The following is a 576,716-nucleotide window of genomic DNA, read 5'->3' on the forward strand; positions in this document are numbered from 1 at the left end:
TGTTGTTCAAATACACAAGATAAATGTGCTGTTCTGATAGAAAACTGCATTCACTGAAGAAGAAACAATAATATCAAACAAGTTCAGAATGTTTCTGACTCACTAGTGATTCAAAGATAGGCTTTCAAAAATGGTGAAGAAAAGGAAGGACAGTAGGTATTTTTATATGTCACAATGTAAAGTAGATGGCTGAGGGGCATTACAAGTGCTGCACTAACCAGGAGATACATAGAAATTGAAGTAGCCTCAGATAATCTAATACAGAAATGGATTTTGCCCTGGGAATTTGAGAGAAAAGTCAGCAAGCTAGAGGATTAAAGAAGTCTGGCAGTGGACACCAGAATGCTCCAGGCAGAGAAAAAACATTTGCAGTCATGTAATGATTACAGCTAGTTTCTTCGTACAGGGCACGTCTTTCATTTTATGAAGCACTAAAATAAATGTATGAAGGTCTAGTTCCCGTTCTGCCCCGGCCTATGGTCTTTAGGGAATAAGAAAAATTCAGCTCCATGCTTTAACTGTCAGCTTTTCTGCTGATGAACTAGGGAACAAAATTATCCTTATTGTTCCTGTGAGAACAACCAGTTGCTTATGAGAACTACAAAAAAGAAAAAAAAAAAAATTACAACTTTCATAATCCAGTTTGTCCTTGTGTGTAACCTGCAAGACTGTATGAGGCTAGGTAAAGTGGAAATTCCAAGCACTTTGTTTGGTCATGTCTTACCTAAAGCCAAATAAAGAAGAATTACTGATGGAAAAACTATTTTTTTAGTTTGAATATGCTGAAATCTATCTCAGTTACAAATACAGACATTCATCTGAATTCCAGTGAGGTCAGCAGAGTGATTTCATTGTGGTTTAGACCCAGCTTCTATATACTTTTGCGTAAGACAAGAGTACAGTCATGAATTTCAAGTATTTACATGTTACCAGCCTAGCAAATTATTCCACACAGAATGTAAGCTTGAAATGGAACCCTCTACCTGTAATTATAAAGAATTAAAACACAATTAAGTAGTACCTTGGGGTATAAACTGTCCATGAATTAAAATTAGCAATTCATTTTTATTCATCACATCCCCAAACTCTCTCATCTTGTTTTGGATTTTTTTTGTTATTGTTGTTAAAGCTGGGTTTCACAGAATTTTATAGTCATTGTATTTGACTAGCTTTCTGCCTGCACAGACCAGATCTGATGCACGGTAAAAGAGGAATGGGACAGGAGAACTACAGGAGAAAAAGTGAAGAAATACAGACTATTGTAAAAAATTCAGACAGAGATCTTCTTAAATCTAGTATCCTAAAAGATGTAATTAGTAAACAACAAATAAGATTATTCTGGGAAGGACGTTTAATGGAAGCCTCAAGAGAGCTTACATTTTACTTGGATAGAGTAACATTGGGTATTGTGGGAACTGTCACTCAAAGAAAATTGTCTGTCTCTTTCCTGCCTAGTTTGCAATGCTACGAAGAAGCAAATACCACAAGAAATGCTATTCTACCACAGAACATTGGTTCTCTGTAGGATTTATGTTCAGGAGACTGTGAAAATCACATCAAAATATGTTCTACCTACTAGATCACATAGGGAAGGGCTGAGAAACCCTCTGAAGCACTACCCAAGTCACTCCCATTACTGAAAAAAAAATTTCTCAAATTTTTTCAGTTACTATATGGTTCCTTATGTTCTCTCCAGATGATTAAATCAACATAGATGTACATAAGTATAATGAAAGAGTAAAGACGATCTTGATAGAGGGTTTCAATAACTACTGTAACTAAAATATCTGTATCCAACAGATTTACTTTTAAAGTTTCATCCTCATATGAACTTCAGGCAATTTAACTAACAAATTCCTTCTTCTAATGAAAATAGATATTTAAAAGGTCCACACTACCCTTGGGAACAGAGGGGTTGCCTTAATAGCAAGGTATAACTTTATGCTTCTCTACCAAGAAAATATCAAATAAACAGATCTACATTTAATTTCAAACAGCTATGAATATGAAAAGCCGGAGGGCCTGCACAAACATGGAAGATTTGATTAGATATGGTTTAACCACCAGCTTGGAATGTCCAGTATTTTATTTCATAAATTCCTGCATCATTATTTTTCATTAGATAAGCAATGTTTTTCCTGCCACTGAGTACTGTATCAAATACACTGATGATTTGGTGTTTAACCCAGGAAAAGTTTGTCCTAAGTACTGTTGCTTCCCCACCCCCAACTTTATTTGAAGTATTTTATAAACAAAATCAATTCACAAAGTATCAACATCAACAGCTAGCAGACCTTCTGATTAACTCTCCATTCATTAGTGTTTAGGGAGTTCATTGAAGGAAGATGGTTTGTAATCACTTCAGAGTATACTTCATTCAATTCTTAATGACGTTTAACATTTGTCAGATGTTTTTCAGCTCAATCATTGTATACAGAGAATTACAAGCAGTATGTTAACTGGAACTGTCTGAAAATCAGATTTCTCCCTCTTATGAAAAAATTTGGTGGTTTTTTTCCCTAAATTTAATTGTTTAAACCAAGTATTTCATAATCTTTCTTTTAATGTGGGGTATTTCAAATGAACCAGCTACGTTTTAAATATACAAAAAATGTTGTAGAAACTTCCAAGACAACTTCTGTGCAAGTCTATTATAGCCACTCCTGGGTCTTTTTGAGTTATTATTCATGCACAGCTTTTAGTCCTAAGAACATTTTTAGTTGGAAAATTTTATATTAATTTAAATATAAAGTGACTTTTGACTTAGCTATATGTTTACATCCAGTATAAACCAAATATTCATTGTATGTCACAGTTTCTCTTATTTTACACTACCTTAGCACTTGCAATTTGTGAACTGCATGTACTATTTCCACAAGTTTTCTGTTATCAAGACTGCATTTTAACTACTGAGGCAACAGACACATCATTTCCGCTCGTAACCAACATTCAAAGCTTTCTGTAATACTCTGTGAATAAAATACCTTTCTAGAACCCTTCCACTTGCTGCCACCCTGAATGCTGGAATCAGGCAGGGGTGATCTTTCAGCAACCAGTTATTGGGAACTAAGTGCTGTGTTACTCAGCTTTGCAAAATCTAAGCATTTTTAAGCATCTAGTATAAGGTTCCCTCCACATACCAACATCAATCTAAAAAAATTAATAAATTAATTAATCTAAATAATAAAATTATCAACATTTAATGGTCCTGAAAAATTGTGAGGAAAAAACCCACATAATTTAAGAATGTAAATTCTTCCTTTACATTTCCCCTAGTGACAAACTTCACAATGGTCTTGCATTATTTGAAATCCATCATGAATTTTTAAGCATGTGCCTTTAAAAAATTACTAGTTATTCAGTAATTCTAAGTAATCTCAAATTGCCTAGAAATTTTCAGCAGTCAAGTCTTGTCAAGTCTTATTCTATTTGCAGTTTTTAATATTAATCTCCCAGAAGAAAGCAGCTGTTTAAAGTATTGTTACAATTCAATGTTCAGCAGCTGTTTGGTCAATTTGCATCACACCAGGGTCCTCTGTTCTTCAGCACTCTGTGCAATCTGAGGTAGATTTGTTCTTCACAAGAACAATGGGAGCTAATCATTTACTGACTCTGGCAAAAAGCAGAAAAATAATTTACTGCTTTTCCTTAAAAAAATTTACTTTTTCTTAACATTTCTAGACATTTTTTTGTGTTCCATGAATATGCATAAAAGGCCAATTTCAGAGAAACAAGCTAACTAATTTCATGATCATAATAGAAACTCTAAATATGAAAGAATTTTTTGATGAAATAAATTAAAAAGCCATTACTAAAAATGGTTTAAAGTGAAACCCAATTAAAATTAAGAGCTCATTTCATTAAAAAAAAAAAATCAAATGTCATTTTTGACACTCAAAAGGTGCACTTAATGTTTTTTAAAGAAGTATAAACATATTGTTCAGGTATTTACTTAAAAGAAACATTAAAAATACTGAATTATAATGTTTAAAGGAAATTCCTCTTAACAAAAGCATTTATGTGTGTTCGTATTACATATTTGGGGTTTTCTTGCCACAGGAAAAAAAAATTTTTTTTCTTTTCTTCACCTCTTGATAGTCTTTACCACCCTTTTAGCCAAAGTTTAAATTTAAAGTTTTACCTGATTGTTTTTGTAGCTGTAATTATACAATAGACTGAAAATTGCTGAATCTTAACTGCTGCATAACTTCATCAGTCCATGGTTAGCAGCCTTTTGTGACGGGGATTACTTTATGCAATGTTTGGGTGGCGGCTCCTGGAACAGTCCAAGACAGACCCCTTGGTAAGGGACCTGGACCTTACCTGCTCCTTCTTCATCTATTTTTTCTGATATCGCCAAGTGCTATAAAATTTTCCATGGTTAGAATTCTGGTTATCTCATTGTCCAAGATCACTACATTTCATGAGCTGAATGCTGTGCTGCTGCGCTTATGACGGGGAACAAATGGGATGAAGGTGCACCAGGCATTGACAGGGAAGGCCTGGCACTGGCAAAGCTCACAGGGAAAGACCAGAACTAATCTGCTCCTATGGAAGCACCAGTTATACACTTCCTTTTTCAAAAGCAAGACAGAAGAGTGAATATCTTACACAAAGTTACCAGGGAGAGCAACAGGGTGATACTGGAGCCATTCTATGAAGGGGCAAAGAAAAATATTTCCACTGCACAATGAAAGCAAAGGAGATTCTGCCAGTAACTCTACTGTAAAATTTAGCAGTGAAATCTCAGCCACTGGTTAATGAAATGGCATCAATCTTTTTGCATCATAAAGCAATTCTGCATCTCTTCACAATGAGTAGGGCCCATTGTCATTGACTACTCAGAGGATTTGCACAATTAATATTCTGCATGCATCACTGAAGTGCTCATCATGAAGATCAAAGCTCTTCAATTCCCAGCAATTTCCCAGCATAACACAAAAAAAATTATAAGCCACCAGAGAACTTGTCAGGGTGGGTTTTTTTTTTCCTTGCAAGTTAAAGTCTGTAGATTATGTTTTAAACACTATCATAGTAAGTAATAGGAAGATGATCAGAGGTTTAGTGCTTACTAACCATCTAACAATTCATCAATATTTCCAGGTTTACACTCCTTATCTCTGTTATCCACATTCCTGCTGCTGATATTTTTCATCCACCCATTTAGCTGCTCTTGCTTACTCTCAGATGTAATAATTTTAATGAGATTTATGACATTTAGCTGCAGCTATTTCCCTTGAAATTCAGATTGTCATACAAATCGAGAGGATACTCTCTTTTTATGGCAGTCTTTCAATATCAAGGCGCACAGAAATTTTAACTCACTATCATATTGTTATTACTAGTAATTCATCCCTGCCTGCACCCCATAGCCTGAATGCTCTTCAGGACACAAAATGCAAAGCATATTTTTGTTTCAACAAGTCATTAACAGGTCATAAAGTGAATAAATTTTTTGTTTAGCAACATATATAACATACAATGGTAGGACCCAATTATTCTGGTAGGTCTGAAGATCATTTGCTTAAAAGTCTGGAATCTACCTGTGATGAGGAAAAGGAAACAACTAACAAAATCCTAGAAATATTTTTTAAAGTTCTTCATAGTATACTCCTAGAGAGGCAATATTATTTTCTCTCTGAACTGTGAACATTGCATCTGTTCTGCCCCCCTCCTTTTCTATGTTTTTAAAGTATCCTCAAAATTTTACACCATAAACCAGTATTTTTTTTTTTTTTAAATAAAGCTGAGGGCCATCAAAGCAGTTATTTAAAAAAACAAACAAACCAACCAACAAAAATCACACACCACCATAACCCCCCACACTGTACACACTAAAACCACCACACTTGTTTCTACATTTTCAACTGCTGTTGGAAACCCCCCCAAAAACAAGTCCCAAGGAAATACATTATTACAAGAAAGCTGCAGAAGTTTAGCTATCTCTTAAAGATTGTTTTGTCATTCTCAATATGGAAATACATTGCTAATTTTTTTTTTTAATATTTCAAACACAAATCCTAAAAGGTGCATACATAATTAGAAAATAATGAGAGTTATCATTTGATATGGGGGAGCCAAAAGAAAACATCTGCTATGCATTTTTAATGATTTTGAGAAAGGATTTTGATGTAACAGGGGAAGACAGAGTAAGTATAAAATCCCAAAGTCCTATGATAACAAGTGTTATTATTAGCCACTTCTTTCTTACACTTTTTTTAAATCTTTGGAATCAAGTTCTTTGTATTGACACTTTGTACTGTGGTTCTATCATGTTACTCCTAAATCATTTCCAGCTTTCAAGATTCTAAATGAGAAGCGTAAGAGCTTCTTCCTATTTTTTATATTAGAAAAACAAAACCAAAAATCCTTCCTCTTTAAATTTCAGATACAACTCTTCCCTTCTCCTTTCATCAAACTCCTCAGAGAACAAGAGGAACAACTTAATTTTTCTTGTTTACAACTACAATGTATTTTATTATGAATGTACTAAAGATCCTTTGAAAGGATCTGGTTAATTTTACATCACTAAATGTATCATTAAAAAAAAAAAAGCCGCAGTCTTAAAGGGAATATTAAATGGTTTCTCTCTATGCTTCAACATCCATGGAATCAATTTGATTCCTAACTTTATACTAACGTCTTGCACAGGATGAATTCTTCGTGCATAGAGCACGTAATCTTACTTTGACAAATATGCAGGAATAAGGAAACAAGATTTTACTTGAAATTGCAATATTCTATTAATACAATATAGCCCAAAAGGTCAATTTATTTACATATGTGTGAGAATATTGATTTAAAAATTCAAACTAATAGTAGTCTAAAAACATTAATCAGAACATGCTGTGACATATAGGTCTTAACTCAGTCACAGCATCACCTTGTCACACTACTTTGGAAAGATAAAGGGACTGTAAAAACTTATGTAATGACAGAAATCAATTCCTTTCACTTCCCTTACAAGATGAAGGGGCTTTAGTGAACATTAAGTTAGTTATCGTTTGCTCTTGTAATTCAAATTAGATACCTTTTTTGTTGGTGAATGGAAATAGTAATTCCTTTAGCTGAACAAAATAAAGACCCTATACATATATATGTGTGTGTGCGCACAGGTGCTTGTGTCTTTATGTATGGATGGCTATACAGACCCACAGTTTTGCTGTTAATGTTAGGAAGTAATGTAGAAACAAGTAAATACCTTAAAAACCTACCAAGATTTCATTATTAAGCATTGCCTCAGTTTTCTGTTGTAAACATTCTCCTTTTGTCTCATCTGTGGAATATCCCTGGATTACCAATGATAATATTTAGAGGCAATAAAAGTTGCTGCTCATCTCGGATTTCTAGAGTATTGTATATTTTATGGGGTCAATTTTTAGAAATTTGTCATTTCCACAGTGCTTGCAATTTCATGGTATTCAAGTGTTAACACCCAGCTGGACAAAAGAATTCTAGTATCCTGTATTTCTTCTTTTAAATCTGCTGTACTGCAACAGAATCAAGGAGATTTGAGTCTGCATTTTTCTATTTGTTATTTAATAGTAGAGATATCTTGTCGAAGCTTCCAGAGAAGAGTTGTAAATTTTCTTTCCATAGCTGACACACATTATAGGAATGTTGCTTAGGTGCATCTCTCCATTTCTCAATAAAGAAATAGGAAGATTTTATTTTGGCATATATTTTCCCTCTGAAAGATATCACAACAGTCTACTCCCCTTTTAAGGAACATTGAAGATTTACTTCCTTTAGAAATGCATTCTCATTGAGTTCAGAACTATGTGCAACGTAACGGTAATATCAGTGTCAGAATGCCATTTCCCTTCTCTAGGTGCTTTAGGAAAGAAAATGGCCCCCTTCCACCTCCCTCACCTCCCCCCCCCCCAAAAAAAAAAAAAACAACCAAACAAAAAAAAACCAAACAAAAAACCAACAACCCACACCTATTTAACGTTAACAGATATTTTAGAATCAATACTTTTGAACGTAACAAGTTACATCCTTGTGGTTTTTACGGGTCTGTGCAGGGTACCGTCTTTGCAAACGCAGAAGCGTTTTTGTGCCCACCCAAAAGAACATTTCACTGACGAACAGCAGCATTTCTTCCAAGTAACACTTCCTGGTTGGCGAAAAAAAACCCACAAGAGGCTATCTTCATTCTTTCTCAGCAGTGTTTTTTACAACAAGTTAAAGTGAAGCATGATCATTTCTGTTTTTAAATCTTACCAGAGAAGGATAAAAATTGCATCTACATGATTCTAACAGGCCTGTTCGGTTCTGAAAGAGATTATAGGGATGAACTTGCACTGGGGCTTAAAGAAGAATTTTAAGGCCTCATTTTTATTGCAATATTCACTTGCCTAAATGTACAATAGTAAGCTGTTGGTACACATAGAGCACCGACTGTGATATTGAATAATGTATGTCATCATTTCCCTGTAGTTCTGTTGTCTATAACTATAAACTATTTCTTATTTTATGTGTCAATGGTAATCTCTTTGGAGCAGTAACTGCATGTGGTGTGTCTGAACAATGAGATCCATATTCATGAATAAAACACCTCTGTTTACAGCAGTGAAGAAAATGCTACATAACAAACAACTAACCTGCAACATGAAGACAGGCTGCTGTGAATAGTTGAGGACACTTGGGTAAAACCTGTAAGGTTACGCTATTTTTTATATTGCTGATATTTTATATATCTATATGCTATTATGATTACTTTTTTAAATAACTTTTTAAAGAAATAATATCAGACAAAAACTTAGCTCATATGGAAATTATTTCTGCATAAAAGAGATAGTTCCTGTTCTTAAACAAAATTACTACTTTTTGTTCTTGCCTGTCCAAAATCCTCCAGTTCCAACTGATTTAATTGCATTTAAAAGTTTTATTCCCCTCTCCCCACACACACACAACTTTTGTCTGGTGATCTGATGCTGATGGGTAGAGGATTTATATAAAAATTCTTGCAACTACTCAAACAGTGCACTGACATTAGGTAAGATGTAGGTGTGGAAAGCAGCACACTATCTAAGTAAAATTATTTCGTCATTATGTGGACAAGCTATGAAGCAATCTGAAGAGCTTACAATACTGTTTTTATCCAAACATGCTGGCTGGCTGCAAGTAACAAAGCAAGCTTCTGAGACTAAGTTCAGATGATAATTAAAGATGTACAAAATGCATTAGTTAACCTAGTGTTTTACACTTAGAAAAGGACATGGGCTAAGTTAGGAAAACAAACAAACAAACCCCAAACCACGCTGCTCCGAATATCCCTCAAGCTTTGCTAAGGGTGATTGGGCTACTTTTTACTTTACCCTGGTATAGGTCAATTGAAACAGTATGTCTCCTTAAATCTCCAGACTTCACTCTAATTTCTAAAAGACTCTCTTAAGCATTACAAATATTTCTTCACTTCAGTAGTCTGTTCCTTGAAACACTCACTAAAGTGAACTTCATAGAAGTCAGCTGAGCCAAGAGTTTAGAGCTCACTTGTCTAGCCCAAGCATAGTGTCCTCTTCAACCGCGAGAGCAAGTCAGTCAGGAACACATTCAGCAGTTCAGAAATAAATCTACTATACCTAATATTGTAAAGGCTACTTGTATTACGGATATCTTTTGGCTTCCAGAAGCTAACTTGAAGATTTTTGCCACTCAAACACACACTAATTTAAAAGAGAGCACACAATTGTATATTGTATTTTACACTGTTGGCAATCCTAATCTCTTCAACACCATCCAACAATATAACTTCTTGTGAGATGATTTTGAATTCATACGCAATGTCATGAAAATCAGGGAAATTTATCTGCTTTAGCATGGATTGTAAGACAACGCATAATAATGTGTGAAATATTACTTCGTGTGTATTTAATTAAAGCAAAAAAATTAAGTTAATAAAACTGTTAGCATCAACAGCTACAGGAACAAAATCATTAAGTTCTAACATTCGGCTATTTAACTGAGCAGTCAAAAGCAGAATTGAACTTTTCAATGTATTTTAAATATCATACAAGCTGTATCACATCTAGCTTGTTAGTTTCATATTATGCACATTAATGCATCCTTTCTAAGAATGCATTAAGTTGGGTTATTTCTAGAACTTATTCTATTTCTATGCCTACCTTGTATACAAATTTTAATAATCTTGAAGCTATTCAGAGCTAACCTGGTTTTGTTTTGTAGTATAAGTGTTGTAAGAATTATTTATTTTTTCTGTCAGTAATAAAAACAGACATGCAAACTTATTTTGGCATTACTTTACAGGGAATTTATTTCAGTTTATATGTATAGCCTCCATCCCTTTTACACTGCATTCATGGTGGCCTATATTTTCCATTAAACAGTGCAAATAATATTTTAATTGTAAAGCTATTTTTAAATAATCATAGCTCACAATTAATTATTAACTCATTTCTGTACTAATTCAAATGATTATACATTGTGAACAAAACTTTATTTTTTGCAAGTGTATTGTTCTGGGGTTTCTTCTCTCAGCTGGATTGCAAATGGATCTTAAGAAATCTTTTTGTGGGTCTACTGAGAAAACTTGGAGAAGTCATATCCTCTTTGCTCCATCTGTAAAGTATTTTACAAAAGAACAAGCTATCATTATATATGTTTTAGTAGCTATGCCTGAGTAGTATTATATTGAAGAACAATTCAAGAAATACTCAAAGTTAATATTTTTGCTCACTTATTGCAGTAAAGTTACATAAGAAAGTTGATAAGAAAAAAAAATCATTACACGCTATTTTGAGGTAAAGCTGTAAAGATTTATCTATATATCAGATCTGGTTACTAAAGAACTAATCACAGGGTACTGAAAACAATGAAAGTCTTCACGGGTTTTTGTATATAGACCAGCAACTGAATGCATGTGGAAAAAGGATCCCATGCACTGAGGTTCAGGTTAAAAAAAAAAAAAAAAAAAAATCAGACCCAGATTTTCACCAAATGTAAATCACCTGACCTGTCTGAAGAAAGCACAGCAACATTAACTTAAAGAACATGATCATTTCTCTGTTTCATTAATTTAAAGTTCTAAATCTAAGTTGCTTTTGTTGTAAGAAATCTCACATAAAACAATTTAACATCATACAGTGTTATGTAGCAGTATTCAAGCTGGTGTGATCACAGATCAAGTGATGAAAGAGAAAAAAGAAAAAAAAAGATGGAAAAGCATAAAAATAAGAAATAAACACATGCATAAGCTTTAGTTGTAAATACAATCATGAAACAACTCACCTTCCTCTTTATTTGTGACTTAAGGCCTTCAGTATAAAAAAAAAAAAAAACACCACCAAACCACCTTGAAGTCTTTTATGTGATGTCAGAAAGTATTTGATGACTTACAATATGCAGGTCATAGAGAGGCATTCTTTATAGACAACCAGGATTGTCAGGAGACATTATATGTATGTACTGTATTTTTTTCTGTTGTAACAGGTGACTAGATGCAATCTATAGTTCTAGACTCCCTTGTTATTAGTAAATTTTTCCCATGAAAACACTGTTTCCCAGTGAAATTTCTTTTAAAAGACACCATATTTGAAATTAAACAGAGTAAAATACTCGACCCAAAGTTGTCTCGGAATTTAAATCCTGACAGAGGCTTTAAGTATCTTTTTAACTATCCTAAATTTTGAGGAAACTGAGGCAAGAGGTCAAAAAGAGAAAGAGAAGGCTTCTAGCTGTAACATGATCCTGTGTTTCTACATCTGTTTGGCACTCTCTGACAGATCTCTCTCTCTCATGTGACTTCCCTCAATTTCTTTAAATTCCACTTTTCTCCATTCATCTCATTTTCTCCCTTCCATTACAGTCCTCAAGATGTTTTTCCATGCCAGCATACTTGTTTACTCTCCTTATACACAACTCCAGTTTATTGATACTACAATTTAGCAGAGAGAAGCCAAGTAAAATACAGACTTTTTTTTTTTTTTTTTTCCCCCAGGTAAAATTTCAGGATATATTCTGAAAATACGAGGAGGGGGGAATCAGTATGTATATATGTAATGAGTTAGGTACTGCAAAAACAGTGAACTTGCACAACAGCGGGAAGTTAAATTAAACTACAGCTTCATAAATTACATGTTTCATTTTATGCTGAAAATACAAAGTAGTTAATTTCCAGTGAAACATTGTCAGGAAAAAAAGAGTACAAACTAAAAGCAGAAGTAGTTGCTCATGCACACATAATACAAATACAATACATGGAAAACCCTGACGTTTGTGAAATATGTGGTCAGCTGAGCATACAGTTCTAACAAAACGCATAATGAACATACATTGTTTAAAAACTTCGGATTAAAAAAAACAAGAATCATTTCAATTAGTCATTCTGGGGAGAAAAAAGAGAGTAACTATGCAATTAGATATCCACTGGGATATATAAAACTCAGTCTATTCCCCTAACAAATAACAAAAAAAAAAAAAAAAAAGTGTTACAGCAAGCTATCATTAATCAGAAGCAATGTATCAAGGGTGGAAAAGGAAAAAAAGAGGGACTAATGTTCCTCTCCTTAGCTTGAATTTTTAATTTGAGATATAATTTTTTTAAAATTGTTAAAAAGAGAGTGTTGGAACACAAATAATTACATCAGTTTTTGTCTTTATGTCCTTTCATACTCCACATATGTTGTTTTTTTCTGCTACTACTATTTGGAAGTAATTCAAGTGCTTCCCAACACTAAAATGTAGAATGCTTGAACACACAGAGACTTGAATATCCTAATTCATCAGGTAATAAAATTAAGACATCGAAGGACAAAGGGTCTTACTGAAGTGGCCATACTCAAATTTGATACTTCAGCAGCTTTGTGACAAGCAAAATACACAATTGTCTTTTAATCAGTTCAGTTACATCTTTCAGATCTCTTCAGCCTTGGTTCTCTGTTAACAAAGTGCTTTTCAAATTATTATAGAAAAAAGGTAAAGGTTCCTCCCCCCTGGTTTTCTCCATACAACTGCTCCTATAATCTCGGTAGCTAAAGTCCTTTGGATACAAGACACTTTTTCAAGCAAGATATCTTTAGTGTTGCCTGCAGCCACTATGAAGTAGGCATTTTCTTTGACCTCAAAGCAGCATGCAGGATAGTAAAGCAGTATTACAAACCCCAGAGGACGTAAATAGCTACACCACAGAACATGTGTTCCTAAGGAAGATTTATTCCACTGAAGCATGGAAATGCCTTCATATAGAAGAACTCTTGGGCTTCATCTGAGTATTTTAATTAAGTGCAAATGCCAAAACCAAAATCCTATTAAAATTCTAGTTTTGGTCTTGAGTTTCCCCAGGTGGTAAATGTGATATGATAACATGTCACAATGGGAAGAAAACCAGGAGGTGTTCAAAGCATCGTTGAGCAGAAATACTCAAGAGTAATATACACACACTACTTATAACTTAAGCAGGACTGTTTAATTGAAAAGTGTGTAACATGATTTGATCTGCCAAGCATTCTTCAAGGTTTTAGTGATAAAACCCTTTGGAGATATCTTATCCTTAATAGCACAGTGCTTGCAGCACAGGATGAACAAAGCAGCATTGCTGATCCCCATTTTTACTGTGAATAACTCAGTATGGTTACCTATAAAAGTTCTCAAAGACCCTCTCTTCAGAAAATGGAAGTCACTGTCAAAGTGAAAACCGAAAGATGACAGAAGTCCATACTGTTGTCTATCACTACATATAAGAGAAATCTCCTTACCTCACAGAGGGCAAAACATCAATTTAGAGATAAATAAGAGCAACCATGTAATCTGATGCTTTGCATCAGTAGGGAACTGCAGTTAATGATCCAAGAAAGCATTTCAAGACATATTTGATATGGACAGGCAAAAAACTGCATTGCAGTATGTGGTTTTTGCAGCATATGAACATCATTGCCCATAGCCAGAGTTAAAAAACAAACAAACAAAAAAAACCCCCCCACACACACACACACAAAAAAAAAAACCTCACACAAAACCACCATAGTTTGACCAACTAGAATTGCAAGTGCATATAAAAATCCAATGAAATTAGATCAGCTGCCAGGGAAATTAAGACCTGTGTGACCAAAATACTAGATATGAATACAGTCAAAAAGGGGTTGTATGAAGTCTGCCTACAAGATCAGCAAGGGGTCAAATATGTCTCTATTTTACAGACAACTAGTAGTAGAATTGTTGAACTGATTAAGATTAAAAATAATAGTGTTTCTTAAATAGTACAAAATAATGTTAAGTTTGAAACAACTGTTTTGCACTTCAGACACCATTAAGTTAATGTTCTGTTTAAGGTTATCAATGATTACCTAAAATGCTTTTTTTGTTTGGCAACTTATGCATATGAAGAAAAACCTTGAGTGCATTTCCCACCTCTTTCCATCTCCCCTCAACAGCCCCCCACTCCAACCATTACTCCACCCAACCACTCCAACCATTACTTCTGGAGGGAGGCAAAGGACTGCGTGACTCACGCTCACTCACCTTTCTCAAGAACAAGTATATTCTAACAGAGGATTCTCTCCCAGGACTAGGAATGATATTGTCAACACTAAAAACTCCATTCTATTTATATCTCATTTCCCTGAAATATAAGTATTTGCACAAAGCTTTTCAAAGCTCTCCACAAAGAGCATACTCTTCAAGCTGCATCCTATGTCCTCTACATTTTTCCTGAAGTGGCTCAAATCCTACGAGTATACTCACAAGAGGTGTGATCATGATTACATTTTTACCTCATGCAAAGTATATAAAAACAGAACTATGCTTCACTGAGACTGAATTATTACTTAAATCAAATCTGAATCCAAATTTTTCCTCTGTGTTTAGCTTTGGTGTTTGCTGCTAGACTCGAAGAGGTGACTGATATCAAAGGGTAGTAGAGTGAATAATAAGATGTGAGGAAGGCATATTAAAAGCTGAAAACCACCGAAATTCATCGACAAAAAAAGGCACAATAATGGAGCTGCAGAAAGAGGTAAAAGGAAACTTTGAAATTAAGAAAAAAATGTTCATAAACTTCCTAGCCATATTACTGATGTTAAAATCTTCAGCCCAAAACTTCTACTCTACCACGTTAAAATTGCATTTTCTTCCCGGATGAGATAGTACAGAACTCTAAGTACAGACCTATATTGACTCCATAGCAAGTGTGATTCTATCTCTTTCTAAAGTCTCCTCTTCCTAAATACTCACATTTGAATGAAAAACAGGAAAGGCAGTTAGGGAAGTCTTTTTCTCCTATGAGCTTTGAAGTTTAGTCCTTTTTTTCCTCCTTTATGCACTCTTATGTCTTTATTCTAAGTGAATAAGCTCTCAGCATGAAACACTCTTTACTTCTCTACTATTTCTGTAACACAAGAGCTATACATAGTTAGTTTTTTAAGCTAGTTATCTTAACCCAAATCAAGATAGTTCTATCTTTAATTCATCTCTCAATTTTAACCAATGCAGAACCTACAGTTTTCTATTTTACTATTTATGTCTGTGGATGCAAGATCAGAGATGATTCACGAAAAGTTTAAAAGTTCCTTAGTTATGAAAACGTGAACCAGGTAGGTTTGTGGGAGAGGACCTGTAGAGGGGTAAGTGAAGAATTCAGCAAGGCTGGGGAGAGGGATCCAATACCCGCAACAGACCGTCAAAGCTTCCCAGTCTCCTCAAACACCTTAGAGTCATTTGATGGCACCTTTCCAACCTCCTCTGACTCATCTCAGCCACCAAATGTATTACGAACATCAAAAACACCTCTGCTGCTGCAAGCAGAAATTGTTCTCCCTCAAGGTTCCTGAAATACCTAAATTATTTTGTCCTTATCCTTGGGACAGTGAATTTTAGATATGGCTTACACTATTGAAAAGCCTTGAAACAGCTTTTAAGGAAAGGAGAATCTTAAATTTCATTTTTTCTCTAGTGCCTAAGCATCTTAACACAGGCTGTAGAGAAATGTCGCTCTTAACTGGGGATTCATATCCCTGAACCCTATTCTGGATTTGAGTGTCTAAATCCTTTCTTTCAAAAAGCTTTCCTTTCAAAAAAGCTCACAGGAAATAAAGAAGTGATACCAGTCTTTCAGCTAATGAATAGAATGATAGTTAAACCCAAGATGCTACTTCACTTTTCTTCTCTACCTGAAAACATTCAAACTACTCAGATAATTCCTCTTATTGTAATGCTTTCATTTCATATGTCAAAAATGAAGAGCAAGGGAGATCACGACACTATATCCTACTAGCTCAAACACTCACATGATACAATTAAACAGTAGGAACTTTGCTACTGAAACTTGAACTTCACTAATTAACCCTATTTAATAATAACAGCTGAAAACCAAATTCTACAATTTTAGCCAAAGCATTGCAACTTTGTCAAAAAGTAAAATCACGTTTGGATTTGCAATCCAAGAAGCTTTGATGAATCAGATCTCCATCATAACATGCATCACACCCTAAAAAGGTCTTTGTTGTGTGCCAATAAGCACAACATCAATTTTTAAGTGTTAATTTATTTCATAACATAAAACTTTTCACAGTGATCATGCAGGAGGTTATACTTCTACTTTTTATAGCTGTTTTCTAGTCTTTGGATGGTAAAAGTGCCAAGCCAATGAAATTTGGGTTTTCATTAGCCTAAGATGACATGAAATAACAAGAGCTTAGCCCATGAAGTCTACTATGTATTTAAAAAAAAAAAAAAAAAAAAAAAAAAATCAACATTTTCAACTGGTACCTAACACTTAAAGAACCACAACTCCTTTGTTGCTTAGGCTTCTACTGAGGTATGGCTCCCTTTCTGACCCTGCACATGATAAAAACAGAAAAGCTGCCTGAAATCCTTGATCAGTATTATCGCAAAGCATTGCTTTACCATCAGATTGTCTAATCTAGGCCTGATTCTAATCATCCTCCAAATATTCTTAAATGAGGCGCACCTCCCAAAGACAACAGCACCAGAAATTGTTTCTCCCTCACATTTGCCTTGTAGCTGGAATATTTCTCTAAGGAGTTGAAGATAAGGTTCCAAATCTCCTCTGCAGGGCAGGTCCTAGGTATTTTTACACTGTGGTCAAGCTGCAACCACAGCTTACTCATCTGCATATAGGAGCCAATTTGAAAAGCACAAAGGCGATTACTGTAACAATGTAACTACCTCAGTACTTATCCCAGTACTACCGTTGCTCAATGTGCTACATGCCGCCAAAACAGTATTGTTTGACAGTACCCAGGTGTATATACAGGTAATTTTTAATTGTATTCAGTCTCTTTGGCAAAAAGTGACATTAATTTTTTTTTTTTTTTTTTTTTTAAAGGCTTCCAGATAAAATCCTGGAAAACAAATACCTCTAAGCTTGCCACTAGCACTGGAAAGCTAGCAGAAACTACCAGAAGAGGACAAAAATACCCCTCAACCCTAAAACACATCAAAAGAAACATTGTTCAGTATGGTATCAGATAAGAGTCAGAATGGCTTTTCAAAAGTGAAAGAGCACCATTAGGCTTGGGAAGTAGCATTTAAAATAGTTAACATGTTCATGGATAAGGGAGATCTGACCGATGCTGTCAGCTACAAGGCTTTCAAGAAGATTACTTGCCAAAGCCTCTTAAGCAAGCTAAGTAGTCATGGGAAAAAAGGAAGGTCCTACACGATTTGTTGAAAGAACAGATAAGGTCAATTTCCATAGCAGCAAAAGGCTGTGAAGAGGGTTTCACATGTGCTGGGTTATACGCTGTTCAACACTACAAATACATAAATGACCTGAAAAAGGGAAAAAACAGTGAAGTGGCATCATCAGTGACTGCTGATGAAATTATATTGTTCAAAATAGAAGAGTTGAAGGATGACTGCAAAAAACTGCAAAAGACTTTATGAAACTGAGTGGATTATAAATTGGCAGATGAAATTGAACATAAGTGTGAAGTGATGCAAGTAATAAAAAAAAAAAAAAATCAAATCCCAGCCTTCTATATATAGTAATGGTCCTACCACTATTACAAGAAAACAAAATATGGGGCTACAATAGATAGTTCCCCCCCCCCCAAAAAAAAAACAAAAACAAAACCAAAGACAGCTTAAAGCTTAATAGCAGTCAAAATAAACTTAGTCATTATTAGGAAAGCTGCTGTGCTTGACAGCCCACAGTGAAACTATCTGGATCTCAAAAATCAAACAGCTCTCAAAAGGCTCAGAAGATGAAGTGCAAATTAAGAGCTCAGAAAAATCCATGGTGAAAAGGCAGTTGTTTTCAGAGCATATTAGAAGCCAGCTATGTGGAATGATTTCTCAGTAACCGTGGTATTAACATCAGCACCAAAAGAAATGGATTGGTAAAGAAGAAAGTCTCTTTCAACAAACATAGTGCAACAGCTTGCTCTGATCACAGGAACTTACACGTACTCCCTGAGCAGTGCTCACATAGTAGCCAGTAGAAAAATCCACATGAGCAGCATTATATTCCTTTGCAAGATTTTAGAGGATCCATTTTCTGTGTTCTACCTAGTACCTGTTATCATTGCTCCTAGAATCAGCCTAGGACAGAAGAATTTGTTCTTAACTAATGGAAACAGAGTGACAGTCTCGTAAGGGCTGCCCTTCCAAGGTAGGGCATAGAATTGCTTCATTTGTGGTATTCAATTTGTCACATTCCTAAATAGTCTCGAAAATAATTGTAGTTAAATTTAACACATATCTCATGGGGCTGGTCTTGCAAATTTGTTTCAAACTAAGATGGATTTATTTCTATGGCAATAACTTCTGTTGTCACTTCACTAGTCATGAAGTCGTTTACCCAGCAGATCTCTCTGTTATTGCCCAGCTGCTCTTCCTACTTTGATGTTGCAGAAATAATTAAAACTAAAGGAATAGAATGTTGCTTGATCTCTAAAATGACCCTAAAAATTCACAAGTAATACAACCCTTTCAAAATTTCAAGTGAAACACTTAACCTTAAGAAGACCCTTTAAAAAAGGTAGAGCTAAAAGACTTTGGGCTAAAAGAAAGATTCCTCATTAGTGATCACAGGCACATGTTATCCATCATCTTACACCGAGAAGTGTACTGAGTAGCTTGGATAGTGGCTTTGAGCAAAACTAGAAATCCTTCGGTTTTCCACCAGGCATATACTACAGTTTTATTCTCTCTTCTGGTAAAGTAACAAGTTCCGGTACACACTTGCTAAACAAGCCCCCAAATAAACAGTGCTAGAACATGACCCACAGTTAGAGAGAGCACAAGTAAAGGCACAAATGCATCTCGGTGTTTGCAAATACTGACAACTATAAAGACTTATCAAACAGACAAAAATCTGTAAGAAGAAATAGATGTTTTGCTGAACATCCAAGGAAGTAAAGAGAAAAGGCAAAACTTAGTAAATTAGAGTATTATGCATTATGTTAACTATAAGCCACAGTTCTTTCTGCTGTTCTAGGTATAGTAACCTCTGCAACCACCTCAGGAGGATTCGGGTTATGTAGCAGAGCCTTTAATCGAATCTACAAAATGTGCAAACCTGCAAATTTACACTAGTTATAAAATATGACTGATCAAATGAGTGCTTTTTCAAAGCTTAAAATATATAATGACATCTGATGGGGAAGATTCTTATCTATAGCTGCTTCTTGAAAATTATGTTCTTGTACAAGCGGGTCGTTAAAAAGAGTGTTCCATAAAGAATCCCATCGTTTCAGCCTGACATTTTTTCAAGTTGTGTTTTTTTTCCATTAAGGAAGAATACATTTTCTTTTCAAGTGTACTGTATTTGGCTTTTGTGAAGGTCTGAAAAATATCTGAAGACTTTAACTTTGGACAGAAAAAAAATCCTAACTTATTAATATATGTATGGTTTTTATTAACTTCATTTCTTATTAATTGGCAAAAATCCATGAACTAAGAGACAAGTTATTAAAGCCAGAGGATACTTTCTATTTCATAATATTTCAGTATAATAGCCTGGTCATGTTACTTGTTCTGATGCTGCTTTGAAAGGAGCTAAGGGCACTGAAGCCTGTTTTTGAGGGTGTACTGTCAAAGATCCTAAATGAACTCACATGCTGCAATACTCCAGGCAACAATTTATTTTTTCCTCTCAACTTTGCTTTCACAAATGCATTGCTCTCACCTTCTTGAGGGAGGACAACCCACCTCAAGGCAAAGGTCTGTGGCCCCTCCTGATGCTGTCCTGCCCAGCACCAGCACAACTATCAACAAGTAGGAATAGCATGAGGAATAGCATGACTGACACCAGTGAAGTAAGATGAGTAATCAGTATATCTGGCTAAGCTATTCCATATTTCTTTGTCAAGCTCCCAACTGTATTTTTAAATGTAGAGTTTCTTCCATAAGCTCACCTCTATGACAGGCTAAAACTCCAGGAACATCTTCTCCTTAGCTCATTTGAAGTCTACAGGCAGAGATGGAGCTTTCACTTAAAACGAGTAGAGAACTCTGATCAAAAAAATGGTGTTACCTTTTCCTTTCTCATGGAAAGTTGTGCTAGAGTAAGTGATGCTGAGTCTTGGGAAATTTTGTTTTCAAAACTTTGGTTTTTTTGTCTTGCATCTTTTGCTGTGTATTGGATCTGGCTGAGGTGGAGTTAATTTTCCCCATAGCAGCCCTCACAGTGCTGTGCTTTGTACTGATAGCTAGAAAGGTGTTGATAACACACCAGTGTTTTGGCTACTGCTGAGCAGTGCTCGCACAGCATCAAAGCTGTCACTCCAACATTCCCCCCTCACCAGCAGGCTGGGGGTGGGCAAGATCCTGGGAGTGGCCATAGGCAGGACAGCTGACACAAACTGACCAAAGGGATATTTCCATACCGTATGATGTCTGCTCAGCAATAAAAGCTAAGAGAAAGGAGGAGGAATGGGGGCATTTGTTGTTATGACATTTGTCTTCCAGAGCAACTGCTACATGTACTGAAGCCCTACTTCCCATGCAGTGGCTGGACATCACCTCTTGATGGGAAGCAGAGAATAAATCTTTTGTTTTCCTTTGCTTCCGCACACAGCCTTTGCTTTTGCTTTATTAAACTGCCTTTGTCTCAACCCATGAGTTTTTTCCATCTTATTTTCTCCCGCCATGTCCTGCCGAGGAGGGGAGTGATAGAGCGGCTTGGTGGGCACCTGGCATCCACCCAGGATCAACGCACCACATGCTAGTACAGTCATCATTAATACTAAGTTACGGTATGCTTAAAATTTCTGTGGAGAATATGTCTACTGTCATTCATCACTGTGATTTATGGAGATCCCATAACAGCAATTAAAAGTGGTTGTTTAGTCATATGCTGTCACCAGAAGAGGATATAGCCTGTAGGCTGGAACTATTCAGAGGCCTACGAATATTTTATTTGACAGTCACACCTAAAATGAGAGCCAAGGAAGCATCATTTTTTAGGGTCCTTTATACATTCCAAGAAAACCAGAATTCCTGGCCAATAAAGCATCTTTGGTTTAAATGCTTGTTTTGCCTCTAAAGTCAAATGGAACACTTTATTAACTCATTCTTATCCAAAAATCAAAGTTATAAAAGGACGACTGGCTTTCTTTATAAGTAATTCTATGCTGCTACTGGCAACCCTAACTTGGTGCCAAACAGAAGACCTGAGTATAAATGCCATGCTTAGTATTCATCCCTTGGTCAAACAGCTGTTGCATGATGCATAAGTCAGTGCATAAACTGCAATAACATTTACTGGAAGATTTAGACACATAGGTGATGAAATAAAAAACGGAAGAATTTTTTTTTTTTTTGCTCCAGAGCTCAAAGCTCTTCTTCAGATCAGAGTTGCAGAGACACAGAGGAAAAACATAAAGCTTTATGTCATAAAGATCCTGTGGTGATACATACAATGGAGAATTTAAGTTTTGGCATTCCTAAACTGAAAATAAACAAGGGAGTTCATATGAAAATAAGACTTCACCATATCTCCAATAATAAATAATTAAAGCCGCTAATAAGTACAAGATACATTTCACCAATTCTCTACTGTCAGAGATTTATAAGTATCTGGTCAGCAAGCTCATTGGAGCGGTGAAGTAAATCCCAGGGAATAGTACTAATCAATAAAAGAAAGTACATGCAGGAGTGTCATGGTATGAGCTGTCTACAGCACTGCGAAGGACTGCATCATGCTGCACTGCAACTGCATGGGCATCCATGTCAATCTTCTAGAGCAAATCTACTCTAATAGACTCAAAAAATCAAATACAGGTTATCACTCTTAACTGGAGCAGGAAGTGATGCATATCCTATAAAAAAAGTTATTTTACAGAAGAAAGTCTATTGTAAGTCTCCAAAACTATCAGTGAAATAGCTGATGTGACCTTCAGTTTCCAATTTGCAAGTATTTTTAGCAATCCATAACTGTCATAGTTGATGAAACTTTCTGTTGCCATACCTAAAAGCTTTGTAAAGCTTCCATTATTCCTGAGTAATTGGTAATAACGTCCTGTTGTTCTAATGGGTGCTTATGCGTGACTGCAATATTAAGAACATATTCTTTGATTTTAAGCACTTTGTTTTTAACAGGAAGTAGTATATTAAATTTCAAAATTTCATAGTTGGTTTACTTTAATAACATTTCAAAACTTCAAATAATTTTTTCCTTCTGCTATAGAATATTTTTAATAAACACTGAAAATCATTAAATTTATCTACTTCCCTAGCTAAAAAATTTGTTTAATGAAATCTGTAAGACAAAAGAAAAATCATGACCTGAGAAACTGTTGTGTGTATATATAATATATATATATATATATATATATATATAAAATTACAACACCAAGTTCGGAAATTAAATTTTTATGAGTTCTTAAGTCAAACCTGAGTTGAATACAAACATGTTTTTAAAAGTACATTATTATAACCAAAGGAAAGCCTACAACTTTAATTTAACTAGGTATATATTACTCACTAAGGTTACAGGAGATTTGGTGTTTAAACAAAACAGTTCCTTTCTCTTCACATATTTTTCAGTGACACTTAAAACTAATTTATAGGTATTATTAAACAGTTTCTTCATGAACTGGGAAAATGCAAGACAAATACCGTTTGAAAAATTTTCTGTTGTAAGTGTGGATAACAAACGTCAGGTCACACAGGTATTTGGCAGTTCACTTTTACTGCTCCTCAGGGAAAAAGTCACAATAGAAAGCAATTAGAGAAAAGCCTCATGCTGCTCAATACAAGTTATTCATTTTTATTGGGTTTATGTGGCAATTATGACTGTGAGGACCTGCAACGGTGGCTTCTGTGAGAAGAGACCAGGAGCTGCCGCCACGTCAGACAGAGCCAGTTCCACCCGGCTTCACCACTGTCCAAAGCTGAGCCCATCAAAAACACCACTGTGATAATGTATTTAAGAAATGGTAAACAATACGCTGCACACCAGTTGTGAGAGAGAGGAGTGAGAAAAATATTAGAGAGAAAGCCCTGCAGACACCAAGGTCAGTGAAGAAGGAGGGGGAGGAGGTGCTCCAGGTGCCAGAGCAGAGATTCCCCTGCAGCCCATGGAAATACCACAGTGAAGTGGATTGTCCTGCTGCAACTCATGGAGAGGACCACACAGAGCACATATCTGTACTGCAGCCCATGGATGACACCACACTGCAGCAGGTGGATGCCCTGAAGGAAGCTGCAGCCTGCAGAGAGCCCATACAGGAGCAGGCTGCTGGCAAGAACCACAACCCATGGAGAGGATCCCACACAGGAACAGTCTGCTCCTGATGGGCAGTACGCCAACGGGAAGGGCCAATTTGGAGCAGTTCATGAAGCACTGTCTCTCATGAGAGGAATCCCACGCTGGAGCAGGGGAACAGAGAGAAGAGGAAAGAGCAGCAAAGATGAAGTGTTATGAACCATCTGCAACCCCCATTCCCCATCCGCCTGTGCAGCTCGGTGGGGGAGGATGTAGAAACACCATGAGTGAAGTTGAGCCTGGGAAGAAAGAAGGGATGGAGGAAAGCATTTTTAGTTTTGTCTTTGTTTCTCACTATCCTACCCTATTTTTAATTGGCAGTTAATCTCCTCCATCAAGTTTGTTTTGCCCATGATGGTAATTAGTGGGTGATCTCCCTGTTTTTGCTCGACCCATGAGCTTTTTCATCTTATTTTCTGCCCCTGTCTTGGTGAGGAGGGGGAGCGAGAGAGAAGCTCTGTGGAGGTCTGGCAGTCAGCCAAGCTTCACCCACCACAATATTGTAGATCTAGGACAAAAAATATCTAGCCATTAAAGATGGTGGAACAGCCTTCCAGAGTCATATAAAAATAGAGATTAATTGTTTCATGAAAGGATTGATGTGATATCATTTCCTGCAGCAATGATACAGGACATCAACAACCCCAACATCTTTTGTACTGATAGACCTCCAAAATTCATACCATGAAAAACCAAACCAAAAGAAAACCAGCTGTTGAACTGTTCTGATTTGCACTTAGCACAAGAAACCCAGTGTTATGCATGAGACCTTTTATCAGGCCCTTAACACCTCTCTTTAGATAAACGCGTTTAGAAATGTATTCAATGATGACCATTATCAGCATTTCAGAAAACGGTAGCACGTGAATGTCAACGACTGGTTTCTGACAGCATTCAGGTCTAAATGAAATAAAACATCATTTTGTAATTCTCCGCCTACAATTTCAAGCACTGCTAGTGATTTTGGATTCCCAGTTCAAAATCACTTAGAGGGTGATTTCTAGAAGGCAGGGACACAGCATTATCTGAAAATCCTGTACACCTGACAACATCTTTAAGAGAAAAAAGTCACTTTTAGAATTCCCACTCCACTTTTTACTTACAGGTAATTCTCAGCACAAAGATCTTGTTACTTTAGTTTAATGAAAACAAACAGGAAAAAACAGAAAAGAAAGGCTCTGTGAAAGAATACTAACCACTGAACTGAACAGCTTTTTGTGCAAGAGCACAAAATGTGCTGACTTACTGAGCTGTACTTTAACGTTGCTTGCTTACACTGTTATAGGTCTGAGTTGGCAATATTAAAAATTATCTATCTTTAAGAAATTCACTTGAGTATGGTCTGTGTTTCTAATTAACATTGTAGTAAGAATAATTTCAAATTAAAACAAATCACTATGAAGGTTTATCATGTCACCAGAGAATTCTAGATTTTTGGGTTTTTTTTAAATACCTACATGAAAGCAGAATGTAAATAAGACTTGTCAATAGACACAAATATCCTGAGGAATATCAGTCTAAGGGAAGAACTCCAATTTCTACAATAGTTTGTTCTCATAGTACTATGACATCCAGTGTCTTCCAGATAAAAAAAGCAATAAAAAAAGTCAATCCTGGTTGTAAGCCCTAAAGTGAAGGATTACTGTGATGAAGTCAAGCAGTTGTCTCTATAGAGCATTTTAGATTGCCTACAGCAATAAAAAAAAAAAACGTAGTGTTTGACGTTAACTAGTGAAAAGCCCTCAAACTGTTAGACTGATGCTTCTCCTTCCTAGAGTTCTTCCCATGTTCCTTTAGGTTACAAGGTGTTGAATGATGTTTTGTGGCAAAGAGTATGGTAGGTTCTCCTAATTTTAGAGTAGAACTCAGACTGCCACATACATAAAGTTGTGAAATCATAACTATAAGAAAAATAAAAAAATATGTTGAACACAATATTTAAAACATAGAAGTACAAAACTCTGGGGAAAGAGTTATTGCTGTAATTTCCCAGTGGCTGGGAAAGAATTGATTCCAGGTGCTGCAATTAATTCATTGGGAAAGAAATAAGTGGATAACAGCAGAGACTACCAAATTCCCAAGGTTGATTTATTCACAATTATTTGTATGCCTGAGCAGGTGTCTTGATGGCAACATCAGCAACGAATTTTACAATTCACAGGTGTAATGCCCCTTTCAGAACTCCAGCAAGACAGCTGCGTTTGAAAAACTTCAGCCTGCCAGCAAACAGTTTCTCATACTCCTGCTTTTCCCAAGACACTGTTCCCCAAACTGCTGCAAGCTTGTTCCACTCTCGCTCTACAAAGAAACTAAAGCCACTTTGTGCTTTGGCACAATCACAACCTTACTTAATGTGTTCCTGTTTTGTGACTACAGATATAGCAGGATCAGCAATTCCCTAGTATACAGAAGCAAGGTTACTATTTGCAGTCTTTGAATTTTCCTTAGTTACAAGCCATGCAAAACTCCAGTGAAATGTTTGGGATTTGCCACAGAACTTATGAATCCAGTTTAGATAATCATAAATGCCCATTCCAAAGGTGGGGTAACAGCACAATCAATAGTGTATTTATCTTTATGCCATTTCTGTGGAAGACTATTATCCTGATTTTTACAGTGGGACGTGCGAAATTAGAGTCCCGAATCCACATTATACAACTGTGACTTAAATAACTATTCCTTGAACACAGGAAGAATTAGTCATTTTATAAAAGAAAAGACACTTCAAAGCTCCATTGCTAAAAACACAAGTGCCTAATAGGAAATATTGTGTCATGGGTGCAAAACTAAAATATGCTTTTCTCTGTGCTGTGGCTGCTTTGTTTCGGCATGTAGAAATAAAACATAGTCTTAATAATAAGTCTCCTTTTGGAAATCCATCCTTCTATAAAACCTCTAGAAGTGATAGAATATATATGAAATATGCAGTTTACCTGTGTTCTGTAAAGTCTCAAATGCAGCAGATATGCTATGATTTGTTATTTTCAATAGTGTGAACATAGTTTAAGAGTTATTATTATTTTAATGGGGTATTTGAACAGTGTAAAGGAAATCAAGAGGAAAAAGTCTCTTCATTGTACCTCTAATTTGGTCAACAAACACCAAAAGCTGTGAGAAACACTGGTGCTCAAACAAACTGTGAAAACCTATTAAAAGCCACCAAGACTGAGTTACTGAAGAGTATTAATTCTAACCTCACTTAGATACCGCAGATTTATTGTTCCACCAATTTTCATGACTTATCCTCACAAGGTCTCTCTGGTCTACATATGAAGGCTGAATCCTTTTTGCTGTTGGATATGTGGTCTAGCTATCCCAAGGAGTGAAAGCACGAGGCTAAAAGAGAACAAAAGCCACTGCTGCACTGAAGGCAGTGCTTTTAAGAATGGCATTTTAGTTCTAATGAATCTCTTCCTGACACCGGAGCATATCAGAAGTACAGCTTTCTTGTACCATTGTGATCTCGGTTCCCTGCTCCTCAGTCAGCAGGGGCCAAGATTGACAGCTCACTTAACTTCATAGGGAGAGAGACTACCTCTTGCCTCATGTAACTTAAAAGTGAGCCTTCTGGCTGGATAAGAGAGACAGGCTCCAATGGGAGAGACATCTGTTCTTACTCAACTAAAAGGAAGGTGGTTCTGATACCAGGATTCAAAGGCAGAATAATGAAAATAGGGCAGAGTGGAGGAGCTTTTTTACACTGAATGATACTTATGATCCCCTAGTGGATGTCCCCTATGTTAAACTTCAAATTTTATTCATATCTACAACATCATGTGCCTTGTTCTTTAAAATAATTCAATATCATTATACAATGATATTTTACTATGAAATATGCTCAGTAACTGCAGTCAGGTTATAATTACTTCACAAATATATTTGTAAAACCTAAACAGGCTCTTAGAAAATTGCAACATCACCCCCTCCCCCCCCAAAAATTCACCTTAATAGCATTTGTATGAATCATGTATTTCAAAAATCTTCCGTAGTCTGCTACTTCATTATAACATGTTTCTTTACATAGAGAAAGATTACCTAACTTCCCAGTGGCTGAGAAGAGTTAAATACGCACTAGCAACTCTCAGGTATCAATTATTCATATAAAATAGGAGCAAATCAGAAGGAAAAAGCTACAGTTCCATAGCAGTAATTTTTTTTAGAAATTGCTCATCAGTCTCATGTCGTTATTGCTAAGTTTACAAATAGTTCAAGGATAGCATTTGCGATAACTTCTGAAATGCAACTATTTTGTGGCCGTCTTTTTCAGCAAAGGCATACTTTAGTATTAAACTGCGATACCGCTTCAGAGACAGTTCAGATAAAGTCCTAAAAGGAAACTACCTGTTAATATTTTACAGCTTGAATAACTAGGTAAGAATCAAAAGAGCAAATGTTTTATGAATCCTTAGCAAATTTCTACATGTGTGTGTGTATGTGGTGGTATTCTGCTTAAGTACAACAGACTATAATAACTCTGGGTTTGTTGGTTTGGGTTTTTTTTTTTGGGGGGGGGGGGGGAGTGTTTTGGGGTTTGTTTTTGTTTTGTTTTTTTTCCACAGCAGGTTCATTTGGCCTTGAATTTGCATTCATTGTTTCTGCAGAAGAAGTGCTAAAATTTTCAAATAAGCATGGTAATCGCTGCTAATTTATTGATCTAATGAGCTCTTGTAACATTTCCAGCTCAACTGATGGAATAAAGAGATTTTGGCTATTCAGAAGGTTGTTCTCCCTTCCATATGTTACAATCAGAATGAAAGGGTGTTATCTCATGTATTAAATTCTTTACTCTGATCAAGCAAAACAAATGTCAAAACCCTAGCTGACCAGAATTTGACCCACTAGTGATAGCAACAAAATAAATAATTAGTAATAGTTAAAAGAAGTTGGAAGAACACTCTTGAGGGCAGAGAGGCCCTGCACACAGATCTAGACAAATTAGAAAGCTGGGAATCACCAACTGTATGAAGTTTAACAAGGGCAAGTGCCAGATTTTGCACCTTGGATGTGGCAACCCTGATTGTACATACAGACTGGGGAACAGAGGCTGGAGAGCAGCCCTGCGGAGACAGACCTGGGGGTTCTGGTTGACAGCAAGTTGAACATGAGCCAACAGCATGCCCTGGCAGCCGAGAGGGCCAACCATGTCCTGGGGTGCATCAAGCATTGTGTGGCTAGCCGGTCAAGGGAGGCGATTGTCCTGCTCTGCTCTGCACTGGTGCAGCCTCACCCTGAGCACTATGTGCAGTTTGGGGCGCCACAGTATGAAAAGGATACAAAGCCACTAGAGAGTATCCAGAGGAGAGCCACAAAGATGGTGAAGGGTTTAGAGGGGAACCCGTATGAGGAGCGGCTGAAGTCACTTGGTCTGTTCAGCCTGGAGGAGAGGAGACTGAGGGGAGACCTCATCGTGGTCTACAGCTTCCTCACAAGGGGAAGAGGGGGGGCAGGCGCTGATCTCTTCTCCCTGGCAACCAATGACAGCGCCCAAGGGAACGGCAGGAAGATATGCCTGGGGAGGTTTAGGTTGGACATTAGGAAAAGGTTCTTCACCCAGAGGGCGGTGGAGCACTGGAACAGGCTTCCCCAGGAGGCAGTCACGGCACCAAGCCTGACAATATTCAAGAAGCATTTGGACAACACCCTCAGACATATGGTGTGAATTTTGGGGTTGTCCTATGCAGGGACAGGAGTTGGACTCGATGATCCTTGTGGGTCCCTTCCAATGCAGGACATTCTATTATTCTATGAACAAAATTATTGGAATGCAACAGTTATTGAATCTACTGAGAGCTTAGTTATATTATGAAAAAGTGATCAACATAAACCTGGAGCCAGAAAAAAAAAAAAAAAAAATTTACTCCAGTGACTGGTCTGAGGGTCTGGAAGAATTCTTTTAATTTGTTTTAAACTACACCATGACATTTCTTTAACTTACATTTTGAACTGTTTAGACATGACACTGATGTTTACCTTTGTATACTGGGCAACTAGAATTGCCTTAATGCTGGAGATTCTACCTTACAGAAGGAGAACCTAGGCCCTCTGGAATTGTCCATTTCATAATCTTGAAAATAATGAAGATGATAAATACATTCACAGTAGGGGACTGGCTGGTCTACTAACCTGTCCTTTGGGACTCAGCTAACAGCATTCTGTTTGTCAAAGTTGTCAGAAATAATGTGGGTTATTTCAAAAGTTTTGAGATACGTATCATTCATTGTCCTCCAGGGCTGCCTGGAGAACAGGAGTATAGTTTATGAGAAAATATCAAAGTTTTCATCTCACATTAGAACAAAAATTATATCTTTGAACTTCTCAGGAAAAGACAAAGAAAAAAACAGTTATAGCCCAGGTTGCCATCAAAACAATGGGTTTGAGCACCCATTTGGTGTGCTGAGGGCTCAGGAGCACATACTTGCCAGAGGCAGGGGGGGCGGAAATCAGACAGAAGCAGTTTCGTGTATCCCAAGTAAATGCCTTAACTGACTGACTTCACCATGCCCCTCTCTTTGCATAGTTAGCCTCCCCAAACAACAATTTTTGCAAAAACGAATACATTCCAACAAAATAGATGGCTATCCTGAATTAGCATTTTTTTGACAGAAAAAGGCTTTCAGTGCAACTACCTACTCACTGATGAGGAAGTACAAGTTCTGCCCACCCTGTCTTGCTGCTGATAGCTCACCGAACTACTCTGTGGCTATTCCTTGGTTTCAAATTTGAAAAGCAGGCAGGCTGGCTCTTACTGTAGAAGACATTTGGCAACTGCTATTTTATGAAATAGCAGCAACTTCTGTTGTGAATCAGAATTAAATGGACACCACAAAATATGACTATAAGCTACTCTGATGTTCAACATGTACATTTAAGGAACAAAGACCTTTGTATAGTTTTCAAGTATGTCTATCCTAAGCTACATGCATTTAAAGTGTAAGTCTACATAATTAAGTTTTCACCATCTAAAAATAAAAATGCACATAAACACACATGAACCTTTCAATCTTGTCATCTCTCTTCCTGTTCCAATTTAGGGTTTTGTGGTGTTTTTTGGCATTTTGAGGTTTTTTTTCCCCCGCTATTGAAATCCCACTTTGAAGTGTAGAAAAGTCAGGATAACATCCATGATTTTCTCATACTGAAACTTCAGGTGCATTCAATAACTTTTAAACATAACAGTATCATAATAAAACATGCTTCACAAAGATCTGTCTGTGCCATAATATCAGCTGGATCTACCAGCTTAAATTATTGCGACTCCCTTCAGTATTTTCTGTTGGGACAAGATCCGTTTGGAGATCAAATCACTCCAAGTTAGGTATTTACATTGCAGCCAGGTTTCTGAACTCCCATCACAGAGTTTAAATAGGCAAAGCTATTCAGCTGACTAGCCACCACCATGGGGAATAGCTCAGCTCACTCTAGATCTCACTGGCTAGATCTCAACCATGCTTATCCAATATTGCAAAGAAAAAAAAAAAAAAGCACAACAAAAAAACCCACACAAACATAGAGACTGGAATCTCTGACAAAGAACATGTTTACATGACTTATTTATTTCACTTTTAGCCAGCAAATGCTTTTAACATTTTACTTTGCTCTAAAAATTTCAATCCACAACCTTATCCATGGGAGGTTTTCAAAAAATATGGGCACAGAAACTCAAGCTCTTCCCCACTTTTGCTCTAAAAAATGTTTTAAATATATTTTATGTTATGTATTTTTAAACAAACACAGTCTTATTCAAATCTCGCTTATCAGATGCGTTATACTTGAAAAATATTTCAAATAGAATAATACAATATGGGATGCTTCTAAATATCATCATGACATTGCCTGAAGTTTTTTTAATGAAAAGATATTGGTCCAAGCTGCATGCTTTACATAAATAACATTATCATTCAAGGCTCTCTTCTTTCTTACATGGGAGCTAGAGTGTTTTTCTGCAAAGAATATACTTGGTATACATAGTAGCCCTGCAATTTACTTTCATATTTGATATTCCCCTCTCCCTCCCCCCCCAGTTTGAAAAGCAGCTTTATGACTATTTTTGGCCTCCTGCTGTTAAGTAGCACACCTTTAATCGGAATTTTAAAGAATGCTCAGTATGTACCGAAGAGCGCTGCAAAAATCTTTTGGAATTATGCATTTCATCTGTGAAATTGAAATACCTTCCTTAGAAACAAGAAATGCTTCAACCTCCTCTCACAAAAGGAAGAATATCAATATTCTGTAAGGAGAGATCACTCCCAGTACAAAAACCTAAGTGTTTTCAATAGGACATATTTCAATCTGGCCTATTCAGAGACTTTCAAAGCAAGAAGCACAGTGAAAGGAATTCAGTTCATTCTTTCTTTCCTCAACCATGGCTAGAGGCAAGTGATTCTGGAAGGGGAAGTGTAGAAAAGAAAGGAAAAAAAATTAAATTAGGGAATGTGCACTTTTCCACTTAAGGAATGGAACAAATTCACAAGTCAGATGACAGTAATACCAGAAACAAATTCAAAACCTGTGGAAACAGGTGGAAAATATATAATCTCTGCACATTTTTCAAGAAGCTCGTTTACCTTTAGATCTTAAGTAGTGTGATTAGCCTACAAAACACTACAGCGAATATTTGCCTTTCCCCTGTGACGTTATGTTTGTGATCCTTCTGTCCATCAGATGCAGCAAACAAATTTCATAATCCCTTCACAAAGAGATCCCACCCCATCTTAAAATATTTAAGACATGTGCCCTCATCACTCCGTTCACAAAGTCATTTCACCACCTTCTCTGCTGACTTCCAGCATTCAGCCTAAATGTGTTTATGGAGACTATATAACTGCTAGCTTTTCCATCATTACTGTCCTTTACCTTAACCACCAATAACTTTCACTTCTTGGACTTTGTCACATCCCCCTTCAACTGTTATTATACCAAACTAAGAATACCAAATAATTTATTTATTTTTCTCTCAACCCACAATATAAGTTCTCATTTTTATTATTATGTTGGCTGTCTGTCTTCAGTGTTGTTCAACTTTGACTTCAACTCATGGGTTGTACACATAAGAGGTCTCATCAGTGACTTAAAAAGGCAGTCTTAAGACTGTCTTGTTTCTACTGGAAACACCTTTCCTAAAAGTTACACAGAAAAATTTCCAATTCATTTCCCAGTAAGCATGCAGTCTTTTTCTTCACATCAGTATATGTGTTAAAGCAAAATTATCAGTTGTTTGGATTTGATCCAGATTACTTGTGATCTTGATCCCAGTTCTCACTGTATAGCAGTTTTATGTCTTTCCTCATTCTGATTTTATTTTTCAAGAATTATGTGCTTTGTTTTGATTTCCACAACTTAACTAGTGCAGTTTCATCCATTTTTTCTTTATTCCTTTATTTATATCCTTTAAAAAAAAAAACCACCACCAAGACCTTTTTTCCTCCTTTTTTCACAGCATACATTCATAGGCATCTTGCTTATTCTTTACACTATAAACTTTTAATCTTTTTACTTAATTGCAGAAATTGTCAGGACACAGTTTATTAAGGACTATGACACCAACAACTCCTTGCACCTCTATGCGGAGCTCCACAGTTCCCTGAAACAGACCACCTCCCTGATCACATGTGCCACTTCACAGACACCTGCTTTATGAACAGGCATATAATCACCTTTGGAGATTTCACTCTCTTTCATCTTATTTGTATCTTCAAATTGCCCACAGCTTTATCTGAACCTGCAGCAGCCTGCATACTAGCATACACTGTTTTTTCTCATCCAAGGCATTTAGCAAGTATCCCAATAGATGTACTCTCAAAGGAGACGTCTCTGCTAGGAACATTAAAAGACCTGTGGTGTAGTCTGTTCTTGGAGATTAAACAAAATCTTGTTTCTGTGGAACAGTAGGTAGTACATTATATCCAGGTACATGACTGTTAACTGATAGTTTAAAAATAATGTTTTACATAATATCATTCCACATCCACACAGAGCTTTGGAGCGGACTACTGCTATACCAAACATTCTCAGATAATACTGCATACCAAAAAAAAAAAAAAGAAGTCAAAATTAGTATTCTAATAGAAAGGATCTCATCAGAGTTGAATTCAACAAAGCAATATAATCTACCAACAAATTGATATAAACATTTAGAGAACAAGAGAAAATAAACCGTTTCAGTGCTTTCAGTTTCTCAGATATCTATTTGGCTATTACAAGCCAGATGATTATGTTCTGTCCTCCAAGATAAAGCATTCATCTGACTCCACTCCTACAATGTCTACTACACAAAAATAACATCTAGTACCTCCAAAGCATCCAATTTTTGACAAGTTTGTATTAGCAACACACCAATTTCATGACTGTTATTTTTTTCTCCATTATTCATTTCTTTCATCTCCCATTGCTTGCAGAGAGATTGCCAGCTCCGCTCAGAGACTCTACCCTGAAACACCAAGCTGCCAATAAAGTGACTGCTCTGTTTTTTAAGAGGTTGCCACACCCTTTGAGACAGAGCATTCAGAAGCAGAAAGACTGCTGACGACAACCTGTTCCAGACACATTTCAACACTATCACTTTCCAGTTTAATTTAAGCGAAACAAAATAAACAACCTGGGAATTCCCAGGAGACACAGAAACTCGAAGGCAAAAGGTTAATGCAAACGCTGCCTAATCCCATTTCACACTACCTCATCTCTATCATCTTTTCAGAACTAATAGGAGTACTATATGTCATTAAATTCAGCAGCTCATATAAAACACACATAAAGGTCTATCCATCATTACAGATCTCACTGCACATTTTAAAGACACTTGAAATTTCTAGTTCTAGGTAAATGATTAGATTTTCTTTTAAAAGAAAAGAAATGAGATTCATCATACAATTACCTTACCATCCTGCTGTGACAGAAAGGGTCTTCATAACTTGCCTGTAGCTGTATACTTGATTTTTCATATAACAGCTAACCAGAAGGAGAATAGTCAATCCGATTCTAGGACAGGCAAAGTTTCCTGAAGAGAAAGGAAGAGTCCTCTTTTCTAAAAGCACCTAAAGAGCTTCAGCTGGGTACTCACACCCCGCCCTGGGGACACATGTATCACAGGTGTGCATAAGGAGACTTGCAAAGAAGAGGTGGGGCAGGCATCACAATTAATAAACAGGTGACAGGGAGAGCAGGGTGGAGTTCTGGGTAGAAAATAATTCTGTATTTGTTTATATCTTGTTTGAAATTTTCTGTTGAAAGAAATGCATTGTTGCCACTAGTGTTTTAATGAATGCTAGTTTGACTTTAATAAATTTCAACTTTCAAGTGCAAGCTGATTAATCTCAAAGTTCTGTCTAGTTTGCAGCCCTAGCACATCCTTACATCCTTTTAAGGGTTTGTTTAAAAATTATTTGTTCTACCAAGTGGAAAAAAAAACATAAAACATATTAATTTTCAAATCCACGTTCCTTGTGTAGTCCTTAAAAACAATGGACATAAATCTAGTTATTTTTGTCAGTAAAAAGTGAACACTTTAGCCATATAAAGATACCATATATGATAGAAAATGGCTATAATTAAGAAAAATTGTGAATATTAAAAAAAAAAAATCTATCTTTTCAGAAACAAATGTTCAGGGAAAATTCATTGGTTTCAGCAGAACAAATGTTTCTTGGTTCTAGATAGCAGTTTAAAACTCAACAAAGATAAAAGGAGTAGGCAAGGATTTCCATCTAGCTACAGAAGACTGTAGTCCAAATATTTGCTTTTTTTAGTTCTGAGTAGAGCTAGGATCTGTTGTCTCAGGCAGTCCCTGTTATAATTGTTCATTTACTGCCTTTGCAGCTGCTACATTAAATATTCAGCTGGCCAAAAGGGAAGGACTCCCTCGCTTGGTGGTCAGAATGCACACCTGAGTCAAGGACAAAAATGATTGTTCTTAAACTGCAAATGCAAACACACAAGGCTGGACTAGAGAGAGTTTTCTTAAATCGTTTTGCAAAATGTTTCTTTGGTAGTGTGTCTTCTAAAAAAATACCAAATCTTGAAAACTGTCTATGGGTGAAAATATTTTTTAGCTGTGCTCTGCTCTAGGAACATTACTGAGAAATTACTCCTAAGGAGCAAAGCATTTGCATTAGCCTTAGAAGAAGAAAATACCCTTAGCAACTGGCACTGCTAATCATAATGATGGGTAGGGGAATCATTATGGAAATTTATGAAGCAACTCACTGACATCCCAACAGGGCAATAAGACTTTTTCTAAATAATAGGAGTCAGTAATGGAGAATAAAACATTGCTCTGTTTTTTTGTTGTCAGTGACAAAGGTTCTGTTGATATTTCAGTCATACTGAATGAAGCTGCAATATGAACCTTATTGCTTGAAATAATTTCTAAGTGATAGCCTAAGAAATGGTGGGGTCTTGTGAGAAAGTAGGCCTGATACTTTCCCTCCCTGCTGCACTGATCAAAGCCAGTAAACAAAGATTAGCAAATACTTTGCTCAAAAAAAACTTGTTAGTGAAAATTCAAATTTGAGTATGCTGTAAAACAGTATGTCCTTGATAGCACATAGATATAATCTTTTTATTGCTGATACCACAAAGGTCATAGTTTAGACTATCCAAACTAATGCTAAAAGATTGAAGCCAGTTTATCTTGTGTTCCAGTAATTGTAAGAACTTTTACAGAGTCATAACAAAGATTCATTTTATCTCCTGTGCTGATTTAATAGAAGCCAGTAGTCATTGTTTAAGAAACATATAAGAAAGAGGGAAAGTAGAGAACAACCTTTTCCATCTTCTCATAAGAATTTAAGGATTTCCTGAGTTAGCGATTCGATCTAGAGCATTATTTTTAATAGCTATTGGAAAAACAGGGATGCTAATTCTCCATGATGCTTCACAAACTGGTGTGAAGATTTGACCCAGAAGTAATACATAAGCACTTAACGTCTGAATCAGAACAGAAAGGAACATTTTGCATTTACCATAAAAACTTTCTGTTTCTGAAATTATCTAGTATCTGTTTCACGAAAGTAGGATTAACCAGCTTGGTATACTACTTCAGTATTTGTTAGGCAAGTCACGCTTCATGATGTTTTTGGATATTTTTTAAAGATAGTACTCTGGAAAATTGCTAGTGGAACAGAAGCTTCTGCAAGACAGCTAGAGAAAGAAAGAATTTGGGATCATACAGAATAAAATATATGATTGTGAACAAGAAAAGGTTATTACAAACGTCACTCTAATATATACATTTTTTTACTTTCATCTAAAGGAATAATCTGAGAGACATTTTTGCAGGCTGTCATTACAGCTAGCATCTGCAGCATGTTTCATCATCTGAATGCCCGACTTAGTCCTTCTCTTTGACACTCCACAGGTCCTAAAGGGTTTTTGAGAACTCAGGCAGCTTCTGTTAAACAGATTTCCCACTTGTCACTTGTCCAAACAAATTTGCTTTCAAGCTTGAACATATATTTTCCTCTAACAGGTAGTGGCTGCTAATACTGTATTAGTAAGAAGAAAATTCACCTCAGTCAACAGTAGAATAACAGAATAATCCTGATTTCTAACCTCCTTATGGTGAAGGAGACTTAAAAGTTCATCTGTCATGCAACTCTCCTGCTACATAACTGTGTTTCTGGTAAGACCCAGGTTTGCTTGGTTGGGTTTTTTTCCCCTCCAGAAAAGGTGACTTTTAAGGGACTTGAACTATGTTACCTGGAACAGCAAAGTTGTGAGAATATAGTCACAATTTCATCTTTAGCAGCATGAAAAGATCCTGGACTTCCCCTGCTACCTTCCATCCCCTCCCTACCCCCTGCCCCTCTTCTGTTTCAGAGACAGGACCAAAAGGTAGGTAGGTAATTATTGTAATGACAATCCATGGGAACTACTACACTGTCTGTAGTTGTGTGACAGTGTTGAGAATTTTATGACAGTTCTCCAGCAAAGAGCATGAACTTAGAACCAAATCTTTGATGTCGTGTATCAGTGGATTTAGACCCTGACATTTTTTGCAGGTGGCTTCATCATCATGAATAAGCAGTCATTTGCTTTCCAACAAATCTTAGAAACCTGCTTGCTATTCAGTAAAAAGGGATTGGGATTTTTTTAAGCCAACTCTTTCTTGTAATTTTGAGGGCAAACAGAATGGAAAAGTAAAAGATTGTACTATGAAAGTTTGGAGGCAAAAAAATCCTCTCTAACATCTTTTGTGAACTATCTGCATAGCCAAGTCTTTATTATATATTCAGACTAAAAGCTAGTACATCTATTATTGGAAGTCCTAAAAGGCAATAATTTTCAGAAACAGGAAAACCTGACAATATCTATTGTTTGAGGGGAAAAAAAAAAAAAAGAAAAAAAGATGACACATTATTCATCATGACAGAAATTGCAAATGCAAAGCGAAGTTCTGGTAAAGCATTTCCAGAAGGAAGAGTTTACTGTGTATGACAAATCACATGTCAATGGCTCCTTCTTGAAATATTGGATTGAATTCATGCTACTTGCCTTAGGAACCCAACAGCAGATATTTTCAAGCATCTAGAAAGTGTTAAGAAGACACTAAGAAAATGTTAAGAAAATCTCTCAATATTCAGCAGAGCTACGCATACTGGCTTTGTGACTTCCAGTAGTCTGCATAATGATAGAACAACCTTTTGTACCCCAAAGTCTTAGTCCATTCTTGAAAATAATTATCCCTTAACTTTTTTTTCTCCTCATGGAAACTACATAGACTTTCACTTTTTGAAAGATTAATTTCATTTTTATATTTATTTCATTTATTTTCAAATGCTAGGACAGTTAAAGAGCTGGAGGCAAGATACGAGAACCCAGCTGTATACATCTGTGGAATTTATAACAAACATTTCATTTCACACAAAGGATGAGATTTTTTAAAAAAAAATTTCAACATCCCAGTCATTTTAAACCCCAAATGGTATAGGTGGGACCAATAAAATTATATCAACCCAAGATATAATCAGGTAGATCAGTACTTGATTTTTAGTGCTGTCACTTACATCTTCAATTGATAGAAGATGTAAATGGTGCTTATGATGAAAAATTATATCAAATGAGAAAGAAGTGGCATCACAGATCTCATAGAAGACATAATGTTCATTCCAGGGATTTCACAAACCAACAACAATAAGTGCTTTACAGTCTAAAATGTTCTTCCAGTCTTTTCTCCTTTACTATGGATGTGCTACATGATCAATTTTAACTATCCAATAGGTATGCAGTTAGTACGGACAGGTCTTGCAGACTAATTATGTTTTCAGGAATAGTGAAAGGATGAAATGTAATGAAAGGATGAAAGGTGAAATAGGTCTTCTCAGTTCTGATGTAGAGGTAACAGTGCCTGTTGTGGGTATGTTATACTGAAAGAACTGTTATGGCCAAAAGAGAACATAATGTTATATACAGAGTCAAGAATTTATTTTTAACCTACTAATAATTTTAACAGTCTAATTAAAATACAACCAACTGATTAGTCTAGCTACAGTAATACTAACTCATAGTCTAAATTCATACTCAAAAGCCTTACTGGTAATGTCATTAAAATTGTTATTCAACACTTACTAATATCTACTGCTTTTCTTTGATGTTATGCTCACCATTCACACGTCTCTGGGGTCACAAGGTTGATGGCACTAATCTCCATCAAGCAGAGAGGTGATGGGGGAAACAGTGTTGCAGCAGGTCATCAGCATCCTGAGTTTTTTCTAATGAGGCCTTCAGTTTAGGTGTGTGTACAGGATCCCTTCTGCCTCAATACTGGCATTCACCTGGGGCTACTTTTACCTGCTTTCTTATCATAGTCTGCTTCTTTCCCGGTTCCCAACTAAAGTCTGAAAGTTGCACTGTAGCCTCCCTCAGCTTTCTTTGCCATAAGAGGCTATTGCTCCTTAGGCAATGAATTAATACGCTGGTCTGTCAGAACTTTACAGTAAAGGTTATTCACAGGGCCTATCTAAAGCAAGCTAGGCATTAATCACTAGACCAACAGAGAATTATTAAAACCAGCTAAAAGCAGTTCAGGCCAAGGCAAGCCCAGACAAGTCCTGAGACCCTGCACTATCAGGTCAATAAAAAAACCTGTGGCCTTTCACTGGTCATGGCAAAGGTTAAACTTACGTGCCTACAGGTGGGGAAAATATGACAATAATGGTCAGGTGGAGCTCACTGAGGGAGCAAATTGCTTTGGTAGATTATGCTGTCACAGATTTTTGACTGCTAAGCCATTATGGTTTGGAAAGAGGAAATTAATTGAACAGGGCCTAGGATGCAATGAAAAACAGAAGGATTTGAATAAGAGATTAAAATTGTGAAGTCAAAGAGTTAGGTAAAAATGTATTATGGCAGTTAAAGCACTTTGTAGATGGAAAAAGATGAAACATTGGCAAAAAAAGCCCCCAAACTCCAAACCAAACAAAAACCTACTCACATTTGCTAACGCTTCCAAATATTACCATAAATGGACTGTTGAACTTTTGTGCCTTAAGTGTACCGAGATGAATTTTCGCTGAATATATGGATCACTGTACAAGAGACTTGGATAGATATGGGATTTGCTTTCAAAATTGTAACATCCAAGATCCTAATCCAGGAGACGCATGTTGTGGTGACACAAATGTTGAATTAATGTCCAGCCATACGAAAATGCCAGGTTACAATTTCACCACTAGATGGCTGTGTTGTTTATTAGAGTGTACCTTCTTTAAGACTTGCGGAAACAGCTTCTCCAGAGATAAATTTGTTTCTTACTAAGGTATAACACATCTCTATATTCATGGCTCAATGGAAATAATGCACATCTGGGAAAAAAACTGACTTGGCTTGCTATGATAAAGCAGAAATTTCTATATAGACTGGATATGAATTTAGAAGCTAGGATGCTGTTGAATGAATTTCATGTTTGATACATCCAATCAAAAAGCAAATTATATTAGAAATTCACATACTGATCACACACAGTGTGCAAGTTCACAGTACAAAAAAAAGTTTTTACATTGTACACATGGACCTAAAAAAATTATCATAACTCCTGGTACATGAAACAATGCATATCTCTTCTTATATATTGTTATGAATTACCACTCTTAGAACCTGCTTTTCCATGGAGGTAACATATTCCAGGCAAAATGGATTGATGAAGACTGGAAAAAAAAATGGAAAAAAGGTACATCAAGAAATAGTTGCAACTTGCTGTTCTTAAGCAATTTCAACTGTATGTGCATCAGTCATTCAGGCAAACTCTCTTGTGAAGCTTGTAGAGTAATGTAAAAAGCTCAGTTGCAGGGAAGCCCCTTTGTATATACTTCATTGAAATTCATTTCAGTGATTGCAGTTACTAAACTTCAACAAATCTAAAAGCACAAAATGGTGCCACATGAATTCAAGGACAGCCAGAAGGTATTCCAGCATTCAGTTCCTTCAGCAGAACCGTCCAGCAAGTGGAGAAATTGTTAAGACAGAGTCTACCCAGACTGTCCTGACTTAGACTGACAGCATTGTCGTTGATCCAGGTGCCGCTGATTACCTCATATAACCTCACACAAGAAAAGTGAGATTTTATTCTTTAAGACCTAAAACCCCTAAAACATTTTCACAAAGTGTATTTTAGTAAAGTCTAAAACCATAATCCTAGAAACACCAGTTAAAGTATAGCCTAGCTGTGGAGGCAGCTAACCCACATTTGGTTTTGACTTTAAAGTTCCCCCATCCTGAAAGGTCCAAGTTCTGCTTTTGTGCAAGACTACCTCAGCTTTCATAGTGATGAAGAGCTTTTAATGTTTCGCTCATGACAGTGAAATCTGGGTCAAGAAAGTAATAATCCCTTCATTGAGCTTTCCTGAAAAGCTGAATCCAGAAGAACTCTTGATTAAAGGTTTGTTTAGAAAAGACACAGACAGTACAATGACTGGAGTAACAGAAACAGCACAAATTTTAACAGTACATAATTTATCTGTGGTGCTTAGAAACCCAGTAGGAGTGGTTCAGGACTTCACATGAAGCTAGAAAGGCAGAGGAATACTAGTTGAACATAGGCTATCCCCAAGTCATTGATGTGGAGACAGCTGTAGAAAAGGTAAACAGTGTACTAAAATATAGCATTTTTGGTATTCCCAGCAGATATATGAAGATACTAATGTCATTGTACAAGATATTAATGAAATCTCATGTCAAAAACTCCATTTTTTTTCTAATCTATATGTTCAATATGGAAAAGTTCAAAACTGCTAGAACAATAGGAAAGCCTTGTCTTACTAACAAGCATTAATTTTCAGTTTTTGAAACACAGTCATCTTCTTTCAGCAAAGGACAAGGAGACAGAGCTCATGCAAGGGCCTGAGCCCAAGTACTGTTCCCAGGCTGAGGGAGGGCCCTAAAGGGGCTTCTCATCACTGTTCAACTTCTCAGCCATTTCTCATCACTTCACTGATTTCATAGCAGTATGACCCAAGGTCACACAGCTGTGCCATAGCAGGGATGGCCCTGAGCACAGGCAGCCCTTGCGGGCAGAGGGAAGGGGCTGCACAGCCTGTTGGTGCCCTCAGGGCCCTGACAGGCTGCAGCAGTCCAGAAAACACTATGTTACTACCCTCAGGTCTTTTTCATGTCTCCTCTACTTCAAACACTAGTCTTACCCTCTACAAGGTGAGAAGATCCAGAATTTCCCTCTGTTTGCAGCTGGGAGGCTGCATTGCTGGACTTTGTGCACAAAAAACATCAACAGAGTCAGAGCTGCAGTATTACTGCGCAAGACAAGCCCTACAACCGCTCTGCTACACAGCCAGATTTTAAAATGTTGCACAGCGCCACTCTCCTTTGAAATGCAGGAAGATTTATACCCCTACCCAGCCGATGCTGTGGCAGTCCACTGAGGACCCGTGTCTGTGCCCTCAACTTGTTCAGGTGACCCTCATTCGGGTAGACATTCTGTCAGCAGTCTGTCCTCTGCAAGAAGATCCCAGGACTTTTGCATCTGAGTGTGAAGGATTTTGTTGACTCTCCAGCTGGATGACTGAGTCTCAGGCCTTTCTGTGAAGGTAGGCCTCATCCCAGGGGCCTTCTATGTGCCTGACAAGCTCTGCAGCAACTGTGCTATATCTAGACTAGAAAGCCAGTTTTGGCAGAACGAGTACACAGTTCTGGCACTACTTACACACAGAGGTCTATAGTCTCCAATTGTGAGTCCAAACTCTCGTTTAAGAATATAAAACCATAGAATCATTCAGGTTGGAAAAGAACTTTAAGATCATCAAGTCCAACTGTAAATATGCTCACCAAGGTATAAGTGTGCAGGAGGCCTTTGCTTCCCAGGAAGCAGTACCACATATTTTTTTTCTCCCTCATTGCTTTATTCATTGTGTGTTAAGAAGAAAGGGAAAGCAGGAGCAACTGGAGAGATCCTGCTGATGGGTGGCACCTTACCCACCGGTAGCATCTTGCCTGAGACTGTGACAAAAGCTGCTGCCAAATTCAGAGACAATTTGGCATCTTGTGCTGAGTAAGCCTGTGGATCCCACTGAGTTCTTGTGGGGTTCCAGGGTAAAAGTATTTGCCCCAGAATGTCACACAATGCTTCTGCTCAGCATAAAAAAGTGGTGTGGCATACAGCCACATACTGCTCCAATTCAGATATTAGGATTAGAGAATACTGTGAAGAAAAAAAAATTTTTTCAGATTTTATAAAACAAAGGGATGCTAACAGAGAGCACATTGCCACTATTGTGACTGAAGCTTCCAATAAGCTGATTAAAGTTTTTTTTTGTTGTAGTCATACTGAATTTTTAACTGGAGTCTGACAGTACGAATGTAACAAACTGAAGAAAATCCATTTTTTCCTGCTTGCAGGGCCTTGTCTGCATGTTTTTCCAGAGATAAGAGACAAGCCACAATAGTTATTTTGCGCAGCAGAGGAGCAATTCTTAGCAACTCTGGCATTTGCTAATAATCTGCAAGTGTGGAAACCAAGTGGCTGCTATTGCAGTGAAATAGCGCAAAGCTCTCTCAGCTTTTTCATATTGTCACTTATTCCTATTGCTTAAAAAAGGAAAACAAAGTGAACTAGTTTCCTGGTATGTGGTTATTTCTCCCAGTACTTTTTCATTCGGTGTTTTAAACCTTATGGGTCAGAAATGGTCAGGATTTGCATGACCTGCCTTGAGATCAGCCCCAGTATGCATGCCCTGTAAACAGGAGAAAACATTTGCTTAGTTTGTGCTCACAGTGGCAATGTATGGACTATATTGGCTAGAATTTGTACACATTTTCTTTGAAAAAAGTTCATTCGTGACTGGGTTGGTGAGGCACAAGAGATTTTGGTGCTTAAAGCACTTATGTTTTCTCACAAAACTTCCATTCACATGTTGTGAATTCCACTGGGTGCCTGATCATCTTTAGTGTTAGACCTACAAAACACATAAAATGCCTGATTACAGAATTTAGATCCATAAAACCTGTGCTTACCTGCCTCCAGAACTTGGGCACCTAAATTCTCCTGTGCATGTCAGCTTTCTCTGACATATTTTCTAGAAGACAAAGTGTATGTTTCTGGGCCTATCAAGATCTGACTATATTTTAACAGTGCTAAGCAATTTGAGGATTTATTTCAGACCTAAGTGTCAGCAGAGAGTAGGCTCTTTTTGTCAGAAACAAACAGCAGGGTCTAATTCTGCAGGATCTTCTTACTCTGGGCTTGATGACATCCTAACATAAGTAATTAGATCAAATGAATAAGTATCTGTCCACAATATCCAATACGCACAAATCTAAAAGTACCTCCTAGAAGCTTGGAAATTGCCACCTAATTTCTTTACGTTGGGACAGGTAAAATGAGAAAGACCATCCAGCTTGATGGCTTCTATGAATCTTGTTCCTGAGATACCAACTCTCCCCATGCTGTGTCAGAGGAACCAGGGCTTTCAGCCGTGGGTTGTGAATGCCACTCCCACCCGCAAAGTTCAGTCTAAGTTCTGTTTCAGTCCAGCCCTCCATCATCTTTGTTTCTTCATAGAAATGCTCAAACTATATTCAGCACATGTAAATACTGAGATGACAGCTAAGCCTGGTAATAAATTTTACCCTTCAACAAGCTAGGACATACAATTGCACGTTTCAATTTATGTGCAGAGACCTCTACGTACTAACAGAATGAACATCCTCATCTCATATCTACTTTGGAGGAAACCATTGTGTTTCTTCGCTGTAATGGCTCTGTAGTATGTGGCTTTGTTGAAATCAGCCATGTTTTCACACATTTTCACTTTTCAATCTTTCTCTCTTCTTAAGTTACAACAGACTTGTTTCATTCTCCACAAATCTTGGATATTCAGCAGTTTCAGAAACAATAAGCTGAAGCCTGGTCTGATTTATCCTACTAAAACACAAGTGCAACTTCACTAAAAGCAATGAAATCACACTAGGCAGCACATGAGATCCAAATGGCATGCTGTATAGTATTTTGTAGTAGAAAGAATAGCTTCTTTGTGATTCTTAAAGCAGATTGAATACTATATTAGCAAAATAATTTTTTATTGATACAAATGCTTCAGCCTCAGATTCATCTTAGACTTAGCTATATTTTATATTTTCTTCTCAGGTCTGTTCAGGATCTGAATTTGCCAGTGGAGTATGACAAGGTTGTTATCCTGTCCTAGTTACCAAACACCTGAAGAGAATGAAAAGTCTATCTTGGTTTGAAGGCACTTGACGAACAAGCTAAATAAAGGTAAATCACTCTGCAGCTGTTTTCTGTGATTCAAAATGCCAAGGCTTCTTTACAGATATGACACTATATGCCCATACTCTCCTGCCAATGTGTCCTTCTGAACAGCAGTAAGGAAAGAAAGACGTTTTGAGGTTTCTCTTCTTCCCAAATGCAGTCAATGGCATATTAGGTTGGGCTTCTTTTTTATCCACTGATACAACAATATCTTTCAAACAGACAAAAGGAAAAAACCTATATTTTATCATGCAATTGTCCCTCAAATACTTTGCTGTAAGTATTTTATATACAGTGCCAAAGCCATTCCTGTGACTATTACTGACAAAGATTTCTTGATAGAGGGACCTTTCTTGAACTGATAATTACCAGCATCTCACGCAAGACGAGAAAAGGGAGTTGATAGAAATTGGAACTAAATGGCTCTGTTAAACTTTAAGGAACAAGGCGAAGTGTGTTATTTCTGCCCAGGCAGCGAAGTATTACTTAATAGTTAAAAATCACTAAAATAACTGTTCTGGATGTAGTCACTGTTGATGAGGAGGTGGAGGATAAACTGCTTTCACAAAGAAGTAAAATGTTGGTATTGGGAGTACTGAAAAGCGAAACCTCTAAGAAGCAGTTCGATACATTGTTTAAAATTATAAAGGAAAATGAAATGCATGAATAGCATTTTATTGCAATTATCCAGTCATCTATGATATGCCTAACACTGTGTGTATTTGAAAAAGCCAGAATTACTATATTGACTTTCTTAGAAATCTAGTCAATTGATGCAATCTAACTGGAAAGAATGATAAATCATATTTCAGCATTTAAAATCAATAATGCCTGATACTATTTTGATTAGAAGGGAAAATGTCAACAGAAAAGCATATAGTTGACATTTTCTCCTTTTGGCTTCTTCCTATACTATGGACACTAACATTTTGGGTGTAGCTGAAATTTTAAAATATTTCACTACTGTTCTAGTTTACTTTCATGGCTAAGAAACTTTTGGTGACCACCACCAATCACAACATTGGTATCATCCTCCCTATTCACTGTCTGGCGCTAGACTATGTTGATGCAAATATACTTTGTTACTCAATAGCCAGAGAAAGGGAGAGCCATATTTTAGGTAAAATGCAATTGAACTCTGTGAAGTCCTGACTTCAGATACTACAAAGACTTTTTATTCTGATGAAATGAAATGTTTTTAATTAAATGAAAGTTTTCACAGTTGTTCTGGTCAACGTGAAAAAGAATATTATAAAATTATGCTCGTCCTACAAGCTAACTGGTTCTCAGGTACAAATAATAGTACAAACATTAATAGAAATCTGAGAGTTACAGTTAAAAAAGAAAAAATTGCCTTGAAAAACAAGAGGAGAGATGACCGGCAATACAACACTATCTGAAAACTAGAGTTGTTGGATTTCAACCATGCAGTTCACTTGTATAAACTAGTAATTGGAAAAATACTTCAGAGTTACTGAAGCTTAGAATAAAAAGATTCTATTATATGTGTATGTGTCAGGAAAAAAGTACCATTCTTGTATAATGGTTTGACATTATATTGATATCAAATGATAAAAGAGAGCGGAAATACAATACCCTCAAATGCCCCAAAGACTGTCATTTAAATGGAAGTATATTTGGAGGAGCAACAGGGAAATTTAATTCTGTAATTTTACAGATTACTAAATTATCATCTGTCTGTGAGGTGTGTAAATCATGATCAATCTCAGTCTATTAAAAATCTACAGTCAGTAAATGTACCTCTAAATAAAATAGGGTTTACTAGATCTTAAAAATAACAGTTTTCTAATTTAAAAAAAAAAAGGATAGATCCAATGCAAAACTCCTTCTAAATGAGAAAGCAATAGGAGTATTACGGTGTTAACAAAATCCTTACAGAACAGTCACATTTGTTGAACTGAGGGTATTCAGTCCTTGGCACATGTAAAATGTTTAGGAAACCAGAAGCATACTCTATGGAACACCAGGTAGGTTATTAGATACTCTAAGGTATGTGTGTTGATCAAAGAAGGCCTTCATTTTTTAGGTAAAGCTCATCAGATATTTAGGTTCTCTTGAAGAAGGGCTTCATTTATGTACAATCTTTTCTGTTTTTTTCGACATTATGACAATTAGTTAATAAACAGTTTATCCCCTCCTAGGATACCTGGCTTCTACCTTTAGACCATCACAGCTTTATAGTGTCTTGTGCATAATTACTCATGTCAGTAAACAGAATGAGAGCAAGCATGAAAAACAGGGACACACAATCATTTCTTCTGTCAACATATAGCCAAGATGACAGAAGTGGCAACATTTTTGTTACCGAACAATAGGACATGGGTGCCAAAACCAGTACTAATGATAAAAGTGATAATGAAAAATATCATAATAATGAAGAAGTAAAACAAACTTCAGGACTTTTAGCTCCTCTGAGAAAAATTCCTCAGCTCAAAATGGCAGTGCATTAATTGGAATTTTGTTAGACCCCATGTTTTGGACAGCTGTGTGTGATATTTGGTTGAAATCTGGAACCAACATTTGTCTTCACCACTTGCTGAGCCCAAAACCACTGAAGTTTCCTGTGCTGAACTGAAGTTAGTATTTCACCTGCTTGCGCCCAGCCACAGTCAAACTGCACTGAACAACACCCATTACTCTGTCTCCCTGTAATTGTTGGCATCCCCAGCATGTGAAATAGCAGGAGGTAAACATGGGATGAAGTACCGTAGCGCTTATTGCTTTTGTTGCTTTTTTGCTCTTTGATGGCTTTCCTCCTTAGTACGCACAAAGTACTGCTGCTAGGGGATATAAAAGACTAGCTCTACAAGATACCCATTCTTCTCCAGAGTAAATAAAGAGACAAAAAATGAGGCCAACACCTCCCTTTAACCAACTGAATGAAAGATGTCTTATTTGGGTTTTAAAAGAAGACAGACAGAAGTAGGAAAATGTCTCTTCATCACAAGACTGAGGTTAGCCAAGGTAAATGCACCTTAACAAAGCAAGCAAAGTAAAAGAAATATTTTGGAGAAATTTAATAGGATTTGAGAGAAAATGATAAGTCATTTCAGCCAAAATTTCTTTGGGCATCTGATAGAATAGGAATGGTCATGCTGATCTAGTGGGAAAGAGGTTCACTAGCTACCATAGCAGTGCTGAATGTTGTATTTAAGCTTAGAGGGGAAAAGAGGACAAGATAGCAGGAATGGCACCCCAGAAGTCCACTTAACTGGAAATACAAAGGAGCCAGAAGCCACCAAACAGTGGAAGAGAGGATATGGAGGTCTGACAGTCCAGCCTAAACAGTGTAAATTGTGTCTTTCTGCTCTCAAAGTATCGGAAGAAACTTTCTATTTTGAAAGAGCATCCAAGCACAGTTTACAGGTGTATCTTGTAGTTAATCTTTATGGTAATCATAGAGGAAATGGCTATTTATTTACAATTTTAATTAAGACACTTGAAAACTAATTTTGCAATAACTTGGAGACCTAGCTCCTCTTCCCTTCTCATTCACACAATAATTTTTCCTTATGCAATCCTCAATATAGATATGCTGTTGCTTCTACCTCCTCACAGTGCATGGCTGCATCATTAACAATGATTTAGCATAGGTCTACTGAGATGAAAAAATAATGCTGATTATTCTTTTTGGGTTTTTGTAATTGTGTTTACCGTTTATATTATCTCTTAAAGAAAGTTTTCAAATTAATAATTTGCATTAATTTGCATTACACACCTTGCACAGGAAACTGGGGGGGGCGGAAATCCTTTTTTTAAACTTGTGACATCATTTGACAGAAATAAAAGAATATCTTTTATTATTATAATATGATGAAAACTGTAATAAATTTTGTTCATGAGTGAAAACATGTAGAGGACCAGCTGGGGGAAGGGAATCTTCTTGTAGAAGACTCCAGGGAGTTGCTGAGGGATGGTGAATTGTGATTTGGTTTTCTTCTTGCAACACATAAATGGAAAGCACTGAAAAATATTGTCAGGCAAATACATTATTTTTTGCCATAGATTTAATACATATTTAATTAAAAGGAAAGCATATACCAAAGTTTTCATTACTAGAGAAAACTATAAAAAGAAGTATTGCAAAATGAGACAACTATTGTCCATCCTTGTGGAAAGATAAAGGACACATTACCTCAGGAAGATTAAAAATAAGAACATTAACATCATGACTAATAACAAGCAGCTATTTTTTCATCTAGTAGATTAAAATAAGAACAATTTTAATATTCATAAGCTAGAAGGAGCAATTTTTCATGCATTACTTCTAAATAGAAAAAGGCAATTTCAGTATCTTTCAGTCTTTTACCAGTAACTGAATTTGTCATACTTTGTGAAAGATAGCTCACCAAAGACAGTTTAAAATAATTTTAAAAGTAGTGGCACACCAAACAGGGCATTTAACCCATTAAGAGGTGACAGATAGGAGAGATTCAAGTGAAATATATAAACTCCTGGTTATGAATTTTTATAAAACTGATGTCAATAGATTTTTGTTCTGAACACGTAGTCTTGTTAGTACTTTCTCTGAAGACTTCTTTCCCTGTTACTATTAAAAACAAACAAACAAACAAACAAAAAACAACACAAAAAACCTCAAACAATCTGAGAGTTGATTTCCATTACCTGTGTCAAGGAATTAAACATCTCTGCCTTGCAGGTATAAGACACCAGTTTAACTCAGATTACAGATCCATCATAATATCTTCCTTCCCCAACAGAAGAATGAAATAGCTCACCACATTGCCTTTGTTGCCTTTACTGTGTTCTGCGTAATGTGATACTCACTGACTATGAAAGAACTCCTAATAACAGCATAACTAAGATTTTGCCCATTTCTTCCAAATTTCATTCTTATTGTGATCCCATGAAGTACTGTAAGTGCTGAAATATTTTTTTTTTGTTTCAGTATTATATAAAACGGAGTGGTAGTGGGCGAATGTCAGTATCCAATACCCTCTGAATAGGTTCTTTTAGATATTCCACGTAAGGAGGGTTTAAAGTTTAATATCAACTTCACTCATTTGATAAAATTGTCATTGCATAGCATTTTGATTTAGTAGAGTGATACGGCAGTATACTGAAATGACAACACAAGCACGATATAGCTATTGCAGTATGCAGTTGAATCACCATGCAAACATGATTCCCATTACCAGTCTCTATATGCTCACCATCATGATGCTGGGCGTGCCCAGTCACCAGGAAGGAGTACAAGGGTTGAAGCCAGGTCAAGCCCGTTGCTCTCTTCAAAGTCCATTTTATTAGCTGGCCAGTTTTTAAATTTAATGTTAGGTTGAGCCACATACACACTTTCTCCTCCCATGCTGCTCTGGCTAGCTCAGAAGGACATTACTCTCCACTAATTATCTCAGGGAAAGCTGTTTATACAACCTGATGACACACTGGTATAGCCATATATCTAAACTAAAGGTTACTCTCCAGTCCCCCTAAAAGTGCAGCTTTCTTTACAATAATTGGTGCTCATTCTTTACATTCTTCCCTGAGCTCATTATTTTTTGCCCTTCTCCTCTGAGTCTTCCTCCATTGTGGGAGGGTCAGTCACAGTGAAACATTGTCAATATGGTACAAATACAAAGGTTCTTGACTGCTGGACTCCATCTTGCATCTCTCTAATTAGTAGATATTCATGTTCTGAATGACTTTTTCCTCTCTCTCATCTAATATGTTCCATCTTGTCTTTTTCTGAGTTTGGCTGAAATCGGGATTTTTGAGATGCAAAGTTAAGCCTATGCTTTTCCCCATCTTGACAACTGTATTCACAGAAAATGTAATTCATACTTATGGGTCATTGCAGATGAATAACATTTAAATATGTCTTTTTTTTCTTCCTATATAGTCTACATTTTTGTTGCTAACCTCAAAACAGAAGTCATCAGTAGGTTTCTTTAGGACCTGCTTAAAACGAAAACAAAAATGCAAAATACAAACTGATGAGAGGTGAACAGGACTTTCTCTGTATTAAAGCATTTCCTTTGGAGAGATGACTATAGACATGACATGACATGAGCTCTTCTATCTCAAATTGATTAACAAGTTAACAAATCTTTTATTCCACTACTGAACCATATTATAAATGTACCCATTAGGTCTCAGCGAAATTCCCAGAACAGTTTTACTTGAAGAGTTGTGACCAAGGATACACTGAAGTGGCTATGTTCACATTTGGAGATATGCTGTCTCAGAGTGTTAAGAGACCTTATCTACAATGGTGTTCTCAAGTACCCCTTTCCTCTGCTATAGCTATTCTGCAGATATTTAGAAAGGAGCACTTACCTTCACATACTGCATCCTGTGCAAGTTCTGCTATCAGCTTGGGATTTCCTGGAAGCCAAGAAATGCATTCCGGATTTCAAAATGACAATATCCTTGGTTTAAGATGAGATGTTCAGAGCTAAGGATTTCAAGTGACAAAAGATATTACTTTTTGAGTTTTGCTAAGGCCATATTTCAGCCCAGCCTTAACACTTGGGTTTTTCATTTGCAAATGTACATTTAAATACCTGCTGTCCCAGCTCAGTCAGAAACTTAAACAACTGAAACAAATTAAGATTGCTATTGTTTCTATCCCCAAGTCATAACCACAGAATCACAAGATAATTCAGGTTCGAAGGGACCTTGTCAGATCTCTAGTCCAACACCCTGCTCAAAGCCAGTTCAGCTTAAGGTCAGATGGGCATAATCCAGCCAGGTGCTGAAAACCTCCAAGGACGGAGAGCGCACAGCCTCTCTGGGCAACCCCCTCCCATGCTTGGCTGTCCTCACAGCTTTTTCTTAGATGCAGTCTGAAACTCTTGATTAATTTTATGTTGTTGTGTCTTGTCCTCCTGCTATGCATGGCTGTGAAGAACCTAGCTCCATCTTTTTTATGACCTCCCCATAGGTACTAGCAGACTGCTATTAGGCCTCCCTGAAGATGTCTTCTCTCCAGGCTGAAAAAGCCCCTTTACCTCAGCTCTCCTCATAGGGCTGCAAGCAAAAAATGGAAACTGGGGTTGAAGCTCTTCCCCTTCTTCAGATTAATGCTTCAGTCAGGCCACCTGTATTCCAGAAAGCTGAACTTCAACTGTAACAGCTATGAAAACAACCACGGTGATCAAGTACTTGTCTAACTTCACCGAAAAAAATGGTGAGAAGTTGTGACAATTGTTTACACATACAGTCTGGAAAATATTATCAAAGAAGCAGTATAATTATTGAAGGCAAAGAATTATATCACAACAAATAGCATAGTCATGAACAAATTTATGCTGGAAACCTTCACTGTTTTAACACAGAACTTAGTAAAGTTTTGGAGGATTTTATAAATAAATGTAGAAAATAAGTTTGTGATAGCAGTCCTATAAAGTCTGATATTTTGCAAAGATGTTTTAAAGGAAATAAAATTATTGTTTGTATACTGATCTCTGTTTTAAGCATTTTTCTGGTTACTTGTGCAAACAAGGAAGGTTTTGGTGTTGTTTTTTTTTTTTTAAATATTGTTTAATAATCTTTATTCTGGGTTTATTTCCTTCAGTGAAGCTCTGAAATTGGACACAACCTGGCAGAAACAGGGTACTGTCAGGTAACATTGCTACTGGTTGATACGGGCTGCTTGAGTACGCCGGGCTAATTTAGAGTCAGAAGTGCCTTAGGGTTAGGTATTGCTACTAAGTGGTTTTCTTGAGCTTATTGTTAGAAGTCCTCTATGTCAATGGAAAACATTGGGTATCTCAGAATTGGAGCTTGGAGAGGCAGAGGATGAAAAAGGTGGTCTAGAGGTAGCTAATGGAACTGACACAGAGTGTAGGACCCCGCTATGATTTCAGTTTTCTACTGAGAACAGCTGGAAGGTGCCTCCCGCCGCTTTGGATCTGAGTTCAGAAAGCTGAAAATAGCCATCTACAGGCTTTGAAGATGTGGCCTTTTCTTTTAAAATGTAGACGCAGGAAGAGCAGGTGAAGGCTTCCTCCTTTTTGTACCCTACCCAGTGGTGAGAGCACTTGTTCAGGATGCAGCATAGCCTGGTTCAAATCCACACATTTACACAATAAAGTTAAATCAGACAAAATTGGAATATGTTGACCTATAAAATATTTTACAAAGCTTATCCATCTGTATTGGTTTTCCCTAAGGTTGTTTGAGAGAATAATTGGCAGAATAAGGAGAATAAGTGAAAATGTCAGTTAATGCAATTTTGAATTTTTATAACATTCACTAGGCACGTTCCTGTAGCAACTAATTGATTCATTTTTCTAGAAGCTCGTGAAATGCGTTACAGATGTTCACTTCAAAATACCATGAAAAGGGGAAAAAGTGAGTACAGATAACTGGTAATCGTTTTGGTTTTTTTTTTAGAATTACTTGAGACCTACCAATTTACTTACAAAATATCCTGCAAAGTATGCCATTACTGGTCTTTCGCTAGATAAAACCAAATGTCCCAATTAAGCTGATGATGCTCTTTCAGTTGAAATCAAATTGAGTATCTTGTGGTAAGCAGGCAAAATGATGCAATAACTATGTTCTTTTCTTAACACAACATTCATAATTTGCAAGTCTGCTATTCTGTAATCCATATTTGGCAATATTTCACTCCTAACTGAAATGCAGACGCTACCTCGGTGTAACAAAACAACTGTTCAATAACACAAATACATACCATATTCAAGCTCAGAAGATTCTATTAATTGAAAGAAGTTGAAACTGGTGATGAAGAGTCACTATTTAAAATCTAAATAATACTATGATAGTCTTAAAAGTTCAGATGCCCTTTAACTTGTATTTAATAGACAGCCTTACATAATGATATGGTGTGAGCAGGAGGCTCAATAAAAACTCAGAATGAAACTTCTAACCTCATTGATATCACTATGTAGAGCTCAATTGAGCTCATTGATATCAATATGTAGAGCTCTTTGAAACTTGTTTCATCATTTTTTCCATTGAAGTTTTTAAAGACACGCTTATACAAGATATATTTCTTATGTATTTGCAACGACGTCTTATTTTTGGACTGATGAGCTCTTTGCCACCACATGTCTAGATGTTTGAAATAAATTGTTTATGGGAAATATAATTAAATGCACTGAAGGCATTTTTCTGAGCTCAGTTTACCTATTTATGCAGTTGCTTAACTAGCAGTCTCTCACCATTTGATATTATAAACCAAGCAGTCAGAAAGCATATAGATGAAGACAGATGATGATACTCTGGACCACAAGTGAAAAGTGAAAAATTGCAAGATCATATTTTGAAATAAATTCTCTACTAGTTTATAAAAGAGAAACTTTAAAAAAAAATCTCTGTTTTTAATCCCTCATATGTATTGATCGATGTACATATAGTAGTACAGCAAATAACTAGCTGTTTATCAGTATTGAATAGTAGTTTAAAGGACACCTTCAGGCACAGACTATTAAAAATGTCTACTGTCAAACTGAAGGGAAAGGTAACATTTTTTCTTTACTTTGGCACCATTTTTTCTTTCCTTTGGTGACTATTAAAATAGCCTGACAGAGCCTTTTCTCCATGTCTCATAAATAATATTTTTCTTAATACCTTAGCAAAAGCAGCTCTATCATCACAATCCCTGGTGAAAAGCACTCTGTCTTGTCCTCACATGAGCTTCTCAAATTTGTTAGCGTACAGGAACATAGTGGAAACTTTCAGCAGCTGTAACAGAACTTGGTCATCATGTGCATTTGGCTTCTTTCGTTACATTTCCACTGCCTTCCAGTACTTTTCTCTATGTATTTCTGTAAGAAAATCCTAAATCTTGAAAGTTTGTAACAGCTTATGAAATAAAATATGGGTGTTTACCACAAATTAAGAGAAGGCATTCGTTGCCTCTGCTTCCAACAGCAATTAGGAAAGACAGGATTCAAACCCAACTGTTGTTACCTCTGGGTTTGTATTAAGGGAAATTTGAAACACTGAGGACAGTGTTTGCTTTTTCATTTATTCAATGGGATCAAACAACTCTTGGACACCAGAAACTTCTTTCAGTTCCGTAACAATGGGAAAGAAACAAACCGTGGTCTTTGAGGTATTACACTGGACTAGCTAAACAAAATGCAGGGAATTGGCAATAGTCCTTTACCAAACTGCTTTAGCTAGACTCAGAGATATTCTTAGGGTGGGAATAGAGAAACTGGTTTCAAACAAGAATTCTAAACTGATTGGGACAGTTTCTATACTATACAAATTACTGTGATATTATTGACATAGTCAAATCTGCTAAGCGTGTTAGCAGAAATTTTGGTCTCCTGTTTCATATAATGAGCAACATGGTTTATTCAAGTTTTAAAGCTTCTCCAATTGCCAAATGTTGCTAATACAAAAGAATAAGATGCTGCCAAAACTGAAAACTGACTTGGACTTTGATAGAGATTGTAAGGGATCGTGCAGAACGCAGGACAGCTTTCATTATCAAGGGCATCTCACTGTCGTCAAGGGATTCAATGCTTATCTTTAATGATAATGGTTAGGCAAGGAGAGGGCAAAGTAAGCATACAATCCATCTACGCTGAACAGACTGGATGGGGAGTTGTTTAGCTGTGCTACCAGAGTGCCCTGCTTCTTGGTTTGGGCTTATATGTTTGTACAGCTTCTAGACTCCAGGTTTTTGGCTCCAGAGGCTGGGCATGAGAAGAGACGTGTGTCTATAATTACTCTGTGCCTAATCGATTAATAGATGAGCTTTTCTTTGTAGCAGCCAAAGAAAAAATTTCTGGTTAGTTAAGCCCTTCTAAAAAGTTTTCTTTCCACGCTGTATATTATTTTAAAATATATATATATATATATATATATATATAAATAAAAGGCAGATATACTTCCTTCTATCTTGCTTTCAAATAAAAGTCTGTTACATGCCACTTCAGTGTGGCTACATTGGAGCATTCACCAAAGTCAGGACTCTTTAAAATTTATGGGGTTTATTCTCCTTTTGTCAAGCATTTTCTACATACAGAACATTCACGTGGTGTAAGTTACAGAAGAAAAATGCATGAGACAGACTACTGCAAATAAGTGAGTAACAGACAGTTTACATGATTCTTGTTTGCTCACAATGCAGAAAAGGAAAGGTCAGATTCAGTAGCTAGAAATGTAGAGCAGACTCTTATCTTAGTTAAATCTACCTACCAGGAGGTTTGCTCAAGCTAAAGAGAGATCTACTGTACCACACAGGGCAGGATGCTAAATGCACACAAGATTACAATGCTAGAAAATTCCAGATTTCTAAGCAATTTTACACAATCTAAATTGCAGTAAAATTTTGTTTAAAAAAAGATATTTGCTTCTGATTGCTTTCAGTAAATGGAGGTCAGTTTAAGAGCTTATAAGCATTCTTTAGCAAAAACATAATAAAAATAAAAATACTCCCAAACTTTTAAGTCTTTACTCTAAGTCTGGATAGTTGTTTACTGCTGGCTTTCTGATCCTACTGACTTGTTATTCTGCTTCTGGGAATCTTATTTTTCCCATTCACATGTTTAAGCATTGTTAATATTAGAATTCTAAGTAAACAAACTATAAAAAATACAAAGTTTTTGTTGTTTGTTTGTTTTTTGCACTTATCCAATTGGATGAATGGAATAGAAAACCTGTTGAGCTAACCAAATGGTTTAACAAACATGGATCAATGGTACAATGCATAAGCAAAAATGTTATTTACTGGTTGGAGACTTCAGTTCTTTGCATCTTTAGTTTCTTAAAATGCATTTTGCTTTTAAGTAACAGTTTCCTCGACGACATAAGTGAAGCTTTGCGATGACAGGTTTTTAGAACATGGTTTACTCTGAAAGGATAAGTGCAATGTTTCTCTCTAGTAGAACTGAAACTCCTTGCTGATGAAACCCTGTGATAGCTGAAAAACCTAACATCTATTTTTTTCTAAAAAAAGGTTAAGCTTCTGCAAGCAACTCTCTCAACTAAGACTCACCATAAAAATAAACTCCTTAAATCGCAGTGATCAGAAAACACTGCAAATATAATTTCTCCTTTTTTTCTCTCCATGTATGTTCCACAACTTGAGACTAGAAATTTGATACTAAAATTTTCTTTCCAATGACAAGCAATCCTGTAGCCACAGTGGGAATAAATTATAAAATTTCTATGCTTTACCTTTCTTGTGAGACTTTCGCTTCAAGGCACAAAAAGATTAAACAGTGGACTGGACGGAACAGGACATAACAATTCAGTTTAAGGAGTCACAGGTTGTACAACAGCTCTTATTTTGTGTCTGAAGCAAACCAAACCAGAATTTGAATCATATTTAAGTCTTCCATTTACAAATGCAAAGTATCGTTTTAAATTCCCTGAAACTTTTGGGACTTTTTCCCCTCATTCCTTTAAAATAATGTATGGTAGTTATCATCAATTTCAATATTTAGTAATTTCAGTCAAACAACACAATCTCAGATGATAATTAATAAGAAGTACCACTATCAAATAGCCGTTGTTTTAGTAACTTTTATGTGGAAGTTGATTCAAATTGTGTCCAAGTCAAAGAAATAACAGGTACAGAAGGGTCTAACAATTTAAAATGAAAATTGTGTAAATTTGAAGAATGGTGTAATTTAAGTGCAATGTACTGTAAAACTATTAATTCAGTAAATATCTAACACAGATCCTTATGCTTCTCCAACCCAAATTACTGTGTTGCCTCTCTCAACTTCAGTGATTTCACAATTTAACTTATTGAGCCGTCCATCCAGGATAAACAGAGATTCCTTGGAAGGGGTCATGAGATACTGACCAAAAAGGCCACTGTCTTTTATAAGACGGTTCTTACTGTTCCAAGGCCATTCGCCTGCCTTGACAGGCTCCTTCAGACTCTTCACCATCTTAACCTTGCCAGAGGAGAGCTCCACGAAGAGAACATCAGTTTGTGTGCTGGAGCTACAGTAGATATTGTATTGATGAGCTTCAGTGAATGATGGCTGAAAAGCTACATCAGATATGTGCAAATTAGTGTGAATGTCAAATGCATCCTGTATTTCTCCTCTCATTGTTATAGACTGGATCCTCATGAGACCTTTTGCATCATCAATGCTGACAAGGTAGTGTCCGTCTGGGGAGATATGTGGCATGCCTGTTACGTCGCCGTTGTATCCAATCACAGAATCGGTAACGCTATCCACTATAAGCTGTGGTAGGACAGCCCCAGTGGTATCAGGCTTACAGCAGACAAAAAAATATCCTCCAAGATGTGTATAAGCCAGTGACTGAGGAATGCAATTATAATCCTTTAAACTAATTGTCTTGATGTACGACATAGTTTCTAGATCAATTTTCTGGAGCACAGGCTCATCCTTATGAAGGATAAATCCAAACCTGGAAGGAAAAGCACAAAATCAAAGAAAGTCAGAGCTATTGCTTGCATTATGTACAAATGTGGAAAGCCATTATAAGCAAAGTAGATGAGTTAATATGTGCAGCAGTGTATTGGTATATATCTCAGCTTCAGATGTTTCAGATATTAAGCAGTTTATAATATTTAATTTTTAGTGTTCTTGCAATTGTAATTTAGAGTGCATCAAATAAAATGTCTAAAAACCATTTATCTGCTTAATGGGAAAAGTGCTTTTTTCCTACTGACTTACGGGAAAAGGTAAACATTACTCGGAGTTTATCTGTTCAGTTATAACTTTTACAAAAGCCAGGAAGGAGAAAAAGATTAAATATCAATAGATAGTACATCCCACATATTTTAATTCACTTCATATAGTTCTTCGACTTTCTTGGGAACATCAACTTAACCCAGTGCTCATTGTTATTCAGATAATTACCTGAATCTTCTTCATTTTAATTCAGTAGAAATGAATATTGTAAAAGGATTTAGGTTTATCCTCCCAACTATCCAAGCCCTGTATTTCTTACAATTTAAATGACCCTTTATGCTTTTCCATACACCAAGGAATTGTCACTGAACATGAATAATATGGTTAAACTTTAAAATCCTAGAGCTGAATGTTTATAACATTTTAATATGAACTATATGACTAGTCTCTAATGGTAATGTATAAGTTCTGACTGTACAATCATTTGACGGTGTATATGCAAAACCCACTGCTCTGAATATTACGGAGTCATGTGAAAGTATATTAGTTTTGCTTATAATCTAAGTAGCTTTCACAGCACTTTTCCCAAATGGCTGTTTTCCTTTGGCACATTTCTTAATATAACATTTTCTCTGAATCTTTGATCCTAAGAATGAAGCTGTGTGCTGATATATAATCTAAAAATACCTTTCACGTCCTCTTGATATAAAGCACTATGACAGCCAGAATGTTCCAACAATTGAGTTGACAATAGCACAAAATTTTTGCACTATATTTTGCAACCCCAATATATTTACTAATCAGTGAAGCTCCAAAGTAACAGGCAAAAAGGTTTCTGGACATTGTTCAGTCAGTTCCTCCAACATAAGACAGGGTGAATTATATTTGCACTTCCTACTGAGCTGATAAAAGAACATTTTTAATTTTAACCCCGCCTTCCAAAATCCTCGCATACTGCTTCAGTATCATAGAATCACAGAACGAATCATCATAGAATGATTTCAATAGGAAGGAACCTCTGAATTTCATTTGGTCCAACTCCCACCCAAAGAAGGGCCAGAGTGAATCAGAATGCCCGTGATTATGAGTTGAGCTGATTATGAGATCATTTTTGTCCTTGATTATTCAGCCACATATGTATTCACATGTAATCTGAATTAAATTGTCTTGGTTAGAAAAAGGGTGAGCAAGCCTTTACAAAAGTTACGCCAGGATAACTTGACAATTACTGCTACTTTTCTATCCACAAGGTCTGTTGTTCTGTCACAGAGGAAGACTAGGATCATCAGGCAGAATTTGATTTTTAGCTGTTTTGCCCATCTAATATTGCCCTTTTCTTAATCTTTCTGGGCAGGCATAAAGACATTGATTCCCGACTCTGTTATTACACTGTAAGCATTTTTTGGTCATGAGTAACAAACTTGTACTGTATTATGTACAGAATCATCCTGTAATAGAGGAGGTTAAATAGCAAGCAACATTCTGACATTTCCAATGGTTACGGTGTACCTTAGTGTTAAATAACCAACATTACACACATGAACAGTGGTTAGAAAATGACAAGAGAATTAGCTTATTGATTGTCTTTTACATAACAGCCTCCAATGTAAAGCAACAATCAGTGAACTGCCCAAGAGCATTCACAACATTCTGGACGATGACTTACACATATCTGCTACTTAAGCTTTACTCCTGCAAAACAGTGACCAAAAAACCCAGTGCATCTTAAAAGGACCTTTTTCTGGATGAGAACTGACTGAGGGCTAGACATTGTCGTCACTGTTGGTTTCATTAATATCAAATGCAAAACAAAACTGAAATATCTAGATTGCTAAATCAAGCACTAAAAAAATCAGAAAATGTAAAAGCAACAAAAACAAATACAGGAAGTTATGTTAGAGTTAATATTATACACAATATAAAGTCAAACTTCGTGACCTGTCAAGTTTATTGCATATAATCAATCTTCAGCCCTATTTCTAATATACTTAGGTTCATGCAATTACATACAGACCGCCCTCTCTTCATCCCTCCCCTAGTCCAGTGTTACTGTTTTGGAATCCATTGGCCGCATCTGAGGAGCAGAGGTTGTAATGGGAGGGGGTGTTCGTGTGGTGTAGATTGGTGGCTGAGTGGAGGATAAGCATGCTCCTGCAGAGGGAAGCATGGGGTGGACTCAGCAGGAATTCATCCTACGGCTTAGATTTAGCATGTACAGGTGGCAGGTTAGAAACCATAGAGAAGGAACGTGGAGAAAAGTGGACATCTTCCTGCTGTGCAGGAAGATGGCTGCTGCATGCAAGAGAGATTAGGGTATTTTTAGAGGGAGAAACTGGATACATGGGAGAATCTGTGATTATTGTGGAACGGTATAACACAGGAGACAAAAATTACACTGCTTAATCCAAGCATGGAGAAATTTGTTTAAGAGTGAGTTAACCTATATGATTCTGGGAAGATGAATTCAACAACACAAATTAGTGAATATTAGGAATATACTAAAATTACTTGACTTCTGAGGTAAATAGGTAAAAATTATTATTTCAAAGAAAAATGGATTTTTCACTTAGGTCTGCTCCTATGCAATATGATTTTTTAAAATTTCTGTTCTTAGAAGAGATGTACTTAAATTACATTTATGTTTATGAATATCTGTGTTAAAAGATAAACCTACTACCAATTAGTGATGTCATTTGCAGAAATTAAAAATAAAGATGATGCTCATGAACCCTTCTCAATTCTCATTATTTTTATGAGTTAAAGGCATGTGAAGGCAAGACAAAATATCTAATTTTAGGTCAATGTGATGGCAGGTACTGAATCCATTAAATACTTTATTTTCAGCTATTACAGTATTATTTCATCTATTTTAATGTAAGTACACAGTGTAGATATTTTTCGCTTTAATTACTTTTGATGTTAATTTCAATAGCAAACACAAAGAAAACTTTTTTTGTTTGAGTTTGGTAAGCTGACTTTGGGTTTGAAAACATTATTTTTCTCTTCTAGTATACCAATACAAAGTAATGGGGGAAAATAGGAAACCTTATTTAAAAGAGAAAGAAAAGGCTCTCACAAAGCTGGTTTTAACTTGAAACACAGACTTATATCCAAGTGCTGCCGTTGGTTTGTCCTCCAGCTTCTCATTACCTGGTGGTACCTTCTGCCAGACAAATCCCCTAAATTCTGCCAGCTAAGAGGACTGCATAAGCATTCCCCAATGCATGCCATTAAGATGTATTTAGTTATTGTGGAATCATTTAAATGCTTTAAATAGTGTCTGTTGATTAAGCTGGTTGGTATGAATGAAACAGTTTAGGAGCCAGAGCAGAACGTGAGTATAAACTTTCTCACTAGCACAGGTAGATTTAAAAAAAGGATGTTTTGTCTACAGCAAAGGACTCCAGATCTTCAGGGTTAATCACATCCTTATTCTAGACTGAATCAGCAAACACATTTTAAAACATAAACCAGCTGATAACATATCACGTCTCCAGCATTTCAACCACAACTTTCCAAAGCATTCTAGTTTCTTGCACAGCTTTATCTACCTCTTTGTAACATTTAGTTCCCAGTCCAAAAGCCACACGTAAAAAACTCACAGTATCTCGGATAGATCGTTCTTGCTATTTAAATACTGGCTTCAGCTTTGGTAACTGAGTTTACTTGAAAACTAAAGAAACTGGCTTCAAGATTGCAACAACCTTACCCTGAGGCTGTATGTGTTGCACTTAGGAGATCTACTATCCCTTGCTCTGAAGCTATTAAGATACTTGATTTTACAATCTCCTGCTGCAGCAGCTAATCATATATATTCTGATAATCAGCAGTACCTGAATACCCATTTACAATGTACCTTGGATTTAAATTGTGCAAGGGGCAGTTTAATACAATTTTTTCTGTGATCTTTTTCATGTTCTTAAATCTTGGTAGACTTAAAATTATTTACAACTATCCATACTATTCATTGTGTTCTGCTTATTCCTGAATTTGAAAACACAGCTTTGTGAGATATGCCTTCCCTTCCTTCCTTTAAGTAGCAATTTCTCTGGCCCTGGAAAAATAAAATTCTACTTTCTTGTAATAGTAACACGCTAAAGACTTTTTGCTTTATAATGTTTTCTAGTCCAAACTTAAAAAACCCACTACTTCAGACACAAATGTAAAATTAGCCTAGAAGGTAATGTTTTTGGAGGCGAGTACACTAGAACATCAGCTATGCGAGCAGAATTATACATTGAACTTAAGTAGCAGTTTTTACTTACTGATTTCAAAGCACTTCACAAATATTACAGCAAGTGAAGAAGGAAGCTGAATGACTTGCCTAAGGCCATATAATGACCTGTTGGCAAAGTCTGGGTGAAAATACAGGTTATCTAAGGCCCAACACAGTTTCTAACTGATCGTGCTACAGGCTACCATTGCAACTGAGGTCCTAAAAAGACAGTTGGGAGCAAGTACAGACAACTAAGATATATCATTTTGAGTAAGAATATAGGAAATAATTTTGTCAAAATAATATTTGTGAATATTAAAATTAGACAGAACATTGGACCTGGGTGGGAGAGAAGATCCAAAGTGGGAAGCTGGTAAACCTTCACAAAGGGCCTACCCTTCCCCACAACCAGAAGTATGACTGCCAAAAGTAATTTATTAGAACTAATAGGATTTTATCAATGCTATTGTTCAAACAATTCTTTCTCAGCCTGTCATATTGCCTATAACTTTTCAGTGCCCCAATTAAACTTCAGTAAAGCTGGACCGAGACATGAATACCCTAAAAGCCCAATAATACAGATGAAAAGAAGTAGGGAAAAAATAGTTTCAAAGCTGCCAATCTTCTTGGATGTAAAAGGATTTGGCAAAATCTGTGTTTGATATATTTGTTTGTCTGCCTGTCTCAGTGAGAGCTGTGTGGCTGGGGTTTTGAGAAGCTGAACAAATCAAGAGAGAGGTCTGTTCATGTGCCTGTGAGGTTGGTGTGACTGATTCTTAGTCTATGAGAATTGCTAGGCAGAGGCATAAGGATGGAAAAAGTAATGGAAGTTCTGGAGGGAAGATACAGAAGGGAAAAGGGCAAGTGAAGAAAATTGATAAGGAAAGCTAATGATTCCATGTCTGGTATAGTAAAAAAGAAAAAAAAAAAAAAAAAACAAACAAAAAAACAAAGAATGAGAAATTATACTTTCATTACCTAAAGATGAGGACGTATTTTCCAAGCCACTAGCAACTGAGGAAGATGATAAACAGGTTTTTTATAGGAGCATATACCTGTCAGGTTACATAATTTGTTCCTGATAATTTTGAGAGTTGACTAGCTCTTAACATTTTAATAAATCTTACAATAACAGGAAAATTTGGACAATCTAGAAGAAGATTGTTGAAATATTCATAAGATAAAGCCAGGTATCCCAGCTAAGCTGAATAGCTTGATGCGTATCCCAAGGAAATAATAAAATAGATGATAAGAGAACCTACTACAGAAAAACGTGAACATAATGCCGTCAACATGGGTTTATGGAAAAATTAGCTTTGTCAGACAAACCTAATTTAATTTTTTTATTAGAAAACCTTGCTGAAGGTAGCTGAGTATCAGGAGGGCATACCTTTCTTGGAATAAAAACTGATACCTGAAGGAAAAATAATTTCTCTGCAATAAAAAGTAGTTGTCAATGCAGAATCATCATTTTGCAGGGAAGTTTTGCTTCAGCTTGGTACCAAATCTGATACTTCACAAAATTTTCACAGGTGATTTGGACATAAATATGTCCATGACACTAAGGTTGTAAATAATGACAGGAAAGTCATTATATTAGACAGTTGCACATTTAAGCAAAATGTGTTCAAACATAGCCAAGCGTACAGCCAAGCAACTTCACATGTGAATGAGGAATGCAGGACGCGTATAGAACAACATCCTGAAAAGTAGTGACTATGAAGGGATTTAAGGATCATACCAGACATGCAGGTCAATATGAGAGCTGAGTCAAATGAGTCAACCAAAAGCCCTTGTATAGTCCTTGGAGGAATATACAGACAGAGGTGAGTAAGGATAATGCAAGTCTCGTATCCGTATTCTACATTGGGTAGGCCAAAATCAGAATGCTTTATGTCGTTTTATTTCTGCCCTTCTAAAAAGGAATATTAAAAAAATAGTGGAAAGGAAAAATCTGAAAATTATTTGAGGGACGGAGACAAGAATTTTAAGCAAGAGTGTGAGAGCGCCCAATATATTTAGCTTACAAAAAATGTAATTGAGACTTATTTACAACATATATATATGCCTGAACGGAGAGAACATACTGTTCAGTAATGTTATCTTTAATTTCACAGAGGAATCATAATAATGATTGCAGACTGAAACCAGAGAAATTTAAATTAGAAATAGGTAATTTTTTCTAACAATGGGGAAGATAAACCATTGCAACAAACTACCACAGAGGTGATGAATTTTCTTTGGTGGGAATCTCCAGGTAAAGACTATGCTCTTTTGGGGACATTTGGCCAAACCCAAGTAGATGTAGATTTAGAAGTATCAGATTCATTATCTGAATCGCTGGATGACTATTTGATATGTTTAAAATCTATGGTATATACAGAAAGTCAAACAAGATGTTCTTGTAGTCTCTTCTAGCCCGTCAATACATGAAACACCGATTTTTTGGCTTTCTTCATACAATCAACATTGCACAAGTACAGTAGATTTTAATCCTATACTACTCAGTCATTTGAAGCTGAGATTGTAAGAAGCAGCCAAGTGTTTCAAATCTCGTGACATTGTGATTTGACACAATACCTTAGCTCATACACACGCACACAAAAAAAAAGTAATATGCAGAGGAATCTGTCTTTCTGCAGGCCTGAGGTTTAGATGCCACTTTTACATCCACTGTATAGAAAAAAGTTGGTTTTTAAAAATTAATCTTATGCTGTTTCTGGTCTTAATTAATTGTGAATTTCACATGTGAGTTACTAATAACTTTTACTATTACTGATCTTTCATATACAAACATGTATCTTCAAAATAAACGTCCCCCTTGACAACACATTGGTCTTCAACAAATTCATAAAGTTGGTGAATTGCTTGTATAATGTTACTACTATACAACTCTAACAGCTATAATTTCACTTGGGAAGAAAGATGTTCTAAGGCTGGGATGGTCATTCCTTTGAGGTTTATTGATCTAAAGGAAGAAGATCATGGTGGATAGGTTGGAAGAACAGTGATAGATCACGGAGACCTGCTTCAGAACAGCTACCTGCTTGCACAAAGCAATGATCAGTTGCAAATAAATTGTAGCCCACTGTCCAATAACCTAATTGCTGCCTTCTAACCACCAGGTGAATCTGTCTGTACTTCCCTTCTGTCCAGTATTAAGAACCTTCTCAGCATGCCAGTGTCAGATTATTAACTCTGCTTTCATTGCCAGGGTGGCCTTCATCTTTCTGATGAGGAGGCAGGAGCAACTGTAAAAAAATAGTACTTACCAAATTTGTCAGAAAACAGTACTGCAAGTCACTAAGGTTAAAGGCAGCTTTGGGTTACACAGGCTAGTAGACTGGGGGACACAAAAAAGCCATGTGTAATAAAAGAGGGTGATTTACCAGAGCTGTAACAAAATGTTGTCCTCCAGCGGTGTCTATAGGCCCAATGTAATAGGGACATTTCACAAAATTGATACCAGTAAGAGAGTTTTGATGGAAGTCTCAGTAAACCAAATCAGCAAGTGCATGGGCTGACCTTTCATTATCCTAAATTTTTTTTCCAGTCAAAGTAAAGCAAAGCTATTAAATCTCAGTAAAGAAGTCTGCACTACTACTCTATGTTTCATTCTGTTCTGTGGATAGCTGAACTCAACCCCCAAAGCTACCATAATCTTATAACTTTTCAAAATCACTTAGATTTCTAAAAGGATTAAAAAAATACAGCCATTCATAATCATGCAATGAAATTGTGTCTGTCGCCTATGTACTGTTAGCCTGTTTTTTATGATTAGGCTGTTGGAAAACAACAAGTGATACGCAAGAGTACTTTCACTTTTCCCAGATGATTTGGAGATAGATGGTGATGTATTTAATGCAAAGTTTCCTCTCATAGAGATTGATATGCAGAATTTCACTTTTATGCAGTGAAATCATGCACAATATCAAACAGCATATAAAGGCGTTTGTCAGAATGCATATTGGGATCCTGTGCAACTCAAGCCCGCAAGATATGAGAACAAATCTTCACATTTCCATTTATTTTAGTTAATGCAAGTGGGAATCTGTAGCCTGTGGACACTCTAATCGGAGTATATGCCAGAACTGTGAAATCTGAGGTTGCTTCTTTCTTCACTTACTCATATGAATGAATAGTAGAGCTTTTAATCCCAGATTTTCAAGATTTTCAACCATACATTGTGACCAATAGTTAAGAGAAATAGGAATAATAATACTTAGCAACTCTGTAGCACTTTCTGTATGAGTAGTACACTGGGTTTGGCTGGGATGGAGTTAATTTTTTTCATACCAGCCTGTATGGTGTTGTGTTTTAAATTTGTGAGCGAAAGTGTTGATAACCCACCAATTTTTTAGTTATTGCTGAGCAGTGTTTGCACAGCATCAAGGCCGCCTCTGTTTCTGAGCCCTCCCTGCGAGTAGGCCGGGGGTGGGCAAGAAGTTGGGAGATGACACAGCTGGGACAGCTGACCCCAACTGACCAAAGGGATATCCCATGCCATATAACATCATGTTCAACAATACAACTCCTTCCAAACTAGCCATTGCTCCTGCTAGGTGGGGGCTTAGCTGCCAGCTGGGGTCAACCCACCACAGGGAGTCATCAGCTTTCCATAAAAGCTAATGAGCTTCACAGTACCCAGACAAAGGGAAACCGAGGTAGATAAAAATGACTTCTGCAAACTAACTTAAAAGAGACAGGAAGAATATCCTAAAAGGTGCTAATTGCAAAATGCATTTTAAAGAAAATGAAGTGATGCTCACACAGATGTGTGCCTTATTTTCCTAATTTTAATGAAAAAACCCACCCACATATTTAAGAGTAGAATAATTATAATGACTAAGTTAACAACAATTTATAAATTATTACTTCTTCTATTGTCTCACAATATACATTCAAGACCAGATTTTTAGAAGTATTTTTAAAGTATTTTAGATTCATTTAAAAATGAGATTTGGGTCCTAGTTTTATGGAACTGTAAGCCTGTATGTAACACAAAAACAGCAAACAGTAAACCCATTAATTGTATCATTCTTTTTCCCAAAATAGTTATCATAATTATCACTCTCCTATTTTCCTAACTACTGCAAAACTGTTAAATTGAAAACTCTCATTGCCAAGCTGACAAACAAAGGAATCTGTAGAGCAAGTCAGATTAATCCTCTACCAAAACTACTCCTCTCTCTTTCATCAGAGGATCAAATGCCTCAGAGTCCAGGAAATCTTTCAACAAGTGGGTTTGGACTACCTTGCTTACAGGAACTTGCCCGTCATTGAGAAGTAACATATGCCATGAAGCATGAATGTTAAACTCCTATTTTAAAAGGCATTAAGTTTGGCAATCTTACTAGGTATTATTGTTATACATCCACGTTATCAGTTTTGACAAGTCTTACTCTCCTCTCTCTTATCACATCAGATTTTCACACTATTTTTCACAAAATTTCCATTGCCATAAGTTCCATTGTTTGTGACAGGTATAAAGGGTAAAAACAAATTTTCTTTTAATATAAATGCTCACATGGTATACGAACAGATGACTTGCACTTATGAAAAAATGTGCAAGTGCAGACTATGTCACCACAACAAGATTTATATAGCTAGCTCCCTTTCACTGTCCAAAAATACTTATTCAATCACTGTCCTTTAAGATGATGAGCTACTTTCAAACCAGATCCAATCCCCCCGTTACTGTAGAAAAAATAGTTCATTATGTTTTTGAAAAAGTAATATTGTTTTTATGTAAAATTCCTGTCAAGTTCTTTAAGTCTGTTCAGCCTAAGTAGCTTTGACTATTGCATAGCACAATGGGAATATTTTGCTTTTGAGGAATGAACAAGAACTTCTTTTTCCTCTTAAATATCTCACTGTTCTTACATATCGATTACATCATTGTTCTTTCTATCTATGCCAAAAATGCTTTGAATGTGATTAAACAATTTAAAACGTGTACAGCTTCCTACTCTGTTTTCCGTGTGTTTGTTCCGTAACAAGAAGCTAGATTTCAATAAGTTAATTACAAAATGTATTGTAGAAATATCATTGGTAGAATGTGTTATGTACTGGTAGTGGTAAATGAACCTGAAAACCAGAAACTTCACTGAAATCTTTGGTGACTCACCCAGTTCTAAAGGTTTCCTGATTACAAGGTGTCACACTTCTGTGTATAACTCCTCAAGTCCATCCCAGTAGTACCTAAGTAAAATTTTTCCTATTTTCTAGTATTAGGGATTTTCTAGTATTCTAGTATTAGGGAAAGGCTTAATGAGAATCTTATTCCCAATGCCGAAGGTTATTATTGCCTGATTATAATTTGCCTGATTATAATGCTGAAGGTTATTATTGCCTGAACTTCAGCAGTGCCACATTCCAATATCCCTTTCCATATCTGGAAAGGGTTGGCATTGTTTTCAAACCAAAATACATAGCCATTACACACGGAGGCTGTATATTGTCCAGCCTTCTCTGAAGGCAGGTGAAATAGCCACAGGGCAAACACTTATCTTGTGAGTTGTTGTGTTTCATAGTTAATGTAACGCTGATTAAAACTGACAAGGATTCTGCTTAATTTTGTTAATGACCGCTTATAGGTGTGTAGCAAAAGATCCTCAAGCATCTAAGAATTCCCTTGTCTTCAGACCGTTCTTCTGTCATCTAAATCCTACGGGACAGAGGGAGGGATAAGAGGGAAAAAAACTCACACTGATGCAAAGCTGAGACTGCATGAAATAGTACTCTCACATACCTGTGGTTTACTTACTCCCAGCCTGCAGAGTTTTAATGAAGGTATTATTTGATATAAAAAGTGCATGTGTTACATAACATAAATATCCATAAATGTGTATGTGTATATACAGCAGGTATAATACGTCAGTCTGCAGTTGAAATATGGGGAGAACAACATGCACTAGGACAATCCCTCCTTTGACTGTTTTTTCTTCTAATACCAGAAGTGGATGTGTAAAAATAATTTTTGCCTCGCATATTCTGGGCTTCAGTCCTAATGCTCCACATGTTTTCCCTGCTCCTCTCTGCACAATCCTGTATCTTCCAAATTTGCCTATGAGGAGCCCACTGATGATTTTTCAGGTCAAATGGTAGGATCTTGGAAAGTGATGACCTTTCCTTGTCCTCTCAAGGGATAAGCATGCTCTCTTCCCTTAGGATTAAACATAAACATTTTCATGACACAGTTGACGAATTAGATATTTGAATGCTTATATTTCAGTATTACATAGCATTTAGAATAACAGTGCTAGATCTCAAGCCACACAGAGTTGAATTTTGGGTGGTTCTGACAAGGATTTCAAGTGATACACCTTAAAATTATAAAAATGTGTACTTTAGACTAAGCACACATGCAAAATGAGTACACTGCCACAATGGCCAGTGCAATTTTAAGTACTGTATTTTTTATAATCTCGTCTTTTCATCAGTGTCTTAAAAATTGATACATGAACCAGGAAATAAAAAATGACAAAAACAATAAATGGCTTGCCCCTGTCTCTTACAGAATACATAAAAATACCAATCTGTTTATATTTACATCCCTACTGCTTTGAAATAAACAAGAAAAAACATATTTCTGTAGTCTTAATCAAGCACAGCTGCTTCCCTCCTCTACGATTACATCAGTAGGCAATAAGGAGGTTGAAGAATTGCCATTATGAATGTTCAGCCTCACCACATCTCCTCACTACAAGAATCACTCTCTACCAGTAGTATTCCTTTCCTGTAGACCCCTACGTTTCTATGCATAACTACGCATATCTGCATATGAGTTAAACATCTAAGTTGCTATTTTTGCCAGCAGAGATCTAGTCCATACAGTCATCAGAGTCTAGAGAATTTGTTAAGACAACCAGTGCCGGAGCTCTGTAGGGGGTGAGCAAAATTGCCTTTTAGACTCCACTATCTGTAGAGACTAGATCTCCATTAACTATAGCAGAAGACAGACAGCTTACACTCACGGATACACTGTATTTTCCCACTGAAATCTAGGTGCCTACAATCTGAACCTTGCACTCACCATAAGCATCCCATCAGAAAGAAAGCATAATATCAAAAAACAACCTTACAAAAATTTGCACAGATTTGGAAAATCAATGGTTAAATGACTAACACCATATCAGGATGTGAGTAAGAGCTAGAGTTATGCTTGAAATGAGATCGTTGGTTTTCCCAAACCGTTATAGTAAGTTCAGGAATCACATAGCTGTAGGGGCTGCTCTTTGTGGTCAGAAATTAAAAAGACTGCTTAGAGGAGCAGCTAGCACTGCCACAAGTGCCGGGAGAGAGAGAATAATGTTGTGTAAGTCTCCATGCAAAACAGAGCTAAAAGCAGAGAGGATGTCCCTCCCAGAATTTTCAGGGATCTCTGAAGATGGTCTTCACAGCTCTCAAAGGGTAGCTTTAACAGAAAACCATGAATTCACTTTGCTTTCCACAAAACGTGTATTTTTCCAACCATAACGATCAGCTTCAATATTTTGTCAAGGCTAGAGAGTCATCAAAAAGACAAATAAAAGCTCTTCAGAGTCTGCCTTTCATTTTTATCTTCTTAAGGTTTTGCAGAGCCCTAAGAATTGCACGCAAATCTTATAAATGAATTTTCCAAACGCAACTTTATCACTATATCTTAGTGAACTACATTTTCATGTCACTATTAAAGTATTTGACATAGTCTGCTAGAACTAACACCATCATCTACTGCAAAATATCAAGATGGAATCACATCATATGACTTTAAATAGCTCTCATTCAGACATTGTATTTGCAAATTATAACAAATATTTTTCAAGAAATACTAAATATAATGGAAAGTGGCTAGTAATCATGCTATATCTACTGATTTTAATAGTTTAGGAAATTTCTTATATTTAAAAGATGAATTTTAAAAGTATTTCTGTTTGTGTAGACAGGAACTACGAAAGCTGGGCAAGGGAATGGTACACCACCTGTGTTACACAATTTTTCACATTCTAGAGCATGGGTCCCGGGTGGATAACCCAGGAAGAAATTCCAGTCTACTGAGGCACTATTACTTGAATTAACTATATCACAGTCGGGCCCAACTTTTCTTCCCTTTATTTATTGCCTTTATAATACTGTGAGATTTATATAAGGTTATTGTGCAAAACATACTGAAGCAAAGGTCACAAGAGAAAAAAAATCATGAAGAAGTACTGAAACTCAAGGCAGGACTTAGGGCAGCCTTGTATGAACAAAGTTTATTTTCATTTGCCGCATTTGAAAACCTTCAGTTCATCCCATAATAATACTGCATCTCCAGTAGTTATTCAGACTGAAGGATAATACCGAGACCTGTAGCTATAAAAATTAGTGAAGATGCAATCTTAGTTTGATGGGAAGTTCTAGTCAAGTAAAGTATGAATTAATAATGGACCAGATATTCCATACAAAGTTCCAAAGTCATGTGAATTCTGACACTGCATCTTCAAAATTGTTTTGGCAAGGTATCTTTTTTTTCCACCCTTCAGATAGAGCAAGTTAGTTTGCATCTCCTATGCACAAAGAACATCACTAGCAAGATGCTAGTGTGGAGCTGCCAACAAGTAGTAAATTAACAACCTGGCTTCCTGGATGTTATTTTCTTCTTTTAGACAAGCCATATATATTGCTTACTAGTGCAACTGCATTCATTATAAAAGAGGTAATATCTAAGCACTGGTTAAAAAGACAAAGAAAGAAAACCTTAAGAAAGTTTTTCCTAGAAATGAGGATAAATTTCATTATACTTTTTTTTTAATGAAAATATTAACATAAAACGGTATTTATCGTTGAGTTCAGAGAGATCGACAGAATAGAAAATGATGATGATGATGGTGTAAAAACTGATGCCCTCTTTCCTTTTTGTTTCTGGCCCTACACCCACAGATTACCCTCATGAAGTCAACCGTTTTTGAAGAGATATCTGAGATCAAACACTTAAGGAAAATTATGTTCTCAAAACAGAAAGCAAGTAAAAGAGAAATAGAGGAGCTACAACCAAAATTATCTGTACAAGAAGCAAACAGCCGTATTGTTGCACAAAAGAGAAGTTTTTAACCTGTATAACTTAATTCAGGAAAATAATAATAAACATTATCTACTTTATACTGAGTGAATAACATTTGTGTTTAAAGCCACTCAACATTCTATACATTAGGGACCATTTTTTCAAAATTTATGCAAACAAAAAACCTAACCCAGGAAGATAAAGCTCTATTACTACAAAGTTTGATCAAATCTGCTGATCAAAAGTTTTCTGGGACTCAAAGTAAATGCCATTAACTGCCCATGAACAGTCTGTTAGAGGATTAGGGTAGATCTTGATCCTATAAAAAGCTTCTAATCTGGCAACATGGGAAAGTATTACCATTTAAACAGAATTCTAAAAGAGAAGTGTGTTATACACCAAACATTTTTTCTGATGAAATTAAGTTACCCACACTAGCTCTGGAGAAGGAAATATTAACAATTAAGGAGGGGAAAAAGAAAAATTGGTCTAACAACTGTTTTCTTAGCTGTATAGCTCACTTGCCTTCACTGGTCCTTTGAGACTGCAGCGCCAGCACAACAAAAAAAGATGCACTTTTCCCTCTCACTAAGGAATTTGTAAGAGCTTAACATACAACGCTGCAAACATTATTTCCTTTGTCAAAATTACTCTTCGCTTTATATCCATACACAGATGATTCTAAGGAAGACTGTTTACACTGATTTATTTTACTTCAGAGGCCTTACATTCATACCATTTAAATCATCACACAATTAATTTTCCTTACTTAAGTAATTTTAAAAGCCACTATTTCTTTTTTATTGTCATTTTCTATTACAATTACTGTAGTATATTACACTAGTAAAATATTTACCTCTAGATAAAAAGCACACTTTTCATTTTGGAAGTGTTTCTGAGTTCAAAAACTGTCAGCATTGCAAGGGCAAACCAGTCTTCCCCTCAGGACTTACAAAATTATTGTTGCCTAGAATAGTTCATTTCTGGCAGGTTGCTGAGAAAAGGCTTTTCTTTAATTTCTGCAGCTCAGAAATGGTTGTTTGATGATAACAAAAGGCTAAGTGGACTTTGCCCAGTAGCTATTGCTCATCAGCACAAACGGTGCCTTTCTTTTGGGGACTATAACAGTCTTTGACCTTTGAAGTTTGTTTTCCTAATGTTGTTCCTGATGTTCTTTACAACATCACTTGCTTCATATTTTTGTTTTGCATCAGAAAAGGCTTTTTCTCTCCTTCCTTGGTATTTGTATGTAACAGCATTAAGCCCAAACCATCTTCCTATCTGAAGACTTATTTTGAAGAACATCTTGATAATTCTCTACTTTTTAAAGTGTTTATGTGTGTGAACATATATATTCACACACACATCTGTAAAAGATTTTTGTCCTCTTCACCAATTTTATTTATTTACCTGTTGCAATTACTGTAAATGAAATATTTAAAAACGCCTCCTAACAAAGATAGAAATAACATTTGCAGCAGTAATGTGTGACTGTGATAACGTACCTGGGAAATATTAACATAGTCCTAACAAATCAGAATGGGGAAAAAATTGGTCAAAAAAAAGAAAATTAAAAAACATAGAACAGAAGGTTGTGGGGTCAGTCTTATAGAAAATGAGTAATTTTAGTGTAAAAAAAGATCATCAGTATCAGTTCTGTGAGATGAATGAAAAGGTCAGTTCTGACAAAGAACAGAATTAGATGGCAGGTCTCATTTTCTAAAAGTATTGACTATTTTGTTATACTCTTGCTTGGGAAGAAGTTCTGGGTTTTGGTTTCTGAGTTCTTAAAGACTTGCACATAAAATATCTCATCTGTACCTTTTCAATTAGAGGAAAAAAATGTCTATACAATAACAGGAATTCTCTCAAATTTATAACTTATGTGGGAGGAAAGAGGAAAATTAATACATAGATATAACTTGCGTTCAATGAAAATCAATACTATTTTTATTCTTAATTGTGGATGCGGATTTAGGAATACCTTTTTAGGATGAAAAACGGATGCCATCAGAAATCTAATCCATCAGAAGTCATATACGCTTCACAAGTTTACTTGATAATATTGTTACAAAGAAATATAGGTCTCCATAGATTAATTCAGGAACAAACTTAATATTCAATTGTAAGATCTATGAAACCAACATTTTTAGATCTATGGGAGCGGATTCACTTAGTAATGATAAGATTCCTGATTAGATCCTAAAATGTATTTAAATAGAAGAGGGATGGATACAGAAGAGGCTGGGGTGGTGGGGGGAGATCCCACAAAAAGCCTGCTGTGTTTCACAGAGGTGGTAATAACTGCTGAACATCACCTGAGAGATGTGAATGAAAGAAGAGTGATCTTTATAGTAAATATTCCAAGATTTCAGCGACTGATATTCACAGATTTGTTCTGGAAGCACTGAAGATCTTTATTCTTTTTTGCTATTGCTTTGTACATACCTCATAAAAGTGAACATGTTTCCTCTATTTCCATTCTCAGTGAGTGAATTTAGTGTTGGATTTAGGATTTTGGGTTAGGATCCTAATTTTGGATTAGGATTAAATTGGATGGCTGAGACCCCACAGTCAATGATGGCCAAACATATTAAAATGATTCCTCCTCTCTTTTTCCCTCTCAGCATATACTGACCATTATTTGGAAAAATAAGGGTATCAAGAACTTCAACATAGCCAGGCAAGACAGAAGGGAAGAAATATCATTTCTACAAGGGCTTGAAAGAATCCTGACAAGTGCTGTGTTCTTAGAATAAAGGGATCTCCTCAAATTAAGCTTTGTGCTCAGAGCTTGAATTTGAATAGAAAAACTTCCATTCCTAGACAATAAGTGACAGAGACAGAGAATGAATGTTATAAAATAAATAATTTTTGAGTATTAGTAAGCTTTCAGTAATGGACAGTAATGGAAGCATAGTTTCTGAGTTTATCCTACATCATATTGAATAAGATTAGCTCTAGGCTCTAAAAAATGAGCACCACAAATTGAATGCTGCTGAGCCAAAGTGAAGGACATCAGAAGTATCATCAACAAAATCCTCATTCTTATTGTAATAGTTTTCACTCAGGCAGAAAAAACACAAGTGATACAATCGTTCAAACACTTATTCTTGGGAGAGACTCTATGCAAATTGTCTTCTGTAACTCAGCTGGATAAAGCATATAAGTGCTTACAAGAGAAAGTTAAAAATTTCTTAACTAAAGTCTCATATTGATGACAAAAATCGTATACTGCCTGAAATCCTTTTAAAAAATATTATTATATGTAATTTCAATTTCTTTTTTCTTTTTTTTTTTTTTTTTAATTTTATTACTATTTCAGCTTAAGATTTTACTTGCAGGGCGTTTAAGTCATATCTCGCTAGAGATCCAGAGGAAGGAAATGGACCGTCAATCCAAATTCATGTTGAAGAATATCCTCAAGTGACCCATGTGTAAAGAACAACCGGGGAAATTTCCCCATAGCTGGCCAGATACTATGGTGGCTTCTTCAGTCATTTTTTTTGATCTTGCTGGAAAAGCTGACTTTTTTTAACAAGTTGCACATAGCTCAGGACTTCTGACTGACATTTAGCGTATGTTTGCACAGGGTAGGGATAAATCCTGAATTTTCAGGGTACTAGTGATGCAGGAGCCTATGAATTGTCCGAGGGCTCTCTCGTGGAACACTTTCAACATGTATATGCAACATACTTTTTAATTATTGCAAATTATTGTCCAGTGATTAAAGTGTTCAGAAGAAATTAATCCAAGAAATTTTAGGACAAAGGAAAACATCTCTAAGTTCTATATTTTTAGAATCCAGGAATATATGAAACTATTTGTGTTATATAATAAAGGAACTTATTGTCAGAAAAGTATATTTGTAGTGTTGGTAGCAAATGTGTTTTTCTTTCTTGTACCTTGCAGGGAAGGAGAGCTAGCAATTTAATAAAAAAAAAAATTCATTTTTAAAGCATTAAAAGTCGAAGAAAGGGCTAGCTACACAGACACAGTGAACAAAAGACACTCCTAAAAATGGTCCTAAATGTCAGTACAAGGTAGGATAGGATTAAGAAGATGTGGCACTCCAGAAAATGTGGTAACATCAAGGTGGGCAGATGTCATATGGAATGCACAGCCAAATTTATACATGCCAAAAGAAATAGTCAGTACTAGTAGAAAAAGAATAATGAGGTAGAGATAAGGACTACAAAGGTGATAAATTACATATATCAAAACAGTCTCAAAAGATCTTTTTCTTCATTTTAAAAATGAAGTTCACATACTGGTACAGCTAAGGATATGTGAACATTCAAAAGAACAAATACTGAACTTTACCACAATTCCTTTCTCTACCTTCTTTTTTTACTAGTGACCCAAATCAAGAAAATATTAGACTGAACCAAAAAAATATTTTTTGTTATGTAAAAAAACATGATACATTATTATTTCGGGCACATAAAAGCACCAGAGATAACATTTGTCTTGAAAATGTATTATAATGGGAAAAAAAATCAGGCACATCATGGCAAGTTGCTGTGTTCTAATTCGTAGATAATGCGGGGGGCGGGGGGTGGTGGTGGGGCCTCTGTTAAGATGCAAGTTTGGATATTTTATCCACAAGAAAACGTTGCATGCCGACAGCTGGGAACCCATAGAAGGAATACAGACAAAACAGCCTATCCATGTAGATTTGGAAGTTTCCTTAAAGTCTTTGATTCACATGATCCCACAAGCTTCTCAGCTTTACTAAAAATTGAAAGACAGGTTTGTAACATAACATCAAATAGGAAAGCTTAAATGCAATGAATAAAAGTCTTTTCTAAATGTTTAAAAATAGAAATGTGCAAATGAAAATTTCTGAACAAATTTTCACTATTCCGAAGTCACAGATCTGAAACACAGAACCATTCTGGCTGCTATCAAGACAATTAACTCCATACAAGCCAGACCCAGCATAATTTTTTTTTAAATAATTTTGCTCTGGTAGTTTACTAGCAAACATACAGAAAAATGGTTAATTACATAATTTTAAGATTGCCTCAAAGCTAATAAATTAATCTTTATAATTTTGTCTATTTGGAAAATCAATGAGGAATTAAGGTAGCACTAAGATAAGATAACTTCTAGTCACTGGATACAAGAAATTATGTGCCATAACTGCAGGGAACTAGTTTCTTCTTACAGTTGATTACATTTTTATGCATTTCATTGTGTCATGTATTTTCACATACTGATACATGCTGGATTTTTAAAAGCAGATAGGTACTAGGAGACAGGTACAATAGTTATTTATTTATAATAATGATTGGTTTGGCCACTTCAGATGGACAGATCATATTATCCCAAAGGTAAATATTCCTGTAATGACTTCTGCACATGCAAAAGGGAAAAAACTTAGTGTGAATTTATTACATTTACAGTTTATCGGAACTCCCCTTCGCTTTAGTAAAGCCGACTAGACTTGCTTAAGCCAGGTTCTAGCTGTTTCCTGAGCTAATGGGGAAAGACAAGTAGAACATGAAGAATTTTTCTTTACTGATGCTATAGTTTTATAGCTCTACAAAGGCTGACTGCAATCTCATTTGAAGGGAATTTTCATTTCTAAATAGCCACACTGAAGTGGAAATGTTTTTTGATATAATCTTTGTTTCTGTTGACAGATGGCATTTTTAGTTTGAGAGCTTTGTGAAGTTTTACTCAAGCTACCTACGAGGAAAAGATTTGGAGCATGAGTTGAATAAATTGGTCAAGCAGCATTTGTATTGTATTGTCAGCTGACATGGGAAAAGGCATGCGGGATAACTGATTCCAGAACCAAGACAGTTTTCAAGACTGATTTCTTATATATATATATATATGTGTGTGCGTGTCTGTGCATACGTACATATATATTGCAAGGTCAGAAACAGCCACAGATTTCAGTACTTTATAAAAAATATTTTTATTTTAGGTACATTTAAATGTGCAATTAAGTATTAATTAAATTTCCTAACACTGAGCTGAAAATGAACTTTAAAATTCAAAACATTTTCTCCACAAATTCCAAAATGACCTGGATTAAAAGATGTCATATACACCTCAGAACGTCAGGTCTTTTCCAGATTTCAGTGACAGCAAATCTTAACTGTATTTGTGGAGTGATGGCAGTTACTTCATAATTTCTGTAGGCACTTTTCCACAGACACAGTTGGGAATCCTTACTGCCTAGCCCATTTTAAAGCCTGCAAACACAGGTCCTTTGAGTGAGAATATAAGAGTGGAGCTGAAGGAAGATACAGATGAAGTGTAAGTATGGGCATATGGCATATCTTGTATGCACGTAAAGGACTGGGAGTTTCCTAGTTTGAAGATGTGTAGTGGCTACATTTATGGATTCCTAGCTTTTTGGGCGGGGACATGTGAACAGAGAAGGAATGAAGTGGAGAATATAGGTTTGATAAAGAGTACCTGCACATTTTCTAAAGAGGCACTTATTTCAACAGTAGTTGCTGTTGCCAATGGTGGTAGTCGAACAAAGTAAGTTTCAGAGCATTTAAACTGTCTGAACTGAATCTCTCAATCTTTCATTCTTCATATTCCCCCTGGAACAAAGATGCTGTAAAATCTACTACTTAAAGCAAAAAAGATGCAGAAAAAGACTTTTTACTGTCTCCCCTCCATCCTTCCCAGAAGTCCCTATGAGATTCTTTTTCAAAAGCAACGCATTTATGGACCAGAAGGGTCCTCCCTTTTGGAGGGCAAATACAGAGAGTGGAAAGAATGACTACAAGGTTTCCATTTAGCACTCCTCTCACAAAGACACAATTTACAGAGTGGGAGACTGCAGGGAGAAGCCCGAAACCAGATGGACCTCCTTTGTGTGCTGTGCTACCGTGTAGGATTCATTGATAGATTCCACAATCATTATTAGAAATTGCAGTTACTTTCTAGATCTTCTCTGCTTGCCCTGGTGCTACTGAGCTTCCTCCTCCAATTCCTCAAGCTTTCAAGTTATTTCCCCCGTAGCACTATATATGTGTATAGCTTGATGACTAAGAATTGTTTCAAACTTTCCACTCCCCTAATGTGTCTTATTAACTGAATTTGTAAAATATTAAATTGCCCCTTATCTTTGAGCTAAATCATATTGTTTATGTGAAAAATTCAACCCCCAAATTAATTCTACCTCTTCTGTTGATGCTTTGTCTACTTTTACCACTTCCATTGTTTGACTTGCAAACCACTGAACAGAGAGTTCCTTCTGATTATGTAGGATTTTTGAAGAAAAATCTTATTTTCTGTTTGCTTATTTGCATAGAAATACCGAAAATGCTCTCACAGTCCTTCAGCTACTTCACACCTCTGTAGGGGCTTAAACTCTGGAATGAAGTGTGAGTTTACTGAATCACCACCCCACATAGGTTTCATTTAACAAGGTTCACAGGAATGCACTGGCAGCATATTCCAATTACCTCTTAAAGAAAAGCTTAGGTTTTGGACTGTTTTGTGCAAATGAATAAGTATAATTTTAGAAAGACTGCTTCCTCTATTACCATACAAAACAGAGAAATAAAAGAAAGAAAAAACTCAAACTGAGAATATTTTAACTCTATTCAGATCCTGAGCTATCTCACCAGTGAGTACATTGCTCATTCTTCTACTTGTTAGGTCAGGTAACTATATGACATTTAAAATACTTGCTAAAGGATTACAACATCTAAAAAGTTAGAGTTACTCCATTACAGTGAGTTCATGTAATATTGCTTTTGAAACATTTTACAGCAGTGTAATGATAGACCTTAATTTATTCCAATTATCTTTTGTTCACTTCGATTTACGAACAGTGGAGCTGAAATAATCAGCCCTTTTGCTCCTTAGGCTTCCAAGCATGTATTTCCATGAGTATTGTACAGTCATCTTTTTGCAGCCATCACACATACTAATTGCAAACGTCTATTTTTAAGATAAGGAATGGTAATAGCAGACAATTAAGGGGAAGATCATTGGTTGCTCTGAACTGCTTTGGCACAAAAAATAGTTCACTGAATCAAATTTTCTTCTCGGTAAATGTATAAGGCCAAATATTGAAAATATATATACTCAATTCTTAAAAGGTCCAGGGGTTATTTCCCTTGTACCTGTTTTCTGCTATTCACACTCATAAAACGCTCCTCTGGTTGGTATATACACCAAAGAATAATAAACTCAAGCTTTACGTTTGTTGCCTAACATCCTTAACAAACACATGCTGTTATTGAGCATTTTTATTGTTGACTGGTGACAAGTTAGATTTAATAGACAGTTTTTCCTACATCACTACTAATTTGATAAATACAGTTACTTTAAAACCTTTCCTGACACACTGCTCACATAGTTCATTTTTATTTAAACAAAAAAATCAAAGTGAAGGCCAGACATTTTATGTAAGGCAAATTCTTTTAATGACGGACTAACCACATAAATAGCTCTTGAAAGAATACAAAAAATAAAAATACAGTATTTGTCTACATAGTGTTTTTTTTTCTTTTCCAGAAAAGGCACTCAGAATTAGGTAGCATTTTAGAAAACTAAAATAAGATTCTCTGTGTTTCAAGTAAGCTAATAAGTAGGTAAAAAGTTTATTGCTGTTTAATTGATTTTGTTGGTTAAAACCCCCGAATCTATGGATTAGCATTGGACAAACTACTGCAGGCTTTTTGTCGGACTTCAGAAGTTTTCTTTTGGTCTTTATCTGGCATGAGAATGCAAAAAAAAAAAAAAAAAAAAAAAAAAAAAAAAAAAAAAAAAAGCAAAAGCAAACATCACAAGATAATTATGCTAGGCCTGAACTGATGTACATGTTTATTACATACCTGCAGTCACTTGTCCAGTTGTATTTTTTCACTGTTTAATTGAATTTCATATTCCTTTTTTATTTCTGTATGTTTTCTTTAATTCTCTTTTCTCCTAAATTGCATATAGGGCAGGTGAAATGACTCATCACAGCAGGTAGCTGTGACTCACCAGGCAAAGCAGAAAGCACCTACTTGACCCATTTAGGCAAAATATCAACTTAAAATTGTTTGAGTTAGACAAGATGAATTCCTCACTAGCTTTGGACTGAGCCTATTTTTCTTTTCCCAGTCCTGGTTCCCCTTCCTTGTATGATGTTTACCCCATCCATCTTTTTCTTTTCCCATCTACATGAAAATTAATGTATCTAAATGTCAGTTCTGTTGGGGTAGTACCTCTAGTACTTGGTAGCTTATGAAGCAGTAACTTTTGTTCTCTCAAGGCATAGCTGTTCCAAATGTAGCAGAATTATTTAATGCTTTTCTAAGGCTGAATGTGAGGACTGCAGATTACTTCAGGGACACAATGTGCATTTACCTACTCAATTCGAGAAAGGTGGCATTAATGCTACTTAAGAGTCAATTTACTATTCAGCTATATTAATTTACACATTCCTTTTTAAATTACATATGGCTGACTGCTAATTTACTTGTTAGTTAAGAGTTTTGTAGAAAATGAAGAAAAATTATCTTTCATCAACAACCTCTTTAGGAGAAGCAAAATGTTTTTTGATACAGAAGACTAGATTCATCACAGGCACATAGAGAGTAAATTCTGGAATCAATTGTAAAATCATCCTAAATTGCATGTTTTCACATTTAAAAGACTACCACTCACTACAATCAGAAATTATATCTTTTTTAATGGAGATGCATATTTACATACGCGATTTGAGATTTTAGCTAAAAGTGAATGATGTCTCATAATTGTAGGACAGTTAAGATCATCCTAATGAAAGCATTTCTATAGAAAATTTAACTTGGAAGAGTAGAATAAAAAAATGAGCTAATTATTTGCAGAGGTGTTTTGAGCTGAAATGGGTCTGTGTCATCTTGCAAAGAACCTAACAGTCCTAAACGTACAAAGTGCTAATACACATTAATGCAATATTCAGATGTACAAATCCTAGATTGCAGAATTTTTCAATCCCTACAGGTAGAAAAGTTACAGAAAAAATATGAAAAGAAAATTGTATTTTACATTCTTACTAATGTATTTTGAGGAAGAAAAATAGATTTTCATTTAAAAGGCCTTGGGGAGATCTTGAAAAGATTTCTGCTTTATGCCTGTATTAAGTGTTGCCCTCCTTTTTTCACACTCTCTTTCTCTGTCCCATATGCCTTTTAAAATCCATCTGGTCACTTTGTTCCATTCTTCCGTACTTAAGAGTATTTCTATCACAGACAAAATTTGTCTGTTCTTTGGACAAAGACAATCCTGCATTCACTGAGAGAAATAACTAAGGTCCCAAGAATTTACAGTGTTTCCTGGCACAGATTACAGTATTAACCATTTTAACATCATATACTCAGCACCCATGAAATAAGGCAAATTTTACTCATGCATCTAAACAGAGTTTATGTTACATGCTCAGTCATGGTTTGTTTTAAAAACAGAAAACCTGATGAAAAAACAGGCAGAAAGAACTGAATGAGCAGGAGAAGCCAGTTCGTAAAGAGGCTAAGTTATGCTGTATCACAATTCCTTTTAAAACTCCAGAAGTTTTTTTTTCTGGTCCATTAATCAAGAGAATAACTCCAATACAACATACATGTAATTCAATATGGCAAATACTACATATGGCAGCTGCTCTGAGCAGTAGAATAAATATTATGTACAAATTAAGATTCATGCTCCTAAATTAGGGAATTATCTGAATATTACACTTATCACTTCCTCAGGAAACCCCCAGATGATATTAAATCTCAATTTTAGTACATAGAGCAGTGGAACTTTTGAACATTTGGTGAGATAAGGAAGAAAAACTCTAATAAATGTTTTTATTCTGATATCTAGCTTGTTTTCAATAAAACTTGCATTTAGTTCGTTTATGAAGGGTGCTGCAAAACAATATTGAAGTAGGTGGTCTAGTCTCCGATTTTCAAAGTTTTAAAATTATTATTTAAATGTTATACCTCATTTGAAATTTAATTATAATTCAGCTAAAACTTACCTTATATGGGTAATGATGAGGGTTGTAGCCGGAATGAAAAAGTCATCCACTCTGTCAAACTGCTTTCCCACTGGCTGAGTATGGATTGTATGATGAGAAACACTCCCACTAGCTTGTGTTATCACCTACATAAAGCAACATCATTATAAACTATAGGAATAATCTTTCAAAATATAATCTCTAGCCAAATAAATTAGTACAGTATTGCCTCTGTATTCATCTCTTGTATTATCCTTCAGTTACCAAGAAAAAGAACAGAAACGACAGTGAATAAAGCTGATCAGCATTACTGATTTCAAAGAATTATTACATACCTGACCACCTAATCTTCATATTTACTTTTTTCCTTTCTTTTTTTTTCCACTACTGAGTCCATATTTATTCATTTACTATACTAAAGCCTCTAGCCTTAGTGCAAACTACGTTTTTTGCTTACCTTTTTTTTTTTTTTTTACACTAGATCCTAGTGTGAGATTACATTTCTTAAGCACTTCAGCCAGAGTGAAAAGATGTTATCAACTGATCCACAGGAAGCTATGGCTATGCACACTCCCAATTCTTGTCAGTCATGAGGTAATTCAACATAGCATAGACATATTTCAGAAGAGCAAGTTGATTTGGGTTTACATATTCCTTAAGTTGTTATGAACCTATTTTCCTCAAATCCCCAAATCTTCGACCTTCTCTGAGGTAAATGTTCATGGGTGAATAAAAGACAATTCCATATAATAGCCACTATGATATTCACATACATGCACTTAAGAGCAGATTAGAGAAAAGCAAACAATCGATTATCTATACTATAAGGAAAAAAGAGAGTGAAGATGATAAGTTGCTTTAAAACATGATAAGATTGACTCAATTATCAGTCATTTTCTGGGGAGAAGTGACAGCTAAACTCCCACAAATTACCTTGCATACTCATAGTTACTAAGAGCCCGTAGGTGCTAAAAAGGTGTTTTCAAATGTTACTCATTTTTTCTGCTTGAGCCCTGTGTTTGAATATCTTTTTTTCTTTATCTTATATATATATTTTAATACATAAAGATTTCATTAACTTCTAAAGAAAAGAAAAGTAAGTTGAAATAAAAAAAATTTTGAAATTATGACATAAAGACCATCACCATATTTTCAGGGGATTACTTGAAATAAGGAACAGAAAGTAGTGAACAAGTAGGAATGCAAGTACAGCTTCTTGAAATGTTTCTTTAGCAACTGTCGCTACGCTTGCCACTGCTCAGAGGCACGCGAAAAGTAAGGATTTTTAATATTTTACATCTGAAAAAAGCAACAATAAAGATGGAGCTTGTCACCTCCAGAGCATCAATATAATTTTAGTGAAAAAGGAATATGCCCAAAATCCAGTTTATCCTCTAATTAGTGGAAAAAACATCATAAATAGAAACAGTTTGCTCTCAAAATACTGGCAGTTACAAAACATGCTGCTGCTTTCAGCTGTATTCCTCATCCTTTATCAATTCGGCATTGTCACTTCTGAGTAAGGGTGGTGAAAATAATGTCTAACTTAAAGTCAGTTGTCTGAATTGTTTTCTGGTTACCTGAAATCATTTCACTGCCCCTGCTGGGGTAATGATAATAATGTGTAAGGGAAAATATACAAAATGTTGCAATTACACAAAGGTTCACCTTGTCTAGAATTCCTTGCATATAATCATTCTGATCACCTCACCTGCAAAGTTGGTGAGTTCTTTTCCATGTTTCCCCAGCTCAGCACCCAGACTTGATCATGTGATTTATCGTAGTGTAGTTTCACTGGAACAGGATCTGTACTTACTGCCTGAAGCATAATAAAAATAGAAATCCTTAGTTTCTGTCACATTTTCAAAAGAAAAATAATATATACACTTGAATTGGAATGACAACTGGACATGCATTTCCTGATGTTTTCAGATTGCATTTAAAAATTATGTTGTCAATTGCTGAAGCAGCCCTCTGATTAATTCAAAGTTACTGACTTGCTGAAAAAGTGATTTTTATTCATTATATGCTCTAACATTTGGCATCAAAATTACATTAAACTGAAGCGATTAAAAAGCTGAAAACAAAGTTTTAAATCAAGTAAAAAAGTACTTATCTTCCTTCCCTACCATTACTCTCACTTTACACATATCAGTTTAAAAACTACACCAATTATTTGTAAATGGCTAAAAAGGGAAGAGTATTCTCAAGCCACATACTGAAATTAATGCAAGGTGTTACTACACAGTCCTGCATAAAACCAACACAATGTTGCTACACCCAAAGCTTCCTATCTCTGCTAAACTGTGTATATTCTGTTGAAGTTGGAAAGATCGTTTTCATGTTTTCCAATTAGTTGCTACTTTTGCTAGACTTGTGATCAGAACCAAAGTGTTTTCCCTACAACCTTAAGCACTGTCTCTTGAGACCACAAACCTTTTAGACAGTTGAGCTCTACACTTCCTTTGTTATGAGAAGAACTGAAGACTTCAGAGTATGAAATGGGTTGACAACATATTTGATTAAAAGACATTCTGCACGAGGTAAACAACTGGGGGGATTACTTTTCTATTTCCATCATTAAAGCAGAAAAATAAGTGGAAATTGTTTTTTAGTCTCACCATTCCGGAACTGTAAAGCACAGCTTGTTTATCAGTTTGTCAAGGAGAGTACCAGCTGGCTAATTAAGTGAACCTAATTTAAACTAATGATGTAGATCCTCAAGATAATGCACTAATGGCTGGCTGAGACTGCTGATGATACTTAACTGTACTCCTGAGGTGTTGCAAGCCACAACTTCATCTAGGCAGAATTTGTTTTTCCTTTTGAAAATGGAAAATGAAGCCAGGCTGCTCACCGGCTCATTTAAAATCAGAAAGATACCCCTCGAAAAAGGTCATTCGTGTTTGATAACATTTTTCTGCTGCAGACTACAAGACAAGTTGGCTAAAATAATACTTGGCCTGTTGTATAACTAATTTGTTCAGGTGTGTAAAATTTCCTTTTGGCTTCCCCAGACAAAAGGTCTGACCCACGTGTGTTCTGCCGCATGAGTACCAGCAACGTTCAGGGTCTGGGCTATAGCACTGCCAGGAGGAGGAGAAGAAGGAGAAGGAATTGGCCCGTGGGGTCAAGCACAGGTAATGCAGCTCCCAAGAGAGGAGCCAGCAGCAGAAAGGAGCTGAGCATCTTGGAAGCAGGTTTTCACAGCTGCTTCTAGCTAGCCAGGCTGATCTGCCAGCAGCACGGTGGGGACCGAGTGATGATGAGCTCTGTTTACTTCAGCATGCCTCTAAGTCATCCCAGTTAATGGTGCGCTGCTAAGCAATACTGGACAATTGCAGGTGACGGTGCTTGCTTTCAAGAATTTACAAATGAAAGCAAATACTTCTCTTAACTTTATAATGAGAATTACCTGGCTAAATCAAAAAGTCTACATATATCTCTCTTAAGATAGACCATCCATGTTTCCAATACATCTCAATTTAGTCGGCTCTAGAATCTTCTTTAAATACTTATTTTGATAAATATAGTTGTCATAGAAATAAATCATCCTCAAATCTAATTGTTATATATGTGCACCTGTACACGCATCTTTTACGTTAACTTTCATAGTAGAAAGGAATAAATATAACATAGTAGTACTTCAGAGAAAACACTGTAATAAGCAAATCCAAATCAACAATATTTTTACAGAGAAAACAGCATAGTTGCACAACTTACAGCCCTTTCAAATACATTTTTAGTTGTCTTCAATTTTTTTGCACCTTGACAGAATTTTTATTAGAGTGTTGCTCACTTTCAAAATATGAAGTTTTCTCCACATTTGTTCCTACCAGAGTATGCATTTTTGAAAGCTTGGTTTTACAGAACAGATACAGCTTGTTTCTTCTTTAAGATATAGACTAGAAATAGTTAAAATGTAAATAATATCCTCTGTATTAATATGACACTTAGAGAGAAGGCAGTCTAGTAAGCAAAATGCTCTCATTTACGAACAGCTTAGTATCTATTCTTCAAAAATCAGTTACATTTTGGGTTTTTTTTCTGTGCTAGGCAGTAATGTAAGTAATGAAAATAGACTGATCTGACTGAGAAATCAAACTCCCTTCCTTGCTTCCTGTTTGTGTGAGTCGTCGTGTACGTGCATGAGTAGAGCTATATTTCATGGTTAGAAAAATTCTTGCTGCTTGCAAAAAACCAAAACCAAAAATAAATGCTTCTTGTTAAAAGATAAGGAAGACAGGGCTGTGCTTGTTATAAGAAATGCTGAACAAGGTTATCTCTTGACTTGCCGCTACATTCCAAATTAGCCTTACTTCAATTCTAAAAGCCATCTGTGAATCAACAGTGGTTTTATTTTTTATAGTCTTATACTACGTATAAACGATTGTATAGGTTTTGGGCTTTCATTATTTATTTGGTTTGTTTGCAACTACTTTTACTTGTCTTTTTTTTTTAAGTCTATTTTGAATATCAGCATGGTTAAGCTGGATACAGAGCAAGTCCCATAATACATTTCCCATGTATTTGGCTAACTGTATCCTAGGAAATAATTTTCAGGTCAGTAACAAATAGCAGAAATCCTGCTCAGGTGCCCAAAAGTGAAAGTAACACATTTAGTCTAATTTACTTAACCAGTTCATCTGTTATCCCTTAGTCATATTGTCTTACCAGATGTCTGTGTTAAGTATTGTGAAATGGAAAGATAATTTATCATTATTATCTAAACATCCTATCACCATCAAAACTGAGACTTTCATTCCTACAAAAGGTTTCCACAGATGGGATAAATTTCATTCTATACTTCCCTAAGTTCACGATCTAGATATTATTAAAGTCATGGAAAAGCAATGCTATTCTATCCCTCAAAATAAAATTTCTTTGAAAGTGAAAGGTTTTTTTTCCTGGACGAGCATGACGGCTTGTGGAGTATCCAGTTTTAGCTCAATATATTTGCTAAGGAGCAGAGATTTAGCGCACAAAGCTCTGTGTGGCACCTAGGCATCCTGTATGTCTGTTTTTCAGCTCATTACAGAATCTTGAATACTTATGTGATAGAACAGCAACCTATCTAACTCCATCCAAAAACTGGAGAACCGCTTTGCATATTTATGGGGGAGGGGTGTACTTCTAATGAGTGGCTAATTTATTGAATTTTACTTTTTTAATTAAAAGTAACAAAAACATACATCATTGTGGTAAGTATCTCTAAACATTCAGTTAATGGTAAAGCACTCAGTAAAATAATAACTAATGTAACTGAAGGCAAATTAGAAGAGTCTACCAATCAAACCATTCCATAAAACCTAAGTTTAAAAGAACCTCCAACTTCTCAATATTTTTCAGTGAGCTCAAAAGGCACAATATGCTCTTGCCCCTGAAGTCTAAGTGCTAATAAATGCAATCAAATTGGTATTTCATCCATCATCTGTAGGAAAACAAGATGACACATGAATGTCAGCCAGAGACCAGGGAAACCATTGCCAGAGATTCCAGTCCTTCAGATCTGTGGATTTCAGTAAGACTATGGTTTTTTTAGTCTCTTTTCCTGCAGAAATATATTGAATTGGCTGTAAAAAGAAGTCTTGTTCTCAGAAAACAAAAATTCATTATCCACTCAGTTCATCTATACTTTGATATGCAAAGGTCAATTTAATGAAAAAAAAAGTAAAAGAACAAAAAAATTACTAACTTTTTATTATTAACTTTTTGAATGAAACATTTTATCAGACCCTGTCACAGTTTGGATAGGTCAGGTTTTGAGGAAGTTATGTCTACTGAGCCAGCTGACACAGAATATAGAAGGCAGAAAATGCAGACGTTTAAAGAGTGCAAAATTATTAAAATTATTTATCAAGTTAATGTAATTTTAAAATTGCAATTTTGCTATGTATTTTTAAATTTTACATTAATGTATGTGATATATATGTATACTAATATCATAGAATTGTAGAATGGTTTGGGTTGGAAGAGACCTCTAAAGGTCCCACCCCTCTGGAATGAGCAGGGACATCTTCAACTAGATCAGGTTGCTCAGAGCCCCATCCAGCCTGATCTTGAATGTTTCCAGGGATGGGCCATCTACCACCTCTCTGGTCAACCTGCTCCAGTGTTTCACCACCCTAATTGTGAAACATTTCTTCCTTATATCTAGTCTGCATCTACCCTCTTTCAGTTTAAAACCATTACCCCTTGTCCTATCGCTACAGGCCCTATTAAAAAATCTGTCCCTATCTTTCTTATGAGCCCCCTTTAAGTACTGAAAGGCTACAATATGGTCTCCCCGGAGCCTAATATACAACATATAATCTATACATTAAAGATTTTCATTCATTTATCAGTGAAAAAGGCAAAATGCATGAAGAAAAGCTCTATTTAAATATTTTTATTAACAATGTAGGTTAGATTTCTAATTAAAAAAATCCATGTTTTATTTAGCTAAAGAACATGTGTTTCCTAAGAATGTGATGATACTATAAGTAACCCTGTAGATGTTAGGCACGTTTGTATAATTAAAATTTGAATCAGAACACCCAGTGTGGTGTCAAAACCTCTTTATCATTTTCATATACAAGTGCCCTTTCTTCTGAGAATCAGAGCAGGATTGTTAATAAGTTATTAACTAGCTTCAGAGCTCTTTGCCCAGGAAATAATTTTATTTCAGAAAAAGAAGAACCCTGCTTTTAAAGTAAATTTCAAGATTTTATATGATCTGTAATGTACTTAAACCCCCCCCCTCACAAATACACAAACTCAACTAAAAAACAAGCCCCTTGTCTGCTGACAAGACTGTTGGCAGTCCCCAGCTATAATCGATTGACTTTTTTTGCCACTGAAAGTAAAATAAAGCTAATATTTCTGGTCAAATGACATCACCGTGAAAGACTAAAGACTATATAATGGAATATATTCTATTGTATGTGTCTGATTAAAAAAAAAAGAAAAATAGTGTAATATGGTGGGAATACTAGGCAGAAAACAAATAGCAAAAAATATTATGATTTTGCCTTTTCCATATGCCTTGTTAACACAAACATTTTAAGACTTTAAATAGTCTCTTCATATTCAGAAAATATATTTTTAGAATTTAATGAGTTTATGGCTATTATTTTTTTAAATGCATCTTCACATCTTTAACAATTCCACAGACTAAAATCTGTCCTCATGTAAATCCCCTATTTAACCTCATAGTACAATGATATCATTGATATCACCAGATACATAAAGGAAAAAAAGAGACAGAAAGTGAGACAAGCGTACAGCGGTCATAGTATTTGATTTGAGTGGTGGCAATTAAACATTAAATTTTTACTCCATCCCAGTGAGACTACTGACTGTTTGGATTACAGTGCGACTCTCTCAGGCTCTCCTGAGGGAACCGTACTGCTCCAAAAAACTAATATTCATTTTAGCATTGCCTTGTACCTTGGTCTTCCACAAGCTATACGAGTGCATTAATCCCTGTACCATAGCATCGATTTCTCTTTTACCCAATGAATTATTTTGACTAAGCAGAGCATCTCCAGCATCCCAGAGACTGGGAAACTGATAGTACTGCCTACACAGTAGAGGAATAGAGAAGTTGTTCAAATTCACGGTGTCCAATCTTGGCTAAGGGTGGTGTTGGGTCTTCCACAATTGCAGTAATTCCTCTGTCTAAAAGCTTACTGAATAACAGTCCTCCACCTTCCGTAGCCAAACTTAACCTCCAACCTTTCCTATCAAAACTGACAGACACATTCCTGTGATAAGACTCTATTTTAATGAATCTTCATCTTCAAGTGAAAAGTACCTCAAGCCAGAAACTTCCCAAAGAACTCATTTCCTAAACTACTTGATTAATATTTATAAGAGGTATTTTCATGTTGATTCTCTCCCTCCCAATTGCCTATTGAGAAGAACAGTCACTAAACACGAACTGCTGCTAAATGTTGAAGGTAGATGGGCTTTTTTTCTAGATATTGTGTTTACTCTCAAGCTAATTGCATTTTTTTCAAAATATGAAGGAAAACGTTAAATTCTTGTGTCCAAATTAGATATTAAGTTAAAAATCAGAAATAAATACCTGTACAACTTTCTGAGACTGTACATCAACAATAAGAACTCTGTCAAGTGTGGGCTGAGCTACGTAAATGAACTTGTCTTTTACATTAACAGCAGTTGCCCATACACACCGCTGAACAGGATCTCCATCTGCTTTGGGACAAACTTCATCCTATAATTCAACAGAAACATGGAAAGTGTAAGAATCAAAATAGTCAACGATGCAATCGAAAGACAAATTATGTTCTTTTTCTTCTTTTTTAATTGTAAAATAAAATCTCAGAAAATTTAGGGAAGGAAAAAAGACAGGAGACATTAAGACATAGACTAATGTTAGCCAAACTGTACGTGTAACCACCACGCAACTCACAAGCACTTTAGTGTAAACCATACACCAGCTTTTTTGGATGTTTTCTAGGCATTCAGGCAGTTAGCACTGTTGTCCTGAGAAAGAAACCCATTTGAACCAATAATATGTGTAGCAATAAAGTGAGCAAGAGCCAGGAGACCTTAAAAACAGAAAAACACATTAGACACACAATGTCTCGTTACTGTGCAGCAGCTAGCAGCTTCCCCACCTGCACCATCACAGTATCTTGCAAAGGAAGGCAGTTATAGACATGGCTCACACTTACATCTGAGAACACGGCAGTAAGGCAGGCAAGTACCAAATTGGGAAGATGATAATGTATAAACAGAGGGAAGAGAAGGAGGTGTGGTGCAAGTTGTCACACGGTACAGGGGCAAAGCAGCAGCAGTTAGAGGGATCTGCTTTTTTGGTCACATGGAGTAGTGATATGTTGTTTGAAAGATCAGGAATTTTGGCTACTTCTGCCATAAGACATTCTCACAGCCTATCTCACTGGTGTTAAACCCAACACATACCAAATGGCTTCTTACTATCATTCCTTCGCCCTCTGCCCTTCCGTCCCTGCAAAAGGATGAATTTGAAACAAGAGCAAAATTCCTGTTGACTTCAGTGAATTCATATTTCATATACATATTTTATAATACATATAACTATACGCTCTCACTCAAAATATCTATCTATAGTTTACATACTCACTATTCATATTTTTATATAAATATATTCCCACTCACCATATATGTATTTATATTTTTATCTATCTATCTGTAACCCTTTAATCCCAGTGAAAGCTTGCTTTTATCAAAATTAAAAGTTACTTGGTCAAGTATGTTACCATATTTGGAAATTCCCTTTATGAAATAGCATGAATTTTTCCTATAATGGACATCAAATTTATGTGAAAAACAAGGACCTGAAAAATATTCTGCTTGGAGATGTACAGCATGTGCCAAGCTTTTTTTCCTGACCTATTCTTCTTTTCTGCCTTAATTTTTTTTCCTTTCATCACAAGGGGCAATTTCACCAAATCATAAGTATTATTTCTTTTTAGCACTTATCTGCTGCTTATTCCTAATTTAGAATGCTCTGTCTGATACATTGTAACTGGTCGCTGTGAAAATAATTATGATATGTCAGCAGATGATGACTTCAATGTAGAACGAACAGCAAGAGTTGATGAGATCTTAAACAAGAATTCTAAGTGTCAGACTCCTTTAAAAAGAAGGGGAAAAATAACGTGACAGAACAACATATCCAGCACTAAGCAATGCTTTTCAAGAAGAAGATGATGCACTTCAACACTAACTTTTCTGTATCATCAACATGCTTTGCCTGCTGTGCCTCTGTACGACTGAGAAAATAGACTCGATCTTTATATGTCAAACTAAGAAATAAATCAATTTCCAGCTCTAACAGAGGGAGTTTCTTTACAGGAGATCAAAAGCCACTACTTAGTCCTGTGTGGTTGTTAAACCTCAACAAAGGGAAGGTCTTTCAGAAATCACGTTGATAAGGAAAGGTTACTAAACTCAGGTACCATGGGATGGCACATAATCAGGAACTTCAGCAGAACTCAGAAATAAGTAAAAAGAGTAAGAATTATTTTGCACTGCTAAAAAGCCATGCACTTTGAAGGGAGAAGTTTAAAATCTGTTTTTTTAAGAATGATAGGCACGATGACAAACAGGACTTTCATTCTTAAATATGGCTAAAAGCTTTTCATCGCATAAAGTGAAGCGTCAACATAAATAAGTATGTCTCTAATATTATGTGCAATCATCAGATCAACAATCTATTGCTATTTGCCTTCTGTGTAATTGTCACTTCAATTGGAGTTGTTTCACTGATCTCAAATTATTTTTTATATTTATTCTAAATGTGCCTTGTCTTAGTTCCATGTTTTATCTAAGCAGATAGCTACTTTTAGACTGTTCTACACAGTCCTCTTTCTTCCTCAGAGAACACCTTCTTCAAATAATGCATCTGTAAATGTTTATATCAACTCTATACTGTGTCATCCTTTTCAGTCATGTCTCTCAGGGCCTCACCTTAGTTTATCCCAGTTTTTGGTACTGTGAATTCTACAAGGACACATTCAATACATTATTTAAAAATAACACCAACTCCTGCTGAAGGAATCGAAGTTTCTCTCACATGGCATCATATAGATTAGTGTAAATGATTACACTAATCATACCTCCCATTGTGGAAAGTACAGCAGAACAGGAAAATATATAAGTTAAGCACTTATAACTATATCCAGAGTTAAGCCACCTCTTTAAGCATCTTCCTGAATCTGAGTCTAAAATACTGACTGAAGTGTATTTCTAAATATTATACCAATGTAAAAGCAATAAAATCTAGGTTTTTTATATATGTATATAGACGTATACACACACACATATTTAAATTAGAAACTACAGGGCATGATTCTTCTTATCTATATAATTCATGAACCTTGCTCCTCTTGTTCCATTTTAAATACAGAAAGAAAGCGTGACACTTTCTCAGATCTAAAGTAAAAAATATTAAGTAAAAAATAAATCTACATATACAAATGTAGTTTACTCATTCTAGAATATTGTTTATGTTGTCAGAAATTTCTATAATGCAATGCCAACTCTCACTTTGCCCCAAAAAACTGAAAAATTAAAATAAAAGCAAAAAACTGTTTCTCCAAAGTAACACTGAAAATTATGCACCAAAATTCTCATATCCAAAATAGAGTTCCCCAGCATGAATCAGTTTATACAGTAGTTTCTCTAGTTATTCAGACCCACATTTATCTAGATGCCCCAGAAATAGCTTCAATCAATGGAACTGAAATCTTGCTTTTGAGAAGTTAACATTTATCTGATTAGACAGTCTGGATTTCTTTTACATTACAGGCAGTAGTTCTGAGGCTCTATATTAATTTCCCCAGTGGTTGGGTAACTTGTTAAAATAATTTCTCCTTAAAATATAAGCATAAAACCAGCATTTTCTTCTTCTAATTAAAATGTGAGCAATTTACTTTTTCCTAATTTATTCTCTCTGAAAAAAGCTAACATCTGATAAAACATCAATTTATTTAATTGTTTTCCCCACCCCCTCCAGACTTTTTAATCAAAAAGTGACTTGCCCTGTAAGAAGTCAGCAGATGGAGGACAATAAAACTTTCTCTAAAGTTTTTCAAGGTAGTCTGGGGCAAGAAATTCTCAAGAGAAAACATGTACTTGTAGATTTATATGTGCAAATTGTATGTTGATAAAGTTACACTTAATGCAAGGGTCCTCAGTGTTCTAACAAGACTTGAGTCAAGCTCTTTAAGTGGTATAATGAAATGTCTATCTATGCTATGACTGTCTAAGTGTAAGGTGACATCAACAGGTTACAACAGTGCATGTATTAAGACATGAATTTATGTATCACCTGTATTAAGTTACTGTTTACTTGACATTCTGTAGTAAAAATCAGACTGTGGATCTTTTTCACATTTTTGTCAACAAACAAATGATAAAAATCCTGCATTTACTACACTTACTGTGCTGGAAGAGTGTAAAGCAAAGCAATTTCTGTGGACTAACAAGGGTGTTTCAAGTTCATTTCCTGTGGAAACTGTGCTCTGCCATGTAGTCACATTAGCTGTTTTGAAATAAAGCATTTTGCTCCCACCTCCAGCACATATTCAATTTCAAGTGTGAGGTGGCCTAGTTCACTGAAATACGGCCATTATGCGCTAGTTCTTGTAATAAAGAAAAAATCAGGATTATGCTGAAACCAAAAGGATTTGTCCATTGGTCTCAGCAAAGGCACATGCTTCAACTGCTTTTTCCCCACCCCCAGCCTTCTGAAATAATTATTCTAATTGGGATTCATTGGGAAGGGAAAACAAAAACACTTTTGCATAAGAATTAGAATTTAAAGGCTTTGGAAAATATTAATTTGTGGAAGATAAATAGAGGTTGCATGTTAGTGAGGAAAATGCCCCAAGCACTTCAGAATGATAAGACATTTAACAGCTGCAAGACTCTACTTGGACCATGGGTAAGAATCGATTTGACAACAGGTTAAACAAAGAGCTGTCAAAGCTGGTGTAACTGAACAATAATCTGCATTAGAAAACAGAAATAAGTTTATTTCTGTCCCTATGCATCTAGAATTGTCACTATCAGCCTAATAAAAGTCTACTTTCATTTGATATTAATTTGGAAGATTCAAGTAATTTAGGAGATTCTGGGAAGCAGAGGAGGAAGCTCTTTATATTCCTCTGAACCATGATGATCCAGTAAAGCACTAAATCTTTTGCTTCATTTTAAACACAATGAAAGTCTAATTGATTCCCATGTTAAACACACACTAAAGTGCTTTGCTGTATTGACACTCAGTGGCATAAGAGGCAATTAAATATTTAGATAAGGGTTCTCAAGTATATAGTTATTGAGAAATTGTATTTACCTTTCGCAAAATTGGCATACCTAAGTATGTACATGTGTAACTGCTGCAACATTCGTTCACAATACAATGCAATGCCATGTAGAACATCTGAGTTCATTCTTTTACAGGAGCTCGGCTAAGGGTAATTTATTTTGTTGGCAGGCAAACAAGAAACCTAGGGAGGAACACTGCAGTATCACGTGCACCATCCAGACATTTTCTGCAACACATCTAGTACCTAAACCGTGCTGCGGAATTTAGAAATGTTCTTACACTTTAGCAAATGTTTGGCAATGAAACAGGTGTATTAGGGTTTTACTTATCACTTGAACAGCTAATTCAGGAAAGTGTAAAGGGAGCGGTTTAAGCAAGCATGTGTTTCCTTTAGGTATATGTTAAAGAGATGTGTGATGGAGATTTTATTAGCAATAGCTGCCATAGATGTGAAAGGCTATGTAAAGCCACCTCAAAACAGTCAGTATACCAACATCTCTGATTAGTAAAGTTATACGACAGCATCAAAGAGAACTAACGAGTAATTTATGACATGAACCACTAAATTTATGACATGAACCACTAAACAATCACACGCTGAACTTGATAAAAATCTGATCCTGATCTGACAGAACTGAGTTATTTTATTATTCTTATTTAGAGAAAATAGATTTTCCAAATAGGCTTGAGGAAGATATGATATTCTTCAAAAAAGGAAACAGTTGTCTAAAGCTTCATAGTCAATGAGTTTTTTCAAGAATATACTACTTTTGTCATAGCATTAGCAGTATATGCAGGGAATTCTTTTAAACTCATGTTTCATCCTTCTTCTAGGAGGAAAGTCATCTTTAAAGACCTTTATCAAAATTTCAAAATTTTTTACTGAAAACTATTTGTCAATTTTTCCTTTTTTTTTTGAATGCAGAGTGAACAATGCTGTCACTATGAGTAGAAAAACATAAGGACATATGTTCAAAATATTTCTGATTTCTCTTGCAGGAATAAAGATTTATTAACCACCATATGTGAGAGAAGATTTTTTCAGTGTTCAGGGGAATAAGTAGAAATATTGTTGAATTTAATGGGCAAAATGACACACATGTAGGTACAAAGCTTAATTTCTGGCTATATATTTACCACACCTACCCACAAACCAAAGATATCCAAAGAAGGACAAGTCTATACCTACTTTAAAATGAAATTTATCAAGTAGCCTACTTTCCCAGTCTCTCTTTTTTTTTTTTTTTTTCCCCCAGGGGCAAAAGACGTAATTATTATTCTACTTTAGGTTTGAAAGCTACAAAAAGGAAACAAATTTGACTTATACATCCTGATTATTACCACATTTTGATAAAAATACACTTAAAATCTAGGCTGTACTTTAGACCAATAAAATTTTAACAGACTTCTTAAATAATCAGCTTTTGAATTAAACAGTCATAAAAAAGCTCTTTGGCTTATTTTTGGCGGTGTCAACCTAATTTCACTTAAGCAGCACAAATCAAGGTATGATTAGCTGTTCAAAGCATAATTATTCAGACTAAAATAAATCTTGCTGCTGAGTACAGCAGCCTTTGACATCAATAATGATAACTGAAGAGGCAAATTCCATTGAGACAGTTCTGCTGTTATTTCAGTGTGCTTTAGGTATTAGGGAAAAAAACCCAAAGTGTACAGCTCACGGGTCATTACGTATTTCAAGGTCACTCATTCAAATTCAAATAATGAGAAAAAGTTACTATTTTTGAAAGGTGATAGATCATATGGAACAAGTCTTAATGTAGTGACTAGTATGAAGTGTTCCTGTGAGAACATGCATCATGTCAGCTGGCAATTTGATTAGCACTAAAGGAAAAACAACGGAAGAATAAATTGAAGTGGAGAATACGCTACTGTTTTTATGTATGCTACACATGGAAACTACTCCATAAATGCACAGAATTTGGTGAAATCAGCTATAAATCTGTTAACAATGAAGTTATTGAAACTACTTATATGAATTGTAAGTTGAAGTCAAAGTATCAATCATCTCTACTAAATTCCATGGAGCTATAAGAGTGTTTAACAGGATAGGGATTTATCTCATGATAGCTGACAGTTTAATATAGACAAACATCCAGTGGAGAAAAAGAAACCATTAAAAATGATAACTCTAGATTTTATATTTAATAGAGAGAGAATCGATCCCTGATTCACAGAGATGCATTTAACAGGGGGAGAGAGGAAAAAAAACAACCACCACCAAACCAGAAATAAAGAGTAGAGAGCTGTTAAAGGAAAGGATTGGGAAAAGAGAAAGACAGCCAAAGAAAATGAAGGGTTTTAAAAGTATAGAAGGAATACTCAATCTAAAAGAGAGATTGAAAGTTTGGATTTGATCAAAGAAAATACAGGAAATTTTGAGTCCACCATTATAAGTTACTTATTATTTGAGAAGACATGTCTGAATTTATCAAGCAGAAAACACTAAACTAGCAATAATAAATTCTTATTTAAAGAAAACTATAATTGAGAAAACACTACAAATACATTTAAAAAAAAATAACTTGCCTGAAAACCGAGGAGTTTTTCACTAGGCTTAATATGCCTCTGAAATTCACATTCCACTGGTTGTATTACTTTGATGCCATCTTCATAAAAAACATAAAACATGTTCCCAATTCCCAGACCTTAGGAACAAAAACACATTGAAATGTATAAAATTAAATAATGACAAAAAAGAAAATCGTTGTCTTGAACTAAAAACCTCATCAGATATTTGGTATGAGATCAATTTGTTAATGTGCACAGCGCTAATACAGCTAATCCTATGGGATCTTTTGTTGTAAAACTAAAACAAAACTGTTGCATTATTCAGAATTAATTTCATGTAGTTTTCTCCATTGGCAAGACAGTGTCTTTATGAATAGAGATTTAGAAAGATATAGTTTGACAGCTGCAGTAATGAAAGTGATATTGTGAAATCATCTACACTGAAATCAAATTAGTATAAATTCTCCATGTATTCTTATTTTTCTTCTTCTGAGGCATGGAAGAGTTAAAGTAATTTCTGTATAACATTGAAAGCGAAGTTCTGAATCTTTGTTATAAACCCTTATTTAACATTTCTTTCAGTCAGAAAAGGAAATATTCTCTATTGTATTTCATTGGAAAGCCAGAGTTGGGCAGATATTCATTCCAAGTTTGAAGGGCCACAAACATTTATAGAACTATTCAATCCTTCTACTGCGATGTTGCTGAATGAGAGGCATGATGTAATGTTTTGTGGAGGTGGGAACCAGATCTGTAGCATGAAGTCTCATAGTATCTCTGCTCATGCTCATGACCACAAAAAAGGACATTCTCCTCAGTTTACCATGTGCCAATTAAGACAACAGTTGTTGATTTGCTATGTGGATGCTATGATGGATGATCAGTTCATATTTGTAAAATTGTATGAAGAAAATCACAGAACTCATAAAATTACCATTATAACCAACTCTGACAGCTAAACTGTGGGCTACAATGACAAAAATGTACATGTATCCTGGGTACAGGGCCTAAGCTTCCACTTGACATAACAATATTTGGTATAGGAACACAGGGGAATAAACCCCAGGAAACATAAATCTGAGTCTGAAATTCTGCTTATCCAAAATTCTGAAGGAAAACCTATGTTAACAGAGAGAGAACACATCTTAATATCAAATAAAATAATGAGAACATTAAGGAGGGGAGGGAAGTGTGTGTTTGTGTGTAGATGTATGTATGTACACACATACATAAAAGTTCCCAGTCCCCGTTAGGAATCACACAGGTAATAAAGTCATTTAAAAGGCAGTAATATGCATAAGGTTGTCAGGCAATGCCCAGAACAAGCAAGCTCAATTATCTTTGAGAAATCTTGTGTAATCATTTCCCACGTCTGGCCAAGTTTTCCCCAAAAGAAAGAAGGGGCAGTCTCCTAGCAGGATTTTCCTCATTTAATATCAGATCTATCTATTAATAGGTTACCAAAAAGCGGGAGACGAATTTGCCTATGCTGCATTTGGTGTAGCATAGAAGCCGGCTCAGGTTCAAGGAAAACTTACCAGTCGTGTACTCTGAGCATAAGGTGCACTAAGGGCAATATGCCCACTCTGGCCAATGGGATACTTTTGTATGCCTTTGCAGGTAAATGATACAGCCTATGTAAGATAATATGTCAAGGTCTTTCTTTAAAAAATGCCTGACATTGCATCCTGTAAGAACAGCTGGAATTTGCAGGTAAGTCTGAGTGAGGTTAGGCTGCTCCTACTAGTGAACACAGTGTAGAGATCTATAGCTGACCAACTGGCTTACTGTATCTTGGTGATAAATAAATATGCACACCTGGCTGGGGACAAACCAAGGTTTTCCATTCTTCCTGGTCTCATTGACTAAAGTATATTATAGTTATTAGCACGATACGTAATATCAGAACATGAGGAAGTAAATCAGCTGATAGCCCCAAGTGATACAGACATTTGACAAACAGACTCTTAAAACGTCCTCTAGTAGTTGCCACTACTCCAAGGCAGGCTTTCCAATGTGCAGATAATATTCGTGTATAGTAACCTGTCCCAAACTTTTAAGGCTTTATTTCCAATGTCTGGATACTAATGTTAATCAAACTGTTCTTCGAGGAGAAGGAGACACAGTAAGAAATGTCCTTTTTCCATTTCAATACTGAGCTATAGAAGTCAGTTCATATAAGGAACCATTACCTGTGGATCCAATGAAATAATCATAGAATCATAGAATAGTTGAGGTTGGAAAAGACCTTTAAGGTCATCAAGTCGAACCATTAACTTATCATTGCCAAGTCCACCACTAAACCACGTCCCTAAGCACCACATCTACCCTTCTTTTAAATACCTCCAGGGATGGAGACTCAACCACTGCCCTGGGCAGCCTGGTCCAGTGCCTGACTATCCTTTCAGTGAAGAAATTTTTCCTAATATCCAACCTAAACCTCCCCTGGTGCAACTTGAGGCCATTTCCTCTTGTCCTATCACTTGTTAGTTGGGAGAAGAGACCGACCCCCACCTCACTACAACCTCCTTTCAGGTAGTTGTAGAGAGCAATAAGGTCTCCCCTCAGCCTCCTTTACTCCAGGGTAAACAACCCCAGTTCCTTCAGCCACTCCTCATAAGACTTGAGCTCTAGACCCTTCACCAGCTTCCTTGCCCTTCTTTGGACACACTCCAGCACCTCGATGTCCTTGTAGTGAGGGGCCCAAAACTGAACACAGTACTCGAGGTGCGGCCTCACCAGTGCTGAGTACAGGGGCACCATCACCTCCCTGGTCCTGCTGGCCACACCATTCCCGATACAAGCCAGGATGTCATTGGCCTTCTTGGCCACCTGGGCACACTGCTGGCTCATATTCAGCCAGCTGTTGACCAACACTCCCAGGTTGTTTTTGGCCAGGCAGCTCTCCAGCCACTCTTCCCCAAGCCTGTAGCATTGCATGGGGTTGTTGTGACCCAAGTGCAGGACCTGACACTTAGCCTTGTTGAACCTCATACAGTTGGCCTCGGCCCATCCATCCAGCCTGTCCAGATCCCTCTGTAGAGACCTTCTACCCTCCAGCAGATCAACACTCCAACCCAACTTGGTGTTGTCTGCAAACTTACCGAGGGTGCACTCAATCCCCTCATCCAGATCACTGATCAAGTTATAAACAGAACTGGCCCCAACACTGAGCCCTGGGGAACACCACTTGTGACCGGACGCCAACTGGATTTAACTCCATTCACCACCATTCTTTTGGCCTGGCCATCCAGCCAGTTTTTTTACCCAGCGCAGAGTACGCCTGTCCAAGCCACGAGCAGCCAGTTTCTCCAGGGGAATGCTGTGGGAAACCATGTCAAAGGCTTCACAAAAGTCTAGCTAGCCAACATCCACAGCCTTTCCCTCATCCACTAAGTGGGTCACCTTGTCATAGAAGGAGATCAGGCTAGCCAAGCAGGACCTGCCTTTCATAAACCCGTGCTGGCTGAGCCTGATCCCCTGGTCATCCTGTATGTGCCATGTGACGGCACTCAAGATGGTCTGCTCCATAACCTTCCCCGGTACCAAGGTCAGGCTGACAGGCCTGTAGTTTCCTGGATCCTCCTTCCAGCCCTTCTTGTAGATGGGTGTCACATTTGCTAACCTCCAGTCAACTGGGACCTCCCCTGTTAGCCAGGACTGCTGATAGATGATAGAAAGTGGCTTGGTGAGCACTTCTGCCAACTCCCTCAGTACCCTTGGGTGGATCCTATCTGGCCCCATAGACTTGTGTGGGCCTAAGTGGTGTAGCAGGTCACTAACCATTTCCCCTTGGATTATGGGGGCTTCACTGTGCTCCCTGTCCCTGTCTCCCAGCTTGGGGGACCGGGTACCCTGAGAACAGCTGCTCTGACTATTAAAGACTGAGGCAAAGAAGGCATTAAGTACCTGAGCCTTTTCCTCAGCCTTTGTCCCTATGTTTCCCCCTGCACCCAATGAAAGACGGAGATTCTCCTTAGCCCTCCTTTTGTTTCTAATATATTTATAGAAACATATTTTATTGTCTTCTATGGCAGCAGACAGATTAAGTTCTAGTTGGGCTTTGGCCCTTCTAATTTTCTCCCTGCATAACCTCACAACATCCTTGTAGTCCTCCTGAGCTGCCTGCCCCTTCTTCCAAAGGTGGTAGGCTCTCCTTTTTTTCCTGAGTTCCAGCCAAAGCTCTCTGTTCAGCCAGGCCGGTCTTCTCCCCCCGCCAGCTCGTCTTTCGGCACATGGGGACAGCCTGCTCTTGCACCTTTAAGATTTCGTTCTTGAAGAACGTCCAGCGTTCCTGGACTCCTTCGCCCTTCAGGGCTGCTTCCCAAGGGACCCTGTCAATGAGGTTCCTGAACAGGTCAAAGTCTGCCCTCCGAAAGTCCAAGGTGGCAGTTCTGCTGACCCCCTCCTTACTTCTCCAAGAATCACAAACTCTATTTCATGATCGATATGCCCAAGATGGCCTCCAACCGTCACATCATCCATCAATCCTTATATGTTCGCAAACAGCAGGTCCAGCAGGGCACCTTCCCTAGTTGGCTCCCTCACCAGCTGTGTCAGGCAGTTATCTTCCACACACTCCAGGAGCCTCCTAGACTGTTTCCTCTCCACTGTATTGTATTTGAAGCAGGCGTCTGGTAAGTCGAAGTCCCCCACAAGAACAAGGGCTAGAGATTGTAAGACTTCTCCCAGCTGCTTACAGAATATTTTGTCTGCCTCTTCATACTGGTTGGGTGGTCTATATCCCCCCTTCCCAGTTATTACGATCCCTAAACTCTTCCTTTGAGCATGTGTCTACAAATATCTGTATAAATATCTAGTCTATACAAGTATCTAATCACTTAGGCAAGCCACTTCTTCACAACTACAGGAGCTATTCCTCTAAAGACATCTGACGTAATTTTGCAGCCCTCTCCCCACCAAACCAAAACCAACCCAGCACATTTATAATACAGTGCCAGAAGCGACAACAATAAATGCAAATATATTTGCTTCATTTAGACTGAATCTATATTTAAAACTGCCTAACACTGATTTGAAAAAAATTGTGGTGGTTTTGGGGTTTTTTTTTTCATCTAGATTAATATATGGATATATTTATGCGTATGTATGTTTTGTATTATTATTGTAATACAAATTAATGTACCTTCAAAGTCCTTTCAGATTTTCTGACATATACTCTTTTTACACTTACACAAACAAGCAGCTGTGATAAGGCTTTTGTGTACCCCTTATACAAATATGCAGTGCAGGCACTAAAGCCTATTTATGGTTTCACGATCTTAATTGTCCTACTAATCACCCATCCCTCCCTTCCGATCGGTTAATACTTAGATAACAGAAAATAACAGAGTATGCATGGCCCAGAGAAGTTAGTGGTGATGCTTATTGGCATCTTCAGGGTATTGCTTTCTTGTAAATGAATTCTGACATTGCAACCAGTAAAAATATTTGTTGGAAACACAAGGATTGGCCAATAAGAAACGCAGGAGAGATCAAGAAAATGTGCTCTAGAAGATGATATTGTCACTTCACATTCTCAATCTCTACTATAAATTGCTTTCTGTTTAGTTTCACAGTAGCCACAGAGAAATTTGAATGTCTTTACTATAAGCACCCTGGTAAGCTACTATATTTAATTGGTCTTTATTGTCACAGAGTTTAAGTTTCCCTAGGTGCTTTCTAATCACTGACAGCAACAAAGGACTTGACTTGAAAAGACAATCCTCTAAAAAATCATGGGGGTGCCAATTACGTTTTCAGTTTTATTCAAGATAAAACACAACATAAAACGCAAGTGGTACCTTCCCAATAAGCAGTGAGAACACCATACATTTGAAAACTTTGGTGTTAGAATCTTGTTGTGCATCAGTTGAATTGTTAACAGTGGAATTGTATGAAACTCTGAACATGTGATTTGTACTCTGCAAGGCCAACAGAGCAGGAGGATCACAGCTGAGTACCACTAAAATCAGGGAACTGATTGTTTATACCAGCTGAGCAATCAGTAAAACAGGAATATATAATACTATTTCATATTTATAAACACACTGGGATATGCCAAAGGTTACTATGTAATTAGGCAAATGAAATATCAAATTTTTGAAACTTTAAATTAATTTAAAATAAATCTTTAAGAAACATGTAAAAATACCATTTGCAGCATGCATTCATAGCAAAGCCTGATCCACTTACAGTATCATCAATCTTCGAATGGAAATAATTGAAAAATTTCCTATTCCTGAATACATTAATTCCTAAATTGCAACTTTAAATGAAGAACAGCCTACTTAGAGCAATGAAATGAGAGCTCCTGACAACACTTCAATTATGATATTTTTCTGCAATACGCTTTATAAGATTATCTTATATATATTAAAATTAATATCTATCTTTGTCAGTAAAATGTACTTTCCATGCTTTCTATGCTATTGACACTTGATACTGTCTGTATTCATATTTATCCTTCAGTTGGTCACAAACCACAAAGCTCCATCCCCTCCCAACATCTACAAACCCTTCCTGAGTATAAGAAGAAAATGCTTTGTCTCATTAAGCAACGACAGGTACCTCAATTTTAATTAAACTGTTTAAGATTATAATTTTGTCAAATAAGAGTGATTTGTACAGGAAGACCAATCCCAACAACATATAGGCTGATTGGTTAGATGCTTTATCATGTCAGCAAACAAACAAAAGTTAAAGGTCTACATTTTAAATCTGAGCTTCCATTGTAATGGTCTGAAATTTTTTAACAGCTTATTTCCTTCTCTCTCTCCAAATGGAAAAGCAGTTCACAAAGGCATGAGCATTTAAAGGATTATTTTCCACTATTTTTTTTCTTTAAATCAAATCCCTCAAATGTTGCAAGGGGGGAGGCAACTACTGTAACTGTAGAGTATGAACAAAAAAACCCAAAACAAACACACAAAATGAACAATAGATGAGCATTTCATTGTAATATAGAAAATAGAAAAAGCCATCTGTATTAGTACCTTGCTCTCGCCACAATATGTTTGCAACTGCAGCATGTAAGAAAGAGAAAGAACAGAAAACACAAATAAACATGAAATGATATATCAATTCTGAAATAATTATGATGCTTTAACCTCTGATTCACTAAAATACTTCTACAGGTAAACCAATGGAAATAGTGAATTAACAATAAGATTAAATAAAGTTCTCTATGTCACATGACAAAATTGTGATTAGCCATCATAGTTATTTGGGTTAGAGTAAACCCCATCACCCCCTGTCACCCCTCCCCCCCCCCCCGGTTAACTCCATTAGCCTTTATCAATAGTGTGTTTCATAATCGATTACAAAAAGCTCGTGGAGTTGGCATACACATGAATTATGTATATTAATTACAGGTAATGTAATTTTCATAATTTCCTTTAAGCACTGGATTTTGAAGAGATTTATTTCAGGACATCGTTATGAAGAGAAACATGCAAAACCCAAACGCATACGATATTCTTCTGTATTGCTGTAACACAGCCATGCTACCAAAGTTGTCATGCTGTACAATTTTTGTCATTATCTTTGGAAGACCAAGATGGGAACTATAAGATGGCATGGTAACACACTAAGCGTTTAAGTTGTTTTTTCCGTGAAAACCTAAGTTGTATTTGGCCATCTCGTTTACAATTGGACTTTAGACCTTTGAGATCAATGAAAACTAATTATTCTAATATTGCTCTTTCTGCCTGGGGAGAATAAAAAGAAAGCAAATATAATTTTGCAAATTTTAAATATTGAGAGCTCAGCATGCCATGGAATAAATTGTTTAAAACATCATCACTGAAAACCGAAGTGTTTTGTAAAGTAATGATCTTAAGAAATAGAGAAAAATTTAAAGGAAAGGAATACAACACAGAAAACACATATATGACACACATAAACATAAAGAAATTGTGATGTTCATTGAAACACAGTGTTGCAAAAGCTAAATGTGCTTTAAAAAAAAAGTTTGCAAAAAGTAATGGAAGACACATTACTAAAAATGATGGTGGCACACAAAAGTCCCTCAACTGCTGACTGCTCAAGGTTAAGAGTAGAAACAGGAACAACCATCACTCCAGAAAAGTCCCGGATACTATGATTTTCCCCAGCATCTTTTACTTGGCACTGCTGCAGACGGGACCAAGATGGGCTTTTTGCCTCATGCAGTCCAGCATTTCTCTTGTTCTTGTGTTCTGAAAGAATATACAGAGCTCCAAATATGTAGAAGAGTCCTTGGAAAAAGTGTCAATCTACTTTCTGACAAGCTCATGTTTCAGAGGCTTAGGATAACAGAGCTAATGGGCTTTTGCTTTTTCTCTCCCTCTCCTCTACTATTTTTTGTCTCCTGATTTTTCTTTACAAATTCTCTCAACAAAGCTACTTCATTATATAACCTTAGACATAGTATTTAAATTGTGTCACTCAGTTATCCCTTGATAAAATGGAGATGATGGTTACTTTTTACCTTCAGTTTTGAAGTGTACAAATGAGAGATCCCCATATAAGTAGAAAGTAGCAGTAATACTGTTGAAGTGATACTGGATACTAGAATAAAAAAGTTCCCCTTTCCCAACACAGAACATCAGTGCAGCTTTCAGGCATGATCAGTCTGTGTTTTATTATCTTTAAACCAGCTTAATTCTCTGGACTATTATGTGTGCATTATTTTCAAATATCATCCTTGCCTTTCCTTTAATATTTGGACAGTTAGGATTCAATAAACTGCAAAAAGCCAGGATTAATGCAGTGTGCCATCTTGTCACTTACTCAAGCTGAGTAGTAAACCTTTACATCAGGAGGCGGAATTTCTGTTGAACTGCTGCTAAGGTCAAAATTCAGTCAACATGTTTTAAATTTTTTTCTCAATCGTCTGCCTGTATACTTGCTCTTCTGATTTCAGGTTGTTACCTTCAGGAGAGACTAGCTTTGAAGGAAGTCTTGACTACATAGGCTGAGTATGTGTCCTCCAGACATCCAGCTGCTTTGAATGAAATTTCTTGGTGACTAAATTGCTAACACCAGTATGACTCTTAGATTTATATCCAGTACTGACAGCACAAAATGGAATTGGTTTACTGTATATTTCAGTGGCAGACACAGAGTATTTAACATGTCTCTTTTAAATCACGTTTGGCCTCTTATGTTTAAACTATTTGATTATTCTCCTAAACTAGACCTCTGACTATAACTTGCAGTCATGAGATGGAATATTAGTTTGATGTTTTATTGATAGCAATTATTTTTTAAATAAAGACCTAATCAGTAGATCATCAGTACTGCAACTACAGAAGGAATGAACTGAAAAGTTTAAGAGATCTTGAGTTATTTTAGTTTAGACAAGAAGAAAAAGGTGTTGATTTGTATAAAAAGAACATTTAAGAGAGAACTATATCCTTATGGCTTTAGAGTTACAGAAAATATTTTTTTCACTGCAGGATGAAAGCAACTGAAGTCTCCCCAAAGATATTCCATGACCAAAAGAAGAAATTGGGATAATATAGTACTGTCCTTCCCATCAACTAAATATGGCACCTGCTTTGTGAGCACTATGCCATCAAGACTTTCTGTATAAAAGCTGACAACTTCAAAGAGGGTATGCTAAGGTGCTTACGTTTGTTTCCCTTTGTTGAAGTGTTAAATCGGTCATATGTACTTTGACAGACAGAAGGAGGAAAGAAACAGCCCTGGGGTATGCCACAGGTGACTGGCCTCTGGGTAGAACTGGTGGCACTGATCACAACCTTTGGGCCTGGTAGTTCAGCCAGTTTTCAATTCACATCACCATCTGTGCATCTAGCCTGTACTTAATCAGTTTGTCTTTGAGGGTGTCATGGAAGACAGCATCCAAAGCATTTCTAAGGACAAGATAAATAACATCCACTCCTCCCCTCATCCACCCTGCCAGTCACCTGATTGCAGAAGGCTGTCAGGTTGACCAGGCGTTATTTCCTCTTCATAAATCTGTGCTGACTGATCCTAAAGACCTTCTTGTCCTTCATGTTTTTGGGAATGGTTTCCAGGGTTATTTGCTCCGTCTCCTTCCCAGGGATCAAGGTGAGTCTGATGGGCCTATCATGTCTTGGATTCTCCTTCTTACCCTTCTTGAAAAGTGACACTGACTTTCTTCCAGCCTGCAGAAACCTCCCCTGATCACCACGATACTTCAAAGATTATCAAGAGTGACCTTGTAATACCATGGGCCAGCTTGCCCAGCATTTGTGGGTGCATCCTATCCAGGCCCTTTGACCTGTGAATGTCCAGTTTGTTTAAATGGTCTCTACCCTGCTCCTATCCACCACAGGTAAGGCTTCGCTGCCAGAGGAAGACTTCCTTCACAGACTTTCCCACTGGTCTCACATTCCTGGGGACAGTTTTGCCAGTAAAGACTGATGTGAAGATGACCTTCAGTACAACTTGGCCCCTTCCATGCCCTCTGTCACCAGGTCCCCTGCCCCACTCCGCAGCAGGCCCATATTTTCCCTAGTCGTCTTTTTGCTGCTGATGTCTCCATAGAAGCCCATCTTTTGCCCTTTATGTCCCTCACCAGATTCAGCTCCACATGGGTTTTGGAACTTCTAACTTTATCCTGGCATGCCCAGACAGTCTCTCTATATTCAGATGACAGTTCTGTGTTTGTGTATGTCATCTTATATAGTCTTTTTTCTGTAATAAAGCAAATTAATTTCCCCAGGGCGACCTGGAGGGGTTTTTTTTAAAATTAGTTTTCTCTTCACATTGTGAGGAAAGAACCATATAATATATGGCACTTGAGGTCCCGTAAATTTAGCCATAAAGTTCTACTTTTTATCAGTTTTTTTTTTCTAGGGGTGACATAGGAAAGAAAATAAAAAGTAATTACAATTATTCAACTGTGCATAACTGCACAGCATCAAATGAAATGATTTAAGATGCTAAGTACAGAACACATTAATTTGTGTTAATGCAAAATGATATGTATGGTTCTGAGAGCTGCTCAAAACAAAAGGGGTGGGAAGAGTGCTCCAAAAGCCCCACACTTACTAATTTTAAAATTAACAAATCAGTTTGAAGAAAAATGAGACATTATTTAAAGAGTGCAATATAAAATCATAAATAACAGCCATCACCTCACCTAATACAGATCACGAAACCTCACATTTTTTTAATCAGTCCTATAACTTGTATTCAAGAAAGATGTCCAGTCTTGAGATAAAGATTGCAATGCTGGAACAACTACAACATATGTAGATGGAAAGTATGCCAAGGAACATGTTGTTTACCTTCCTTTTTGGTTAAGCAAAAATTAACATCTTCAGCCATATCCTATACTAAATTCTCACACATTTATAAACTTCAAGATGTAAAAATACATAATTATTGATAGATTGCAGTAAAATTTTCTGGTTTTAAAGACAGAATACCACCATCTTCTCTTGTGCTCTATTCCCCTGATTTGTAAAAAGGTGGTTATTCAGACAGCATACAGTTATTAAATAATATCAGGAGATGTACTGGGAGCCTTGCAGAAGACATTGTATTCAAGGAGTTAGTGACCTTGAGCAGGCTATGCCTGCTACACTGGGCCTTCTGCTTAAGGCCTGAGAAGCCTGTACGTTAGCATGGGTAGCTGCCGCAAGGGTGTATGCTGGAATGACTATAATATCTTGCGCTGCACACTGGTGGGTGTTATGACAGAGATAACATTGCAACCTGTCAGAAGATATATGGTTTTGTTACACAAGATAAAAGCCAGCACAGCATGGGAGGGAGAGGGAACCTCTCCATGACAGGATCTGCGCAGCATGCCATGGGAAAATCCATCCAGAGTTCATCTGATGTGTCATAAATGCAGGGTACCCAGCATCTAGAGGGACATGAGTCAATCACTATCTATATCTTTTTATTCCATCTTATTAAAACAGCTATTTTATTACACCATTTGTGGTTGGGCCTTTTATATTGACATCCAAAAAGAAGCCTGCACCATGCCTCTCTCACCTCCCACCCACCTAGCGCAGAACAGTGCATGTTTTCCTGAAAGATTATTTCTTTTTTTTTTTTTTAAAGCACACTTACAGCTCCATAAAAATCACTCTTCATGGTCCTTACATAGCTATTCTATGCTTTTGTGCTCAGACCCAGCCTTTGATTATGAGTAGCTAACATAACATCTGAAAGCCTACTCTTCATCTTTGTTATTCATTTTCTATGTTGGCTGAATGTTAATAGGTTGCACATTTTTCAGTAAATTCTGTCCTTAGTACTTCATGAAATTCTGCAGCAGACTGTAACAGCAGTACAGATTCTTATCCCCTTTGGATAGAAACAACAAGTGCAAAAATCCAGGGTATTTCTGTTACTAAATGAATAAGAGGGTACTACAACGTCACTTTCCAAATAAATTCTGTATCCTACTCCTTCTTATCACATTGGTAATAAATGAGATTACGCTTACTTTTCTGTCTCAACAGCCAATATCAAAGCTTCCAACTATGTCAACTACAGTGTTCCTCCTTCCTACTTTTCTTTTTTCCAAACATTTAAGGCATAACAGCTGGAAGTAAAGTATGGGTGTGTGAATATATATATATATTCAGTGAGTTTGGAGATTAAATGTAGCTCTTCTGCTTCCTTTTGGCAATATAATTAGATGTTCACATTATCAGTAATCAGCACACAATACTATATATATCCAGAGAAAAACAATATCAGGGCAATAAGATTCAGAAAAGAAACTTGTTCTTGAAGTACAATACTTCATTTTTTTCCAGAAACAGTTTTCCCTCTTCTATCACATGCTTCAGTGGTCATTATCCAATAAAATGCTGAATAAGCTTTGAAAATCTATTAACTTTTTTAATTTATTTTTTTTTAAATTATAAACTGTCATTCTTTTGTACCTATTTTATGTATGTGTGGTTAAATAATCTGAAATTTTCCTTTCTTTTCTCCTGGCATTACATGTCATGAAAGCTAAATAAAATGTTTTCATAAAATGTTATTTTGTTGTACTGGCACTCATAAACAAAACAGATATCCATTAAAACCTTAACATCTGAAAAATTTCCTAGCTTGCTGCACTAAGAGAGCAAAGCAGTTTAAAATGGCTTTAAGAAGAGGGAAAAACAGCAGGAAGACATCTTTTCTGCATTATATATTATTCCAATATACAGGGGGGAAAAAAATCTGCTGATATCTTCTGAAATGCAAATAAAGACTATTCATGAACTGTTGTCAGTTCCAGGTTTTGTCTCATCAAAACACAAGCTTTGTGTTTAAAATTCTGTAAATATTTTACTTGAATTTCTATCAGAACGTAACAGCTGATAAATAAAAATCAAGAGTTTCATATCAGCTCATTGTGCCAGACTTCGCACCATCAGATAGGATACCACTGCCCCTTTCCAAGCCTTCAATACCATAAGACCAAGAGGTTACAAGTAGATTTAACAGAAAACAGGACAATGAGGAAGACGCAGTAAGATCATATGGCAAAAATGTGGAACTCAACATTATTTTTCAGAATTGTCCCACCATAATCTGCTGTACTTTTAATTGCGTAAAAAAGTAATCTCAAGATGTTTGAAGGGATGCTGCCTGCTTACTTCACTGATAGCCACCACCATTGGCAACTGTACTGGTTAATCATATACACATTATAAAGAGAACGTTATCCTACTCTTTTTCCTCATATCTCTAATGTATAAACACATGCCCTTACGTTACAGGGTAAATCTATACCGTCACTACTATCTGGTTGCTGAGCCACAGAAACTTTTAATTATTATTTTTATTTTAGAAAGAATAGTGCTGAAAGTGGATATGAGGCTAAGGTGATTTACTTTTTACTCAACTTCCATTATCAAGCAGAATGAAAACGTTTAGGAACATATCTGCTTTTATTCTTATTTTATAAGAAATTCAGGTTTGTTGGTTTTATATACAAATATAAATATATATAAACCTTTATCAGTGAAGCAAACAAACGCTTTTTTTTTTCCCAAAGTTATCTATTCTTTGCTTCAACTAATTTTAAAATAATTATGTCAATACAAATTCTATCAAAATTCCATTCTGTTCTTATGATGTGACATGCACTTTAATTTCATTTCAGGTTAGGTTAATATAATAAACAAATATCTATTTTTATGACTCTTAAACTATTATTTATCAGTTAGAAGTCACAACTGACACTTTACTTTTGCTTAAATATGACCACGTTAGCTTATTGTTCTTTAATTTATTTTCTATAAATCTTTATAATGAATCACGCTGAAGTCCTTTCCCATAGCACATTAACTCAATCCAGTCTACACTAGTAGGAAGAAAAAATGGTTCATGACCTGAATTTCTACCCTATACTTGGAAGTTTGAAATAAAGTCTTTGCCTATGATGCTGTCAACAAGTATAAACTTGTTTAGCTCTGCCATAAAATAAAATGCCAGCATAAATTATCTCTGAGGAAATTAGGTAAATAGGTACCATTCAGCATAAGATGTGACAGAAGATTCTATTAAAGTTGCATAAAGCCTTTCAGGGAGAATTTAGGCCATAAATCACAGTCAAAAGGCTTTTAGTCTCATTCCAAGTTCTAGACAGTGGAGATGCCTGGTTGCTTATGATGGCCATAAACCTGTCAAGTCAGTAGCATTCAGATCACATAATCTCTTGTTAGGTGATAGGACTATGATATTACGTAAAAAAGGCACAGTTAGAAATAGATCTACTTAATGCTTTGGAACAGGTGTATTATTTTTTAAATTTAGCCCCAAGACACAGTGCATGAGGCAGATAATTTTTGTACTGCTTTGTGTGACTAGGTGGAAAAACCTGTAGGAGAAGTTGCTTTTCAATATATGATGATGTCATAGTGGGTGAACTGCGTAACACAAGAGCCTGTGATTGATGACCAAGAATAAAAGCTACTAAATATTAAAATATCATCAAGTACTGTCAAATTGGTCTTGAAAATGCCTTAACAGCATTACTTGATAACTTTCTATCATGATAGTTGTCTCCCCAGAGTGCACATGTATGTCTCAATAAAATTTACAGAAATACTTAAGAAGTGATATTAATCAATGGCAAACTAAACTGCATTTTATAAAATGAAGTTTTGGAAAATATTAAGAGAAATGAAAATATTATTAAAAAACCAGAAAATAAAATAAACAACAACAAACCCACAAAACTGTTTAGCTTTAAAGGGAATAGCATGTTTTCATGATCTATGACTCTACTTTGATAGAATTATGCTAAGTTGAAACTGAGAGGAAACCAAAGCAGAACTGATGTACCTGTCAAAGTCATCGAGAAAGAAAAAAAAAAAAAAAAAAAAAAAAAAAGGATTTTTTGAAGTTATTTTAATTCAAAATATTTTACTACTAGTCAAGATAAGAATTTTAAGTATCTGAAAATCACCCCTGAAAGCATTCCCTTGTCTTTGATGATCACTCTTTTTTATTTTCCTGTTTTCTGTACCATCAAATTTGCTTCTTTACATCTGTAGATTACACTGATATACTCTACTCCATTATTTCAATTAAATATTCTCACACTAGTATAATTTTTCCTTCCTACTTTTTTTAAGCTCACAGAATGGTTTATTTATACTCTTTAGCTATGCATTATATTCCATAATCAGCTAATGTTGCTTGACTAAAAATTGAAATTTGGACCAATCCCATTGATCCTAATACTACCTGAATGTAACTTAAAAAAAAAAAAAAAAAAATCACGGCTGGAAATTGCCATTTCTTCCTTCTCTACTTGTGATTATTATTGTACTTTGTATCAACAAGAAAGGCAGTAACACCTTGCCCACTTCACCTTTCTCATAAATATATTGTCAAGATACACTGTCAAATTATCTTTGTTCTATGTTTAAATTCTTCAGCTTCCACACAGCATTTCAACAAGTGCAAGCTGATGACCTTGGTTTGCCTTACGGCTTCTAGGAGTTGGGTTGATCCAAGTCTATCTTTGTGACTATCAAAGGTAGTCATCAACACAAATCTGCAGTGGAGCTGTCAATTTGTGTGCTCATGCTTTGAATGCTGCTAAATCCAAGAGTACAAAGGAGAAAGCTATCAGTTAAAAGATTTGAGAGTTCCTTAAAATGCATCTGCAGGTACTGCAAGCTAAAGAATGAAAAGCCACCTTTATCAGTTACTGCAGAGATACTGGAGTGCTAGAATAAAGATCCTGTTTACAAAAAGAGAGAAACAGCAGACTTCAAGAAAAGAAGTAGCCTTGGTTACAATGAATATTCCATTTTTGTGCTAACAGAAGAAGTTCCAGCAGCTTGATATTGCTTTACACCAATGCAGCAGCAAAGGCCCCGGAAATCAGCGCAAATGGCTGCTAAAGGTAGAAGAAAAGCATCGTGATACCAGAGCTACTCAAGGTTTAATTTGTACTGATATGAACCAGATTTTTTTTTTTTTTTAATGTTCCATTGACAATATTCTTCTATAAATATTTTTGTCCTGTATTTGCACAGAAGCAGGATAATAATTGAAAACAGAAGGCTGATTAAATAAATACCTTACAAAGGAACAAAAAAGAGGGCAAACAATGCGTAGTCAAGACAAACATTTAAAATAACCAGGTCCAAACGAAGTACATAAAAACACTTGCTAAAAGTTGTTTTGGATGTTTGGTCTGGTGCTATTAGTTTTGAATAAATTTCAGAATATATCATAAAGTTCAAGAGGAGTACCACTAGATATGCCTCTAGCAGCTCCCTTACTCCCTGAAACTTAATAACTCAGGTAGCTGTAGGCTAGTTAGACTGGGGTATATGTCCCAGACAAAAGAATAGACAACACTTACACAGAATTCAATTCAGTAAGAAATCAAAGGATGAGAATATAATTATAGGTCAGCTAATATGTTCCAATGGAAACCAGGTCTTTTCAAACAAACCTGATTATATTCTTTGATGCAATTAGAAGTTTGATAATGGAAAAATTCATATAGATGTAACCCAGAATTTTGCTAAACATCTAATTTGATACCACAGAATATCCTGATTAAATATTAGAGTTATACAACAGTAGTAAAGTACATGTTAATTGAATTAAAAACTGCCAAACTGATTCATCTGAAAAAGTAGTTTTCATTGCTAAATTATTAGTAAAAGGTGAAGAAGACAGTGCTGGAATGTGTCCAGAGCAACAGGTAGTAAGTATTGTCTTAACCATTTTCATCAGTGATCTGTGAACAAACATAAAATAATTTCCCAAGAAGCCTGCGAATTACCTGTTACGATAAATAACAGAACTTCAAAAAGTTGTTCGCATTACATTGTCAAGTGCATCTCTAAAATAAATTACATTTTGATACAGCCAAATGCAAATTTAGGCATCTAAGGAAAAGTAATGCAGGCTATGTCTACATTGGGGGGCTGAGACAGATGGGAAGGAGCAGGATTTGGAAAGTGAGGACTGATAGGATATAGGGCCTGTGGTAGATAAACATATATACATAAACTTCCACTGCCGATACTAGTGGAAAAAAGTGACAAGGGATCAGTGAATGCAGAAGCAAAACGTTACCAAATATGTATTTCTCTCTGCAGAACGTTAAAGAAACAAATAATACATTTGCTTCTGCAAAGAGCAGTTCTCATTTTTTTAAGAAAACCGTACCAAAACCAATTACAATCCTCAAGGCAAAAAGACCGTCTGAGTCCTACGGTAACCATCTTATTATGAGAAACTTTTATTTAGTGTGTGTGAGAGATAGCAATCAATATTTAATGATATATTCATAGGGCAAGAATTCTTAAGAGCTCAATTTACGGGGAAAAAAAAAAAGAATCGAAGGAGGAAACTGAAGGAAAAACTGACTTCAAAATGGAAACTAAGCATTATTCTATATTAGTGAAACTCATTTATTAGTAAAGAAAAATACCAAGAGAAATGAGGGATTCTGTGACTCTTTATGTCTCTCAGGTGGATGCATTTCTGGGAGGATGCACTTCAGGCAAACAGAGCATTAGATCTATATTCAGGCAGAAAAGGATGCAATTTAATGTCTTGTGAAATGGAGAAGATAGATTAGAGTTAGATGAAATAGTACCATTATGCTTAAATCTATGAACCCATGAAATACCTGTTCTGAAAAATCAAACTACATTGGAATGAAACTAAAATCAGATTTTAAGCTGTTATTTGTATCACAAATGTGATTCTGCCAGAGTAATCCTGGCCAGAGGATTCCTTCCAACATAGCCAACTTCTCTCAGGTATTACTAGAGGAGCATGACAGTAGGGGAGACTCTGCTGTCTGCAATGAGATTTAGGCCAGGTCATTAATCCCCAGAATGCTTTTACCAGTCACCGCAGGGGTTATCCAGCTATCACCCAGCTATCTCATTCTTGATGGCTTTGTACTGAAAACTTGAGGGAAAAATGGAATTCACAGCACAAAAAGAGCTTCCAGTCTCTAGAGAATTAAAACAGCCCAATTCTTGCATTCAGAATATTTTAGATGCTACTGTTGTAGGAGTAGGATGTAGAGATCGATTCACTGTACATGCTGCATGGGTCTTGTTGACTATCAAAGTCATGATGCTTTAAAATGAATGTTTTGAAAAGGTACATAAGGAGCCAATAATGAAGGCACAAGAAATACAGAGGTAATTAGAATTTTTGTTTTCTTTATGATCCTAAGATGCTAATTAATACAGAAAAGATTAATATCTAGCGGGAAAAAGAAAAAAATTGTTTTACATTTGTATAAAATGTCATAATGATTATAAATAGTTTCCAGTCACAGTACAGCATTTTCATGAAACATTTACTTTCAGCTTAAGGCCAAATTTTCTCAGATTAAAATATAGTTTTTCCAACAGTGATTACAAAATCTAAAAATTCTCAGGCAAGGGCTCTGCTGGGAAGAAGAAGGGAGAACAAAGACCTCATTATAAAATGTATGCACACCGGGAAGAAAACTAACGAGAGAACTGGGCTTGTTCAGCCTGGAGAGAAGGTGGCTGTGGGGGCACCTAGTAGCAACCTTCCAACACCTACACAGAGGTTCTCAAGAAGATAAGAGTCAGGTTCTTCACAACTGGCTCTGCAGCAATTGGTATTGTTGGGAAACACAGACAGGCTTTCACACACACAAGCCCTTCTTCAGGTCTGATATGGAAGCAGCATACTTCAAAGCCTGAAGAAGAATTACTGAGAGTTTAATTAGTAAAACTGCATTTAGACACTTAGATCAGGGAAACCAACTACTTTCTGTCAGAGATAGTCAAAATAACACAGGAACAACTAGACAAGCTATCAAAATTATCTCACACTGTTTCTACCTACAAACCTCCTTTTGACTAATTTTTTTCATGTTTGCAGATTTTCCTTTAATATACATTCATACTCCAATATGCTGTCTTACTTAAAAAGGCAAGTTAAATAAAATGTTCCACTTACTAGAACAACAGAAAGTTCAGTCTTAGATATCTCTCTTATTTGTTTTAATGGGTACTAGAAGTAGTGTCATTCTCCTCATGGATTAAAAAGGAGCAGCAGTACAAGATGTACACTGTTGCTGTGTGATCACAGAAATGTAATGACAAGACCTTAAAGTGACTAGATACTCCTGGATGCAACTCCACATTTTATAGAGGATTATTATGTAGCTTTTAAGAGATCATTTTGCCCTTGTGCTCCTATCCCTTTTTCCTCCCATTCTTTCTCCTTCAGTGTTTTAAGTATTCTCACTAACCTGCCCTCTTTCACCTGCTGCTGCCCATGTCCTCCCTTTCATCCTCACGTTATTGGCCTCTTCCATTGTCCCTCTCCCCAGGTCTCTTTCACTTCTTCAGTTTACTGAGTCTTATTCTTCCTTACCTACCTTTCCTTGGATGCTATTTGGAGGACCACTCGAGGAGCCAAGAAGAGCCAAGAGCACAAGAAGAAAGTTATCCTCACTTTCACATCCATAAAAGCTCATGGAGCAAAGAAAAAGATTGAGAATCTACTCTGTTCTGGTAGTCCTAAAGCTTGGGCCTACTGAGTGCGAATGGCATCTTCAGAACTCTACCAAACTCCTAAGAAGTGTCCACCCACTATATAAATTACCAATTGCTTGGAGATTTTTACTCTGTCAAACACCAGAGAAATCATTATTTTTGTTGCAGTATGTTCTAGTGATAATCTCACTGCACAAACCACCAGTATCAAGTTCCAGACTGTGATGTAAAAAGCTTTCAGTGAAATGACTATAGCATTTTTAACATGAGTAAAATCATGTTTTCTTCATGTCTGTTTCAGGAGTGGCCACAGTATATTAGCAGAAACATTAAAAATTAAAAGCAACAAAAAGAGCTCTTGAGACAGAGAGCAATAATGGTATGCTGCAATCTAAATGGATGACATCAGAGGAATTAAACAGGATCTGATGATACACAGCGCCAGACATTTATCACCAATACTCATAACGGATGTTTATATAGGTAATATAAACTAAAAATTTCCATTACAGCTTCACAAATCTAGCAAAAAGTGCACGTGTTTGGATACAGATGTTAAGTATATAAAATTTCAGTGACAGAATGAGTTAACTGGTAAAAAGTAATGCTGAAGTTAAGGTATTTCTGAAACTGGAAACTTAAAAATAAACAATGCCCTGGCACCCCAAAGTCATAATCTGCATTATATATTTTTATTTTTGCTATTACTATCACACTTCCCACAATTCAGTATAGGTTTGCCATTCACTCTATTTCTTTTCTGTTTATAATACAGACACATGCATTAGCTGCCTCTGTAACCAATGCTGTGAATTTTGAAAACCTAGCAATCTAATAACATTTTTAGGCACACAGGTGAAGGAAAGCTTCGTTTATTATTTAACAATCTATTTATCCACAATAGCACTGGTTTTAATTTAGGCAGAGGTGCCAGAAAATATCTGATTTTCTCTTAGGAGCTGTTTACACTACCTATTCCCAAAGGAATGAGCTAGCTATGCCCTTTCTGCTATATATATTAACTTTTTCTCAAAGCACTGTACTGAGTTTTCCACATAACAAATTTGGGATGTGGTGAAAATGAGATTCCACAAATAACTACCAAAAATTTACCTTATTATGCAAAGTAGCATTAAAACCCAAAAGCTTTCATATACACATAAACAATGAGTCAGATAAGTACAAAAGTGAACATTTCCTTTTACTATTAAACTTTCTAGGAAATAAAATACATACACTGGTAAAAATGGAACCATGTTCCGTACTCATTATGTGGCTTATAAAATTACTGTCATGCTCAGCGCAGTGCAATTGTAGTTTACATTTCAGAGCTCCACTGTAAAAGTTCTTACTACCACCTCAATAGCCAATCAACTCAATGTTCTGAAATGCTTTTATTTTGCTATGATTTTTACCTTATGTAAAAGTAGACAAGCCCAGATAACTGACAAGCTAGTGAGAATCTGTTCCACTTTTGTTCAAAGCAATATCCTAAGATTTCCGGGAGGGAGTACTCCAATAAGAAAAAAAAAAAAAAAAAAAAAATTAAAAAAATAAACGTCTGCTTTATCCTCTTAAAGGAGGGTAAAAGCAAAATTGTTTATAAGAATGTCATCTACGACAGGTATACTTTATATCAGATCATATGAAATCACATTTACATCGCCAGAGACTATCTTTAGAATGTAACCTGTGACCTAATCAGTAGGCTTTAAATTAAACTAGTAGTAGTAGCATTGTGTTTAAAATGTGTGGGTGGGGGAACAAAAGCTCACAATCCTATCCAGGAGGTTTTAGCTATGTCATTTTCTTCCCTAATAATCCCTAATTTGCTGCATGAATCAGTGTTCTGGGAGAAATATAAAAGCAAGCAGAGTTAATAATAAAGCCCTTCTACTCTTAATTTCAGTTTTCTAATTCTAGCAATTCCTCCCTGTAAAGGGACTTTTTTTTTTTTTAAACAGAAGCATTTTTTTAAACTGTATCTATCAAAATTTGTACCTGTGAAGGCAGTTTATTCATGTAGTTGTGATAACGGTATTGATAGTAATTGCTTTTTTAATTAGTATGTACCTTAGTATTCTTGCATGTACAGAAATGGGTTTCTGAGCCAAAGTAAGTAAATCAGAGTACTACAGTAAGCATCTTATGTTAATATCTGTTGCACCTATATTTGAATGATAAAATTATGCAGCTATGGACTATATGTCTATTTACACATCCACCAATTTTGAGGAAACCATGTTCAGACACCAAGGAACACAATGGTAAAATGCCTCGTTTCAACATCAAATGTAGAACTTACAGAGTAAATGACTTTTATAGGAAGGAAGGAGACTCTGTCTTTTGGACGAATTGTCTTAGAAATAATTGGGTTTATATTCTGTCTTCCTTCATTTACGACTTTCATGACACCAATGGTCATTATAACAACTTGCTAGTAGATTTTAAAGCATTTGTTGCAAGCAGTGTTCATTGCACAGCATGTGATTTTACAAATCCTGTAAAGTTAGCTGACCTAAAATTATTGCATCACATTGCAATTCCTGAAAACAATATTTTGCATAGGTGTGGCTATTCCTGCATAATCACTGCAGATCAGGTCTTCAGAGGATACAACAATTAGGTAACTAAAACACTTGGAAACTGGACAGTTGGATTACAAATGTTTTGTTGTTAAGGCCAAACAAGTTTTAACCAAGCAAAAACAAATTCTAGTTTGTCAGAGTTTTTCTAATTTGGCAACATTCACAACATTTTTCACAGACTGCAAAAGGCAAATGGAGGTGACCGAGCTACTTCATATCACCAGATTATTAGAAATTCAGCATGATCAAACAAGTTATTTATCCTCAGCTGCCTTCTCAGAAATGTCTGAGCAGTCATTTTCATGACACTTAAAAAAAAAAACATGTTAAGACTTTTGAAATGACAGTTATAATTAGTGTTCCTGAAAGCAGCTAAGCAAAGATATTAACATTTGGATTGTAAAATTTTCCTGCATGGAAGATTTCCTCTGAAACGTTTAAAGCTTAATAAACCTCCATGTAACTGAAGTCAGTGCCTTGTGACGGGAAGTGTCAGGCAGACTTGCAGTGCTCCTAATTCTGCCCCTAGTATTTTAGGTCAAGTACTTGTCACTGTTGAATAAGCTTCTAGATAAAGAGGAATGCCTTAAGTTAATGCAATCAGACTCACTAGTAAAATAACTACCATTTTACTAGATATATTTCTAATGAATATGTAGTATTCATTAAAAGAACAGACTTAAAAGAAAAAAACAACAAAAAAAGCAAAAACAGATGGGTGAAGTGTAAACTCAGGAATGGATTTTTCTGAGCAGAGTAAAGAAAGGGAAGGGGAAAGAAGTATCAAGGCAGACAAATTACAGGTAAACAGGGTTTATAAGCCCCAAGACCATTCAACAGAGGATAAAGAAAGCTACTTTTTGGTAGCAGTAGAGACTTCTTTGGCACATTGAACTCCCAAGTTAGCAAGTGAATCCACCGCTGTTCAACAGAGGATAAAGAAATCTACTTTTCGGTAGTGGTAGAGAGTTCTTTGGCATGTTGAACTCCCAACTTAGCAAGTGAATGTGGTCATTGTTGCTCTGCATTTCTGGAGAGCCACAGTTATCCAGGCACAAGACAGCATGGGCAGGCTGGAACTGATCTGGACCTGCTGAGCACTCCAGTAGGTGAGATCAAGTCCTGTGTTGCCTCTTCTGTCACGAGGGCCAAGTCTGACTCTTGGTATATCTCAAGAACATACAGGAAGAAAGACTGGAAAAGGTCTTCCTCACACACCCCCATCAACCCCAGAAACCACACCTGGACTACTGCTTTGCCTTATTTAGGCATCCAGTTCCTTTTATCCCTTCCTATTCCCTTCATATGCAACAAATCTATCATGAGGAAACTATACAAATTTTAACAGCAATGTGAAAAATATACCAGTTCACAGAATGAATCAGAGATTTCATTCTACTTCTAAATAAACTTCAGATTACACACTCTGCCTTCAGTGATTCTTGAATATCATTATTTAAACTTTCTTTTTTTTAATCAGTTATCTACACATACTCATTTTAATTTATTTAATGTTTCATAGTTTTTAATACTGATTTAATGTTTAAGTGAGGGCTACATGTATTTTTATACTTCTTACAATACTTACGGGTCTTTCGAGCAGAATCTTCTACAAAAAGAGAAGAAATATCTTCATCGACCCCTGCTTCATTCTTTGCAATACAAGTATATGCTCCTGTATCTTCATAGCGCACGTTGCTAATATGAACCTCGCTGCCATTTGCTGAAAGGAGAGGAAAAATTCAACATGCAGACATGCTACAGTGCTTTCAGATTATACATTCACAAGGCTTTCTCTGCTCATACTAATTAAACCATTTTCATTCCTGAGTTCATAACTTGGAGGCATGCCAAACTAATCCAGAGGTATTCAACTGGCTAGTGAATTACATGCACTGTTATTCATCTCACAGATACCTGGAATATCTCAGCTGATTTTGCATTTCAAAGCCAAATATCAGTCTGAGGTTTTATATATGTTTAAATGACTATGGTTGTCTTTAAAATCACATAAATATTATGTTTTTATCATGTTGCATTTGCTCACTTGACACTATCACCGGCTTTATACAAAATAACCCAGGTTTCCATGGAACATAACGAGCTAAAATTTCAACATAAATAATAATTTTAACAAAATTGTTTGTTTCTAGTAACCAGAGGCACCTGGTTTTGTTTTCATGTGAATGCAGTGTAACAACAGAAAAACCAGGCACATTGGAATTTTACCTACATCAGTGTAGGAGTCTACGGAAACCACTTCAGGAGCTGTATGTCAGCTTGAGTAGGAATGTCAACAAACAGTCCAGGTTTCACAGGCAAAGGTCTTTTAAATAATGTGATGTGAATAACTACGTGACCAATGATTCATTGCATTTTAAGTATAGTATACCTGTTCAACTGTAGGATCTATTTTATAAAAACAGCTTTGTAGGTATTCTAAAATATAGACTAGAAGGGGCGCTGGGTTATGGTGCAATACTCCTTCTAGACCATCTTTTGCTTGAAGCTAATGTATAGATAATTTAACTCAGGAAAAACTCAGGGAAAATGCAATGAGATTTTCAAAATTTTGTTTCAAATAAGTACATTGAAGAAAATGGAATTAAATGTCTTTTGGTGACATTTGGTGAGGGGAAAACAATTCCACTCAAATCCCTGCAGGAGAAATCAACAGAATGCTGCTATGGAAGAGGAGTCCACCACTTCCTACTCATAGTGGAAAGTGTTTCTGCAAGGCAATTGTTCACATACATCCAGGAGAGAGGGCCATGAAAGAACAAAGGACTATGAGACCTATAGGGAAGGTAAGACTCTCTTGAGAGAAGTATTTGCCGTCTGCCTGTCCCACTGTATCTTATGCTGCAGTCTGACTGCTGTCCTATCCTAATACACATCTGTTTTGGCAGATGAATGAGAGAAGGTTTTGAAGGGAACACTGGCAGCACAACATTTTTTTCTCTATGGCTGATCAAAAATCAGCAGAAGGACTGCAGAAGCTAGAAGGTTTTGTGTAGGGCAGGGTGCTGGGCAGGTTCATTGAATTTGCTGAGTCCTGAAGATTCATAGAAGATTCATGGACTGGCCTTTATTGTCAAGTAAAAGTAAGAATTTCCTTTAGTGCCTCTGCTGAGACCCCTCAGAAAACAGCACATCCATTTCAGATATTTCTCCTCCTGTCCCTTCCACCATCAGGTCCCACTGAGATTCTTATCAGTCAAAAAACTTCTGTTTTCAACTCAGCTGCAGTAAAGATAAAGTTTGGTTCATGTTCTGATCTAAATTTAAACTGGACTCATGAAAAATAACTAGATTATTATCAATGCATTAGAATAAATCTTTACATACAAAAGTATTGCTTCGTAATTTAAGTATTTGTTTTCAATACTCAGTGAATGGCATTAATATAGTTGTAGTGACAAATTTTAATACCGAGTTGGGACAGGGTCTTGGGCTGCTTGCTCTACTCAGAAACTGCACATTTTTTAATAGAGAAGGGCATATTGGAATTTACTAGTAAACCTGCCAGTAAGTACAACCATTATTCTAACAAATAGAAAGCAGAGAAGATACGTGTCTTGGGGAGTAACTGGAAGACATATTCCGAAATGTTTTAGCTTAGACTTCAACCTTTAGTTAAAACTATGTAAGGACAGCTAATACAGAAAGGATGCACTGATAAAGTATTCGCAACCTGTAGAAAACAATAAATATGCCTCTTTACCTTGAAGAGTTAGCTGTTTGGATAACTTCGGAGTGATATCAATTCCATTCTTCAGCCAACCAAGCTGTGGGTTGGGAATACCTTCAGCATGGCACCGAAGGCTAGCTGTCACACCTGGCTCCCTTGCCTGGCTCTCTGGATAGACTCGGATGACTGGTGGAACTGAAGGCAGGAAACAATTATAATTTAGTGGAGAAGAGTATTATCTTAATTTTAAGAAAAATAATTATAAGCAATTCTAAAGACTCCTGCAGCTATATATAACAACACACAGATGTGGTATTAGTCACACATTCAGTGACATTCAATGCTGAACTCTGTCACAGTAAATTTCTGAAGCAGAAAGAATGTTCTGTGAGAAAAACCACTTTTCAGTGCCTGTGGTATCAAGGAAAAAAGCCTGAACTACAATTCAGTAGTTTAGGGTTGAGATTTTTATTTTTCCTTAAATTTCTTTGTAAATATGAATAATGTACAACCAGTAAGTTATGATGGGATGTAGAGAGATTGTAATTGTCCTGTTTCACAAACTTTTTCTTTAACACTTCATCTCCACCCTTCCCCTCTCTCCAAAACACCTATCAGCAATCAATTTTACCTGTATAAAACATGTAATCACAGAATCATGTAATGGTTGAAGTTGAAAGGGACTTCTGGAGGTCATCTTGTCCAGTCCCGCTGCTCAACGAGGGCCACCCAGAGCCAGTTGCCCAGGACCATATTTAGGTTTTAGAATATCTCCAAGGAGGGAGACTCTACCACCTCTCTGGGCAACCAGTGCCAATGCTCCGTCACCGTCACAGTAAAAACAGTGTTTCCTAATGTTCAGACAGGACCTCTTGTGCCCAGGATACCATTTGCCTTCTTTATCACATGGGCACATTGCTGACTCATGTTCAACCTGGTGTCCATCAGGATCCCTAGGTCCTTTTCTGCCAAGCTGCTTTCCACCTGGGTGGCCCCCAGCATATATTGGTGCATGGGGTTGTTCTTCCCTAGGTGCAGGACTTTGTACTTCTCCTTGTTGAACTTCATGAGGCTCCTGCTGGTCCGTTTCTCCAGCCTGTCAAGTTACCTCTGAATGGCAGCATGATGACCCTGGTGTATCAGCCACTCCTCCCAATTTGGTGTCATCTGCAAACCTGCTGAAGGTGCAACTCTGCCCCATCATCTAGATCACTAATGAAGATGTTAAACAGGACATTTATAAGACTCATCTTCTGAGTTTCATTCTTAGCAAAATATAAGAATTGTTGACATCACTTTTTCAAGATTTGGAAACTTGCTGCTGTATATGCTTACCAACTGAAAATCTGCTACATACCAGGGGGAAATCTGCTACATACCAGGGGGAAATCTGCTACATACCAGGGGGAAATCTGCTACATACCAGGGAGAGGGCATATGACATCACAGTGGACATATTCATATCGGTAATCAATGATCAAGCAAGATTTTTTAGATGAATAATTATTGATCTTATCTTTAATTATGTATAGAGAACTTGCTTGAGGTTGTTTCTAACAATAAAAAAAATTAACTGTAATAAAGGCTAAAGAAGCATATTTCCTATTCTCCAAAGTTTGGTTTAATGCAGCTTTAAAAATGTGGACTACTTAGCTGGTGTCACAAAACACAGCTGGGTAGAGGATGAAGTATCAGTTGATAATGAAAGAAGATAACAAGATCAAAAATTAACTGTGTCTATTTTGGAACAAGATTAAATATTTTCAAATGCTATCCAACTGTTTACAAGAAATGTCCCAGCACGCTGTCTTATTAGAGCACAGAAATACCTCAGATTTCTACATTGCAAGGAATACACAAATGTACTGCATCTCAGATAAGATGCAAAAATCAGTAGGTTTCACAGATATTTTAAACCCAGTTAGAGATGAAGGTCTTTTCAAATAATATACACGGAAAATTACACATAACCCCAATACGCAAACTGCAAAAATGTAACAGAAGAACATGGAAGATTAAAAATGTGAAAGTTATGGCTGCTAATTGCTTAGACTACCAGCTGAGAGCAAACACATATAAAAATCAGGGATTTAAGGTTTCTGTTGAGTTTCTGGAAGGGACTTTGCTTTTATGGACACCAATCTCTACTTTTCATCTCAAGCCTGATATTCCCATTCCTGTTCTCCCTTCACTTCTTTCCTGTTCTGTCTCCTCTCCCACAGGATCTGTGTGTTCCATACCCAGACCTTGCCTTCCCCACTGTACCGCTCATACCGAGCCCCACTCGACTGCACGCTCCGATGGCCTGAGCCCCTTTCGGCACCTCAGCTCCCAGTTGTATTCTGCCTCACTTCCTAGGGTCCAATTTTCATGTCTGCCCTGTTCAGCATTTCTTGACAGAAGGTCCTCTAGCAGCCTACCCCATGTTGCAGATTTCCCACTGCATCAAAGCCAAATAGTTTATTTTTCCACCTTGCCTCAAGAAGAGCAAAGAGCTCCATCTCATCAGAGACAGGATTGCCATCATTTAACACTCTCAAGCATCTCAGCAACACAAACAACTTTTAGGACCAATAGCAAAGCACCGCAACTCATTGCGTTCTGACTACTTAGAATATTTCTTCTCTGTTTTGCGCCAGTGAAATATTCTCATTGCATATAAAAACTTACGAGAATTTAACTACCACACCTTGACAGACTTCTACTGACTGCGTGTGGAGAGAAATTTTCTAACAGTCCAATTTTGCAGAATTTTCATTGAATAGCAAAAGGAATGTATTAGTTTAGCTTGGGCAAAAGGCAGATGATACATTTGGGGCAACTTTATTCTTAGCAAAGTTTTAGAAAATATTAAAACTGAAATCAAATACTTCCTAAACAAACAAACAAACAAACAAAACAAGATGCTATTGTTGCTAACTTGAGGGTTAGGAAATGTGAATGTGAGGACCTGCTCAAGTGAAAGCAGGTCTGAGTTTTCTTCTACTATCTCATATTTCTGTAGTAGCTTCTGTTCCCTTTTGCAAGTGTTTTCCCAGACACAGAGGTACTTGCATAACACTAGAGTTTATATCTTACCCTATCTTTCCTCCATTTGCTGACATTTCCCACTTTCCTTAGCAAATCTGTCTCTGATAGGTTACCTATACAATTAGAAAAGGTTTTCAACCCTTGTTTTGTATTACAATTTTTTATTTCATATTACCCTGGAGCCTATCTGTAATATACCCCCAAGAACTGTACAACTGAGGCATCCAGGCAATTAAAATATTAGTGCAGAGGGGCTCAGTCTAAAAAAATTAATTTAATATGACAAGTTTGATATAAACCCTTTGGGTTCATTTCAATCACTTTTTTGTGTACCTGACCATAAATATTAGCAGAAAGGAAATTTTAAGTACACAAATAATGTGATTGTTCCCACTGACTTTCAAAGAGGTATGTTCTAATATTTTAACCTAAAGAAGCCTACTTTTTAAGGGAGAGGTCATTACATAGATTAAAAAGGGAGGGGAGAAAAAACATTGCATGATTGTATTTAGCAGAAGCATATATAGTATGTAATTGAATGAATCCTCCATCCCTTATCATTCAGTTCAAAAAGCCATGTGAGACTGTTGTTTCCAAATATGGTGAATATGTAACTATTCAATACATTTCACAATTGCTATGAAAACCCCTGAAGATTGTTTCAGTCAGGTCAAATGGTGGGGGGGAGGGGGGCACGGGGCGGGAAAGAGAGAAAATAGTCTGTTCAAGCTGTCTGGAATCCAGGGAAAATGTATGTGTTTAAGAAAGAAACGTCATATATATATAGTGAACTAGGTTCTTCTATTGCTGTATATGATAACTACTTTTTGATTACACTGAGATATTTTGTTTGAAAAAACAAAGGTGGTAAACAATTCTTCAGACACTATAAATCACCAATTTATATCTGGCTGAGGGTCTGGACTCTCTTTTCTTTACCTTAAGGTACCAAAACTTTTTGGTTTTTTTTACTAGGCCTTTTGGCTTGGAACTACGGTGGGGAAAATTCTTGCCGCCTCTCTGCAAACAACTTGCCTTGCAAACCAATGTGAAAGGTCAGTAAGCAGGATAACGTTGTTCATATATAAACAGAAAGAAAAATGTCACACTGGTGCTACATGCGTATTAAGTTGATTTGTAACATGTACCATAAACTTATACCATTTTTAGAGTTGGTCTAAATTTGAAACTAGTCTTCCTTTTTTTATAATATGGCTAATGACATTTTGTTTATTGTCTAGAAACACCTTCCCAAAAGTGAAATTCCTCAAATTTACACTTTGAAAAATCTAGGCTATGACACACATATGCTTGTAAAATAGAAAAACTGAGTTATAAACAAAATCAAATTTAAACTCATCTCGGTATCACGTCCATAACTGCCATTGTGATCAATAACATTAACACCTCTGGTGACAGACAGTATAGATCCATAACTTGATAAACATTGAGTTAATGAGAAAACACAAACTTTCTAGGTATTTCAGCTTTTTCAATAGCAATTTTCAAGACTTTTTTTGTGTCAGAAATCACATTCATGTAATCCTAACAGTAATAACAAGAAAGAGTAATAATTTTTAATAATGCTCCTTTAACACTTCAATTAACATAAGCAATAATGTAAACATAAGGAAAAAATCTTGGTTTACTATTCAAATTCTGTTTTTTTACTTAGAACTGACATATACACCTCTGTTGTCTTAAATAGCTGAATATTAATATATAAAGTGGTTAATTGAATATATTAATACCATCAAAAGGCATTTTAGAGACAGGTGGCCCCCTACCAAATACAACAACCCATATTATATCTAAGTTTGTTACAAATTTTTTGCTCTGACCACTGTTTACTACTTTGTTTGGAAGAACTCTACCATCATTCCCATATAAACTTTTGAATGACTGCTGTGGAAAAAAACAGATGCTAATAAACAAGCATAAGGGAAATGATACAAATCCTTCTGAAATACAAATTAAGTAAAGATAGATTTTAATGAACAAATTATGGAGTTGATATTATAAATATTTAATGGGAGGTTGAACTACATAGCTTCTATTTGTCTTCAGTGATACTAAGACCATCATATATACCTATCATTATCTGAAAACAGACTTACTAGTTCTTGGGGTTTATGGCATGTGATGTCAACAACAGTAAAGGAAAAACACCTGATGGAATGAATTTCAATATCGCAGATATATGGAGAAAAAAATAAAAATCAAACTGACAGGCTGAGACACACATAGTCTCAGAATCATATAGGCACAAAATTATACACTTTGAAAGTTTTAAGTATTACGTAAATGGTAATAATTAGCATTATTTAATAGAACGGTTATTTCTGCACCATTACAACTTTGCATTTTGGGGTTCTTTTTATAGTTTATACGAAAAAGGGTTAAATACCAACTTATGATGATATTGCTTGCAATATTTACTTTACCATATTATTTGTATAAGATTAGGCTGAATTTTCTCACCATAAAACATGTCTTTTACAGTGCTGACTATCTGTATTGTTAAGACTCCATAGGAAGCTCATTATTCTTTAGTACTGTACCAGGCAATTCAAAACTCAAAAAAAATTTTCTAAATATTTTAATCTTAAAAGAAAAATAAATGAAAATTATATATACATATAATATTTGCAAACTAGTCGATGTAAAATATATAAATATTGTTTCTAAAAATATACAGATTTACACAAATGGAAATCAAGAAAGAACTTAAAATCTAATTACATCGTTTTTGTTGAACCTTCACATTAGATCTTTGTGATCAATGAAGCCTCATTATCTCATTAACCTTCTGTCTGACTCTCCTGTTAATACAAGTACCATTATATTAATTAGTCATTATCACAGCTACAAGAACTGACCACCATGCCTGTGCTTAGGAATATTACTGCTTAGAAGTACAGATCTAGACTGTGGAAGAGCTGTTCATTTCACCTTTAATCTCAATGGTTTTAACTCCATTTATCCACAATATGCACAGCAAACAATCCTATTGCTCAAAGGGACTCCTTTCTCCTTTCCCTCACTCCCCAAAAAATCAACATCCAAAATGGTGTTGGAAGGTACCACTCTAGTGCCAGCTTGTGGAACAGCAGCTGTCTGAGCAGAGCACACATGGACTAGCCAATTTGTTTGGACGACTTCAAATTTATATGAAAGATACAGAGCAGCAACAGCAGTTATTGCCTTTGGCACCATAAAGGTTTACAGTGGTTTCCAGATGAAATATATGATTTCCTGAAAACACTTTGTCACCAGAAAAATCTACAGTTGTCCTCCTTCACCTATACCAAATTATGTGTCTTGATTTTTTTAGTTTTGCAGAAAACCTTCTTCAACTCAAGTGAAGTTTTGCCTCTTTGTGTGCTGAACGGAGCCAAACATGAAGAATTCTAGTATTTTAACTGTTGCAACACACCTCTTCAGGTTTATTAACACATTGGAATAGGTAGTTGACAAGAATGTAACTTTGTTAATAAATTAGGGTAAACCAGAACACATGAAACAGAGAAGGAGAAAGTTGGTCAAGGACCTTCTAATGTGCCCAACTCACCAATAATTCTGCTGTCTGCAGGAATTAAAATACAAGTAAACTGCACTTCAGTCTTCTCACTAGTTTAGCCAGTATTTGCTACCGGGATTTTTAAATGACAGAAAAGAATTCCTGAAGAAAAATTTGAAGGAGGAAAAGATGTTGATGCCATGTATTAGCTCAGGCAGGACACTCCATTTACAAAGTGTTGAGGGGTGGGGGAAGAAATTTGGAGGGGAAAAAAAAAAAATTTAAAAGAGATGGATAAATAGATATTCTAACCCAGTTTCCTGGAGAAACACAATGGCAGAGACAACATGTTAAGAAAACCGTAAACAAGCACTAAACATCAAAGTCATTTAAAATGTGAAATGTATTAACAACAGAAAGTGGGGAGAAAAAAGGCTATTAAAAGAAGAATGAATCATATTAAAAGACAAATAAAATAATCTTGGAAGCTGCACTTGGTGTGAATATCAATGGAAGATATGAATATCAGGAAATATTTCAGCATTTTTGGATAAGAGATGTCAAGGAAAGCAAACTATAAAACGAGTTTACGCAACTAACAATTAACAAAACAAAGAATGATGGCAACAGCAGTGGCCAAGAAACTAGGTCTAGAATACACTTCAGGACAAAGTTAGAGCCAGTTAATGCAAAGCAAATTTGCAGGAGAAGATTGAGTTCAGACATGATTCTGGATAGGATTAAGTATCAACATGGAATGACAAATACTGGCAGTTTAATGCGGAAAGGTAGACTTAAGAGTTGAAGATAAATATGAATGTTAAAATAACCAGAAAGCACAAGGTCACTCAAAAAAAGACATTAAACCTCACTGGGGATAAAGTACAGTGGGACCCTTGGACTCTTCGTCAGTGGAGGAGAACAACTGCTTAAAATAATTCAGAAAAAAAAAATACACATAGGAAAAAGAGCTAGGAGAGGATACTACGGTTCAAGAGAAGGGTAAGGCCTGTCTTCAGAGCACCAGTAACAATTGCAGTTAAGTTTTGTCCAAGTATAGCGTTCAGGAAAGTGGTCCTTAGAACTTGAATAGATGTAGGAAAATGTAAAGATCAAGATTTCATATCCAGAAGTCTACAGTTAATCTACTAGGCTAGATTAATCTACGTGGTTAGATTTCAAAATAATTAAGGTGAATTTAGAAGACTACGTCAATTACAAAACTTTTAGGGTAGCTCATTTTTTTAATGTTATATTAAATGTAAAATTCTTAACACAACAGACCTATGCACTTATTTTCCCCAGTGTATTCTCCGGAATTACTAAATTAATACTAAAAGCTACTTCATCTGTATATATGTATATATAAAAACACTTATTATTCTGCAGATTACATGCTAAACATCCTCACAGGTGAACAGCTCACAGTACAGGGCAAGTCCTCTGGACTATCTTTACTCCTTTTAATAACTATTATTCATATGGAACTAATAAATGAAAATTATTATGTTTTATTGTTTTGCAAGGTTATTTATAGGAAAACAATCAGTAAAAATAATTGTATCTCTTTTTCTTTTAAGCTGTAACACAATATAAAGAAAGCAAAACAGCAACAACAGATCTGCTCAACAAAATCCAAATCCAAGTCTCTTATGACTTGGTAATTAGAACATTTTTCCTTACCGTTCACTTGGAGAATATGAGTTTGATAGAGCTTATCATAGCCATCAGCATAGCAGGTGTAATTTCCCATATGGGTTGTGGTAACCTTAGTAATGTACAAGGACCCATCATCTCCAAAATCCTACGAGGAAAGATTAAAAACAAGGTTATCATAATTATGCCTGCATCTCTACAGTAATTATGCTTGTCATATTGGCAACAAAGCTGTGATGTAAATATCAAACATCACAAATATTAAAGCAGAATATCTGACCGCAATCTGAAACCCAAATATTATATTTGTGAATGGCAGAGTTGTTTGATCTTGCCACACATATTGTGTCTGTAAAAGAAAATACAACTTTTATTTTAACAGTTATTTAAACTCTGTAGAAGTGTTATGTTTGTTTATTTAGCTATGATAGTTATTTACAGAAGAAAAGCTATTTATGATTGGAACTGATCAGATAGAAAAACTAAATCTCCGCACAATTTAACAAGGTAAATGACATCCTGTGGAAGTGTGGTCATCCTTTGAAATGAGCAGATGCACAGAAAAAAAAAAAAAAACAACTCTTTTTTTCAAGTTTGAGTCATTGTTTTTAGCTTCATCCTTTTATAATATCTTTAATTGGCATATAGGTTCCACTGGATTGGAGTGCAAAATTTGACCCTCATTTCGATTCCCAGTTCAATTTTCAGTTCAATTTCAATTAATACAATATAATTTAAAATCTACAAGTTGTAAACTATGCCGATTATTGTAAAAATGTGTGGAACAATTAATAGTTGGAGTTTTATTTTTCCTTGTTATTTTTCATGTCTGCAAGAACCACCCTAAAATAACACTCCTAGTCCAATCTAGCTTCTTCCAGTCTACGTCTCATAGATTCTAAAGTGCTTGTACAAATCCTGCTAGAAGTTGTTTTTTCTACATTATATTCCATGATTTACTTTGTCAAGGACACTTCTTGACAGTTAATCTCACCTAGCAATCTTTTTATTGTTATATATGCAATGCATTTACATAAAACAGTGATTAAATTATTTGAGCAAAGAATATAAAATAGAAGTATAAAACTATGAAAAATGTCTTTCAGTCTAGTAGATACTTCTGCTGTAAAATATTTAATTCAGAAATTAAAGTGTATAAACTAATATGAAAAACATGCAAAACACAGTCACTGTTTCACACTAGGAAAAAGCACGCTGGATCTCTTATGGTATGTAGGTCAGCCCCTGTTCCTGAAGGGAACCCATGCTCTATAATCATATGCCTAATGTTAATATAGTCTACCATAAAGTCATCTACCTTTCTTGTTTATTAAAAAGCTTTTTCAAAGCTTCCCAGTATTCTTATGTATGAAATACAGCTTTCTTTTTGTTTTTATCCTAAACTTATTCATGGTCAGCTTACAGCCATTTTATACTCCTTAACATAAACAGCCTCTAAAATAGCCTTTAAAATCTTTAAATAACTTAAAATATCCTCTCCTTGTGATTAACCACAGGATACGGTACTATAAAGTATACACATACACGCATTATAATTATATGCAACACAAATATTCACACACACAGAGGCTCACACATAGAGCCCAAAGTATCCAACAGGTGTCCGATTCATTAGAAAATATTATATATTTTATATATATATAATATATATATTTATATATTATATATAATATATATAGAAAAATATATATAGAAAATATAGAAATATATATATAGAAATATATATATATATTCTTATATAGAAAATATAGAATATATATATATATATATATAAAAAATAGAAGATATTGCCAAGCTACAATATCTACATGTCTCATTAGATTCAGTGATTCATTACAGAAGCACTACTTTTGTAAACTCATTTCAGGGATCTGGTATTCCTGAAAGCAAGTGTTACTTGTAAAGACTACAGCAAAGACAACTTTTTAGCACATCAGCCTCTTCCACTTCTGTTTTCACCAGGTCCTGTGCCCCACTCAGCAGCAGGCCCGTATTTTCCCTAGCCTTTCTTTTGCTGCTGATACAGCCCTGAAGCCCTGTAGAAGCCCATCTTGCTGTCCTTCATGTCCCTCACCAGATTCAGTTCCAGGTGGGCTCTGGCTTTCCTAATCCTTCACATTCAAATAGTGTCTCCATGTTCTTCCTGGGTCACCTGTCCTTCCTTCCACCTTTCTTCCTTTTTATTTGAGTTCTGTCAGGAGCTCCTTGTTCATTAATACAGGCCTCTGGCTGCCTTTGATTTCCTGTTCGTTGTGATGGACCATTCTTGAGCATAGAGGAGGTGATTCTTGAAAATCAACCAGCTCTCTTAGACCCCTCTTCTTTCCAGCATGGTCTCTTATGGGATTCTTCCAAGTATGTCCTTGAACAGGCCAAAGCCTGCTCTCCTGAAATCCAGGGTTGTGCTCCTTCTTTTTGCCTTGCTGCCTCCTCTTAGGCTCCTCGACTCTACCATCTCGTGGTCACTGAACCCAAGGTTGCACTGACCTTTATATTCCCAACCAGTTCTTCCTTATTTGTAAGCATGAGGTTCAGTAGAACATTTCCTTTCACTGGTTCTTCTATTGTGGGTGTTAACATCATGACTGTCTAAGATACCAAACTCAAGCTAGAGGTAAACATGAAGGCATCATAAAAAGGTTTTTTCAGTCCAACTAAATTGTATACATCTCTAGGGAGTAATCAAAAAGTCTGCTGATGTTAGAGCAAAAGGAACTACTACAGTTCAAGGTGAACAGCCACAGCATTGCTTAGGTTTTAATCAACTATTTACATGATTACATGACAAAAAGACATGTTAATGTTGAACCCTGTTACAGAGAACACAGTAGTATTGGCTAAATCATGTCTGAATTGCCGATTTTCAGAACTCTTCAAGTTAATCATGCTTTAGAGTCTGACCAAATGTACCATTTAAGAAAAAAACAAGAGTATCTATACAAGTGACATGAGAACTTTTATAAACACATGTAGTCAGACTAGTGAAATCTTCTGTGATACAGCCACATTGCTGTACTTTCTCTTTTCATAGTTCAGACTCAAGCAACTTTTTCTCCTTTTCCACCTTTAAGCTCAAAATTTTACAGGAGCTGGATAGGAGGAAACATCCGGATTACTGACGTTATATCTGCAAACAACAGTATAAAGCTCTGAAAGTTAATTCTTCTATTCTACGTGCCAATGATAGAATAGGATATGAGCTCTGAACATCTCTGAAACTTCCTCCTTGGTTCTCCTTTGTGATCAAACCTGTCTGTAACTGACTGTGACAAGGGGGGAAAAAAAGAAAGAAGAAAAAACAAGGAAAGAGTCATAGTTCAGTGAAGGTGGCTGTCCAATAGTCAAAGGAAAAAAAAAAAAAAAAACCAGTCCCCTCAAATTTAGCACAGAGTTTTCCCTGGGTTCAGCTTATCCTTTTGCATAATGTATGCTTTCTTTGTTATCAATGAAAGAGGAAAAAAAAGGCATTTAAAAAGGTGTTTAAATATGCATGATACCATTGGAACAAAACATTTTAGAAGCACCCCTTTCCTTATATTATAAAATATCCCTACTAGTGCCATCTTACCAGTCTGGGATGCATTCCTGTCCTGGTTTCAGCTGGGATAGAGTTAATTTTCTTCCTAGTAGCTGGTATAGTGCTGTATTTTGGATTTAGTATGAGAATAATGTCATAACACACTGATGTTTCAGTTGTTACTAAGTAGTGTTTATACTAAGTCAAGGACTTTTCAGCTTCCCCTACTCCACCAGAGAGTAGGTGCACAAGAAGCTGGGAGGGAGCACAGCCAGGACAGCTGACCCAGACTGGGCAAAGGGCTGTGCCATACCGTATGATGTCATGCTCAGTATATAAACTGGGGGAAGTTGGTCGGGAGGCAGCGATCGCTGCTCAGGGACTGGCTGGGCGTCAGTCGGTGGGTGGTAAGCAGTTGCATCACTTGTTTTTTCTAGATTTTGTTCCTCCCTCTCTCTCTCTCTCTCATTGTTTTCCTTTTCATTACAATTTTTTATTATTATTTTATTTTATTTCAATTCTTAAACTGTTCTTATCTCAACCCACGAGTTTTCTCACTTTTACTCTTAGATTCTCTCCGCCATCCCACTGGGAGAGGAAGGGTGAGAGAGTGGCTGTGTGGTGCCTGGTTGCCGACTGGGGTTAAACCACGACAATTCCATAGTCCATTTGAACGAAGGTCACCAATTTAAACGTGGATAATAGCCAGAGATCCCTGGAGCAGAATTCTTGCAGCGAAGAGACTGAAGCTGCAGTTATATGAAGTATTACAGATGGATACCTCATCTTGAATTTAAGCAAGAGCATGTAATTTAAGAAATTCTTTGGCTGAAATTGCCTTAAGTCTTTATATATACATTCTGCAACTGTCCCAGAACTACTGTAATGTATGTGGAGCTCATAAAGATTGTCTCCCTATCAAGGGAAGAAAAAATTCTACATTAACTCAGAGACGCTCTTTCTCTTATGCTCTTGAGTTAAACTTGGCCTCCAGTTTATCTAAAAAGTAAGGCAATGTTGAGGTCCTTGGTATCACACCAGCGATAAGCAGTAGATCTTTGTTTTCCTCCATTGTTCTGTCAAAATTACTGAGGTCCAGTAGAGCATTTCCTTGTGTTCTACTTGTGTATATTCAACTTTGTATTGAGTAGCAGTTGGCAAGGAAAAAGTACCACAAACATAACAAAGTGTTCAGAAAACATAAAATAATGAATGCTTGTGTACTGATAATGGTTTTAGCTATACATGTGACATTATTGCCTGAACGTGTGAATCAGTCTGCAAAACCATCTACCATTGCTCCACAGAAAGTTACCACTGAAGAAATAATTTTTTTAAAATCTTGAGAGGGAATATACAAGGAGATTTACTTAGGAGATAGCTCATGTTTATCAAATCTGTTCTTTAAAAAGCTTTAGGGAAGAAATTCTACACTTTGTACTTACTTTCCTTCCCTATTATGAAATCTAAATTTATGTTGCTGTAATTTAATTCCAGTATGTATTGTCCTACCTACAAAGCAATTGGAGAAAAACTCTTGGTAGTTTTTTCTTTTCTGATTACAACGAAACTCACATTTAGCCTGTTATCCACTATAACTTCCAGATGTTTAATAACCAATTGTTTTAAGATTGTATGCTGATAAAAGGGATAATTTTAAGTTGATTTTCCTAAATGCAAAACATTGTCCTTTTCCTTGATGGATGACTTCCTATACTTTTCCAACTATTTCTTTAATTTGATCTTATTAGTCTAAATTAGTGCTATCTTCAAACACAGTTGCAGCCCTTCATAAATTGGTGGCATCTAGATAACATTTCCTGAGCTTAAAAGGTGTAAAAAGCTGTACTAAAATCAAGAAAGAGGATATCTGTGCTATTTCCTCTACCCAGAAGGCCAGTCACTATACTATAGAAGGAAATTTGACTTAGATTGACACACGTAAATTAACATAGAAAAATAGCAAGGCTTGGCTATACTAAAATTTCTAAGTATAGAAAACATACTGCATGATCACAGTGACAAAAGTACCTGCTTGTGACCAAAGGTTATCCTGTTTTGGTCCAGTGCGGTAGCTGGCATAGGCTGAGCCTCTGTGAAATTTGGTTATAACAACACAGGTTAACTTAGCACAACCAACCTGTTAATGAGTGTGAAAACACCACTGAAAAGATAATGAGAATTTTTGAGAGGTGCAGACTGTGAACACCAGTGACAACAACAGGCAGTTGCTGGCGTTGAATGAATTTGAATACGCCAGTCAAGACTTGAATATTCTCGACCCAATCCTATAACTGATAGTGCCAGGGGAGAGACAAGAGGGACATGCGAGATACTCAATGGGTACACAGGGGACAAATCCAACCAGAAATAAAACCACTCAAGTGAACCAAAGAGACATTTGGGGGATCCCACACCCCAGCCTCAGGACTGCACATCACCCAGATGGACCTGCTATGCTGACCTGCCCAACTTCTGGACTGAGCCACCTCCCATGCCGTAGGACAGGGAGGCCACACAACGAGCTGCCCCACTCACCGACCTCACTCCAGCTTCTCTCCCGGACTGCACCGTTTCTCCCATGGAACAGGGAAGTTGCGTAATTCGTGAAACCACATGTATCTGTGATTAAAGTGTTTTGGTATCCAAGCTCATTTAACCTCTATGCTGTCAGTTTGCTCCTAAAAGGCAACATCCCAGCAGAAAACAGTTTGGTTCCTTTGTGCCTTTATATTTATAGAATTCTTATATACATGTTATTAAAATCGACTCAATCTTCATTTCTTCCCAAACTTTGTAACCTTCTCTGTAAATTCCTCAAATTCACAGAACAGTATATCAAAAGCTTTTAAAAACAGAAAACACAGCTACAATATCTCACTCAGGGAGTCTGTAAGCTGCACAGTAAAAGAACTTTGATAAAAAATATTACTATGTGCTGCCTGATTCTTACATTCTATCCTTTGAATGTTATCAAAATACTGGGCTAGATAAACCTCTGATCCATTATGACTATTCTTACATTCTTCCAGGATCTCACCTACTAGTGTCCCAGTTTACTGGGATTTATTTTTTTCAGTCCTCACTGCATTACTTTCCAGTTTTTCTTCTTTCTCAGAGAACATAAACTCAGTGATTTTATGCTCATATTTCACTGAAGATGCCTTGGCACTATAACATCTTCAGTCTTCTCGTAGGCTGAAATTTAAACATGAAAATTGAGATCTAGATGAACGTCCCTTTAATTTTTCATTTTTCTTTCCCTAAATATACTCAAAATATTTATTCAGAAAACGTATCTCTTTCTGTATTTGCTCACCCAAATGCGTTTTGGCAACTAAATTTCACATTGCACAACTCTGTGCTTCAGATGATTCTGCTAGGTGCTCACTAAGAGAAGAAAATAACCCACCTAAAAATTAACCCACCTGATAAAACTGTCAATAACTTGCCTTTCTTAAGATAACGATAGCTTTCTGTATTAGCACTTCAGTTACACAGACAATATTTCTATCAGGCCTTCAATATGCCATTATATAAGTTACCATTACAAAAATCAAAAAAGAACCCCCTTTAATGCTTACTTTTTAACTTTGATTACGTGAACCAATACAACTGGATTTCCTTTCAAAAAAAACCCCACCTGACTAACTCCAGCAATCTTCCTAATTGGATATTTTTTATCTTTATCTCTTAAGCAGTAAGTTCAATTAACTTTTTTCTCCTTACTAGCTAAACACATGTTTTCAAAGTGTTGCTTTTCAAGTTATTAATGGAAGAATGAAGAATAGCTCTTCAAAAGAGCCACACTAGAGGTACTTAAACTTTATCTAGCAAATGGCTAATATTGCTGTCTGAAATTTTTTGCCTAATCTCTGCCAACGGTATTTGTGAACAAAACAGGACATAGGATGGAGTGTATTAACATTTAGCTGCTACAATGCAGTCTGGAGACTAGTTTAATTTAACATTCCTTATGCTAAGTTATTAGATATTGCTTTGAAGCACACTTACCTTTTCCAGGCCTTTGACTGATTCACTGCAGCATGATGATATCTTTAGGTATCATAGCTATTTTCTAAGTAAACAGATGTCTGTATTATGGCTTCTCCCTTCTTTTTCATGGAAACCATGGATAAAACCTCCCTGTGGCTATTTCACTAAGAGACATCAGTATTTCAACAGGACTCCACATGACATTGTCATTTCATCACTCAGAGTTTGGGTTTTATGGATGGGTTTTTTTTGTTGTGTTTTTTTTTTTTTTGTTTTGTTTTGTTGTTTGTTTTGGTTTGGTTTTTTTATATCTACAAAACAAATGTCCCTAGCTTATTATTATACTGAGTTCAATGTTTGTTTTGCTAATTAAAGCAAACAATTCAATACAAAGAGAACTGAATGTTGTAAGCAGCATTTGGAAAGAGATGGTGAAGTATAGACAGAGTTCTTTGACACTGAATGTTGACGTATATTTAGTGTTTTATAGAATAACTCACAAGCTAAGTCACTGAAAAAACCCTGCATCCATACAGACACACACAGGCGTCACTGAACCAGAGCCTTCAAACATCAGCAGCAATACATACAGAAAAGGGCTTTTTTACCTTTTGAAAAAATACTTGATGACCCTAAATACATTGCTACAAGCTCAATTTTTGTTAAATAGACTACTATTCAAATAGAAATGGGATGGTATTTATACAATTAAATTGAGAAACTCTAATTATTTTTGCCATGCATGAAAAAGATAGAATTGAACAATTATCTTAACAATGATTCCACTGCAACTCTGTTCTGTTGAAGGACTTGACATTTAAGAATCATGATATGTGTCATGAATAACAAGTAAAGGAATGTGGAAAGAAAACATTCATTTGACAATGAATCTTTGCTTAGTTGTCTTAGTGTTAATACAACAGAAACCTAAAGGTGATTTTTGTTTATAAATCAATAATTATTTCCTTTGGTTTTCTAACTTGCTTTCATATGCTAATGCTTTGCATATGAGAGAGTCTATGATCATTTGCCTGCACTTCTTCATTAACAGCTCTAGAAAGACTGTTGCCAGCTCTCCCCACAGGAGAATGTATAATGAAACAGACTGGTTTAATTTCTTCATCATCATAGAGACTAGGATTTTTTTTTGTTTGTTTTGGTTTGTGGGTGTTTTTTAAACCACAGTTAATTTATTGTCAATATATTGCTCTCTTAAATGACTTTTTTCTTTGTAAAAAAACCTTCTGTACTCCAATCTTGAGTATTCTCTCATCTAGATATCATAACATTCCCCCCCAAAAACATCTCCCCCCAAATGAAAAATATCATGTCTTTATTTTCCTTTTCACTCATTGCATCCCCACTGTTCCCTGCCCAAATATCACCTGCAACACATAACTGAGAATTCAGTTCAGAGAATTTGAGAAGTTCAGAAAATTGATTTAGGAATACAGTCTAGATTTAGCTGATCTGAAGCCATTATACCCAAAATTGACAGAAGACTTTTAAATATTTTTTTACATCAGAACACATGTTTGTTCTAGAAAAGAAGGCCTAACTCCCTCACAAAATAACTTTTGATCTAGTCCCTAGAGTCCCAAGTAAGATACAGGTACATCATAGTTAAATCATTAATGTACATAATTAGAGCTCAGTAGCTGGGTCTTCCACATTTGGAGTGATCCAAAGGGGTCGTTTTGGACTCAAAAAAGAGGAAATATTTTCTTTCAGTTTTTTCATGTGGAGTTTTTCGTTTGGTTGGTTTTGTTGTTTGGGGTTTTTTAATTACTTTTTTTTCCCTCTTGTAATTTTTTTAGGCCTAGATGGTAACTTTCTGAACAGCATTTCAGCCTCAGCTTTTTACACTGAGATCCAAACATTTTATAGAACTGAACATACTGTATTTAAGAGATCTATGAACTGGTTAAGAATCTTCTTTTGAAATTTCCCCTCTGTAAGTTCAGTTTCGGGCAGCTGATGAATTCTATGTGTTTTTCCTGGAACACCAGCAAGCACCAGTACCTCAACATTGGTATACAGTAAAAAGTCATTTTTATGCACCACAGTTTAAACTTACACACTTTCACAGAACTGATTTTATGGGGCCTGTTTCATGTAGGTCAGAAGAAACAACTTATACAATCTTCTTATGGCCTTAAAATTTTCAGCTTCTAAAGAACTTGAAAATATTACTCTTAACTCCAAAACTCCACACTTTAGGAAAAGGAAGAAGAGAAGGAGGAAGAGGAGAAAAAGACAACAAGGACAATAAGAAAAAAATACGGGAATGAGGACATGAGAACTAGAGATGTGAATTCTTAGTTACGTTATCCTCAGACTGATAAAAATAGCTTACTGAGTCCTTAATAAATGGAACTAGCAAGCACCAAATATTTTGAATTAATAGCTTTTTGACTACATATGAAACTTGTATTTCCATTTGCAGTCTTTGATAAACCTAAAACAAGGAAGCAAATTATATTGGTTGTTATCTTTTTTACTGATGGTTAATAATGTAAACACTGTAGCACTTTTATATTAGCTCAGCGATAATGACATCACAATTTGGGTGGGGATTTTCCCCTCCTCCTTTTAAAGAGAAATCTTGATTTTCTTACGGGAAAAGAAAAAAAAAAAACATCATCTGTCTCTGAAGTGATCAGGAAAATAATTTGCACCTAAGAATTAAAATTTTGCATTGGTCTGCTGTGGAAAGGCTGCATCAATAATTGCAGCCATCCAGATATTTTCATAACAACAGCTGTTTGCTTGTAAAACACAGCCAGTACATATAATACCCTTTTTTCCCTATACATCCCTCCACGCTTTCTGCATTTGATTTCAGTCGACTCATGGAAGTACCAGTAGTACTAGTGTCGCATTTTTGTTCATATTTTACATATTTATTTGTCAGTATCTGTAACTTAACGTTACTACGAGGACACAGAGAGTAGATAGCCTTTTGAGGGTTAACTGGAAACATTTTTAAAAATAATTATTGATGTATGCTTGGTTTGCCAGATAAATTCAGCTCAGGCTTTTCATGCTAATGTCAATTTTACAACTCCTACTTTCCAAGTAATCAGTTTCTCTGTTCGTGTTGGCAGAGCAATGCAACTCTGCGGTTTGCTTTGCATGTCAGGAAGAAATTAAATTCTATAAAGAAATCTGACAATAATTGCATTTGGCACAAATCCAAGATTTTTTAAGTTCTCCTTCTAGCTCCAAAGGGAAAACAAAACCTAAATTTCCTAAGCACAAATTTTGTGTACCTCCTCCCAATCTCATATTTTACAGCTGCAATAAGAACAAATCGTGAATCTAGTGCAAATCCACTGGTTGAAGCACCAGCCTGACAAAAAATTGTAAATCAAGTCAAAGCTTAAAGAAAGAAAGAACACAGTGTAATATAGTAAGCAGTAGTACAGTATACACAGTAGAAAGTGGCAGGATCTTAAAAGAAACTCTGTTCTGAAGAATGTAACACCAGACAATAGTTTGTGGTTATTAATGCAGGCTAACTTTGGTCAAGGGAAATTAATCTTCCTAAGCTTCTTTTACAGTCAGTTGAGAAAGCGAAAGGTAGCAAAATCCTTTCATGGGACAGTTCAGTGGATTTGTCTTTGTTCATTGCTTTCAGTTACCATCTACCTCTCTGCTGACCATGGAAACAAACTCTCTAGCTACAATTAGACCTTATAAGTATTTCATTGGTCCCTCTCTTTCTTGACACTGGGGAGACTGGAAAAAAAAGAGGAGTAATTTTTACAAGGGTATTTTTCAGCACAGCAAGGCAGCCTTGCTAACATGACTCTACTGCCAATGGGGAAAAAGCTGATCATCCAGTGAGTAATTCAGAACGTCTAAGTAAATCTCACATTTTGAGGAAACTGTCATGCCTGTCTTCCTAAGCTTGTCTTACAAATGGTTAATGCGAAGATCACCGTCTATTATCTCTTCCTAAAATAAGACTTTGTGATGCATTAGCCCTGACCACTAGTTGAATTGAACAGGATTTGTCTGTAGTTAGCTAATCTGAGAAAAATATTTCTCTGCCTATAAATTAATAGAATAACACTGTACCTACTTAAATAAGCAGAGATGTATGATTTTTCTTTTATTCTCTTGCATACAGTAAGGACTGCAGTTTCACTTCATGAGGAAATAGTAACATCTAATAAATGGTAACATCCATTATTGTATGGTAAATATGCAGCAGCTTTGTACTTTTCAAACTATGTCAGTGGATTAAAAATTGGTTTTGCTATTTTGAAACTTAATAATGTTACACGTTTCCTGAGAACCTGCTGAGAGACCACACTGAAAAGTGCCATAAAATCCCTCACTCCTAGATCACCAGTGAGAATAACAACTTTATTTTATACATAGTCATGTAAAGAGAATTTGGATCTTGTATATGGGAGATAACAACTAGACATAACTGACAGTTTTGCCAAAGTACTAGAGCTCTTGAGGCTAGCCATAAAACATCACTCATCTTTTACTTCCCAAAAAACTCTGTAACTTTATGTTATCTTGCTATGAATCTGCAATAATGACTGCTAATTTATTTAGACATTCCAAATCTCCAACTGAGTAGATACAGCTGATTTTAAATGGAAATTTCAGCATGCTCTGATACAGCTGTCTTTTTTATTGGTTCATGTTACACACAGAGATCTTCAGAATGACTCACATACCATTTAACTTCTACTCCTTTTTAACAAAACAAATTGTTCTATAATCAGATTTAATCAGATAAAGCTATTTGACATTCGTTTCTCATATATTTTTCAATTTAACATCATAACCAGTGACATGAATTTATAATAATCACCCAATCACCACAGTTTATTACAATTCCCCCAAACCGTTCTTATTTTTTTTTTAAATTGGCTTTAATTGTAGATGTATTTATTATTACCCTCCAAGCTAGATCTGCAAAAACAAACCAGCTTTGCACTGTGCAGTTTACTTGTATCAGATCACATTCAAAAGTGACATCTAAGTCCTAGGAGGCCCCAAAGAAGCAGAAGTACTGACACAGTTTATGCTTTACGGTGCCTCAATTTAGGGTCAGATTTGTGGAATGAGTTTGGCAAGAGCATCCCCATTTCTATTTTCTTTCTTTAAACTCATTCTATTTGTAGGAAGAGTGCAAAGAAATCACTGAATACTTCCTAAATTCTCCTGGTTCTAAACCCATCAACTCTTCATAATTACACCGGGATAAGTCTGAACTTATTTTCCATCGCTTAGCTTACAAGCACTTTTGTTTTAAATTTATAAAGTTTATTGGAGTTTTTGATCTTCCTATTGCATAAAATATGGGGTTTCAGTTTTAGTTTCTTGAGTACAAACCCCTTTTCTTATGTTGGTGATAATTCATATCTTTGATTCCTGCAGTGTGCTCATCTTAAAGTAATAGAACTCATTCATTTTATTTCACAGAAACAAATTTCTCAGGATGTTTCTTAACAACCTCAAGAGAATCTGCATACACTACAAAAATAACCCTTTATACTTTCACATTACTAAAATTTTCATTCAATTTTCATCCAGTCCATCCCATGTATTTCTGTACTATCCAGGAGCGAGACAGACAGGCAGGTAGAGTGTCTTCAAGCTTTATGCAGTCTGCAAAAAGCTCTGCAGGATAAATTTTGTTTTATTACAAACTACCCTGTTTACATGTGATAAACCAACCAACAGGCAATAAAATACCTTGTCAAACACATACAGCTTTCAAATATCTTGCAGACAAAACTATCTAAAACAAAAAAGATAGAGATTGGTAGGGGATCTCCTACTACATGGTAGCTGAAAAGGAGATACGTGAAAAAAAAGAAAAGAGAGACCTAGTACCTTCAGACCTGATTTGGAAAATCAGAGTGACTCACTTCACCCCTATTCTTAGGGTACAAGGGGAAATAAAGTATATTGTAACTTGAATAGTTTTCTTTAAAATGATCTCTCATTTTATATGCAGCATTAATGTATGATCTCCAGACAACAGTAGAGAGAAAATAGGGCCAGTCACACACATTACTTGGATTATTAATACAATGCCATTTGTGTCAGGTTGTTATAAAGTATGTTATGTAAGAAACTGGCACATACATGCTTAGAAATATTTTTAATGGAATTCCTATAAAAAGATGGTTTTTTAAAAGTATATACCTGAATACATACAACAAAGTGAGTGACATCTGTCCGCTTCCATCCTTTGCTCTTTGCTTATAAAATCAAAATATTGAGAGCTTGAATGCTAGCACAGCAGCTTTACTTAACAAGGGTCTAGCCCAGATTGACACACTCAATACTCATAAAAATATTTTCCTTGGAGCCTTTTAAGCAAACAGCAAATCCCAGTCAATCTGAACCCAGCACTCACTATGAGCTGGAGTACAACAAGCAAAGGCTGAATTACACTAATAAAAAATTGAAAGCTGAGACAATTTACATTTAATACCAATCTTAGTTATCTGCAAGCATCACACACACGTTGCCTTTGCTGAAACCACTAATACAACATTACATGTTCATCAATCTAATCTTTCATCACAAGAAAGCTTTATTAGGCAAGATCAATTCCTTGATGTCAATGAAAGAAAAGACACTTCCGTGCCATTGGCAGCAACCTCAAGACTTTCACTGTAACCACTGAAACTAGTTATGTTGGAACAATTTTTTCTTTTTCCCTCTCTACATAAATGAATTGTGATGATACTTTTTAGTGATAGCCTTTGAATCCTCTGGTCACGGTTTCCGATCAGGTAAACTGTCGATGATCTTAAGGGTCTTTTCCAACCTTAACGATTCTATGATTCTATGATTCTAAGATCCTGGTACAAAACAAGATAAATTACAGTGTTCAGAAAGTCGTCTGTAAAAAAAAAAAGTTTCAGCATGTAGTGGTACTGACAAACATATTTTCTAGAGCTGTACCAAGTATGACTTCTGCACTTTTACTAATATGAAGCCAAGATGTTATGAAGAAAGCTAATAAGCCTACAGGTATCATATATTTTGATTGTTGTCTATATACAAATACAATAGCATAATACCAAACTAACAAAATCTTGTATTTTCTACACATTATGACCAGTAAGATATTTATGTTTCTCCTTTCCAGTACATATCTTTCTGTTAGATCTATTCTGTCTTCAAGTCACAGAAATGAGGATGGAAATTCCCCATTTTATAAAGGGATTGTGAACAGTAGTCATTAATATTTTCTGGCTGTTACTAAGTAAAGAAATCTTGGTGATATTTACCCACTTTGTTCTTACTAAACAGTCACATCATTTGTTATACGTATAAAGTTTACCATATCCCACTACTTCCAAAATTCTTAGTAAACTGTGTATTATTTTGAAGCAAACTGCCTGAGGTACATGTGTTTCTTATGCATTATAACAGTTTAAAAAAAAAAAAAAAAAAATCAAACACAAGTACTTTCAATTGCACAGTTGAAAATAAGCCATAAGCCACAGTTAAACAAAGCACTTATCTAAAAGATTTATATGCAAATCAGAGCATCACGCTGAGTCATGACCGTATTCTTGTGCTCTCTTTGAACTGAGAGTAACAGGCTCTCTCTTCTGTGAGACATCCACTGCTTCAATTTTACTACTGCTGTGCCAATCATAATAAGTAATCCTCTTTTGTTGAAACAATAGCTAATTCTTTGTTAACAGACTTCAAGTTTCTATGGGATCTACCAAAATAATTTTACTTCTCAGTACACCATTATTGTTTATATTTGTCTCCCGTATTTAATTTTTGCTTTTTTAACTACTGCTTTCTGTAATGGACCCAAAAATTCATTAGAAGTACAAGTCCTTTATGAACCATGAAGATATATATACTATACCTTCTTTTTTCACCTTTGTTCTATGTTTTCATATTAAACAATGGGATAGTACCATTCATCGGAAAGATTCTATGCTACTGTCACCATATCTAACTGTATTATTGAAATACTGTCATACAAATTTGTCTTATATACAGTAAAGCCTTACTCTGGAAGACTGAAATGCACAGAAGTTCTTTTTCTAATGCTGATCCCTCCAGCTAACCCTTGGTTTCAATTATATTTCACTCTAATTATAACCCTATCATCAACAGTTGCTAACTGATCATAGAATTTATGTTGGAAATAAGATCTTTAATACAGAAGGGTGGGAGAAAAGGCAGCTTTTTTTCCCTGCCTTCCCTTTTGCTATAATTTAAAATGTTAATTTTTTAACACTCACAGCTTAAACTTCGAAGCCTTTTTCATGAATGAATTTGTTGTCTGATGTTAAAACCAATGTATATCACGTCAAAAACATGAAGACAAAACTTCAGTCATCTTTCATTAACTATAAGTGACAATAGCAGGAACTTCACGGAATTTCTAACATTTGCCAAATTGCTGCACAAAATTTAAAACATCTTGCAGACAAAACTGATATGGCATTGATATTTTACTGTGCCAGAGTACGGCAATTCCATTTTATTTCTCATTAACATGAACAGGTCTGCAAAGACAGACTTTTGCCTGGAAGGAGCATATACTCTATAAAGGAAGATACGGTCTATGACAATTTGAAATGAAATGCCTAACTATTTCTGTTATCAAAATTCTTAAGAATAAATGGACACCCAAATCTGATTTTAAACCAGACAAGATAACCTACTTCAGATGAGAGTGGACAAGAATGCTTTCTTTTACTCAGATACTCTGAATTTTATTTTAGGTTAATTTTTTTTTTCCTTCAAGTGTTCAGTTAAATATCTATATGAAAAGACCTAACACTGGAAAACATTACAATATTTTCCTTAGAAAGTTCTACAAAAATGTTAATCATCAGCAAAACAAAAACATATTTCGTAGGTATTTTTGGATAACTGTCAAAAATCCAGTCACTTCTATCTCATTTTATCTGCAATAGTATAATAAAGAATGCAGATTCAGTGATCCTCTGTAAATTCACCTGAATTTTCCTTACTCTAGGGTAGGATAAATTTTTATACCAAACTAAACTAGACATTATTTAGGAACACTGTTTCAAGCTCTCTACTTCTGGGTGGAGTTTTAAGTGCTACAATAGCCAGGCATACATGAAAGGAGAATTAGATGGACATCATTGATGCATCTGTTCCCCAAGTGCACAAATACATCTTCCTTTTTGTAATTCCCACCCACTTTGAAGAGTACATCTCCTACATTCTTTATCAGACTAGAAGGAGCTCAGATCGAGCTTCACATAAAAAACTAATCCTGTGAAGAGCAAGAAAGACTGAAAAGTTGATTCTCCATCAGGGCGTGGCAGAAAGTTTTGGAATGTAGAAAATGGAAGCTTTCACCTCCAGATGTAACAAGTCCAACTCAGGCAAGTAACCATCAAAATGTCATTACTATACAGATGTTCCAAAGACTGTGCAAAATTGTATGGTTGTATCAATCTTATTACCTGTAAAGCATTGACAAAATGAGAGTGAGAAGACAGAGCAGCAAACGGAACAAAAGGCAAAAGGAGCCCAGGTGAGAATAGCCAGGAGACTGTAGAGATCACCATCCTCAAGACTTTCTTTTCAGCTCAGAGCTGAAGCATGACCAGATGATGGACGGAGAAAGAGCACCATTGCTTTATCGAGCAATTGTTCCCAATGTTTCCAATGTTCCAAGGTTTTCAAGATCATGACATGTAAATTTGTCACAGTATTAATAGTGGTAAATGTAAACAAATAAAAATTATTAAACCCCTGTAAAATATACTACAGTTAAAATGCAGCATTTTAGCAATATAGATGTGAACTAGAAATAGAAACCTACATGAAAATCAAGCAAAACTACAGGAACCATTAAAAGTACTAACAGAAAAAGGCATTGCCATAATTCATACTAAATTCAGGAAAGCTTTTAGTTTATTTTATCTCCCTCTTTAACAGAATAATGAAAACACTTTGGCAATGGAGACAAAGGTTACTTATATCAAAATAGAAAAAGTTCTGAATGCAAGCTTTTGAAAAAGGAGCTTTAGATTATCAAGATGCCTATATAAAAATGGTATAAAAATGACAAAGAAATGAAGAATACACAGGAAGGTGATAACATTTATATATGGCACAGAACTTCGGGTGATGAAAGAGAAATTGGTCTGTACTAAAGTAGATGATCAGTAAAATTTAGATATGAATGGTAATGGGAGTATGGGTAGATAGATCACTGAGCAGTCTGATTCAGAAAAATCTTAAATGTCATCATTTGAAAAGCATGGCAGACATACCATCTTCTGTTGTAATCCTGTCAAAAGCCATAAATTAAGCAGGCTTGATCTGGATAAGTAATTTGCTTCATGTCACTTTTTCAAGTAGTTGTACTGGTGACTTTACAGGTGGGTGACGATTTTCTTTTTGAGTCAGTACTGAATCAATACTTTGGTACACTTCTAGAGGATGTTTTCCTAATTATTATTATTTTTTTTAAATATTACAAATGCCAGTTGAGCCAAGTTCCCAATAGGTAATTATGTCCTACCTATCTTAACTCTTCCGCCTGGGATGCTTGTCAGGGAGGGGCAGAAACGGTTTCTTTTTTTGATGTTTAAGCAATTGTGCCTCTCTGTTCAGTGAAACAGACTCTTGGATATCAAAACACTTTTTTTACTGGTGATGTGGCCCTCCTATTTAATGTACTATAGCAATGATTTGAAAGTCAGGGCTGTGAGCCACAGGAGGCCGTTATTAACAAAGCATCTTTCTCCTGCTTTTAAGAAGGACTGACCTTTCCTGCTAGCTGTAGCCTAGTCCAGGTTGCTCTTTTGAGACTTCTTTTCTAAAATAATAACGTGAAAAGCTTAGTATTCTTTTTGCATCCTATAAAACTCTTTCACACAGTTCTTATCAAAGCTGTGGAAAGCATTAAGTCTAGTAGGATAGCAAAAGTACTGCCAAATGACCTGGACAAGTTGGAAAAATAAATATGTAACTAGTAATAAAAGCATTCAGAAATAATGCTGTTTTTCACCCAGCTGAGGGAATGTATACTGCAGAAAAAAATGAGAAGAGTAAATCAATAACTACACATAAATATCAAACTGAATTTTTTTCATGCACTAATCAGAACTTAATAGCACAATCTGAATTTCCTAGTATCAGCAATATAGAGTGCAGGCATAACCTGCACCTCTATATATACATATATAGAAAAGAAGAGAGAAAACAGTGAGTTTGAACTAAAAAGAAAGGGTTGGGGGAAAAAGATGCTATGGTAGTGAAAAAGGATGCTTACAAAAATTCTGAAGTCAGCTTATAACGCAGGTCAATAGTAGATCAAATAGTAAATCAATAATAGATCAAATAGCTTTCTGCTAATTTTAAAATATAGCGAAGACAGGCAAGAGTGAAAAGAAAGGCAGGTGTGATAGAAGTTCTAGTGTCACTGAAAAAAGGAGTAAAAGTTACTATAGCAGTAGGACAATAACAAACTGTTTGAATGAATAATATGGTAGAAAAAGCACAATGTATTTAAAAGACAGCTTGCTGAAAGGAAAACGTTAATATAAATCACTAGCTCTGCACCTGCCTTAAAATATTTCCATGTTTATACAGAATCTGCTAATTAGTATTTACAATTGAAAACTTAGAACAGGCAGGGGCCTACCAAAAATAACGATCATGCAAATCAAGTAAGTTGTTATTTGCTGTCTTTATATTCTAAGTGTACTTTTAGAAATTTCTATATTTCTAAAAAAAGTGTCACTGATGTATTCTGGAATCCCCAATGAAACTAGACAGAATCAGCTGCAATGCACAGGAAGATATGTCTATGGAGAAGAAAAACAATGTTTTGAACACCTTTGGTATTCATATATTTCAGCTCACACAGAAGACCCTGTTAAACACAGCTCGGAGTACAGAACTATCATTTCAGCTACTCTTCTAAAGATGTGTGCAATGCAACGTGTTAAGAAATTGGTTTGGAAGAACCAATCAATTCAGAAATCCACAATGTCCCTTTTATTTTATTGATAGTTTCTGTCTGTAAATGTCAAAAATGTATAGTGCTGCCTTCCAGGTAGTTTACCATGGCTTGCCTGGGGTTATTTTCAAGGATTCCTTCAGGGCAAGGGGGAATGGATATACATGTTATATTACCACTTTTCACTGTCACAAGGCCTTTCATTTTTAACTTCTGAAAAACAAACAGGAAAATACTAACAGACTCAGCTATTTTGGATATGCTTAGCAGAAACAGCTCTAGAACACAGAATTATGAGCAGTGCAAGACAAGGGACTCAGGTCTGCAAGAAGCAATTACTTTGCCCCACTCTTGCTCTGATAGGAAAAGGACCAGGTCATGATCTCAGTTACACTGTTGAAAGCATGAGAGTCGATCATGGTCCACAGAACACGATTCTGTTCACCTCTGAAACCAACACTTTCGTTTCTAATGGAGATCATAGAATCACAGAATCATAGAATACCCTGAGTTGGAAGGGACCCACAAGGATCATTGAGTCCAACTCTTGTCCCTGCATAGGACAACCCCAAAATTCACACCATATGTCTGAGGGCATTGTCCAAATGCTTCTTGAATATTGCCAGGCTTGGAGCCGTGACTACCTCCCAGGGGGAGCCTGTTCCACCACCCTCTGGGTGAAGAACCTTTTTGTGATGTCCAACCTAAACCTCCCCAGGCATATCTTCCTGCCGTTCCCTTGGGTGCTATCATTGGTCGCCAGGGAGAAGAGATCAGCGCCTGCCCCCCCTCTTCCCCTTGTGAGGAAGCTGTAGACCGCAATGAGGTCTCCCCTCAGTCTCCTCTTCTCCAGGCTGAACAGACCAAATGACTTCAGCCGCTCCTCATATGGCTTCCCCTCTAAACCCTTCACCATCTTCATGGCTCTAAAAATATCTAAAAGAGAAAATGAAGCAGACTGATATAGCACAAGAGGAGAGAAAGCCCATGAGGATCTTAATGATTCTTCATAAAGAGAGAATCATCAGCTGGCTCAAAGTTAAAATAGTCCTCACCATAAAAAGATGTACATAATAAGCCATATCATAAAGTTCTGCAGTATTATAACTTCGATTAAGCTAGAGTTATAGAACTTGCATGTCCAGATTATTTTAACGGGAATCAGTACTTGTGAATGAAACCTCATCACAATCTTTTTCACTGTACTTCCTTAATCCAGAAGATTACAGATCAACACTAGTACCTGGTTTAAATATGTCTTTACAGTGTCATGAAAACATGATGCACAGTCTAAAGTAGTGTTCATCATGCCATCACTAAAATAAATATTAAAATAGCTTCAGTATTCAAAACAAATAAAACATGCCAAATCTTGCAAGTCTTACATGTATTCAGTTTCCCTTTTGTGTGATTTATCCCACTGCTAAAGAATTAATTAGGACTCAAAATCAGATTCCAAAAAAGGGAAGAGAAAAATAAAGGATGGAAGAGAAATGAATGAAATTATTGCACTGGTGGTCAAGATTAAATACTTTTGGCATATCTATAAGTAAATAAAAAAGCATTAGAGATTTGATAAAGCTGATTGGAATCTCTGACAATAACTATTTTCACTTTACTTTTAAGATGGAATAGAGAAAAAAAATTGGTATTTGACCTATTAAGTAGAAGAGAAAAGGTAATAATACAACCTACTTAAACACTGAGTAACAGATAAAGGGCAATTCAATACATATAAAAATAGAAACGTGCTGACTTTGACGAGTCACTCAATCAAATCCAACCACTTCATTAAAAATTCAGTAGAAAAGGTATGAGAGAGTTTCATACAGATGGGTTTAAGAGGCGTCATAAGCATAATGTATGAGGAAAACCTGCAACTAGGCTGTTAAAGTGAACTCCATATATCCTGGTTGTAATACACATAGAATACCGCTGGACCACGTAGAAGATAGAAGACACTGCAATTGCTGCATTGCAATTCCACTATTATGTACCAAGGAAAGTTCAAAATAAGCTGGTCAGGAACCATTTTTTTGTATTGAACAAGACTGGTAGCTATTTGACTACAGTACTATGACTGACCAGTTTGAGTTGTTCATTGTTGGACTACGAGTTACTGTCTTCCAAAAAGGAAGAGGTTAGGAGCATCATCTCTGAAGGCAAAGCCGAAAGGAAGGAGGTTCTTGTGTTCCCTTCATGTCATAGGACCCCTACACTTCCCCTCACACAGGGGTGAGAGAGTCACAGCAAAGAATTCACAAGATCAGAGGGGCAATGGCAAAGCTTTGGGGAGGATGAAATCCTCCTGATGAATGAAGCAAGACCATGCAGAGCTTGCTGCAGCAATTCAAAAAGTTACTGAGTTGACTGAAGCCAACCCTGGAAGTAGGCATTCCCGCTTTTAGGACACCGGAGAAAGAAGAAATCTGTTTATATGAATTTTGAATTTCTATTCTGTTTTGCCTCTTAATCCTCACTTTCTTTAAATTTAAGCCCTCTAGTTTATATCCTAATAAAATCTGTTGAGATTTTTTACTTTTAAGAGTTGTTGCCTTTGGGGAGCAGAAAAAAAGATTGAGGCATATTTCCCTGACACTTCTGGCTCACCTGGGATTCTGTCATAAATACAAACACAAAAAAATAAATTCTTGGAAAACAGGGCATTTCTATTTATGATCATTGCCTTAAAGTCATAACTGTGTCATACTAAGAATGATTTAACCATGCATAAAGAGAAGTTTGTATGTAGGTCCATACTATCCCATGGGAGAAGACAATGTGAAAGGGAATAATTCATGAGGTTCTCCTGAGAATTTTCTTAAAAATAAAAAAAGGGGGGGAACAGGGGGAGAAAGGGTGAGAAGTTGGAAGGAAAAGAAAAGGGCAGATGTCAGCAGTCCTTTCTAAGAAATATGCTTAGCATTTTGGACAATCTGAAAACATTTCTGTCATCAATTGCTGAGTAGAACTCTCCAGAATGGAAGGGAACATGTTCTTTCAGAGGTTATTAGCTTTTAATGGCATCTCCATTATGGTGTTTTGGGGTTGTGTTTTTTGTTGGGGGCAGGGAGGGGGGAAAATATATCACTAAGAGAATGCAGACTGTTGAATGATACCAAAAAGGTGAAAACTGTAATCTGTAAATTAATTTTAACAAGATGAACAAATGAGAAGTTTTGAGAGAAAGATAATCTATAACATAACTTCAAATACCCCAAAATGGAAATATTACATGCTTCCCGTGAAGGCAGTCTAAAGAAAGATATCATGAGCTTTTATCAAAAAGTCAAAGTCGAACTACACTCTTTTAAAAAATTACTAATTTAAGTATGTTAGCAGATGTTAAACTTTACCTGTGGACAAGTCATCTAAGTAGATCATGTATAAATGTAAGAACAAAGGGCAGACACCTTGTAAGAAAAGTGTGATTGCTGACAGGTATAGGGAAGAAGCTTAAGGCAAAACTGAAGGAAAAGGTCAGAAAAAGAATAAAGTAAAGTGAGATATAAGAACTGTTAAAAAAGTGAATGAACTAACATGAAAAAAAAAGTAATATGTACCGCATATGGGAAAAAAAATATGCTATTTTTAAATTTTCCATAAGTGAGAATTATTTTCTATGATGAGTTATAAGTTAGGTAAAACACATACAAAGAGGTAAGTGGGAAGACAGACAAGAAATTTAAGATGCAGGATAACAGCAGGAAAAAAAGCCTTTCTAGATGTGTACTAAAATATCAGCAAAATGCCCTGCGATATCAGTTCTGTAGTGAGTCACAGCACAATTAGATTACAATTTAAGTTAAGTAAAATTTGCAGAGGCATACAATTTTTCATGGCTTCATTCAGATGGATGCTGATTATCCCTGACTCCCATCAGCTTCAATAAGAGAAAGATCAGTAGCAAGATGCATTACTTCCACAAATAGTAGTCATAAGTACCATAAGAAGACTTGAGGAGTACTAAGGACTTCTAAAATTACCAACTGGGTATTACCAGTAATGTTATTAATATCTGACCATACACTTGATAGCATTCTCTAAATTATTTTATCGTGTTTTAAATGCACTACTTAAATACAGTTTTCATTATCAACCTTTGAAAGTCAAACAGTGTTTCTTAACATTTCTTTAAAATGTCTTAAGAGTATGTAACACTATTCGTTATTTAAGACTGGCTCTTAGCCACTCCACCGTTGACAGCCTTAGACATATATCCTGTATACTTTCAGAAGAGTAGATTATTTTTCAACAAAACAGAAATTCAACAGTCATAATTTGAGTTTAGGCTTGGACTCTTTTGCTGCTTCTTGTTGCATTTTCCCATTTGGCAAAACACTAGAACGTTATATTGGTCTGAGTCTGTCCCTCCCTGAAGCAAATAGCTTAACTCATATTAAGAACCGCATAGTGCAAAAATTTAACTTCTAAGTATGAGCACTTGCTATGATTTACAAAATCACATTGTCACTACTGCTTAGTCTGATTGGTTTCCTATGTATGTGCTGACTTCTGGTTATGATGATCTCTGATGTATTTTGCTGAAAAAAAATATTTATCTATCTTCCCAGGTCAGTGCTTGTCATGTTTTTTCAGAAATTGTACTACTATTTACACAACATTATTAGTCTTGAGATGCACAAAAGTAGTTCTTGTATAACTGAGTAAATTAATAATTCCCAGAGTTAGGCAAACATGACTGTAGTTTATAATATAGCCATAGTTAAGCCAAGAACACATTGCCTCTGGGGACAGCTTAAATTATACAAGGACTTAGGGGTTTTGAATGTTTAAAACTGCCTGAATAAGTACAATACATTCTTTGGTGGTTAAAATGCAACATAAACTGGAGCACACTATGTTTCCCTCTGCATTTGTTCCTTTGAAGTTAATATTTATTTAAGTACTAAATTAATTTTCCATTGTGAAATATAAAACAACATTCTTTTTTGCCCAATTATTTTTCTTTTCCCCAAGGTTTTATTTTTATTGCGTTGCCTGAATGGATACTAAATTATGGCTACATAACAACCTTTAAGCAAATGTGAAACTGTAAGAACCAAACAGGGAATATACGATGAACAAGGTTCAGAAAGGTATGGAATGACCAAAGAAATATGGAAGAAAAAAAAGAAACAGACCAAGGGAAGGTCTAGAAATAAATACAGAGGGATCAAACCAGTGTAAACAGTGAAACATGTAAAATAAATTTTGAAGAAAAGAGACTCTGAGGACCAAGTATCCAGATTCCATTAACTCTTTCTTCCACCCTTTGTTAATCTACAAAGACATATTAGATGCATATCACCTATATAGATTTGAGTGCTATTAATTTTAGTGCCTCACTCCATGGATATCGGATCTGTCATTCTCTTTCTACATTTGAATCATAACTAAACTGTTAACATTAAAGGACTAAGCTATAACACAATTTTTCTTTAAAAAGACTTCCAAGCATTCCAGTTTGTTTGTTTTTCTTAAGCTAACCAATAAACGATGAATACATTCATCTTCAGAATTACACACTCCTGTCACTGGAAGCTTTTACTCCCTTTACAGTTCTTACTGTACCTGTACACAAAATGCACACACAGACATCATCCCAGCACTGCAAGCCTTTCTTTTTATGTTTGTGGGTTGTCAATCCAGTACACCGTCACACATTCCTCCTCTCCTGTTAAATACAAACAAATCTGGCCAATTCTAGCAATCTCAACTTTGCTTTGAATGTCTGATCACCACTGCAGTCTGACTTCAAATTGGGCATCCCATGAGTCTTCAAAACTTCCATACTCAACTCCCTCCCAGCTGTGATAAATACTTCAGAAGTGTGCTAGCTTGGCCCTGGCTAATGGCCAAACTCCCACCCAGCTGCTCGGTTACTCATTCCCCCTCCAGCCCCCACAGCAGGAAAGGGGGAGAAAATAAGAGGAACAGGAATGAGAAGCCTCATGGATTGAGATAAACACAGGGAGATTTCTTACTACTTACCATGGTGGGCAAAACAGATTCAACCTTGGGAAATTTAGCTTAATTCATTGCCAACTAAAATAAACCAGTAATTACTAATTCGGACAGTGGGAAACAAAAAGACATACATTAATAAAACAACAGCTTTCCTACTCCCTTCCCCAGGCTCAACTTCATTCTTTCACTCCCAACTCGTTTATCCTCTGCCTGAGTGGTGCAGAAGGTTGGAGGGGTATGGTCAGTACACAGCAGTTTCTCTTTGTGTCTCCTTTCTCCTCATCCTTTTTGTCTGCTCCAGCCAGGACTCTCCATGGGCTGAAGTCCTTCAAGATAAACCTGCTCCAGTGTGGCTGCTGCGGATATCTGCTCCACCATGGAGCACCTCCTGCTCCTCCAGCTCTTTTTGTTCTCTACTATTCTCTCTCTGTCTCTCTGGTGTTTTTTTCCCTTTTTCAAATGTTTTCCCAGACGTGCCACATGTGTGGCGAGGGGTTCAGCTGTGCCCTGCGGTGGGTCCATCGGAACCATCGAGAACTGGCTGTGCCGGGCACGGGGCAGCCCCTGGCCTCTTCCCTCAGAGGCCACCCCTGCAGCCCCCGCTGCCAACATGTAGGCACCTGCACCTGGCAAAAGTTTCTCTATTGGTTTTTCGTGGTTTTTTTTTTTTTTTTTTGGTTTGGTTTTTTTTTTTCCCCCTTTTTTCGTTTTCATACTCGAAATGTATGTATCAGGCTTTGAAAACGCTCTTTTCACATCTGCAAATACAGTCAACTGAACCTATCAGTTTGAAACTGAGCTGTTAGCTTCATTATTTCCATTCATCATTTCCCTTTTATTTCTCTGTGTCCAGATGCATGTTCCTGTTTCTAGCTACAGCTCATGCCATGTATTATACTTAGAAGTGATTAGTAAGAATTCCAAATCATTATTTACGAGCCTCATGAATATTCACAGAAAGCTAACGAATATTGCAGAAAGGAGGTTTTGAACATGGGCAAGACACTTTCGAATGTCAGTCCTATGATTAATACCAAACTAAAAAAAGCAACACTTATTTAACTGAGAACTTCTCAGAGGATGCTGGTTTTATCCTAAGCCTCTCAAGTAACTCAAAGGTACCATTCAAGCAAGATGAGCTTTGAAACTGCCCCTTATTTTACGAGGCACCATTGTGAGGAAGCTCAATTTACAAACAGAACTAATGTAAAAACAGCAATCAAAACAAAGGTGATGTGCGAGTACAATTGCCACCTTAGAAATAAGAGCATTCACAAGAAAACGAAATAAAGATAATCAAACTAGATATTTGGTTGTGGCGCTATCCCACACACGTAACAGTTCCAGTGATTTCAGACTCACTTGAGTCAGACAGCAAGCACAGCTCCCAGTGTAATGGTTTGTCCACATTTATAACTTTGCTAATATAAAACGGCCAAAGCGAAGTAAGCATACCCACAAGCAAACAAAATACAGCTGAAAGCGTATTTTTAGAGTTTTGTCAGAAGATGCAATTATGTTTCTCATTTTCTATTTCACCTTCCTAAAAGAAAGATTTCTATGTTATACTCATATTCACTGGTGATTCTTTGAGAAGTACCATATACACTGCTGAATATTTGGAGGAATGAGTAAAACAATCAATTTTGTAGTAAAATCCTTCTTTTAGAAAAAATACATTCTTATTGAATTATTAGAAGAAAAGGTTATTATTATGATCTATTCATACTACATCACTATGCATTTCTTAAAATGTCCATTTCACAGATTTCGTTTTTCTTTTAGATGTATAAAATAGATGTAGACTGTATAAAATAGATGTAGACTGTATAATCCTGAATGTATAATGCTGACCGTATTTTGGGCTGCGATTTGTCCTCATGTGCATTTATTGCTATACTTATTCTTTTAAATGATTAGTCTGTAAAACATGTTTTCTCTATATTTAACAACAAGGGTTTGAATACACAACAAAATAAAAGACTGAGTTTGGCAGCCATATAATTTCGATTTGTTTTCTTTGAAACATCAGGAGTATGCAGCTTGTTACATATCACTTTTCCATTCTTTATGAAAAGTTTTGATAACAAATTGTTAAATAGAGATTTCTCTTACTTACATTGATATCTTCCAAATCTAAGCTATTCAGAATGACATTGTTCCTCTTCCAGATGATGGGAGGTCTCAGAGTTCCCTGGATCGCACAACTTAAGACAGCACTTTGTCCCACTGTTGCTGCAGTGGTGCTTAGTTTTTGATCTTCAGGCAGACTCAGCTGAACTACCTCTGCAAAAGAGATATTGTTTGTAAGATTAATTAGCAGGCAGTTTCATAAGGTTAATTAGCATGCACTTTTTGTACACTGGTAATTTAAGGATTTTAATTGGAATCAAAGCAAAAAGAACTTCCAACAACCACAGGAAGTTCAGAGTATTTCAAATAAAGGTCAGCATGACATTTCAATTAAATTGACTGACAAGTATCACCCTGTAAGAAGAGAAGCATTTAACATGAAAATGAATTTCAGAGATAAGACTGTAATAAACATGACAGTGTATCCAGAGTCAGACACTGGAAGTTATTTGACAGTTAAAGCCAATGCAGCAGAGTAGTCAGCACCTCTGTCTGAACTAAGATGGCAGTACTGCTCTAAGAGTCATTAACATGAGTTCATTTTCAGGAAAAAAAAAAAAAATACAAACGGAGCTCAGAGTACAAAACAGACAGGACTGAGACTGAAATGGACAACATAGTGAATTCTGCATTCAGAATATAAAATTAGAGTATAAGATTTCTCTCCTGGTAAGCCAGCATTGTGGTTTAACCCCAGCCAGCAACTACGCACCACACAGCCGCTCGCTCCCCCTCCCCCTCCCAGTGGGATGGGGGAGAGAATCGGAAGGGCAAAAGTAAGAAAACTCGTGGGTTGAGATAAGAACAGTTTCATAATAACAACAACAACAACAATAATAATAATAATATGAAAAGGAAAACGACAACAAAGAGAGGAACAAAACCCAGGAAAAACAACTGATACAACCACTCACCACCCGCTGACTGATGCCAAGCCAGTCCCCGAGCAGCAATCGATGCCCCCCCAGCCAACTCCCCCCAGTTTATATATACTGAGCATGACGCCATACGGTATGGCATATGGCACAGCCCTTTGGCCAGTCGGGGTCAGCTGTCCTGGCTGTGCCCCCTCCCGGCTTCTCACTGGCGGGGCATGGGAAGTTGAAAAGTCCTTGACTGGTGTAAGCACTACTTAGCAACAACTGAAACATCAGTGTGTTACCAACATTATTCTCATGCTAAATCCAAACCACAGCACTATCCCAGCTAGTAGGAAGAAAATTAACTCAAATACGTCTCCCCCTATTTTTGATTGCCTCCGGTATTTCATATTGCAAGAAAAATAATGCATGACTTCAGTAACCTTTGTACCATAACACAAACTAAAACCAAAGTAACTGAACAAATTTCAACAAGAAAAAAATAAATTATGTGAGCATTCATGTTCATGTCAATCCAAGGGAAAAAAATTCTCATTTTTCAGGTTAAACAGAAGTTCATCATTATTCAAGATTTCAAATAATCTTTTAAAAATTTAGACACGTGTGATAGGAGTCCAGACCTTGAAACTTTCCTTGCTAATCTATGTACTAAACAGCTCTAATATTAATAGAAGGCCACTTCACTTCTACGTCCCACAACTCATTTGGACACTTGCATAAAAAAAGAATGATACACATTAATTTGATGACACTGTATACTCTTCCATCTTGTGTAATTGCCTATAGGTTAGAGGCTGAACAGCTGAGAGCTGTCTTTTCACTTGTGGTGTTCCCGATTAAACATAACCTATTCAAATTCTACTTTTATAAGGATTTTGTCATATTAGACAAAAGAGCTATATAGGAACTGAAGGTCATCCAAATAGCAATTTTTCCACTCAGCTGCTAAAGCATGAAAAATCTGTAGATTTTTTGTCTTTCATTTTTAAAGTAAACTACAAAAGGCATCATGTATTTATTCTCTTTTAATTACCAAATTACTTTCATGTAGGAGAGAACAGTAATCCCTCCATTATAGCAAAGCAGCAACCTGTAAGAAAGCTAAGATCGTTTATAGGTTCTTTTTAGCCTCATAAAAGCAATACTTTGTAATTAACACAATTTTTTCTTTTTTTTTTTCCTTTTTTTTTTTTTTTTTCTTCAAAATGCAAGCATCATTCACCTCTCTTATGAGGACAGGCTGAAAGAGCTGGGGTTGTTCAGCCTGGAGAAGAGAAGGCTGCGGGGAGACCTTATGCAGCCTTTCAATACTTAAAGGGGGCTTACAAGAAAGATGGGGACAGACTTTTTAGCAGGGCCAGTAGCGATAAGACAAGGGATAATGGTTTTAAACTAAAAGAGGGTAGATCCAGACTTCAGAGGGTAGATATAAGGAACAAATTTTTTACAATGAGGGTGGTGAAACACGGGAATGGGTTGCCCAGAGAGGCAGTAGATGCCCCATCCTTGGAAACACGCAAGGCCAGGCTGGATGGGGCTCTGAGCAACCTGACCTAGTTGTAGATGTCCCTGCCAATTGCAGGGGGGATGGACTAGATGACCTTTAAAGGTCCCTTCCATCCCAAAGCATTCTATGATTCTATGTTCAGAGAGGCATCTTAATATCTTCAGGAAAGAAAGCTTTGTTGTTCTATAATTAAACTCAATGGTTCAATTTTATGTGATTAAAAAATATTAATTTTATATTTAGACCAAAAAAAAACCCTGATTCTTTTCTTTTCCAGAACAAATGTTCTCTGACTCAAAACTCAAGTGATACTGCCCACCAGACATGCAGAAATGAGGTTGACTCATTTTTTTCTAACTAGATGTATTATCCGACACAATTTTTTACATTAAGGAAATGTAGGAATTAAGTCTAATATTGTGCTATTTACTGTAGTTTTTAAAATTTACTGCATCAGAAGTATTTCAGCTCCTATGTCCTATAGGGACACTATCATGCAGACTTCCAGAGACATACCTGCATGGCTACTAAATGATTCAAAACTTCTGGTAGACAACTGGTAGTACAAATATTTTGCTTCTTTATTGAATTCACTATGCAAAGATCTCAAAAGGTAGACAAATACTCTGATACCCCATTTATAAAGGGGTAATTATCTGCATTTTCCAAAGTCACTATTTAATTTAGGAAAGTAATGAAGTGATGATCATGAAATCAGCTTGTGTGCTATAGGGCCCTCTATGAAAAATGCTAATCTTCACATGATAAACTGAGATAGCCAATTTAAATTCTACAATATTTCAAAGTCTTTTTTCAATTAACTCCAGTATTACTATGGATGCCTGTATACAGAAGGCCAGTAACTGTTATAGACATGTTTATAATTTTACTTAGAGTGCAACACTAGAAAAGGGAACATCTATCAAACGTAAAACTTAACATTAGCTACCTTAGCAAAGATGGTATTCTGAAATCAAAATAGAGGCATTACTGTATTATTTTGTTGACACTAACAGTTCATCTGATTTTTAGGTTTTTTAAACTATCTTATTTTTAATAGTAATGATAGCCTTGCTACACGTGATGATGATGATGATGATAATAATAATAATAATAATAACAATAATAACGAAAGACGATAACACTAATTTTACCAGAGGAATTCCCTAAGAATTATTTAAATAATTCTCAATCTTCAAGACAATATTTTTATATTCCATTTACAACTTCTATCACACGCCTATATTGTAATGAAACATGCAAATGCAAAATTTCATAAAATTAAGAAACACTTGTCCTACCTGGCACTGGTCAATGCACTGATATTACACATTTCTTAACAGTAATGAAAAAAACCTCACTCTAATAAATGCACTAGAATCACTGATTTCCCACAAAATACTGAACAATGTTTAAGTAAAAAAACTTCACATATTACACAATTATGTATATTTAAAATGATTATTTCATAGGAAAAATATTATATATAAGTTATATTGTAACTTTTCTTATTTTCTAAAGATAAAGCTATTGCATATATTTTCTCCTTATTGAGAAAACAAAAAGAACCACCCAATCCGAAAAGCCCTAAGCCTACAGAGCAGTACCTGGAGCAGAGCTCTTTGACAGGTAACTCCCTGAAAATCCTTGTTCATGAACCACCTGCAGCCGGGGTGGAAGAGGCAAACGCTGGTGTGGGGGGAAGTGCGTGGTGTGTGCAAAGCGTTCTGAGGTGCACAGGGCAGCACCTCTCTGAGAGCCCAGGCTCCATGAAATTCCTTTGGAAACAGAAAAGATAGGCCCAGGAACTAAATGATGCATTTACCATCTCTTCTTTCCTCCCTGAAAGAAACAAACCTGGTTCTGAGAGCAAATACTTTTTTGCCAGAGACTGAAGCCATGGCACTGGGAGATATCACCTGCTAGGATGACTCCTAGCTTTCTCTCCATGTTGCCCTTGCAGAGCAATGATAATTCTTTGAAGTTTAGTCTCACATGTTGTATTTATTTAATTTTAAATGAAAAAGCAGAGTAAAGGTTTAGAAAAACTGGAAGTGAAATGAATTCAGTTTACTAATACCAACGCCAAGCAAAAAAATAAATTTGGATATTGTTGTTTACAGAGCAGTAATATTATATATAAGTAGCCAGTAGGTTTTAACTTTTATAGCTTGCCATTATCAGAAGCGTGAATGCTCTACTATGGTATACTGTATTAATGAGTTTGTTTGTAACTCCTCCAGATGCAATATCAGTCTGACATGCATCCCTGGTTTTCAACTACAAAAAGTCACTGGATACGTTCTTTCAGATAAAGGGGAGAAAGACTAACAAAAAAATGAAAGAAACTCATCTAAATAAAAGCTTGAGATATGGTTAGGAGAAGTGGACAACAGAATAGGTTACAGACAATTACAAATGCTCCTGCATTGGTTGAGGAATGTGTGTTAGATGGGTGAAAGGGTTTGACAAATCTCCTGGTTGCTACAGCCATTCTGCAAACTCCTCAACCCTTCATTCTGCTTAACGGTACCAAGTCAAGTTCTTCTAATTCCTCCCATCATGCTTTTCGTTACTGAAGTTATCACTGTATTTGATCCAGCTTGAATTCACCCTTCTTGAAAACACAGGAAATAAAACCGTACACAATATTTTGAATGAAAAAAGTGCCACGTATCAACTAATCCATATCTTTTCCTGAAATACTTCAGTCACTAGGTCTGTAGAATGCAACTGCCATTTTCACAGTGATCTCATCTGGTTCCTCAGTGTTACCCTGTGATTGACAGATCCACACAACTTTCTTCTACTCTGCTCTTTCCAGTAGATTAGTTCTCAGCTTGAAGTATAATTTTTTACTATTAACAAGTATAAGATCTTGCACTTTGTAACATTACCTTTCATCTCACTTTTACTGTGCCAGGCTTTAAGGTTGTCCAGTTCCTCTATTATAGTAATCCAACATTCCTCTGTATTGATGATGACTCCCAAATCTTTGTCTTTGAGAGACTTCTCTTTTTTTTTTTTTTGGTCAAGATATCAGTGAAAGCACCAAATAAGTTTGCTTCCCAGGTGGTCACCGAAGAAGTTCACTAAGAACTCCTTCTCAAACTGATTTTTCCCATTTCATTGAACCCATACCACCTCCCTTTCAGCCAGCTCCTGATTCATTTTATGATTTCTCTACTAACTCCCAGGGTTTTAGTTGACTGAAGAGGTTCTCATACCAAGTGCTTTACTGAAAAGGATGAAAGCACTCCTTTTCTCATTGCTTCTCTTCAGTTATCTAGAATCTATGTTATAGACCTACTTTTGTTTGTCCTTCAGTTAAAATTAGATTAAATTAAGATCAGTTTTTCTATTATAATTTTCTAAATATTGTCTGATACTAATATCTTTCTGATATCTTTCTAAAATATCTTCAGAACTTACTGAATGTAAAATAACATCACTCCTACTGAATCAGCAAATGAATTGGACAATCATCAGACATCTTCTGTTTTTTGTGGGGTATGTTTTGCAATACGTTGTATCATTGATATACATCACCACTACATACATCACTGTTACTTTTGTTTTTAAACTTAAAGTATTTGTCCATCTGTCACCTGTCCCATAGACAGGAATTTTTGGAAGATACAGACAATGCATTCAAATAGCTTTCCCTAAATAGTTTACAACCTAAAATACATGAAGACATACAGAGTGAGTGGGTTCACTTATAAAACTTGTAGCTCCACATGCATCTCACCTTTGGAAAATTTTTAAAATTTATCAACCAGTAGAAATGAAAGCAGCTAAGAATAAAGAATTCTGAGGAAGGTATTACAATACTGCAAATGACGATCAATTTGAATAGAGTGTAAGTGCTTCAGTTTTCTTAGTTTGCTCAATATTTAGTAATTAAACTGTGAAAGGCAGGGAAAAGGAGTTTTCAAAGCTGACATTTTGCAAAAATATTCCAACAGCAAGAGGCATAAATCAATAATGGAACCTTATTTTAACCATTATTTTTTCAAGAGTCATACATCTTGGGTTGTCATTCTTTGTATAAGTTAAGCTATATCAATATTCTTGTAAGCCAACAGCTAAAATGATATCACTGTAATTTTAAAACATAGCAGGAGGAGTAGGGTAGTGCTAGGGAAAAAAAGGTAGTGATAGCTGTGCAATGCTTTGATCAACCTTTCTGTTTTCTTAATCCTAAATACAGTGGGCTGATGCACATTAACATGGAACATTCTGATGCTCTAAATTGAGCACATTTATAAAAAGAGTTGTTACACTTGGATTTATTTGAGTTTTCTGATGAAGCTAAAGCATAGGTAGTAAAAGTTGGGCTATTTCAGTTCTCTCCCTCTACACAATAAAAATCTTATCTCCAACTCCTTTGATGGCCCAAAACAGTCTGTAGGGGACTGTACACAACCATAAAACTCATTTGTGATCTTAGAATATCAAATCAGGCTACTAGGAGGAGAAACACTGAAACATATGAAATTTCTTGAGATTAAGTTGTTCCTTACTGTATCTCATGACCAGTAAAGAAAAGCCAAAATATCACTCTGAATAAAAGTTTTCAAAAGCTAAAAAGCACGAGAAAAATGTTACATTGGGACTTTGAATTCCACTTTATAATTGATTATCTATTAAATGGAAGAAGATCTTACGCAACTATAGACTGTTTCGGTTAATTTAATTCCATTAACAAATGTACAATTTTAACCTCCTCATTTACTTACATAAATTGTGTATTTATTCATAGCAGCCACAAAACACTCTTCTGAGTCTAAACTAATGAACATTATGCAGACTGGTACCCACTACCTAAAATTAAGACCACATCAAGCCTGTATTTATTTTGTTTGCTTATTTCAAACTTCATTTAAAAGCAATCACCTTTTAAAACCAAGCAAAGAAGCCATTTGTCCATGGACTATAGTAAGTCCTGTACTTAATGGATAGCATTACTTGGTGGCTTGAAATAGCTGCAATGCAGCTAGGTAATGTACCTTTTCCTCTTCTGGCATTGATCCCACTTTCCTCAAAATGACATGACAAAAGCTTTTTCATCAGTGTCATTCTGCTGTTTTACAGCAATTTTTAAATCAGCACACATCACCATTAGCATGACTAATTTTGTCATTTTCTGCTGTATCTTCTGCTTTGAATTTCTTGTAAACATGTTATTCACATATTTAGTAGAACGTTTCAGTATGAGAAGTAACAGAACACAGTTCATCAGTGGCTGTTCTCTAGGGTCTTATGCCAGCAAAGGAGTCTTTCTGTTCTCGTAATCCATTTAACAGCACACACAGGAAAAAAAACATAAATAACTTTTTCACAGCTCCTTAATGTTGTAGCTGCAGAACTTGGATTAAAGTTCAGGAGGTCTTATTTCCAGCCTTATGGCCAGCACAGCAGAGGATTCTACTTTTATGTTACGGCAATATGGTTGTTATTCAAAAGCAAAAGCTCTTAATAGACTTACCTTTACAATTAACATTTATTCATCTTTCATCTTTGCTGACAAGAGACTTGAAAATCATTTTTTGTTGACAATTATAATATTGTAATAGCTCCTGTTTTTTAGGAAGTCCTGTACAAACCAATTCCATAAAGAAAATTAACAGAAACCATAAAAAACCCCACAATCCTGTCTGCTTTTATTTATAATACTAGTCAATGAGATTTAATGGAGAGTGATTGATAAATCATACTAGGAAACATTTATTTCATGGAAGAACCTAAAGCTTCTCTGAAAGACAAATGTGAAGCAAAAAACCAATGGTTTCTGTTTCCTCTTACAAATATGGAACGCAGCGTTCTTTATTCAAATACCTAGAAACATTAAGAATGCTTCAGGTTTTAAAAATTAGGATAAAATACAATATGCTGGCTGACCTCTTGCTTTAGTGAATTTAGCATCAAATTCTTTTGTTATTGAAACAGCTTTCATCTTCTGATTTTATTAGGACCAAAAATGACCACATAAGCGAATTTCTTAAAAAAAATAAAAATAAAAAAAAAATAAATCAGCCAAAGTAGATAAAAGGACTAAATAAAATATAGACTATTATATCTTACAAAAGTTTATAGATGCATGCACTAATAAAGTGTTTGCTATTAAAGCAAAGTCTGTATTTTTTAATGGTTCTTTGAAGTAGTAAGAATGAATGTAGACTGTAAGAAGTAGCTCCAGGACTTTATGAGACTGAGAATCCAAACAATAAAATGGTAGATAAATTCACTGGAGGGGAAAGTATTATACAACAGCAAAAGCAACCCTTCGAATCTAGATCAATGGGCTGTAAGTTGACTTGGCAGGAGAGTGACAGTAGAGTGATGATAAGTAGTTTTATCAACTCTGTCCTCTTTAGCAGACAAAAATTCACATCAAAGATTAGGAATTCTTAGGAAAGGAACTAAAAGCAAACAAAACCCCATAATTTTGCTCTATGGTTTGTCCACATGAATACCATATGCAGCTCTGGGTCCTCTACAAAGTAGATAAAAACTTAGAGGAAAAACAAGCATGATAATGGTATAGAGCAGTTTAAATATGAAAAATTATCAAATACGCTTGGATCTTTCTTTTACAAAACAGATGATGTAGAGGGCTTTGACAGAAGTCTACAAAATCATGGCTGTCACGGAAAAGCTGGAAAACGTATTGATGACTTATTAGTTCTTCTAAGACTGGAAAACCATCAAAGTTAGCAAATGGGAGGCCACGTTCAAAATGAAGGACAGTAGTTTTCATGCTTGAAGCGATAGATCTGAAAAACCTCTTTGCTAAAGGATATTGTGGATCCCAGCAGCTTATGTGTGCAGGAAGAGATCACATAAATTCTTGGGAGAGTACGAACAAAGTATAATGATATTATTCTTACAGTTCTCTAGACATCAACTTAAGTGCATGGTTAAGAGAAAGTATTGGAGTAGCTGGACCCGGGACCTGTACAGCCATTTTTATAGTCTTAAGACATGCTTCTTTATTTTACATGGAATTCACCCAGCAAATGTGATTTCTAAGTTTCCTTTACAGTTTTTACATGCTCTACTTTTAACTAAGGGAAACATAATTTAAGGTATTTTAACAGTTTTAATGAAAAAAGTAATTTAACTGTAACGCAGCTGAATTAATAAACAGTACATACTACCTCCTGAAAATCATTTTACTCAGTAGGTGAATTGACTCTTCTGATATTTTTGATTGCTTTTAATAGGATTATCTCTGAATAGCAAAGAATCTTTTCTGCATTGCTTACATATTACAAATGCTTGTTTTAACTATTTTTTTAAATGTGAATGATGGCAATCATTATGAAAATCAGCAATAACAAATTTTTGCTAATTTCTAATTCACAAACTGATAAAATTAAACAAAATTTCAAAGCTCATTATACATGTGTTTTAAATTTCATTCTTACTTTAATTAAATTAATTTCACTTGCTGTGTCCATTGAATGAAACTCCTCCTCAAGACCTTGCGTTTCTCACAAATCTGCACAGTCTAAAGCACTCAACAGGACTCAAGTTATAAATGACTGCAACATGGACTATAATGATTCACTTAAGTCTTTATAAAAATCAATAAAACACATACTTTCACTTGCTCTGCAGGGCACTAGGATCATTAAAAAATAGTTCAGAAGCATTGTTCATGGAAATATGAGGAGTCATTGATTCTTTAAGACTCCCTTGTCATCATATACAGAAACACAGAATGTTTCTATGCAGTTGTGGGCTGCACCTCATTTAATACCTCACACAAGATCAAGAATTGCCAGAAGTGCAGTATTAGCAGCATTGATTGACAACCCAAATATATTCATCAGGTTTCTCAGGTGACCACCCTATCACGGTTACTTTGTATCAACATCTCACCCAGATCAGACAGTTGGGAGAATTGCTTTATGGACAGGTAATATATGAAATAAGAAACTTGTAAAGATATACCATTCAAATCTGTAAAGCCAGTTTGCAAAATGTAAAGAAATATCTATACGTATTAGGTTTTGCCTAATATTCTACAGGAATACTAGGCAAACCTGAGCACGTTTTGAAAAGTATCGCTACTGCTTATGGTAAGGATATTTACAATAGTGCAGATAAAGGGTTCACCCTACATATTGGCTTGCTGTGAGAATTCTTTGAAGTCGCAGAGGCCATTCAATTCTTACGAGAACTTTTTCAGCCTAGAGGAAAACACAGGCCAAGAAAGTCAACTCATAATCTATATGGCTTCAAAGTCTTTTGTTGCAGGGGAAATCAGTAATCTACTCCCATAACATCGACAGCCTGTTTCTCATAGACTATTTATTAGGGATAAGCAAAACAATCCAAATTTTGCATATCCTAACTGACAGACTAGTTCTTTCTCCTTATGAGAACAACAGAATTCCAGCTTTATGAATTTACACCTCTTGAACAGACAGTAAACGAACTGGTAAATAATAAATGTCTCTCCCTCCTGTTTCTACTATCATCTCACCAGACTGAAACTGCCTGCCCAACCTTAACATATCCTCTCAATATGTTCTGTAACTGATTTTATGCATCATTCAATGAATCCTAAGGGAAATTTCAAAGTTATTGTGATGGCCTAAATTTGATTTGCTGCATGTTACTGGAATTGCTGATCTGAAAGTAGTCAGATATAGCATCTTAGGTTTATGTGTATATATAAACTTGCAACTTTTATAGACTCAATGTTCTAAGTTATACAACAGTGTATTTCTAGCCAACAAAGTTGTAGCAAAAGTTAAAGTAAGTTTAGAAGAGAATCTTAGAGTAAACGAAACACTAATTTCCTAATATCCTGCTGCCATTTTTAGACTTCAATCCCATTTTAAAAGCTCTACTTAAGATTAGTAAGATATAATTAACACAGTTGTACACTAAAAACATTTACAAAAGCAACAGAAACCATAGCAGTCCAGAAAATATGATAAACCCTCTCACCTAGAATGCTACATCACTGTTTAAGAAAATATGCCAAATAACCTATTCCAACCACACCTGTCTTGATATGTGATGACATAACGCCCACAGCTAAGACATCTTACCTGTCCAGTCATTTGTATGGACGCACTTATTCGCTGGGCATCCATAGCATAGCAACAATTTCTGGTAACAATTTTCTTAAGCAACAATTTTCTTACAGAGAGCTGTTCTTGCAGCAATAGTTACTTTTTAAAAATCCATGAAAAATGCCTTTTTTTATTTTAAGATAGGAGGAGAGCATACACTAAGAGTGGCCTGTGCAAAAATAAAGCAGAAATGACAATCTAGCAGATTATTGAGCTATATTAGCATATGTACCTCAAATGAGATACATCAGAATTTCAAAAGAAACTCATGGACTTGCAACTAATTTTATCATTTAGTGTGCAACATTTAACACTTTACACTTGTAGCTATTGTAAATTCAGCAGAGAATAAGTGGTTTTGTTCAGAATATGAAAAATAAGACAACTCTCCACAACAAAACTGACATTGTTGGTAAATAAATACTGTCTGTGCTTGAGTTTTAGATGTTTTCTTTTAAAAAAGAAACGTAGTTTTTGTTATTCTAGCATATTGTTAATAACAACTGTTGCAGAATTGGACTGAAATGTGTAGGTTTTTAAAAACAATAATAGCAGGAAACAAGATTACCGTGTATTGATGCAACACTGATGGGACATTAAATTTAGTCTCAGAACTTTTTGTGGAATCTCAGTGTTTAATTTTCTGAAGTTAATATTTTTAGATGCACATAATTGAACTTCAAATCTTCAAAATTGAAGTGATGAGTCTTTGCAACGGTGGTGAGAAAGGTATTTGAGAAAGATGTACAAAAGAGCCAAAAAAACGATGGAAAAGAAAAAAAAAGCATATAAGAAAAGATACTAACAGAAAACTTATCAATGTTAGGTTGAATGAAATTTTCCATGTCACTATTATCTACATTAATTTTTAGCTGTACTTACACATTCAAGAAGGGAGAAAAATAAATATAACAACATGATCTACCCTGTTTCTTCCAGGGAGGGGGGTTGTTCATCTTTGCTAAATGTAATGCAGCATTCCCAAAACATCTCTCTAATTTTTCTTATCACATTAACATCAACTTCCTTACGCACATCGCCAAGTATCCGAACAGCTTCAGTTTCATACTTCTATGCACGCTGTCAACTTCTATACATTTCATCAACTCCTTCATGACGTGTTTCTGTACACTGGAAATTATCTACACCAGGAATATATATTTTAAAATATATTTTAAGGATTTTTTTTTGTAGATTCTGGAAATGCTGACTACTATAGTGAGTGAAACCATGGAAGAAAGGTAAAGAAAGATATATTTGCTTTCTACAGTCACTGTAAATATATTCTTACTTCATTGGACTTATGAAAAAACAGAGAAAGGCACCTGGAGCCCCAAGCTGGGGATGCCATAGATCTTGCATCATGGGCGTATATGTGACTGCAGAGATATCACTGTCTTCAAATTATGATTATATTTAATTAGTAGGGCATAACTTGTTCAAGTGAGTCTTTATTTTGCTTGTTTTCTTACTTATGTTTCTTCAGTTAAAGATCAGTGTGGTTTTGTTTGTTTCCAAAACAAAATTATCAACACTGCATTTATTCATTTGAGTTTTGGGTTAATTATAAATTTAGTTGCTTACTTTTCAGTTTGGGAATGATATAGACAGAAACAAGTAGTACGAAGGGATCATTCTGCTGAAGAGAACACTGAATGTTCCTCTGCTGCACCAGAATCTGTAATGAGCAGCAACAATGACTTCAGAGAAGAGAGACGAAGCAATGTGATGGGGCCAGATCAAGCTACCAAATCCCACAACAGGGCTGTACTTGCAGCTGTGAGCAGCCTAAGCAATGCTTCCAAATAGGCCAACTAAAGTGGAATTTACCAAGGTGGATAAAACTCTTAAAACCAGGGTACTTTTCCCCAAGGAAATGCCTCAGAAAAATACCTATAATTTGATCCAATCTGTTCCACTCAAAAGACAAAAAAATTGCTTTTTAATAATACCTTCAAAAAACATCTCTCTTCAGGGTAAAAAGAGAATATATGAAAATGATACTTCATAGAAAGCAAACAAGAAGGTTGACATCCAACGATCTCAGTGTTCATCTGCAAATTACTCCAAAAAATATCCATTCATATTGTACGTATACACAACATTACACAAGATTGTTATATTTAAAAGCAGTATTTTGGCAGTTTCTCTGGTTTACTTCCATTTAAAAACGGCTAATAAATCTTTGCTTTGTCTTCTAGTTGCTTTCCCAGCTACAGAGAAGCTCAGATGCATTTAGAATAGGCTCCACTTTTTTCTTTCCCTCTTCCCACTGTCTTTCCTTTCATCTCTTCTTATTCTCATCCCCTTTTATTTCTTCCCAGCCCTTCTTCCCTTTCTATTTCTCTACCTCACTACTCACACCCACTGATCCTATTAGTTCTACTTGTCCTTTCTTAAATATATTCAGATATACTATTTATGCAATAACTCTAGATATTGAAGTAAGCATCAGCTAGTTTCTTTTGGATCTGGAATTCATTTATTTGAATTTATCACTGGGTGGGGTGACGGGGGATCATGGTTACATCTGCCTTGCAGCTTGGGGGCACAACTTAGTGTGCTCACAAGTCAGAGTTTGTAGGAATGCACCCTTGCCTCTTCCTGCATGAATCTGGGGCAAAATGCACCCATTCCCACATGCATATCTCCTCATGTATGGGAAGAAAGGAGCGGTAATATTCCAATAAGTGTGCTAGTCTGGGCAACAGGGAGATCATCACAATGAGCACTTTATTTTACATCCAATATCTTATCTCAGATACTTTATTCTGATTTAGATCTTATTCCAAACAATAGTACACCCTTTAGAAGATGCTACCGAACTGTCATTTGCTGTCAGAATAGCAGGAGTATATACAATGAAGTACAGAAATATTAACCGGATTCTTTTCTATTGCTACTAACCTTTTAATTTGTTCCAAGATGAGAAAAAGGTTGTTTTCAAAACACTGATCACTGATACATTAGCCAATATAAATCAATACTAAATAACTACTTAGACTCTTCCATTTATTTATCAAATACATAACAATAAGTGTGATTATGTCTCTCCACTTGTGTCCTGTAGAGGTCATCTGCTAGAATCCCACTATGGACCCAGACGCTGGGTCGCCATCGCTTTTAGACTTCTATACATCAAAGAATCTAGAAACCGCTCTTCAGATCACTCTTTTCTGATCTTCCTGTATAGCGCTTTGCCAAAACCTGGAACGGCATTCAGCTGTCTGCAATGTCAACTCCTGACATCTCTGGAACACTTCCATAGCTTAAATACAAACTTTTCGAGCATCCCATCCAACACTGTGCAGCTTTACCGTTTATCTTCTCAGTCATGCATAGAACAAGCCAATGCATATTGCAGATACAGATTTAAACTTTAAAATCAAGTATTCACACGTTTTTAGAAGAGTAAACTTAGCCTCACTTCACCCTATTCCAGATCACTCTTTTCTTGAGAATCCCTCAGGATTATGAAGCTGGGCCATCTCATCAGGCTTCAGATACAGGAAAATACAGCTTTCCTGATCAGCTTCTAAAATATAAAAATTCCTACTGAATGACAGTTGATAAATGCCCAATCTGGGAAAGTGCTTCTCCTTGGTAATGCTTTTCACTAAGTATGGTTGAAAACAAATGATAATAGGAAAGAGGGTAGGGCAGAATGGGGAACACACACAACATGGGGACACAAACACAAGGGGACACATACTACAAAGATTAACCTTTGTAGTCTAAACTCAAAATGTAGTCTGAATTTACAACATCAAGCAGAATCCATAGCTCTATAGACAGAGTCCATGATCTATGACAGTAACACAGCTGTATATTAAAGCCACTAAACACATATCAAAAAATCTGCATGGTCAGAACAGAAGTATCCTGTAACTGATAACGGCCAATGGCAAATGCCCAGGGAAAAAAACCACTGGGCAAGCATAGAGTGATAATTCCCCTGAATTCTGTCTTAGCACCCATCAACCCAGTACTGCCTGAGCCAGAGGCAGTTTATGGTGGTGACGCTAAACTAATGAGTCAAAAGAGCACATTATCTGGCAAGAATAGGAACAAAGACTAGCATTAGCTGGCCTGTTAGCTGAACAACTCAACAATTCCACTGTCTTAACCTGAGGAATTCCTTAACTTGGAATGGAAGAGGTAGTTTCTCATGAGGAAGAAAAAATAAAGCCCTGTCATTATGGTTATACAATATTATGTTAAAGGAAAAAAAAACCAAACAAAACGAACGAAAAACCCCAAACCAAACCCCACACATTATTTTTTTTCTTTAAGAAAAAAGTGAAGCTGGAAATCTCAAATGTCTCAAATTTTGTAACAATTATGACCCCTAAATTAAAAAAAAACAAACACCCTGTTCCTAATTTATTCCTATCTAAGGAACTTATTTTGAATACTATGGTTTAAATCCACAAAATTGAGACCTTCAAAGATTAAAGAGATTAAACCAATTCTGTCAGAGGAAAATAACAGTAGTTATTATGATAACCACTAATTTATTCTAATGACACAAGCACAAAGTCAAAGGATGAAGTTTTGGGACATCTATCCACACGCATATATACATATAGAAAATCCATTTATGAACAGCTTCACTATAAAATAAAAATGAGATAAAGAGAAAGGATTGTCTAGGGTGAAACAGGACCCGGCTAATTAATAAACCTCTCTGGAGCTGTAAACATAAAATTTAGACAATTTCATTAGAATTTGTTTTAAAGCAAAAATGGAAAGCTTTTCACAAGATCTTCCATATCAATCATCTTGATTTCTGCCCCTCCCCCCCAAACTATAACATACTACTTATTATGGATTGCATGTTCTACCTAGACACAGTCCAAGTATCAGTTTCTTTGCTTTCCTCAAGCCAATCCCATCACTTTCCTGGGCTGCTTACACCAAAGTATAATTTTTGTTTCACCTATTACCCAGCTCTCATCTTAAATTTAACTGTTTGCTGTCTGCTAAGAAATTCATCCTAGCTTGTACATGTCCTTGAAGTCCTCTTTCTTCCAACTTCACAGGAGGTCGCCATTTGCGACAGTTTTCTCAGCCCCCATCTTCCTGGGAGGGAGGCCTTCCCTAGGTTCCCTGTCACTCATCTGGCAGAGAAAAGATCATATATTCTCCGTAAGCTATATAAGCACTGAAATTTAAACTAAAATTGTGCCAAAAACTGAGTCACTTTAAAATCAGTTTGTCTATCCCTAGTAAGTCTCACTTTTGATCTAACTCCAGGATGGATAAGGAAAACATGTTATGGAGAGAAGACCTGATGTTAAAGACAATTTTGCCTAACAGACTATATTCAATTTCTACCTTGGATACTTTCAACAGCTTTTGATTTGCAGGACCTTGCTCCAGCTGTTGTGAAAGCTGCTGATTAGCGAGCACAAACTACTGATAACAGATTTTCTTTTCTTAACTTTCACAAACCTATCAGTCATAACTTTGTCCTTATACTCTATATGAATGGGACATAACTGAATTTCATGTAGTAAATATAGTTCTAGCTAAACAATAATAGGGTTAAAAGGCTGAACTCCTTTCAATAAGAAGAATATTCCATGATAGATAACTGGGTCGAGGTTGCTGATTTACCAAAGTCAGGTAATGCCATCAGATATTGAAAAAGTGATGTTGAAAAAAGCCAGGAACAAACCAGACACACCCACCCTCAGGTTTAATGCAAGTCTGAAAGACACCTTCTCATACTGACACTTTAATGATCAAGTGTATTCATTGACTTAAGCACTGATAGTAATTTTCTATAAAACCTCTAAAAAACTTTAAGATAGTTACAATTAATTAACCATGATGACTGACTACTTTCAAACAAAGACTTTTCAATTTGAAGAAGCACAAAAGGCTGATAAGTACCAATAAACATATACGCTATGTTTTCTAGATTTTCACAGGAACCCTAATGAGGAATAAAGTCAATCATGACTCATGATAAGACCAATTGTAAATGTTTAGCACATCATCACCACAAGGTTCACCCAGTACCGGAAATTAGGAATGATAAAAATGGAATGCCATTAAGTTGAAAATAATGTTTTCCATGGAAACAGTGGCACACATAAGTATTCATGAGTGGTGTTATGTGATAAAACTGATCTACATGGTAATTTTTTGAACTTTAAATAAATAAGTTCAAATTATGCACCCTGTGATGATAGCAAACTCAAATACACAGACTTGTAATGAGTGAATGATAATTTTATATAAAATTTTTTAAAATACAATATCAACAAAATTGCAGGCTGCAAAGACAGACATAGGCAACATTAACATTAGAGGACTTCTTAGTGAAGTAAAAGAGCTGTATTTACTCGACTGAGTAGGGGGGAACATTTAGCAGAGTATATGCATGAAAATGAAGTCTGAACTGGCTTCTACTATGAACTGATGAGCCATATGGTTAATGGAACAGCAGTGAATGTCATTTACTTTAGCAAGCCTTTGATGCAGTCGCTCACAGCACTATCGGGCCCCAGCTAGGGAGCTGTGGGCGGCATGAGTGACCTATAAGTAATGCTGCACCTTCAGGCTCAAAGGACAGCAGTCAGCATTTCATAGACTAAGGGTGATAGATCAGCTCACTGCAAGTGGTTTCAATACTGGGCTGATACTGTTTTAACATCTTCATTAGTGACTTGGATGACAGGACAAAATGCACCCTCAGAAATCTCGCAGTTGGCATCAAATTCACAGGATCAGAAGCATACTTCTGCAAGACTGCCCTTCAGAGGGATCTTTATAAGCAGGAGGAGTGGGCTGACAAACTATGAAATTCTACCAAGACAAAAGTCTTGCACTAGGGACAGAATAAACCCATGTGACAATACAGGGGTTCAGCTGACTAGAAATCAGCTTTGCAGACAAGGTAGACTACAAGTTGAACATGAATACAGGAGTTTGGCCAAATGCTCACCAGAATTCCCCTCTGACACATTCTGCGATTCAATGATCCCAGCTATGGAGGAGTCTGTGACAAATCTGAATTATTAATGGTAGTGGTAAGGGTTGCAAAAGGCAAAGGTGATCCACTTCATGTAGTCTAGCTGGATTTCTGAAAAGCTCTTAACGGTATCCCTCAAGCCTTCATCAAGAGCTTTGAAGGACAGCTACGTGTTTTACAAACTCTGCCAGCATACCTTCGTGTCGCAGTGTGAATCTAGGGAGCAATAACACTAACATCGTATAGTACAGGCATGGCAGTGAGGCAAAGAAAGGTTAAACTGTCCGAAGCGTTCAAGAGGCCGAGGTTCCCAGTATCATACTGTTCTTTATCTGGATACCATTTTATTTGTTCAAAGTATAGCTACAGTTAACTTCAGCTTCATCTAAGAGTACTCAGAACCTCTGCAAATGCATCCTTGTCTCAAAATTCATATCCTGAATGTGAGGAATATGCAATCATGTCCAGTTAAACAATTCAGCTAAACTGAATGAACTATTTGTCTGATGCATTATGCTAGTTAGGAGCTTTGATGCAAAAGCAAAGGCAATTTTGCCACTTAAAAACACAATTTTGTTTACCATTAGCTTTCTCTTTTTTTCTTATTGTAATTATCTGCCTTGTTCACTAAACACCTTTCAGCTTCAATAATAAAAGAGGCAGAGGCCTTAACAGACAAAAGCTAGTTTTACACTATACTTCTGATTCATACTCCATTCTCTTTATCAAATAAGACAGGCACACTGAGGCATATGTGCAAACATAGAATTAAAATTTGCTTCATAATGCAGTAACAAAAAGTCAAGTAAAGTTGATACAAACTTCTTTTCATATCCTAATTCAAAGACTATAATTATAAATTATATTAAAAGGATGATGATAATAAAAATCCCTCCATCTAGAACTACTGAAAGCCCGGTTTACATGGATTTAGATCTTTAGAGTGTACAAACTCCAAATTGATCTAAGAAACTGTAGACCTGAGGGCTGCCATAGCTTCTCGTCTTTCTACAGGCATCACTCACTATTCCTGCAGTGGACCCCACAATTATTTGGTGGCAGCCAAGAGAAAAGACCAAGGATCATGGCTTTCAACTTTAGGTCCTGAGGGAGTGTTTGCTAATTACAGACTCTTCTGCATCTTTTTGCTTAGCAAATTTCTTTTTCCCTCTGTCCATCACTGTATTAAACTGCCTTCTTGTGTGCTGTGTCTCTTCACCAACTCTTGTCACCAGTGCTGCTGTTTGCCTACTTTCTAGTTACTGTCAATGAAATCAACTAAAATTAATGGCAATCTCACCTGAATAACACACGATCTCAGGAAAACTTAGTAGTCAGATGCTCAAAGGGAGTCCACTGTAGAGTATAAAGCTATCCAAAATGTCTTGCTTTGTTAGAAGGAGAAGCCTTTCTGCTGCAGATTGCTGTGCATTAGATCATGCAAGCTACATGTTGTGCTGTCCAGAACTCTCCTTTTATCTAAAATAGTTAGTTTAAAGCTAACTCAGCTTTTTAAATCAACTTTGTAGCCTGCAGCATAAATATCCAGTGCTTAGACTGATATATTGTTCAAGATGCAATGAATTTTTGCAGCTCCTTATTTCTACAGGATCTGTTAGATCATTCGGAAGCAAAGGACATAATGCCTCCACTATTATCAAATGTCATCTTTCCAGTAGCCTGCAAAAACTTGGTTCAAGTACACAAATTCTATCATTGTACCAGTTTGGTATATTCCAAAGTATCTTAAGTAAATGTGATCAGAGAATGCTTCCTTATTCAGTTCTTCAGATTAACAATTGAACAGTTAAAATGAACCTCAAAACATCTGTAAATCTAGACCACCGGTTTGTAATACAGTCGTGATGAATAACAAATTAAAAGATCATAACATTATATTATTCAAAAATAGGCACAGAACCAAATTTTGCTATGAGCTATGCTTGTATTGTATGCTGAAAACTACATATCTTGCAATAAATTAATAAAAAACAGCATTTGGGTAAGAATGGCCAGTAATGTGCATCAGAAATAATGCATAATTGAAAAAGCATACTAGTCCATTACTCCTTATAATGTTTCCTGTTTTCCTCTCGAAAACAAATTTCACAGGAAATGAAGTTAGGTGTTAAATACAGCGTTTCCTATTCAGATAACATGGAAGTGCTAATTCACTAAAGTAATAATGATAATTGGTTTTGACCTTATTTATTGTCGAATATGTTGTTGAATTTGTCTAAACAAAGGAATTTATGCAAAAATCAATTTCTGTATGTTTGTTGTGTTTGCACATGACTAGTTCAAGCAAAAACATTTAAATGTTAAGAGTTAGCATAAATATTTTCAAGTAATTTTACTGGTATAGATCCAAATTTAATGTTCCTTCTGTTTATTTCAAATACAGATGCTGAACATCAATACTGCATACTTGCAGTTACCTCAAATGAAACATTTAAAATGCAGCGGTTCCATCTATGAAGTATTTCTGGAACTAATCAATAATGAAACGGCAATTTTAAGAGGAGAGTTGACAGCCCTGGTAACTCACAGTTTTATGCACAAAGATTTCAGTTTATAAATATAATAATTTGCCAATTTTATTTACTGTGTAGCTTCATTTCACTTTCAGATTTCAAAGCTTCTTTCCCAGAACAGTAGTAGAATTTCTAAACATTTGAGATCCCTGGACTTAGGAGTTTTATAATAACCCAACTTCGTAAAAACTATCTCCTCATCCAGTTCTGTCAGGAAAAGACAGGACAATATTCTAAAATAGTAATTCAGGATTAAATTACCTGAACTGCAAATGTAGTTAGAAAGCCTGAAGCATATCAGAACTACTATATTTCCACTGCAAAAAGAGGAGGGCCACGCAACTGTTATTCAGTAGTTCCCTGCAATCGGAAGAGTAGAGGTATGAAACAGGTCCTCATAAAAATCTTTAACATAGAAATAAGCACAGATGGGAGCAGTTTTAGGATGAAAGAGATTCTGAAAAATAAAAATCTATCAACTGGCTGATGTGTCTATGTACATTCAGAGGGGGAAAAAAAAAAAAAGAAACCAGAACACAAGGTAGGCTCTTCTACCTGACTGTACAGAGGCTTCTAACTTTTGTTATTCACTGAGTAGAGTTTCACTCCTCTTAAGAGTAGATGTCCATGCAAAGGACTGTGACTTCATGCTGAGCACAGTGGCACATTCCAAGAACAAGAAGGACTCTGTGTATTCCTCTCTTGGCTTTGTGTACCTGGTATAATTCCCCAAAATCAAAGCAGACAATGGGCTATGCATCTAAGAAGATCAGCACAAAGGTTAAAGAACAAACTAAAGACAGACAGGATTAAGCTGTGGTTCTTAGCACTTTGGTTTTGTATCCTACAGTCCTACTCACAGTATCTTCTGATCTACCCTTTCACAAACAATGTGCATCAGTCATGGGCTGGGAAATGGTCGTCTTTCACTTCTCCATTGAAGGAGTCTGTTTGCAGGTCTCTTATGAAGAAAAGTCACCCGTGGAGTTCCATCTGGATCTCCATTGGAACTCATGTTGTTCAGCGTCATCCAGGAGAAGGGGTAACAAAATGAAGAGATAAAATTTTTTGAGAGAGAATTTTTGAAGAACAACTAATCAGGTAGTTTAGGTAGCAAACATAAAGGCTGATTTACTTAAAAGACCTTACTTACAATACTGGCATGCCAAATTCAATATATTTAATTCAGTATTCAAAGTACTGCATGAAGGAAAAAAAAAGTGCACAACCTTGTTTACATAGTGATGGGCTCGGAACTAGTTATTATTGCTTAGGTATGACACCTTGAGAGTATAATTTGTAGTTTTATGAAAACATCTACTCAGTCCTGACAATAGGACAATAAAAGGAATTATTAGGCAAAGACTAGTACCCAAACAGAAAAACATTACTACGCCACTGTATAAATCCATGTTGCATAAGCAACTTTACTAGTTTGCTTTTTGTCCTTCCCTCTGTCAAAAAAACTTGCAGTGAAACTTGAAAAAGAACAGAGAAACACAACAAGAATGACCAAAGATGTGGGAGGCTTTCCATACAAGCAGCTGTTCAATGACAGATTTTTCAGAATGGAAAAGAGATGACTACAAAGATATGTCAGGAGCTTAAAAAAAAAAAAAAAAAAAAGTGTCTTGGAGGCTAGGAATACAGAACAATTGTTCATGCTTTCTTACCATACAAGAACTAAATAAACTAAACAGAAGGTGTGCAAAATGAAGAAAAAAAAGATACTTATTCTATCCAGAAGTCATTAAATTGAGAAAGTCTCTGAAACAGAATGTTATAGAAGCTTATTTCACGTGGGTCCAAAAAGCAATCAAATTTATGAGTGAGGCATCCATCAAGAGGTATTAAAGACAAGCAGTCTCCCAGAAAAAAATCACTAGAGAAGAGAAAGTATATTAGAGGATTCTTACATGCTTTTTCTTCTTTTGTTATCTTCCCTAGGCACTCTTAGAGCAAAGACACTGGACTAGATGTATCTTTGTTCTAACCCAGAGAAGTTGTTAATACGTATATGTTGTTACTCAAAGTAGACATTAACTCAGCACTTCGTAAGTACAAACAAAACATTAATCTTTGTTTAGCATCAACTATTTCTTAAATAGAGTGTTCAGCAAGTTTTAAAACACTATAACTATTCCCTCCAACAAATACATCTCTACCATATGTCTAGGTTGGGAAGAATTATAATCGCAATGCAAAACAAATTTTTAAAAAAATGACACTTTCTCCAATAATTTATTCATGGCAGAGTGACAACCAGATGAATTGTTTGGATCCCTTCCATCTTAGGCAATCAGTTTCCCAATTCTTATACTAAATAACTACATAGAGAAGGCTTATGTGGTTTTCCCCTCCTCTAGGTTTTCACTGTTTTGCATCTTTTTTAAACATGTTCTGACACAATATTGCACTACATATACCTCTGCTTCATAGCCTTTGCATGGCACCTTCTTTTATACTATGGCCAAAATGCATTTCCGTATAAATCACTTGCTAACCTACTTAACATAAGATTTGATACTCTGAGAGCTTGATCTGTTTAGAAAACTGGCTTGAGAATCTATCGACAATTTCATTCTGTGTACAACACAACCACAGGGATATTTTGTTAGTCTGTCTCCTTACTTCCTTTGGTAGAAAATGTTCAGTTTTTTGTTGGGGGCTGGGGGGGAAGAGTGGGGTTCTGTGAGGGTGTTTTTTAAATTCAAAAGCATCTAAAATACATTTGGATAATTGCACACATGTTTTTAGGCCATATATAAAACATATAATAGTCATCCAACTAAATAAGGGCTTCAGTGATCAGAGGGAGTGGAGTTAGCATGATATACAATTTCATCAAATATATGCAACCCACACATAGATAAATGTTCCCGCTGAATTCAGCTTGCATGTATCTCTCTAAGGAATACATAAATTATTATTACATGCAATTATGAGAGGTTTGTTTCTGAGCAGTTAGAAAGCCAGGAGTGATGAGGAGCAAGAAGTATCACAGTTTAGAATACCATTATCTGAGACCATGAAAATAGCCTGGACAGACTGGGGCATTCGATATTCTTTCTGCCCTAACCATACAGTTGTCAATATTTACATGGAGTTGCAGCAGCTTAAATTCTGGGGTGCCACATTCCTTAGCTCTATACACACCCCAATACTTTTGGCAGTGACAGCATATGGGAAGCTACTTACAAACATGTAAGAGATCTGTGGTATATTAACCAGGCAAATGCTTGATGACAAGAGAGCAAGACATACTGAAAGAAAATTAAAAAACACAACCAACCAAACAAAAAAAAAAACCAAAACAAAACTGACCTTTTCATGCATATCTTCAAATATACCAAATAGTTATATCACTACAGGATTAAATTGATCCTACTTTCCACAACTTCAAATAACAACATGTAAATTACATTTTCCTTCATTCAGTATATGACTTCAGAAAATGAAGTTATCAGCTAGTCAGACATAACAATTTGTCATGATGGAATCCTTTTATCTAAGCATCTTGTGAATGCACTAAAATGACTGGCATTATCTAATATGTGTACTAGCAACTGTTACAAAGTAGACTAATAAGATTATTAGATGTGTTAGAGAACAATATTCTACCTTTAAAAAAACTCCATATATTTTTCTTAAAGTGAATGTTTTTTTCAAATGTTTTTTAGATTACTCCCCCCCCCCCCAAAAAAAAGTTACATCTAAAAGAGACCTTCTAAGGCTTTTTTTTTTAATTAAGTATTCCCACTGGCTATTTGATAAATCTAGTAATTTTCATAAAACAAAACCAAATTGATAGATAATTGGTGTGTCTCATTAAGGGCTGGTAGTATTTTTTTTATCTTTCTGAAGTTAGAAATCAACTTTTCATTGTATTACACTTTTTTTAAAAAAAAGTAGGTTGAAAACAGAAAAAATGCATTTGTCATACTTAACTAATATTGCAATTATCCTACCCTCTTCGAACTTTGTAGCTTTAGATTAGAATGAGCTGAGCATTGAAAACTTGCTAGAGAGATGATTTTGATTTAGAAGCAGGCCTTTTCTCCCTGTAGTTCAAAGTAGTTCAGCAGACACAAGTTAGCAGGATAGATATGCATATCTGCTTTCCGAAAGGATGCATCATGAAGCCCCTTGCAAATCACTGCCTTTTTCATTTTTCTCCCTTACCACATTTTGTGAACGAACTACAAAAAGGTTGTCAAATACAGGGTAAAGCAGCTCAGAAATCCCATGGCTGCCCTGAATTTCTCCGTCTTATTCCATGGCATCCTTCAGCATATGGGTCAAGAACACTTATATGAGCACAACTTTTGCACTTAATTAATCCTTGTTGACTTGGGAATGAGGAGGGAAAGACAAAACCAAGACCTGAAAACATCAACTAAGAGGAAACTCAACAGAAATTATTTTAAGTTAAAAAACTAACTAAATAAAACTGAGGCAGAATATATGATAAATAGAAGATAGAGAGGAAAATGGTCCATCTCTCTGAACACAGTGAAAGCATATTACCACCTATGAAGATCCCTGCAATTACTACAAGTTTGAGTCTCCTTGTAATAAATGCAGTCATAATAGGAAAAGTATAACAGCTGATAAGTTGGATGCTCTCCTCTGGCCTATTACATGGCTACTTGTGCTATTTTTCCCTCGTGAAGTTTGAAATGGAAAAGAAAAATACGCCTGAGGGAGTCACGAAGCAAGGAACTCTTCCAATGCTTTCCAATACTTCCACTCTTTTCCCTGGTTAGGGCCCTGCAGGAACTTTAGAGCCCAGTAGTGTGAACTGGCCAGAAAGTCCTCTCAAAATTGACATAAAGAGGGCATTTTCAAATAGGAATTCAAAGTCTTAAGTGGTGCCTTAAAAAGCACCCATCAGATTAAGCTATATACCTACACACTTTTATCTAAGTATACATCTGTTATTCATACACTTTTCTATGTGTACGGCACACAACTTTAAAATAAACTATTCTCCTTTTATAAAATAGAAAAAAAAAAAAGGTAGGAAACTTCAAATGGTTATCAAAGCATTTAATTTAGGATGCCAAGATAAAGCACTTCATTTATTTTTATTTAAAATGTAATGTTGACAATTTTCATATTGAAAATTAACTTATCCACATTTTCTTTGAAGTTTTCTATAAAATATTTAGATCCAAATATTTCATTCACTGTTTATTTCAGTTGGCCAAAAATAGTGTCTTATTGCCAATAGCATATATGGATGCACTAGGATAGTTGTAAACTGCAAAAACACACAACATACCAAAACACACTATGGAAGCACAATATTAAAGAGAAAAAAAAAAAACAAAAAAAACAAAAAAACAAACTCAAAAGCTATGGAGGAATACTATAGTAAAACTTGAAATTGTGCTATTTTGTTTTGGAAATGAAGTTAGTAATGACATTTCCTGCTTCAGAAGAAGACTTTGCCAGAACTTAATTCACCATGAACAATGAAGCAAACTAAAAGGGTTTCTTCTCCAATATCTTTATTTGCAATGGAGACATTTTTGAGCTAATTTTTCCTTACTGTATGTAATGGATATTTGAGGGCATTCAGTCAAAAAACTTTCCTAATATACTGTAATATACTTTTCTATGACATTAATGTCTATAGAAAAGCTCACAAGCTTTGCAAAATTTTAATTATTTTTTTTATTAACCCCATTTATAGCATTTCCAAAGTACTTTCATACAATCTAGGTGCAAAACTGTGTCTTCAGATTCTCTTTTTAGAGTGTAAATGTCAGATATGCTTAAGAAATCCAGGTATCTCAGGAATTACTAAAAGCCTTTTACAATCATCTTCTGACTGTAATAATTTTTCTATTTTTATTTACCCAGATGTGAGAACAAAACCAAAGCAAGCAAACAGAGTAGGTGAGTTATCAAAAAAAACTCCAAACCAAAAACCTGGCAGCCTTCTTTTGGGAAAGCTTGTTCCTTTGGACTGCATAGTAGCCTGAGAGGTATGAAGATGTTCTAAATTTTTAAATAAAAAGTACCTGGTAACACTTTTCTAAAGTGAACATTAGTGCTTGATATTTAAGAATGACCAGTAAACTCGACCTTCTATGGAGCATAAAGTAACACAAAGCAACTCAAAACATCTTCCAAAGAAATAAAGTGATGCTTGGAGAGAAAAGGCATCTTATTCGTTCAGTCTTCATCTGAAATACTTAAATTATCTTAGTGATCAAAACCGCTCCCCTTTGGATGACTAGGGGCAATGAATTAGAACGACCTTTTCGTTCCTTTTTTTTCTATTTCTTAAGAACAACCGACAAATGACCACTGAGTTACAGCAAAGTTCCCCCAGATTTCAAGTTAGCAGGGCTTCTGATAATTTTATTATTTAAATTTAATGCTGAACTAATAAACCATTTACTTCAACATGCAGTAATGATCTCCTTTTATCAAATGGATTTTAAATTGGTGCATTCAGCTGTATGTAAAATAAAACAACTACCTAGGCACATAAGAAAATACCTGAGACGCAGTTTTGAACATTTCGCCCACGTCTTAAATTCAGACTAATACGCTCTGTTTTTTGTAAGAGGAAAAGGATTTTTCTGTGATGTTTCCTAAAGAAGTCAAATACTAAATATGGTTTCAGTCCTTTTTAAAGGAAAAGTAACTTGTATTGAGATTTAATATAATGATAATATTGAAAATTATTTTGGAGATTATGCTTAAATGAATATTTATTGTTGCCTAACAGTGTTTATAGCCAGTTACTCTGGAAGTTGAAATTTGTGACCAATTTTAACTATGAAATCCAGATAAAGAGGTAAAGCCATGGATGCAAAGGAAACAAGTAATGCAATGGTTATCGAGGCTTTCTTACTAAATAATATTTTATGATCCTATTAATATTCATTATAGTTCCAGAAGAGTAATTCTGCCTTGAAGCAGAGATACTTAATGTTCTTGCTTGTGGATTAGCTAGTCATTGTCTCCTTTAATGCACAGTCATTACTTCTCATGTTCTGATAGTATTTTCTTTCTCCCCCCACCCACCCCCCCACAGAGAAAGAGTGCTTCCTTTAAAATTGTTAATAAAGGAAACCATGATTATAAATTGTTATCTTAAATTTGCCTTGAAATATTCCTTACAATATCTAGATAAAGGTGTTTGTGGATGTTGGAACATCAGTCATAGCCTAATCTTACAGGTACACTGCTTTGTGAAGATTAAAATATCCTCAGAATTAGCAACATAAAATAGTTGCAACAATACGGTAAACTCACCACAGATAATTGATTCTCGAGAAACAACTAATCGATCAATTACTGGGGACTTTGCTAACCATAACCAGACATGTATAATTGCTCGGTGTTTATTTTTACCTCAATGTTCCGTGTCATTCTCCATAGTATTGACATAAGCTCGCCGAAAGGCATATAAGACTTCATTCTCAGGCATTTTGAGCCAATAACAAATATTATGCAAGTCAATCTCTACCAATCCTCTTGTCTGAAACAATGATACTATAACTAAGGTGTTTGGTTCCAATCTTCATCCTCTGCAATCCTGTATTTCACAGTGCTATCTCTAGCAACCTACATCACTGAACCGAGCAAAAACTCCCACGTAAATGCACTGATGGGATTAGACTTCAGCAGAACTCAATGTTCATAAACAAAATCTCCTAATTTCCTCATTATTTCCTAATAGCCAAAGACCTTGTGAAGTATTTATTTCATCTACTCATGCAAACCTAACGTGGCCTTAAATTTGTTACTTGATTCCCCCAACCATGAAGAAAACACCTTTGGCAGCTGGCCTTAGCAAAAGGTCAAAGTCTAAATTTACAGAACTGCAAGTCATTTATTTATTTATATATCACAATACAATCATGTTTTATTAGTACTCCATTTCTAGATATCTGGCCATAGGAAATAGCAGCTTATTCACACTTAAATGTGATTGGTTCATTTTGACACTTTTTAGCCAGTTCTTAAATTACCCAAGTCAGCGCAAACGTTCTATGGCCTAGGAGAGACAGTAGCAGGGCTACTTAAAATATCATACTTCATCAGAGCTTCATAATAAGCATGTACAATATCTGATCTTGCAGTACCTTGATAAAATCTTTCATTTTGTGTTTATCCAGAAGGAAGGCAAAAATCAGGCAAAATTTTAAAAGAATAAAAAACTTCAGCTGCGTGATACTATTTAAGTATTCTCAAATGTTTTGAATGTATGCTATAAAGAACGTACATTAAAATCAGTTATCTCCTACATTGATCCAGATCTGAACAGGCAAAATACACCAACAACTTAACATTTCTCAGAGGACTTCCACATTGTCAAACAGCAACACTTAAGATTATTTTTTTTTAAAAAGGGACCTTTTTACTCAGAGACCTTTTTTAAATTAAAAAAAAATTTAAATGTTTCTAAAAAAAAAACCCCAAAACCACCAACAACAAAAAAACCCAAACCCCACAAAAAACTCACACAGTCTTACTAGGGAAGCACCAAATAATGACATTTAACATCATTTGGAAATCACTTGGCATCAAAATGACTTGACTTAGTGGCATGTGACAAGTTTCAGGCACACTACTTCAGCCCATGAAACAATATTTAATACCTTAAATATTTACTTGTTTGAAATTATCAGTTTAAAATTCTGCCCACTCAACAGAAGAGGTTGTATTCTTTTCCAGCTGTGAATCTCTAGATTGAAAATACATGTAGCGCTGGTAGGAATTTGAAAGATAGATTAGGTTGAGCAGAAAAATATTACCACTAAGTCCAATAGCTCCTACTCAGTATGATGTTAACTGCTATTTTCAGAGGTTAGTGCTGAAATATAATACCCTCTGGAACAATCTAATACACACTAGTTGTTGCTGAAAAGGAATTAATGGTAGCAGGAGACAGAATAATACCTCTTCCTCCCTCAGAAAATCTTTCCTCTACTATTTGTTAACCTGTTTTACTATTGAAGACTCATCATCATTATAAAGCTCTGACTCAGGTTCCACATTAAATACAATATTTGGGACCTCATACTGAAGTAATTGGAAATATAAATTCAATAAGTATTTTTTGAGTTAGGCTTTGTGGCTTTCAAGATAACTTATAGAAGCCAATGGGAAGTCTCATTTATTTCAATGAATAACTCTGTACAGATTTTATACTTGGATTTTTTTGTTGTTGTTAAATTCTGGTCTATTTTGCTTTGGAAATAAAGATACGCATTTCAAAAAAACAATTTCTGAATACGTGCCTGTAATAATTGTATTTGACAAATTAAAATAGAAGTAAAGCTATCATAATGAAAGCAGTGATGCTTTACAATCATTTTTGAGGACTGAGAGAATCTAATAACTAAGCATATGCTATCATAATGAGCCCTGTTTTTATGGTGACTTCTTGCTGCTTGTCTTTCCACGATTCAAGAGACAACAAAGCACTGAGTCTGACAATCATATTAGGCACTGGCTTCACACTTCCTCTTAAAAGCTAGGCCCGAAGACAAGTTCTGTAATTTCAGTCCAGACCAACTTCTGTCATAGCTGCTGTTACTGTATGTTTATATATCACTTCATACAAATACCTCAGCAATAAGGAGTGCTTGAAAGCTTAATCTGGTATCTGTGACCTGAACGGCATTTCAAAACTGGAGGTACTTTTAAATACATAAAGCAATAGCATGTACGGTAACAACATACACGATCCTGAATAACAGCTGCACGACACATTAGATATCGTAACAGTCTTGAATGGTACCTGAAAGCACAAGTAGTTCCAGTGAAACTATAAAGCATCACTAATAGAAGAAGGGACTATAAAATTAGGTCATATTTGGTTTGGCTAGCTAATTCTTTCAGATAATTTCTTGTACATCTAGTGGTAATTTTTACACTCAAGTCCTCAGTGTGAGGGCCTTCCATAGACCCTTTTTTGAGCATACGATAACATCAAAAATAGTTCTACTCTAACAATAGAAAACAATTCTGAAAGATATTGCTATTTTTTTTTCTTCATTTTAAGCAGGATGTCAATTGTTACATAGAGCATTTAGTTCTATTATTTACAGTAAACTTGTTATTTGTATTCATTGTATTCAATCAGTTCTATTCATAAATGTTTAGATTAGTGTCATTCTTCCTACTGCAATCACAAAGGGAAGGGCCTACATATACATCTGCAAATGCTGAGTGATCAAACAGAATAATTTATGACTATTTACTTGCTTGTGGTATGCCTTGAGGTTTTGCAGCCCACTGTGAAGGTCACCTGAAGTACCTGCTTTGAAATTTCATTTTAGATGGTACTTTAAAGGAAGAAAACATATAAGATTATTTATTTTAGAAAAGAGCACTAGAAGACAAACAGAGACAGCATTTACAGCAAACACAGAATTATCTTGATACCATAGGAGGCATTATGCAAAGAAAGGAAATCCTTGAAAAATAAAGGAGGCCCACTGGTTGAGTTTTAGTTTAAAGAAGATAAAACTTTCAAGAATCTGTATTCCTCCCTTCTAGCTTTTGTTTGGCTCCATCATCTTAGGCTTTCAGCCACCCTTTCAGAAAAAGTTAAATATATTTTTCCCTGCCTTAAAAAAAACATTTGCTGATAGAAAATCCCTTAGCTTGGGGCTGGCTGGGGAAGGAAAACAAAACAGCAAAACAAAATGCTAAGATGGAGCTGGATCACTTTTGAGACAGAATTTTACATGATGTGGCCAAAGCAGTAGAGGACCGAACCAGCTGATTCCATCAGTCCCAAGCTCCCAAAACCTAGCTAGATCTAAATTTCTGTTTTATCTTCTTATATTAATGGAAATAATTTTTCAGGCTACTCTCCGCATACACTATTGATCTAGTTAAACTGTTATGGCATCTATTAGACAGGTATCTAGTAGATAGATGCTACAGCACCAAAAAAAACCTCCTCACAGTATGAGTGAAAACAGCCAATACCCAGAAAACCACATCAGGCTTGCCAGTCTGTAAAACTCTACAGAAGCCAGTAAGCATCTTCATCTGCTTGTAACGTTTTGTGAACCTGGATTTGGCACAAACCTCCAAGGCAGAGAGCACCCTCTCAAGCATTTTGTTCCTTTGTTACTGCCTCAGCACCTGACCTTCGGAAAAGGGAAAGGGATTTTTCTTCCACTGCATCCAGTTATTCACATTTGGTTGTTCTGTTTATTTTGAACTCATTTTGTCAGATAAAATGAGACTCTCAAAAGTAACTCACAGAATACAAGCAAGCATGTATATATATATATATGTATAGATATATATTTATGTGCATGTTAATACCTTTAAAACAGGCAGTGATTAATCTTTGCCCTTAAGGTGGTTAATTTTCTACCACTAGAGGAAAAAACAGAATTGCAGTTATCTGTGGGGAACTATTCATAAAGCAGTACAATCTACACTCATGTTTGATTCTGAATTTACAATCTTTAGATGACAGTCAAATTTCTTATTAAGTATGCCAATGAAAAAAATTCCTACCTGCAAATGCTAATGAAACAGTACTGATAATTAATCCCACAGAACTGCATTCGGATTTAAATAAAATGTAGTTGCTTAATCCTTTAAAAAGAAACCACTTTAAGGGAGTAGGTTGTTCAACAGCATAGTGAAAATGGCTTTTAATCCTATCCAACTGTGTTCAAAATCTTGTCCAAGTGTTTTTAAATGCCATTTGAAATCACAGCTAGAAATGTGCATGCGAGTTGTATGCTTGATTATTATTATCCTCTTTTTAGGCTCAGGCTGATGACACAAATGTCCCTAATGCCTTCTGCCCTAATGATCCTGTGCTGAGTAGAGGATGTTGATGATCAATTACATTTAGAAAATGAGAGCTGTTTAATCTTCACCAAAATCAAATATGTCTTAAAAGTATATTTAGTTATCTATAGTACATTTTATATTTTAGCAGCTTTAGGTACAAACTGGCTTCAAAAGTACCCTTGGGGAATTGCCACATATAAAAACTGTGGTGCTGTGACCCCTATCACCCCTCCCCTACCTCCACCACCTAGTCCTAGCATTTCTGTGCTCATATGACTGTCTTAACAAACAAGGCATTAGAACTGCATCCCTTCTACGCCCTTCCTTCCACTCCCTCTCCATACTTAAAAAAACAAGTCATTAGAATTACAGAACTAAAGGAGAAAAAAAAAAAAAAAAAAAAAACCTTTGAATTCTGTGCAGCAGTTTTGAATAGGATCAATTTCTCCAGCATTGCAAAGCCAAATTTTCTCTACTGCCATTCTGAGTGACTAAATGTCAGTAACTTTTGTTCCAGCAGTTGGGCAGACAAACTTTAATGAGGAGAGTTGAACAGTTCTCAAATCCACCACTCCACCCCTATTAAGGATAGAGGCAAATTCACTGCAAGTAGCAGGTATTCAATTGACATTAGGTTCTAAAAGTAGATGAAAAAGGTGGAGATAAAAGAATGAAAAACCATTGACAAACACACTGTCAAGCTCAATGGACAGGAGAACTCTGCGAGGGGTCAAAAATTCTACAAGCATCTTTTATTTAACAGTTATGTTTTTTAAATGTCTTTAAATAACAAGACCATAATATTTTAGAAGATGATCCCCTGCAAATACTGTTACTCGGTTATAATCTTTCACTTACATAGTTATGAAAAGTATTTTTTAAAAAATCCTTCCTATTTTGGTTTCGATTTGTTCTACACATTTGAAAGTGTCCAAGCTGATGAAAAATAATCTTTTCCATACTGTACAAAAAGATAATTTCAAAATTGTAATATATAATTACAATATAACATAATTATAACTTTGGAATGCAAAACTGAAATTATTAAATACAGAAAGAAAATTCTGCAAAAAAAATCAGTTTTATTTCTGTTTGGAATAAATATTTTCAACATTCCTATTTTACTTTATCGAAGAAAATTAAAATATTTAATTCTATCGTAGGTTGATGCTTAAATGAGGAGATACTTGTGTGTGGAACGGTGTGTGGAAGATGTGAGATGAGTGTTTCTTGCGTATATTTCCTTACATGGATCTGGTTCCCTGTCTATATTAATTCCCTGTATCTTGGTAAAACCTGACTTGCCATTACTAGTAACAGGCCACAGGCTTTGCTTTAAGCAAACAACAGAGGCCTCTGGACTGGGGCTGTCACATTCACGTTGCCTGGCGTTGACTTGGCTTGTGTGGAGAGCTTGATTTCAGCGTGGGATCAGCTTGTTTAGCCATAGGAGCAGCAGCCGAATGACCAGGTGGCTAGCATTTAATTTGTTTTGGTTTTGCTTAGCTTAGTATACTTTTATAGCATTATGTAATTTTTGTTAATGCTATTGATGTAGGTCAGAATGACTGAATTCAAACTCTCTCGAGATCAAATTCAATGGAACTAGAGTTAATCCTCAAATTTATTTCAAGAGTATTTGTTCCGCCTTAATTACAGAGACCACTGGTGTATCACATTCCTTTGGCCTGTTGGGCACACAATGTACAATGAACTAGTACCTTTTTTTTTAGGTTTCATTTTTAAACAATGTAATGAATATGTAGACAGTTTGTTAAAAAAACACCACATAGAAGAATGAATCTTGCTCTAGAAATCATCTTCCAAGACACCCTTATAGTTTTAAATAGGGTCTTTTCCACTACTGTATTACAACAAAGAAAGCTAAATAATTCCTAACTTTATGTAATCCAATGTTTCCATTATTGTTCATATTAAGGCAACACTTAACATACCGTATGGAAATGATCTTCATTATTTAAAAGTCCATTAAAAATATACAACAAAAAGCTATCCTTATGTCTGGAGTTTTACAACTATGCAAAACAGTCCCTCAGAGGCACATCAAAGTCTTATTTGGAAGAACAACGTTATGTCTCCATTAATACATGGTTTCAGTGTTTGCGAACAGCATGTTAATGCTTTAAACGTGTCTTTTATCTTCTTGGATTGCTACATATCCTACATGCTTCCATATATATTTCCGCATCTATGCACATAATCAAGATCTACCCGTACAACGTCTATCCATATAATTGTAGCTGTGCATGGGTATGTTTCTATAGATGCTATATAATTCTGTATGTTGTGGTAAGTCAGAGTTGTACCACAACTTTTAATAAAGAAATTAAGCTATTTCCTAGTGTTTTGCTGGTACAGATTAATTCATTTATCTCACTGCCACAAAGTCCTAACATCTCCCATTCTCTCCCTCTCCCCCCTTATATTTCGGCTGTACTCTCTTTTCACTTCTTTTGCTTGACTTATGGTCTGACCCTTCACTTATTCAATTCAGGTCACCCAAATGAGAGAAAATAAGCAGGATTGGGGGTGGGATGTGGAGGGTGAATATTTTTCTGCTGATTTAGAAAGTGACTCAGAGGAGAGACCGTGAGTGTCAGGACACTGCAAGAAAGGCAGTCAGATAATGTCAGGAAGCAGGATGAAGTTTTCTTTAGGTGCAGTAAGCCATTCGTTCAGCTAAGCAGTATCACAAAATCGCACTTTCTGAAAGACTTCCAGGGAGCTAAAAATAGAATTCAATAGCCAAAACCAGGAAACATTCAGGCAGTCTTTCTTGATGATTAATTTCATGTTCATTCTTATTGCTTTCCATGCAATCATTTTTTTCCCTAATATCCATTCATTACTTTTTAGTTTTAAACTCTGTAAGTAGTTTTGGATCTTTTTTAATTTGACGTCATCTAAAGTGGCTGAGAGCTGTCAGTTGTCCAAAGACAAAGTACAAGAAGACTAAAGCAACAGACTGTAGTGACTCAAAATGAAGATCGGTTAATGGACTAGTCAATGCATAATCAAACTATAATTATAGAAAGAGCTGAGCACAAACTTGATCTGCTATGCCACCAGGTTGCTGAATGTGGAGCAACAGCTATTGAAACCAAAGTCAGACTTCAAGATTCAGTCTTAGATATGAGGTACAGAAGCGTTAAAATCATCAGTTCTGATCTGGATATAACAACATATATGGATGTATCTTATATTGGATGTACCATACCATATAAAAGCTCTTGACATCTTTCTTCTTTCTGCTACTCACTACAATGTTGACCCATACCCCGGTGGTTTGGTAAAGATGTTCGTATGTACTGTACCCATTTGTCCCCAGTCACCTTTGGCATTCAGAGAACAAATACCTGGCAAAACTACAACACAAATCTATCTCTCCCTCTGAGTGCTGTGAAGACAAAAAGCACCTAATAGAAGTGGTACATTTGTTGTGGGGCTTGTCAGAAATGGTCTTAGCAGCACTCATAAATACAGGGTGTGGGGAAGTGTTCTAGCTTTTCCGGTTTAATTAATTATGTCTTGACCACACTACTTCCCACTTGTGCGCAACACAGACTTATCAATGCATGTTGGCATTATGAAAGATTACCTATGAATTCTCCATTACCAAAATCCCTCAGAAGTCTGGACACTAATGGATCTCATTGATTTCTGCTACGAAGTTCTCTAGTATATCGTGACTGTTAAATTGTACTCATTGTTTAAGTACAGCATCAGGATGTATCAAGATTTAAAAATAAAAAGATACCATTTTAGAAAAACAAAGCAAGAGAGAGAAAAGAAAACTGAAAGAAGAATAGGCTAATCTTTGTACTTACGAAAAGCTCTATAGAATTCTTCCAGAGCTAGGTGCTTGTCACTATTATAATCATCATATTTCAGCAAATCGAACAGAGAGCAGTCAGACAGATCCTTGCCAAGCTCATCCCGTTTTATTACCTGACAAGAAAATTATAACCATGAAATTACATTTGAGCTCTTAGAGTTCTCTGGTATAATTAATTGTTTCTAATAATCATTTAATAGATCATTTTAAGGTTGCTGTGGGGCAATGAACTGCAACTGTGTAAAGTCAGGGATTTCCAGTTACTTTGTAATTATTTATTGCAGTTTTAAAAGTTAATACCTTTAGGACAGACTCACTGAGATTACACAAAAGTTTTCAGAATATATAGAGAATACATGTAATGGGGATAGACAGAAGCACTGTAAAGACACTGTGAATGTTAAAGCTGATTTTACTTTACATGTATAGGAATGGCGATTAAGAAACATTCAAATATACTTGAGATAATTTCCCAAGTACACATGACGTAAAGTCTTTTTCCTCTCAGTCCAATTCCTAATCACAAAAACCAAATTCAGACATTTTCAAAAATAACTAAAATAAACTCCTATTACCCTACTAATTGTATCAACTTCTTACAGGCTTTTGACAAGCCTATTATCTTCCCAAAGACCTGTTATAAAAGTAGCTGACCTGAAAAGGTTCCTGTTTCTCAATGGAAGCACCTACGCTTTGTAAATAGATCATAATTAATAGCTATTAGATTTTAACTCCAACGAACTTCTCCCAGAGAAACGTTCTTTAATTTGTGCACCATTTTGGTTTAAAGTATGTATACGTTGCAGACATCTACCTCGATTCCATCCAAGGAATTTTTAAGATGTTGACAACCACAAATATTCAGAATTCTCATTTTACATGGTGCATGTACTAAAAACACTATCACATAACTGAAAGGACCAAGCCTAATGCAACTCCTTGTTGTAACGTTGCAGAGTTTAAAGTTTTGTACCAGGCACAGAAAAAATGAATATAACTATAGTTAATTCCTTTGTAAAATAACTAGTCTTCCTACCCTCTACCTGCCTCCCAAAATGACTGCAAAACCATTACATTTGTATTATCATATGATAGCTTCTGAAAAGCAGGGGATACAGAGGCTTTTGTGTTTCAGTTGCTCTGCAAAGGGATCAGCAGCAATAGAAAGGAATGCATTCAGTTATTATTCATGTAAACAGAAATTTTCTAAACAAATAATAGAGAATAAAAGGAGCATTAGAGCAAAGAGAAAGGACACAAACATTTTATCCTACCAGAAGTAATCTATATACTAATGTGAAAGCATTATAAAAGATAACCTTGTTAGTACATTAGAAAGTATGAAAACCATCCACAAAGATAAGAAAAATCACCACAAAACCAGCTTTAGCTATTATTAATTAAAGACACATACTACGCTACCTGAATATTACTGCTAGCTACTTCTCATACTTTAAAAGCCTGTTTATTAAGTTCACATTAAACTGAATTAAAAAAAGAAAATGAAATTGCATAGATCTTACAGCTGATACATAAAGGACAAAAATGTAGCCTGGGAAAAATTAATAACTCTAAGCCCATTGTAGTTATACAAGTAGTACTAAAGTTATGATGGCGCGTATTGAAAACTTCACTCTAGAAGAAATCTCTGAGATTTCAAGGCCATGAAACGTGCTTAAAATTACAGCTAGTTCATGAAAAAGGAACATTTAGGGTGAGAAGCATTGTTTCGTTGCTTGTTTTTTTCATAAAAGGTAGTCTGAAATAGTTTAAAACACTTGTTCCCACTAGCTTCAATTGTACAAACAAGGATTAAACTTTACACCTAAGGTGGTACATGAAAACCTTTGTTGAAGACCACCAACACCTGCCACTACAGTACCATATTTTTAATTGCATATTAGTGTTCTCAGCTTCAATCCTTTGAAATGAAATCTGTCTTATGATGCTTTTCATTTATAATTGGTCAATTTTATTTAAAATAAAAATAACTAAAAAAAAGATTAGCCAGAATGATTGAGATATTTCCAACAATAATGCTATGGACAGGTATGATTTATTTTCCTGGCAATTATTTAATTTTCAGCTTCAGTAAACCCATAATTCTGATTACAGATATAAGATTCAATGTTTGTTTATATATAGACATCTTTATGCTGGCAATATACTTTGGGGTTCTTTGGAAAATTCACTTAAGTTTTGATAAAACAGTCCAAAAACATCTGTGAGGACAGATTTTAGAAGGTACAGAAGTGATTTCATATCATGATTAATCTTAATTATCTGTGATTTGCTGTTAAAAGAGCTGTTTCAATTTTTACCCAATACGAATTCTCTTGTGCTGGATCTAGCCATCTCCTGACTCTGCAATGTGATCTGTGGATCAGATCAACTCTTTGACTGAAAGCAAAATTAATCTTTGTGGAGATTTTGGTTGGTTGTTGGGGATTTGTTTGTTTGTTTGTTTTGGTTTTGTTTGTTTGTTTGTTTGTTTTCCTCTTGAAGGGGTGGGGGATTAATAGTCTATCACAAGAGGTACAATTCAGAACAGGTATTAGGGTGTAGGGATTTTGATTTTGAAAAATTTACCTGGTTTTGTAGCAACCTGCAGCTAGATCAGATCAACTGTGATATCAAATTACAACCTACATGAGACTCTAGCGAAGCAAAGCCAACTACTTACCATTAGCCAACAGAGAAGTTGTTTAGCAACTTAGGTTAGCATCAAGTGTTTTAAAATCATCAGGATCAAACTGCCTGTTCACAAGAGTCCCTAACTCACCGGCTGATGAGACCTTTTTCTTGTTGACATTACCTACTAACAGATCCTCACATATCCGTGATATTCCACAAACCGGGACATATAACAACACAGCACAAATATTCAAAGAGGGCAAGAAAAGTTGTCAGTATTGGTTTGAGAAATAAACAGTGGAATTCACAGGTGAAGACTGTGAATATTTTTTGTGTTTCTAAATGCTGTCATGACATGATACTTTAAATATATAAATAATACAGGAAATACAGCCCGTCAGACAACCCAATTTTTCATTTTCTTTTACTTATGTAAGGGATTTAATTTACAAACGTAAATAGCTTACGTTGCTAAACATAATAGCTTCTTGTGGGTATTTTTAATTTCACACCCTACATCATTACAAGAGAGAAGTAATACTAGGCAGTATCAATAAGGCATATATTGCATGAATAATAACGTCAGTAAATGCAAAACCTGAACAAATAGACGTCAGTCAGGAATCATCAATGGCTGAAACAAGCCAATGGGATTTTGAAAGTCTGGCTTCTTATCCCAATCCTTTTTGATAATTTAAAATTAAATATAAAAAGAAAATTAGCAGATGGTATATACTGTTGAGGTGAATAATAATGAGGAGAAGGAGAGGGCAGCATATGGAATGAAATGGATCACATGGATGTTTTCAGGAAAAGGATCTGTGTTTTCATAGAGACAAATGTAAGGTCATTCATCTAAAAATAAGAACCTAGACTATACCTTAATGAGAATAAATGGGCCCTGGAAAGCATTTTATCTGAAAAAGAGGCAGGATTTGCTGTGGATAAGGAAGTCTCAAATTCCTGGATCACTCTGTAGCCTAACCAAGCAGCACGTTTTTTTGAAGCGTAACAGGGTAACTGGGGATAGAAAGACAATGGTGGGACTGATGTTGAAACACAACATTCAGTTTTGACTTCAATATATTAAAATTTAATGTTGAGAAGCTCAAAGGGAACTTTTCAAGTTAGAAAAGGATCCATAAAAGTAATCAGAAGCCTGCTGAAGACATTTTACATTAAGAAAGCTGAGAAAAATCAATCTTTACACGTTTGGGGGGGGTTGTTTTTGTTTTTGTTTTTTTTTTTTTTTTTTAAAGGGAGACTGAGAATTGATCATATCACATTCCACAGGTACTTTCACAGAGGAAAAAAATAAGTATGGATGCTTCAATTTGTCAAACAAAAGTTAACAGGACAAGAAAAATGAATAACAGCTCTGAAACCAAAAAAAGAAAAGCTACAGGAACAATTAACCTCAAATCCTGAGACTCTTCAGTTCTCCTTGATGTTTTCAAATCAAGGCTGCACACCTCCTTGCAGACTTTTTTTGCTTCAGCCAAAAGCAAGACATTACGTTTTTTTAATTAAAAGTATAGGACAAATACAATAAAATTCCATGTCTATCATACACCAGTTAGATTATATGATGGTGTATTATAGGTGATCTAACCATGTGCCTTAAGTTTTAAATTCTATTAATCTCTGTCCAAGGAGAAAAGAAGTGTAAAATTCAAGGAAACTGATTCTTGAGCCAATTCTTTAAACCCAGCCTGTCTACTCCTTGGTTAAACTAAACAGGCAGTACTTAGTTAGGGAGGCAGGATAGAAACAGGCAACATTTTTAGTGAGTCAAATGCCAGAAACAAAATTTTTACTATAAAGGTTAAAGCCTGATTAAGATGATCTGCACAATTTTATGATTGTGCCATGAAAGTCGTACATGGGATTATTTGATTTCGGACTTCTGAGTTGAAAATTCACACCAGAGAATGTTCACAAATATTTATGCTCACAGATTTTATTTTACGTTTCGATAAAGACAGTGAAGTATTTACTTTCCATATCATGAACAGGTAAAATGTAAGACATACAGCAAAATTGCTGCTCTGTTTTTATGGTTCATTGTGAAACCTCATAAATACTGAAAACTTAGAAACTTATTTAAATTTTGAAAGTAAATATGGATTTTCAAAACTATGAACCTTATCCTTGCAAACTGAATGTTCTTTGAAACATGGAGGAGGGATTTGTATTATTTGGAAAATATTGTCTTTTTTAAAGTTATAGCACACAATTATTTATTTCCCATAAAACAGCATGCTGTTAGCCAAGTTCAAAACCTCCTAGGAATTTAGTCAGTAGTATTCCAAATTTTAGGAGACTAGGAAAGGTAATCTGATTAAAAAAGACAAACTGCATGTCAGAATAGATTGTTTCATTCATTTCAATTTCTGACAGCCACAATGAAAAGTCTGCAGATGTTATGAAACTAGATCACAAATAACAAAACATTTCCTTTATTAGTCCACCTTACCAAAAATTCTGTCAGTCAGCGGTTTTTTGCTTGCCTGTGATTGATGGTTTCTATGCACCTCCCCAAAGAAAAGGCTGCAGAAATACAACTACGAACAACAACCTCCTTTACAGTGAATATGGTGGTTCAGTTAACGTGTGTTCATCTTTCCTAAAAGCAAGTACCTCATCACAGCAGTATCACTCAGTGCTTGATCTAGAGTACATCAAACACCAAACACTGCGGAAACTGTGCTCCAAACTAATTCTGACTACACGAGGGGGTTCAATTACCTTGTTTCACCATCTTCCACAGCACTTTAACTTTGTGGAAATTAAAAGAAATGATCATTTATGAAGTTAAATTAACAATAAAGGTTGGTAAATTGTTCCTTGCTTTAACTTCCCTTAACCCAGTTAAATCAGTATTCTTCTTACAGTTTACCAGCATGTTCTGTAGGGCAGCAACACCATCATTTGTTTGGTGTTTGTAGTAGAGAGTTACCTTCGGGAATCTGAGGTACAGTGAGTAAAGATATGGGACTTCCGCATCACAGAACGGGTCGTGACACAGAGATCCCTGAACAAACAGAGATCTGAACTGGGAAACCCACACAGAATGGCATGCAAAGGCATAGACTCAATTTCAGTTAATGGTCTCAATTATCTCAATACTGTCCCATACTGAGTTACACTGCCCAGATATGAGGTTTCTCTCTGCAAACTGCTCCAATGAGAGTCACGCTTCCCTGCCTTTCCGCTTCCACGCTTAGCAGGGAGAAGACCCAGTCTGCCTCAGAAGATGTAAACGTGTCCTTAGATGTCTGCAAGTATAATGCTGAAGTTGTAGCTGTCTAGCCCACAGTACAGGAGCAGAATAGGTATCAGGACCACACAGATGGCATGGGTAAAATTCTGCACCTCAGAATTAGAACTACCAGCACCCTAAGCTTGTGGCTTTGGAGCTAACCAACAGAAAACAATGTTGACATAAGCGCAAAGAAAATCCTGCACCATTATACTTTGTGTCCACTTTCAGTTAACACCAGCCCTTGGACCCGCCCAGGAAATGAATCTGCATCCAGCTTCCTTCATAGCTTGTTGCTGTGTTTCAAAGGACACTGTTTCACAGGACAGAACTTAAGAATAGTTGAGCCAGAGAGAAGTAACTGAAGAAGCATAACTGCTTGGCCTAACCTCGAGGTCACTGGCTAGAGAAAGGGATATCCTAGGTAACCCCAGCTTCAGAAACTGTTTCTTCTATATTTTGCAGTAGCCAATCACTAGACCGTGCCCACACAATCTGGTGTCTAAGGTCCTCTTGTTTAAAAACATTTCTTCTCAGACTTTAGGCATGGACCTTGTTCCTAGCGCAGAAACTGAAAATTCATTCTGCAAGATCATCTAGCAGTTAGATTTTGCACTTGTTACACACCTCTGAGGATCCTAAATGCTCCATTTGGACTGCAGAAAAGATTTCAAGCTGTCTACCCAGGTATATGAAATATTCACGTTGTAAATATATACACAAGGGTATTACTCTAATATCTAGATACAGGGTAGAATAAATCTCATTTTAAAAGCTATTCATACCCCTTTTTTTCCTTACATGCCATTCCAGTAGCTAAATAACTAAATTCCAATCCAGCAGAGTAACTGAATTATCCATTACACATGAAAACAATGGGAAGTGCTGCTACTTGATAAAAGCCAAGGCAGCAAACATGGATCAAGATGTTAGGGTTTAATACTATGATCACAGTGTTTGCAAGCTATATCTCACTACTAATCCCTAAAAAGTTCTATTTTCTTTTCCCCCAATTTTAGTTTCATATAGGATTCTTATTTTTATTTTGAATCTAGAATTAAATATAGAGCATGTTCAGTTTTTCTTAGATTAGTGATAGTAAAAAGATACTACAACCTAAATAATAAGGTATCCCGAATCAATAGGCAGAAAATAAACAGAACTGTAGCTTAACAGGCAAAATATCCTTCTGCCTATGCCACATGTAGGAAACATCAAAGTTGATTAAAAATTCAAAAAGAGGAGAGAGCCTTATTATCCCTGCTCTCAGTTCAAAGTCCTCCAAATAACACATAGTAATACCACTGATAACATGCGAAATCAAAAGTCATAAAGGTAAAAATTTGAAGGCCAAGGCTCCATAAAGTATTTTGATCAGAGTTTGAGAAACCAATGCTGACAGAAAAGATGCAACTTACATTAGTTGTAGCTGTGCAAACAAGTGCCGAAAACGTATCAGCTGGCACAAAGTGCAACAGTATTATCATTAATACAGAAACAAAACCAGAAGTTAATTTTTTTGTTTGTCTTTCAGATCTCAGTGGCACAACATAGGGAATACAGTTTAGGAATCTTAATCTTTGAAGGAAAAGATGGAGCCATAATTCAGGCCAAGTTGTTGCAAAAAAAAAAAAAACAAAAACAAACAACACATCTGTTCTCAATTCACAAACAACCAAGTTTGTCAGCAAATATAACTGTTTGAAACAAATCTGAGAAAAGAGAACTTGAAGAACAAACAAGCAGCAGCTCATTAAAATGTTATCCTACCTATACATTTAGCAGCAATCAATGCTGTATTAAAGAAACAGTTAGACGTATAATTCCTTCAGATTACATGTTTTTAAGATAATATATAGTAACCAAGCCATTTATAGATACAGCTGTACTCATCTACAGAGAATGCATTCTTCTAAGGTATGGCATATTCCTGAGATTTACAGATACATACACATACCTACTTATAGCCATAAAGACAATAGTACTTAATGTCCTACTTAAAATTTGTTTCATTTTTAGTACATTTTACATTAGAACTTTTGAATTGACGCTTTATGTAAAGGTGCTATATATACATACACATACCCACACCCCAACCTTGTGCATTTACCTACAAACACACATGGATATGTAACACTATTCAAAGGTTTGTTATACTTTATGAGAAATCTGTATTTCTGATGTCACCTGTAATTGAAGCATATTAAATTGATATGTGAAAACGGCATATTCAATCTTACAGTAGTTCCCATAGCTTCCACTTAGCATTCCTTGAAACAATGATGAACTTAGTACGGTTTCCTGAGAGTGAGTAGTTCATTTGGCTGTTTCTTAATTGTTTTTGTTTGGTCTCACTAACTGGAATTAAACAACACTGAGAAAATATTAAAATAAAATGCAGAAGTAAGGATGAGTTTTTATAAAAATGCAACATACTTTCATTTGTCCTGTGTTAACCTGGTATATAACAGCAAGATACCCGGGTATTTGAAATTACAGATATTAGTTCATAAATAAGGATGCTAAATTCTTTCTTTGACTCTAGAAAATAGATTATTAAAAAGTGGGAAAGGAAGAGGCAAATTTATTACTATATGTTCAGCTTGCTTTCAGACTATGTCACTTCCCTTTTCTATAAAATTTTGCTTTCTTAGCTCACTAGTATAAGAAATAAAGGGAAGGAAAGCAGCTCTAAATCTAATCAAGTGTACATTATTTCACTTTCACACACAGAAGGAACTTGAATTTCACTGTTGAGCAAGATGGAGTATTCTTAGAGCTTATGTATCTTTCACTGATAGTAACCAGAAAAGGCTTACTGTTTATAAAATAGCAATTCCAGCATACAGGAATAACTGCATTCATCACTGGAAAAACACATTTTATTCCCATGTCTCCCCCATAACACTTCTGATGTTTTTTCTTTTCTATACAGCAACAACAATATAGAGTAATCAGTCTACAGTGATAGAAACACTGACATTGCATTTATAACTTTGTATTAAATTCCAGTTTGTTTTTGCATAAGATAAAAGACAATAGATAAACAAGTGAATATTCATATCTAACCAGAAGAATCAATTATCTTCCTCTATTCTGGATTCATTTAAATTCTTTCAAAGTGCTTTAAAAACAAACCAAACCAAACCCTTCAAGGAACCATCCCACTTTACTAGAAATCTTGCAGTATGCTGCATTTATGTTAGACTAGAGGTGATGAAGATGATGAAAATTCTGCCTATTTCATAGCTCACCCTTTTGGAAGGGTAGATAGTCTTTCTGATTAGTACCTACCTCTCAAAACAAAGTGGTCTAAAAGCTTAACTTCATCAGTAAGTCCTTTCAAAATCAAGCCACATCTGATTTGCCAATACAGGATTTGGAAACTGGAACATTAAATGAGTTAGGCTCAGCAGTGAAAGCAGTCAAATCAGAGAAGAATTTATATGGGAAAAAAAAATGTTCACTTAGTCTGCATGGAGCTACATAATCCCACTGCTTTTCTATCTTCATTGCAGACTACCTTGTCTGACATTTACTTTGTGTAACAGAGTTATAACTACTTTTTAACTGTAATTCTGTATTAGACTACAAAGCCATGAAAAAGATTATACCCGGATGCCGGAATTGTTCAAATAAAAAAAAAAAAAAAAAAAAAAAAGCCTGCCAATTTTAAATTTATTATTATAATACTTGAAATTCTTTTTTAGAACTTTGTCACTATTTGAAATAGATTTTTTAATAAAAATCACTATTTTTGCTTTTTCTGGGGAGGAATATTCGTTTCTCTTGCATCAAGATGCAAATGCAAGAACCTTATGATTTCTGATCCAAAACACATCAATAAAAATTGGAGTGTTGCTGTCACCATTTCCAATCTCCAACTGATTCATTTCAATTTTACGTTAGGTAGAATGACTATATGGACACCTGTGAGATAATAAAATGCAATCCAAGAGCCTGATAGCACTCGTTGCACAGCAAGATTGAGGAGATGTAAAATTTAAGATGCACCAAAAACTGAAGTTCAATATTCACGTGAACATAAATTAACTTCAGGACTCCTTGATGTTTTCTACAATAAATATGTTATTTTTCATATTCCTTTACTATGATTAAATCCAAAATGCAGACAGGCACTATTATTTATGACAAGTCTGCAGATTTCAAAATTTTGGCTGTATTATGAGCACAACTGAGGAAAATTCTCCTAATCCTGAACACATTTTCAACAGTTCAATAATGTCTCCTATTCAGCCCTGGGGACATTCAAAGACCTTTCTAACATTCTTCTACCACCACCACCCCTTCCCCTCATCACATTCTCAGGCAAGTTAATGGGCCAGCATTCTCTCAGTGGCAGGGACCTCTCTCACATTATGAATCAATACCTTCTAGATACTGTATTCAAGACAAGGTCTTTTTGTTTCTTTTCTCCTACTACAGCAATTCCAATTTTTAGAAATACTGATAGCGATCATATACACTAAGGGCAGAAGAGAGCAAGAGTCTAATCCCACCTTGCAAAACAATCTTGATTTATCAAGCTTTATGTTCAACAAGAACAAAAAACATTCATTGGGCTAAACCACGAGAGGATGGACAAAAAAGTGTCAAATTTTCAACCATCAAAGATATTGCCCTGAAAAACAACATTTCATTTGAAGATATTGCGCTGAGTTCTTTTAATTTGTCATCTTGTTTTAAGTCCTTAGAGAGAACCGAGTCATAGACTTGGTTTGTTTTCAGTAAACATGCAGGATAAAATCTTCCTCCATAAGATGAAGGCAAAGATATACAAATATTGAGATTATACAGGAGCTAGGTTCTTAACTGCAAAGCCGTACACTATCCTGTGTTTCACAAAGGCGATTCGGTGTTTCCTTTTGTCATGTGAAAGAGAGACAAAGGTTCTCAGCTGGAGCTTCTGCTGTCGAGAAGGCTTCACGAGAAACAGGTATAGCTTCTCTTTTTTTCTTCTCTTGTTCAAAGTGACTAAAGAACGATTTCTGAGGCTAGGTTAGTTCATTGTGTCTCTTGCAAAACATGCAATAACAAACCACACAGCACTAGCAATGAACTTATTTTACATTTTTCTTTAGATTGAATAATTTGATGTTTCTGCAATGGATTTTAGCAAAACCACAAAGCACCACATTTGTTTTATGACTGTTTGACCTGTTTCCATACTCGTGAAAATGCGTTATTGTTCAATTGCAGTTATAAATTCATTTTTATAGGAAAAAAAGTATGTGGGAAAAGTATGTATAGAAAGTTTGAAAACGCCATAATGGATTTTAAAAAAAAAAAAAAAAAAACTATGTTTGACACAAAGAAATAAAGGAAAGAGGAAAAGTGTATGTGTAGCAACTGAATAGACAAGAATTGTTTCTTTATTCAAACCTGGAAATTCTGCAAAGTATTTTTGATACTGACCTTCAGCACTAAATACTTTAGTTCTGCTCCTCTAATGGAAAAAGCATGATTCACTGATAATTAAATAATGGATTTGTAGTGGTGAAAGTATTCAACTATTTTCCAGTAGTTACATAAGACCTATGGCAACAAAGTCAAGCTATTTTCAAGTGGTCAAATAAAGAAGGATTTAAAATTCTGTTTCTTTAGACTGCCAACCAATACACTAATCACTAGCACATTGTTTCAAGTGTTAGTGATATATACCTACAAGCATATAATTTGCACATCTATATCTGTGACTCCTATCTATGTTATGTATTCATATAGTATGTTCATATAAAACGTATTATTTGTAAAATATGTACAGGCACCAAATTCCCTTGAAAACTGAAGTTCTGAAAGAGTCTAAAAAACAGCAGGAATACCCAATCTTATAAAGCACAGAAAAATAATATTTTGGGTTTTTTTTAATGGGTAATGTATTATTATTTGAAATGATACCTATATTTGCATGCAGACTCTGGTCCTGGAAATTGCGACTGAAACTTTAGAAGTTAACTGTATGGAAATGATAATGCCAGCCTAACACCTTAAGTATTATATATTCACTTGTAAATATTTCTTAACACTGCCACGCAAGTTAAAACATAGGATAATCATCAACAGTAGCATCTAACAAATCTGCCTAGTATTAAGACTCATTAATACAGATCAGCCATGATTAGGTTTCTCAAACCTGGACTTCATTATCTAGTAAATCAAAGTACATTTGCCGTAACAACACTCTTTAATAGAGTTAACCCTTCTGGGTAGATTAAAGCTAGTGCTGTCATGCCTACCAGAGCAACAATTATTGGTTTAGATCTGTAATTAGTTAAAGCTTGCTGTTTAGAGACTACCATGAACTCTCTTTCCAAGACTACTTCTGTACTTCTCTAGCCCTAGCATATATAAAGTGATAATATTGCTTAGTATTACAGAAGTGATTTAAAATACAATTTTAATTGTTTTCAACTTCTAAAATACATCTGTACAGTTGGACTTTATGATAGCACATTGTGGATAATAAAACAACTCATGGTCAAAGCAACCTATAGTGTTCTAACCCCCTAAGGTATATCCCAAAGCACTGTATTCAATTTCTGAAGTCACTGCAGAATTTCTGAATAATTCAGTTTTTCCAAAATTCTTGAATGACGTTTTCCACCTCAGAGACTCACATATATTTTCTAAAGTGAAAGCATCCTAAGACATAATATTCCGTGTGTGTAAGTCCTGACAAAGACAGCTGAATAGCTACTGTGCTAATGGAAACAAAATCTAAATCTTACCTGAGATAATTCATTAGTGTCCACAAGTCCATTGTTGTCTGAATCAAAGTAATTAAACATTTGATCTACAAGAAGTTTCTTTAAAGCCATTTTCTCATCCACAGTTTTATCTTTTGATTGTGCAATGTATCTTCGATTTTGTAGATCCAGTAACATATTTTTCACTTTGGCGTATTCAGTAGGTTTGCATTTATCCCCTGAAAAGAAAATACACAACACAAGATTATTTTGAATTTGATTTCTTATTAAGAGTTTAAAAGTAAATTAAAAAAAATTGGGAAAGCAGAGAGCATTAACTTATAATAATAATACCACCAATAGGGTTGCTTTATGAAGTAAGGAATTTGTTCTGTAGTAGTTTGATCCATATAATTTCCTTGTCTGCTCTTCAGATTAAGGCCAAAAAATTATTGCACTTGTATATACTTTCTGCAGACAAAATTTTCTGTGTATGGAAACCAAGGAAAGTTTTAACAGTTTCCACGCCTGTACTTTTTTTTCATTTAGATCATTCTGGAAGGGTGCATCTGCAGATTTTTTTAAATGTTACCTTTGGTAAAGCATTTTGTATAAACATTCAGAAAGTGAATACTGCAATGTAATATATGCAGTAAAACCTGCAAATATGATACAAAATTATACATTGTAAAGAACATATTTCATAATAATATTTGACTTCAGAAAGTAGAAATTACACTTGAGTGCTCATTAGATAGCTGTACCTTTTCATTTACTGAACATACCAAACTTACTTGAACAAGAGAAGGTGGGATTGCCAGAGGAAGAGAAAGAATATCTTTGACAAGATCTAGTTTATTCTTTTCATTATCAAGTCTTCTATAAAGCAGAAATTGCTACAACAAATGTCCTACATATAGTGATTACAGTCACTACTTATTCTAAACCAAAGCACAATACAGTGTATTTCTGATATTCTCTTATATCACTTGCTGTATATTTTAAATTGAACAGAGAAACAGTTTAGAAGTTTTTGTTTTTATTAAGATAACCTTAGTACTTCAAAAGTTTTTTTGTAAGATGAAATATGTAAATGTGGACCAGCAAAATACCATGTATTTATTGCAAACATACATTTAGTTAGCTACTACTTAAGTTAACTTCAAGTAGTGAATTCAAGGCTAGAGCAATACGCTGATTAGCGAAGACAGCTATGTTTCATTCTTCTTCTTAGATGCTATGATGAAGATATAAGTATTAAAGAGGAACAATTATTTACCTCACAGAAACTGCTCAGGCAGTGGATCCCATTTAAGAAATGTCTAATTTACATGTGTGAGACCAGTTTATTATTTTGGTGTATTTAATAGTATATGCATTATTGTGGTGACTGTACCACTATGTACACCTCCATCACCATTACATAAGGTAGACAGAGAAAAGTTCCTAAATACTTCTCACTAGCCTAGGGAGACTCAGATCTAGAAGAGAAGGACTCCTATGATAGAAGTTAAATTGTGGAAGTAGACAAAATGATTTTAGGAACCAAAACCTCTCTAGCATTTTTTTTTCTTCTAAAAGCTATTGCCTGTTATGTAGCTATCCGAAAATCCCAACTGAAGTAACAGAAATAAACAAAACCAAGCTGAATTTAACTGACAGCCTAAGCTACACATATTTGCATATTTGTCCTTACCTGCCAGAGGCATGGAGATTGAGGACATACAATTTGTTAGAGTTGAGTTCTACGCGACTGCTTTTCAGGGGTCTAATGCAGAAATACTCAGTAGGGAAACATGTTTATTCCTTAGCCATTCTGGAGCTGCAGTGAGCAAACCTTTCCATCTGAATGGATGCAGGCTCCAGGTGGTGGGGAGGGAAGAGAGCACTTAACTTCAACATACTCTGATTCATTTGGGTGAACAACAGAAGACTGGGCCAGGAAAACAAGTATCATATTTGTCTCCCCGAGATAACTTCTCTGGCTGCAGTATCCTCAGAGAGAGACAGTTTGGTTTTACTATGGTGCAGCTGAAGTCTGACACCATTGTACCTATACTCCGGGGGCGGGGGGGAGAAATCCTATTTCTTAGATACCATAGTGCTCAGACCTAGTTACCACATCCAGATTTTATGCCCTGTAAATTATTTTTGATCAAACGGTTCTCATTCTGCAATTCTAGAACTGCAAAGAGATATTTCTACCTTAGAGAAATGCAACATAAGTAAAGCAGTTTATTTCTTAATAATATCTGTTAAATCCTGGATTTGTCACAGTATCTTAGATCAGTCACTACAGGTCTGAGTTAGAAAAAGAAATGGAAAATGAACAAAAAAGTCACACTGATGTTTTTTTTTTTTTTTTTCCCTTGAGGCACAGGACAATGTCTCTCACTCTAACGATCGGTCAAGAATTGAATATAGCTTCTCACCTCTACAAAGACAATAATAATGCTAAGGTTCATTAGAATATTAAAGATTCTTTATTTATTAAATATGGACAACTTTTGCATGGGTTGCACAAAAATTTCCACATGAGAGATTATACAAAGTAGTGTAAATTTAGAGAAAAAAATAAATATTTATGTATCATATGATCATGAAAAGCATTGCAATAATTAGTTGCTTTTCCTACTTTTAACTCAAAACAGAGTTTATGGAAAAAGCTTTTAAAGGAAGTTCAATCCCAGTCCAATAAAGACATTTTAATGCACTTTAGATCTAAAGCTTAAGGAATGATTAACTAATGTGTTCTCTCACAATACCTATTCAGAGAAAGAAGAAAGAATACAGACTATGTATCTTCTACAGCATTTCTTTTTTGTACACTTCTCATTGCATAGCACAAATTTCTGAAACCAGTATAATAGTCATATAAGAGCACTTATATATTACATGTTTAGAAACTATTTTTACATTTTTTCCAGAGGGGAATAACATTTGAACCATTCCTTTTAATATACAACATAAATGCTGCCTAATACAAAGTTGTCTGAGAGATTGCTATTGCCACAAGTTTGACTACTTCTTGTAGAAAAACTTCATTCATAAATTAAGAATAGAAGGCTGTTAAACTTTTAGTCACACTCTTCACCTAGTAAAGCTACCACAACATCAGTGTCAACAAAATATCTTAAATTACATTGCATTAGTGTATACATGGTTTATATTACCTCATCAGGAAAAGAACATAATTTGCCTACATGTTACTAAAATCTGTTATAGGTGTTCTACCCTAAGATAACTTTTCATTTTTATTTTTTCCTGTTCCTGTGATGTCCTTTAGAAATATTTTTAACCTGAAAAGTAGCTGAAACTTATCAATATGTTGTATTAATTACCAACAGAAAATATTGATGTCTCTTTAATATTAATGAAAATAGAATTAAGGAAAGATGATGTTATTTAATTATCCAAAAAGTAGCTTTTTATAGATACTGTAACATTAATCACAATGGCAGTCTGTTGAAAACCAGCTGCAAATAAGGTGAATACAGTTCACAAATCAATTTCATGTCTCTACAACCCATCTTCAGCAGATGATTATTGTATACTCAATAATAGTGTTAAAGCCTATCCTCTTTATGGGGTTGTTTGTACCACGTCTGTAAGATAATAGCTGCAATTTGCTCTCAGCGTGTACCTGCTCACTCTACAGATCAACCTGACTGAATTACAGTCCCAGCCATGATAGTCCATTGGCTTCTAGTGTGTGTTTTTTATGTTCACTAGAGCCCAGACTGATTCTTTTAGTGCTTCACTCACTTGTTTGAAAGCTAGTCCTCATGATGAAAATACTGCTAACATCTTTTGGAATAATCTCTGTGGGCCATCATTTATACTTTAAAACAGATACTATTTTGTTTCTCACTTATCTAAATAGGTTAGCCTGACCCATCTAAAATACACCTTTATCAACAGTAGCTTCATACTCCCTGCAACCACTCTGTGCCACAGTTCTCTGTAGTATGGAAGTAGAATTATTTTTGGTGATTGTTCATGACAAATCATAATAAGTAATGCAAGAATAACCTGAATTATTTTTCCTTCAGACACAGTGTAACATGTATCCATTTGATAAATCTTGGGAAGAGCAGACATTCAGGGGTGGGGGTAGACACAACGTACATGCTGCACACGATGAACGTTTCATTACTTTTCCTGTTCCCCTGCCTTATCGCACTGATTGAGAATATCAAACTTTTGCGATATGATGTGCTTAGCTATTATAAATAAAAGTAAGCATATAAGTAAAAGTAGCTGTCACTTGCCAACAGGAGGTGTTTAAGAAACTGGTGAGAAGAAAGTGATTTTTTTTTTTTTTTTTTTTTTTTTTTAATTGCAGCAAATAAAAAAAGAGAGAAAAGGGAGAAGAGTATTGTCTGGTACTTATAGTATATATACTTAAATAGGTGCAGGTAACTTACATTCTTCAAAAAGTGCCTGAACACTGTATAGCAATTGTACCCCGAAGTTTACATCCATTTTTTTTCCTATTACCGCTTTGGTTTTCATTATGTTTGGCAAAGTCATCTGTTGTAATAGAATTATTATATTTTGATCTAACACTCACCTTTTAAATCTTACTATGCATTCTAACAACAGATTTTAGTCTGGTGACAGACGAACCTTCAGTTTATGATCTAAGTTAATTGCAGTTGTGGTAAAACAGGTTTACACAGCTATACTACATTAAAATATTTTCCTTTTATACATAATTCAAAGTAATCTTTACACCAAAGATTCCATAGTCTTGAACATAAGGACAAACATGATCGATGGATGCAGCTGACAGATAAAGGGATCACGAGGAAACACTGAGACACTGCTAGTCAACACAATGCACGGTTTCATTAAGAAATCACCCTCTGATCTCATTGCCATGACTGCCTTTTATGTAATATTCACGGAAATGTGAAGCAGATGTTTAAATTACCAGAATGAGGCTCTGTTTACAGGAGACCTCCCCCAGGCTGGAGCAGCAGCACAAAGAAAAACTTCAGAGTTGCTTTATTTATGTTCTAATTTAGTAAACATTACTTGTGAAATAGTTGTCTCAATGACACACGAGTGGTAAATGGGGATTAAGTATGACAACCTTTATAGTGAGGAAAAGTAATTTATGCTTAACAACTGAGAAAGACAAACTGCTGGGAATATACTACAATTATATTACTTCCAAAAAAGACCTACTAAATTCTATATACTTGTCTACATACATGAAAGAGTAACCTACACATTGTGCACAACTTACTAACTTAATTCAGTTTTATAGCTTTTTTTTTTTTTTTTTAATTTGTCAACTAGGCTTCCTACACAAATAAATAGTTAATTTCTGAAAACCTACTAGAAAACAGTAACAGCAAATTTTGTGTTTTCTTGTTCTTTTTTGTTTGTTTCATTCATGGAAAGGACTAACACTACTATGCAGCCGATTTTGTCAAAACCAAAAACCTCTGCTATCATTTATTTTACAAGTTTTCTGACATCTTCTGTGCAATCCTAGAAGGTGTGCAGAAACCTAAAAATGACAAAACAAACACACTGGAATCAAAGTGCTATTCTCCAGTCCCGTATCTTGTAATTTTTGAAATAGTGATAGTCCTAGGGCTTACTTAATTGAAACTCAATAATAGTAGAAAAGTGGAAACACTTGACTGTTTCCATCCATTCGGTACAAGCGAGTTCTGCAGCTGTACCTCTGTCACCTAGGAAACAGCTGAAAGTTACATTTTCAGTGCTACTGTCCTCCCAGACAGTACTGAAGAGACAATATTTGCCCACAATACAGAAAAAAGTTGTATTTGACAATTTAAGTCTTACTTAATTTGCAAGAAAAAGATATGCCTCAAAACTTACTAGTTGTTTATGAAAACTTGGCAAACGAATTTACACATTATTCTTAACGCCTGTAGAAAAACATTAAAGAATCAGCTAAGGTAATAGTTTAGGAGTCACTCCTTAAATACAAATTCAGATCTCAGGTGTTTGTATTACATAGTTTTTGGAAAAACAGTAGTATACGTAGAGAAGGAAAGATAACATGTAATTTAAAAAATGCAATAAAGACAAACCATCTGATTTCTGTTCTCAGTTCTTTCACCACTTTCACAGTTAATACAGGTATTTTAACTTTTCCTTGCCTTAGCATCTCCATCTACACAGCAGGAATGCCTCTTATGTCAGAGAGCTGATGAATCATTAATATTCATGGGGTGGCTATCTCCATGAAACTCATCAGCTGCTGAGATACAATTGGATTCTGAGATATTTTATGATTTTGAGCTGAGTTGTATCTATATAGCACAAATGGTTTCCACAAAGCCATTTTTCCTTCAAAATTAAAATAACTTCATATCTCCCAGAAGTGGCAACTAGTTTTCAGTGGACCACATTGCATCTGAACAGTTTTAAGTATTCCAAACCTGATATAAACATTAATCAGATTTTTGGAAATGGAATAGACCTGATAAGCAGAAAGCCTACTGTTAATCTTCTACACGCATTTTGAACATATTCAGAATAATCTAATTAGCCAAAACAATTCACTGCAAAATTACAAATTATATTCCACGGAGCAAAAATGAGAAATTAATCCAAGATAACATACATATATATATACACACACATATATAAGCTAATACAGATACGCACATACATGTTCATGTGCACATATACATCCCCATACACAGGACGAAGAAGTCACTACAGATATGGGCTGCTATCAGTTCAGTTTCAAACATAACACAAGAGACAACTTGAAGGTCTTCATCCATTCAGCTATTTTTCAAGATCCAGTCTCTATAGATGAAGCACGAAAACTGTAATCTTACTTGTAGCCCTAAGAGATAAAGGAACATTTTAAACCACCAAAATTGCGTAGGTTTATCTGAAAGAAACTTCAGGTTCAGGTGTCATTTCACAATATCTTATTTTCCAATATCAAACTCTTATTTTCCAAATCTAGAGCTCAACAGTTTTGACCCTTATTCTCCGCTCTCCTCACTGAAGCTCTGGAACTGCACTTGAAGAGAAGCAATCTCATTTGTACATAGACCTAACTTTTGATCTACGGTCCAGAAGTTGAGGGGTGTGGAGAGGAGAGCTTTACACTCAAAACTAGTATTTTTCAATAAAAATTCCTGGATAAACAGGGATTAATATCAAACCTTTTCCCTGTTGCAGATACGTTTAAAATAAAAGCTGAGAATTTTCTACCATTTTTAAAAACACAAGAGTTTAGGGCTGCAAATCTTGGCCCTAAAGCTGCTCAGTTTTCCATATTCAGAAGGGGGGGGGGGGGGGGGGAGGGGAGGAGGGGGGAAGACATTTTGCATCTCTGAGTTTGGCTTTTGGTTTGGATTTTTTTTTTTTTAGCTAATTTATATAGCACATGGTCTGCTTTATGTCTCTGCAGCATCCATACTTTCCAATGACTTATATATAATTATCTAAATCTAAATTCTGCATTACTGTCAAAGTTAGGTATTTGGTTGTTAAGGAGTTCAATTCTTCAGTTCTTCTGTGTGAACAGGTCTAAGTAGCTACAAGAATTGTTACAAGCTTTCAATGCAGTGTTGTCTATTAATATGCAGTATATGTATAAAAATACCTCCCACATACATAAAGACCCTACTATCCAGAGAGAGCCACACAAATACAAAATTTTAAAGTTTTATCTGTCATTGTCCTTAGGCAAATACTTCTAAGTGATTACCATAGCTGGTATATAAAATAGAATTGAAGCTACCTTTTCAAAGCCTTAGTTCCACTTTGTAAGTAAGGAATAATGCTGTCCTTTCCTCAAATATTACTGGTTAAAATGCTCTTAAACCATTCTGATCTTTCAAAACTGTAAATCATAAGACAGAAGTCATAATTTTACTTAATTACACATATCTGCACAAGTCTGGCGTCCCGTCTTATCTGGAGACATATATAAACAGCTTTTCAGTGCTTAAACAATGAATAGTTCAGGTAAATTATTCAAATTTTTCTTAAAGATATACCACTTAGGTTAAATATCATTAGAAGCTGAATCAAATTTGCATTAAGAAAATAGAAAAAAAGGTAATAGTATTTATTTTTTTTTTCCAGGACTTGTTAGAACAAATGTTACATGGTGTGAGAAAGATTAATCCAAAAAGTAACTAGGAAATGAAGAAAAGCACCAAAATCAGCATTTGGGGTGGGGGGAATGACGACTTCTACTTGTTAATGCAGAGTGGTTAACATATCACAGATCTCTTGACAGAAGAAAATAGGTCATATAAACCTTCACCTTCAAGATGACATTTGAAGGCTAAAGCAGGTTGACAATAATGATCAAAAAACATCATTTTCCACAGCTGAGAAAACACTGAAGGTACAGATTGTTTGGACTGCATGTTAGCATCACAAACACCATAAGCAGAGTTAGTATGTAACTGGCAAACGCAAAACTCTTCTGCAGGATTGACCCTGCCTTCAAACAAATCAAAAGTCCACACCAATTTCAAGCAGTGATATCATTTCTCAAAATTTCTTGATGTCTCAGATGCTTACCTCAGGGTATTCTACCATAAAAAAGAAGAGAAGAAAATGGGTACATTTAACAAATGTGCCCAATTTTCCAAACATATCAGAATATTTCAGGTATGTTACTCCTCTTTTCCCAACACATGCTGAAGAGATTACCTATTCCCTGATTTTTTGTTTTCTTGTATCCGGTTCAAGCTTCCAGATCAGTTTTTCTATTTGTCCCACACATTAAAAAAATAACTTCAATTTCGTAAGTAAAAATTCAAATACAACATTAATAAGAAGGTAATCTGGACCTCCTTGTCCTTCCTAGTTTATTAGAAGAAAAACTGAGAGAGAAAAAGATAAAAGCAGTGTGCCCCAAAGGCAGGCATTGCTAAAAATGAAGGTTGAGACAGGAGTTTACTGCAGCATTTTATTTCCCCCTCTAGTGGAGTTAACCCAGCCATTGCTGTTAGTCTTCCTCCCACAGGGCTCAGACAATTTTTGACTTGCAGTATCTAGAGTGATACTATGAAAGCTATGAAATGCTACAGGCTTACATTAAAAAAATAAAAAAAAGATTAAAAAGTATTCCAAATCCAGCAGGGAAATACTTGTGGGATGTAAGCTTAGCCATAAATCTATGTAGAGTTCTGCTTTTGCTTCTCAGGAAGCATGTGTCAGAGGGCTCTCTTTTATTTAGGGAAAAAAAAAACAACAACAACAAAAAAAAAAACTTACTGAAAGAGATGAAACATGACTTATATTAAGTCACAATCTTCCTTTTCCCAAGGGCTTCCGAGAGATGCAGAGTATTTACAGGTTTATGAAGGCGAGGTGTCAAGACTGGGTTAAGCCTAACTAAAACAGCGCTACAGTTAAAATGACAGTTCTGTTGCTCCATTTCTATTTCTCCCCTTCCATCGCATATTCCCACCACTTTCTTTGTTTCACCTTTAGTGCAGTTGGCTTTTGGTGCTAACTACAGAAATTGTTACATTCAGCCTTTTGCTATAGGAAAAAAAGAATTAATTTTATGTGTATGTTTATATATTGAACCAAAAATTTGTTATTCAGATTAGTATTTTAAGCAGTCTATTAGCCCAAATTATTTAACTAATTCAGAAAAGCCTTAACAACACAGATAAAATTACTTTAAAAACCTTCCTAGTATCTTCTTGAAATATCTATCTTATGCTTGTTCTTCTAGTTTTTCTCTGGGTACCAAGGTTTCAATCTTTTCCTTGGGAACGGGGAGGGAAAGGGGTATAAGGCGTCAAGAGCATCCTGAGATCATCATCATGAGGAATATGAAGGTATGGTGAGAGGTTCTTCCTCCCCAGTCTCTGCATCTGCTTGGGTTAGTTTTATATGTTTCACTATTTGAACCTGCTTCTTCTTTTTGGTAACAAGGCTAAGTATGAAAATGGACAAATCTTCCCCCAACCTCAGTTGAAATACAAGCCTATTATTTGTTAAGCATAGATTATCCATATACAGTTTTGAGAGTGCTTAAGGTAAACAGGGTAGGCAATAGTCATTTGACTACTAGGCAATTTTTGAAACTGGTAAAATCAGCTCAGGCCAAGGTAAGACTGGGCAAGTCCTGAGACCCTCTGCACTGTCAGGTGAATACGAAGGCTTTTGTGGTTTGTTTTTTTGTTTTGGTTTGTTTGTTTGTTTGTTGTTTTTTTTTAAACCGGGGAAAAGAAAAAAAAAAAAGTCACATTCTACAGGGCTATTCATCTTTGAGGCACAATTACAATATAAGCTAAAGCAATTCAGGGAGTTCTGAGCTACAGTGGACCAAGGTCAGTAACTGTACGTGACAAAACTTGATTTTAGCCTGCGTAAGGAAGAGACATAAATAGTGCTTCCCAGGTTGAGCATCATAGTTCTGTACTTGTTCTCTGCTTTCTCCATCCTTCCCACAGAGATGGAAGGGAATATGCTGGTTTGGCAATAGAAGGAGGAAAACAAGATTTATAAATTGAAACTCAAGTAAAGGAGCATGCAATTTGCCTTTGAATCCACACCAGAATGTAACCTAACCATACTGGTCTGGCACCAGCATAAGCATGTGATTAGCCTGATAAGTCTTAACAACTTCATGTATCGCTTTCAGGTTAAGTGTTTCTCTACCATATTTAGTGTAGGCTTCAAATTGTATTTTGAGGTTTAAACACATTTTGAAAACTGATCAGTTATGGTTGGGAAGATGATGTCAAAAGGATTTTTAGTGAAACTGGAAACCTTGCTGAGAACTGTGTGCAGCTCCATTTATTTTAATATTACCAGGTCATCTACTATACTATAAATTTCTACATGCTTAACTAATTCACTGTTCCAGAAAGAAAGAAAGGTGACGTAGGAAAAGACAGCATTGTACTATGAAGACAGATACCAGTATCTCCCTTAGCTATGCGTGAAGGGCTTAAATATTGTAAACATGGCTGCTAGCATTTTATAATGATATGCTTTATCACAGGTCTTGCAATATTATTACATGACGGATGAGGCAAAGGTAAAGTACTGTGACAATCATACATTGGTAATACCCACTGTGGAGGTTTTATATTAAAAAAAATTTATTCTTTTAACAACAATTTGGCATCACACACAGTTGTATCTGAATTTTTGCTCATACTAATCCTTGAAATTAGAGTTCTGTAAACAAATGCAAGAAAAAGGCTAGGCCTACATAAGCTCACTTTCACTTACTTTTAGAGATGCAGTGTGTACCTTGCAAAGTTGTGGGATTATACACAAATGTATTTTGACCAGTCATCCCTAAACAGAATTTGGATCATTGTTTCCTCTCACAAACAGTCACAGAAAAGGCTACCTAGAGAGAATAGATCAATAATTTTATTCTAGATTCACTACAAAGAAATAACTGTTTTAGTCAGATTTATCTATACAACTACAAAAAGCCTGCTGACCTAGTACTTGTTTCAAAGATGTTACTGTTTTTATGTACAGACTTGTATCTTTATTCCTCCTCTGTTTTGATGCAGAAAGACATAAAAAAAAAAAATTAGACTCTTCAGCTTTTCACCAATTGCAATGAAATTCATAGCTTTATTTTCTTACAACTTGAAGCTTTACTTTTGTTTAAGTGTTTTGTTCAGCACTTAACCTTCAGCAGAAAATGTCCTTATTCACATAGACTTACATATTTAAAAAGTAGTTTCCGTTCTATTTGGTTTCATACTGATTCTGTGTTTCTAGATACAATCCTTCACATACTTCAAAAAGAAATGTCTACTGATTATCACTAACTTATAACACCTATCGCTCTCAAAGTGGGGAGCATTTATTCAAATTGAACTTTGCCAAAATTTAAACAAGAAATTAAAGCCATCTTTCCCATTACCGTTTAGAGAAGAAATGGTACAATTAGACAAGGCTTACTTTAGAAACAATGGGTTTGGTGGGGGTTTTTTGTTTTTTTTTTTGGTTTTTTTTTTTTTTTTTTTTTTTTTTTAAATAAACCAACACAGCAACCAACAAAAAATCCAAAACTCAGAGCAAGAAGAGCTGAAGTTTAACTGAAATGTCAGCATTTTATAACTGCATACAGAGTAAGGCTAAAGCCCAAACTTTAAATTCCCAGCTTTCTATCAGACTATATTTCTAACCTTTCTAATCTAAGACTGTATCAATATGACAATTTAAAAGTCTAGCAAGAATTACATGCAAATAGATTTTGGAAAAATATTTGTAACAAGCTTAAAATAAGACATATAAAGGGCACAGAATTTCTACTCCAAGAGAGAAAGCATATACACACATATATATAAAAACACCAACCAGATGTGCACACGCAACAACTGAAAATATGAATTTGATTTTTAAGCTTGATATTTTTCCATTAAAAAAAAAAAAAGGCAGCTGGAAAGTTAGGACAGAAAATTGCTGAAATTTGGTGTCATGTAATGTTAACTCAGTGGCTTTATTTTTTGCCAGAAATTGTATTATACAAATTTTCATGCGAATTACAGAATTATTACTTTTCATGAGAATTACAGAATTTTTATTACTTACTGAAGTGATTTATATATCATCCTATTTTAAGACAAGTTTTGAAGACACAGGAAGTATTTTCTTCCTCAGAGTTTTTGAAAAACTAGAGGAAACATTTAAATTAATATGAGTTAAAATTAAAAAAAATTCCATTCAAAAGCAAGCATAATAAAATTAGTTAATAATTAGAAATCTACCTTACTTTTTCTCCAAGTAAACAGTCTATCTTCTGCCTGGTCAGATATTACTGAACTTTAATTCTTTTCTTTATAGGTACATAACGGAACTGAAATTTTACATTCAATGAAATTTCAAATTGCCACCTAAACAAATGACCTCGTGACAACTCCAGCTGCAGGAATTATATAAGCAGCACTAGCCACATGCCTTCGACACAGGGCATTCACCACTGTCAACAGCTGTGATAAAGATCCTGACAAGAAACACCTCCATCACAAATCTGAATATATATGTGTTCAAAAAAAAAAAAAAAAAAAAAAAACCAACAAAAAAAAAAACCAAACACCAACTGATTCCACATACTCCATTGGTAAGAAAATTATCTTTATTTAGCAGATATGCAAACCAAAGCAATCTAAGGTAAGAAGAATCCAACAAAATTTCCTACCATTTTAAGATCTTCTCTGCTTTTCTTGTCATCGCTTTGCTTGATTAAATTAGAATGAAGGGGATTGATTCTTTTTAATTGCCCTAATTCTAATTTCAATTTATTGCAATCTTTTTGCTTGCTCTCTGTGACTGTTGGACAGTGTTTTGTTACTGATTTAATGCAGCTGCCTTCCAGCCCCAATGATGACTGTCTCCTAACCATAACTCAAGACAAGTGTCAGACATACGAAGATGTCTATATAAAGAGTACCATATGTGTGTCAATCATTACTATTAAGATGCCAAAAGGAAGTTATATGCAGGCCATCTTTTGCATCTGAACCAAAGAGAACACATTTAAATATGTTATTTCAGCATTAACTTAATTTTGCTGATGGATTCTGAATCTGTCAGTGTATACACCAAAGAGAAATAACTTTCAAAGTAAGCACGGAAATTACAATTTGAATAGTTTTAATGATTCTGCAATCATATTTCTTTCCTGGAACAGTACTTTTTGTTTTGTTTTGTTTTGTTTTTTTAAACAGCAAAAGTCTCTTTGACTTTACTTATCCTAAGTTTTTAGGACAAAAATGGATATTAAAAAAATCAAGCTACACTTACTAAATGACAACAGCTGACTTGAAAGACCATTTGTGGATGAAAATACCATATAGCAATTCTTGTCACAATTTTTAGATGTTAAAAACATATTCCAGCTCTGTATTATTTCATGTTAATAAAAAGTGGAAAGCTTTCATAATTTTTTATTACTCTCCCAATCTGAATAAAATATTTCTTTGATAATGTTAAAATTTACTGATGTTTGTATTGCCTAGTTAATGGCTTTCCTTGGGATCGTTTTAGAGATCACTGAGCACAGTGCTAAGAGATCATGGAAGTTTGTCTTGCTAATACCTAACACTTACATATTGCTTCCTGAACAGGTATATTTATAGTTACTATATTCTATATAAAGAATCTGAAATAGGTGGTTTGGTTTATCTCATGTAAACATGACAGTGAACACAAGATAACATCTAACACTTTAAAACAAGGACTTTCAACCTGTTTACTAATATGGGCCACACAGCAATTTTGGGTCCATCTATTCTATCACAACAGACTGTGCAACTGTGGCAAAGCTGACAATTTTAATTCCACGCACCTCCTCTTCACAGATAGATGAAGGGAGATAGTGTGAGATTTCAGAATACTGAACCTGCAAAATGGACACAAATTTTAAAGTAAATAGGCTTCCAGTCTCTAAAACCAAATACTGAATGAGCAAAAGGCAACATTATAGTTGCCTTTTTGGGTATTCCTCTGTAAGGGAATTCTAATCTCAAACCATACTAAAACGCTCTGCCCCACCATATATTTTGTCAAGCGTCCGCACAGTCCTGAAGCCACACAGGCTCAGCTGTTCTATGGAGAAGGAGCCACGTTCTCCCTCCAAGAAGTTTTACCTGGTCAGAGTGCAAACACCAAGACAATGTACAGCAAGAGCAGAGAAGTTTCAGTGACCGAATTATATTAACATATGCAAATGGAAGAGACCCTTAACCGTCAAAGAAAATTTTACGTACTTGTTAAGAAAAAATAAAAGTGTGAATGTTTAATAATAGCATTTAATACATCTGATAAACCTCTGAAATAATAAATTAGGAAAAAGAGGTCACTTTTTCCTCAAAGCTATAGAATATCAGTCAACTCTCATTTAAGAAACACTACAAACAAACGTTATATAAATTTCATCTTGGTTGGTTGCTTGAAATAGCAGGCAAGATTCGATTTAGATAATATTCCCTCCATTTTAGTTTCTTATACTAAACAATGCTGTAATAAAGAAATTAATATTTTGATAAAGATATTTCTTTTTCATACATGAGAGAAAAATACACAGGTACAATTGTACTACTACTATCAGCTTACTTAGTGGGTTTGGTCAAACTCTATTCTATTTTTGCAAACTCATTCTAATTCAAACTTAAAGCATAAGGAATTCACAGAAAACTCACGTACTGTCTGGAAACATACTTTATATGCACTGAAAAATGGTGAAAAAATCTCTGGTGATTCAGTATGACTGAATTCTGCATACTAGTACAAGTCTTTCACTTGGGGTTAAGTTCCTCACTAACTAGACACCCAACGCATACTTTCAAAAATCCTTGTCTGGAAATAAAAAGCATGTGTTAACTGCTATTAGTCTTGAAGTCTTCTCATACTAGTATCCATAGGCATACAAAACTGATTTTAAAGACTGAAGTCTTTCAAAAAAGCAGTACATTGGAAAGAAAATTGTACTGGTATGTACCCCACTGTGTGAAGGGGTGACACTCTTAGTTTAATGATTTGTAAATTTGAGCAGGCTTAACCTAAATTTGCCTCTAGACCTTGACTGAAAAGGGAAAGAGAGGAAAAAAGGTGGAAGAGAGCTTTGTATTACCCTAATTCCAAGATTATTTTCAGGTTAGGTAGTTTTCATAGGTTTCTACCACTGACAGGTAACCAGAACTTAGTCTGTTATCAAACTCTGAGATTGAATTCTATCATTTACAAACAAGGGGTTCCACAACATTCACGCTGTAGAGGAAAGGAATATTATTTTTGTCATTATTATGATTATGATTATTATTACTATTATTCCTTCCCTGAAAAAAAAGTGGCATTAAAGCACTACATAGATTTGCTTTGCAAGACTAAATTTGTTTCTAAGACAGTTCCAGTTGCTTAGACTGTGCGTTATGCGTTCAGTGCCGCCTGAAAAAGCCGGATTTCTTGCTTGTTCTCCAAACTAGCCAATACATCGCAGGCTTTCCAGACGGAGTCACTTCATAAATAATCTTGAGCATAAAACTCAATCTTTTTTTCCTCTTCTTTTTTCTACACTCCCTACCTAGTAAAGGGGGAGTGGGTCGGGTGAACATAAAATTGTCTTTTAAAAATAATAAAATAACCCTGAACTTATATAAAGATGAAGATGTTAAAAGCATTATAACTCTACAAAAAGAAACAGAGAAATAAGTACAGGCATTCTTCGCATCTGGATTGGCAGGGTGATATTCTTGGGTTTTGTTTTGTTTTGTTTTAAAGGAAAACAGGAATACAAAAATTCTCACTTCAATACTTCTCAGAAATTCATTATTCCCCCATTAGATGTATTAGCAGGAAATAAAATGAACAGCATTTAGATACAGATTTTCACCTTTATAAATTAATAAGCTTATTTCACCTTCTAACTTCACCCACTCTGTTGTTGGAAGAGACAGTCAAGATCCTTTCCCAAATATTCAAAATACATGTTTTTGAAGTCTCAAACAGATTGTAAATATTAAGAAATTTAATTACCAGTAACCAGAATTCTCTGAGATGCAAAGTCCACGTGTGTATTTATACTTTGTGACTGCTACAATGAGTTAAGAAAATTTTTTTGGCCTTGTAATAAATGGGCCAAAATATCAGTGTGTAGATCAGAACATGGTCCTTTGTGCATATACTGCATAGAATATATCACTGGATTGGACTGAATAGGAAACGAATGGGAATTGAGTACATATGTGACATGCAGCTCTTTAAGGACTCTCATTTTCTTTAAATCTCTAAGGAACTGTCATCATGTCAGTTCAAAACTTAACTGGTCAGGGCATTGCTTGGAATCACTAAAAATCACTTTGAGTCCTTCCTGTGAATAAGGCTCTTCCTTAAAGGCTGTCAACCATAGCTAATTCAGCAAGGGTACACTGCTGTGTGAGAGTAAACAGAAACAGCAAGAAACCATGATACATGTCTCCAAGAAAGGGATGTTCTAGTTACATTTGTAGGCCAGCTGAAATGTGTTATAAGCCTTCAAGGCAGTTCCATCTTTTCTGACTTGTAAGAGGTTTCAACGCAATCTGTCATTCTTCAAAAATCCGCCAAGACAAATGGCCAAGAATTTTGGGACCGCATTTGAGATCTAATGCTTGATACACGGCCAGCTTCATAGAGTCACAAGTGCTGAAAAAAGTGTCAGTGCTATGAGAAGACATACTAATGAAGGTGGAAACTGGTTACTAAATATGAACCTATTACCTAGGCCAAACACAGTGCTTACATTTGTTCCCAAGAGACGTGGATGTGAAGGGGCTTCTTCTGGAAGGCCCTTTCAGCTTTAAGAATAACCTAAATCACAAGGAGGGAGATTTAAAGAAGTCACTTGTGTCAGAGTACTTATTTGCTTAAGCAGATATTCAATTCTTCATTTAAATTCTCGGCTTAAATGTACAAAGTCTGCAGTACTTTTTAAAATCCTCTTGAAGAATGCTTTAAATTCATTTGGATATGGTATGTATCACCAGAGAGGGGTGCCCCCCAACTCTAACCTATTCTAAGTAACAGAGAAATGATCTCATGAAAAAGAGGACACTTTGCCTTAATGGCCTTAATTTTCACGTTAAGTAAATTAGTGTGTGCCAGAGAAGTGAATTACAGTCTATTCCCAGAGTCTGTACTCCTGATGATAAAGCTGATCTGACCTTAAAGAAGGTAGGGACAGCCTTCCTGGGCCTGAACGAGTGCCCAGGCTTCAGCAATATCCCTGAGACATCTTGGCAGACTCAGTCTCAGATACCGAACAGGTGCCAGAGGGCACCAAGAACTTGAAGAAACGAAACTGGAAAAGAAAATCTATTTCAGAAAGGTTTTAAATGTGAGAGGCCTGACACTAAAGTGTACTCAGAAAAGTGAAATCACCTCGCCAAGTCATGTTCCTTAGCAGGGCAGATGGTGACAATCACGGCATGGGCACTGAGGTTTCTGCTGCTAAATGTATCTTACCCATTCATTGGCTCAGATCAAACCTTTCCACAGTGGAAGCTTCTGATTACGAGCCATGATCTCGGGCCCATTTCAGGTGCTGAGAGCAGCCACTCTGGCTATAAACTCAGAAACCAACCTATATCCTAACTGGGCATGATCTTCTAGGTTCCCAACTTCTGACATTTCCAAGGGACTATGAAAAAGTGTCCTGGTGTCAGCTGGGATAGAGTTAATTTTCATCTTGGTAGCCGGTATGGGGCTGTGTTTTGGGTTTAGGATGAGAACAATGTCGATGATACACTGATGCTTTGGTTCTTGCTAAGTAGTGCTAAGCTGTCTCTAAATAGGTGCTAAGTGGCGCTCACACTGGTCAAGGACTTTTCAGCTTCCCCTGCTCTGCTGGGTGCACAAGAAGCTGGGAGGGGGCACAGCCGGGGGGAGGGCTGGCCCAGACTGGCCCAAGGGCTATTCCATACCGTATGGCATCATGCTCAGTATATAAGCTGGGGGAAGAAGAAGGAAGGGGAGACATTGGGCGTGATGGCGTTTGTCTTCCCAAGTAACCATTACGCGTGTTGGAGCCCTGCTTTCCTGGGGATGGCTGAACACCTGCCTGCCCATGGGAAGTAGTGAATGAATTCCTTATTTTGCTTTGTTTGCATGCACGGTTTTTGCTTTGCCTATTTAACTGTTCTTATTTATTTTACTTCAATTATTAAACTGTTATTATCTCAACCCACGAGTTTTCTCCCTTTTCCGCTTCTGATTCTCTCCCCCATCCCAATGGTGGGGAGTGAGCGAGCAGCTGCGTGGCGCTTGGTTGCTGGCTGGGGTTAAACCACAACAAAAAGACAGATAAAAAAAACCTCGGCAGAATAAATTTACAATCCCACATGTGCCAGGTGTGTCATGAACAATAGCCCAACCAATTTCAGAGCTGTGAAGGTCACAGGCAGATTAACAAATTTGTTATTCCATTTTTTTCCCCAGGGCAAAGAGACACCAAACATGTAAGAAGAAAATCATAACAGCAAGAACAAATACAAAAAAGTAAGTAGGTCTGATTAAAAAAACCAGGTTATTTTAAATGAATATTTTATATCAGGACAGGAAGACAGAATGAAGGATGTGGGGGGACACAGTGACTACTTTATCCATACATGATTACAAAATACCGCCAAATAGATACTGCTGAAGCCAAAACACTTACCAGTAACAAACATTTCTGGCATCTAGCATTTCAACATATACATGGACTATTCTTAAAAGTAAGTATATACTGCAACTCATTCTGAACAAAACGCTACCACTGTTTTGCTACAAAGCTTCTTGCAAAGGGTCAAATATAGGAATCTAAACTCAACTCTGAGCATTAACTAACTTTATGGTGTATATCTCAGCAAAAGAGTTGAGGAACACTCAGAAATTCTTAGCAGAAAATTTTCCAGTTTAACATTCACAAGTGGGTATATATTTAGGCAGTTCTTTGTGTCTTCTTTTATCTCTTACCATCAACACATGCTGCCACGGTGTGACCTTCTGGAACAGAGTCTGTAGTCAATATTTTCCTTCAAAGCTAGTTCTCATCACACAATACTGATGGTGACTTTTTTGCCAAAGATAGTCCTCTAAGCAGAATTTCACCAGGCATAACTTAATATAACCCTTTCTTGGTGTGTATTAAGATACCGTCAGATATGAAGAAAAATATTTTGTCAGAACATAAATATTTGGTCAGCAACAAAAAATGGCTGTTTAAATAGCAGCTTTCAAGACAGATGTGGTTTCTATTATTGTCCTTTTGTCATCTGACACTAAAATCAGGTCAAATTTATTTAGATTATTATTTGTTCAATGCTAAAAAAAAGTCATGCTCAGCAAATATAAATGTTATCTTTTCAGAAGAAGTTATATCCTAAAGGCAAATTCACAGAATATGATCACACATCTCTTTCCCTTACCCCATTCTATTTCTCTACCACTAAATTTTCCTTGACAGTTTCTGACTTGTTACATAAGTTGTTTTACTCAGTATGGTAGAATTAACCATGTTAAAAGCAAGAGACCTTACACTCTTGTATTAGCACTGAATTGCTGGACTATCATAATATTTTGTTCCTCAGTTACTCAATGAATTAATATGCAAAGATCCTCTCAGCAGCACACACTGAACATTTCCACAGATTATTGCAATTGTTCTAGATTATCATCCATACCCCCCCCCAAGCAAAGAGTGATAAAAGTCTCGATGTGCTTTCCCTGTGGACATAACGTTTCTATCAAACAGATGCTTGCATTTCCTCAATTTTTCTAATAAGAACTAATGGAAATAAAAAAAAAAGGATTTATTGACTGGTGGCAGATGGCTGAAGGATTTTCAAAGGTACAACTCTTGTAAATTACAACAGAAGCAAATTCAACCTCTGCTATGGACAAAAGGTTAGTCCTGCATTAAATTAGGAGCATTTTGCTCAGATGTTAAAAGGAAGTAAACACTTTCTTTTTCACCTTGTCAGACATGACCACGCTGAGACCTCAATGGTTCCTTGATCACAATGCATAGTGTAGGCCAACTTTGCATTCTTGGTAAGAAGCCTGTAGAAATACTTACGATAAAACACATTATGCTCAGATTTAAAACAGTTGCTGCCTGTGTATGTACTTTAAATTGTCTCCTACAGTCCCAGCTCCTCACAAGCTATAGCCTCCTCTGTGTCTACTAACAGGTTCCATTCTTTTGTGTTCCTCATGAGCAAAGCAAAGGTGGAAACAGTTAGAAGGAAACACACAAACAGTACAGCTTTGTGTTTCAGTGTTACCCCATCTCCCGCAGATATGAACTCGTATGAGTACACATCATACTGGAACAGTTATTCACAAGTCTAGGAAAAACTGACTTGCTATCTGAAAATAATGAAGAGTCATCACCTCCCTTTTTCACAGCTGAGTTTGGATCCCAGTAGATTAATAGAATTCCCTGCCAAAGGTACATATTGCTGCGCCTGAAGCTTCAATGCCATCAGCAACTGCAAAGCTACAGAAAACCACCCAACAAACTACCTGTCGGCTACCACCGTCCATACAAATGGCAGAGTACTGCAGTAAGCTGTTCACCCAGCCCTGTAAGCATGTGGAGCTCGCTCTCGGTCCTATTTTCCTCACTGCTTAAAGTTTTTTGATACTGCTTTCTTCGGGACAGGCATAATACAGGGGATTCTGTGCATTCACATCATGCTCCTAAGAAATGCCAGCACACTGAATTATCTTCTGTAGAAGATAGGTATTATATTAGCAGAGAACATTCAGCCCAATATTTCAGCTCACAGTTGAGTGTTGCTTACTCCAGAAGACATATGTTTGTGAACACAGGACTAAGGGAATATAAGATTTGTTTTCTATTTCCATGCCTGTGTAAAATCTAACAGTCCTGGGTTTAAAAACAATAGGACTGAAATTACAGAACACAGTTCATTTTTTACATTCTCATAATATTTTATTACTATACAGAAAATTGATCTGTTCTTTGCTAAAAATTATGTATGGAAAGAAAAGATTATCTCTACAAAGAATATTTATAACCCCCAAAAATCAATTTAAATAGGTTCCATTAATTAAATATCCTAATAATAACATCTTTTTCCTCATCCACAAAGGTCTTGATAACCTAATATAATATTAACGTACAGGCTCTGAAGCCTCAGAAATTATACATTAAAAAACAATCATTTGTTTATAGGCTTCATTAAATGTTCATGTTTCCTCAGTTAAAAAAAAATAAAGGAACCCTTCTGCTTTACATTGTTGTATTTAAAGAAACTAATCAGAGAGTTAATCCCCGTTTAAACCAATTAAAAATCTTTTGTCAAGACATAATAGTATTTAACCAATATCTGCATTTTAATATTTGTCTGCTTTTATCATTCATTTCATTTTTAAAAGCACACTGGAAACAGGTTAAGATGAGGGTGTTGGAGCACTGGTTCGCTGCTTGCTTTTTTTTTTTCCTCCAGAACAATAGCCTAGATATCTGTAGAGTCTATGTGGAATATGTTTTCTTATGAAGAAAAAAAACCCTATGCAAACAGTTAAAATATAATTACAGGGGTATTTGAGCTCTATCTAGATAGTAATATTTGATGCAATTCCAAAATGTCAATGGATTTTCTGTTCTAGACTTTAGGTGAAGCTTAATCAGCTTTACTCAAGAGAAATTGCAAAACTAATCTTAAAATGACCTCTAAGAATTGTTACCTCATCAGATAATATAGTTATGGTAAATTTCTAACACAAGCAAAGCTGTTCCCAAAAATATTCTTTGTACCTCAAATTATTAATGTACTTGTACGAAATATACATACATTACCCATCCAAACCCATTCAACAATTTAAGAAACAGTACACCGATTTTATGATTTGCTGGCAGATGACTACGTTCTGATGAACAGCGTGCAGTTTAGAAAGTAGTCATCCCTGATTTCAAGTGTAATGTGTACTCAGAAACAGTTTTCTTCAGTAATGCAATACAGATACCTGAAGAACTTGAATGGCTATATACACAAGTAAACTGAAGGACATGACCCATCATACTTCCATTAAAAACAAGATTTACCCTGTTCAGTCAATGATAATATTGCTGGTCTGCTGAAAATGGTAGCTGTTTTGCTTTGCATGTTTAGTCTACAAAGCCAACAGGAATGCAACCAACTCATGAAAAGGCAATTAAACTGACCAGAAATACCACCCTATTTTTACTTAACGCATTATGTATTTTAACACAAACATACATACATACACACACAGAGAAACTTTAGCTTTGGCAGAAACCACAAACTTCTACAAACTTAGCCAACCAAATGAAGAATCAGTTTACAGAACTACTTTCAATTCTTAATAGGGCCATAGTCCATAGGACTCAATTAGTGAATAATTTGTCAATAATTTGTCACCAATTAGTCAATAATTTGTCACATATGCTTACCACTGGTAGTTTTCAAAGCTATTTTCCATGTCCTGTTCTCAGCCCGCAGTGAGAGCTACATTATTAGAAAATGATCTATAGAATTGGGTCGTGAAAACTGTAGCTAGATAATTTAAAATTGTGGCTCCTACTAACATGGTGGGGACATACTTGTTCCCTACCTCAAGTCTAACTGAATTTCAACCCATTTAAAGGCTAAATAATTTCACTCAAAAATATAGACTTTTCTGTTATTTTGTATTTACTATGGACTTCAAGGATTTAAAAATGAAGAAAACGGGAAGTGAAGCAGTTGAAATATTTAATACTTAATTGGACTTAATGAACTTTAAATGAGTTTTTAAGCAAGTGTGTGTGGGATGAATATCTGAATTCTGCTCAATGCTAAAAATATATTGTCATAGAGCATTTGTCCTGAATACATCTAACTTATCTTTTGAAAGCTCTGTTAGCATTCTAATGATTTTTTACTATAATAATTGAAATACATCTCTTGTCTCATTTGACTGTTTGCATTTTAAAAAGGCAAGTGCTTCTGTAAATTACTGCTATAAAATATGACAATTAATTGCATTAAATTGTGCTTAGTCTACACAAGACAAAACACAACATCTAGCTTTCTTCCATAAGGTAGAATTTTCCTGAAAATACCAAATGTAAGATGCAGTACCACTTTGTTTTCTTTTTTCAAGGTAGTCCAAAAGATATAAGTACAAGCCAATTCTGTTTCATTTATACACAAACAACTTTGAAAAAAGTACGATTTGCAGATTTATTGACTTAAAGAAATTCAATAAAGCAAGTCTGCGTATTAATTTTTCAGAACAGATTAGTTTATGAGCAAGTCATTGATCATGAAGTTTGGAAAAAAAGATGCACAGGATGATGACATGAGGGACCAAAAATATTTTAAAATATAAACCAGGAAAGTGTGATATGAGTTTTTTGAAACCATTCAGCCAAACTATTTATTTGAAGCTAGCAAAACCAAGCATAAATTAGCTAAAGTTGCTTATAACTCATAATTAATATTAATTGTTACTAAATTGTCAAAAAATTTCAATGCAAATAATTATTTTCATTGAAGCTCATATAGTAAGAACTACAGGGTGTAGTCACATGTTATTTCAAGAAATACATACATCAGTATTTATGGGGAAAAGTAGTTTATCTTGTACTGATTCCTCAGCAAAAACACTCAATAAATATTTCTACATACACACAATATCCTTTGAACTTTCTTCAGCACCTCCAAACCTCCTGAAAATTTATCTTCACTTTTTTCCATTCTTATCTCATCTCTCTAGTATTTTGTATTCTCCCCATTATGCTTAGTAACATAGTCCTCCTCCTCACGATCTTTGTATTAGAATTATGTATTAGAATTAAATAGGGTCCACAGTATGTTTTAAAGAACACTTTGCATTGCATATGCAGACTCCTCATAAGTGAAACCCTTGGCTGGAAATTCAGGATGAGAGTAGATGGATTAGTTCAAAAATTCACATAGATGGGAAGTTAATCTAGATTCTGGTGCTTCAGCTGCTGAAGGAGATTCACATGCTGTTAGGAAAAAGGGACACACTACCTTGGTCTTTTTTGTCTGTCTCTGTCTCACATGGGTGATTGATCACAGTGCTTTCTTCCTATAATGACACTAATTTTACTACAAGATTCCCGATTCTGGACAGCTTGCCATCCTCCTGTACTATCCCCACCTCTCTTTCAAATGACTAAGCATAGGGCTAGGTAGGTCTCTGGAAGGTCAGCCTTTAATAATGCTCTAGATAAAGTAGATGTTTTTGCATTCCAGAAATGCTGCAAGAATTATATGCAGATAGCTTAAAATTTTCACCCATATCAATTAGGAAAAGAATATTCAAGAAATATTATGTCATCTTCAGGAAGATTAACACTATTCAGTACACTAATTATCTGTACACCATCCTCAAATTCCTTGAATGGATTATATAATTCATTAGCCAAATGCTAGTTGCAGTTACTTTCCTGGTATCCCAGACAATGAGCTTAAGTGCTTTAATGATTTTCTTCCTTATTTGGTAATGGAGACCTATAGAACTTCTGCACTGTACAGCAGATCACTCAAAAGCAGGAAACACTAGGCAAGTTAACATAGAATCAAAAGCTCCTAAAACTCTTTCTTCCCAGGCCAGTTTCTAAGGAAGAACTCCTCTCTTTTTTGGCTTTCTCTAGCACAGATATGATTTTATTTCAAGTATCACAGTAATCTTTGCAGTTCAGAAAAATGGGCTCTGAATAATTTACCATTTTTAATTTTCTGGGTTTAATTTTGCGGTTTAAAAGATTTGATGGCACCAACGTTGATTCACACAAAATTCTCATGACTACAAAAACTGATGGGTTTAATCTATCTAGATTACTGGCTAAACAAAAATAAGAACAGAAAAACATCTGTATTGATTCATTCAGACCAGTGTGGCCAGCCTATAATTTTGTCTTGAGAGAAACTGGCTACCTGCGAATCCCAGAAGATGATAAGAAGAGGGCAAACGTATATATTTGCTTTTATCTCCCAGCCTACACTTATTTTCAGATGTTTGTGTAACAATGCTGCCTCCCTCTTCCCCTTACCCCATCTATTCTGCAATGGGTCCTTCCAGTCAGAGGCTACATGGAAACAGTTTCATACTGGCTGCCCAGCAAAGTTCCTCAAGTATAATTCCAGAGTTAAAACTCTGGGACTAGGGAGAACAGTGGAGAAGACTTAGTTAATGGCACTCTACGTATCTGCAGTGATGGATGCCAGAGACATCAAAATGTAGCTTGATTTCTGACAACTGCATGTTCTGAAGAAGTCGATGATTTAATCAGTTTCTATTAATTTTATAAAGTTAAATAGCACAACTACAAAAAAGGAGACAGACTTTGAATTAACAACTACAACAAAATCTTGACCCAACGATCACCCAAAACACCCCTCCCCCTGCCCTGAAAAATCCCTTTAAGATTATAAACCCCACAGTAACGGGCAGCTCATAATAATATGCTACTCTTAGGATTATGGGAGGAAATGATGTAATACCTCATCAAAAGACTGAGGGTCAGGATAAAAATAGATTTTTGGAAGAGGATGATGTAATAATTCACCAAGCATTTAGGATTTGCCAAAACAAGGTATTCTCAGAGACAACTGAGTCATAATAGAGAATTCAAAAGCCTACCAGAAGAATGGCATCAGACAGCTAAGCAGAATTCAATGTCAGAAAAGACAGAACAACACAGTGAACTACTCAGGCAAATGTCACAAGCTAGGATGATACCTAGTATCTGGGAAAAGGATAAAAAGGCAGCAATCTATTAAACCACTTTGCCTGAGTTAAAAGGCTTCAGCGTAATATGCTCAGCATGGACAAAAAGGGTAAGAAAAGTTTTATTGACTAAGAGGAAAGGACGACATTCAAGTGGGGTATAAGCAAGCCACCAGCCAGTGAATAACTCACTATTCCACAGCCTGTAAGCTAAACTCAAGAGGGAAAGCCAGTATGGTTCTGAAAGTACTGGGATGTACGCTGCAGAGAGGTAGTTGTGCGAGAGCCTCAAAGAATACAAGAATAAGATGATTGCTACTGGAAAAAAAGGGGCATGTGAATGTCATTATGGCACAGCAGTAAGACCCTCGTTTAACTAGCAGTCTTTTTGGTAACTGGATTGTATGTCTGATCACAGAATGTTTATTCCAAAAAAGTCAGGACAATCCTAGCTCTCAAGAGACTATTTTCAGCTATAAGTATCCCAACTTAATACTTTGTCACCTGCCGAAAGGGATAAGAAATCAATCTCATCTGTTCTTAGGACTGTAAAACTACAAAATGGTACTAGTGAATCATGGATTGTCACCTGCTGACATTTTATTCAAGGAAAAAAAAAAAAAAAGCCAAAACAAAAACAAACCACCAGGTATGTTTGCACTGTTAGAAACTAATGTCAATGTCACTGTGGACCTGTAAAGAGGTAAAAAAAAACCCCAACAGATAAGGCAATAGAAAAAAAAACTAGATGTGATTTTGGGTTTAGGAACTGTCATTTCTTTCTGAAAATTGTATCAATTATTTGAGAGAGCTGCATGTTTCAAACATATAGGAAGCATCTTTCCAGAGAGATAAAAACATTTTGCTCTGAAGTCCAATAAAATGTTTTTGTTTTGTTGTGTTTCATGAAGTCCAGATGAACTGCGCCATCATGAAGGCTCAGCAAAATTTATGAATGAATTATACCCTGACAACTGCAGTGCTGGTAACTCAGTGAAATCTACATATCTCTGACACATGAAAAGATCAAGTCAATATTCACAATATTCAATTTAGTTAGATTTTTATTAAATACTTTATATTCTGTATTGTGCTACTTCAAAGGCCTACAATGAATGTTTTCAAAGGCTTTAGCATGAAATAGAACAACTGAAACGCTCTGCAGGATCAGCAATAGGAAAAAGGATGCAAATTCCGCAACTTTCTTTTACTTATAATACAGAAAAGTTAAAGCAATACTACTATAATGAACCAACAGTTGGAAAAGATACATCTAAGCTTTAAAGAAGAAAAAACCCCACATGCTTATGACATGCAAATTACTCTGTTATTCAAATGGCTTGTTAACTATACTATGAGGCCTCTCTGCTCAACAGTGCTGACAGCATTTGTGTCCTCCTCTTTTGCACTGTTCTCTTACAGCAGAAGTAAACTGAAGAGCTTTGGCCTGACAGGCTGTGCTCAGGGGTCCTAAAGCACCTGCTAGTTTCATTGCTCCAGAGGAATGCAGTTCTTACGGGAGGTCATAGCCATGGACTAGAAGAGACGGTCTCTCACAGCTTGGACTAACCCTATGAAAGGCTTTGACAGTTAAAACTGATCAACTGATATTCAAGAAGTGAGCTGATGTAGCAAGCACAGTACAACAGAGGAGGGGCAGCAGTGCTGACTATTGTCATTAACCAGGTGTGCTGCTTTTTGCTGGGGTGGAGTTAATTTTCTTCACAGCAGCTAGTATGGGGCTATGTTTTGGATTTGTGCTGGAAACAGTGTTGATAATACAGAGATGTTTTACTTATTCCTGAACAGTGCTTACACAGAGTCAAGGCCTTTTCTGCTTCTCATACTGCCCTGCCAGTGCGTAGGCTGGGGGTGCACAAGAAGTTGGGAGAGGACACAGCCAGGACAGCTGACCCCAAGTGACCAAAGGGCTATCCCATACCATATGGTGTCATGCTAAGCAATAAAACTAGGGGGAAGATTGGCCGGGGGGGCCATTGCTCAGGCACTGGTTGGGCATCAGTCGGTTGGTGGTGAGCAATTGTTTTCATTTGCATCACTTGTCTGTCTTGGGTTTTATTTCTCTCTGTTATTTTCCTTTTCATTACAAGTTATTATTATTATTACATTTTATTTCAATTATTAAACTGTCTTTATCTCAACCCATGAGTTTTCTCATTTTTACTCTTCCGATTCTCTCCCCCGTGCCACTGCGGTGGGGGGGAGTGAGCGAGCGGCTGTGTGGTGCTCAGTTGCTGGCTGGGGTTAAACCATGACACCAGGTTGCTCAATTCTAAACATGCTGAAACATTTCTCAGAGTTGAGACTTTTATTTCCATGTACAGTTATCAATAATTGAACTTGAACCACTGATCATCAACTTTGTAGCCACATGTTACAAGGTATCTCATCTCTCAGGTAGATCCCCACCCCACCCCCCACCCCACCCGTTTTAATTTTAAGCAGACATAACTACATGGTTAGTAGTGTCACTGAGGATTCTAGAAGTGCCCTGAGGTCCTAGTAACTCAAGGACAGGAAACGTTTGATGAATAGAGACGTTAGAGAACTAGATAGTTCTACTAAATGGTTTTTTTTTTTTAACTCTCCCCTGGAGCTTTGACCTTTGTTTCACTGTTCAGCTTCAATTTCCTGCTTGTCCTCCAGGAGCCAAGATTTACCCACTTCTAGCCACTGAAATTGCAGTTGTAAGGGACATATGGATCCAACTATGTTCAGTATATTGATATCATTTAGGTTGCATGAGAGAAAAAAAGTGGCATTACCAGGACATCTTGAACATTCAAGACGAGTATTTGTTAGCCAAAGTAGCAAACAGCAATTCACAGAACTATAAATAATAGAAGAAGCAAGACCCTAAAAAAAGTCAGAGCAGTACTTTTTGTCTGTTATTCCAAATGCATGTTAGGTACATCTGTTCATGGCAGCAAGGGAATGCATTCCTAAAGAATAAAATATCAGAAAATCAAATGAGAAATATCTTATGAAGAACACACAAAGTTAACTTGCCCTTTTTTTTTTTTCTTTGTTTTGAGATGGTAAGCAACAAGCTTGAAAACAGTATTAATAAAAAAAAAATATACAATACGGTTACAAGTTCCCAGCAATAAATGTCCCACACATGCCAAAGCAGCAAAGCAGCAAACTACTGTAATAGCAGGAGGATGTAACAGTAGGACTGTTACAATAAGAACCACCTTGTTATTATATAGTTAACATCTGTGCTTCCTAAGTGGCAAAGTAAACGAACATAATGGTTATTGCCCTATATTCACATTTTGCCACCTGCATATGCATGGCAATATACTGAGTAATCAAATCAGAAAGCCAAAAAAATCCTGATTTCTATCTTTCCACCTTCCTTTGAACATCTATATGAAATGTGTTTATATGCAGCTAAACACTACATCAAAGTTTTACAGATAAGCCAACCAACCAACAATAACCAGTCAACACCATTAGTTGTAATAAGATAAAGACATAACCAGCAATGCACCTTTATATCTTGGCAAGATGGAATAAAAATGCTAGAGAGTAGGTCCTACTTGCTTGTATATACCCAGTAGTTTTGTAACTGTAATTATGTAGTAATGCTAGAGATCTTAGTCAAGCAATTACTAAAAGCTTACACATCTGGCACTTTTAAAGACTAGAGGTAGTCAAAAATCTTCCAAATATTGTAACTTAATTCTCAAAACCCTCAAATAACATTCTAGGGCCACAGCGGTTGACTTCTACACCAATCAGTATTTTAAAGCCAGTTAACATTACTTAAAAAAAAAGAAAAAAAAGAAAGAAAAAAAAAGATTTCTAGCTTTCATGGGTAGCTAAGCCTTCTATATGAAGGACCGCATACCCTTTTGTTGAGGGGAGAGAAATATGGGCTGCCCCAGGAAAATAAGATTTAGGACTAGGATTTCAGTTAAGGACAAATAAAGGAAATACACAATCCTCTTTCCAAGAGATCTGCTTCTTTCTAAGACTGGATCCTACATGTAGTTGAGGTTGCATCTTTAGGGTGCCATAAATCTTATTCTTAAAATAACATTTCCATTTTATTCCATGATATCTCAGCACTTTGTAAATAGTTGTCTGCATTTTATGTGAACCAATACGATTCAAAGCTATATTGCATCAGTCCTCCTAGAGAATGGTGGAGTTGCAATGACCTAGTCTTGATGCTGAATTACTAGAGCGAATCATTGAACCACATTGTTGCTTAAGGGGACAAAGAAGCCTGTTACTAAAACTACTTAGAGTAGTTAAAGTGTACTGGAAAAGCACTGTTTTGTATATCAATATATGAACCTTCCTTAGCTCTTAATCTTTAATTGTAAGATTTAATCTTAAAAAAAAAAAATCTTTAGACTGTAAGTATGGGTTTTTTAAACTCATGAATAAATTTGCTATGATTTTTTTTAAATGAGTTTGAGGTTTTACATGACTTTAAAGCTTTCTGAATATTACGAATAGTCCCTAAATCATAAAGTTACAGCAGCCATACAGATGGAGCAGCCATTTCACTTTCCTGAGCTTAACAAATGTGATATGAAATCACTTTATTACATCAGGAGGGAGGATCCAAGAGTGTTCACCCCAGAGAAATTCAAATGTGACTGCTCCTTATAATTGGTGTTGGGACTTCCATAACTCTAAGACAATCAGAAGCCAAAGGACATGAAGTATTTGTTCTATATTAATTCCATGAATGCTGACACCATGCCTAAGGAACTGAAATGGCTATGTATCAACTGCCTGTTACCCTCCACAAACAATTTTAAATAAAGCTTTGCTAGAATAAAATTATTACCAAAAATAGTGCTATGTACAGTAGAAATATTAGGATCCCCCATATTTTGCAAACCTCAGTATTTGCAGTAGTCAGTACAGAATAATTTTATCCACATTAGAAAATACTTAAGAGGCATTCCAAGTCCTAACCGTGGGCGGGACTTGTTGAGCATATAACAATTACATATACATACACATTACTACCTCCTCAATGCTTATAGTAGATGAATTTATAATAAAATTTAGATTGGCAAAATACTGGAAACAGTACAGCTAGAGGTAATTAGCCCAGCTGGAAATGCATTCTGAGGAGCTTTTGATGAGAGGTGACAGAAGAGAGATGAATATGTGTTTCCAAACAGAGTACAGTGCAAACAAGAAAACATCAGAAGTAGTTGTTTGATTTTTTTATAACCGAGTTCAAACATTGTTTGTAAAATGTGCATTTAACGTTATTGTTTAATTTAGTTTTGTCCAGCTACTTACACATGTATGCTGTTCCATGTTAAAAGAAATCTATTCATTTATAAGTTCTTTTAAAATTTCTCCACACAGAATTATTTCCTTTTAAAACGTTAGAATTAGAGACTGAGAATAGAATGAAGAAAAATGTATAGGAAGGTTTTAAAACTGTTTTTTTACCTGTGCTCTGGCTGAGTTTATAATGAAGATATCCCCATGATTGAGAAAATGAAGAATTCCAATGTTTTTAATTTTGCAAAAAAATGAGTGAAGGTGGGGAGACGTCTTTGTTTTCAGTCCACTCCGATTTTTACCTAACTCTCTAGCGTATAACATCCTGTCACCAAATCTTTTCTGTAAAGCAAAGCATGTGTTGGCTCAAAATAATAAAAAAGAACCTTTATTTCAATTGATTTTAAAATGTATCATTCTTTACCTCAGATGCTCTAGGCACAAGGTGCTTGTTCATAATGACTCATGATCCTGTCCTTTATAATAACCCTGTGTCATTATGAATAGCTGTTTTTTCCTTTTTTTCCTTCCTTTTTTCACCCAATTTAAAGAAAAAAAATAGGTAAAATCTAAACTTTTAAAATATTTCACCCGAACCCTAAATGAAACACGAGTCCATATAGCACGTACATTATAATACATAAGATTATATTGATTTTATTAAGGTAATTCTTTGTGGAAGTTTAAGCTTATACCTTTGTGTGTGCATTTAATTATCAAGTTGTCACTGAATATACATATTATATATGTGCGTACATTTTTTTTTGAGATTTAAAAAATTTACTAAAAATCTTATTGAAAAGATCTATGACTGTGTTGGAATACTTAAGCCACTTGAAAGCAAAATTATTAAGCAGAGTGTTGTTGATTTTTCACAAGCAAATAATACTGACTTAAAACTAGTCTCAGTACTCTCAGTGTTATGGGGGAAACACTCAAATCTGAAGATAACTTTGAAGTACAGTATACGAGCCCATCCCATTTGAAGTTGTATGTTCAATGTATTATTTTCTTTATTTACGCAAAGAATTTAACCTTACGTTTCTAAAGAGGTATTCCCATGAAACTTGAAAGACTTTTTAACAATAAATATAATTATAATGGAGAACTGCAAGTGTCTCCAAGACAAACAACCACTTTATCTTTTATCTCCATGTTCTCTCTTATTTAAGACAATGTGCACATCCACATCCACATTCCTAAGCCTTTGAAGGAAAATACCACAGCTTTTGATCTAAAATTATACATACTACTTAAATTTTATTTTCTGCACATATATGTTGTAAAGCGTTATCTTTTCAATTCTTCAAAAGTAATACCATCAGGATTAGCATTGCAACAAACCAAAATAGAAACGGATTCTCCCTAAAATCTCAAAAACAAATGTGACCTCAGAATAAACTAAACCTTAAATTTGTTATCTCTTTAAGCCAGCATAGTGGTTCGCTAAACATGGTTGGCATATAAAAGCCTTACTGCAGTCAATGTCCCTGTGCATTAGCAGGTGTGCTGCAAGAACATCGTTTTGAATTTCATCAGCTCTGATCATTAACTTATCATGCAGTGAAAGGATATTTCAGACTGACTGTAGTGCCAAGACATATTGTAAAGGCTTCGGAAAAAGTACTCAAGCAAGAACCAACAACAGATTTTGTTTACAATGAGGGAGTGAGGAAAAAAAATCATTAACACACTACAGTGTTTTGAAAGACAGATGGCAGAACACTAGACTTGAATGCAGCCATACAACTAAAATCATATAGTACATGGAGAAAAAAAGGGGACTTTGAAAAGCTGAATATCATTTCTTTTGCTGGTACAAATATATACATGCCTTTTTTTTTTTTTTAATTCTAGTGTATTTACATCATTAAAAGCATAAAGAGTTGGCCTACAACTGGCAGATGACTGATAATGAACCTGCTTCTGTATTTCTTTTTTTTTCACCTGAAATTTTTCTCTACATAAATTTATACTAAGCCCATCAGAAAACTGTCAGATTGCATTCAGGATGTGCATTAAGCAATAGAAATTACATGACATGCACCTTTTTGTGCACACATCCTCATCAGAAGATGCATGAAGTGGAATGATATACTTCACTAGCATTTTTCGTTCAAGGCAAGTACGTCTGCTGTTGTACGTATATATCTGCTGCTAGACAAAGTAATGTTCAAGAAAAGTGCCAAGTACTGGAGCAGAATACAGTGATGTTTCCCTAGATGCTGACAGAATTCAATTTACAGTCTTGAACAGGCCTCCAAATAAAACTGCTTCCTGCATAGGTAAGACTTCCACATCGTTCTTTTTAAATTACTTTTTGCTTGGAGGAGAACTGTTAGTCATGCTTTCCACCTGAGATCATCAGGTAGCCCATTATAGATTAAGGATATGCAATATAGTGAAGCAACACTCTGACTCTGGATTTTAGTATATACTCAAGTTTCACACTCATAATCATATTCTAGAATGTGACATCTAAACCTTAGAGCAAAACACACCAAAAGTTAATTAATTATTGGGCCAGGCCGGGACAATCTATCCTGTCTAGATGACAGTACATTCTTTGCGTCCAAGTCCTCAAAAAGTAGCATCCCTGAAGAATCTTGCATCGCTTATAGCTATCTAATTGTACAGTCCCATCCACCAAAGTAACTCCTCAATGACTTATAACAAAATCATCCCTTTGATCATCACCTTATTGTCTTTCAGTTTTATTCAGAGCCAGTTTGAACAAAGGCATAGAATAAAGTTGTATGTTACCTGCATATTTGTGCTGGTTTTGGCTGGGGTAGAGTTAATTTTCTTCACAGTAGCTAGTATGGGGCTGTGTTTAGGATTTGTGCTGAAAACAGTGCTGATAACACAGGGATGTTTTTGTTACTGCCGAGCAGCACTAACACAGAGTCAAGGCCTTTTCTGCTTCTCACCCCACCCCACCAGCGAGCAGGCTGGGGGTGCACAAGAAGTTGGGAGGGGACATGGCTGGGACAGCTGACCCCAGCTGACCAAAGGGATATTCAAAGGGACCGTATGATGTCATGCTCAGCATATAAAGCTGGGGGAAGAAGAAGGAAGGGGGGGGCATTGGGCGTGATGGCGTTTGTCTTCCCAAGTAACCGTTACACATGATGGAGACCTGCTTTGCTAGAGATGGCTGAACACCTGCCTGCCGATGGGAAGCAGTGAATGAATTCCTTGTTTTGCTTTGCTTGCGTGAGTGGCTTTTGCCTTACCTACTAAACTGTCTTCATCTCAACCCACGAGTTTTCTCACTTTTACTCTTCTGATTCTCTCCTCCATCCCACCGGGTTGGGAGTGAGCGAGTGGCTGTGTGGTGCTGAGTTGCCGGCTGGGGTTAAACCACAACAATATTTCAACAAGTAACTTCTTGCCATTCCAGCTACTGGCTGTATACACAGGTTGAAAAAGAATTACAAATCTTGGACTGAATTTGTCTTGTAACACACTGTTTCCATTGACCAATGAATTTTAAACATTTGGATGACCAACAGATTGTGGAAAGGATTTAAACTGGATGGCTTATGTGGATTCAGATGGGAAAAGATGCAGTCTTTTTGCATTAGGTTAATACTAGCAACTGTTACTGATAAATTCTGACATGCTTTATAGATCTTTTAAACAGATTAAGCAATTTGTCTTGAATAGACAACGAACTCGGATACTAGGAGACAGTAGTCAGTGGAGACAAAGGGAGAAAGTTGTCCGATTCATCGTAGAGCCTTGATAGAGATGTTTTCAGCTACTGAACAAATAATCAGATCTCACAAGTACTAGACTGCAAATCACACTTGATGGCTACTCACGCAGCCTGTGGTTACGTGCTCACACACACGCGCTCATTCTGCTAAGCCTGTAATCTCACCCATTCGCAGCGCTGGGATGTATAAATAACTGCCTGCTGGGTCAAGCAGTGCTAGAGAGGCTGCAGCGCTCTTCTGCAGTGTCATCTCTCTTGCACTCATCACCTCAAGTTTGACACCACCAGTGGCCACCCTCATACACAATCTGCTCATCAGCTTCAGCACACAGTGCCATGAAGCGGCGAAAAGGCCACCATCATGTGCAGCAGCTGCACATTTACTGCTTAGTGGTGCCCTGTATTCAAAGCAGCCTTGATAATAGGCTCACTCCCAACATCAGCTTAATGCCACAGTTCCTTCTTACCCATAATGCCTGGCACGGCATCTCACAATGGGAGACAGGGTACTCCTCAAGTCTAAAAGGCCAGTTTGATCCAGCTTGCAATGCAAGAAAAGCTTTTGGTACCGTTTTATATATTTTTGTAACATTTCACTGTTTTATTTTAGAGACAGAAGCTACAGGATCGTCAGCAGAAGCCTTCCTGCAGTATTAAAATCACATGCTTAGGATTTACTTTGTGCAGCATTTCCTAGCAAAGTAAACTGCATAAATCTAATTTAACAGTGTTTCTTCTGATTCACAGTGTCTTCTTTAAGCAAGTTTTCTTCCAGAGCTGACCAAAGCCATGCATTAAAACCAGGAAAACAAATTATGAGGCTTCGTGACCTCCTCATCTGGCTATGACAATAAGCAGCACTGAGGCAGAGTTCTACTCATTTCTAGGGAATAGGTCATTTTCCACTGAAAATCATTCTCCTACATCTGTTATCAAACCCAACAAGAACCAGGCAGTTATCATAACATATGGCAGAGGGTTTTTTAAATGTTAGTTCAAGAAAGGAGGGTTCTTTATCAAATATTTTAGGAACTAGCCTAAATACTGAAGTAAAGGCCATAAGAGTGGGTAATAGCATGGGTAAAGCATACATATAATGAGCTGAAGAGGATGATGACCTGTATAACCCCATTCATAGGAAAAATTGAAGGTTTTTCGATAATGACCTATCTCCCACAAAGGCATAACAAGTACTTAAAGGATAATGAAAAATACCAGCTTTGAAAGTGAACAAAGAAAGGAAATCTGACAGTCCCAAACTTCTGTTTGTGATTAAACCACAATCAAAGCTTATGATTTTATAAACAACTTACAATTATAAATTTTTTTTTGCACATTTTTACTCTTGCACTTTCTCCAAAATGGCCACTATTGGTGCTTTCAAAATGGCAAAAACAAAAGTTACATGATAAGAGTTATTGTAATATCAAATAATTAAGCAATAACTGAAAGAATTTTTTAAAAGCAACCCTACACTCTTAGAGCAGAATATCTAGCAATCATGCTTCAAGCTCCAGTCTGATGCAGCAAAAGAATGATCAAGTATCAAGAATAATTTTTATTGTAAGAATAGGTTATAAGCTGTCAGCAGAAAATAAGATAATTCACAATAATAGAAGAATTAGAGAAAGCAATGTACTAAGCCTCTGCCTACAGTGTTACAGTCCCTAAGAGACGAAAGAAAAGATTTTTATTTTTTTCCCCTTGAGTGTTTCACTGGCTAAGAAAAACTCAAATTCAATGCAAGTTTCTTTTGATTTCATTTCAGAAAGCACACTTAGATGAGGTAAATGAATACTACTAAGTTTAACGCTCTTCCTCACTGGGGACACGTTTTTCCACAGCTCCAGCCTCTTGGAAAAATCTTTATATTCATCAGTGGATTTTATAGCACTTCACAGAGAAAACAAGGTATCATTTTCTCTCAATTTACAGTGAGGAAAACCATATGGAAACCCCAATACAGATATTAAGGGAGATTCTCAAGGCTGGAACCACCTAAGAATTTTCAAAGGTTGCAACTCTGACGACTAACTCCCATAAGCCTAAAGGCTTGCAAAATCTCAGCTTGCTTTGTCTAAACAGCCATGGAGACCAATGAAAGAGTCCATATTTTTCTCAGTAGCTTCTGGGGCTATGGCTTCCCAGAAACTATTAATTTCCAGTTTTACCCCAGCTCTATCCAGAAACATGGTAACAACGCTAGAAAAAACGGCCAGGTCTCAGAAGACTGAGAATGATGATCTACCCCCTAGCAAGCCTGATTAGACAGAACACATTTATTTCCATACACTGATTTGGCTAGCATCATCTGTGACAAAACAAAGGAGACTTTTTGGGGTTTCCATTTTATAATCTCAAACCTGAGTCCACAGCATTTTTTAAGACAAATTTTTGAGCAAAATTCTTGAAGAGCAGATCATTGAGATCAAAATCACATCACGAGCGACGCAAAACATCAAGGTAAAATCTAGTAAAATCTTGGCGAAGGACCTATCTTTCCATTTGATATTCCAATGGCACTTAAATCCAATCATAAGTATTTACTGGAAGTTGAGCTTTTATGTTGCTAACATATCTATTTTTTTAGTAATTTATGAAGTCAAATACCAAAAATATGAATGCATCAATATGGGGAGAAAAGTAAAAGAGCTTTGATTTCCATAAACCTTTCTTTTATGCCTCATTTCTCTAACACAAATGGACTCCATTTTCACTAAAAGAATCCTATTTGATTTACAGCGTATTAATAGTCACATTTCATTTCTGAAAGACAATGTGATTAGTAATTTTGCTCAGAGACAGATAATGTACTCACACCACTCATGCTTTCACAAGGTCTGGAAATCATTATTGCACTACTGAAAAACAGGCTTGGAATGTGCTACAAGTTTAACAAAGAGAGAGTAACTCACAGAATGTCAAGATCTTTTAGAAAGTTTTTGAACTTCTGGCTTAATATTGGCTTATGATGTCAATTCTCTCCACCAGGTTTCAGAAAAATCACTTAGAGAAAACTTTATGAATTTCCAGGAAGACATTTCTAAGCAGAAATCCTTACATTCTCTCCAATTACTCCGCTGTTCAGAAATTGAGTAGTATCTCTCATATCCAGCTTTACGTAGCGAGACTTGATTGCCCTCTACCAATTCTCCAGCACCCTGTACAGAAACACTTTGCACTGTTTTCTTAAAGTTGTGTGTATTTGGTTTTTAAAAGTACTATTCCAAAGTAACTATGGCACAAAGAGGGGCAAGAAAGAGCTAGAAAAGGGTAAGGGTGCAGTTTCATGAGCTACTTACCTAAATCCAAACTGCTACTGCTGCAAAAAAGTGATAATCCCCCTATTCCTCCCACACAGTCAATGTCTTTCCTCCTTGCTTGTCAGTACTAGATTTCTAGTGCCCTGCAGACAAATTAGAAAACCAATCTATATTTAAATGTTTGAATTGTTAACTCTCGAATTAAATTTTATTTTAATTTATGAAGTTTCCATTAGTGTTGGCCTGACTTGGCTAGAATTTCCCACAGGTTCCTGCAACTATACTTGATTACTGCTGATGAGCATGTGACCATTTATTATAAAAACAATCTCTCAGCTATCTCAGAAATTTGCATAAGGGAGCCATCTAGGTTTGATATGGTTCCAGTTTGCAGGGTATTAGTACCAGGATAACAGCACCTCAGGACTAGATCCAGATGTCTTTAGCTTTTCTTGGTTGTGGTCTGTAAACCCCAGAGTTTACAAAGATTGAGAGGCTCATTGGTGAGACACAGTGCTCAGATGAGGCACTGGACTTAGCCATTTCACTTGCTCCAAAACCAAAATCAACCAACCAACCAATTCAAAAAAAAGAAACCAAACAAGATAAACCCAACAATCAACAAAAAGGACGAACAGAAAAGCAGTAAATTATCTCCTTTGCCTTTTCCAGTTGTTTATCCTTTAATTTGCCAATTTCCCATTCTCCATTCCCCAAAAGTCTTAAACTGGTTTTCCTGGAGAGGGCATTTTCTTTTACGCATACTTATCATAGAAGTAGATGTCAAATCTGAATGTTTTCTTGTTCTTGAGCTTCTGCTATGCAGACATAGTGATGCTTGCTAAGGGCTTTGTTCCAGGGCTCCACAGTTTGATCCCCTCTGATAAGGGAACCGAATGCAATTAACGAGGCTTCGTAAGTTATCCATACACCGATTTCTCAGAATAAGGACACATAAATTACTATCATTTATTGTAACATCAAATTTGCAATAGGGACTTATATACTTTGGGGTACTGCTCCCATAAGAGAAAATCTGTACAGCTCCACCGACTTTAGTGCAGCTAGATTGTTTATATGGTTAAAGGATGTGATCCATTGTAATTTGAGACTCAAACACAGATACAATAAAATTTAATGTAGCTTGGGAAGGATCTATTCTAGAAACAGCTTGCAAGCATCAGATAATTACTCTCTCCAGATAGTTACAAGGGTGGATTAATTTTACATCTTGCTCATTTCCATTTAGTATATGATGCAGATGAATCAATGGTACAAAAGGAAAAAAAATGCAGGAATGTTTATCAAAATGTGTAAACATGTGCACAGTCCTTTGCTGCACATTCATTCCATCTCATTTTTACTTAATTACAGATATTTTTGAGTAGCAATGGAGAAAGCTTCTGAAAGAATCCCTTGCTACTGAGCTATAAAATTACAAAACGTGTCAAAAAGGCTAGTTCTTCTGCAAGGACTTGCTCTCTAAAGGTCAATGCTGATCTCATGAGGGTATCTCTCCCTGTTTTTTTCCTCAGTTATACAAATAGGTTTATTTTTAAAAGATCTTTGAGAGTATCATGACTTTGAGTGGTCAGAAAACCTAAGAAATTTGTCAGACATATTCAACTGTGAGAGGAGATGCAAATTAAAATTGCCTTTAGTTTCTAGAACCCTGGATTATAGTTTTATTCTATAAAATCTATACTATGAAATACCTGTCCTGCTGGTTAGAAGGAGCCAACCGTGGAAACATTTGGTATTCTCCAGTTTCCACCCTTCTGTAAATATTTCTAGTTTTGGTCATGTCCTTTTTATATTTAGAATACACAAAAGGAGATCAGCCAGCTCTTTCTACAGGACTGAAGCAATTCTTTATGGCTCTAAGATCTTCTCCCTTGTGAAGGGTTCCTCACTCAGTCCTAAGAGACGATGTAAAGTAATGGGAGAGCTTTAGACGAGAGTCGTTTTCCCTTCTACCAATTCTATTAAATAACTGCAGTACTTTGAAAATGGAAATTGCTATATAAGAGCTAAATACCACTGCCATTATTTCATTGCCAAGGGACAGCTGCTATTAAGGTCTTTCTCTGTACAATTATTAATTCAGCATTTGCCATTACACACCCTGCTTTACATTATTTTAACCATGCCAAAATTTAACCATTTGGACTGCAATATTGTTTGCCATTTTTCTCCTTTTAAAAACTGAACAATGACCATTAGATGTTTCATATAATAATATAGGCAAAATCCACTGTTTTTAAAGGTTACAGCTTTCCTATAATTTCTGGAGCACTTATTTCCCATAAATACAAAGAACATCTCCAGTGCACTCACTTGAAACCTGACTGGGAATGGAGTATTTCTTCTGCAACTACAAAGATACATTTTCCTTTCAATAATTCCTCCAGCATTACCCGATGTATACATCCACAAACATTAATATACTCAACATAGTTTTTATTGACTCTGGTGGCTAAAAACCAAGAAGATTCCCACTCCAACAAGCATGCCTCACATCCAGGGAGACTGTAGACCACAAAGGGATTATTCCTCACACCCAATTGCTTTTGCTAAACGCCAAAGGACATTATGGGAAGAGATCTAGAAACTGAAAAGAAGTTGCAATTCTATTGCAGCTGTGATCTCAGTGTTTTTCTTGTCCAGACATAATAAAGGAGAAAGCATCCTACTGGGCAGACAAAAGGGTAAGGAGCTATAATGAGAATAGGAGAACAGTGACAGCTTTGATCAGCAGAGGGTTAAAAGAGGAACAGACTGGAACAGTTGCACCCAGGTGAGGTGGGGAAGGAGCTACTACATTAGAAAGGACTGATTGTATGACAGAGGATGGATCAGAAAGAGCTAAAAATTGACGAGTCATTGGAATCAATAATCAAACACAGACCTTGAGTTGCTATTTTTTCCATTGACATTCAAGGAAACAACTATCAAACTTATGGACAAGTACGTACTTCATTCTTTCTAAGCGAGAGCCTGCCAGGAGTTATATTGCACCGTTACTGTCGCTCTGTTTGAGCACGCAGAAGAAATGCCCTTCGTGCACCTGAGAACTCCAGCCCAACTAGCTGGGAGCAACACAGTACCACACATTAACTTGTTCTGGTTTATTTATTAAAAAGAATTAAAGCGTTTAAAATATTAAAAAGAACACCATAAAGTTTAGGAAAGTGTAAGCTAATGTTTAGTTCTAACTTGATTTTACTTCGTTGAACATACCCAATCACATATAGCACTAAAGGAACAAGTGCTGATCTGTGTCATTAAGTCCACAATACAGACAGAGCTCAGGAAAAAAATGTTCAGGCTCAAATAAATGGTTATCTTCTGTGCCTCAGTATAATACACTAAACAGTTTTACATGTTCAGGTAAAAATTAAAACATTGCACTTGGAAGGCATTTTATAGAATATGTACCTTTCCTGAGCTGGCTTTTCACTTTAATATTGCCCACTTTTCCACCTATCCTCATGCAAGGCTGAAAAATTAGCACTGAAGGGGCACATGGAAGGAGAGAAGAGAGCTCATTATTCTCGCAGGAGCCAGAAAGTGTACAAGCAGAAAATTCTACACTAGATTACCCACTTACCTGTAACTAAAGGTCTTATCTTGCAGAGTCTTATTCACGTATGTACCTTCAGTGATGAGAAATGAAACATTATGCTGAATGGAGGCCTACTTTGGGACCTGAAAACTACACTGTACATATTATGAGAGAGGACGTACCACACTGGTTAGAGAGGGAGAATTTTTATGTTTTCTTATCTAGAACTGATGTAAGGATGTGCTTGTTCACTTTACAGAATTAGGCCTATAAAATACGTTGGGTCATTTGTATCCAAACCAGCCTAGTAGCCTGCATTAATAATATGAAAAAGTAATATTAGAAAGCAATATCAAAAGTTAATTTAAAAATAGGGAAAAAAAAAATAAAGTGTCAATCCACAGGGAAGAAAAGTCATTCAACTTTTTCATATGATTTCTGATTGAATTTCATAGTTTTTCAGAAGAGCACAGGGAAAAGAAAAACAAAACCACCTAATGAATGAAAACTATTCCTATTTTAGTGAGTGATTTAATACAGTCACAAAATTAATTCATACTTACTTGAATTCATAAGGGAATAAAACGCTAATAATCTACACTGAGAGTTTTAAGACATGGTATGTATTGAACAGTAAAAGGTCCCTTCTAGGATGATATATAGATCTTTACCAGGCCTAGTACTCAACATCTTCAGTAATGACCTAGAAGATTCAGTAAGTAATAAGCTGAAGAAGTATGCAAGTCACACCAGAGATAAAGCAACACCACCGAGACAAAGATTTTCAAAACATAATCTGAAAATAATGAAACTGGATTAGACTGGGAAAAATAATTTGGAACAGTTGTTGAATAAAAAGACGACATTTTCAGAGCAATATCAAATCAGGGGAGTTAAGAGAGAAAACAATATATTTTATTGGTGTGAACTGGTAGCAAGAAAGCCTTTGCAGTGTTAGGCTGTGTATACCAAAAGCTACATATGACAATGTTTGGGTACTTGGTATACTGCACTTCTACAGCTGCTTCTGGAACAGTGTGTTCAGTTCTGGGCATATGACCAGAAAATTATTTCCAAATTAGAACAGACTTGAAGAACAGCAAAGGAATTAAACGCCTGAGGGAGTTTTATGTTACAAGATTTAGGTGAATTAAACACGAATGGCGCTCCTCAGCAAGGACAGTAAAACCAAACAATTCAAATATATTTGTAAGGTTAAATAATATGGTTGGAGACAATTTAGTTGTCATAGGAAACATAAATAAAAATAATTATATTAGAATTTTCAAAAAATGAAATATTTAACTATCTGGGAAAATATTCTAAGACTAGAATAAAACTACTTGGTGCAATTTTCTCTCTGTGACACTGAGAAAAGCTTCTGTAGCAAATTTAAAACTAGGATAGTCCAGAACCTTACAGACTAAGAGAATCCAAAAAGAGGCACCTAGGGCAGGGACAAGATTAGGATATGGCAAGGCATTGCAGAGGTTTAATGTCTGAGAAAAGGAAACCAGTGCAAAAGCAGAGAGAGCCCATGAATGCCAGAAACTCCTAAATTCTCAGCGCTTCACTTGATATCTCAAGCCTTCTGCTGATTAGTAGTTTCCATCCATAGTACCTAGTTCTATAAAATATGTTTTTCAATACTGGATGTATATTTGCAGGCTATTCTGACCAGAAATTCTGCCATCAGTTATAACAATTATTTATTATAAGTGTAAATGAGAACTGAACTAGGCAAGGTGACCCAAATCAAAATCAAAGTCTAACTTTCTTACAAACCGAGTCTACCTTACTCTGAAAGCAATTAGCTCATTCAGACTCAAATGAATAAACAGATGCAAAAGACTTATTTTAGACAGAGCTGACTTAAAGAAGAGCTTGCCATGGGGGGGGAAAAAAAAAAAAAAAATCTCTATTGCAGGATAAAATAAGGAAAAAAGTCATTCTAATATACTCACACTTCAATAACCTCTCAGGCGTGGCAGATAGGAATTTTAAAAAGGTTAATTTCAGCTCTCAGGTATGCCTGACTAAAGTCAGATTACAATAAGAAATTGCTTTAATTATGGCAAGCCAGCTAACTGTATCCCTAAAGTTTTTAGCTCTAATAGTCATAGTTAAGGAATTTTGAGTGATTCTATCATAACCACCACATTCATATCAAAAGCACCATTTGGGACCAAATTTTGCCCTTAGTTACACCATTTCAAATCAGTATTAAACTCTCTAAATTGACTTAGATTCTGTTTATAAAAGCCTTCAGACTCACAAAGCAATCAGAAATAGAGTGCAGCTTTAATAACTAAAACAGTGGGGAATATTTCTTACAATTCAGACATTCACAGGAAAAAATGAAAAACTTGAAACCTTCCTTAGACAAATTATTCCTTCTCAGATATCACATCCCCAGGAAGATTCTTTAGCTACGAGACTAGAGAGTATTAAAAAAAAAAAAAAAAAAAGAAAGAAATCTACCTTTTAATCTCTTCAGTTGAACTTCTGTAGCTTAAAACAGTAATTGGAGCAGGGACTAGGACTTGATCCTTCCACATTAGTGCTCCAACTAACAAGCTAGAGAATATTTCCCACCCATTAGGTGGCACAATGACTTTTGAAGACTCTTCCAACCAGAACAGGCCAACCCTGAAAATTAATTACAAGCACTGTTGTTGTGAGGTGCAATTTTGAGTTAGAGTCTCCACCCCAAATTAAGCAAAAGAGGCATCTGATTCTTGTTTCCCATATCACTGCCTGACGAATGCAAGAGGCACACCAACACCTCCATTTCAACGAGCTTTGTAAGTGCTTCAACAGAGCTCTGAGTACACCTAGCAAAATGAGTCCCTACAGGTGAAATACACAGAAAAACACTGAAATTCTGACTCTGTGCCAGGCAGATTCCAGGCAATCTGATACAGGACATCTGTGACAGTCACATACCTTGGCAGCAACAAGCTCTTGGGTCTTTATCTAAAGACATGTGCGTACTTATTTATTGCATTAAAATGTTAAACTAAGATACCAGAGGGACAGTAAAAAAGAATTAATTCAGTCCTTACTCTCCAAGTGACTGGGTGGAGTTGGCTGGGATTGGGGGAAATCTTTGTTTACAATGAGAGTTACTATGCAATTGTCTCAATGAACCTTCCCATTACCTTCCTGAAGGAGTTTTTCTTGTTAGACTACCTATGTCATTTAGCTTGAGTATTTTCTAACTGCCATGCCTTATCATCACCTTTTCCTCTCCCATTATTTGTTTAAATGAAGCTTTCCAACACCTGTTTCTTATGCTACCATCATAAATCTCATTTTATACTAGTTTCCAATGTTGTTCAAATGTAATTTTTTTACAATTACTCATAGGAAGCTATCTAAACACCAGAAAAAAACCCAAACCTAAAAACCTACAAGGCAGTATTTCTCCATTAGGAAAGACAACTAAGATATTTACTTTGAAAATTACATACATTTACATATATGGTGCCTGAGTCCTATAGATTTTGATATGCTGAAGCTAATTACTAGATAATATTGTGTTATTAATAAAAGCAATAAAGGAGAATAACAACAGCAAGACAAGTAAAATAGATTTTAAAAAGCTATATTCTGAGAGACAATTTGCCAGTATATCTTACAATATTTATTAAGGCAAGATTTGCCATAGAAATAGTACTTCAGTAGCTTGAAAATCCCAGACTTAGGCATAGTGGTGCAAGGGTATTGCCATGCCATGAATTATCTGCTTGCTCAAAGAATGGAATTGGAAACGAACTTTCCAAGCAGCAGATTTAAAACACAAAAGGAAGACCTTTTCATATATGGCATAATTCAACTGAAGAATTCCTTCTTACAGAAGGCTTTATAGAAGAAAAATATAAATGGGATTAGCTGCAGAAAAGGCCAGCTGGGGGGGGGTGGGCAGGATATCAAACACAATATACAAACATAATTTTGAGCTCCGAGTCCTTACATTTCTGGTTACCAGAAACTGGGAACACATACCTGGCGAGAATGACTGTATCCATGTTCTATTTCTTGGATTTTTTTTTCAGAAGTATCCACTACTGGCTGTCATCAAAAACAAGATATCAAACTAGGCAGATATTTAATCTGACTTAATCACTCTTACTATACTTACACGCAGTGCCAAAAATGACGTTCACGTTTCCTCTACAGTAAGTCAGCGAGGTCTGTGCCTTGCTATAGTGCCAGCACATTTAGTAGAATAGCTAAGCCATGAAATAATATTGAAAAATAAAGATATAATTGAAAGTCTGTGCTTTCTCAGACTCAGCAACTATAGGTTTGCGTTTCTCAGCACTGAAGATTCAGTGCTACTTTAGATCACTGAATCATAGAATCATTTAGGTTGGAAAAGACCCTTAAGATCATCAAGTCCAACTGTTAACCTAGCACTGCCAAGTCCACCACTAAACCAGGTCCCTAAGCACCACATCTTCCACCTGTCTTTTAAATACCTCCAGGGATGGAGACTCAACCACTTCCCTAGGCAGTCTGGTCCAGTGCCTGACTACTCCTTCAGTGAAAAAATTTTTCCTAATATCCAACCTAAACCTCCCCTGACACAACTTGAGGCCGTTTCCTCTCATCCTATCGCTTGTTACTGGGGAGAAGAGACCGACCCCCCACCTCGCTACAACCTCCTTTCAGGTAGTTGTAGAGAGCAATAAGGTCTCCCCTCAGCCTCCTTTTCTCCAGACTAAACAACCCCAGCTCCCTCACCTGCTCCTTATAGGACTTGTGCTCTAGAGCCTTTACCAGCCTCATTGCCCTTCTTTGGACACGCTCCAGCACCTCAACATCCTTCTTCTAGTGAGCGGCCCAAAACCAAACAGGGTATTCGATGTGGCCTCACCAGTGTCAAGTACAGGAATCATGTCCAGATTCAGAAAAAAATGAAGATGATAATAACCCAAATGAAAAAAGAAACAAGCTACCCAGGCATGAAAGTTAATTGAAGAAGAGCTAAATATAGATAAAAGTTTCTAAAAAAGTATGTTTTGCATTGATGGATAATGTAAAAATAAATGGACAAAGCAAGAGGCAAAGGAAATAAAAAAGAAATTATCATAAAGGAAAAATAAAAGTTAAGATGACCAAGGATGCTAAGTGCATAGAGGAATAAAAACAATCTCTCTTCCTCCCCCCAATATACATCTTTAATTTAAAAAATAGTACTAATATTTAATGCTCAAATGAAAGGGAAATGTAGTTATGAATGCACTTGAGAGAGAGAAATAAAAACTGTGATTAAAGAACTTGAAGTTTGCAGTTGCTATTCTTAAGTTTCTATGTAAAATTGTAATAAAAAGTAACTTAATACCTTTTACAACTGGATAGCTATACGTAAGTATATATTAAGAAAGTACCAGAAGCATAGGTCATACGGCAGCTTTGAGAAGTGGCAAAGGATGGTTTTGGTAAGGCAAGACGAAATATTAAATATATCAGCCAAAGTAAGCCTCGATTATCCTATATTTGCTAGGTATTAGCTATCCAAGATTTGGAACTTCAATTGTTGAAGCAAAACAACGTTCTACCCTTTGTTATCGTTTAGTCTGAGGACAGCCACATATAAGAATAACTTGAAATGAGATGAAAAAACACCAGTTTCTAGCAAAATGTATTCTTGATAATTCTTAAGAGGTTTTTCTTGTTGTTTCAATTTTTAAAACAAAATTAATTATTACATTCATTGTCAATTAGCATTTTAACAATCGTATGTCAAGAGTGAAACAAGGCTCCACTGTGCCAGATTTAAAGAAGGTCTCTGTTCCAAAGAATTTACCATTTCAATACATTCAACATGTACCTGCATGTTGCTAGAAATAACAAATAACTTGTAGTGAAGTTTATATACACTCAGTGTTTCCACTAGTTAATGTTTTTTAATAAAAACTCTAAACAAAATGAACTGAAAAAAAATCAAAACCGTACACAAGTTACTCAGAAGGTAACTTCCTTGTACATATTCCAAGGCCGTTATACCAAAGTATCGCTTTACTTTCAAGAGTCTTCTAAGCAAGTATCAATTAAAACGTTAGTAAATAATATTTTTTTACATCATCACACAAACCCTTGCCACCAAAACCACAGTCCCTGCCCAGAAAATGCCTAATAATTTGAAACAGGTTTCTTCTAACAGTGAAGATTAAATTTAAGTTGTGAGAAGCTGATTTTAACTCCTATAAACTATGTATGGTAAGGACATAGAATACATAAAACTTCTTACAAAGCGATGCCAATTAACATCGAAATAAGTGATGTGATACTTAATACGGCATTACTTTTGCCTCCTTATGAGTCCTTTCTTCCCCTCTGTGATGAAATTTACTGGCCATAACAAAACCAATGAGGAAACGCTCAGTGACTTCAGCCGAGTCAGCTTTTTGTGACTCCTACTGAAGAACAGGAGACAGAGTGAACAGCCTATTAAATCCTACTGCAGTGACAGGTCCATTACGGCAGAGATAGATATATTTTAGGGAATTCTAAAATCTCTCAGTAATATTTACATATCTGATAACACCACACTTATACTCTACTACCTAAAACGACAAAAATCAGGACTTTCTGAGTAAGAATTTTACATGCTACACTGTGTTATCCTGCTGAAATGAATACACACACATTGGCCAAATAAAAGGAATATGACATTGTCTTACAGTCTGTATTTACTTCTTAACTCAAAGGAATTAAAAAAAAAGAAGTCCAACAACTAATTCCCTACAAGTACCCCTAACCTACATAGCTTTCATGATGAGTCTGCAACTTACAAATTTTAAGGCATAGAATATTTGAAATACAACTAGAAAAAAGTATGACTTAATTAAATTCTTTAGATTCAGAATGTAGACCAGACTGACATTTTAGCTAGTTGTTCCTAACAGAATTTAAATAGTTACTCTCATAGGACAGATATGTATTATATTGCATACAGAGCAGCTGTCATTAGAAGCTTGTTTTCCCAAGCACAGTAATATAAAAAAAGGAAAAAAAAAAAAAAACCAAAAAAAAACAACAAACAAAAAAAAAAAAAAAAAAAAAAAAAAAAAAAACAAAACCCAAAAAACACTAAAAGCACAACACTACGGTATCTTAGATAGCCTCTGCTGGTAAAGAGACATCAACTGGATCACTCTCCCATCAGTAATACTATATACACTTACTTTCATGTACAGAGATTTTTCACAGGATGATACCCAATAAAAAAAAAAAAAAGAAAAAAGAAAAACAAACAAGCAAACAAAAACTATACATGAGAAATCTGTCATTGAGGATGTGGATTTGCCAGGATTGCCATCATTAATACTGTGTCTAGTTTAGCTATTAAATTCAGAGAAATACTGGAAGTTTTATGGTATCTATTCAATTCTATTCTATATTGCTGTGAGTAGTGGCAAGGGTAGCTCCTCCTTTTTTTCTATTCTACTTAAATTCCAGCAGGAACTTAATCACAGGACAGACCTCTGTGCAAACCTTCCATCTCTGGACTTCAGCACATTGAGTTCAGATTAAATCTTTGGAGATTATTTTGTGCCAAACTTCCACTGAGCACGCATCAGCGCAAGTTAACCAATAGGTTCAGCTAAAACTGAGGGAATTTTTGAAAAGAACATGAAAAAATGAAGTAGGTACACAAGTAGGTACACAGAATCAAAAGCTTTCTCTCTAAAGCAAGGAAATGACAGATAAAACTTTTAACAATGTGTTTGAAACAGTAAGCCAGGCCATATCGTTATGCAGAAATGCAGAATTAAAGCTTCCTATGTAATACTCATCCGACTACCTTCTGCAAACACATTTTAAAATCACTCATCGTGACATCATCACAAAACATGCACATATTCACTTTTCAGGGGTCTTTAGTTTCATTAGATTTGCCATGATGAATAAGTACATTCCATATGGAAACATCATCAACGTGATTTTCTTCAGGCCATAAACCGCTAAGCAAGCAAAATCCAAGTATATGATCACCGGTTCAAGTCAAATAGTGCTTTACATTTAAAATTATAAAACAAAACTTCAGCCAACTCATTATGGATATTTGAAGCTCATAAACAATTTAAAAATAATGAGAATCATTAACTCAAATTCCAAAAGCTAACACAGTTTAACCTTGCATAATATACATGGAATATGAAATAGATGTTGGCAAAACATACTTTGCATATCTTATACTTATTAGTCAAATATTTGTCATAAATTTGTCCCACTTTACAGTTTATCTCCTGAAAAATAAATCTACCAATATTTTTGCATGTATAAAATTATAATACTTACAAAGAAGGTCAGTTTAGAGTTTTTTATGTTTGGACAGCAGCAGTTTCCTTAGGCTGTGGCTGCACGGCTAGAAGGCGCGTCCCCTGGGTGGTGGATAGGGGATCCCTCTCTGGAGGGTGCACCGGATAAAATTGAAGAAGGTGCCGCGAACCAACGCAGCCTAAGGGAAGGCCACCCTGACAGAAAATCCACTGGCCCTCCAAGTCATGGGGGTTGGGCAGGAGGCCAACTACCTCCTCCCGGGGGAAAAAAAAAAAAAAAAAAAAGTTGCAGAAACAACGAGCATCAACTTTCAAAAAAACCCGAAATGGCGGAGACGGAGAAAATCAGTAATGAAGTGAGGAGGAGGAGATGGAACTGGATCGGTCATGTCTTGAGGAAAAAACCAACAGAAGACTGCGCTGTGGCCCTTGGGACTCCAGAGCACGCAGCCGCAGACCGATCGAAGTGGAAGAACGATGTTCGCGCCTTGTGTGCCTCCTGGCACTGAGAGAATTCAGATCAGATCAGACAGCAGCACTTTCCATACAACAATTATTTAACAAAATAATTAAGCCTGAATGTGACCACACCTACTTCTCACTTGTCTAAAAGACATCGGAAAACATGAAAAGCATTGCTTTCCATTTTCAAAGTCCATTTAGCCACCCAACATCATATTCAAACCAGCAGTGCACAAAAACAGACTACACTATCAGAAATTCTTGATGTTAAATGCTGGTGGAACCCAAAGGTGTTTTATCTAATTAATTAATTGGAAGAATCACTAGCACATAAATTACAAATTCTAGCTAAAGGATTGTGGTAGTGTACAGAAAATGACTGGCTCCTCAATTAAGGATCTCATGTAGTTTTCCTGCAAGTGTTTTTCTTCTTGGATCTCATACTCACTAATCTTCCAAGGGACACCTTGGATACCTCCATGCCGATTGTTTCCTTAACTAATTAGTCAAAACAGTATTGCTCCTTCTTGTTGAAAGATGACATGAAGGATTCAGAGCTCAGAAATGAATCTTTTAAAGATCTGTTCTAAATATAGAAAAATCAATCACACAATATTTGTCTTAAGATTTCAATATCCCTTTCCCTGCTCAAGGCTTAGATGACATTTGTGTTCGTAGAATTAATGGTATTGCAGCCTGCAATCAGCAAGTCTGAAAATATTTTCTTTATGACTTTTGTCATTTTTTTGTGCGTTTAAATCTTAAGCATTTTTTTTCCTTATATTGATTTACAGAGATACTTTATTTTGCAACTACTTGCATTAGAATTGCTTGAGTCACAGGTTCATCCATTCCTCCTGATAGAGCTCTGATCACATTTCTTCAGGAATTTTTTCACTCATCCACCACTGATACCCATTCTAAGACTTCATTTTCAGCCTCTCTTTCACCCTGCTGGACATTGCTCTCCATATGGCTGGAGAGGTATTAACTCTTTCTTCTTAGAACATGCAAGTACTGTACTCTGCTGAGTACCCAGCTTCCCAAAAATTGTTCCTGTCCAATTCAGGCTTTTTTTTTAAATGACTACTGACTATACTACTGTAAAACCATAAATCATCTTCTAGCTCAGCATCAGAATTCTGTTGTGCACAGCAAAACTCATTTGTTGTGCACGCTTGTTCAAACCATTTCAGATACTGAATTTGATTTATTAGGATGTATTTTAGCATGACATTTGTAAATCGTACTCTGGAAAAGTACACGTAGTTAAAAACAGAGACACTTCATGGCCTCATGGTCACTTTATGGAGGCGGTTGGTAGCTGCTATCTTAAACCTTGTATGGTCAAGCAACTACAGGTAGGCTATCCTCAGCAGACCTGCCTGAGTTTGTAGCGTATAAATAAAAGCGTAGCTCCACATCGTGACAGAACAGAAGCAGACCTACTAAGTGACATGTGTACATTATGCCTGTCTGCAATAAGAAAAAGAAAGGGAGAGAGGGAGAGGAAGAGAGTGTGAGCGCACATGTACACACTGGTGTGAACCTCTCCCAACAATTTTGCCCTCAGCTGGCTATGCCACATGCCTCTTGTACTGACTGCTACTGATATTTCTGTGCAGTTACAATTCCTTCTATTGAAGACTCACATAACCACACCAGATAACTACAATTTTCTTTATTTTCTATATTGGCAAATAAGGTAGAACAGAAACATAACAATTATGTTACTTCAGGCAGACCACTGAACATAGTTCGTATTCCCAGCAGAAGAAACAGAAAGTTTAAAGAATTGTAATGCCCTCCTACAAACTGCATGAGTTCCTATGCACTGACAAATGCAAATAATTTTGTTTCCATGACACAGCAGCAGTTTTCTGCAGAACTTACCTCTTGCCTGACCCTTGGTACACGAGGTCCAGCTCTATCCTAGAGATCATCCACAGCCAACAAGTTATTTCCCAATAAACTTAAAGTTCCCTTTGAATTCAGCTGAGAGGCCAAGCCATATATACCACGGGGAGCACACTTTTGTTAATTCTGTATCAGAGATGAAGCATACTGGATGAAGAGCACGAATGAGAAATTTGCACTGATGCTGCCTGTTTGTCATTTGAAGATTTTAATTACAGTAATTTCTAATAATATTTCTTTAGTCAGCAATAAATCTATGAATTTACAAAACATTTTCATCCTTTTAAGATTATTATGTGCAAATGAAATGACTAAATATTTTATGCAGCATATAATGCCAACAGCTGGTCAAAATTTGGCAGCTCTATCTCTTTTGCTGTATCTCTTCCTAGCAACTGACAGTAACAAGCCTTTTTTTACCGAGATTGAGATTTCACACTGAGAAATGCAACTCAATTATTACATTCACGGCAAAGCAGCCAAACACCATTAAGTGATTCACCAACTGATGATATGGTGTAAATGTAGCACACTCATTTAAATTGGTCAGTGTGCTAAGCTGTTGGATAACACTACGCTGAGTTGCTCAAGTAGCTACTGAAGTCAGCTGAAAGACAGCCACCGCCATGGCTTGTGTATTAGGCCTTAGATCAGAAATACCAGAGTCCTCTCCTTGTTGTTGGTAGTGCTGTATGTGTATCCACATTACATCTACTGGCAATCTTTGTCTTACTTTAGCCAGTGATAACTTTGTTACTTTTGCATCCCAGATAAATTACCAGGAATGACGTTTTTTCCCTTTTTTTTTTTTTTTTAATAATAAATGCAATTAAAATGAAAACATTTTTGGATTTGCAACTGCAAGCAAAATATGGTACATTCCCAAAGTATGATAAGTCAGTAAAAAGCTTACAGATATGTAAACAAATGTTATGAATTATCCCATAAAAGCCATTTCTGGAATACTGTTCAAAGACATTGTTTTCAAATTGCGAATTAAGGGAATAATTATATATTTATTAGGCTGGCTGAATTGCTATGACTGTCATAACAGTATGGGATATATTTGAGAGTTGATACTGGATGTCAGCAGAGGAAATTGAAAATAGTTCAATTGGTAGGTTTCTACCTTTAAGAGGTTTCTTTTCTATTAAGAAAGGAAATGGTGCTATTGCCTGCAAATGGAGTTAAAATACTATTAAATGCCTGTACTTTGAAATACATCCCAAAGCTATTTGATGTCTCTTCCTGCAACTTATTAGCAGTCAAGAAAATTCAGATTGCCAAAACATTTAAAAATGCTGCCCAGAGCAGACCAATTTTTATTGTCAGCAGACATAATAATCATGTAATCAAGGAACTTTTTTCTATAGGCAAGTCTGAACTGGTCATTTTGTGTTCATACTGATGAGAATATTCCCTGCAGAGATTCAAAGTAGAGAGGTGGAAACTCAATCTCAGCAGCACAAGGGAAAACTATCAAGACTCCTTTAAATAAATCCTTCCTTTGGATTTAAGTCAGAGTGTAACAAACGGGTTATCTGTTAAAAGGAAGTGGTATAACATGGCAAATTCTGGACACTGAGACAGCATGAAAAAGTGGAAGGTAAAAGAAGAGGCAAAAGGAATGAGACAATTTATTGTTTCCTGAAGAACTTCAAGAACTTCTCAAGATTTTTCTTTTTGTCCATCTCTTCTCAAACATGTATAAACTACAGTTTTCTTTACCTCTAACTACTTCAAACACTTTATTTCTACTACTCCACCTGAGCCTTTTCTTTGTATTAAAGCTAAAATTCATTGGTTTGGGTTTTTTTGGGGGGTGTTGTTTGTTTGTTGGTTTTTGGTTTTTTGGGTTTTTTTGTGGTTTTGGGGCAGGTGTGGGGGGGCTGTTTTTCAAGTATCCTGGAAGTTCTCTATAACAAGTTGTCATTTCCTCATCATGTCTGTGTCTCTCATCTCGCCATCAGGTCCAAAGGACTGTGATGGCATACATGCATTAAATGCTGGCTAATCACTATCACTTTCTTCTGGTTACATAGTTGTCATTCTGGATTTAAAAAAAAAAAAAAAAAAATTACGCACACTTAGCAAAGGTAAATTGTCCTCCTCTGCAGTCACAATTCCACAGTCAAGGTGTCTTTGTAAACCTATGCACATGTACAAATACATAAATATAAATTTAGCATTATTTATTAGTTTGTATATACACACATACATGCAATATATACAAACAATAACCTATGGGGGCTAATTTGCCTTAGAAACTAAGAATTTTCTTCATCAAGCAGTTATATACACTGACACAAAGAAATTGGTTAGATAACCTGGGCTTCAGCAACCACTGCACTACAAACAGTGACTCAGAATAAAACCTTACAATTTACACAACAAAATGAGTCCACTGTTGAAACCCCAGTGCATTACAATTCCTTCTACAGCCGTAGAGACTCTGATGGAGATGAGAGAGAAAAGTTCAACCTTAGGAAAATCCTTGACCAAGGTCACTTCAAGAAAGACCAAGCAGATCCTGAATACTAAACAACAGAACACTCAGGCGACACCAATTTGTCTCAACTGTCACACTTGCCATGTAAAAGAGGGAAATGACTCACTGATGCAGTTTTCAAAATGCAGAACAAAGCAGAACAATAAAATTTCCAGACTCAGTAAAGTATCTCTGCTGGATTTCATTCCCTAAAATATAAAGGAAGATGGCGGTTTCACGCAATGGAAGTGCATCCTCTTCAAGACAGAAAATAAATCCCTTCAAGTCATTCAGGGAGAAAAATTCTTCAACTTCGGACAGTCTCACAGCACAGCAAATCCACAAAATATACCAGTAGACTTTTTTTTTTTTTTCTGGACTGAGACCTATGAAGTCTGTCAACAGGAAATGGTATTCCTCAGGAAATCTCCATCCCTGTACTCTGTTCCATCACAAACTAGTGTTAGCTCTACCTGATCCTTAAAAGACCTACACGCTCTGCTCAACATCACTATCCCTCAATTACCAATAAGCACATGAATTTAAAGGGAAGAACACAATTCACTTCTCTGGCAATTGCAACAGAGTCGACGTTTCAGAGGCCTGAGCCAATATTCGCAGAGTAATAATTTAGGAGTATTTAAGACGTGCAAGCACTAAAAATTTAATGTTAGGAATGTGCTAATTTGAACTTCAAAACATAGTGTTTTGTTGAAACAAGCAGACCAAAGTGTGTATAGCCTCCTCTCAGCATTCAGAAATACTTCTGAGAGTACAACTCATTCTGAAATCTCTAATAATCTATGAAAGTCAGTTCGTTGAGGTACATTTCATTAAGTTAAGGGAACCTTTCTCCATTCCTTAAGTTACGAACATTATCAGTGAGAAATGCAGAAAATTGATATTATTGTACAGCCTTTCACCTGCACACAGATAACTTTCTTTTTTCTCCTGCAACAGCTCAGATTAGCAGAGAAACTACTGCTCAAAGCCACCCATGGGTTGTCCACTGCTCCTATGAAAAGATACTTAAAAAACAAAAAAACAAATAAAAAACCCAAAACAAACAAACAAACAAACAAAAACAAACACCCTCCCCCCAAACCCCAAAACAACAAAAAACCACAAGCAAGGAGCAGCTGCCCATTTTCAGCCCTCAAAGAGCATCATTATCTAGCTCAATTTCGTATATCAAGGAAAAGATTAAAGAGGCGATAACGATCGTAGCCTGTGAATACCTGTGCTATTCTAAGACCTCTGATTCTAGAATGTTTTTTAATGGAGTAATCTGATATTCAGATAAACCACCTTTAAACTAATATCAAGGGTTCACTCTGGGCTGCTTTCTGGCATGACTGAGTACTGCTAGTCTCATGAGCGTGACAGACTTGAGAGAACAAGGGCAGTACCCAGCCAGCCAACTCACAGACTGGAGCAGCCAGCATTTTTATGCCAAGGTAAATAGTGAAATGCTTGTAGTATCAATTTTTTAGAATTTGTCTTGACAGAAATTCCAGCCTCACAGTTTCTTTGTTTTGTGAGGGGTTCTTCTGTTGGTGTTTTTTTTGCTTGTTTGGTTTGGGTTGGTGGTTTTTTTTTTTTTGTTTGCTTGGTTTTTTTTAAGGACTGTGACTCTACTCTTATTTCCATTTTAGTAGCTCAGTTTCTCAGCCTTTCAGCAGTTTTGAGCTTTTATTTCTGAAAAGAAGTAAAAATTCTTGCAAATCATTTGAAACATAAGAAAGAAAATGTCACACACTATAACACTCTCAATGATCAGGCAACATAGCAGTGTACTGCAAAGCAAAAAGTAAAATAGCAAGTTTAACTAGAAGAGAAAACGCAAGTTGCTCCTTCTACTCTCTTTCCACAGAAACTTGCGTTTCTAACTTTACAAAAAGAACTCTTTTTTTTGATTGGTCAAAATTGTGGCTGCACTATATCATCTGCATAATTTCTTGTTTAGTGAAAAGATGGCGCACTTGGCTCTAAATATTTAACTTTTATTTGGAGCTTTTTTGTGAACAGTCTTTTCTTTCCTTTGTTATGGACTTGCTCATAAATAAATATTGTAAATAAATTTAAGCTGATGTCATTTCTGGAGAGCTATTAGGCCTTATTATACATGTTGTATAGATTGATCACCCTAGCTTTGTAGTATTGAATCTATTCAGCTCTACACAAATAAAAGCTTTGTCCATCTGTTTTCTGCCAGTATTACAATTTTAAAAAATAATTGTGTTTCAAAATAAAATTTTTCAGTGACAATGGAAGAATTTTCAGTGAACATTCTGTTAATTTTTATTTTTAATTACCGTAAGTTTTACATTCAACTTCTTGTGATGTGAGCCTCCTCTTCGCCACTAGTCCGATAAGCAAATAAAAAGGTTACATATTAAAACAAAGGTACTTAACCTTTACTTGTAATATTATGTACATTCACTTTCTCTTACAAGAGACAGAGAATTAAGACCATTTCTTCTTTGATTTCTCCTCTGGCTTTTAGAAATAACAATACTCCACTCAGCCTTCTGCACTGAAAGCGCAAGTCCTTAAATTATGCATTATAAAAGATCATTTAAATACTGCAAGTATTGAACCATTCATCAGGTGAACTCTGCATAAATTTTCCACGCTATGAAATTATCATTTCAGAGTCCCATTCTTTTTGTCAAAACAGGAGTAAAGCACTGTCTGAAGTTTAACAAAAACAAGCACCAAATTAGATATTTATCTGTGCCACCATTCACTTTTCAGTTCAAAAATTCTCCTTTCACTTCAAGGTCCAGAATGTTTGATAACGCACTGGTATACAACTCAGGAAAATATTCTTAGATGTAGACTGAAAAATGCATCCACAAGACATCCTGAAGTCCCAATCCATTGATCATCTAAATAACAGCACTGTTCAGGGAAACAACCCTTTTTAGTCAACATAACCAGATTTTCATCTCCCAGAAACAAGTATACCAAATGGATAGGACGGACTAGACCCATCCACAGATCTTTCACAGTACGAAATGGGAATGTTAAGATGCACATCCAGGTCCCCACAAGGCTTCAAAGTGTCCTCACTGCCACCATCACCACTAATATTGGCAAATAGAATAAAACAACTGACAAAATGAGACAATGATTTTATTTTTTTAAACACTATTTTTTGGGGGGACATTGGAGATTTTTTAGCTGATATTAAAGTCATATATGTATGTACAAGTTGGTGTTAAGAAGAGGATACCAAGACAACTCTAATGGCTATACATATCCTGCATGGACATATGCTCATTTAACTACAAATTACAAAAACGAGTAAAGGTTGTAAGCTGTTACTACTAGATATTTCAGTTGAGCTCCTGGGTCTCCCCGTCAACCGTTAACTCAAGCCTTAAACTATTAATGTCTTTCTATCTTTATCTATTTAGACTTCCTGCTGCCTAGGAACAGGACTATACCTTATTCTAAGTCCATAGAGAACAAAAGATTAATGGAAAAGCTTTTTTTTTTTTTTTTTTTTTTTATTTATTTCCAGAGTTACTTGCTAGTCTAATACAAACAGTATTAAGCAAAGACAAAGAAAAAAACAAACATAAAACCCCACAACAAGCACAGGAAATGTAATATGAGTTCCTGCTGATCCCTTTTGTGGTTTTTTTTTTTTTTTTGGTTTTTTTTTGTTTGTTTGTTTGTTTTTTTCAAGTACATATTCTCTACAAACTAGACTGAAGAAGTCTAGCTTTATTTTTTCAAAGCTTCAGAATTTTCTGAATACTTTTAAACTTTTTAACACTTCAAAGGGGACATACAAGAAAATGTTTAAAAAATTAGTTAAACTGTGAGCTCAATTTCGAAAACATACAAAGTAGGAAAACCATATCCATTATAAGGGAGGAACTGCCACCAGCTGTGATGTTTACCAAATCATCAACCTTTCAGAGACAAACAGTTTCACAAAATGCTGCACCATTTCACTGTGGGACCATGGCTACAACTACAACAGTGGAGCTAGGAGCTCTTCCTTGCTTCTGGGTCTGGATTTACACTTCAGCCAAATTCTGAGAACATTCAAGTTGACCAACTTGCATCCTTTTCCCTAATCCTTACTTTCTGTACATGTTAAGCAAGTAAGGGAGAAATCAGGGCATGGTTCCTGCATCGTTAGGGATGAGGATCCCAGGGTACACCGACAGGAGAAGCCCTAGCTCAGCACACAGGCACTCTGTGATACATTACCTTATGACCCTTATTGTCAGCTCTCTGCTACTCATTGTCAATGTGCTACCTAAAACAAGTTTTCCTATGTAAAAAAATATTTTGAAGATTGAGTAAACACCTCTGGAAGTGGTCCAGGGATCCTAACATGTCACTGGAACAGCCATGCAGAAGGATATTAGCCAGCTTTATGAAAAACCTAGGCTACAGCTTCTTTGTCACATTTCTCCTCACCTCTAATGTTAGTGCTCGAATCATGAGGCCTGTGAAAGACTATTTAAAATCTTCAGAGCATTTCCCCCTTACTGCTATTCTTTACTGTTATTCTGTACCTTCCATTTGAATACTAAAATTAGCAAACAAGACAAGTGGGCAGCTCAAGAGTTAGACTTGGGCTGAGATAGTGATCTAAAACCAGACTTCAGAGCACCAACTTGACTGCATTTTGTATAAGAACAACAAGCATCACATTATTGGTACAAACAGCACGGTTTCAATAAAACAGCATTTTCCAATTAATATTTTTTTTTTCTTTTAAAGGCTTATTCCTTTCAAACTTTTAACCCAGTATTTCCTCCTTTGGACTCCCTTTTACATGTTTCATGCTTGCAATATACCACTTATTCTTCAAGTGACTGACTTCAATCAATCTAATCTTTATTACATCCAGTAGGAAGGCTTGAATTAGGCCCTGAGTTCACTCAGATGATAGTGTCAGAGAAACCTCCATACCGGGTATAAGGACTTTTCCCCCAGAAGTCCTTAGCACTTAGGGTTTTTTTAATACAAAAATCTGAAACACATGATTTCTAATTTCTTAAAAAAAAACAAACAACAAAACAGTTACTTTAAAAATAATGTAAAGATTAAAGAAAGCATTAGCATTCTTATATATAGCATAATTCACAGCCTCATGTAACTAATATATACTGATTTCTTATGTTCAGCATTATTAGGGACTTTAAATTAATCTTTTATCAGTTTTTTTCCTACAAGGTTTATTACAGAAGTATGTTTTTCCAACCACCGTAGCTAAAATTTCTGCTTTAAAACTCCATCATACAGTAAAATAGATGGATATATTCCCAGTGTGGCCATTCACCATCTGCTTAAGCAAATACACTTAAAGATGCTTCTACAATTGTGATAAAATGACAGCAAATCTAAGAGCGCACAGAGCTCATATTCTAAAATGATGATTGTACAACTATAGCTTGCATCATTAGGGACCAATAAAAGTCTTTATGTTCCATTGGAATGACATGGACCTTTATCAAAGAGAAGCTGGAATAGGAAAATAACAAAGAAATGATCCATTCAACAGTTGTCTTAAATTTAGGAGCAATAATGAAACAACTTCTTGACCATAATTAGTATTTAACACCACAAAAATATTTTTCTTACTTTCAGATTTTTTTACTGATATACAAGACTTGCCATTTTACTAGACTTCAGGAGTGCTTTTTTCTCATTTTTCAGGTGGGGTTAATCATAAGCACAAGTAAATTCCATATTCTTAACAACAGTTTAGTTAAGATTCTTCATGTACTTAGATTGTTATTCATTTCATTATCAAAGTGATGACTGGGAAATACTAAATCCATAGCTTCCTCCTTGCACAGTGTAATATCCTGACAAATAAAGGCTGAATAAGAAATGGAAATTTGCAGTTTTATTAGTCAGTAGCACTTTTTCTGTTCTATACAACTAACATTATTAGATAGATATCAAATCTGTATTAAAACACTAACAGCAAAGCTTCAATACACTGCACGTTTACCAGGAGTTTTAGTAATAACCCTATAGAGAATACAGCTAAGAACTCTACTGCTTTAAGGCCAACATCAGCAGTTTTCTTTGGCAAAAACACTTTTTCTTCTAGAGATTCAGCAGTCTTGGTCTTTAAATGGTGAAAAGAAAAAAAAAATCCACCATCTGTTACAGCCCTGAGGGAGACAAACTTTCCTGGCAGTATATAGTTCAGGATTTAATTGCACCCAAAGCCAATACAAGTAAACGCAAAAATATAAAACATCATTCTTAGCAAGTGTAAGTTTTGTATAATTTTACTTTAGCTTATTTCTTTGGGCTACACTTTAACCTATTTTTGCTGTAATCTGTTTCCTTTATTTCTTTTGTTTGCTTTCAACAATTTTAAATTAAATCCATATTATCATTCCAGATAAAGAGAAAACTAAAGGATCTAATTAGATTTCATTGCCCAATTTATCAAATTTCATTCACTCTGTGCTTGAGTATCAGGAAGAGTACATTTGCTAAGGCCAATGACAGTGGAAACATTTTCTAATCTCAAATAACTTTTTTTTTTTTTAGCAATCTAGTTTCTTCATAAAAAGTAAAAATTTCAAATGTACATTTTATAAATATTATTTTTTTTTTTACTAGCAGTAGCAAAACTCTGTGATTTCAATGACAGCAAAAGGGAGAAGTTCATAGTCAAACAAAGAGAGAACTAAATTAGACTGAGGCAAAAATTAACTATTTTGAATTCCTGAAATTAATCTTTTAAAATCAGTGTCAGCTGGAGGATTCTTTGGGCCATTCCATATGAATTTCAATATCAGCCAAATCTGTTTTTTCTCAGGACAAAGTCTCTCCCTTAATTTGATAATATGCTGTCTTTTAATTGCAGTTTATGTTAAAAGGAGTACTGTATGGCATCAACAATTCCATAACAAATAAACAAAATGCTGTCACTGGATCACTCCACTTATTGTAGGTCTCTGACAAGCTTCAAATTATTGTCTTTTGCTTGCAATGCTTTCTGTTACAGTGGTATAGCTAACTACCTTATTTTTTTAAAACTAAGGTAATATATTTAGTATATAAAAACTGCCAGGTCCTGGCAATAAATAGAGTACATACCCAACCTTCATCAAAATCATGCTACTTCAGTTATTTTATTTACCTGTCTGTGACACAATGAACAGAGTATACCGCCCAAGTCATCATCTTCTGTTAGAAACTGCTTGTAGCTAATTATTTTCTGGTCACTTCTCACACTTGCCCATACCGTAACTTTGAAAATTAAAAAAAAAAATCTCATAGCTGTCATCACAAGCATAGATGAAGGTGGAAGGAAGGCATCTTTGTACCACAATGTGTTCTAGTCACGAGATGAAACAAAGGGAAAAACTGGAAGTTATCTAGGTAGTGATCTACTAAGCCATCAAATTTAGAAGTGTCCAGCTGTTACATCTCATTACTTATATTCTGCACTTTCTAGCAGCTTCCAAGAAGTATGAAAAAACCTACAATATTTACAGAAATTGAAAGAATTTTGCTTAAATTAGGTACTGCCAGCTATGTACACTAAGTTACTTTGAATCATATCCCATTTCTCAAGTTCCACTAAGGCATTACACATTAAAAACAACCAACCAACCCTGAAAAGGCAACACTACTTTCTTAATTTTTGTTTACTGTGAACCCACAAATATTTCTACTATCCTATGTTAAGGGAGAGTAAATGGCAAATCACAAAAGGCAGCTTTTAACTTAGAGGTTTTATCCACCATAGATTTACTTTTCCCATCAATTATTAGCTACTGGAGTCAGAAATGGAAATTTAGGATCATTTTTGCATGCCTACTTCTCTCCAGCATTTGTAAAAGAAGCTACTGCTTTTTTTCAGCTGGTATACCACATACTAGCCAACTTGAATTACAAATATTATGCCAATGCCTTGTATATGTATCCAATTGCTAATGATTTTTAAAGGCCAACAATATGTTCCATCAGACAAATTTCCCACAAGGCCTAATGATAATTCTGACATGATTTTAATTAAAAGTCTAAAAAGTTTGCCTTAAACAAACCAGTGCGCATTAGCTTAATGCTTTGCTATTACTCTAAACTGAAAAAAATATATATACTCACCTAAATGTCTGCCTAAAGGCAAGACTTCCTCTGTTTATTATGAATTTATGACAAAACAGTTTAAATTTAGTTTGGTTTATTGTGTAACAATTTTCACTATCCCATAGTACCCAATTTGATATTTAAAAATCACCCGATTTGATAAAAATAATTGAAGAGTTATAACTGGCAGCAAGAAGTTTTAAGTTTGGTGTACATGCAGTCATTGTGTGACTACATTATGGACTACTGTTGCCTATTATTTTTCCAGTTTTGAGCACACTCAGTACTCTCAATATTAGACAGTACCAATATTTATTTTAGAATGCCATAAAGAGTTTTGTGGTGGCTTTTTTGCCCTTTCTAAAACTTCTTTTAAAGGTCATATAAGCACAGAAGTTGAGGACACAGAGACTATTTGAACCATATTTGTACAATCCTTCTAATCCTAGCAATGTGTCAACACTTTCATGACAGTATTGAATTAGCAGAAGGACAAAGAAAATCTGTCCTGTGATCTGCGTTGTCCTAGCTGTAACAGCAGGCTCAAGCTACCAGATCACAAGGGAAGGCACCAGTAGGACTCCAATGCTACCTCTCCACTGGTCACACTTTGCCAGAACTCTACTTCTATTTCTCTTCCTCTGTTCTCTCCAATTCTCCCTCAACAGTACTGGAAACTACTGGCTGAAGCGGAGCACTGCACACTACCTTCTGCCCCTTCAAAATCAGGCCGAGGATGTGTAAGTAAGGGTGTTTTTCGGAGACACTTATGCACAGAATCACAGAATGGTTGAGGTCAAAAGGGACCTTCAGAGGTCATCTGGTACAACTCACTGCTCAAGAAGGGCCACCTAGAGCTGTTTGCCCAGGACCACGTCCAGTCAGGTTTTGAATATCTCCAAGGAGGAAGACTCCACAACCTTTTTGGGCAATCTGTGCCAGTGCTTGGTCACCCTCACAGTAAAAAAAAGTGTTTCCTGATGTTCAGACAGAACCTCCCGTGTTTCAGTTTGTGCCCATTGCCTCTAGTCCTCTCACTAAGCACCACTGAAAAAAGCCTGGTTCCATCCTCTTTGTAGCCTCTCTTCAGGTATTTATATACATTGATGAGATCCCCCCGAGCCTTCTCTTCTCCAGGCTGAACAGTCCCAGCCTTTCCTCATAGAAGAGGTGCTCCAGTCCCTTAATCGTCTTTGTGGCCCTCCACTGAAATCTCTCCAGTATGCCCATGTCTCTCTTGCCCTGGGGAGCCCAGAACTGGACACAGGACTCCAGGTGTGGCCTCATCAGTGCTAGGTAGATGGGAAGGATCACTTCCCTTGATCTGCTGGCAATACTTTGTCTACTGTAGCCCAGAACACCATTAGCCCTCTCTGTCACAAGGGCATTTTGTTGGCTCATCCCTTTACCTTCTCATTGTATTAGTCCTATGCTACAGGGGCCCTCTCCCATCACGGTCCCTTGTATGGAAGGGATGATAAAAGATAGCTGCACATCATCATCTTCTATAAATAACAATTAGAAATAACTACTGTTGCACTATTCAACCAAACGCAAATTGAGCTGCAAACTTGAACTTTTTGCAGTATTTGTTATAATAAAAGAAGGTGAATGAGGCACTTCATTCAATACATAAAAAACACAGTGGCTAAGAATAACTTAATTTAGAGCAAAAATGAATAATATATGCACTTCTAATGAAAAAGCATTCAAGGTTCGTTCTTTTTCGAGTAAATATTATCCAGGTATACCAATTTGGAAGAACTATTGTACTATATTTGGAAAACATGTAGGAGGTGTAAGCATTTGTGAAACTGCTCATGCAAACACAGTATCTCCATTTTAAGTCAAAAATCACTAAAACGATTTCTCTTTTCTCCCCTTAAGCTCTCTTTCCCATTTACTTGGAGAAGAAGGGGGGGGGGGGGGGGGGGAACCACCAAAACCCAAAACACTAAATGTAGTGTCATTTAAAATCCCGAGGCTCATATAGTCTGTAAGTAAAGTATATTATCACAAATAGGCACTGAGTTGCCATCTACACTAAGAAAATAGACAATCTGGGTAATCACATCTTCATTTAAAGTGTTGCTTGTCTGATACAGTGACTTGATAGAGCCTTTAGAATGCAGCTTTCAGTATAAATGCAGCTTCTTTGAACAGATTCAACATCATTACTACAAGCAGAAAAAGTTTTAAAATTCAAAGTCTCCTACCAGTGAAAATCTGTGATGCCCATAGACCCATTTCTTTGTGTGGTAACAAACAGCAGTGATGCCCCTACAAGCAATTTTAAACTTCATTCAGGTTTGCACAGAGATTAACTACAGAACACTAATTCCTCATCACTATATGAATGCAGAATATGTAATAGGTTAGAGCTTAATAACACATTTATTCCAGTGTTGAAGGAATTAATATACAAAGATCAGGACTGCTCTAGCTACTGAAAATAAGAGATGTCTTTAGCCAGTCAAAAAAATCCTATGTTTATAGCATGTTTGAGGCTTGTCACTGCCCCATCCTACATTTTAGAAGTATGAATTTAATTCAAAGGAAGGAAAAAGAGTAGGGTTCTAGGCTTTAGTTGTGAAGTGGTACAGTATCACCAACCGCAATGAATGAAGGGTGTGCTGAATGTTTCATTTTTAAATTAAGCATGTTATATGCATGTTCTCATAAATATCTTGCACTCAACTTGCACATAAATATCTTGCACTCAACTTCACTCTGCAGATTCAGTAGCAAATATTACATACATAGACCTTGCATCTCTGTTAGTTTAGGCAATTTAAGACAATTGTGGGCAATTTGAGAGATGTTTGTGACAAATCTTGCACAGCTACTTGAGGAAAAACTACACTCTTCCGAATCTCATAAGCAATTCAACACAAGAAAATGAATCATGTGGGGACAGCAGACTAGAGGAACAGTGCTAAAATACAGGTCATGGTTTCAAAGGGCAATAAAAAGAACCAGTTTTCTATTGGTTAGACCATCACTTCCCAAAAAAAAAAAAAATGCTGAAAGAAGCAGAATATATACCTGCCATTAACACAGCAGTGATTTTTACCACTCTGTGAACATGCAGTTACTAACGTTAATAGTTAAAAACATCTACAATCCCTGCGTGAAGTCACACTTAAGAAATTAATCTTAAATCATAAGTGTTGCACTAAAGTGAGGATATGTAGATCATGAGCTGAATCGCTAATATAAGTCAAATAATTCATATGCTTTATCAAACATGTTTTAAGATCAAGCAGAATCTTTCTTACTTCTTAGTCTTCTGATAAGAGTTCTGAAAGATTTTTCGTATTTCTTTTTCTAATCCAGTTTATGTTGAAAATACATCCGGAGCGATAGTTGAAGCTTGACAGTTTATCAGCAGCAACCTTAAGGGTGTATGCTATCTGCAGGAATTCAAGCTTTCAGAAAGAGTATAATAATGATGTTTTTGAGAACTTCAACAGAGAAGCCAGCTTATAGCCAGAGAAAAAAGAGCAAAGACATCTTGGACGTCTTAGAAACAAGTTCTGTTGCAATGAAAACACTGCACCAGAATGTCATTCAGATTAACATATCCTAAATTTCTTTTGAAAGCTTGGCTAATGATCAACACTAAATAATGAGTGTGCGTATTCAAGATTTATATTTAAGATCAGATTAAACATTTCCTGAAGTGAAACTGGTAAGACGACAGAGACTTATATACTTGCTTTTGAAGTATACGAACATCAAATCAGATGAAATAAGTGTCAGTGCTTGTAAATGAATGTGTCAATATTTTAGGAAGCAGTCTAATACCACACTCACCTAGGTCACAAATCTCACACACACACACAAAAAAAAAAAAAAAATCTTTAATCCTGTTGCAGTCACTGGAGAGGCTAGACCAGTATTCTAGATCTTTTCTGTGGGCTACCGTTCAGATTTAGTTCACTTCAACTCACTTCTCCGAGCCTTCTTTCAAAAGAAAAAGCCTACAGCCTTTCCCCTAGTATTTAGAAAGTCTGCCTGTGAAATCCTATGTTGCTTTTACTCATGAGATCTGCTGTCTACAAAACAAACACAAAAGCTTGTTTTGAATCTGTTCCTGCTGTCTTATTTGATAACTTTCAGTTCTTTTATTGGAATACAAGACAGTCTACTCATATTCACCCTCCTCATGCCCTGATGATTTTGTAAGCCTCCTCCATATCCCTTATAAACCATGTGGTGCTTTTGGTCATTCTTGTTAGCGTTGTCTGAACTTTTTCCAGTTTGCCCACACACCTTTTGAATTTGTTCACAGTCAGCTCTAATCGTCACTGCGCTGAACAACTTTGTATCAGCAGCAAACTTTCTTACCTAAGTTTCCACTTTCTCTTTTGGGAACAGACTGAAAAGCAAACATTACAGCCATCCTCAGAAATCTAGCCATTTTAGTAATACTAGTAAGAAATCTGAAGCTCACAGACAGTTTAACAGATTAAAAGACTTACCAAATGAAAAATGAGACAAGAATAGAAAGAGAAGAAAGTAAAATAACGTTGTTATCATAAGAATGCTACAGAAGCTACTTATAAGTAAAAAGCTTGCATATGAAGTAACCTTATTCCAGAAATATTCTATAAAAGTCATAGTACATAGAAATCTGTGTTACATTCCTGAGGACTCGTATTAAATTGCAGTTTGTCATAATGATTGAGCCTATCGCTGTGTGTAGAAATAGATTTAATGTAAAATGTATAAGCAGCTCAGGGTGGAAAGAAAATATAAGGTTGTCATTGGGAAGTTTTTAGTCTCTTATTCAGATTTACTGGTCTGGATTTATGAAAATGAAGTAACTGAAGTAAACACAAAAACAAAGACATAACTGAAGCTTATTTGACACCCAGCGTGGGGCATTCACCACCCAGTACACTGTCCCACATGAGTCCAACTGAACTTTTTAGAAGCTGAAGAATAATGCCTCCAGACTTCTAAATTCAGCACAAAGACATTAATTTCACAGTACCGCTTCACAGAATGAAGATAGTGGTGGAGGCACCAAGCAAAGCAATTCTAGTCCATTTGAATCACTGCCCGCTGGGGCTTGTTAAACCTATGGCACGTGACAGCCAGGAAGGTGTTATACAACAGCATCAAGCGCAGCGGGAGCCAGATGGTCGGATTTCTTTTCTTGCACAAAACATTAAGCTGCTCTGAAACACAAAGCGCGTGGCTTGAGAACGGCCTCTAGAACAGGACACTAGAAGCAGAGAGCATGCAGAGCTCACCTAGCCAAAGAACTATGTAGCCAGCGAGCCAACAAAAGCGGTGCCAAACCGGAATGGCATCAGCATATCAGACTTCCCAGCTCACACTGTCAGTATCAGATCTAGTGAATAATCTAAGCTTTGAATTTTGATTTTTCACTAGCATTTCCTTTAGTTCATCATTTGTGTTCCCTCCTCTTCCCACCACCAAACTCACCACCCTGGCACTTAGACATCTCTTTTTTTTCTCCTTGATATACTTGCTCCTTACCTTCGCTCCATTATTTCCTTTCCCTTGCTTTCCCTTTTATCTTACCTCCTCCCACATTCTGTTCGGGAATTCAAAACTAATAAACCCACAAATATGATAATGACCAAGGCTAAGTAAACTAGTAGCCAGGCAGCTGCTCGCTTCCCCATTCCTTTGTTCTCCTATCAGTTGAAATATTAATTTGAGATAGTTAGACAGAACATTCCTTAGATCACCAAGGATTTCCTAAAGAGGCCTCTTAAGTTCTTAGAATAATCTTAAATATTTTAAAACATTTTTAGACAGTTAAGGCCTGAGAGCAGCTCTGAAAGTGATAGTGGAACTTGCATTCACTAACAGAGTCACAGGACACCGGACTTCACAGGTGGGAAACAGAGGACTCAAAAGGTACAGAAAATACTTCTAATATAATCCCCTTTCTATGGATTTAAAAGTAATTAGCTTCTCTGCAGAATACATTTTGCCTCTGTACCAGAAGAAGCTGAGACAGCTTATTGAGTAACTCAAAGGGTCACAGTCAACATCTAACCAAGACATTAGGAAAAATCGTTCAGTGTCTGATGCAAGACATCATGACATGCCAATAAGCAACTGACTGAAAAATTACAGTAAGAGTGGAGAACAAGTAATTTCTAATTTAGGATGGCCATTGTCTTGATCCATGTCAAAAATGTACAATTTGCGTAACAGCCTCAATCGTCAGGGAAAGACAGAGATACTTGAAACTTTCAACCTCAATTACTGTTTTATGCCTGTGTTCTACTCATATTTGGCAAAAATGTATGATTTAATTTAACATAGGGAAATAAACATAGCAAGTGACAATGAAAAAGGAAGGAGTCCAATGAACCTGGGGATGTCCATGTCAGTCACAGGAATGGGAAGAAGAGTTTGTATATTTTGTTAACTGTTTCAAGTTTCCCTGCACCTCCTGTCAGCCTACAATGGGACTAAAAAAGAAGAAAGGTGTAACTAACAGATTTAGTGATAAATAATCTACATAAAAGGCAGGTAAGGGACAAGAATCTGAAGTTTTAGTTTAGAAAAACAGCATATCAGGAGAGTACAGCTTTGACATAGGTAGCTTTCACTACCTGAAAATGAATTTATCAAATGTTTCAGACATGACTTTGTGAAGGATTTGATGCTTTTTGTTTACATTGTTTCACGCACAGCTTAGGTAAGACACATTTCTCAGTGATGTTAATGGAGTTTCAACATATAAACCAAAGACCTTTTCATTTACCAAGTCAATCCTTTAACTCCACTCATCATGTAAGTGTTTAAAAGGGCATTTTTCAAACCGTTAAGCAGAACTCATGATGTTTGAGATCAACTATAAATCATTTGGTTACAAGATGTATTATTTTAATAATTATAGCTACTTAGCTGCTATTGTAATGTTAATCAGGTATATAGAACATTTGCTTATAAAATTTTAATCTCCAGACACAGAATACTAAAATGTTTTCTGGTAAGCTTACGCCTTTAAATAAGATGTATTTCTCAGTTTCTCTGATCTTGAGCTCAATACGCAATCTGTCTGAAACTTAAAATTTATCCATGAAGAAATATTTCCCAATAAAATACAATCAATGCAGTATGAGGATTTGAAACCCAAAAAACCCAAAGCATGACCTTGTTAGAGATAAATATAAAGCTCAGACCAGATGAAATTTACAAATAAATAAATTAAAAAAAAAAACAATAAAGTGACAAAGTACACAGTCATTTGATCTGAAAATCAACTGATTAGCAATAAAACAGAAAGCAAAAATCTTTAATTGCAATCATCATATACAGAGAGTCATTGTTGTCAGTGACTACCATATGACGTAAGCATCTTGTAGGCATACTGAATCTCTTCCCCACCCTGCCCCCCCAGTTCAGATTAGCCTTCAATAAAGAATTCTGTGAAAGACTAAAACAAAATGCTCAGAATATTCGTTTTCTGAATGTAAAACCTTTTTTGAATTTTTCTGGTCTTCGAAGCAGCTCATTGAAGTGAGATCATTTGTGCTAAAGGACGCCAGCTAAACTAACAAGGAGGACGTGCAGCAGTGCCCTTCTGACACCATTGATAGTGATGGGGTTCAGCTTCTCTATCCAGGAGTCCCACTGTTGAGGGATTTTTTCCTATTTGCTTTTCAATGTTTTTTGACCTGATAACTGGTAAGACTTCAGGCCTACTGAAGGTAATCTACTAGTGGCTAGCTCAGAAGTACTTCGTAAAAGGAAGGAATCACATGAAAATACTTTGAAATCTTCTGGCTCCTCTACCATATAGGTATAGTGAATGTTGGAGGACATATTCAATAGTCATGAATGGCGACAATGCTTTAACCTCACTGTGCTGTAGTACAGCAATGAATGAGCTGAAGTCAACAACGTAGAAACCGAGATCGGTAAGGCCCATATATACCAAATAAAATAAAGGAAAATAACTGTCCCCAGTCTCACCTGTTTAACACCACTGAAGTCAACATAAGACGAGAAAGAAGAGAGTAAGTTATTTTACACTATTTGTAGGCATCTAGTTACAGTGTCCGAATTAGAAGACTTCAGTATCTTGATAAATAACATTTTTCAGCAGGCAACTCGGAACAAGTCACTTGCATACCCTAGTCCTGTTCCAAATATTGTCACTGACTAAAGGGGAAACCTACTTTTTAAATACAGAATCTAAATTAGGTGTCTGAAGTTGAACACTGTTCAGATATTCCGTTGTCCACTACAACAGACATGAAACTAACGTAGTAAATTTAAAACTTAAAGATGAGCTAACAAAACTTCAGGCAGCATTTGGATGATATTTCTAACTAAAGCACTGTCTCACTTTCCATTTCAGTAAATAAATCTCACCATGTTTTTCCCCCTCTAGGAAAAGAAACACTAATTTTTTCACAAACATGCTCTGAATTTATTTGTATTGTATATAGCACACTGAAGAACTGAAATTAACCCCATAAATTTGAACATTTTAGTGTTTGTTACTGTCATTTGTTCTATCGGAGTACTGCATTATCTAAAACAAAAAATTTTTGAAGTTTTTTTTTTTTTTAAACCTAATTAGGAAAACATAGCTTTTAGTTTTCTAAAAAGAGATTGTGATTGTTAAGACACAAGACAGAAGCATTCATGTTTTGTTGTTATTGCGCAAACCATTCCCTACAAGCCTCATATGCTATGCTCCTAAAACCAAATTTTAATTTTCTAGTACCTCAGAACACAGGCTACTTACTTGAAGTCTATATATTGTGATGATATATCAGTTTTATACAGTGTCCACATTTAGTTTTGAACAAATTTAAACCTTCACTATTACTTACAAGTGTATTTCCCATTATTTCCATACACCCCCCTTTAATCTATGAACCCCTGTTCCTTCACAGATTTTGGTGACGTTGCTGAGCTTAACATGTCTGTTGAAGGAAGCAAAGGAGGAAAGGCACTTCACCTTGGCAGTCACCCCATTTACTCAGCAAGAACAATTATATAAAGCCCAGCTGTGCAACCATTATATTTTTTTTTCTTTAAGTTCTTGAGAAAAGATAATTTTCGGCAGGTTCCACCCACCTCCATCCCCAGTATTCAATTGTTCTACTACAAAATCTTTCATAATAATAAAAATATTGGTATTTGTGCATGACTTCAATGTTTGGATTTGGTAAAGAAAGCCCAATTTTTCATTTAAAGGACAATTCCTCAACCATAAATGTAGTGAAAAATTCAACTTTGGAAATTTTAAAATTGGTTCCATTTGAACAACCTTACGCTAGAATACAATCTTGAAAATTCTGATTAAGATTTAAGTGGAATATTGCAATTTAAATGAATGTTCCCTACAAAGGTGAATTTCATTTAACGGAAATATTTTAGTAGACTTCTTTCTGTGGTTATAGGAGTTATTAGTTGCTATTACTGAGAATGCAACTATATCCACAACGTGTAACAATATTAACAAAAATAGAACAGTCTTTAAAAAGAATACAAATTCAACCCCCAGGTAGGCTCTTTAAAAACGGCCTTATTTAAAAACATTTCCCCCCCCAGAAAAGCCATCTGCCTGTTTTAACCAGGAAAAATGTGCTGCAAAGTACTATAAACATGCTTAATCAAGGTCTGTATTGGCAGAGTTCCAGAAACCTGTAAGGCATGCTCAAATTACATAAAAAAGAACAAGTTGCAATTGTTGATGACTTCGGTATAAGATGCTTAACATAAGGTATATCTCTCAGCATTCAGAAGATTAAAAAGTAGCTAAACTTGCACGTTTTGGTGAACATGCAAGCAAATTCTTCATTGTCCAAATTCAAAGCAAGGAAGACCCATTTAGCCGTGAACAAGCTGCTGGTCTATCAACTTCAACACCAAATACAAGCACAGGTCCTGCAGCCTTACAAAACCCCTCCGAAATCCTAAATTCTGTTTTTCCTGTAACAGAGATTAATATCCTTTGGGCTTTGGGACTGGAAGTACATTCAGATGAATGAGGTCAACAGCCACATTTGTAAGACAAGCTGCTGTGGATTAATTTTCAAGAGACAACTGGTTTATTCAGGTTAAAAAGGGGTGATTGCCTAGAGCACTGAGTACAAATAAAGAGGAAAAAAAACCCCATAAGATATCTCTGGAGTGAGATACTTACTGTATTAACTTTTTGAGTCATTTATTCACTGTACACTTGGTGCAGCCTCTATAGGGCTTTAATTGAACTGCTTGAAAACACATACCTGATAGCAATATTCCAGATATGGTTCAGCTGCACTTACCTTTGAAGAAGCAATCTTCGTTGTGTACAATGGTGACCTTTTGCTTTTTCAGACAGGCAGCCCTGTGCACTTCGCAATGGTTTTCATAGAATTCTCCATCAGAACCGCACACGGGCTTGTAATGCGGCTTGCAGTGCTCCATGCATAGACACTCAGCTTGGCCAGTCTCCCCATTCACAACACAGTGTCTACCCAGACCGCAGTACTTGTTTTCGCACGATCCGAAATGGCCATCTTGACCCATATACCCTTAAAAAAAAAAAAAAAAAAAAAAAGCCTTGAGATATTAATTAGATTTTAATTGCCTACAAGATACAAAAAGGATTGTATTATGTAAATGAAGTGAGAATGTGTCCTTTGTTACATCCTTGACTAATGCTTAACATAGGTCAGCCCAAAATGAAACTAATTTAATCTCATTATCATGACTAGGTATACATTTAGTCATTGTCATGTGTTAGACTAACTGTAATTACGAGCAACATCTAGCAGCAAGATTTACTCTTAATTAAAAAAAAATCACAGTAAATCATGTCTTTTTAAATGTATATTGAAGTTTGTCACGTTAAGAGTGCTATGCTATTGCAGGTAATTGAACAATGAATTCCCTAGAATTTAGATCATAGAATCACAGCATCTCGAGTTGGAAGTGACCAATAAGGATCATCGAGTCCAACGCTGTGCTCCTCACAGGACTAGCTAAAACTAAACCATATGACTAAAAGCATCATCCAGATGCTCCTTGAATTCTGACAGGCAGATAAAATAGACATTGACACATCAAGACTTATAGCAAAGAGTAACTAGAGCTGGGTCAAGGCTCTTAACCAATATGGAGAAGGAAAAAAAAACCTCTGTGGTGGCAAGACAATGACATTTCAGGGAACAGAGCATGGTGGAAGAGCAGGACTGATATATCAAGTGAATGGTGGCTGGAAGAAGTCAAATGAGCCTCTAGTGGTATTTCAATGAGGCAAATGGGATTTGTATAACTGAACTTTAAGAGGGCTGCAGTAGAGGTAAGGAAGTTTCTGCCATCTGCAGCTCACGCTCCTAGAACATGGAAATGGATTGTCTCCATTAGGCTACCAAACTTTCTATCCTATCTGTGCTGCTGCCACCATGTAAAATAAGTACTGCGGCCAGTAGCAGATCTCTAGGTGAACAGGGAAGTTAAGCGCACAGTAATATTTCCGTAGTACATCCTTAGTTTCCATCTTCACTGCCACAGAACTAACTATGCAGTCACTTCTTGGTGAGGGAAAGGGTAGAATGAGAAAAAAACAAAACAAAACAGAATTGTCAATTGCAGTTACCAAAACTTCAATAATGTAGATGTTCTGATACCATAATTGTGTCCTAAAATAAGTATAAAAACACTAAAATGTTTCCAAGCATGGGAATAGACACTGCCCTTCAATTACTTCATTTTATTCTCTTGCTATACACTCCTGATCTCCAGAACAAACAAGAACTTGATCCCCAAATACTATATACACCTAGTATTCTAACTCCTTGCAACACTTTCCTTATCCTCACAGCCTAGCTAAATAATACTTGGCTGCCCCATAAAAAAATAGTATGAACTAACAAATGGCAATGCGTAATTTGGTAGTATTAGATTCATTTTCTGTAGCAAAGAGCTAATGTGTCAATACTAGCATTTGATGCACATCGCTTCTAACCACTGAGAATTTATGTTTTTCACTTCAGTGGCAGAAGTAAACTCTTAGCACTTTTTCTTCTTAAGCCTCCAGGTCTATTAGACCTAAGACAACAATGCTTTGATTCTTTGCTTTCTCATAAAGCACAAATTTTCCAGAAACAAATGTACCACACGCAACCATGAAATTTGGTTCTAATATGACAAATGTTTTTGCAATATTATTTTGTAACAATTTGAGCACAAAGGTGAGAGGACTACGTATTCACCTCTTGTATATCTGATATAACTACACTACAGTGATTTTTATACACATGGATGAAACAGTATAGACTAGGCTGGTGGTGACTTTAACTGCTCATGCACCAAACTGACTTGAAACGGGCAAATCCAATTCAACGTTAAAAATTTCCCATAAGTTTTTGAAAATATTATTCCTTGTGCCAATGTATCACCACTATATACAAGCAGCAGACATTAACTGACAGAAATTAATGTAAATCTGATTTCCTTCTACTACCGCTAACCTCAGATAAAGTCTTGCAATGTCCGAGAGTACTTTATAGCACAGGTCACGTACACACATTACAGAATTACAAGACTTCTTTGAAGTGACAGAACTATTGCAGTTTGAGGCCAAAGTCCATAGATGATTATTATTTCTACCTTCTGAATTAGAAGATAAAGATCTCAATCTGACAACTGCTCTGAATTATTGAGAGGTGTGTGATGACTCAGAAATGCACAGTGCTGTATATTGCTGTGAAAGTAGAAACCAATTTAAGACTTCACTTGGGACTTCATTTTAGTACTATAATTGAATCTGATGCCTGAATGCAAAACAGTTACTTTCAGATGAAGGAGAATGATTTGCATGATATATATATAGATATTTATAATATTGGTATATGTCATCGTATACCAATCATGTACATCAATAAACAAGCAAGCTTTTTGCCCTAATGAAAAACTATATGACTATGTTTTATGAATGTCTCCATTTTACACCATTAACTATTCCAAAACAATATAAATATTTGCATACATCACTGCATACGCAATTCCTTCTATTGAAGTGGATAGTAAAATTCCCATTGACCTCAATAGAGGCAGAATTCTTTCTTCATGGTCTTTGCCTTAAGTTCAGCTATTTTTAATGCCTTCAGAATGTTTAACAAGCACTGTTCTGTGTTATTTTTCATTTAGGAACTTGCAGATCTTCTAATGTACTTGATGAAAAGGAGCAGCTCTGCAGTGTTTCAAGTGGTTTAGAGTACATATTTAAGAAAAATAACAGTTTAAGTGTTTGTTCTTAAAAAGTCCACCAACTAGTGGTTACCAGATCGCTCATAGCAAAACACTAAATAAAATCCGCGCAATTTCAAATGAGGTGACAAATGTTCACAAACATAACTTTGATATAAATTTGAACTAAAAGCGCACCCAATTTTGAAAATGTATACAAAAATATTAAATAGCTACTGTGACAGAAAAATAAATGGGTTTAGACATAAGTAAATTTTTTTTAAAATAAGCTAGTTACACAAAAATCTAGGAATTTTAAGACTACCAACGGAAAACAAAGGTATATGTAACAGCATGGATTTGATCTTCATCAGTTAAGTCAAAATACTGACTTTACTGTGGAGGATCAAATCAAATTATCAAAAGCTGCAGGGCTCATGCAGTCGTCCTGGATTTTTTTCTTTCACCTGAGTAAGTGACAAAGCCCTAATACTGCAACTGAATAATAAAGAAACAACTGCAAAGCGCTATTTGTAAGAATTACTGAGAGAAGTTTTTCTACAGATACTTATGTTTCCTTTTTACATTTCTGGGAATTATTAATTAAATATTGGGACAACCAGATTCACAGAGGAATAAGCCAGTAAAACAAAGGAGATACCAGACGCTTTGAATAGCCTTAGTAAGGGGCGCTTAAGATAAAAAGCACTAGCATTTTGTTGTCAGAGCTGGAGAAAAAAAAAAAAAGGCAAAAACATTTGACCAAATATAATGATACAACAATGTCAGTAACCTTTCTGTTTACACAAATGCATCAGCTTCAAATCTTAGCTCATTGCCAAATAAGTCTTTAAAAATACTGAGATAAAAATCTGATATACGAAGAACTTTTGTAACAAGGTTTCGTTGATAAATGCAAGTAAAGCACAGCTTCATTATTGGTCTGGTCCACTGCGTTTAGTTAGAGAGTTCTGACTGCTAGAGGTATTGCAGGCTATTCAGGACTCTCACCTGATATGCTTTCATCAAGTTGCAGCTGTCTTCCATGGTAGGAGGAAAGAAAACTCAGTATATAAACTAGCCCTCAAACAAAACCAACTTCTGCTGCTTTTCACTGTTCCAGCCCAACTTGCAAGAATCACCATATTTGGCAAATCCTTCATTTTAATTTATGCTTCCAAAAAAGGTAATTCCTTTAGGAAGCAATAATTTTCATCTCAGTATAGTTCTGCATCCTCTTTAGGCACAAAGCTGCAGGAATCTTGTCATTATCAAACAAGAAACCATCTTTTAAACCCATGTAGCTGTGACTTGCAGCCCATTCATGAAACACCTGACTGTTCCAGTGACACTCAGGAAATTGCCACTATTACTTTGCCTACCTGGAACTTATTATTAATGGAAGTATACTTTTGATAGAGTGATAATGGAAGTTGTTTGGGTTTTTTTGTTTGTTTTTTTTGTTTTGGGGTTTGTTGGTTGGTTGGTTGGTTTTTTGGGGTTTGGGGGTGTGTGTGTGTGTGTTTCTTTTTTTAATGCCAGTGTTAGTAAGTCTCCTGGGACAAAATTGCTTAAAATGCAGCACCCATTCAGAAGACCACCACCACCACCCCTCCAGGTTATAAAAAAAAAAAAAAAAAAAAACACCACCAAGTTTTTCTGAAGGCTGTACTTCTAACTAAATATTTAGATTTAGAAAGTAAACTAGTCCAAGATGAACTTAGGTTCCTATATTTGGACATAATTCAGTAATTTAGTACAGAAAATAAGCAGCCTAGCATATTCAATATTAAGAGACTGAGAACAAGTCAAGATGACAAATAATCTACCCATGAGTGCTAATCTTTTTCCAGCAATTTAATTGGTATTGCTTATATGATGTCTGCATTTGTCGAGTGCCACAACACATCAATAGGAAAGTGTGTACCCATATTAGCTATGTTAGCATACTCTGAATTTTCAGCCAAAAAAGTGTAATACCTACGCACGCTGAGAGGGTCTATAGTACTATGGAAAACAAAATCTACTTTGTTCAATTTGAAAGTAAGTCAGGAAACATTTAAATTATCATAGCCTTAAGTTAAAAAAAACACCGCACTTTAAGAAATATCATTAAAAAATGTATTAAGCCTAAGACAGTCAAAGCAGTCACATAAGTTTTTCAGACTCTCTTGAAACTTAAACAGACGTAAAATGAAGGAACAAACAAAAAGAAAGGAGTTTTTATTTTTTAAAAAATGGAGAAAGTGAAATTGCTTTGGCTTTTCTTTTATGATAAATTTTAATAAATACAGTTTCAAGCTGTCACTTAGGATTCCTCATACATGTTTCCTAGCTAAAGGCCAGTTCAACAGTACCCAGAGTTGAGCAAGTTTTAGGTCATGATTGCATCATTTACACTTGGGAATTAAGTGGATGTTTTAGCATGCAAAAGGCTCAAAGGAACATGCACTTTTTCTTTTAACTAATCAGTTTAGAGAAACATTGCACATGGAAATTCACGAGAGTGTGAATCATCATGTCCTCCAGTTGGCCCTAGGCTGGAACACACAGAGGCTTTCTGTATGTTGAGCCCTCTCTCACGAACTCAGGCTTTTTTTTTTTTTTCCCTTCCCTAATGACATAATTTGCATTCATGGCTTCTATCATAACTTGCAGCATTATCTACATGTCGTCTAAAACAAAGTGGCAGCTATTTTTGGAGACAATACATCGATATCTTGTGTACAAATAACTGATGCTCATTTCTGGGGTCAACAGTCCCGTGTCGTGTCCTGTCCCCCACCCCCTTTTATTTAAAAGAATTTTGTAAATGACAATTCCAACTCTACAGCTGTATTTTTGTTCAATATACTACCTATGAAAGGCCCAGCTGAGACTGTAATCCTAGTGTCGGTAAGTGTTCAGTGTAGACTTAAGTTTCACATGAAGCAGAAACATCTCAGGGAGAGCAGTGGGGAGAAGGAAAAAAAAAAAGAGGAGAAGAAGATTGATCACCACCTACCATTAACACTGTATCTGCTCATAAATATTGAAAAAAGCTCTAGACTTTTGCTTTTTTTCAAAGCAGTAGTATTTTAACATTAGTTCTTCAACAAATTTTGATATCACTAGCAAGAACAGCTTGTAATTACACTGACTGAACATAATGCTAACTCTGCATTACTCATTATCCAGCACTCTTGCTATATGAACTTCTTCAGTAATTTACCATTTTTTATTTTGGTTATGAATATTTTGGGCAGGGGACAAAATTTAAAGAAGAGCATGGATTATTGGAGAGTAAATAAAAATTATTCATAATTTGTCAATATAATGCTTATGGTAATAAAGTTCCCCCACATAACTAACAGCACATATCTTAATAAAGAGACACGGGATTTTGAATTCTACTTACCAATGTATTCTCTAAATATGGTATTAGAGTGCCTTACCATAGCATATGCCTTAATTTCAAACTGTAACATCTTTGGTTTTTTGTTGTGTGAGCTTATGTTGTAACAGGCAACACAGGTTTAACAACTGACTACTAAATTATCTGCATTCCAAACTCTAACCAGCTTAGCCAAGCTTTTGGCCACACTACTAGGAATTTGTATTTCATACATTTTTCTGAAGAGACAGGACCTCTGGAATATGGTCATCTGGGGCAGGGTGGTGGTGTGGAAAGAAATCTCACTTGTGGTCATGGTCATGTTCATGGATTTGCATACAAAATGATTTTAATGTGTCTCTTCTATAAGTTATATACAGACACATAAGCATTTCCTACAAATTCTTAAAAGTAACAAAAATATGAATTCATACTCCCTGTTTAGTCACTTTTATTTTTCTGTGACATTACTCTTAATGATTACAAAGCATCTTCAATTTAAATAGTCTTTCATACCACTAACTAAAACACGAAGCTCATAAAAGTAGAAGGAAATATATACCCCCAGAGCTCCAAAAATCACCTTTGAAACCCTAACTTTCAAAGACTCAGCCTTAAAAATAATCCAATCTCACATTCTTTTCAAAGTAAGATTAAACTCAGAGGCCTGTCTTGTCTTTCCACTTAGAAGTCCTTTCTCATCTCTTCACATTCAACTCCCCCCCCCCCTTCAATTTGTCTAAAAGCTTAAGCACAGGAAATAATAATAATTAAAAAACCCACCCAATTAACTGCCCAATACATTCTGAAGTTCTTTGTCTACATGCAGTAGTGGAGGCAGAAGAACACCACAAGAGGAAGAAGGAACTATGGCAAGAAATTATAGCCAAGAAAGACTACTTAAATAGTAGCATTTTTCCTGACTGCAGAATAACAAAGTTGAGAATTAAAAACCCAAGCTACAATAGTCAAGACCAAAGCTTATTCCTCTTAACAGAAACAAAGAATCACTTTTTTGGCTAGTTAAATTTGGTAGAGGAGGAAGGAGTAGGATTTGTCACATCACAGGTATGAAGAAAAAAAATCTCATGGAAGACAAAAATCTTAAAATTATGGTCCTTCACCACAAGGAAAATCGTTATAGTAGCAATTCAAACACAGTCAGAGTTTGAATACAGTGATTATGAACAAAATAGAGAAATGCCCCCTGGAAAACATCCCCATTCATAAAGGTGGAAGAATATTCACAAAAGGCTGATCACGTGAAGAACTTTTCTAAAGAGGAGTACAACAGCACATGGAATTATAGATGAACAAGTCTGAGGGACCCTGCTGCCTTGTCCTGTTAAGGTATAACCTTGCAATGTTAAGGTGACGAGACAGGAGCTGAAAGAACTTTGAAAGAACAATATATAGGCACAAGAATGTGCAACATCACTCTGATTAACCACAACAAAATGCCTGCACATATTCAGTTACCAAAAAAAAAAAAAAAAAAAAAAAGAAAAAAAAAAACCCAAACCAAAAAAGCAGTGGATAAAATGCGAGGGACAGTTTTAAACCACAAAGTAAGATCAAAAATATGGAGCCCAAGATAATAATTGCACAGAGATAAAACAACGGAAGGTTTACTTAAATCAATATTTTTTATTTTCTAATGATTTAAACGTGTAAAATAGTTGTACAGCAAGACCTCTGAAAAAATTCAGAGGCAGAAATAAACTTTTTTTAGAATATTGTTCCTCCTCCCAGGAGGCCTTCAAGAGCAGAGATGCAAACCTCTTTTGAAGACGACAGAACAAGAATGAGCTATGCCCATTTCCACACCAGAAAGAGCTCCTCTTAACAGCTCTGTCAAGCAATTCCTTGTTGCGTACTCTTTCCCGTAACTTTGCTAGCCCTACCTGTCATTGAAAGCAGCAATTTAGATGTCTTCACAGTTTCTCAGAGACAGAGGCAAAACAGAAGTTCACATCAGCAGCACCAGTGGTTCAAACATGGCGGGGGGGGGGGGGGGGGGGGGGGGGGGAGAAAACCCAAAAGCAAGCCCCACACCCATGAAGGGGCAGGATGATCACCTGCAGCTGCAACTGCAGGCCACCCACCGCCCTCAGCCACAGCCATTTTCAGCTCACACCCCTGAGCCCTGCTCCCGCCTGTAGGGGTGACAGTAAACGGTACACATGGCTGATCATTAGTTTGCTGCGCCATGGTTTTCTTCCAGCATCAACCAACTAAGCTGGAGTACTTTATACAACAGTTTACTCTGCCTGTAATCAATTTTTGACTGCATCTTGTACTGTCCTCTCGTCTGTTCTTCCCTGCCTGACCCCTTCGCCCCAAACGCACACACAAAAAAAGCCCCCCCTTTGCAGGGGGTCTGGAAGTACTGTAAGGACTGGCACCTGCTTAGAATTTGATTGAAATCTCCTGGTGTGCTCAACACTTTTGAGTGAGGTCTAACAGAATAGACACAGACATTATGCCTGCACATGCCTTTTTTTACCTTAAAAGTCAGGCTAAATACACTTAGGGGAATGCTTATCTTGTGTATTCAAATAAAATTACTTTCTTATTCTCCTGTAAAGGTAAATTAGGAACAAAATAGGAGAAAGTGCCACACTTCTAAAGGAATAAATACTCAAAACTACCCTAAGTAAAAGGAGAAGAAAAACCCTGTAATGCTAAGATGATTTGTAAGTGTTGCATACCCAGCTGTTAACCTAGAAGTATTGAAAGCTCCCAAAAGAGTCTATCTGTTGGTCAGAAACAGTGAGTTTAGCAACTTTGCCCACATGGATCCCTTTCTCTTACCAGCGCTCTGCAGCTACCTTGAGCAAACTTCACAGAATTTAGCTCCCTCAAAAAAGAAAAAAAAAAATCAAATTCTACCTCCACAGCTTGCATTAAATTCAAGACAACGACCAAAACACCACACAAGAAAAAGAGAAGAAATGAAAACACAACCACAACTAGCACTACATAAAAAACATCTGCTTATCAGGCAGAAACTTCCCTCACCTTCCAGAGCCTTCACCTGCTCCTCCCCCTTCCTGATAGCGACCCTTTAGGGAGGGGCTCTCCCCTCCCGCCTCCCCTCTGGGGCTGCCTGCCGCGGGGCAGCGGCGGCGGTTCCCGCCCCGCAGCAGGAGGGTCAGCAGCCGCCCAGCCCCCTCTTCCTACCATGGAGGCGACTTTCTGTGGATTCCTGCCTCTATAAGTTTCCTCGCTCGCTCGCAGGCCTGTTAAGCATCTGCTTTGATATCAGAGCGCAACGAAGGACTGTGACAACTCCGCTGCGCAGCCTTCCCTCCAGAGCAGCGCCCTGTTCGGGGTTCTGCCGGAACCAAAATCAGTTTCGGCACCAAGGTGCTGCGGGGCCGTGCTCCGGCCCTGTGCCCGGGGCCCAGGCGGCAGGGCCCTGCGTTCGACCTCATGGCCCGGGGGTCTGCGGGTTCCCTCAGGTGAAATTACGGTCCTGGCTGGGACTGCTCGTGTGCTCGTGGGAGCCAAGAAAGTGTTGCCAAAGTCCCTTTCACTCCTAGGAGGCAATCTTCTGGCACTATACTAAGCCTTGTAAAAATCCCCTTCATTGATCATCCTCACATTTGACCAGTGACCGTTAAATTGGTAAAACTGTCTGTGGGCTCGACATGCTACTTGCATTATACCCAAGAATGGAAAACCCATACATGTCTGAAACAAAAAGCTGAAGACATTTGGAGTAAGAGCACTGCTGGGTCTACATGTAAACATAGACTGATGTCCTTCAAGCAGTTTCAAGCCAGCAATCCATTACTTTCAATTAAATCCTTAGCTGTACCTAGCATTTACTGTGTTTTTTTCTTTCTCGCATACTGTCCTTGTCTTTTGGAAAATGTTTATTATTCGCTTAACGGCAAACCGGTGGCAAACAGCGTATCCTCTAAAACAAAGTGGGAAATGACACGTTTGCCTCATCACAGAAACACAGACCTTTATTCAAATGGTTGATTGCTTTTCAATTGCAGCGCAGCAGGCAATCCTCTATTCTGCCAAATATGTTACCCAGTGTCACCAAGAGCAGGAAACGTGCATCACAGCGACAGCAGTTTTGAAAAGGTCACAGTTTGAACCACCTTTCGCACATGTTAATGCCTTTTTGAAATAAAGCTTGCTGAAAATCACAACGGGCTAGCTTAGTTCTCAGTCAGACAAAACAACCTGAGTATTGCTCACTTGGTACCTAAAAACCAAACTGATTACTTTTAGCAATAATGATCAAAATAAGCAAAACTCTCAGTGGAATTATTGACTGGAATTTCCCTTTTACTTAGTTAAAAATTAGAAAGGCTGTTAGGATTTGGTCTCAAGAACCAAGGTAGTAGCTACTGTATCACACAATAATATTAACTGTTCCTCTATGGTAACTTTTCACATGAAGAACAGATTTGTCAATTTTGAGTTAATAGTATAGCAAAAGACTGTTGTTTCCTCCATGGGCCTATGTGGCTTTCCCTGGGACTAAATATGCTCCTATATGAAACAATGTTATAAACAGAAAATTCAATTCATCCCCTGATCAAGTAGCTGGCACCAAAAAGGTCCTTCAATTATCCACAGCACAAACTAGCATACCATAATCCAGATACTATACAATTCCTGTGTTAGACATTGAAACAACACTGTTTGGTTGGGGTTTTTTTTTACTTCAAACCCCTCTCTGCAGAAGAGAGCAGTGATGGCTTTCTGTTACCCTCCTCAGGGACCTCTGCTAGAAAAAGTAGCATAGACATTGAGCAGCATTTAAACCATATGGTTAAAGTGCAGCATCATTACTGTTCAAGGAAAGCTAAAAGAAATGTCAAGCATTTTCAGTTTTACTGATTAGAAACATTTGCTCCTAGTAAATCTGACATTGTCCATTTTTTTCGAGTTGTTAGTAAGGAACTGCGGGGGGTTGACCCTGGACTGCAGGTAAGCACCCACCTGGTCACTTGCTCGCCCCCTCAGGAATTCAGAAGGAATTCAATAAGGAATTCATTCACTAATTCCCATCGGCAGGCAGATGCCCAGCCACCTCCTGGAAACTAGCACACGTAATGGCTGTGCCTTAAGGACCAATGTCCACCCTTCCTCCTCCTTTCCCCCAGCTGTTACTGCTGAGCAGAAGGTCATATGGTGTGGGATATCCCTCTGGTCAGTTCTGCCCCTTTAAGTTAGCTATAAAGTGATGCATAGCAAAATGCACTGTGTATACATCCCTTTTTTCAGAGCAGGACTGATCCCATCTGCTCCATATATTAAGCAAAGTTGTGTTTTTTTTCTGAAGGAGTTAGACTTAATCCAAAATATCTACAGTTATCAAAAACTATCCTAAAAGCCAGACTGTATTAAAATGAAGAGGCAAAATGTTTTTCCAGATCTCTGTTAGGAGAGGGTATTGCTCCATTAAAAGAAAAAATACATGGAAAAGTAAAGTATCAAAAATCTTCATCTTGACATATGATACGAGAATATTCCTTTTTGAAAAATTTATAAAAGCAATAGTCCACATTAACAATCTCTTTAAAATTATTTCTACATCTATGTATAAGTCTTTATACTCATTAAATATTAAAAATCACCTGTTAAACCACAGACATCCATTCAAATAAATATAAAAGTAATTTCTTTCACAGAAGATAATGCACTAGTGAGATGACTCAGTCAAGCAATGTGACTACTGAAAAATTTTTCTACTTCTCTGCTTAAACTAAAGATATTTTCTGTGAAATATAACACCAAAAAAAAAAAAGATTAAAGAATAGTTCTGCTGCTAAACCATAGTAAGACAGTTTCAATTTTGTAAGTCTGGTACTCTTTGTATAAAAAGTTCACTATAGAATCGATTATTTTTATTCTTTTGGTACTTCTAATAAATATGTAAAAGCAAGCTAAAGTAAAAATACAAACAGTCCTATCTCCACATTGTGGAAAATCAATCTTATAAGAAAATGCATATATATCTTTGTATTTTTGCCGGGAGTACTGTCTACAAGAACATCTATAATGATTCATAACTGCCACACCTCTGGTTCAGCTGTTGCATTTCTTCCCGTCGGAAAATGGCAGAAAGGTAATCTGCAAACTATGGTCAGCACAGCTACCAAGTCCCTGTCAATTATTTCAATGTTTTAGCTACTGGAGTGCAGAAACTTTTCAAATGAATGAAAATTCCTGCTATAATACTCATTGTATATGTAATTTCCAAAAGGAAGGCTGATTTTCATACACATTAATAAAGCTAAATAGCTTGTTACACATCATACTTTCTTATGTGATTTCAAGTAATTTATGAAATGAGATACGCAGACGTACATTTACTTTTTATAACTAGAGAAATAAACATTGCTGTGAGAATAAGTATGTTGGGCTACTAGATTTTTTTTGTATTATACTGAACTGAAAGATATTGCAGGTCAAGAAATCCTATTTATGCTTGGCAACTCTAAGTTATTAATTGCAACAGAAATAAACATTTCATCACAAATCCTTTTTAAATTGCAATGCCTTTGTAAGTAAATTTTTACATTTGTTTTTATCATAAACCATTTAGTTAAATGACTGAAATTATAACACAGAATATTTTTTTCTTTGTGCTTATGAGCCACTACCTGATCTTCCAAGTTACAACAGTTTGAAAACTGGCAAAGAAATCTAACTGAGATCTGTGTGACTTGACTCATTAGTTTAAAGTTACTGGGATGACCCACATAACTTGCTTCGTTTTCCATAAACCAGTTATATCTTTACACTATACATTTATCCTTACACACATGCATAACTAAATTATAACTGTATTATTTTCTTTTTATGACTGCACTGTAAGGTAACATTCATATAATGCTTACGTACATTTTAAGTCATGGCAGAGCTTATTTTACTGTCTTAATTTCATCTCGTGTGCAGATGAAGAAGCACAGTACTACAGTCTAGGAAAAAACAAGGAAAGTACAAATAGGAAGAGGAATGGGTATGCACTTGTTCTAAAGCAGTTTAATCCGTAAATTGCCATAGCTATTTCTGAAGAATTTGGTTGTCAGCATACTTCCAGTCATGCTGGTTAGCACAAACTTGCTGTTACTTGTGTCTTTAAACCTATGTATTATTTTATACAGAATTTAATCTGCATCATTTTTTGAATGTCCAACTAAAGCTACATGGCTAACAGTATTGCTACACATGTATTCGTAAAGGAATTTCACAGAATTCTGTTACTGCTACAGTTTCTAGAAAACAGCAAAATGATGGATAATGTATTTGTGTAAAAATCTCTCTGGAGCTCACATATACCTATCTTGAAAAATAGTTGGAAAGCCCATCACCTAGAAAGAATGCCTCTTATTTCCTTTATAGTTATTCTTAATTTTCCACCTGAATTTAATAGCCAGTATAAAGAATATTCATAAATATATATGGCCTAATTTTTTTCCAACATAATTTTACTGGAGTGGAGTGATTGTCTTGAGTATGTATGCTATGACAACATGCAAGTATTTAACTCAGCTTATTTCTTCCTGCCTCTTCCTCACCTGCATAAGAATTATATGCCTTTCCATCCCATGTTTCCCATCTTGAAGGAACATTTTTGAGTGGACAACGGTCTTGACAGTAATATTCCACTGACAAAAGCACCACGGATTAGCTCAGCAAGAAAAAAGTCATGAAAGTTCTGTAGATTCTACAACACAGTCAAATCAAACTGATTTTTTCAGAGAGAGAGAGGGAGGCACGCTGTTCCATAACCTGTTACCCGCACGCTACGGCAAAACAGGCGCTGAAGATTTTCAAGGCAGTGATGCCAGCTGAAACAGATAAGAATGTGCTTGCCTTGTATCTGGAACTCACTCGCTCATATTTGATCAGTTTAAATTGATCAGTTTAAATATAACTCTAAATTACACAAGTTTCTATCTGCAGTGCTTGCAGAACTCTTAATATTGTTGATGTAAAATGTGACAGGTAGTAAGCAGGTACAGTCTGACAGACATATTTAGCCTCAAATGTCAGATATATTCTGAAAATGTGCAAAATTGCTGAACGTGTGTACAATAGCATAAAGAATACATGTAAACATAAGTATCGTTCTCCAAAATAATATCATGGTTAATGCATATAACATAGGACAGTTTAAACATTATTTTTATCAAATCCATGTTGTTAGAAAAGTATTGGGAAATTAAAATGTGACTAAAATAACTTCAGTCTTTTGAAAGCCAGATTTGGGGAATAATCTCATGATTTTGATCTGTTGAAGCTGTCAGACCTGTAATACTCTGTTGGTGAGTATGTACGATGCAGAAATCTTTGATCAATAATTATTCTGACTCTGGGTTTCCTGCATTTTCAACTGCTGTAAACAAGTTATTGTGAAGTGCCTAGTTTTCTCCCTGTTGACCAAAAGTTTCATTTTGGAGGCAATAATTCTATCCCAGTAAATATTTTGGCACATTTCCCCAATATATCCTGTTTTCCTAAGCTTGTATTTTTCCATGAAAACAAGAAATGGAAAGCTTTCTTCTTTGAGAGATAGTCTACTCCAATGCTCCATACATCATACACCTAAGGTAGGACTGCTGAGGAAGTGATTCAAACCTTGCTCCTATGCCAGCCTTTGTGGTGATCTGTGGTCCCAAAATCTAAACTCAAAGAATGTGCTTGTATTCTACATAAACTGCGAAATAGTATTCGGACTAGATCTACACCACTTATCACATTTACGTAAAGAGCTTAGATTGAACAGATGAATGCTGGGGTGTTGGGACCATCCATGGCCATGGAGAATATGAATTTCTAAATCTGCATCACGATTCACTGCCCAACTCAGGAGGCCCTGTTGAGGAGGGTAGTTTTCATTTAACCAATGTATGAGCATTAAATAATTATTGATGAAAGGTGAAGGTGAGGATGAGGAGAAGGTGACCTGTTATAAGGTCTTTTTACCTAGGGTTTTGTTTTGCTTTGTTTTAATCTGATGAACTAATTAGTAGTTTATACTCTTGAAATCAACACTACAATGATTTTGTTCTGACTTGGTTTTTCACTTCACCTTGAAGATAATCTCTTACCATCATCTAGGAAGAGACTGGCTGGTCTGCCTGGGACAACTGTACCTGCTATGAGCACTGCTATGACTTCTTGACCTAAAGCTTTATCCTAAACAACCCCCAACAACTGTAGGAGTTTGCCAGGTATGATAACAGCTCGTAAGTTCATATTCTTGTTTCCTGTTTCTGTAGCAACTAGGTACAAATGAAACCTCCCCAGAGGCAGAAGCTGCATTTTCTGTCCTGTTTTTCTGTGCTGATCTTCTTTTGATCTTAAAGAAAAATATTCAGACATTCAATAACATCAACAGCTTGAGACCTTGTAAAATTAACATTCTCTCTTTTCTCTCATTACTACCAACTCATTAATAACCATCATACAAAACCAAAATAAAACAAGGGGGAATACAACTTCTGGGGAAAAAATATTTTTCCTGGGTAAAAATATTTGATAAAGCTAAAAAAGAATCACATTTGAAATTCTTTGACTTATACTAATTTTTAAAGTCTTAAATGCTTTATGTGTTTTCCTGATTAAAATTCACAAAGTTTAACATATTCATGTTGGTTTCCATTAGTGAGCTAGCCACTAATGGCTGGACACAAACACAATTGCTTTTAACTATTTGATGATGTAATATTAAACAAGATCGCTGTTAACAAATACAGTGGTGCTCTCTACTCAACACTATCGTTTTATTTGTTGCATGCACAGTCTCAACATTTATGTGCCCATTTACAGAAAAATATTTGTGCTTAGGCTTTTATAGAACAATTGCAACTAGAAGAAAATAATTGTATATGTAGTGTTATGCAGAACATTCAAAGTGCATGCAAAGAACAAAGACAAGAAATCAGAATATTCGAAATAATTGAGCAAAGTGTGAAGCGCACCATCTGAAGTTGTGCTGGTACCATCTGATTCCTGCAGCTAACACAGAAAGCATACCAAGTGCTAATGACTAAACTTGGCAGACTTTCAAGGTCTCTTTGGTTTGTTTGGGGTTTTTTTCCCCTATAAATGGACTATTTATCATTTTAGTTAAGCATTTGCTTAACTTCAGGACTGTAAAAACGAGAAGTCATGTTGTGTGTTTTGTGTGCCTCTGTCAATTTCTGTTTGCTGAAATCAAGGAAATACCATTTTACAGTACAAACATTAACAGAGAGCTCACCAGTGACCCTTCCTAGGTTATTGGATATACACTGATATGAAAGTAGACTGAGCGAGATGTGTTCTTTATTGAATTCATGCATGGCGAAAAGCAGATTTTTAAAAACAGTACTAAGACCGAGCTAATTTTATACTGAACAAATATATAAATATATAAACAAATAACAAAACAACTGACAAAAAGCGCTTAGTAGATGAGTGATTTTTTCTAACCCTATTCTTATTTTTTAATGTTGTATTTTAATAAAAAGGAAAAATCTATCTTGACAGTTTCTCAGATAGTATTTCATGCTTCTGATTGTAAAATAATGTGCAATCTCATAATGATATCTAACAGACCCCTTTTTAAGACAAAACACCCCACAAGAAACAGCAGATGAACAAAGTATTACTTTTTTTTCCCAGTTTGCAATTCAATCCCTAAAATCTAATGATCAACAGCAAGGGCACATACTCCTATTTCTCACTTCTGAACTTAGCCTCAAGATCATTCTGGCTACCTTAAGTTTATTTTCTTTATTCCAATTTGTGGGAGGGAGGAAGACACTTCAGTGCAGTTCAGGCTTCTTCGGGGATAGCCATCAGCTTGAAAAAAACATTCAGTGCAATGCTTTGAAAATCAATTTGTCATGACTGAGCTTGAGTTTGATGGAAGATACAAAGACAGGAAAGAAATTAAAGAGAAACATCTTAAGCATGTGATTTTGGTTCCTAAGTTCACATCTAAGGACATACACAAAACACAGCTAAAGAAATACCAAAACATCTGGTTCCTTTTGTTTATTTGGTTCAGCCAAAGCATTTAGAAAAAAGACATGTCTGGTTTATGATCTCAAATGTGTTAATAATCTACACATTCACCATGACTTGCTTTCAATACCACATTATTTGAGATGTTTCCCAGTGGCAAGAATATCCTCCTATTCATATGACGTACCATTCCATTGCTAATAACTTATACAAAAAAAGGGGGAAAAAATTGAAGACCAAAATGACAGCCATTCATATTTTAACCTGCTGTAATTTGAAACATTTATCAGTCAGAGTTCTACTGAACTCTCCACTTTGGTTTGTGATGTTAAAAGTTTCTGAGTGGACTTGAATTAAGCATTCAGTGATCATGCGGAAAACAATTCAGCTTCAGATTACTCTAAAAAAATGAGGGAACTAAATAAGGCAACTGTTTTGCAAAACAAAATAAAACACAGAAGCCTTGTACTGAACTACAGGCTTTATCTTCTTCAGTACCAAAAAACAATTCAATTTTGCAATGTAAAGTAATGCAAGGATATGCATGTTGCTTTATCGCTTCTCCACAAGAGCCTTATTTTGCATAGTTATATTTCTTACCTGTCCTAACTTTCTTAATATTTTCCAAGAGAATCCAATTTTGCATTAATTCAGTCAGGTGTAAATTCTGGGCCTTGAATAGCCTGAGTTTTTACTCCGGGTAGAAAAAAGTAATCATAAAAGACTTGGAGATAGCAGCAGAAATTGGTTCTTGAGATTATGAAATTTTGTGAGCAAGATGAATTCCCTCAAGCGTGGCAGTTGTTAAAAAAAAATCTAGTGACAAGGACTGGAATGTGAGGAAAGACTATCATTTCTATGTTCCCCTTGACAATAGGAACATTAGAAAATAAGGAGTTACCGAAAGAAACTCAATGTTTGTTTTTCTGTTATTGTTGTTGAACCATTCTGAAACAATCTAACTGAAAATGTAGGTTTCTTGAAGAACAGTCAATGCAAAAACAAAGGAGAAAAGCTAAATGTTACAGGCATGTGAAGAAATGGGAGGAAAATAGAAGGTCTATAAACCCTAAGCTGAAGTAGAAAACACTAGAATACCCACAACCCAAAGGCCAGGATGATTCAAGTGTTAAATAAAACTATGAAATTAAACTAAATGAAATCTACTCTAAAGTGGTATCTACTTTTAAAAAGACAGCATTGCAAGCATGCATGAAATAATGCATAATTCATCTTCTGTAACGTGTCATAAAATCAACTCAAATAGCATTAAAAACTAGATTTATTTTAATTCTAGTGCTGACACACTCTTTCAGAAATAAGCATCAACAAAATCTGAGGCTAAAGTGAACAATGCATTTTATGAATAAGTCCGATAACATCTAGCACCAGGCAAATAACTCTGTATCTGTATATTAGTATACATATCCAGCTATTTTATAAACTGCGAGTTCCAAGCTATTACACAACTGAATTTATGGAATGTTGACATGCACTACTGTGTTCTGAGTACAAAAATACAGTAATGCATGTAATTCTGAAGAAGGGAAAATAACAAAGGAAAGTAAAATGTGAGGTGAGAAGAGCTGTTATTGACAGCTATTTGTCAAGGATTCTATAACATAATTCACATAGCTTGTGTGTAAACAGGGATGCATGAAGAGCAAAGATAACTTGCATTATCTGTGTTTCAGAGAGAGAGAGAGAGAGAGAGGTGTTATCCTGGAACCCTTTGATTGTTTTTCCTAACACTACTATCTTTTCTGGAAAGTAAAATGGAAGTATAGCAGGGTAAAAAAAAATTATTTCCCTCCCGCTCCTCAAGAAAAAGCTGGTTTATTGCTGTGACTCTCAGCCATCCTTATAGTTGAAGAAATAGCTAGTGGCTCTTTTGGGGGAAATAAGGTGTTCCAGTCACCCGTTTCCTGCTCCTTCCCTCCAAAAACCTTCTTTCCTTTCTATTGTCTTCTCCTTTGTTCCAATGAGAGAGAAAGGAAACGTCCCTCTTTCTGAGATTCACAATTCACAAACACCTACACCTTTTTGCTTAGTCAATCAAAACTTGCTTAATGTGAAAATCTTTGGCAGGCAGCTTTGTTATTCTGTATTTATTTCTTCTTGCATTTCTGGTAGCACAGTAATGAAATCCATCATTATGTCATGCTGGAAGTTGCGACAGAAAGTCATCCTTCTATTTTAGTCTACCAAGGCCAATCTTTCTGACTTACGCTCTTACAAACAATGCACGATCTGTTGACTTTTGGAATACGCTTTGTATTGCCGCTATGCGACAAATGCATAGTTTGTAAACATCATATACATAAGAATTATATAAAGAGAAGAAACAGACTATATCACAACTCTACAAATTAAAAAGTGATGTGTATACAAAATAGGATGCTTGGATGGATTTGTGTCAAAGACTAGCTTCAGAATGAGCTTCCAATGGTCTGTAGACAAGTCAAACAACCTCTGTCCATGGAGAACAGGAAACCGATTCAAGCTTAATAGAAATTACTATTTCTCTTTACAAAACTCCATTGTAAAACTGTGCATTAATATGGTCAAGTTGCAATCTATGATTCAGTTTCTTTCTTTTTTAAGTAGAATATTTCTGAGGGATCAAAAGTTAAACTACAAAACAGCATCCAGACCACACTGATGTCAACAGTTAACACAGGTGAAGAAGAAAATATCGATCATTAAATAGTGAGCTGCCTTTCTTCCTACGAACTTAAGCGATTGTAAAGACACAGAACACAAACAGCACTTCAAGAAGCTAGTGAGCAGAGTTCACATAAACAGGGATCCTTATTATTGACAAATGGGCACAACTATGGGTGGAAGGTGTCATTGCTCATATATTCCAGTTCAAGAAGAAAGGTCAGTCAGTTGCCAAAATTGCTCCAGAAAAATCTCTTCTGTGACATACCAGGAGTGGGCAAAGGAGGATGCGTCAGCCACTACACATCTTCCTGCCACAGACCCAGCCCAATGTCTTTTCACCCATAACGTTCACATTTTAATCAAAAGACCATCCTAATTAAATCATCATTCTGAAATCAAAATATTAGAGTAAATTGACACAAACGGACTCCTGGGCATATCAAAGGCACTTCAAATAAATCTAGTACATCTGTCATTAAATAGATGATCTAAAAGCTTTTCAAATTTTGGATTAATCAGTCATGAAGTCCAGCACTTTGTGCTTGGACATAAAATGTTGCTGTATATATGTAATGTAACAAAACTAGAAAAAAAAGTTAATTGGTATTTTAGCATTAAAAAAAAACCAAACAAGCCTAGTAATATCTAAATTCTTCTTGTAAATGGTAGGGTCCACTCGTCATTATGAAGTCAAGGTTTTTTTGTCGGTATTTGACATTTCTCATAGGTTCTTCTTTAAAGCCAAAGGGAGGAAACACCACATTTCACCAACTTTTATTAGTTGGCATGTTCATCAGGCAAATCCAATCTCTAAATAATAGCGTCTTTTACGTTGTCTTCAAGAGAGTAACATGTCAAAAGCTACTAATATTTAAAGACTAAAACCAAAGTAAAATCATCGTAAATTATCTACCAGGTATTGCTATAGGCCTAGATTCTTTTGCCATGCTCCATCATAGATGGTAGCTAGTCCTGTGAATAACGCTATGCATGAGGTAAATTTTAGAGTAACTGCTAATAAAATAAGCAACTGCTCAACATGAAAAAAAGAGTAGAAGAAGCTGATCTAAAGAGAAAAGTAACTCAAAAGGTGAGGAAGAATTTAGTATGTTATTTTAAAAGGCTCAAGTACATCTTTAATTTTAAAAGCTAAATGTTTCATTGGAGAAAGTAGACCTGTCAGGTAAATAATATGTTACTCTACTACAGTTGTTCTCATGCTGTGTTTGTTATGATTCTTCTCAATCTAGTCTATATAATACATGGAGAATGATTCCACAAAATCAAAATTGAACTGGTACTGAAGAAATATGATGCACTGAGCAACATGAAGGAATAACGAAAACTTTGTGTTCAAAAATAAAATCTTCCTTTTCATAGGGATTCTGATAAAGGACACTGGAAAAATCATTATGATTTTTTATGCTTTTGTTAAGTATTTTATAAAATCAAAAGGAAATTAGCTAAAATATTAAAGAATAAAAAATCATGGTCAACAAATAAGTCTAAATACAGTTTTCTGCTAGAGAGGATTTTAACTTCAGATTTTCAACTCTCATCACATGTTTTCCAGCATGTGATAAAATCACGAAATACAGTGAAAGTCATCTCAGTTGCTTTATTTACTATTCAACATAGTTCAGGTTCACAGAAGAGTTTAAAATGCACTAGTAAGCATTCTGCTGATACTTGATACTAAGAGAATAGCGATCATATTGAATGAAGCTGATTGGAAAACACTGCCAGAATTGGTTAATGTTTTTCAGTTACTGAGGTTTTTATTAGAAAATATAATTTATTGAAAAAAAATCTCCATGGGAAGACATTCATGTGAAAAAACTGACCAGCTAAAGTGGTTGAGACTGTAATAGACAGTAGTCTGAGTTTTGCTGAGGGCACAGGATACTAAAGCAGCTCATATTTAAAATACCTGAAGGCAAAAGGATTTACTGAGGGTAAAAAGCCCCTCGGCCCTGAACAAATTACAATAAATTCTGAGAAATCTCAATTCACTCTCACCACGGAATTTTGGTTTATTTCTGAAACAAAAGAGGACCAGCAGCTTCAGTTGAAAATTTGTCCAAGCTTGAGTATACCTTCGGTTTTTCCCATATTAAGAATATTTTCTCCATACACCTCTGAAATAGTGCAGTCAGTTTCTTAACTGGAACGCAATTCCTGTTCACAGCTTGCTTTCCATTAATACTATTCACATTAGTGGTACTCAGTAGTATAAAGCTTCTTTATAGAGGGTACACCTAGGGTTAAGCTTTAACTATATAAAAATCTGACAGCAGATGACACAGTACAGGAGTCTTATAATCTGTTCAGAGCCCTCATCTCTTCCATCCTCTTGCAGTGAAATGAGTATTCTTTCTAGTGTCATTTCAGAAAAGAAAAATTATGAATACTGCTCATTCTGCACTAATACACATCCACATCTCACTTCTCTGCTGTCATTTGCAATACTTTAGAACAGAATTTTTTCTCATTACTCCTAAAGTACGGAACCTAGCACTTCGTTTCATTTTTTCCCATGTCTACTACTCCACCTTTAAATAATCACATCTTCTGAATGCCTCCTACTATTCCTTCTAAGTTAAACTTTTAAAAACGTGCAAAAAAATCCTAACCCACCCCAAGATAATTTTCATATTCATTTGTTGAATTCTAGTAAAGGTAAGAAGAAGGAATCTTAATAATTTAGTTCTCCCACAGGATACCGTACCACCGTAGCTGTTATTACACAGCAATGCTCCCATTAACAACATAATGACACCACAGAATAATACCGATGCTTCATGAACAATGTAGTGTTATTACAATAGCATCGCATGCTTAGTTCTCTAAACACTAGGCACCCTCTTGGTCATTACAGTAAAACAAAGCAGTTCACACCACTTTGTGCGTCAACAGCAAACTGTCCACGTAGGTCATCCATTTCTCTCCGAGAGATGTGGAAGTCAGAGAGGGAAGGCAGGCATGTTACCCCTGTTGGCTAATGAGTAATTTGAATCAGGTGTTCAAAGCCCACATGATTCAGCTCTGAGATATACGGACAAAAATGAATATGAAGGTCCACATATCTATTTGTATAAGAATTAAGTTTCAGCATTTCAGACACTTTTCTGTTTAAATCCTGAGTACTACCTACACCACATCTGAGGTGTACTCTGTGGAAGGCACTCAGTCCTCCCCTTGCAGAAAAATGAAGTTTATGATCCAGATTGCCTTTTCCATCCCTTTCATGAACTTACATCGGTTCCTTACTGAGAAAATGACAATGATATGGCAATATGCAGTAAGATTAAAAATAAAGGATATAGATTGCCTAATGAAACTTTGTTTCTCAAGGATTTTTGTCTTCTCTCAGGTCTGCCTTTTCTCTTTACTTTCCCCTGCCCCAAAATTTTCTCCTCTTTCACAGTAAACCCATGTCTCCTATAACATGCTACCAGATAATAGGCAGAGCACATGGTGACTAGCCCAAATATATAAGCCAAATGACATGCCAGCATGTATATGGTGGTTGGCCTACCGTTACTCATGTGCAGCACGTATTGTGAACATGTCCTTTCCTCTCTGCGAGATACTAATTAAGTAGTTCATTCTGTAAAGTTGCTGATTAGGACAAAACTGGTAGAATGTATTTCTGAGACTCCAATTTCTCACTCAAAATTGACTCAATCTGATCAATGGGCTTAAAAAGTTAATATGAGGGGACTGACAGGAAAAAAAAAAGATGACTCCATAAGCGTCATTTTCTAAAGAAGCCATACTATAAAAGAAGAAAAAGAAAAATATAAGGAACCCTCAGGTAGCTAATAAGTAGTTAACAATGTACTGACTATGAAGCAGCTAATTTACTTTTGGACAGAGCTGATTATTAAGGCAAAACACCAACCTATATGAGGTAGAATAACCACCAGGAGCTTTATTGAAGAGAGAATCATAGAATCATAGAATTGTTTAGGTTGGAAAAGACCTTTAAGATCACCGAGTCCAACCAAAAAGGTTTCACAAAATTTTGAATGCTACCTAAAATTGATCCAGCAGTTAAACTCCTTGTGCAAGGTCTATAAGACCTCTCGTAAGCAAACACATTCCTAACACTATTAAATAGTTTCACTATACTCATCAAGGGCAGTCATCGTCTTATGAATGCAAGATGAGTTCACTTTAGCATTGTCACTGGATTTGTTTGCCTATTTCATCGCTAGCTATATTCACTAGTCCATAATTTTGCTTGTAATTTCCCTTAAAGGTTAATCACCTGCAGCATCTTTAAAATAATTCCATATTAAAAACAAACTCTTAAATTTTCTAAAAATTTGTACAGGACTTTTACCTGTGGCTCACTGAAAGTGTGGGAAGGTCAGAGCTACAATCATACAATCATATGCAATCCTCTTAAACTTCATTTCTCTCTATAACTTGTACTTGAATCATAGATGGCTTCTGTGGCAATGTTCATGTCATATGTGTTAATATGGAGAAATATGTAGCCCTTTTCCACTATTTTTTTTCAACAGGCATGATGTAAAACTTAAATCTTATCTGCGATAGAAATAAAACTTCATAAGCCTGCTGCTATTTAAAATCAATGCATTTTAAGTATGACTCCTGATCACTTCAAAATATACAAAAAACATCTTGTTCTTTTGAAGGGGATGGTGGGGAGGGACCCAAGTGCTTTGGAGTAACCTGTGGGCAATGCAGTAGAAGAACATGAACAGTTCCTGTTCTAAACACTGACATTGAACTTTTGAAGCCTGAAGCTGCAGATAGGCTAAATTTGTCCTTCAATATTCAAGGCAGATTACATTTTTTAAAGTATCAGTTGTGAAATCAATCACTGAAAAACTGATTATTGCTGAAAGCTGTACTAAAAGTCATGTGTCAGCCTGAAATCTCCTCCATCTGATCTTCAGTTTTCTCAGCACACCAACATAAAACCCTCCCAATCTTTGTAGTTTCTCCTCAGAGTTAGAAGCTTTCTTTTATCTCTGTGATCCCATCATAACCAGGCTTAGGGGTGTATCTCTGCTCTATAATCACAATGGAACTGACACCCTACTGACTTACAGACCACAGAAGGAAATTCAGAGTTATCAGGGTACAAGACAGACCACAGGAAGGTTACAGGTAAAATACTGTTTGAGAGAGGTGAAAGAATGCAAGTCCCTCTGTGTTTCCTCATTTGTCTTTTTTAATTTCCTTTGTCGTAGAGCCTAGAAAATGTGGTAGCAGCCAGACTTTTCAGACTGCTGCCTATAGTTGTGGGATGCATAAGAGTGCATTGCATACTTTGAGTACATCATCATCAACGCTAGAATAGTGGTATTGCTGAGGAATGTTAGCTCTTTGTGTTCTTAATAATCATACATTCTTGCTGCGTGGTACCTTGGAACTACTACTGCAAAGGCTCGGTGGATTTCAGAAATTAGAACATTTCCTGTGTGAGGTCACACTTTCCAATTAAAAATGCCTTAACTAGGAATGATGAACTCACACTGTATGGTGAAGACGCACCTAAAAATGCCAGTATGTATTAGGCAAGCCCCACTTCTCAAGCTTTGGGGACTTTTACATAAACCTAAAATTATTCTGCAGTAAGGAGATAACGTGAAAATGTAATTTGTCTGCTTCTGTGGCTTTATCTCATTTAGTTTTAAACATATGTACTTTTCATGATACAATTTACTTGCATTTTCACCATGTTTCACTCAGAAAAAAAAAATCCAAAGAGAAACCTTTTATAAAGAAAGAACAGCATCAATACTCAAAGAATATACCTATCACAGAATTTTGTTCTTTTTATGGACAGTACAGGTAGATGGGGGATGGAAGGGAAGTGACTGCTAGCATGGCAGATATAGCATAAAATTCCTATTAACTACAAAATGTGGCACAGAAAATTTATTTCCTATTGTGGTGGGTAATGTGACCAGCTCCCAGAAAAAAGGGAATTAGTACCATAAAAACACACATTAACTAGTGAAATTAAAGCTGTTCTTATTTGCGTAATATCCAATCCAATTTTAGCTTCAAGAAATAATATAAAATGAGATTTGGAAAGAAAAGGGAAACGTTTTCAGATCTTTAACTTTTCCCACTGTTTTTCATACTACTAAGAATTCTGATACCTATAGGTATTGCTATGTTTCAGAAACCATATTGTCTAAGATATGATACCCCGGGCTTGAGGTCCGGTGACTTCTGTTGCATTTCCGCCATTGTATCTAAACCTTGGAGACATAGTTAACTCAAACTGTGGTGGTGTTCTGGTTTTGCTTGCAATTTTTTTTTAAACTGTGTAGAAATACACTCAAGGTGTACAGATAACATTGACCAGAATTAAGCCAATGTGAGCATATGCTCCATTGTACTAATATGCTCTATATTCACTAATTCAATATATGCTACAAACATCTTCTGAAAACAACTGTTTTTCAGTTCTTATAGCTGTCTCCCTACAGCCAAGAACATAATGATAAATGGTTTAGGAATGTAGTAACATTCTGCAACCCCTGAGAAGCAAAACAAACATTCAAAATATAAGTGCCTCATTATTAAGTTTTTGACACTGCTTTGTGTCTATGTCATAACTGTTGCTAGGAGCATTCTTTTCATCTTCTCACTCTTTCCTCCCCTACGTCTGTTCTGTGTTGCAATTGCCAGTTGTGTCTTTTTGTTGGTTTTGGTATATAAATGCACTTTATACACAGAACTAAACTCTGAAAGAGAGAGGCTGATACAGAGTGTTGTTGCCCGATTGTTAATAGAGAAGTTCACATCAGAAACCGAACTGTGATCTGAGTGAGTTCCATTAACTTGCAGGTAGAATTCCAATTTTAACCTTAGATGGTTTGGGGAGACATAAAAATTGCCTCTCTTCTCTATGATAGAGTGCCACATCCCAGAACAATAGAAATATTGAAGTAGTTTCCTGCTACTGAAATGAAAAATAAACAAATATGAGATTCATTTCTTCAATTCAAGTTGAAGGTTGTTTGTCATGTTAGGCAACCTCAGTATGAATACAATCATCTTCCTGCACATTGATATAAATCTAGCTTTTCTTTTGCAAATTCTCCTGTAGATTACACACTTGATTCAGTGAAAACATAATACTTTAAGCATGTAGTCTTGATTACCTAAGTTTTTCAATGTCTGTTGTCCATCCAATGTTGGACAATTTCCAACAATTGTCTCAAGTGAAAATTAGTGATTCCCAAGCAAACTTATAAATAATGTCACAAAATTATATAACCTTTTTCCATGCACAGGCGTCTTACACTGTAATATGAACATTTAACAATAGCACAGCCATTTTCTATTGTAATTAGACATTTCAACCATGGCCAGCTGAGTAAAGTAAGACAATTTTAAGAAACTAGAGGTGTCTTCTCCAAGATCAAAGTTAGATTTTTTTTTTAATTGCTTTCGCTATTTGTTTTACTTTTGAATGATAAACATGTGACCACACCAACTTTAGACTCTATATGGGTTCAGTCATGATGTTTCGATTTTTTTTATGATTAATTTCTATCTTGTATACTATTTTTGTCCTGCTTATCTTAAGAGTGTTTCCTCCAAATAAGGAAATATTAAAGCGAATCACTAGCCAGTAGACTTGTCCTAGATAAACAACAGAAAATCCCTGAACAGATTAGTGGTTTGCAAATATTTTAATGGTTTCCTCTGAGACAAAAGTCTGGACTCCTTTAATGCAAGCAAGGATTACAAACGTAATCTCATACTGGGGCTAGCTCTGCAGTTCAAAAATCTGCTGCCAAATCAGCAAAATATCTGCTAGGCACAGAAGAATATGACTTGTGATCCACCTAGAGTTTAAAAGTCAGGAGTGTGTTTTCATATATTCTAGGATAAGGAGGTACCATGAGAAAAGCTGACAGCAAAAAGTACAGAAGAAACTCTCAGATTAAAACTCTCGAGGACATTAAAGAAGGACAAGCAAGGTCTGCTCAGGTGTACAATTCTCCCAGAGATACATGATTTCTCTGTGAAAACCTGACCAGGGTTGATGCGGTACACAATATGTATTGTCCTTCAGTGTCAAAAATAAAGACACAGAAAGCCTGTAACTTTAGTAGAACTCTTGGCATATGAACTAGCTACACAAGAGTACTGCATGGGCTAACACCGATTTCTGCGTTTTAGACTACTGGACTCTAATATCTATGGTTAGACAACCCATACACACAGGAATCTTCAATACAGAGATGTATGTGGAATCCTACAGCCGCAGATAGCACCTACATCAGCCAGATGAGCACTCAAGAGTATATTGGACCAGAGAAATTACATGAATTACAGCAGTTCATATTTTCTTATAGGCTCATTTTTCCTTCTATTTTAGTTTAGTACAATTATTACTTTTTACAGGGAAAATATACAAATCTGTCAAAAAGATAGAAGTGTTACAGTTTTTAGCTTATAGGTACATCCAGAATTTTTTTCTGTCATTTGGATTAAGCTTTAAACCATTCTGGCATTAAACTTACTTTTAAAAAAAAAATATGAAATTTTAACAACAGAAGTATGTTATACAGCTTTGATGCGCTGTATATTTTATAAAAAAATCTGTTCAGTATGATAACACACTGCAAAAGCTCAGTCAAAATTCCAGCACATCTTGAAATTTGCAACTAAAGCACATGTAGCAAACACATTATCTTAAACACAATTACTATAAAAGAGAAAGTCTAGCATTTGACATCCCCTTAAGACATTTCTGTGTAAATTTGCACGTCAAGCACATGGCTCTCTGTTGGCGATATGTGCAAACTGGAATCAAGGTAATACTGATTTTGTAGACATTAATTATTACTGAAAAAGTAGGCAATGTTATACCACCTATTAACTGCAGCTCTCTTATTAAAATACAAACAGCAAATATACTTGTAGTACCAAGCAATTAGCTAATACATTCGTATCTTTGAAGAAATTCCAGCGACTATTCAGACTATCATTTAGGCTATAATCAAAGACTGTTACTCCACTGAGGGCCAAAAAAAATATACTTTGATTTTTTCAAATATCTATTTTGTAACATAAATATTTCTGAGTTTAGAAATGAGTAGATAATACATATTCTGCTAAACCTCGTAGTTGTATCACTGAAGGGAAGAAGCGGATCAAATCCAAAGGTATTGCACATTTTCTGTTATCTGAATAATGTAAAAACCACAAACTAGTTATCAATTTTTCAGATAACATAAAATGGAATGGTTTATTTTTTCATTATATGAATTTCATTATTTAGTAGAATAAAATGACTACTCCATTATTTATCATTTGCTGCTTATTTATTTAGTATAGGGCTAGCCAAATATTTGGGCCCAACAGCCAAAAAGTCAGTCTGATATTCTTCAAGATGACATTCTTTCTAGCTCCAGAAAAACATGCCAAAATATAAAAGGTGAACAAAAAAGGAGCAAGACATACTCCCTTCTCCTTCTCTCAGGAAAACAAACCAAAACCAACCAAAAACCCACACAGAAACAAAAAAGATGAAACTATGGAATATTTAGTAGTGAGAAAACAATAATGAAAAGGAAGATACCAAAAGTAAGGCATTTCTATGTGCCTTTAAAAGCTGAGTAGAAAAATTCTACATATCTAAAATATTTCTGATTTTTCCATTCTGAAACTGGCTTTCAGTTTCTGTTTTACACATGACACGACCAAGTTTCAGAAATCCATACGTAAGCATTGGCATTTAAATGAATACAATGTACGTTTCAAGCTCTTGATTATATGTCTGTGCGGAAAGACTTGGCAGACTCACAGACTCAATAGGCAGGGGTCTGCCTCTCAGTCATTTCACTACAAGCTTCGCGTGGCTCTAACAAATCCACTTGATGTAATATGGATTTCAGTTCCCACTTCTGAAAGAACTACCCAGTCTCACAGAGCTCTTGGGAGAAAAAGCACCACTAATAACTGAGGGCATGCAGATACTGCAAATAAAGGTAATTTTCAGTAGCTGGCTGGATTACATATATGCTCCATAACTTTGACAATACCAGATATTAACATGAGATGAGCACTCCTTCAAATTAGAGGACATACATCCTATAGACAGTTTTAAATTTAATGTTATCCTTGCAGCTTCTGCTGTTGTATTTCATGGCTGATAAACTGCTACTGTTTATTTTTTATTTAGAAAATAACATATTTAGCCCCTAGACTCTCCTGTTCACTGACTTCTAGAAAAGCTTTCCCCTCTATTTCTTTAGCGGAAAATCTTCTAATATTTCTCAAAGTAGTGTCACCATCTCAAGTTACAAAAAATTCACAACAGAGTAAAAAGTTACGAGTCTGTTAGCTTTCTTTGTATGCATGACATGATTCACATAGTCAATGTAGTCAGCTTACTAGAGCTCACAAGTCCTGAGTCAAACACCAAGGAAAAATTAAGGCACAAATAACTAAATTGGTTCAGTGGTGTCCAGATTTTCTCTCTTATTTTGAGAATGGTGCTGGAAGAAGTGCCCAGGTCTCCCTCTTAGTATCTTAAAACACTCCCCTGGTTGCTCTGATGTTCAGCTCCAGATGCTATTTTGGATGACAAGAGGCATGATTAAATTGGCTGGTCAAAATTATGTTTAACAGACAGGTATTAATTTCAAAAGAAAACTTTAAAATTCATTGTTTCCATCTGTTGTTGGAAGATGGCAGGACTTTGTTGGCCTCTATTTTTGTGCTAATCACAGCACGCCTTTTCTACCTCAACTTAATCAATGAATGTAGAACTCTTCTATGCAAAGTCACACTACTATAATGTCTTATGATAGTCTGTATCACTGGTATTTGGAAAGCAACAGCATTTTTGTGAATTGAATCAGTCTGGAAAGAGCTACAAATTTTTAAATGACTGATCTTTACCCAATATTTTCCAAAGCATAAGGGAGCAATTTTGTAAACTTATTGATAAGATACTTTCATGGATCTTCGAAAAGGATTTTTTTCTGTGTTACAAAAGCTTTCAGAATGATGTGCTCTGATTTAAGTCTCTGCCTGAAGTCAAAATCCAGCACAACTGCAGAAACCCACTGAAGTCAATCAGGCTCAATGTATGTATATAAGATTCTGTCCATACAGAACACCTTTTGACTCTATGGCCTGCAAAACACGATTGCACACTGATTAAAAAAATCCTCATATTCAAATTAGTCTTCATTAAAATTCTGTTGATTAGATAATTTTTAAACCATTTAAAAAAATCAGTTATCTATTTTGCACTGCTGTTTGCAAGTAAACTGCTTCTCAGTAACCAGTGTGATGGAGGAGTTCTTAAAAAAGTGATACACAAACATACCATGAACTAAAATAGCTTCTCTGCGTACACTTAACATTCTATGAATGAAAGCACTTTTTGATATTTTTCTTCAAGCTGTCCTTCCAGTGCCCTAGCTGAAATTAAAGAACATCAAATTCTAAGCCTGTTTAATTTAGAATAGCAAAGAATTAATCCTAATAATGAAATAACTCCATACGGCGTTGTCTTTGAATCATTAGAGGATTTGCAGATAGTATCTTGTGAATGCAAACAAGATAATCATACAAGCACAGATACCAAATAGCCCTTTTTCCAAACACTGGTGGGCATGCATATTCAACAAAATGCAAATATTGACTTTTCTGATAGCAACTAGATCAGATTGCTAAGGTGTCTGATGGGACACCGTAATCCCAGCGTGGTAAACAGTACTGACCTTCATGCTCTGTATGGCTAGCATGTAGCTTGCTTGCATTTATGATTCCCCTAACCTCTAAACATTTGCCACAATTGGAAGAATAAAGCAGACATGTGGAAAAGGGCAGTCTCAGTCAGTACAGGAAAGCTTGAAAGAAAGTAAACAGGCTTCATGTCTCATAATATCTCTCTGGAGAGGCAAGGAAAGGAAGAAATGTCATTTGCAATTGACCACTTATAAAGGTAAGTGGGCACATCAAAAGACTCTTTTTCATTAATAAGCAAGGAAAGAGGATCATAACAGGTCACACACCTGCACACTCAGCAATCGGTATGCCCAGCAAGTATGTTAGAATATAGACATAGGAAAAATGTTCATGTTTTAAAGAGCATTGAGCTAGACTGACTGTATACAGTCATGCAGACAGTCATGTTTTGGCGACATGCTTTACCAAAAAACCTTGCAAAACGCCCTTATAAACAAACTTAAACTGAGAAACATCTATACTACTGGATACTTCAGCTGGTATGTTTTAATCTTGAACTACATCACACTTCAAATCTTGCCTAATCCAACACTTCAAATTAGAGTGGAAATAAAGTAGATGGGAAAAGGCTCAGGATTTACTGCTATTTTTGTTACACTTGCAGTAGATGACTTGATACCTTCAAATGGCTGTTTATAATACGTATTTAAAGCCTATTAAAGGTTCATTTCTGTTCTGGGTAGATAGTCTCTTTCTGCACATTTTTACTGTCCACAAGCAGGAACTAAAGAGATGCTACAAGACAAACTTGAAGTCCCAGTTTGAAACATATTCCAAATAAGTTTTTTTATCATCAAAAACTAGCACATTTTTTTAATTCATCACAGCAACAACATCTGCCATCAGAAATCTGAAATTCATGTGACGCTATTTGCACCAAAAACCATCTTACTGTTCCAGTCCTCGCTACTGATTCTGTATGCATTTTGGAGTTTGCCACATCCTTTTACTTCAATAGTAAGGAGAAAACACAGACAGAAATATATTTTAAACAAACAACAATCCCTACACTATTGAAATACCTATGAGTGAAGCCTTTGAGAAACAAATGGTTCCATTGCTGTGCCTCTGAAAAATTTTACTCCTGTCTACTCTAAGTTACTGTACGGGTCCAATGGCAAATCCTTATCTCCATCTTCCACAAACACACTTATTTTACTTGACAATGCTTTTATGCAGGCACATAAGGGAAAATCATTTGCACCAGATATGGAAATGATGAGGTGGGGTTTTTTTGCTCCTTTCTTTGGCGTTTTTTATTTATTTAACACTACCTTCATATAAAGGCAAAGCACAGAAGGATCAGAAAACAAGGGAAACAAACTAATTCCCGGTCTTCTGGAGCAGAAAAAAGCCCATACTCAAGGCTTGTATTAAAGACATTACATAAAAGCTAAAAAGCCTGTTAGTTGATAGAGCTCATCTTTGTGACATGTCATGACATTGCTTTTACTGTGACTTAAGGGCAACCTGACCACTTCCCTCAATAGAATGAAATGCCGCATTTCAACAATAGTTTTTCTTTTACACTGAATTATTTTTAAAAGCAAATATTTAAACTTCTATTGCAGAGATCTGAAATGGGTTCTAATAATACAGCCATTCAACATGTGATATCAGTCACTTTTAAAAATTGCACTTGGTATGGTCAAACATATTTGCTGTTCACTTAAAAATTGTTGATACATTTTTCCAACCAGCAAAGCCTATGAGCCTGTGAAAACAATTTATTATTGAGTAACTTTGTAAGATTTTCTTTGCATCATTAATGTTTAGAGTGGTCTCTGTTAAGCTAATCATGTTTTCAAGCAAAGCTGGAAATGCACAGAACAAGGAATCAGGAGTCATAACTAATTCAGGTTGAAAGGGACCTTGTGAGGTCTCTAGTCCATGCTCCTGCTCAATGCAGGCTCAGGTATGAGGTCAGACCAGGTTCCTCAGGGCTTTATCCAGCCAGGTCTATTTCAAATTTATGAACAGCCTAAATAATGACCAGCCACATGCAAAATTATCTGTATTATTACCAGCATCCATCCCAATATATAATTTAAAGCAATCTTTACCACATAGACAAATTTCTGTGTTCAGCATCATTATCAAGCTTTCTATAGAATAAAAGTTTCAAACTTGTTTCAGCATGTTTTCTGTCTGCCCTTCTACTAACACAAGGTACAGAAAATACTTGCACTGACTGCCTTAAGCATCTAACTTAAGCTTCCGATTTATTTTTTTTTTCCTACATTGAAATTAAGTTTTTAAACTTAAGTGGAAAACAGCAAGTACCTGCACAAGGGTTATAATTTCATCAGATAAACATCTAATCATGTGATTATGTGAAACCATGTGAAATCCCCCTTTGTTTTACAGGGTTTTTTATCTCCAGATGTAAAGATAACAAATGTTTCAGTGATGTACAAGAGAGAAAAAAAAAACAACTAAATTGGTCAATCAGTGTCGATATATACTATTAAATTGTATCTACCAAGTTATAATAAAACCAGTTTAAAGCTAATCTGCATTTTGACTATTTTGCATTACACATTTTGCACACTGAAGGGCTTAGTAACTGTGCCACTCTTCATTGTGAATAGGTGGGAGCCTAGATTCAATCTTCACACAACTAATTCCCTGCTAAATTTGAAAAAAAAACAGCAAAAGTAAGCCCACATCTATTTATGGCTCAGTCCTTACATTTTATGTGTGTGTATGTCTGTGAACATATATACATGTATTTCTATAAGTTTATTCATATATATTTACATAGGAGCATGTTGAACCACCCTAGAAAGACTCTGTTTAAGCAATATAAGTACATTTTATTTAGATTTTATGATGCTGTATGACTTCTGCCAATTTTATTTCATTAATCATACTCGTTAAGTCTATATATTGCTTTTATTTTGAGATGTCAGTAAGAATTATAAAGAGTAACAAGATTTTTCAGTGTTTCCGGGGAAAGAAGGTCAGATTACTGCTAATCAGAGCAGAGTGCAAGCTAGATAAAAGACCCTTTGAGCACAGAAATTATGATACCAGAATATTATTTTATTGAGTTTTTTTCCCCCATTTATAGTGCATTTTTAGTGGGCAATTATCCTTAAAGCTACAAAATCACAGCTTTTACATTTTATGAGGAAGAATCAACGTGTGCTAATTAGAACCTTGGCAGCATTTATAATACAAAGGGGATTTTTGTATGCGTTTCTATTTGCTAAAATTCTTTATTCTTACCTTCCTCCTGAGAGCCTTCATTTAATCAGCTCTATGCAGGATTTTATAAAGCTAAGAAAAATGCTTGCTTTAATATTCTCAGATTTATTTATTTTTGAACCATAATAAAACTTTTTCTTAAATTTCTATTCAAGCAATGCCATCATTGATTTTTATGGTATTTTAAGAGAAGAAAAACATCAAGATTTAACTGGTTATTGCTAGTGGGCCAGCATTCACAATGGTATCTGTCTTCTTTGTGCATAATTTAAATAGAGAGTAATTTGAACCTTATTATCGAGAATTTTTGTATTGAGACCCTGCCAGCATAGCGATCTAAGCCTATGCTTAGACTAAGTCTAGACAGGAAGCCAAATGCCAGAAAAACAATAATTTATAGCCAGTGTACCGTATGTGCAAGTAGATTCTATATACTACAAAGTCCAGCAAGCATGAAGAGGAGAAAGCATCCTCCTATATCACTTTTCTTTTAGATACAAAGACACTTGCTTATAGAATGGTATTTAGATGTGTAATCATTTCTGTCAAATCTCTTAGATTATTTAACTAAGGATCAGCCAGGACTTTATAAACCATGGATTTACCTTTTAACCAATCCTTGTGCACGAAAATTCTGATAGACGTATGGACAAACATCTGTCCTATTGTATTTCTTTCCCAGGCTGGAAACGCTGGTAAACAGCTTTTTAATTAATAACTGCTGCCTAAACAGCCAAATGCCTCCACTTGTAGTTATGCAGGGCCACACAGAATGACGGTTTGTTACTACCATTGCCATGATACCATGTGGCTATCCTTTCAGTATCTGGGCAAAACAAAATTTGGCAAACCTAATTGTCAACTATTACAATTTTGTAAGACAAACTTTTTCTGACAATTATCCATACGTCATATACATCAAAAAATCTTTAAGAATCAGTAGGAGTTTATCCTATTAGGATTTCAGATAACATCTTAAAGACTAGAAAATATTGGAATGAATATTAATAAATAAAATACAATTTGTGTTTGAAGATTCATCAGGCTCTCCAAGGTGATGGAAGCATAGGTCAAATGACAAACAATATGCAGGTAAAGACATGATCCAGATTGAGTATTCACCTGAACTGTTTTCCCTCAGACTATCCCATAAAGTCCACTCCTCTTTGGACTCTGAAACTGAAAGCTCTGTGTCCCATGACTATGAAAAAAGCGAGAAGTGACTTCCAATACTTGATCTCTAAAAAGCTTTGGAAGTTCAAAGGCATTTCCTTCTCTTGGATATTCACGGGAGGTTGCATTTTAAAGCCTTACACATGTTCTCTCCTGAGAACACGGATTACTTTCTGCCATGTCACATCATCAAAGATATGAATGGCTGGTATGAAAAATGGAGACTCAGCTTACACAAAATGGGGCACAGGTGGGAAAGAACACTGAAAAAGAAGGCTTTAGAGAAAATGATCCAGGCCATGGCTACACAAATAGAGTTATCTTTAGACAGGAAGCAGAAGGCAACAAAAAAGAGGTTTTATCATATCCCAAATGAAGCATATTACCTTGCCCTGTAAACAGATTACCTTAGATTAGTCTTTCAGATAAAGGAAGTCTTGCTTCAATTTAAAGGGGAGGCTGTGGGTCCTTCTACCATCTCCTTCAGGCAGTTTCCTGAAGATTTTTTTTTCATTAATGTATCACTTCGCATGAACTCAAACAAATCTGTCTACTGACGAAGTACCAAATCTCCTCCTTAGTTCCACAGAACCAGGGAAATTCCTCCTGAAATCATTTGCACACAATCACGGATGGTATATATGTAAATCTGGTGCTATCACATTAATTCACGCAAAGAGGAATAATCTGCACTTAAAGAAATGTCTTGCTGCATGGAAGGAGAACTGCGTCTTGTTTAAAATAATGATAATCCAGCTAACTTTTCATTTCAGGAGCTCCATACTCTTTTCAAACATTTTTACCAAAAACGCTTTCAAGTCTTCCATTCTGCTAGGCTAAACAAGACGAGTTCTTGAGTTTTCACTTATAAAATACTATCTCATCACTGCAGTAGCGCTTCTCTGTACCTGTTCAAGATTAAATTCAATGCAATCTGAAACATGAACATTCAGACACAGATACAGCATGTCAGATGAGGTTTAAGTAGTGTTATATATAATACTTTTTATTATTTCTCTATTTCTGCTAGGAAAACCTTCCCTGATACGTTATGAACATATCTGTTTCTTTATGATATGTTTGTTACTCAAGTCATCATACAGTTGATTAACTTTTTTTTCCTTTTTCTTTGTTTGTTTCAAAATTATAACCTTGATTATAACAAAAAGGTTATTCCAGTTCCTTGAAATTTGACCATCATATTTAATCTCATTTTCAATATAAACCTGAAAATCATTCAATTCTTTCAGCAATATATGCAGATCTATATCTTAGTAACTCTACCGGCAACAAAACTTCTTGCCAAATCAGTAGTTTCCTTTTTCTTCACAGGGTGCTGTGATTTTTGTTAATTTATGTGGCTTTAAAGAAAAAAAAAAAAAACACAATTATTTTTCTTTTTTTTTTACAATATCTAATTCATTTTTACATTTTAACAAACCTTTAAAAAGCTATTTTCAAAAAATGCCCAGAATTTCTATTATTAGGAAGAAAGGGCAGAAAGTTGCATTCATTTACTAAAGACAGATGACACTGCATAATCGAAGAAGTGTTGTATCTTTTTGTACTAATCACTGCTGCAACGTAAACGTAGTTTTTAATTTGACTCTAGAGAGTTAAATTTTAAGCTATAAACTATCTATCCACTGTTTTAAATGAATTAAAATCTTTAATTTAAATAGTTAAACTGCTTGTAGTTCTAGTCTGTGGAATATCTTTGGCTAGCCAACATGTATATTGTCAAAAAAGTACACTTTCAGAAGATAAAATTTCCCTCATTTAAAGCCCATTAGTGTCCCTTTGTGCTGAAATTACTTTCTGAAGAAGTTGTGCATAAATGGGGATCAGTTCCAGTGTAAATTTTCTGGGGAAAAGAATTGCTCTCTACTTGGCAACAAACCTGGAGTTTGTTTTCCAAAAAATTTAACACACTAGAGCTCTTTTAAGTACCAAATGGGGAATATACTTGTAATATTAAGTTATGTTCATTTGTGTAACACCCATGGGATTTTGCTTATTCATGTATCGGGGTACTAGATTATTAGTATGGTATTAGATAGACAGACAGACAGACAGACAGATAGATATCTGTACTAGATACCCATACAATTAACATTTTTCCTAAAGATCCCTACGTTCTTCACAGTAGGAGTAATGACAGAGAATATTTTTTCGTATTTCTGTCATGTAGACAAAATAGCAGGAAACTCTTGGTGTTCCCTCTCCTGGGAAAAAAACCACTATTTCTTTTAATAAGATTCTTGAAAATACTTCTGAATCAAGAAAAAGGGAAAGAGGGGAAAAAAAAAAACCACAAAGTTTCATTAAGTCGTGTTGGAATAGATATCGATAGGTCTATCTTTAATATTTGATACAGTTTAGTTTACAGCTGGTTCATCTAAGGAATTAGCTTTTCAGGTACTTGGGGACCTATTTAAAATTCAAGGATTAAAAACTGAAAGGAATTTATAAAAGAAACCTACTTTTTATATTTGTAAATTGAAAAGCAGAAAGACATTTGATCGACAGCAACCTCTGGTTTGGATCTCTTCAGAAAAGGGTCTAATAATTACCCACATTTAACTGCTAGTTAAAATGGATGCATTCATTCCTTGCAAAGTCTCCTTAGAAACACTAGACTTTTAAGCATAATCAAAACAGACAGCTGGGTCCACCCTTTATGATAATGTGCCATGCAGCTTTATTAATCTGACCTTTGGAAACAAATGAGAAATTCAATACTGCCCCACCATAATTGTTAGTGGCAGGCATTTTAGTAGTCTTTAATTTGCACTTCACTTTAATATCTGCTTCCAGTTATGATGTAAACATTAACAGGATCTGACACTGTTAATCGTGTTCTGGTGTCTGAAGCAGTGGCAAAAGACCGTACTTGGGGTAAACTAGAACACGACCTTAATGGATTACAAAATGCATCAACCCTTGCTACGCAAAGAGTAAGGCAAAAATGAATACTCTAATTGTTTCAACTGGCTTCTGGGTGCTATGCAGCGCTGCAATAATTGGGAGCGAGGCTGGGGGTGGAAGGCATGTTCATCAGGCTCATCTTTCAACGTTATCTAAGTCCTGACTGTCCTTTAAGTTGCTCGCAAGAGATATCTGATATGAGAAAACATGTTCCCAATATACAATCAATAGCATTCTAAAGAATTCACAATGAATACAAAAAGTAATTCTGTTTTAGGTGCTATGAGTAAGGAAATTTCTCCTGTATAACACAAATGTGTCATTTTTTTCTGCATAAGTGTTCTTAAAAGCAATGTTTTATAGCCTATAAACAGCACAGAAAACCGATCTGCAGGTTATGTTGAGCGCTATTAAACTTTAGTGTTATAAATGTACAATAAAAAACAGTGGCATGGTACCTGAATTAAAAAGACATCTATTTACAGGTATTTCTTTTAAAACAATGTAAGTTAAATAGAATTTATTTCTGAAATACCAGTACGTGTGATCTGTTGCTTCTGAATATTATGTACTCGTCCTGGACTTCACTTTTTTTTTTTCCCCCCCCAGGAAACTACTCCTCTCCTTTAAAGACTCCTTTATGAACAGTCTAATTGAACTACTGTTTTTTAAGTTCATATCTAAAGAAGCATGCTTGTAGAGCTTGTAAAGATCCCTGTGGATTTTTAAAAGGACCTCTATGTATATCTTTTTCAGTGATATAAATACCATAGCCTTCTTTTTGTTCAGTAACAAGGTATCACAGAAAACTATTTTAGATAAGCTTATATGGAAATCATACGGAGATCTTCTGATAAATCAAGGGTTATGTTACAGAATAAAAACAAATACTGAAAGTTGCTTTCCCCAAAATTCTAACATTGATTCTTTAGCTATTACAGTGTATAATTATTTCTAGTGTAACAGCATTATAATAGTTTCTAGCATATGCTATTCTTTTTGAAAATCTATTCTAAAAGGAAAACTTCAAAGTGTTAAGATGTGGAGATTACCTTGCTTCAACAGTCTGCAACACAAAACAGAAGTTGCTCTTTCTATCATTCTGATTTGATTATTTCTAGTCATAGCAATTGCCTTCTACAGCACAAGTACTGTGAAATAACCTGCCCCCACTGGCAGTGGCCAGTGTATGCCAAACTTAACTAAGGTACCTGCAGTGCTGATACAAATCATGTTTTGCCGCTCATTACGAGAACGGTAGGTTCTGCAAAGGAGCAGGGTATGCAGAAGAGGTGGGTAACATTTTAAACCAGTGGCCCTAAATGCACCAAAGCCATGAGAGCTCTAAGCTTCACAGGGAATGACCCATTTTACATTCTTAGATCTCTATTGTTAGCACAATCAAATGAATATTCACTACATGTGAGAAACATAACACGCATAGCCTACAGACACTGCACTAATGTTTATATTATGTATATTAAAGGATTCAAGTATACTTTCTCATTGCATTGCAGTTGCTCTATGAATTTAGTGCAAGCCTTTAGCGCTCAAGAGCTAATTCAAATTACTTCATAAAGCCATCTGTGCTTTGTGTACCTCTTAAGAAGAAAGAAAGAAGTACACCAAAGCTAGTATTATTGAAAATACACGTATTTCAGAATATTTCTTCTTTAAAGTGAAGTCTAGTCTAGTCTTGTCTGAAGCACAGAGAAGAATCTTAATATATGAAATTACAAAGCTTTAAGCATGATTTTTAACGTACAAAACTCAATATTATTAATAATAAAAGAATAGACTAATTTAAAGAAATTCATGTTTATTAACTGTCCTCAGCCTACACCAGAAACAACACAAGAAACTCTCCAAAACATTTCCAATAGAGTGTTCATGTTAAACAGTAGCTACTTTTACATGGTAGCTATTAAACAAAATATACATAAAAAAAAAAAAAAAATTCAGAGTGCTAGTCTGTCCTGGTTTCAGCTGGGATAGAGTTGATTTTTTCTTCCTAGTAGCTGGGATAGTGTTCTGTTTTGGATTTAGGATGACAATAATGTTGATAACACACTGATGTTTTAGTTGTTGCTAAGTAGTGTTTATACTAGTCAAGGACTTTTCGGCTTCCCATGCCCTGCCAGGTGCACAAGAAGCTGGGAGGGGGCACAGCCAGGACAGGTGACCCCGACTGGCCAAAGGGCTGTGCCATACCGTATGGCGTCATGCTCAGTATATAAACTGGGGGGAGTTGGCTGGGGGGCAGCAATCGCTGCTCAGGAACGGGCTGGGCATTGGTCGGTGGGTGATGAGCAATTGTATCGTGTATCACTTGCTTTGTGTATTATTATTGTATTATTATTACTATTATTATCACTACTACTACTATTCTATTTCATTTTACTTCAATTATTAAAAACTGTTCTTATCTCCACCCGTGAGTTTTCTGACTTTCACCCTTCCAGTTCTCTCCCCCATCCCACTGGGGTGGGGGGAGTGAGCGAGCGGCTGTGTGGTGCTTAGTTGCCAGCTGGGGTTAAACCACGGCATAGTCAAACTGTACTACTATTCAAAATCATTTGTGGGTCACACATCATTAAAATTCAGACTACTAATACATTTAAATTTAAATAGCAGAAGTGCTACATTCATCCTTTGGGTGACTTCTTTAATGCTAGTAGAGTCTGAACGGGAATGAATATGTATTCCAGTAAGTATTCAGGAATCCCCTACCCCCCACCCCACTGGTGCTGAATCTCTATCTGTTCAAATGAAGCATTTGTGCACTACAGAGAGAAACTTCATGAATACTGCTGAACATATTCTTTCTAGGCAAGTTTGAAATGCCTACTTTGAAAGAGATTCAACAATTTAACAGAATGTAACCTAAATTTTAGAACGACATGGATGAATTTTTAAAAAACTAGATAGGGACACTAATCTCTTGTGTGAGCTCTACAATGCTACTACATACAGAAATAACCATTATATCCCTTGCTAGTATAGATATATCATTTTGCAGTACAAGAATTCTTGCCTGGAATTTTGACACAGGCCATTTTTTCCCCCTCCAAGTTTCTGAATGGCATGAACATTACACGTGAGAAGAAGAATGAAGTCAAATGTCCATTTCTCTGCCATAAAGAAAACCAAAAGAAGAAAGAAATTCTTTCTGTGTATAATTCCTAAAGCTGCTAACAAGTCAGATACATCTCACATGAATTTCATTCTATTATGAATGCAACAAAACACAGTTGGAGTATATTTTTGTCTTCATATTTTCTCCATTATCATTACATATATAAGGCATACGTATATGATAATATATATGTAATATATATCAGTAGGTATCTCTGTAGCGGTCATCAGGATATGTGTGACCCCCTCACATAGCTCCAGATTAGTGGCAGAAATAATGAACAAATTACAGACATATATTGTTGTTCCAATGCATTTTCTGAAAATACAGTGACAGCTGTGAATTTTTGTGTCATTTACAAAAACTTTTCAGAGTCATTCTGGCTCTTTTGTTTTCTAGTTACTACCTTTTTAGTATACCTACTTGTCATAGCAGAAGTGGACTTAGAAATTTTGGAGCCAACGAACATAAAGTTAGAAATAACTCCTATGCTGAAATATGGACATCATTTCTAACATAACACTCAAGAAATTCTATGTGATGCTGTTCATCCCCTGACACCACCATACTAAAACTGCAGACAATTTTTCACTGGTATGGAATGTATGTCTGTATTTTAAAAGATGGTAAATGCTGCAACTCTTATATTTGAACCATGCTTTATTCACTTGTTATTACTTGAGTACTTTTACTTACTTTCTTGACTAACATAAAGAACATTTACCTCAAGACAACAACTGGTGAGTCAAACATATTCTTGCAGTTTACTCTGTTTATCTCCATGGCATTACACTGGTAGCAAGTCTGACTAGGTTACTGTACAAATACTGTGCTGTGTTGACAGACAGATCTCAAAACTGGAATTCAACTTCACCAATTAATGCTTTGTCTAAAATAAATAAGAAAGCCTTCTCACAAAGCTGTGTAGTACAGCAAAGACCTTCCTCTTAATGTATACTTTAAAAGTCTGGGTAATTGCACTGTTACCAAAGAAATCACCTAGAACTGATATCTGACCCCCACACTTCATTTTCTCACAACGAGTCTCAGGTCTGTTCAAAAAGAAGATTGTAAGATTAACTATTATATTAAAATTATTTTCACAGATAAAGAGTTTTGTTTCTTTTCAATGCGTTTCAAAACCTGACTGAACTGGTTCAGAATGGGGGCGGGGGGGGGGGGGGGAAGGGGAACATTTTTACAAATGTTAATCATGCTAAAGCCATTCCAAGATAATAACAAATAAATAAAACCCCACAACATTCAATTAATAACACCGTGTCTGGGGGTATCTTGTAAGAGCATGGAAATGAAAAGGGATGGAGAATTGTTCGAGTGGAAGACAGCAGCAATTCTTAAGTGGCAGAAGAGATTTGAGTTTCAGCTGACGAGGCTTTGGAGGAGAATGGAATAGGATAAAGGGGATAGTATTCGGCACACTTAGTTCAAACAATCCTCATACCACCTCTTAAAAGTTTATTCACTCGGGTAAGTTGGAACATAACGACAAAGAAAAGAACATTGGAACAAAGAACACTGTAGGTCAGATTATTTAGCAGCTGCATTCCAATGAAAACAACCCTCTCAGACAAACATTTACTAACCTGCCTGCTGTTACGTACATTCTCTAAAATACTACTTTTTTTTTCTGATGTGTACTTCCTCTACCAGAGAAGGATTACTACAGTGTAACAAACTAAAACATTAATCAATTCAGTCCAGGAGGATTGCAGTTCAGATTCTAACCATACCCAGATAATACAAGTCTGTTGAAATACAAATTTAGGCAGACATAATGAGTCACTGGATACATTACCGACAGTAATGATGTGCATTTTTTGCCATAGTTAATTGGTTTAACATGATATAAGATGCTGATGCCATGTACTCTGCATCAGACACAGCTTTGTCCATTACCAAAAGCGGTAACAGCCCGCCATATTGCAGGAGAGACTTCACAGTTTGCTCACCCGCTGACATTTGAGAGTATCTCAAGGTAAGTTGTCACATTTAAAGGTTATTCATTTAATTAAGGCCCTACTGGTTTTGTCCTTAAATTCTTTCAATTTTGAACAATCTTAAGCTTTTCTCACTCCTCCTTCTCTTACATTTATCATTGTACAGAAAAAAGACTACAACACCAATCTGGAACCCCAGACAAGGCCACAAGTGTTGTGCAGGTATGCTAACTTTTTAAGGCATACAAAGCAAGTAAGGTATGCAAGTGATGCCCATATGGTATCCTCTGTATTTTTGGTAGTTAAAGATCACAAAAGGAACAGATGTTTGTTAATGATATCAGAAGAGCTTGGCAATATGTTCATAATAATAGAAAATTATATTTTTGAAACTGATCTGTGAGTCAACAACGATTTCACATTCAGATTATTAAGGTAAACATAGAATGAGAAGGATTGAATACAGTTAGAAACTCAGGTTGTAATTAAAGTGCTGTCAGTCAATATTCTCCTGTTCAGTTTTGGGTGTTAATGACGATCAAAGCTCAGATCAATAGTAGCTAGCAAAAATTTTAACAGTATACTATCCAGTCAGTCTCTAAAGTGTACTTAAGTAAAACGGTTCGAGTTAATATAATTTGAATTATTTACATGCACGTTTTGCAAATGCTATAAAAAATGTACATTTTCCAAATCTTAGCTGGAGCAATTTTCATATCTTTCAGTAACTGTTCTTTAAGTTGCTTTAAGACAGACAGCCAAAGTTACACAAGTTGTGTACAATATCACCTCATCATTCAATATCAGCAAAACGACCACCTTACTTTCAGCCTAAATTCAAAACTGGTTTTTAGCTTTTTTGTTCTGGTAGATTTTCTCTGGTTTTGCTGTTGTTTTTTAGAAACATATGTTACACACTGCTTTTCTATACTGAAATTAATTTTTAGTTCTTAAAAAAATAAAAATTATTGTCCTGTAATTCAAAGTAACTGTGACTGAGTTTGAAAACTGATCATCTGAAACATTACCACTTAACTGAAATATTTTGTAACTAATTATTTCCATTGCACCCATGCTTTTCTGAGCAAAGGAATTGAGATGACTTTGAAGTTTGGCAAAAAGTTGATATGTGTCACTAGTCAACATTCTGGTTCTTCAGAAATAAAAGTTTTCCAGAATAATATTGTCAGAAACAATTTCCACTTTAAAGTTTATAAAGTCCTTTATTAAAAGCGCCTGAAAGTCTCCAAAGTTAAGCGTGAGCTGGAAAGAAAATTCTGCACACTGCCTAAATACAATACAATTTCTGATATTGCCAAACGTGTTTCCAATTCATCACAAAAATCTCTATTCTATTATCCACTATAGGTTTGGAATAAATGTTCATTTGTCTGAAGGAGTTAACACTGGAAAAGAGAGGTAAAGAAGGTCAAATTGTGACTCCAAACCAGCAAATAAAATTTAGCAAGGTTTTAGTTGGTGATTGTTTTCTTTGTTATTTCTTTCATGCTAAAGACGTGCTATGAAACTAATTTCATTTGTATTTTGCACTGGTGATAATGATTTTCATGCAGAAAAAATTCTCAGAAGTATAAGGAAGTTTGCCAGCGTACACCAAAATTGTAAAATGTTAACATATTATTTTACGTAAAAGCAGTGTTTCTTTTTTCTCAAGCAGTGTACACAAATTTCTGTTATCCACTAAATGAAACAAGAAAAAGAATATCACAGATCAGAGAGAGATGGGATTAGTGTCAGAACAGGGCATGTTTGAGTATTGGCTTCTATTTTGGTGTGATTGACTTAGCGGCTGACAGCAGAAGTAACAGATGGGAAAAACAAGTGGGTCAGAAAAATGTCAGGAGAAAACACTACAAAACAATAACAGCATTACTAAAATATGAATAGGAATCAGATTTGGTTTATAGCAATAAATGAAATAAAATGAAAAATTTACTAGGCATTTATAATATAATAAAAGATACGGAATGGTGCTTATTACCAATGTCTTGAACCTGCTGGAGACAAAAGGCATTTAACTTTAATTCTGCTGCAATATCTTCCTCTTATAAAAATACAATCTTAAAGAAATACTGGATAAAAATTAGATACTGAAATACTGATAGCAGTGGAAGTTACGAGGCACACCAGAGACTCCCGACTTTCATTTGGTAGGGATGTTTAACATGGGCTGTAATTGTCCTCTGAATTAAGAAGACAATATTGGTTCTGAAAGTTTCAGAACATTTAAGGAACCACAGAAAATGTTTTTGTCCTTTTACTGTATGCAGTAACTTCCCTATGCAGAGAGTGTAAGGAATACTGTTAGAACCCTGTCCTGAGAACCTAGGGATAACCTACCTATCTCACAAGAACACCTGCAGAGCCCAGTGCATTTAGATACTGCATGAGAAGGGTAGATGCTCATTGACAACATAGGAATGTTTATGCTGAAACATTAGCTTAGCCTTCTTTCATCCAAACTAACCAGTATTTTAAGCAGAAAAACTTTTAACATCTTATATGCTGTAAGCTACAAGTCAAACAAAAATACCTTTCTGAAAGTTTGCAATGACATGGAAAAAGCACATACGAAAACGAATAAGAAACTTAAAGAATACGAAAAGGCCAAAAAAAGCCAACCACAAAACAACGCAAAAAACAACATTAAGCAATGAAGCATATCTGTATATATATAAAAGTGGAATAATTTTTTTGAAAGCCTACCCTGTGCGTGAGTAGTCTTTCAGACCACTGAAATCTTCCAAGTTGAATTGTCAGTTTAGGCAGAGACATGCACAGCATGCAGGAAATTTAGTAGATTAAAAATTTCCTCAAGAGACGTTACTGGTATAATCACAACAAATTTTGTGCAGCTGAGCACCAATTTCGGTGCCTGTTTGGAGGTAATGGATACCACCTTTCAAGTAGAGTTTAATGCTTTGCTTTGGCTGTGGTTGCGGGCAATATTTTATAAGCCTTTGAAAATTGTTTCTGTGGTTAGTTAACTAAACTAACAGTTAATGAATACGATGGGAAGTCACTCCCAAGTAGCTCATTATTTTGTTCCTACTTTTACTTGTTCCTGACATATATACCATAATGACCATACACCTGGCAACTCGGGGGGGCGGGGGGGGGGGTAGCGTCAAACAGCATAACTGAAACAAATCATAAAAATCCACAAGAATGGCCCATTTCAGTATCCTTCTTTGTAGACAGAGGCTTAAAGTTTGTAATTTCTCTAAAATTAAGTATTCACCAATATCTTATTTCTGTCATCTAATCTGAGCTTTCACAATCTTTTATAGAATTTGCATTAAGTCATAAGAGAAGAAAGGTTTTTGAACAATACATCATGGATACACTCACTACATCTACAGAGGATTCAACTTTATATTTTATTACCTCAGAAAAGAAAATTATAAATCACAAACTGGTTGAAACTGAAGGGGTTTTTTTGGTTTATTTTACCATTCACATTCTTCAAATGAAGGACCATAGGTCCTTCAGATTATGTAAATTATCATATCATCATGCAAAACATAATTGTCCTGACACAACTCCAAACAACCATCAAATTTAGTTTGTCTTCAGATGCCCGTGTATAGCCTTAGTGTGAGGGAAAGCAAGGAAATTGAGATTAATGAGTACTGTGATACATAAATAACTGAATTAAGAACAGCCAACTCAGGTGATATGATTAAGCATTGCTTCCTAAGGCAATAAAAGAGAGAGGTCAGTTTGTCACTTAATTCCCTCCTCTCTTTGTAACCTTTAACTGGTATTCTTTCTTCTTCTACCTTCCCTCTGTTTTCCTTTTTAAAATACCTCATAGCTTACCTCTGTAAGCAACCACAATACCAAGACAACAATCTTTGCCTTTATTGGCAGTTTTACCTTACATTGGTTGCTTATCAAATTTTTAACCAAGATATTTGGGTGTTCTGTTTCTTAACAGACCTTATATTAGACAGAAGCATGAAATCCGTAATTTGGGTTTCTGAACTCTTTTAATTTTCTTGATACAAGGCTGTTTCTTTAACCTGGATATTCTATCTCATGTAGTGCTTAGCCATGGGCACAGAGTAAGGTGCAGTGAAAGTATAAAAAAAAAAAAAAAAATTGTATGCAAAACCCCACAGATGACAGTAGTTTTGCAAGGCAGCCTACTAAGGACGTGATTAATTTGTGCATAAATTGGAATCACATCCAATTACAGATTTACTAAATGGAAAGGGACAAGCTCAACTGACAGGACTGATGTTTCACTGAAGTATAATAAGCATCCATAGTCGAGGTCACAAACTTAGCGAGAAGCTGTGCAGCCCACCTCATCCAGAGCACAGCAGCCAGCCTTGTTCATCTCCAGCAGAGTTCCAAAAATAGTAGCTCATGCATTTACTTTCTACATTTCACCCCCCTTTTCTGGATGTATTTTTGTCATTTCAAATACCAAAACGCTCAGCAATCTGTCTGGATAATTTTTTACCAACAATGGATGATAGATTTGTGATAATTACAAGAATCCCCACATTTTGAAAATAATTAGCACTTACCTTTATTTCTTGAGCTTTCCTGATTCTTTTCCTGCTGCAATTAAAAGTAGAAAAATATATTATTTACAGAATTAGTTACCACAAAATTCATAGACATACAGATCCAAAAAAGACTTAGTCTCATACATCCTCCTTCCTGCTCCAAGATAAAATCAGCTACGCTTTGCCTGCTGCAGAAAGATTCCTGTATAACCTGTTTTTAAACTGCCCTAGTATTTTTCACGGTTTTTTCCACAATGACCATGGTTAAGCGCTGAAACACATTGTCCAGAGAGGCCATCCAGTTTCTGTCACTTTACCTCTACCTTGGGAGATGCTCATAATCGAACTGAACAAGACCCTGTGCAACCTGATGTAATTTTGAAGTTAGATCTGCTTTAAGTAACTGGTTCAACTAGGTAACCATAGGGGCCGCTGCCAGCCTAAATTATTCCATGATACGGGGAGAGTGTTCCAGAACCTTGTAAGCCCTGGAGCAGTGCTTAACTGTCCTCAGTTTCACCCTGAATGAAACTTTGCCAAAATCCCCTCAACTACTATTTTTTTTCATATTTTTCCTGACTTGCTTGCATCACAGTGAACATAGAAAACATTTAATCTTTAAAGCAAAACAAAGTCATCTTCTCTTGGTTCAGTTATCTTCCAGTCTTCTCTTTCTGTTTTTAACAATTTTTTAACGTGTTGCCTAAAGTATTCCAATATTCCAATTCAGAATTGTCTAGAACTAAGGATTTTTTCAAATACATCAGCTCTATAACTGCTTCAGCAACACATAACATATATTTACATATTTCAAAATAACATTTCCCTTCCAAAAAACAGTATGACACAGCTGATTCACAGTCAACAAGTTTTTGGCTATGATCCCCTTATGATCCTCCACTCTAACCAACCAATCTTTTCCCATAGCACTGTTACCTAGTTATTTCTCATCTGGGATTTTCTTTGAAATACCACTGCATTATTTTTCTGCAAAAGTGTCTTTGAAAATAACACAAAAATATGTTAGTAGATAACAGGAAAAGATTCCTTCTACTGAGGCAATGGCACACAAAAATGGATGCAAACTTCCACGTTTAGAAAACACTCAGTTGATAAAGCATTTGAATCTCTTTTCTGAATAAGCAGAGCAAGTCATTCTCACACCTACATCCACAAGACTAAACCTGAGCAAGTTGTTCATGGAGTAAAAGATTTTATATTTTATTATGCAACAATAGCTGTCTTTTACATCTTGAAGACTAAACTTGTATTTCTATTATACCTTTAAAAGTCTATGTTTGAGACATTGGTCATATAAGTCTTTTAGTTATTATTTTTCATGATAAGGAACAGGAAAGGGGGGCGAAGAGCAGGACAGAAAATTAAGACAGGAGTTAGCACCGGGGTACCTTGCAACCCAAACCATTCTATGATTCTGTGATTGACCAGTGTCACATCATCTGCACATGGTATGAAACAACTCGTGGGCAATTTAAAACCTCACAGTGGTGGATATTTGTTTCATATTCTAGTTAAAACAATAACTGCTGTATAATCCTTATACATATTAATATAGTATTAATTCTTGATACTAATATTCCAAGAACTGAAATTGTGTCAACCGGTGGGTATGCATGAACATATTGCACATATGAAATGGGTCACGGCTAGCTTAAGCAGGCATTTAACAGTTTATGAATAGGCAAATGCTTGCAAGGCTGATTACTAGGAATCCACCAAATATAAGTAACTGGCAGAGAAAAAGGAGAATAGGCACAGTAAAAGTGCCCGTAGAAGCACAACAATACCTGAGGCCTTTGGATGAGACACAAGGCCTTTGGATGGCACATGATAACTCCATTATGAGCTGAATATAAGGTGGCCAAACAGAGCAACCTGATACAGTGCTCGCTATAGGACAGCAGTAGGGCTTGAAAACTATACGCAGAAGGGCCAGGCTAAAACTATGAATCAATTAATTAGTTCCTGAGAGAATTACCACATTTAATACAGGACAAGTTAACTGGTTGTTACTAGGAACTGGGACAACTATTACATCTATCTGGAGGATGCTGTTTTATCTTAAAGGTACCAACACAACGCCTTAGGCTGACCCACTTATTTCTAGTTCAGGTCAGAGTATTGGGCTTACCTATGCTTCATTCTAGCTCTGCTTTCTTCCCCTGCAAATCTCTGAATCGCTTCCATAAGAGTCTAAGAAAATACTTTTTCCATCAGCCATATACTATGCTATCAGGGCGTTAGTCTCAAATTTTGCAATCTTTATAGAATAAACTTGTTAATTGGAAATTGTTGAAAAGGTACTTGCTTTAATCATGTTAAATGTGTTGCCTAATTGCCATCAAGCTAACAAAGCAGCACTGCATCAAAAATTACTTATGAAAAAAACATTTGTTTTGGAGTTACTAACTCAAAAGTTTTAAATAGCTGAAGTTTATCATTTTACTATTTTGAACTAAAAATTAAGTCAATGCAATACTTTATTGAAAACACACAAGCATTTCCAGCCTCAAGCTTCCTATAAATATATATTCTGATAATTGTTCAGAAAACTTTTTACTTTTTATGATTTTACTTGCACAATAATTCTTCTACAACAGCTTTTGAATAACGAAGTATAAGTGCTGCGGAAGTTATTTCTTTTTTATTTGAGCAAGTATTTATTACGCCTCGTTTTCGAGTTATATTACTTGTTTCACATGCTAAAATATTGAATGAAAATCCATTTGAAAATGAATGGTATATTTACATAGTAACTTATTTTGTAAGCAGCATACCTGTTAAATGCTCCAATTTCCATACCTAAAATATTATGATGTCTTACTAAAGAGCCTGATTTCCCTTCTTAGTATTAGTAGTAAAAACTCATTCATAAGAAACAAGTAAAATACACGCTGAAACTGAAAAAAACAAAAGAAAAAATGCAGCAAGTTCATTAAGTTCATTTACCAAAGGACTCACTGAATACTCTGAAACTACAACTAAAGTTGACAAATCTTCTGTTTATTCATTTTGACTTCACTGTCTGACACACATCCTGTTGTTTGCTGGGCAAACATTGAAGAATTATTTCCCACTCAAACAATAACTGCTACCATAGCATGTTCTCCTAATCGAATTTTTAGGTTTATTTTATTTTCTGACTGACAAGTTATTTCTTCAGAAATGCCGAAGTCCACATAACATGAAAGTTTGAAAGTATGTAACTCCAGAAGTTTTCCTTAGTAGCACACTTGTACATAACTGCATCTATTCGCTAAACACCTTCATATCACCTACATGAGAATGAACACAGTAAACAATTTGCTGCATAACCTGATATTTAGCGTTAAGTACACATGGAGCTAGTTGTCTTCAATGACATGAGAAAACCCTATGAGAATTTACTCAAGGCAGTAATCTGTCCCCAGAATTTCAAACTTTGTTTCTACACACTAGTTGCTCAAAGAGATGCTCTTTGTGTACTGCAATTCTTTAAATATTTGCTGCTTTATAAGTTTATGCCAGTAAAAATGGGACTGGGAATAGGCTAAACACAAAACACTTCTAAATTTCTTTTTCTATTACAGCATACCTTTCTTTTAATTTGAACAAAAAGAGGAAATCAGATTTTTTTTTATTACACTTCAGTACTAATCGCACTGTTTTATTCTATCTATTTACACCAAGCATTGGTTATTACGGTGCTCATATGATGTTAATTTAGTCTTAAATATGTCCAGATTGTACATATAAATCTATGGAAAGAAGTTTATGTCTACATCAATACATATGTCTTTTAATAGTATACCTTTTGATAGCATTTTTCCCAGTTACCATGCAAATAATTTCAGAATAAGACTTATTGCATATCTTTGTCTGAGTAATGTAGAAACATATCACCTGAAACTAATTCTGTGCACTCACATAGCTGTTTAAACTCTACCAAGGAGATTTGAAACTGATGAAAAGAATAAAGCTATAATCAATAATAGAAAAGTATTTTATAATTCACAGGGACATACAAATGTTTATCTACCATTAACTTAAACAATAAGGCCATCTAATCCACAAACAACTAAAACGTATTGTTTCAACTTTTCTCATTTTGTAAAATAATACTGGTAGGGATGCAATATTTGTGGTGTTCCCTGCAACCTGATCTTACAAATCTAAGTCAAGGACTTTTTTTCTTGTTGTTTCAAAGCAAAGAAGTGTGTCAAAACCTGTACCTATCTGGAAAGTATGTTTTCAAATTTCTCCATGACTACATTAAATGTACTGGTCAGATATTAAAAAAAAAAAAAAAAAAGAAAGAAAGAAAGAAAAAAAAAAAAGTACTTCTGCCTTTATTGTCCATAAAATACGGTGTACTATACTGTAAAGCATTTTCACATACATGCTTAATTTTTCCTAAATACAATGAATGGTATTTCCTGAAATACAGGATATGATACAACAGGCTGAAGTTACAAGTAACTCTAAAGCTCTGATTTTCATGCTGTACTAAAACTAAAGCTACGGTTTTAGTATTGCTTAACTCCTTTGACGTTTCTTTTTGAACTACAGTCAGCATTTGGTTTAGAAGATCTATTTAGTACTTTCTTCTAGTCTTCACAAAGGAGAATTTGTTTTATATCTCCTTAGAGGTCAGAGAGTAAAACTTAGACTTTAACAGGCCAGTGTACACTCAGTGGAATCTTATTCATGAAAAGCAGTCTATGCTTATTTAAAAAAAAGGGGGGGGGGGATTTAGAGCCAAGATGTAGCCAAGTTATGTTAGCATTCAGATACTGCAATTTATAGGCTCCATGAACACTGTTTAGTCCCACAAAGCTCACTCGTCTTTTTTTCCCTTCCTTTAGTTTGCAATTAGAAGAATGGAATTTTTTTCCAACAAAGCTGCAAAGCCTATAATGTCTACTGCTTACACTACAATAAGTAGATTCTGAAGACTTAATCCAAGCATTGATTACTAGATCAGAGTAGCCTTGCAGGAAAGCAATCTTAAAAATCAAATATTGGTATCAAAGGAGAATAGAAAAAATAAAAAGGATGAGAAAGACTTCTTAGGGAGAACAGAGTGCAACAAGCTCAGCAAAGTTAGGACAGGAAACAAAATCACTCAGATGAAATTTTAAAATAAAAAAACACCACACAGGATTTTTTTTTTAATAGAATGTGTTAAGATTTCAGTGACTCACAAAAAAACCCCAAATTTCAAGGAAAGAAGGCATTAGCTGAAAATGTCTTTTATTTTCTTTGAAGACCTTATTTTTAAAATCTTTATTTTCTTTCATTTCAGCTGAAGATTTTTGAGCAGCTTTGCATGGCTTAGTTTTCTCAAAAGACTCAAATTTTAATTTTAAGCTGCCATTCAGTCTACTAAGAAAAAACTTTGCTAGCAGATCATAGACCAGCCTCAGTGTGATAAGCCTTGTGCCAGCAAGACACTTGGTAGCAGCAAAATGCATCGAGATAGAAAGAGAAGTCTGTAAGCCTCAAGTTATTTCAAGATTAACCAGTGATTAGACTGGGTGTAGCATCTCTGAACTGTGAAATTAACCTTCTGCCTAGGGAAAGCCTGCTATAATAAATATTAGACTTTTCAACTGAAAACACAGAGTTAAAAAAAATATAGAAAAATTTATACTGAAGGTGCATTACAGATTCTTCCTTATTATTAAAAGATAAAGTATGTGAATCAGTTTATGTAGAAAACCACTAAGAAGCAATGACTTATGTTAGCGAGTAAATGTTATAAGCACATATAACTTAATTTTATTAAGTTCAGATGCTCAGGGAAATAGGAACTGCTCTTCCCAATGGGAAAAAAACCTAACAAATAAACAAATGTCTCGGAGTCCTGAAATGCGAGAGAGGTAAACAAAAAATTGTTCATCATGACAGATACTTCCATTTGCATTTATGCAGCATGGTAGGGTTTTGATGCTAGTTGGCTTGAAAATAAATAATATCTACCCATATGCTATTAGAAAGCATGTAAATGCACAAACATCACTGTATTAAGTAAAACATACTAATTCTGTATAAACACTGCAGTGCAGAGGAGCTAATAGACCTGCTTTTACACACATTTCTGTTATTTTTCTCCTGTATTGCATTATGATATATAAACAAAATATTTTCACCTCACTTGTTAACAATTGAAGAAATTATATAATTTACTGTCTAAATAACACCAGAATGATTACATGAACCACAATATTATATTGCTATCTATTGCTACAAGTAATCTGTAAATAGAAGAAGTCATCTTGCGTCCCAGGATTTTTTATCTGCTTCAATACAGCAAAACAGTTTTGAATTTAACAGTCTCCAACCAAATTAATCAGACAAGTTGCATGGCTTTGCATGGTTTTGTGTTGTCTCGTATTGTATCAGCCTGATGAAATGTATCGAAGCAGAACATATTAGAACTGTAAAGAAACCATTCTTGTGTGTCCAACAGACTGAATTCAATGTAAACTTTTCAAAGCACAGTGGATGAAAGTGGAGAAAATGTCAAATTTTCTGCTGTGTTTGTGAACTAAAAAAGATCATGGATGGCTGACCACACAAATTGCTATTCTGGCAAATCATAAGTTATAAACTATTTACAATCTATATCAAACTAAGCTCTGTAAAGAAACTGATTTAAATATACACACAAATGCTCTTGCAAGATAAAAAAACCCTCCTTTGCTAGTGCTATTTTCTCTTCGCCTTAACACACAAATAATATCAATACTCTTAAAACATCCTAAGATTTTGACATCATCATTGTTCAGAAATGACATGTTTGGTAAATAACGTTGGCATGGTATCCAATTTTATTTAGAAAAAGGGCTTCATATTAGCAATAAGGGGAGTAGAGCAGGATGGTCAAAGGGATGCTTAATGTACAGTGATTCAAAAGAAGGTACACAACTATTTATGAAAAAGACCAGAGCTGATCTGTAAAGGCAGATAATACTCTAGGACTAACAAAAACAGTAAAGCTAGTTTCTTGGCCCCATTTAAATACATATCATGTGCATTGTTTGGTTTTCCCTTTTTGAAAGGAGAAGAGTTGGTATTGATAAACCACGGACGTTGCACATACAAGCATACTGACTTCCACTTAATGCTGCGGTTTTAAAAAGACAAACTACATACTTGTATTGCATCTAGAACCTCACTCATCTCTGTGCCTGAATCATCTGCTGAGGATCTGGGTATGTGTCTGCCAGAGTGGGGTAATGATAAAGAAGAGAAGCCTTATTTCTTTCTTGCAAAACTCAGGCACAGTCTCCTTTTCCATGCTGGCTGTATTTAAAAAGTAGCTGCTGAATTAATGGAATTCTTAAAATAAACAAAGTGCTAATTAGTCTAAAACATACGGTAGATTGTCCTTGATATGTGACAAAAATTAAAATAATTTAATAAACATAAACCACTAATTACAGAAACTCTGATGAAAGAGGGAGTGCAAACTTATTTGCTTGATTAACATTTTATAATGAAAATTTATCATTAGTCATATCATAAAACGTAGTTAAAATGCAGAAAATTAATTTTGTGTTCATTACCTTTAGTGTTCATTCTGCAGTGGGGGTACTTTGTTACTATATAGTAACTTTAAAAAACAATTAAAGGAATAATTGTTTTTAAAGATAATTTTTCATTGAGCGAGGTACCAAGGTAATTATTTCTACCATGTTGTTAAAACATATACAAGCTGTGGTAGTTGAACCGCAGCATATTAGCTTATATTAATACAACAGCTTTAATTATGAGAAACCTGAATTATACGTGTACAGAAACTTTTTATTCATGGATGAAATAGTAGCATGGTCACAGCCGTAGAGAGCAAGTGCACATACAGCGCAAGACAATTCGGTAAACTATTCTCCGAACTAATTTGACCAATGACATTGTGCTGAACATTTGTGTTTCAAAAAAGTTTCACAGAATCAGACTTCATCAGACTCTCAGCAACTGCAGTACAATTGCAATTTATACTAAAAATGCATGCAAAGCAGAAGCAACAACATTTACTTTTGTAAAGCTGTTCTGTTAAGTAGCAGTAAGCAAGGCCTTGCTTACTGCAGTCAGGAAGAATGAGCAAAAAGCGACCCATTTTCCTGTTGCTCTTGTCAGAAGACTGCTTCCTACAGAGCGCTCTGTAATTTAATGTTTGCACCAGGATTCTTGCACTGGTATTCTGCATACACAGCTCAGTCTTGTTAGACATTGCCACCATTTATGGCAACAAATTCTGGGAAAATAATATGCCACAGGTTGTTCTTGTATCAGTTACCGCATCATGTGAATGTAAGATTGTGTGAAGGAAACAAGATGCAGAGCCAGGTGGCTAGGTAGAAATAAGGAAAAATATAAAGCTGTTGAAATTTTCAGGATTAGTGACATTCCCAGGATTTAATATTACTAGATATTACAGTCTTAGAGTAAGCCTTAGAGGCCTCTGGAGAAAATGTGATGAAGTCTTGAATTCATGAACCCTTATGAAAGGGACCCAACAGTATTTGGGTCAAAACAACAATAAAAAGCCCAACCACACAGGTGGGGGTGGGGGGAACTGTGAAATCTTCTGATTTGGTTCTTGGTTTGCTGATTTAGATCCCTGAGGAATATGCAGAAAAATCATGGCGGACCCGGGAAGGGGAGTACGAAGCAGTTGTACCTCTTTGCGCGCAGCAAATTACAACCCCTCAAAGCAAAGGAGAAGCACAGAAGAAATAAAGATATGCAAAAGTTCCACATCATCTTTTCTATGCCTATATACTTTTAAGGAAAACAATCTCCAGACCGGGCTTCAACAAAGCATGCACTTTCTTCTGTCTACTTTCCCTCCATAGAAATTCTACACAAAGGCTAATCCACAGTTTTCCTATTTAGGTATGTCTGACGGTGCATTAAAGCAAATCACCTAGATGGCAGGGCACATACTAGTCTTAAAGAAAGCCTTGGACCGTGTGAAGCAGAGCAGACAAAGCCTTCGTCCTCAAGGTGAAACAATTGCTCTGGGCTAAAGTTACAGTCTAACTCCTAATGTTCTTCAGTACCAACTGCATCGAAGTAGCTTCATGCTAATGTCACAGTAACATTGTATACACCACATAGATTTCTGGAAACCCGATTACATTCTACAAAATAATATTTCTTTTCCAAAATAGGCAGAGAGAGAAAGATTAATGCATTTTAAAAGCAAGGATTCTTCCGGTAGAATTGTTCATGATACATGTGGACACATTTCCTAAAACTGCTGCCGACTGTGAAGAGACCTGCGCGCAGCAGGCTGCAGATAGCTCCTAAGGGAAATAAGCACCCTCGAGTTAGGCCTATATGCCCTGATTACTATTGCAATTGAAAAGAAGCTGAGAAGTAGTTTTGATTTTTATCTTGTCTTTAAATTCAAGGATTCTCATTTCACTAAATCATTGCTTTTTAGTAGGACTGTAAAGTTTTCTATTGTCTTTTTATTTCCGATGTAAGATCTCGTCCAAGAGGAATCCTAAAGATTCTATGAGCCCCATAAAACAGTAGGCAAAGGCCAAATATGGTCTTTCCTTCATTTTACTGAAGCAGAGAAGGGCCTGTTTTCCAAACTTTGTCTTTTTTAAAATGGAAAAATCAAAGAAAATCTTCATGCTGACTTCAAGGATCAGTTCTTCCACGGGCTGTTACCCTTCTATACTTACACTGCTCTCTTCAGGACAATTGTCCTAAAACAACTGGCCACAGTTCTGAACTGAAGGGGGGGAGGGGGGGGTCAACAGAACAGGCACAGATGCTTACTCTGAGTAAAGTTCTTAGGCAGCTCACTCTTACAGAAATACGATGTAACTATAGCTTCTTTAATATGACGACTTCATACTTTGTTCTTTGATGACAGACCAAATACATGTCAAATTTATAAGCAGTTTCATAGCACATGACAGAAAAACGTTCTACCAATTTTATATGGCTGTGCAGCGTTGCTGTTTTTATAATGCTTTAATCGTTAAAACACTTAACGCACGGTTTAAGTAGTGGAACAAGTATATACTTTTGCATTGAAACATGTGCCACTATGACCAAAACAGCTTATATACTGAAGAGTGTATAAGCCAATTTATGTAATCAAATCCAGGCTACAACTCTCCCTAGCTAAGTTAGAGGAGCTAGGAATGCTACAGAAATGATAGCTATACAGAAGTAGATTACTGCTAATTGTGCATATTTTGCATTAAACTTCAAATGCTCAGACATTCAGTGTAGAATTACTTTCCCATGCACTGACAGAATAAGACATACTTTCTTCTAGCCTACCAAGAAAGAAAAGAGATAAAATAGGACAGTTGATAAGGTGCTGTAGATGAATATACTTACCTCATATAGCTCAGAAGCTAATCATACTCAGCATATAGATTTATTTTGAAATTACCTGAGGACACTCCAGATTTGAGTAGGCAAAGAAGGAAGAGATCTCCAAGAGGCAATCTTTTAGCATACTGAATTATCACTGGAAATTCTGAGGGACAGTATTTAATAGGTATTCTATTATCTTCCCCCTCATGTGAGCTCCTAAAACTCCAGGTACCCTCACAATTACTGAAAAGTATTATATTTCCTGACAATATAGTCTTATTTTTTCCCAAAAAAAAACCCAGTACAGATGGATCTTAGCTACTCAATTCCCACTGACATTAATGGGAGTAATTTGCCTAAAACCCCTATTCTTTTTTTTTTTTTTTAATATCAGAGATGGTTTTTAAGTGTAATTTTCGAAAGCGTAATTTTCTGAAAACCACATAATGTGCGTTGCATTTTATTGTTCAGCCTGTCTGAGGCTCATTCAGATCTTATCTTTCCTCTTTGCAAATTTTTGTCTAGATAAAAGAAAAACTGCAGGAAGAATGACAGCTAGAGAGTATAGACACGAGAGCATCAACATCAATTACCTTCTTACAATCCAGGAATCCAAGTAATAGTTAGTCTGTGTTAGGACATAATTGTGGGTAAAATTGTAGTATATGTACTAGTATTGATTAAAACCTACATGCTGAGAAATTTCTAGGAATAATATTTTGTTTCTACCATTCATCTTACGAAGGCAGATAAGGTAGCGTTGCAAAGAAAGAGAGAAGTTCATTATATGAATATTAATCATATTGAACCTGCCCTTTTGTAAAGTGTTTAACTACATATTTGAGGAATACATTCATTTTAACCAGAGATTTGATGACAGGTTATACCGTATTACCCAACGTGTGACACTTAGGAAACCAGAAAGTAAAACTGAGATGACTTTTTTTCTATTAAATCTTAAAAAATTCAAGATTAGCTCAGTATTTTCTTATTTCAAATTAATATTTTGTTACAATTCATTGAGTAGGAGAATTCAGTTGCAAAAAGTTATTTGATAGAATTAGCAATGAACATTAAAAAGATGTTATTAATTTCATGCAATGTTAAAGAAATATTTATTGCTATTATACTTGGGTCATATAAATCTACTGTTCATACATTGCATTGTTCATACGTTACATGTTCATTTATATGACCAGTATAATTGTAGCATACATAGTTAACAAGCTAAATTAAACAAAAACATAAAAATGCCAAAGAGCTAAAAAGACGTCAACTGAAACAATAATACGTTGCTCATCTCTTGGATCACTTTCACAAGGTCAAATAGTAACATTTTTTTACTGTTAAAGTTTGGGAGATCTTTGTTTTAACTTTTATGGTTTAGGCTTTATCCTTCCATGTTCTGAAAAGCATTTAAGTGTAGTCATATCAATGCATAACAATCAAAACAGACATAATGAAGACATCTTAGACTTTCCATTTTCTTTGTGTGTCCGGCCTGAGCAGAGCTACCAAAACCTTTAAGGTTTTCAATGGGCATCTTAACTTTTAGCCCCATTATTTGAAAGGCAAATAAAACCAGTGTTTTGGAGGGGTGGGGTTGCAGGTTGGTTTGCTTGGCTGGGGTTATTTTTGTTGTTGTTGCTGCTGCTGTGGTTTGGGTTTATTTATTTATTTACAAAAAATAAATCTGAAACTGAAAGACAAAACATTCCCTTAGCTTTTGGTCAAGGGGATTTGAGCACACTGATGGATGTAGTGTTCTTGTCTGGTAAGATTTACCATGGAATCAGTTACCAGAAACAAATGGAGCGCTCTGAGCTGGACTACTTACATGATCCCACCAGCAAATATAAAAGAGGAACAGTAAAAATAAGATGTCGTGACAACTATTCTCATCTATGCAGAGTCACCCTACCCCAAACTGGAGGCATTTTAAGGTAAGCATAAGACTACTTCAGTAACAAAGGCCCATGAGGGCCTGGCAGCCAGGAGGGCCAACCGTGTCCTGGGTGCATCAAGCACTGTGTGGCTAGCCGGTCAAGGGAGGCGATTGTCCTGCTCTACTCTGCACTGGTGCAGCCTCACCCTGAGCACTATGTGCAGTTTGGGGCGCCACAGTATGAAAAGGATACAAAGCCACTAGAGAGTATCCAGAGGAGAGCCATGAAGATGGTGAAGGGTTTAGAGGAGAAGCCGTATGAGGAGCGGCTGAAGTCATTTGGTCTGTTCAGCCTGGAGAAGAGGAGACTGAGGGGAGACCTCATTGCGGTCTACAGCTTCCTCACAAGGGGAAGAGGGGGGGGCAGGTGCTGATCTCTTCTCCCTGGTGACCAATGATAGCACCCAAGGGAACGGCAGGAAGATATGCCTGGGGAGGTTTAGGTTGGACATCAGGAAAAGGTTCTTCACCCAGAGGGTGGTGGAACAGGCTCCCCCAGGAGGTAGTCATGGCACCAAGCCTGACAATATTCAAGAAGCATTTGGACAACACCCTCAGACATATGGTGTGAATTTTGGGGTTGTCCTATGCAGGGATAGGAGTTGGACTCGATGATCCTTGTGGGTCCCTTCCAACTCAGAACATGCTATGATTCTATGGAAACTAAATAAAATATACCTAAACCTAATATACATAAACATAGATCTATGTTTCTTACCATGGGTCCTTTGCAAAGCTTTCAAATGAAAAACTTTAAGCTGATCAGGAAAATAAATGCTAGAGAAATAGCTTACATATTATAATAGCAAATACTTTTACTGCAAGATAACAAAAGCCATGGTTCATATGAAGTACAGATGTTTAACCTGACATCTTGGTAATCTGAGATCAGGACAGTTGATAATGTAAAAGAAAAAAAAAAGGTATTTCATCAAATATGGTTTTATCCAAAACATATCAGATTTGCCCTCCCACGGCACATTACATTCTTAGTAAGATTATCACAGTTCAAAATCACTACTGAAAAAATAACTAGGACAAATTAATTAAAGAAGAAGAAAGAGTTAAAACTAGTGAGATATTTTCCTGGTGTTAAAAAGAGATAATTTTTTCTGAACTTGTTTTTCTACCACACAAAGTAGAGGACTGAAAGTCTTAAGGATGTTTTCAAATATGGATGTTGAAAAGAGACATGGATATGAGACCTAATATTTAGTCAATCTAATTGGAGCCAATTTGAAAGGAGTCTAATTGTATACAAATATTGTACTTTAATTTTATACTCAAGCCCAATGTAATTAACAGTTTCTTACAAAGCATTATTGCTATATGTCAATGCTGCATTTACTCAGTTGGGAGTATCACTGTATAGATGCACAGTATACTGGTGTTTAAAACAAATGTTTAAAGTACATAATTATTTTCATTTAAATAGCCAATTAGAATCACAAAGGTGAAAAATGAACCAAAAACTAAGTGGATCATTATTTAGTTAAAAAAAATGAGGCTGGGGTACATCCCAGTTTGTCTGCACACCAATAAAGCTATTATACACCATGTTCATTATTTAATAATACTTGTATATTGATTTTTGCATATTATTTTTCACATTATAAGCACCGTGTGTGCTACAGGACATGACTTTCATTTCAGCGAACCAAGAAAATAAAGGTTAATAAAGATAATAAATGTCTTCATCTTCTAGGTAATGAAAATAAGTATTAAAACCTTGGGAAAAATGACTGAAAAAAAAAACCAAAACAGTGGAAAAGAATAAAATAGAACATTTGGCTGACAAAAAAAAAAAATTAAGAGAGACTGAATTATATACAGAGTAGTCTTGAGGACCTGAAGAATAAGAGCCAGCAAGGAAGGCATGGAAAAGAGCCAGATCTCATAAACTTATGTAGCAACATGCACTTAAAGTATCTGGCCTCTTTCATCATCTTAGAAATCCAAACTGCACAAATTTGAGCAGGAGCAAAGCAACCCAAATAATATATAAAACAAGTTTCTGGCTTTGTTTTGCTATTACTATGATTACAATTTGTGATAATGATTTGCCATTGTAAAAGAATACAAAAAAATATATTCATCAAGAATCTGAAATAATAGCTGATATAGACTGTGTTTGCATCACCTCCCTAACACGAGAAAGGCCCAAAAATCATAGTCTTATCTGTTCAGAGGCCAACTGGAAATCCTCTTCCTAGAAGGCAATGTGAGAAGGCCAAGCTGAGTACTGTAGAAGATAATTACACTACCTCCATATACCATTACTTTATATTTTATTCTTTGTTGCCAAGCTGACACATTAAATTAAAAAGGCAATGTTAATCAAAAGCTACATAATACATGGGGATCTCATCATCCCTTAAAATAACTGGGTGAGATTAATCCTTTCCACAGCGGTGATTTTCAGTAACAGGAACACAACAGACAGGTACAGCAAGAGGTTCTGTGCAACGGTAAAGACGCACCTTTTCTCCCTCGCTAGCCCCACAGACTTCATGACTAAAAGTTTATAGCTAGATGTTGCTAATGAGTTAGCAATGGAAGCATCTGCAAGCAGCTTGAAAGAAAAACTTCATACTTGCCTTAATTCCAGACTTTGACATCCCTTTTTTCCCCCCATAATGAATTACTAGTTGGAAGAAGGACTATAGAAGAAATTTTACAGAGAGATTTTACAGGCAACTTTCCTAAGACTTTTCAAAAAATGCTCTGAGCGTGTAGTGAGAGATAGTAAAAATACCATGTTTAATTGATATCAGCTCATACAATGATTGTAATGGGACTTAAAAAAATTAGCCAAGCCTTTTGAATGCTATTGCCCACAGGAAAAAGCAGATTAGAATGCAGAACATACTCCCTCTCCCTGAGAAAATCAAAATAAAAAAGTTTCATAAGACTTCTTGACTATAGTTAGACAAATGATTAAGGGGGAAAAAAAGAAAAAGCGAGTCTTGTTACTCAAAGGAAATCCTGGAATTTGCATAGGACATAGATACTGTGTTCAGGGAGCCTCAGAAGGAAGAAAATTCTCTTGTTACCTTAGAGCTGAGAGCAGCATTGACATGCTCAGGAAAAGCTCTGTTCTTAGTCCTCAGAATTCACTGCTGCATCGTACTGGAATGGATTTTTTTTTTTTATCCTCTCTCTCTCTAGGATAGAGGATTTTAGAGGATCAAATTTTATGACTTCTCAGATCCTTCAGGCAAACAGACTTTCCAGATAAACACTGTGAACTATAAACCTCAGGTTGTTTGGAGACCAGACCACACAAGGAAAGCTCAGGCTATTTTTGAATCCTGAAGTACTACTTTCTGTGCATTTCTTTCTTGGCTATGATACCCTAAATGAATATAAAATCATTGAACACTGAGCCTATCTGTATTTTGCAGGTGTTTCATTATAACACAGAATGTGCTATTAGTTGAGGGAGAACATTTTATAACCTTTGGGCAAAAACCTAACTGCAGAACATGTGTTCTGTGCTTTGTGCTTATACATTCAAATTTGGTTTTAATAAACTGGGAGAACATGCTTATGCCACTATACATTTTCCTCTTGCTTTGTTTCATTCAGCCAAAGTCATTATTGCCTAAACACCTCTAAACTGGACCTAATTCTAATCTAACCTAAACACCTCTTAACTGACTTAATCCTGAGGCCTAAATTAATGAGAGCCAGAGTTGACCTGCGTAACTTAACAGCAAACAGCAACAGTAAGAAGGGAGGGAGAAAGAAAAAGGGAAAGAGGCAGGTTTTTCAAAGGAAGTTAAAAGAAACATTTTAGCCTGGAGAAATAACACAGACAAGAGTGACTGCCGCACACCTGATTCAGATCCCATTAGCCCTTTGGTAAAACGACCAAATAAGGGCAAGGCTGGAAACAGTTTGAATCAATATGGCAAAATCAGTTGTTAGAAGAAGTTCATGAAAGCTGTCACAAACAAAGCACGTCCCCTTTGCTGTACCCTCTGTACCCTGCTGCTGAGTTGGACAAAAAGCTCTTTCCTGACTGAAGCTCCTGCCCAGGCCCAGGCCGAATTCCAAATTTCCTCAATTTTTCCCTCTCTTCTTTACCCAGATTCCCCTGACTGTTGCTCCTCCTACTCCTGCCCACTCTCCCCAGCTTGCTCTTACTTAGGCATTACAACCCTAACTATAATGAATGTAATGGTCTTAACTCCATGTCCTGGTTTCGGCTGGAATAGAGCTAATTTTCTTCCTAGTAGCTGGTATAGTGCTGTGTTTTGGGTTTAGCATGAGAATAATGTTGATAACACAGGGATGTTTTCATTATTGCTGAGCAGCGCTTACACAGAGTCAAGGCCTTTTCTGCTTCTCACCCCACCCCACCAGCGAGCAGGCGGGGGTGCACAAGCAGCTGGGAGGGGACACGGCTGGGACAGCTGACCCCAGCTGACCAAAGGGATATCCCACACCATATGACATCATGGTCAGCATGTAAACTAGGGGAAAAGCTGGTCAGGGGTCCACTGCTTAGTACCTGGCTGGGCATCGGTCAGTGGGTGGTGAGCAACTGCATTGTGCATCACTTGTTTTGTATATTATTATTATTTTCTTTTTCTTTTCTGTCCTATTAAATTGTCTTTATCTCAACCCATGAGTTTTACTTTTTTTTTTATTCTCTCCCCCATCCCACTGGGGGAGAGTAAGCGAACGGCTGTGTGGTGCTTAGCTGCCTGCCAGGTTAAACCACAACACTCCATGAGATCAGAATTGGGCCTAAGCAAAAGGTAACCAGGTGACGATGACTAATTTAGCAGTCTTCACTGATTGTCCCTTAAGACTAAAACCAAACAACTCCCTACCCATAATGACATCATTCACAATGAGGCACTGTTAATATTATTCCCTGCCAAACCATGTTAATCACCTGGCTTGCAGAGGAGGGTTGTGCATTCATCTGTTAGATATGCAGACTTGGCATGCTCTGGAATATAAATATGAATGTATAGGCTATATTCCGTATTTCTTAGTTTCTGACAGAGAATCAGAAACCTACAGCCAGTGTTCCTTTGGCTGCTGCCTTCCTGTTTATACCTGGAAATCTCAAGGCATACTCTTTTCCACTGAAGACATTGCATAAACATTGCTCTCTGTCAGAGCCATGCAAATTACAAGCAGCAAATTCATTAGGATGCTAGAAATACTTCCTAATGATTTCAGGTGGGAACCTAGGTATTAACAAATTGCTTACAGTACTTCAGCAGCAATGCAAGAAGACTCCCAAACGGAAAGTCCCTTACAAACTTTTCCAGTGTTCTGACAAATGAAGAACGAAGGCTTAACTGGCATAACAAGAAATTCACATGCTAGTCAGATATAGCCTAATATTTTCAGCATAACCATGTAAGTGTAAGCCATGGCAGTTCAACAAGGGAAGAGGACTGAAAATAAAATTTTCAGGAGTGCTTTGTAATATTCTTTCTCCATTCTACTTCAAGCCAACTCATCTCTTCCTGGTTTTGACTATTTCATATCTAAACGATGCAGTCAAACATATGATCTTTATAATGGCCATGATAACGAGCATTATTATAATTATAGTTTGGGACATAATTATAGTTTAGGCGTGAACTGCTGCAAGTTCTTAGACCTATAAAATATTATAAATTATGGCAGATTTTCTGTTAGAAAATTTCCAGAAAAATTAAGCTAATACTTGAAAGTCAGCAGCTCATCTTAGGTACTGGATATTAAAAATTCCACTGTAATACTAGAGCAGTTCCAACTAATGTATAATAAAATTAGAAAACCGCTCAAAGTGGAAACTTATCATTAATACAGCACATGATAAAATGGAAAGTCTGCTGAAGAACAGTCTGTTAATTCCTACAGATCGAGTTAAACACACAAAAATACATTTCTACGCAGTAAGAAATTTCTGCGTAAAGGATATAAAGAACAAAGTTGGGAAATTGACAATATCCACAGCACTAGATCTAACTTTTGGTTAGTGTCAGAACATGGCAACTTCACATACCGTCAGACTGCTCTGACATTAGCCAAGGAAACATTGCAGTCCAGACTCAGAAGTTAGTTATCTATGTACTGAAAGCATATTTTACTATGATATCCTGCACAGTTTTAACAAAAAAAAAAATGTAATATTGGAGACTGAAAAATAGTAGTTTCAATTGCCAGTGAAAATGCTGGTTTCTTAAAGGCAGCACAACTGTCTTCTAAGGAAAAACCGGATGCGGGCACTCACACATTGCAGCACTGAAAATTTCTATCAATAATAGCAATTCTCCTAGTTATTTCCTCCACTGAAGAAGGATACGAGTTCCATACAACTGTGGCATAAGAATTAAATCAGCTATACATTCTATTGTATCTAAAGTAGCATGAGATATCGCCATATAATTGTTAAAGTATCTGTCCTCATAATTAATCTATTATAAATAATCTTAAAAAAAAAAAAAAAACAAAAACACAAAAATCTACGGAAACCAAGAACACAGACAATGCCATCAGTGGAGGAGGATAATGATATATTTGAATACTGGAATACTGGAAAAATGTATGTTCATAGTCCTTTTCTGAATGCAACATAGGTACACACAGAAACCCAAAAACTCATGAAGGCAATCTCTTAACTGGAAGGTTCTCTAATCTCTAAACTGGACCTTTAGGTCACTTTTTACAGCTCCCTGAAGAGCCAGGTGACTTACCTGGCAAAATGTGCTGGGACTTCCTAGTGATCTACCTGCATGGCTTGCCTTCCTCTGCAAACCAGGATGTTAGGAATCACATCCCAACACAGAGTTACCAGATAACCAAACTACATACCTCCTGGGCCTGAAAACTAATAAAAAGCTACAGACTAAATAGCCTTGTATGAGAACAGTGGGGTAAAGATGTGGATAAATGATGTATAAAACAGTTAGTAAAACCTCCTATGTACTATTAGTCCTTTGAAACAGATTGAACATTTCAGCTCTCTCAATTAAGTTATGCAAGTTGGATTATTTGTTGCAGGTAAATGATAAATATCATTCAAGAGAGGTGGCTTCATTAACTATTGAAGATGTAGAGGGTTTTTGAAAGCTGGGGGGGAAGCTAAGGGACAGTACAAAGATAGATAATATCAATGTTTTCCTAAGTAAAATGATTTCAAAAGGTTTTGAACAACCTATTAACTAAATTTGTGCTACAAATATTTGTTATTAAAACATGAAGAACTTCTCAATTTAGTTCATCATACATATTACTCTCAACCTATTAAAGCAGCGGTTTAAGGAATATTGTCTCTTTTTTGCTGTCATGACATTTAGATTTTCTAAAAACACTTTGTAAATCTTTTTTAAAAGATTTTGTAAAAACTTTTTTTTAAATCTTTTGTAAAAGATTTTCTAACATGCTTTTCTAAAAAGTTTTTTCTAAAAATCTCTTTAAACCTTTTTAATTTTCATCAGTAAAATCCCACAACTATTAGGGTGACTATATAAATTGAAAAAATATATAAAATAATTATACTTTATTATATATAATTATTAATTATGTACTACGATGAATCACAGAACGGTTGAGGTTGGAAGGGACTTCTGGAGGTCACCTTGTCCAACCTCCCTGCTCAAGCATGGTCACCTACAGCAGGTTGCCAAGGACCATGTCCAGATGGCTTTTGAATACCTCCAAGGATGGAGAATCCACAAGGTCTCTGGGCAATCTGTTCCCATGCTCAGTCGCCCTCACAGCAAAGAAGTGTTTTCTGATGCATAAAATTTTTCCCTATTTATAAAGTTTTTTCCTTATGCATGTTTTTCTTGTGCGTTCAGACTATCATGCATTCAGACTAAATGCCTACTTGTCATTTCTGTGCATGAGGAGCTGATTTTGTTCATAATCCCTTTTAAAACAACAAAGCCTTTATGATACAAATGCCTGTTCTCAACATGAACACAATTACTTTTTTCAAGAAAATACATAAATACGAACAGGACTGTTTTTCCCTGCAGTCTGACATTTGCAGTTGCTCTGGTTGGACGACTGTCCAAGTCAGATAAATTCCCCTTTAATTGAGCAAGAGTGATTACTCTTCCCCCCCCCCCCCCCCCCCAATCTTCGCACTCATAAACTTGCATACATATTGCTTGATCAAAGCAAATATGACTCTGCTGATACTCATTATCATATTCTGTTTGTAGTAAGTATTCTACTCACATAACTAAATCTAAGCACTTGATATATTAAGTGTTAGATTAAAGCAGAAAGTCTCCTTTACCATATTATTTACATGTTTTGAATGTGTATCTGTGCCAGAACTGGTTTTAAAAATTGACTTTAGAGAAGTTTTGTGTTCCTAGGTTTTTTCCACTAACATTTATCCATAATATCAAAAGCTGAACTATACTAAACCATTTTATTTTCATCTAGACATATTGCCTAAGAAAAAACCCCACCACATATTCTTCACTTTTCATAAAGTGGATACACTACTAGTTTATCATTCTTCCTAGATTTCAAAGTATTTTTCTTGTGCTGTTTTATCGTATTTTGTTTAAAGCTGACAAATGGAAGTAAACTGATGAGACTAAGTTTCTGATTTTGCAAAATACTCAGTGTGAACACCTGCATGCTTATACAGTTATGTATTTACTTGACTGGGGTCTGATGCATTCTTTATTCTGATTGAGCAACATTCCCTAGAGGATGTACAATTTTATAATGAAATTTAAATTTTAATATTTTATTTTCCCTCTGTTAGAAACTTCCTATATTTAACATACATAGTATACAATAGTCAGCTAATTTGCAAATATTCTACTCGTTTGAGCAGAACTCAGTTATCAGTTCCTCCTCCTTATATGCTGAGATAGAATCACGTGATATGGGATAATTTTTTTCAAACTGAGGACCAAGAGGAAATAGCTTTCATATTTTATAAAAAGTATTGAGAAATTAAACTAGCCAGATCTTGAAATATTAATAGAAACTAACATTAGAGTTTCTGGCTATAATTCAGACTTTCTAGTTGAAGCACCTAGATTCAGAGGAAGGGGCAAAGGAAGTTTTTTTATCATCTTTGTTGCCTAATTGTAGGCCTTAGGGCTTCTCAGATGTTGATCCCATGACTAGCATGCCAAGAAGAAAGTAAGAAGTTGATCAGATCTATGCTAGCTTCAGACAGCCCATGGAGATATTAGAGCTTTCTTCCTTGTTTTACAAAACCACAGCAGTTTCCCTTCTAGCTACCAGAAGAAAAGCAGGATTTGTTAACTGAGAACTGTTTTGGAAGTCCTGGATTCATGACAAAGGTGTCGCAGGTGGGCAAAATTTGAATGGCATATAGTACTTGTAGCTGGGAAACCCAGTATCTCAAGAAACACCTGCATTATGCCATGGTTCAAAACTCCGAAATTCAGTGAGCACTGTGAACATCTACCTCGTGCAGACAAATTTTTATTAATCAGTTAACTTCAACACTATGCTGCTTTGACAGGCAGTTCACCTGGTTGCTGCTTGGTCTAAAATCCAGTGAGCACTGGGACAAGTTGCTGCCTTAAGCAGATGCTGACAGTTGCTTTAAGAGACAGCCTCTCCTGGCTCTCTCTCTGAGTTTCTGTTAATATACATAATCTCTAGTTTGTGAGACTAGAACAGAGCTTAGCTCACTATCTTTGAAATATTTCTATGTTTTCAAATCAAAACAGCTCCTGTTTCCTTGTCAAATCAAGTCTACACTTTTGCAGGTGTTGTTACTGAAAAAGTTAATTTCTGAACATTACTCCAATAAACACAAACAACACAAAGCTGGCATGTAATTTATCCCTTGATCATGGAAGAAAAGCCAGAAGTGCTAGAGAATAATCTGTACCTTGTGGCGTAATCTTACTAGGGGTTGATAGGGCCTAAAGTCGTATCCTTCCTTGGCTGGCCACCCGTCTGCTCCCAGCAAAATGCATCCAAGAAGTAAAACAGCTGACCACCACATAAACATCTTTACAGGTCTGTTCCTGTCAAAATAAAACATGAAAGTTCAGTGACAGACTGCAATATTACTTCGGCACAAGTCATATAATAAAAGTTTACAATACTGATATTCCATTTGTGGACTTGAATAAATAAATATAGTAGAAATAGGGTAATCCATCTGGCACAACAGCAAAAAGGAAAAGAATAAAAAAATAGTAGCATTTAGGACCACAGTCTCAATTCGGTTGTGCTGAACTGAACATTTTCTTATCACTATTCAATACTCATACGAGACGTTCACTGAGGAAACAACCAGGAAAAGCCTCAGAAAAGATAGGACATAATAGAAAAGCAGCGGTGAAAAATTCATCACTGTTTTTCTCAAACGAAGGAAAGAAGATGATCATCAATGACACATTCATCAACTTTTTCATTTCAATAGTCCCCTGTGATGCACTGTTCACAACCTAAAAGTGTAAAATATTTTGCATACGTCTATTATCTTTATCTTACCAGCAACGAGGTCTAAAATGTAAGCAAAGCACTGTATTTTCTGCCAATATACAGTTATTCTGGAGAAATTTTTAAATTGCATTATTGGAATTATGTATAGTCTATAAGCTTTATTGCATATGTCAGCATTATAAGAATATGGAAATAAGTCTATTAAGTAAAGTCCCCACATCCTGCCCCAGAATTCACTGCAATCAAGTGCAAAATTCAGGGTAGATTATTTGAAAAAACTTTTCTTTGATGGGTTTGGGTTTTTGGTTGTTTCTGTTTCGGAATCCCACAACTCATGTTGCAGATGACCTGAACTGGCAAAGCACTACCATGGTAAAGGCACCACCATTCCATTACTTGTTAGAAACAAATCCAAAATAGCAAATGACATCTTAAAGAACTCTTAGGTCACAAGACACTTCAGGAAACTACGTAAATACTTTTGTATTAGTACTAATGACATTTAGTGAAAGTTGTTTGTCTTCAGAAATAGTTGTTTGAAACACTGTTGTTGGTAGTTTTGTATATATGTATTGCTTCATACTTGTCTAATGCTATTTTGTGATTAGAAAGAAAAATATTGCCATCCCAGAGGAGACTTTGCAATAATTCTTAACAGATATTTCATAACATTGCAACATAGTGTCTTTTACTTCGAGTACAGAAGGGGTTCAATAACTATTCTTTGCATAAACAACAGCACCTTCTTGAAATTTGTGTAAGAACACTAAAAATCACAGATTTCAAATAAACTTATGAAACTTTATTATGATGCACTAAAACCTGAAAGAAACACTATTTACATCCAATTTTTCTTCTTATGCAACTCTTACAATCGCAGACCGCTTACACATTTCACCTTCATAAATTGAAATGTTATATAAAGAAACAAAGAAGGAGAAGGACAAGGCCACTCTTAATAGTTGATGCAACCTTTTGTTTCATGGAAAGAGAAATCAGCAGAAGGACAGTCACTTATTTGCAATTTTAATATTGAACCAGAATGTTAAATTAACAATTTCAGACTTTGTATTTTAAAGGTATGTCTTAACAGTAAATACCAATACCTACCTAGTAGATTGCATACAATATTGTATGCATACAATTATGCACAGTTATAGATCTTGGCCACTTCATCGGCGCTCTGTCCATAAATTTGTCATCCTGCAGTCATCGTAACAACTTAGTGCTGACTGCAATGTTCCAGTGTATTTTAAACTAGGTTATCAAAAGATTACTTTCTATTCAAATGAACAAAAAAATCTGATTTTTCCAGACAAAACTGGACTGGTTTGATGAGCTAGTCCTACTTTATCGATCTACCATGACACGTTAAGATGTGACCCATTAGAACTAAAACTAGGATATTAGATACTGATATTAGAAAGGGAGATACACAACAATCTGGAAGAATACACAGAACGGTTTCTAATGTTGAAGGCTTTGACAAACTTATGTTCTGAAATTTATGAGAAAATCCTTGCAGGAGATGCTGAAAAAATCATAGAGAATTTGTGTCAGAGCTGCCTTTGACTGGAGAAAGACATTATAACTTCATAAAGATAAGATCAGAACTATGGAAGACCTAAAACAATCATACTCACAGATTTTATAGATACATATGGCATAAGAGTTTCCTTATATGGTTCCTAATGGACCTACAAATGTGCATTTCATAAGTCGTTTCAGTACCTATTAGAGATACTCGATATTTATGATTGATATTCAGCACCTGTGTTGAAAGTATCATGCTAAACAGACAACACAGCAAACTGATCCTCATCACTGTCCTGTAACATGGGACAGAGACGAACAATTTCTATGCAGGCTTATACATAAACACTTATACATAAGTGTTTATTATTTTTTTCCCCTTCTACCTTGCTTCTAATGCACTTATCCTGCTAATGTAGAAATCTCTGATAAGAATAAAGATATACATGAATAAATACAAAACATCATAAGTGTGCCCAGAGTGCGTACAGAATATTGAAGTCTTGCCTAACCTTTCCCTTTTTATAGGAAATCAGCTGAGCATAAAATGTGAACAAATTGGGGATCACTTATTATCCTATATCATTTACACTCATGCTCCCGGCAATACTGTTACACAAACTGTGGTTTTGACTCCTATCATTCTTCATATAGCAGCAGTCCTTGCAGTCACCCGAAGGCAGGGACTGCATAGAATTAATTCATGTGGAGATATCAAAGGTATTAAATTAATTCTATTCACAGTCTTAGGATTGGGATCCTGCATACGTCTGCTACCCTTCTTTGGGGACTAGTCTACCAAACTTGGTAAAACCACTTAACAGTTGCTGTCTGTTTCATTCTCATTCCAGCTGAATTCTACCCGCCTGCCTAGCTTTCATATTTTTAATTCAAACTCAAGCTTGAGATTAATATACCATACTACTCTGACACCACTTATCTTTTGTTCCACAAAAAACAATCTCATTCTGGGTCTCCCTGTTAATAAAATTTAAGATCTCTTCTCATTTATCATTGCTTATTCCAACAGTTCCCACTTCAAGTACCATTTTTCGGTACTCTGGCTTTTCTAATATACACAGCAGAGGTATCTCTCCTAGGACATCTCTTGCCGAATAAATTAAGCAGTGAATGATTTGAAACAAAGACAACAAGCTCTACTACAGAGAGGTATTTTACATAAATAACTTAAGGCTTGTTCTTTTATACCCATTCAGTAAATGGATATTGAAGTGATGACAGAAAGTGACAGAGTGAATAAGTTTTCTTGGGTTCCCCTCGTACTTCCACCAAAACAGAACTGCTGATTCGATGTTCTGGTGGACCTTTACTCTGGGGTTATTACAAGAAATGTAGCTCACTGACTTGAAACGCTGGAAAATATTATTTCACAACTCTGAGAATTCAGTTATGTCATGGAATGGCATTTTCTTTCACTGCCTCTGTATTAGTTCTCAGTATCACTGTTATTGGAACAATAAGTCCATTGCAAGAGAAAAAAAATAAGAAAAGAGAAAAATAAAGAAAAAAAACAGAATCTTGACTTTTCATCTTGAAGAAAACACTCCTTTATTTGTGTTTCTTGAAAAAAAGTCTTTGAAAATAGTTTATTGTTAACTTTCAAGGTCAGAATCAGATTAGTTTAGCAGTTATACATGCTAAAACTAGCTATGCACAGTTGAACATTTGTCCCCTTTGTGCACTTGTGGAGTATCTCTCCACACAATGAAAATTAGATTGGAGAACAGTCATTTCACAGAAGACGGTAAGGGCAGCCACATTCCACCACCCTCCCATCTAAACTGCATATATTTTAGCCTCGTGTGGTGTAAAAGAATGGAGTCCTTATAGTTTTGAAAATTGTTTGACCCCGAAAGGCTTCTCCTTTGTACTTGTCCACAAGAAGAGAAAATTATTACATGCTCAGTTGCTGACTTCATCGCCTGTTACTTGGATAACACTTAAAATGTAAATTAAAGAAGTCAGCTTTTTGGACAGATGACACCTAAAATCCCAAAAGTATGCAGGTGTCTGCAGTTCTTCTTTGCCTTTCAGAAATTAAAAAAAAAATAAAAAACAAAAACAAAACAAAAACCCCCAAACTATTTTTTTCAAAGTATCATAAATTTTCAATTGAACTTATTACACAACTTAAGTAGTTATTTATTTAAAAACTACTACCAAAAACCACAGTTCTCCTTAAAACAATGCTATTATTGTTTATTTATGATCTGTCCTTAAAGACTTACATTGCTAAAGAGTTGAATTAGAGAGATTGAATAAAAATGAGTTTTCAAAGCTTCATTACAACTCTAGATTTTGTTGCTGCGTATAGTGGAACAGAAAGACATACTGTATCAATTCCATATATTTATGATACCTAAAATAACTTGCTTCTAATTTCTATTTGGAGAGACCGCACAAATGATAAGTTAAGGATTTTTGTGCATTTCTTTTAACTTTTTTATATTATCAAACAATCAGAAATTGTGTTTTTAAAGGATGATTATATCATGCACTCTGGGGCAAAGTGACGTGTTCCTGAACTCAAATTTCCATTATTGATCTAGATCTTGTTTACTCATTGATTATAATCTGTCAGAATTTGATGTTTCAGTGTTTGGATAACATTTTTCTGTATTTTTAACTTAATGAATTACATATTTGTATAGCAGTTGCTTTTAGTTTTTTATTATATGACTACTTTTATTTTCACTTCTATTTGTTTGTTTGTTTCAAGTCATGGTGGACATACTGAGTTTTAAGTTGTCAGAAACTTTTTCACAGATTGTTAAATCTGAATATATGAATGACTACAGTTACTTGGCATGCTTTTATTAAGTGCACAGGATATTATATAAAATAATGTATCTTTCACAAGAACTGGAGATAAGTAGGCTTAAGGAATTTCAGGATCAAACAAATGGTTAATGCAGTTAAATGTTATAATCAAAACTATGTTTCATAGGAAAATACTGAAAATCAAAGATTTTAAGCATTATTAATACAGATTTCAATAAACACTTTGAAATACGAGAGTTCACAAAATACAGAGCTCCTGAGTACAAGCAACTTAGTCTTTTGTATTTTTCTGCTATCACCATTTGGAAAAGTGGAAAAAAAAAGTTCTACTTTGATCTCCCAGACAGTATATATATTTCTGAGAACTTTGGAAGGGGCAGGGGCGATGGTGCGTGCGCCTCAAAGATGAATAAGGCATTAATCTCACTTTCTGTCTCTCAGGGGACCTGCCACAGACTGAAACTTAGGATCTGAATTAAGCTGCTGCACAGCCAGAGAAGACGGGAGAGGCCAGCTTTGAAAGAAACATTCCAAGAAATAAGCAAGTGTTATTCAATTATATTTGACAATTTCAGTGAAACGCTATTGAACAGATATTTTTCTTCTTGGGTTTGTCACATCACTGAGGCATCACCCAGAAAGTAGTGTAGTGAATTTGCTCGTGCTGTGAAAGTTGTGAAATCGGATTGTCAGGCAGATACTTTCCTGACCTTCACCATTTTTTCCAAAGATGTGTCTGTTCATGCAACATACTTCGGTAAATATAAGCTCCACATATTACAATACAGGTCCTACATACCTGTAAGGATTTCAAGATAAGACAAGGTAACAACTTACGCGATGATTAATATGATTATGAACAGTCTACCATTTTCTAGGGATCTCGATTGAGTATCATCTGACATCTTTTGGTCTTCTGAAATTATTTAAGTTATTTCTAAAGCCTTGCAGAAATAAGTAGTTCCACCCCATATTTTCACCACTCTAATGTTTAAAAGTTCTTTATCCTGCACGTTTATTTTACTTTTCACCCACTTCACCAGGGGCTGTCATTAAGCAGCTATTAATCAAAATGTACCTTGTATTTCCACAAACCTTGCTCCAATTCTTTTTTTGCACCAAGCACTGATGTGATACTGTAAAGAGAGGCAAATACTGTTTAATGAGTACTTATTATTAAATTGGTGGCCAACGGCAGATGCTTAAAGGATAAGTAAAGAAACGAGAAGAGAATGAACAAGTTAGTATATTCCCCCGAGTCCATTTAGTGCCTGAGCTAGAAACTGCAGCTAGCCATTTTGTCTAATATCCACTGATGGACTTTAGCTCCTTAAGTTTGTCTGCTTCCTTTTTTAATTTATGTACATTTTTATTTCCATAACATTATGTGGGTGTGAAGAGCGTTGCTTCTTTATATTCATAGAACCATGTTTGGAAATCTGATGAGTTTATTTTGTTTATTCTCTCTTCAAACAGAGACCAATCTGTACCTCTGGGTTCTCCTGTTTCTTTCTCTGTACATTCCTCACTGTATTACATTTTAAGGAATTTAACCAGAGACTAATACAGTACTTAACACAGGGATGCACCAAGCACTTAGATATCAGGATATTTTCCTTGTCTTTCGAAATTCCTTTCCCAATAATTGTCATAATCTAAAACATTTTAATATACATATAATTTATAATACAAATTATAATAATATATATTTTATAATTTGTTATATACGTTTATATTTATGTAATAAAGTATATAAATAGTTTATAATATAATATATAGGTTAAAATATAGAGAGAAATAAAAAATATTTCAGCATGTATTTTAGTATAGATATTATTTGTCTGCCACTAAACACTGCCCTGAAATTCTCAGAAAACTATTAACAATAACTCCCATATCTTATGTCCTACGAATGCAAACAGCTAATTTACAGCTACCCATTGCATGCAAATAATCAGGGTAGGGTGGCGGAGTTTCCTCATTTCATGTAAATAATTAGGGTGCTGGGGTTTTTTTTCTCATGTGCATTAATTGTCTTATTAACAATGAGTTTCACCTGCTGTTTCATCATGAAACTGATGTACATTGTGGGATTCTTCTGGGTTGTTCTCTGTCAGCCTTAGAGTTGCCTTAAAAGCTGAGGAAGGATAAAGTGAAGGATATGGAACAGATAATGGTTACTCCTTATTTCTCACTGTAAGTAACTTTTTCAGTACCAAACTTAGACTTTCCTTTCTGATTCTCAGAAAGCTCTGTCATCTTACTTTTTAGCCTGTTTCCAGAGCACTCATGAATCTGATGCACACTGCAGTTTTCTCACTATTGACTTCTCTCCATTTCAGTTGCTTCTGGAACTTTTTGATAAATTATTATCCATAAGAGGATCCTTTTATTCCGTGACAAAGTTGTTCCTTAAAACCCTTGGGTGAGGAACACTGCTGGGAGAGCTGTATCTTCTGAACTGGCAGCTGGAAGACCTTAGGGCATCTCACTTGCCTCATGTAGGTAAGGGAATTGAGACCATAAGGTAATTCCTCAAGCAAGTAACCTGTTCTGCCCCATAGAATTTGTAGCTTGTGTTACTGTTCTATCATCTTCTTTTCATAAAATTTCCAAAATCATTATTATATTGAAAACCTCCTTATAACAATATTTACACGTGTTCAGTTTGCAGCCATTCATACAGAAACACTTGGTTATGATTTAGTTGTCTTATGAAGGTATATATATTCTTCAAGCTGACCCTTATCACTGGGATGGGGGAAAAATGCACTGTTCAAACCAGAATTGCAAAGAAGAAAGATTAAATCACCTTTTTCTACTGAAACTTACGAAGCACAAGTATGAAATATTTTATTTCATTAAAGAAAATTCTACTCAGTAAAATTCTACTTCGTATACACTCTTTATTAAAAATGCAGTCATTGAATAAGTTCGATACAGTGCAATCAAACACAATTTAGTCTGCTCAGCAGAGCAACCGGGGGTAATCTTCTAGCCTTGAAACTTTCGGACTGTCTTAGAAGTGGTTTACGCTGCCAGACGCTCAATTATACTTAAATCACTATTTTACTTATCAAAAAAAGGGCAAAATACCATAAAATTATATATAACCTCTACTGAGCTTAGGCTGTTGATTTTACAGCATTAGGGTCTTTGTGTTTCCAGATCTGGTAGTTGATGCTGGATAATCTTCAATATTTTTATTGCCCTCAAACCTTCAAACAGTGTTAATAACAGGCATAGGATTCAAATACACATCCAAACTCTGAGGCAGTCTTACATAAACTGACTATCCAACCTCTTTGAACTTTAGCTATCCCTAGTAAATTCAATGTACGTTCTTCGGTAAGCAAAGGCACCTTAAACTGATACATATCAGGACTTGGACGCTATACTTCAATATGCATATGCAGAAAATACAGATACTTACAGTATTTGTGTGTGATGCACATTGCCTGCTTTATCTTAAAACTAATTACAATATTACAGTCAGTAAGAAAGGAATAACTGCTCCGAAAATAATTGGTTCATTTATTCAGCTCCTAAGCCACCAGCAACAACAAATTTTGGGGGTGGGGGAAAATACTGCTTACCTATTTTTATTTCCATAAAAAGGTGTGTAAAAAGTAGTATACCAATTAATTCAAATATTTTTCAGTGATTTTTTTTTTTTAAGCAAAGAATACAACATGAAAACTTCACAACATTGCCACAGTTATCCCTGTTGATGAGCTAATCACCCCTATGTTTGAGAGAATTTCTTTCAGTTCTTGAGAAAATGCAATGCGAAACTATCTCCCTTTCCTGTCCTGCTAAGGCTTTTCACCCTTGCAAGTTCAATATCTTGTGGAAAACAAAGTAAATCCCAGTTCTGACACCTTCCTTATGAATATCTAATCATGATTAATATTCTAGAATACCATGGTGAGTGCTTCCTCTCAAAGTTTATTATGCTTTCTAAATCTTCTTAGCAGTTCATTGGTAATGTAAATTCTGTTCTCTGCCTGACTCTTCCTTTGGAATTGTTGGACTAGGAGAGATGTTGCTATTTTGAGAGTTTAGCAAATATATACTAAGCACTATTTTACCTCTCCCCATGCTGTAATCTTCACAAAGACTGAAAAAATATCATACGATACACAACCAGTTCCAAATGTGATAGCTATATATACATACAGTATATTAAAAAAAAAATCTAATTAATGAAAGCTGGCTTAGCCAGAGTTTATATGAAGAGTGAAAATATATACCTAAATATGAGAATGCCCTATTTTAAAATGTACATATATTTAAAATTCAGAAATTTTTAACTTTCAAAGAAATTCTTTCCAAAACTCCCCAGCTATTATGCTCTTGTTCTGTGTTACTAAATGGTGAATAACCAGGATATTTGTCATTAAGAACAGAGACATAATTCATTTGAAAATACAACCATTCCACTTCAATAAACTGATTTAATCAACTTAATGCACCTACAAAGTATAATAAATGAAATTTTAAAAACTGGCTAGATCACCACATTCCTCCTACCTTTAAGAGAAAAGACACATCAGATATTAAACTGACATTGTTTAAAAGGTCATTTTCAACATATCAAGGAGTAGTACTGTATACCCTCAGGACATGTCAGTCTTTGTCTTTTACATACTATTAAACTGAAAAAAAAATTAGAATAAAATTCATTGTCTATTTTGTGTGGATCAGAGAAAGAGCATAAGTTTAGATACCATATTCAGTGTTATTAATAGGTTTATAATACAGCTACAGTAGTAAATATAAACTATGCCTCATTGCCCGTGACTTTGAACACTTCATTGTATATACTGATAGATGCAAATACCTGTCAGGAAAGAATACGCTGCTACCTTTCTTAAAAAGCTTTTGCCTACCATTATGGTTTCATGGCAGAAAGGCATCTACCAACAAGATAGTTTTTGTATAAACAGAGATTATTATATTGCATGAACTTTGAACAAGTAGCAGAAGTTTTAGCCAAAAGCGCGTCTTCTCCCATTAGCCTGCCTCCACTATACCACACACGAGTGCCTCCACATCTTTACGCGCAGCCTGCGTCCTCAAAAACCTCACAACAAACACCTCCAAGCTATCACAACAAAAATGGGGCTCTTCCAAAGTAATCACAGTATCAGATTCTCTCTACAAATGCAGCCATAATCCATATCTAGCAAAGTTTGTCCTCGTTAAAATGCTACGTGGAAAGCAGATCACAGCGTCGTGACAGCAGCTCTCCCCCCCAGGACTTGCTGCCAGCTTTCACGCACACCACACCTCATGCTGCCACCCTCCAGTTCTCCTCCAGAAGTGGCAGCCACACTCTGAACCGGAGTTGTTAGGTCACCTCAACTGTGTACAGCAGGCTTGGGGCTTGCAACAGCGAAACGCAGCGCTACCACGGCAGCCAACAGCTCATGCATCTGTGTACCAATCTGTTCTGTCTCTCAGCAGCTACTTTAGGCGGCTTGCAGCCACCGACTACACAGGCACATGCTCTTCATCCTTCACCCACTGAAAGAGGCTGGCACAGTCATTTCAGAACAGCCAGCGATGCCACTGACAGCTCATGTGCTGGAACACACAAGCAGAGAAGTATGGGTTTTTTATATCTCACAAAAAGCACTCACCATGCCAGATGAATCCTGCCTTCTGCTGACTCCTGTCCATCTCTCCCTCACTCCTTCCCTGATTTAAATTGCAAAACGATCATGCTGCACAAGTAGAAGGTGGAGTGCAGACCCTTGCGCTCCTGGTCCTGTACTACCAACACTTGGTCTTTGTGTAGATATTACAAATACGTTAGGTGGCTCTGAGATGTATCCCCGGGGCACCTCCACGGTGATCAGCCAGCACAAGGGCCAGGTTTTCCTTGCCTTTCGCTGTTACTCCCTCCCTGCCTTCACACTGCTCGCGCTGCCAGGTGCCAGCACGTAACCACAGGAGCCCAGGCAGCGAGCACCCGCGGGGGGACGCGAGCGAGATGCATCTGCCCGGGGCTCTTCTACAAGAGCTTCTTTGGAACTGGGCCTAAAGGCTTACAGGTGGCTCTCGGCAGCCCAGATGCAAGCGGCCTGAGTGTGGCAGGGGCATTTCTGAAAGGCCAAAGCACCTGGAACGTGGATGCAGCAGGGACACTTATTAGGTGAAGTCTTTGCTGCTAACTTCATGCTCTGATTTAATCTTACCATTTTAAGTATCTTTATTTATTTAAAGGATGATACCAGATGTCTTGGTGTCAGTGACCCAGGTTTCAATGAGTTATAATGAAATGAGAAATAGCAATTTTAAACCTTGTTTATCATGTTCTTCACACAACCTCACAACTGCAATCTCACAATTTCTTTAATATTAGAGAAAGCAGAACAAAATGAGGGTACTATATTTCACGTATCCCAGAGGACCTTTTTTTAAAAGAACTGAGTTGTGTGTATTGATCTAATTTTTTCCTAAGGCTTCAGTATCAACCTCAAGAAACTGGTGTATTCACCATCACTGATATAGGCAAGTGCTAGTTTATGGGAGTTATACCGTCAGCAAGGCAGACTCTTTCTTCCCTCATTAAGGAAGCTTGTTACAGCTGGTTCTTCAATATCCTAGAGAATTAATGTTTATCATCATGGCAGTGTCTGAACCGATGGGAGTTCAACTGGTTTATATTATGAAATCAGAAATAAAAAAATCTGCCAGCTTAGAACTCAGGCAAGTATTTTGGTACTGTTAACATTTTACAAAATTTGTAAATTAACACTTAACATACCATTGTGTAACTGTGTGCTCTGTGCATGTTAGAAAAGATAAATATTTTGTTTTTCAAGGTTTTGATTTAGTCTTCTTACATAAAATACTGCAAACATGAATTAAATACAAGAAACAATAGCTGTTGACACTCCCATATTAAATTAAGCATATTTTTGAGCAAATATGCTATCCTTTAGAAGGCAAAATAGCCACTCAAGATATAACTTTTTTTTTAAACAGGTAAGCTGCTAAATTAAAGACTGAAATTCCTCCATATTTGCTATGATATGCTGATCTACCACCCCTACTTCTCCGTTTTGTTATTCAAGGAAATTTTGAGGTTTGGCAAAACATTACTTACCAACAAAAACATTGAAGCCTTAGTGTTATTAAACTCCTTGAATGAACGCTAAACCAGGATATGCCTACCATTAATTCAAACTACCATGATAATTTAGAGAACCTCTTTCTATTAAGTAAGTATTCTGATTAATATTATGATTTTATCCCACTACTTCTATGAAACTTGCTCTGTTGAAGTGCTCTAGCCAACAGAGATGGGTCCCCTCTTTCTTACACAGTGAAAGGGATTTTTCAATAACTCAGCTGGTTTAAAGTCAACCCACCTGGAGGCTGTGGCTCAAAACCACCATGAAGGTGGCAAAGAGGGGAACAGGCAGGTTTGGGTTTTTTACCTCTAATGGAGTTTGAAGTAACAAAAAAAAAATTATAAAGGACTAAAGAAGGAAAACAGGTGCTAAAAAACAAACATGTAAAGAGAGAAGGTAAGTAGTTTGGGGCGGGGGAAATAGTGTTTCAGCAGCCTTTGTAGCATGGGAAGACAGCTAGAGGACATATCAGAGAGAAATGCGATACGGGCAAGTCTATGGCATGCAAGGAACCAGGAGCTCCCTGCCTCCTTAAACACAGATGAACAGTTAGCAGAAGGACATGGATGCACCCTGGTGTGATGGAGAGGAGTATACACAACAGCACAAACCCTGATAGGAAATATCAAATCGTCACACTGCAGAGAATAAAGATGCACGCGGATTTTGGTATCACTGGATCGAACCACAATTTAATCAGTAACCAACAGGACTGATGAGTGTTGCAGCTATTTAAATAAACAAGGACTTTGTGTAGCTGAGGGCAGTCTGTCCCTATCAGGATTGAACCAAAAATAAATTTGCCCTCCAGTGCTCTCCCCCAGTACCCGCATTAATATAATTAAGTCAACTACAGATGAAATCCTGACCTAAATGAAAACATGGAAACAACTCTAAAATCCATATTTAGTATGTTGGGTCCAGAACTTTACCCTATTTATAGGACTTAGTGACAATGAAGATTCAAAAGATGGAAACAAATAAAATAAGTCCATTAACTAAAATGAATGAAATCCAAAGTTGCTTGTGGCTGTATTTAAGAAACGTCTGTATCTAATCATACAGATCCACAGAAATCGACAAATAGATGAAACTGGTCTGTACTTGAATAGCTAAAATAGTTATAGGCATTTTCTCTTTTTTAATTTAACTGCTGTGGAGTTTTTTTGCCTCTCCTCCTTCCTGCTTTGCAGTGACTTGTCTCCTTTTCTGCTTTACTGCCACAAAGGTCAACTTTCTTCAGGAGCCTGAATTCAGCATCGTCAGAAAGAAATACAGAAAATTGCACTTGTTCTGTCAGTCACAAAGCTGGCTTGGGTTGCTAGCACAATGTGTGGTATTCAAGAGCTTTCTTAGAACCATCAGCTGGGGAAGTGTCCAGAACCTGTCAGTTTAGCCGCATTCTTTGGGAATACTATGGGAGCAAGTTTGAAGATATGTCTTTGACCCCAATTTGAATTGAAACTCTGATGTCTGCTAAACTTGCTGCTTCACTTGGACATTGAAGTCCAAGTGAATAAAAGAAGGATCTTCTCTTCTTGTGTAAAATGAAATGAATAGACTGAATAGAGTATGAAGCAAACACATACAGTTCTGAGATTTTATAGAACAAAAAAACCAACCCTGCACTGTGATACCTGATGAAAAAAAATTTTCTTGACGGTGACAGCTGACTTGGTCTTTTACATTCTACTATTTGTAGTAAATTTAGTGCATCATTATAGATCCTGTTCATTTTTCATTGAACAGCTGCAGCCTTCTTTAAATCTTGCATAGACATTTTTAATAAAATAATGCATTTCTCTTATTGTATGCTCTCAATCCCATTCATTAGGATCAGAACCTTAATTTCCTGCTATGTTTTAACTGCCTTATACTATTTTAAAGGGTTTTATTGAGTACGGTTTTATAGTGCTCTAACATATCTACTAGACAAAAGCCTTCCAAATGGATGATCAAAAGCTGACAGTATGTAAAACAGAAAACCTATAATATCCTGATGAGCTTGTAGCTAAAATGGATTGTAAAATAAGATTTTCAATAATTCATTAGGTAAAAAAATTGTCATTTCTAAGAAGAATGGAATGGGGATAATACAAAATAAAGTAAGGAGCAGCCAATATGTGGTGATGAAACAGTCAATATGTGAAAGGAATGAATTTTCTCTCCCCCCCAACCACTGTGTAATTTATTAACAAGAAATTGTTGTGTTCATTTGTTGAACGAAAAAAAAATAAGTTTTAAATATTTTATATATGTATTTGTTTTGGAAAGGCAAAAAACAAGGTAAACAACTTCAGTTTTATTTCTACAACAGAAATACGGAGAAAAGTTAATGTGAAATTCACTGGAACTAAGTTTTGACCATATATGGTACCAGGAAACACTAAGAAGAGCCTCTTAAGAGAAAAAAAAAAAATACATTTCAACAAGAAATTAAAGCTCAGGTGGCTTCGGTATGATCATCACCAGACACTCCATATCACGTCTGGTACGAACTGTGTGTATAGGCAAGAGCATCCCATCTCTCTTAGATAAAGTTATTGCTCTGAAACTAGAACCTCAAGAGTAATCACCCCACCTCCCTGAGACGTACGTTTGTGCTCCCTTTTTCATCTCACCCTGACACTGTTCCCAGTTTCTGAGTCAACCACATAGACTCTGGGATTGTCTAGGACACCTCTGTGAAGCGCAAGACTCCATGACAAGGAGCCAGGAGACATTGCTGAACACCGCATCACGTTCCTACTGCTCAGCCACAAATGCTGATCAGATAATTGGTGGCAAATGGCCAAGTGCCACAGCTACACACAGGCCCTTTGTTGATAAATCAGTTACTGTTGGCGTGAATGCATCCTCAGTGATGACTCAGGTAAGTGTCCCTACACAATTAGAATTGAAAGCTTCTCTTGCCTCTATCTGCATTTTGAAGGTCGGGGAAGGCCTACCCTTCAGCAATTTCAAATTTATCTTGTTATCCAGATGAGATTTTCTGCAAACCACCACTGATTAATCAAAACAGAAAAAGAGTTTTTTGAAAGTTATTTTGCAGGAGACTATATATGCAGAAAAAAAGGTTTTCATCTTATTCAGCAACATGCAATGCAATCTGAGAACTATTACATTCATGTTCTTGCAGCTCTTATGTGACTACTAAGCAGAGAAAAGAGCCTCAATGGAGGCTATTCAGATGAAAGCAAGCCTCTTTTTTGTCTTTAATTAATAACTTCCATATTAATCAGTTTCACATAATCATTCTCATATTCTCAAAATCTCTCACTTTGGCCCATGGTGGAAAAGCAGGATTACCCTGCCTACAGATAGAGGAAAAAAATCCACCTTTCTTTCTCATCTTCAACATCTGAAGCATACAATTGCATAAATGAAGCAATCTGTATGTTCAATGATGAGAGGGGATAACAATTTCTATCCTCCAGAGCAAGGCAGCACACAGATCATCTCGAATCACAGCTGATGGCAAACCCAGGTCAAGATTTCTCTCTTTGCCTCCTCCAAAAATAAGGCCTGGGGCTGAGTTACTCCTGTACCAATAGAAAGTTCCAGTAGGAAGAAAAGGAGAGTGCCAAAGAAGGATAAAGGCAGTAAACACAGGGGACCATACTGAAGAATCAGGCTCACTGCTCCTCTTATTGGCAAGGAGCAGCACATGAGGGGAAAGGGGGTGATGCTAAGGGAGGAGAGGGGATATCCCTTGTAGCAGCGCATACTGCTCTTATTCCCTAACTTCTCACTTAATACAGGACTGCCAGCACTCAGTGCTGGCACTTGCAGTTCTGGGTTGAACTCTTGGAAACAAAACAAGAGCAGAGCCATTGCTGCTCTCTCCCAACAGTTGGCTGCTTTGGGCAACCTCCTATGTGTAAAGCCAGCCCCAGCTGACAACCTAAGCTCTAATTTGAGAGGTACTGCTAGGTACTGCTCCCTATTCATGGCCTGTAATAGTACTACAGCCTCCGAGTTCCCCACAGTCCTGAGTGCACAATACGATATCACACGATATACATTAGAAAAAAAGAGAGTAGTACCATTAAAAGAAGCCAAAATTATCCCTTATTTCCAAAGTTCCTTGACTTCTTTGAACATCACCCATGAAAGATAGCTTGGATTCAGGTCTACATTTTGCCCCAGTTCTGTCTACTCTAAAAGCCCAAGGGACATGCAGATCTAGAAAGAGGATATTTAAAAACTACTCCAGAAGGACGTTTTTGTAGAAAGCTAGGCAAGCCAGCCCTTTCCAGCTCCTTTTTTCTTTTTTTTTTTTTCTTTTTTTACCATAATCGGTTATCAGAAACATGCCTGGGAGGATAAATGTAGCTGTAACACTGTTTGCTTTCCAGCAATCTCTTTCTAGAATAACATTCCCATAAGGCTATCATCACCCAGTTGAATTTATACCATAGGGATAAATTATCCCACCAGAAGCCCTAACAGAAAAGCTAAAAACTATATCTTGGGGCAAGGGGAGGGGGATGGAGTAGTTACCTGCAGCTCAGTGACTTAAGTCATAGGACTGCGCTGTTCTGTTCAACTTCTCTTTTGGACAATTATTTTTATAGCCTACTATACATCCACAATAACACACTAGTTCAAATCAATTTTACATAATTTTGAAGAAAGCTGGTTTGTTCCATGAGAGCTGAAGCTGATCTGAGACCATGATATTCCAACTGATAACTAGTTGAGGTGGAGGGCATTGGAGGAAAAGGTTAACTTCTGGCCAGATCAGCTCCGTAGTCCAGCTCACCACCCGCTCATATGAACACCATCAGTCAATGGAAGAAAAGGAAAGACTGATCAACAGGTATAACAGGATGGGATGGATAGCAGTGGCCCCAACACAGAACAATTAATAGTCCTGTAGAAATTTACTTTTTGTTTTATAGTATAATGTTTTCTCTAAGTCTTATAATCACAGAATTTTTTTTAATGAAAGCTTTGCTAATATTTTCTAATCTTAATTGCAGTAGATGCTGCTTGATATTTCTCAGCATTTTAATGAAGCTTTATTTTCATTTTTAGGTCTGGACAAACTAACTGATGTCTAAACTGGCCTTTAAGTAGAACAGCTAAGTAATTAGACTATTTGCATGGTTTGTGCATGACACCTAGTTTCTCAATATCTTCACACAACACGGGAAAAACATCTTCACTTCAACTAGACAGAGAATGTTTTTAAATCATTCCACCAATTCCATTTAGTGACTGTCTGCAAACTGATGGATTAATATAGCTTAATACTTTTACCTTTCGTTTTCCTGATAGATATCAAAGTCCAGTAAGGACCTATCTATTTAGCTACAATGTGAAAACACATAGCTTATTCTCTGATTCATGGCTTTACTTGCCCTATTATGTCAAAGTGAGCACAATAAACTTTAAATCACTCAAAATATAATTGAAATGCTGTTTAAGGAAGCTTAGTACATGGGTATCTGTCTTATATTGTGGTGACTGCAAACTCAACCCTGAACCCCACAGCAACACGGAAGACTTCTCTGCTGTTGGGACTCTGAGTTATCTAAACAGAAGTAATAGATTTTCATCCTGCAGATGACATCTGCAAAGTTTTGTTTTCACTATGTGACATTAACTTAGTTTGACATTGTAAACATCCATTCTAAAGCAGCACTCTAGGTTTGGGGGTTTTGTTGTTTAATTTCATTACATAACAGAAAAAAAAATTAGATTGACATTGTGGGTCATAACAGCCCTTGGTGAGCATCCAGTAATTTAGCAGTCATCTTTAGTAATACAGATTTTTAGTATTAATATTCTTCTGTCATTAGAGTTGCCCACTGACTCTGATTTCATAATATTTCCTGCAGATGGACAGAAATAACATGCATGCAAGGATAAAGAGGAGGAAGCAAATTTCAAAACAATGCCATAGTCTTCATTACAGAAGTGTTCCATTAGTAATTAAGTGCGGAGCTGCACATATGGTGTCTGATTTATCCTCATAATTTCAGTGATGCAAACCTGCTATGATATTATTAATGTAAATGTAACCATACCAGTTTTCAGTCAGTCTGGGAACACAGAAAAGCTTTTTTTTTTTTCCCCTCTTCCTTTTTTCCACAAGTAACTCCACAATTTTTTTTCCATTAGAAACTAGGAGAAAGCAGCCACAATGTCACAAGCTTAGCTGTTGTGGAGTATCTCATTATTTCATTCTCTTTTTGGTGGGTCGTGAGTTGTGTTCTTCTGGTTTAGGATTATTTCGCCAATGTTTTTACTCATAGCAGATGCTATGATATCCAGCAAACAAGAACAGTTTTTCTAGTGAGGTATGTCAAAGGCTTCTGCCCTCTGCCTAAATATTTTACACTAAAATTTAATTCCTGCTGAAGAGAAAAATGGCACTGTCTCTTAACATGGAGCAAGAGAAACATTCTGTATTCCATGAAAGGCTACAAGATGAACATGTTAGAAATTATTAGAAATAATTAAACACACAATCTTTAACACCAAAAAATCTGTGATTTGGTTTATTCAGAAAGAGGCCATTTGTGAAATAAATGACTATCAAAAGGGGGGGGCGGGCGGGGGGGGGGGGAACGTAAGAGATAACACAGGAAAACCGAAGTGCATAATTACTGCTGGACATAAATACCAGAAATAGATGAAAGTTAGTTATGCATTACATCTATCCCACAGCAATAATTCTGATGCACTTATTACAGGATTGTAACAGAATTGATCTCTCAGACACTGGTCAAAAGCAATGAAAACTTCATAATGATTATTGGCTTACAAACTTAAGTCTATGCTCAGAACAAACAGTATGCTGAGAAGCTACTTGTCCCTAAATATTCACTGACAAGAGTGACACCAACAACTCTTTTCAGCAAGTGGTATTCCTTCTTGCCCTCCCTAATAAGCCATGGCTTGTAGATCAGTGGACCTTACCAAAGGTCACCTCAAAAATCCAGTTCCAGTGAGAAACAGCTAACCAGTGCCAAAGAACCCCAAAATTATCAAATCTTTTCCCTTCTTAAAAACACCCAACTGTGTCTTACAGGGATGTTAATGGACATAAATCAATGTGCCACAGCATCCTTCTGCTGCATGCTGGGATAAGAAAATTGATGTTGAAAATCAAAATGATAATCTGAGGCCTTAAGAATCTCAGAGGTGTGGGAAGTTTAAAGTGCATCTTCACTTTGAGTCTTATAAAAAAAAAAACAAAACACCTATCAATGATTTTTGCAATATTTTATATATAGCATTGTAACTCTTTTTGGAAGACCCTCAATTTAATACTTACATGACACAGATTTTTAGAATTCAGAATTTCTATGCATGCATACAATCTACTGTTCGCTTTCTTTATTAGAAAAAAGAACAGAGATACAAGACTCTCCACTTCTGTTTTAACCATTAAGAATTTCATGATCAGATCTTTAAGCTTTCTTTCAGAATTTACGCACCTAACAACTCCAGGAACAAATATGCAGTTTATCAAAAATACAAGACTAACTCACTAAATTTGGACCTTTTTTCTCTCACAAGGATAGGAGAGAATGATAAAACCAGATTATTAGCCATATTACTTCACACAGTTCATGGAGGAGTCAGATGTAGCACATAAATTAATAAAAACACTATATCACAAACTTTCACTTATATCTCTTTATTAATATGAGAGCTGTTCTATCTCAGAAATTATGATAACATGGGGGTGAGGGAGTGTTATTTTTAATATTGATTTCTGAGGCTTTGGAAATATACATCAAATTTTCAGTATAGCTTTATTAACTTTTCATGTATATTCCACATACATTTTTACAAAGACAAGCATGGAAGCCCTTTTAAAGGTTTACTTATGCATGGAAGAAATTACTGAGAGCCTAGAGCAGTAGATGAATGTGACTATCACACTGAAAAGATACAAAGGACACAAATATATTAAAATATTAGATTTTTAGTCCATAGGGGACACCAGTTTTAAGATCTGATGCCTGAAGCACTCTACTAATGCTTCAAATGAAACCCCTAAGGTGCAGCTAACCTCCTCCTCCCACCCTGCTGACTGCAACAAGAACATACAAATGTAGACTGTTCAAATATTTTTGTGACAATAATTCTCTAAGCATAAAAGAAGAGAATCAGCCTATTATTAGACAGTAGACTAAAATGTAATTATAGCTAAGCAACACAGTTTAAATTCACTTGAAAAACTGTTTCCAGTTCAAAGAATAATTAACATAATACAAAAGTTAAATCTCAGGAGTGATGTTACTTATGTTTTTTCTTTAAGTGTCCCAAGGAAAGAACTAAATCAGCCCATGCATCAACGTGTACAACATTTTTTACAGACTATTACTGTTTATCAAAAACAGCCTGAAGCAAAAACAAAATCTAAAATAGAATTATAATTTTCATGTTAAAATACTGCCATAGTACTAATTATTGCTGGGTTTCTGAATTACACAAGAATATCAAGGTAGTATAAATGGAAGACAGAAGCATAGCATGTATGTTAGAGGACCAACAAATTTAAAATTAATATGTTAACACCCCACTATCCTAGCTGAGATTCATTTGCCTTAAAAGGCATAAGAAATAAATGCAAAATATGAACAGTCTTCAAACTACCATAACCTGGTGCTGTGTCCTGCAGTTTATTCTAAATAAGAACTATCTCTGTCAAAGGACTTGATAATGTAGAAGAACAGCAATGTGATGAACTGTATTTCAATTTGAAAATTAGCACTTAAGATTAAAAATGTTGATTTCTCACTGAAGGTGAGGTTATGGCTACCCTTGGCTGATGCAAGGAGAGAGGACCCACGCAACTTAATTCCATTTTACAAGGACAAGCAAAAACTACTGTCAGGAAGAGCCTCTCTTCCTTCTCTGTGGCCTTTCCGCTGCTAAAACAGGCGATGAACCGAACTCATGTTTCCATCTTGAAACAGAGTGAAGAAGAAGGACTCACTGTTAAAATAAGATGTTTCATTTTAACATCAGGTTTTGCACTCCTATGAATACGGTAGGCCTCACTGAGCAAATGTTTGGAAATGCTGCTTTCTGACCATTTTCTGAGCCTTCACCTCTCAGACCTGAGGAATACCTGGACAACAATGAGAAAATCTGCCTTTATCAAAGGTACTCGATCTCAGATTTCATTCTACAGGTTCAACAATCTCAAATCTTTCATAAAAAGTTGACAGTCACCAAGATGATGTACAAACTTTATGTCTCATGAAGGCGTCTGCTTTTTGCTGACTTAAGGCTCAAACCAGAACCTTAGAAGGGAAAAACTAGATACTGCTAGAAATGGTGATGCAGAAGTGACAAAGAACACTCTAAAATACGCCAAAACAATTCTCCTTCTCCTGAAAGCAAAATGTAAATGCAAAAAGTGTTTTCAAAATCAACATGGTGCATCTCTTCTTTTTACTTAAGTACAATAGGTTATTTTCTGCTCTATTAATAGAAAGTTGGACTGCTGTAACTCTAAAGGAGAGTTATTTGTGAGTTGGTCATTTGTTCGTGTGCATTTAGCTTTCCATTACACGAGTGTTTGTTCTCAGAAAGCAGATACTAGTCTCTTCTGTTTATATACTAAATCTGTTTGAATCTTGCATTAAAAAAAAAATCTGATAGTGCCAAGCATGATTTCTTAAAAGAAAACTTACATTTTAGTAACTTTTCCACATAGACAATACAATCTTAAAAATTATATATAGTTGTACTTGGTGCACTCTCACCTAGAGTTCACACAGGGAGTAAATATGTCCTAGGAATGATAGCCAACACAGGAATATTTTTGCTGGTCTTCACTAGAGGCCATATTGCTATGCTTTCCTGGAAAAACAGAAATCCTTTTGTGGCAAATTATGGAACATATAATTCATAAGAGAAGTTTCTTCCTAATCTATTTTACTTCTCTTCTTTATTTTTTATTTTATCTTTATATGTAGATACATATTGCAATTTTTTTGAATGCTGGTCATCAACACCTCGAGTTAGATCACATGTGGAGAAGTGTGTCTTGTCTTGGGCCCCCCAGTGCAAGAAAACTATGGATAAACTGAAAGGGTTAAAGCCAAGAGAGACAAAGCCACTGCATCAAAATGCCTCCTGAAAGAACTAAAGCCTAGGGGCAAGGAGGATATTTGTAAATATCTTAGTCACTTAACTAAACAAAAGAAAGGCCTTTGTGATTTAGAGAGTAGTTACAATGGTTGTAAAATAAGGGGGCTCCGGGATAATCCCATCTCAGACAACTCGGCCTTGGGAGAACAAAGGCACAGAAGATAAGAAAGTTGCAAGGGGATGACAACAGCAGCCTTGGAGGACAGGGTGGTCCCAGAACTGCACCAAAGGTCAGTCAGCGAACACAGTGAAGACGACTACAACTATGAGCCTTCATCTGAAGACCCCGACGACCACCCAAAGACCACCAAGGAAGACGACTGCGCATGCGGATCGGACGTTTGCATATGTTAATAAGTTCCAGGAAATCTCATGTTTATGTAAATGAATTCTCGGAAATCCTGTGAATATGTATGACTTTATAGTTTATAATCTCTGAAAGTCTACCAAATCGGTGGAGCGCTTATGGTGGAGAATCCCCAGTGCTGCCCAGCGCTGCAATAAAACGCCTGCTTAATAACGCTCGGTTGTTACTGAGTGTCGCTACATCGGTTTCCTTACCCAGCCGCACCTCGCTTCCACCTCGGTGGGGAAAGGTAGAGAGCAAGGGGGGCGGAGAACACCGATCACTGTATCAAAACTGGAGCGAGCTCAGCAAAAAGCCAATGGGCCTAAACTGAAATAGGGAGGTTCAGAGTAGATATCAGGAGTAACTTTTTCACAGTTATTTTGCCCACTTTTCTGCAGTGTATTTACCTTTTTTCCTAAAGAAATCTTCTTAGATATCATGGCATCTTCATGCATCCAGTACTTTTGTTGCTCTTGTTTCTTGTTATCACTGGACGGGCATGACTGTCACCAAATACAGTCCTCACGCTAAAGGATTATTTATAAAATTGTAATATCGGTGGTACTATATTCAGTCTCTAACAGAAAAAAAAGTTCTATTTAGTTTTTTGACTACTCTTATATATGAATTAAGATTTCCATTCATCTGCCACAATGATGTGAAAGTGCTTTTTTTCTTTCTTTCCTAGTAATTGTGGTTGACAAAGTTTAACAAAATCCATAATTAACATATATTATCAGTTATAGTGGTGTTTTAAATAAAGTTTATGAAAGAAAATATAAAAAAATATACAACTTGAAATGTTCAACTTTGAAGCTTGTCATAATCTGCAAGCTATTTGAAAAAAGAAGTTTACTTCCACTACCCGTCATGAAATAAAAAAATTTTCTACCTGTTTTTCTTCCATCACTTATCGATTTGTTTAAATGTGATTAAATGTATAATGATTTACATATTCTTTAGGAAGACAAAGTTCTGTTATAATAATGAAAATATGTACAGTTCAGAGTTATAATGCAGAAAGCATCTAAAATATTTTGTTTCCTAATGGAAGCAAAGTATGCAAAACAACAATCCAGAAGTTCCTATCATTTAATAAAAGAGCATTTTTAGTTAGGAATAACATTTTATCTGATTAACGTTATGAGCTGGTTTAAGATTATTTTATTTCTTTTTGTAGGTATCAAGAACTTCTTTATGAAGAAACTGAAAATTATTTCAGAAAGTTTTTAATATGCTGATTTAAAAATGATAGCAGCTTTTAACACAAGAACGCCCATTCAGTGGTAAAAATATTTCAGAATTACAATAAGCCTTACTTAGAGGAAAATGAGAAAAAAGCTCGCTCTGTCAGGAAAAGAAAGAAGTATTTTAAATATCCTTCATCTTCCAACTAACATTTTCAAGTACTTTATTATACAAAAAAGTCTTTCTGAAGCCTGCTCTGAAAAGCACTGCTGGACACCAATCTCAATTAATTCAAATGCAAATAAACTGTGAACTTCAACCTACTTCAAGCAATCAGTGCAAGCATTGCCCACTCTCCCCTCATTTAACTCTTTAGAACTTCTTATTTTCTTAAGATTAGCACAACTCAGCAATGCAGCCAAATAATTCACCACTAAGTTCACTTAGTGTATGGTAAAAAGAGGGATTAATTGAATAGACTTGCTATGATCATTTCTAGGGTAGTAAGGGTAAACACCTGCATAACCACTGCTATCAAATAAAGCTAAAAATAGATAACAAATATGTATTTTAAAGTTGTTTCCATACCTACTTGGTAAGGAATCATGCCTGGCTAGACCACAATAGTTTGTCTGATTTGAAGTTATTTCATTACATCTCTTGGCCAATAAACTCAACCAATACAACCAGAAAAATGGGAGATACTGGCAAATGGGGAGCATTTTCACAGCGCTGCCACACTAACTGTGCAGAAGTTTCTTTATCTGCACTGGCCCATCCCAAGGAAGACACATCTGTTAATTAATATAAGTGCCAGAAAGGAACACAACTTACCTACTAGGAGACAAGACTTTGTAACTAGAAGTTGCTCAATTTACCCAAAACCTGAAGATTTTGTAAAATAGAACAAAAGAGAGCTAGCCTGTGGGTTTGATTTCTCTTTACTACATTCCCTGGGCACTAGTAATCTTTGATATTGGGGGTGTTACAGGGAGTTTCATCCAGCACTGTTTTCAAAGGTGCTGGTCAACCACAACTCTTATTCAACTCACAGCCTTCTCAATATCTCTTTACTACAGAGACAAAGTTTCAACTTACTGTTCTTCTAATAATATAGAAGAGTAGTCTTTGTCTTTTCTGTCTACCAAGAGGCAAGGAAAAGTGCGCTATATTAAATATGTATAATATCTTATGCAAACAAGTTCCCAGCTTTTTCATTTGTTGACAGATATTCCCTATGCTTAAGGAAAAAAAAAAAAAAAAAGGCTTCAACTATAAAACAGGATTAAACAGATTTGCAAATAAACTTGCTAATCTATTTACTTTGCTTCAAAATTATGTAGCGTAATAGGCCAAGCTACACTGAATAATTAACAATTATTTTGCTGCTTTTGCTTAGAAAAACCGAAGAACAAAGTTAAGAGTGGCATTTGATTCATTACTCCCCCTTGAGCCTGTGATTCACTCCTGCGATATTTCATGTCCTGAATTATCCCACAGTATTTGCCAGTCTGGAGAAAAATATTCTGAACTGGTTTCATTTGACCTCTTACCTTTGAAATTTCTAAGCCAAGTTCAGAATTGTTGAAAGGCAGAACTATTCTTATTGGAGCTCCACCTTTTTATTTAGGTTTGAGACCAATAAAACCAAGCAGAGCCTTGCTTTCATTAGTACTTTATAGTCGCCAGAAGTCAGAGAAGAGTGACACAAAATTTACATTTTCTAAAATGTAAACATAAATGTAAATGTAAAACAACAGTTTAGAACTGCATGCATTTATCCCAAGGAAAAAAAAAGTTGCTATTTATTAGAGACATAATTTACATGATTGTAACAGTTCTTTTTTCTAGGATTGAATATCTTTGCTTTTTTAAACAAATACAGAGGATTATTAGACAAACTCACACACAAAAAAAAAATATCAGAATGACAAACTGGCATGATTAGATAGATCTAGAACACACCTAGAACTGAGCAACCATAGCAGTTGGGTTTTCACTGAGTATCATTTACTGTCAAAGGCAATAGCCCAGCAAACAGCCAAGTGATCCACTATCAAATGTAAGCTTAGGACACCTGACAGGGTGTACGTATGTTGACATCATCATTAATAGTAAGTGTATGCCTTCACATGCACATCTTTGTGTTGGTCAGTGTAAGCAGGGTCTATAAAGCACCACTTTAAACAGAGGGGTTCCCCGAATACTGATTTTATGACAAAACTCCTCCCTGAGTTTGCATTAGTTCTGCAGTCAGCTGTTTGGTCAAGTCATTAGCATCCATTTTTTTTCAACTTTTGAACGGTGCTGTTAAAGGTCTTGGAACTGAACACTATACAAAATCACATCCTTACAAGTATACAAATATGCTTGAAGAAGGATTACTACTGAAGACAGACTTTTTCTAATTAGAACAGATGACCAAAATGGCTATGGACCACACTTGATGTATATATGTATATTTTGAACACCATTTTGTTGAAAAATAGAAATGCCATTTTACTTCCTTGAGAGTCTGCATATCATTTCAAATCTTCATTTTTTAAACATGATTTATAAAATCAAGCAGCCCAATACAAATGAAGGCACAACATTACATAGAAAATACAATCAGATGTAAGACATAAATTTAAAAGTGCAGAATTAGTGTCTTAGCGTCAAAGTTTATCATCTGAGTGATGGTGGTAAAATGACTTACCTCAGCAAGATCAATGACTTTTACTCATGTAATGATGGATATAGTCCCTTTGCAGTTAACAGGACTACATATATGAATAAAGAGCACTCAAGTGAACAAGGATTTGCAGACAGGCCCCCTATACTTACAGATAAACATAGAAAGCTGGGCCATATACTTAGTGGATTGAGGTTGGTTTGCTGGGGTTTTTTTTCCCTCAGTTCATGCACTTTTTGCACCACACACTTCAAAATTAACTTTTCCAAAATATTTTTGTAATGTCTGCTTTAGAAAGCAAGCATCCTGAATCTTCATACTTCAAAAAGTATCATTATTTAAAATTATATCACAACATTTCACAGCCAATTAATATTCGTGTCAATGACAGACGATAAGAGCTGTCCTAACTGACGGGTAGACTATTAATGAAGGTTTGCAATCAGTGCAAGTGCTGTGTAATAAACTTTCTTTCCCTACCATTTGAGGGAGGAAAGCAATAGCTGCTTTATAACTGGGGGGAGAGGTGGAATAGTAAAACATATGTATTTCCTAATTCTACCTAAATTTAATGAAAGCTTTGGAAACCTAAAGTACTTTCTCCTGAATTTGCTTGCTTTCAACTTTGTTCCTCAGTAGTTCTGTGCTGCTGCCCGATGGTTATCTTTGTAGTCTAGCTGATAAAAATACTCAGTAAAAACAACCCACCTTAACATTAAATAAATGATGCAGGAGTAAAAAAATGCTACAATAACATGAAACAGTCTCATCAGCTTCATCTCATCAGCAAAAGTTACCTCACACTCACAGTTACTACAACTGCTAGCACTTGTGCAGGGCAACTACGTAAAGAAACAATTGTGGTTTAGGTCCCAGTTCCAAAGAAAATTCATCACAATCACGAGAGTATGAAGTGCTACATAATGTTAAAAAATACAGGGTGGGGACCTCATTCGGCTGCTTGCTCTGTTCAGCCATCTCAGTAGCACTGGCTACAAGCAGCAGCAGCCCATTCCTTCTAGAATCAGCCTTAATCTCCGACAGAAGTCCCTGCGTGGTGCTCTGCCCTGTACGTGTCGAAGTCCCTGCGTGGCACTCTGCGTGTGCCCAAAGCCCTGCGTGCCACTCTGCTCTGCGTGTGCCCTCTGACAACTCGCTGAAGCGGTAGAAAACCCCTCTGTGAAGCAGAGCGCCCTACCAAGCTTGTGAAAGGTTAAACATTGACAAAATAGCAAGACATTTCATCTGCCCACACTTCCCAGTTCCGTTCAATCACCACCAACAGCAGCCCTATAACACAACATAATACGGTATTATTAAATCAGAGATTTGCATTTACACCTTGTTGTAGCCTGGAAGAAGGCCTGACATTCATCAGTCCATATCAAAGGAAACAATCCACAACTTTCACAGGCACACACACACACACCACATTGACCTTGGAGGCGGAGGTGGGGCTGATCCCTTTCAGAAAGGTGCTATTTCACAAGTTCACAGTGTTACAGCATTAAATTGTTCATCGAGTAACCAGGTACCACCGTCCTTCTATTACACTCACACACAGGCACCACAAGAACACAGAGCAACATGAGGCTATGCTTTTAAATCCTCTTTTAATTCCTACTTTGCTCTCTACTTCCCAGAATGACCTTACATATCCCTTCTTCCCCCAGACAGAATCAATTAGAGCTTTTCTTGTCCCCCAAACCTGGTGTTTATAGAAAGCAGCTTCTGTAATGTCTTCTGATATCTTTTTACGACACTCAAGATTTCTATAATAAAATATTTTCAAACATTTAAACATTACCCTGACAGCAAGTTTTTAAGTAAAACAAGCTTCTAACTTCGCGTTCTACATTCATCTTTTGTTCACAGAGCCCTTTTCACTAAAAACTGCACACCTCTTTCCAAAGTGTTGCCCCTACACTGACCTAAGCTCCCAACTTTGCTCCGCTTTTAATTGCCAGCTCCTCCACCCCATTCGCCACCCCGCCACCACTTCTACGCAGATGCCAGCCGAACAAAAAACATTCACGTTCCTGCTTACCTTACCCAAGAGTCACTAAAGTCCGCAAGGAAGAAACCACAGACGCCGGGTCCCCGCTGGAGAACGGCAAACGGAGGAACACTTCTTCGTTTAACAAAGCCAAAAGCGGACGCGCCGCGATCCGGCGAGGGAGCCACCAGTCCGGAGAAAACTCGAAGCGATGCCGGCCCCGCGCTTCCCGCCGAGCCCCGGCGCGGAGAGCGAGGAGCGGGCGAGTGCCCCGGCCCCGAGGCGCCGCGGGGAGGCGGCGCCGGGCGCCCGCCCTTCAGCACCCGCAGGGCCGCGGACAGCACCGGCCCCGCTCGCCGCCGCCGAGCCCGACTGCCGCCCCCGCCGCCGCTCCGCTCCGCTCGGCCCGGCCCGGCGCGGCGCGGCCCGCCCCGCCCCCGGCCCGCCCCCGGCCCGCCCCCCGAGCTGCCGGCATCACCCGACGCCTACCAAAACTTGCTCCCAACTCCCCCCTCTCTGTTTTTAAATTATTACTGTATTTTCCTAATGGGGCTGGGGAAACCGACGCCTCGTATCTCGCCTCCCCTTCTCGCCGGAGGGCTCCTCGCCCAGGCGGAGGGCCGTTGCCCTGGTGGAGTTCACCCTTCTCCCCCTCCGGGCTCCCCCCCGCAGGGGCATCGCCCCGCTCCCCGCTCCCCGGCCGCCCCCACTTCGCCCGCTCCCCACCTAAGGCGGGGAACCCAGAGCACCTGGGGCGCACTGCAGCGCGGCCGCCCGCGGGGAGAAGGGCAACCGCTGTGGAACAGCGAGGAGTTCCCAGCCGGAGCGCAGAGGGTCCCCGCGCTGCCATTTTTAACGCAGGGTGGACGTTACGCAATGTTCATAAGCGTCAATGTACCGACGGGCTGTCTGAAAGCGCAGGTGTGCTGGAGGCTTCGCACAGCCTGCATCCGTCATCCCTACCATCCGCACCGAGGCTTAGTGCCCGAGCGCTGAGGTAGAGCTCCTCACTGGTAACCCACGCTAAGAACATTGACATGTTGCTGTGAATCATCCCCCCCCGTTAGGAAAAATAAGGGAAAAAGTCACCCTGAGATAAGACTATTAATTACATCCTCTGTTTATAAGAAGGATAACAGGTACCTTCGCACGAACAGGAGCAAACAAAACAAAAAAGCCACAAGCTAACGGCCTAAAAATTAGAAATATCTTTACGTGAAGTCAAGCAAAGAAACCATAGTTTGAAGTCTCACTCGAACCTGCTTTATTGTGAGGGAACAGATTTAGTTATCTATTACTTTTAAATCAATTTACCATCCATTCCACCACTTTTAAAGAGTAGCTACTTAATCTTCAATGTGCAATCATTATGAAAATTATCTACTCTTTTATAGGCTACCTACTTCAGGCCTTTTGGGAAAACATTTTACAGGTTAAAGTATTAAACTGTCTTTAAATCATCCGCGACTAGGCTAAGACAGACAGAGGTCAGCTGTTCTGCCGTACACTAGCACGCCAGGTTAATTATACTTGTGTCTACGTGTGGAATAAACTTGTGGTGACAAACAAAACTAGGTAAATCCAGTACTTAAAGAACGGAACTAGTTAGCGCAGGAAATAATAAAACGGGATAGGTTCGACTGCATTAGCTTACTGCGATCTTGTAAGGGAGTCCTTACTGGACTGCTAATTAGGTCATGGCACTGCAAGAAGAAACACGATTAACTTTTACACACAAAGTGTAGAATATAAAGCCAAATCAACCCGACTTTCATTGATCCAACCGTTTATAATTGCCAGTTATCATAAAGGCAGCTAGGCTGGCATCCGGATAACATTCCTGAACCACTATGATTCTATTTCTCCCCTCTTTTTTCTCTTAAGCCCCTCAGGTTTTTTGCAAAGTACAAACAGAATAAAATTGCACTACTTAATGACAATTTTTGGGGTGCAAACCTCATGTTGAGTCAACTTTGCTTCCCGCTAGCTCAGCTGCACTAGAAACTCTCCTGGGACAGAGGTCAAGGTAAAAATTACTTGGTCCAAACTAAGTAGAAATTGGAATCTTGTGAGGGCAAACAGGGACCTTGCTCATCCATTCCCCTTTGCCATTATGAAAGTACACGAAACAAACAACAATTACATAAATTTTTATATAACCCAGTTAATGAAGTAGTCAGGATGACTATCAGATTATGCAAGGCCTGACATACTGTGGCTTACTGCTTGGCTTTGCAAATGGCTTTGCGAATGGCTTTGCAAATTTTTGGTTCTTTACTAAGAACCCCAAAAATAGCACATGGAAGGCTCTTGAAAAAATTCTGAAAATATCTAAACCTTGTGAGGGACTTGCACTCTTGAGTGTAAATAATGATACAACAGTGTAATACATTAAGGTATCTTGGTATTCTTGCATTTTTGAATGTGTGTATCTGATCCTGCTCATCTTTCTTCTTTGGACACTCACTGGGACATCCAGTTTACAAAGCTCATATTTAATTAAAATTACTTTGATGTATTTGTAGCACACACATGTTCTATTTTTTCCTCTAATTTCGCTCTATATCAGCTATCACAGATAGTAGTTAGAAAATAAATTTTGCTTATTCTTATCCTGACAGCTTTCTGTCTTCCACTCAATGGATATTGTTTATGAGCTCTATTTTGTGTATTGTTTGTTCTGGTTTTCCACCAAAAAAACAATTACGTGAATGAACTAAAATTTTTTCATTATTTTGTGACCCATACATGTTTTTGTGACCTATGATGTAATCATCATCTCTGTTTGCAGTTGCAACATTTGGAACTTTTTCATCCACAGAGTATTACAACTGGGATATTACTTTACTTGATGTAATCCGGACCAATGTACACTACTTCAGTGGAGAATTTATTCTGTGTTTAACAACTAATTGTTAGTCAAGAGAGACTGTGGATACTTAGTAGCACGTTTCTGGTTTTCATAACCTTAACTGGGATAGTTTAGCATTGTATCTTACCAGATCCCATGTAGTATGCCACACAATTTTCAGAGTTTGGTATGCTTAAGAGTCCCATGTGCTTGGCAGTCAGTTATGCTTGGTTTTCATTTTTCTACCTGAATTACTGTATTTGAAGCATTTGCCATTCTTATATTGGGCAGAGGAGGAGCTGTGCAGTAAGTACTAATGTTTTCTTGTAAAGGTGAGAAACACAGAGAACTTCAAAGCCGTTTTATGCTTGTTAAGACTGTAGGTATTAATAATGAAGATTCTCTATTTTGTATTTATGAGGTGCTGTTTAATATAGGATCCAATACAGTAGAAAACTTCATGTAAGACAAAGAGAAGAACAAAGTCTCAATATATTAAGGGGAAGTCAATGCAAGTAAGACATGATGAAAGCTATTTAGCAACCCATTCCGTACTTGTCCAAAACATTTGCTCTAATACTTTACAGCCTGTCTCTTACTGAATTTAGAACAATAGTCACTTTCTTTGACTAATTTGGATCTCCTTTTCTACCACAAATAACCCGTTCTCCAGAACTATTTACCTGTGAAATGAATGCAGAATGAGAGAGTAAGCATAGTATTTCAGAAGTGGCTATTTTTCTTCTCTTGGCTTTTCTACTGCTAGCACTTCTAAAGCTATTTAAAATCATTTTTTGTGCTTAAGTTTTTGTAGTAGCAATCAGTAAGGAAAAAACCAGGAAATTTCAGAGACTTGCACTTACTCACTCTTCAGATTATTCCAGTGACTTCTGTACGGCTTGGTACCACTCACCACCTGTAAGTACAACAACAACATTTCATTTTTCTGTGGTATATATTTAAACATTCAAAATGAGAAAAGTGTTCCCATGAATAACATTACCAAGTTACCATAGAATTAAGGATATTAAAATCTGATACTACTAAGTATCAATTAATTTGTTGTCCCAGCTAACCTGGCAGTTACAAAGTAGTAAGACAAAAAAAAAAAATCGTTTTTCTTTTTTCTTTGAATCAAAAATATGCAACACTTTAAACACACTTCTATTTGTAGCTTAATAACAGAAATCGTTTTAGGCAATCTGATAGATTCAAGCAATAAAGAAATCTTATTGCAAAATATGCAGTCCAAAGTACTGCTGTTTGTAGGGTTTAATTTCCACTTTCTTTTTTTTATTTTTAATTGGCAGAAGACAGCTGCCCCTTCAGTGCAGCTGTTCCTGGTGAAGATCATTGATTAGCTTGAAGTCAATGACAGCAAAAGAACTCTCAGCCTGCTCTGACATGAGATGGCATGAATAATCCTCCAGATATCTCTCTCTTACACACACACAGCATGAAGTTTGGACACATACATCTTTCTCTCATCTTCCACTGGTCTAATTCACTCAATGTCTGTTTAATGTTTTAATGAAAGATGATAATGCATCCACTATAAACTCTGTGCTGATCAAAAGGCACCATAAAGCGTACTGAGACCTGGACCGGTGCTTTTATAACAGCAGGGCATCATAAGCACCAGAATGGCAGACGTTGGCAAATGGTATACAAGAAAATTAGCTTGCTTGTGGCTTGGAGAAAGGTTGTGCCAACCATCTGGCACAGGAGATCTCCCAAATGACAAAAGGATCATAAAGGCACATTAAGGTTTACCCCCTGTCTCCTCAGAGCCAGTTCTCACAAAGGGACCCAATTCCTTAAACAAAAGGAATATGCAATAGTGTTCATACACAAGAAACCTATCTTTGAAATGCATCAAAATAATTCAAATGTATACCACAGAACAACAGACATAAACTCAGGGGGAAAAAAAAAAAACAAACTAGATTCTGAGGTTAGATCTGTAGATTTCTCCATTATTTCTAATCAAATAAATGCTATAGGTTCATTTCAGTGTGTAGCAACTTTGCAATGATAATGATTCTAACAAGATGACGTTGCCCCCTTTCTCGCCTTGTGAATATAAAGTAACAACTGATTAAACAGTAAAGAGATAATACACTACAGAATTAAGAAGCACATTAAAAATTACTATTGAAAAATAATTGAGAAATGAGGATAAATATTTAATTCCTTATCATCCACCCTTTTTTGACTTCATTTGGGATCAAATTTCATTATTCATTATCACTGAAATCTGAAAACATAATACCACTCGATAGCAGATAACACAGATTCTATTAAAAAAACACACACACACAAAGAGAAAGCTGAAGATACTTGATTTCAGTATTTACTCGTGATGTTTATAAGAGATCTCTTAGGGCATCTATTGGAGAATCTTAGTATTGCACCCTAAAGAAAGGAGCCTGTAGAAACAGTAAGAAAGAAGGAACAAGTTCTTTTTTGGCTAACAGATTTAAACAAGAACATTAATTCCAACTTTTTTCTCTTCTGGCAGTCCTCGTTCACTTGACTAGAGCATTTAAAATAAACACCCAAATAAGAAAAGTGTTTTAGCGCTGATCCTGAAAACTTCATAGTTGAAGTATTCACTGATGGAAGTGAAAGAACTAATACTCCACATTTCATAATTTGGCATCTCATTCAATCTTGAGTGTTTAAATATGTAATAAGCTGAACATATCATGCTGTGTTTACTAGAAAGCTGAATATTTATTTTGCAGGAAAAAGTTTACTAAAACCATAGTGAGAAATTTAATTCATAAGGATTAGGTATTAACAAGAATGGCAAAGTTTTTGCATTAGGCTTGTTCAGTCTTTAAGTTGGTTTTCCAACCTCTTCAGATACTTTTAATTTTGAATTTTTACCTATGAAGCTCTATCGTAGTAATCCTGACATCTTTACAGGTTTGCCATGATTCATTTCTGTCCACTAGCATGGAATAGTCTCTATTTTGTACCTCATTTCCTTAAAGTCATATGCAGAGGCAATTTCTGGAGACAGATGCTGTGTAGCTAGGAGTTTCAGCTAGTTTGTGATAGAATAGAAAATAATTGTTTAATTTATTTTACAGAAAGGATAGCAATAAAGTAGCAAGCACCCTAATCAGCTTGGTTAGGCTGGATTTATTTTTAAGCAGAAGTTCTGTCAGGGCCTCTATCTTCCCTTACATATTTTTTGTGCTCTCCAAGAGAAAGCGACCCATAAGAGTCACCTGCAAGTTCTAGGTAGATCTGTCTGATACCTTATTAAAAAAACACCACCAACAACAACAAACCCACACCACCACCACCCCTAACCTGAGGCTGAGGCACACTGGCAAGTTGTTAATATCCACTACCACTGCGTTTAGGTAACCTTTCCCCCACCAATAAAAATTCCCTTGAGCAGCAATGGATAAGTTGGCTCAACAAGATCTAAAAACATTCTTTTGTACAGTCACAGCAAACTGCAACCTAAAATATCATCCTTTTGTTTGTTATGCATTACTACAGGAATGAATCTTCACAGACATTTTAAAAAGCCATGCAGACTTCTGAGGCAGTGTCCAAACATCAGGTGTGCTCAAATGCCCCGTGCAGTCTGTAAGCATCCATGAATTGTCTGATCATTACAGCACTAGAGAATAATTTCTCCTATAGCTTGAGAGTTCCTGCATTGTCCTTATTCTGCGTCATGCAGATGAAGCATGACCACTTGTTTTCAAGTGGGTTTTGCTAGGGAGTAAGCCAATCTAAATAGTGGTTGAATGTCTGGAACACAAGTCTAAGTTAATATACACTGGTGCATAGCCTAATTCACTCCTAGCCATGTATCTCATCATATATCTGATTCCATCCCAAGTTGTACTAAGAATATAAAGGAACCTGTTCTTCAAAGAATGCACTTACTGACTTTGAAGGAAGCAGGTCTGTGAACTCCAGTATCTGTACAGGGTAAGAGACATTTCCTACAGTTCTAGAGAGTAAGAGGAGAATATAATAAGGTTCATAGGCACATCTTACCCTGTCTCTCCTTGAGAGCGATCAGCCTGTCCCAGAAGAGCACAAGGAATATTAAACAGGGCAAATATTCTGGCTTATTGTCTTTGTGACTTTGATATTGCAGAATTTTCCACTTCTTTAGGAGATAAATTTCAACAAAGGTTCATACTGATATTACAAGAACTAGATATGGTAAAGAATGCAGTGCACTTGTCAGCTGGGAGACAATGTCATTGTCTTACGTATCAGTTAGTCTACAGTTCTACTCAGCCAGAACCCTTCTTTGTCTTTCCAGACAACATTATAACAGCCTGAGTGAACCATAAAATGGGGGGGGGGGGGGGGGGGGGGGAACCAAAAAGCTAAGAAGTTCAAGGAATATGGAAATTTCATCCCAATCTCTCCTTTTCCCCTTGCAACTAATTTCTAAGCATTGTGCCACTGGTCCTGCACAGAGGAATGAGATGATGCAAAAGGGCTAGTGTGCCAGTGTCATGTTGGCAAATCCTCATGCAAAAAAGGACATCCTCATTCTTACCTATAATGTACTTCCTGGGACAAAAGTAAAGCTGTAGTCTTATATTCTGCATCCATTTTATTTCATTTTCCTTCCTTTTTCATAGGTCACTCTATAAACTCTGACATTCACAAGAAATTCACCTTACTCTTGCCAGTAATATAGTGTGAAGTGTTAATAGGCACACATTTCTTAAATAATATCAGGGATGCAAAAGGGTTACTTGAAACTCTTCAGTTCTTGTACATCTCAATGAACCCATTTCAGGATTCAGCTAATTCTCCTCCAAAACTTAGCTCATTTAAAATGACAGACTTTTAATTACATATGACATACTATCCAATTAAGTGTAAAAATCTATTTTCACCAGTACAGTAATATTTGAAAAGTTGAGATTTGTCAAAAAAAAAAAAATCATATATTCTTCACATGCTTTACTCAAAAAGGAAAAAAAGAGAGTGCGTTACAGCTTGTTAAATATTCAGTTAAAAGATCTCTTTTTTTTTTTGCACTTTATCCTACCCTTCATGTAGTTTTTATTAGGAGTCAGAAACAGGCCAAGTAGGTCCTTGTTCTTCATTCTTTCTGAATTTATAGCAATTTGTTTAAAAAGGATTACTCAGTCTCATAGGATTATTTCCAAATGAAATTTGGAAGAAAAATGCCCCCCCCCCCCCCCCATCTTATTTTGTTTCTAAAAGCAATTACAAATCAGGAGTTGAAATTCACTATAAATGAAATTTGTGTTTAACCTTAACACATCTGATTAGCTTGCTAGTAATTCACAAATACAGGAGCCATTACTCCTGTATACTTCCACAAGGAAAGAAAACATTGATGCCCTCTTTTTGCTTAAATGGGAAAAAGAATACCAAGAGGCTAAGCTGTTTAAGCAGTCACAAAAGAAATCTAGGGCACTGCTAGGAACAGAAGTTTCCCATTTCTTATTCATTCTTAATCACATGATAATCCTGCCTTATCAATCAACATGTAAATTTAAAAGCAGTGATTACAAGTCATCAGTAAAGATGATCTAATATTTTAGTACAATAGAAAAAGCCACAAAACTGAACTTCAAAGAGAGTTCAGAAAAACCACAGCATGCACTTCTTTTAACATAAATGGTACTGCTTGCCTGATATAATCCAATAGTATTGATTCAGTAAAACTATTTATATTCACTGTAAAATATGCCTGCTATGCTCACTTACTCAATGTGTGCTACAGAATATACATACGCTGTATTTTTTCACTAAAAAAGTCCAAAAATACATATAGTACAGTTATACTGTCAACATTTTGGAGCAGGATCAAAATACATACCATGCTTCTACATTTGCATCTCTGCTAAATCATTTACTTGTTTTCAGTCAGGAAGTCAACATCACTCTGAAGTTTCAGAATTCATAGATTTACACAGTTCATAGCACACATTATAAAAATTTATTCGGCACTACTTGTAAGTATAGATGCTTAAGGTATCAAGTGACATTCATCTAAAATGATATTAGAAAGCTTTAATGAAAGGCTATTAAGTTGCTAAGTAAGTCAAATGTTTGAAATGCAGGTGCAATACGCATACTCAGTTTGCACTTTTCTGTGAGCATATATATTCTAGCACAATCTCTGTTCAGACAGACCAGAACTGGTTTTCCCCAGCAGCTCTCTATTCGGTGAATAGGTATGGGTGAGACAATGTTTACTTTCAGAAACTATTTTCTTCAGGCACGTGTAATTGCTAATCACCTATGAGGTGTCTGTTCTTAGTGACTTACCAAGCACCAAAGAGGCAGAAGACAAGTTTCAAGGCAGCAACCAAGCGGATAAACCCAGAAACCCTCTCCTTATTCCACCGGCAATCATGCTGTCCCACTCACAACACAAATTCAGTCTTTTGCAACTGGCAACACATTTCCTATAGGAAGTATTTTACTCACAATGTAATGGTGTCTTTCACAATCTTGAGGGGTGTTTGAGAAAAATCTAAAGTTGCTGTTTAGACAGAGCAGTGTCAACTGCTGTTACTGTCAGGTAAACTGACTTAAAACCAACATTGAATTGGCGGTATTAAAAACAGGGGGGGAAGACAGGGGGTTGAAGGACAGAAACATAGGACTCAGAGTTATATTTTCAGGAAAGGGTATTTCCTGAGAGAAACACCAGTGGAACAGCCAAAGAGGTTAACTGGCAGGACAAGATCACAGACAAAAAGGTTCTCTGGACAGCGGAGTACAGGAAGTAGAGATAACACAAAGTGACAAAGAGACCAAAGAAAGAGTTGAGGAGTAGAAAAAGGTGGGTGAGGAGGAGGAAGGGAAAACAGAATTAAATTCCTGGAACAAGTGGAAGAGCTAGAGAGGGAGAAAGGATAAGAAAACTCAGTACATATGGTAGAGGAAAGGGAAGAGAGATATGGAAATGCCACCTCAAGTTTCACCTGCTTTTTTCTGGAAAGCACTTAGCAAGATTTTGTTCAAAAGGAAAGAAGCAGAGGAGAAAGTTTGAGGGATGAATCATTAATGGTTCCATCCAAAGACCGAGAAGCTAAACAAAAACTGTTATGCTGAATTGCAGGACTAAGGAAACTCAGTTCAGCATCTACTTGAAAAGAACAACAATTTGCAAGTCATGTTGGAATGTCTACATCTCCTGTTATGGAACAGAATAAACCCAGTGTAAATTGGTAATCTTCATAATCATCTATTAAAAATTGCCTACAGATGAAGATTTATTCACCTAATAAATTCCCACATAAGTTTAAGTAGTTAATATATTTGAGAACCAGTGATTTGGCAAATACAGGAATGGCAAAATTAATGAGTTATTCATGTGATGTATTTGCTCAGCTCTATTACATAGTGCTCCAAAAATAAAGGGGGGGGGGAATCAAGAGGATAATATTTGTCCAAGAGCATTCCAATACTACACGCTACTTACAGGCTTTACCGAATCTAATGGAGCTTACAGTGGAATCTGCAACAATATGACTGGACAGAGGATAATTACCCAAAGCCCTTCAAAATAAAATCATGTTACACTCAAACCTGCGTTAGGTGCCAAGCAATACAAAGGCCTATTAGGAGAATTGCTTAGACCAGCCATAAAAGCATAGCAACATTATATTCTCTCACTTAAAACTGCTGTTCACACAGGACCACATTGTATTCTAAGTCTCTGTGGCTCTAAGACAAAATTAGTGAGTGTGACATTCTTATCTGTTCCAGCTGTGGCTGCTAACCCCATCCATGCAACATGGAGATACCTCAGTAGTGAGTTTAACACTAGGTCAGGTACAGGTGTCAGTCTGGTTGTAGTAGCAAAGCAGACTAAGATACTATCCAACCTGTCCGTAGTGCAGCTTTATTTAGCGTAAGCATTCTTTGAAAAACCTTTTTAAAATAAAACACAGTATTAAACTGTGATATGGGCTTTTGTTGAGATTATGCTCTCACTCTTTTCTAAATTTGGTGGTACAACTATAGTCAGTGGAGTAGCCTCACTTTAAACCAAAATATGCAAAAGCAAAGCCAAGTTCATCATGCTGTGAATATACTAAAGCATTCCAACAGCAACTTAAGAAAAAGCAGAGTTAAACAAACAGTTCAGGAAAACGAAACTGGTATAACATATCTATTTTCAAACATTAAAAGCAGTATTATAGCAAGAGCTTTGATTTGCTGCCTGTGGATCCATTTAACTAAGTATGCAGCTGGTCCAGCGGATCTATTTGACTATGTATGAAACAGTGCGTGACTACATATGAAACAGTGTGATGGTTGCAAAATTAAATCCTAGCTGGAAAAGGATGAAAAAGTGCATTGTCATATAAACAAAGTAGCAAAATAATTTAGATTACTTAGACATATTTTGATGCATGAATCTTATTTCTATCCAGTTCTGTGAAGAACTTGCCAAGTTCACTTTCATCAAAGACTATCCCTTCCTGTTAGGATGTAGAAGTGCCATTCAAACCTATACGAAATGACTGTTCGAGTAAACCTCACCTGAGTGTATGGCCAACATACTTAAAATTCTATCCCAGCTTTCAAGTCTTGCTTTGAAATCCCTTATTCATTACCCATCTGAAACAATTAATTGATCGTAATTAAACCCAAAATAAGGTCACCACACAACTTGCCCTTATTCATTATACATATATATACACCCAACAGTTCTTCTTAACATACTAATAACCACTCTGCAGAGAGTATACTGTGTACAGGTCAATTCATACAGTCTATTTTGGATAAACAAATTTTTGTGTCATATTAGGAAAACCATCATAAGACATTCTTCAGTTTATACTGATTCTTTCCATGTGTTGACTTTGAAGGAATTAAGTAAAATTCCTACTTATCCAAGCTGTAACTGATTTTCCCAACTGATTCCACCTTGCAGCTTTTGGAACTGTTGTCTGTTTTGGAACTCAAGTGCAAACAATCTATAGACATTTCTGCATCAACCAAACATTTCTCCTTTTATGAGTAGTCATTATTTTATATTCCTGATACAGCCTTCCAAATCTCCCAGAAAGGACAACTGTAGTGATTTTAAGTGTAGGGCAAAGGTTTTTACTTAGCATATGACTGAAACTATTCTTATGTTGTTTCCTTCAATGGACTCTAAAGCAAGGAGACAATTATTTTGATATACAAGCATCCAACTCTTCACATTTCGATTTGTATTTCAGCATTATTAGCTTCCAGACTCCCTTAGAGTCTAACTGAAGATTTAGATACCTAATTTTAAGCATCAAGACTTGAAGAATAATCATCCCTGTTCTACTTGAGCTCTTCCAGCAGTGTTTGTTTTGATTAGATAAATGTAAAATAATTAGAAAACTCTCAATATGAATGTTTTGTTGTATTTTGGCACACCTTATCATACTCCATTTTGTCTTGCTCCATATAGCTCAAAATTTCATGCTGGCATTAACAGCTGCGCTTTTTGTTTCAAAACTGAGTTTTCCATTATCTTTTATACCTTTTTCATCAAACATGAAACAGGGCAGAAACTGTTTGGTGTGCTATAATATATCCGTCATATACAGTGTTCTGCAGAGTAAATGTAGAAGTGTAATCTGTGTTATTGAAAAAATTAACAGGTGGAGCAATCTGTAGAACATTAAACATTCACTCTACGTTGTTTTCCTCCTTTCCTTGCAAGTTTACATGAGTCAGAATGTGAACAGCACAGATAAAAACATCTTATGTAGAGCTGTAGGACTCCACTGAGCAATTCAGATCAGAATTTTTAGAAGAGCAAGTACTCTCCTGAGAGATGTGGGCATTTCAAATTTCATCATTCATCTCAACTAAGATGAAAAAATGAAGTTGTTTCCTTTTTAGAACTTAACATGTACTTAAAATGAATCATCTAATCACGTATTCTTTCCTTACAGAAGATGATTAATTCTTCTGATTTTGTGGGCTGCAGCTAACTGAAGAATTAAGGAAGTTTTCAATCTATTTATCTCCCAGCTATGTTAAAACAAACAGTGCTATAAAAAACATTATTGACTTTGATGGTTTCTTGGTAATAATCATTAAATATTTAAGCTTTTAATAAATTCATAAATATTGAAATTTTCAGAATACTGAAAAACAACTGTTGTTATAGTTATCTTAGTTGTATGGTCTTTATTCTACTTCATAGCCATGTGATTTTTTTTTCCCCGAATTCAATATAAACCTCAAAATTACACCTGTACTGCTTTCACCTCCTTAATTTCCAAGATCTTGAGCCCTTTTATAAGGGCCTCATTTCAGTGTTCTTTTGAGTTTCATCAAGTAACAAGTATCTTGTGTTTCTCCAGGTGTTTTAAAGCTGCTATCCTGGCATCAACCCCCTCATACAGCTACACTAGCTGTTATCCCTTTAAGTTTCATCAGCATCACTGAGGTTTCATTCACTTTTTCTTCTAGGGAAGAAGTTTACACGAATGCTCCTTGAAACACCTATCCCAAAGGATGTTTTTTTAGTGGAACGTCAACATGTGGAGTATTTGAGGTAGAATTCCTGATTTATTGAAAACAATTAGAGGATTTCCATTATGTTCAGTAAACCAGACTGAAGAAACCCTGTCCAAATGGATATTTACTTATCCAACAAAAATTCAGCTCAAGTGAGTGTTAGCAAAACTACTAAAAACCAAGAATCTGATTAGCCCCAAATTAAGTTCTTGTTACATACTTTAAATTGTTCTTGATTCATTTATTCTCTGTGGAGGTTTACTCAAGCTATACCCACCAAAAAGGAGGTATAAAAATTGTGAACATCAAAGACTTGCTCTACAGTCAGTGTCAAAAATTGGAGGAGAGAAATGCAAGGCAGCACTCAAACTAACCTACAGTGACTATGATTTTGGCTAAAATGCCCATGATGGTATCATTACTTTTGGTAGTGATGGTTTTGCACACTGTTCTATTTCATCAATTGCACTGCTTATACAGAGATATCCAGAAAATTTTAAGGAAGTTTGAATCTGAATTGAGAACAAAGTACTTGTGGAAATTCTTCCACACTTTTACAGAAATGTGTGTGACAACAATTCTACACCCTATCCCATTCATATTCTCCAACAACAGCTGATATTTATGAAGTGTCAGTGGCTTAACGATTAAGCACATCTAGCAACTATCAAAAGAAGACCCAAAGATATAAATATGAATATTATTGTTTGAAACCTATTTTAGAAGAAAAAATGCATTCTATGGTGTATAAGTTCCTGTATCCTGCCACAGAAACTGGAATAATTACATGTTATCACTAAATCATAGTTCTAAGTATTTTGAGTTGTGCACTTTTTTTTTGTTTGCTAGTCTTTTGTTTTCTAGTTAAGCTAGCTGAGGTATTGTTACGATTATCTAAGTTCTGTTACGATTATCTAAGTTCTGTTTGTTACTTTGTTATTGTATTACCCAGAGACCATATTAAAGGAAAACGGTTTCTTTCTTTCCTCACATTAGTCCCTGTGGTAGCAACACTGAAAAAGCAAAGGCCTCAGAAAGACAGCAGAAGACTATCTCAAAGAATCAGAGCATTAAGGAGGTCACTACAATTAGTTCAATAAGTAGACTAACTAATGTAATACTTCCAAATATGATAATGCAATTTACTGAACTTGTCCATCTTGCTCATGTGAGAAAATAGTTCCTTTCTAACCCCAAACTTGCCTGTGATATCATAACTCCATGGTGGAAACCCAGCTTCCAGCTACAGGCAGCCTGAGTCTTTGATTATCAATTCTTCTTTATGAAATATGAGCTTTCTCTGGTGTCAAGTTGATTTAAGAGTGATACTTTCTGTATCCTTCTGGTTTCTAGTGCAGCTACCTGGGGAACTAATTTGAGAAAGAAACAGAACAGTTTAATTTTGTATGAGAACACTTTCAGTCTGTAGATTACGTAACTTGCTCTAAATTTGCTAATGTTTAAATGACCTTAAGCAAATTCATTTTAGAGTTAATACATGCAAACTTTCATCAGATAAGATGAAGAGTGTTATACAAGACCAGGTCTGCAGTCTCTCAGCTTCGCTAATGCCATTCATTTTCCTGATCCTGCTCAGAGTATTTGATGTCTCATACTAGGGAAATCACTAAATCAACAAGAATGGGGAAAAAGACTTTTTCCAAATCTATAGCTGGGAGAATCCGGAATTGCACTTTGGCACTTGTAGGTTTTGTTTGTTTGGTTTTTACTATTTTCCTTACATAAATGCTTAATCGTGTTTTAATCTGATAAACTATTAGATGTAGAATTATCATACTGTGGACATTCAAATTATACAATTGGAGGAATTGTATAAACACCATTTATTTTTACTAGGTTTAATTTTTTATCTTTCATTTGAATCAATCATCTCTTGTTTTATGCAAATGCTTACCAGTAGCTGTTTTGAGTGCCTCTATCAACCTCCCCTCTCTTTAAGCTCTTTTCCACAAAATAGTTACGTGTCTCATATTTTTATCCCGTATTTTTTAACTCTCTTCAATCTTATTAAATCCTGTGCAAGAGAGTATAATGGCCAGATGATTCAGTGGTTCCCATCTGTACAGGAAAAGCTCTGGTAGCATCAGTGAGGATTTTTATCTAAAATCCTGTCATCTGGGCAAGATTATTGTGCAGTCTATCTGGGAGACTTTATGAAATCATAATTCTTTCAAATTCAGAGGAAAAAAAATCCCACATATTCAAGAGAGCAGGATTTCACCCATTCTGAGGCTTGCCTTGCCCTTCTTGTGAAATAAGGGCATTCTGATTCAAAGGATGTAATTTAGACCTTTTTTTAAATGGAAAATTATCTTTTTTTCATTTTCTAATCCTGCATCTGTAAAGAAGCAGGGTAAATTGAGACTCTATGTATTTGTACCAAAGGGGCTTATCCTGACAGTTTTCTGTCTATCTTTTCTTTCTGTTATTTTTCTGAAACACGCATTTGATGTACCTTGAATGCTATATATGCTGAGTGAGATTGCTCCTTCATTTCCCTTTATTTTGTTGAAGACTCTTGACCACAAAACAACACAGCTGCTACAGAATGCTCAGACTTTTCAACACTTTGCTATTCATCAGATTAAAATTTACTACTTCAGAGCATCATGTTTTCTCTTTCCATCATGACTTAGATCTCCAAGGACCTATCTTTGTTTTTCTTTTGTTTGCTTCCTATGGTATTATTTGTGCTCACAAATGATCTCTGCTATAAGAACTATAATTAGGCTAGTGTTTTTCAGCCTTCAAGCAGTTCTGAATAAATATGAGAACTGTGCTATTTGGACACCTGTAAATGAGTACCGCTTCTTTCATTTGGTCTTACACATCACCTAGGGTCTGGAAAAGGAAAAAGTAAACATTGGTTTCCTGCTATCAGTCCCCTGCCCCTGCAACACAGTAAGAACTTAGACACTAAACGTGAAATACAGTACAGTTTAACTGACGTTTTAACTTGATGACACCCACATGATCAGTATGATTTATCCAATATGCATGATTTATTCAATGCTCAGGGACATGAGGCCCAGCAGAACCTTCTCACCTGGCTGTGCTTCCCCCTGCTCATCCCCAACCACTCACAAACTGTAGCCTTCTACCACAGTCTCCTCCCCCCAAAGCAACAGCAGTCAATTATAGATAGGTAGAGATACACTAGTTTCAAATTTTTCACCATTTAAGATTTTATTTCTCCTCTAACTTTTTTTTTTTTTTTTTTTTTTTTTGAGCTATGGATTGTTGTTGAAGCAGGGACACTTAAAAAAATTATGATGTCAAAAAAAAGAAAAAATCTTACTGAGAGAAAATTAGAAAACAGAAAGCCACATTTAAACAGGGGTGATAAAATAAAAAATTGAGATCCTACCTAAAGAGAAAAATGAATACATATGTGATTATTTGACACAAAGAGAGAAAATACCAGTATGGCTTCTACAATGTAAAAGGACACAAAAATAAACTTAGAAGAAGAGTACAGTTTCACTAATAAATACCTATAAATGTTTATTAAATATAAGAAGAAACTGAGTTTATTCAACAAACAAAATGGCTAAAGGAGCATACACAGTTATACACAGTAGCTACTTACTTGACACATTGAAACTGATGGAGGATTAAAATTCAACAGATTAAAAAAAAAAAAAAAAAAAAAGAAAAATGGTGACTACAAATATATCGTCCTGGTCTCTGCCTATGTTCATCAGCCACACTCACGTGTTCTGACTAGTCTTTAAAATTGGGCTATAAACACTTTGCTTCTGAAGTTTTTTCCCACAAACTGGGAGTTACTGCACTAATCTCTTACAATATCAGACCGTAAAAATAATGTTTATTTAGTGTCATAACCTCTGCTTATCTCTCCTTGATTTACAGTGAATGCTTAAGATATTTTTTGTACCAACAAGTTACTGATTAAATTGAGTCAAATCTAGTTAAATGAGTTAGCTAATTTTACACATGTGTATCTGGATCATCAATGTCTACACCAGTGTTACTTCCACATCCAAGACCGCCGTGTAAATGTGATGAGTGCAGCTAATTACTAGCAGCACCGGCTTTAATAGCACTCTTGGCATCGCAGCCGAGAGTCTTGTCTGTGACAGAGTAACATCCGCAGCCCTCGGCTTGCCATCTCACACACACAGAGACACATCCACAACACACTGACAAAGGGCTCATTGCCACCCAGCTATTCTTGTCACTTTAGCATTGTTTTACCATAACACAAGAGCAAGGGAGTACTATATTCCACGGAATATAGAATATCACAAAATAACACAGAGAAAGAAAAGGACAGCTGGGTAGCATAGCCAACATCTATTGGTTTTATAACAGATTTTACAGCACTTAAAAATCTCATCGATACTTGAGCTTTCGAGTCCTGCAAGAATTTCAGCATTCAATTAAGACAGACAAAGAAACCCAAAATAAAAACACAGGTTGCCATGGTTCAGAGCAGTTCTCATTTTCAAGTTTTTGTGGACAATAAAGATTATGCATTTACATGGCGTAAATAATAATGACTAGTTTGTTTCATGTTAAAAAAAAAAACAACACATTGTTAAGCCAAGCCAAAGCATTTTTAGGAACCTCAAAAGCTGATGTTAAAGGTTCCTAAGCATATTCTTGATTCATTACTGTTGCTGCTTTAAAGATGAATGCCAAAAACATGGGTGGGAATGATTAAAAAAAGACACAGGATTGTAGAATAACAAATTCCTACATAAAGCAGCATCAAGATCAAAAGCTTTTTTGCACGAATGCTGGCCCTTACTATATTTTTTGTCTATATGTGTATAGTAGATATATAAATACACGCACGCACTGCATACATGTATCTTTATACGCAAGTCTCTATCAACATTTATACAAGGTACAAACTATAAGAGTGAAACAACAGTTGGACATAAGATTTTTCATGTCAGAATGTTCTACTATTCATTTGGTATTTTTATTTCTTTCTTGATGGCAAATTTATTTTTGTTTTTCAGATCATATTAATAATCCCTTAAAAAAAAAAATAAGATAACTTTACTTTTGTATTTGGTGACAAATATTAGGATGTATTGTATGCTTGATTCTAAGTTCTACACTTGTGGAAGTTAGAGTTTGTTGACAATTCTAGAAATCCCAGTCAAATTAAATCTTCTTTTGACCCTTTTTTAACTCCCAAGAGTAGAGATCACACTAGAATGTGACCTTACTTAAAATGCTCGCGTTTAACTTGTGAGTACATCAGAAATACAAATATTTTCCCAAAATTAAATAACTATGTGATACACAGTATAATTATGAAAACCATCCCCCAGAAGTACTTGCACTCTTTCTAATGTGGCTGCTATGCCCACGCTGTGCAAGAAGACTTTGCAAACCTCTGACTTCTCTTAGCTGCCAGCATGGTTGCTGGGAGTTCGTGGGGTGGTAGTGGGGCTGTCTTGCTTTGAGATTACACAAGCAAAACGGACTAACCTAGAACCTGCTTCTGTGGCACCAAAGGGCTTCTCAAACATTGGCTGACTCTCCCCTACTGCTATGTACAGAAGCTTTGGCTATGATGCACATAAATACCCATAACTCAGGCTGCCATTCCATTACTGCCCAATGACCTTTAATAAATTCTTAAGCACTTCACTTTACCTTCTGCACTTCTTATTCCTTGTCATCACATTTTTCTTCATAACTCCATACACAATAATAATGAATGGTACCAGTACTGGCTTGACAGGAGAATTGGCTATCACAGCAAATACACACTGACTTAACAAAAACCAAGACTCAAGTATCTCAGAGCACTTGAACTTGGTAGAATTTCCTTTGTCACTAGTGTGTTTTAGTCTGTTGGGTTTTTTTGGGGTTTTTTAACAAGGTGATATTTTATACTTTTTCATGCTCAGCACAATTTTTGTCAAGAGACTAAAGTTAATTTGAATCAATGCCCAAGACTTTAGTCTTGGTCCTATTACAATTACCCAGTGTTTTTCCTTTGACTTGAACAACAATGTTGACTAAACAATGTGTAAATAATGATATACAAGCCAAATGAGGATAAAGTCTGTTTATTTATTCTATTGGTAACTAGGAAGAAACACAAACCAAAAAGTTACGTGTGCTTTTCTTATCGGTAAGAAAAAGTCAAGTTTGTGGCTCAGCACCGTTCCTCATTTGTATACTACTATCCTTTTCGCATATGGGTGAGAGGGTCAGAGCAGTTGAGCATGAAGAGGAAGCACGAGAACAGAAGAGAAATGAAGAAAACGGGAACCAGAAGAGGCACTAGTGCTTCCTGTTTCACACCAGCTCCCTTATCCCTTGGTTGTCCAACCCAATATCTACTTTTGTAATATAATGTTTTTGTACTGGCTTTCATAATGTATTTCTCAATCGAACAAACCCATTTCTTCCAAGGAGAAGCCTGACACAATTGATAAGGCGGTTTATTAAAGCCAATGCCTACTTAGATTCCTATCATCCAGGATAGCTCTCCAGTTTCATCTCAGCATCCTTTCTCCTTTTAACACCTTCACATATTCATGCCATCCTGTACCCTAAGAACATCACATTAAAAAGTGAAATAATCCCACATTCAGTGAGAGGACTGAAGACATTTAGAAATGATTAAAAAAACTGTTAAATGACAAACCACAAAAAAAAAAGAGAATATCATGAGTCAATACTGCACTGACCAGTTCAAATATAGTACTTCACTTGGCTCTGTCTGAAGAGTTTTCCACTTTCACCTGAGTCATTACAACAAAAGGAAGCTGATCCTTATGAACTTAAAGTATGACTACCTTATAATGAGAAATAAAAGTAATTCATCCATAGGCTTACGTATACAAAAAGGTGATAATGGAAAGTGCATCCTTTGCTATAGAAACTTTCACTTGCACTACCTACTTCTGTACACAGATGCCCAGATTTATGTGTGTATATATACGTACATGCATATGTATGTACATGCATATGTATTTTACTCCACAGAGTGGTAAATGTGTGTTTATTCCCCACTCTAAGTATGGATGTTAACAATAGCAAAGATGTGTGCCATAACCTTTTAGTCCAAATATTTCACAGTATGTCTTTCATAAAGAAATAAACAATTTTTTTATTTTAAAAATAATTTTAAAAAAAGCTCAAGAAAAAGACAGAAAATTACCTCAGGAAAATAATCAGTGATAGTTATTCATAGTAAAAACATTTTTAAAAAATAAAATTCATGTAAGACTAGTATAGAAAAATATCATTTAAAATATGTTATTGTTTTTTAATATGACCTCAGAGGCATTTCTGTTGCAGGGTAATTAATTTCAAAATAAATTGTTCTAATTTTCACTTGGTAAATCTGTTATTCCTTAACTCACTGCCTACTCATTTGTGCACTTGCTTGATGGTTTCTAATCAAATATAGCAAACCACATCAATTTTGTTTTGCTTTCAAAAGTGATGGATGACTTAGCTCTGTTCAGAGAATGTGGAGATTTACAAGTTTTCTTTGAAAGAAACTTAGACGCAAGGCCACTTTTATTTTTCATTTAGTGTGTAACTCCTAGGCAGTGACAAATTTCCCATCTTTTCACTCTCACACCAATTTGATTGCTCAGCAAGCTTCTACATAATTTCTTAAAAAGCTCAGTTTCCAACTTTGGATCTCTTAAGTTTCCTTTCTTATCATGTGAAAATTCTACCCTATGCTTTTTTTACTACATTGACAAGACTCATATTTTACATAAAATCATAATTAGTATAAGTAAAGGAAGACTTTAGTAAAGCCAGACTATGAAATACAGGACTGGAAGTAAAATACAAATAAAAAGGTCATCACAAACAAATGAAATATTTGTGTCATTTGATTAAGAGAAAAACAGCTGTGCAAAAAATTAACGGTTTCTTGTTCCTTTCAAGTGATCAAATACATGCTTATAAAATATTTTTAAGTATCATATTTGTCTAATCAATCAAGCTATACTATTTTTTTCCTCCAAAGGTGTGTAATGAGCATTACAATATTAATATTTGAACCAATTGTAACTGATTTTGCAAGCAAAATTTCACGAGGTAACATATCAAATGCCTTATTAAAACATCTGTCACACCCATTGTTCACTCTTCATCTGTTTGTGGTGTTATAACTAAAAATAAACCCCAAATATTGTCTTCCAAAACTAGATATATAAAAATAGGCTTCCCTGTGATTTATGACTCCACCTAAATCGTAGATATTCTTTGATTAGAGTTAAATGAAATTTACATGTGTTGCAAATAATTGTTACAATTTGCTTTTATCTTTTTATTGGCAGTCAAAACCTTGTTTTGAGTTGTGTGAATATCTATTTTAGCAAAATTTTAAGCACTCTGAATAGAAACAACTCTACACCCACCATGTTTATTTGGTGTTGCACTTAGACATATCACTGTTCTATGACTGTCAAGTTGTGTTTGAATTAACTTTTTTTTTTAAAGTTCTTTAAAGCACACTTTTAGTGCCTGTTTTATATGTTTCTTCTCACCATACTTGTGTTAGTTTGAAAGCCTTTGTTTGGAGAACATTGACCTTTGTAATGGGAATCTCTAGGGCAGACTGCCTCTCCCATAGGGGAGTAAGAGAGTCCAAGGTGGGATCAGCGGGAGCAGCAGCAAGGACCTGGGAATCCGAAGCTTATGCAAGAGTCCAAGAAACAGTTAAAAGGACTGGGCTGATAGAGAGCCCTCCCCAGGACAGAAGGAGCACACTCCTACAGACCAAACTGTGCAGTCAGGACTGAAAGAAAGCCACAGAGCTGACTGAAACCAAGCCTGGAAGTGGGGAGCTGTTCTTTAGGAAAGGGTCTACAAGACTTTCAGTTCTATTCTTCTCTTACTAAATCACATCAATTTTAATGTAAAAATTTGAAATTGTCTATTTTATAAATACAGACAGTCATTTGAGTTTAGCCTTCTTTTTGAGAAGCTCAGAATCAGGAAAAATAAGTACAGAGCTATGCTCCGTCCATCTCAGGGACAACCTAAAGAGCAATACTAGCAGAAAATCAAAAGCAAGTAGAAAAATAAATGTTTTGGTGTTAAACAGAAAAATTGCAGGCAACGACTTTTGCAGGACATTTTATAGGAAGAGGTGAGAGGAATGTGAGGAGCTATGTATATGGAAAGTAAATGTAATTACAGGAAAGACAGACAGAGGCCTGAAGAAAGTACCAGCACATGACATTCTTGTACCACAAGCTCCCAGAAGAAAGAGGGAAACTACAGCTCCTGTGTGGAAATCAGTTTAGTTCTACACACAAAACCCCACATACATAGACTCGCAGGAAGATGGCATAATCACCTGTTTTCAAGGAAAATTAATTCAGACTGCAACTGAAGCAAATAAATGAATCTTAGGTTGGGGAATAGACAGGTTGCAGGGTTAAAGGAGAGGATCTTGGCTTGTTTACCTTAGCCAAAAAGCAGACCAACAGGGAAAATAACTCATGTATATTAAAAAGCCTTATGTGAAAAACAAAGTAAACAAAATTATCTTCCCATGTAAAAGGAAGGATAATACTGGCATAAACAAAAAAGTTATACCCTTGGTTGTAGATTCAGGCCAAAGAAAACCTCAACCCAACAATCCCAGGAGTAATGCTGAAGATATATTTAGGCTGAGAAGGCCTCCCAACCCCACCTACTTTAAAATGGTATTTGGTCACCCTATGAAAGGAATAATTAATGGCTTTCACTAGTCTATGACGGGATTGACTTCTTTCACTCCCATGTTCCTATTCCCTATTGTTCTGTGCCAGTTTTTAGGTCAATTCAATAAAATCAAATAAGATTCACTTTTAAGGACCTGGTAACATTTCTTTGAAAACAATGAAATATAATGCTTAATACCACTTCTGTTTCATGGGATGAAAACCTTAAATTAATAAACATTTGAGCTTTAGAGATGTCTGCTGAAAAACACTGGTATAAGCATCATCATGTCATACTATATGGGGAGGAGGAAGTCCCATATTTTAGGCAACATAAGAAAGAAATTCTGCAACGCTGAGCTACATTCTGTAACCAACTTAAAGTCAGCCATCGCCAGAAGGGGAGGGAGCTCCCACTCCAACATGCAGCCACCCACGTCTCTGGCTGCAGGGAGTGCCAGAGCCCTGCTCCGGTGATGGAGGGCTGCCGAGACACCACCTGCGTGAGGTGCGAGCAGGTGGAGGATCTGCTCAGCATGGCAGCAGAGCTGAAGGAAGAAGTAGCAAGACTGAGGAGTATCAGGGAGTGCGAGAGGGAGATAGACTGGTGGAGTCACTCCCTACCATCCCTGAGACAAGCACGCCAGGTGGAAGCATCAAGAGAAGGAGAGGCTCCCCTGCCCTCTTGCCACCAGGCAGAAGGAGGGGACCCAAGAGACAGAGGAGGAGGGATGCAGATCCCTGCTCGGGCAGCAGGTGAATCCTCTCCCGGCCGACCTCGCCCCCCCAGGTGCCCTCACACAATAGGTATGAGGCTCTGGAACTTGAGGGCCAGGAGGATGAAGGTACAGACAGTGACCCATCCAAGGGGTTGACTAGGGGGAACCAGTCAGCCCCACGCATTACAACGGCCACTGGCAAGAAAAAAAGAAGGGTAATCGTCGTAGGCGACTCCCTTCTGAGGGGAACAGGGGGCCCGATATGCTGACCAGACCCATCCCACAGGGCAGTCTGCTGCCTCCCTGGGGCAAGGATAAGAGACATTACTAGGAAGCTCCCTAGGCTGGTAAAATCGTCCGATTATTATCCACTATTGGTCGTTCAGGTTGGCAGTGATGAGGTAGCTGATAGAGGCACAAAGATGATCAAAAGGGATTTTAGAGAACTGGGGTGATTACTTGAAGGATCAGGAGCGCAAGTAGTGCTTCCTCCATCCCGTCAGTGGCCGGGAGGCACACGGAAAGGAACAGGAGGACCCGCCTCATCAACACGTGGCTCAGAGGCTGGTGCCAGAGGTGGAACTTTGGGTTTTTCAGTCATGGGGCAGTTTACATGGCACCAGGCCTGCTGGAGTCAGATGGGGTTCACCTGTCACAAAGGGGGAAAAGGATTCTGGCTCAGGAGTTAGCAGGCCTCACTGAGAGAGCTTTAAACTAGATTTGAAGGGGGAAGGGGTTAAAACCAGGCTTGCTAGGGACGAGCCTAGGGGTGGCATGCCTGTGCTGGAGAGGAGATCAATAGCCCAGCTGAAGTGCATTTACACCAATGCACGCAGCATGGGCAATAAGCAGGAGGAGCTGGAAGCCATTGCGCAGAAGGAAAACTATGATGTGGTCGCCATCATGGAAGCATGGTGGGATGACTCACACAACTGGAGTGCTGCAATGGGTGGCTACAAGCTCTTTAGAAGGGACAGGCAAGGAAGGAGAGGCGGTGGGGTAGTCTTGTACGTTAGAGAGTGTTTTGACTGTCTAGAGTTCAATGAAGGTAATGATAAGGTTGAGTGCTTATGGGTGAAGATCAGAGGGAAGGCTAATAAGGCAGACATCCTGGTGGGAGTCTGTTAGAGTCCACCCAACCAGGATGAGGAAACAGACGAAGTATTCTACAAGCGGTTGGCTGAAGTCTCACGATCTCTAGCCCTTGTTCTCATGGGAGACTTCAACTTACCAGATATCTGCTGGAAATATAGCACAGCAGAGAGAAAGCAGTCTCGGAGGTTCCTGGAGCGTGTGGAAGATAACTGCCCGACGCAGCTGGTAAGCGAGCCCCCCAGGGGAGGTGCCCCGCTGGACCTGCTGTTCACGAACAGAGAGGGTCTGGTGGGCGATGTGGTGGTCGGAGGCTGTCTTGGGCTCAGCGACCACGACATGATAGAGTTTTCAATTCTTGGAGAAGCAAGGAAGGGGGTCAGCAAAACCACTACCCTGAACTATAGAAGGGCAGACTTTGGATTGTTTAGGAGTCTGGTTAACAGAGTCCCTTGGGAGGCAGTCCTGCAGGGCAAAGGAGTCCAAGAAGGCTGGATGTTATTCAAGAAGGAAATCTCAAAGGCACAGGAGGAGGCCGTCCCCACGTGCCATAAATCGAGCAGGCGGGGGAGAAGACCGGCCTGGCTGAACAGAGAGCTTTGGCTGGAACTCAGGAAAAAAAGGAGAGCCTACCACCTTTGGAAGAAGGGGCAGGCGACTCAGGAGGACTACAAGGATGTTGTGAGGTTATGCAGGGAGAAGATTAGAAAGGTGAAGGCCCAGCTGGAACTTGAACTGGCCACTGCTGTTAAAGATAACAAAAAAATGTTTTTACAAATATATCAGGGACAAAAGGAAGGCCAAGGAGAATCTCCATCCTTTGTTGGATGTGGAGGGAAACTTTGCCACGAAGGACGAGGAGAAGGCTGAGGTACTTAATGCCTTCTTTGCCTCAGTCTTTAATAGTCAGACTGGTCATCCTCGGGGTTTTCAGGCCCCTGAGCTGGGAGATGGAGATAGGATGCAGAATGAAGCCCCAGTTGTCAAAGAGGTGGCAGTCACCGACCTGCTCCTCCACCTGGATGCGCACAAGTCCATGGGGCCAGATGGGATCCACCCAAGGATACTGAGGGAGCTGGCAGAGGAGCTGACCAAGCCACTCTCCATCATTTATCAGCAGTCCTGGTCAACCGGGAAGGTCCCAGTTGACTGGAGGTTAGCAAATGTGACACCCACCTACAAGAAGGGTGGGAAAGAGGATCCGGGGAACTACAGGCCTGTCAGCCTGACCTCGGTGCCAGGGAAGGTCATGGAACAGATCATCTTGAGTGCCATTATGCAGCAAGTGTAGGACGACCCGGGGATCAGGCTCAGCCAGCATGGGTTTATGAAAGGGAGATCCTGTTTCACTAACCTGGTGTCCTTCTATGACAAGGTGACCTGCTTAGTGGATGAGGGGAAGGCTGTGGATGTTGTCTACTTGGACTTTAGTAAGGCCTTTGACACTGTCTCCCACAGCATTCTCCTGGAGAAGCTGGCTGCTCACAGCTTGGACAAGTGCACTCTGCGCTGGGTTAAAAACTGGCTGGACGGCCGAGCCCAGAGAGTGGTGGTGAATGGAGTTAAATCCAGTTGGTGGCCGGTCACGAGTGGTGTTCCACAGGGCTCAGTATTGGGGCCGGTCCTGTTCAATATCTTCATTGATGATCTGGATGAGGGGATAGAGTGCACCCTCCGTAAGTTTGCAGATGACACCAAATTGGGCAGGAGTGTTGATCTGCTGGAGGGTAGGAAGGCCGGCCCTACAGGGGGATCTGGACAGGCTGGATCGATGGGCCGAGGCCAACTGTATGAGGTTCAACAAGGCTCAGTGCCAGGTCCTGCACTTGGGTCACAACAACCCCATGCAACACTACAGGCTTGGGGAAGAGTGGCTGGAGAGCTGCCTGGTGGAAAAGAACCTGGGGGTGTTGGTTGACAGCCACCTGAACATGAGCCAGCAGTGTGCCCAGGTGGCCAAGAGGGCCAATGGCATCCTGGCCTGTATCAGGAATGGTGTGGCCAGCAGGACCAGGGAAGGTGATGGTGCCCCTGTACTCAGCAGTGGTGAGGCCACACCTCGAGTACTGTGTTCAGTTTTGGGCCCCTCACTACAAGAAGGACATCGAGGTGCTGGAGCGTGTCCAGAGGAGGGCAAGGAAGCTGGTGAAGGGTCTAGAGCACAAGTCTTATGAGGAGCAGCTGAGGGAGCTGGGGTTGTTTAGTCTGGAGAAGAGGAAGCTGAGGGGAGACCTTATTGCTCTGTACAACTACCTGAAAGGAGGTTGTAGAGCGGTGGGGGTTGGTCTCTTCTCCCTAGTAACAAGCAATAGGACGAGAGGCAACGGCCTCAAGCTGCGCCAGGGGAAATTTAGGTTGGATAATAGGAAAAACTTCTTCACTGAAAGGGTAGTCAGGCATTGGACCAGGCTGCCCAGGGAAGTGGTTGAGTATCCATCCCTCGAGGTATTTAAAAGACAGGTGGTAGATGTGGTGCTTGAGGACATGGTTTGGTGGTGGACTTGGCAGTGCTAGGTTAACGGTTGGCCTCGATGATCTTAAGGGTCTTTTCCAACCTTAATGATTCTATGATTTTAACAACTCACCACTGCCATACCGTCCGACCTCTGCAAGGAAAGGCTGAGAGAGCTGGGTTTGAGATCACAAGTTCAGGGGACATCTAATTACTGCCTCTACCTGCCTAGCAGGGATCTAGAGAGTAGATAGACCTGGTCTCTTCCAGAAGCGCTCAGTTGAAAGGAGACGCAACAAGCAGAAATTGCAGCGGGGGAAATTCCAACAATTTGCAAGAAAACATTCCTCACAAAGAGAGTTGTCAAACATTGGAACATGCTGTCCAGAGAGTTTGGAGACTCCCATCTTTGGAGATATCAAAACTTGGCTGGACAAGGGCCTCAGAAATCTGCTCTAACTTTGAGCAGGAGGTTGGACACGGCAACCTCCCAAGATCCCTTCATGATTCTAAAAATGATGCATATTTCTACAGCTCTTGCTTGAACTGGAAGAAATGAGAGGGTGGTCAAGCATTGGAACAGGCTGCCCAGGGAAGTGGTTGAGTCTCCATCCCTGGAGGTATTTAAAGAACGGATAAATACGGTGCTTGAAGACATGGTATAGATGGACGTGGCAGTGCTAGGTTAATGGTCGGACTCAATGATCTTAAGGGTCTTTTCCAACCTTTACGATTCTATGATTCTATGAAATGGCTGCATGTCTTTATGGAAATTATAACATACATAATTTAAGCTTATACCTGTCTGATTATATTTAAAAGATCACATCATAAACATATTAACAGTTTATAGCTTATTAAGTAAGTGAAGAGTATTACTGAAAAAACTGAGGAAAACAATCTTAGCCATAAACTCCGAACAAGTTGATAAACCAAAATAGGTCTGTGGGCTAATTTTACAGATACTTAGAAATCCAAACGTGTTGCAGGTATAAAAAACAATATGCTGGATCCTCAATGTAATGTTACCTCTTTATACTTGAGTTTTTGAACAGCTACAGTTTTTTTAATTGAAATGCTGTCAATCAACTTTTTTGTTTTGCGTTCATTAAAAAAAACCTAAGAAAACAAATTGCACACAGTCAAAATCTTGCCAGGAAAAATATTGGCTAAAATTCATAAAGTACGCTGTAAATATTGAAAAATATTATCAAGATACCTGCAGTTTGACACTACGCAAGTACATAGCTGGAAGTTATTTCCCCCAAACATTAGCTATTGCTGCTACGCATGCCAACAGCAAAATGATGTGAAAGAATTTTTTTTACAATAAAAAGGACCATCTTGACATAACTGTCTGGAAGTCTAATAATTTATTCTGATTAAAAACATGCATATTTCAGTTGGTGTCAATATTTGCATTGACTACAAATACTGTAATCTAACTTCATGCAATTAAAATGAGATGTAAATATAATAAAAATATACATTTACCTAGTAGCAACATTGTTCAGATTTGTCCCTTTAGAAGCAAATGAACAACAAACTCTATGTGTAGCCCTGTCGTCCTATAAATACGGTATTGCCATCACTAGTAGTAGGTCACAGGCTTCCTATTGAGTTTGTAAGGACTCAGGACTAAGGCTTATCAGGTTTGCTTGCTTTGAGCTTGTCTTGACCTGCCTCAAGCTTTCTTTTCACCTGGTTTAGCTATAACAGGCATTTGTTAACCACCAGATGAGTATGCTTAACTTGGTTCACATGTACCTGTCTTTGTACGGTACATGCATAGTTTTTATATACATGGTAGAGGCAAGTAGTTATTCTGTGTAGAGTGGGGCATTTATGGCTTTAGTAGAATAGCATAGTGTAGAGGAACAGAGACCTGGCAAGAGAGCAGAGGCCTCAAGAAGTGGCAGCACTGGATGCAGCACAGAGGAGTACCTGGGATGTCCAGAGATGGGGCACAGGCTGGCAACGGAAGAGGGGTTTCCTTGAAGTTGAAGAAACAATAATCCAACTCTGGAGAAAACTGGTTTTGGGGGTAACAGAACAAAGAAACATGTATCTAACATATGCAAAATGCACCACAGCACCTTTGCGGAACAGTGAAGGAACAACAAGGTGCAAAGATGTCCTAGCAAACATATAAAAACATCTCAAGTTTTATATGTTCCAGGGCAAGGAGGAAGAAAACATCATGATCAGACTTCTTCAGGCAAAAAGATGCTGACAACTTGCCATATTTTCCGCCCTTCTTCCCCCTCACTACTTCTCACAGCAGTGAAAGATTAAGAACTACTAGGAGGTGTGCATTTAACGGTATTATTATTTATTGTACTAACTGCACTATTATTTAACTTTATTATGTTTTTTTCTGGACTATTGTTTTCTTTATTGTTGTTTCTCTTTCTGTAATAATTAAATCTGAACTGCTAAAAATAATTTTTAGATTAGTCTGTTAAGATTTCAATTAAGAAAATAACAAATTCTGACTTTCCTTAAGAGGTATGTTTCTGTTTTGCCTGTAACAAGATATTGAGCATAACATTTGCTTTAGTTTTGTGAAGTATCATGACAACAACAAGATCAGGGACAACAGCTGAATTATGCCTAGAACACTGTTTAATTACTATTTAAATACTAATCTAAATATTAATCAAAATAATGGGAGTCAGTAAGCAGTCTTTCTATTCTACTTAAGTAAAAAAAAAAAAACAAACACCTGCATATTTTGATATGCATATTTTAGCACTTCAGTTCTACGTGAACATTGCCATCTCCTACCCAGTTTTCATTGTTTTTCTTCTGTTTCACAATACTCTAGAAGACAACTTTATGATAAGAAAATGAGCCTTTTTATTTTTTTTCTTCTTCTTTCATGCAAACTCATGAAAAAACAAGATTATTACTTGTTCTGGAAACCAGACTTTTAAATTTGCAGCCATCCACACCCATAAAAATTGTCTGAAAACAGAAATATACTCTATGGCTAAACTGATCTTTGAATCAAAAACACCAAATACTTTTTTCCCCCTCAGAGAATATTTGATGAGTACCTCATGGGGTTGTTCACTAAGTATATACAAAGAAAATAAACTTAACACCTAGAAAGACGTTCTCTTTGTATAATATGCACACAAGAAAAGGAATTAATTTTTTTCTGATTGCCTTTGATTATTGTGTTCAATGACTACATGGTTTAGTGATTCTATAAATGGCATTTTCGTAAAGTAATCTACGCTACAGGAAGTAAGAGCCACGGTCAGTTGCCTGTCTCATATACCTCAATTCAACTCCTCTCACTCCCATGCCCTGCCGCCTTAGCTGAATTTGACTGTGCGCTAATTAGCACAGAATGAAATACGTATAAACAACTGATAGGGAGTACTACAGATTTTGTCTGTACAATTTAACAGCACAACTTAAGCATATCCAGAATTTTGGAAGATTTCATTTTGTCTTCAACATGCAGAAACTTATGCTTTCTACCAAACAAATTGCGAAGAGTTATCATGCTACACATTTCTGGGAGACTCTTTCACAGCATCTCCTGAGGGGACTGGATAAAGAGTATTTTAGTGTGCATTGAGCTCGTTAAAGTATTTCTTCCCTAAAGTCCTGTTCTAAACCTAGTTTCCAGAGCAGATGAGTTTGGGAGGAGGGAAGACTTTTGCCCCCATACAGAACTTCTAGAAATGTCAGAAGACTGCCAATTTATTCTTGAATGCTAATTGTGTAAGTGTGTGCAGGTGTGATTGGGAAGGAGACAGAGGGATTTGGGAAGATTCCGGTCACAACAGGTACAGTGTACAACTGCACCTCAGAGAGTCTGAGATTAGAAAACCTGTGTTATTTTGGATAGATTTTTTTGCTAAGCTGTAACTTGACATCTTGCACATCCTTACTCTAAAAATACCATATTTGTGTCATTAATGTTTCTGTATGAAATATATGAAGATACTAAGAAACTAATACAGATGCTTCTTAAAATGTTAAATCAAGATGGTAAGTGACTTTCACGCTGTTAGTTACAAATGTCTGAAGTTCAGTGACTGCTTGAGCAGCATTTGCCAAAGTTTGCACTATGCATATAGAGAATGGCACCTGCATATTTAATCTCATATACGGAAACATGAGCCTATTCCTGTAAAATGCATGATGTGTTAAGGTTCAAATACAGCAAAGCACTTGGTGCACTCTTTGGCTTAAAACAACTCTTGAATCCCACAGGGTTCAAAAAGGCTCAGGTACATGCTTTCATGTATCTAACCTGACAGGTGCAAAGCTTCTAGCTACAAGCATTTAATGAAGACACCAGCATAAGCTCAGACAGCACAGAAATGGTTTCAGACAGTTGTAACTTCAGATATATAACCTAGACATGTTCAACTGGCCTAATTAGTGGGTTTGATTTTACAGGTACATTGAAAGCTGCTAATACCTGGGCTGAGTCAACGCTAGGATGCTATCTGAGACAAGCAGATCAATCAGGCAGCAGGAAGAGTCTAGCTGCAGCTCTGTGCAGACCATTTCTGAGATGATAAATTGGTCTGTACAGAATAATTCTTAATGAAGCTGATATACAGAGTGGACCCAAGAGGCTTCACCACACAAAATTGCGTACAGTCAAATGAAATAGCTGCAAACCAAATATCACGCTATGTACAAAAATAATAATATTTTTTTAAAAGTGATTTCTCTTAGCCCTAATATGCTTTGAATGAGAACACATTAACTATAACAGTGACTGGAAGTGGACAAGAAATCTTTAGTGTTAAAAACAAGGTGCCTACTGGTAAAATATAGTAAGCATTGTTTATTGTATGGTTTAATACATCAAGCATTTGCATGCTTGACAGCACTTTTATACTATAATGTAACTAATGATAATTTGGCCTGGCACTGGCAAATATCCCTGTTGACATTTTCTCTTGGGAAAAAACAAACACATACACACCCAAAATCCCAAAACAAAACAACTAGGCTCCAGTAAATTACAGTATATGTTTAGTTTGTATTTAGAATTATTTTATGCAAAAATCAGGGGTTTAAATAAAGCTTCCTTAATTGCTTAGGAATCATTTCTCTACACAACCTAATCAGGTTCCTTCTGCTGCATTCACTGAAAACAATATTAAGCTGAAATATTATATTGAAGTTTATCTAGAACTACACCACGAAAATAATTTATGAAATATTAATAGACAGTTTTGCATATCAAAGATCAGTGCAAACTCCCACACCCTTGTAATCGCATACAGTAAAAACATTTGGTTTTATTTATCATCCCTTTCACCTTCAAATATTAAAGGTGACACATTTGTCCCACCAAGCAAGATGCAATCACATTCAAATGCTTGATCTAAGGTAATGAGAGGACTCAGTTGAAATACTGCAATAAATAAGACACATGTATTCCTGCATAGCTGAAGAATATTTTTGTCTTACTTTTGCTTTCTTTCTGTTCAAAGAAAGTGTCTCAACTAACGACTAAAGGGTTACATTATTCAAAAAGAACAATACAAATGTCTTAGAAAAAAATAATGAAAAACAAGTTGTATAACACTGAGAATTTTAGGCTATTATAGTTAATGGAAATGAAGGAACGCAAAAATCTGCTTTACTCGACAGAGGCTTACTGGAAAAACTGCCACACATGCTTATACCCCCTATATTTGCCCTGAATAGATGGACTACTATGCTATTAATAGTCAAAGATTTTGAGGCCTCTGTATTTATAAACAGAAAATCTGAAGGCTACAGCTCTGAAATACTGAGGAAAATTATAGCTCCCCTCTCTTTTCCCCAACTGCTCTCAAGGCGCTAGATAAGGACAAGATCCCTACTCCTGAAGATGGCAAGCACCACAGAAGGTGGCCCAGGGACCCCCTGTAAAGAGGTCAGGGACCTGGCAGACCCCAGCAAGCTAAGCAGCGTCCAAGAGGAGGTGGATAGATGCAACATGACAAAAAAACAAGTCAGAATTTGCAACCAACGACACAATAGCATCTAATAATAACTTATAAGATCAATCTCATAAACTATGTAAAGCACTGTCATCTTAGACACAGAACCATTGCTTGTCAGAGACGTTTGTTTCCCACCCCAAGCTCTGTCATGTAGATCCAATCTTGTACACTGATGTGCCTTTTTTTTTTTTTTTTTTTGTAAATATCTCCAGGGAAGGAGATTCCACAACCAACCTCTCCTTAATGGTGTAAAGCTTGCTTTAAACTGGAGAGTAACTAAAAGTTAAGCATCAGTCCAACTATATAAAAAGATATCTACATTAGCCCATAATTTACAGGGTGTTCACGTTAGACCTTGATACGAAATTGCTTTTCAGTCAAAGTCTTTATTCTACTTCACTTAAAACACTTTATCTAAGCAGATTTTTTACACAAGTTCCATGAAATGGTCGTTCAAGAAAATCCTTCTCAAGGGAGGCTTTCTATAATGAAACCTCAGACCAGGTCTGAGAGAGGGGAGAAGGTTATTTTGTTGTTATTGCTGAGATTATAACTACGTTTTATGTCAAATATCAGGTTCCATGAAACACTTCTTAAAGTCAGCAGTATTTCAATTTCTTAAATGGGCATTACTTCCATCTTGGATATCTCTTCTTTCTTAGCAGCCCAGATTATAATTTTAGGTTTATGGAAAGGTTAGACAGTGAGAGCATTCCCTCCTTTCCTCCATACTCCAATCGCTCTTCCTCCTCCAGTGTTAGTTGCCCAATACTTCCTCTTCGGGTACGATAATTAATTACACAGAAAATTGCCCAGTCATTGCCCTGTCACCACCACAAGCGAACTCTGCAGAACGTCAGCATCACCACATTGTCTCAGAAGTCATGGGAAGAAAATTATGTCAAAGGAAGAAGGATAATTTCCTGTTATTTTTGTATTATATAGGTAATTCTGTCATTGTCTTAATATCTGATAAGGTACCAAAAGATACCAGAATCTTTATGATACTCTCCTTCTATAGGAAGAATTATCTTAAGGGTCTTTTCCAACCTTAACCATTCTATGATTCTATGATTTTACTGTAGGTGGAAAAGTACGACTCACTTGCAAAAAGAACATAACATGCTTAAAATAAAAAGGAACACTATTCAAAACACTCAAATATCTTTTGAATTACCCTCAAAAACAATTTACATTTCAGTCCCAGCATTCTCTTTGCAAATTAGAAGAGATTCTGTAATCTTTCAGTAAGTAAAACTGAATGTTTTTCAGCAAAACCACAACTACTTTTTTTGTGAAAGAAAGACTTTTTGCCTTTAAATTGCTGTTGAAGTTGAAATCTCCTGTGTAACATTCAGCTGCCGCCTTCTCACAAACATCCAAATAAGGTCTCTATTTGTAATGATTGTGTCCTGTGGCTCACTTTACTGATAGTATTACTATTCTGTCTAGAAGTATAAATCATTTTCATATTCTTTAAATATCCAGTTTGTACCAAGAATTAAAAAAAAAACATACCTAATAATAATTAGACACCAGAATAAACTATTAAATTTTATCCGCCTCTTTTGAAAGCTACTTTGCATACTCCTTAACCCATTAGTTAATTTTCCTCTATTTGCTGAAATGCTGTGTTAACAACATACCAATCAATTACATTTTTTTATCATTCATTCTCCCTATATCTGGTCAAAGTTATAAATATACTTTATTAAAAGACTGAAAAGTGAAAATTAATTAAACTGATATATGACCAGAAACACAGGTCAATAACCTTTGATCACCTAGTTTTGCCCAACTGATGTAATTCCATGGAAACTGGTGAAATTATTAAGATATCCATTGCTGTAAGAAAGCTCATCACGTATCACAAGATTCATCCTTCTACACTCTCCAAAGCCTGGAGTGGAATTCAGAACTTTTTCTGACTGTAAACCCCGAGCAGCTCCCATCAAAGTAAATACAGCACATTTAAGAGTGAAATTAGAGCCAGGTATTAGTCACAAGGCCTCTCAAAACCAGTGTCAGATGTGAATGTCAAATAGCCATACATTCTTTTGATATTTCAAAGAGCAATGTGCAGATGTATATACTCTAGTGTCTTTATGTCAATTTTAACTCTGCCAGTAATATTTAGTTTATAATTAGGATTGCAAAACTCATCTCCGATTTTTCTGCATTTTAAGTTCAGAAATAGCAATAGTTAAGCAAAGGCCTTATACAAAATAATGAAAAATTTAATCTTAGCCCTTCCAAGATAAATAAAATCCAACAAGTTTATAACTGTTGGATTGACCTGCAGCTCAATCTTTTCAAACTTACCAAGCAACAGAAATCACTGTTTGTTCCCACTGTCCACCAAATCAGGTTATTTGTTCGGGTTCCACATATATATACGGATTTGAAAATCCCCCACCAAATATGAAAACTAAAAGGACTGACTCAATTTCTGCTATAAACAAAGCAAACCAAACAAAAAAACCCCTCCTATCTACTTAGCTTAGTATGTCCTTAGCAAAATTTCAAAGACTTCAAAAATAGGAAGACTATATACAATATATTTTTAGACGACATTTATCAACACAAACCAGACTGCTAGGTCACGGTACTCAGGAAACAAACATGCATGATTGCAGCTGGTGACTGCATCCAAAATCCCCTTTCGCTCCTGCACTCATGGGGCTACCATTACTACTGGAAATGAGGTTTGCCCAGTATTGCCTTGAAAGGGGTGTGCTTCCCCCAGACCAACCGCGCACACATACAAGTGTGCTCAATGCCCTACCCTGATGCAGCAGTCCCAGAAACTGAGCCTGCTCCTCCACCCTCCTCCCCATCAGCCTCCCCCTCCCTGCTTGGAAACGCACTGAATAAGGCACCCAGACTTCCAATGGAGACATGCCAGTTCTTTAACACAAAATGATGCCTGTGCATTGACTTGCATAACTTCCAAATAACTCAGAGAGATGAACATGGAATGTATAAAAAAGAGCTACTGTATAGCAATTTTGCAATTACAGCTTTACAGCTTCTTGCATATGAGCTTCTTAGGCCAGTAACATTTATAATATACAGACCTTCAAACACCATCAACTGTTCCTTTACCACATAGGTTTAACGATATACTGCGAATGCCGTGACAGGCATAAAATGTTATCAATTAAATAGAAAAATGTATCACGCTAGAGCTGTTTTTTTGTTAGCAAGAGATATGCACCTGGTAAGTAGATTAACTTTTTTTTTCGTTGTTAGTATGCCAGCCTGTGGTTAAGATATTGTTGCTGAACCAGAGTATCTCCATTGATATCCATCTCTTAGTAATGTCAATTTGTTTGAAAGGGGAGGAGAAGGAGGAGTGGGAAGGGCGCCAAGGGAGCACATACACTGAAAAGAATGCAGAAACCTGATGAGTCCTCTACGCTTCAGACAGCAAAAAGATCACAGTAATAAATACGAACAACATTTGACAAATCCAAGTATGCAGTACATTGTGACTACAAATGGTTAACATATATGCACCTGCATTAGTCAAATATAGATTCTGGTAGAAGCAGAAGGGTTGCTGGTTTCTCCCCCTCCCTCAAAACTTTTATTTGAATTTCTATATCATTTGTTGTATTCAGTATTTGCTTTCCCTTCTCCTCTCCGGTTCCATGGGCTTGCCAGCATTACTTTACAAATTTTGAATTAATTTACAAATTAAAGAGGGCAGCAAGAGGTGACTAAATGTGGTAACAAGTATGATTATGCTGCTTAGACAGTTTCAGCAGAGGTTCAAACCCAACATGGAGCAAAAGAGAGGAAAATCTAAGGAGATGGTAGGCTCATTACAGTTTCATGAGCACATATCAGGACTTCTTAAAACGGTTGTCCTCTATATCCCTATGAACTATATTCCTTTCACTTTTACCAACACATTTAGCAGGTTTCAGTGATGCAAATAGAATGACTTCTCAAAATGTCAAGAAATTATTTTTCTAAACTAGTTACAATGCTAGTTTAAGTATTGGTACTTCTCTGCAATGCCACTTCAGTGTGACATCACATTCTCTGAAGAAGATATCCAGAACTAGTGTTTCATGAAAGTGAAACTTTACACTTTTACTGTATACTGTTACCACAGTTATTAACATAATGCTTTGGAGTACTACACACACCCCCTTGTCCCCTTGTAAGTGGACATTAAAGTCCTGCTTTCAGGCAGGGCAATATGGAGAAAAAAAAAAAAAAACCAAAACAACACATCAGCAGCATGACAGCACATGCATGCTTAGGTCACTGAAATGTCACTCAGCGCCATAGCGGTGTTAGAGGGTAGGCAAGAGTCCATGAGCAAACAGAGCACAGGACAGAGTTTTCATGCCCTTTTAACTAAAAACACATAGGTCTGGATTTACTTCTTCCAGGCACTGCAGTAACCAAGTGGCTTTAATAAAGATTTTATTGCCAAGGTAATAATGGCAATCCTTAGACTAAGGAAAATCTGGAATTTAAATATCACTTTCTCATCTTTATTAAAAATGACCATGGGAACACTGTTTTACATACCAAGTGTATAAATAAAATGCAACTATTTGCCAGATCTTTAGATTTTATTTCACTAGAACATTTCAATGATGTACTCAGACTATACATGGTTACATCTCTTTCTGCAATTTTAGAATTTTCCAGAGATCCAAAAGACCATAAAGTGACAGAGGAGGGGGAAAAAAAAAGGTATATTATTCAGGAAAAACATAGCTAAAAAGAAGCATTAAAAATAAAATGTAAATCACTGACTAACTGTAATTCTTATAAGAATACATATACAGCTAGTTCTCTGAACACTGTATGTCAATATACCCGCTGTGGTCAGATCAATGACTAAAATTTCATTGACTGTTAGGCTGACAGAGGTCAAGCAGACCTCAGTGTGTGAGGTGATCCCACAATTCTGGCTGCAACACATTATAGGAAAAACAAGGATGTGACTGAAGAGTGATTTGATAACCTACTTGGCAAATCAGCCCATGACTCAGACACTTGAAATAATGCGATGTGCACAGAAGCAAAAAAATTAAATGCAGATCCTTACTTTTCACCAAATTATTCCCCAGCCAAACGACACTGTCAGTCTTTGTAAGGCACAGGGTGTCAGGTTTTAGTGTTCCACTGAACAGGCACAAACCTTTTTTTAAGGGATAGAAGAAAAAACAAGTATAAAATAATAAAAGTGAAATACAAAAAACATGCAAGCATTTAAAAATGTTACTTTGTTGCTTTGGGTTTAGAACAAGAATTTTCATCTAGAATTAAGTCTACTAGCTAAGACACAAAACCAAGACAAATACGTGTCATTACCTACTAGCCAAGACGCCCTAAAATGGGATACCATGAAGAGGGAAGTATTTTATACTCAGTTCAGAAATTTATTCTGCTTATCAATCTGTTTTAAAGTTCTGGCACTGATATTCTTCTTAGCCATTCACCTCAACTACACGTTTAGAAGTCAGAGGTGTACAAATACACAGTTAAAGTCCTGTGACTTATATGCTCTTGTAAAAATTATAAATAAATAAGGCAGCTTGGGTAATGAAGAACCTTGCAGAAGCAATGTCAAGTTCAAACCCTCCTTTGGAAAATTTAGTACAGAGCTAGAAATATGACAGCTGCTTCTTCCTTTACTTAAATTGGGTTTCCAAAAATAATTATCTCTTAAAATGTTCATGTAATTAGAACATAAAGGAATCAGCCAATTTTAGTCTTCGAGATACAGATAACTGTTAGCTTGAGTTAGGTGTTAGCAGAAATAAGTATGGTGCCTTACATAGAGCAAATACATACACCATTTATGTATCTCCTTACAAGAATGCTGTAAAAATAATGTAGTGCGATAGGAATTCTTTGTTAGATTCAATTGCTTGCTAGAAAGTGAAAAGGAAGGTGTTGATCACCCTAAAACAATGAGAAAAGAAACAGTAATTTTAAGATATTTGTGAAAGATATTCACAATAAAGAATGAGAGACTTTATTTAACAGATGATACGTAAGCTTGCTCTTGCTAGACTTAAGACTCTATGGTATTTTGACATTTAAACTGGAGACAGACTGTATTTAAAAATTAGGCCTCTTTATTGCAATAAATCTTACAACATTTTGTTTTAATTAGAGTTACACATTAGGGTTAAAACTGCTCATGAACAGTGCATGAAAGTTTAATTAAAAGACCACTAAATAATTCATATTTAATGAAACTGCCAGGAATTCTGCAGAAAAGTTCAACAACATTTATCATTATTACACTAATGAACTTGTTCTTTCTAGTTAATGAATAAAAGTTCATAAGAATTCATAGAAATTTCTTAAAGGTTGATGTATCTTCAGACGTATAAGAAAAAGTACACCTAAATATGTTCCCAGGTCTTAAAAAAAAATCTGAACTTAAAAAAATATTCATGAAAGCAAGATAATGAACAAGTATTGCACGTTTTGATGGGAAACTGGTCAGATGTGGAACACTAATTAAGAATATTTTCAGAAGAGGACATGGAAAAATACAATATGTAAAACGATACTAATAGCAGGAGGTACTGATGAACTAGAAAGAACCATTAAAAAGGAGGATGATTAATAATGGAAAATTAAATTATCCCATAACTGATTAAAAAAAAAAGACACAAATGTAGTTATGAATACACTAGCAAATATACAAGATCTTTAGCCTTTATCGTTACAAATAAACTAAGCAAAGTGAAAACAGTGAATATACTTCATCTTTTAAACAATTTCTATTGGATACAGTGACTGGCTTCCTAAAGGTGGTGGAAGTAGTCAGAAAAACATAGTAGTAGTTCAAACAGGATTAGCATTTGTTTCTGTGAGAGGCCTATTACAGCATTAGCAGGATTTATCCCTTCTTTGCCTTAAATAAATCTAAACTCTGAGAAGATAAGCAATTATGGAAACAGTGTTATAGTGCTTCTGAGCCCCTCAATAAGTTCTGTTAAGCCCCACAGAAGTACTGTTCTCCTGGACTATACTCCCACACAAGTGCTTCTGCTTGAGAAGCTCTCTTGTATATGACCAGAATTACAGTTAAAAACAAACAAACTAAAAACCACACAAACAAACACACATACACACACACACACACACACACCCTCTCTCATTAGTGCAATACAAGGCTTGCCAGTTATTGGAAACAAGCAAATAAGACATGGACAAAATCATAAGGAAAACTACTGGAGGAAGAGGGGACCTTGCTCATATTTTCCTCACACGTAATTTTTTTATTACAACCTGTTGAGATGGTGAATGACCATACCTTCCCTTTTTCTCCCTAAAAGTGAAGCCCTCAGTATCATTTAGACATAAACCAGAAACAAATTCAGAAGTACTTTCATTTCCATAAAACAGTACTGGTATTTTACATTCTGCTATTTACTGAAACACATAGCTTGTGCTGAGCTCAAGGTTAAACCAAAATCACCAATGTTAATACACAGCTACTCTCAGACTTACAGTCTTTCAAGAGACCTACTTTGTCTCAGTGTGAAAGTTTACAAAGACCTTATCTTTTCCTTAAGTTTTCCATTAACCTCAAGGTGCTGGTGGGTGGAAAGCATTTTACTGAAGCACCACACCACATTCAGAACTTACGTGCTTTCCTAGACAAAGGCTGTCTGCCACTGTCGAAGACAAGGTACCAGGTTCAGGGAAAATTTTGGTCAGACCCTGTATGGTCACTCTCATTTGAAAATACTCTTCGTTCCTCCTCAAACACAAAACATAAATGGGCATGCCAGAAGCCTCATTTTATTTCCAGTACAACCACTAGCCAACATGGCTTTAGATAAAAAAAGCTGTTAATCAGCTGTATCCAGAAACAACCTCTTTGTTAGAGGAATAGGGCCAGACGTGGTAGTCCAACACAGGCCCATGCCCCCAGGCCCAACCAGAAACAAGCTAAGCACCTCCTCCCAGTAGGCGCACGCACACAGAGCACATACCCACATACACACGCAGTCTGTAACCCAGAATGCTGACACGCCTTTGTAAGCGTGAAGCAGTGCCTTAGCAAGCCTGACCAATTGTCTTAGGTTTACACATCCAAGCCAGTCCTTTTTGTCCACTAAGACAGGGTCAAGTAACCTTCATTCTTTTTTCTACCTCTCCATGCATTAAGTTAACCAATATTTATGTTATTTGCAAGAGTAGGGAAATAAAATTAAGGGTTCTTTTTCCCCGATCTTTTTGACAGGGCAGATTAATATTTCATTTAACCTATCCACCTCCAGCCCTGAAAGTTCTCTTCCAACAAGTCAGTGGAAGCGTAAGTTCTGAACTGAACATTTTATCCCAAAACATTGGTAAAATATGCCAGAGTATGCTGCATTTTATCACCTCAGTTACAAATATATATTATTTGGGTTCAAGTCTCTGTAAGCAGGGATGCGCAACTCTGTTTTTACACAGGACATTAACCTGAATCTGAGCTACGACAGAACCTCATTTGATATTCCTTGTTTTGCAGGGAGGGGTAGGACGGCATGAGCATGAGAGTCTCTTAAGCCTACCTCCCATTAACAATGTCAGTAGAGTTAAATCCTTTATTTTCCACATTAGAAACACCACAACTGATCATGTTTGCCCTGCCCATCACCACAGTTTCTGGTCTCTGACTCCTTACTCTTGCTAGCACTGAAGATATGGAAAGCAATTAATAAAAAAAAGAAATTATAGTGCATGGTTGCATAGATCATATTTAGATGAAAAATTCGTTCAAATAAAAATCACTAATAGTAATTTTCTCTAAATGCTAGTGCTTCTGAATTTCTGTCACTGCTTTTCCACAATCTTCTTTGTTTCGAAGCCAAAATAACTGTCATTATAGAGAATGAGCTGTGCATAAATAAAATATTGTTGCCAAAAATGTGGGATTTTGAAAACACTTATCAAATGTGTGGCTGTTTAAGACAGCTATCATATGTGACTCCCCAGGATATTAGAGCAGCTTGATATCTGTGATCACCTAGTCTGATGTAAATATTTCTTAAGCTAACATTTGTTTGAATAATTTTTTAATCCTCAAGCTTGGCTAGGAGCAGATATAATTCTTATGAGAGTATGAAATAGGAGAAGCCAAGAAGATAGATGAGCGTGAGCTTTTAGGCAAGGAAGGACAGAAAAAAATTATATTATCATTAGGCCACAACAAAACCTTGGTTTTTGTTGTTGAAGTTGGAGGACACATGAACCTACAGCCATGAGAAGGGGAAGGATCTCACACTCACTTCTGATTTGAGCATATGTGCATTAAGTGCAGGCACAATAACAGCTGAAAACCTTATCCTAAATTGTTTCAGTTTCTTGCTAGCATCTGATAAGCAATTTCAGAATTTCAGACACATAACAGAAAGAATAATATTCACATCTGAATAATTCCTCCAAACAATTTTAATAGGATATAAGGTCAGGCATTCCACTCACACCCCCCAAACCGTAAATAGCAGAAACCTGGGAAATATAAAAAAGTATTCTTTTGTCTTCTTAAGTCGTCTCCAGCAATTTTTTCCCCTGAAGTTTGGTTTATAATTAATTTTGTCAAAAGTTATAGCATTTTAATTGACAGATTATACTCTTTCCTTAGTGAAAAACTCTTAAGAACAAAAAATACTAAACTACAGCTACAGTTTATATGTCAAATCAAGTCTGTAAAGGAAGAGGCAACTTATTATCAAATAAGACACTACAAGAAGGAGGCAAAATTTTAAAACTTAGCACTTAAAAAATCATAACCTTTTCATATTCATCTACAATTAATAGGAAAAAAAATAAAGAATTTAGCTAGAAAATCTCAAAACAATCTTTAATGACTAGCAATGAAAACAATACTAAAAAGCCATAAGTATTTCATCACAAGTTACTCTGGCATTGTGAAAACTTCTTCCAACAACAGCAATAACTGTGAAGTTCTGCTTTACATTTTTTTGAATGTTCAGATTGTATACTTCAAATTTCCCTGCGTGTCTCCCTTAGTAATAAAACTTTAAGTCTTTACACCTTTTTTGTCTAATTACAGAAAGCAGACAGGTATTTCAACATTTATATTAGTTTCCTGAACTGTGTAGCTGAAATACTGAGAGAATTTTATTCATTAATAAACAGAAAAATAAAACATCGGCACTCACAGATGACTTTTAAAGTTGCAAGTCTATATATATTTACCAATGCTCAATGAAACAGCAAAATCCTGCTTCGTACTCACAAGTTGTACAGCTGTAAGAAACTCAAGGAAAAACACATTTAAAATCTTGTTGATCTTTTGGAAAGACATCAGGGAGAGAAAAAAGTGCACGTTGTGCCCTGAGAGTAGAAACTTGATTTCTTGATTGGGTGAAGGCGATGGGGAGGAGCAGTAGCAGGTGCCTCTAACACTAATTAGCAGGTTTTGAGACCATCAGGGACTACTCCACCACCTGTGTGAAGCCTGCGGCCACAGGCAGCCTACGCAGCTGCATCCAGCCCCTCCAGAAGAGAGCCAGGCGCTCGGGCAGTCCATCAGCTGCTGCTGGAGGGTCTCCTGCCGTCCTACCTATATATCCCATATGCACACATCTCAGGTGCCAGCACACAGGGGCAGGCTGGCAGTGCATATGGCAGAGAAGCTCGTAATGTTACTCATTCATGTTTCTTCCTGGGGGACACCAAAAAGAAGTACTTTAAACTGCTTCATGTACTTAAATGCAGAACAGAAATCAGAAGTTCGAGGGCAGCTGAATAAAATTGTCGTGCATTGGCTTACATCTATAATGCCTTTCCCAGACTTTTTAAGCAAACAAAACAACAAAAGCAATTCATTATTTGTGTTGCAAAACAACTTTGATTATATACTAGTGTTACTGCCATAACTAATAGACATGAATAACAAGTAGTTCTGAAAGCATTATATGTATGTATCTATCTGTGTATCTCCTAATGGCACCTAGCCTATCTTTGTAGAGTCAACTGCTCAATGACTGAGACAGAACACATGTGTGAACACGTTGTGCTAATAAAATGCTTGCTACGTTATCAGGAAATTACAGCTTGACCACTGGAGAAAATAAAATGTAACCTTAGCAGGGGACCCCAACAGTACAAGCACAGGATCATAACAAAGGCCCTGGGAATACAAACAAAAATCTGTAAGGGTCAGTTAGCTGTTGCTGAAGGGATGCAACCTTGGTAGTGGGGAAAAACTGACTTTCAGGGTAACAGAGAGAGAACAAAGAGCAGGTATCCACTGTAAATGAAACGTCCCATAGACTGTAAGACTCAGACATAGGATGGAATTTGTAGACCAATGCAGAAAGAGCAAGTAAACAGACTATGTTGGAAAACACATACATATAAAAACACATCTGCACCCAAGAGTGAAGAGGAAGAAATCTTCCACATCATACACCTCTGGTCAATAAGTCCCTGTAACCACCTTCCCGTTAACTCATCAGACTAACAATCAATTTCTGGCTCTGTAGGTAAGTGCATTTCTTTAGCCCACACAGATGGCCTATGATTTTTTGGTTTGACACCCCACCCTAGAGAGTGGGTTGCAACATTTGTCCATTTTTTGTCTATCTAACTCTGTTTAACTGTCTACCATAACATTTCTGCTTCTATTTTAAGAGAATGCTGCTTTCAGAATGGTTGTGTTTTATTTGGGATGTGATCCTCCAATGGCACTTCTCAGCAGCAAATGTTGAACAGCTGGAAATTACCTAATTAGAACAGGGAGGAAAAAAGAAAAAGGATGTTTGAGATGAATAATAATCACATTCATCACACTCATTTTTTCTTATTTATGTAGCGCACACCTGTGTCTCATTGGCAATGAAAATGATTGTAGGATGAAACACTAAGCTGGCCTTATATCATATTTCTCCTTCTGTGAGCTTTAAATAGATCTTGCGTGTTCCTTTAATTATATAGGTAGATTTGTTTACTGAAACATTCATGTTAAAAATCATTTCATGCAAAGGAGCAAATTACATTTTTAATTATGTTTCTTTGGGAGGACTACATAGTTAAGATGATTTGCTGTCTTCTATTCTTCACAGACCTTCTACAAACGATAATCATGGCAACTCAATGCAAAACACCTTCAGTGGCATAAAGTTTTCATACAGTAAATATGCACACATTTTTCAAGGTATATCAGTGTATTAGGGTTTTCAAAAACACCTGCATTAGTGATTTATCTACATCTTTAGGTAACAAAGTGCTTTTATAAATAGGGCCCTCAGAGCCTGAACGAAAGCACAGTAAAATTTCTATTGAGAGACTGCAATTGAAAGATACCTATTAACTTGAGAGAACTCAAGCAGAACTACTCACATGGATAATATTAAACAAATAGAGAAATAGAAATGCTACATCCCTTGGTGTTTTCTGTGTTTTTCTTAACATCTTAACAATTCCAGTTGTTTTTTTTTTTTATTTTAATGTAAACTCTTCTCTTATGATTACAGAATAAACCTTGGAATTGTCTCTCAGCACATGTTAATGGCTCAGATCTAAACTGCAAGAACAAAAAATCCAGAATAAATGAAAAACAATTCTATTTTTCGTTTTGAAAAATGCTATAGAATTTTTAAGCAAATCTCATTGTATTCTTACCATAGAAGACTTGTGATCAGATTTTCCAATTTTACAACTCCATTAAAAATGGCTGGGAGCAGTTATAACCTTGAAATTACCTAACTCAATGTTCTATCATTTCAAATTCAGATAATAACTTTCCAGGTAAATTTGAGAAGAGATTATCTCAAAACTAAAATGTATTCATATGCATCCATTGCTAATAACTGTTTCAAATAAACTAGTTAGCTAGGAGCCAACTATTCTCTTAATAGATCTGAAAGCATAAGCTACTTTGAAAGTAGCAGAACAAAGCAGGCAGCAACTGACCTGTAGCGAACACACAGAGAAAGGAGATGCGATACAGTGTGGTAAAACAAAAGGATCTCTTCCAGGCTTGGATCCTAGTTCGAAGTATCAGGTGTGTCAGCAATTTTAAACCTCCACTTTTCTGCTGATATTGTAATAATTTGGGGGCATGAGCAGTGGCGCTCACTTTGTTCACTAATGCACACCACAATGTTGTGTAAATAAAAAAGCGAATTCAGTATTCGACCCTTTCTCAGAAATATAGTACATCGAACGTGTACTATACATCTTTGCACATGTAGATCTCTGTAAATGTTAATTGAAACTTTCTGCCATATTGATATTCCATGCTGTAATGACTACTAAATTTTCTAATGGCAACAAAAATCTGAACCCATTTCAGTTTGAGGAGGAGGGCTGCCTGTTGGGGATTTTTGCCAGATTTTTTTGTCGCCTCAAAAAGTATTTTGTGAAGCTTTGCTCTGCTTTTAGCACAAACACTTGTAATTAAATTGCCATGGTTATTCTGGTTGATACTGTTTGTTTCCTATTCACTTCAGTTTTTTGACTAAACCCACAAGGATATAATCAGGTAATTACTAATTCCCTCGCAGAGCTTTCTTGATTTCCTACAATACCTACCATTCAAATCTCATTTTCACTTTTCTTAGGTGAAAATGCCTCTCCTCATCAAAGTTCATAATTTATTTTAGTATTAGATCTTCATTCTGTATCTCTTACTATGCATAGTCAAGGAAAACGTATTTCGTTTAGGTTGTACAGCACAAATGCTATGGCTTGGAGGTGTTTGGGTTTTGTTGTTTGTTTTTTTTTAAATGAACGTATGTCTCAAATCTAAATTGTACATCCTCTTAACCATTTCTCCTCTAAACAAGTGTAAAAATAAAATTTAAAGTAGCAACAAGTGCAGGAGCTGGGGTGATGTATCAACTCAGCCACCTCTGCTTTACGTGTTTTACAGAGGCACAGGACACACCAAATTTTAAAAACAGTCAGTATGTTTGCCAATTATTATCAACCACTAATTTCAATAAAGCAAAACAGTAAGTAGGTCAAAGTTGCTTACGAAACGCTTGTGTTGCATATGACTTTGTGGGGCTCTTTCCGTTTGACTTTTTAACTCTCTAGGGAATGAAAACAGACATAGAGCAAATTCAGTCTGACATTACTCTCCTGCTCCTACTCACAGAAGAAAATAATTTTAAAGAAACATTAATGCTGACTATAATACTTTCACTTCCAGCTTAATCATACTCTGCAAAATACTGCTCAGCTTCATGCTGGAAGAAATGCAGCTGCCACTGTTTTAATTTGACACAGTAGGCAGGTATATTTTTGCTTCTTACAAAAGTCTGCAGACACAGCTGTCTGCTACCTTTTTTTTTTTACCAACTTGCTGCTTGCTTACTGTTCATAAGCTCCAAGCTGTTAACTGTTGAAAGGCCCCCTGCAGCACCTGCATCTTTAATAGTTTCATATTAAGCATTACACAGAAAATTCAATAAAACTTTTTTGTCCTTGGATCTTGGTGATGGTAACTGAAAGACTGCTGCCAAACTTCACTGGCATTGTGCCAGGGTACATAAACACTTAAATCCAAGTCAGGATTTAAGCTCTTAACATAAACCTTAGATAAACCCCAAACTGAATCCACAAAGCCCTGCTCAGCATTTGTCTCCCAATCTGGGGACACTTTAATTTGCAAGATGGTTCCTTATTCAACCAAAAATGTCTGTGTGTGTAATTCTGGTTTCTTTGCACAACCAGAACTTCTGTAGTCTGAACAGTTAGTAAAATTTGCCAAACTCTTTACAGTATAGAACGCAGGCACAGTGCCCAAATACTCCAAGGAGTCCCAATTCTTAACATGCACGAAAGCCCTAATCAGTAGCTTATATGCCAACTCAGACAGGGTTAGCCTCCAGCTTTCTTTTGAAGAGGAACCAAAGGAACAGAGAGCAAAAAGGAGAAGACCCAAAGTCCACTCACTTGAAACTGAGGACTCCTAGCTCTAATTCAGAGGACAGTTTCGTCTCTTTGATAAATGATCCTAAACCGTAAAATGCAAAAAAAAATTCTGGGAGCAAGAACAAGGAGCAAGACCTTCCTACCACTGCTTTCCTTTCTGTTTGGTTCTGTTTGATGAAATTTACACAGTTGCGGAGGCTAGCAGAGCTCCCTCATACACCTACCTACCTCGGCTTTTAGTTAGGCTACTAGGATACTTTCCTAGGAGACAAGGCATTAAACCAAAAAACTGTACAAAACCCAAGTCTGCGATTTCCCAGATGAGTTCTGCATGAAGTTGAGATGTAAAAGATGGGGGTTACTACTTTTTAAATAAACAGTGCAATTAATTTCAATAATAATTCTAAACATATGCACATTAAGGTAGATTCTAGATTCTCCAGAGCAGAGCGTATCTCATGTTTTCTGTTGTCAACTTCACAGTTAGTAAGCAGGTGTTTGGAATTGTCCTTGTGAGACACCTTGCTTGAACAGAAGCCTCTTTTACCATTTCTGGGCTCTAGTTCCTCTCATTGGGAGCAGATAACTAAAAATATCATAGAATAGAATAGAATATACATTATTGGGTCACAGTTTGCTCCTTTCCCCACACCTAGAGCTAGGTATAACAAACATCTGGAGCTCCAGGTTGCTTTAGCAGTCAAAACCTTCATTTTGAATTCCACAACACTAAGCTCATCACAAGAAGTGTTACACCGTGTACCTAAGTTTGATGCCAGTGTTTGGGAGTTTACACTACACAATACGTCAGTATGTAAGTAAATTTTAGAAGTCATAGCAGGAAAGACTGAAAGAGAAAAAGATAGTAGCCATAAAAGCACTCTGCTACAAAGGAGCGTCCCTGTTCAAGTTGGTTATCCTGAACATTTGATTACTTTCTCCACCCCTGTGCAGAAATACAAAAACATTCTTTAAAATCCAGAAATTTGAAGGTAGTTTTGTCATTGGGATTCACTTAGGTACCAAAAAATTTTCATAGGCACCTAAAATATGAGATTCCTGTTGATTTCCCTGGGAGTTCAGCACTTAACTGGGTGTAAGTTTCCTTTATGCAGTGCAAAACTCGTAACAGTATAAGGGAATTTCTTTACAGATTTTATGACAAGATGACAGAGATGATATACTCATCTGACCATAAGAAAGCCTTCTGTAATGTATAAAGGGAAAACAAGAATATAGCTTCTAACCTTTTATTGACATTTTAACATGTCTTCCCAACAGTGTGAAAAGATTCATTTAAAAATTTGAAAAATTGCACCTCCCATGGAATCCACAAAGAACAATAGACACAAGAACAACTTCTGGGTAGTGGGAAATTGTCCACTTTATCTGAATTCCCCAGGTCAGATGCTTCAGGGTGAAAGAAGATGAGAGTCAATGATTTTTAGAGGTAATGATGCAATCCTCACCTCTCTCCAGAAAAATCAGAAAGATTAAGGCAGGGAAGGAAGGGGAGGGGAAGAAAAATCAAATTTCAGATGGCTAATTAGCAAGTACATCTTTAGGCTTGCATCCTTATGACAACTAATTATGCTAATAAGCCACACAGCAACTGACTCCTTTTTTAGAAAGTCAAAGAACTTAGAATTTGCTCTACAGCTACCATTTAAGCAGACAGCTGTTGAGGGATACACTTTCAAAGCCGTGCGTGGGAGTTACAACAAAGGTAAGGCTGGCCATGACAGCAGCTTTCACAACTCTTGATGTTGTAGCTATTTCTATTCAATATTAATAAATTCAGTATGCAATTATTTTGCCATCTGTCTCCTGTAGAACCATTTATTTCTGTCCTTCAAGTAAGTACACCAAGAAAATATATTGACTAATTTCCTCAAATATAATAACTAATAAATTACTATAATGAGGTTTTGTATACCGTATAAGAAAATAAGGCAATTATTAACATGACTCGTTATCTTTTTTCTACTATGCATAATTGTCAAGACAAATTACTTAACTGTAGAATAACATTATCATATCTTTCAGCACTTACTAAGAGATTTTTTTAAAAAATTACGTATTAAAATTACTATCAGCCTAAATTCTGCAATTCAGGCTCAATTGGTTCAATGCTACTTTCCAGTTTTGTTACTCTCTGTTAATATTTCCACAAGAAACTTAGTACATGTTAACTGTTCTATTTGCATTAGCTAAAACCAAAAAAATTAGTTCTATGGGGACAGAGGCTTATTCAAACACAATCATATGTGTCGGAAACGTCAAATTTCCGTTTTGCAACTTTTAGCATTTTGCTGAGGTTCTCTTTAAGAATGGAAACTATTACCAAGAGGGAACACATATGTAACCAAAATAAATGGTCCTTCCTGCTCTAATTATTTTCTTCCTAAAAGAACCACAGATATTTGGGAAATGCTGAGGAAATAGAAAAGTGGGTGAAAACATGAAGTAAGAATAAAATGTGGTGAATAAGTAAGTATTCATGCACAAAACAGTCAGACTTCTAGTACTTAGAAAAGCTAAAATCACCATTATAATAAAAACTGGACCTTCAAAATAATCTCTTTTTTATTCTATTTTTCATCTCTCTAACATGTCATATTCTTAAGGAAGAATGCGATATAAGATCCAAGAACAAACCTACAAGTTTGAGCAACAAAAGCAGCTAACCTAAACACAGAGAATTCTAAAACTGTATGGTCTACATACATCTAGTCAACTAAAGAGAATAAGAGGCACTGGCTCACAGGGAAACCTGGCCCCACTGTTGTACTATTATGATGATCGTGACATGAAAAAAAGGCAAGCTGGGGAAAAAACAAATTAAATAAAAATTAAAAAAATTTATAAGTAACTTCTTTCTACCACTTCTATGTTTTCTTATTGCATCTTACTTGTTATTCTTCCTATAAACTTTGATGTATCAATGACAGTGTATTATAATTAAGCAATAGGATTTCACACCCATTCATTAATTTGAACCACCATTTATTATCATGGCTTGGAAACGGTGAGTTTGCATTAAAGTGTGCAAGAAATGAGATTTTGATAATTGTAAGCTGTTTCAGAAGAAGAATAAAGATTAAATATATACCTCATCAATACAAGTAGCCTTGAAGAGCTGTGTCATTGCTATAAATAGCTGGTAAAGCAACTTTTCTTTTTCAGCTACTGTTTTGTAAAGTCTTTCAGGTTTGGAGCAGCTTCACTTTCAAATATTTTTGGTTTTCACCTGAATGAATTAAACAATCATTAACTTTGTTCCACATAAATGTTAACAGTAAACTGATATTTATTCAAAATTACAGCTTTGATTGGGTGAGATATGTTTCAATTTGTTTACAGATGAGATTTAAGCTCATTTGCACATTATTTTGCCAACTTATTGTCACGCCCCACCTGTGGGGAGGGGGGAGTGACTCAGATTTGCAAATCCCCTCGATATGGATTAAGGCGAAATAACACTCAAGGTCCATACGTAAACATCAGCTTTAATGGGAGATTTCTATAGGACAAATATTCTGTAAATGTTGTCCCTCTAACAATTATACCAACCTAAGCTATGCTGCTTTATGGGAAATTAAGGTAAGCCTTGTGTTACTTGACGATTTTAGGAGGAGAGAGAAAGTAAGAAGGGGGGGGGGGGAAGGGGGGGGGAGAGAGAGAGAGAGAAAGAAAGAGATCACCAATCCTGGATCCAGCATTGGACCTGCCAACAGGGGTATTCAATATAGAGCGCCCCTATACACTCACACGTGCCCCTATTTATTGGCCTCAGTTCCTGGACTTCTGGAACCTTCTTTTGTCCCAGTTCCAGGAGGGGCTGAGACACCCCTCAAACCAAGAGAAGTGACCAATCAAGAGAAGTGGTCCTAGGCCCCTCCGCGTGACTTAACCCTCTCTCGACTCCTGGGACCTCCTTTCAAGGCATCCGGGCTCACAGTACAGGCACTTGGGGCTCGTCCCTTACACTTATGAAAAAAATAATTTTAGAGCAACGAAGAATATAAAGCTGCATTTTTCTTTTAAATTTGCCAGATAGGCTACCAGCCTCAGAAAGTCACATTCCTAACTCCTGTGCAGGTTTGTCATGATCACCTTCTCAAAGCAGAAGACATAGCAGATTAACACCTTCTAACTTCTAGGTTTTATTAAGTTAAAACCAAAAATGGAATTTTACAACTAGTAATTCTCTCCAAATTGTTAAATCCTACATAACGTGTGTGTAGAAATTTTTCTGAGTTAGCTACGTAAAGCAGTATAACAAGACCATTTCTTATTCAGACTAGATTGTTTATGTTTCTTGTTTAAAGGCCATGCCATCCACTAAGAAATAGTTCTACCATCCTGGTCACTGATCAAAGCAAGACATTATGCCTCCACTTTAACTTGGATGAGTATTTTTCTATTGTATGTTTTTGCCAAAATATTGTCACTGAACGTTTTATCTGTTGGCTCATTCTGGCATGCTTATTCTGGGCATTTTTTCCCCTTAAAATCTATCTTCATGTAAGAAAGACTAGTGTCATTATGTGGCAGTTAGCAAGTACTTTTAATTTGCAATTCAGTCCAAATTTTTACACTTACGGTTTCAGGACTGCAGATAAAATTCATGTCACTAACAAATAATTAAAGTTACAAAATTAACTCACTAAAGAAAAAGTGTCACGTATGTAATTTAACCACTTGAAATATGCTTTTTATATAAAAACAGTAGAATATTTCAACATATTGTTTCTCCAAGTCAGAAGTATTTTTCTCTTAAATCTTTAAAACATATTTATAGCTAAAGAAAAGTTTCAGGCTGAGAACACTAATGAATAACACACTCCATTTATTTCAGGATTGAATTATTCAGCTGTAGTTGAAATTAAAAGACAGAAATCCACCTCCCTCTGCTGTGTTCTTCACCCTTCAGTTTCAAGATGCTGATCAAGTACTTGTATACTACTGGCGATAGAAGCTAGGATCCCAGATCCCAAAAGAGCAACTGCAGGATAATAAATGAAAGTGAATTACTCTGAAGACGCATGTCAGTTCTGACCTAGAAATAAATTTCCTGTCTTTATGACTGCTCACTCCTTGGTCTCTGGGCTGAAATTAATTCTGAATGAAAATAAAACCAACCACTTCTCACGAATTGCTGAAGGCATTCAGCAGAAAAGTCACATGACCTTGGTTCATTCTGAACAGAACTTGCAGAAGTTGGGTCTCATGTACATGGGATCTCTTGAGCTGTAAAGAGGGTCTATATTACAGCTGAAGAAATGTTGCATGCAAAAGAAATGCTTCCATTCTAGATCCCAATAAGTGATTGATAAAGACCTAGGGGATCTAATGGGTCCCTGGATTTGGTACATCACTGCAGATACTATGTAAACCAGACTAAAGTGTCATATCACTTGACATAGAAATGAGAACTAAGTGGTGGTGTTTTGCTTTTTTTTTTTTTTTTTTTTTTTTTTAATAAAAATAATCTGAGACAACACATACCATATGCAAAAATGGCAGCCTACCTTTTGTGAAAATACTCCTTTAGCAGTTCCTCTATAATTTATGGTTGTTTCTGTGGATGGCTCAGGTTTTATTCTGTTACTTTCTGGTGGTTAGTAAGATACTAAAGTTTTGATTGTCTATCAGCTGATAGTCCTGGAGAAGGAAGTCGTCTTCCTTTCACACAGCAACAGAAATGGGACAACTTTCTTTGATGCTGATAATCACTTTCTTTCCCACCCTTCACTGAGTCAGGTAGACATTTGAACTACAACCACACCTTGGAAAAGGAGTCATATATTGGATCTTGACAAACTTTGCGGGACAACTAATCTGAAATGTTGAGTGATACAATGTCAAAGCACCTGCAGAAATGGAAACTATATCCATTATGTTGCACAAAGCTGTGATGGAGGTGAATAAGAAAGAAGTATCTGAGGTTGAAGTGACCTTGCTGTATGGCATGATTTCAACGTGATTTCCCTTATTATTTTGTTAGTGTCTTGCCCTGCCTAATGGCAGCCTCCATTCCAGAGCTTCCAAGCCTGGGAAGCAGGGAAAGGAAGGCAAGGGGCTGTAGCTGTGAGAGCTGCCTAATGCAGATTTGGTGCCAGCCCCAGTGACTGGCAGGAAGAGTAAAGCAGGAGATAACGCAGATGAGGTTGTCAGTGGGAAAAGTAGATTAATGAGGTACATTACAAAGAGATCTGAGGGAACAAAAAAGGAAAGAAAAAGGAAAGAAAATAACCACCCATGGTAATTTGACCCCAGCAACAACCCTACTATTTACATTGAGGGCATCGGTGGAAACTCCTGTTGCAGAGATCTGGGTGCAGCTAGGTTTGCTTGGTAGGAGCCTGTTTCTTCTCATTATTCCAACCTGTTGCTAGTGCTTAACTCAAAGTAAACTGAGTCATTTACTTTCTTCCAGACAACCCATCAAAACTTCTCCAGACATCACTGCTGTTGTGTCCACTCAGATCGCAGTAAAGAGGCACAGGACTCATTAACAACAGCCAGCAGCAAACAAGACAATTATCTGAGTGAATGCTCCTGCTCTGCTCTCATGATGGCTTAAAATAACCTGTTTACCATTGGTTTGAAATAGAGAGGGAAAAAATGCTTCAGCTGTCAGGTGGAAGGCAGAGATTCAGCTAAGGCTGAAGACTAACTTTAGGATCCTTTCATCACACAATTCCTGGGAAACAGTAGCTAGCCTCATTATTTCTAGTTGGCATCTTTTCAAGGCATAGTTTGTTTCCTAAGCCACTTCGACATTTCGACTTCTCATTTCTTCCATTTGAGAATCAAGACCAGTGTGTTTACTTGCTCTAACCCAAGGCATCCAAAAAGTTGTAAGACTCAGCTTGTAAAGTACATTTTAGCGTGGATTTGAAGTGAATTGCAGTTCAAATTTGGGCTCCAACAGTACATAAAGTGTACATATATACCCTGGAATAAAAAGGCACCAGGGAATCTGAAGTATTAAGCAGGTTTTTTAGAGAGTAAAAAAATTCTTGATTTCACCTTTGTTTAATTACCATTTATCCTTCTTTTTCTTCAACCACCACATACAATTAAACCATTCCATCGAAGTATAGGAACATTTCAAAGATAAAAAGAACAAAAAACACCAATGATAGGCCATTCATGGCAGTGGCAAAAGGGTGCCCCATATTTTTACAGTTTGAACGCATTAGAGTTTTTAGCTTCCACTGTTGCTCCCAAAGCTCTCTACTAATAGAAGTAACTAATTTTGATATAGGTGGCCAAGTCACAAGGCCGACTCTCCTCATTCACAGGCACAACACATACACTAGTTTGGGATAGACAAGCTCTCTCCAGATTTATAAGTTTTTGGAACTTTACCAGAAATCATTTCTATCCATTTGTATAGTGTCTGTTTTCCATGCCCGGTAACTGGGATTTTATTGCATCACCGTTATTTTGCAGACACTGAGGTAGCAGCTGTGCAGTCAGCATTGCACCTCTCCTATAAGCAAATCCAAGCAGATGTTGCTGTTCTAATGCATCTGATCCTGACTAGTCCATCTGGCTAAGAAACAAGACCCCAGGGTTGAAGTAGCTTCTTATGTTTCTACAGTTTAGTGCTCATTTGATCTAGAAATATTCCTTCAGAACCAAAGAACCATGTACTCCAACCCACAACAGATACAAGAACAATACGCATCTTCATCCCAAGTGTATTTGTCCTACCCTGTAATAACACAGTTTGAAAGGATTCCTGCCTGCTGGGTTGTTTGGTCAGAGATTAATGCTGGAACACTCCTCAGCTGGTGCAGCATTTTGTACGAACAGCACTGGTTTTAGAAAGAGTCTGAAGCCACGTGCACCCAGGAAGCAGCTAATAGAAAATTTCAGTATCTTAGCGATTTGGTTTTTAATCTTCAGTCAACAAGAGATTTAAAGATATTCTGTCAACCTGTCTTCTCTGTAGCTAAGCAGAGTTGTGAGAGTAGAAATAAAGGCTAATTAGCAAAATAAAAAGCAATGCCACTCAAATATTAAGCAGATTTTTCTTTTTCTATTTTTTTTTCCTCCTTTGCATAATCACACACTTAGAGGGAATATAGAGGGAACTTTTTGTTCATCAGTCACAATGCCCCCAAATTCAGTACACAACAAAATATATATGACAAAATTACAAATATTTTTTTATAAATACTTTAAAGAATGAGGGAAAAAGAAATACACAGAGATGTATATATTCAACTTATTATACAAGAATTATCCATTATCACTTTTTGAGCTGAGCAACTTTGAATTTCAAAAAAAAAAAAAAAAATCAACAACACATATATAACCTGAATCATAACCTGGGAAACTAAATAATATCATGTTGTATGGAGTAAGATAGAAAGGCATCAGTTTTAATTCCTTTAATCTTTAAATAAGCAAGTTTAACTTCTGCTCAGATGTTATTGTAACAAATATAGTAGAAGTGGTAACAATACAGTTCATTTCAGCACATCAAAAAAACATATGGCTTCTGGACAGATTTAATATAATTCTTTGTTCTTGTTCAGTTTTCCTTCCCTTCCCCACATAATGAAAAAAATGAAAACAGTGTTTCCTTCCAGATGACCACAGAATTTGGAATAAATGCAGATAATTAGAAACATAAAACTGAGGTCAATTCTACAACACTTAGGAAGATGCTTCAGATTTATTTGATTCCGCTCATGAGCCAAGCCTCTGATCATCAACCGGCCTCATCCCATCTGGGATGCTGAGTGTTGCCCTGTGGTGAATCTGACAATACAGAAGTAGCAAAGTGTCCTCCTAATAAGTTTTATTGCCTGCACATGATGGAAGAAGTGTGGGAACCATTTTAAGTTTTCCTGTCGTTGGTGATGCACATCTTATCATTCCAGAAGAAGGAAATCTGGGCAGGCTTTCAACAACAAAACATCTAGAGACATCTCCTTTCCCATGGAATAGAAACAAAGTGTTTATGCATAATATGTACTTGCTAATGATTTTTAACATAGTGCTCTGGATTAGACTTTCAGAAACATACACAGATTATCAGAGCCTGTTAATGTTAATCTCAAATTACCTGCTTCCTGGGGTTTGTCTCAATTGTTTCCTAGGTTTGGCTTAATTATAATGTTGCGTCTCACTGAAAGTGCCACTTAGCACAAATTCCAATGTGCTGTGATCTCTACTGAGAAGATTTACTTGATACCGGCAAGTAGAAACACTTCCCATACAAACACCTAATAATCTGTCCTGCTATCCCTTAGCAGAATGGCCTCTATATTTCAGCTACTGGCACTCACAAACTAATTCTTAGAATAAATAAAAACATTCTTCCATTCTCAGCAACCAAGCGCTTCAAGCAGAAGAGCAAATTTAAGAAAAATTGCTGGTAGCCTAACTCTATATATAGAGAACCAGAGAAAAATCTTCGTGCTTCTGCCTGACTTTTCAGATATTTAATGAGGGAGCATCTAATATAAGAAATAAACTAGTGAACTGGTGAAGACAAAGAGCTACTATTTTACCACGCAAAAATGTCTTCAAATGAGTAATCTGTTGAGCATGCCTAAACGGGCAGCACAGATGAATTTAAAACTCTCTTATACAGTTTACTTTTTAGAAAACTCTTTTTCTGTGATACTCTGTCACAGTAAAATAAGTGAGACATATAAACATGTTTACTGAACAAACCACAAACACTAAAGCTCAATTTAATATACATAATATTAAGGTTAGGATAAAATGATTATTCCACTCATGTCCATTTATGTCCAACTTCATAGACATAAGTTCTACTGATAACTTTGACATTTTAGACCCTGAAATTTTTCTGTCTTGAGAAGCATACTCTAGAATTAAATAATAGACGCATATACGAGAAATTTCTTAGTGTCACAATATAAATGGGGTTGGATACAGTTATCAAAAGCATTATTAAACACTTACATCTGTGCAACCCGGGGAATAATTCCAAGCACCATCTCTGAATTCCCTGGATATAAATATTTCTGATTCCTCTATCTGTAGCTGACAAAATAAATCAATATTTGATTGCTCTTTGGAATAAAATAAGCATTTAAATTAAGGGACTAGTAACAGGGCTTCCCATTCCTTTTGAAAAAACCCACGAACTTAGACTAGACATAGTCACCATGGAAGTATATCTGAGGCTAGTTGTTTTGCTCCTAGAACTAGATTCCAAAAGGATCTTGTACCCTGAACAAAAGTGCCTTGGAAAAAGACATAGGAAATTTTGGTATAAGAATTAACTTGAAAATACTTTAATATGTTTATCTATCAACACTAACTTTATCATCGCATTCTTTAGAAGAGTTGCTACCACAGAAAGTTTCTTACTACATGTACTCTAAGGTAGTATGTGGTTAAAAATAGACATGTAGTTATGACTGAATTAACACAACATTCTGTGTTATATTTAGGAACATAAAACTATAATTAGAGTTTATTGCATACTGCCATTTAATTAATCTATTTATGAGCACAGATCTTTCCAACCAGAAACACTATTTCTAGATAAACAGGCTGTTGAAAATAATTGCTAGTATAAGAAAATAATTCTTCTCTGTGCTCAATTTCCTCATTAACTCATTTAATAAGCATCACTGACTCCCTCAGAACCCAGCAGAAGTTACACCTCTCGGTGATCCAGGCAGTGTCACTCAGGCTTTATTTTGAGGAACAGCTGGGCTCAAATCAAAGATTGCTTCTGTCTCCCATTACCTCAGTGTCTGACTTGCCTTGATCTTATATACTAGCAGCATCCTTTACTTTCTTTTATTTAAATGAAGGAACTGCATACCTCAGGACTAATCTATCAGAACAGGAAAATTGCTTCAACAAGGAGCAATTTTTGCTCCTATTACTGTTCCTATAAGGCAAGTACCAGAAAAAAGCCAACACTAACAGTTACCTTTGCCTCTAGTAATTTTTAATTGAAGGTTATCAAGATTCTTACAAGAAGTGGTAAATTGAACTACAAAAAGCATTACACTAGCTCATACAAGTATTAGTCAAAAAACATTTGCATGTAATTTAGAAGACACTTTCACAACATACATGAATTCAATGTCCTAAAGACATGAAATATCCTTAACTGTGAACATGTGACTTTAGTTGATGCATTATAACACACAGAAATTAAACTATATCATTCTCTCCATATAAAGTTGCTGCAGAATTATCCATGAGCCCCAGCAAAGACTGAATTGTTTTGTTTTGTTTTTAAATATATTAGAAGAATGTGTCCATTACCAGTATGAGTGGATAAAAATCATCAGTGAAAGAACAGATTCAAAAGTCTTCAGGAATACAAGACGTGTTACCATGATGCTCTGAAAATTTCCTACCAAGGTGAAATCAGCTTCCCCCCTCGCTCCCACATGTATATCATCATGACACAGAAAACACTCCCTCTGGAAAAAATCAATCTTACCAGAGGAAAATGAAATTCAACGTGGCCTTCAGTGATAGTAGCCAAGCAACTCCCTTTTTTCTGTACTTCATTTTTCTCATCTATAAAATTGGAGAATGTTATTGCATTTGGTGGTAAAATATTTTAAGATCCACTAATGAAGTAACTGTAAATTTTTTTTGAGATGTACTAATGAAATGACCATTAAAAACAAACAAACAAAAAAACCCAAAATCAAAACCAAACAAAAAAGGAAAAAGCTGGTCAATACTACTACAGAGTTACCCGGAGCAAGTCATTACTGATTTTGAAAAAAACGGGGCAAGTCAATTTTGCTACCTGTCCTGTCTCTTGGTTTTTCAGACAACTCCAAGAAACCTCAGAAAGATCAGTAGCCAGCATAAGCCAAGCTATCTAACACTCCCTCCTAATCATTTAAATCCTCTTGTTTCTGGAAGATGCATTACTTGAAGAAGGTACTTACTGAGTGGAGAAAGAATGAAAAAATAGAGTACTCTCAGTCCTACAAGAACCTTTTGTCCAAACCACTCTTAAAGAAAAAAAAAAAAAAAAAAAAAGACAAGAAAAACGGGGCAGTGAGGGGGAAGGTGATGAATGAAAAGGTGTCACTGGAACTAGGAAGGAAAGAATAACCCAGAAAACTGGGTAGAAACCTTTGGAAAGGGGCCTATGGGGGCCTATTATAAGAAATTTCCTTCTGATTAACCAGAACAATTTTGATGTTAGTGAAGGAGAATATAGTCACATGCAAATAAATAGCAGATGCTAACACGCAGACAGTGGAGCTAAGAAGTTGTTTGCTTGGCACCACAGGAGAGAACAGACAAAACAAATGTTAAAGGCTGCACGCCAGAATGACAAGCATCTTAAACTAAAGATGTCTGTGGTACAGAGATAAAACCATACCTCAGCAAGAGCCACATCTGTAATTTATGTAGATACTTATTTGATAGGACATATATTGAAGCAGGCTTTCTGTTATACTCCCAAAGCAGCAGCAAAAAAGAAATACAGAAAAGGACTGTCATATTCTAAGTACTCTCCAGCTGCTTCATGCTCCTTTCCTAACCCATCTGCCAAAAGAATTTTATTCTTTCCTTTTCTTCCCTCAGATTTTCATTTTTAATTCAGGCTATTGAACTGCGGAAGTCCCAACAGAATAAGAACAAACTTTCTTTAAATATTCAGTGTCATAAACAAAGTTTTTTCTTCTGTAATAAGTGCTCTAATTTAACTGTGACAAATGTATTCATTGGGTCTGTGACAAATGTATTCATTGGGTCTATCACATTAGGACATACCCAAATACTCATTTATAATACTGGAACAGTTCAACATTTCTTGGCCATCTGTAATTATATACTTACAGAATAGATGGCCCAAGGATATATTCTACTTTAAGTGACATTTTAAAATTATGTCAGAGAAGAATAAACACAAGCCAAGTGTTTTTCCATCCATCCAAATCTCTTCTCTTCTTACTTGTGTAAGTCAAACCTTAACCCAAGCTATAAATACAGTTCCTTATACTTTTTGATGCCTGGCTAAGCCAGTTGCTGCTGCTTTCGTGTTCAAGTAACACATACACAGGCATGTGGCCATATTAATAACTCTCATTTGACCCAGGAATGCCATTGAAAGTTCACTCCTCCATACATCACTCTGAAGCAGAAAAAGTGCAAAAGGTTCAAATTCTAAGTGGATATCTAATAATCCAAGCGACTCCCAAATGTACTCAAAGAATATTGCTGCATTGTCTCAGTTCTGTCCTTTATTTACACTACAGAAGCACCTTCCCCCATCTGAATCTCTCAGCACCTTTCATAAGGGTCTTTTTGGACAAAGGAACAGAAGAAAAATTAAAAGCAGGATGCACTCCTACTGTAGTAACCATACCTCAACCTGCTACAAAATAACCTTCTTTAACTGAAAAAGAATAGCAGGATTTTTCTCAAATAGCTACACTTAGACATTTTACTTACTGTCAGAAGTCCCCAGTTGGACAAGAAGAGACTTATAGAAGCAGAAGAATGTTTCCATATAGCTTGTGCCTATTCAGGACAGTATCGCTACACTTCTGCATAAAGATTATGCTTATAATTATGCGACACAACAAATGATAGTTGACTTTCTTATACACCTGTATATTACACAGCTTATTCAAAAAATCAGCAAAATTATTGACATATCACAAAATCCTTTAGGGACACTCATTTCCCAAAAGTTCAGGTAATACAATGTGATTGACACAGTATAAGAAATTAATCTAGTGAAGTTCCTGAATTTTTTTTCTGTTTTTACTATATTGCTGTTGACTGCACATTCTGTTCTTACTGCTGGTGAAGACCATTATTTCTGATTCAAGTAGTTTTATATGGCTTTTAAAAAGCTTTTAGACACAGTAGGTACATTTACATTGGAATATTTTTCAAGTGTGTTCTGCAGACGGAGAGGAAAGTCAGTGTCTAGCAAGACACACTGCTCATTTCCTTTTATAGAACTTTTAAATGGTGATTCATATGACTTTCCCTGAGTAACGACCGCCCAAACAAGATTTGTGTAATACATATTGTGAATTCCAACAGCTAATCATAAGGAAAATGTAAGGGTTATGAAACGTATTTTCAACAGTAAAAAAAAAATTAAGAAAGTTTATAATGTTCAAGATTTTCTGTGTGACATCACCGACCTTCCAGTGACTCTACATCAAAAGACCAAAAGAAAAAGGAATGGTACCTTTTTTGCTACAAAGAAAAAGAAAATGTAGAGCTGGAAATAAGTTAACTGTAGCAGTTGTGGTCTTAAGACAGTTAGGACTTGGGTTTGAACGGCTTACTCCCTTAATCTGCTTTTAGTCCCTCAGTAATCACAGTTACCACAAGCAAGCACAGGCAAGACTGATCAAGCAAGTAAGAATACGACTGTGAATAATTAAGGGAGCTATCATGAAGAACAGGGGTTTTAAAGTACATGTGGAAAGGAATTTTACTGTCCTTAAAAAAAAAATCAAAACAAAAATTAAAATTAAAAATTTGACTTTATTTTAAAATATGCAATCATTATTGCAAGTGTGGAGAACAACTGATTTTCTACCTGTGTTTCTTCAATGGCCTTAATAAAACTCAGGCAAACTTTATATTCCAAAATGACAAACTAGTAATTTTATCATCAGGGATTATTTCAGTGACTTCACAGAGGTGTAAGTAACTATATAAACTTCAAGGTCAGAGAAGCAAAAACTTTTGCTTTAAAGCCTTATTGTGCACCTTTTGTAGCTATTTTAAGCTTTTCTATTAACTGCAATTCATTTGTCTCCAGAAATAGTAACCAAGAGGTTATACTTGACAAAAATGACAGATCTGCAATATTTAGTTTTCTGATCTAAGACTTTAGGAGATGAAGATGTTTCTTCTCCCTGAACTACAATATATTCACATACTACAGCTTAAAAAGTTCCTGGTTCATTTAGGAAACAGGAAAATAAAATTTTAAGGAGCAACAAGAAAAATATTCATCAAGAAACTGAAGTGGGAAAAAAAAAAGAGAGAAGAGAAGGAAAGATACAAGTAGCAGGGCACATAACTCAGGCGTGATACTCCCTCTCAAAAAGCTATTATGCTTAAGCTTAATCTGCAGCCTATTTGAATATCAAGACCACTAAAAATGTTGGAGATAAGAAAGTCAATAAAACAAGAATCTTAAACGGCACTGGGCTGCCATAATTCTGCCTCAAAGACAAACTGGTCAGCCATTTTCCTGTCTGTACTAGAAACTCAAATTGTTTCCCATGAATAGGTGTTCAGTACAAGTGTGCTGACCTTCATCAGCCAGGTGCTGTAACTGCCCTCTCTCACACGCATGTTTGGACAAACGTTAGCTCAGCATAATGACGCTTGTTCAATTGACTGCCACACGGAGTCTTAGGAATTAGACTTCCTTTGTGCAGGAAGCTTGAATGCCATCTTAGTGTCTCCGAAAAACAATGCACTAAGATTTTATCAGTGTTTGATGCAGCATTGATTTATTCTTCAATGACATAGGAGCTGTAAAGTTGTATTTAAGATTTAGTATCGTGGAATTAAGACTGTATTTCAGTAACAAAAAGCAAATACCTTTTATGGACCCACCTGACCAAGTGGTGCAAAAACATCTTTGTCAACAGGCTGACCAATTTGCTAAGGAGAACTTTAAACTAGGAATGACAGGGGAGGGAGATGATGACCAACAATGAACTAAGCAAGTGGTGGACCAGGCTGGCAAGAAAAGCACTATGGACAGAAGAAACCTTCTGATAACAAACAGGGCTGAAAGGAGTCCGCTTCAAGCACATGCATATAAACACATGAATGTTTACAGGACAGTATAATGGGAAAAGCTCTTATGCCTTTTCTGGGAAATCAGCATGACAGGGTGCCCCTCCACAGAGCCTGCATGTATACACACAGCACAGAGAACAAACAGGAGGAACTGGAGGTCTGCATGCACTTGCAGAGTTATGACATCAATGGGATCACAGCTGCATGGTGGGACAACTTACATGCCCGGAGTGCTACCATGAAGGATACAGGCTTCTTAGGAAGGACAGGCCAGTTAGGTGAGGCGGGAGGGTCACCCTTTGCATGAGAGCACCGGGAATGCATGGAACTAAGCTGGAGACAGAAAATGAGCCAGCTAAGAGCTGATGGGTCAGGATTGGTAGGCAAACATGTCATCTGAGTGTGCAAGGTTAGGAAAGCTGACGTCCTTCTGGAGTTGAATCTGCAAGGGACATGTAGGGCAACAAGAAGGGCTTTGATGTCTACACCAGCAACAAAAGAAAGACTAGGGAAAACGTGGGCCTGCTGCTGAATAGGGCAGAGGGGCTGGTGAAGGGAAAGGAAAAGGCCAAGGTACACAGCACTGCCTTCACCTCACTCTTCACTGGCAAGATTGGCCCTCAGCAATCCCAGTCCTCTGAGAACAGTAGGAAAATCCAGGCAAGAAGGACTTAACCTCAATGGAGAAGGATCGGGTTAGGGAATATTTAAACAAATGAGATATTCACAAGTTCTGTTCACAGCTGGCAGAAGAGGTCCTGGGGGTCCTGGTGGACAAAAAGTTGATCCTGATGCAGCAATGTGCCCTTGTAGCAAAGGCAGCTAACAACCTCCTGGGCTGTATAAAGAGCAATGTTGCAGGGAGCAAGTTGAGGGAGGTGATCCTTCCCTTCTGCTCAGCTCTGGTAAGACATAGCTGGAACATTGCGTCCAGGTCTGCGTTCCCCAGTACAAGAGAGACATGGATATGCAAGAGCAAGTCCAGCAAAGGGCCACTAAGGTGACTAAGGGATTGGAGCATCTCAAATATAAAGAAATGCTGAGAGCTGGGACTGTTGACCCCAAAGAAAAGTCTCAGAGACGATCTAATAGACGTGTAAAAATATTTAATAGATGGAACAAAGAAGATGAGGCAGAATCTTCTCAGAGGTGCTATGTTATGCACTCCTGCTCTCATCACCTTTCATTCTGCTCAGTGATGGTCAGAATTTAACTTTTAGCTTTACCTTTTCACAAACATAGCATCACGTTCTGCCTCTTAAACCAAGAGAAATCATGCAATGAACAGCCTATTTGACACCAGTAAGATTCTCTGGGGAAGCAAGTAAAAGAATTCACCTGCCAATTACCATATGAGACTGAGTGAGATCCCATAAATTTTTCCACTGAGTTTCTCCCTCCTTTTCTCAGTTCTACAGAATTAGAAAGCTCTTTTAACAACTTCATGCTCCAGTTCTCCATGAGGACTTATTTTCTAGAACCTACAGAACAAGATTAAACAAGGTTCCTTCAGTGGTTATTGAGATCACTAGGCCTGTTTCCTACTTGCACATACTACAGGTTTGGACCTGTGCCATACTTACACCTACTACATGTATGGCACCATCATATTTTGGAGATGACACATCTCCGATCAGTACTGCTTTGCAGTGTGCCCTTGATGCCTCTGCATTACAGATTACTATTGATACTCCATCCCTAATAACCCATGTGATTCCCACTACCTCCTGCTTACCAAAACATCAATTGCAGAGGACAACTGTATTGTCTTCACTAAAATTCCAGCTTGGTCACATTTTGTAGCGATACCTACTCTCCTGAGCTATGCAAAGAGATTGAAGTAAGTGAGGGAACTCATGCTCAATGAACCTTAAACTTATATAAATTTCTGAAATGCACATGGGGTGCGCGCTTGTGTAGTGTTGGCAATGAGCAAGGTTGTACGTTACATGCAGCTAGTGTCGTCTCACTTGTTAAAAAAAGTACATCCCATATTCTTCTTCTCCTTTCATTGTTCATCTATCATCAATGTAGAAGTGTCTAGGTCACATGTCCAGCTGTTTATGATGCTGATAGTAGAGAAACTACAACCACTTTCTGCTGGCTACTGCAATTCTTTGTGGTTTTCCACAAAGATTTAAGAAGATTTCTTTTATTTTTAATATTTAATTTTTATTTAAATTTAATATTTATTATATGTATAATATTTATATTAATTTTTATTTTTATTTTATTTTTAAGAATATTTCTTTTATTTTTCTGCATGCCACAGACAAGTTTTCATGATGCAAAGTTAGTATGTCTCTTTTCTACTAGGCTGTTTGTGGAGAGTGTGTGAAGTGGGCCTGTCTGGGTCAAAATAACACAAAATAAGTACTATTGCTCTAAATTTCACCTATTGCCTGGTGAAGACTGATCACGCTACATTATCATCACACTCTTCTTGAGTGTGATTATTATGAATAGAGTAGTTTTTCAAAATATGGCATCATAATTTGCAACATTCACTAGATAATCATTCTCTCTATTTCTCTGAGTCTGTGTAATCCATTATGTTACTTTTATATTTCCTCTTGCCTTTCAGTTATATCTCCTCACACAATATAAAATTCTTTGTGTACTGCATGTACATGAGGTGTAATCTTCCACCAGGCAGAAAGCCCTGAAAAAGTTTTAAATGCCAGCCTGCAAAATTTTCTCTTGTGGGTAAAAGGTATTTTACAACTGGACCATATATTATGCAGCACAGTGTAAAACACGAAATGAAATGCTGTAGAACTCAACTTTTTGGCAATATAGGCCATGAATAACAATCACAAAACAATTTACCAACATTAGCATCAAATTTCCACATGTAAGCCACAAGGCGGACTACTGGTATAGCTTACATGTCACTGTAACATGCCAGCTTAATTAAGATTTTATTTGTCTGTCATCCTATTGAACTTCAAGATTGTTCTCTGCAACCACACCTTTGAGGTTTGGTATGTTTCTTATCAAGCACTTATTGAAGTTTATGGACCTTTCCTCCCTGTTTTTTGTCCCTGTGTTGAAATTCACTTGACTCATGTAATAATGTTTGAGTTATATTTAAGTTATAATCTTGGATTTTCAAGAACTTAGGTATTTCTCATGATTTTGGAGGAAAGTTTAACAATGTAAGTCTCATTGGCTAAAAAATCGCAAGTGCTAACCAGAGGAGGTTGATTTATTTTTTTTTTCCTAAGCAACTGGAGCAGACAATACTTCAAATATAATATATACAGATAACATTACTTTTCACTTATTCAGCATCATTCTGAATAATTCCTCTCTGTAATTCCTGCCATATGGTAATAGGATGCCAGTTCCTTTCTGCAGCATTAAGTCTCTCTCTTCCTTTAATCTCTTTTGAAAACATCTCTCTCCTCTCTCCTTATATCTCTTAAATAATAAATAGTAGATGTCAAGGGAGAAATAAACTCCAGAAGGCATGATAAATAAAGTTAACAGGAAAAGTTTTGGTTTCGTTGTTTGGTGTTTGGTTGTTTTTAAGTAAAAGAAGCCTGTCTTTGATTATCAATGGCTTCTATGATCACAAAGTTAGTACATTCTTCTCTTATTAAAACAAATAACTTCAGTTCTCTGACTTTATGGTTCCAGTAAAACATTTTTCTAACAGCAAGGGAAGTGCATACAGTGCAAAACATCCATCAACAGCACCATTCATGGCCATATAACCAGCTTTTCCAGCACTGTATAAAAGAAATGGCAATTGTCTTTCTGCATCAATAGGAACATACTGAGACACATTTTAGGGCAAAAGAGAGCCTACTATCTCTTTTGTCTCATCATCTGATAATCCAAAGTACTGATGTTTCTAGGAATTCCTGTAGGCTTCCCTGCTGGAAACAGCCTGTTTAGCAGATACACAGGTTAAGTAAACGAGTGCTAACTTGCAAAGTCTTGAGCTGACTTACTAAGAAAAATTTCAGTTCTGCATAAAGACAATAGTTGATTGAAAGCGAAGAGCAGAAATGAAATCTGATACACAAAAAAGACTTCAATTTATGTAAACACATGCAGCATGACCATGATAGAATAGTGCAGAAATAACGAAACATATAGAAGGTGGAAACCAAGTATGTATACTTGGTTGTTCAGATTTTTCAATGCAGATGTCTTTCAAGGAAGTAATTATAAGGTAGTTAAGTTCATGATGTTTTGCACAGTGAGCTTAAAAACTATAGAAATATTATATTAAAAATAGAAAGGTATTTGGAGAGCAGAGTTTGGCCCATTCCCTGCTTCTCATTGTGAAATATTGAACTCCCACCACCTGTGCAGAGCCAGGCTTGAAAAATGAAGCAGGAACATGCCAGCATATTTATTGGCATAAATAATTTTCAGTATCATGAATTGTGAACAGTGTTCACACCAAATTAGCTAAAGCTTGGACTGTAGTTTTGTTTCTATAACACATACTGTTTTCTTGTGGGTCAATAATCTTGACAAACTCGTTAGCTGGAATGACTTTCTTACAAAGCAATCAACAACAAATAATACTTCCTCAGCCAAATCTAAGAAATAGCACTTACAAAAGAGGTAATTTTTGGCATGTTTATTGAAAACTTGTCCTCTTCCAAGCTGACTTCATTATTTTGAAGCCAGAAAAATTACTTCTTATAGTACCTACAGGAAAAATACTGGGAGCAAAATCAGCTCAGTGGGACATCTGGTCTTCTTTAATAGCATTCATAATTTAAAGACGTGACTTTATAGGTATAGCGCCTAACCCTTCCCAATCCCCAACTATACATTTGAATATGTGGCTTATTGGGCAACAGGAATATTTTTATTTAGCCATTGAGATTTTAATTGTGCCCCCACAGCTCCTATTGTTCTGCCTAGCAAATTTAAGAGATTTGGTGTTACTGAAAAAAAAAATAAAAAAAAAAATCAGACTTTATAAATAGGCGAAAATCTTTGGATTTTGGTAGTACAAGACCATGTGTGTTTAGCCGTTAGCATAGACGAACAAGAGAAGATCAGCAAATCTGAATAATTGGGTTGAGAACTTACTGCCCACACTGTATGAATTTTATAGGTTCTTTCAACTAACTCCACTCTGTCTCAAGGGATCAAATGCCCACTGATGGCTTACGTGCATCGAGCACATCCCTGGAAAGGATCTGCAATTTAGTTTCATCTCAAGAGGAATCCAGTTCAAGCACTCACAGACTTCTCCACAACATCAACAAAAGCACAGCAAGCAAAGACAATTGCGCTATTCACTTGAAAAACACACTTCTGTTCCAAACTAAAACACTAGTGTTCATCACACTGACACATTGCCCTATGAAAAAGACTGATATATCTGGGAGAATTAAACTTTGATGCTCATCTGATAAGAAGCAGATTTGTTCAGGGATAATGATCATGCTAATAATTTTAAGAAACATAAAGCTACAGGGAATGATACCCTAGGGGAAGTAAACTTTCAATATATAATCAGAAAACAAAATGGTTTTACTCATAGTAGGAGGTAGCTATTCTTGAAAGTCATAGACATCTAGTCCTCTTTATCAGACAGATATTAATTAGCTGACTCCAAGTTTTAAATCTCTACAGATATCAGTTTGCAGTTGCAGATTGCTTTAGCACTCATACAAGTTTCACCTTTTCCCAGAGAGAAAATTCCCTCTATCCTGAATGCATTAACTGGAACATTTTATCCAAGGTTTCAGTTTTTAATTCTGATAGAAAACAGTCTCTCCAATCTGTTACATGGAAATAGCTAGTGTACAGTGCTTATTGAAACCTTGGTTACAAGCCAGCTTTACTTCACTCTTCAGTGTGTAGGTAAACTGGAGCAGCCACTGAGCAAAACTGAGATGAGTTACATTTTGCTGTCAGTGATTTTGATGAGACTTTCACCTTGAATTCACCAAGTCTTACATTTGCAATATAATTGCCTACTAGGCTGAAGAACATTGATGCATTTTTCTCAAGCTAAGGAAAATAAGAGATGGAAGGCTCAATGACATCAGTTAAGAAAGTAGCATGTTAATACTTATGCATAGGTAAGTAAAGCTAAACAGGAACAGAGGCAACCCTAATGTAAACGGGGGCTTCAGAGCTCAGGTACATCATGGGCATGGGCATCCATAGGATTGCATGTCACTAACAGAGGGAATTGGAGAGCCTCTATTAAATCTATGAGTGGACCAGAAGCCTCACAGTTAGCATTAAACTCCAGGTCTTGGGAGAATTTTCCATGATGAATGGAGCTGTATATACACTGATTACCAAGAACAACTTATAGAAGACATCTAAAAGGCAAGAAAATGGAGCTAACATAAAATGCTCATTAGTTCCAGGTATTTAAATTACACAGATTTTAATAGGAATTGGAAAGATTTACTTGCAGCCTTAAAAGTCTGAGGGGAGAGAAGGGGACAGAAGGAGGAGAAAGAGCATGGAATATTTTGTCTGTCTTCTGAAAGATACCAAATTAAATTCCAATTTCAAAGCACGTATTGTTTTGGACACAAAGAATGTTTTAAGCTTCAGAGGTGAAATTCTATCCACTGCAAAATTAATAGAATTTGTTGTTGTTTTGATGAGATCACTGAAATCAATAGAATACTTGTTTATAATTATTCTCGGAATTCAAAACTATTAAGCAGCCCTTATTCAGCAAAACATATCTGTATGCTTTGATATCTGGTTAGATGTTTTACTGAATAGAATTTCAACAGCGTAGCTCATATTACGTATGAAATGCGTTTTCATGAAGTTACATCCTCTTCTCAATACCAAAAACTCCAGTTCTAATCTGCAAATCGGAATCTATTGCACCGTGCTGCTGAGATGGTAGGAAATACGTAAATACATGTGCTTGAACAGAACATTTCCATAAATTGTTGTTCCAAAAACTGCTTTGCAGCTTCCTGAAATGTTCCAAACCATGACTAATAATGTCCTTTTTAAAACTGAACCATAAAATGGTAGCTCCATGACATTTACATCCTCACTAATGTACACAACACAATCCATTTTGAAGAAGTAAAAGGGTAAGGTAGGATAGGATACGGTTGAATAATCTTTACTCAGAAATGGGTCTAAAAATTATTTTCAAATAAAAAACGGTTACAATTTTTTCCAGTTTTACATAGCTGGTGGATATTATTGCTTCCAGACTATATATACCAGTCTGAAATGCAGCTTTCTGTACTGCTCTTCAATAGCAGGAAAAAGCTACATAGCTGATCAAGTTCAGCCTGTTTAAACGTTAGTGTCACCATCTAGTGGCAGTTTGAAGGATTTTAGATGGCACGCTCTCCAATGCAGTATTTTGTTTGTTATGTAAAAACACCACATTCAGACGTTTCCTACTCGCACTACACTCATTTAAGCACATCAGTTAAATATTTGGCTAGCATTTTAATGTAGACTCTAATTATCGTTCATGCAAATGATAGCTTCATAATGTTTGTAAAAAGCTAAAATTCATCTTTCCTGGCAGTTTGCTGCCCTTATAGACCCTTTCACATACCTTTGGGAGCTAGACAGATGCCTACCTACAATATTTAATATAGATTAAGCATTCACATTCTTATATTTTTAATTCCCATATTTTGCAGAATAAATGAATTAATTGCACACAATTATCACTGTACTATCATTTTTTTTTCAGTTTATGTCAGCCTTACAGTCTCACAGAGGATGCTGCATAACACTGTTTAAAGTATAAACTCCTCTCAAGGTGAAATACCTTTGTAACTCTGATTAAGAAACAAAATCTGTTCAATAGTATTGTTCCAATGTTCTGTATACCACCTTTCCAACCCATCCATTTTTTTCTCTTTCTCAGCTTCCCTATTTATAATATATTACTGTAGGAAAAATAAAAGCTTTTATTACATAGTGAACTACGGTAATAACAAGTTCTAGTAAACAAACACATCTCTCTTATAAATGCCATTTCTCAAAGTTATTGTGTAATAGTAAAATCACTGGACTTCATTAACACTTATTATTCACAGAATCAGGATATTGGTATTTGTTCTGATATACTACTTTTCCTTTTCAATTATAATAAATAAACACTGATAGATTGACTTGACTTATTAACTTCTCATTTTCTTTGACACTGCAAGAAAGTTAGTTTTTATTATTTGTGGTGGTGCATTTCCCCCCCCTCTTTTCTTCTTGTACACCTGGCAGAGCACGAGAAGCAAAGCTGCTTTACAATCTCGGCAACTCCCGTCAAAACTTGGCCTCTGCGTAACGAGTTTGGCAGTTAAGCATCCCTTGACCGTATCAGAAACTTACATGGCTAAGGTGGGAGCAGCACTGTCTGTACACCAGGGAGGCAGCCCTGACAACCTTGGAACATATTTTCCGTCTGTATCAATCGCCTCCTGATAGCCTTGGGGCCTGTCTTATTTGGGTTGTAACTCAGGAGGATGTGTACCAGCATCACTGGAATTTTTGAGAACTTTAGTAATTTCCAACATGGGTTGAGAAAGTAGAATGGAAATTTACTGATGCCTAAAGTCAATCATCTCATGACCCTATCAACAGCAGTACCAAGTGATACCCTTTGAGCTCTCCTGGACTGCAGTGGGCTGCACGAGAACCTCCCTCCGAGTGGGACACCTCTCGAAGCTGTAAACGCTTAAGTTTGCATATGGAGGCCTGACAACAGGACCTGAGCTGATCTCCAGTTCTCTTTGCTCCTTGAGGTTCGACTTTCACCTGCTGAGACAGTCATTTAAAGCAAGTATTTCACTAAACCCGGGGGGGAATTTTTATTGGTGCCTTTATCTGCACATATTTCAATAGATACCTTCATCTGCACATAAAATGAGTATTTAGGCCTATTGTGTGATTGTGTGCGTGAATCGATTCAAATATTGTAGTAAACCTCATTTAATCACTTTGTAGATGCTAGATTAATTAATGATTAGTTACTGCTAAATTCTTGCGATTCAATCCTTGCTGCAAACAAACCATAAACTGCTGCTAAACATACATAATCCTTAGATATAAACCGTTGACCAAGTCTGAGACTAGGATTGGATCCAGCCATACCAAGGCTCCTCTCTGAGAAGGAGTTTAGAAAGCAAGGAGGTCTGTTCTGAACCTCGTGACTCAACAGAAGGGCTCCCCTTTTCCTCCTTGTATTTTCTTCAAACTCAGTTTCCTCTTTCTTTCTCTTTTTATATATATATATATATATATATTCCATTCATTTAATAAGTAATAGAGTGAACCTTACCATCGAACTTTGTTAAATCACACTTTTATAGATTTCTATTAAAATCACTATTTGCAAATATCTTCGGCAGGGACTCTGAGCAACCTAACCACTCATCCGTGACGTTATCTGAGTAAGCACATAGGAGTTGTCATGCCAATCACACCCTTGAGCCATTAGAGTAGATAATGTAAAATCCAAAATCCATCCCATCTACCACAGTTGTCTAAAACTTCTGCTTCCCATGTAGTCCCATATATTCTCTTTTCTTCAGCTCATTCATGACATTTCTTACTATTTTGATGTCTGACTGATTCCAAACCAAAGCAAGAATCCTCTGCATTACTCTGAGGAAACCTGGTTCAGTTTTCCCTCTTGCCAAACAGCCTCTACCTCAATTCTTTGGAGCAATTTTAACATCCTACTCCGTAAAATAATTCTTCCCTTTGCATAATTGCCATTTTTTCCAAACTCTGCTTTCTCCTTTTCCTCTATTTTTTTGGTGTACATAAAAGATTCTGCCCAGACTTTATGTCTCCAGCAGGTACTATGCAACAGAGATTACTGCTGCCCTCACCAAACTATTAAACCGTTCCTTACCTCAGTGCACAGCATTTTGTATACTTTACAAACCATGACGTCCTATCATTGCTAACTTGGAATGCACAGAATAGCGACAAATGCTGTAGACTATGAAAAATTATCCCAGTAGGACTGCAAGCTTTATTATAGAGCCCCTGCCCACCTCCCCAGCATAAAGACGTTGCAGTTTACAACCATAGGCCAGTCTGTGTTTTAAGAGCCAGAAACACAGGCAGCCCATACTATTTATATGTGCAGTATCCCAATCACAAGAGCCAGTGGAAAAAGAGGACCTCTGACTCTGAAATCCTGAGTACATTACATCAGAATGGCAAAAAGTCAAATTGCAAAAAATACATATAGAACTTCCAGGCAGGGAAAGAACGTGGCAAGGAGCGAGAAGAAGCTGCACTCTTTCTCCATTTTCTTGGAAGGACGTGATATTCAGGGAAAACAGATAGGTGAAGTCTCCACTCTGTTACAGGCGACAAGCCTTGAGGCTTTTAGCATCTACAGTTCAGTCCACCGTGAACACAAAGGAGATGATTGTAAATTACTAGACACAGTCATTCAGCAATTACAATACTATGATCCACGAAAAAGTGTCAGCTGGCAAAGCTGTTGGAGTTTCTGGATTTTTTTATGCTTTGCTTTTGGAAATCCAGCAAATACACAAAAGCACACAAAAAGTACATATACACATTTGTATTCATGAAAAAAAAAAAAACAAACACACAATGACCACCTTATCTGCAAATGCCCGTCTATGGAAGACTAACATATATTCTTCAAAGGACATAATAAAACAGCTAACGGACTGAAAAACAATAAGGACATTTAGTACTGCACTAATACAGGTCCTTGTGCATTGCCAAAAATACTGAAATACTGATATGATGCAAAATCCTGCTAGCAACCCATGATTAGGAAAAAGGTGATCACAACTAGACAGTGCAATTGGCTATTATTGACCAGCAACACAGTATGTCATTGTAATAAACAGTATCTTTTATCAACACTTCAGTTATAGCAGCAGTATGACATACAGAGATGCTTACGAGACACCTAAGCATTCCTTAAATTAATTTCTGCAGACTCTGCCAGGATGTGTCAGTACAGAACAATTGCAGGCTCATATTCTTTTTTTGAGAAGCTGCTGATCTGGGAGGAATTACATTTGCAGCCATGTTTCCTCTGCCTGCTCTATGCATATCGTTGGATAAATACAGTTTAGTCTGCTGTTCGCTTTCTCTTAAGTCTATATAAATTATATTGTCTCTGAGAAGGAAATTTTTTGCAACACAATTTGCATGACTCTTCTTCAGAGACAGCGCAATGATTGAAGGCATGATTTGGAAACTGGAGGGTTTGGAAAGCAAAGGATAGAAAATGGGAGAAGAGTAAGTAGCAATGTTTTTTTGAAAGGTATTTAGAGAAATCCGAGGCAAGTAACCTTGCTGGATACACGAGGTTAAGTGCAGGACATCGGACATCGGCTGGTGTTGAAGGCAGTGGTGTGTGAGAGAAGAACAGAGGTTTGCCGTGTTTGAAGGGACTGCATAACTATTATTCTCTTCTCTAACACTTTGCTTAGCAGGAACAAGTTAATAGGGGCAAAGGGTATACCGAGTGTTAGGTCTTGCCAGGGCTCACTGGTTAAATTCAATTTTAACTTATTCTTTCAGTCCACATATTAACTGTTGGGTTTGTTTAGACATCTTAAGTACAATGTTTTGATCAGTTACCCCTTTCTGAGAAGATGACAAAGAAACACTGTTTCAAAAGCAGAGATGCTCTTCCATTCGCAGAACTCTAAGATAGCTTGTTTTAGAAACAGGCTCCTCTCTCACACACCTCCAGACAGTTCTGCAAAATTGCAGCAAATTTCCTTTACTTACTAGACACAGACAGGGTCTCACAAGGTAAATTGATGATAAAAGTTTGATTTTAAATAAATCTTTTACCAAATCAGACCAGTTATGAGGCAGTTCAGATCAGAAGGTATCAAATAGGAATTATTAGTGGTTGAAGCTGAGGGTATAGTTTTCTCTTTTATATTTTATTGTTAGTTTCCCTGGTTGCCAAGAAACTGAGCTTGTGTTGTTCTTATGGTACATTACCTTTCCACTATGTGAGGTGAGTAACAACGAGCCAAGATACTGCCCTCACCTGGTACTTTCTTTTTTGGCACTTTCTCATTTCTGTTTAGAAAACTGGAAATTTCCTTTTACTTAGTTAGACCGTGGAAGGGAGTTACATGTGGTACTGTTAAATAATTGAGTTTGTCAGTCCATTAAGTAACAGATTTTAAAACCAGAGAGACCATTGTGATCATCTAGTCTCACCTTCTCCACACGACAGGCCATGAAACCCAGGCCTGTAGTCCCTGCCGGTAGCCCAGCGTGCCTGCAGGGCAGATCTGTTCGCTATCAGTGGTTCCCAAGCTGAAGTTAAGGCTCGCATGAAGAAATTGGCAATATTCTATGCTTCGCCAAAGCTTCTCTTCTCAGCTATTACGTGTCTTTTTTATTGCTTAGCATTACAACCATCCTCCTGGAATTTAAAACCGTTATTCATCATGATGTTGTGCTTTTTCTAGGTCACTATGTTCGATTTTAAATATCCTATTAGGAACACCTCTGCTCCACGGTAATTTAGAAAGTTCTGAGATTGCTTGAATTGCCATATGTTAGGTTATGTGACTGTCACAGAGGTACGCTAAAACTAACCAAAACGAAGGACAAACTCAAACAACTTCATTGCACAAAACCACCAAAACCGTGCAACAGGAAACCATGAGAAACAGGGGTAAACCGAAATCAATCAACGCTCCCATAACATCGCACACGTAACAGGTTCGAGGCGTCGGTCGGGCAGGGCATCGTTACTGCCCGTCGCAGCGCACCCCAACGATGACCCAAAGCGCGCACACGCTCGCTCGCTGGCTCGCAAAGGGGGGAAACTGCCTCCCTCCCGGGGGCGCCCAGAGGCTGCAATCGCTCGCCCGGGGGTGAGGGCTCACTCAAGGGTATCCAGAAGAAACCGCTCACCCGGAGGAGGCGAGGGCACTCCATCCCGGGAGGTCTCCTCAGGCGGCGTCCCAGCCCCAGGGGAGAGGCTTCGCACCCCACCCGCTGCGCTGAGGAGCCGCTGACAGGGGGCCTCCGGCGGCGCCCCACGTCCACCCGGGGTCGGCTCTGAGCTGCGGCCATCGCTGGCCGTGATCCAGAAGCTTCTCCGAGCCCGGGCGCCTCGCTGGCTGCGGGCCCCGCCGGGCGACCGAGGGGCCCCGCTCCTCCTGACGCCCCCCCCCGCCGAGGGTGCACGTGCCTGGGGGCACGGCGGAGCACAAAAGGCGCGAAAATGAGGCGCGAAAAGCCGGTGATCGCCATGTTAAAAGCCCCGATCTTCAGGGTGGGGCGGAGTGTCCCTGTCGCAGTGACAAAAAGCTCACCTCCACACGCAACAAGGAGCACAGCAGCACAACCGCAGGCGGGGGAACCCCAATAACCTAATCAGAGAAAGGGAGCCCCTGTCCCGGCTCCTCCCGGGGCTGTTCCAGGAAAGCCTTAGCCCCACGGCCTGGGAGATGCCCGCCGCTGTGAGCTGACGGAAGGGGCTGTCCAGAGCAAGTTACAGATTGAAGGGGGTTACTGCCTGTGGGAACATGGGATTCATTATGGGATGTACAGAAAGGAAGATTTGGGAATTGCACAAGACTTATTATAGGATGCTTAACTATTTTCCTGGGTGAGGGGACTCTCTATTTGGTGAGCGTATGGAGGTTTGAGTGCCAGCAATTGCAGACCACCGTAGATCATAGGGACCCATGTGTCTGTCGTACCAGCAACAGGAGTGAGTAAGGGCACGTCAGTCAGCGCCTAGTGATTGTCAAGGTGGGCCAGCTGGCAAGGAGGCGAAGAGGCCCGGGAGCAGCTATGTGCGTGTGTGCCTCAGCGTGAGACAGCTGGAGGAGATGGCTACCGCGGGCCAGGCCAGCTGCTGGAGAGCCCATGGGTCTGGGGGTTAACCGAGACCCGTTTCCATGTGCGTATCTGTGCAGGAGACAACTGGGGAAGGCAGGATCCACAGCCAGCTACCGGACAGACCGAGTGTCTAGGTCCAGCAGCTGTATCTATTGTATACACGTTGCATGTATAAATATATATGTATATAAAATATATATATCCCCCCACATTTACAGATCTTGCTCCTGATCAGCCAGCGAGGGGAACAGGATGAGGCTGTTGGTGTTGTTTCTGTAAGCGCTGAATGTTTCTGCGTCGTGCGTGTGACATACATACGTCCATGCATATGCCTATCAGGAATATAGGTAGACTTGGGGGCATGGAGCTGTGACAGCCTCTCCTCCATAGGACTACAGGATTTGGCAGCCCCTAACACTATATAAAAACATACATAAATCTATAAAACATATATGTGTTTGTGCACACAAGTATGTACATCTTTCGCTTTTTTTTGTCATTCTAGTATTCTAGCTCAAAATCCAGCTTGCCTATTAGAAGGCTACAAAATCAGTGGTACAGATTTGCTACCTATGCAAAGCCAGGTGATACAAAGGAAGAAGCACAAGAGTGTATTTGAACTCCAGCCCTACTGGAGCTTGGACAGCTAGGTCAGAACATCACATTAGGATCCTGAGATGACAGATATTCTTTGGAGGCTGAAGATCTAACTACATGAAGCCTACTTTTTTTCATAATGCTGGATATATTGATAGTTACCTTTTGCACAATGCCTTAGGAGAGCAAGAAATCTGAATTGTGCTTCCTCCTAATTTTGAAGCATTTAAACTCATGCTATCAATATTGCATAGGATGCCTATTGCAGGGCTGAAATCTTTCCTGAGTTATCTATATTCAAGATCTCTGTGAATATGGTATAAATACTGAAGATAAAATGATATTTTATATTTTGGGGACTTCTGTAAATACAGTCCAGGAAGTTCTGTGCTCTTCTGTGTCTTCTCATTCTCTGTCTACAGAACATTATTGTTCAAGTCAAAAGTAAACATCTGTAAGAGAGACAGACTGTCCTGGTGACAGGGAAGGTGAAGCACTTTTCAGGAAAGATGTGGGTTTTTAGACTTCCTATTACCTGAAACAGTTCAGTAAACTTTGCATAAAAGCAGGAGGATTTTTTCCTTATCTTATTTTGGAAACTAACTGACAAAAAGGAGAAATTATATAATCAATTTAGTTCAATTTTGTGATTTCTTGAGACTACTGAAATAATTTTCACAGTGCATATAATTAAATTTTCTCAACCTTAGTTTGGAAGAAAGCAGAAAATAATAAGGTTGCCTTGTGTCACTTCAGTATAAACCAAAATAGAAAAAAAAAATTCATCAAGTCAGAAAAGGAACTTATTTCAAGAGGAAAACAGTAAGACCAACACCATAGTTTCAGTGACTTGAAATGTACAATATCTTCATTACCTAGAAAACATTTCGCAAGAGCAAAAAAATTCATAAAACATTTTTAGACCACAGATGGCTAAAATTTAATGGCAAATACATCTAGCAAGCCAGCAATAAATTATTTTCATTAGGAACCAAAAATATTTCTCATCCTGCTACAGAGAAGCAGTTTCTAACACCTTTTTAAATCCAAGAGAAATCTACTGGGAAGATAAAGAATATAAAATCTAAAGCAGTTTGTCAAAGGAAAATATGGTCATTTTCAAAAAACCATCACACAAAGCTTATATATTTATTCCCCACTTCTTTCCTATTGTGTTTGCACACATACACATTTATGAAAAAAAAAAAATAATCATCTGGAATAGTGCAAGGTATAACCCAGGGACTTCTAGACACTGATTAGAAAAAGATACCAAAAATATTGGTAGCTAACAGTTTTTGCATATACTATGCAGGGGCTTGCCCAATGTCTAGTAAAAGAGGAAATATATAATATAGTTATAAGGAGTGGCCTACTTCAAAAAAAAATAGAGCTATTACTTTCACCTGTCCCTCTTGCTGCCCTTAGCCCTGACATAGCTGCTGCATTTGTCCATACTGGCTCTTGTAGCAAATTTCTGGCTAATAAGAAAAAGTCAAGGAGAACAGGCTTCTGGAAGAGTGTCTGCAATCTTTTGGAAATGATGCAGCTCTTTTGATCCAGGTCAATGGTTACCAATCTATATTTTAAAATGCCTTCCCCGGCTGTCCCTCAACACCGCCCCCACCCCAACGTACTTACTGTCCTCTGGGATTACTTACCCTCAATCCACGAGGAAATGTCTGATGGTAGGAAGGAGTGAAGAAGGCAACAGCCGGGAGAGTATGGCAGAGAGTATTCTGCCAAGAGATACTGGGGCTGGAGCGGAGAGGCACTGAAGATGCCTCAGTCAAAGCTCATCAGGGATACTGACTTTCAAAGCCTGCCAAAGCCCTCCACAGCCCAAAGGCCTTCCATGCTCCTATACCAGCATCTTAACCTATACCACTCCTACACCACTACCTTAGCAATATTTCTAGCCACATGTTCACTTCGTCACTCCTATTCCCCCCCCCGCCCCCCTTTCCCAAAAGTGCACCCTTTAACTTTTCTAAATCCCTAAAGGTCATTCAGCTATCATCAGAACCATTGATACAAGTAAATATGGCTGAATTCCCTTTTTATTTTAAATACATTTTGTGTTTCTGAATTTTGCATTCAAAAGATGATGTTCTGTGCTTCATTTCATATAAGAGATTTCTTTAAGATCATTACATTCATACCCTAATATAAATCTTGTCTCCCTTTGTTTATAGCATTATTGCTATAAGATACCATAACCAAGCATTGGCACATGAAAAACTCTCTCTGGAATGCTAATTAAGACAAGTACGTTATTCAGGTAAAGGAGTCTTTAAGTTAAATGGCAGTAAAGGGAGACAAAAAAAAAAAAAAAAATCAAGACCAAAGCCTTGTAACTGTAACACTGGCTCAGCTAACTTTTAGAAAGGAGGTATCTTGCTTTTGTACATGTGCAACTTGTTCAACATACTCGGAAATACAAGGAGGAAATACATCATTGCCAGTACCCTAGCAGAATAAGGGTAGAAAAAGTAAGTCCTTGGTGCTCTAGTTAACTGACCATTTGTAGTGGTGAGTTAAACAGGATTTTATGTCAGGTCAACAAACTCGGAGACAATTGTTTCTGCCGTCTAGGTGATGATCTTCATCAGATATGCCTCAGAGAATCTTCCCTTATGGGACACCTGCCCCTGCGCACATTCTGCTTTCAGGTAGGTGCTGTTCACTCAGATGTTGAACTGCCCCAGGAATGCCAATTACATGAACTGCTTGTATAGAAAATGGCACGTCCCACTGGGTATAACTAATAACATCACGGTTCATCAAAGCAGGAAATATCAAACAGCCTAGAAATAGTTTTGTGGGAGAGCTTCAGAAAAATAATGCTGGGGAAAGCAAAAAGCAAAGAGGCAACCCAATTTCTTTGTAAAGTCGATGAATCTTACTGCAGCTAATGCAAAGGCTTGTTGCGTGGATGATGCAACCTGATGTGACAAATTCACTATTCGCAATACCCTCTCCTGCCACAACTATGACAGAAATTTTTTCAGACACTACAGTGTGATCCATGCCTGGATTCTGGGTTTATTGGACACCACCCACAAGAAGATTTTACTAGCTGAACTACTCTATTAATAATATAACTCCTTTATATCTTACTTGAAAACAAGTTATCGTCATTATTATAAAAAATATTCATATTTTTCATTTCAAAACATTACATATGAAGCCTCTCATGCATCTTTTTTCATTTATATACATACGTCTCCTGACTGTTTTATATCTTGGGTTTATGCTTTATAAATTTCCCAGGTATTTCTTAGTCATTGGACAGCTTATTCTTCTATAAATTTGACAAATATCTGTGCACACAAGAAAAAAAAAAATCAAATGTGTCATTTCTTTAACAGCTACTATTTATACATTGGCCATCAGAGTTCTCTCATTCAATTTCCAACAGTTTGTTTTTATTGCTTGCATGACTGACTTCCTCTGAGTACATTATAACATTGGCCTTTACTTTCTAAACCATTTCCAAGACTGATTTAAAGTGTGCTACGTCCAGTACCTCCCCTGCCCAATAATTCATCATTCCTTGTGTTGACAACTTTTTTTTTTATAGGGCATTTTGGCATTTTAAAATGCATTTCTCAAACCCATCTAGACAGGGATGAGAGCCTGCTACAAGGAGTAGATGTCCCTATAGGTCTTCTTGCTCCAAACTGGAACGAGGAGAAGGGGGACCGAAGGTTACAGTAACCTGCTGGGACTTCCTGAGGGTTCGTGGCAGGGCTCCAGATAATTTCTCTGTGCCTAGCCCCCCGACCCAGCCCATCTGAGGGAGTGCTGGTATTCTTCCTTTGGTGCACATGGAAGACTTGGGGCACCTTGGCCAACATTTCACGGGGGATGAAGGGGAAGGCAAGAGTAATCATACACACCCCGGGTCGTCTAACTCATTGCAATAACAACATAAGGCTGGTTGCACATGCATAGCCATCTTTTTCCTGTGTCAAGCAGGCCAAAAAAGTGACCAAAGTCAGTACAGTGCCCATAAAAGCAATACCTGTTGCTCACGTTGTTAGAACTGGCAGGTAAATGTTTGGAACCCAGCAGACTTCAGCAGAGACCTCTTACCTACAGCACCTAATGGATGTCCCCACTGCTTTAAGCAGCCCAAAGTGACTTACTAGGAAAGGGACAGTAGAACTGATATATAACACAGTGGGTTTACTGAAACAAGTAGAGAGTGTCATTATTATTTGAATATTTGGGTCTAAACTGTGCGCATTCAGGAGACATTAATGACTTTAATAGACTAAGCTTACACACAGAAAGGAGAACAGATCTAAAAGTTTGTGACCTACCACTGCTATCAGCAAATATCATAACCATGCACTGGCTTAAAAAAAAGCAAATTTAAGTACCAGTCATTGCTGAACAAAGCAGCTTTCTGTTTATTCAGTACCTTATTAGAACTACACGAGTTTTTGACATATTGTGTACGTTAACCTTTCTGCTAAAAGACTGAGTTAGTTTTACACAAGAATAATCCTGTTACAAGAACTGTTTGACTAAATTTAAACTTGGCTCATCTCTGTATGTGATTTGATCGATGACTTTAATACCTCTTTTCAAATAGTTGGTGATAAACATTTAGAAGAAGGTGGACATGGGCGTGAACGTTCACCACTAGTAAATCAGACTGTATTCTGCATTTCTGAAGCCACATGAGCTCTCATAATACATGTTGACTAGCCTTCATTAAAATAGCAAATTCCACAAAGGAGTTGTATGAAGCCAAAAAAGTACAGAACCAGTAGCATCACTGGAACTAATCGTATTATGTAATTTTTTGTGGACAATTTTAACTAGTGTAAAAGAAAGAAATAATCAGAATTTTAATTTCTGCATTATTTATTATAAATTAAGAACCTGAAAGTATGTACCAAAAGCATGAAGCTTCATATGAAAGCTACTAGTCATCATTTATTTTTAGTGTCAATAAATCTTGCCTGGACTGAGCATCGGCGGGGTGGGGGGAAGCTGATGGGGACACATTCAGGCTACAGTTTTTTATTTCCTAACTTTTATAGAAAAAGTCTTTACTACAAACCAGACTACAGATGTGTTAGAGGTACAAATATGAAGATGGAAGTAAATAATTGTACTATACTTAATTAATAGATTTGTTTTCTTTCAGTCAGGGTTAAGACAATAATTTAAAATGGACTTTGGATGCACAAGAAAATTCTCAATGTTCATGCTAGAGACAGCATTTTAATCTGAGAGAAACCAATCCAATGTAATAAATGGTGGAGGAAGTCATATGGCTTACAGCAATCATCTCTGATGAAGTAAATTCATTTAACAGTCTCATATAAACAGTCTCTCAACTTCAAAAAACTAAGCAGAAAGCAGAGGAAATTCAGAAAACAGAAATTTGAGTTACATATTGAAGGTACAGCAAATAAAGAGAAGAGAGGCAAATACTACATTGTTTTTGTTGGTTACTAAAGCTGAAGAGCTAGATACATGCTATGCACACCAAAGAGAAAACAATGGAAAGCCCAGGGTAGAAATATCTGGGTGGGTAGAAGTGGAAGAAATCTGAAAAATGTTGGCATTTAATTTACTGCAAAAGATGGTAACAAAGACTCAGAAAGACAACTCTGCATTTATTGCCTATTTCTGAATTATATCCTGCAAATCTGATTTTTTTGAGGAAAATATGTATATGATGTCAAAAAAACTGATTCTAGAAACTTCCCTTTTCAACAGTAAAGTTTATGTCAGATCCTGTAACCATCTTAAATACAACGAAAGGCAATTGATAAACCTCTGCTTCCAGCAAAATTATTTCTTGTATCCATCCTGAACTTTGTTACAGTTTAGGTTTCCACTCCTCCTTTCCATTTCCTATTTCAGACCCCTTGACTTAGATTTACCTTGGATGTTTATTCTCATTTTTAGGAAGATGTCAGCGTCACAGTCTATCTTAGAATTCAAGAGAGAGATCTTAAATATGTTGGCGTGGAAGGGGGGAAATCGCTTACACAGCAATTGCTGTGCAATTATTTCATTTGTTAAAAGTGAGAGGTATGAATTATATAAATAATTCATGCTGATACATACTCAATAACTTCCCATGCTAGTGCCTAGAGGGTCTTGTTCCTCTAAATGTTGTACCAGAAGTAGGTAGTTTTCAGAACTGCATTTTCTGTGCCAAGAAAGTCAGAGCAGTTTCTAGACTGAAACATATCTCAGTGGTGTTCATATTCCACTTGCACTTTAAAAGCAGAGGAGTACTTAAATGCAAGCTAAAGCTCAGTAGAGGCCTATATGCAACTAAATCACCTGCCATTTTTTGCTTTAAAGCATTCTTTAAACATTTTAACTAACCGTAAGTAAAGTGTAGGAAAAAGGGGCAACGAATGATGTTTCTACCATCCACCACAAGGTAGCAGTAAAGGATAAAAGGAAAGAAGATTAAAAGGTAACCACTAAAGGCCACAGGGGAGAGGGAAGGAGGGAAGAAATAAACAGAGAAGCTTAACAATTTTGATGGATCCCCCACAGCCTAAATTGCATACACGTGCAAATGCAAGGATGTCACGCTTGGTGTAATTACATATTAATCAGGCAGGAAAAAAGTTAAAGTTATAGCTGGGTGTGATTTCCACCAAACATTCAGCTGCAGTCCTCCTTTTCTTGGCAGATCTTTGGTTTTAGCAATTCATTGTGTTTGGTAGCCTAGCTCATATACCATCATCATCGCTGTTCAGCAGGCCAAGATCATCTGCATGAAAAACCATTTATTGGTGGTTAGGACTGACCAAATTGAGCATGTTTATTGCTGCATTTTGGTGGGCTGCCCTCTTCCTCCCCATGACAGGAAAGCAGGGAAGGTGATCATACTTAATTTTAACAGAGGTATGATCTAAAGATCATGTTTCAGCATTTCCAGTATTTCCAAGTGCCTTTAAAATTGCATTCATTAGGATTACATCTGTCTGTTACCGATATCAGCTATTCGGGGTAACCAAAATTAGATGAACTTTGCAGACCTGCTCCAAGCAGGGAGTTTTTTGTCCCCACTTAATGCCACTTGCTTGCAGACAACGAAGGCAACCCTCGACATACAAACATCTCATTCTTCACCTTTACATTGCACTGCACATTTAGCCACCAGGTGGCAGATACTCCCCATCAGACTAACAGCTGATATTAAGATTCAGAAATACTTGAAGTATTAAATAAGTTTCTAAGGCTTGTCAGCTCCATTATCTTAGGTAACTTTTGTTAAGCATGCTCTTCTGTCTACATTAAATAATATCCTGTCTGATTGGACAGGGCAGAATATTTTCTTGTTCTTTTCAAATGAAACTTCTTAGTACTTTTGCTGTTGCTCTGAATAACTTCAGTCAAAACACTTTTTCCACATAAATGTGTGTCATAACATTGACTCATTAACACGAAGGTAGACAGGAGCAATAAGTGACAGGATTTCCTTAACTAAAACAAGAAAGAGTGCCAGTATCTGTATTAATAAAAAAAGGGGGGAGTGGGGAGACAAAGATACTAATAGTGCTCAAAGTCTGCTAACTGCTCCAGAAGCCTATGCTCATGGATTTATTTGTTTCTTTTATGGCCTATGATTGCTCAGTAAATCACAATTTCTAATTTCTATGCTGTGTGTGTCATGTAGCTAGCAGTACAAACGATCCTTTTCTGAGGCGATTACTCACTTATGACTACTTTGTTAAAGACAGGAATAGGAATTGGGTGAAAATTATGAAGTTATAGAGATGTAAAGATATATAATCTGCCATGGATTGTTATTACTAATATACAGGAGTATAACCATACAGTGTAATGTTGAGAAACTGAATATATGCTTAATTAGAAAACCTCTCTTAGGCAGGTAGGTCCTAAATCACAGTAATACATGAAGCTTCTCAGAAGCCTCTGCAGTTGTATCAAGCATATATACAGACTTGCAGTATGAATTTCTGATAATGAGCTGTTATTTTCTTCACCATCTTCAGTTTTCCAAGTGATTTCACATATAGCTAGTATCAAAGCTATTATTATGACAGCACACAGTTGGCAGAGAGAAGCATCCTGGTCAAGCAGGCAAACAAATCTGAGCTTCCAAATGAAACCGACTCTGGGAAACAAATCACAACAGACCAGAGACAGAGGAACAAAAAGCTATTTTCCTTCTCATCCTGCCGTTGTACATTCTGCAACATATGGCTTCCAGGTAACTCTTCTCTAAGGTTTAAGCTCTAATCGGTACCAGGTAAAGAACGTTAAAGTAATATGTGTGTGAGAGAGAACACAATGAGTGTCCAACACCCGTTGAAGATGAAACAGGCCAGGATTCTCACTGTTCTTTTTCATTCCTGTTTTCCACAGCGTGCCAAGTGAAGCACTTCACTGATACCCTGCACAGTGAAATAATCAGGATAAAAAGTCCATGAACTATCTTACGAGCATTTCTACAAATTGAGGAAATGTATACCTTTCTCTATTTTTTCTTTTTCTTGAAAATTCAGAAAAAATTGTGAACCTTAGACAACTATGTTTAATATAGTCACATAATGAGTAGTAGTTCAGCATTTCTCAGTGCTCATAAAAGCATGAAAGAAGGTGGAAATCCTCTATTCACATAATATGGACATAAAATATACAGGGATTCAATGTCAACTTATTTACCATTCAGTTATTTCTTGCTGCTGTGGCCAACTTTTTTCACTTAAAAAAAACCATGAGGGAATAAAGACTTCTTACTGCGAGTCTTCCTACAGCAACTTGAAAAGTTTTTAGCTGCAGTGTGTTACGAACGTTTTCACTGCAACTATTCAATATTTATTATTCATGGTAGGGGTGGCTGAAGCGTTTTTGAGTAATACATTATTGAAGATTTTTTCACTGGTGTTAGCTGAATTATTTACTCAGAACTCTTTTTTTTTTTTTTTTTTAACATTTGTCTTGCTCTAAATTGTGGCATATATTTTAAATGGAAAGAATTGGTTGAAATAACCAGCAGGGGACATAAACTTAGCAAGTTAGTTGTCCTTTAGGTAACCAAACTATATTAATCTCTTGAGGTCTGTAAGGAACTGAAACCACATCACTCATTAAAGGAATGATGAATATTGCACTACTCTGTCTCTCAACAGCTCGATTCACCAACACCTGTCATCTCAAACATCTTGGGATCACAGAGCAGTAAATTACCTTCCCAGTTAGTCTAAGGCATGAATCAGTAATGAGCTACATTCATGTATTTCGATGTTTGTATCTAGCATGTCTGATGACGTGCAATATTCTGTACAACAGGAAGTTCACATAGGAAGACATTTCACAACGAATGACTCTTCACACTCAAAGTCAGGAAACAGTTTTACCCTTTGTCGAACCAAGAAATTGTTACATAGAGATATCCCAAATTCTGTCAAAGTGTAATTCCAGGCGAGTGACACATTCCTCAATTTTTTTAAGAGTGCCAAGTTTTTGTCTGAAACACTTAGACATAAATATATTTCAGAAAGGAATGTATTTTTCTGGATCTTTTGAAGGTTTCCGAGAAAGCTTTTGCTATAAAATTCAGCATGCATAAACCAGGATAAGAAATGGTTCTCCCTCAGAGCATAGCCTGAGATAAGATAAATTGAAGGACAGAATCTCCAAATAAGTGCATTAAGGAGTTACCCAGAATGTCAGTTAAATTCTAGAGCCAAAACCCTGCTTAATCAGAAGCATATCTCCTTTCTTCACTGATGTCTTTTATAAAGAAATATCAATGCGGTGTCAGTTTGAATGTTGCATTCAAATAGTTCATTTAAACTTTACTTAATCTGGCCCAAGTAAAGAGTGGTTTTGAAGGTAACTGGTTAATGCATCTCATTTCACATGTGAAATACAATAATTGGAACACTTACTGTAATAACAATTTGATTTCTTAGCAAGTGTCTAACTTCCCGGTATATTCTACAAAACTTTCAAAAGGCAGGAGTATGAATCCTTAAAGAAATTATGCAGGGCAGGTTGTGGAAACTAGTTAAGAAAATCCAGCTACACGGCATCCATTTTGCCTCTCCCTCCAAACACACAGTTACCATGAAACACTGTCTTTCTAGCAGCTGTATTCCTATCATACAGTTGTTGAAAATGGGAAGCCGGTTGCTCTTCTCACTCATTCTGTTCAGCTTCCTTTCATGAAATACTTAAATCCAAATGAGGTATTAGATTTTGAAGTCCCTTACATCACCAAAGGTGGTTAGATTAGGTCACTTCTCTGTAAAAATAAAATAGCCTAATTCCGCTCACATTGGGCTTGGACAGAAATAAAGCCAAAAGTTCCAGAAAGTCAGCAAATTTGACAGTGGTGATTTTTTTTTTTTTTTTAACTGAGCAGCTAGCAAATGGTCACAATTTTCAGCCATTACAGCTTGACCTGGCCTAGCCTTCCTTAAATAAAATTTCTAACAATCTTCTGAAGGATTTTGCAATGTCTGACTTTTACCATTCAGCTGGATGTTATTCACACCATCAGTCCTCCTTAGTGCTGAGCCTGATCTCTGTGTATGACCATCCAGAGAATGAGCTGCTTTAACAAAACTTACGCTTTATCTTTGTCTTACAGCCATTTTGTTATGGACAGATCACATAATGAGAACATATCAATGAACTTGTTAAATTAAAACTGCAAAAACATACCCGATATTTTATATAGCAAAGATTAGAAGATTAAATCAGAGGGCAATTTTTAAAGCTAGAAGTCAGTCTAGTTCAACCTTCTGATCTCACTGGTGGTTTTTAAATGAAAGGGTCAGAATTTTAAGAGCACTTAGCACCTAGGGTATCCTTTTAAAAAGGATGAGAAGTGCTGAACATCTTGGAAAAAAAAAAAAATCAAACCACATATATTCCACATATATTTAAGCATTAGTTTGCAAGCTTAAGTGTAGGCATCCAACATTTAAAATTCTGGTTAGCCTTCTTAAAATACATGGTTAAATAAAGTGTTATTTTTGTCCTTTTACCTAGAAAAAATTCCATTCCTCTCCAAGATACATCCCTCCATAATGCTTAAAATGGAGGGTAGAAAGCGCGCCAATGCAGCATTATTTACATAGCCCAACAATCCCATTCTCTTATGAACACAAGCACAGAGCAGCAACATTTCTCAAACGCACTGACAAAGCAAATCCTTTCAGAGACAGCAGGCAGGCTTTTAAACATGTACCTGCATATCTCCCAAAACAGAGTCAGACCATTTCCAGTGGCTCCATCCAAGCAAAAAAAGAGAGCATCTGCATCAGGCAAATCCTATTGAACTCAATTTATACCTACCATCCGTTCATACAGGAAAAACCTATAACCATTAGGTCATTTTAAATTTGATATTAATACCAATGGCTGCTTTGCAGCCCTCACCATCTGTCATACCAGGCTGCATATATTTTTTCCACAATGTCATATTCTCAGTCTGCCAACTAAAAATGCTTTTTGTTTCCCTCATAGGAACTGCACTCTGCTTCAAAACATGAAAAATTTTAACAGCCTAACACTGACATTTAATGGGTTTTGAGACACGAACTACATACACAAGTTAACTCAGCTTCAGACACAAGTTCACGTACTCCTGGTTTTGCTTTACAAATAATTCTCTTTTTTGTCATTTACATATTTTTCTAGAAGATGGTTTCATTTCTTTATATTTGGTGCTATCAGCAAGTGCTGAAATTTTATCCTGGAGCACAAATTCCTACAGTTTTTTTCTAATAAAATTCTATGTGTTGATTTATTTGTGACACATTAAAAAACATATTCTGAGAAATGTATCTCCCAAGAACTTGTGAAAAAGTAAAAAGTTGGATGTGGAAGTAGTCTGTCAGGAAATCCTGGAAGGGACTTGCTATTTTCTTCTCTCCTTTCAAGGTCTAAAAAGCAAACACTAGTCAAAACGTTCTAATTTTTGTCATAATAGGAACATTGAAGAATGGCTCAGATAAAACAGAAAGCGACTTTCATTTCTTCAGTGAGTTGCTACAGAGAATTGGAAGTGAAAACAAAACGGTAATAAAATACATTGTGGGAGATCTATTGTCTTTTGCAGTTATTGGCATCCTTTCTCACCAAGCATGTCACTCGGCAACTCCACACCAACTACGAGCCTACAATTTCCACGTAATACAGTTCACAGTACCTGTAGAATCTGGAAAGAGTCTAAGACGGTTTGGTTTTTTTCCATTAGCACTATTTTCCCTGCACTTTCTATTCCCTTAGCTTGTCTTAGGTAATACATCCAAAGCAGACTGTCAGTTCTTCAAAACACCAGGCCACCTCTCATATCCTCGAGAGCCAGCAGGCTCCGATTTGTAAAGGCACATCTTTTCTGCCCACTGTGGATCTGCCCAACCGGCATAAGAGCTGGGGAAGCTGGAAAGATCCTGTTATACAGGAGACTACTGGACTGCCAGAGAATGCCAAAGCCGCTTCTAAGTCTATGCCTCCCTGCGTACTTTCATTATATCGTTAATGGAATGCTGTAAAAACTGGCTGCAGCAACAGAAAGAACAAATTACTCTTTGATAAGGCATCAGCGGTAGCAGATGTTGTCATAATATTCCATATTTAGAGTCTCAATATTTGCTCCCAGGCCTTAGAATCTCAGAGTTCACACCGATTTAAACCAAAACAAACAGAAACACCGCACAAAAAACCAACCCCACCATACCACTGTTTCATTGTCCTCCTTCTCCCCATCCTCTCTCAGTATAGACAACAATTTTGTTCATAAGTCTCATTATTTAGCTATAATAATTTAAGCTTCCTATGACCCTGACCTTTATCATAATGTATACGGTCAGTGCTTTCAGGTTTACCAGCAAACCCGCAATAACTTATTTATTCACCTCTTCATAAACAGCTTCTGAAGTACTAAATGAACTCAAACCCTAACCCTGTACGTCAGGTCCACTCAGCATCCCACTTCTTGGGCTAAGTCATCTGCTCCTTTAGAGTACATACAGAAAGAGACGTCTCCTGGTCTTTCAGCAAACAATTAACGTCTTGAGTCATTCTTTTGAAGTGAAAACATGGCTTTAGGACATTTCTATCATACTCTGTTGTTTCAGATAATAACTATTAACACTCCCATGTTTTGCTCCTTTTATGTTACCGGCACAACTGCTAGAAACTAATCATTTTAGAACTTACAGAAATTTTAATATTCCTGTCACTGGTAGGAAAAGCCTCAGTATACCATCTATAAAAAGTATTAATTCATGGTGCTTCTATATTTATTGCTCTGCAGCAAAGTGCACTAAAAAAATAACATGCATTGAATATTAAATTGACTTTTAAAACCAGGTGGAATACTATCCCTTAAATGAGGCTGGTTGGAGGATATGTCAAAATGATTTTTAGTTAAAAAAGGGGACTTCTTACAACTTAAACTTTTGTCAGGAACAAATAATTCTGGCCAAATAAAACAACAACAAAAAAACCCACACACCACAAAAAAAAAAAAAAAAACAAAAAAACAAAAAACAACAAAAAAACCCCAACACTTTAAAAGGAAAGAGACACGCTGAAGTTATAACCCAGCGAAAAGGCACTCCTCCTTTGTGAGAAAAAGACAGGAATTAAACCTATGCTTTCTGAATACGTGACATAATTATTCAGCTATTAGATACTTCGGATTGGTTTGTGTGCCTCTATATTTTCCCCTTTAAACAAGACAGGAACACAAAGGATTTGATTTCTGTTGATACTGATTGAAAAAAGCTGTCAAAATATCTCAAAAGCGTTTGCAGCCTTCTGTTTGAGCTGCAGTGCTAGAAATACTGCTGGGCTTCCACGGCACGAGCAGCTTTTCACAGGCCTTCCTTAAAATAATGATGTGCGCCCACAGTGAAAAACTACATATTTTGTAATTCCCGTATATAAAGCCATTGAAAAAATAGAAAATGAGTGCTGCTTTCATACACACAGCTAGAATTAAAAAAAAAAAAAAAAAAAAAAAAAAAAACAACCAACTCACGTAATTTTGAGTATACATGCATGATTTATGAAGGGGTTAATAGGCAAAGAACTCCCCACGATTTCTGGTACTGCTTTATATAACTTTCAAGGTACGGGCCTCCGATGTGGATCTGCTTTATCAATTTAATATTTCTGTCTCAATTTGTCACAGTTCTGATGTGTATTTTTGTATTAGAGACTACTGCAGAGCTGAGCTGTGTGAATAATGGATTTTTCGTTGTGCTGGCTGAACCACAAAAAAAGTCTCAGATCAAATGGAATATTTCATTTTCAGTTTGGTTGGGGTTTTATTGCCAATTTTTCCCCTTTATTAAGCAAGTTTCTGAATAGATTTTTTTTTTTTAAGTTATCAAAACATGAATACTTTGGCTTAAAAAATGTACAATGCTTTTCCTCCCCTAAAATATTGAACAGACCAGTTAGGGATTTATATTAATAAGTACTTTGCCTGGTTTTATTGCTGAGAAAGCTTCTCTTTTCTTCATGCCATTTGATCAAGCTCTGGGCACGAACAAAGACAACTACTATTCTTCTTCCAGTAATATCTGTTGCTATAAGATACAATTTTTTAAACAACTTCTTTGAGATATGTTTATTTTTGTTTCCTTCTTTATTTATTATCCAGGCAAAGGCAAATAAGTTGTGCAGATTCAGCTTTCCAGTTGGTTTTCTTAAAACATTCTTCACTTTCAAATTTAGCAATCCATTCTTGGGCCAGTTTAGACCTAGGTAGAACAAGATAGTAGAATATATCGGCTTGACAAAATGAAGTAAAACAATCACAAAAATCTGTCAAACACATTCTCCATAATTTCTGGAAGCAATTTAGAAAGAGCTATTATCCAAACTTAGGCCACTTCATACTAATTACACGGAGAATAACTGAATGTGTTATTTCATATATTGACTGAGCTGCAGATAAACAGTTTAAGCAGAGAGATTAGAAGACTGAATGCAATGTGCTCTTTCCCACCCCCCTTATTCTGAAATCTCAAAAGCTGGGAAAAGCAGATGCGAGTGATATCAGGAATAAAGCATTGTTATCAAACAATTCATGTATTCTTCCCTCTTGTGGTTGCATACAAACCTTCCTTTATTTTTTTTAAAGGCCTTAGTAAAATTAGGCTTTCAAAAATTCAGAATTTACAGAATTTTTCACAACCAAAAACTAAAAAGATCAGTGACACTGCTTGTCTTGGGGGGAAAAAAAAAATAAATCCATTCAAATCCCTGTTAGAGGGATCAGAAGGGAGAAGAGATATTAGCACTGCAGTTTTCCACATCCAAGGAAGTCTTCCAGCCACTGGAGGCTGACACTGCTTTTAGGGACTCACAACCCCTGTTAGCCAGACTGCAGCCGGTGAGCTGCCAGGCACCTCACCCGCACTGAGCGGGCAGCACGACGTGCTCCCCGCATCAGCTCATTCCCTGAAGCGAGATGACGATTGGGACAGGATCATCTCAGTGGCAAAGTCCCTCCAAGTTTTCAGACTCTTCATTTCTCTTACTCTCTCCTCCCTGTAATCCTCACTTTTGCCTCCTCTGCATTGATGGGAAAGCTTCTCCCTCCCAGCCTGCCTGCCTGTTTGTCCTCAGACACCCAGAGCAGGCCAGTGCAACAGCAATGCAGTTCTAGGCTGAAGCATACCCAGTATAGGTAGCGTATTTGAAGACATACTTGCTGATATATATATGTACACACACACAGAACCCCAGGCACTCTTCTAAGCAATGACATTGCAGAAACTGATATCTCAAAATTCACAGTTTGTCTGGATGAGGTGAATTTAAACAGAGTCACCCTCTACTAAGTACAGTGTTTCTACATTTTTTTTACAGAAGGATCACCAAATGCCTTAAGCAATGGAAGCTGACACCCAGCAATTTTCAGCAAAACATGTCAGTTCTAAGCATCTGAAAATATAGCCTTGTTTTTTTAAAACTAATCTGTTGGCAACGTAGATCTATAATCAACCCATGTGCTGCATCCCAAGATGTTAAAAATCCCCTTAGAAATGGAGAGATGTTCAAATTTCTTGTGTACCATTTTACGCTCGCTCCCCTTTCACATGTTTCTTTGAATACAAAATTGTTCAGGGGAGAGAAGACATTTAAAAGACTGGACCCTGACTCTGACCAGAGCCTCTCGGCACTACTGCTGCACAGATTAGCCATTGCGCTAACGACTATTAAGCGACACTGATTCAGTTTCAGAGCAATGACCAATAGTTACTACAGACAGACTGGCTGGGAGCTCTGAAGAAAGTAGGTTGGCATATTTGTAGCAATCAAGTACATACAGCGTGTTGTACTCCTTCGTTGAAAAAGACTGACAGCTATATTTAAAGGCAAGAAGAAGATGGAGAGTCAGAAAAATAGATAAAGCAAGCCTCCTTTTGGAGCAAGATTAGTTTATGCCCTGTGTCGTTTTTCTGTATGGATAAATAAAATGCATATATGCCCTTACAACGGCGTTTTCTCACAGCTGTTGCGATGGGTGTGATCTGGCAAGATTATAGAAGTAATACTATAACATTTAAACTTTTGTTTCCTCAGACTTCACCATCATTCACTAAAAGTCTTTCATTCATAGCAAAATTCTTGAGATGGATTAGTATTTTACCTTGCTGTTGAAAATCATCTCCCTATTTACCCTTCAAGAAACATAATGCAAAAATTCCAGTATGGGTAATATTTTATTCTGAGTGGAGAAGGATCAGGCTAAGGAACATTTAAACAAAAGGGACATTTGCAAGTCCAAGGGCCCTGGTCCAAAATTCTTGAATTCTCAACCTCACGTTAATATTTCAGACTTCTCATTCAATGCAGAAGGATAGTTATCTGCCAAACCATGAAATCTTACAGGCTCAGAGATTCAACTGATCTAACTGGTAAAAAGGAAGGAGAAAAGAAGTCAAAGCTCTAGCTTTTGCTTCGGAAGAAAACTTTACAGTATCTCAGATACTCATCACAAGTACAAGGAAATTCCTTCACTTTTGCCTGATGTGAAGAAATCTGAGGGTTACACTCTTTGCACATTGGCAAGAAAGTATGTAAGTAATTACAACATTTTCAGTAGGCTGCTACAGATCCACATCGCAATAACTCTAGTATCAGACTCAATTGAGCAGAAGGAGGAATTTAAACCTGATCTATTCAACCCAAGAACATTTGTTTAAAGGAAGCTTTCAAGGGAGTGAATGCTGATACTTTTGCAAGACTCAGCTTAGGTTTATGTCTAGAAAGCCGCCTACAGAAATAACCTCCACTGAAGACTACAGGAATGCTGGGTGCATGATTTTATCTGGAAGTCAGCCTCCACCACAGCAGGACATGGGAGGTTATCTGCACCTTCAGTCAAATATGTAGGATTTAAGGAATCTCTGGAGACTGAGAAGACATTTTTAGATTGTCTACTGATAGGGATAACACCACAAATAAGCAATTTTATGGACTTAGCCCTTCATGTTTGCTTTCTACATGAGAGAAAGATTGCTTATTGGTATACTGCTTTGTCAGTTTACTTTTAAGGTTTTAAGCAACTGAATTTGACCTTGTTTGTTTGGAGGCAATTCTGCAACACAATAGATTTAATTATAGAATGCAACCCATTTAATATAGCTTTATATCACCCTAGGAGCAGTCAGTTTTAGTACTTTGTCTCTCTGGTTAGTGCTTATAAACTTTGAATGCTTATGTAATAGTCTACTCAAGTCCGACAAAACAAAATTTCATTTGCTGTGTTCAATCAATCCAGCCAGATTTTATAACGTGTTGCCATTTTGTTGGTTTGCTTCAGAGAGTTTGACTTTAATATTCCATGTTTCACAGGAAAAACATTCTTTACTCTCTACGAAGTATTTATTAATTTGCTATTTTTCCTCAAAAATCCTTAAAATCCCGAGATATTTCTTTGAGGGGTTCCTACTATTAAGACTTTGTCTTACTGAGTTAAGGAACAAGAGCATCCAGGGAATAAATGACCACATACACGTGCACATACAAAACACCATATTAAATTCACCAATGTCACTAACAGAAGTTTCCCCTGCTTATCCCCATGACTCTGTTCATCGAAGGTAAAGATAAAAGTATTCAAGAAGCCTTCAAATAAAAGATTTCAAACAAGAAACTTTATCACAGAAACTAAAAACCAAGCCCCAAAAAAGCAAAGTCAGACAGCTGCTCTTAGTTCTCGAACAGTTCCAAGTCCAGAAAAGGGCTAAGTATTTCTCAGCTGTCCTGATTTGACTAAAGGAAAGAGCACCATTTACAAAGTGATAAAATTGAACTCTGGAGAAGATATGGCAATATCTTTGGGATGAGGAAAGAAGTAACTAGATAAAAATAAAAAAGAATCCCCAGACAAATAACAAAATGAAGTCTGTACTTGTCTATTATCAATAAAAATGAAGCCTAAGTAATCAGTCTTTACGCTGTTTCTGGAGAATTCTGTGGCATTTTTCCAAGTCCAAAAGAGACTTACTCAGCTCTACAGGACCATAAAGCACACTTGTCTTAGAGAGGTCCCACGATATCTCTAGACTATAGATCATGGTATAGTCTTTATGCTTACCTATGCGGAATTCCATCAGCTATGAAGTGCTGTATTAAATGAGGAAGAAGAATGCCCTCACTCCTGATTTAAATACATATAACAAAGGGTAGTGAGCTAAGTCAGACCATTCAGGACATGAGGCTATAGGTCATGATTCTGTGAGAACGTCCAGTCAAAGGTCAGCAGGAATCAGAAAAATCAAAACACAAAGCTGAGAACAAAATGAAGAATGTGTCCTTGCTGCACTGCTGTGTCAAAACTGTGTGAACGATATAATAGAGCTAGAAGAGACACAGGAAAAAACCAAGAAGGACGAAGGATACAAAACTGCTTTTATTTAAAGTAAGTCCAAATATAGTAGGGCACAGACTGTAAAAGACTTAACTGATGTAAATTTGGTAAAGGTCTACAAATCCAGAGCAGTTTACTGAAAGCAATCACTCATTTTGTCTTCAAATATAAGAAGCAGATACCACTAAAATCAACCTAGGAGGTGACAGGCTCAAAAAAAACCTAAAGATGTCTCTTCACATAATATGCAACCAACCTCTAAATTCCTTGGCATGGGATGGAGTGGATGCTAATATTTTATAAGAATTCAAGAAATTACTGCACACTTTCAGCGTGGAGACAGCTCTGTAATGTAATACAAAGAATTTTCCTCCGTCTAGGGAAGACTTGAGCCACAAATTGTTGAAGGTTGGGAGAATATACTGGAAAGGCATTCCTATATGTTTGAATGACTATACGTTTACTCTTCCCTGCACACTTCCTGATGGCCAGAGTCCTACGCGTACCCGGCTAAATGAACTTTTGGGTTGATCCCCAGTTCTCACACAACTCCCTGCCTGCTTAGCAGCAAATCTGCTTTGGAGTCAAGGGTGTAAAAGTGGGTGCCAGCAGGCTCAATTCACAATCCCCCTTAGAAGTTAAACCTGAGAAAAGAAACCTGTGTGAGACCGGACTCCCCAAGACGACCCTCCAGCAGCAGCAGCACCCCCCTTATGTACATCAAGATCCAAGCGCATGTAAGAAAACCAATACAGATTTAGCCTATATTGTATGTGGTCTACATGTTGCAGTTTACTACACATAGGAAACTATCTTTAGTTTTGGAGTTTGAGGGGCTTAAATAGCTGACAATAATACTTGTAGCATGTTATAACATTCTAATTAGTCATTCATAAACACATCTTAATATAGCATTTATTAATTATTTGGGAAGCAAGATATAGTTTATATTCCTTTCTGTTTCATTAAGGTAGGTAATAGTATGAATAATTTTGTCTAGTTAACTACAAAAAGGAGTTGTTTCTGAAATCCAAAATCACTAAATTTTGTGGAAGTAAAATTAACATTTGACTATAGGTGGGCAGGCAGAGAACAAGATTCAGAGGGATAGCAACAACATCAAGCTGAAGCCATCTCAGGAAAGCAGCAGAAGCAGCCAACCAACCAACCAAGAAATTTAAATAGACTTTTCAAGCACTAAGAAGCTAACCGTTTCCTCCATAATTTGGTTTATTAATCTATATACACTTTTTTGGTTTTGTCATTTGTTTGGTGTTTGGTTGTTTTTGTTTTTTTTTTTCCCCCTTTCAACAGCATTCTGTGTTAAAAGGTGCTACTGACGGTAAAACACTCTACAAACCTTTCAAGTTCTGGTGAAATGCCTTTGTTATGCAACCTTTTAAAATGCAAGTATAGCTGCTGGGAAAAAAAAGGAAGGCTCTATTAAAGAGACTGTGTGTTGGCAGTAATTAAAGAAGGTAGTATTTTTCTTGTTTAGGCTGGGGAGTTCAAAGTCCTCATATGGAGTCTTTTTACAGTATATGAACACAGTTTCTTCAAATTACATTTTGTTTTTTAGCAACGTGCTGGCATGTGATTGAAACATTAAAAAATCCCCACCATTCTACTTCCAGCAGAAAAAAAAAAAAAAAAAAACATCCAAAAGTGGGTAGTGTAGAAACCTTCTTTATACAAGGATTTTTAAATTTTTTCTTTTAAATCTGAAAAATCTCTTCATTTTTTATTGAAGTTCAAACTTCTCATGAACCAATGCACATATTTTGTGGCCACTCCTGAAAACGTTTTAAGTTATATATGTAGGTCCAAGATACATATGTCTATTTTTCTGTTCTGTGTAGATAGGATTGAGAAGGAACATTTAAATGACCGTAGTTGCAACAAACAACATAGCATTTCATGACTACAGAGGTCCGGAATATCTGTGTGAGCTATGTAACAGGCCACTTCAGTATTGTGGGCCTTCTGGGGGAGAACTGCCACCTAAGATACCATCACCCCCACACCTCCAACATTCATAATAAACCACATAAGACTGATTTTATAATGCAAATGAGTGAGGGGGAAAAAAAGAAAAAAAAAAAAAGGCTAGTCTTGTGGTTGAATTACAGGACTAAGAATCCTGGAAGCATGTTCATGGTATTGCAGTTTTCTTGGATAAGCCACTTTAACTTTTGAAGATCTTAATTTTTATTCTTTCCTCCCAGCCTCATACTTATTGGTCATGGGAAAAGTAATTCCATCCCTGAGTTGAAGGTAAAAAAAAAAAAAAAAAAAAGATTAAAAAAATTAGACTTTGAAAACTGTTCTTTTAAAAATGGTGCTGAATGGTTCTGATTTCATCTGAAGCACATTGCTTGTGTTGAATATCTTAGGTATGAACTCTACAAAAGCACATCACAGTACACCTATACTGGGCTGGCAGATAACACGCAGTCTCCATACGATAACAAAACCATTTAACATTGCGTACACTACCACAACTATTTTAGGCAATGTTCAGATAAAATGAACAGGTCTAATTTGTTGTTAATGACTTACTATTGATATAATTTAGATTATTCATGTAATATTTATGATGTATTGCTTATCCATTTACCAATCTTTGAACAGCCCACGACCGTTATACAACTGAGGAAAGACATCCCTATCAAATATTGCTATAGACTTTGTACTTCTGCAAGTAAATTAGGTATTTAAGAGCTAGAACATACTGAGATCACAGGAATTAATTTCATTTTAAAGCTAAAGAAGGCCTTTTTCCTCTTTCAGAAAGGAAGACAAGATAGCCTCATTCCCAGGCTATTTTGAAACCCAAAACTGTCAGCAAGGTCTCTCTCTGACTCCGATTTCCGGAGAAAAAACAGGGACAAGAATCTGCTGTAAAGTCTCTTAATATGGTACCAGCCTTGCAAAGGGTGGAACAGTGCGTAACTGTAGACAAGTTCTATCCTCAATAAGGTAAGAAATTACTAACAAACATTAGAACAGCCCCCCCATTCAAGCCTCTGACTTCATACTCGGAGGATCAGAGCAGTCTGAGGCTGGGAGGGGTATGCATGTATCTCCTCATCTATTTTTGAAAGATTTCGATATCTCGTGCTGGAACGTAGCCTGAATCTTACATGTTCACTGGCAAGTAACTAACTGGGTACACATACACTGCTTCTAGAAAGGCTTAATAGGGAGGGAAACGCCAACTTCCCTTCACACCTTGCCTTGGATCAGAAAAAAAAACACCCAAAACCCAACTAACTTTCTTTACAGAAATCTTGTCAAAACCCATGAAACACTTCCATCTGTGAAAATGTAGGTTTCCAAGGAAATAAGATCTCCTACAGCAAGAGCACTAGAAGGAATGCAGACTGTGTTTCTTGTATCTTTTTTTCCTTTATCAGTAACTCAGTTTCTAGGAAAAGCCTGTGTTTATGTGTTGAATATTACACTATTTCAGTAAACAGCAACAACAACAAAAAAAACAAACAGAAAAAACCCAAAACCAACACCTGTCTTCACATGCATGAATAAGAATACTCTGTTCTTTGCTGCATGCACAGGCGATAGCAGATTCAAATTTCCTCTGGAATTCACAATGCAATATTTATTTTGTATTATTTTCTGTTGTATATGGATACAGTTAGGTATCCACATACATCATTTTCAAGGCTGTTGCAATATTTTAAAGAGGGAGAAACAAGATTTTGTCTCTAGATTCTTGAGAATCAAGTAGAAATGAGAAGTGGCCTCAACTGCTGATATTGCCTCCAAAATTCAAAAGAACCAAGTAAATTTGAGAAGGAATTTACAGCTGTGAAATTGTGAAGCTACAAGTTAGGATATCAGCTGCGTGTTCACACCTAGCTCAATTACAGAAAACTTGTCTAGCCTTGTGAAGGTTATTTAACTCATTATCCCTAACTAAATACGTGGATGACAATAACGCTATATAGATACTAAAGATGTATGTGAGAGGCGTCAGGGAAGGGAGGGCAGAACAACCTTTTGACTGAAATTTTCATTTGATGTACCTTTACTCTGAATCTTCTGTTCTTTACATCTCTTGTTTTCTAATTGCCACATGCAGTATAGTTAATACTTAACATGCCTGTCACCACATGTCTGTCAAGGTAGATGCATAAAAACACCAGGCTTCTTTCTGCCTCCCTGACACCACAGGGGTTATCCTGCCAGCAAATGCAGGCACTCCTTATCATCCAAAATGGAAGGGTATGCAAGACCTATAGAGGTGAAGGAGGGATTGCCATTGCTGTCTCTTTTTCCTCCCCTCCCTTCCACATCTCGAGGGGGTGTGTGTGTGTGTGTGTCTGAAGACAAAAGAGGGAAAAAAGCAGCAAAGAACACCATGGAAACAGAGACAGCAGAAGTAGTCATGGGCTCGGATCTGATTGCTTCCTTATTAACTTAACACAGATAAACCCAGAAATATGTTTTACATTGGGCACTGGCTGAAAGTTTCTCTACTAACAGCTTGAAGTTTCTATCTTTATCAATCCATACTGTGCTCAGAGCAACATGATTTTGCACATAATTCTGTTGAAAAATGCTTTTTACAGAAACATGCAACTCTGTCAGCTTCTCCTGATGATTTAAACAGGCCTCGGGACCATGTCAGAAAACTTCTGACTTTTGTCAGAGCGGTTTTTTTTGTTTGTTTTTTTGTCGCTGTTTTGTTTGTTAAGAAGAATGGAAGAGAAGGAGGAATGGAAGAGAAGGAGGAATGGAAGAGAAGGAGGAATGGAAGAGAAGGAGGAATGGAAGAGAAGGAGGAATGGAAGAGAAGGAGGAATGGAAGAGAAGGAGGAATGGAAGAGAAGGAGGAATGGAAGAGAAGGAGGAATGGAAGAGAAGGAGGAATGGAAGAGAAGGAAATGACCACAGCCAGTGTAGTCTTTAGCTCCTTTCACACTGAAGACTAGACACTTTTCAGCAGAAGGTAACGAAAGTGTCTCCTGGCTCCTGTTGCACCCAGGTTTCCTTCCAACCCCCAGTAGGATGTAGACCACAGAGTGTAAAGACCAGTGCACAGTCAGGTCGTACCCCGAGATGGCATTATAACAAAACTAAGCATACATTAAAATAAAACCAGGAGATCCAGAGAGGAAACACTCTCAAGTCCTGGTGTTTAAACCTTATAAGCCAATTAGTTTTAATAGTTTTGTGATTTGTTGTTATCATTATTAAAGAATTCATTGAAAACCAGAAACTGTAAAGATCCCCCAGTGAGTACACTATAAAAAGTAGTATCAGCTGCCTTTTCCTTTCCTAATAGGAGAGAGAGAATATATCTTCAGAAACCCTATTAACTATGTGTGTTAGTAAACAAGGATGAGATTCAGGACCAAGGCTTGCTGTTGAGTCAGCAGTGACCTTATATGCCATTACAAGAGCAACAAGAAATCTGGTCAGCTATCTTTTCTCCTCAGTACATGTTAGAAAATACAGTATGACAATGTTGTACAACATCTGCTCATGTTAACAAAATTGAGAAACCTGTCAGACCTTGTGGTGCATTCTGCTCAAGAAGCGTGTGCTGCAGCTCACCGGACAGGCAGAGGTGGACAACACGTCACCCAGAATCACAGTGGCTTTGGACCATGACATATGTCAATCAAAACGTAAAAGAGCAAAGCAAGGATTAAAGCACGTGCAAGTTTGGTAAAGTGATCCTTCAAAACATTTTAAAAGGCTACATGTACGTTTTTTTCTGCTAAACTTTTTTTTTCCTGCTAGAAGGATTCTGGTAAAATCCTAGTAAACCATAATCAGAAATCACTAGAACACCTGGTCTACTGAAGAACACATCCTATGGTGCAGCCACACAAGTTGGAAAAGAGAAGGAGAACACATAATGGGTTTAAAAATATTATGCCAAATGAGTAATATACATTTGCAAATGCTGTACAGATATACTAGAGAATCTTGGGGGCGGAGGCGGGGCAAATCCATCTCCTTTACTCAACTTTAAAACCAGCAACACATACACAAAGAAATCAGCATATGGTTCAGCAAACAGTTGGAATGCAATCCTGATACTTATGCAATAAATGTCAAGGTACAGCACTACCCAGCTCCATAATATTGCTCATCTCAACACTGCAGAACACTGAACCATACCATTTCATAGACTTATCTAACATACAGGAACAGAATTAGGAGGGCAGGTCTTTTGTTTTTTTAAAAGCCATTTCCAACATTAACTATTCTCCCACTGTCTTTACGAAACATATTGTTAATAATATTCCTCTCTATAAAAACAGGAAAAAGTCCAGATCGAAACCCACAAAGTGGAATCATACTGTTCCCACAGATGAAAATCAATCTTTGAAAAACTGTTTTGAAATCTTTAGGGAGAGGAAAAAAACCCACCAAACCACAACATAACAACCATTCTACTACAACTTTATCAGACCAGAAAGAGCGCTTAGATTGTAAAAAGAAATCCTCCTCTGTATGCAGGAACATTATGGGAAGTTGTCATTTTCCAAACCTCATACAATTTACTGTCAAACTCTCCCATTCTGTGGTTACATGGGCATGATTACACAGGTTACACAGCTGTGGTCACACAGCTCTGTTTCTTGTCCATTTAACGAGACAGAAACAAAAGCTGTCACAAAGGGTTTATAAAATGACTGTCGTCTGTCTCAATTAAAACTTCTAAGGAAATCCTGCTGCTCCAAATGGATCAGAAAGAGGATTTGTGCCCAGCTTTCTTAAGACACGGGTGCACAAGCACTGAGCTATGGGAGCACTGAGCTAGCATTGCACTGTTACAGCACTGAAAACCAATACGTTACAGAGGACATCTGAGAACGGCAGATCTGGACCAGACTTTCTGAGATGGAAGTTCAAAATGAAGAGTTTCAACTTCTTATTTTCCTCGTAATTTAGCTTCCCAACTTAGTTTAGTTAACATATTTCTGAAATTCAGTCTAAACTTGAATACACTGTCAGTCATCTCAACGTTGTATTTCTCGGTATTAACTGACAAGATAATTTGCTACAAAAATACCTGACACTCAGACAAAAAAAACGTTCTGTCTGACTTCAATTTTAGCACACAACACTGCAAAGCATGTGTACACTACCATTTTATGTAAATCATTCTCTCAGTCCCCATGCTACAGAAAAGTTTTATGGTAGTATTTGCAGTTTAATAATGGTCGTTTTCAATAAGTTCTAGAAGTTAAGGAGTAGGAGGGGGAGTTTAAGGCTACCACGTTTTATTGAAGGTATTATATTTAGACTTATGTGACCCTTCTTTAAGTAGTGTGTGTCCTCTAAAATGCATTCATTGAATTTTTTTTTTGTCAAATTAGAGTGATTATTCTTTATGTTGTGCTATAAGACATGGCAGAAGGTGCTCAAATATTGGAGTCTAAAACTAGAAAAATACCACAAAGTTCACAGTCTACTCAAAAAAACAAACAAACAAACAAACAAAACCCCCCAAAAAAACCCCCAAAAAAAACAAAAAAGCCAAGCAGATACTTTAGAAAGAACAAAATAAGATGATGAAGTCCATCTGCAAATGTATCAGAATACATTTTGATATGTGTTTTCATCCCAGCACGTGGTATAGGTGAAAATATACACATACCATTTTATGCATATATAAAAAAAATGCCCCTGCCTTTGAAATTACTTTAAACTATCCTGCAAGTTCCAATAATGTTCTGAAAACATTGAAAACATTGAAACATTCTCAAACGTTATTTTATACTTGAAAATGACCAGAGATTTCATTTTTATACAGGTTTCCTCAAACCAAGAAAAGCATTCAGGTTTTCAGGATACAAGAAACTGAAAGCATTTTAAAGCCTAGATTGCCACTGAAACCTCTAATCAACCTGAGCAGGCACAGATCACACAACCAAGACTTTATTCTCTTTCTTCTTTTTCAGTATCCTTGCTATATATCAGACATGGTTCTTTTTACCATGAAAATCTCATTTTTCCAACGTAATTCCCTTCTTTTTCACTGTTATTTAACTATGAACAAAATATATGTAGCGAATGACCTTTAATGTGCCTTGCAATCTCTCTACTCATATAGTCTCCAGACAAGTGAAATAACTGTGTCTTTATTTATAGCCTCCAATTTCACTCAATTTTGGTGTATTATATTCCCCATACACTCTTTTCGTCCCCCTGAACACAACATGAGTTGGTCTGAAGCCTCACTTGCAGCTGAGCTGCAAATAGTATCATCTTAAGGGTACTAATCACGTATTTGTTGCAATAGTACATGTATTTAATTTACTGCACCAGCCACGTGATTAAAAAGGATTCTATTTTTATGTTTAAAGTTTTCCTGCTTTCTTTTTAAAGCAGGAGCATGCTTTTTTAGACACAGGATTAAGGTAAAGATACGGTGACTTTCTTCCACTGTTGTCACCTCAACCTACTAAAGGTTTCCTGCTCTGATTGCATAACTGGTTAGAAAAACAGATGGATCCAAGTTTAGAAATACTGATCAAAAGATGTATATTTAGACATGCCATTCATTGTGCAGAAGGCATACTTTCCCCCCTCCCCGCCAAAGAATATTCAGTAACATGTCTTCTCAGAAATACAAGAACATGAGAAACAGAATGAAGCATCGGTAGAAGCATTTTTGTCAAACGGAACAGACTGATTTGTGTTTAAGCTCCTTAAAATACCTTATATTACCAGGGGAAAAGACCAAGCCAGAGGAAAGACCTTGCCTACCCCTAACCATGGTAGCTCCCTTCGGCAGGAATTAGCAGCTGTAAATGTTTTTCTAGGATGAGATACTACTGACCTCGTGGCTGTGAAGCACAGGAGAGGGATCCGCTACCCCAGGCAAGAGCCATCACCAGAAACGTGGGAGCCTGCTGCTTAAAGGGCTGATTCACAGAAGTTTAAGCCTGTCTGGTTTTTGCTTTCTGCTCAAGTGTCCTTATGGAGTCAGCCAACCATTTTACTCTAGCTTGTTGCATGAGGGAAAAGTCCTCCAAAAACTTAACTCAAGCTCTTTCCATGGAAGGCTGAGATTAAGATCCTCCAAGGAGCTGGGAAATTAAGACTATTTAGATCGATTGTTAGTGATCAGTGTGACAAGTAAACATGTTAATTTAAAATGTGCTTGATAGAGCTCAATAAGATAAGTAGTTGGATTTCAGAAATAAAAATTAAACTATCCAATTTTGAAGCTCATTTCTTTTGCTGGAGTTCTGCTAAAAGTAAGTTGAATTGCATGAGAGAAATTAAACATAAGAAAAGCATAATTAGATATAATTAAGATCTCATTTTCTTAGAAAGGCATTCTGAATTGTAACATAAAGAAATATTTTCAGAATGGTGTAACACAAAGGGTAGGAGCAACTGACGCACCTGGAGTGTCTGTTAAAACACTCCTGGAGAAATATTTTTCAAGTATCACCAAAACACAACCAATTGATATCAAACAGCTAAAACGAACACTTTCAGTAACGTTACTATTTTTCACTTGTTCTATTGTACTTTCCACAAAAGCTTCTCAAAGTGTTTTACAAACACTTATTTAATTTTTGAAGCGGTACTTGTACCTTCACCATGTTGGTTCCTGATTAGTGCTGCTGCCCAGTAGAGAACAAGTGTTAAAAAGACAAAAAAACCTCTTGTACTCTAAGGCTTGCATTCAAAAGACAAGCACTGGTGGATGATTACAAATTCATCTTGGCCTCATACTTCTCTGCCACAACAGTTTTCTTCAGACCAAAAGTTTCCTCTTAGAATTAGAGTTAGAGCATCCAATTAATTTTTTTTATTTCCTAAAATAATGAAAAGTATAATTTCCAGAATCAATCAAGGCCTAATTCAGATCAGGACTGACATCTTTCAGACATCTCTTCTGACACATAGTAAAACCCTTTTATTAGGCTTAGATTCTAGTCTATTCTAATAGTTCAATTTTTTCCATTTTTAACAAAATAACAATTCACGGCAAACACATTTTTTATTAAATGCTTCAGTATTATCTAGCAGTGTGTAATATTGAAGCAGGGACTCATAACCAATCTGTCCTTAGTCCCATCTAGTAAACAGCCTTTGAGAAAAACCTTGAACTTCCATGGGTAAAGACTTGCCTTCAGTCCCATTTAAGGGCCAGCTCCCCCTCTGGAAACAGGCTTTAACTGTGAAGAGTTTTGATATTTACATCTGATACCTGCAAGACTTCTAAGTCTCCTTCAAGGCTGAGTTCACTGACCATTAAAAAAAAAAAAATTCTGCATGAGTTGCCTTATGTGCAGTCAAAGGCCATTTTCAGAAGAATGCCGAACCCCTTGCACACTCATAGGCCTGTCAGCTTTCTACGGGATTAGACAATTTAGCACACTGCCAAGTGACAACAGGTCCCTAACCTTTCTTGCAGGGTTTCTCCTACCCTGTCCGTTAATAGGCGGGGTGTAATCTGGCAGTGTGCTGTGCTCCCCACTGTTTCTCAGACCTCTCATGAAAATGAAGATCTGATACCTTGAATTGATTTTTTTTTTTTTTTTTTGTAAAAAAGTTTTCACTGTCTCTGCTAAAAAGCACTCAACATTTCTCAGAAAACTACAAAGCAGCTGCTGCATGCTAGCAGGAAATAATGACGGCAGCTATAAGAATTTCACGGAAATACACAGCGAAAGCAAAGTCCCAATGGGGTGTGTGGCAGACTGTGACTTGGACAAGCATCCTCTGCAATATTCTGCTTCTACAAAAGAAATGTGCCAGCAAAATTATATACAGTTGACCTCAAACTATTATTTATTCTGCTTGTGAAGTTGCTATACCTCTGTTTATCCTCTTCACAAAGGAGAAAGAAGAAATTTGCTAGAAGGCAGCCCATTAATTATTATTTCTTTTCTGCTTCTCTGCACTGCTAGTTACACAATGAAATTGATAGCACTTCACTGAAATCCACCACAACAAGCATATGTTGCATTAACATATCAGTCTGATATACTGGTATCACCAAAGACATCCTGTTCCTCATCTACATTCTGTTCCTCATTCATCTATAAATTAATATATTCTCACTAGTAATTAAATGGGACATACGCATATTGTCCTGTACAATATAATTAGATGTAATTTGATTTCATTTTTGCTTCCCTGCAAAGCTATAGCTAGCTGCACAAACTCATCGTGAAATCTAATTTCAGCCATTCCCGTGGAAAATTACTTCTTCTTTGGATTTATCTCATTCTTTCTCAATATACAGAGGGTTTTTTGACTATTTCAAACTGGAGTTAGGAGAAAAGATATTAAGGACTGAGTTTAAAACAAAAACATTCAAAAGGAAAAATAAACACTCATATCATTACAGGAAAAAACATAAATTTGATTTACCTGGAGACCAGAATCTGTCAGAAATTTTCTGTTGACACCATCTACTTTAGCAAATACTGACTGAGTAGGAAAAAAACCTTGCCAAAATGTAATTGTTTTAACGAAACTCTCCTTATAAACAGTTTCTTTCCTCATGGAGAACATTCTGGTCAAGATCTGGGAAGGAAATTCTTAAACAGTTCCACATGGGAATGTGAGTTTCATCAAATCTCAGGTGAGGGTTATAATTACATGGCCAGTAGTATTCCTTCAAAGGGAATTTCTCAAGCATTACTAGTAGAATAGAACTGCTATTTATTAAATAATGAATGGGTTAAGAAGTGAATCATCCCAAAAACCAGTTGTAGTAATGACCAGCACAATGACAGCAGAATTCAGGAGACTTTCAGAGATTTCACTAGATCCTACTTTAGATGCAACTGACACGAGGGTCTGAGATCTGCAATGGATGTTCATTAGAGAAAGATAATTTTGACAAGAACTCATATTCAGTGCATAGACATATGCAAAGTATCAGCTACTTTGATTTAAAATAGCAATGGCGCAATGTTTTGGGGGGGCGGGGAGAAGTGGTGCATACCTTCTTTTTTTCTCTCTAAATGGGTGTCCCCATTCTGTCAAGTTTGGCTTACAAAATGCTACTGGATTCAAATTACATGTAGTTTACCAGTGAAATGAAATTTACTGCTGTTGTGAAAATTTGGGAGGGTAGAGAAAAATGGAGAGGAAGGGAGGGAGGAAACTTTCAGCTCATTACAGTGATAGAGCTAGAAAATGTTTGCCCTTTTTAAAATTATGTCTTCACTTTTACTGATGGCATTGGTCGCTATTTATTTGCCCCTGCTAATATCAATCTAAGAACAATGGCATTTCAATAACACCTCTGCTTTTCACCAACAGCATGAACTTACACAGCCTGATAAAAAGATGGATGCTTTTCCTCATAGAATATGTTTAAATTTTAGATAAAGCAGCTGGCAGAGACATATAAGATTGATTTCTAATATTCACCTCCTAAATCAATATCTAGGAATCTAAGTATCCAACTATAATTCTCAAGGCATGGAAGTCAAGCACTTCTTACAAACTTAAGTTGTTGGCACTTTCAAAAATTGGGATTGTCTATATAAGAGAGCAATAGTGTGTACTCAAGTACTCAAAAACCCTAAACTAGTGTTTCTCATACTGAGGTCTGTGACCATCTTTTCATCATTTTGGGAACTGAGCTGCCACTGATTCAGTTCACAAAATTTGAGAGAGAGATTGAACTTTCACAAAGGCTGGGAAAAATTTCATGTAGTTCTTTACATATCCTTAGCAAGAAGTATTTTAAATCAAATCTGGCTGAACATTTATGTCAAACCCCATTTGCACATTTTTTTTTTTTACACAATAAGAAAGGACATTCAGAAAAATCTTTTTCAACCTGTGAAGCACCATTCACTGGATTCAATCATGTTAAAAATAAACATGAGCAAAGATGACACTGAGTGATGTTTCTGTGTTTCCATAGTTACCTTATTTTTTTTGACCAATGATACAACCATGTAAAAAGACATAACGACTATCAGGGAAAGAAGTAGTTCATCTGATAGCATATTTTCCTGTTATTAGTCACACCTGCTAAAGGCAATAATAGTCACACACTCATAGTTCTTTACAGGAACTTCCAAAATAACCATTGACTGGGAGCAACTCACTCTTCCCATGCAATCTCTGCCTTTTCCTGCGCTGTGACAAGTTATGGTGGGCAACGTGCAGGCCCAGAAAAGGAGCGTGAATCTTGCACGTTGTAATCAATGTGACATTCCTCATTTCTGCTGTTTCCTGGAACCATTCTTAGTTTGAGACTCAGGGTGGTTTGGGGAACTGATAAAATTCCCACCCTTTGCTCTGCTGTCCCCTCTAAAGATATCTTTCTTCTCTCATTGCCTTGTGCACGAAGATTTTGCCACCCCCTTCATGCCTGATCAGGCACTGTTGCAAGCACACTGCCTCCTGGTTGGGTATATGAGGAGTTGGTAACCTAGAAGGGCAAAAAGACAGCTTTCTGAACTTTGTCTTTTTTTTGCCTGCAGGGTTTTATCATTTCTTCTACATAGCAAATTCAGAGACTTTTGTTCAAACAGAGTAGCAAGGCAGGGGATCACTGACAAAGTCAGACAGAATGCAGAAGCAGCTGAGCCTTACTACCGGTCACCAACTTTCACCCTGTATTTCAGATGTGGTAGCCAGGTGAGCAAGCAGTCTCTACTCCTTCCACTCCCTGGGTAGCCTTCACCCACTGGTGGTTTAAGACAGGCCATTCCACTTTGCCCAAGTAGGGGAGCACTCACCGACACCACAGCTCAGTAACTTTGTAAAGGATCTGTGTATGACTACGGGACCACTTCCCAGATATTTGAGAGGCAAGGTTAAAGAGTTTAGTTTTAGTTGTTAGCCTGAAATGGTACTGATAATTTCTGGGTTATGGATAGCCTTAAAGAATTACCATCAAAGATATTCGCAAAAAATTATTTCAGAAATTTATAGAAGTGTGATTTAACAAAGTTCAATGGCAAGGTTCACTCTATTACTTATTAAATGAATGGAAAAGAAAAAAAACGAGGTAGAAGCAAATTAGAATGATTTATACAGAGACTGAAAATACAAGGGGGTAAAGGAGGCCCTCCCATTGGGTCACAAGGTTCAGAATGGACCCCTTGCTTTCTAAACTCTTTCTCAGAGAGGAGCTTAGATGTGGCTGGATCCAGACTTCATCTTAGACACTATCAACGGTTTATGTCTAAGGATTAGATCTGTCTAGCAACAGTTTAAGGTTTATTCACAGTTAAAGAGAGAATCACAGGAATTTAGCAGCAATTAATCATTGGTTAATTTAGCATTTACAAAGTGATTAAATAGGATTTACTACAATATTTTAATCGATTCACAGACACAATATGGATATAAAGGTACCTGTCAAAAATTCCCCTCACTCACTGAAATACTCACTTCAAATGATTGTCTCAACGGGTGAAGATCGAGCCTCAAGGAGTGAGGGCCCCCCCAGAGTTCAGCCCAGGTCCTGTCGCCAGGCCTCTGAACTTTGCAAACTTAAGAGTTCACAGCTCTGAGAGGCGTCCCACTCAGAGGGAGATACTGGGTGCAGCCTGCTGTGGTCCAGGAGAGCTCAAAGGGTCTCACTCAGTATGGCTATTTATAGGGTTGCAAGATGACTGACTTTAGGCACCAGTAAATTTCCACCTTGGCCACAATCCGGGTCAGTAATTACTGGTGTTCTCAAAAATTCCAGTAATGGTGGTACCGATCCTCCCGTACTGATCCATTCAAGTTATGATCCACAGTGATATGTTCCAAGGCTGTCAGGGGACGACTGATTATTCCCCGCTCTCGTTCCCCACCTTGGCCAGGCAACTGGAGTGAGTTCCCAGTACGGTCAGTGCTGCTTCCCACCTTAGCCATACAAGAGTTCCTGGTACGGTCAAGGGACGCTTAACCGCCAAACTCATTGCACAAAGGCCGAGTCTTGACAGGAATTCCTGAGATCGTAAAGCGGTCCAGGAGCGGAGCGGGGAAATGCACCACCACGCTGTAACAACAAACAACCCTGTTTATTTCCGCAGAGGAACAAAGCGGCCAAAGAGGGGCACCAAAAGAATCTCCTGTCTGGTGTGTCAGCTTGGAGTTGCCACCCTCCAGCTGAAACACGTCTGACAGTACAAAACTGGGCGTGACAAGGCCAGGGGTTCAAGAGATGCCGAATCATGGACCTCAACCCTGAGCATGCAAAATGATCATGCCCTTCATTATGCAATGATCTTTCACTTCTTTACATAGTAATGCAATATGGTGGTCATGCATGCTTAATTCCTATCATAATTAGTTCAAAATCAGGGATAGCTATATTTTAAATTTTTTAATTTATTTTTGACATTTTGAATCTGTGGAAATAAAATACCTTTAGGTATTATTTTAAAATAAAAAAATCCATTTCTAATCTGCAGATTATCTCTGCTCTTTGTTTTTCTCCCTTTCCAACCCAATGGGATGACCCAAGTGATGATAAAATTCAAGATTACGGTAGAGGACTTCTAGACCTTGGTGATCATGTAATGTAATGGATATCCCTACAGACAAAGACTTTGCTATTCTGTAGAGTTAAACCAGTATTTTTGGCACTTACATTTGTCTTTAATTTTGAAAAATATTTTTCCCAAGGAAAAAGCAGCAAAGCAAGGGAGTAGAAGTTATGAAAAAAAAAATAATTGCTGTATTTTGAAATTTTGAAGGAGAAAAATTTCAGGTTCTAAATGGAAGGAGGACAGGAATAATCCAGGAAAAAAAACCACAATAACAATAAAACCCAAAACACAAAAGGCTTTGGTACACACCTGAAGAACAGCAAGGAAAAGCTGAGGCATGGAAAGTACCTGTGCTCACTTCATCCTGTGCATACCTGTAAATATGGTGCTTTGTTTGGACCCTTACAAAGCTCGTGTACCTGCTAAGCTTTATCCCTGGCCCTGAAAATAGGGAGCCACTGAGCTCTGCTTCAGTGCTAATTGTTTAAACGGGGTGTTGGAGTGCTTCAGAAAACTGTAAATGCCAGAACCTGCTTAAAATCAGGGAAGATTAAGGGTGCATAGCGTAAGCTATTGTAATCAGCTCCAGCTGAGTGTCCCATTCAGGTGCCTTTATAGCACCGTAGTACAGAATAACAGTATCAGTTTATACTGCTTATACCCCTGTATTCCTGCAGTAGCTTGTACCCTTAGCTGCCACTCAACACTGCGAACCCTACACTGCTAGGATACATTTCATGTGCAGATTTTTTCCAACGGATGCAGTGGGAGACACAAAATAAAACAAGACACTTACAAAATTAGGACAGATAGTAGACAAAATATTTTTTGTAAACTGAGAAAAATGCTATAGAGAAATAATTTAGATGCAAGGATAGGACTTCTATCGTCATTTTTTCAGAATGTAATGTGACAGCAAAAAGACAGAAAACCAAATTCAGAGATAATGCAAGTTCCACTGGAATGGAACACTACTTAATTAGCTGACCATGAATTAGTCAGCATAATTTAGACAAATACTGTGAAGGGTCCTAAAAACTCTGCATATATCACACAGGGATGTTTTACTGTGCCATTTCCTACTCTGTGCTTAGAAAAGGCAACAGGACAGCATATTAGCATGAAATTATCTGACACAACAACTTTTGATTATTTTAGTTGCAGCTGCTTGCAAGCACTGCAAAGCAGGCAGATTCTTACTGAATTTTGCAACAGAGAAATTACTATTCTAATTGTATGCTCATATATTTTAAAAATTTCCTTTCTGCTTTCCCATGCACCTCATTCCCAACTATATCCATATCACAGAATCAGGGTGAAAGGGATAAGATGACATCGTCAATCACTTGGTCTGTTAACAGGGTGACATCAGCTACAAATCTAAGCCACTTAGTGTTCCTTAACAGAAACAAAAGTTATGTGCATCAAGTCATATTAAAAGATTCTCCCTCTGAAAAATCAATCAACATCACTGGCCATTGCACAAAAGCTTCAAAGATTATTGAATTATTTAGTACTATTACTATGCTTCTCAGCTAATTGAGATGCATGAGTTAATCTGGTGGGTGACAGTGTGCTATGAACAGAATCAAAAAATTACCCCCTAAAAACCATGACAGTTTCTTTCCTGAATTAGGCTGGTGATAGCCCAACAGTTCTGTTGTTAGTAAGGCTTTGGGAACACCCTCCTGTGCTGGCACGCAACCTGTTTGATTCAATCAATAGTCCTCTACACAGTTCCTCTTTGTCACCCTCAGTATCAGAGGAAACTGTAATTTTGTGCTCCATTTGAAAAGTAGATTATGGCCTGACCACATGCTGATTTTTTGGATGAAACTCCCATTTCACATCTAGGCAAAAAAGCAATTCTTGGAAATCTTGGCCAATAAAGTTCCAAGTAAGATGCAAATGCTAAACATAATAAGGCATACTATAACAAAAATCAAACAATACAGTATTTGGAAATAGATGGCAATGAAGAGAATTGCTGAAAACTGTCCATGTTACTTTTATTTTAACTTAAACATATTGTGCTTGGCTCCATATATACATAGTTGCTAATGAAGCCTGGTGGGAGAGTTTATATCTACACACACTTCAAAGATTGTCATGTTTAAAAGAAAAACATGAGTTATAATACTCCATAAACAGCTGATAAAGTTCAGCAGTTCCATGTTCCAGATTTATCATTTATTCATGAAGATATATCTTGAAATCACATACACACACCACAACCCCCCTCTCAAATAAATGAAAACACAAGGCAAAATATGAAAATACAGCAGTGCTATTCCATGCTGTAGTGCATTTGTTGTAGAAGTGAGACTGTCGGTGACCATTTCTTTATAGTTATTGCTGATATGCACAGATGTATCGGCCAAGAAGGCATTTAGCCACATCAGCAGACAGCAGTGCTAGCAGTAATAAAGCCTGCCTTTGCACTGGACTTCCATAACACCAGCACAGTGCTGTGTTAATTGGTTCCAAATGGGAAATGGTGCATGTCCTGGTAGAAAGCCAGCAAACGTGGCACATAGCTGTGAGCCCGAGAAGGCAAACATCCCCTATTTATATTCTCCCTGTAGGGAAGAATATGTTAAACTATTTTTCACCGATGTTTTCAACATAGAGGAGTTCTGATAATAGCTGAAATCAAAGGACTTTTTTTTTTTTCTTTTACACTTAGGCAATTACAAAAGCTTTTAGAGTTCTTATCCTCAAAGTGCACGTTATGCTGTGAACCAGTAACTGCTAAACATCAAGTCTTAAAGGATACGTAGTCCAATACTTACTAGCAAGATGAGGCAGCAGTGGAAGAGAAGGCAGGACAATCAAGATAATGGTTAATGTCTTAATTATTTGGAGGCAAAGTCCATAAAGCGTGGAGTGCTTGAAATAGTCTGTAGTGGAAATGGGGAGCCTCCATTCATGAAATTCCCACTATGTTCTTCTGTAGCATTGAAATAAAGCTGATCTCTTTTCGGAGGGCTCCAGCTCTAAGTATATATATCCAGATCATATCTGCCTAAACAAAAATTGATTTTGTGCTGCACATTTAAAGTCACTCAGAGCAGAGACTCTGCAAAGAACGGTGCATTCATAGTCCCCAGCAAGCTGGAGTGCAGAATAATTACATCCTATTTCTTAGCCCCACATTATCTCTTTTTTCACCAAATGTGACTGCTTGGGAGCCTTTGTCAGCCTGTTATTGAATAAGTACTTCTAATCAAGGAATCATAAATGTGTTTGTGCAAACAGCTTTGCCATGCTTCTTTCTTGTAGGATGCAAAGAATGTATTTTGTAATCAAATTACCACATGGGCTTCCCTGGACAAGCAGAAGGAATGGCATTTTACCCACCCCTTTGTAGAAGCAGCAAGGATTAGCATAACTGCATCAGCAAAGTAAGGGCCATGGCAAAGTTATAATGTGAAATGACTGGAGAGCTGGATAAGCAGTGTTACAACTGTGGGTGTTTTTCTTCTGTAGCTGAATTGGTTTTGGTCACAAGAAGTAGTGGGAAGCAGGGGAGGGAAGGGAAAGGTTAGGAAGCAAGAGTAAAATTAGGCCAGAAGGTTTGGTAGCTTTCAGGTCTCCGTTAATTCTACCCTCATTAAATGAAGACATAACACCCAAACACATGAATCCTCTTTCCCATAGGGGATATAAACAACAGAAAATACAGGCTCCTCTTCAACTAGCATAGCTAAGCAAACAGAAAATATTAGCACAGAGAGGATATAATTCTGCTTTTTCAGATTTGCAAAATATTAACAATATCCTTACTGGTTTTTTTGTTAGATCACTCAGTATGTATCCAAAGGAATAATGAACATTCTGTGAACATCATGTTATTGTGTGTTATTTAGTCAGTATATTCCTTTACAAAAATGGAGAGCTATACTTCCACAGGAATGCTGTTGAAGTGTCAATTAGTTCTACTTACATAACACTTGGATGATTAAAATTTTATTTGTCCCTCTGTTCTTTGAACAGTCCTTCCACAGCTTTTACCAGCATCTTTCTGGCTTCTTAAAGCAAAATTAAATGCACTTTACAAAGAAGTTGTCTGCAAGTGCAGAGACAAAGAAAAAAAGAAAAATATTTACATCAAAAATGTTGAATTTCCTTACAATATTTACTGTTGAATATCATTCTATTCTATTGATAAGTAACTGTGGGATTCAGTGAAAGTGTCATATAATCCCCTTGTTTCTTTTGTTAAGAAAAGGATTTGAAATGTTTTCAGGTGTTAAAGTCACTATTTCAACGGCTGAATTGACTAACCTTTTCATGTAGTTTTGCGAAAGAAACACGAACCTCCTGGTGAGTTATACTAAATGAAAATGCCAACTGAAAAGTCACCAAAACCAAAATCTGCCTTGCTCTCTTTTTACTGAAGCTAATATGCTATAGAGACTGCACTGTACAGTTAAATAAAATAGACAAGGAAGGGAAAGAAAAATAAAGGAAAAAATAAAAGGAAATACAATGTTTTTCAAATACGGCTGAAGGCAACCCATCTAGACATGAAATCCAAGACAAGTAAGCTTTTGTTGATTTACTGAATTTCCATAGCTGTCAGGTTTAAGCTTCCTAAAGCTCCCTAACTAAAATAATGTCCAATTGTGCTACCTGGAAAGGCATGGCAGCTTTTAAAAATTAAACTGTCACTACGTTTCTGTTCAGTTTCTCCCTGAATGATTGAATAGTCAAATTCTAACCTCACTGTTGGGGGGGGGGGGGGGGGCGGGAATCTGTTTGTAGCAGCTGCTACATTTCATTTCAATATTTAGCCGAGCAGTTTTTCAGGATAAGATGGGTATTTTTAGAAATTATTTTACATAAAAATGGATGCTGTACATTCTGTGGATCAGTTCAAGCTTTATTTTGATAATTTATTAAAAAATGGCTATCTTTTACATGTATATTAAAAAAAGGTGATTTCAAAAGGTAATAGTAAAAATCACCAGCTTCTATTCACTCTCCACTGCATAAATTAAGGATTGAAATGTTAAAAAAAAAAAAGTAAAATGTCTTTAGCCTGTATAGAATGTGATCTTCAGTGGAATGAACATTCACAGGGACAGCATTCAGCTCTGTCCCAAAGCCATCATGACTTCAAGATTCCCACCAGGACTACATGAAAGGGTAGTGGCAACAAAGGCTTAACAGGTGCAAGAAAGTGCCTGCACAATGGAAAGCACCAAAGCAAACCAGAGAAGATGAAGCAAAAAGTCAATCCTCCAACAAACCGATCTTTGGAACAACACTGAGCAACATGAATTTTTCCCAAGAGGTTCAACAATGAATGATGGAAAACGTACCTGCTTAGCTTGTATGAACACACTAAACTATCTAAATCAGAGTATAGCCTGGCTGACAGGGACTACTTTGGCTTTTCTCGTTAAACTCTTCATAGACTTTCAGAGCTCAAAATCCCTTGAGCATTTGAGAATTTCCACCATCAGTGAACACTACACAGTTATCATTTCACAGATTTTTCACCAGATCAAGCAGACCTTCCCACTATCAGTTCATAGAGGTTCGGCAATTCTCAGCTGGCAGAGTCCCCTCCTCTAGTGCTGTGCTAACTTTTAATTCCTAGTTTTCCTCCTCGGGTGACTGCTATACTCAAAAGCCTTTCTTTCCTTTGGATTCCGTGGCTGCTTGGCACATCACCAGGCCGTCCTAGCTGTCCCTGGATTTATTGATGAAAATGACAGTGTGCTGTGATGTGACAAAGTTGTACCTCCTACCCTGCCTTACAGTGTAATCAACCAGGCTGGGAAATGTGGTGCAGGTGCTCCTTTTTCCACCTACAGCAGCAGTGTTGGGAATCCTTCTATACTTTATTATACGGTAAACAGATGAAATTATGGATGGATACAAATCTCCTCAAATAGATTCAAGGATTCATTTTCATTTCTCATGTGGCACTAGGAAGAACAGCAAGTTACTATATTGTTTCTTTTCTGACTTCTCAGGAAGATAAAAATGCCCGTTTCCATAACTACAACAACTCAAGGGGGGAAAAAAAAAAACCCATCCTCAGTCCCCTATATTTACAGTACAACCAAAATGGGTACAGCTGTTTCAAGAGGCGTAATACAATAGGATGGTTAAGTGAAGATCTGTGGCTGGCCAGTGAAAGTTTGAGAATGGCCCCAACAAATACTCAAAAACTTAAGTGGAATTGATGCTGTGCTTTTTGTATACATCACTGTTTTACACTGGCAGCCACCTATTACATGAAAAGGCAGGCCATAATTACCAAAAAATGTCTTTTCTGTGCTTTTGGCCCCAGCTATATTCCACTAAAGACAGAAGAGGGGGAACGCCACAGAGTGGAACTTCTGGGTGAGGTGGTCCCTGGGTCTTTAAGACAAAAAAAAGACACTGCCTTCCTTAAGGGTCAAAGTACATTTGAAAAGTAGATATTCTTGAGAAATTGCACTGGGATAGATGCAAAAGAGGTTGGAAAGCAAAGGTGTACCAGGAAGATTGAGGAGGTAAGGAAAGATATGCTTTTCAATCTGTAGCAAGCCCTTCAATAAATTGCAAGGGCCTAGGCCATTCTTCACACGTATCCAAACCACATGTTCCCACACTCTTAGCTCTTGATTATAAATACAACTTTCACACTTTCTTAATGTCGAGTAGCTATTGCTTTAGGCATAGAAGTACTTAACAGCCTTCTTGAGCATGTGAAATTTAGGGTAAGGGGAAAAAATCATCTAATTTTTTTTTTAAATTTCCAGCCCTGTTTAGAGTAAACATCAGTTGTCTCATCAGTTGCTATTATGAGGAAGAATGTATTCCAAGTGCACAGATGTGGATCGTGGAAACAAATTAGGCCTAAAGGATTTTTTTTCTTTTTTTCATAAAAAGAACTAAAAGGAACAAGACTGAATTATGCACTGATTTTAATAACAAACAATATTGGATCACGTTTTTCACTTGACAAAGTGGAATTTCTTCCTAACTGTTATTATTTTAGTCTGTGTTTTTTAGAAAGCATTAACCCACTGGTTAACTCCTGTGTCTTCAGGCTAGATTAAAGAGCGAGAGAACATAAAGATGACTTGATTGAATGTGCAGTACTGCCATCCCCTCCTCTGTCTGAAGAATTTAAAAATACTGAAATTCTCAAGAGTATGTTCATTAGCTAATTTGGTTTGCTGTCTTTGTTTTCACCTGAACTCTACGAAGGAAAAGGAAATGCTATAGATAGATAGCCTTAAAAGCTTTCATATTTTGGCAGCTGGATACCGCAGACTAACAGGAATGTCTTTCTAAGCTAATCATTCTCTTCTGAACAAGATCAAGATACTGCTTTTATTCTGAGGTAATAACCATCACTATTTTCTGCATATAGGAAACTGAAATATTTATAGCAGTTATCACAGATGTAAAAGACTTACCTAAATCAGAAACTCTCAATAAAATAGATCAAGAAGCAAAACAGCTTCCAGTGAGGGTTTCTGCCACAGGGGAAGGGCTCTGGAAGCAGAGGCATGCGGCAAAAAACCCCGTGGAGTTTTTGGAAGCACACACCAGGGACAGAGAAGCACCACTCCTACGGAAACCACAAAGGCTGTCCATCCTTGCCAGCAAGGTGACCAATCCAAAAGGGTGCTTGCCCATTAGAAGACACCACTGTGTATAACGAACGATGACTCCTTGTATTAGGTTGGTTTCCTTTTTTGTCTAGGAAGATTTGGCCATCCTTTACTCCTTCCTCACCTGCAGTTAGCTGATTGCTCAACTGTATCAGCTGCCCCAAAAGTAACAAATCAAAGACTCTAGTTCATGAAAAACCCACAAGCTTGCCACTTCTTCTACTCTACCTGGATTCTTTTATCTCTGGGGCTCAAACAGTGGTTTTGTTCATATCAAAGTGTATGGCATTTATCAGGGACAGCAAAACTTACAGATACCTGTATTCTCCATGTGGAATCTGCATAAGAAGTTTATCTCTGAACAATGTTTGAAAAGGGGAGAAAACTGATCAAAAGTCTTGATGAATATCAGAGCATAAAAGCAAAGCAATAATGAGGAGGGGAAAATAAATAGCGGGAGGAGAAATTTAATGCAAGTACATCCCAACCTGAAGCCCCTAAATTTGCAAGTTTGCAATCTTATAATAACTGGAAATGCAATTAATATTTTATTAGTATTGTTATAAAATAACCATAAATATTGTCATTAACAATATTGTTCTAAAATAACAATAAAAATTAAAAATTAAAACAATATCTTCAATAAGATTGATATGATTAGCAGTAGATCCAACACTAATTGGATCTCTCCTTTCTTGTCCCAACACAGGTGAGAAGAGAACAGAAATCACATTAGTGATTTCACAGCTTTAAATAATTATCTGACTTTTTCCTCTCTCTGTTTTCCCTTCTAAGAAGTTGGTACTATAGTATTATCATTACAGCAATGAAAAAAGTCATCTTACTTTATTTTACATGTTACTACTACTTCTTAATACTATGGAAATCAGTTACCTTCTGAATTTTGTGACAATTACTCATTTATAAAACAGTTGATTAAAAAACCATAACGGAACTTTGAGGTTTTTTTTTTTTTGGTTGATTGTTTTTGGCAAGGGGGTGGTAGTTTGTTTGGGGTTTTGTTTTGTTTTCTCATTTATTTGGGGTTTCTTTTGGTGGTAGGGTAAAAAGAGAAGACAGTTAGAAGAAGAATTTTAAAGAAAATGTCTTTCCTCAACCCTATTCTTTCCCCAGAGTTGAAAGTATGCCGAGATACACATGAAAGGGAATTTGTTTTTTTCGTGAAGGGTAGATAACCTAAGCAAATAGTCTGCAAATAACAATAAAATGATATTCAATCATTCACTGACTCTAAGAAATACTGGAACCAAAAAACATGTTAAAAAAATCAACAACAAAGGTAAGTGTTGAAAACCATGTTATATACAGCTGAAGGGAGACTGAAATCCTATTTGTGCTAGTTGTCCCATTAAAAATATGCTCAAAATACAAAGTGAGCTAACTGTCCCATCACAAATAGATTCTTTCATGTTATGTTCATCCTTAGTAGAACTCTTCCATATAATTTTCAGTATTAGGAAGATTATTTTTCTTCATACCCAGCAGTTTTGGAAACAGAAATATGTAAATAACTTTGTCTAACTCTATGGATATTTACAGTGTTTTATTTACAAATAAACAGGCAAAAATAATAAAACTTCATCTGGTGTTCTGCTAATGAGGGAATAATCCACAGGATGCATCTCTACTGGCCCAAGAAAATTGCTTGGTCACCAGTGTTTCTACTAATCAATGTTGGTTGCAATTTTCAGCCTGCACATTTGCTGTATGCAAGTCCTGTACTATCCTTCATTGCTGCATAGGGATTGTACTGCTATAAACATTTTACTCACTGCCCAAAGACCAGACATTTCATGCAGTTCATATGCCATTAGAAAGGAAACATCTGTATTTTTGGCTGAACTCTGGGCAAAAAGGACATTTCTCTTGTTTGATCTTAATTTCTGACCAACCCATGGGAATGACCCAGTACTCCTGAAGCACTTAACCTAATTTCTTAGAACTGCCTAAATTCACTGGTAGCATGAGCTATTATGCCTTTAGCTATGACAAACAGATTTGCATTCAAAAGACAGCTTCTTATTCAGGAAAAGCAGGAAATCATTCTTTGTCCTCCTGTTTTGCCTGAGTTTGTGCATAACTGATGAATGAATGCATTTCCTATGAATAGTTACCTACAGTTTGACTACAAGACATAACTATATTCATAATACTAAAGTGACAGATCATTAGGATTGCATCCTACTCCAAGAAACCTTACTCCTGACTCAGTTGCTCAACAATATAAAAACAGGTATTCCTTCTAGTTGCCCTGCCCTTCTTAGCTGTGCTGATTGCAAGCTTCCAAGAAAGAAGCAGCAATTCTCTGGATTGTGTCATTAAATTCATTACTAAGTTAGGTATTTCTACCTAATTCAACAGGATTTGTGACTTTTTCACCATCCTTTGAAGACTCCAAGAGCTACTAATTGTAAAAGGAGACACCTTCCCCCCGCCTTTTTTTTTTAAACAGGGGGTGGATTTGATCTCTTAATTATCTTATAAAACCATCGTCTTGTTTTATCTTTTTCACAGTATTAGGTGTTTTTGTTAGCAATCAAAGATTAACATTTCAGTATGGAAACATACCCTGTTCTATCACACAATTAGAAGCTAATTTTGTATGTGGGATTTATTGCTTAGTGGTCATTTTCTTGGTACAAACCACTGCTGTATGCTGTGGCTTAGGATGTCATTACAAGTTCAAGCAGAAAAAGAATTTTCACACTCTAGCTGTTGCAGTCCCTGTTACTGTATCTCAGTTCCCATAACAATGGGGGCAAGAAATCTTGTAAACATGCTCTTTTAAATATACCTCATTCCAGACTAGGATGCAACTGCTGGTTTGGGGTTGGGTTTGGTTTTGGGTTGTTTTGTTTTGTTTTTTTTTTTTTTTTGTTTTTTTTTTTTTTTTTTTTTTTTTCCCTCCTAAAATTGGGAAAACCTATTATTTGATATTTTTCCATATTTCTTAAGTACTTCTTTTTTCTGACATTCCTTTCCTGAGTAAAGCAGAATTAAGCCAATTACTGTTGACAAAAGCATTGCTCTTAACAATGCTAGCCATTGCTTCTCTAAACAACAGGCTTCTATATCTTTGCTTCTCTAGGTTCCAGAATCTTCTGTCTAACCAGATCTTTACATTCAAAAATGCACAACGTAGTCATCTCTATTTATTTTTATCACCTCAATGAGAATTTTGGGACCTTGGAGAAGTCATTGTAGCAAGAATACTTGTAATGAAAACTCACTAAACATTTTGGAATATTTTTAGTGTCCTAGTGAGAACTAGCATAACCCTCGCATGTTTTTTTTAGTCATTTGGTAGCAGTATTTGCCAAGCACAGTCAAAGTTTTTCTGTCATGTGAAAAAACTATCCTTAATTCAGGCTCCATCATTCACACTATAAAAAGCACTGTTGCTCTGTCTGGTAAAGCTGTGTTTTATACCAGCAAATTAAAAAAAAAAAAAAAAAAAAAAAATTGTGTCCAGTAATGTTAAGGACCAACAGTATCAACCACAATTACTTTGAGTTCTGACAGACTGTTTTAAAAAGGGTATATTGCAAAATCTTAAGTGAAGGCCTCATTTAAACATTTTTCCCCCTCTGAATCTGTAAGATAAGAATACTTTCTTGAGAGGCTGCAACTCCCAATATTATGCTGTTCCTGCTCTTGTTACTTCTACAGATCCAGCATCAAGCTGTAGCTTGCCTTCCATTTCCCTGGGGGTCTCCTTCCTATCCCTGTTCTCCCCACCCACCACAGGCAAAACGGTGTGCTGCTGAGAGGTGCTTAATAACAGTTTTTACAATTTTTAGGAGCATTTCTGTTTTTCATTTCTTTTTTCTGCAAACCATTTCAGAAATTTGCAGTAAACAGGGAACAAAACCAGTGTTACTTTGAAATACAAAAATATTTATGCATTCTTGACCTTTCCCCATATCAGATAAACATACACACATTAGAATAATAAGCATATGTAAGTAAATGTTTGTATATAAACTTTAGCAGTGTTTTTCCTAGAGAAATAAGAAGTTGCTAAAAAATAATTTATGAACTGCTATAATAAAAGCAGTATTTGGAAAACTCATCTAAAATAATTTAAACTAGATCTTGGATAGACTGAGATTATTCAAACTCACAAAATTCAAATTTAAATTTGTCCCCAGGTTCTGCAAGTCTCAGTGAGAAAACTAAAATCAGTGGAGCTCTTCCAAGTTCAAGTTCACAGCTTTCCCGATTCCTATGTAATGAAACATTTCTAGAAATTTCCCTAAACTATGAGAAAAATTCCAATATAATCTATTGTAAGTTTATGAAGTCCCCATTAAACCAGCAAGAGCTGGAAAGGTCAAAAAATACAGAATTTAAGCTTTACAAATAAGCACACAAATCTTTAAACATTCACCCTAACAAAAACAAAGCCTTGTAAACCTTTGAGTCTGAAGCACGCTGGTAAATCTACTGCAGAGCAGTGACATTAATCTTTTTTTCACAACAGGGTGCTTTTTAAATAAAGAATTAGTTTGGCAGTACAATTCAACTACAGCATTCTAAGCCCAGAACATTTTATATCATCTCGCTATTTTGCTGCAAAAGCAGCAAAAACTGAAATTTGCAATACTTTCACAACTTAAGTAGAATACTTCCAACTCCAGTTAAACTTGTTACCGCACATAACTACTAGTCCAAACTTAAAAAAGAAAATAAAAATTGAAACAAAAGAAACATATTAGCTGCAAACAACTAATGTGTTGGTGAACAATCTCTGTCCTTCCCTTACCTTATACAGATGCTGAGAATCTGTAAAAATTGTTAGTGATGATTCCCACTTCTTGATAAATCAGGCACTTGAGAACAGCTGCATTACCTTATGAAAAGCTCCATCATCATCAGTACTCTACAATACCCACTGACGTCAAACTCCATTTTAATTTGCACCTGAGCATAAAACTTCCCCCCCCGCCCCCTTTTAGGTTGAGGACATCTCGGCTATTATATGGACTTTAGGATACAGCAGTTAGAGGCTGGGACACTTCAAAACAAGGCAAGTGAGGAACTCGAGAGGTCCAGGGGAATGGAGCCAAGTGCAGGTCATGCTAGAAACATTTCTTTGGTCTTGCTGCCCATGCAAAGCAGATCTGATGGTCTTCTGTCAGACCTAGGATGGCCTGTCTGCATCCTCTTTCTAATAGCACCTTCAGGTGGCACCAAGCACTTAAGGCAAGAAACTGATGTAGGAGCCAAGCCAGCCATCTAAAAAACTTGAGAAGTCAGGAATTACATCACACCACGGGTACTACGTTATAGGCAAATGAAAAATAAGAATGTGATCACAAACCTGACCCAAGGAAGGCAGATTCTTGGTAAGGAGCTGACAAGTCTGGTGCAAGATTGGGCACTTTCTCAGGAGCAGAAATCGGGGTTAAGCCAGCAGGAGGAAGAAGCACAAATGCAGCAACTAACAAGTGGCAAGCTGAGCAGCCCACAGCAGCACCTGTTGGATAAGGACAGCACATCGCTACCACTAAAATGTATGTCTAAGTATGTTTAACATACACAGCTCTGCCAAACAACTTTTAAAGGAGACTCAGACAAGTATAATATAAAATTGTTTGTACACAAACCTCCCTTAATCACCATGTTCTTCCAGAATGTTGTCCTTTACCCAGGCTGGCCATCTATCCAGCCACATTCTTTGTATTTGTGAACCCAGAAGACAAACTCTGTACTGTCTTCTCTAGATTTCTGGGGTTTTTCTGTCACCTGTGAAGCTGCTGTGACATTTGCTCAGATGCTCTCAGTGAAAAGTGAGCTGCTTCAAGAAAAACTAATATTTACCAAATCACAAAATACCTGTGGATGCCACAGACTGACGTCTTGATACTCTGTAGTGACTCACATATGCTTCAAATCCATTGTGAACAACTAAATAGCTGCTCCTCAGGGATATTTATTTAGTATATCCCATTTACAGCTGTGTTATGGAAAGTGGCACTATTTAATGTAAAATCCACAGGATATTTCTATATTTAATTAATTTTCTAAACCTTCTAAGAGTGCACTTATGCAAATAACACTCCTTATATAACCTAATGTCCCAATTCAGCAAAATACAGAAGCATGTGTTAACTACTGAAATCACTAAGCTGAGCTAGAATCCAGAGGTGGGCAGGCTCTCACTGCGAGATGAGAACACTCAATTTGCAGTAAGCGCTTTGAAAGATCAGTTTTCTTAGTTATGATAATTTTCTGGTTTTGTTGCTTTCCTTTATTGGAGAAGGAAGGGACATTGAATATTATTTCTGGGAAAAGCACAAGGGCAGTCTGTCTTTCCAAAGGGGTTTCTTCCTTTAAATCTATTTGTTTTTCCAAAGCTGCAATATCCTATCTCAAAGGTTGTTGATTATATCAACTTGGCCTAGCAAATATAGTATTACCATTACTTTGATTTTCAGGGGCAAATATCTTCTTTTCTTCCAATAAAAAATTGCTCTCAAACATGTTATAGGTTTGTTTTTATACACCTAAATTAAAACAGAAATAAACACAAAGTAACTCTTCATGAAGTGCATTAAAATTGCAATCAAAATATCAAAAAGACCAAAATGAAGATGACTGATATAGCTGGAAGTTAACTTCTGTTTTGTAGTCTAAAAATAGAGCCTCATCAATTAAAATTTAAAATTTCTTGCTATGCTTAGCTGGTGTATATCTTTTTCCTTCAAATCCTCTTTCTCCCATTTCCTTCCTCTTTTCTTTGGAAAACACCCATTTCTTATCTCTACAATTCCCTGTATGTCACAGTTAAGTTCAATGATCTACACCTGCTACACTAAGTTCAATGATCTACACCTGCTACACTCATGCCTTAGGAAATTCAGCACCTTCTGGAAATTTCTAACATTTAGTATCTGAGTTTAGTAATAAGACAGGATGGTCACTTTTTAACTGGTTCTTGAAACAGAAAGATATCTTCCACTTTGAGATGTTCCTAAGGTTTATCACAACTAATAAGAATGACACACTACCAGGACAATCTTTCTTTCCCCTCCCAGCAGATTAGAAAAAGAAAACAGTTATACTCAGGGCCTGATTTTATTCTGTTACAAAAGAGAATTTACATTAACAGAGTGGATGCCTTTGTTACCTTTATTGTTGTGGCTGTTCTATTGATCTAGATTATACGATTTATTTTTATGGCCAAGATTACATTGAAGAAAATCTAACTACAAAATACAACTACAAAAACCCTACCTGTTTTTTCCAGGTGTTTATGAAAAAATTAAAGGGTTAGGTTAATCAAAGCTATATCATCTTCTAGTAGAAAGATTATATAATTCAACCTCATTCAATATTATTTCCAATGGAAGGAAAATGAGTATTTGGAGAACTGGAATATATTAAAATGTAGAGCTTCTAAAGTTAGCAACAAACTCAAAAAAATTTAATCTACAGGTGCTTGGAAGTGCTAAAGAGCGGTACTTAAAGCATGCAAGTTAGGCATGATCCATTATCTTTGCAAATTAGCTGTCAGTCTGTAAGAAGTAATTCGCTTGCACAATTGCTATTGAGTTAAAGTCTGGCTGCACCTTTAAAAAAAATTAAAACACATAAGTCATCATTCCCAGCATGCATAAATCAATATATACTTGATAAGTAGTCATTTATCTTACATTTTGGAAAGAGATTATTTTGAACTGATGGAATAGTCTACCACTTAGATTAAATAATAAATGTCAGGCTGCACTTTCTTTAGCAAAAAGTTCAATTTAAATTTGGCTCTGGACCAGATGACCTCTGGAGATTTCGCCCAACTGAAATTATTCTGTGACTTAAATAATGTTCTTTATATTTCTTGCTTAAGTCAGCCTGAGGATGATTGATTGAAGAATTTCTTCTGAGATCAGTTTTGCCATTCATTCAGGCTACCTATTTAAAATGTTACATGTTGAAAAAATATTTAAACTTCAAGGCCTTTTTTTTTTTTTTTTTTTTTTAACAGTCATGATGTTAAATGTTTCAGGCCATTAGTTAAAGATAACTCAAAGGTTTTAAACTGGCACAAAGAACTATGGAATATTTCACTTCAGCACTTAGAACAGTTTAGGAAGCCATTCCCAGACACTACCAAATACAAGAAAAGAAGTTGATGCAAAAGATAATAAAAACCTACTGAGACTGCTTTCAGATGCAGTAATGCATATTCTGGTGTAATCTGAATTACACAAAACCCTTACAGATTTCTAGATGCTTGGAGAAAAAAAGGAAGTATGCTTTCCTTCTGACATCTATATGAAGCCTTTTAATTAACATGAACTGATAAATAATCTCAATTTAAGTGTAGTTTCTCCTATATTAGACTAGTAAAATGTCTAAAGACAAAGTTTTTAACCTCTAGGCTGAAGCTCAGTGATATCGTTACTTCTTACAGCAAAAATAATACTGAATTTATAATCACATCTAGCCTCCTTTATGAATTAAAAATAAAACCAAAACTTACATATTTTTATGCAATTTGGTGAAAAAAAAACAAAGCTTGAAAAATAGGTTCTCTGACTAGAAAAACGTGAAATGTGTTGAGTGTTTTACTAAATATGGTTTTGTTTATTAGAAGTAAAGAAATATTTTTAAGCTCTCCATAGGTTTTCAAGATGTTATGAAAAATGCAAAGCATATTTCACCAAGTATGAAAAATTCCTCCTCAGAAGCAACACTTATCAGATTACAGAATAATTGAGGTTGGAAGGACCTCAGGAGACCTCTAGTCCAACCTTAGGCTCAAAATATGCTTAAAAAAACCTTTAACTAGCACATTACAGTACAGCTTCATGTAAGGATAACAGCAGTACTGAAAACTCAACTGCAGAAATAAGCTGAAAACCATTCATCTTACTTGCTCTGCAACTGCAGATCTATACCAAGAACAGCAATAGTTTCACTGATGCCACTCACAATATTTGGGTTGTGACATTGCTCTACAGAGGAGAGGAGGGCAGTGAAAGGAAAAAAAAAAAAAGAATCCTGGACATTTTTAATAGAACTCTGTGCGCTTATCACTAAAGCTTCAACGAAAGGAAATCAGTCCAGCTAAAACTGAAAACAGTACATGTTTACATATGACTTAGGTATATATAAGGAAAGGGCATGAAGTTCAAAGTACCTTAAAAGTATCTTATGTAGTCCCCCATATGAAGCTTAATTCTGACAATGTTGCTGTAATTGAACTGCACTTCATTCCCATCACTAAGCTGCAATTCTGAGGTATTTAGTGTAACAGCATCAAATTCTCCTGCACAAAAAAATCTCCATAGTACACTATGTAAATATAGATATTTTAATATTTCATATTGAAAAGTTGTGTACATATCACAGGAAAAAATGAAAAATTTCAAACGGTGAGTTTACTCAAGTCAGCAACTGCCCTTTGTGTGGGATTTTTCACTGTTCTTATATTGTGCACTTCTCTCAAGTAGAGTAATTATCTGAGTCCAGTTTTGTTAAAGGAACTGGACACCAGAGGAAACAGTAAAGACATGAAAGTGCCTGCATCATAAATACTTAGTCCAAAAATGTGAAATTGATTTACAGTTCCCTTTTTCAATACTTGCTTAAGAAGTAATAGAACAAAATATCCTTTGAATAGAAGCGCAGCTCAAAGACTTCCAATTAATTTCTTTCTAGGAAATTAATATTTTTCTCAAATCTGTAGCATTATCATTGTTTGCTATTACCACAGAATTTAGGTATTATACATAGCAGTCTTTAATTCAATTTCCCCATTAAAAAGCCCTTTAAAATGTTTGCTCTTTCTTCCTGCTTTCCTATGTTGCATTTTTGCGTCATAGACATACAAGGTTGGCATTTTCTGTCCACTTTAGTGGAAGGAAAAAAAAATGTCAATGGAATGATGTTGTCTTCCAGAAATATCATGTGCTCTGAGGGACATTTTTATGATGATATTTTAATTTTATTCTGAGCCTTATCTGCTGCAATGTTTCTGTCATCTCAATTTCCTGGAGACAGATATGAATGAGAAAGTAAAATTAAGATGAGGAAGTACCTCACCTGGAGTGGCTTTTAGAAGTGATTGACTAAAAAGAATTGAAAAGAAGTGAAATTGAACAGAATGCTTTTCTTATTTTCATGGCCTAGCTAAGATTACTCACACACACTGTTACAAACTATTTAAGTTATTGCATGACACTCCAAATGACTCTTAACTACAATTCCATGAATGTTTTGAACACCCACATACTGATTTACTTTAAAAAACACTAAGCAAAAATTCAGTCTAGTTTGTAGAAGAAAATATTTTGTTATCTCAGGGTCAGGTTACCATCATTATTGAAAAGGAAACAGTTTTGTGGTTCCACAGTAAAGATTACTAGAATTCAAACCTTAGACTGTGTGTTGGACATTAATATCCAACACATCAAATCACTAAAACTGTAGAAGACGCCTGCAGAGACTATCTCCAGTAGCCTCAGTAGACTTATCTCACATGCACTGGTCTACCATTTACAAGGGGAGTCAGCTGTACTGAACATATACCATGAATATATATTTCATGCCCACAATAACCACTATAGTAGGACTCAGGATCCTCTGGAAAAATAAAAATAGGAAATGAGATAGATCAATAGATTTGGTGGGACTGCAGGGAATGACCACATCATGAACTTTTCTGCCATTATGCTATTGCCTTAGCCCAACTGAGCTAGCTGCCATTCCACCCTGAAAGAAGCTTTACAGGGAAAGGAAAAATGAAGGGTGACATAATGAGATGATTTCCATAGTGGACTTGTGGTCTTATGGTCTTTACATGTTTGACTAAAGGTCATAGGACCATGAAGCCACTATGTCTTATTTCTTATCAACATAAAGAATAGGGAGAGAGAGTATAAAAATGGTGTTTTGTGACAGAAAAAAGCCAAGTGAACTGAGATCTCCTACCAGGAGCAGGGAAGGGTAAGGAAAAAAAGAGAGACTAGAAGAAGGAAGGCTTGCAGTAGTCTGATATTGCTGCCAATTCCATTATTAGATCATGGACACCAGTAATAACCAACATTACAGAAACAAAAGCCTACCCCGCTTTGCATCACTGTAAATTTTCGGTTTACATTATTCCAACCTGTCACCTGTTTACAATAAACCTGACAGTAGTCTGGAATAGCTGAGTCACTATAGTATCTTTCTCAAGTGGCCAGCCAAAAATTCCACCAATAAAGCAAATTAAGATGCATTTTTTCTAGTGGCCGGTGACCTCTTCATAACATCACAAGATATGCATTTGAGTGATGTCCTGTGTAACTCACTCTCACAAGGACTCTTGCTGATAAGGTGGTTTTGGCTGTTTGACAGAAATTTCCAAGCCTGTGCGTCTTTTCTCCCAGATTTCAAATAAAGCAAAACAATCTGCATTTTCTAAGCAAAATAATTCTGCCTTTTGTGTAAGAAGTTGAAAGGTTAACATTTGAATTTTTTGCTCACTTCAGTGCTAAGGCATGTTCTAAAGATTCTGTATGTCTTTCATAGTGCTATCAAGCCCTATAACAGGAGAAGAATCTATCTCTAAATCCTTGGCTAGAGTCACGAGTCATGAACAACTCTTCAGTTTGTCTCTGTTTACCAGCTAGGCAAAACAAAACTCTCAGGAATTGAGAGAAAATGCTCTGGAACAATCCTCTTCAGCCTTGAAAGGTAAATGGAGTGTTTGACTTTACATTGCAAATTATTTGTAATATATTTACTACTTTGACAGCTACTACAAATACAGTCATTAGCCTTATCCATTCTGTTATTTTGGACTTAGTCCACATTTGTCCATCCTCCCACTTACTGTTTAAGGACCTTCACAGTCTTCAAAAGAATATAAACAGAATTTCTCCCCCTATGCTATTAAAAAAAAAAAAAAAAAAAGTGGAGGAGGAAACAGAAGCAATGACCCCTATTTTTAGGATATGCGCTTAGTGTCTATGCCCTCTTCTTCCTGAGCAGATGAGGTCAGCTCCCGTGTCTCCCAACAGGCTGTTGTAGAAGGTGCTGCTCAACTGCATGCCTGGTGGATGGGATAGCCCACCTAGGCTTCCCCGTTACCCTGGGATAGCTGCGGATCTGGTCACTGGAGCAGCCTGTGAGATGCCTCCTTCACAGGCTGGCAGACTTCTCACAGCAGCAGCAAGAGGAATGAGCTTATCTGTTTAACAATAACATCATCCATCTGCTTACAATCCTGGTGAATTGCCCTCCAGCAAGGCAAGCTATTTCTCCTAAACACAGCATTACTCTATATATTTGTCCTTCAGAAGATGTCCTCTATGGCTTAGCCGAAGATGTCCTATGTTCCTTCTTCATCCAGGAAGCCTTGAGTTTGCAAAGACATTTTGCCTTCAGTTGTGCAGTCCTGCTAGAGGGTGAGCGTTTGTGGCAGGGTGCCCCTCAGCCCCATCACTGAGCATCACTTGATTCTCTGGGAAAAACAACAAACCCCATGAGCAAGCATGTCCTCTTATGTTGGGACAGATAGCACTTACCTGGAGGAAAGGTGCTGTTAATGGTGACCTGATCACACAAGCATGATCTTTCTGTTGAGTACAGTTGATGAAAAACAACTGCTGGCCTTTTAATGGGAACTACACTGCTTCTCTCCCTGTATTCTCTGAGTAGCAAATAGCTTCAAGTTTCTGCTTTTAACCTTCTCTTCAAATCGTTTCAGAAGAGCCTTAGCTGCCCTCTTTTCCAGGATGATTAAATGAGACAGAATCTGAATCACTAGTGCACTGCACCTGCAGCCCAGACGATTCAAGGAAATCTCCCTCGGACAGATCTCCCTTATATGTAATTACCACCACAAGCACCTGGGGAGAGACTGTCATAAATACTGTCAGTTGTGTAAGTAGGAGGGCTTAGTATGGCTGTTGGAAGAGAAGCTGATTCCTAGGTGTGAAAGCCTGGCAGCTGTTTGTCCCAAGGAAGGGCTAGTACGCCAGATGGAAGAAGCCAGGACAGAATCTAGCAGACTGACCCAGGCAGCTAATGATTTAATACTTATACCAGGAAGCCTGTCGGGATGGTTCCAAATGGGGTTTTTTTGGTGCTATTCTCATTTTTTTGGCAAAGTCCTTGTGTCACAGTCATGGAGGTGTTCCTCCTCCTCATCTGTCTCTTGCTGAGGGCCACCCACTGCATGGTGGCCTTGTGGCTTCCCTAGTGATGCAGGACCTCTTGGAACACATTGCATCTGAAGCAGTACTGCCTTCCTGATTTCAGGTCTGAGCATGCTGCCAGCAGTATAATAAAAATATAGTCGGAAACTTAGGACCATAAAAAACAAACTGGTAAATAGATTGCTATTGTTCTAAAAGAGCGTGGTGGGTTGGCCCTGGCTGGATGCCAGGTGCTTACCAAAGCCACTTTATCACTCCCCTCCTCAGCTGGACAGGGGAGAGAAAATATAATCAAAGGCTTGTGGGTTGAGATGATAAGGACAGGGAGAGATTGTTCACCGATTACCGTCATGGGCAAAACAGACTCAACTTGGGGAAATTAGTTTAATTTATTACCAATCAAATCAGAGTAGGATAATGAGAAATAAAACTAAATCTTAAACACACCTTCCCCTAACTCCTCCCTTCTTCCTGGGCTTAACTTCACTCCCCATTTCTCTACCTCCTCCCCTGCAGCAGCTCAGGGGGATGGGGAACGGGGGTTGCAGTCAATTCATCACACCTTGTTTCTGCCGCTCCTTCCTCCTCAGGGGGAGGACTCCTCACACTCTTCCCCTGCTCCAGTGTGGGGTTCCTCCCATGAGAGACAGTCCTCCATGAACTTCTCCATCGTCAGTCCTTCACACGGGCTTCAGTTCTTCATGAACTACTCCAGCGTGGGTCCTTTCCATGGGGTGCAGTCCTTCAGGAACAGACTGCTCCAGCCTGGGTCCCCCGCGGGGTCACAAGTCCTGACAGCAAACCTGCTCTGCCATGGGCTCCTCTCTCCACAGGTCCACAGGTCCTGCCAGGAGCCTGCTCCAGCGTGGGCTTCCCATGGGGTCACAGCCTCCTTTGGGCATCCACCTGCTCCGGCATGGGGTCCTCCATGGGATGCAGGTGGGTATCTGCTCCACTGTTAACCTCCATGGGCTGCAGGGGGACAGCCTGCCTCACCATGGTCTTCACCAGGGGCTGCAGGGAAATCTCTGCTCCGGTGCCTGGAGCACCTCCTTCCCCTCCGTCTTCACTGACCTTGGTGTCTGCAGGATTGTTTCTCTCACATATTCTCACTCCTCTCTCCAGCTGCAATTGCGCAGGGTTGGTTTTTTCCTCTTCTTAAATATGTTATCCTAGAGGCGCTACCACCCTTCCTGATGGGCTCGGCCTTGGCCAGCAGCTGGGATGTCTTGGAGCAGGCTGGCATTGGCTTCATCGGACAGAGGGGAAGCTTCTAGCAGCTTCTCAGAGGAGCAACCCCTATAGCCCACCCCCCCCGCTATCAAAACCTTGCCACGCAAACCCAATACAAAGAGGTAACTATCTATACAGCAGATAGCCAGAAGGTTGGGTGGAAGCAGATGTAATTTTAACAGTGACATACCTAAAAAATCCCAGGTTTGTTTATGGCACACTAAGGGGAAAATGTACATTTAGAACTCAAAGAAACTATATGGGCTTTTGTTTGGGAAGAGGAATGAAATCTGCCATGTCGGCAGTGTAGCGTGATAGATTTTGCTACAGTGCCTCTGGCAATGCACTCAAAGACTATTTTGGTTTAGAGCTAGATTACAGTGTTTTATGCATGAGTATAATAGTACAATTTAAAATCTTTCTCTTTAATTCCAGGCAAGCTTGATTTTATGACTGCAGTTTGTTTCCTACATTGGAAGAGAGAGACATTCCCTGAAGGAGGAGATGATTACACATAAAAGCCATTACAAGAAGAAAACAGGGGGTAAAAATTGGTCTGAAAAATGGCAGAAGAAAAGCTGATGCCAGCATTGTCTAAGAATGACCCTCTCTCTGGAGAGGTGATCCTTGATGATCATCATTTGAAAAAATATTCCTTCATTAATAAAGTATGAAAGAATAAAAGAACTGTAATTGCTTGAATTATTAAAGGGTATTTCCAACTTCAACATGTTAAGAGATTTAGAGCCACATATTACATAGAGGATAGAACATGATTTTTTATTATGATAACAAAATACTGTCCACAGCTTGGTTAATGAGCAGGGCAATTTGGCAGTACTCCTAAAGGAAAGAGTCAGCACACACAAACTAAAGACAAGCTGAGACATTTTACAAAACATGATCATTATTCTAAGTTCACAATGAATCCATAGCTGAGGAAAAGAACATTCAGCCAAGAAAAAGTGTTTAGTTATAATAATGAGAAGATAGTCCTGAAACTTTTTAAAGCAGTTATCACAGACTTGTATTCTTGGAACAGCTACAAATCTGTGCTAGTAGCACACTGAGTGGCTAATTCTATTTTATACTGATTACCAGAAAAGGGTAGCTTTCTGCTGACCATATTCACAACCGTATAGACTTTCAAAGAATAGCATTTCCATGCTTCAGATGATCAGAACAGTGTTGAACCTGTAACTGTTATCGATAAACCCTGAAGTGTCAGGAATGACTGAATCACTTACTGATTCCCATTTCTCTTATTTAACAGCTATGCTGTAGCTTTTATTTCCACAACTGCTATTGCATATCTCTGGTTTTTTTCCCTACAATGCTGATTAAAAAAAAAGGATATCTGAGGGGCTGAAAGGAAAGGGAAGAAAAGCAGATGTGTCAGAAAATGAAAGGGTAGCTTATAGCAGATAGACAAGACAAGCAGAATTGGAAAAAAATATGACTGAGTTTAAAAGAGGAATTTCTAATTGAAAGGAATCTAGAAAAATGGCAGGGAATGATTACAAATAGGAAGAACATAAAGGAACAGCTGAAATGAACCTCATGGTCTGGATAATAATAGAATTTGCTATCACTTTAAGTGTCTCAGCCAAAAATTTAATTTCATTACAATTATTTTATTAAATTAAATTAAATTTTATTTAATTGTTCAGATTCGAAGTTTAATGTACATCAATGAGTGTTCTTTTTATAGTACCCTTGAATGCACATGTAATATCAAAAAACTAAAATGAATAACTTTGGTGGAATTAAAAATAAAGTCACATTACTCAAAATATCCCTCTCTTTTTTTCCCCATCTTTAGCTACCTGTAGGATAAAAATTATCAACAATCACTGCCTAATATAGATTTTTGTCCTTCACTTGCAGTGAAATTCCTCATTCTCCCAACAAAATGATCTGTTTAGTGAGAAATGCAATTCGTAGCTACAACTCTATGAGTATTTCCTGATTATCTTTCCTGACACATTACTGATTTATTCAATACCAAAGAACAAGAACACTCTATAATGAAAATAGAGTTTATGTTCAGATTCACCTTAAATCTTTTATTCCATTGCAGGCATAACGTATTGGCATAACTATTAAAATAGACTATTGCGGAGTTTAGCTAACTTTTGTAAAGCCATGAAAGATCCTTTAACATAAGTGTTCTGCACAGGCAGTATCTTTTTCAGACCTTTCTGGAGAATACAGTTATTTTTTGTTTCCTAAGGTAAAGCAAACAAACATTTAAGGTTTTTAATAACTCAGATTAATGTTAAGCTTGTGCTAGAAAAAGAAAACTTCTAATTAACTTTCCAATTTAATTTACGTTACCTTTAGACTTTGAGTTTTGGAATTTCGGACTGTGGTTTTAGTACATGAAATTTGAAGGTATTAAGGAAAGATATGTACCATACCTTGTAGCAGTAAATGACAATTTATCCTTTTCCTTTTAGTAGTTCAATTTTCAAATAATTCTTCTTTAGTGTGTAGTGCTGATCAGAGGAAAAGTTTTTAAATGCTTTGAGTATTTCTGCTGTCTAACCATCTATACTTCTAGTATGTCTCAAAATCTGGATACTGTTGAGGCATTTGGTTTTGTGTCCTTCACCCAAATCATTCACTAGATGACACTCTTGTATCATAGTAAAAGTTCTCTTGGTATGCAAGACATCAGACTGGCTCCTTGAAATGAGAACACAAATTTTACTGAAATTAATTAGACAGTGTTTTTTTTTTTTTTTTCATGAAGTGCTGTGCAGAGAACAGTTCATACTTATAAGCTAATATTAAACTAAAGTTAAAAAAGATTCAATACAGCAACAACTGCTAGAAAGCTGTCTTTGTAATGTATGTAATGAATGTAACAGTCCAGCAAATGTACATTCATCTGAAGCTGAGCTGTCATGCTCAAGACAAGACAAACGAACAAGAGTTTTACTTTTTTTTCCCCCATTAAATTATTGCAAATATTGCTCATTGTAGATTCAAAGTACAGTAACAGACTCTGCAAGACTGAGTTACTATTTGGTATATGGCCTGAAGTAAAAAACAAAGAACAAATTACAAAATACAAGTAACTGCTTTCAACCATGGACATTTCTTTCACCTAATTAAATTGGGAGACTGAAGTAATGAATCCTGTTACTTTTTTTCTTAGGGCTTACCTGAGAGGTTAGGATTCAACAGATTTCACCAGTAACTTACGAGAACTTCTTCTGTACTAATGGAAATAATCACTAAATGCTGTTATCAATTCCAAGTTTATTTCTCCAGCCACTTTTCCAGTCCCGCTCCAGATTGGTAGACTTTACTGCACTGCATGTGAAGGCTGCAGAAGAACCGATTCAGTATACTTGATTTCTTCACATGAACAAGGTCTATGAAAACAGGCACACCCAGTGTTCCTTGTGCAACATTAAAAGCAGAATACATGACAATATAGTGGCCCTCTAAATTTGTAGCATGCGTATAATCTGCAAAAATGTTTCACATAAGTTATCTACTGTTCTAGATGTGGTCTAGCACAGATGGTGAAAGTGGTCTAATGTAGAATCCAGAGCACTGTGAAGAACAAGTAACTGTTTCACAGCAAGGGACATCAGCAATTACATAAATAGCAAGACTATCATGTCTGTATAGTCCTCTTAACCTTGGAGTTTAAGATAGTGTATTTTACTCTGCTACATAAATCTGTTATAAAATTTCTTTTCTGCAGAGGAGAGCATGGTAAACAAAGAATTCCATAAGCATAATTTTTTGGTAAGTATTATAATTCTTTCTTTGTAAGAAGTATGTGCAATGCCACTTTGTTCTCAAAGTGGATGAAGTATTTCAGAAAAGTAATTTACATTTATGTGTCTGTGAAGATTTAAGTTTTAGTTTGCACAGGAAAAGTTGTGTAAGCCAGTTTGCCAAAACATTCGTACAAGCAAAATAGTTCTTTTAGAGATATAGTATATATCCAGTTTTCAAATGAAAAAAGATATACTTGGGGTAGAAATATTTTAGTTGATGAAGTTGCATCAACGCTATGGCTTTCATTGTCGTAGTTTTGTAAGTCAAAATAATCATTGAGTTATTGGTTTTAGTTACCTAGCTGGAGTCATTACGAATAACACGCTATAGTTTTTCATATATTTAGAGTGAGCAAAAAAATAGTTTCTCATTGCTTATGCAGCACAGTAACTCCTGAGCACGTATTTTACAGATTGTGGCTTGCACTTTTTTGAAGAAGTATATAGACATCACACACAGTGGTAAAAGTGTGATTCTATTGTCTAAAGTCAAAGATATGATGGAGAGCAAACAGAAGAATAACAGTGGCAGGCAAGGGGAGAAAAGAGAGAGAACTGGAGGTACCTGTGCCCACGTGCTGTCATTCACTGCCTCAGAGGAGGCGCATGGGTGTTTGGGTGCATGGGAAGTGGCAGCTGCTGGAAGGAACCTGACAAGCACAGATGCCTGAAGAGGTGCCCATCAGTGCTGAAATATCACTTCATGGTTGTGAGAGTGGACAAGGAGCACCCAGCCCTCTGCCGTTAAGAACACAGAATTCAGGTGCTGAGCATGCTGGAAAATAGTCTACACCCCTCTGTTCTAGGCTGTGTTGGAGTATTTTAGTGAAGCAGCATAAGAAAGCTATTAGGACTGTACCTACATTTGCAGTTTTCTTCTACAGTTTAAATTAAATTCTCATTTTCTAAGATAACAATTTTTAGTGACAAATTTTACATATATGTATTATATTATTTATATATATAAATTCTCTTAGAAAAAGTAGCCATAACAGATTACAAATTTTGTAGCAAATGAGTTTACACCAAAAAATAACACTGAATGCTATGAACTTCTTTATGTCCAGTGACAGGTTTTGAGAGTTTATATCTAAATTCCCAGTGGGCCTTCCTCAGAGACAGTGAATCACAATTTTTTAAATAACTTTCAATCCATTTTAGACCAAAGCCAAATTTAAAAACTCCATTTTCCCGTGGACTGTGAATAATGTTGGTTTTTAAACTTAGTTTTGATGTCATCTGTGTACTACTAAATGTGACCCAGAAAGATGAAAAGCACAGTTTATACATTACATTTTGAAGTTAATTGCTGTTGAATCTGTGTAAATACACAAGTTCAGAGGCCTGTTTTTGAACTTTAGGACGAGATCCGCAAAAGGAACTGATGATTTAATTTTATCTTTGTCCAAGGTGACAGCTCTCCAAAACCTTGCTTATAATTTGTCATCTTCTGACAAATACCAAACTGTCAGGTCTAATCTGACACCTTTAATAGTGTCTTCAGAAGTGGAAGCTGCTAATATTCAGGAAGAACTATTATGCTCAGAGCATGCCCAGATCACTAAGAGTTATGAGACACAGAACACAGAAGGATATTTATGAAAGGGATTTATGAATTGAAATAAAGGATTGCATCTTGAATGTAAGATGGTATTGACAAAAAGCCCCAGACATATTCACTAACTTAAACACTTAAATCCTTAAGTTTTCTATAGCATTCTTCATTTGCTTTTTGCTATCGTTGTCATACTTATCTCTCAATTAAAGGTGTTTCCCAAGAAATATCCTAAAAAATAAATATTCTATCTTCATTTTTTATGTTACTTAAGCAAAGGCAACCTAAAAGAAACAGAATGTGGCTTAGCAAGAGCACAAAGCAATGCCTAAGTTATTTGCTTAAATACCTAGAAAATAATGGTATGTCATTAGCTTTTTTAGTATGCACAAGCATGCATAATCTTTTCAGCTCTCTTAAACTGTGAGAAAACACATTTATAATGATCACATTCTGATTATATTTGTTTAAAGTCCAGGTATCTTCACTTATAGCTTTTGGGTAGGGTTATACTACCTGTATAAACATTGGCCTGTGAATAATATGTTTCTTTCTATGAATTTATTCTTTTTAGATTCTTTTGTGATATTTATTGCCCAAGTTTTTCCATGATAGGAGAAGCAGCTTATATGTATGTAAAACCTAACATAATATGCTTGAAGATGTCCAAATGAACAAATAGACTACCTAAATATGAAATATTGTTTACTTTTTTTTTCCTTTCTATGAGTGAATAACATTAAATTAATATGAAAAGCCGTAGTCTTTTTTTGCTCCGTTATCCAAATGAAAATCCTACGCTACTTGACTAAAGTTACTGAGCTACTCTACATTCACACTTATATAACAGAAAATCTTGGACGTATTTCTTACCTAAAACAGTAGAAGACATTAAAAAAAAAAAAAATCAAGCAAGCAGATTTTATCTTTCTTCCAGCCAGTACATTATTAAAAAGAAGACCAGAATATTAGTGTTTCCCATTAACTATTAGCCCACTGAAGCAGGCTAAAAATCTTAATAATTACAAGCAGACCAATTTTTATGCATTTATTTTTAATCCTGTTTGTGAAACCAGCAAGTTGATTTTCCTTTTGAGAGATAAAGCAAGTCTTACTCCAGTCATAGTCTCCTCATGAAAAAGTCTTGTTAATCTAAAACTTATTAACAGAGTATAAGAACAGCGGTATTGGTTCTGACCAAGGACCATTTAGTCCAGCATCCTCTTTCCAGCAGGACTATGAAAGGACGCCAAGCTGCAAAAAGTTTGTTTGAAGCATTACCCAAGTAATCTACTATCATATAATTGTTTTCGTCTCAAAGAGTATCCTGAGCTTCATGCTGTTTATTTGTTTAGAAACCCTCTCAGTGGTTCTCCCTTGCCCAGTCTCACCTTGAACTGTGAAAAGGATAAAGCATAGTTCTGACAAAATGTTTGTCTACAAATATTCTCATTTGTAAAATGTGCAACCAAAACTTTGACATATAAAGTCATTTTAATAATCCTACCACAATGTTCAAGATTAAAGTGTTCTGTGTGCAGCCATGCATGCAAAACTCATGTTTATAGTGTGTGAGGACAAAATAATTTACAGCAGAACCAAAGGTAATATACTTTTAAATAACACAAGGAAAAAGACACAGGATGTATTTGAAACATGAGCCTAGCTTAATTCATAATATGCAGGTCTTTTTCAAATACTATAGAAGCAGTGCAAATTTGCAGAAATGACAGCAATTTAGAATAATTAAGTTTTTTAACACCCTGATCCTTTACACTGATGAAAAGTGGGCCCATGCTTAAATATGGAAGAACTGCATCTCATAGAACGGCCAAATGTTTTTACTTTGGTGACAAGGAATGGCATTTAGGTAAATCTGACAACCACTTTCTAATATTAAATGATCCAGGATGAGTTACACATGACATACTTAGAAAAATTCTTAAATCAAGAACTGGATGCAATACTTCAAAATATCTGTGCTTTTCAAAACACAGATTAATATTTGAATTAAAATAAATTCATATTATTTAGGATTTCCTGCCAATAATGCCCCAATTCAGATGCCTAATACAGTTTGAAGTTATATTTGCCCTTCCACATTTTTTAGGGTTTTTTTTCACTTCTAAGCATGCCATCCACACTGCTTACTACCTGCACTTCTGCAGATCCGTTGTCAACACTGTTGTTGAAACCCTTCAATCTGTTTTCGACCTAACCAAAGTTGGTCTTCTTAGCCTTCATTCCTGGTGGACAATTACATACTGTCAATAAAAAGCAGACGAACATGTGGTCACCTTCAGCAGAAAGGTTTTGGATATCTTGTGTGGGAAAACTGAAAACATTAAACACGGGAAAAGGAGAGACACACATGGCAGGAGAAATGACTGAAAGCACAATTAATTCCTCACGCTCCATTAGGTCAATTAGGTCATATGAATACGTGCCAAGTAATGGGCTTTTTTCCTGACCCTGTACAGCTTTCAGTAAGAATCTTCCTCCAAGCTGGTTAATTATGTATGTCAAGGATGTATGATTTTAAAGACAGCTCTCAGGTTGACAGTGCAAGCAGATGTCTCAAACAATGATTCAGAAACCAGCAAAAATGTTGCTGAAACTAGGCACTAGAAACAGCCCACTCTACATCTGCTATTAAAATGAAAGTCTGTAGCACCAAACTGTGAGAAAGAAAAGCTGATATACATCTGCATTTATTCAGTATAGGAGGAAAAAAAAAAGAGGAATAGTTTAAGCTATAAAAAAAACAGGCAGAGAAGATGTGCTAACATAGGTATCTAATCTTTAGACTCCGTTCTCAGCAGCAAGTGTCAACTGTTTGAGACAAAATCTCTACTGACAGTTCTCACACTGAGGTTTAGTTTTCTATGTTAAATTACCCTGCTTTATAAAGTGTTGATTGCTTAAGAAATATAGTGGTGCTAACTAAGACTTAGTAATTCCCTAATTACACTGCTCCCACACTGGTGCACACTTAAGCAGCAGGAGAGAGAGCAGCCAAACGCACATGAATAATCATAAACATTTTCATGATGAAAATATACATCAGTAATTTATTATACCTACAAACATGAAATGTCATCTCTTGTAATGACAGCTGTAGTCAATGCTTTGAAGTTTAGATGTTACATGATGATAAATACCATAAAATACCTACTACTAATTTCCCTATTGGATTATGTCTTCCTGGGAATTCAAACACAATTTATATATAAATTGTTGTTCATTCCTTAGTTATGCCATGTCTTTTTTCTTTTGGGGTATTTTCCTGGAGTAATTTGCTTCTCCTGTTTCTGAACTTCGCCCAATCTTTTTCCACATGCAAGATTTGGGGTGTTATGATGCTTTGTTTCTTTGAAATCAAGTATAATAAATAATAAATTAATAAATAAATGAGATGATAGTTTTATTGTAACAATTACTCTGCGGGCCCAGGAAAATATCAGTTATTATTAGAAAGTCATGGTTACTCAAATAATTTGAAAGAACCCTTCGGTCTCCTCTTAAGGACTGACATTGCTAAATCTGGGTTTATTAACATTCTCTTTGCCGGTCTTATTCTCCACTGGGGGATCGACAACCAAAGTAGCGTGATTTCATCAGAAACTGTGCACTGCAAGATGCTGAGAGTGTGGTTTGGAATGAATATTTCTTATTATACGGTAGAGGCCATAGGGTTTTCTGTTCGGTCTTGCCTTTGGGTTTGAGGGACAAAAGTATGAATTTAAAATTACTTTATTTTAAGATGACCTCACCACTAATACTAAATTTCTAATGTGGCAAACATAAAGGATGAGACAGTCTTAGTTTTAGAAAGCTGAACACTGGGCTCTAATGGACAGGGTGGGAAGAATCAGCATGTAGAAGCAAGACGGTCATTTGATGTTATTCTTTTATATTGCTTAGTTCAACAGGGATCTAATACGCATAGAGATCTGGCAACCCTTGTTTTTAAAATTGAATGCAAGTTTCGTATTTACACAGATACTTCAGAAGGTAGGATGCTATATGGCATCATGATTCAGAATTCCCCTGATCCAGAGTCAGATTTTACCAAAACATTATGAGGCAAAACATTATCCTTATCATATTTCCTTGAGGCAAATCTTGTTTGATTTACAGACAACATGTTTTTTTAAAAAACTAATATCTTGGTGTTTAAATATCAAATCAAATCTTTGATTTACTGATAACATGGTTTTTAAGTACCAATATCTGCAGCAGGCTACAAGAGATGCATTAGCTGAAATGTTATGCTGTAGTCACGAGTGTCTCAATTTTAGGTAAATAATTTAGAATCGGCAGGGTTCCTCAGTCTGCGTAGATTTTTTGTTATTCTTCACTTTACGAATTACATGATTAGTTACTATTTCATCAGCTGAGAATTATCAACAGGGAAATAATCCAGGCATCAGATGTTACATTTTTAATTTTTTAAGTGTCTTAATGTTACAATATTATGTTTCAGCCTAGCAGATTCTTTTCCTGTTTTTCCTGTTGTACCAAGGGAGGTATACAACACAATTTTTAAATATTTCTAGGCTTCTTAGCAATTTAAACAAATTAGAAACAGGAGAAGGAGGATAAAAATGTTTTATTAACATAGTGAGACCTGGTACCTCTTCTAAAGAGAGTGAAACAGGTGAGAGGGAAAAAAAAAAGCCCACGGAAACTAAAAACTTTCACATAAGTGACTCCCTGAGAGACTCTTCAGGCTGCCAAGTCTCAAAAAAAATAGAAGTAAAAATGTTGTTTCTAAATGAAAATTGTCCCAGGGAAAAAAAAAGCTTATTATTAAATGAGGGTTTTCAATTTTCATGCCAACCGAGCTTCTGTATGTTAAAAAAAGTTGAATAACAATGATATGGAATTGAATCCATAATGCTCAAATTCTACAAGAGCATCACACAGGTAACTCTGTATGCACCCAGAACCACATTTATTTCATTTTTATCTCTGCATAGTCAGCTAGCGGATATGAGAAGGGACAGAGCATGTATAGTACTTTTCTGGAGCGAGTTATTGACCCCTAATTCTGCCAAACTTGAAGTCAGCTACACTTTATGAGTTGTGTTGAAAAATTCACCTTGTGAATTCTTAGGCAGCATTGAAATAATAAAAAGTTGACAAAGCTGTCAGTTGCATCAGGTGCAGTTTCTGCTCTTTTCCCCTCACCTTTCTCTCCAATATATGTAACTTTCGCCCACTACCTTGACCCAACTCAGGAGAAGTAGCAGGACATTACGGAGCAAGATACAGCTTACTTACCTTACAGAGAGGAGATCACAGCATTAGGCAGCTGCAGTCCTCTTCTCCCTTTTGCATTCCCATTCACAGCTTCCCAGAGGAGTTTTGCAGAATCTAGATCCATGTGTATGAAGTGCTGCAGAATCTGGACTTTATCACAATCTGCATCCAACGGCCATATTTGAATTGTTGTGGTTTGAAACAAAACAAAACACTACAAAAAACAACAAAATAAGAATCAAAGAGTCTTCTACCAGAAATTCTAAGCACAGTAACAAGAGAAACACGACTGGTGATCAGAGGTTCTTTTCTTTACTATGTTTGTGTAAGGTTTTATGAAAAAGAACAAAAGTGTACTTTGTCCTGTGAGAAACTGCAAATATCAAGCACCAGCACCCTAGAGAGGCAGGACTAATTAATCTACTTTACAAATTCTTCTGGAAGGGAAAGTTGTAGAGGACCACTACCTACTGAAGTACATTTTTACTGTCTCCAATATTACGGCTCTTCCCAAGCAAAGTTCTATGATGAACTTTTACTTCCCCAAAAGACTAGGAACCAAATGGTCTGGAAGAACAATGAGGTAGCTACAGTGCTTTTCCTTTGATGTGTTGTTCTTCAAAGGTCATTTGGGACCTTCCCATTTTTATCTGAGATGCCAGGAGGTGTCTGGTTGCACTGAAATAACTCACCTAAGAAAGGCTAAGTTAGCATAAGACAACTGCCCGGAAGCACTTCTGTGCCAGCTCTTGAGATGAGGTTGGGAAACAATAGGTGTCGTTGGCACAGGTTGTAAAATTTATTTAAAGTAGTCACAGGGTTGTTTTTTGAAACTGAATTGAAGGTGAAACTTTTCAAAATCACTTGCATACACAATCCTATGAAATGTTAAGCTTTCAGCAATTAATCACTGATTTTGTCAAAAAACCCTCAGTAATTTTTGCAGTCTGAGCATGTTACCAGTTATAAACTTGAAAGAAAAATCACAAAACTTTTAGTCAAGTCACACCAGTACCTAGGAAATATTAACAATTCACCTCACTTACTAGCGCTACCTCTTAGTTTATGCCTTGATGGCCTTAATTTTGAAAACTCAAAATGAGACAGATGGAGCCTGCAGCATGCCCTGAAAGCTGAGCGGAACAGGTCACATTCCATCTAGACAGGTAAGGTGCACCAGGTAAGCAGCATCCCAGGCTGAACATCCCCAAAGAATTTTTGCTTTTCTGTGCGAACAAAATGAGTGGAATCCCCTACTCCAGCCACATCTCTCAGCAGACAATACTAGAGAAGTTGTCTCATTGGATTAAGAATGTGTAACTTATAAATTTCCAACATACATTCTCAATCACTTTTATGAAAGACAGTTATATTCCTACTATCCATGACTAAAACTATTAGAGGTTTTTCTGCACACTTTGATGAATTTATGTCTAAGAAAACTTTTTATATGCAAAGTAAAATTAAAAGATTGAATAATGGAACTAAGTAAAACATAAAATGACAGGCCTAGTATTCTTGAGCATCTGGATATATTACTTAAAACATTATATTATCTTAAAATCAACAAATTCTCAGTTTACTTATCCATCATCATAGTATCTGTACATCCACTACAGTAAAGGATACGCTTTAGTTCTCAGTTTAACAGAATATTTAACTGTTATTTGTAGAAGGCCATAGAAATGGGAAAAAACAAACGATAACAAAACTGATTTTTCCAAGGGTATTTGAAAAATAGTCCTCAACTGTCTATATAGAAAAATTAATAAAAACTCAAAGATCACCATTTAATCAGTTTTCCAAATGGTCACTGTTCTTTGCATCAGTGTTGCAAGAAATTAAATTCTGTAGGATTGTCCTTTGCCTTTTTCCTCTTGCAATCTTTTATTTATCTATCTCTATGGAGAAAGTGTTAGTAAACCCAGGAGAGTATCTAGAATGACATTATTATCTTTCATTTCAAAATGACATTTTAATGATACGTAATCTATCCTAACATCACCAACTGATCAATATCAGTAATTCCTCCTCACTCATGAAAAATAGTAGTCTTTCTGTTATCTTCATTCTCAGATAATCAATGAAGTAATATGAAAGCCATTTGAAGTTCTGTTTCACTGAAATACAGACATTCTAGCAAGTGAATTAGATTACCACCTCCAAAAGGAAAATCTTTTCTGAAAGCAGATTTCAACGGAGTAATGCTGATCCAGGAAATCACAAAATCATGCCAATAGGTTCTGTTAATATTTTCAGCTTTTCAGAAAAACAAAAAGAAATTTCAGGCTTGAGAATTTTGATAGACACAAGTCTGTTGATTAGGGAATACTATTTTTACGCAGAGGAGCTTGTAGTTAATTAGAAAACAAAGACTATGATGCTTGTTTGGTTGGGATATGTAGACTCAGTCCCAGTACTGTTTTAGTACCTGATATTTTGATAAGCTGCTTGCAAGGTTAAATTGTAATTATGTAACTATGGTAACATTGTTGATGTAGGATTTATGTAAATATAAAGGATTGGTCTGTAAAGCCAATAAGAATCAGGCTCCTGTTGAACTAATTATTATGGTTAGAAAACATTTGAAAAATTTATATGTAAAAATAAGACAAAAGGTTTATTTAAGGGAATGAATGTTTAGAGCTTTTGCCAGGAAATGGTTCCCCAGACCTTCCCTGTCAGCAACACGAACCTGTGAGTTTTAAATACATGAAAACACAACTAGCTAAATCACAAATGCTTGATTTGCCTTATTTAAATCTGGCCCATTGCATGCTTTGTAACCTGCTTGAGGGGAAAAAAAAAAGGAGTAAATATGGGAAGGAAAAAAAAAGGAACTCAGTTTTCCCTGAAGCCTCTTGCAGATGGATGGACCTCACTACCATAGTCATGAAGAATGAGCCTGGGACCTGCAGAAAATGCACTCAGCCAGTATTTCATTATTTTGGAATGCTAGAAAAAGCAAGCAAATTAAAATTAAAAAAAAAAAAGCCAAACTGTGATCGAGTACCACATTAAGAGGAAGGACCTCTTCGTATGTTTTTTGCTTATTTCTCTATGTACAGAAGAAGCAATCAAATGTCACCATTTAGCTGGTCCTACTGAAAAGATTCCAGATGTAAAGTCAAGAGAAGTTTAAACACTTAAGATTTAACCCAACAGTGTTAGTCATTTACTCATTCACTTGTTAGTAAGCCTGACTAAAAGTATCAGTGAGAGTTTATTGGAATTTGGATTATATTTCCGCATTGCAAAAAGGTTCATTATAACTAGAACAACAAACATCTAGATTTGCTGTATGGAGCTGTTTTAGTAACTTTTAGTACTCACAATCCAGGATACATTTCATCTATAATAATATAAGGTGGAGAGAGAGAAATAAATAATTAAAACAGTAAACCAGAAATATTTTAAAGAACTTGCATCAAAGCAGCTTAATTTCTAAGATTGAATACAAATGTGACAAAGTTAACTATTGCATTGTACAAAGAACAAGTAAACATTATAGGGACTAAGAAATAGTCTACAGTTAGCATTTCATATCACCTTTCTATTATTGTGTTGGGATTGTTATTGAACCCGCCCATAGTTCCAGAACTTCATGGATTCACAAACGTTTTACTATTGGGACTGAATTTGTGTTTGAGTCTTGAAAGACAAAGTGATTTTAGCCATAGCTCTGAAATTAAGTGAATCTGTGGTGACATCATCGCAGTCTACAGCTTCCTCAGGGGGAGCAGCGGAGGGGGAAGGTGCTGATCTCCTCTCTCTGGTGACCAGTGACAGGACGTGTGGAAATGGTATTAAGCTGCGGCAGGGGAAGTTCTGATTGCACATTAGGAAAAGGTTCTTCACTGAGAGGGTGGTCGGTCACTGGAACAGGCTCCCCAGGGAAGTGGTCATGGCACCAACCCTGTCAGAATTCAAGGAGCATCCGGACAATGCTCTTAGTCATATGGTTTAGTTTTAGGTAGTCTTGCAAGGAGCAGGGAGTTGGACTCGATGATCCTTATGGGTCCCTTCCAACTCAAGATATTCTATGACTCTACAATCACAATATGTTAATGTTTCTGCTTCTATTTAATTTTCCCTAAATTTTCATTGATATCAAACATAAAGAAACTGAGTAAAAATGTGTTTTTCTATTCTTTAAGATCAGTAGATGTAGGTAAAGTGTTTGTGATTTTTTGGACTTTTTCATATTGGCTATGATCTGAACATTAAACAAGGAGGAAACCAAACATGTGAGAACTGACTAGAAATAGAAAAGCTTCATACTGAATTACTGCAGTCTTGCGTTTTCTTCTAGAGAGCAGTTATAACTCTTTAGAGTTGTTACTAATACCATAAGAACTACTGCTTAATGGGAGACATCTTGGCAACTAAAAGTGAGCATTTTAGACTCTGTTTTGATAGTACTTTTCAAGTTTATCTGTCTTAAATATACAAAGATAGTATGTTTAAGTTTATCAGATAAACAGATATAAAGATGTCTTGGAAAAGTCATATAAAACACAGAACACAACCTCATTTTTCAGAAGTGCCTGAGGCTATGCTTTCTGAAGGATCTCGATGGCAAAAAGCTCTTCTGTAGTGTTAAAATTCCATCAAGTCATGGTGGTTTTGCCAATATATATTCAGCTAATCTCAAGTGACCAGTAAATAATTATCACAAGCTGAACATAAACGACAAGATCATAGCTACACAAATCATGTCTGAATATTTTCTCCACTTCAGAGAACATGGGTGATCAAGCCTTTTTGGGCCCTATTCCTGCCACCACTTACATGAGTCAAAAGAAAACAATAGAAAGTCCTGTCGTGTAAATGACAAGACCAATGTTGATCAATTAAAAAGCCTGCAGATGACAAAAGGAATCATTCAACCAAATATAGGATCAGAGTTTGCTTGTGTCACGTGTGTGTTCAACACCCATATATCTGCTGTTTTGAAACAGGCCATTACAGCTTAGACCTGACTAAATGTAACACAGATGAGGTATAAATAATTGTAAACTAGGAATAGGACTTTGTAAATCAAAACACTTATTACGTGGCCATCTCATCTGTTCTGTATGATGGTGTGGAGCAGCCAACCTGAATAGGAGCATGCAGTTGCCAACCATTTCTAAAATAAGTATACTAAAATCTCTTTAGATACCTCCATATTCTGTCCACATCTCACTCCTTCATCATTGTATGCACTGCCTAGTCAATTTTCTAAGATGGTTAAGTATGTATTAAGTATTAAACCTTCTGTTTTGTAAAAATACCATTGTAACATCATAAATTTAAGAAACTAACATCATTCAAAATTAAAAATTATTATATAACTAAATAAACTGAATATAATGTCTCATTTTGTTCATTTCTCTGTGGATTTGGAAGCCATCTTTTTCCATAGTCTCCAAATTCTGCTCTTCTTGCACTATTTGTGTTTTGTGCACTGACTGTCTACTCTGATATCTGTACTGCCCTTAGTGAAACTCCTTGGATGCAACTAGGGACAATATTTGGCATAGTATACTATTACACAGAAAATGTGTAGCTAGAGAAGAAATAGTAAGCATTTAAAATGTTCTAGCTTGTCTTTAATCCTTGATTTTCTTCATGCTCCAGGTTATTTCACTTATTCTACTAATTAGAGTTATATGAATGCTATTGCCATTAATTTAATGTGTGGGTTGCTTTTCTGTAAAGGGCTTGTGTTGTGTTATGGATATTCAAGGTATAATGAATCATGCCTTGATTTACTTACATTTTAAACATGCTATTACATTGCCTATGTCTATGAGAAGTGCTTATAAATTTTAAAAAAGGATCAAATGTAAGTTAATGAATTATAGAATCTGTGTACTTTATTTCTTTTAGATAGAGCTATGAGCCCATTTCTTTTAGATAGACCTATGAGCTGGATTTCAAAGTAACCATTTCTGTTTGTTTCCTTGATTGTGTTAACTTTAACCTGGATTGTTTCCCTAACTCATTTCAACACACAGCTGCACAAAAGCTGGTGCCAACAAGAGAAAAGTAATGGCACAGAAGTGGGACCAAGTTAGTAAGTGCTTCTTTTAGCTGAAGTACAAACTTAGGCTGCCTTAGAAGCTTCCTAGAAGCCTGGCCAAACTAACGCTCACCCTTCTGAAGTAAGAGCAGGCTAAAAACCTCTATTTTCTTGGACAGTAGTTCCATTATATGCAGTAATAAGACAGAACTGAAGCAGCACCAGGACAGTAAATGCCTTTCACAGCTTGTTGCCTGCTCTACAGATTGCTAGTGTACATAGCAAGCTAGAGAGAGGGTAGACAGAAGGGAGCACAGCGGCACTCCAGCAGGCACCGCCACCCCCAGGGGGAAATGGCAAGGGTCTTCCAAGAGCACATTGCTAAGTATGCAACTGCATCGGAAGTGCTAAGATAAATTTGGAGTAAACTGTTTGAAATGTAAATAAGATTCAGGTTTTTAATCAGGGTCTGCTGTAGTCTGAAAGTAAGGGCAGCTGTATGGTTTTTAGAACATGAAAGGAAAAATACCTTGGTGTATTTTATTACAGTTAATATGAACATGGACTTGGTATGCCTATAGCTTTCAAGAATATTCTTTAATTGGGACAGTGAGTGAGATGTTAATGAAGTCAGATCGTAGGCATCTGGATTTAAGTCAATGTTGTTTTGGATTAGATAAGAATAGCTCTCCACAGTTATCAGTAATTTCTAATAAACAACATCTTTGATTAATTAAAAAAACAAAGCACGAGTGGATGCAGCATAACTAGTATCAAGCCACAGATCATAGTTTAATAGCATTAGCAAAAGACCCATACAGTCGACTGAAAAATACAGCAAAAACTGTCTGAAATAGGAAAAGCTAAACATACTACCAGAGTGACATTACTTATATGCCCTGTTGTGGAAGTGTTGACTAAAATGAAATCTTGTATTACTTGCAAGCTACTGTATAAAGCCCAGAAAATTTCACTAACTTTATGGTATAGATTATAATGCAAATTCAATGCACAAGATGGTTTAGGATATTCCTCATATGTGAAAACATTGTAGAATCCTAAGGGATTCAGTCTCCACTATCATTTGGCTGTTAAACAAGAAAAATTATAATTGCTACTCTGAGATATGTCAAAGTCGGTCAGTAATTTTATAGTCTTATTTTAGTATTAGGCTATCTTTGAAAAAACGAATGTTCAGACTGGCATTTCTGTTTGAACAGAAAGCTCACGTAAAAAAACCCCACTGAGTATCAGTATAGCAAAATGCAAACACCATTGACACAATATTACCACTGAACTGTGATGACACAAAGCAGGAAGAATTCTCTCTTTTTTGGTGCCATGCAGGCTTCCCATTTAGCAGGTGGAGAATGAGCTACTTTGTCCAAAAGAGCCAGCCAAATGGTGATTTGCATGATTACACAGAATTTGTCTCATTAAAGCTTCAGTGCCCAGATTATCAAGTCTCTTTTCCCTCCTTTGCGTTTTTGGCAGAGAATACACATGTGACTTGCATCATTAAAAGTCTAAAGAATCCAGTTTTGAGCAGCTGATGGAGACTAATTTCTTTGAGAGAAGCACAGTGTAAAAATATACTTTATCCAATAACCTGTTTTTTAAAAGTTCAGAAGGCAGAGGTAGAGACTGACAACAGGACCTCCAAAAGATTTCAAGATGAAAGCGTTGATGGAGGGAAGAAGTCACTCAATAAAAGCCAGTCCCAAACTTGTTCTACCTAGTGTTAGAGATCAAATGTGAGGCACAAAGACATACTCACTTTAAGAAAGTTGTGTTACAAGATCTTTGAGACAATATGCTTTCAGCTAACAAGCACCTCAAGAAAACAATGAAAATAGCATCTGTTTTCCTTGTTGTGACAAAAAAAAGAAATGGATGCATCCATATTTCTGTTGTTTCCAGGCATTTTCAGTCAAAATCTATAGTATTTTGTATCAACACCTTCCAGAGCTATAACTTCATCAGAAGACAGAACGTCACTTGTGCTCTCACTGTTAAATTGCCTTCCATGGCCGTCTTGACTTGGAAATGGAGTTATCTCCACTACAGTGAATTCCTGACTGCTCTTTAAGTGAGAAAGCCATTTGTACCGTGTGACACAGATGTTTATTAATGCAACTGGCAATTCAAAAGTAGACCTTCCTAAAGTAAAATGAAGCCCTCTATGGATTCATTAATACTCTAACTTACCCATGTTAGACGTTCCCTCTAAAACACTGAAATTCCAGCCAACTTACTTCTTCCATTTTGATTCAGAGAGTGAGGGAATCAGTTATCTTCCTAAAAACTGTGTTTACTGTAAACAGATCCATTCAGTCTTCAGACAATCTATTAATGAAAAAAGTTTGCTTAGTATTCAAAGATATAATCAGTCAAAGTCCTAAATAAGAAGTTAACGCTATGCACAAATTAATGAATAATGGTCATTATTCATACCAGCACTTTTATTGACACATTTTGCAAACATTTGTGATATAAATATTACTTCACGCAAAAGATATCATGCATTACGTATTACTTTAGCAGCACTAACTGAAACAAACTACTGTATTAAAGCTCTAGAGATGACAGAGGTGCTTGCAGCTCCTCCTAATCTGTTATTATGGAAAAAAGTGCAATAAAGAGGAATGATGCTCTTTTGACCTTGGCATTCCAATCAAACCCCACTATTTCCCTCCAGGACTTTTGGAAAAAACTCTGTATAGCTTGCTGGCACAGATCAGCACAGATAAATAAACCTCACACTAAGGATTTCAAAATTATCAAGACTGTAAAATTAAGAATTTAAAATCTCCTTTACACATTTTTTTCCTTGACCGCCATCTGTATAAACCAGCACTGTCCTATAAGCTGCACAATACAGCCAAGTGGAACTAACGTTCCATTTTATTCTCCATGAATCTATATTTTCAATAAAGCTTGAGAGCACAAATACAGATTTATGCTTGGGAAAGAACACAAATAAAAAGATTAATAATTTTTGTATTATTAAAAATAGTAATTTTTATTAAATATTTTTGTTTAATTGTTTAAAATAAAGGAGTTACATGCATCTTTGAATTCAAAGGTTCCATTCTGTTCCCATTGAAAATGAAGTTGTTTGGTAATTTCTTTGTGAGTAACTCTTTCTTGGCAAACGGAGGGCTTAATTTCATATGGGTTGTGTTACAGGAATATTCATGAATACTGAATATAAATATGCTGGAAAAATGTCATTTCTAGTTTTAAAATCCAGTTTCACAGATTTTTAATATAAATTTCTATCACTTTAAGTCAGCCCACAGATATTCTAAGTCCAGAAAGTACCTGAGGTATTGATCCTTTTTGCACAAGCATCAGAAGAATGACTGATACTGAACTCAATGGCATCAGAAGTGAGTCAAGAAAAAGGCCTACTTACATGGCACCCCAAACAGAAGAACTAACTACTAAGCATTAAGATCCTTACTGTAAAGCAAAAGACCTGTTGAAGAATTGGAACTGATTCAGTGGGAAAAGACCACTGTAAAATATATACTTATAAATACATATGAGAAATGCAACACATCTCTAACATACTCTAAATCACTATACTTTGGAAAGATATCCTTTAAAAGGACCTCTTTGCATTACTTTTATAGTCAGCTATTATGTTTCTTATCACTCAAGTCTTGAATTTCTGGCTCTTTCTTTCTTAAAAAAATGAAGAAAATTAAAAAAAGAGAGTAGTAATTGGCATGGTCAAAATGTTTTGAATGAAACATTATTTCAATGGCAACTGGAATTTTGTCAAAAGGGAGGGGGCCTTTAAAATAGAATAGAACAGAACAGAACAGAATATTTCAGTTGGAAGGGACCTACAACGATCATTGAGTCCAACTGCCTGACCAATTCAGGGCTGACCAAAAGCTAAAGCATGTTATTGAAAGCATTGTCCAAATGCCTCTTAAACGCTGACAGGCCTGGGGCATCAACCACCTCTCTAGGAAGCCTGTTCCAGTGTTTGACCACCCTCTCAGTAAAGAAATGCTTCCTAATGTCCAGTCTAAACCTTCCCTGGCGCAGCTTTGAACCATTCCCACACGTCCTATCACTGGATACCAGGGAGAAGAGCTCAGCACCTCCCTCTCCACATCCCATCCTCAGAAAGCTGCAGAGAGCAGTGAGGTCACCCCTCAGACTCCTTTGCTTGAGAGATTAGTTTTATATGACACCAAAGATCGATCAAACTTCCCTTGAGGTCTGAACATGCTCTCACACATTGGTAGCTGCCAGGAAAGGAGCCCATTTCACCTCATGGACATGTAGCAAATGACTGCACATTCGGCACCATGTTCATAGTTTTTTTTTTTCTCATGGTAAGAAATACTAGGAGGAGGAATTTAAAGCTAATTACCTTAGCTGTTTATTTGACTCAGTTCATCTTCTGATCTAAGAACTCAATTCCATCAAGGCTGAAAGAAACTCTCATCTGAACATCATTTTCAAGTATTTCCCCTTCAACATAGACTCCTATACTTACTCCTTTGAAGCAAATTCTTAATCTAAATAGTTATTTAAAAATTCACATCCCATATGTCTTAACCAATCATTGGAAAAGTAACTCTTACTATTTTGAGTCTGGACAAAAAAAGTGACTCAACTTTACCAGATAATGACTTCCCTGATTAACATAACATTTTCATAACTATATACCTTAGTTCAGTTATAATACTGACTGAATTTATTGAGTAGAAAATGTGTTGCATCTACCAAAAAAAAATCTTATTTCAAATTTGCAATCACACATCTCAGAAGTAACATACTTATGTAAGGAACTAAGAAGTTTCTTATCTTTGAATGGGAAATACAAATTTAAAAGTAAATGAATTAAAATACTTGTCAAATTTGGTGTTATTCCCAAAGTTCTTAAAAAAAGAAAATTAGAATACTGGTAAAATTTATTACTTTCCACAGGGAAATCACTCCTCACTTCTGAATAAACAAAGGTGAAAACTCATTCGTTCACAAAACTTCTAAATATCAGTATCTTCCCAAAAAGTAATTATCTTGCATACACTAAGAAGCAATTTTCTCTCTACTAACTGATATATTAGATTCAGTTATACTGATTTTTTACTTTTAAAATGTATGTTTTTCTTTTTGACCTATTCTCCTTAGTTTTGCTATGTAAGTTACTTACACCTTATAACAAATAGATCTAGAAAAACAATAGAAAAAACCATAAAACAATAAGACCTATATGCATTTTCTAAGATACAGAAGAATAAACATAGCACAAATTTTTAAAGCAAATCAGTTTAAAATGTCTATCTAGAATATGCGTAAACTGCTGTTTTCTCCATTCAACCCAGCGAATTTACTTACATGTTTTTCCAAACAGTCTGAATAGTTCAGTTAATAAAATACCTGATCAAAGCTACATGCATATACTGTCATATTTTCTGGACATAAGAGTATGAAAATAACTCTAAGCATCTTGAAGTTGATTATGGACACTGACCAAATACAACAATAAATTTTAAGCAGTAGAACCATATTACCATTATCAACATTGAGTATTACTCTACTAGTAAATAATTTTCATCCATATTCATGTGTTTCTCATCTAAAATTGAAATACGTATTTATCATAAACCACATTTGTTATACAATTTTTTTGTTCTGAAGGACATGTTTCTAGAAGAACACACAATTTAAATTTCTTCAAACATTTAAGATACTTACTTCTGTATATGTATTGAACTTTTGTCCGTTATCTTTTTCCCAGCTGCTTTCTGAAAGCTTTTTATACCATGCAGGTCTGAACTTTTTTGTACTTCTTGCATCAGTACCAACTCTGACACCACAAGAAAAACCTTTCTATTGAAAGTCAGCCACAGAAGAAATGTAATTGGGAACTGAGTCCTTTCCACCTGCATTCTGCTAAATGTTTTCATAATGAAGATCTTGATGTCTGGACTTAAATAAAGAGAAGAAAGAGAGAGCACACCTCTCATTATAGCAAGCTACTGATATAATAATAATAATACCATAATGTCTTAAAGACTTCCTAAATTTCCACAAAGGAAGCCTTGAAAATTGAATTTCCCCTTCTTCTCACCTTTTGTTCTGAAAATACACTGAGTTTATGTCTACCTGTTCTCTAAATCCTTGATGATTGTATCATCTTTTCCCTATCTCCAACGGGACTGCTCTTCTTCCCACCACTCAAGTTCTCCCTATGTACTCCCTTTCTCCTCTCTTCTTCCTAACAGAACCTCATAGTCAAGGGTAGCATGGCTTGTTAGGTTATAAAATATATATCATAGAAATACAGGTATATGAAGGAGTCATCTGGTACTGCAGGACATACTCTTTTAGAAAAAAAGCATTATGAAACCTCACTCTGGCTGCTTCAGATGTGAAGCATTTTTCTTTGAATTTCTCCCTTTACTATGAACAGAAATTGTTGTGACTGTCAGGGAAAAGAATGAACCAAAAACCAACATATACACACACACACAAAACGCAAAAAAAAACCCCACAAAGATGTTCTGCTGTACACATTTCTCCCTTAGGAAGAAGAAGCAAGAACACAGAATCTAAGATGTGTTTTAGTCACTTTGATGAGTGAACACCATAGAAGGGGCACAGGTAATGAAGTGACAAATTTCAACACAGCAAATTTAAAGTAGAAGGGGCAAAAAGGTCTCTTCATCTTTTGACTGCTACGTGGGAAGAAGCTTCCCAGAGTCCTTTTTATTTTACGTACACATGCATTTTTACAAATAATGTTCATTATTTTGTGAATTATTTTACGATTAACAATTATTTTATGAAAAACAGGTGAGAAAGTTTCAATGAAGAAATTTCACTCAATGAAATAAGAATCTTGAAAAGATGTGTAATAACAGCTGCTTATGAATAAATCTGAAATACAGAACAGAATCATAGAACAGCCTGAGTTGGAAGGAACCCATGAAGATCATCGAGTCCAACTCCTGACTCTATACAGGGCAAGTTAAACCATAAATCTAAGACCATTGTCCAAACGATTCTTGAACACTGACTTGGTGCCATGACCACTTCCCTGGGGAGCTTGTTCCAATGATTGACCACCCTCTCAGTGAAAAACCTTTTCCTCATATCTAATCTAAACTTCCCCTGACCCAGCTTTAAGCCGTTCCCTCACACCCTGTCACCAGACAGCAGAGTTCAGCACCACCCCCTCTGCTCCCCATCATGTTGAAGTTGTAGTGAGCAATCTTTAAATACTGTGACCTATTTCTGTTTTTTTCACAAATTCTACTTACTTTTACCCTCAACTGTGGAAGGTCAGAATCATTCTAACTTGCAGAGCACGACACTGATTTCTAATGTTGCGGTTTAGACAAATACACATTGTCCAGTTACTGGTTGAAACCGACATCCTGAAAGAATAAGAAATTGAGAGTAGAAGTGTCACATTTCCCTGCGTTAATCAACTACTGAATAAATATGCAGTTGTTAATAATGTTGTTAAAAATCTTCTAAATATCTCAGATTTTATCTGTTTTGCAAAAGCTTACTAACAGTTAACTTGGCTCTGGGTATTAACAAGATATTTTGTTTTTATAAACTATGACGCTCTTTGTTTTCATGTGACAGCCAAGAATAATAATTCATTACTTTGGCTCCAAGATGATTCCAAGCACATAAACACAACTTTAAATCAAGAACTACATGTCATGCATTTGCCAGCATTAATCTTGGGACTCTCACTTCTTTCTTGAATTTAGAATGCAAAATACTAATTAAAAAAGAAAGCTTTAAGAATTCAAACGGAATAGTTTCCTAAGTGAAAGACAGAGATCTCTGAGAAGATCAAAGAGCAGGTGAGAAGTAAATGAAAAAAAAATTACAATTATAAAATATGCATTCCGTTTTACTAAACTTCCAGTGTAACAGTACTAGATTTAGCTTAGGAAATTTTGCATAAGCCTTAACTAAGAAAGTTGTTGTTCAGCCTCACTAAAGACTTTTTAATGCAATATGGTTGTTCATTACTTGAATCAAAAAGATATATTGCTTGAATCATCAACACGTTTAAAGCAAGAGTTCAGCAGAAATCATTAAATGGTCCTAGGCCACTGCAATAATGGATCATTCAAAATCTGGTAAGAAATGAAACATTTCCAAGAATTAAAAATAAAAGATAAGCGGATCAAAATTTGGGGGGATGTTATTTATTTAATAAAAATTCGATTTCTGACACAATCTGTGAAGGTCTGACAACCTTCATAATGAGAACAGGAGCCTTATCCAAAGTCCTCACCCCCAGGAGCAGAGTATTATTGTTATGTCCTAAAATTTCTCCTCTCTAAGTCTGGATTTAGATTTTTTTTTAAGTTTGAACAAAAATATGAAGTGAGACACAAGAAGTTTCTAATCACATTAGACACCACACTAATTAAAATGGCAAGACTATTCTAGTTTTCATAATCTGTAAGAACAATCCCTTGCTTTTCACCAAAAAAAAAAAAAAAAGTGATTACCAAGTTTTATTCAGAGTCAGGTTAAGCTGATGTCCCCACCAAAAGTGTGGCCCACTCCTCTTACCAAATCCCCTTTCTGACTTCCTCTCTTCTGACACTTGCACTCCCTTGGATGCTGATCTGGAAGCATATATTATAAATACTTTTAAGACTGGGTTACTGCACATCTGCATGAGCACCAGTACAAGGAAATTAATTTTGACGGAAATTCAGTTTTAACCAAGTCAGTACTCCACGGCTTTCTGGAATCAATTCAGGTGTTTTGTACAAAAAATGTATTCCTATTACTCGTGTGTTTAACTTAACACATAACAAGAATATTTGCTTAAGGAATGGAGAGAGCAAGATTTGAAGACAACACAATAAACCATATGAGATTCCTCACACATACATATTTCTATTGTTTCTTCCATATACAATGGTCCTTACACAGTCTATATTTATCTTTCTAATCTATGAAGTGAATTGTTTCCAACTTTTCATAAAAGAATCAAAACACCTTTTATGAGTAAGTATTTTCTTAATTAAGAAAATTACTTCCTAAAAAATCTTCCTAATTGCAGATGGAAAGGCAACTGTTTGATAAGGACATGTTCCAGAAACTGATAAAACATTCACTTTTTTAATGCTTTTGGCAGATGGATAGGATGATGCAAAATTTTTGAGCAAATGATTACTTCCTTGAAGCACAAATTGCTGTATTAATTACTGCATGAACTGTATACAAGAAGTTTCCTTCCTTTTTTTTATATGAATTTGTTGATGGGTCCCCAAAGATAAGAGTTTTCTTATTAGTCTCAATTGATAATACATTATCAAAGCTCAAACCACTGGAGAATTTTTTTCATATATTCTTAGTGCAATGTGTTTGCACTCCTTGAAAATAAATCAAACAATACATCTTTCCCACTTGGATAGTTCCATGATCTGAAGTTATGTAGGCATCTAGGAAAGCATACTTTTTTTGCACCAAATTTTCAATTTCTTCTTCTGAAAGAGAGCCTGTTATACTCTTGGCAATACACAGGACATTTGTCCTGCAAAGATAGACCAATCTACAGATAAAATGATGTGACATTCAGTCATAATCAAACTGAAGATGTTTCAAGTGTTATTTCCTTAGAAGATATTCCAAGATTGTTTTTCTGAGTCACTCTCATTGCATGATGCTTCGCGTTTGGTACTTAAAATGAAGAACAGAGAAGCTTCTTCATGAACTACAGTTAGAGTGTTTATTGGTATCTTTAGCAATCTGTACAAAATCATTATTCGTTACCAAAAGATTCGGGTGGACTTGGCAGTGCTAGATGAACAGTTGGACTTGATGATCTTAAAGGTCTTTTCCAACCTAAACAATTCTATGATTCCATAAAGTGTGAAATCCCTCCTTTTCAGGTGTGGTGTGTTTTACCCCAGCTAGCAGCCAAGCACCCACACAGACACTCACCCATTCCCTCCACCCCTGCAGGACAAGGGGAATGAATAGGAAGAGCAAAAGTGATAAAACTGGTGGGTCAAGTTAAAGACAGTTTAGTAGGTGAAGGAGAGAGGAAAAAAAAAAAAAAGGCAAAGCTCACCACTTTCCATAAGCATACCAATGCCCAGCCATTCTCTGAATGATACCCATCTCGGAAGCAAAAAATCTCACCTTTTTCTTCCTCTGCCCTAGTTTTTATTGATGAGCATGATGTTATGTGATATGGAACATCCCTTTGCTCAGTTTAGGTCAGCTGTCCTGGCTGTGTCCCCCCTCACATTCTTGCTCACCCCCAGCCTTCTTACTGGGGGGCTGGGAGACAGAGTGGGAAAAAGGGAAAGCCTTGATGCTCTGCAAGCACTGTTCAGCAACAGCCAAACACTGGTATGTTATCAACACTATTTTAGCCACAAATCCAAAACACAGCACCCTACAAGCTGCTATGAAGAAAATTAACCCCATCCAAGCCAGACCCAGTACATCAGGAAATAGTTTTGTTAATGGAAATTTATGACCTTACTCTCACACTCCTGATCTATACAGAGGATATGACAAATGACTGAAAAATCCTATGTTAAAAAAAATACTTCAGCTCAAGCACTGTTCATCATCATTCTTGTAGGGTGGTGATGACATGAGCATAAGCTATTTGGTTTGTTTCTTGCTTTGCTCCAGCCAGGTTCTTCAGTTTTCAAGCAGTGGTCCTGATGCATCACCTAAGTTTGCAATCCCTACCCTAGGCAACAGAGAATCCATTTCTTGAGTGAGTTCTACCGCAGGTGTCTAAAACCCTCGTTCTACACACCTTTCAGCCATTACAGAGCTCAGGAAAGGCCTTTCTCCAGACTTACTGCTGTGCTTCCACTGAAACTGAACTTCAGTTAAATGATCACTTATATGCTCTGTGTTGCTTCACAGTGACCTGATTCAGCCACCTTCTCTCTTGTTTCAGAACAAAAAGGAAATATTTGTCAAACCTCAGATATACCTGATTGCCTCAGCTCTGAGGTGGTGCTCCACGTAGTAGCATTCTCCTTAACACGAATAAAGTTATCAGAACCTAAAACCTCCAAAACACTCTGAACATTTTCAGATACTGTCCCACTAGTCATTTCCTGCCTACATTCACAAATATTGCTTTATGTGCCCATTAGATGTGAGGTAATATTCAAAGTAAGTAATCAGTAGCACAGTCTGGCCACATACTAACATCTCTACAGAGAGATAATCCTAAATAAAATTAATTGGTGAATCATAGCACCTATTTGGTAATGAAGATTTTACACTGGACTTAAGAGTCTACAAAAAAAACCAAAACAAAACAAAAGTGATTCAGATCCTTGACTTCTTTTAGGCTCTAGTGTTTGCTAACACATTTCTATTGATCTCTCACTGAGGATCAGATAATGAAAAACATCCAAGCAGTGACTACCAGGCAGTTTTATGAAGTACATGTTGGCCCAGGGCATAATTTGTTTGGATGACAGCAGAGCTGATCTTGATGCCAATTTGTAAAATGCACCAGAAGCTTTGGCATCTGTTCAGACCTGTAGTTACGCGAACAGCACAGGGAGTCTGCAGACTGCTGTGGGAAGTCAAGAAAAGAAGCTTGCAAACTGAATGGTCTGCTTGTCTCCCCACTCATTTCTCACTAGGAGTTTCTGAGCCAGGACATACATTATGTGGCTCTGCCAACCATTTATCTAACCCAAGGAGTAGAAGATGCGAGTGGGTGCAACTTGGACTCGCTAGAGTCTCACAGCTGCTGGGATAGTAGCCTGGGAACTGACAGGGGACAGATCTGCTAGATACAGTGGGACAGCCTGAGCCAACATCTGAGCTACAGAGCTCCAAAAGCTGCCCAAAACCATATCCATATGATGATGTCTTGCTAAAATAACATTAGAAAGTCCTACAGGATGTCTTAAGCTTCATATCTGAGGTGTACAAAGACCACCTTCCCTCTAGGGACTGAAACCCCTGAATTCTCTGGAGATAGTCATATAAACAACACATTGGTCTTCTAATTATCCAGTAGCTGAAGTATTAAATTGAAACATTAAATATTCACCACAACAGGAACATGAAACTCCTAGTCCTCTTCTCCAGGTGAATGTCCCAGCTACTAGGTGCATTCTTGTTCTTGATAAATCTTGGACTTAGTCTGCACAGAAAGAAGCAGTTTGCTCATGAAGAACAGAGAAATACCCACCCCTGTTCCAGAATATCATTTAACTTTGCAGTAGGGTTCTTTCCTATAAATATGAGATGTGGGTTCAAAGTTCATGAAAGTAAGCCTGCATGTCTCAAAAATAAGTAATAAGGCAGCACTGCAGGGAGTTTTTGGGGGTTTGCTCTTTTAATCAACCAATTGTTTTGGTGTGAAACCAAAGTAGTAGTTGTATTCTGGGAATGTAAGTCACAGGAGTTCTTGGAGTTTGGCAATCCATTTTGAATTGAGGCTTGGGAATGATATGAGTCTTGCTAAGATTTTTGTTCTTAATTATTTTGTCAAATTTAGCTAGTTTACAAATTTTGAATGTAGCCACATATTCCCCTTATTTATAAATATCTAATATGTTTCATTATGTATCCATCATTTATCCTTTTCCTTTCCTATCTGTTTTCCTGTTATAGGACTTTACACTCTAGACATCAGATTTCCTGTTATAAGACTTTAGACTTATTCTTTATTTTCTGAATACAATAGCATCAAAATACTCTTGATTTAAAGTGACACACACTTAGATAAAATAACTTCTATCAGGACCAGAATTCTTTTCATAGAATCATAGAATCATGGAATAGTTTGGGTTGGAAGGGACCTTTAAAGGTCATCTAGTCCAATCCCCCCTGCAATGAGCAGGGACATCTACAACTAGATCAGATTGCTCAGAGCCCCATCCAGCCTGGCCTTGCGTGTTTCCAGTGATGGAGTGTCTACCACCTCTCTGGGCAACCCGTTCCAGTGTTTCACCACCCTCACTGTGAAAAATGTCTTCCTTATATCTAGTCTGAATCTACCCTCCTTTAGTTTAAAACCATTACCCCATGTCCTATTGCAACAGGCCCTACTAAAAAGTCTGTCCCCATCTTTCTTATAAGCCCCCTTCTGCCCTCCCATCTTTCAAACAATCCAAATAAAGTATATTTCCCCTTGCATTTAGTTTTTGCCTCTTGGTAAAACTTATTCTTCATAGTATTCCATTCTTTACAGAGTAATCCAAAGCAGACAAAATCTGCGTTTCTAACACAAAAGGAGAACAACTTTAAAATTTATTAAAATGCAATTGAAAAAAAAACCCCTCCCTTTAGTACTTCAGGCCTACCTTGCAGAAAAGTATGCAACTATGACATTTTCATTTCATTTAGCTACTTCCATTCAGGATAGCACCATCATCTGTGAAAGCCTTGAGACTGTCAAATACATATAAATTAGATCCAAATCATTTTTTTTTTCCATAGTGAATACACTATATGTGTCATTAACCACTGTGTATCATCAACCATACTAGCAATTTGTAACTATTCCCTCATATGAGACAAGAAGCACCAGGGTATTTTATATCATTGATGTCAATGACTAGCTCGGTTTCCTCTATCTGTAATTCTGTCAGCTATGTCATCTCAGGTTTTGAATAAAGACTCAGCTATAATTAACTGGCTTCCTAGGGTGAAATCAGAGTTTTAGTCAATATTGCTTAAGTTTAAACAACAGCTCTTGAATTCTGTATAGCACCTGCCGCTGTTCCGTCTTTGAAATGCTTAACAAAGGTGCTCAGTCTCTTTCAACAGCCATTACCATGAAAAGCCAACGTAGGTGGTAGCCTGTATTATCACATTCCAGTTAGCTTCCTTTCTGTATGCAATTTTCCTCCTAGCTGTTTAGCATGCAATTATTATTAAACGATTGCACTCTGATAGCACCCAGATGCTCAAATTGAAATCACAGGCCCTTTTGTTAAGAGACTGTACAAAATATTCTTAAACTAATTTCTGTCCTCAAGAGTTTGGCGTCTAAACACACAAAGCAGACAAACAAGCTGATATAAATGGAAAAATATTCTCACATGGAAGAGAAGGATCATTACAAATGTTGAGCTTGTTACTAATCACAATGCTCAGCAGTAACTCCTTTCAGTATTGACTCCTAGATCCTGACCTTACTAATGAGAATATTTTAATGACAGTTAACGAGAATTTTGCAACTAACTTCAAAGAGATTAGGATTTTATCTTATGAATCCAGATCTTGTAGAAATCTGATAGATGTGAGGATCATATTTTAAATGCTGACTGTAATTGTCCTAAAGCTTTGTTTCATGGACTTTGTAGAGAAACTCCCAGTAGGTGGCTATAGTCCCAGTTCTTCATTTCATGTTTTCTTTTTCCCATCTTTGCTTCTGTGGTATGGCTTGAGATAAAATAATAGACTAACTAAATCACTTTAAGAATTATCCTTAAAAGCAGAACAGGTTATTGATTATGTCATCATGCTCCATGACACATTAAAAAATCATACCTGATGATTGTAAAAAAATTATACCTCATGACACGATATATTCAGTATCTGTAGGAAGAGAACTTTATATCTTATGAGACTGATGACACCAGCTGATGGCTCGTCCTTGCACAGAAGCATAGAAAGAAAAAAGAAATCATTACAAATTCACTGTAAAAAAATGACAAGTATCACTATTCCTTTTCAAAAATGTAACCAGAACATTTGGAAACTGACACAGTCCTATCTTCTACTCATTATTGTCCTCTAAATTACATGACACTTTACCCAGTAATAAGGAATATGATTTTTTCAATCCACTCAGTTAAAGACATATATCAATCCTACTAAGCATCTAGAAAAAAACAGCTGTTTAATGCCTATGTGCTTTAAAACTAATTAAATGTATTCTACATGACAGATCTTGAAAAACAAAGTTCTTAATAGTAGGTAGGTTTTATATCCAAAACAAAGAAAGACAAAATTATGCTGCAGTGTATCATTATGTAGAGAGATCATAAAATGCCCTTTGCCAGATCCATTCAATTATGCTCATTTGTAGCACCAAGAATTATTGCAGAGACAGTTTGCTAAATAGAGAATTCAATGAATGATATGAGAAATAAAGCAAGTATAAAATATGAGATTATTATTTGGAGAACTGCAGATTTTTTTTTAAAAAGGTACTTTTTCTAAATTACAGTTATTTTTTATATGTCAATCTACTGACTAAAGTTAAAAACACTTTAGGTGATTAATCATGCTGAAAGTACAACTCCTTGAATAAATGTTCCTATCCGGATTTTTCTTCTCATTCATTGGGAATTTCTTTGCTTCCAGTTTTGGTATGCACTTAGCACTTCAGTAAGACTTCAGCATACGCGTAACTGCCTTCCTGAACAGAGACATATTTATTTGGCATGATTTATTGACATAGAATCTTTAGTAGAAAGCACCATGAATTTATACAGCAGAAATGCATGCAAAGGCAATTAAGCATCCATCAAAATGGGTCATCATCATATTTTATGCCCTAAAGGGCTGCAGGAAAGAAATGAGAATCTGCTTCCCAAAACAATGCAGGGTGGCTTTTACTTCACATTAGCAAGATGCCAGAACTGTCTTCTGAAGGATCATTTTAGTCTATTTATTTGTGTTTTAGTGCCAAATATGTGATGATACCTAGACTTTATATAAATTTTTATTAATAATAACTCTTTGTATTTAAAGTAAACAGATTGAAAGGGAATAGTTTAACTTCCTCACACTTTTCAGCAGAAGATCATCCAAACATTTTATATTAGCAGGACAAAATGCTTTATTTAATTGATCTGACTTTGTTTATTTTGCCTTCCTGTTTCAAGTATATTTATTAATGTACATAGCCTGATATAAAAAACATCAAAAGTCTGTCTGTCTAATGACATGATGTGCCATAAATCACAACATTTGATCCTCAATGAAACAAAACATTTCAAAAGCATCATTTCAAAATATCTTATTCAAAGTTTCTAAACTGTGTCTTTTCCTTTCACTATAGAATGAAAGATTTTTTTTCTAAATATCCTGATTTTTAACATAAATGGTGCCTTTATACGCATTCGGTACTGGGGATGGAGGGAATGTGTATTTATTTTCTGTTAAATAAGGTAGCAGGAATTACAATACAGAGCTATCATAATTCAAATTACTATTTTAATGATAGTTATAAAAACATGCATTCATGTTTGGAATATGACACTATTTTGATCCTCTTATAAACTATCTTTGAGTAACATTATAGATATAAAATATTAACATTTTGCATGTATGATTACTGTTTTTCCACCTTTAAATTGTAAACTTACAGAGACAGAGTCTATTCATGCAATGCCTTGCACAAGGAGTCGGCAAGCCTAATCAGGCTTCCAATAATAGTTTCACTGTATAGTTAAGTTTTTTACTTTGTTTTTTTAATAATAGGTAATTGTAATACAGGTTGGTATTGAAGCTAATTGTATTCAAGATATGATTTTACCTCTATGAATGAATGAATGGAAAACCCACTAATTGGTAGGTGTTAGGAGTTGTCATGTTTGGTTGATTTTGTTTTGGAAGAATACACTGACTTGTACCTCTCATATAACTAAACATGAGCATGAGACGCTTGGATGTAGGAGATCTTAGATACATAAAACTGCTTTTGTGTGATGTCTGCTCACCTTTCTCTCTCCTATCTCATTTCATTAAAGCTTGCATCCAGAACAAGTGAGTGCAGATTTCATGCCTTCTGAAACTCTGCTATTTGCTCTGCCATGACTGCTGTTTCTCACTTTTCTTTACCTGGACTATTTCCATCCCAAATTCTGTGACACACCTCACTTTCCTGTAAATAAATGGGGAACTCTATTCTGAGATAAAGCATTTCCTCAGAGAGGTCACAGTAAGCTGTTTTGATCTAGGCAGGAGGACTAAAATGAAAACTAAAATGTATTTAAGCTCCAGTCACAGAGGCCAGAAAACCCACAGGGCCCCATCTGCTTCCCTTAGCTCGGCAGCACTTTTTGTGGGCAGCAGCTGGTGTCTAATTCAATTCCAATTCTCCATAGGCACTAGCACAACTGCTTTGTTTCAGTGGGTTTTAAGAGCCTTGTGACTACAGTGTGTAGATTGAAGGTCTTGTCATAGCAACTCTGCTCATACATTCCTAGTCTCCTTTAACATTTCAGCCTACTTGACCATCCTTCATCTGTACTATATGGTCATTCATTTTCTGCTCATGAGGATACTTTAGTCCTGAAGGAGCTGCATGTCTATTAACCTATTTTTCCTTTCTCAGCTAGAAATTAGGCTTTGCTAGTATCGTTACAATATGAATAAGGTCTACCCATAAACCTCCCACCAGTGAAACCTTGTGCCTATTAGAAACATGAGCTGCAAATCGCGAACAGCACTCCAATGGATTTCCCCTGTGCCAGACATTCATTGTGTAGTTATTTCAAAACAAAATTAATCTTATGGCTTGATATTCAGCAGTAATGCTTTTACCAGTTTCCTCACTTTCCTGCTTTGCACAACTATACTAAATTAACGTATTTAGGGTGGCATGAAATTTATTAGCCTAAAGCAGTTTATTTTCCCATTCTGTTGGAATCTTTGATTTAGTCCCCTTAGAAACAGCAAGCTGTGACAAAAAGTTATGGAAGCAGCATTATATAACAGTATACCTAGATTCAGAAAACCTGTTCTTTATTTATTTATTTTCAAATATTCACAAATGTTTTGCAGTTTCACATAAAATGCACTATTAGAAATGTCTCTTTCTTGAATTTACAGGCTGTGAAAGCTATTTACCATTTTAAGTGTGAAAACAGAGTATGGGATGAAAACCTGTACTGTAATAGTAGGTAGGTTTATTTTCTAAAACTAATGTAAACAGGATTAGAAATGTTAGAGAACTACAACTAGAGAAAAGCACATTAAGATTTTCTTACTCTACTCCAAAAACCGTGACAACCTCCCAACTCAAAAATGCAACATGTGGGGAAAAAAAAAAATTGAACATCAAACCCAGAAACAGGCAGGTTATGAATAACATCAACTCTAAAACTGTTTAAAGTAGGCAACCCTCACAAAATGAGGAGGATAAACAAGTCCACAGTCAGTCCAGTTACGTTGCTACTCCAGATTTCAATACTCTGCGTGAAGTCTGTGGATTTGCAAATCAAAAGGGAAAAAACCATTGATTTAGTTTGTCATGCTCCATATCATAGGCCATTAGATCTCAATCATGTATCCCTGTGTTCAACTACAGTAATTGGTGTTTCATTAAGGAAAAATTTTGAGAAACCAATCCAATTTGGCTTTGGCACAGCATTTACTGCAAGAAGAACGAGGGAGACAATAGCGCCTTCCTCCTCCCGCAACCCGCAGGATTTCAGCTGAAACTAGCGCAGACTGTCCTACGTTGTGCCTCCTTCCAGCCATGCTGAGGACTTTCAAGATGGTAAATTTAGCAATACTATAGTAATTTATTCCAGCACTTAATTATCATCATTGTTAAAAAGCCATCCCAAATTCCTACTGCAAATTCCTACTGGCTCAGCTACCAGACATTAATTACGTCTTTCTCTGCTGGATTTAAGTGCTTTTTATTAACCACCATATACTCATATGTTGTAATCAAGTGACATCTCAATTTTATTTTAGATAAGTAAACAGATTGAGCTTGGTTCCTCACAGCAAGACACCTTCTAATGTTAGGAACATGTCAATGGCTCTTTTTTCATCTGCTCTGATTTTTCAACATTCTTTTACGAAGATGGATTCCATGAGCAATATCTCAATGTCATATACAAAGATCTAAGACTTCTCAACATTTTTTTTACAGATTCAAAGCTTTCATTAGTCCTTTTCCACCAGACTGAACTGTGGGAAAGAATTTGGAACAAGTTCTACTCTGTTCTGAGAAAAAAACATTCAGAGTGAGGGTAAGTGGAAAAAAACCTCTGCAAATTCAGCATGGTAATAGCTAATTACAGACACCTCAAGAGCCAGGCAATCAGCAGAATGAGCCAATGAACTGTCATTAAACATCATTCAGCATCAATTCTTGATTGAAAGTCATGTCTTTCCAGAGTATACTTCTCACCAACAAAACCTGTGTTGCAAAAGGAATACTACAAGTAATTTCCAATGTTAGAGCACAGTCCACATTATAATCACATAATTTTAGGCATCTAATTCAGTTTAGGAGCACATGTCTCCTTCTTGGCTACACAAGTAGGTTAGACTGTCAGAATGCCACCTGTTATGTCCAGGGCTTTTGCATGTGCCCAAGAGCCACATGTAAATTCAGAGAGAATGCAAAAATGAAACTGTTTTGGGGAAATTAGTTCAAATGGTGCCTACACATTTGGGAGCTCTAAGGTTGAGGGTGGCAAGCACACAGGCTAAGGTCCAAACCCCCAATGAGGCACACACAGAGATCACAATAATCATAAATTTTTAGTCTTATTTGACAGAAAATAAAATACAGGGACATGGAAGAACAGGTATACGTATTACCCTAGGTTACAGGGTTCCTTTAAAATTGTTCCTGGTAAAAAAAGGTTCCTACTGTCAACAATTAATCATATCTTCAGTGGTTTTTAATTATTTTTAATCATATCTCTGTTAATTTAGCAACTATTGACTTCATCAATAGGAGCTATATCCCCCGGCATTTCTCTGACAGAGGGATCCTCCAGAATCTGGAAGATTATGCAAATACATTTTAAATAAACTTAGAGCAAGGATGACTAAAGATAGAAGTCTCTCAGAGCATTACAAAACCGAAAAAAGAGTGTAAGAGAGTGTGCATGAGAGAGTGAGCTTCATTTCTCACATGAGTAAAGTGAGGAGAATTATACCCGTCCTTAAGTTTTGCGGTGAGTGGATTCAAGGTCCCTGGTGTTGAGTTTGGACCTGCTTGCTTTCTTTCCTTTCTTCTACTTCTCTCCATTTTGCTATGTGTAGACCCCATATTTATATGAACCACTTATATTGATTCTTATGGAGTCTTTTTAGATTTATATGTGTTAAAAAAAGTGGAATCTTAACTTAAAAGCTCTGTTTGGGGCAGTATGGGCAGAGAATAAAAGATTGCAACTAAACCTGGGCTGAATCAGGGTGGTGGTGGATGGTTCCGTCTCCTGGGAACACAAGGGAGGTTTCAGAGAGCCTTTACGTTGGAAATCCCTCACATAGCAGATTCATCAAGAGCTACATATGTACATTTTTTTCATCAAACAAGTCATTATATTTTTTGAGAATGTGCTCTAGTTTTGCTGGGGACTTCTTAAGGCCTCAGAACTGCTTAATGTAAGTTGCTTTTAAGATTCTTCCTCTATCAGTCTGCTGAACTTAGGCATTCTCTTCTGAAAGTAATATTTCGTTAGTCAAACAACAGCCTCTTCCCATGCTGAAAAAAAGACTTAAATATGTATTGTGCAAACTAGGGAAATTTTCAAAGATTTTCATTTTTTGTCATCCCTTGTAAAGCATAAACTGCCACAAACTTATTTTTGCCCTATTTGCAGAGTCTTACCAAACACAGACAAAATAAAAGATACCTATTAAAAATAGGAAGAAAGATATGTCAAGATGCTAATTTACACATTGTAATATATAGCTTTTTCTTCCTTTTTCTACTTTTGAAAATATTGGTACCATGTAAGCAAAATATATATTTGCAGGATCATAAGAATTTATTAATATCAGTTAAACTACTTCTGTACTTTACTTAAATTTAAGCACTTGGATGTTTTTCTGAAGTACTTCTGATTTCTTATCCAGGATATAGTAAATAAAGGCTTTTGTACAGCATCCTCTTTACCAATTTTTTTTTTTTTTTTTTTTCAACTAATCACTGTGAAGTTTCAAATGTCAGTATGTTGTTACCGTACTTGATGAATCACAAAGTCATGGGTCTGGAAAGGAACACAAGAGATCAGCTAGTCAATCAGCCTGCCAAAAGGCAGGATCTATTCATAGCAACCCTTCAAAAGCATAGACAAAATGTTTATTTAACCTGTTTTACAGACCACAGATGACAAGGATTGAACAGATTTGCTGAAAAGTCTTACTGTTTTTTTTTCATATTTATTTTGACCATTCCTTGCTGCCTTTAGCATCACATATGAAGCACTGAGAGAACTAATTCTTCCTTTCCTCTTCTCAGCAGCTTTTTATATATTTGTTTACACATTCATTTCCCCTGCATTTATGACTTCCTACATTTTTAGAAGCTTGTCAAAATTCTGCTCTGCTTATGCAGATCTGCCTATACCCAAAATGAAAATGCCAGGAACTGAGCTATTACAAATGCCTAGTTAGATCTGGCTAGAGTCACTTCAGCATCCTTGTGAACTCAGCACAGCCAAGTGTTACAAAGCTTTTAGCAGCCTTAATGTATCTGTCCATGAGTTTTTCATCTGCAGCAATCTTTCCCTGACTTTTCCCTGAAGTAGGCTGCCAAACTTTTCTTTTTTTTCTGAGAAGCAGATATATTGTACCTTTTGCCTGTACCTCATAAAATCAGGTTATGACTTAAAGCTTGCCCAATGAAATTTATATAAGCAAAAATATCCTGATCAAGCAAAAGATTTCAAAAAACAAAACCTGCAAAGACAGCTTGAAGACACCCAGGGTAAACTAATTCTGTGGAGTTTGGGTTTCTTTGTTTTTAATTTCCACTGTTGGCCCAAATTTAAGAGCTGGTTCAGGAGTCATATGGGATACAAGACCACTTTTGACTCATCACCTGTCCCTTCCACAGACAGACTGTTGATATCGTCAGTGTTAGTTCTGAGGTATCGTTCTTTGTTCAAGGCAGATGTTTTTCTCCATCTCTGTTTTGTCAAGCTCTGGGGAGGGCAAATCTAACATGAATCTAGGATTTGTAACTGAAGAATCAGGTCTTGTTAGGTTTTTTATTTTTGCAATTTGAAGAAATTCATATTTATATGGCTTATAAGTTAGCTTTGTGCTGGATGTTCTTTTGCAAAAATAAACTTGAGATATTTCACTGAACTAATCTAAAAAAATGCAAAGTAATCATCCCATCCAGGGTATATAACAGTGTTTGTTAGAGTTATGAAATATCTTGCAAATACATACCAAGCTGTCTTCTCAAGTGGAAATCAAAGCAGCATTTAATCTCAAATTAAACTCAGACTTGTTAGAAGATAAAATATTATTACTTTGAATACAAGGTTGCACATAAAATGTTTTATTTCCCACACTTTGTATAACTTTTTAAACCACCTTTCAAGTATTCTAAAAATACTATTTGGCAAATCACAGAATCATAGAATGGTTTGGGTTGGAAGGGACCTTAAAGATCATCTGGTTCCAACCCCCCTGCCATGGGCAGGGACACCTTCCACTAGACCTGGTTTCTCAAAGCCCCATCCTACCTGGCCTTGAACACTTCCAGGGATGGGGAAATGTTTTCACTTGATTAATTTTTGTCACCACACTTACATTAATACAACTCTGTAGCAGAAGACATCTGCATAATGTTCCTGTAGGAGCTAAGGATGTGAGATACAAGGTTTGCAAGCAGAGAACTATTAATAGTTCTTGCAAATTAAATTATTATATAATGAAACATAACATATGAGATCACAGCTTAGAAATACTTCGTAAATAAGTCTTAGTTCTGTATAAAATTGAATTTCAGTTCTAGTTGAATTTCAGCACTAGTTCAGGAGTCTGAATTTACATGTAACTGTTTAGCAAAAACACAACAGAGGTATACATCTGTGTACATCTAGCCTAAGTCTTGTTTGTAACATCAACATTAAAAAGGTAAAAAAGAAACAATATAGCTACTCTACAAAGTATCTTCAAAGGCTTTTTCTATGGTTTAGATACATACCAGTGTGGAAGTTATACTACATTCAGAAGGGATCACTTTCCATCACTCAACAATGCATGTGATTTGTTATTGATGAAGTCAGAATGTTCATTTCTGCATAGTGGAAAGTTGTCTGTATTTTCAGGGCTGAAAACCTGAGTAGCACAGCTTTGATTATCTGGGATAACATAACAATATTATGAAGCTGCAAAAAGTCAAAACATTCTATGATACTTTTTTTCCATATCATTAATACTTCTCACAGATATCATTCTCCTACTACTCATACAGAGCAGAGTGCATACAAGTACAGAGCGCACATGGGAAAGGGTTGAACACTGACATCATGACAAATAGTAGAGGATTCTCTAATCTAGCAAGCAAGGTTGAGATTAGACAAAAACATGTTAGACAGAATGTAGTAAGGACTCCTAATAAGGAGTCAATTGCCAAAACAAGATCTCTCAAAGGTAGATTCCTTGTGAAAAGTCTTTAAAATGGGACTGGATATCTTTCTAAAAGATGAGTTTCATTTTCACCAATGTTATGATTTGAACCTTGCAGTGGAAATTTTGCTATATCAGATATCAGAAAAGATTATTGTAGAGATACCTTGTGACCTAAAATACACAGACCTATGGCACTCCCCTGAAAAAGCAGAAATGGTAGCAGTATGACTAGCAACAAAAGTTTCTTTTCCAAGAAGAAGTGGATACACAAAAAAGAAAAACACAGGAGAAAGACATATGTATAGGTAAGCATATGTGCACATACACACAGAGACATGTATATATGCATATCCACACACAAAGATATATAACAGAGAATCTGTGAATATGCTTTCTTCCTGAATTATTTTTATTGCAAGAAAGAGAAAAAACTAACTTCAAAAATCATCACTGTAAAGTAAGAAAGGAGACAGGGAGCCTATAGAAAATATTGAAGATTATTATAAGGTTCATGAATTAAAAGGGAAAATGTTTGTTAATTTGGGTTTGAATTTCTTTACTTCAAAAGCATATTGATATTCTTGTGGGAGCTTTGATACTAAATGCCTTACAGTCCAGTATGAATACTGAAATTAAGAGTATCTTGCAAAGACATTTCAGATGGGATTTGACAATGGGTGTTTCTGACACATTCTTTATAATTCTTATTTCCTGGCTTTTGATGAGTAGTAGTTTAACAGACACCTTTTGTTTCTGAAATGTATACAAATGAATATATATTCGATGTTATTCTGGAACAGCTACATGTTCTCCCATATATTTTTCTCCTTTTAGTGTTTTTAAGCCAGAATAACTGCTCAGCTATACCAGTCCCATTAAACATACATTTCTGCTTTTGGTAGGAAAACTATTGTCTTACTGATTCGTTATCACTAGTTAGAGTCTTGTTAATATGAACACAGAAACATGAATAAATTGTCAACAAATGGAATTCTTCTTTGCATGGCAGATGAGACTACCTTTACTCTATTTAAGCACATCTGGGTTTCCATCAAAGACAACTGAGCAGTGGGTGCTGAGTCAGGTCCAATGACCCCAAGTGCTGCAGGGAGAGAACCAAGGGTTGATTTTCACATGATGTGGATAATTGAAGACCAGTCTCTCGAGCACTTGTGATTGAATTGCCATCTGTCACCAGCTCCTGAAACTAAGGTAATACTGATAGCCACTAATGTAATTAAGAGTCAGAGTCCACAAATGGAAACGACTGAGAAAACAAAAGCTATTGCCAGTCACACAAGAGCAACAACAACAAAACCAGACAGATCTCTGAAATTATGGTGACATGAAGGTATTTCGGTAACCATAGAAAAAGAGGTTGAACACTTCAGGGAAGTTCACTTTCACCTTGATCTCCATAACAATGTTTCTATAATAAATGAACACAACAAACTGTAGTAAGTCATCCTCCAAGCAGCTTTGCCCCAGGCACACACTCAGCAAGGAAACGCAAGGTCTTTCAACTAACTTCATTTAAAAAAGCTGACTGCTGTACAGTTAAGTTTCAGTTAGTGGCACTTTAATTCAAGCAAGTTCTTTGAAGTATTTCTTTCTCTTTTTGATACATGTTTCAGGTATTTCACTAAAAATCTCTCTGGGAGTTCATGTCATGTTAAGTGAAAATTAAAAGAACTGGCAGTGCCAAAGCAGACCGTTTTTATTAAATTAATTTTTAAACACTAGGGAAACTTTAAAACAAAGGAAACAGACTAAAAGCTAAGCCAAATCTTAATCCTTAAAAAGCCTGTTATTAAAATTGCTACAATATGCTTAATTTCCAGTGTTCACTAATTAATTTACTAGGTACAGTCCTTTTTCCTATGGGGTCTATCACACATATGGGACCATACATCATTTGAAACTGTATCTGTTATTCTAAATGTATTAACAATATCTTTCAGATTTTCTATTTTAGGATTTGTTATAGTGTTCATCACTGTTGTATTACAGTGATGGATACTTCTTTAATCAAGTGACGCAGTGAAACCTTAGAAAGTGATTCATCTTACCTAACTCACTCATCTTACCCATCGTGTATTCTGTGTCTAAGCTAGCTATCCTGAACATACCCAGGACTGAAACCCAGCCAACTAAGATGTCTAATCTGCATGAAAATCCTATGATGGTTCACTTTCATAACTTAGTCATCTAAATTCTGCACATCCTATCCATAATGCCTTGTTTTATTCTGCTCAGCTCATCAGCTGAGCAATCAGCTAATTAGTAAATGCCAGGTCAAAACCAACACCATTAAAAAGGCAGGGACCTGCTGACTGCTATAAAAGCCAGGAATCCTTGCACATTTCTCTGGGACTCAAAGTTAGTGAAGCAGTAATGGTGCATGAGAGATTTACACGACTTGTAAGTCATGTCATTGTATTCAGCTGGACTGAGCTGCATAAGTAGTCCTGGAAAAAACAGGAAAACATAAGAACTTCTCACCCTACTTCCAGCTTCCCCAGCCCATGGACAAGAGAAACAATATAACAATTTCACACACTTTCTATATGTCTGTTTTTAGAGTAAATTAACCTTGGAGCATGTTACTGAGGATACCACGTTTCTGTGAACATTTACCTCAGCTTCCTGGCTCTGTGACTGGTCTTTACTGGCATTCACTGCTGCAAAGCTTTTGAGATGTTAGCAAAATTATTGTGTTTCCTCAAAGAATATGTGGAGTTTATTAAATTCCCCAAACCCCATTTCCCATGTGGGCCTACAATAAGATAAAGTGATCCTTTCACAGAAAGTTACATTTCTTGAAGTGCAGGGGAGACTTAGAGGAGAGACCCTTAAGCTTCAGGCACCAACAGGTACATATAAAAGATAGGACAGAAGTTCTCAACATCTCTCTACAGTTTACCAACATACTCTTCCTGGCAATTGCATTTTGTTACCCTCTTCTCCTCCAAAAGCCATTTCTTCCAGGAGTAAAAGGTAGGCCCTCAGGAGCTGTCCCTGCCCCATCTCCTCCTCTTTTTCTAACTCCATGCCTATCATTCTGCTCCAGTCCCTCAACCCTTTCAGTTTCCTAGAGACCATAGGAAGGAGTGCTACAAACAGGCATATCGGCATTCCAGCAGTGAAAATAAACTGTAATCAGAGTATTTTGGACAGCAGGAATATGACAGAGAAATGGAGATAACATACACTCGTACAAAACTCTGCAAGAACTGGATCTGAGGAAAAAAGAAAAATGATCCCGCACCCATCTCAATGTGGTGATCATGTCAGAAACTCCTCAGATCTCAAATTTCCTTAGAGAAATGTAGCTTTCACCATCCACTGTGTGGAGGGCACCCGTTACTGCTACTAAGTCCGGTACCATGCTTGTTGTTTAAATGTGAAGCCTGACTGCAAAGTGTCTATGATACCCAATACTGTTAAGACATAAAGCTTGGAGACTTTTCATACAAAGGATTCAGATCCAATAAAATGATTGCAACTCTCACACTTCTCATATCTATGTGATTCCCATTAAGATAAATGTGTTTTTTACATTTGGGGAGAGTTATAAGCTCTCATGGATATGAGAAGAACGTTTGTGCTATATGAGTCCTGTTTCCTTACTAGTAATTTTTAATTTAGTGGCCAGTTTTCTTCAAATTTTATAGAATATTTAAGAGTCTGACTGCAAATTTTCCTATTAAGAAATAAAGAGAACTCCTCTTTTAAAATTTAAAATAGAAGAAATCTTGTCACTCACTTTCATTTTCTTTGGAATAAATTTGGAGTAAATCAAATTATGATAATAAAGTTACACTCTATAAGTCAGTAAGCCTATTATTTACAAAAGTTTTCCATATTTCTTTCCAGGACATTTTTTTTTTTTTTTCCCCTGTTACAAAGTACTGCAGCTTCTATGTAGAAAAGACCTCACAGTCCACAAAAATATCAAAGTTCCAAGTATCAGATTTTTCCTTTGCCCCTCTTTTTATTGTAAAGACATTTCAGTATTGCCTTTCTTGTCTTTGTTTTCAAACTTAACAAATGGAACTATCTTATAAATGAATCCCTTTTTGTTTATTATGGATTAGCTAATTTTTTAGTATATTAACACCCTTTGTTCATACCAGCAGCTACTGGCTGGTAATGAAGAAATTACCAAAAATAAAGCTGTCAAGTTCGTCTTCTGGTAAAAGACGGGAAAGTTTCCTCATCACACAGACTGACAAAAAACCTACAAATACAATGACACATATCTTAAATGGGCACATTGAAAATGCTGTTCCACTTGGAAAAAGAATTTTGAAGCAATTGAAGGTATTATTTTCAGTGCCTCAAAATCTCCTGGTCTAATTGATCCAACCAATGATAATCATTGCCCGCGTGCTTCCTTCGAACTCCCTTCAAAGGGTATTAGCACAGTTCAGCTGCACTATGCCACAGTTACTAAGGCAACCAGCGTGTGAAGCAGGCAGCAACCATATTTATTCACCTTATTACATTCTGCTGCCAGATAAACCCTACAAAATTATGTATCTCAAAAGCAACACTTTTGCACACAAGGAACATATAAAAGGATGGGGGGGGGGGGGGAGAGAGTTCTATTTTTTTCTTTCTTTTCTTTCTTTAAAAAAATTGTTTTTGCCTTTGTGGAATAAGGAAATACAGGTTTCATAACAGCCATAATGAAGTATGACACAAGGTAAATAGGAAGTGTTCCAGGCAAGTTATGAGCATGTCCAAGTCTACAGTAGACACAGAAGTTGCTCCCTCAAAGTGCCTGCTCTGCACAGTCTGATGCAACAACACAGATTTGTGTCCTATATGTAGAGTTTCTCACATGCTCACTGGATGATGCCAACTTGGACTCCCATGTAACTGCCAGGTTACTCTGTACTGTGAGAACTGGGTGTGCTTACACAAATCCCAGGTCTGGATGTGCTGTGTCCTACATGATTTTAAGTTTGGGAAAAACCAAACCCCATCCCCTTCCTCTTGCTCATTCTTCCTCAAGAAAGCAAGCCAAGTACTTTTTATTAAAATATTTCACTGTTTAGCTTATGCTAAATATATTTCAGAAGATATATTGTTCTGAAGAGACAAAAAAATTCCAGGTTTTTGCAAGGCTTGAGAGTCTACGGGATAGAATCAGAAGAGATCTGCTCAACACAAAACCAAGTCTATGTCTTTCAGCAATATTTGCAAAATGTTCTGCCCTGATCTCTAATTCATTTTGACATTACAAATATAAAATCTCTCCCTTTTTTTACTGCTTTCCCCAAGTGCAAAACCAATTAGACCTCTGTAGAGGAAGCCAGCCTCTGAGGTTAGTGCAGGTGAATTACATGTTCTGATGAATTAGCTGAAATATTAATGTAGCAGAAATAATCATGTTACACACTGAAGGCTGAGACTCTAATTGCGTCTTGCACCTTTATACGCAGCAGACACTATTTCAAAAGACAAAGAGCATGGCTTAGAGGAGGCAACACCCCTTACGCGGAAAATAGGAAACCTCTCCCACGCTGAACGGAGGTGCCAGGAGAGCTCACCTTTGGAACGGTTCCCCCAATAGTGAAACATTAGCAGTTTTGTTTAGAGCTAGTCAGAAATTTTCCAGTGAAACAAAGTCCATCAGAAGTGCTAGCTTGTTGAACTTCAAATTATTAGTTTGATCAGCTGTGTTTGTTCATCTGTATCCAACTCAAAAGATTTATTCTGCCTAAAGTTCTATTTTAAACACTGAGAGGATTTGCATGTCTACTTCCAAACTATTCATCCAAGCCTCCTTTTATGGTCAACAAAGAAACTGGCATTTATAGAAAACGATTTATCTGCACAGTTTTAGCCCTGTAGGAGGAGTGGAGTTACGTCCTACTCTTCCCTGTTTTTCTCCACTGACTGTAATGGAAACATAGACATCTGGCTCATGTGCAGGCATCTACATTTCATCAGACAATCATCCCCTTAAAGACTGTGATCTACTGTCTCTTCTCAGCATGTTCTAGTTCTCAGAAAATTATTTGTCTGGCCAATGTGAAATTCATGTTTGAGTTACAGGGAACTTGTGTAGTTGAGTAATATACTTAAGAGAAGCCCTGCAGCGAAGGACAAAAATACAAGTGTTTCAGTGTATCAAGGAAGCAGAGAAAGACTGGAGACTGCGGCTATCAGATCGCTATATTTGCTACACTGAACCTGAGGAAGCTGGCAGCCAGTTGCAATCCTGAGTTGCATCACAAGGTGGAAGAACCCCATGATCACATTAATTCACTAATTGTACACAGCCAATTGTGCCCCAACTCACTTTTTCCTTTGCAAAGCCAATCTGATCCAGACATGACAACAAGAATCCAAATTATTCAGGCCATCCAGAAGCAGAAATTCTTTTAATGTAAAAGAAAGAGGAAAATCATATTTTTCCAGGGGAAACTTAAGGAAACCCATGGATGTACATGTGCTATTAGTTAGTAGGTGTTGTAACATTTCCTAGGCTTGGAAGTGCAACTCAGAGGAACAAGTAAATTCTAACACCTAGTGAAACTCTTCCACAATCTGCACCTTGCTGACTGGTAAAAGGTTCACTGAAAAGAGGTTTTTATTTTCTGCCCTAACCAAGGCAGAGAATGCAAAAAGGTTTGCATGCTCCATGCTTTCAGTGCCCTCTTCTCATGTGAATTCTGCTCAGATCAATCAGATACTTTGGAAACAGTTTGCATCATTCACGCCTTAGCATTCCAGGCTGTTTGAAAGTGAACTAGGATGAGATTAGGTGATTCTGTAAATACTTTAAGTTACAAAGTTTAAGGTATAAATACATTTTCTTAAATCATATTGTAGACCAATCCACAGTCTTGATTAACACAGCCACAGGAAAACAAGAATAATATAAATATAAATAAGTATATTAGCACTTAGAGCCCTGATAGATTATGGCAAATAAAAAATCTATACAAATAAAAAAAAAAAAAAGCTTAGCAAATTGAACTCTGTTGGATCATCAGATTTCTGCCACGGACTAATAAGATCAAAGGAGGTAAATGAGATATTGCCATTGAACTAATGGCATTTGATTCAGCAAGGCTAGCTGTGGAGGAGCTGTCTGAGCACTGATGTAGCTCGGTATGGAGCAGATTAATCCCAAGCAGTTGCCTTACCAGTGTCAAGCTCAGAAGGGCAGAAAGGTATCAGAAAGCTCTTCTCTATCCTTGAGTCAAGTTGAATTCTGACACAGCAAAGTTTCTAGTCCACAACAATTTCAGTATATCCGAGTTTTCACTTACAGAGACTGAAGTGTCCAAAAACAATGAACATTTTGTAGCTCTCTTGTACGAAGAAGCAGGATGAAAGCATTTACAGCTCCAAAATTCATGGTGGTGTTGCACTATAGTGTCACCTTACAGCTGCAAATGATAGAACTGAAAATGCTGGTACTGCAACTGCACATCATTTCTATCAATAGGTCTCATGTGTTGCTAGTAGTAGATATGCACATAGATTTAGATGACTCTGCTACCTCCTGCATCAGTAGTTCCATTGGAGATGGATAGTTTGGATGACCGAACTATAGTCCTGACCCTCAGTTTGTGTAAGCTGGAGGAAAAAGTGAATCTGCTCTACAGTATGAGAGTATATCAACGGTACTCAGACCAAAGTAACAGAAACTAGTGTGAAAACAACGCAAGCAGTAATACCTTAGGAGAACCTTATTCTTCCAAGTAATTTAAAAATGTAGAAGAGAATAATTTGTGACAGGATATATATGTTGGAGGGTAATTTGTATTTTTATACAAGTATTATAATTATTATTATAGATTGCACATAAGCTTGGCGGACATTGCATAATTATCTCCTTAAAATGTAAACAAATATCTGCCTAAGCTGCATCCGCAGCCCTTTCAATTTCTAGAAATACTCTAATGACATCAGAAGTTCATTTAAGCAAATATAGCTGGCTATCTGCAGTTGCTGTTGTTCCAAAACTTTCATTGTGGAAACCTAGTTCAAAAAGTTACACCCACATACATATTCTGAAAACGGAGCCATTATATACAATAAGAATAGATTTGATTTTTTGAATATTCTCAGGGAATGCCTTGAGTAAACAAAACAGACTAAGAATTACTTCATAAACTGGACTGAGCCTGTGCTTTAAGCTTTACATGAGACTGACTAGTTGCTATGCCCAAACACAAAGCTTCAAGAAATGCCTTTGATCCAGACAGTCGCTCTTCTTCCACAGCACCTCTCTTGTTTCTAGAGTGATATACTTCCCAAGTAGCAAATTATTTTCCCTTTGACAGTCAAGTTCCACTTTGCAGTGTATTGTTTATGTGGATCCAAGTCTTTCTATTCCCTAGCATCTCTCTTTTCTTGTTTTCACTAAAACCATATACGTGCTGTTTGAGGACTGCAAACTTAAGAGGTCATTGCAGTGGTTCCCATTACAGGCTACTTATCAGTCAGAAACCAGGCACTGGAAGAAACAGATTTACATCAGACACTTTGGTCTGAGCAGTTAGTAACACTGATGAATTGTGCAGGGAGCACTAATGCAGTTGAATGAGATGCGCAACATAAAATAAATGTAAGAAAATAGCAATCCTGTGATAGTTTCGAAGAAAGGACAAGTTACTTCATATCACCTCAAGCTGATATCTGATGGCATTAGTTGCAGAACTACATGGTGATTTTGATCCTGTGACTTCCGTGCATGCAGTTTTCTACCAATGTTTCTGCATCTTTTCAAACTGAAGTACTACCTACCCTTATTGGGAAAAAATCCCCCACACCTCAACAAACTTGTGTACCACCTTGTGCACCTCTGCACTTTCTGTATAATGAAATAAAAAGACACTATAAAAGAAATAAAACCATACTAAAAACTTGAATATTCTCACATTATTATGCATTGCATTTTGTTTCTTCTACTGCATGCATGAAAATGTGCATGCTTATTTGCTTTTTGATTCATAGCTGTGCAGAGTGACTCCAATGACTCACTGCTCCTACGCAGTAAATTCGGTATTCTTCATGCCTCTGACTTACCACACATACACACATCAGCTGCAAAGCATTTACAGAGTAGATCATAGATGCATCAATCTGTTTGTCTGTGTCTAAAACTGATCTGCACATATCGAGTGGCTATTTGTGCAAGATTTTCAGGTGTCCAGCAGCTCAATCATAGTTCATTTAAGACTTGAGGAAATCCTAAGCAAATGGCTGAAGTTTTCCTAGGCAGAATTTATGACAGAAACAGAAGGTGTTGCCAAGATGTACTAACTCCTGGAAACACAAATGATATTCACAGATTGAGATACAGAAATTATATACAAATCAGGACTCACGTTTTAATACGTAGTTCCCTTTACAGGGACTCACAGTAGCGTCTCTAGAAAAAGTATCCAGAAAATGTTCAATAGCCTATGCAAACTGACAGATGCTTCTGTGACAAAGACAGATAAAAAACATTGCAACCCTGTTGCATAATGCCTGGAACACTAATTGCAAGCAAATTTTGAAAGGAAAGAAAGAATTAACAGCAGCTTAGGAGGTAGAAATAATTTTTCTTGCAAAGTTATCTGTGTTGTATATCCAAAAATAACACAGTAATGAAACAGTGTTTCTTAGCTCTTCCAAGCTACAGACAATTTTTAACAGTGTTGTCCTTTAATAAGCATCACAGTATCTCATCTAACTTTAGCTTTCTCGTGGAGGATCTCTTTTGCCCTGTCTTAGGCCAAAGGTTCTATTGTTCTCCATTAACTACCAGAACAATTATCACAGATTTACAAGTTTAACTCTTAAGTATATTTTAGTCTAACTTTTTTAAAAAGTGGACCTTCAAACCAGTCCTTCATACACCAGATTATTAGCTGAATTAGATGCATTTCAGGTGATAATGTGCCTATATAGTTTGCAGAAATTACTTAGTCCAGAGCCACTATGTAGATTTCCAGAGGTAAAGCTGTTGTAAAATGGACAAAAAAAGAGACCAAATACAAGCTTGATGAAAAAAGAGACTTAAAGAAAAAAAAAATTCATCAGTCAAAACAAGAACTAGAGAAATAACATGGTTCCGGGGTTTGGCAGTTTCCTGAAAAAAAACCCTAAAATGATTGTTTGGGACCTTTAGAAGTACTTTTTTAAAACTGAAGATCACTAAACAGACATTTTGGTAAACTTTCTAGGTCATCATAAAATGACTGATTTAACCTAAAAAGAAAAATTCTGTTCATTTTCAATTTGGGGAAAATCTTTATTTTTAAATTACATTTCAGAACAAAGCATTCAATTGAAGTGTTATCTATCTTGATTTAAAAGATTTTAAAATATAAATTGGGGGGAGAGGGAGGATTTAATCTCTTTTCAGCCAAAACAGTATTGCAATGCTGACATGGATTCACAAAATGTTTTGTTTGACACAAATCTTTCCACTGACACAATCTGTACTTTTGAATCAAGAGAAAACAGTTTTGTCCAAGAAAAAAATGCTTGACCTCCATGAAATGATCTGTAATGTGTTGAAAACAAAAATCTGACAATGTAAGACTTATTTTCAGTTTTCTAAGACGTCATTCTCATTGAATTCATAGGAACTGCAAGTCACAGACATAATTGACCTCATCGTTGTCATCTTGCTTGGAATTGAAAACACCATGAGTATTCAGACCTAGAGTGCATCCTAGAAGGTGCTTGAGGGCTGACAGTCAAGACTCTCCTAATCCAGAAACAAAAATTAGCTTCAAGGTTTTTAATCAAACCAGAATGATAAATTCTAATGCAATGTTCTGAATCATAGAATCATAGAATCGTTGAGGTTGGAAAAGACCCTTAAGATCATGGAGTCCAATCATTAACCTATCACTGTCGAGTCCATCACTATACCATGTCCTTGAGCACCACATCTATCCATTCTTTAAATACCTCTAGGGATGGGGACTCAACCACTTCCCTGGGCAGCCTGGTCCAATGCTTGACCACCCTTTTGGTGAAGAAGTTTTTCCTAACATCCAGTCTAAACCTCTCCTTGCACAGCTTGAGGCCATTTCCTCTCATCCTATCACTCATTACTAGGGAGAAGAGACCGACCCCCACCTCGCTACAACCTCCTTTCAGGTAGTTGTACAGAGCAATAAGGTCTCCCCTCAGCCTCCTCTTCTCCAGGCTAAACAACCCCAGCTCCCTCAGCTGCTCCTCATAAGACTTGTGCTCTGGACCCTTCACCAACTTCCTTGCCCTCCTCTGGACACACTCCAGCACCTCGATGTCCTTCTTGTAGTGAGGGGCCCAAAAGGGAACACAGTACTCGAGGTGCAGCCTCACCAATGCCGAGTACAGGGGCGCTACCACCTCCCTGGTCCTGCTGGCCACACTATTCTTGATACAGGCCAGGATGCCATTGGCCCTCTTGGCCACCTGAGTACACTGCTGGCTCATGTTCAGGCGGCTGTCAACCAACACCCCCAGGTCCCTTTCTGCCAGGCAGCTCTCCAGCCACTCCTCCCCCAGCCTGTAGCATTGCATGGGGTATCAAAGAGGAAGGTCAGTCTGGGAGCTTGGCTTTAGCTTGGCATCTAAGAACATCCAAAATGTCCCTAGATACTGGAGAATGTTTTCAAAATTTTCTATGAAAAGCCAGCTGTACTTCATGTACAAAATGATCAGGGAAACTACCATGCAAGAATAAAATACAGATAAATGAATAGCCAAATTTATTAAGATTTTTTTAATAATAAAATGTCCCCAGTAGAAGAAAGGGTAGAGAGATGACAAAAGATAAGTAACTCAGAAGACAGAGAACTCTGAATATCCTAATGTTAGCTGGCAATTGCTGCTTTGGTTCAGTTTCTTATAGTAATGACTATAAAGATTTACCTTTATCTCAAAGGTTAGAGAATATAATTCTTTATAGCAGATGTCTCTGAATATTTTGCTGTCATTACTGCATGGCTAGCCACTACATTTGTGAAAGTCTGCTGCCTTGTCACAGTTAGGATCTAAAATGCTAAGAAATACATTCTCTCCATTTGTACTACACCACACTATTATTACAAATTTTCAACTATAGATCAGGACAATACATATAACAATGAAAAAGAGGTTCAGAGGAACAGTTGTGATATATATAGCAACTGCTTCTATGATATTTTATTTTCTGTTCTAGACAAATTGGAACATGATTATCTTCCTAAGAAATGCATATTATTGAGTTCGAATATACTTCAGACTGTGTTAGCAACTCTTTCATATTAATATAATTTCAAGTCCTGGAAGCACTGCATCTGACTCCATGGTTTCTTTCAAAGCAGGAATTGAAAGCAAATTTCCAGATATAATTAAAGGCAGATGGACTTGAAGCTATCTAAAAGTCAATTGCTAGGCTTACTTTATTAACCCTATCTATAAAAAAAAAAAGGAGTTACTGCATTAGAAATTAAGTGAGTAACCTGATGATGAAATACAGCTCCCTGAATCTCTTTGTAGTTTACACTCTGTAACTGTATATAAAGAATATATCCAGCTTCCAGAGGAAAAAAAATTATAATTTGTAAATAGCAATAAGCTATAACTTCTTTTCTCATTACAGCCTGATTTCTATTATGGGTCTGCTTGCCGGTACTCATATAAGGTATATTTTTAACAAACTATTTTTACCTGAGGGGGATCAATTCTTACCTTCAGCTTACCACAGTTTACTAGTTCTTTAATTTTACAGATACATATGACAATAAAATTCATTATCACTTTTGAAAACATGCTGTCATAGACTAAGGTCATGTATATACATCAATCAGCAGAAGAAAATGCTCAGTAAAAGGGATTTAATAATCTTCAGTAATACTTACTTATCTCTAAAAATCACCTATTTCCTATTAGGTGTATGCATATTCCTGCGACTGAACTGGAATAAACATATGTAAATCTATTCAGAGTAACTGAAACAAGCTGAGGACCAGGTTCTCTTAGTGTCCAGGAGCCTGGTTCTCTAGTAAGAGTTACTGAGCATTTTCATACCTGTCTCATTGTCCTTCACATCAGTAATGAGGATCTCCACTGCTGAAAGGAGAGGTGGTACCTCTACAGCAATTCCTTTTATGTAGGAAACACACCGTTCAAAAAAACTAAAGAAACAGAAAATTCAGTATAAGTGTGCCATTAGAGCTCATCAGGAGCTCACTATCCTCTAGCTCTCCTCTAAACAAGGACTTTGCTTAATTCAGAGGTTTTTTTTACAGTATCTATATGGAGTTTCAAAATTTGTGTGTGACCTTTCAAAATAACACTGGAAAATTAAACTAACCTAGGAGGAAAGAAGGCAAATTCTTCTGGAATTTTTCTCCAGTCCATGGAATCTACAGTTAGAAAAAATAAGAAACAATCTTAAGAACAAAGTTAATGCAAAAACTTTTTCCTAATCAGTTCCTCATGTGTATGCACAATCAGTCAGAAAATGTCCACTTTCCAGAACAAATGCAAATGAAAAATCAAATCAAACAGAATGTCTTTGTATAAGTTATATCAGCTATTTCTTTTGCAAGTTAAGAGATGAGAGAGATTGTTACGCTGTTTCTATTTTAAGTACATGGGACATGCAGGGAAACCAAGTGTAGAACCATCTAAATAATTAAAGAAATATGTCCACAGACAGGCAACTCCTGCTAACATTCTGTGTGGTTTTCCTCTGGGTGTCATATGATTAACTGTTTTGCTTAATCTTGCTACACATTCACAAGCCAGTTTGATTAAAATCAGCCAATACATATATTTTCACATGTGTTTTTAAAATATTTCTTGGAACTTTCAAGCTCTCACATGAAAGTGAAGGAAAAGGAGAAAATATGCGCTGGTAAACCTTGTGTAATTCACACAGCTAATCAGAGGAAATTACTCAAATTGCTGACGCAATCTTGTCACATTGTAAGTGAAGGTACAGGAGAAGTATTAATGACAAACAGCAACAGCTTCTCCAGAAAAACTGCACATAAACACTATTGCTAACCCTGCCACTAAGAAAGATGAGCCACCGTGTCATTTGTGTCATAAACAACCACAGACTTGCTTAATGGCAGCGTGGTTGTAGCGCTATTCAGAGTCTCTGCAATGACTTCTTGTATGGCACCTCACACAACATTGACTGTCACTGTTGTTCCTTAAGCATGCTGGGAATCAATATGGTTAGTAATAGTAATTACAATAAATGGGCATTATGAGTAATATTTTACTGCCAAAAGAATCAACAATCATAATTTGTGTCTGTGCTAATTATATTTCCACTATGGCCGGTAGATAACTAGGGCAGAAAAATAGTCTGCAGCCTATGTTTAATGAACCAAATCAGTTTATACCCTTTTATTCCGTGCAGAATACAAAGGAGAGATTATGGTGGGAGCATCTTTTGACACACATTTCCCTGCTAAGTTTCAGGCCAGACTGGAGAAACGACAACAGTGTTTTGAATAAGCCTGAGGATGCTTGGAAGTGCCTCAGGCAAGGATGCTTGAAGGGAAGCAGCTCTGTCAAGAACCTCCTGAAAATACAGTTTTGAAAAGGCTGTCAAAAACAGCATACATACAATCATAAAGAAATACACTCCTACAGCTGTACTTACCCTTCCTTATAAAGTAGGTATCAACTGTCACTTGGAGACAGTTAATCGTCCAAAAGAGATATCAAAAAAAATATATTGGAGGAGAAACTAGGGGTATGAAATGGAAAAAAAAAAAAATGTTCAACACTTAATTTCCAATTCTTAGGTGCAATTTTGTGCTGCATGCATATCTATATGAATCTGTGTGTTTAGATCTGTGTCTCATCTTCCCATTTCCAAATTATAATGAAAATAATCGTGTGTGTGTGTGTGTGTGTTCAAATGTGATACATACACATGTTACTGGGAAGTTACATAATGCACACAGAACAGTTGAGGCCTAAGTGAAATTCCTTGGAAAAATAGTTAGGTTTGACTGCCCTCTTACTCTTCAGTAAGAATAAATTCTTTTAATTTAAACATTATTTCAGTTCAACAGCAAGTGCTAGCACTATAACCTTGCCTCTTGAATAATACTTGGGGCAGATCAAAGATGCTAGACTATGTCAGTGCCAACCTTCTAACCTTCCCATCCTTCCTATCAATTAATTGCCGTAAAACCAGACTACAATGACTGGGAGTGCGGTTCATCAGTAAGAAACAAACCTTGCAATTCTGGGAAGCAAATGTGGTGAATGAAGCTGCTGCTCAAGACAACCATGTCTGGATGGTGATGAGCCAGACAACTATTTATGTGTAGCCTATCTTCCACTTCTGATTAGATTTATTAAGGTTTATTTTCCTTAAAGAGTCTTAAGGAGTGATTATGCTAGCAGCTCCTCTTTATAAACAATAGTTGAAAGCTTTTCTAACTATGCTTGCATAAATTACAAGACATAAATGTAAAAATGTACATAAAATAATTTTTGCTCACTTCTCTATTAACAAAATGCTTTGTTTCTTTTTTTAGTGATAGACTTATTGAAACGTGGACTTCAGCTCCTATTATACCTCTCATAAGAGAGTATATCTCATAAAATGGGAAACAAAAATAAGAAAAAAACCCTTAATTTTAAAGATTCCACAAAAAAAAAAAAAATCACACCAGCAGTGGGTAGAAAACAAAAAAAGCAGATGTAATACTTTGCATATTCCTTAAGAGAATGCACATTCCTAAACTAAAAATATGTATATGAACTGACAAAGGAATAAGTCACTGAGAGAGTGGTAACAGCTAATTTATTTTTCATTCAGCAGGCCCTGACAGGTACGTGGTTTCTTCCTTTGGAAAAAATGACAACAATAAAGGAACATAAACATTGAAATGAGCACCCAGCAGTACTTCTTGGTTCCATTTTTCAATTTTAAGACCTTTTCACAGAACATCCATATAATTTCAGTAAGCTAACACCTTTCAACAGAGAAGAAAACAGAACAAAAAGGATAACCCTTCTAGGCTAGATGTTGTCATTGACAACTCAATCTAAATCTGATGTGATGATGGAAAATGTCATAAGTCATGCAATTAGGTTGTCCTTAATAAACAGTTTGCCTCATTGTTTTTCAGTTTCTTGAGGTTAACAACACATTGAAATAATGTATTTACCCACTCTGAAAGTAGTATTAAAAATGCACCAGTGGAAGAACGTTTGGGGAAAAAAAAACAGTGGCAATTTCTGTGTGCCATTTCACAGCTTCTTGCTCCTTTCAGTTCACCTTGAAATACTGCTGAGAAATACAAGTCTCTTAAGTCTCCCCTTAAAAATGATGAAAAGGCAGTACCCGTCTTGAAAAGATGCTGAAAAACAGTTTATTGCAAACCTACAGATAGCTTGCATACCTGAACTCAACCACTTTGTTTTTCCTTTCCTGCAGCAATTTCTCTTTGAGGTGTCCGTTCTTGTCCAACCCCTAACATATACATTGTACAGTATCTATTCAATGATATCCATCCCAGTATAATAAATCTCTACAAGAAGTGCATGGTACATATACATCTGCTATATGTAAAGCCAGATATAAGCAAAGATTTAATTTTAATCCTTTTAAAATTTTTCTACTAGCATAAAAACAAATAAATAGTCAGACTAATTATTCAAATTCTCCTATAACATTTAAAAGTAAATAGTTTTGATCTAATCACATTATGTTCTGGAATGTTTCCCTCCTTTACAGTTCTATAGAATATAACTGTAGATTATTCTCTTAGATATACCAGAACATAGGAAAATTGAGATTAGACACAGATAAAATCAACCTCCTACCATCTATACACTGAGATACACTATGAAAGAATTTAAAGCAAGGCTGAGTCACTCATTATAGAGATTCAAGTAACGATAACAATAATGCGCTTTTCTTTCTCTGCGTAAGTCCCTCTACTGTTACTCAGCCCACAATACCGCTGTTAAGAGAAGTCATTTGTATAACTTTGCACTTACACTGCGTGTTGTCTTTCAATGAATTCAAATGTAAAAGCAGACAGAGATAAATTGCACTCTCCAAATCAGTTTCTTTAAATGACTAGCTCCTGATTTCTGTAGCTTTTGAACACAGCTCCTTTGACAGTCTAAGCAGTCGAGATAGCAAGCCATGTGAAATTTAAAGGTTGAGGGTTCACAACCTCAGGGAAGCCTTGGCAGCCCATGCCAGTACTGAGAGCTGGTAGGTGAAACTGGTAAAACCTGTTATTTTTGTGAAGCAGCTACTATGAACCTGAGGAGCACATCTGCTTTAAAACAGCATCAAAGAAGAAAGAAAAAGTGAATTAAAGAGTGCAGAAATACCTGTTCTGAGCATGGAAAACATTTTAAAATAACAGTGCCTCCTATACAGCAGAATATCCAAAAAGTGGTCAAATCGTATTCAGCAGCTGTATGTGTGAGAGCTGCTGATAAGACAGAACAGAGACAGAAAGACCCCTACAAGCTGTTTCCCTCTCCTGATCAGAGATGGAAGTAACTGGCTTGAATGGAGGTTATCAAAGCTTATTGGGAAAGATTAAAATGTGAGCTGAAGGAAATACAAGAAAAGCACATACTACTTTAAGAAGAGATGTCCTGCTCTCTAATTCTTCATTTTTTTTACTTCACCTTGAAAACCGAGAATATCCTTGCTTCGGTAATACGTCATGGGTAAGAGGAAACATACATAGAGGTATTCCTCTGTTTTTCAGTCGCACTTGTGAGAGACATATGTTTGGCTGAGGAGGTTGATTTGTGTCTGAAGATGCTTCTGAGCCTTTTTAATCAGCTACTAGCTGTTGGCAACTGAGAGTAAAGGGGAGAAGAATGTGAGTCGATACTGAATTTTCCAATGTTAAAAACTGCCTTTTATGTACAGGTTAAGGATGAAAACTAGGATCTCAAATTTCCACAAAAAAAGGAATAGAAACTGGTAATGTGAGTCAGCAGGAAAATTATTTTAGTTTAGTTTTCTCAGACCAAGATGGGACAATTGTTATCCTGTGCTGGAGAGTCTACTTTTTGCATCTGGCTCTGTGAAAACCCCAGGAGATTTCCAGCAGTTGGAGAAGGCTGGGTTATTTGCCACAAGCCTTTAATAGAGTCCCAAGGAGCTGAACCAGCCAGAGCCATGGCTGCCAGGGCTGTTCTGCAGTAAAGGTCCTGGAGCTTCCAGGGTCTACAATGCTGCCCCTAAGCCAAAAGCAAGGCAGAATTCTCAAATTTCTAAGCTTCTATCTCTGCAAGAGAAAAACATGGGAAACATGTCACAGCTAGCTTGGTGTGAACCAACAGAACTGGCTGGTGAAAACTGCCACTGAGAAGTGCTCTTTTGTCATTGCCACTGCAGTCCTACATAGATACATCACTTATTTACTGCTCAGCAGACACCTCCTTTCCCCTTTCCACTTCCTGCTCTGGCTTGGATGCATGAG

General features: G+C 36.4%; 1 protein-coding gene across 3 annotated transcripts; it reads right to left on the reverse strand.

Moving 5' to 3' along the window:
* Positions 1–56,811: 56,811 nt before the first annotated feature.
* FSTL5 (follistatin like 5) lies at positions 56,812–419,293 on the reverse strand. Of its 3 annotated transcripts, none has more exons than XM_082314957.1 (17): positions 419,207–419,293; positions 387,324–387,376; positions 355,235–355,373; positions 333,102–333,135; positions 284,426–284,674; positions 210,890–211,086; positions 198,237–198,357; positions 161,580–161,746; positions 134,013–134,133; positions 125,813–125,974; positions 123,677–123,811; positions 106,529–106,555; positions 99,552–99,670; positions 92,247–92,396; positions 85,890–85,997; positions 84,200–84,324; positions 56,812–58,760 (listed from the first exon to the last, which is right to left on the reverse strand). In XM_082314957.1, the coding sequence occupies exons 3-17, from the start codon at positions 355,355–355,357 to the stop codon at positions 58,058–58,060; spliced, it is 2,541 nt and encodes an 846-aa protein (XP_082171083.1). In that variant the 5' UTR covers positions 355,358–355,373; positions 387,324–387,376; positions 419,207–419,293; the 3' UTR covers positions 56,812–58,057. The 3 variants fall into 3 exon arrangements, with proteins under 3 accessions (XP_082171083.1, XP_082171081.1, XP_082171082.1); XM_082314955.1 differs by having other exon boundaries at positions 387,328–387,376; positions 419,207–419,240; XM_082314956.1 differs by lacking the exons at positions 106,529–106,555; positions 419,207–419,293 and having other exon boundaries at positions 387,324–387,374.
* Between the last annotated feature and the right edge of the window lie 157,423 nt (positions 419,294–576,716).

This window comes from Platalea leucorodia (assembly GCF_965183815.1).
Source record: "Platalea leucorodia genome assembly, chromosome: 6".
Classification (NCBI taxonomy): domain Eukaryota; kingdom Metazoa; phylum Chordata; class Aves; order Pelecaniformes; family Threskiornithidae; genus Platalea; species Platalea leucorodia.

What these genes read in the sequence shown, in the direction of transcription:
- FSTL5 (XM_082314957.1), bottom strand. Translation starts at nt 355,357, where the DNA reads ATGTTTATGTGGTGGTCAGCTGTTTTACTTCTTGGATGCATTTTGCTG. An exon ending in CGAAGATTGCTTCTTCAAAG is followed by an intron (nt 211,087 to 284,425) that starts GTAAGTGCAGCT and finishes TTTTCTTTTCAG; the next exon opens with GGGATAAATGCAAACCTACT. An exon ending in TAGATTTGGAAGATATCAAT is followed by an intron (nt 134,134 to 161,579) that starts GTAAGTAAGAGA and finishes CTTTCCTCGTAG; the next exon opens with GATTTTGGAGATGATGGGTC.